Source organism: Bubalus bubalis, chromosome 3 (assembly GCF_019923935.1).
Source record: "Bubalus bubalis isolate 160015118507 breed Murrah chromosome 3, NDDB_SH_1, whole genome shotgun sequence".
In the NCBI taxonomy this organism is placed as follows: domain Eukaryota; kingdom Metazoa; phylum Chordata; class Mammalia; order Artiodactyla; family Bovidae; genus Bubalus; species Bubalus bubalis.
This window is the reverse complement of record NC_059159.1, coordinates 33,710,508-34,157,556: the sequence shown is the minus strand read 5'-3', so window position 1 is coordinate 34,157,556 and position 447,049 is coordinate 33,710,508. Positions and strand designations below refer to the sequence as shown.

Genomic DNA, 447,049 nt, shown 5'->3' with positions numbered 1-447,049 from the left:
TTGGGCCTCCCTGCCACCCACCCCTCTAGGTCATCACAGAGCACTGAGCTGAGCTCCCTGTGCTACACAGATCATCTATTTTCCTAGCTATTTTACACATGGTAGTGTATATCAACCCTAATCTCCCAATTCATCCCACCCTCCCCTTCCCTGATGAAACAGGTTCATCTGTTCCGTGTTTCTAGATTACAATAGCCAGGACGTGGACGTCAACCTAAATGTCTATCAACAGATGAATGGATAAAGACGATGTGGTACACATATACCATGAAATATCACTCAGCCATAAGAATGAACAAAATTCGGTCCTTTGTAGAGACTATGTACTTTGGAGCACCACTTCCAAGACAGAACTGAGATGACAGAGGAAATGAGCAGGGGGGCCCACCACCTGACACCAGAGAGAGATGTATGTTATCAGTGGACCAGAGTACATTTCAAAAGAAGTCTGTTGTTTTCTCCAAGTCTTAATCCACGTGCTCTCAGGTGATGGGGAAGACACACGTGTCCTCCTGGGTTACGGGAGTCTAGGAGTCCTCCTGCTGTATCTGGTTCTTTCTCCTCTGTTGACACTCATTCATCATCTTTCACTCCCAAGCTCTTCCTAAGCCCAGCCCCACTTCCTTTGTCCTCTAAGGGGTTGGGTTGTGACCCAGGCTTCTCCCTTTTGAACACCCTTGGATATCATGAGCAGGGCCCAGTTGTTAGCAGTTTTCTCTTTAATACACCACAGATTGGAGCACTTGCCCTAGGCTATGGATTTGGAATAGGAAGAGGCAATTACACTTGGACGCTGTGCTTTTATCTGCCACACCACACCTTCTGCAAGGATGCCCGAGTTCCCTTGTATCACTTTCCCATCTAGAGGGACCTTGTAGGGAAGGCTGGGAGAACAGGGCATGGGAAAGGATGGGGTCAGATTTCTGCCCAGATTGGAGGCTAAGACTATCGGACACAGAACCACCCTCAGGTCTGTTGTTGGTGAAATGGATTTTTCAGCTGTTCCAGTGACTCAGTGTTGGTGTGAAGACTAAATGGAGTCTTGGTTGGGGGGGTGGGGGGGGGCTGCTCATTGGAGATGGTGAGCCGCATGCAATTTTGTGGACTTGTTATTACTCTGCTCTACAGAGAACCCCATGAACAGTATGAAAAGGCAAAAAGATAGGACACTGAAAATGAACTCACAGGTCGGTAGGTGCCCAATATGCTAATGGAGATCAGTGGAGAAATAACTCCAGAAAGAATGAAGAGACAGAGCCAAAGCAAAAACATCATCTAGTCGTGGGTGTGACTGGTGATAGAAGCAAAGTCCGATGCTGTAAAGAGCAATACTGCAGGAACCTGGAATGTTAGGTCCATGAATCAAAGCAAATTGGAAGTGGTCAAACAGGAGATGACAAGAGTGAACGCTGACATGTTAGGAATCAGAGAACTAAAATGGACTGGAATGGGTGAATTTAACTCAGATGAACATTTTATCTACTACTGTGGGCAAGAATCCCTTAGAAGAAATGGAGTAGCCATCATAGTCAACAAAAGAGTCTGAAATGCAGTGCTGCTGCTGCTAAGTCGCTTCAGTCGTGTCCAACTCTGTGTGACCCCATAGACAGCAGCCCACCAGGCTCCCCTGTCCCTGGGGTTCTCCAGGCAAGAACACTGGAGTGGGTTGCCATTTCTGAAATGCAATACTTGGATGCAATCTCAAAAACGACAGAATGATCTCTGTTCATTTCCAAGGCAAACCATTCAATATCATGGTAATCCAAGTCTATGCCCCAACCAATAATGCTGAAGAAGCTGAAGTTGAATGGTTCTATGACACTACCCTTATGGCAGAAAGTGAAGAGGAACTCAAAACCCTCTTGATGAAAGTGAAAGTGGAGAGTGAAAAAGTTGGCTTAAAGCTCAACATTCAGAAAACAAAGATCATGGCATCCAGTCCCATCACTTCATGGGAAATAGATGGGGAAACAGTGGAAACAGTGTCAAGACTTTATTTTTCTGGGCTCCAAAATCACTGCAGATGGTGACTGCAGCCATGAAATTAAAAGACGCTTACTCCTTGGAAGGAAAGTTATGACCAACCTAGATAGCATATTGAAAAGCAGAGACATTACTTTCCCAACAAAGGTTCGTCTAGTCAAGGCTATGGTTTTTCCTCTGGTCATGTATGGATGTGAGAGTTGGACTGTGAAGAAGGCTGAGTGCCGAAGAATTGATGGTTTTGAACTGTGGTGTTGGAGAAGACTCTTGAGAGTCCCTTGGACTGCAAGGAGATCCAACCGGTCCATTCTGAAGGAGATCAGCCCCGGGATTTCTTTGGAGGGAATGATGCTGAAGCTGAAACTCCAGTACTTTGGCCACCTCATGCAAAGAGTTGACTCACTGGAAAAGACTCTGATGCTGGGAGGGATTGGGAGCAGGAGGAGAAGGGGACGACAGAGGATGAGATGGCTGGATGGCATCACTGACTGGATGGACGTGAGTCTGAGTGAACTCCAGGAGTTGGTGATGGACAGGGAGGCCTGGTGTGCTGCGATTCATGGGGTCGCAAAGAGTCGGACATGACTAAGTGACTGATCTGATCTGATCTGATCTGATGAAGACCTACAAGACCTTCTAGAACTAACACCCAAAAAAGATGTCCTTTTCATTACAGGGGACTGGAATGCAAAAGTAGGAAGTCAAGACACACCTGGAGTAACAGGCAAATTTGGCCTTGGAGTACAGAATGAAGCAGGGCAAAGGCTAATAGAGTTCTGTCAAGAGAACGCACTGGTCATAGCAAACACCCTCTTCCAACACCACCAGAGAAGTCTCTACACATGGACATCACCAGATGGTCAATACTGAAATCAGATTGATTATATTCTTTGCAGCCAAAGATGGAGAAGCTCTAAAGAGTCAGCAGAAACAAGACCGGGAGCTGACTATGGCTCAGATCATGAACTCCTCATTGGCAAATTCAGACTTAAATTGAAGAAAGTAGGGAAACCCACTAGACCACTCAGGTATGACCTAAATCAAATCCCTTACGATTATACAGTGGAAGTGACAAATAGATTCAAGGGATTAGATCTGATAGACAAAGTGCCTGATGAACTATGGACGGAGGTTTGTGACACTGTACAGGAGACAGGGAACAAGACCATCCCCAAGAAAGAGAAATGCAAAAAAGCAAAATGGCTGTCTGAAGAGGCCTTAGAAATAGTTGTGAAAAGAAGAGGAGCAAAAAGCAAAGGAGAAAAGGAAAGCATCTGAATGCAGAGTTCCAAAGAACAGCAAGGAGAGATAAGAAAGGCTTCCTCAGTGATCAGTGTCAAGAAATAGAGGAAAACAACAGGATGAGAAAGACTAGAGATCTCTTCAAGAAAATTAGAGATCGAGGGAACATTTCATGCAAAGATGAGCAAAATAAAGGGCAGAAATGGTATGGACCTAACAGAAGCAGAAGATATTAAGAAGAGGTGGCAAGAATACACAGAAGAACTGTACAAAAAAGATATTCATGACCCAGATAATCACGATGGTGTGATCACTCACCTACAGCCAGACATCCTGGAATGTGAAGTCGAGTAGGCCTTAGGAAGCATCATTACAAACAAAACTAGTGGAGGTGATGGAATTCCAGCTGAGCTATTTCAAATCCTAAAAGATGATGCTGTGAAAGTGCTGCACTCAATATGTCAGCAAATTTGGAAAGCTCAGCAATGGCCACAGGACTGGAAAAGGTCAGTTTTCATTCCAATCTCAAAGAAAAGCAATGCCAAAGAATGCTCAAACTACTGTACAATTGCACTCATCTCACATGCTAGTAAAGTAATGCTCAAAATTCTCCAATCCAGGCTTCAGTAGTATGTGAACTGTGAGCTTCCAGATGTTCAAGCTGGATTTAGAAAAGGCAGAGGAACTAGAGATCAAATTGCCAACATCTGTTGGATTATCAAAAAAGCAAGAGAGTTCCAGAAAAACATCTATTTCTGCTTTATTGACTATGCCAAAGCCTTCGACTGTGTAGATCACCACACACTGTGGAAAATTCTGAAAGAGATGGGAATACCAGACCTGCCTCTTGAGAAATCTGTATGCAGGTCAGGAAGCAACAGTTAGAACTGGACATGGAACAACAGACTGGTTCCAAATAGGGAAGGGAGAACGTCAAGGCTGTATATTGTCATCCTGCTTATTTAACTTATATGCAGAGTACATCATGAGAAAAGCTGCGCTGGAAGAAGCACAAGCTGGAATCAAGATTGCTGGGAAAAATATCAGTAACCTCAGATACGCAGGTTACACCACCCTTATGGCAGAAAGTGAAGGAGAACTAAAGCGTCTCTTGATGAAAGTGAAAGAGGAGCATGAAAACGTTGGCTTAAAGCTCAACATTCAGAACACTAAGATCATGGCATTTGGTCCCATCACTTCATGGCAAATAGATGAGGAAACAGTGGAAACAGTGACAGACTTTATTTTTTTAGGCTCCAAAATCACTGCAGCCATGAAATTAAAAGACGCTTACTCCTTGGAAGAAAAGTTATGACCAACCTACACAGCATAACAAAAAGCAGAGACATTACTTTGCCAACAAAGGCCCATCTAGTCAGAGCTATGGTTTTTCCAGTGGTCATGTATGGATGTGAGAGTCGGACTATAAAGAAAGCTGAGCACCAAAGAATTGATGCTTTTGAACTGTGGTGTTAGGGAAAACTCTTGAGAGTCCCTTGGACTGCAAGGAGATCTAACCAGTCTATCCTAAAGGAGATCAGTCCTGAATATTCATTGGAAGGACTGATGCTGGAGCTGAAACTGCAATACTTTGACCACCTGATGCGAAGAACCAACTCATTTGAAAAGACCCTGATGCTGGGAAAGATTGAAGAGGGGAGGAGAAGGGGACGACAGAGGATGAGATGGGTGGATGGCATCACCAACTCAATGGACATGAGCTTGAGTAAACTCCTGGAGTTGGTGATGGACAGGGAAGCCTGCCATGCTGCAGTCCATGGAGTCACAAAGAGTCGGACACGACTGAGCCACCGAACTGAACTGAACAGAGAATGCAACTATAAAATAGGTTTGGAGCCACAGTGACCCCTGGTGGCCATTTCTCTTATTGCATGATGCCTTCCCCTCAACAACTTCGTTTTTCCCCTGTGTTTCAACCTAAGAGTTGTGGGTTTTCATTTGCTAGACTGGTGAGATATCCCATCCTGAAAAGGCAGCAGGGCCTACGTGGACACAGGGACATCCGGAAGGCAATGGGGTGGGGGCATCCAGTCAGAGGGAGACCAAAGTCCCCAGACAGGAAATTCAACTTCAGGGAGCTTGGGGTCCCAGCCAGACAGTCCGGCTGAGGATGGGTTCACCCGTAGGTCTCTGACTACTTTGGCTGCAGGGACAGTGGAGCAGGCCTACTGACACGGATATCTTTCTTCCTGAGACCTTTCTTTCTGAGCTGTCATTCAACGTGGCTTCCTTTGAGGAACCCCAGGGGCCGAGGTCTTCCCTCACCTTGGAGTCCTCGAGTCTTGGCTCTCCCAGAATGTGGATCAGGGCCAGCGTGGATGCTTCCCAGATGCAGCCCCTCCCCACTCATCCACCTCACCCCCCACCATCAAAGGAGGGGCCCCTTAGCCCCACTCCACCCTGAGAGGAGGCAGAGCCTTAAAGAGAGCAGGTGAGGACCCCACGTCCGGGGCTGGGTGGTGGCCAAGCTTGACCTGGAGCCCAGTCCTGGTGCAACCCCAAGACTGCCTGCAGGGCTGGCTCCAGCCCTTCTTGTCCTGAAGCTGCCTTCTCTGTCTCTGGTCACCAGTCACATCAGTCATTTTCTTAATGGTGTCGTCCCTCCCCTGCCTCCCAGCCCCTACTGACCTTCCATTATTCTGGCCTAGGCACCTCCAGGCACCCTGACACCCAACAACAATAATGACACAGAAGGTCATCTTGCTGACTCGAGGCCTGCCCTGACTTAAGAGTCCTAAATTCTGGAGACACATCCTGGCCTGCTGCCTTATCCTGGGGCTGCCTGGGTTCCTTGGTGATCATATGGTCTGGACACTGTGCTTTTTTTTTTTTTTTTGGCTGCGCTGGGTCTTTGTTTGCAGCTCTTGGGCTTAGTTGCCCTGCAGCATATGGGATCTTAGTTCCCCAACCACGGATCAAACCTGAATCCCCTGCCTTGGAAGGTGGGCCACCAGGGAAGTCAGTCCCTGACATTTTCCTTTATAAATTCAGGGATATGTACATGCAGATGTGTACCACGTATGTTAATTTTGTAAATGGCTTGAGTTCAGGGAGGAAATTTGGGCCCTCTTTCAACTATAAATATTAGAAAAAGTTTGAAGCAGTAGTTACAAAATTAGTGCAAAAAATATATCCTACACTTTCCAAGATCTGAAGAATCATTAACTGTTGTGTTTAAGAAAAACTAAACTAAGCGAAACATCCACCAATAATAACGATGGCCGTTTTAAATGAATTTTACTTTGAGAATGTAAGAAAAGGCTGGAATGAGCTGGATGCCCCAGGGCAGAAGTTCTCAAGATTTGTTGCAATTTAGAATCCACGGGAAAAAAAATTTAAACATCTGTGCCTGGGCTCCTCTTGGGACAAATGAAATCCATGGAAAAGGGCTGATTCTGCTGCCAAGACCAAGGATTAGCTCTACTGTACTGCCAACCTGGGAGCCACTAGCCCCATGCAGCTATTTTAATTTAAATTAATGCAAATTAAATAAACTAAAAAATTCCCTTTCTCATTTGTACAGGCCACATTTTAAGTACCTAACAGCCACACGTGGCTGGTGGTTGCCACACTGGACACGGCAGATGATACAATATTTCCATTATTCTAGAAAGTTCTATGTAGCAGCGCTTCCCTAAGGAGCTGGCAAGTCCAGCTTCTACGGTAGGGGGCTGACTGGACAGATCACCTTTAGGTAAAATGGAGGTGGTTTTCTGTGTGCCTGGGCAGGCTGATGGCGTGTGTGTCGAGCCCATTACGGGTCCTGTTTTTCTGCTGGATTGTCACCTTATAGAGTCGAGAAGCTTCTGGAAATCTGTCCCGGGTATGTCGCATGGGAGACACCCAGAGGCCCGGAGTGACTGAGGGCCACCCTAACTGTAATGGTGCGTATCTCCCACGTGGATTGCAGCTGGGGGAACTGTTCCCTCCCCATCCCCACCCCCGTGTTGAGAAGATGGAAGGACCCACCACCTACCAGCAAAACCTTTATTCCCCTCGAGGAGACCTGTTTGAAGCCCGGCAGTTAACCCTCCTCCGGGACGCTGAGTTTCTCCTTCACCCCACAGGCCACCACGGCGAAAAAGAGCTCGGGGAACAAGGTGCGGATGTACACAGCGGCCTTGGGGATGGGGTTGGCGAGGAAGACCTCTTGCTTCTTGCGTCTCACCGTGCGCATCACCTCCTCCGCCACGTCCACAGGGTGTGTCCCATAGGTCAGCTTCCTGAAAAAGACTGAAAAGCCCCCCGAGGAAGGGGCGGGGCTCATAGCCTCCGGAAGGGGGAGGTGGTCAGAGCCCCGCCCCCCAAGGTGGGGACTGGTGTGCGGTGCAGGGGTCCCAGCCTCAGGGCCAACCCTGCACATGCTGGCCGCTGGCCATGCGCTATGAGCAGGCACGTTACCCGCCGTGCCTCAGCTTCCGCATCTGTAAAGTGGGTGCAGTTTCTGGCACTTTGACATCCCAGGGTAGTTATGAGTGGTGGAAGGGATGAGAAAGAGCTTAGAAGGTAAGAAGGTGTCAGATATATGAAGGGGCTGCTATTCATGATTGTTGCCAGGCTGTGCTTGTCCAGTGCCTCCTGGAACCGGTTGCCCACGTCTTTGTTGTTGTTCAGTCACTAAGTGGCATCCGGCTTTCTTGCGACCTCATGGGTGGCTTGACAGGCTCCTATAGCCATGGGATTTCCCAGGAGTGGGTTGCCATTTCCTTCTACAGGGGATCTTCCCCACCCAGAAATTGAACCCACCTGCATTGGCAGGTGGATTCTTTACCATTGAGCCTTGTGAGGTAGCTGCTCTGTATAGAGCATTCTGGAATAGAGATCACAGGTGCACTTACAGAGCACTCGGGATGTGCTAGTCGCTGTTCCAAACTCTGTGAGCTGGAACCTTCCGTTCTAGGACTCTACCAGGTCGGTTTTTACCATCATCTCTCATTTTCCAAAGGGGAAACAGGTGAAGGGAGTTGCTGCTGTTCCAATACTTAATATGAGACAGAGGAGAGTTTCAGAATAGTCACTCTGGGCCACACTCTGAGCTTCTCCTCTGTGCTGCCACCTAGGGAAGGGGAGCAGCTGCTGCTGCTAAGTCGCTTCAGTCGTGTCCGACTCTGTGCAACCCCATAGATGGCGGCCCACCAGGCTCCCCCATCCCTGGGATTCTCCAGGCAAGAACACTGGAGTGGGTTGCCGTTTCCTTCTCCAATGCATGAAAGTGAAGTCACTCAGTCATGTCTGACTCTTAGCCACCCCATGGACTGCAGCCTACCAGGCTCCTCCGTCCATGGGATTTTCCAGGCACGAGTACTGGAGTGGGTCGCCATTGCCTTCTCTGAAGGGGAGCAGAAGTTTCTCCAAAACCAAATCCTGGCTGTTCAACATGGGAAACTGAAGCCCAGAGATGGGCAGTCCCGGGACCAAGGTCACACAGCCTGTGAGTGATGGAGCCTAGCCTGGCCTTGGTCTGCTGGCTGCGAGTTAGGGAGGGTTCCCTATATAGCATATTCAAAAGCAGAGACATTACTTTCCCAACAAAGGTCCATTTAGTCAAGGCTATGGTTTTTCCTGTGGTCATGTATGGATGTCAGAGTTGGACTGTGAAGAAGGCTGAGCACTGAAGAATTGATGCTTTTGAACTGTGGTGTTGGAGAAGACTCTTGAGAGTCCCTTGGACTGCAAGGAGATCCAACCAGTCCATTCTGAAGGAGATCAGTCCTGGAATTTCTTTGGAGGGAATGATGCTGAAGCTGAAACTCCAGTACTTTGGCCACCTCATGCAAAGAGTTGACTCACTGGAAAAGACTCTGATGCTGGGAGGGATTGGGGGCAGGAGGAGAAGGGGACGACAGAGGATGAGATGGCTGGATGGCATCACTGACTCGATGGACGTGAGTCTGAGTGAACTCCAGGAGTTGGTGATGGACAGGGAGGCCTGGTGTGCTGCGATTCATGGGGTCTCGAAGAGTCGGACACGACTGAGCGACTGAACTGAACTGAACTGAACTGAACCCTCTACCTGGTGCCTTGGAACTGAAGTTTTGGGGCCCCTCCCCACTGCCAGCGGGGTGCAGACACCCCATCTCCCCAGTCTCACGCTTCAGGAACACCCTGCCCTCACGGTACCCCAACCCCACCCCCTGCCACCCTGGGCGTACCCCACTCCTCCACAAGCCCTCCCCAGCTCCGTTCCCTCCAGCTGTGCTCTGAAAGCTCACATTTCCATATGGAGGCCTCCCAGTTTCCTTGGCCTGGATCAACGTGGTAGGAGCAGATGAAGGTGGGACTCACGGTGCTGACGACCACGTCATATTCCTCCACTTCTGCCCGCAGGCAGTCGAAGAAGCCGAGTGCCGCGTGCTTGGAGGCGGCATCTGGAAGAGAAACCAGCCCGGCGGTGGGTGCGGATCCCTCTGTGCCTACCGGGAGGGGGTTGGAGACACACATCCCTACAGGCTCTGCTGGGTGAGGCCGCAAAGTCCCCAGCCTTGCCCCTCACTTTGTAGATGCGGACAGAGAGCCTTTGTGAAGCAGTGAACAGATGCAGAGATGGGACCCAGTCCACTTTAACTACTATTCCACTGTGTGACTTTGGGCAAGTGGCCAGTTTTTACCTTTAGAGATTCAGTTTTCTCATCTTTAAAATGTCCAGTTGCAGCCCAATTTATAATAAGCAAGGTATGGAAGCAACTGAAATGCCCATCAACAGATAAATGGATAAAGAGAATGTGGTACATATATACACTGGACTATTGTGTGTGCATACTCAGTGACTCAGTCCTGTCTGGCTCTTTGCGACCCTGTAGACTGTAGCCCATCAGGTCCTTCTGTCCATGGAGTTTACCAGGCAAGAATATTTGAGCTGATTGCCATTTCCTTCTCTAGGTCCTAGGTCACCTTCCCAAGGATCGAACTCACGTCTCCTGCATTTGGCAGGCAGATTCTTGACCACTGAGCCACCTGGGATGCCCCATACTGGAATCTTACTCAGCCACGAAAAGAATAAAATCATGCCGTTGACAACAACATAGATGGATCTAGAGATTATCATACTAAGTGAAATAAGTCAGAGACAAATCAGTTCAGTTCAGCCGCTCAGTCGTGTCCAACTCTTTGTGACCCCATGGACTGCAGCATGCCAGGCCTCCCTGTCCATCACCAACTCCTGGATCCTACTCAAACTCATGTCCATTGAGTCGGTGATGCCATCCAACCATCTCATCCTCTGTCGTCCCCTTCTCCTCCCCCTTTCAATCTTTTCCAGCATAAGGGTCTTTTCAGATAAGTTGGTTCTTTGTATCAGGTGGCCAAAGTATTGGAGTTTCAGCTTCAACATCAGTCCTTCCAATGGATATTCAGGACTGATTTCCTTTAGGATGGACTGGTTGGATCTCCTTGCAGTCCAAGGGACTCTCAAGAGTCTTCTCCAACACCACAGTTCAAAAACATCAATTCTTCGGTGCTCAGCTTTCTTTATAGTCCAACTCTCACATCCATACATGACTACTGGAAAAACCATAGCCTTGATTAGACAGGCCTTTGTTGGCAAAGTAATGTCTCTGCTTTTTAATATGCTGTGTAGGTTGGTCATAACTTTTCTTCTAAGGAGTAAGCGTCTTTTAATTTCATGGCTTCAGTCACCGTCTGCAATGATTTTGGAGCCCCCCAAAACAAAGTCTGTCACTGTTTCCACTGTTTCCCCATCTATTTGCCATGAAGTGATGGGACCAGATGCCATGATCTTCGTTTTCTGAATGTTGAGCTTTAAGCCAACATTTTCACTTTCCTCTTTCACTTTCCTCAAGAGGTTTTTTAGTTTTTCTTCACTTTCTGCCATAAAGGTGGTGTCATCTGCATGTCTGAAGTTAATGATATTTCTCCTGGCAATCTTGATTCCAGCTTGTGCTTCATCCAGCCCAGCATTTCTCATGATGTTAAATAAGCAGGGTGACACTATATAGCCTTGATGTACTCCCTTTCCTGTTTGAAACCAGTCTGTTGTTCCATGTCCAGTTCTAACTGTTGCTTCCTGACCTGCATACAGATTTCTCAAGAGGCAGGTCAGGTGGTCTGGTATTCCCAAATATCATATGATCCCACTTATATGTGGAATCTAAAAAAAATGATACAAATCAACTTATTTACAAAACAGAAACAGACTCACAGACTTTGAAAACAAGTTTATGATTACCAAAGGAGAAAGGGGGGAGGGAAAGGATAAATCGGGAGTTTGGGATTGACATATACACACTACTATATATAAAAGAGATAATAAGGACCTATTGTATAGCACAGGGAACTCTATTCAATATTCCATAATAACCATTATAGGAAAAGAATCTGAAAAAGAATGAATGTATGTGTATGTATAATTGAGTCACTTTGCTGTACATGTGAAACTAGCACAGCGTTGTAAACCAGCGATGCGTGCTAAGTCGCTTTAGTCGTGTCTGACTCTTTGCATCCCTGTGGACTGTAGCCCACCAGGCTCCTCTGTCCATGGGGATTCTCCAGGCCAGAATACTGGAGTGGGTTGCTACGCCCTCATCCAGGGGATCTTCCAAACCCTGGATCAAACCCATGTCTCTAACATCTCCTGCATTGGCAAGTGGGTTCTTTACCAGTAATGCCATCTGGGAATCCCAGAATCAACCATGCTATGTTATGTTAAGTCACTGTGTCCAACTCTGTGTGACCCCATAGACGGCAGCCCACCAGGCTCCCCCGTCCCTGGGATTCTCCAGGCAAGAACACTGGAGTGGGCTGCCATTTCCTTCTCCAATGCATGAAAGTGAAAAGTGAAAGTGAAGTCGCTCAGTCCTATCCGACTCTTAGCGACCCCATGGATTGCAGCCTAACAGGCTCCTCCATCCATGGGATTTTCTAAGCAAGAGTACTGGAGTAGTGTGCCATTGCCTTCTCCATACTCCAATATTAAATAATTTTTAAAAAAAGATTAATATTATACCACTTCTGGTAAAAATAAATCATAAAATAGAGGTAATTAATTAATTAATCATTTAAGGATAGTATCACTCTTGCCAAGTGAGAAAATTTATGTAAAATGCCTGACACGGGTGTGAATTCCTGTATCCTTTCTGGGAAGCCTGATTCCCCATGTAAGACTGATTTCTCAGGGTCCTGAGGCCGTCAGGGTTAAGAATGCAGGTGCTGGGGCTCAGATGCCTGGCTTGTAGAGTGAGGATATGGTCAGGTGTATAAATAACAGATATAACTGCTGTGAGCATAGAACAAGATGAGCTTCTGGGGTCTGAGGGAAGGACTTATCTTTATCTCTCAGTCACCTGTGTGCTGTAGGCACTCAAAAATAGGAGCTGAGTAGATGGAGAAATATACCATGTTCATGGATTGGAAGAATCAATATAGTGAAAATGAGTATACTACCCAAAGCAATTTATAGATTCAATGCAATCCCTATCAAGCTACCAACAGTATTCTTCACAGAGCTAGAACAAATAATTTCACAATTTGTATGGAAATACAAAAAACCTCGAATAGTCAAAGCTATCTTGAGAAAGAAGAATGGAACTGGAGGAATCAACCTACCTGACTTCAGGCTCTACTACAAAGCCACAGTCATCAAGACAGTATGGTACCGGCACAAAGACAGAAATATAGATCAATGGAACAAAATAGAAAGCCCAGAGATAAATCCACGCACATATGGACACCTTATCTTTGACAAAGGAGGCAAGAATATACAATGGATTTAAAGACAATCTCTTTAACAAGTGGTGCTGGGAAATCTGGTCAACCACTTGTAAAAGAATGAAACTAGAACACTTTCTAACACCATACACAAAAATAAACTCAAAATGGATTAAAGATCTAAACCTAAGACCAGAAACTATAAAACTCCTAGAGGAGAATATAGGCAAAACACTCTCTGACATACATCACAGCAGGATCCTCTATGACCCACCTCCCTGAATATTGGAAATAAAAGCAAAAATAAACAAATGGGATCTAATTAAACGCTTCTGCACATCAAAGGAAACTATTAGCAAGGTGAAAAGGCAGCCTTCAGAATGGGAGAAAATAATAGCAAATGAAGCAACTGACAAACAACTAATCTCAAAAATATACAAGCAACTCCTACAGCTCAACTCCAGAAAACTAAATGACCCAATCAAAAAATGGGCCAAAGAACTAAATAGACATTTCTCCAAAGAAGACATACAGATGGCTAACAAACACATGAAAAGATGCTCAACATCACTCATTATCAGAGAAATGCAAATCAAAACCACTATGAGGTACCATTTCACGCCAGTCAGAATGGCTGTGATCCAAAAGTCTACAAGCAATAAATGCTGGAGAGGGTGTGGAGAAAAGGGAACCCTCTTACACTGTTGGTGGGAATGGAAACTAGTACAGCCACTATGGAGAACAGTGTGGAGATTCCTTAAAACACTGAAAATAGAACTGCCTTATGATCCAGCAATCCCACTGCTGGGCATACACACTGAGGAAACCAGAATTGAAAGAGACACGTGTACCCCAATGTTCATAGCAGCACTGTTTATAATAGCCAGGACATGGAAGCAACCTAGATGTCCATCAGCAGATGAATGGATAAGAAAGCTGTGGTACATATACACAATGGAGTATTACTCAGCCATTAAAAAGAATACATTTGAATCAGTTCTCATGAGGTGGATGAAACTGGAGCCTATTATACAGAGTGAAGTAAGCCAGAAAGAAAAACACCAATACAGTATACTAACGCATATATATGGAATTTAGAAAGATGGTAACAATAACCCTGTATACGAGGCAGCAAAAGAGACACTGATGTATAGATCAGTCTTATGGACTCTGTTGGAGAGGGAGAGGGTGGGATGATTTGGGAGAATGGCATTGAAACATGTATAATATCATGTATGAAACAAGTTGCCAGTCCAGGTTCGATGCACGATACTGGATGCTTGGGGCTGGTGCACTGGGACGACCCAGAGGGATGGTATGGGGAGGGAGGAGGGAGGAGGGTTCAGGATGGGGAACACATGTATACCTGTGGCGGATTCATTTCGATATTTGGCAAAACTAATGCAATATTGTAAAGTTTAAAAATTAAATTAAATTAAAAAAAAGTAGGAGCTGAGGGGATGGAAGAAAAGCCAACGGATGCTTTCATCTCTGGACCCTCTCCCCCCAGGAACCATATGCTTCGTCCTAGACACCACATCTCTTGTCTTATAAGACACATAACCTGAGATGAAACTTGTCTTAGCAACTTACAGGCTGTGCGGAAGGGGATTCCAAGCTTCCCCTGGATGTTGTTCACTAACACGATTTGTCCGGTCCTCCGGGAGATCATGTCGGGGAGCAGGGCTGGAAAGCGCAGGACGAAGACTCACGGTTACAAACCTGAGATGGAGTCAGTCAGCAGCCAGCAGACCCCTTCCCCAGACCCCTCATCACACGGGCTCCTTTGCTGCTGCTAAGTTACTTCAGTTGTGTCCAACTCTGTGCGACCCCACAGACGGCAGCCCACCAGGCTCCCCCATCTCTGGGATTCTCCAGGCAGGAACACTGGAGTGGGTTGCCATTTCCTTCTCCAATGCACGCAAATGAAAAGTGAAAGTGAAGCCTCTCAGTCGTGTCTGACTCTCAGCGACCCCATGGACCCCCTACGAAGCTCCTCCCATGGGATTTTCCAGGCAAGCGTACTGGAGTGGGGTGCCATTGCCTTCTCCCACAGGCTCCTTTGCCTCCCTGCTACCTAGGTTACAGTGGGACACAGGTGGGCTGGATCCCAGCCATCATTTTTATCCAGTGTTGCCTAGGAGTGGGCTGGGCTCGACTGGTGAATTGCTGGGTTATTTTATTTTTATTTTATTATTATTTTTGTGTCATGCAGGATCTTAATTCCCAGGCCCCCTGCAGCTGAAGTTAGAAGTCCTAACCACTAGACCTAACCCTGGGTGATTTTATTATATTTTTTAAAGCTTTTTTTTTTTTAATGGGAACCATTTTTAAAATTGTTACTGAATTTGTTACAGTATTGCTTCTGTTTTGTTTTGTTTTTTTGGCCACTAGGCATGTGAGATCTTAGCTCCCCTACCAGGAATCCAACCCACACCTCTTACATTGGAAGGTGAAGTCGTAACCACTGGGCCTTCAGGGAAGTTCCCAACCCTGGGTGATTTTAAATGACCCGTCCATGTCCTTGACGTGACACTGATTTCAGTAGTGAGAAAGCTGGCTCCCTTTCCAATTCTCCTATTCCTCCAGTAGGAAAGTTGGTTCAGGTGGGTCTTTAAAACCTCTCTTGCATGTGCTAATCTTTAAAAAAAAAAAAAAAAAGAAAAGAGGAAAGACCTCAGCCCTGTGTCTTGGGAAAACTTAAGACTTTGTTTTGATTTCAGGTTTTCTTCCATTTATGGAGAGGAAAGGAATTTTTAATTTATGGTAAAAAAAAAAGTTCCTCTTAAGTAGAATTAATTGACAAGTGAGGGAATTTAGAAAAAGCTATGGAGCAATGATAGCACAGGTGGAATCAGGAGACGACAAAAAATCAAGACTCAACTTAGCATGCCTCACTTTGTTGCCAGGGAATCGGAGCTCTCAGAGGTTGAGGGGAGGACGCACCTTGGCTGGCCTGCTGGGTGTGTCCACAGCGACTGGGCTGAGGAAACTGTGGTCTCTGGGGCACTCTCATCTCTGGAAGCTCTGGGAGTCATCTTTCTGCTCCCAATGCTGCTTTGCCTTCATTTGTCTCAGTTCTCAGAATCCCATTTTCGTGGAGATTCTGGCTGTACAGAAGGCAGCTCAAAGATCCTGCTCTCTCAGCCTTTGCCAATGTACCCTGCTCCCTAAATGTATATCCTTATATTCTTCCTTTTGTGATTCTGCTTTGATAAACTTTATTTAGGGTGGGGGGAGGGCTTTAACTCTTGGTTCTATTCCATGTCATCTCTAGCTATTCCACAACCCTCACCCTAGCTTCAGACCTGCATTTGAACTTGGTTGTTAGAATCTCCACAAAGGGACCATAATTTTACCCTAGTGGCTCAGACATTAAAGAAGCGGAGATGCAGGTTCGATCCCTGGGTCAGGAAGATTCTCTGGAGAAGGAAATGGCTACCTACCCCAGTACTCTTGCCTGAAAAATCCCATGGACAGAGGAGCCTGGTGGGCTACAGTCCATGAGGTCACAAAGAGTTGGCCACGACTGAGCAACTAACACTTTTCTGTTTCTGAAAAGGAACTGACGGTATTCTGGGTCTTTTGTAGTTTGGGATAAACTCTTTTCTTCATGACTGAGGACAGAATTTCAACACTGGACCAACTGTCATTATTAGGAGCAGATCAACCACAAGGTGGATATAATAGAAGGTTTGCAGGGGATGAAGACAATGGTCCAGAGATGTGGAATGGGATTGGAGGGGAGCCATGGATGTGAGTAAGAAAAGGGAAGTAAAGGGCAGGGTTTGGGAAGGGGACTGCACAGAGGAGGCAGGCAGGAATATACCACTAAGAGACTTTCACAATCCCTTTTCTTTCATCAACATTTGTAGTCGAAAGCTGAAAGCTTTCACCAAACAAGCAGGGATTTTTCTGAAGAGGACTCGAGGCTCCATCCAGAAGTGGATGACTATCTGGAGACATAACAGTGACCTCTTGAGCAGCCCAGTGACCCAGGATTCCACGGGAAGGTCAAACTCACGAGACCTTTGGTCAGTATGATGGGTCCAAAGTAATTGGCATCCATGATCTTTTTGTCGAGCTCCAGAGAAATCTTATGGGCAGGTCCCTTCACCTTCATGCTGGCGTTGTTGATGAGGATGTCCACGCAGCCATAGCAATCCAGGACCTCTTTGGCCACATCCTGGACACAGCTGATGTCTGAGAGATCCAAGAGGACCAGCTTTGGGGTGAATGTCTGCTGGACCAATGAGAAAGTCAAGGCACGTGTGGGAATATCCTCACAGACCTTGGGGCCCTTCCATCTAAGAGTTGCCCCTTTTGAAACTCAGAGCTTGTGGAATGACTACAAACAGATGATTAAATGAAGCAGAGATAACTGGGAGAAGGTAAACTGATGGAGAACATGCATCCTCGGGGACCAAGGCAACAATAACATTCCCAACATGTTAACATGCACTACAAAGTTTGATCTTCTGGTCAAGGGGCCAGAACTGAGAAATCTAAATGGAGGCTGTGCATAAATTCTCTGATGTCATTTTTTAATAACATTTCTGAGCTCCTCTTTGGAAATGGCTTTCAGACTGGCTTCCAAGCCACAAGAGAATCTGCCCAGTACTTTGTAGCCACATTTGTTTTTTGGCCAAAATGATATACTTGATATAAATTTTTTGGAACACCGTCTGTATAGGTGCAAGGCATTGTGTTCAGCTCTAAACATGCTGTCATCAAGATTTTCATGATTTAGAAGGGGTACAGATGGAAAAATTGATAATTCCACATGGCAGATACAATCCTGGTGTTTCACAAACATGAGTCCTGAGATATGCCCTTAAAAAAGCATGTTCTCCGGTTCAATATATTTGGGGAATATAGACTACTATACATTTTTCTTGGAGATAACACAATGCATATTTACATAACAAAGGTTCTGAAAAGTCCTGCAGTAAAGAAATCAGTCAGAGAAGCTTTCTCTAACTCAGTATTTCCCACACAGTTGACCTCAGAATCTCCTTTTTACTACTTCACGACCAATACCTGATAAAATCCCAGGAAACATGCTTTGGGGTTTTGGTGTTATCCTTTTGCTTCATCTCCTCAAATACCAGACTTAGTTCTGAATTATTTTTGGCTTTATCCAAAATCCAAATCAACATCAAGGGCAAAGATTAATTAAAAAAAATTCTTGACACTTCCCTGGTGGTCCAGTGGTTAAGGTTCTGTTTCCAGTCCTTGGTTGGGTACTTCCACATGCCATGTAGAGTGGCAAAAAAAAGAAAACAGATCCTAAAGAGAACTCTGAAAGCAATTTCTTAAACAATGATCCAGACATGCCTTGAAAACCCCAGCTTCATTGAAATGTGTTTACCTCCTATATAACTTCATGGACGGGGACGGAAGTAAAACGCTCGGGGCTGCACATCGCGGCTTGAGGAATCTTGGTTTCCCGACCAGAGATTGAACACGGCCCCCGCAGTGACAGCACTCAGTCCTAACCACTGGACCACCGGGGAAGTCCCTCTTTGAAGGAGGTATTATTTGAAGTATTATTTTAAAAGTCAGCCATAAGAATTTATAAACAGAGCTGTGTCTATGACATACCGTATCTTCTGGGTCCTCTGAGCCTGACTTAAATAGAATGGGGTGGGGCTCAGAGGCTAGAGAAGAAATTTTTGGCGTGATGAGGGTTCAAAATGAATCACCCCCCAAGTCGGCTGTGTCAAGATTACATTTCCCCAAAGCTATCACCAGATTTCAGGCAGAGCTGCTCTGGGACAAGCATGAAGACTAAGGGTGCCCAGGGGTTGCCCGTGCTGGCTGTCCGAAGGCCTTACCTTGCTGGGATCAGCCACACTGATCAGGGCATCGTATAGACCCTGAAGCCTCTCCCAGTTCTTTCCACACAGCACCAGCCTGGCTCCGCCAGTATGGAACACCCGAGCACACTCTGTGGGGAAGAAGGAAGGAGGACAGGACGCACTGAGTGGATGAAACTGCTGATGGGGGGGTGGGGTGGTTACAAATTCGAGGATTCGAAGAATTCAGAAGGCTTAGAGCTATGAGTTCCTTTAGAGGGCATTGCATTCAACCTCCTCTGGAATTTCTTCATGTTTCCAGCCTCAGCATGGCTGCCTTCTGTGAAGGGCAGCTCACGGGGGTGTGAAATAGCCCCTCCTCCACTGGGCAGTTCTGATTTTTGGGACACTCTTTCTTTCTTTTTAGCCAGGCTATGTGGCATACGGGATCTTAGTTTCCTCACCAGGGATTGAACCTGTGCCCCCTGCATTGGGAGACTGGAGTCTTAACCACTGAACCAGCAGGGAAATCCTGGTATATTCTTTCTTAAACTGGACAGAAAGATGACTCTGTCCAATAAGACCCCCAGAAGCACAGTGTTAAGTATATCTCAGTCTGAGGATATCGGAGACAGTTGCTATTTTTTTTTTTTTTTTTTCAGATCAAATGTCACTAGTTTCCTCTACATTTTCCTTGTGGGTTGATGCCCCAGCTAGGGTTCTTTTTATTTAAAAAAAAAAAAAAAGTGAAGCTGTCTTCTGTCTAGTTCATTTTATTCTAGATGAATTTCTTGTTTGCTCAATGTTCTCAACTGGGCAGTGATTGGTGGATACAAATATTTTTATGTGGCAATAACGTTGATATTTAAGAACAATAAAAGCTGGACTTCCCTGGAGGAGCAATGGATAAAAATCCACCAGCCATTGCAGGGGACACAGGTTTGATCCCTGGTCCAGGAATGTCCAACAGTCAGTGGAGCAACTAAAGCCCATGCACCACAATTACTGAGCCCACGTGCTACAGCTACTGAAGCCCACATGCCCGAGAGCCTGTGCTCTGCAACAAGAGAAGCCCTGCAGTGGGAAGCCCACGCACTGCAAAGTAGCCCACGTACCGAAAAGTAGCCCCCGTTTGCTGCAACTAGAGAAAGCCCATGCGCAGCAAGGAAGACCCAGCACAGCCAACAAACCAAACAATAAAAGCTAACAGACTTTGACAGTTTACTTGCTTGAGTGGCTATTGAAAGAGGTTTACACATATTAGCTTATTTTATTCTCACAGTCATCCTACGCAGCGGTTTGTTATGTTGGGTTCCCTAGAAAGAGAACCGACAGGGTTTTAGCCACTGGGCCACCAGGGAAGTCCCTCGGTTCTTTTTTCTTGAAAGATCCTTTTAAATATATGTGGTTTTTATAATAAGAGAATTCACTAAAGGAAACCATTTGGAGGGAGAATGGCTAGTCTCCCCGAGTTTGGGGTGTAATTTTCAGTGGCGGCGGCAGCTGCGCTGGGTGTGGGCAGCCCTGGAGGTCGTGTTTCACAGACCAGAGGCCTTTAGTCTGAAAGAGACTTTTTGATTTCAGCGATATTAAAATACACAAAGATGGCCCAGGGCCATCGTAAGAGACCATTGATTAAGAGACAGTTAGCTCAATTTCTGGCAAACCACTCCAATATTCTTGCTGGGAGAATCCCATGGACAGAAGAGCCTGGCGGGCTACAGTTCATGGGGTCACAAGAGTCGGACACCATTTAGCGACTAAACCACCACCACCAGCTCAATTTCAGGAATGGTTAAAGGAAGAAAATGGTGTGTCTTAGAGGTGATGAAACACAGGCAAGGTTTGTGTTCTCTGAAGCAGTTTAAGTGCAGTGGTTAAGTATTTTGAAGATCATTCTTGCTGCAGACACAAGTGGGTACAAGGTGACTTCATTCCTGACTTGGCTGAATTATGTGGGTTTGGGGCAAAGGTTAGACGTCCTGACATCTCTGTCTGTCTGGTTTCCCTGGGAGACAGCTTGGCTCTGGCCCCCTTGCTGCTCTCCAGTGCTAAAAACTGGGTTTGGTCAGGTTCTGTGGGACCGTGTGTGTGCTGTGGGCTATGTGTAACTGACCTCATCCGCTCAATGCCCCTCACTATTTTTTTTGCCTGGGACCTGAGAAATGGAGCACTTTGAACCCAGAATCACTGCAGTCGGCAGCATGTTAAAGCCACCATAAGAGTTTACTGAAGGTCACACCCCCACTCCCAGCTTCTCAAGTTACTTCTAAATGCCTTCAGAACTGGGAAGTGATGTGGTTGAATCAGGCCAATCGTAAGACAACAGGGATTATGGGGTGTGTGGCACGCTGGCGTTTGCGTTCTCTGCATGATTTGTTCATTATTATCGCCACTGCTAACATTTGAGAGGTGCCCACGACAGCGCCAGGCACTGTCCTAGGGGTTTCCATTTCTTAATTCATTTAGTCATCACAATCGCATTACGAGGCACAGAGTATTAGCATCCTTGCTTTCAGATGAGAAATCCAAGGCAGAGAAATCAAAACCAGTTAGTAATTGGTGGAGCCAAGAATTGAACCCAGCTCACAGGTCTGGCCTTATCACCAGTTCACTGCCCCAGTTGAGGGCTTTGAACTTCAAAATTTCTAGAAACTCCCTGAAGGCAAAGCAAATCACTTCTGCAGACTGCTTTTGGCCTATAGGCTGTGCATTTGCAACCCTAGATATTCCAATCCCCTCATTTCTCAGGCAAGCAAGCTTTAGCCTCCAAGAGAGAAGACACTGGCTGATTAACATATGCTGAGAGAGAACTCAGCCTTGACCCATGCCCTCCTGCCCAGAGGGCACACCCACACCCCACACTATGGCCTCTCATCCTTCAGGGCAGAAGTGGGCACAAGAGGCTGTGAAGCTCATTTGTGTGTGCTCCATCGTGTCCGACTCTGTGACCCCATAGACTGCAGCCCACCAGGTGCCTCTGTCCATGGGATTCTCCAGGCAAGAGTACTGCAGCGGGTTGCCATTCCCTTCTCCGGGGGGTCTTCCTGACCCAGGGATTAAACCAGAGTCTCCTGCGTTGGCAGGCAGATTCTTTACCACTGAGCCGTCGGGGAAGCCCGAAGCTTGCTTACCCTTGCCCAGTCCTGAGATGGCGTCGGTGATGACCACCACCTTGTTCTGCACGACTGACTTGGACCACAGCCGGGACACCTCCTGGTAGATGAAGAGGAGACCACTGATTCCTAAGAGCAGCAGGGGCAGCATGAGCACGGCAGTGACCCCCATCTTGTTCTGGGAAAAACGGGGAAAAGGAACTCGCTTGACAAAGGGACTCGGAACCCAAGGCAGAGGAGGCCCGAGGCTGCAGGGCACATTCAAGCCCTGAGCCCGGAGCCTCCTCTCCAGGAGCCAGGCTCTGTGCAAACCCCCTGAGTGCTGCTTCCAGAGCTCCTGGCTGCATGCTAATCCCCAAATGGTCATGACGAGGGAATTACTCACAGTGTTTTCAGAAGCAGATGGAATCCGGGGACCTGCCCTCCCAGAGGTTAATTACGATTTTAATTAAAATGTGCCTGCATTTTTGGAAGGAAAGCCATGCGTTAAGGCCACTTGCTTGGGCCCTAATGGCTATTTATAGCTGTCAGTGCAGTAAAGGGCTTTCAGAGTAAATATAGTGTCTCTGCTGATATTCAGGAACACATGCTGGCCGGGTCTGATTTCAGAGTCCCTGCCAAGCCTTTTAAAGCTCTCCTGGGTGCCTCTCTAGTAGAGGTTCCTCCGCAGTTCAGGGATGGACCTTAGGGATTGGGACCTGGGATTTCAGCACAAGCATCCCCACCCTCACGTCCTAACTCTCCTATCAGGTAGCTTCCAGGTAGCTCAGACTCTGGTGGCAGCAAGAGAACTTTCTGGTTGGAGGTGAAAAAACACAGAAAATCTGTTAAACAGAACGGATGAACGACTTGAAGGTGTGACATGAACTATGCGAAAGGGCAGTTTGGGGCTGTTCCTCTTGCAAGTGCTTCCAGCTCTTGGAGCCTCAGTCTCCTCATCTGTAAAGTGGGCACAATCGTCTCATCTTGCAGGACTGTTGGGAGAATAAGATACCGCAGCTTAGTAACAGACTCTGAGAAAATGGCTCTGTTCTCTTTAGTGATTAAGCCTGCATGCGCTAGGGCCCGTGGGCTACAACTAATGAGGCCCTGTGCTGCAGCTACTGACCGACTGCTGCAGTTACTGATGCCTGTGTGCCTAGAGCCCATGCTCTATAGCAAGAGAAGCCACCACAGTGAGAAGCCCATGCACTGCAACTAGAGAAAGCCTGAGAACATCAATGAGAACCCAGGAGAGCCAAAAATAATGAATGAAAGAAAGAATATAGGAGGTGACTGTGCACCACACCGAGAATGGGTCTGGTTCATTGCCGTGCCTGTTGCTTTCAGTTTCTGCCTTCACTCTGGCAATTTTTTCCTAGTCTGCATTGGTTTCCTGGTTGCCTTTCCTTAATGCATATCAGGGCTCATTCCTCAGGACCCTGGACAGGCTTGAGAAGTGAGAGATGCCAGGGCTCAGTCAGGCAATCTGTGTGCATATACTTGTATAAACATACGTGTGTATGTGTATATATGTATATATATAAACATATATATATATATATGTATGTGTGTGTTGGGGAGTTCTATATGCCTATGATTGTTTTCAATGCTGGGAGGTACAGAGGACAGTTCATGCTATAGAGAAATAATTGACGGTTCATAAGAGGGGAATAGACCTGCAAACAGATTATTGCAATATATGGAGGAATTAAAATCCACCTGAATTTGTTTTATAGCAAAGATAGACAGATGGAGATGAGATGCCTTGATCTGAGGGGCTGTGTTCATAGTCTGAAAATTCCTAAGCTGTACACTTAGGGTTTGGGTAATTTTTTTGTAGGCATGTTGTACTTGAATAAAATCAAGACTTAAAAAATATAAAAGGGGAACTTCCCTGGGGTTCCTGTGGTCAAGATCCCGTGTTTCCAATGCAGGGGGCATGGGTTCAGTCCCTAGACAGGGAACTAGATCCCACATGCCACGTGCTGTGGCCAAAAATAAAAAAATAAAAGGAAGCAGAGGGCCTTGGAAACTCAGAGAATGCAGCAAAGTCGGTTTTGACCTGAGCCTTGGGGACTAGTCACCTCTTGTCCGGCCCGATGTCTCGTTCATCACTGACTCCTTTCCCCAGATGCCGTGTATCCTGTTTGCTGATGTCAGTTTCTCTCACATGACTCCAGAACATTCATTTCTTCCTTGGAACCTTCAGGCATAAGTTTTTTTTTTAAAAAGAACTGAGTGTCTCTTTGGGGACTTTTCTTTTGGATTTCCTTTTCTCTAGGATCAGACTCTCTCAATGTTGTGACATTGACAGGATTTACCTTCACAGACACACAGGGTGACAAGTCCTATGAAAGAATATGCACACTGTGGAGGGCGGGGCCTTTGAGCATGAACTCGTCTGCTCCAGAGGACCCCAGCACGCCTTCCTTGTGTTGGACTCATTCCAGTAAAAAGCCATTTAATACCACTTTGGATATGCTTGGTTCAACATAGCACAACATTCCATAGGCAGATCCACAACTATGAAGAAGTTAGCTGAACTGCCCCTTATTCTCTGACAGTATACATGTACTGCTGCTGCTGCTGCTAAGTCGCGTCAGGCGTGTCCGACTGTGTGCGACCCCATAGACAGCAGCCCACAAGGCTCCCCCGTCCATGGGATTTTCCAGGCAATAGTACTGCAGCGGGGTGCCATTGCCTTCTCTGATACATGGTACAGTTCAGCATAAATGGATTGAGTGATTTTATTTGAAACATTCAGACTTTTTTTCAGAAATGATACATTCACTACACACACAAACACATTTTAAAATATGAATCTAAGCTAGGATGCATTTAGGGTTATTAGGATATGGCAGTTCATTTCCCACCCCCAAAACCCAAGTTATGTGTTTAACAATCGGTGGCCTCAATACCATGTTAGTTTGAAATGCAAAATAGGTGTATATAATATTGTAACTGAACAAGTTAGGAAACATGCAGCATACCACTGTTTCAAACAAGACTTGCAGGTTTCACCATGTTTATTTTTAGAAGCAGAAGTGCCTGGCAATTTAATTTAAGCACCACAATTCAAACATTTGTTCCACTTAGCTGTGACAAGATGTCATTCCATTCAGCCCTTCTTATTTTATTACTTGATTATCCTTCCAAACTGATTTTCCTATAGGTGGAAAGTAAAACATTTAGAAGAAAATGTATTTTAAAAATAACACAAAACTGATTTCTCAATTCATTTCTTCCCGATTAAAACAGAAAAAAATATAGGATAGTCATATGTACTATTAATCTGTGTGTGTCAATTAAGGAAAAAGACTTTCTAGACTCTTTTGTCAACATAACTGTGTGGGCAACAAATCTACATTGTTTGTAGTCAAAGCCTTGTTTTCCCCTTTCTTCAGCTCTTCCTCTTAGCCCTCACATGCGCCTACTTTCTCTGTCACCCTAATTAAACTGTCAGGAAAGCTTGGGATGCTCACTTATACTAGAGTGTCAATGGTTGATATTTTCTGTAGGTGTTATCTCATTTAAAAATACTGGCATTATAACAGGAATCAGAAGTTGAAGGCAAAGGTGTTTAGTGAAGGGTAAGACGGCAGGTGGAAGCTTTACTTCACAGCCTTGTGAAGCCCACTCCAGGGATGCTCCTTGTAGACAAGCGTCTGGTGTGTCTGCCTGTGCAGATCTGTCAGCCATGAACCCTGGCTAGCACATGGACACCCTGCCTGGAGCCTCTGGTGGCAGGTGCTTAGATACACCGATGAGGGCACCCCCTGCAGGGCCGGGAGCAGCTTCTGTATCCCAAACACTTTCTGAAGCCTTGGGTTTCTGGAAGTCTTGTGGAGAGTGCCGACTGCCCTTCTGTCCACTTTTTTTCTCTGCGAGTTCCCGGCGGGCTGCTGTGTATCTGCTTGTGGCCATGACCGATGCAACCATGCACAGGGCAAAGGAACCCCAGGCGAGGCTGTCAACAAAAGGCATGGTTAGGAAAGGGTGCCAGAGAAGGCAATGGCAACCCACTCCAGTACTCTTGCGTGGAGAATCCCAGGGATGCAGGAGCCTTGGTAGGCTGCCGTCTATGGGGTCGCACAGAGTCGGACACGACTGATGTGATTTAGCAGCAGCAGCAGCAGCAGGAAAGGGTGCAGGGCTGATTCCAGGGCTTCCTGCTGGGATGGAAAATCAACTCCTGGTTCTACCCAATTTAGACCTGGGTTTGGGCTTCCCCAGTGGCTCAAACAGTAAAGAATCTGCCTGCAATGCAGAAAACCTGGGTTCGATCACTGGGTTGGGAAGATCCCCTGGAGCGGGGAACGGCTACCCGCTCCAGTATTCAGGCCTGGAGAAGGCCATGGACAGAGGAGCCTGACGGGCTACAGTCCATGGGGTCACAAAGCATTGGACATGACTGAGCGACTAATGCTTTGAATCACAGATCTCAGAGAGCAGTCAACGTGTTTTTGTTGGGAATGTGTGAATGGTAATGAGAACCAGACTTGGGAGTCAGGCATGCACTGTGGGTTTGCAGACATCTCTCATTAACTGTGCAACCTTGAGCTGGTGACTTCACATTTCTGTATCCAATTCTGCATCAAGTCTTTCTAGTAGAACTTCTGTGTCATGACCTGTCTTTCCATTAGAATCGAGGACGGGGTCTCTCTTCACTGAAATATTTATTAGGAATTATAATAGGACTTTTCTCCTTAAACCGTGTTCAAGAAAGTAACAGCAGCACCATCTCTGTTTCTTGAGCGCGTCACTCTGTGCCAAGAATTTTATAAACATAACCTTACATTCTCATAAAAATATCTGAACTGGGTTTTATCATTTTATAGATGAGGAATCTGAGCTACAGAAAGATTAAGAAACTAACCCAAAGTCCCAAGAGTAGCAGGTGGTGGAGCCGTGACCAAGGGCGGTGCTGGTGGTCCTAGAAAACCTGTGTGCATCCCTGCTGGTCCACCGTGGCCAGCGACTCACCAGTATGACCAGCCATAGTCCCACGTCTGAGGCTTCCAATCTTCTGGCCCAAGGTTCACGGTGATTTGAAAAATGGTTGTGTACATCATGTGGGCCACCATGGCTAGGAGCCCTGCACAAGGAAAGCTTGTGAGCTACAGTCAAGAATGCAGTTTTTTACGGCACATGGGTTGGCTGTCCTAGCCCACTAACATCCTCCTTGAGCCCTTCCAAGCAGCCTTCATGTTTTACACGTCTACTGATTTCTTAAGAGTCACCAATCTACACGGTGGTGAATGTTCCTTTGCCATGTCATCTACCTCAAGACCACCTCCTTTTTCTATTTTATCATGTCGCTGTGGGGTGGTTTTTTTTTTTTTTTTTCCTGCTCATACAGCGCAGCATGTGGGATCTTAGTTTCCTGACCAAGGATCAAACCTGGGCCCTTTGCATTGGAAGCTCGGAGTCTTAACTACTGGGCCACAAGTGAAGTCCCCAGAGGCACCAATTTTATATCCTCTGTTTTCCAGAACAGGGAAGAGATCCTTGAGCTACATTTAGCCTGAAGCCATACTTTCCTAAGTTCTGTCACTTTTTCTTTTGAATGTGGATTGTTTGCTAACACAGAAAAACTTTGCATAAAAATCGGAATAGGTTCTGGCCACAGTAGACTTTCACAGCAGGAACTGGTCAGTTCCCAATGTGATTTTCTGTTCTCTGTAAGTGAATTGATCTTTTTGCTTGAGGACCCAGACGATTTTCTTTTCCTTTAACAGTTTTAGTGGGATATGTCTAGGACTTGAATGTACTGTGTCATTTTTTTCCCCCCAGGTATTAGAGTTTTATATGCATAGATTTTGGTCTTTTGTTCCAGAAAGTTTCTTCGAATATTACTTTTAAATATTAGTTATTTTGTTTTTCTTTTTCAGGGGCTCCCATTACAGGGCTATGTTTTAATTTAATAAATGTATGGCAGGGAGTGACCAACTGTGGCTTCAATGGTCAAATAGAAAGTAGTTTTGGGGCGTCTCTAGTGGTCTATGGGCTTCCCTGGTCTATAGGTTCAGACAGTAAAGAATCTGCCTGCAATGCAGGAGACCGGGGTTCCATCCCTGGCTCAGGAAGAGGCCCCGGGGAAGGGAATGGCAACACGCTCCAGTACTGTTGCTGGAGAATCCCATTTGTTGCTAGACAGAGGAGCCTGCTAGCTACAGTTCATGGGGTCGCAAAGAGTCAGACACAACTTAGCAACTGAACAACAATAATGGAAAAATTACTTGGACAACACAGAAGACCAAAAAGAGGAGTTCTTTACTCACAGGGCTATTGACCCCACTTGGATAATTTTTAACAAGCTGCCATTTTTGAGTACTTACTACATACTGTGTGCGTTCTTATTTAGTCATCACCACAGCATTTTGTTTGTTTTTGTATGTTTTGGCTGCACTGGCATGCAAGATCTTCCCTGACCGGGATCAGATCCATGCTCCCTGTAGTGGAAGCACAAATTCTTAGCCACCAGACTGCCAGGGAAGTTCCATCACAGCTTTCTGAGGCAGCTAATTAGAGAAGTGAAGCCACTTGCCCAGAATCACACAGCCAGCAAGTTGGAGATCTCTGAATCCAGGCAGTATTTCTCCACAGACTCATGCTTAACCATTGTACAAATAGGGCAGTCTCTGTCCTCAAAGCCAGTGGACTTCTTCCCCCACAGTTGTGACAAAGACATGCTGATAAATTTTGCTCTCCGTTTGTGCCTATCCCCACTTTTTTCATCAGCCCCCCATTGCTTCCACCAATGGGATTAATTTGGTAACTTCTCCAGTGGACCAGTTGTCCCGCTGAATGGGCCAGCGATAGGAAGAGCCAGTCTGGAGCTCTGCCAGTTCCCTTGGGGGTAGGCTGTAGGGAATTTGCCTGTTCTGATAATGCTCTTGGAAAGTACCTGCAAGCACGGTGAGGATGGCTACTGAGGCATCCACCTTGAGCCAGTGGAACCCAGAGTGATGCCTCACTCTGGAGCCCAGGAGGACCGCACTCGTCAATGTCAGTAGGATATTCAGGACCTCAGCCCCGATAGACAGCCACAAGACACCTGCGAATGTAAGGATAAAAGAGATGCTGGGACTCAGAAATATAGATTCTTTACCATCTGAGCCACCAGGGGAGCCCCTTAGCAATACTAGGATATTCAATCATGTGATTCGGGTCACTTCTAAAACAAAAAATAGATAAATAAAAACCACCACGGGGTGAAAACCACAGAAACCTCTGCTGAGTCTTGGAAAGTTGACAATGCAAGGGGAGTCCTGGGGCTTGAAAGAGAAGCTTTGGGAAGATTGTCATTAGCTGGGAGGGAAAAAAATACTAAGCAAAATTCTTCCTGAAGGATGCTGGAGGTCCCGTTCCCCAGTTCAGAAGTTAACCATGTTATTTTGATTCCACCAGAAGACACTATCTTCATTTTTTGAAGGAGAGGGTAAACTTTACCAGGGAGGATGAAGGAGTCTGAGCATTGAGGTCCCCTGATTCGAGATGCCAAAAATCTCGTTTGTTTCCATGTCAACCTACAATTTATCCTTTTGGTGGGACCCCTCCTGCTGCTTCAGGGAAATAGGTTGGATGTGGAGTGAATAAAAGGGGCAGGGAGCGAAACTGTTATTTGCAAAAAGCCTCCTATAAGGCAGTTTGGTCCTGGGGACACAGCAGTGAAAGAGACATGGTCCATGTCATCACAAAAGCTAAATTCTTGCTGGGGAAACGATACTAGGAAAGTAAGTTTAAATTTGATGAGTGTCATAGAGAGGGAAAACGCTATTGGCAGTGATGAACTAGACTCATCTTTTTTCCTGCTCTGCGGTCACCTTGCATTGATAGTTTGAAATTGGCCTCAGTGGGAGTATTCACACCCCGAACAGCTGCAAATACCGCCTATCAGGGCATCCCCTCCTCCCTGCAGAGTTGATGGTTTAACTTTTTTTAGCATTACTGCCTACAGGGCCCATGAAAAGAGCCAGTGGCTCTGTGGGACTTGAATTCATGGAAAAACTATAAATAACTCGTTCATGTTTTCCCCTCAGCCCAACCAAAACCATAGACATTGTCCAAATGGTGAGAAGGGCTGGGGGACAGAACGTGAGGAAGGTGTTTACCTTGCTCTTCAGCTGGTATTACACTCTGGAAACTTCTGCAGTTTTCACCTGGAAGTAAAAGAAGATAGAATCAAGTAGGGTGAACCTTAACAACGAGGGACAAGCTGTGTTTCCAGCCCCCCCTTGGCAGCATCCACGTCATGTTGAACAAGGATTGGGAAGTGTGGCTGTATTGTTCCCATAGAGGTGGTGCCCCTCCCTGGAGCATCATGATGCAATCCAGCCCCAGGGAATCCAGGCTGGGTCAAATGCCTTGTTATGGCCCAGGACTGGGGGTGGAAATTATGGGGTGGGTGGGTGGGTGGGGGTCACTTCCGGTCAGAAGCTTTACGAGTTAGTGTTTTGCCTAAAAGTTCTCATTTTCTTGCCTCTGAGATCACAGAAGCATATGTCCAGGTGGAGCCTCTCTCTGCCTGGATTCCTGAGTGGCTCCAGTGAGGAGACACCACTTGCCAACTGGCAAAATACAAATAGCAAGAGCTAGAAATGAATTTGGTGGTTTAAACCTGTGGGACTTGGATGTCGTTTGTTATTACAGCGTACCCTAGCCCATCTGGACTGATGCTGCAAGACTTGATGCTGGACTTCCCAAACAGCATCCAGGATGACGTGAGTCTCAAATAATTTCTTTCTGGGTAGAGGGGAAAGTGACAATGTTTGTAATCATTTTAAGAAATGAAATAGAGCAGATTCAGAACTATCTCTGCTATGAAGTGAGTCAGTTACTTGCACTCCATCCTGCTTTCTGGAGTGGGAGAGGAAAGGGAAGAGTTATGTGTGTGAGTACCAGGTACCAGGCAGAACCCACCCCCAGACTTATTCTGTGCTCCAGGGGGTGTGCTTTGCCTGTATCATCAGTCATGTTGCACATATTGGCTAGAAAAGCTTGTGCTGCCCCCTGTGAGGTTTAGTCCCTTTGAAGGATATGAGTCCTTGGTTATCTACTGAATATATTGATGTCACCAAATTCTGGTTTGGGGGTGAGTAATGGATGGAGGATTTGACACCAGGGCGAATCACCCTCTGGGATGTTGTCCCAGGTGGGTACCCCCATCTTGCTCCATTAACACATCAGCTCCGAATTGAATCATAGATGGTGGAGTGGGAGGAGCCGGGGACCTTGCCTGATTTGTCTCTGCACAGTTAGGAAGAGTGTGTCTTAGGACCTCTGAGGGGGAAACATGGTACAGAAAACACGGGTAGAGGCAGTTTCAGCATTAGAACTGGGCTTGCAGGGGCCCAGGACTGTCCCAAGACTGTCCTGCCACATCAGCGATTCAACCCAGGAGCTTAGGTGCCAGGAAGACACATCCTGAGGCTCCCAGTCTGGGCTGCTAGGAGCTAAAAGAGGCAAATGTTAGGGGCATAGATCATTGACTCTTCTTTTTTTTTTTTTTCTTTTTTTTTTTTAATTGGAGGATAATAGCTTTATAGTGTTGTGTTGGTTTCTGTGGTACAACAATGCAAATTGGCCATCAGTAACATATATCCCTACCCTCTTGAGATTCCCTCCCATCCCACCTGTTACTGACTCTTCAGAGGAATGGCTTTCCTATTTCTAAAATTGGTTTAATAGTCCCCATGTTAGCCTTGCTTTGAAGATTAAATGAGATACTAGATAGGAAGAATCCTCCTGCCAATGCAGGAGACTCAGGTTCGATCCCTGGGTCGGGAAGATCCCCTGGAGAAGGGAATAGCTACCCACTCCAGTATTCTTGCCTAAGAAATCCCATGGATAGAGGAGCCTGGTGGGCTGCAGTCCATGCGGTTGAAGAGTCAGACACGACTGAGCAACAAACACTTAGATAGGAAAGCTTCTCTCCTGGTTAATATGTACTTAAACCCTACTGCTGTCTTTCTGCTTAATGCATGGAGGACTGAACATCTAACTAGCCTTCTAGTGAGGGCTGCCTTATCTCAATGGGGGGTAAAAGGAGGCAAGTCCAGAGCCAGGGGCAGGGCAGAGTGAAACTGGGACCGGCCAAGGAGATTAAGAGAATTCACAATAGCTTAGAAGGGTGAGTTTAGTGTGGATCAGACCGCAGTGACCCCTTGATTAATATGAATCCTCAGAAATAATGTTCCTTTTGAATAGGTCCAGCAGGATTAAAAGGAAAAATCTTTATAAATCCCATGAAGCCAGACAGGCAGGTGTTACATAGCTGGACAGAGGTTTGCCAGCCAAGCGGTATAGCCAGCCAGCCTGAGAAATGGTGTCCGAGTCCTGGGGATGGACTCTGGCACCCCGTCTGCTTTTTCTCCCCAAACCCCCACCCACTATGGTGTGCCTAGGCCCCTTTGTGCTTGAATTTCTTGGTTCAGCAGAACCGCACAGAGTCTGGAATCAACACATTCTGCTGACTAATTCATTCACCCAAGAGAAAGAATATTGAGTTGAAAAGCTGCTCTAACCATGAATGTTTGGTTTTTTCTATTTCTTTTTTTAAAAAACTTTTTATTTCGTATTGGGGTAGAGTCAATTAACAATGCTGTGATAGTTTCAAGTAAACAGCAAAGGGACTTGGTCATACATATACGTGTATCCATTCTCCCCGAACTCCTCTCCCATCTGGGCTGCCACATAACATTGAGCAGAGTTCCTTGTGCTCTACAGTAGGTCATTGTTGATTATCCATTTTAAATACAGCAGAGTGTACATATCCATCCCAAGCTCCCTATCCTTCCGCCTGGCTACCTACCATAAGTTCGTTCTCTAAGAGGAGTTTTTATTTTACATCTTCATTTCAGATGATGCGTTCTCTCTTTAGAGGCGTTGGGAAGAAGGTGCAGAGCTATTTAGAAAATGACCTCCAGGTAGGGGGGTCACTACATAGCACTCCAGGTAGGGGGTCCCCAGAGGACTCTATTAGGGTGTCCAACGGAGGGTCAACTTTTAGGGGGATGCAGATGAAGCTGATTAAGAAGGGAAATACCCAGGAAGCTGCAGTGGGCAGCAGAGCTGGGGGTGACCAGACACCCTTTGATCCCTTTCTTGTGCTTGTTCAGGGCCCAGGAGCATCCTCCCCAGGCTGGAGTCCTTGCGGCCAGGTCTCTGTAGCCCCCCTCGTCCCTCCTGTCCCTCTCTGTGGGTGCCACCATCCACCTCCAGTTGTAATCTGCTCCTTTCCTTATGCATCAACTCGCCCAGGCATTTGTGCTAAATTAGACTGACTAGCAGAAGTGTGTGTGGAGCAATCTCCCTGCAGGGGCCCCAGGCTGCAGTCTTCCCAGGCAGGCTCTCTTGGGTCTAGGTGATGTTTTCACATGGAAAGCCAGAGAGCTTACATCCCGGAACCACCAGAGGACCCGTTTATGCTGAGCTCACCTGTGCTCCCAAGCGTCTCCTCACATGACTGCCAGAGCCCCACGTGGAACCTGCGCTGGACGAACTTGTCATCCCCCATCTCCCAAATGTACTGGACGGGCTGGGTCCCATTGTTGCTGCTGCCACGGCTGTAGTGGATGCAGTGCAGCACCCCCGGACGATCCTGGCACAGCGGCTTTGCCACCCGCCGCGTGCCCTCGCACCAGTAGCTGCTGCTCACGGCCGTGAGGGAGAAGGTGAGGGCCAGGCAGACCAGGAGGAGGGCCAGAGCCCGCTGCTGCCTGGCCCACTGGTCCATGGCTGAATGCGGGGTGCGGCGGCAGGATGAGCAGTGGGGTCCCCCTCGCTTGCCTCATCCTGGTACCCGCCCCACCTCGGTCCACCATCTGGCATCCTTACCTCTCCCCGCATGTCCCCCTGGGGAACTGGTGCTCTCCAGGGTGTGACATCTGTGCCCGAAGGAGCCACAGAGCTGGGCCGTGCTCCCTTCAACACTGTCAGCCCTTCAGTCCTTCCCATGATGTAGGGGTGCTGGTTTTCTGTTTTTGTTCTTTTTTTTTTTTTTTTTCGCAAGGGCAGAACTTCATTTATTCCCATGTGATGTGAGCAACTCTTTTGTTGAACTGGATGACTGTTTTTAGATACTGGAAGAAAATGTCCTTCCATTTTGTGTTAGGCACAATGGAATAGCTACAGATCCAACTCGAAATGCTCTTAAATTTGATTCGTGTTATTCACTTTCACCATCACTTTCTAAAGAACTGTTTATTTTGAATTGGAGTATAGTTGATTAACAATATTGTGATAGTTTTAGGTGAACAGTGAAGGTTCTCAGCCGTCCATATACATGTATCCATTCTCCCCCAAACTCCCTTCCCATCCAGGCTGCTGCAAAACACTGAGCAGAGATGCCATTTTTGTTCTTTTTTAAATTGTAATGAAATACACATAATACAGAGTTTACTGTCTTAATCATTTTTAAGTGCACTCTTAAGCACATTCAAGTCTGCCACAAAGCTCCAGAACTCTTTTTATCTTACAAAAACTGAAATTCTGTCCCCATTAAATGCCAATTCCCCTTTCCTCTTCCCCTAGCCCCTATGATACTCTCCATGAATTTGGTCACTCGAGTTATATGTGGAATTTGTCTTTTTGTGACTGACTTATTTCACGTGGCATGATGTCCTCAAGGGTTCCACGTGGCATCTGGAACACAAAGGTTCTCCATTCTATGATAGACACCTCCCAAAGAAAAACCCCCCTCCCCCATTATGACGGAGAATCAACCTGGGCAGGTGGGAGAAAAGGCCGGTGTTATCTGGGTCCACATCGCTTAGCCTGGATTTTCCGGCTGGCAAAGACCAAGGACTGTGCTGTGAGCTGTGTCTGTGTGGTTGCCAGTCTTGTGGGAAGAGGAGTTACCTCCTTTTATCACTAGATGGCATCCATCCAACGAGTGGGGAAGTCGTGTGTAGCTGTCCCCTCCCCACAACCCCTGTCCCTTTAGAAAAAGGCTGTTTTTGAGAAAAAGTTCAGAGAGGCTAGACAGAATATTCTTATCAAGCAGGCGGCACTGTTTTTGCCAGTAGGTGATTGGGAAGACAATCTGTAAAGTGCATCACAGACTAGCTTTACAGCCGCATGGAAGGATCAGAACCATCATGTGGGCAGTTTTCTCCCTCTGGGTTACTCCATTCCTCTCTCTGCTGTCCCAAAGGGATGACCACATGAATTCCAGAGGTCGCATCATTATGTGAGTCCATCTTGGGGTAGGGGGGGTCTGTGTTCATTTTGGATGTTTTACTGCTGGTATTTAAAATCTTGCCATGTGGGTTTTTGTTTTTTTTGTTTTTTTTTTTTTAAGCTGTCAAAGGATTTCTATTAAGGGATGCTCACCTGTTTTGCCCCAACTGTTCAAAGTTCACTCACTTGGGAAAGTTAACCAAGATGAGAGCCTCTGGTCCAGCTTATGGGGGGAAAAAAAGCCTAAATGGAAACACGGTGTTCCTGTCTCTTGCTGACCTGCATTTCATACAATCAGGACATCTTCTGTGGAATCTCAAGTTCAGGAAAGTCTTGGGAGGGGCTGGACAGGGAGGGGTGGATGAGAAGGGCCAAGCAGAATATCTCAGAGACACAGTGCTGAACCTACTAGAAAAAAGGAACTCACCTAGAGGGTTAGGGTCAGATATGGGACCTTATCAAGCTTCTGTGGTCAGGTGACTGGTCAGAAGACCTAGGTATCTTGGCTCTGCCTTTAACATGCTGTGTGGCCTTGGGCAAGCCACCTAACCTCTCTGAACCTCAATGTTGCAGCCATCAAGCAGAGAACTAACCATCCCCTCACAGGGTTATTGTAAAGATGAAAGAAGTAGGCTGTCAGGTGAGAAGATTTTGTCCATGTGAGTTGTGGTGGAAAACGACACACCTGTTAGTTGGCAATAATGGATCATGGGTTCTGACAAAGGATCTGCCTGGTGGACTGAGCAACCTTTGCTCCCAGGTGAGAGCCATCTAGAGGCGAGCACGTTTTTGACGTTTCAGCATGTTGGTTCGCTGCTATGAAGCAGGAGCTCAAGTCGGTGATGGGGTTTTGTTTTGTTTTAAGTATTTATTTGGCTGTTCTGGGTCTTTGTGGCTGTGCAGTGGCTTTCTCTAGCTCCAGAGAATGAGGGCTGCTCTGTAACTGTGGTGCGTGAGCTTCTCTTGTGCAACACAGGCTCTAGCACACTCAGGCTTCTATAGTCGTGGCACATGGGCTTAGCTGCTCCACGACATGTGGAATCCTATTTTCCCCGGCCAGAGACTGAACCCCTGTCCCCTGCCTGGCCAGGTGGATTCCCAACCACTGGACCCCCAGGGAAGCCCACTGATGGGGGTTTTGCTTCAGGCCCTGGGGCAGGAGTTGGTGTCTCCTGGGCAGAAAAGCTGTCTTTCTGGAAGTCTTGGCATAAACAGGGCCCAGAGGAGACCCTGCCTTGGTAGCTGGGCTCAGCCCATCCTGGACAAACTTAAAGCCTCAATAACAAGTGTCCCCCATGATGAAGATGCCCACCTCAGACCTGGAGGCCCATCCTCCCACCACTGGTCCTCAGGGCCTGGAATCCAGGTCAGTCCCACCCTGGTCCTTTGCAGCTGGTGGGGCTTCAGGGGTGGAACCCACCGGCTGCCTTGCCTCTTCTCCTGGGCGGCCTCTGCCCAGGAAGTCCCAGCACTTGGGGGAGGTTTGGGAAAAATCTCCCTGCCTTTTGAGGGGGAGGCGGGACGGGGGATGAGAAACTCTGGAGATTCGGTAGATGGCTCTAGACTGGGCCAGACGCTCTCAGGGGCGGCGTGCGGAGGGTTTGTGCAAACATCTCGCTGAAGGAAGAGGAATGCAAGAGGCGGCCGCCTGCGGTACATCTTGGACCGTTCGGAGGATGTGCTGAAACTTGTGACCCACAGCGAGAAAGATGAGGCCGGGGCCGAGCTGGGCAGGGGCCCGGAGGAGGGCAGTGAGCCCCCTGCCTGGAGCCCATGTGCTGCTCATGGGCACCCCTGCTGCCCAGGGGGCTGGGCCTCTCTCCTCCCCCCGCGAGCCAGCTCGCTGGACCCCTGCGAGGCCCTTCCTGGCCCTTCTGCTTCTGGTTTCCATCAAACAAGTAAGAGCCGTTTGTATTATTATTGTTATTGTTATTATTATCAGTTGTATGTATTTTCTGATGATAGAAGCACTTCAGGCCTCTTGTAGGCAATTTGGAAAATGTAAAATGGTATTAAGGCAATGACAATCAACCATAACCCAAGCCTTCAGAGGTAATCACTGTTGATATTTTGGCATATGTTCCTCAAATCCTTTTTCTATGCATTTTTTTTTCTTCCCCAGCTGGAATTAGGATGTGGAAAACATTTTGTATCCTGGTCTCCCCTTTACATCAGATGATAAGCATTTTTGCATGTCAGCGTGAACTCTGCAAATAGCATTTAAAAATCCCTGCATGTTTCCTTTGTTCGCTTTCATCATTATTCCAGGTTTGAGTATTTAGACTGAATGAGTGGATTTTTTTTTCTTTCCTTCCTATCTTCCTTTTTCCTTCCTTCCTATTATAAAAATACAGAATGCTTTTTGTTTACAGAAATAAACTCATAAAATCCGGAGATGTATAAATTCAAACTACAAATTACTGTACTCCCACCACCCAGAGATCACCCTTATTCACATTTTTTGGCTTACACTCACACTTTTCTACCATTTATTTACATAGTTTAAAAGAAAAACAACAGGCTTATACTATAAATATTTTTTTTGCAATCTGCTTTTTTCCTTAACAAAATACTTATTAACCCAAGCTAACATTTTTGTTGAACACTTACTATGCTCCAGGTCTGATGCCAGGTCTGGGGCTCTTTATCTTATTTCATGCTCTCAGCAAACCTAGGAGGGAGGTTTTCCTGTTAACCCCATTTACAGATGAGAAAACTGAAGCTTAAGGAAGTTGAACGTCTTTCTGTCAGAAAATTGGGCTCTATGGCGTGATGTTTAAGGACTTCAGGGGTGAATCATAATGTATGTTTGTAACTATCTTCTTTAGATGGGCATTCTGGTAGCTTGTTTTTTCTCATCCAAGGAGACGAGACATTTGCCCCTTCCCTTTGTGATTCCTTTTTTTTTTTTTTCAATTTTTTAAAATGTATTTGTCTGTGCTGGGTCTTAGTTGCAGCATTTGTTGTTCAGTAGCTAAGCTGTGTTGACTCTTTGTGACCCCACGGACTGCAGCATGCTGGGCTTCCCTGTTCTTCACTATCTTCTGGAGTTTGCTCCAACTCGTGTCCATTGAGTCTATGATGCCATCCAACCAGCTGAGAACTCTTAGTTGCAGCATGTGGGTCTAGTATCCTGACCAGGGATGGAACCTGGGCCGCCTGCAATGGGAGTGAGGATTCTTAGCCACTGGACCATCAGGGACGTCCCTCAAGGTTTCTTCTTTATTCTGGGCCATGATGTGAAGGAGCTTCAGTTCCCTTCACCTGAGTGAGGAAGTGCTTTGAGAACTCAATGCTTCTCTTCTTCCTTTGGTCCACGGGAAGAGTTCATCTCCGCTTGCAGCCTTGGAAATCTGTATTCCTCCTGCCCCCACAGAGGGAGGGCTGGGGTGCTGGGTCTCATCAGTGCTCACCTTATCAGACTTTCTCTGATGCTGGTCCAGAACCTGACGGGCAGAAAACCCACACCAAATTCTCTACATCCACGTCCTCCCAGAGGCTGTAGACAGTAGATGTGAACCCGGTCCAGGGTTGCCTGGGATTCTTGCCATGGAGGCTGCCTCTCGGCGAGTGACCATAACGTTCCTGGGGGCAGGTGGCCTGGGACTTCGTTAGTGGCGGGCCGTTGTTGGAAGCGTTGATACAGATCTCTCACCCTTGCTCCAGTTCCCTGTCTCATATTCAAACGGAGTATATGTTCAGCTAACTCTCTGGTTTTGTCCATCTCCTCTCCACAACCACGGGTCGGCTGTCTCTTAGGTGCCAAGTTCTGCTGCAGCACTTGGCATTTTGTCCTAATGGTCTTGCCCAAATCCCACAACGAGCCTCTGAAAAGGTGGCTGTCACTGGCCACCAAGATTCACAGGATCTTGTCTGATCACCTGCGATGAGATAGCTTGTGAGCAGTGGAGACACTGCGCCTCCCCCCAGGGTACTTGAAAGTCCTGTGTTCTTTCTTCCCCAGCATTCCTTGGAAGCTGTTAACATACGAATATTTCTATGTGACAACAGCCGAATCTGCAGTGAGTCAGGCTGGCGGATGACGCTGACCAAGCCACACCTTGGTATATTTATAATCGATAATGTGCCTATGGGCAGCCTGTCTTCCCCATCTCCACCACCCAGTCTGTTTTCAGAACCTCTTCCCTCTGTCTGTCCTGTGTTATGTGTATAAAATCCTGAAGACCCTCCTCTTGGTCACCCATCTTAAAGCCCAACTTCTTTCTCCAAATGTTTATGTTATACGAGCCTTGGCATAGATTTCCGTGATGACTTTTGCTCGTAGCCGTTCACCCTGCATGGATATAAATGACCATGGCGTGTTTTTTTGGCAGGAAGTCACCATAAAATTCCCTTAATGAGGAATTCTCAGGGATAGTTTAGATTCTAAATTTGAACTGGGAAACAGTGCTATATCCTCATGCCTCCTCCCCCTTCCCACAGCTCAGCTGAGTTAATTAGGAGTTGCTTTGGTGTCAAAAAATATAAACTCTTCAGGCTCTTTAAGAAGTGAATATGTGATTCTTTCATACTTTGCCAATGAGAGTGTAAAAAGGTGCATATTTTTAAATTAAAAAAAATTCTTTCTGGCTAGGATCATTTGGCAGTATATTGTCAAAAGCTTTTAAAAATGTATAGTTGATGACCCAGAAATTCCAACTCAAAGAATTTTCCCTAAGAAAACAAAGATGTGCTCGAATGTTTAGCTGTGAATATTTTCATTACAGCATCATTTATATTAGCAAACATCTAGAACAATGTAGGTGTTCAATTTGCTAGAGGATTTGAGAAATAAATTGTATCACATTCATATGTAGAAAAATACAGAGCTCTTAAAATGATGTTTTAAAAGTATAGTTTTAGAAATGGAAATATAGGCACAGTGTATATTCTAGTGGAAAAAGAAACTACACAACAATATGATTATCTTTTGGGTTAAAATGAAAGAGAAAAGAAAGAAAAAAGAGAAAGGATTGTATGTGAGTGCAGAGAGAAGAGTCTGGAGGGAGATAGTTATTTCTGGGTAAAAAGATTAAGATTTCATTTCTTCTCCCCTTTCTGCTTGTCTTCATTTTTTATTTTATCTACAGTGAAGTTTATTCCTTTGGTAACAAAGAATAATAGAGGTTTTTTTGAAAGCAAGTCAACAGAAGCTTTTTTTTCACCTTTTTCTTAATCCCTTCTCTGTTGAGTGAGTTGGTGCTGGTTACCCTTGCGAGAGAAAGAGGAATCAGGATTGAGCTGGATTTTTCCAGCTAGAAAATATCCACTCATCACTACTTTATTAGGATTTGGCTGTGATTGAACTTAGATTAGCCTTTCATGTTTTTGGTGTCCTTAGGACAAGTACCTGGGAAGATAATCAGAGTTCGTCCAGCTTTTCTAGACTGATCAGATTGAGTGCTGCTTTGGTTTTATTTTTCCTTTTGACCATGGCCGTCAGTCATGGGAAAGAACAGGGGGATAAGAGAATATTAGTCCATAGACAGCTCACATATACGATTGATTTTATTGTCTCTCTCTCTGTTAGGTCCTGGTGCATATAAACAGCACTTTATCCAAGGAAAGGTCTTCACTTGGGTGACTTGGAGGATCCTGGAAGCTGACGATTTAGTTATCAACATCTCTGCCAAATTTGTAAAATTAATATAGTCAGTTATGTTCCCATTAGGACATGTATTTCTTTAAACAGTGTGTTACTAATGTACCATTGTGCCTCTTGGGCCATAACAGAGAAAGAGAGATTATTAATGGAGATTTAAAATGCACTGGAAACAGAAACCAAGGGATAAATACCAATCATTTCATCATCATTATCATCATGATAACTACTTACTGGATAATCCTATCATTCCCAAACTGTGTGCTAAGATGTCCCAGGGCACCCCTGCTGTGAACTGGCAGGGGTGCTGTTAGGAATTTTAATTTTTTGAGGGAAGCAGGGATACACTCCATCTGTGAATGATGAACTCGAGGTAATCCATGGTTTCAACATTATATGGCAATACTTTCCCTTGGATGATGTATCTTTGCAAAGCTGGGATTCTTTGCATCTTCTGTGATAAAAAGCAAACACTGCAAAAATCAGGGTGGAACAGGAACACAGGTGGTAGTGGTCAATCTGACTGTTAGGTTTGAGATGTTTTACTATCCCCACTGGGCTTCCCTGGTGGCTCAGACAGTAAAGAATCCACCTGCAATGCAGGAGATATGGGTTTGATCCCTGGATTGAGGGCATGGTCACCCACTCTAGTATTCTTGCCTGGAGAATCCCCATGGACAGAGGAGCCTGGCAGGCTGCAGTCCATGGGGTCACAGAGATTCTGAACGACTGAGCGACTAAGCACAAGCACACATCATCCCCAGTAGGTACTAAGTTGTTAGGAGGTAAATATTTAATAAGTTGTTTGGCCTATCTACTTAATTAATGGCACTCTGTTTGTTTTTTGGCTGCTCTGGGTCTTTCTGCTATGCACGGGCTTTCTTTAGTTGCAGCACATGGGCGTCTCCTTGTGGAGGCTCCTCTTGTTGTGGAGCGCAGGCTCTAGGTGTGTGGGCTTCTGTACTTGCGGTGTGTGGGCTTAGTTGCCCTGCAGCAAGTTGAGTCCTCCCGGACCAGGGATCAAGCCCTTGTGCCCTGCATTGGCAGGCGAATTCTTAACCACTGGACCTCCAGGGAAGTCTGATTAGTGGAACTTTAGATTCGGTATTTCTATTGGCCTGGGGGTGCTGTGGAAAAATTATTAAGACTGGAAAGGAAGCAAGAATTGAGAAAGTTTGGGAACCTCTAGTCTAACGATGACCATACTTGCTTGTCTTCAGAAAGCTCTCTGTGTCATTTTCTGGAAAAATTGCAAAGGAACTACTCACAGACCCTGTGGATGCCATGGGATTGGGTCTGGGGCATGCTGGGGAGCAGTGAGGGTGAGGGGTGAGGTAGATTGAACTAATTACTCAGGAGGTGAAAACTAGCAACCTGTAGGGCCCGTGGATGGTTTTAGTTTGTTTTGTTCTCTCTGTATGCATGTGTGTGTTTGAATGCCTTTCAATAAAATATCTCTGCAATTTACAATAGTCTCCCCCACATCTGGCTTCCCAGGTGGCTCAGTGGTAAAGAACCTACCTGACAATGCAAGAGATGCAGGTTTGATCCCTGGGTCTGGAAGACCCCCTGGAGAAGGAAATGGCAACCTACTCCAGTATTCTTTCCTGGAAAATCCCAATGGATAGAGGAGCCTGGTGGGCTACAGTCCACGGGGTCACAAAAGAGTTGGATGCAACTTAGTGACTAAACAACAGCAGCAATATTTAAGATAGGACATAAGATACAAAAGAAATTGTTCCGTGGTGCAGGCCATTATGGGCTTATCAGTGGGAAGGTTTGAGAATCATGGTGTGAGGTGATAATTTGTGATAAAATGTGATAACGTGCTTGCTGGTAACTGGAGTTCACTATGATTTTTTTTTTCTGCTCAGGTTACAGGATCTCTCCTTGAGGAGACAACTCGGAAGTGGGCTCAGTATAAAGAGAAGTGTCTGAGAGACTTACTCAAGGAAACTTCTGGTAAGCACACGTATCAGTTATCTATGGCTGTGTAACAGATCGTCCCAAAGCTTAGTGGCTCAAAACAGTAATAACAATGATTTACTATCTCTCATGGGCTTTCCCAGGTGGCGCTAGTGGTAAAGAACCTGCCTGCCAATGCAGGAGACGTAAGGGATGCAAGTTCGATCAAGGGGTCAGGAATATCCCCTGGAGGAGGGCGTGACAACCCACTCCAGAATTCTTGCCTAGAGAATCCCATGGACAGAGGAGCCTGGTGGGCTACAGTCCATAGTGTTGCAAAGAGCCAGACACGACTGAAACAACTTAGAGTGCACACGTTTCTCTCACAGTTTCTGTGGGTCAGGATTTCAGACAGAGAATATTGGGGAGGGCTTATATCTGCTCTGCAATGTCTGGAGTTTAGCTGAAACACTCAAAGACCGGAGGTTGGAATCATCTGAAGTCTGGTTCATGCCCGCATCTGCGGGTTGATGCTGGGAGTCATGCTGGGGCTGTTGGCTGGGCCACATCCACGTGGCCTCTCCATATGGCCTGGGCTTCCTCACAGCACAGTGGCTGGGTTGCAAGCACAAGCATGAACAGAGGCCATGTTCCTTTTGTGACCTAGTCTTGGAAGTCACTTCTGCTGTGTTCAGTTGGGTCGGACAGTTACAAAGGCTACCCACCTCCAATTGCAAGCATCTTGCAATGCTCCAAGAGCATGCAAGGTGGAATATACGTGCATGTGACCATGCTTGATATAAGCCATGTGTCATGGTACTTTGACCACCTAATCACATGACATGAGCCACTGTCATAGATTAACCCAGGAATCTATCATACGTATGTGTGGGGGGGGTTGTCCTTCAGTCTCCCATGGTACTAACTTTTATCTAGGACTGCACTAGGTTGAGTGCATTCTAGCAAATATGTTAATAGTTTGCTCAGCCCACAGCCTCTCCTGTCTACATGCTGGGTCTCTGGGTGCATCCGGATTCTTTTTTGTCGAGAAAAGAAAGAAGTAAGAAGCCTTGGCCCCCTGCCTCTGAGACTGGTCGGCTGTGGGTAGAAACTGCCCTCTCCTTCATTTCCTGGCTTCTTTCAGATGACTTCACTCAGGGACCTGGAGGTTGACAGAACACTAGAAACTCTCTCTGCCTTTTCCCAACCCAAAGGCAGTCCAGTCTCCAAGCCATGCCTCCTTCCTTTTAAATATCCTTTAGCTAAGCAGGTGGCTGCCAAGGCTTGATTCATTATAGGAACTACTTCCATCTTGAGGAAAATTGCTTTCTAAGAGTAGGGAGGCCTTCCTGATCCGGAGCCTCCCTCTGGGCAGCTCATCTCAATGAGTTCACGCAGGCTAGGTGCTGACTGGGTGCTGATCTGGCAGCCAGGTCTACAGGGCGCCCCAAGCTCCAGACCTGCGGCTTGGTCCTGATACCAACGACCTGGCTCTTCACTCTGAGTGGCCCCTGAGTTCTAGCCTAATAGGGAGCCCATGGTAGGAAATGATGTTTGGTAACCAGGAGTGAGAAGTTTGCAATATGGATGTTTGGGGTCCAGCCTGAAGCCCCTTCGTTTGATCCTGGGGGCTCATAAAGCTGATGCTTACATTATAGCATCTCATTGCCAAGCAGCAGCTCATCCCCTGAGCTGCTTGAGAGTCCCAGATATTTCATAATGATTGTTGGCTTTGTCTTCAAACAGAGAAATCTGACCAGGTAGTGCTTGACTCAGGTACACGTGACCGAGAACCTCAACCCTGCAGATGCCCTTCCATCCACCGGTCATTTTGCACATTTCATAGATATAACTGGTGAAGGTTTGACAATTATTTAGTTAATTACAGGACAGAAGATGCTGGCTGAACCTCTAAGTGTCCTCCTGACCCTGAGTTTCTGTGAGAGTTCAGCCCGTGTAAAGTAAACCAACACCAGTGTGACGTGCGTGTTGACATGAAAGACTGGACCACCGCCAGGGGTCAGGTTGGGTGGACAGAGCCACATGTGGGGCTGCGTGAAGCATTCCCATCCTCCCCACATGGTTCCTCATCCTTGATCTGACGCCAGAGAGTGGGACACCCTGGCTGGTCCCTGCTCGGGCCAGACCAGCTTCAATGCCAGTGAGGTAGGCTCTGGGCTCCACCGGTTTATTTTGCCCACTTTTCTCTGCAGGCGCAGTCTGTAATGGGACCTTCGATAAGTATGTGTGCTGGCCTCATTCCACTCCTGGAAATGTCTCTGTCCCCTGCCCTTCCTACTTACCTTGGTGGCGTGAAGGTAATAAGTCTTATTTTACCAATATCTAACATTTCCTTTAAGGCTTCCCTGGATAGAGCAGCCAGGGTTTGGTTAGGAGGGGGCTCCAATCAGATTGTTTTCTCCAGCCCTCTTCTCCCACGAAAGGTCTCCTCTTAGTTGTCAGTAGCACATCCTCCTTTTCCTCTCTGCTTCTTCTCCTGTCTTCCTGCAAGTCTTCTGTGCCTGGAGGCTCTGCTTGTATCCTGGTCCTCTCTCCTTTGAAGATTTGAGAGTCCAGGACTGGCTACCACAGACTTGGCTGCAGAGTTCTCGAGAGATGAGCTTAGAGGAAGAAGCATTAGAATGTAAGAAGGGAGAGAATAAGTAAGTAAGTAAGTGTTAGTTGCTCAGTCATGCCCAACCCTTTGTGACCCCATGGACTGCAGCCCACCAGGCTCCTGTGTCCATGAGATTTTCCAGGCAAGAATTCTGGAATGGGTTGCCATTTCCTTCTCCAGGGCATCTTCCTGACCCAAGGATTGAACCCCGGTCTCCTGCACTGCAGGAAGATTCTTTACTGACTGAGCCCCAAGGGAAGCCCAAGAGAGAGGACATACCGGCACAAAAAGACCGAGCAATGACGCCGGGCCTGTGCTTTATGCTTCGGGCTTTAAGCTCCCCTCTGTAGAGATGTGGAGCCACTGAAGGTGTTAAGGCATGAGGAGGTGGTTTGTGGGAGCTGACGTGGCTAGCCTGTGGCCGATGGACTGAGGGACGGAGGGAGATCACAAGGGCAAGTCTGGAAGCTCCTGCAGTAGTCCAGAAAAAGAGGATGAGGATGTGGATTCGGGCAGAGGCAATAGGTTGGGAAGAAGAGGAAAGAGGAAAGAAAAGAACTGGAGGTGGAACAGTCAAGACTTGTCATCAGAAGTGGGAACTGATGGACTAGAGGGTAGGACCCCACCCAGGGCCACAGAGCTTGTAGGAGGCGGAACTGGCTTGCTCCAGTGCCCTTTATTCTCCATGGCATGGCCTCTTGGGCGTCAGGAAGCTCCAGGTCTGCGTCTCCCAGCTGGGCTGCACCTTGAAGGGCTGTCACATCTCTGAGTCACCAGGGACTTTGGGTAAACACAGCAGACATTAACGGATTGTGGTTTGCTACAAAATGTAGAGGCTTCCGTGTTTTTCCTTCCATCCCAAATAAACAGTGAGGATGCTAACGAGTCCCCCGAAGGGGAAGTGAAAATTCCTCTTCCCTGGGATTTTTCCACAGCTTTGCGGTGAGAATGAGGGCCTTCCCACGTGCTTGGAGAGCAGGCTGCGTGCTCTGACCTTTCCCCTAGAGCTGTGTTTACTTTCAGAGAACTCAGGAAGGGCCTACAGATACTGCCTGTCTCGGGGTGCTTGGCAGACGCTGGAAAACTCCACAGATATTTGGCAGGACAACTCCGAATGCGCCGAGGATGACAGCTTCAAACAAAAAGTGAGTTGGCTGGGCTCGGTGAGGGCGGACCTCGGGGCCCAAACCACCCTGTGCTGGGGCTCCACACAAGGAGCCTGCCCCAGCGCGTCGGCCCCAGACTCACTTGGCAAGGTCCTTGGTCACACAAAACCGCAACTCCAGTGGCAGACACAGCATGTCTTCTGCTGCTGGGCTGAGGCATGAACCCCTAAGGAAAGACAACCAGTGTCTGTGCTTGCTGCTCCTGCCGCCTGGTCCACCTTTCCCCAGCTGTTCTTCAGCTTCTCCTTCCCCAAAGTCACATTTCAAAGTCAACGTCTGCTTTCAAGTGAAGTCTTCCAAGGCCACCCCATGGAGAGTGGTCTCTCCAGCCTTGACAGCACCTGTCACTCTCTGACAGAGTGTCCTGAGGGGACACACCTAGCGTCTGGCTACAAACTCAAGGCTAAGGGCCCAGGCAGCCCACCTTCATGTCCAGAGTCTTTGCTTCCTAGCTCTCTCTCTCTTTTTTTTTTAATATGGAATTTCCATTTCTTTCTTTCTTTTACTGTTTCTAATTATTTTTTTTTAATAGTTTTATTTATTTTAGGCCGTGCAGCTCTTCATTGCTGAGCAGGCTCTTCTCTAGTGGTGGCAAGCAGGGGCTACTCTCCAGTTGCAATGCACAGGCTTCGCATCGTGGTGGCTTCTCTCATTGCAGAGCAAGAGCTCCAGGGAGCTCGGGCTTCAGTAGTTGTGGCACATGGGCTCAGTCGTTGCAGCTCCCAGGCTCTAGAGAGTTGTGGCACATGGGCTTAGTGGCTCCTTGGCATGTGGGATCTTCCCAGACCGGGGATCGAACCTGTGTCTCCTGAATTGGCAGACAGATTCTATCACTGAGCCACCAGGAAAGCCCTGTTTCTAATTCTTAATTTTTTTTTAATTTATTTAATTTATTTATTTTTGGGTGCGCTGGGTCTTTGTCGCTACGCAGGCGTTCTCTAGTTGAGGTGAGTGGGAGTTACTCTCTAGTTGCAGTCAGCCAGCTTCTCGTTCCTGTGGCTTGTTTTGTTGTGGAGCCTGGGCTCTAGGCGCTCGGGCTTCGGTGGTTGCTACTCCCACGCTCTAGAGCACAGGCTCAATAGCCGTGGTGCACGGGCTTAGTTGCTCCGAGGCATGTGTGATCTTCCTGGATCAGGGATCGAATCCATGTCTCCTGCATTGGCAGGTGGCTTCTTAACCCCTGGGCCACCAGGGAAGTCCCTTTGCTTTCTAGCTCTTCTTACCTCACCCTTCACTGCTCTGGGCCTCTGCTTCCCCATGCCCCAGCAGAGCACAGTTACTGCCCGTGATTGCACGAGGGTTTAAAGAGCTGACAGATGTCCGAGTCTCTGGATAAAGCCTGACCCCTCGTCACCACGACCTTAAAGTAAGAGTGCCGGCTCCACCCCTAGGATCCAGCCGGGTCGCTGGGCAGTGAATCATTGTGTTTGTGGTTCACTTCCTTCCCCCAGTGGGAACTGGCCGGTCCTTGACTCTCAAGTCTATCACGTCGTCCCACCAGGCATGAAGAGCCTTCCATCACAGCCTCTCTATCTGCAGGGAATTTTTTCTAAACCTCTCTTTAACTTTATTCCTTGACTGGAATTGGCAGAATTCCATATTCCCTAGACCATGTGACAGGCCGCACCTCTTAGAGGTATGAAAATCATGCCTGCGGTTGGGTTGGATTCAGCTTATCTCAAGACTTTGTCTGACTTTTGTGACACCATGCTCTTGTTAACGTCATGCTGTGATTTGGGCAAACTGTATACATTTCTTATCTTCCCTGTTGGACAAAGTGGCTTGAGAATAATAACAAAGCCATGGTCATATCTGAACAGCTGCCACCCGCTGGCACAGTGCTGGCAAAAGTGGCCAGAACCTTCACATACAGTGGGTACTTCATAAATATCGAATGGGTCCACAGATTCTGAGTCAGTGGGGATGTGGTGGGGTCAAGGCGTCCATACTGATGGGGAGGTTCCCCAGGTGACTCTGAAGGGACGTGGTGATGACAAATTCACCAGCTGGTGTGAAATGCCTGCCACTTGCTTTGGGCTCAGGTCAGGCAACTGGGACCACAAAACAAGATTGAAAACCTGAACTTTCTAAGACAGGAAGGAAAGGTTCTCTCTTTAGAGCAGTGAGGACACAGGCATTGCCTCCTCCTCTGCAAATGATCATATTTCTAAGAAATCAAATACTTCACAAAAAGTTTCTGGCCATGTTTACCTGTGTTTCTAGTAGAGGGTTGAATTTTTGCCCAAACAAGGCTAGTGTTAGTAAGTCTTTGCCCTTTGGGGTTTTGGAAAATGAGATGTGTTATGTTCTTCCAACTAACAACACACTGGGGGTCCTTATGCATAGTAATTGGTGCTTTTTAAGGATATTGTGTGTGTGTGTGTGTGTGTGTCTTTGAGTATCTTTCAAAACTATACACACTTAATACCATTTCTGTCTTAGCTGTGCACTCCTCATACGTGGTGGCCATAACTTGTACAGTTTGAAGTGTGACAGCAAGCGCCACTGATTCTCTAAAATTTCACAGATAGAAGATTGGTTCTTTTCATAGATCTTAGCAACCTAAGCATGTGATATTTTTTCTTTCCTTTTTAACTCAAGAGCTTTCATCTCTTCACTTAAAGGAAGCACATTATGACTTCTCTTTGGCATATCCAAATCGCCAGCATCACTACTTTTGGGGGCCATTATTAGGTAGAATGGGGCTTCCCAGGTGGCTCAGTGGTAAAGAACCCACCTGCTAATGCAGGAGACATAAGAGACATGGGTTTGATACCTGGGTCAGGTAGATCCTCTGGAGGAGGGCATGATAACCCACTCTAGTATTCTTGCCTGAAATCCCATGGACAGAGGAGCCTGGTGGGCTACAGTCCATGGGGTCACAAAGAATCGGATGCAACTTAGCAACTAAACACCAACAAACTAAGTAGAATAAGGGTCACTTAAAACAAAACTCTGCTGTACCAAGACAATCTAGCTAATAAACTGAGAGGGCTACTAAGTGACCAAAGAAAAGTTGATAAATTGGACTTTATCAAAATTAAAAACTTAGGCTTTTTTAAAGACACTTAAAAAATAAAATAAACCTAGACAAAACTAGACAGCATATTAAAAAGCAGAGACATTACTTTGCCAACAAAGGTCCATCTAGTCAAAGCTATGGTTTTTCTAGTAGTCATGTATGGATGTGAGAGTTGGACCATAAGGAAAGCTGAGCGCCGAAGAATTGATGCTTTTGAACTGTGGTGTTGAAGAAGACTCTTGAGCGTCCCTTGGACTGCAAGGAGATCAAACCAGTCAATTAAAGGAAATCAGTCCTGAATATTCATGGGAAGGACTGATGCTGAAGCTGAAACTCTAATACTTTGGCACCTGATGTGAAGAACTCATTGGAAAAGACCCTGATGCTGGGAAAGATTGCGGGCAGGAGGAGAAGAGGTTGAGGTAATTGGATGGCATCACTGACTCAATGGCCATGAGTTTGAGCAAGCTCCAGGAGTTGGTATGGACAGAGAAGCCTGGTGTGCTGCAGTCCATGGGGATACAAAGAGTCAGACACGACTGAGTGACTGAACTGAAAAAAATAAAAGGGCAAGCCATAAAGTGGAAGAAAATACTTGCAAAACATGTATCTGATGGGTTTATGTCTAGAATATATAAAGATTTACAATTCAAAATTAAGACCAATGATCCAATTTAAAAGACAGCCAAATATTTGAACAGATACTTTACCAAATAAAACATACAGATGGCAAATAAGCACATGAAGTGATTCTCAACATCATTAATCATTAGCGAAGTGCAAATAAAAGCGCCATAAGACACTACGACATACCCATTAGAATGACTGAAATGTAAAAGACTGATTGCAGGAAATGTTAGTCGATTCCTGAGCAGCTGGCAGTCTGGTTGGAATGTAAACTGACACAACTTATTTAGAAAACAGTCTGGCAGTTTCTTAAGAAGTTAAAGCATATACCATGCTACCCTGTCATTCTATTTCTAGATATTTATCTGAGAGAGATGAAAACCTGTGTCCACGTAAAATCTTGTACAGAAGTTTTCAGAGCAACTTTATTTGTGAAAGTTAAACTCTGAAAGCAATCCAAAAGTCCATCAATGGGTGAGTGCATAAGTAAATCGTGGTATATTCATAATAGAATACTACTCAAGAGTAATACTGGTTTATAACATTATTTAAGTTTCACGTGAACGACACTGTATTGCTACCTCTGTAAACCCTACAGCATGCTCACTGCCAAAAGATTACTTTCCATCTATCACCATAGAGTTGATCTCCTTTACCCAATTTACCCTTCCCTCTGCCTCTCCCCCTCTGATAACCACCACTCTGTTCTCTGTGTATACATGTTTATTTTTGTTTGGTTTGATCATTTATTTGTTTTGTTTGTTTTTGATTGTTCATTTTTAATATTCCACATACAAGTGAAATAATACAGTATTTATCTTTCACTGTCTGACTTATTTCACGTAGCATAATACCCTCGAGGTTCATCCATATTGTCAAAAAATGCTGGCTGAGTAGTATTCTTGAGAGTCCCTTGAACAGCAGGGAGATCGAACCAGTCAATCTTAAAGGAAATCAACCCTGAATACTCATTGGAAGGACTGATGCTGAAGCCGAAGCTCAAATACTTTGGCCACCTGATGTGAAGAGATGACTCGCTGGAAAAGACCCTGATGCTGGGAAAGATTGAGGGCAGGAGGAGAAGGGGAGGATGAGATGGTTGGATGGCATCACTGACTCAATGGACATGAGTTTGAGCAATCTCTGGGAGATGGTGAAAGAGAGCCTGGCATGCTGCAGTTCATGGGGTTGCAGAGTTGGACACGACTGAGCGACTGAACAAAAACGACAACAAAGTAACGAACTAAGATAGATGCTATGATAAGGATGAATCTAAATAATTACTCTGAGGAAAATAAGCCTAACAGAAAATTGAGTACTTATAAGGTTCCATTTATAAACATTTTATAAAATGCAAACTTGTCTCTAAGGGCAAGAAACGATGAGAGGAGATGAATTACAAAGGACCACAAGGCAACTTTGGGGAGGTGATGGAAATGTTCATTATCTTGAACGTGAAAATGACATCAGAGATATAGTCATGTTCCGAATTCCCCAAGGTTTATACTTTCAATATGTGTAGTTTGCTGTGTCCCAATTATACTTCTGTGAAGCTGATGAACTTCTGTTAAGGTTATGCAGAGAAGTTTAGGCATAATCTAGCAGATAATACATATTAACTGTGGGTTCTTGTGCAGAAATTTATTCAGAAACATAATCTTGAGGGCTATAGGCACAATGGATTGAGTGAGAAGGCATTCCATTAGAAAATCCCACAGAATTTCCAGTAAACTATCCTCTGTTCACCATCGGGCTATCCTGGGACTCAGAAAATATTCCAGTGTTTAACTGGGTCTTTGTTTAAGGGATCATCTATGAAGAGTTACTTTAGGAGGGAGACATCGAGATGGAAAGCTGGCCCTGTCTTCCAGAGAGAGAGGCCCCTGCACTCTAGGAACAGCACATCCAGGGGCAAAGAACCTGTCTTCGTTCCCAAGGCACCCTCTGGTCCTGGGCACAGTTCTTTTAGGATATCGTGAATCTTGGTGCATCGCTGCTGGGTGGTGGGACCAACCACGGAGGTGAGACCCATGGTGGGTTCTTCACTCATGAAGGTTCCTTGAACTCTGAGATGTGCCAAAGGGCTATGGTGTCAACAAGCGTCCTTGGGTTCAAACCTAGACCCTTGGTGGTCGGGGGCATGGATCCAGGGCCCGGACTCCATAGCTGCCTGGCTTACCGGTCACGTCTGCTCTTCCTCTGCGCTCAGGTTGAACACCGCTCCTTGCTGTCGACGCTGCAGCTGCTGTACACGGTGGGCTACTCTCTCTCCATCGTCTCGCTCTTCCTGGCTCTCACCCTCCTCTTGTTTCTTCGGTGAGTGGAACTGCTGCCTGCACGTGCTCAGGCAGGTATCCAGGCATGTGCTCACTGGCTCCCTTGAGAAGGCAGGAGACCAGGCTGGGTGATATCATGGCTTGTCAGAGCTGGAGGGGATCTGAGACAGTCTCCAGTCCATCCATCCCATTTTTGTAGGCAAAAGGAAGGGATCTGGGAGGTCCAGGGAGAGGCACTGAACCACCCTGGGTTGCAAAGCACAGCTAGGACTGGAACCCGGGGCTCCCAACTCTGCCTTTGTCTCTTTGGATTAGATGCTGCTGCTGCTGCTGCTGCTAAGTCGCTTCAGTCGTGTCCGACTCTGTGCGACCCCATAGACGGCAGCCCACCAGGCTCCTCCGTCCCTGGGATTCTCCAGCCAAGATCACTGGAGTGGGTTGCCATTTCCTTCTCCAGTGCAGGAAAGTGAAAAGTGAAAGTGAAGTCGCTCAGTCATATCCCACTCAGCAACCCCATGGACTGCAGCCCACCAGGCTCCTCCATCCACGGGATTTTCCAGGCAAAAGTACTGGAGTGGGGTGCCATTGCCTTCTCCGTTGGATTAGATGAGCTCTGCCCAAATTCCTAGTCCCTGCTCTAAACTCCTAGTCGTACATACCCATTGCTGCCACAGCCCATTCTCACCATAGCTCCACTAGATGCACTATTTTTATGGACAAGATTAAGAAACTTCCCCAAGGCATATTAGTGAGTGGGAGAGCTGGGATTTTAACCCAGGACCCTCGAACTCCAATTAGCCATTAACCTTTTGAGGATACCGGGCCCTGTTCTAAAGCATGTTACATGCATTAAGTCATTTAAGTCTCTTTCTAATCAGAATTAAGATGAATTCTAATCCTTGGAGATTAGCCTTATTATTGCCCCCATTTTATGAGTGAGTTAACTGAAACACAGGGAGATGAAGTGACTTGCCCACAGTCACACAGCTGGTGAGTGATGGAGCCAAGATTATGAGCAGGTGGTCCAGAGGCTGAGCACTTTCATTCCTTTATTGTACTGTTTTTCAGAATCCAAAACTAGAGTGCATTTTACTAAGTCATTTTAGAAGTCACTCAAGTGAGATACTTATAGACCCCTTAAGGAACCCTCCAAGGCTGTCTCCTGGTCTTGGTCAATTCAAGAACCTAATGGAGTGTAACATGGTAGAGTGAGCGTTCAAAACGGATGCAGAGACCTGGATGGGGACCCTGGATGCTGGTTCCAGAGCACTCCCACCTGGGCTGTGTGAGGTCCAGGTCTGGCCCCACCTGCCCCCTCAATCCCATGATGTTCCTTAGCTCCTGGAGCAGAAAGCGGAATCATGACCACCTGCCCCAGTGGGAGAGCAATCATTGAATATCAGGAGAGAATTCCACAGCCTGTGCCCACTGCCATCGGTGACCACCTCCACTCACATTCCCAAAGTCTCAGAGCAAGGCCAGGAGAAGATAACTGCCCAGCCCCAGAAGAAGTAACTTGAGCAGAGTCTGGGTCGACCATGTCTTCATTTCTATCTCTGGCTCTGAAGAGAGCAAGACCAAGTCCCTGCGCAGTCTAGGGAGAATGCATGAATCATGAAACACAAAGACCTGTTCAAATCTTTTTGGAAACGATAAAAGTAATAATAGCTCTAGAGAGAGGCAGGACTGGGCATGTGTCACATAGGGGCATAGGCGGGGCTCTGAGAACACAGTGATGGAAAAGGGCCCTTTTGACTAGAGAGACCGAGGATGCAGTTTTACGTCGGCTGGCACTGGAGGCTCCAGGTGGGTGAGGGAGGTCGTGAGAGTTGACATTTTCTGGGTACTTCTTAAGTGCCAGGTGCTGTGCGGGTACTTTTCACCCATTAACTGGTTGAATCCTCATGTAGCCTTTGCGACGAGTGCCCATGTTCTTAGAGGGAGTAGAGTCTTGGAGAGCCGTATATGGACCTCAGAGTTTCTGAATCTAAATCTCACCTCTGGCACTTACTCCTCTGGGACTGTAATGTAAGTGATTGTAAGGAGTAAGGATGCCCTTAACTACATCCACATGCAAATAGCTTGGAGCATAGCCTGGCATGTTATAAATGGTACCTGTTATTCTCCCCGTCTTACAGATGAGGAAAGTGAGGCAGAGAGAGGTAAGATCCTTTGCGCCATCCATCCAGCTCTGCAGCCTACACTCTGAACCTGTGTCCTTTGGTGGCACATACACAGGTTTCAGGCACACGCCTGTTGGTCTGAGCCATTCTTTTCTGAGGGAAGACCCTTGGTTTTCTCCCTGCCCAGAAAACTCCACTGCACACGTAACTACATCCACATGAACTTGTTTGCCTCTTTCATCCTGAGAGCCCTGGCTGTGCTGGTGAAAGACGTCATCTTCTACAAATCTTACTCCAAGACACCCAACAGTGAGACAGAGTGGCTGTCCTACGTGTCGGAGGTATGTGCTTCCTCATCCCTGGGCTCTACCTGGTGGATCAGTCCTGGGAATCAGAGAGCAGGAAGGTGAGGCTGGGGAGTGGATGAGAGAGAGAAAGGGGTGTCAGTCTTTCTGGTAAGAGATGCATCACCTGATTTTTTTTTTTTTTTTAAAGCCAACGTCCCGAGAATGGGTTGCAAAAAGTCAGAGATGACTGAGCGACTAAGCAGAGCAGAGAGTGCATATAACAAGAACACTGACCATGGTGTATGTGCACTGTGCTGTGGTCTATTAAGTGTGCAATAGCACTGTGTCTGAAAAAACTCTTGTGTCTGAGAGAGAGGGGAGTTCAGAGGCAGGGACTTGTGTGCAGAGGCCCTTCTCCCCTCCGCTGTGGTCCAGATGCTGAGGAACCTGGACTCACCCCCAGGTGCTCTGTCCTTTCCAGATTGCTGCCTCCTGCCGCTCAGCCCAGGTCCTCTTGCACTACTTCGTGGGCACCAATTACTCATGGCTGCTCGTCGAAGGCCTTTACCTTCACACACTGCTGGAGCCCATAATGCTTTCAGAAAGGCGGCTGTGGCCCAGATACCTGCTGGTGGGTTGGGGTGAGTGACCTGAACTGGGGATCTATCTGAACATGGGAGCCCAGTAGAGCTTTTGGTTGGAGTTGGAGGGACGTTTCTGGGATAGATAATTCCTCAATGACAAGAGGCTCTGAAGAGAGGGGTAGTGTGTGTGTGTGTGTGTGTACACATGTGTGCATGCACCTGCATGCACATTTATGTAGATATAAGTGCTGTAGACCCCATACACATGTTCAGAAATTGGGAAGTTTTTGGTAGAATCAGATGACATTCCTCCTAACCTGTCCCCAACTGTATTATCTACTAGGGCTGCCATAACAAATGCCATAGACTGTGTGGCTTAAAATGCAGATGTTTATTTCTCAAGGTTCTGGAGGCTGAGAAGTGTGAGACTGTGGCACCACGATGGTTGAGTTCCGATGAAGTTCCTCTTCTTGGCTTGCAGACAGCTGCCTTCTTGCTATAGCCTCATATCATTGCAGAGAGAGAGAGAAAGCAAGCTCTCTGGTCTCTTCTGATAAGGACAGTAATCCCATCATGATGACCAGCCCCTACACACATGCCATCTAAACCTAATTACCTCCAAAGGTCCTTTCTTCAAATGCCATCACACTGGGGGTTAGGGCTTCAATGTATGAATTTGGGGGACACACACATTCAGTCCATGGGCCAACCAAATCTCCAGGATGAGATCTGGAGCTCTTGCTGCCATAGATTCTTGGGGAAGTTGAGGTTGCAGTAATCAGAGGGACTAACTCTGGCTTGGGATTCAGGAGGCTTGATTAATGTCTTTGGATTTACTCTAAGCTACTTTGTGACAGGTGGCAAATTTGGTCTCCTCTCTGCCTCCTGGTTTCCCAACAAATGGATGGCTCTGTGCCATCTGTAGGTCTCTCCAGCTCTCACAGTCCACAATTCTATGATGTTTGGTTTTTTATAATTTTAACCAGGTGTACTTGGCCCATCAGGGTGGGATGGGCAGTAGGCAAGTTTGGCCAACCAGCCCTTGACCCCATTTCCGTGTTTTCTCCCAGGCTTCCCAGTGCTCTTCATTGTGCCCTGGAGCATTGCCCGTGCTCAGCTGGAGAATACAGGGTAGGTAACTCACCTCTTTTTGAACTTCCATGAACTAGTTATTCCGAGATGTACTATGCTGTGTGTTCAGCCGTGTCCAACTCTTGGTGACCCTATGGACTGCAGCCCACCAGACTCCCTCTGTCCATGGGATCTCACAGGCAAGAAGACTAGAGCAGGTTACCATTTCCTTCTCCAGGGGATCTTCCCAGTCCAGTGATCGAACCCACATCTCCTGGATCTCCTACATTGGCAGGCAGGTTCTTTACCACTGAGCCACCTGGGAAGCCTCATTCCAAGATAGGCCCCAATATAAGGAATACATCATTTTCCCAAAGAGAATATCCACTCCCTTCCATTTGGGCCATCTAGAATATACTTAAGAATATAGGTAAAAGAATCAAAGATTTGTAGTCATTCATCTGTTACTCCTTGATCTATGGACTGCAGAACAGACGTTATGCTAGTAGGCATGAAAACAATGTTAATCCCATTGCACGTCTTCACTGGAGAAGTTCTTGGGTGTTCTTGGGTGAAGACTGAAAAAATGGTATGTGTAAAGACAGGAACATAAGAACAAGAAAAGTGTGTCCCTGATTCTTATGTCTCAGATGAGATTGAAGAGAGGAGACACACAATAAGAAATTCAGAAGTTAAAAACAAAATAGGGACTTCCCTGCTGGTTCAGTGGTTAAGAATCAAACTTGCAATGCCAAACTATGCAGGCTTGATCCCTGGTCCGGGAACTAAGATCAAATATTCTCATATACTGCTCTTGTGTGACCAGGTGGATTGTTAATGAGCAGTAATATTTTTGAAAGGATTTTTTTTTCTGAGTAGTTTACAACAGTGAGTTTAAAATTTTCAGTAACTCACATTGTAAATGTATGTGCTATCATCCACGCTTTGTTGTTCCATGTATAGATCACAGGCAGGGCAGCTCTAGTACAAGTTAGGATTTGGGGAATGTAAATGAGCACTGGTTCCAACTTAAAGTCACCAGCTGCATTAGCCCCCTAACTAGAGAGTCAGCCTGTCCCTTGAAGCTTTGAAACCAGGCATTGACTTCTCCTCTCTAGTTATGAAAGTCCTGGATGGAATCTTCCAGTGGGAGATTGCTTAGCCTACCTTGAAAATCTGTTGTTCAATATAGCCACCTTCATTTGTGGTCTTGGCTAGATCTTTTAGATAACTCACTGTAGCTTCTGCACCGAGCGCTTGCTGCTTCCCCTTAACATTTTCATGTCATAGAGATGGCTTCTTTCCTAAAGCTCATTAACCCATGTCAGCTAATTTCACACTGTTTTTTTCTGCAACTTCCTCAGCTCTCTCGGCCTTCACAGAATTGAAGAGAGTTAGGACCTTGCTTGGATCAGGCTTCGGCTTAAGGGAATGTTGTGGCTGGTTTGATTTTCTCTCCAGACTCCAACTATCTCCATTATCAGCCAGAAAGCTGTTTTGCTTTCTTATCATTTGTGTGTTCACCAGAGTAGCACTTCTAATTTTCTTCAAGAACTTTTCCTTTGTGTTCACAGCTTCACTAACTGTTTGGGGCAAGAACCCTAGCTTTCAGCCAGTCTCAGCTTGTGACATGCCTTCCTCACTAACCGTAATCGTTTTTAACATTTGACTTCAAGTGAGAGATATGTCTCTTTCTTTCACTTGAACACTTAGAGGCCTTTGTAGGATTACTAATTGGATTAATTTCACTATTTGTGTCTTGGGGAATAGGAAGGCCTGAGGAGAGGGAGAGAGATGGGAGAATGGGCAGTTGGTGGAGGAGTCAGAAACACACATTTATTAAGTTCAATGTTTTATATGGGCACAGTTCACAGCACCCCAAAACAATGACCATAGTGACATCAAAGACCACTGATCACAGATCACCATAACAAATGTAACAACAATGAAGAAGTTTGAAATATTGTGAGAATTACCAAAATGTGACGCAGAGACACACATGAAGTGAACAAATGCTGTTGGAAAAAATGGCGCCAATAGACTTGCCCGATGCAAGCTTGCCATAAACCTTCGATTTGTAAAAAAAGCAGTGTCTGCAAAGTGCAACAAAGTGAAGCACAGGAAAACGAGGTGTGCCCATATAATGAAGAGTTTATGTTTGTACGAACATGGGAAAATATGTAGAAGGATACACTGCAAGCTGTTAGCATGAAGACCACTTTTCTGGTTCACCAAAAAAAAAAAAAAAAAAAATCAACAGTATCAACCTAATAAGAAGGGATTTGAGTCCTCCCTCCCCACACCAAGTGAGCCTTCCAGGGAGCTCGGGGTCTTTACTGTCTCAACTGTAAGTCTTCTACTGCCCACTCTTTGCCTTAGGTGCTGGGGAAACAACAGGAATAAGAATATCTGGTGGATCATCCGAGGACCCATGATGCTTTGCATAACGGTGAGGACCACCCCACCCACCCTTTTCCCTCTCTGAGCTCAGCAGCTGTGGAGGACCCTACCCCCTTCCCTGCCTCCCATCAAATTCTCTGGCTCAGAAAGAACCTGGGCCAGATCCCTTGAGATGAAGATGCTGAGCCGTGGTTTGGATCTGTTGAATGAGAAGAAACAAATAAGAAACTCCTCTTGGGTGTTGTGTCGTGGCAGAAGTAAGTGTGCCATATAATCTCCTCTCACACAAGAAACTTCTTGTTTTGGTTCAGGACCTAAATCCAGGCTCACACTTTAAGCCTCCTTCTCTCTGGGTTTTCAGACTATGTAAAGAAACCCGTAGTCAGCTCGGTGACCCCCTATCAACTGTCTTTGATGTGGACAAACCTTGGGGCTGCAGGGTCTTCAGTCATGGACAAATCCAGGGACAGCAAAGCTATGGGCCTGGATTTCAACACCATTAGCAGGAGAGAGGGGAGACTAAGGAAGCTTTTTTTAGAGGAGGGAAAAAAAATATATATATATATATATATATATATAGTCAATCACTATTAACCCAAAGCTGTGCTGAGGGTTAGAGTCAGTTGGTGATGCTACTCTGAGACCTTGCAGAGGAAGGGCCTTTATTCCTTTTAAAAATATATATTTAGTTATTATTTTTGGCTGCACTTCATCGCTGAGCCTGGGCTTTCTAGCTGCAGTGAGTGGGGCTACTCTATGTTGTGGTGTGCGGGCTTCTCATTGCGGTGGCTCTTCTTGGCTCAGGATCTAGGTGCTTGGGCTTCAGTGGTTGCAGCACGTGGGTTGTTTTCCTTTGCTGTATCCCATCTTCTCCTTCTCATGATGAGAGCAAGTCAGATCATAGATATTGATTGAATCCTTCCTTGTAAAAATGAGCGAGTGAGCAGATAAAAAAGAGAAATCCCCCTTCAGCCTCCCTTCACCTTCGGTGTGCCCTTCCTTCAGCAGGGCTCTTAGGAATGGAGTGTTTTAACCCAAAGGAGTAGTTCTAATGTAGGCATTTTAGTCTATGCATCAGGAGTGAAGGGGGTTGAAGGGGCTGACGGGGTGGCGGGGAGGCAGATGAGTTTTGGGTTACATGACATCAAACTCTGAGCCCCCACCTTGCTACAACCACCCCTGCCAACCTGTAGACCCAGATCTGAGCACGGCAGCTGGGTGTTGCCAGAGAAACGTCACCAAGAACAGTACATCTGACCGTATGCATTCTGTGAGAGGCTTTATTTTCCTGGGCTCCAAAAATCACTGCAGATGGTGACTGCAGCCCTGAAATTAAAAGACGCTTGCTCCTTGAAAGAAAAGCTATGGCCAACCCAGACAGCATATTAAAAAGCAGTGACATCACTTTACTGACAAAGTTCCATCTAGTCAAAGCTATGGTTTTTCCAGTAGTCATGTATGGATATGAGAGATGGGCCATAAAGAAGGCTGAGCACTGAAGAATTGATGCTTTTGAACTGTGGAGTTGGAGAAGACTCTTGAGAGTCCCCTGGACAGCAAGGAGATCAAACCAGTCAATCCTAAAGGAAATCAGTCCTGAATATTCATTGGAAGGATTGATGCTGAAGCTGAAACTCCAAAACTTTGGCCACCTGATGCGAAGAACTGACTCATTGAAAAAGACTCTGATGCTAGGAAATATTGAAGGCAGGAGGAGAAGGGGACGACAGAGGATGAGATGGTGGGATCGTATTGCTGACTCGATGGACATGAGTTTGAGTAAGCTCTGGGAGTTGGTAATGGACAGCGAAGCCTGGCGTGCTGCAGTCCATGGGGTCGCAGAGAGTCAGACATGACTAAGCAACTGAACTGAACTGAACTGAATGCATTCTGTATTGTCTAGGGCTGGAAAAAGAGCCTTATATGTTTGGGATCCTAAGTGTCCCACATCTGGTCACAGAATCCAACAGGAGTTGGCTTGGTTCTTCAAAAATGTCCTCTTTGAGGACCCTGGTGGCAGAGTGGAGAAGAATCCGCCCACGAATGCAGGGCACGCATGTTCAATCCCTGATCTGGGAAGAGTCCACATGCCACAGAGCAACGAAGCCCATGTACCATAACTATGGAAGCCCGCACTCTAGAGCCTGGGAGCTGCAGCTACTGAGCCCATGCGCCCTGGGGCCTGTGCACTGAGGTAGGGAAGCCACTGTGACGAGAAGCCTGCGCACCACGACACAAAGTAGCCCCCACTCAATGTGACTTGGGAAAGCCCGTACACAGTAATGGAGACCCAGTGCAGCCAAAAGAAAAAGAAACTTGTTTAAAAAAAAAAATCCTCCTTCAGCCCCTTTCCACATGGTGTACAGATAAGAAACCGCCCCATCCCACTGTGACTGCTGAGCCCTGAGTTCTGAGGCACCTGGATGGATGGAGGTTCTGTGGTCCACTAGGCTGGTGTTTCATTCCATGTCAGTGGTCGATGCCCATTTTCTCTTGCCTGGTCTCTGGAAGACGCAAAGAACAATGAATCAACACGTTCATCACAAACCTTCATTTCCTACGAGACAGTCCTGGTTGAAATTAATTCCCTGAAATATGTGCCTTTCCCTGTTAGGCTTACTTTGTAAGAAAAATGCTCAAGTTCAACAAGCCACTAAGCCAAGGACACAGCGTTTTCTCTTTGTGATGAAAAACAGATATCCCATTAAATGGGATAAATTACTTGGTTACACTTAGTTTGCCTTTAAGTGTTCTGTTACTAAATATTCCTTGGCTGGGAATTTCCCTTCTCCCTGTTGGCTTGCAGATTGGATACATAGCCTCTTGCCTGAAACCCTATCCTCTTAGTTTTGAGTATTGATTTTCCCCAGGCCAATAAGACAAGTAATAACAGGTACATGTTGGATTCTTCAGCTTGTGTTTCAATCTGTGGTTTGAGACAAGGACATCAGTATTGTGTTGGCTCAATGTCTATAGAGACTTTATTCCGTTAACTATAACCTGACCACCATCTCTATGGGCTCTTTCTCCATTGCATAGAGGCATTTTAAAGTCTTTTCTATTTTACTTATTTTTATTTAAAAAAATTTTTGGCAATGCCTTGTGGCATGTGGGGATCTTAGTTCCCTGACCAGGGATCGAACCTGTGTCCCATGCGTTGCAAGATGGATTCTTAACCACTGGACCACCAGGAAAGTCCCTCAATAATTTTAATTAAAAATAGTAATGTAAATGTCTGTTTGCCTTTCTCAGATGGCTATTGTGGTGGGTGTCCCAGAACCAGAAGGATAAGTGACTCTTTAGAACCCTCTCCAGGCTCTCAGTTGAGATGGCCTTTGGGAGAGAGGTGATTACCCTGACTATTAAACTACCTGATTGGCTGACTGCCAACCTGCCCCATTCTATTTACATGGACAAGGATCTGATGGCCAGGTCCAGGGTGACCTTGATAGTCATAGCCACATAGAGTCCATCACTTATTTATATCTGCTTTTTTTTTCAAGGTCAATTTCTTCATCTTTCTGAAAATTCTCAAGCTTCTCATTTCTAAGCTCAAAGCTCATCAAATGTGCTTCAGAGATTATAAATACAGGTGAGTGGCCTGAGGTCAGTACCGAACAGTCAAAGTTTATTTTGACCCCTTCTGGCTATTCTGGCTAATGTCCCAGGAAGGGGGAAAATGGCATTCGTATGTTTCTCTCCTGAGATGAGGGTGTCTGCAAGAGCCCCTTGGAAAAAAGTGTCAGGGTGTCATGTAAGGCTTTTGCTAAAGATCGAGGACCTTCTGGTCCCATGAAAATGAAGTCAGTGGTGAGTAATCAAGGGCACACACATTCCCAGGAGGAAACTGTGAAAAATGCCCCCAAGAGTGGGTGGTTTACAGGGATAGGAAAGAATCACATGAAGGGGAGTTGGACAGTTGCCTTATTTGAGGTAACAGAATAAAAGACGTAGTGTAACTCAGAAGCCCCTGGAGAAGGAAATGGCAACCCACCCCAGTATCTGTGCCTGGAGAATCCCATGGACAGAGAAGCCTGGCGGGCTACAGTCCATGGGGTCACAGAGGACTCAGTCATGACATAGCAGCTCAACAACAACAACTCAGAAGAGAGTATTTGGGTATTTTTAAGACCTTGAGTCGGAGAAGGCAATGGCAACCCACTCCAGTACTCTTGCCTGGAAAATCCCATGGACGGAGGAGCCTGGTGGGCTGCAGTCCATGGGGTCGCTAGGAGTCGGACATGACTGAGCAACTTCACTTTCACTTTTCACTTTCATGCATTGGAAAAGGAAACGGCAACCCACTCCAGTGTTCTGGCCTGGGTAATCCCAGGGACGGGGGAGCCTGGTGGGCTGTGTCTCTGCGGTTGCACAGAGTCGGACACGACTGAAGCGACTTAGCAGCAGCAGCAGCAAGACCTCGAGTAATGTGACCACAAACTTTTGGAGCCCAAAGAAGTACATTTTTAACACAGTCATGCTTTCTCTGGGACTTGCTTTTGCTGCATCCCTTGTTCTGCTTCCATGGTGACCGCAGTCCCGTCTCACAGTGTCAGATCATGGGTGATTACTTACCTCTGTGTTGCTGTCAATCAAATGCTGAATGAATGCGAGACAAAGGTCCCCCTCCCCTCCTCTTTTCCCAGTTATTCTACTTTCTATAGCGTTTGTGTGTTTCTTGGGGATGCAGTGTTTTAACCCAAAGTTTTGCTCAAAACTTAAGAGATTTCAGTCCACGTGGCAGACCAGGGGCAGAGATGTGCGTGAGAGTGGCTATATAGCTGGATTTCTCCCTCTAAGGCCAGAAGCCACCCTGAGCCAGGTGTGCGGGTAAGGTCGTTTTTCATTTTTCCAACAGACATTCAATGAGGGTCTGTGATGTGCCGTCCCTGTTCTTCAAGTGAAAGGAAAATAGGATGGGGACCCCATCTGTGAGGAGCGCACGTTCCAACTCACCACGGATGGGGATGTGGGTGTAGAATGAATCAGGAGGGCTGATGCTGACCTTCACCCTGGACTGACCTTGGGCAAGTCGCTTGGCCTCCCCAGGTCTGCTTTCTGGTGTGTCACCTGGGAGAGTCACCCCAGACCCATCCTCAACTTGTGACGAGGGTTAAAGGAAAGAAAGAAAGTGAAGTCGCTCAGTCATGTCCGACTCTTTGCGACCCCATGGACTGCAGCCCACCGGGCTCCTCCGTCCATGGGATTCTCCAGGCAAGAATACTGGAGTGGGATGAGGGTTAAAGGAGGTCCTAATTCAATGCAATGAATAGTATTTGCCTGGGGTTTCCAGACCCCAAATCCTATCAGCCTAACCCCCTACCCTCGGGAGTTCCAGAAGCATAAACACATACAGTTCAGGACCAGGCAAATATATACAGTTGTTGGCTCAGATATTATGCAAACCCCCATTGCCCGGGGGTACTTGAGCTGGCTCGGACCACACAGAGCTATGTGTCTTTCTGGGCGCCTCTGGCCAAGCCTCCAAGTGGCTGACGGCCTCTCTGGCCCTTTTCCCAAGGCTAAGCCTCTCACCCCTCTCTGAGGGTGGAGATCCAAGGCCAAGAGCAGGGCTTCTCCCCGCTACCCTGGCTGGGTCCATTCACTGGGGAATCCTCTCACTAACCAGGCACCAGGGAAACCCAGTCACCATGAAAACCCATCAGAAGACAGCACTCCCAAGAGGCAGAAACAGGGGCAGATACGTGTCAAGGCACCACCTTTCACACAGACAGAGTGTCTAAACCCTGCCAAAGCCCACCACGGACCACTGGGCTGTCCCTGAGCTGCAGACCCTCAGTGGCCCCTATGATAGCTTTCCATCCTGGCTATGTTAAGCATCACCAGATAGCCGGCCCCAAAGCCCTCACTCATGAGCCCCTCCACTGGGTATTAGATTCACTATCAAGGGATGGAGCCCCACCACATGGACTTCTTTTGGTTGGGGGGGGGGTTTGCTGGGTCTTTGTTGTGGTGTGCAGGCTTTTGCTAGTTGGGGGCTTCTTGGGCGGGGGGCTTCTCTTGTTGTGAGCACAGGTTCTAGATTGCAACCACTGGACCACCAGTGTTCCCTGCCCATGGACTTCTTGCAGGAGAGTTCCTAGAAGATTCTGATACACAGAATACATAGACCATGGGACCAGATGCATGCAGTTTTCTGGTTGGACCATGGAAAGTATGTTTCTAAGCAGCCTGACATCCTCTTTTCCAGGCTCTTCTCTAGAGTTATCCAAAACAATGGCTCTCAAACTTCTCTTATCTTTAAAAAAAAATTTACTTATTTTTATCTGTTTTCGTTGGGTCTTAGTTGTGGCACACGAATCTTTGTTACATCATATGGGATCTTCCATTGCCGCACGAGGACTCTCTAGTTGTGTCCTGTGGGCTCTAGAGCATGCAGGCTCCATAGTTGTGGTGCTTGAGCTTAGTTGCCCTGTGACATGCGGAGTCTTGGTTCCCTAACCAGGGATCGAACCCACAGCCCCTGCATGGCAAGGCAGATTCTTAACCGCTGGACTACCAGGGGAGTCCCCAGGGATCTGTCTCTTAGGCCACCTTATTTTACCACCTGGTGCAGGGAATCGTGCATTTGCCCATCTTTCTGTCTGAGCAGTGCTAACTCCCTCATTTCTAAGTTCTGGGAGGGCTGCTTCCTGTCACCCCAAGGGGTCATGAGCACACTCAGCTCATACTGCTGTCCCCCATGTTGGAAGGTCCTCCTCTTCCACGTCCTCCCTACTGGGGCCCCTGCAAGGATGAGGAGAAGAGGGTGATGAAGCCAATGCATTTCGTCCAAACTCTGGTAGGAACAGTCCGGCCTCCAACTCTCCCAGGTTTTCGAGAACTTTCAGAATGTAGTTCTCAAGATTTGGACCCCCTCCAGGAGTATATTTTAGGAAAGTTTAAATTAGACACACTTGAGACTCACCAAAGAGGCAAGTTGCTAGGACTCCAGAACCTTCTGTAATCCTAGCCCTCATTCCCCGGCTTCCATCATTCAAGCAGTAAACTGTAACCAGCCCAGCTGCATGGTCTGGCAAAGGACAACTGAGGCAGACCTGGAGAGAGAGCAGTGTCCCTGGATTGTGGACAGACCCCAGCAGACCCTCAGCCTGGAGGGAGTTCTCTGTTCCTTGTGGTTCCCAGCATGGAGGTGACATGCTCTTCCTAGAAAAATAATCTTAACTTTTGGTGTGATGCGTGGGGCAGGATTCTTAATGAACTTATAAGGGAGAATCATGTCTTTTTTAAATTTTATTTTTATTTTATTTTTTAAAGTACATATCTTAAAAAAATATATTTATCTGTCTTTGGTTGTGATGGATCTTCGTTGCTGCGCCTGCAGATTTTCTCTAGCTGTGGAGAGTGAGGATTACCCTCTAGTTACTGTGCTTGGGCTTCTCATTGCGCTGGCTTCTCTTGTTGTGGAGCACGGGCTCCAGTAGTTGCTCCATCAGTTCAGTTCAGTTCAGTCGCTCAGTCATGTCCGACTCTTTGCGACCCCATGAATCGCAGCACGCCAGGCCTCCCTGTCCATCACCAACTCCCGGAGTTCACTCAGACTCACGTCCATCGAGTCAGTGATGCCATCCAGCCATCTCATCCTCCGTCGTCCCCTTCTCTTCCTGCCCCCAATCCCTCCCAGCATCAGAGTCTTTTCCAATGAGTCAACTCTTCACATGAGGTGGCCAAAGTACTGGAGTTTCAGCTTTAGCATCATTCCTTCCAAAGAAATCCCATAGTTCAGGCTCAATAGTTGTGGTGCCCTTAGTTGCCCTGCTGCACGTGGCATCTCCCCAGACCGGTGATCAAACTGGTGTTCCTTGCATTGCAAGGCAAATTCTTAACCACAGGACCACCAGGGAAGCCCAGAACCATTTCTTAGTGAACTTATAAATGACTTTCAGAAAAATGTCACAAATGGAAGAAAAATTGATCCAAGTCACTGAGATTGTGAGCAACCTGAGGGAGAGATGGCTTCTTTAAAAATAGTGACAACTAAATGTTATTGATCATGCTTCACATATCGGGTATGGTTTAGTCTGAGGGTTGGCTCCATGTTATTTAGTCCTTAAAATGGCAATGTTGCTGCTGCTGCTGCTGCTAAGTCGCTTCAGTTGTATCCGACTCTGTGCGACCCCATAGACGGCAGCCCACCAGGCTCCCCGTCCCTGGGATTCTCCAGGCAAGAACACTGGAGTGGGTTGCCATGTACTTCTCCAATGCATAAAAGGGAAAAGTGAAAGTGAAGTCGCTCAGTCGTGTCCGACTCCTAGCGACCCCATGGACTGCAGCCCACCAGGCTCTTCCATCCATGGGATTTTCCAGGCAAGAGTACTGGAGTGGGTTGCCATTGCCTTCTCCGATGGCAATGTTAGGAATTACTATTATTATTAATATTTTTATTATTATTTTAACATTTCATATGATAGTAGTAGTAGTATAATCCTCATTTTTACAGGGAGAGAGGTTAAATACTTTGCCCAGGGCCACATCGCTAGTAATTGGCAGTGCTGGGATTCAAACCCCGGACCCAGGTACTGTCTTCGAGTCCCACTGTCTTTGGCCCCAGCTCCTCCTTCTCCTCTCTGTACTTACTCACAAGAGTGGCTGCTGCTACTAAGTCGCTTCAGTCGTGTCTGACTCTGTGCGACCCCATAGACGGCAGCCCACCAGGCTCCTCTGTCCCTGGGATTCTCCAAGCAAGAATATTGGAGTGGGTTGCCATTTCCTTCTCCAATACATGCATGCATGCTAAGTCACTTCAGTCATGTCCAACTCTGTGTGACTCCATGGACAGCAGCCCATCAGGCTCCTCTGTCCACAGAATTCTCCAGGCAAGAATACTGGAGCGGGTTGCCATTTCTCTAGTTGAAGAGCTAACCGACTGCAATAAACTAAACCATTAAAATAAACAAATGACTGTAGATGAAAAAAGGGCATAAACACAGTTCATAAGAGGAGCTGCTATAGGTACTTATGGATTTTCATCCAAACAGAGATGTAAATAGTCTTTTGTCCAAAGAGAACTCAGAATCATATGAGGAATGGGAAATTCCTTTGGAATACACACAGAGAGATAGCAGCTAGTAAAATGACCCAAAAAGTCATTAGAAGATGATCATTCCTTAACAATTCTTCCATGCTAAGTGTGGGGACCTTGGATTGGATTTTGGAATGTGAAAAGAACGTTATTGGAAAAGCTGGTGAAAATCTGGGTAAAGTCTGGAGGATAGTTATTGGCCACGTGCCAACACTGGTTTCTTAGTGCTGCCAAAGGTCCCATCATGGGTCTGTAAGACTTAAACTTTAGGGGAAGTGAAGGTATGTGGGAATTCTCTGTGCGATCTTTGCTACTTTTCTGTAGATCGAAAAGTATTTCAAGATGAACAGTTTATTTAAAAAACATAATGTCATAGCATGGCCCTGAGAATAAGTTGATGATAAGACATGCATGAAAGTATGTGTTATTAAAATCCAAAATAGGGACTGCCATGGCAGTCCAGTGACTAAGACTCTGAGCTCCTCATGCAGGGAGGCATGGGTGTGATCCCCGGTCTGGGAGCTTGATCCCATGTGCCACAACTAAGACTCAACACAGCTAAATAAATATTTTTTTTTAAAAAACCCATAAATACATACATACATATTTTAATATTTTTATAAATAAATAAAGATTTTTTAAATAACTCAGAGCAAGGGTCAAAGACTCACACGCTTGCAAGGGCCAAACAGTCTCTTTGGGTTGGAGAAACCATGTTCCCTCTAAAGGCTGTAGATGACGATTGGCAACAAGGAATAGGGGCCCAGCCTGGCCAGATCTCCCTACTTTTCAAAAGAAGCTGAACATTTGGACCTCTTTGCTTGAAATCTCATTATTTAAGGGCGGCTCCAATAGCAAAGATCACTACCTAACATAAGCAAAAGCTGTAAGCAGGTCAAATATAACCCATGGATGCCAATTTGCCACCTCTGATTGAAGACACTCCTGGAAATTAGAGAAACAAACAAGCAAAACCCGAAACTCTTGACAGAGTTTCTGCTTGGGAACACCTTAATGTGGCTCAGCTAAGTGAGTGTGCACAGGTGGGTGTGGGAGCTCTACTAGGCGTGAGCTTGGCTCAGGAGGATCACCTAACCGGTGGCTGCATCTCAGATTCTCCACTCCTCAGTCCCGGGGCTCTGTCCTGGGAGACTCAGCCCATGTGCTGGGGGTGGGGGGCGTTCCCCTCCTTGGTGACTCCTGCTCAACTCTTATTGGCGGTAGGTTGTTTTAGGGTACAAAGGTGAGGGTTTTCATTTCAATGATAACATTCAAACATAAGATTCATACAGATGCTTTCTCTTGGATAAAATTAAACCTCCCTGAAGATACTGCACATGGGGGCTGCTGACCCTCTCTGTTCCCACATCTTTTTTTTTTTTTTTTTTTACTTCAAGATGCAGAATGTGGAATCTTAGTTCCCTGACCAGGGACTGAACCCCTGCAGTGGAAGTGCAGAGTCTTAACCACTGGACTGCCAGGGAAGTCCCTCCACATCTTTAACTCCATGGGGTTTTTATTCAGTGAGGAGAAAGGAACCTTCTCCTAGTCTTTAAGACAAGTGACTTGGGCAAAAAAAAACCAACAAAAAAAAACCATTACATTTAAGCTTTTTTCCCCAGATGTGTATCAGATGGTAGCTTTGTTTATGCCCCAAATGTGAGTCGCCTTTGCTCACGTAGTTAGTTTGAAATTTAGAAGCTGCTCAACGGTGAAGAGAAGTTGTTTCCAAATGTGGCTGCTTGATATCCCATGAAGAGTCCTTTACAAATCCTTACTCCCTGGACCCAACCTCCAGAGATTTTGATTCAGGGGGTTGACACAGGGCCCAGGAAGCTGTATAGAGAGCCAACCTATATATATATATATATTTTTTTCAAAGCTTTGTAGGAATCCTAATAGCCCATTTGGGAACCACCGGTATGCGGTACGGAATGTCTGGGTCCCAGCTGTGCATTTGCACGTGGGTGGTACAAAGGAATGTTTGTCTTTTTTGTGTAGAGTGTATACAACAGCGGTGTCCACACGGAGCTTTTTACGAGAAGGATCAGTTTCTCATTTCCTGCTGCCCTCGCTGTCAGGTTGGGAGCAGCATGGGGACAGATGATGAAATCCTGCTTGTAGTGTGCAAGGCCTGAGTGTGAGGTCAGAAGCCCTGCTTCCAGGCTGGGAGATACCACTTAGTGGCTGTGTGACCCCGGGCAAGTCATTTTCTTTCCCTTCTCTGGCTCTGTGAGGCACTGACGTTGGAAGTCCTGGATAGAGAAAGAAGTAGAGGCACTTGCTGGCCAGGCAATAGGGAACTTGTGTAATGTCCCAGGGGGACACCCATGTACGTGTAAATATATCCATCAGACAAAATGTTAAGATCTGTAGGTATATCATAATCTGTGTGGGGGAATCCATTCATCCATCCTAATTCATGTTTTCTGAGCATCTTTCATGAGTCAAGTGTGGGGATGCATCTGTGAACAAGACCATACTGGCTCTTAGGGCATTCAGTGTATATGTACCCAAGGAGACAAACAGAAAAACCAACTATTTATCAATACGATTAGAGCTACACTAAAGGGCTTCCCTGGTAGCTCAGCTGGTAAAGAATCCCCCTGCAGTGCAGGAGACCCCAGTTCAATTCCTGGGTTGAGAAATTCCCCCTGGAGAAGGCATAGGCTACCCACTCTAGTATTCTTGGGCTTCCCTGGTGACTCAGATGGTAAAGAATCCGCCTACAATGCAAGAGACCTGGGTTCAATCCCTGGATTGGGAAGACCCTCTGGAGGAGGGCATGGCAACCCCACTCCAGTATTCTTGCCTGGAGAATCCCTATGGACAGAGGAGCTTGGCGGGCTACAGTCTGTGGGGTCACAAAGAGTCAGACATTACTGAACGACTAAACACAATCGGTACACAGAAAAGCAGAAAATGTTGCCTGTTCCCAGGGCGGCTTTCATGACACCTGTTCGGTTGTTACTTGCAGATTGGCCAAGTCCACACTGGTCCTCATCCCTTTATTGGGCGTTCATGACATTCTCTTCTCTTTCATCACTGATGATCAAGTTGAAGGATTTCCAAGACTTATACGACTCTTCATTCAATTGACTCTGGGCTCCTTCCATGTAAGTAGATGTCTGAACAAGGACTTCTTGCCTTTGTAGAAAGCCTAATGCCTTTTATCCAAACAGAATCAGAATTTCGAGAGCCTGCAGGTGGAAAAAGAGTTCAGGTAACGGCAGGATTGATCAGCGAGGGCTTTTCAAATTAGGAGGGTGTGGAGAGGGAAATGTTGCTTTAATCTTGCCAGCATGACTTGGTGACTACGAAAGGGAAAGTGGTTTGTTTCCTGCTCTGTAATAGTTGGTGTGACTCACAATCATTTTCTCTGCGAGTGTCAGCATGGAGTCTTTTATTAAGTGCCTATTTTTGCTGGGTTCTCCACAGAGCTTGTGCAAAATGAACAGTGAGTAGAGACCAGGAGGCTCTTGAATCTTGACAGTTATGTGGGAGCTGAATCTAGAAACAAGTGGCCAGCTGTGGTTGAGGTACCTAGGCATTTTGCTCATCCATCGCTTAAACTGTCATCCATTACTTAGTGGATTAAAATGACAGTCATGTTTAATATTTCTCATGATTCTGGGGGTCAGGAATCCAGGTAGGACATAGTAGGTCTGTTTCATCTCTCTTTCATGGTATTCATGGGCTGAACTTTCTAGATGACTTCCCCACTAACCTAGAGCCTAAGCTTTGCAGACTTGGATGGCTCAGGCTGGCTGAAGTGATTTTCTGTGCTGTGCTCAGCCATGTCTGACCCTTTGCAACCCCATGGACTGCAGCCAACCAGGTTCCTCTGTCCAGGGGATTCTCCAGGCAAGAATACTGGAGTGGACTGCCATTTCCTTCTCCAGTAGATCTTCCTGACCCAGGGATCAAACCCACGTTTCTTGCATCTCCTGCATTGGCAGGTGAATTCTTTGCCACCAGAACTGGTTTTGTTTGGGTCAAAATAAATGTCATTGAATCCTCACATTCTCACTGTGAGGGAGTGATTATTCTATTGTTTTATAGTTGAAACATCTGTGGCTCAGAGGAACTTCTGCATATGCTAACAAGTAGCAGAGATGAGATTTGCATTCAGAGATTAAGCCTTGCTTGTAACCACTGTGCAGGAGGGCTTCTCAGGTGCTCTGTGAAGGTCAGAACCAGGTTTCCTATAGCAGAGTCTCTTTTTAAATATTTATTTGTGTATTTGGCTGCACCTTGTCTTAGTTGAGGCATGCAGAATCTTCTGGTTGTGCCGTGTGAACTCTAGTTGCTGCATGTGGGACCTAGTCCCCTAACCAGGGGTTGAACCTGGATTCCCTGCATTGGGAGCATGGAGTCTTAGCCACTGGACCACCAGGGAAGTCCCTGTATCAGAGTCCTGAAGCCACTACCAGCAGACACTGTCAGGTTCTGAGAGTCTGTGGGCAGAGTGAAGAAAATGCACCTGACCACTGCATGCTCACCAGAGGCCAGGGAGACAGAGCCTGAGGTACGGTAGGGTCACTGGACAATGGCTCTTTTTCCCTTCTGTTAGAGCTGAATTGCACGTAGTTTTCAACAGAGAACACACGCTGATAATTTTTTTCATTTCGAAACCATGTTTATTTCAATCTTTTGGGGGGATTTCAAAGGCTATATAGTTTAGTCATTTGGGTTTCCTATGTTGCTTGGTCTTAATCTTCTTTAAAAAGTAATCCCAAACGAGAAACGACAACAACAAAACAAAAGCCCACAGCTGTTCTGTCAGAAGTATCTGGTGCCCTTTTTTCCTTGGAGAGCTTGATCCGTCAACTGACCCCTCGATCAGCTGATCTCACATACCCAAAGCCAGCTGAAGATCAGACACTCATGTGGGGTCTTGTGGGTCACATTTCTGAGAAAGAACCCTAGCCTATCAAATTCTCTGGTGACTGGAAACATGTTTGGTCACCCGTTATTGTGTAACAAACCAGCCCTGATCATAGCTTGAAGCAGTAACTATGTTATTATCCTGAATGATTCTGTGAGCTGGGCTGTCAGAGCGATCCTTTTGATATATGTCATCTTTGAATGAGGCTGCAAACATCTGAAGGTTGGATTGGTCTGGAACATCCAAGACGGCTCATTCACACGCTGGATGTTGCCATGGGCTGTCGTCTGGGAGCTCCGCTGAGGATATGGATCAGAGAGCCTCCATCCTCCTCCACGTGGCTTCTCCATGTATCTTGTGTGCCTTGAAGCATGGCAGCTGGACTCCCAGAATAACCCCAGAGCAAGTGTTCTAAGAGGGAGGGCCAGAATACCCAGAATGTCACTTCCCACCACATTGTGCTCATAGAAGGAGTCACAAGGTCATCCCAGCCTCGAGGGGAGGGAAGATAAGATCCACCTCTTGATGTTCAGAGTCACATAAAGGGATGGAGAAAACATTGGGGCGGTCTCTGGAGACCAGCTACTGCACTGATCACTTGGTCCTGCAGCCCTGCTCCCCCGGAGCACTGCCGAGGAGGGTGAGGAATCAGATGGGCTCTCCAGAGAGAGACAGAAGTACACTGAGAGCCTCGTGCCAGGGCAGAGGCTGCCCTCCTGAATACCCCTGTGCTCTTCCCTCCAGGCCACCGGGCAGAGGTGGGAGCTCAGGTGAGCAGGTGCATTATCAGTGGGCTGTGTCTTAGTGGTTCCACCATAGCAATCAGCACTGGACCCAACAGTTTCCTTTTCTTACTGCTTTGGCATTCAGAAAATGAAGATCATGGCATCTGGTCCCATCACTTCATGGCAAATATGGGGAAACAGCAGAAACAGTGACAGAGTTTGTTTTTTTGGGCTCCAAAATCACTGCAGATGGTGATTGCAGCCATGAAATTAAAAGACACTTACTCCTTGGAAGGAAAGTTATGACCAACCTAGACAGCATATTAAAAAGCAGAGACATTATGCTGTCAACAAAGGTCCGTCTAGGCAAGGCTATGGTTTTTCCAGTAGTCATGTATCAATGTGAGAGTTGGACTATAAAGAAAGCTGAGTGCTGAAGAACTGATGCTTTTGAACTGTGGTGTTGGAGAAGACTCTTGAGAGTCCCTTGGACTGCAAGGAGACCCAACCAGTCCATCCTAAAGGAGATCAGTCCTGGGTGTTCATTGGAAGGACTGATGCTAAAGCTGAAACTCCAATACTTTGGCCACCTGATGCGAAGAGCTGACTCATGTGAAAAGACCCTGATGCTGGGAAAGATTTGAGGGCAGGAGAAGGGGATGACAGAGGATGAGATGGTTGGATGGCATCACTGACTCAATGGACATGGGTTTGGGTGGACTCCGGGAGTTGGTGATGGACAGGGAGGCCTGGCGTGCTATGATTCACGGGGTCACAAAGAGTCGGACACGACTGAGTGACTGAACTGAACTGCTTTGGTGGTCGGGGGGCTTCGGTCTCCCAAGGTCTTATTGCTCAGAGGATGTCACCAGCCTCCTGCTGCTCTCAGGGGATCTGTGGAGAGACCGCCACGTGGTGGTGACATATGCGGTGAGAGCCATCTGCTCGGGGGCCGAGCCCTTCACACCTGCTTCATCTAGAACAAAAATTAACCAGACTCCAGGCTGTTCCTCCAACCATGACTTGGGAACGTGAAGTGAAAGACACGCTTGTGATGTGGAATCCTATTTTAGCCAACTGATTCATGAGAGTCCCAGCACTCTGTTCTAATATCCTAGACCCAGAGGCAAATAACACCTGCCCTGCCAACTGCACAGAGCAGCTCTGACCCTCCAAGGAGACCGAGTGTGTGAGAATGGTAAACTGGTTGCACTGTGCCCCCTTTAGGAGCCCTAGAGCAGAGCCATTCTGGAGCCATGGAATAAAGGTGCCCGGGAGAAGGAGAATTCCTGGCCCCTGGGCAGAATCCAAACACGTGACTGATTGTCGTGTCAGCCCGCGTGGCGATCTCTGGCTTCCCTGAGAACGAGCATAAAAACCTACCCCCCCAGAACAACATTTTATAATTCCTTTTCAAGTCTAGCTCCGTTCCCAGCACCAAACCTCCCACCCTAGCAACAGCAGATGAGAGAAATGTTATCAAGAGGGATGGAAGAGTCAGCCTACACCATGACCTTCATTCTCTGGAAATGTGTCCTTTGCTTGTGAGTCCTGGCATTTTTATGATGTTCTTCCCATAAACACTCAAGCCCTTGGGTCCTGCACACATATGGAGCTCCAGTGTATCAGACACACAGTCTAAGTCCCAGAGACCCTCGTGTCTCAGGGAAAGCCATAGCAGTATCGCTGAAACCCATCTCTTGACAATCTCCAGCCTCAACTTTTCTCTGTGTTGGCCTTATCCTCAGATGGGGTCACTCTGTGTGGCTGGGAGAGATACCCTTGAGTGTCTCCAGACTGACTTTGACTCTGAAGTTGGCTAATGCAGGGAACAGACGAAGCCTTCTTTGTTAGTGAAAAGAATTGTGATTGGCCCTGCTAGGGTCACATGGCCATTTGAGCAGCTTATGGTGGTGATAGCTTTCCTAGAACATGAGGACCGCATGATTGACAGCCCTGCCAGAAGCCCAGGGAGTGGGGGAGGGTCAGGAAAGGATGCAAGCCAGGCAAAAAAACAAAAATAGTTTAATTGCCCACTATGGACAAGTAGAAATGGGACATTTACCTTTTTCAGTATTTGTATAATTGAATAAATGATGTTGGGCTTCCCCTGGTGACTCAGATGGTAAAGAAACTGCCTGCAATGCAGGAGACCTGGGATTGATCCCTGGGTCAGGAAGATCCCCTGGAGAAGGGAATGACAATCCACTCCAGTATTCTTGCCTGGAGACTCCCATGGACAGAAGAGCCTGGCAGGCTACAGTCCATGGGTTTGCAAAAATTCGGACACGACTGAACAACTAACACACACACACGCACATCATTGACCTATGACCACCTAAGCAAATGCCTTGGCTGATATGGGTGGTGGGTGTCAAAGAAAGAAGAGACCCCATGGAAATCCGAGTTAACGTCACCAGTACGTACTAACTAGACTAACTCTAGTTAGCACAAGCAAGTAGCTCTGCCTGCCTCTTGTAGAAGCTGCTGAGACTAGGGCTGGCCTGCGGACGTTCCAAGTGACCCTCAGACACATCTTCTACTGAGTAGAGCTTCACACCACCTCTTCCTTTCATTCCAGGGGCTACTGGTGGCCTCGCAGTATTGCTTTGCTAATGGAGAGGTAAGTTTTCCGTGCTGACTTATAGCTTCCTGCGAGGCTGGGGCTGGCATCCTGCTGCCCCCTGGAGGGTTCAGTTTATATGACGGTGCCATGGGGAGATATGCAGTGACCAGCATGTGTTGGGACAAATGGGCACCTAGGGTGTCCAGTGGAGAGAAGAGGCAGCTGAGACTCCGGGGACAAGGGGCTGGGGTGAGTTTTCTTTACAGAACCCAACCATGGTCCCACTGGAGCTATGCCAACCAGGAGGATCAAAGTGTGATAGAGGGAACCAGCTGCAAGTCTAGAGTTCAAAAATTCGCATCAAGCCCTGAAGACTCACCCGCTTAGGAGCTCTGTGTTAGGTCACCATGGCTCTTGGAACCTCAGTCTGTAAATGGGAGTAGCAACAGTCCCTGCCCTGCGGTGTTACCCTGGGGTGTGGGTGGTAAAGGTTCTCTGCCTCGTAACAATGGTTACATTTATTATTGTTGCAGAGCCCCAGTCAGCTCTCTGCTCACTTGGAATGAGGCTTGAAAGGGGGAAGGGCCCAGGCTGGAGCAGTTTGCTCCTGACTTAGGAGCCCGTGGGATTTCTAGCTCCCTTTCATCCTCCCCTCTCCCCACCCCAGGTTTAAACATTGATCTCTGCCTCCTTCCACTAGAATGTAAGCTGCTTGACAGCAAAACCTCGTCTGTCTTGCTCACTGCTGCCTTTTCTATATCTTCACACAGGGACCCTTGATTCATCAGGCAGGCCTCAAATGCCACCTTGACAGAGTCCTTTTCTAAACACTGTGTCTCATATTTTTTTGCCTCCTCCCATGGTCCTGCTTAACAGCCTCGGGTGTCCAACCCTCTGCTCTGCGCAAATGTGTCTGTTTGCGTCTCTGCTCCTTTCCCCTAGTGAGAACGCAAGTTTCCGGAGGATGGTTCTGAGTAGCCACTCAACACGCATTTGCTGAGTGGATGCAGGATTCAATGATTCCCGGGCAGTAACCTTACTCTCTTCTCACCTGGCAGGTGAAGGCTGAGCTGCGAAAACAGTGGGCCCGCTTCTTGCTAGCCCGCCACTCAGGCTGCAGAGCCTGGGTCCTGGGGAAGAACTTCCGATTCCTGGGGAAATGTCCCAAGAAGCTCTCGGAGGGGACCAACTCCGGGTCGCTGCAGAAAGCGCGGCCCTGGCCTGGTGGTGGGCGGCTCCTGCACTTGACCAGGGAGGGCCTAGGGGTGGCGGGCACCCCGCCTCGTCAAGGCCACGCAGCCTGGCCCCGCGGCAGCAGCCTGTCGGAGAGCAGCGAGGGCTACTTCACCCTGGTGCACACCATGGAGGAGATCTTCAAGGAGAGTGAGATCTAGGCAGGAGCCCACTGCACCGGTTCCCGCAGACTCCTGAGCACTTGAAGGAGGCGGCGGCCAAGCTGGATGATGCAGGGTGAGCATCGTTCTGGCACACCCGGCTCTCTCCAACGCCACGACTCTTTCCAGGCTTTCCCTGCTCCGTAGACAGAGGCTGCATACCCTCACCACTTCTGCCTGCCCTTGTCATCCTCCTCACCCCTGCAGGTGTGTTTTCCAGAATGACCACTAGCCTCCCGGGCTGGCCCTAAATTCGAGTGACTGGAGCCTGAGGACTCAGAGAGATGTCTGCTCTGAAACAGAGGCCAGCGCTCACCAGGTGTCCATCTGAAGTCGGGAGCAGGGTGTCCCAGGACCACCTGCCAAGCGTTTCACATGCAGAGTCTGACTCATTCATGGCAAAGATACTGAGAGAGCACACCTGAGCACGTAGATGGCCGGTGATGGGACTTGTATAACAAGCGCCCAGGCAATTCTTACACAAGCCTACATTTTGAAAATCCAGGGCAGGATGTGCTGGAACTAGAAGCCCCTCTGAGCTGGCCGCTGGTCCAGGGAGGCATGCGGCGTTCTGCAGGCTGTGACCTGCCTGCCCTCCTTCTCTGACAGTGCGGATCCCACTCCATGGAAGTTCTGTCTGACCCGAGACAAGCTCATCCTTCCTTGGAGTGTTGGCCCCAGCTCCCACGGCCCCTCTGAAAGTTGCCATTGGTTGTTTTCTCACCCTTCTGGCTCCATTTGCCTTTCTGAGTTTGACTTCTTCAAGCCTGACTTGTCTACTGTTCTCTTGGAGCCTGAGTCCTCAGGCTCCAGTCACTCGAATTTAGGGCCAGCCCGGGAGGCTAGTGGTCATTCTGGAAAACACACCTGCAGGGGTGAGGAGGATGACAAGGGCAGGCAGAAGTGGTGAGGGTATGCAGCCTCTGTCTACGGAGCAGGGAAAGCCTGGAAAGAGTCGTGGCGTTGGAGAGAGCCGGGTGTGCCAGAACGATGCTCACCCTGCATCGTCCAGCTTGGCCGCTGCCTCCTTCAAGTGCTCAGTTCTCATGTTTGGTTTGCCATCAGTGGCTGTACCTGCTTCCCTGGGGGGTTTACCCACTGCTCTCCCTGACCTAAGTCCCCACTAATAAGAATTCTACTCCTCCTATGGAAATTGATGCTAAGACCCGGAGGGTACCCAGCTGAATGAGAGGACTATGGGTGATCTGGACGTGTCAAGGTGGTACTGAGGGGGGCCAGGGCTAGGGAACCCAGTCTGCCGATGGGGAATGAGTTGTGCTGCAGGCCCTGAGTGGAGGATGTTTCTGGAGGCAGAGGAGGGCCCAGGCTTAGGGACAAGTTCAGTGACTGAAACTGTAAGGCGAGAGGCTGAGGGAAGGTCAAAGGAGGAATGCTCTATGGAAATAGGGTTTCGGTGTTCAGGAGTGTTGCTTTTATTATATGTGAACTGTACATGAGTGGGTGGGCGGGATATATTGCTGTGGGGCCAAATCCTGCCTTATTTTAGGGGTATGGGAGGTATGATGCTTATCAAGTATGGTTGCCAGATTCAGCAGTTAAAAATACACAATCCTCAATTAAATTTGAATTTTGGATCAATGAATAATAGTATTATCTAAGTATATCCCATGGGATATATTTTATGTGAAATTCAAGTCTAATTGTACATCTGGTACATCACCTGGCAACTCCATTGTCAAGGACACTTGGCATCAGGACAGGGACCAGGGAGAGGCAAGTGAGGAACTCAGTTCAGGTGCAAAATTGAAGAGAGTACTAAAAATGAAAACAAAAACAAAACTCCACAACCATCAAGTACTATTTTAATGCAATAAAAAAGCAACGATGATTCCGTGAGCTACAGCCCATGGACCATTCATAAAAATGATATTTTATTGGAACCAGGCCACGATGAAGGTGGAGTAAGTGGGACCATGAGATATAAACGCAGGGTCTGGTCCTGACTTTAAAAATTTTTGAGAAACTTCCCCAGTGGTCCAGTGGTTAAGACTCCACGCTTCCACTGTAGGGCGTGTGGGCTCTATCCTGGTTGGGGAACTAAGACCCTACATGATGCAGAATGCAGCCAGAAAAAATTTTTGAATATTTTGCTCTTAATGGACATTTTAACATTAATTTTTATTTTAAAATGATTACATCAAAGTATTATTTATCTCGATTACTGAGCTTTCGGTCACCCACCTTACATTTTGCATCTGCAGTGCCCATCTTCCCCTCCCCCCAGGCCTGGCTCTGCTCTGCACCAGGGGAAACTGAAGCATTGACCTTAGGCAGGTACATAGCCAGGCAAAGGTTTCCTTTTTGTGTCCAGATTATCCACAATTCAATCATTAAGATATATGCCCTAGTTTTTTCATTCTGTAAAAGTCTCTTCTGTTTCTCACTGGCTTATTAGCACCTAGAAAGCTGGGCTGTGTGAATTCCTAGCTGGTTCCCAGCATAGCTGGTTGAGAACAGGTTCAGAACACATCCGTCAAAGGAAACAAAGAAATGTCTCGGGAGCACTGGATGCTATTGAGAGTCAGTTATTCAGGGCCCAGCCATTTATAAAAGGGACTTTCAAAAAAGTGTTTGTAAATAAGTCCTCCCCACTCACTCCAGAAATGGGGTGCCACACACACACAGACTGCTTGCTTTTGTTCTGCTAATGATTAAAATAAGTTTTTAAATTGGATTTGTGTTTTGTCTATTCTTTTCCATTGGTTTCTCACTGGAGCTGAAGGTTTCCACCCCTGGAGAACCTGCTGTACTGCTCCTGGCCAGGAATGGGGAAAAGAGCTGCGGTAATAAGCCTGGGGATAATAAGCCTGGGTGGTCCACTGTCTCAGGGACCAAGAGGAGTGGACAGAGGGGTAGGGGAGAGAAGTAGAGGTCAGATGTCAAAAGAGTAGAAGGCAGGTGTCTGCCTTCTTCTAGATTGCTCCCTAGATCATTCACTTTGCTGTTGTTTTAAAGATCCTGCCTAGGGATTACCCTGGTGGTCGAGTGAAGAATCCACCTGCCAGTGCAGGGGACACGGGTTTGATCCCTGGTCCCAGAAGATTCCACATGCAGAGGGGAAAATAGGCCTGGGCATCACAACTACTGAGGGTGCCCTAGAGTCTGTGCTCCACAAGAGAAGCCCTCCCCCAGCAATGATGAGCAGCCCCTGCTTGCTGCAACTACAGAAAGCCTGTGCACAGAAATGAAGACCCAGCACAGCCTAAATTTAAAAAAAAAAAAAAAATCCCACCTAGTGGGTCTCTATTCTGGCTTTGCAATTACTGGAACATTGCAATTCTAGAAACATTGATGGCTAGTGAGCCCAGAAGGCACCCCAGCAGCCCAGCACACAGCTTGGGAAAGAGCACTGGAGTGAGGCCTTGAGCCCTTTGCTTCTTTCCCTAGGCCACCCTGGGCCTTTCTTCTCCCCCTGAGATGGCTCCTGGCTGGCCTCTATGTCTGATACTGGAGGGGCATCTTGGGCAGCTGGCTTCTCTCCTCCTGCCAAAACTGCTGGACTAGATGCTGTATAGCCATTCCCACTTCCAGCTCTGATGCTGTGCGATCCCAGAATTCTCTGTCCTATCAGGTCCAGGTAAAAACTATTGAGGCATTCTGGTGTAATCAAAGGAACTCTGGTTCGAGTACTAACCCTACTCTTACTTTATGGCCTCAGTGTCTGTCCTCATCCATACTCTGGGGATATTAATAATAACACCTCCATCAATGAAATAATGCCCAGTATCCAGCAGAATGGCTGGCTTATAGGAAACACTGCATACTTAAGTATTACGATGACTCTCAAGGCTGTCCTCCACAAAGAGCAGCACTTTCTGGTGGCGGTGAGTGAGCCTTTGCTGTTGCTAAAGCGAGGGTAATTCCCCCAAACCAGCAGAGGGAGACTCCCCAGCCCCTGAGGGCTGCATACAGGTTGCTCAAGTGTCTGGAACATATGCATATTTTTCTGACCTCCTCTTGGAACTTAAGGCTGAAGAATAAAAGAGCTTTCAAAACACGCAACACAATGATCTTGAGAACCCACAGGTGGAGCTCCGAGGTGTCCCAGGCTCTGGAGCTCTGATAAGGGAGTGTGAGCCAATGGGCAGCACTGGGCTGGCTTCCACTCATTAGCGGACCCTAACCAAGCCACTTGCTGACTCTGTGGCTCCTTTTCCTTGCCCCTAAAAAGTAGGTGCTGCGGGGACATCTGTCTTCACCTTGCACTGGATCAGAGCTGAATTTGTCATCCTCTCCCGAAACCAGTATCTCTCCCTGCTGTTTCCCACCTTGGTGGCTATCACCAGTGAAACCTATCGACATCACAATAAAAACCAGGTGAAAACCATTGAGGCATCTGGTGTAATCAAATGGATTACACTGGACACCCAAGCCACAAACCTGGCTACTGACCATCCTTGCTCCTCCCTCTTCCCCTGAACCAGTCAGGTGGATCCTACTTTCTAAATATCTCCCAGCAGGTCGCGTTCTCTCCACCCCACTGCTGTTCCCCTGACCCAGGCCACCTGGGCAATTATAGGAGTGCGATATCCAGGCTCCAGTCTTGCCTTATTTCTACCCTGCGGGGGGGGGGGTGGGGGGTGGGGGGGTGGTTCTCTTACAAACATAAATCCCTCCTACTTCCAACCCCACACAGCCCCCACACTACCCCCACGGTGAACCCTAGGTCTTCCCCTGGCCCGCAGGGAAGTCCTTGCATGGTCTGGCCTCCCCAACCCCACCGCCTACTTTGGAAGCTTAACTCAATTTGCTCTCCCCGCCTCCTCCCTCTGCTCTTGGGCTACACTGGCCTTCTCAGGGTCCTAGAACTTGAACTGCTCATACCCGACTCAGGGTCTCTGAGACACATCACTTTTCCACCCCCACATTTCCCCCACTCCAATCCCCTGGGTCTTAGTTGAAACGCCTCTTCATCCGGAACACCTTCCCCATCCCTGGACAAGTCAGCCCCGCCTACTGTATCTTCCCACAATGCTTTGCGTGTCTCCATGGTAACCTCACCACCCATGCAGGTTTCTTCAAGGTCTATGGTCCCCTCTGCACCCTGAGCTGTACCAGAACAGGGCCGTGTCTCTTTCCTGCAGCACCACAGTCCCCGCACCCTGGTCTGTGACTGCGACGGCGACACAGCCTTGTCCGTGAGGCTGAACCGACAGAAATCATTTCCTTTTCCAGTTGGAGAATGACCAGTCAGCTGAGTGCCCGGCTCCTCTTGCATTTATTGGAACCTGCTTACCCAACAATCCACAAAGGAGCTTACATGGGGGCGGGGATATTTAGGGCTCCAGTGACCTATATTTAGGGATCCTGTGACCTAATCCTGGAGTTATTACGGAGGCCTGGGCTGGCGGGCTGGGGGGAGGGGAGGCGGGCAGTATGGTGGGCGGGACTTGGTGAATAGCTTAACGACACTTCCGTTTGGCAGGGAGGTGTGCAGGAGGGTTTAATGTGCTGTGGCTTGGAGGCCCTCCCGGCCCCGGGGGCGGTGTGTGTTTGTGTGTGTGTGTGTGTGCGTGCGTGCACATGTGTGCACAAGTGTGTTTATTTGAGAGGGGTGGGGAGGGAGGAGACCTGAGCAGTTGACATCAGGGTTTCTTTTCCTTCAGTTTCTCCTTCACTTTTTGAGGCTCGAATTGAATCAGTCGCAGAATTTCCTTATTGGCCAGGGTCCCTTCGATGAATTCTTTCTCTGTAAGTTTATCTGCAAGAGGAGAAAATAATACAGTCAGGATAGGCTGTTTCCAGCTGCAAGGAAGCTGATCTTTGCAAGCATACCCAGAGTGGATGGCTCTATTATGAAAATACTGATCTCCTTGCCCCTGATGACAACCCCACACTCTAACTCTTTCCTAGGACCCCTGGACCTCCCGGTGAACCAGCAATGAGAGGGTTAGTGACAGGCCCTGCAAGGTCTCCAGGAGGCTGGGCCAGTGCTGTGTCTCTTCTGATTGGTTGGCAATCCTTTCCTAGGCATCTCTGCATCTTGGAAGGACTGATGTTGAAGCTGAAGCTCCAGTACTTGACCACCTAATGCGAAGAGCTGACTCATTTGAAAAGACCCTGATGCTGGGAAAGATTGAGGGCAGGAGGAGAAGGGGAAGACAGAAGATGAGATGGCTGGATGGGGTCACCAACTTGATGGACATGGATTTGGGTGAACTCTGGGAATTGGTGGTGGACAGGGAGGCCTGGCTGCTGCGGTTCATGGAGTCGCAAAGAGTCGGACATGACTGAGCGACTGAACTGAACTGAAACTGAATCTTCCTCCCCATTTGGGACAAGAAAGGGCTTTGGCCCAACTATTGAATTCAGTTCTCTCCAGTTAAATGCACTCACTAAGCCCTTCCTCTGTGCCACTGTATATGGGGCTGAGGTCATTGCAGGGGGCAGAGGGCAGGGTGTGACATGGAAGGGAGTGAGATAATGCCCCTGGCCTGGGGAACTGTTGGTCTGATGGGGAGACAGTCACCTGTAGAAATGACTCTGTGCTGTGCTGCGCTTAGTTGGTCAGTTGTGTCTGACTCTTTGCAACCTCATGGACTATATGTAGCCTGCCAGGGTCCTCTGTCCATGGGGATTCTCCAGACAAGAATACTGGAGTGAGTTGCCATGCCCTCCTCCAGGGGATCTTCCCAACCCAGGGATCAAACCCAGGTCTCCTGCATTGCAGGTGGATTCTTTACCGTCTGAGCCACCAGGGAAGCCCAGAAATGACTCTGCTGCTGCTACTGCTGCTAAGTCACTTCAGTCGTGTCCGACTCTGTGCGACCCCATAGACGGCAGCCCACCAGGCTCCCCCATCCCTGGGATTCTCCAGGCAAGAACACTGGAGTGGGTTGCCATTTCCTTCTCCAATGCATGAAAGTGAAAAGTGAAAGTGAAGTCGCTCAGTCATGTCCAACTCCTAGCGACCCCATGGACTGCAGCCCACCAGGCCCCTCCATCCATGGGATTTTCCAGGCAAGAGTACTGGAGTGGGTTGCCATTGCCTTCTCCTAGAAATGACTCTAGAATGAGGCAAATGTTCCTCCCTGCTTATGGCGAGGCTCATAGTCCTGATGTACTAAGTGCTCAATAAAGCTTGGCTTAGCTGAAGTGGGTTTCCATTGGCTTTTTATGTTCCAGGCCTTTTGAGTGACCTTAATCCTTCCTGGATTAGGATGCAGGCTCCTTATGCAGGTCAGGGTGATGAAATGTGGGTTTTAAGGTCCCAGGTGCCCTATGAGCCTCACTGATAGCTTGAAACTCCTACTCTCAGAAGCTGATTGTGGAGTGAAGCCTGGTCTTCAGATGGACCATGTGAAAACACACGTCACCTGGCAGGAGTACCACTGCCTCCTGTGACATTCACTGGGGTCAATGTTCAGGTCAGCAAGTAGCAGAACAAGGGATTCAGCACCTGCCAGACCCAGCAGGATGTCAAGATGGGGGTTAAAGAGCCAGAGGGGTGACGTGCCCCTGGGAGGCACCTGAAGCAGCCAGGAGAAGGTGTTCAAAGGGGAGATGACATCTAGGTGAGGAAAGGGAGGTACCTACCCTTCAACATTTAAGGAGGCTCTCAATTTCAGCATCGTATGGCACAGGGCTGGCACCTGAGAAGGGGGTCTCCTTAAATCTTTTGCCAGGGCACCTCACATGCCTCACCCTAGTTCTGGCCCTAACGTCACAGATCTGGTTGCTAATCCACCTTCTCCCTGGACTGCAGGTTAGTAGGGGCCTTCTTTAACATCCTCCTTGGGTGTGTGACCTGGAACCCTGGTAAGAGACTCGCCCAGAGATCACAAATGGGCCGATACCAGCTCCTCAGATGTGTGTGGACCATGTAGTGTTTCATCAGTGGAGGCACTTCAGATTTTAAAAATCTCGATTGCTGGCTTCTCTTTAAAAAAAAAAAAAGCAGACGATGAGGCCCCAACGGCTCTGTATTCCTATGTGGTAACAACTGACCAGAGGCCATAAAACCAGGCAGGCCCTCGTGCCCCAGAGTTTGCCAGTCCCTATTGCTTCACTGGGCCACTGTCCACTTCTCTCACATTCATCATCCCAGCCCCAGTGGTCATTCAAGTTTGCAGTCCCCGTCTGACACCAGCCCCTCTCCTGTGTCCTTCCTGAGCTGGACACGGGCTTCAGGCACCAGCAGCCCCCGCCGCCCAGTTCTGGAATCCATCACCGCTTTCAGTACAAGCTCACGCTCCCCATTGGCTGCTCTCAGCCAGACTGAACAGGGGAGGGAGCCAAGACAGGTCAGCTCCTGGCAGAAGGGGGCCCGAGGACACACCCTCAGCTTCACCAAGACTTTCTTAGCCCAGCCCTGCAGTTTAAGACTTTTCTTGCATCTGCCCATAAGCCGTTCATCTGCTTTGCAGTCTGATGGCTTCCCCAGCCTCCTGAAGATCTCTCCTCATTTACCCTCACAGCACCCCCCACCCCCATCAATCTCTTGAGATTGAATTGAAATCTAATTCCATCTGATGGTGCTTGGGGGTTGGGAGGGGGGACCCAAATTAATGTCCTAAAGTAACACCATATAAATTGAAATCCCGCTTACTTGGGATACCATGCTAATTCTGAAGTGAGCTTTACCCCATCCCAGCCATGCAGAAGGCTACTTGTTTGGTTTAAACAAACCAAAGTGTCCTAAAATAACAACAAAAAACTGGGCACTCCATTCAAAAAGAAAGCGGTATGCTTGCAAAGCCTCACAACTTGTCATTTGTATACAAAATGACGGGCTGTTGCCTTGATTTTTTACTTTCTTCAAAGTGGGTTAACTCTGTCCAAACAAAAGATGCTTTTTTTCTTCCAAAGCACCCCATCATTTAGAGCCTGCGTTCGCCCCCAGAGAATCTGAGGCAGTGGTGGAGTTTTATGAGCGGTGGGAGGCGGTGACATTTTCAGTCAGTTCCAGAAGGGCCCACAACTGTCTGCTGACCATTCTTCTGCTGACCACCTTGCGGTGGGAGGAGGGGTCCTCCGTCCCACTTGGTCTCTGGACTTGGAAGGGTCAATCTCATTGGGGTCTCTAGGACATAGCCCCGGACGGTGAAATCAAGAGCTGGGAAGGAGAAGTCACTCACCATCATCCTTCTTGCCAAAGAACCCCCAGATCTTCTCTGCTCGCTTCTCCGGAGTGTTCTCGTCTTCTGGGAGACGCTTTGTGTCCTCAGGGCTGATCATTTTGAAGATAGCCTGCACCAAATTGAGGGGGAGCACCGGTCAAAAGTGATTCTGGGGGAACCCACATGGCTGAGCAGGGTGCTGAGGTTAAAATGCAGGTGTCCAGGCCCCCAACCCACCGGTTCCTGAGAGTGGGGAGGAGTCATCTGTACTTTTAAGAAGGGGAAGGGAATGCGGGGGAGGGGTGAGGATGACTTTCCCTTCTTATTTTGTCCCTTTCTGCACAGTCTGAAGTTCCTGACCATACAGACATATTACTTTCGTTGTATTAAAAAGTGAAAATAAGAAATAAAAAGCTTCCTGAAGGCTGCATTTTGAAAACTGGTACCTTTAACCTCACTGCCCAGAAGTGCATCAGATGGCTTTTTCTGAATCCAAGTGGTACTTTGGTTGCCTAGCAGGCTGGCTTATGGTGTGTGTGTGCTAAGTCACTTCAGTTGTGTCCAACTCTTTGCGACCCCATTAACTATAGCCTGCCAGGCTCCTCTGTCCATGGGATTCTCCAGACAAGAATACTGGAGTGGGTTGCCATGCCCTCCTCCAGGGGATCTTCCCGATCCAGGGATTGAACCTGTGTCTCTTACATCTCCTGCATTGGCAGGTGGGTTCTTCAACAGTAGCGGTACGTGGATTGCTTATGGTAATAAGGGCTAATGTTTGTTAAGTGATTAACACATGCCACATTTCTAAGTGTCTTTACATGTAAACTCATGACAGCTTTATGAGGTGGGTGTTATTGGCCCATTTCACAGATAGAGAAACTGAATCAGCTTACTTGCTAGAATTCAGCCAACCAGAAGCAGAAGACTGGAGATTCTAACCCTGGCAAGTTTGGTTCTAGAACCTCTGTGCTTGCATCTCATGCTATTCCTAGAATGTCTTGGAGAGCATGGTAGGGGCTGGGTAAGGCCTCTGGAAGCCCCTCCTTTACCCCTCTGCTTGGGGAGGATAAAGCTCAAGGGTCCTTCTCACTTCCCTCTACTCTAGCTAATACATGAGCTGAGTAGACAATGTCCAGCAAAGCAGGAAGTGCCTTCCGACACGTGGTCAGGGAAAGGGACAGGGTAGTCTTAATGTGCCCTTTCAGCTCCAGGTTACTAGGATTCCAGCAGGCTGGCCAGACCCAGAGTGGATGCTCAAGGTTGTGGCTCCCCCATCTTGAGTGTCCCAGTTTGCGACCTAAGTCTTGGGACTGGGACGCTGTGGAGACACCGGGGAACCAGCCGGGCAGGGCCAGTAATGCCCATGAAATTAACCTGGAGGGAAGAGCAATGGCTTAGAAACTCCTTTCAGCTCCCTGTGCTGCAGCAAGAGAAGCAAGGGAGTCAAAACCCACAGCTGGGGCAGCTGCCTCACTGACAGTGCTCAGAGCCCCGAGGTACCAGGCACTGAAGTAAGGGCTTCCTTAAGTTCCTGAGCCAGGGACCCATGGGCAGGCTGGAAGGCTAAAGGCTGGGAGTGACTGGCTGTCCATGACCCTGCTTCTAAAACCAAGGGCACACTGTCAGGGCCTCCGGGAATGGACCGCCAAAGAACCATTACATCCTCACCCTGGGGGGTGGGAGGTTCTGTGGTTTTCTGGAGGCCTAGCTTGGTGGTGGTACATGAGAACCCACAACAGATGATCGACTCCCAGGCCAGTTACCTTGGACATGGTGAATAGCAGAGGCTTGGCACGCTCTTGCATAGCCTCACTTGCGGACATACCCTTCTCTCTCTGCCTCCCCACGCCTCCCCACCCTCTCCTTCCTCCTTCCCCTCCCCTCTACCCCTTCATCTTCTTCCTCCTCCTTTCTCTGAAGAAGCACCAACTCAGAGGCCTCTGCTGGGCTTGGCATCCTTTAGGTGGTTCTGAGGAGGTGGTCCCTGCCACAGGCCACCTGTCAATCCAGGGAGCTTGCTCTGCAGGCCCTGCCCAGAGACTAGTGAGGTTTCTACACACACCTGCCCCTAACGGGAGGCCCAAGAAGGAGTTGCTGACCACAGCTGCATCCTTGGCTGTTTTATCTATGGTTTTGCCTAATAAAGGTGGAAGAATTGGGTGAATGAAAGTGGGATTACAAATGCCTCAAAAATTATATAAAAGATGAAAAATATTCTCTCTTTACAGGAATGGGATTAGAGAAAGAAAGCAAGTGGCATGGGTGGGGGTGGGGGGAAAAAATTCAGTAAAATGATACTGAGTGAAGGGGAAAAAATGATATAATAGGGAAGAAATAGAAGCATCCTCGTTACCAAAAAATATAGGAATGGTTAAATAATTTTATGACATGTCTATAAGATGGAATTCTAAGCAGCTGCTAAAAACAATGTGATATTGAAAATATTCATAATAAAATAGTGGCTGAAGAAAAGTATGATAAAACCATATGTGTATATGTCCTAATTCTAAAGTTATCTTTAAATATATAGATAAAAGACTAGAAAGATACATGCCTATTTGTTGACAGTAGTTTTCTCTGGATGATGAAATTAAAGGCAATTTTCATTTTCTTTTGCATAGGTTTCTAAATTGCATGCATTTTATATTAAATAAAACTACTTTTCAAACACCTAAAAATCTTGGCAGATGATCTGATCCTGGGCCAACATATTTGAAACATGTTATGTCTCTAAAATGACTCGCAAGGGACTTCCTTGGCTGTCCAGTGGTTAGGACTCGGGGCTTTCACTGCAGTGGCGATGGCCCCTGGTTCAATCCCTGTTTGGGGAAGTAAGATCCCAAAAGCCACAGGACCAAAATAAAATAAACATAAATACATAAATATATTGGGTTGGCCGAAAAGTTCGTTAGGGTTTGTCCATAAGATCTTATGAAAGAGACTTCCCTGGTAGTCCAGTGGCTAAGATTTTTGGGCTCCCAGTGCTTGGGGTGGGGTTGGTGTTCCACCCCTGGTCAGGGAACTAGACCTCACGTGCCTCAATGAAGACCGCCCCCCTGCCCCCTGGGGCCAAATAAATTAAAAAAAAAAAAAAGAATCCGAGTGTGTCCTATTGGAGGTTCTGAAGGATGTTTTATTATTTTCAACACCTACTTATTTATTTATATTTTCTTAACTGCACTGCACAGCAGGTGGGATCTTATTACCCTGACCAGGGATGGAAACAGCACCCCTTGCATTGGAATCACTGGACAACCAGGGAAGTCCCTGAAGAACGCTTTAATGAAAAAAGGAAGGAAGATGGGAGGGAAAGAAGGAAACGGTAAAGGTAAATAATAGAAAATACCCAGATTCTTCCTCTCTAGGAGGAAAATGATGCTGTGGGAAGGTGCCCTGTGCTGTGCTTAGTCACTCAGTCGTGTCTGACTCTTTGCAACCCCATGGACTGTGGCCAGCCAGGCTCCTCTGTCTATGGGGATTCTCCAGACAAGAATACTGTCCAGCCCTCTATTAATATTGATTTGTTGGCGACTCCTCCTGACCACGTTCTCAGAGCCACTGAGTCACCAACCTCGGGTGTCCACTCCCTCCTCCCTGCCAGGCTCCCGTGAGGAATTAGTGGCAGCCCAATTCCTCGAGACCCCCGTCCCTCTCAGCCGGAGATGAGGAGGCTGACACTGACCGTGACAATCTCCAGCACCTCATTCTTGCTGATGGTCCCATTGCCATCCACGTCGTAGAGGGAGAAGGCCCACTCCAGCTTCTGGTTGGTCTTGCCCGCGCTGGTCATGTGCAGGGCGATGACGTACTCCTTGAAGTCCAAGGTGCCATCGCTGTTGGCATCAAAGCTGCGGAACACGTGCTGGGCATAGGCCTTGGGATCGGCCTCGGGGAAGAACTTGGAGTAGATGGTCTGGAACTCCTGCCGGGTGATCCGGCCGCTGGGGCACTCCTTCAGGAAGGACTGGTACCAGGAGCTCAGCTCCTCCTCCGTGAACTTGGTGTTCAGCTGCAGCTCCTCCAGGATCTCCTTGGACAGGGCCCCACTCTTGCTGTTCCCCATGGGTGAGGTGGCGTGGGCCCGGCCGGGCTGTCACCGCTGGGTGGGTGGGAGCGATGGGGTCTCCTGGCTGCTGGGCTGGGTGCCGCAGGAGACAGTCGCACCCTGAGAGGCTGATGGATTAGGCGGATTTGTGGCCGGTTCAGCCCAGTACTTGGAGAGAGGAGGGGCCTGGAGCTTGGGGTTGGAGGAGGGAGGCGGGCTCCCAGAAGCCCCCTGAGATTAAAATAAAGAGCTGACAGCAGGAGGTCAATCCATCTTGGCCTTCTGGGAGGCCGGGAGAGTAGATCAGAATCTTGAGACCTGAGGCCTCAGCCACTGCTCTGCAGCCATCCCTACCTCACCCTCGACCGCCACTCTAGCTCTCTAAGAGCAAGGATGCTCCCTGCCTGTCTTCCGTTGCCCTAACTCTGAGAGTCTCTGCAGCAGGGGTGGTCCTGTAATGATGGGTTAGGAGTCAGGCTCTGGAACCAGCATGGGTTCAAACCTCAGCTTTGCAACTTACTAGCCGTGTGACCCTCTGGCACATTTCTTTTTCTTTCATTTTTTTAAAAAATTGGAGTATAATTGATTTACAATGCTGCGTTAGTTTCTGCTGTACAGTAGTGTGTGTCATCTGTAAGTGTACATACATCCCCTCCCTCTCAAGCCTCCCTTGCACCGCCCTCCCCCGTCCCACCCCTCTAGCTCATCACAGAGCACCGAGCTGAGCTCCCTGACCTATACAGCAGCTTCAGGCACGTTTCTTAACCTGTCTCTGCCTAGCGCTCTCTTCTAATCTTTCACTTCCCTCATGGCTTTCCTTAAATGTTGCCTTCTCAGTAACAGCAGCACCCCCACCCCAACCACCAGCAAGCCCCAACTGTTTATCCTGCATGGTTGTTCTTCCTCTCGAGCACACCTTCTGACTTAGTGTTTATTTATTCCACGTGTTGCCTGGGATGGCATCAGAATGAAAGCACCGTGAAGGCAGGGATTCTGTCTGTTTTGTTCCCCACTGCATTTCCTTTGCATGAAGGGTACCTGCCAGCTTTGGGCCCTCAGTGACTATTCCTTGACTAAACGGGCACTGTAATAGCATCGCTGTTGCTGTAAGCCTGAAATGAGTTAATATGTGCAATGCATTTACAATAGAGCCTGGCAATAGTAAGAGCGGAACACATGTTGAAAGTGAAAAGTGAAAGTGAAAGTTGCTCAGTCATGTCCAACTCTTTGCGACCCCATGGACTGTCCATGGAATTCTCCAGGCCAGAATACTGGAGTGGGTAGCCTTTCTCTTCTCCAGGGGATCTTCCCAACCCAGGGATTGAAGCCAGGTCTCCCACATTGCAGGCAGATTCTTTACTAGTTGAGCCACAAGGGAAGCCCAAGAATGCTGGAGTGGGTAGCCTATGCCTTCTCCAGGGGATCGTCCCGATCCAGGAATCAAACCGCGGTCTCCCACATTGCAGGCGGATTCTTTACCAACTGAGCTATCAGGGAAGTCCTGAACACGTGTTAACTTTTGCCAATATTCTTCTGTGACAGGGATCAAGAACTGCACTGCAAACAGAGGCCAGGCCAGCATGTGGAGTGTGTGAGTGAAGCCAGGGAATTAGGAAGGCAATAGGGAGTGGTGAGGCCTATGTCCCACATGGCAGGGGCTGCCTCCATTAGAGTGTAGTCAGATGGGATTATGGCCTGGTGTTACTAGACTTTTTGGTAACCCAAGAGAAATCAGAAATCAGATTTCCAGATGTGATTTCCAAACTGTGGGAGTGATTTCCAGTTTTTTCAACAACATGGTGTGGGACAAATACAACTTACCTGTGGCTTGATTTCAGCTGTATATCTTTGGTTGGCAACCAAGCCTGGTGCCGGGAGCTGGCAGACAGTAGTATGTGCTTGCTGAGTGAATGAATGGACAAGAAGGAGCTCTGCCAGGGGAGGCTTCCACCCCTGTGGTCAGCTCAGTACCCAGTGTGGGCCTCAGGGAAGAGCCCTCATGAGTAGGCTTGTACCTGAAATCTCAACACCTGAAGGAGAGGCTGCTGGTGCCTTTGCTTGGCTGAGCGTCATGCCTGAAACCCTAGAATCGCCATCTAGAATGGGAGAGAAGTCTCGGCTTTACCCAGGGGTGGTTACAACAAAGGGCTTTGTAGGGGGCGCTGGTGGGTAAAGAACCCACCTGCCAATGTAGGAGGCACAGGAGATGTGGGTTGGATCCCTGGGTTGAGAAGATCCCCTGAAGGAAGAAATGTCCACCCCCTCCAGTATTCTTGCCTGGAGCATCTCATGGACAGAGGAGCCTGGCCAGCCACAGTCCGTAGGGCCACACAGAGTCAGACATGACTTAAGCAACCTAGCACGCACACACAGTAACTGCAAAGAATAAAGCGCACAGTGTGCAGGCGGGTGACTTGGGGTTTGTATCCTATTTCACAAGAGGCTAATGGCAGGTCCCTGCTGCTGGGAGAAAGACATCCGCCAGCCCCCGCTAATGTTATGCAGGAAGGACCCGGAAGTTCAGGCTCAGGTGTGCTGACCCACTCCTCCTGGTCGCCCCACCCACTGAGGGTCCAGAGTGCTTCTCAGGAGGCCTTAATGTTAGGTGTGTGTGTGTCTGTGTACTTACCATTTTTTCCATCAGTTTTTGATAGCATAGTCTTTCCTAAAAGGAGTGGTTTCTCCTTTTCTAGGCTTTCACTAGCCCGCAGCAAGGCATTTGTTTTCAAGAGCAGCTAGAAATAGGACAGTCATCAAACAAACAAAACCCAAGCCCTGAAAATGAAGTCAGACGCCTCCACCCTTGCCTCTGAACCTGGTGTGCGAGGATTAGAAGTGCTTCCTGGGTGTCCACACCGAGCCTGCAGGTGAGACAAGGCCAATGTCACAGGAAGAAACCAAGCTCTCGTTCTCAAGGAGTGAGCAGAGTGGGCAAGAAGCTGTGTTTCTGAAGGTGAGGAGCTGGGTTGCCATGACAACAAAGAGACTGTGGGCCAGGAGACAGGACCCCGTGTTAACCCAGAAGGCAGCCAGAGCCCCCAGTCCCTCTGCCCCTCTCAAGAGCAAGGAGCAGGTGCTGCCCACACTGTTCAGGTTGCCGTGCCCAGGAGGGGCCTGACCGTGGGAGGGGACCACAGGCAGCTGTGTCGATGCTGAGAGAGGGGTCATGACCTGGAGGTTTGTTTGAAAACCTGCGTAAACATCTTCTATCAGAGGGAGAGTTTATGTTCCTTAGCCAAACAAGTTGTTGGAGATGATGTATTGTGAGGGGATTTGTTAAGTCTAAGCTGGGGCCATAAACTCTCCCCGAGCCCCAAAGACCACTTGGGGAGAAGCCCTCGTCTCTGGCCAGTGGATCTGTTTGTGTCTCCCCCTCCCAGCCTGGCCTTGACTGAAAGATGCAGACTCTTCCCAGAGGCTGGCCCTGTCCTCTCCCTAAGCTGGGAGCCCCATAGCCCCGGTCCCCCTCCCCCACCTTCCCTTGCTGTGAGCAGAAGGACAAGAGACCCCTTTGACCCTGGGCTGGAAGCAGAGGGGAAAGAGGGCTCAGAGAGGGTGAGTGGGAGGCAGAGAATGGGAGGAACGCCTCTCCCATGGCTGTCTCCATCATGGTAAATAGCAGTCTGTCCTTTTGGTTGCCCGGACCAAAATCCTTGGAGTCATCTCCTGTGCCCCTCTTTCTGTCACACCCCACTTTCGAGCCACTCCAAACTGGCTCGAAACCACGTTGGTTCCACTTTCAAAGCACTTCCAGAATCTGACCGTTCTCCCCACCTCCACGTGGCCACCCCTGCAGGCACCGTTCCGTCCCTGCGTTTTGGCTGCCCTGCTCCCCTTTTCCTACAGAGAGCTCTCCAGCAAGGAAATCAGGCTGTGCGCCCTCAGCTTGGATGGACCCCAGAGCAAAATCACAGGCTTTCCAAAGCCTGCAAAGCTCTGCAGAAGCTGCCTCCTCCCTGTCACTGTGTCTGCTCCAGCCAACTGGCCTTAATGAGGTGCCTCCAGCCTTTAACAGGGCCACCTCCTCTGCCTGGAATGTTCTCCCTTCCAGCTACCTGCTGGGCTCCCTCCCAGGTGTCCTTGACTTTGGTCAAATGCCACCTTCTCAATGAGGCCACTCCAATCACCCTATTTCATGTTGCCACTTACCCACCATCACCCCTGAAACCCTCCCCCTACCCTTTTGTCATAACACCTATCATTTTCTACATACACTCTATATACCATTTTGTTAGTCTGTCTCTTTCTGCTGGAAAATAAGTTCCAAGGTCAAGATTCTTGATCTGTTCCCATCACCAATGTGTTCCCAGTACTGAAAGCAGTACTTGGCATTCTGTGCATGCGTGCTAAGTCATTTCAACCGTGTCTGACTCTTTGTGACCCTATGGACTGTAGCCCACCAGGCTCCTCTGTCCATGGGATTCTCCAGGCAAGAATACTGGAGTGGGTTGCCATGCTCTTCTCCAGGGGAGCTTCCCGACCCAGGGATCAAACTCCTGTCTCATATTAAGTTTCCTGCTTTTCGCAGGTGAGTTCTTTACCACTAGCACCACCTGGAAAGACCCTGGCATTCAGTGGTATTCACTAATTATTGCATGGATGGGTGGGTGGGATGGATGGGTGGAGAAAGGAAATAATAGCCAGGAGCCCCTTGTGTTCATAGGGACAGAAGTCTCCAGAGAAGGGGACTGGGGCCAAGGGTTTGGTCTGGCAGCATGATACCCATCGGGGTGGGGGAGGCTCAATGCCCACATGCTCGTCCCTCTGCTAAGTCATTGGGGGTAAAATGATCACCCAGCTCGGGAGGGACACTGAGCCCATCTGTTCAAAGAAGGGTGTGGCAGCCCTCCTGGAAAGAGGGTTGCCCAGTGGGACGACATGGTGTCTCTGGACAGTTTATTTTACACAGGACGAAATCTAAGCATCTCAAGTGTACACACAGAGCTGAAGGGGGAAAAAATGAGAGCATTTAACGTCCTGAAAATGCTTTATAATAATGCAGAACAACTATATAGAGCAAACGCCTTCAAAATTTAAACATTTAATTTTTCAGCATTAATACACACGAATGCTATTACGGGGGTGGGGTGGGAAGGGCGAATTATAGCCTCCATAGGGATCAGAGTTTCAACAGTTACTTATAAATTATAGTACATCAACTTTATTTACCGATCTAGGCAGCCAGGGGATGGAAGGATATACAACGTGGAATAAACACATTCATACCGGGATGAGGAATGCTGGCGGAGACACAGCTTTTTAACATTAAAAATGTATAAAGTATTTAGCAAAAGTTACAGAAAACAGAGCAAACAAGCAAGTTTATTTTGTTAGAAAATCCCGCTTTCATGGGGTTTGCTGATGTGCTCCTGTCTGTGAAGGGGCTTGTTCCTGCCCCATCGTCCCCTTCCTGAGGGAAGGGCAGAGATACCGATTTGGGGCCCCGTCCCCAAGGATGGCAGGTGTCCCTTTGAATGACTGTCCCTGGGTCCACACGGCTGCCTGGAGGCCCCTGTCCCGAGAGCTGGTCTCTTGCTGCATGCGATGCTGGTTGAAGAGCACCTCCACTCGACAGACAACAAACGCCCAGGTCCCGGGAGGGGATGTGACAACGACAGGTTACGGGACGAATGAGAGCAGAGCGGGGCCGGTCTGGTGCTCTCGCCCTGGCTCATTATGCTTTCCTTCCTCGTCACCACGTCACACCGTCCCCATCAGAGTACCCATGTGCCTGACCCTCTGCCTCCCACCACTGCAAGCCCGTTAGGGATGCCCCATCATACATAAAGGGTCAAGTCCCCCGAACAGCACAGAGATCCAAAGGCATCACAGCCCCTCTCCCTCGGAGACACCTCCCAACAAGGCCCCCCAGTAGCCATGCCCCAGCATCTAGAAGGTTCGGGGGAAACAGAACATTGGTTTTTCTCACCTTAGTCTCACCAAGCCAGGAAAGAGGGGTTGGGTCCCCCACCTTCACAAAGGGCCCGATAGAAATTACTCCAGGGGGGTGGGGTGGAGTGGGGAAGATGTTGAGAGCCCCCAGGCCCCCTTCCCCCAGAAAAAAGAGGCATCCTGGCAGCGGGGGATCCTGTGTCGTGGGCTCCACAGCCCACACCGTCACCCGGCTGGATCCAAGGATGTCTTCTGTTGGCTGGGAGAGGTACCTGGTTGCTTTCCGGGGCTCAGCTTTCACTGAGCAGGGCACAATCAGGACGTAGCTGGAGGCGTCCTTACTTTGGGGATCTTGGCCAGAGCTGACCAGCATCAGCAGTTGGGTGTGGTTTTCTCTCTACCACCACCCAGGAGGGTGCAGGCATAGGTCAGGTAAGCAAGGCTCAGGTGTTGACAAGGACCTTAAAGGAGGGGGCTCTGACACCATGCCCGTTTTTGCTCCTTGGAAGTGACCCTCAGGACATGGTGTCAAACATCAGTGGATGAAAGGTAATGGCTTCTGCTTTCTTTAGGAGCCCGAGGAGGAGGAACTACCTCATTCTCAACAGCTCATGAAACTCTAAGGTTTTGTGTCTAAAAATCTCTTTTTAGATTTCTCAGCACCCGGGCCCCCTCTCAGGAAGGTGTGAGGTGACGGCATGCACAGCTGTGCCGAGCGGACCCAGATTAGGTATGACGTGTGCATTGGGCGCAAAACCGGAAATGAGAACGGAAGGAGACAGAATGCAGCAGCTGGAGGAGGCCTGGGAGAATGTTCTAGAATAAACACCTTCAGTTTGCAGGTGAAGGAAGATCCAGAGAAAGGTGGTGCTGAGCCCATGGCCAGCCCCCTGCTTTCTCACCCACACCCTCTCCATCCACCTCCCACACCCCCGAACTCTCACCAAGTGGCAGGGACTGGGCGAGGTGAAGGGAGGGTCCCAAGGAGCAAGTGGATCTACCAGCTGAGATGCCAGCTTCAGGGGGCAGCAGAGACCCTGTCCACCATCCCCGCCTCCATCCCCAGCAGCTCTCTGCATTGTGAAAAACTTAAGTGTTAGATGCCCCCAAAACTATAATGACTCAAAAAAAGCCAAGTGTAAGTCCCAAGAACCACTGGATGCAGCTGGCTGGAAGTAGCTGTGCAAACAAGCTCAAGACTCCAAGTCAGGAGCTTCCAGGAAGACAACTTGTGTTTTTAAGAGCAAGGAAGCAGTGGGGTGCACCCATTCAATGGACGGCTGCTCGGCATTGCAGGGAACAAGCTAGTGACATCCTACGACAAGATGACTCAGAGGCATCAACCTGAGCGAGGAGGCCAGACTCAAAGACTTCTGCCTATTTCTATGACACACTATAGAAGGCAGATCTGCAGGGTCAGAAAATCCATCAGTGGTTGCCAGGTGCTGGGGGTGGGAAGAGTGGATGGACATCAAAGGAGCCTGAGGGGATGTTTTTGGAGTGATGGAAATATTATGCTGATCTCAGCAGTGTTACAAGGCTGTGTCAAAGTGTTAGTTGCTCAGTCATGTCCAACTCTTTGTGACCCCATGGACCCCATGTGTCCGCCAGGTTCCTCTGTCCATGGGATTCTCCAGGCAAGAATACTGGAGTGGGGAGCCATTCCCTTCTCCAGGGGACCTTCCTGATCCAGGGATTGAACCCGGGTCTCCGGCATTCCAGGCAGATTCTTTACCATCTGAGCTACCAGGGAAGCCCCATAAGACTGTGTAAATTTGTCAAAATTCATTGAACTGCATCCTTCAAAAGGGTGAATTTTCTTGTACGCTCATGAACCCCCAATTTCAAATGTCAAATATCTGAATAAACTTGGAAAAAAAGGCAGTGGGACCTGTGGGGACAGGAAGGTTTATGGAAATGACGGTATGCTGGCTAAGGAAGTGTGCTTCTGATCTGTGCCCCACTTTTAACACTGGTCCAGGAACTTTCCCTATCTACATAATCACCAATAGGTCTGCAGAATCCTGTATAAATTCTCCTTGTCAAGGCCATTCACCATTGGAAGTAAAATCACTTAAAGAAGCCGAGGTCTTTGATGTCCTCGGAATCTTATGGCTTGCATTTCCAAGAAGGGACTTTGGCTCTGCCAAGATTTCTTTGCTTCCATCTCCTAATCTAGTAATTGATTGGTTTCCACAAAGGGAATACAAACCCCTGGTTCCTGAGTATACACAGGGTTTTCTATTTGCTTCAGTTGTTAATCAGCCTCAGTGAGGGGAGAAGTGTTTCCCCCTCAAAGAAATCCAACCCACCCTTCCCTGCTCCCCAGCTGACACAGGTGTTGGGTAGATTAAAAGGAGACCCAAGGTGGTCCCATGGGAAGAACCTCAGGTCACCCATCCCTGTGGGTCAGCTGGCCAGTGCTTTCCAACGCTGATCAGAAGCAACAGAAAAAAAAAAAAGAGAGAGAGGGACAAGCAGCTTATCCTGGAGGTTGTCTTGGTAACTGTCTGTCTTAGATTCTATTCTAAAAAGCAGGCTTTCACAGGCGAAACAAAGTGCATCCGTGTCTCCTAGGTAGAAGGGGCTCACCTGTTCTCAGAAATGGAACAGTGGATGTGCTCACAAATAACCTGGAGTCATTCACCCTGAAAAAAGCCAAGCATATCCTCTTATAACCTAAATACCCAAACCCAAACCAAACCAACCACGAGGACAGAGCACCACTCTGAAGATGACTCTCAGACATGACTTCCTCCCAACCACAGGACAGAGGCCTGTACTCTCAACTCCAGCCCTGCTCGTGATTCGCTATTGAGTTCACAGCTCTCACTGGCTGGCCTTGGGCTTCATGCTTCCTCTGTGTAAAGCAAGAATTATTTAAAACAAACAAATCTCTCAAATTTGAGCTGGATGTGAGCTGTGAGGGTCTAGTGACCCCATGATCGTACTCTTGGTGCTCTTCCGTCCTTGGGTAAATGCCACATGGCTTATTACAGGCTAGCAGGAGGTTAAACGTGGAAGAGGTGCAAGGCTCTCATTTCCCAGCAAGGTCTGAAAACATGCGCTTGTGCACATGGAGAACAGAAGGGCTGGGGGATGGGGCAGAGTTCCTGGCCGGTATGCAGCTCCGGCTGCAGTACTGGCATAATACCTGGCTTGCCCCAAGTGTCTGCTGATTAGATGAATGAATGAGAATCAACGAATGAATGAAGAGCTATCAGTACAACAGAGGGTATCTGTGCAAACCTGGACTCTGCAGAGAGTATCTGTAGGTGAATGCCAAGGTTACTGATCTGCAAGACCCTTGGAGAAAAGACGAGTCTACGCAAAAGAACAGATCATTGGTTTCCCTGATGACAGACAGGGCTATATTTTGTTCCTAGATCTTTGCATACTGCCCAGGCTTAGCTAAATGCTTGATGAATGAATAAAGGAGGGAAGAAAAAAGGAAAAGAGGTATATGGGGTTGGCTAACGAGACTGAGGGAAAAGGGGGAAAGCATGACTTCAGAAAATAGACTGGCCTACATGAGGCCAACTCAGGCTACCCTGAAAGAGGCGAGAGCCCCAGGGAATAACAGAAGACGCTGGAATCCTCAGATGGGGATGAGAAAACAAAATCAATGAGCCACATCACACATGAACGCGTCTGCGTTAACAAGGCTATTGGCTTTGAATGCTGGCAATTAGTTGAATCCACAAATTAGTTGACTAAGCCACAAAGCAGTTACTACTAGCACCCATCTTTTTTTTTTTTTTAATCAAGAAACCAAGAAATGATAGCCCCAAATGGGCAGCTGGTGTCACAGCCCAACCCCAGACCAGGAGTGGTTCTCCACGCCAGACACAGATCTGTCCTGGCGGCCTGCATGTTAGTGAAGGCCTTCACACTGACCTTTCTGGTTGGGATGTTTTGAGAAGAAAAGTGGCAAAGCTTGGTTTGCTTTAGGATATTCAGCATCTTTCTACTATCACTATGAGGACGCCATACTGACTCAGAGAAAGGGGTACCAAGACATACAAGAAAAACGAGTCATCAGTTACCAGCCTGGACGACGGAGAGAGAAAGACCAGTGAGTTATCCTCTTAGATGGCTGCCCTTATGAGACATGAGTCCTGTGAATCCAAAGTAATCAATGGGAAAAGTGAAGAAACACGGGTTCTTAGGGTGTGGGCTCCAGGCTAGAATGTGCCCCTTGCAAGCTGTCTGACCTCCTCCAGCCCTTTTTTGCTTCCAGTCCCCTCAAGCCAATTCTCAAGATTTAGTACGTAAGCGAGAAAGTGATGAGTGAGGACCCGGTGGCTTCCCAGGTCAGCTTAGACCAGGCTTTCCAGGGAAAAAGGAGACGGCAAAAGATCAAGGGGGCACCAGCCCCAAGCAGGGGCTGCATGCGGGGCTTGGGAACGTGCAGAAGGAGCTGAGAGGCCAAGGTACCCGACTGCCTGGATGGTGACATGTACTGTGGCCACGACAGTCTGCAATGTCTGCGTGGTGCCCGCCAATGAGAGCCATACACGGAACGGCAGTCCCAACTTCACCGTGCGCAGGCAGACAGAACCACCTGCGAGATGACAGAGACTTGTCCCAACCCCTCCCTGACGTGAGACCGACTCAGCTCCCTGGGATGGGCGAGGGTGGAGGAGGGGGCTTCCCCAAGGAAGCGGCTGCAGGTTGGGTGGACTGGGATGTCTGGAAAGAGCACGTGACACGGATGCCTGATCTAACAGGCACACGATTCACTGCTCCAACTTGGGGTGAATTTGCTGAATGAGGTAGTTTCATCCTGACCTCTCCAGACAGGGTCAGTCTGAGAAAACTGGAGCCAGACCTTCTTCCCAAGACTCCCATTGGTGAAAACTAGCAGAGAAGAGCCAGGATGTAGGCCCTCAGAATATTCAAGGGGGGAAAAAAAAATCAAGAGGGAGGGCTGCTGCAAAGGATTCTGGGTGCGGGCTGCTGTGCTGAATGGTGGCCTTCTCTCCATGACTCTGATCCTGACACTTGGCTTGGAGATGGAGACCTCCCTCCCCTGCCCCTCCAAAGGCCTGGAGACAAGGTCAGTTGGAAGAAGGGCCGTTGGGCTTACTTGAGCATGGGACACAACTGCTCTGGGTGGGGAGGGGACCCCTCTGGTACTCAACAGGGACCACAAAGTTCCAGTCTCGGTTTATCCTTGGAGTGGCAAGCACAGCACGGGACTCAGGGGGCTTCAGCCTCAGAAACAAGGGCAGGGCTGTGGATCCATCTTCTCGGCCTGGGAACACCGGGGAGCTCCCTGTGGGGCCATCTGGGCCGCCCTTCTGGCATCACTGTCCCCTCTCCTCAGTGGACCAGGAGAGCAGGGGGAGGGCAGCGCCACTCCCGACAGCAGGCCCCCCCAGCGGGAGCGCCACCTCCTCTCCGTGGGACCCCCAACCCCTCCTCGGTAGGACCCCCCGGGCCGTGCGTCTATATCTCCATGTCCACGGGGCGGATGTTGCCCGTCTTGTGCTCTCTGACCCACAGCTCCCTGTCTTTGGCTGGGTCCACTTTTCGAAGCAGTTGGTCCACAGGCTCGACTGTCTGCAAGGGATGGAGAAAGAGGACACAGTCAGAGGCAGAGGTGGAGTCAGGGGCGTATCCTCTGAGCCACGCCACTCACACCCTTGCGCCTGACACAGCAGCTCCTCTAGAGCATTGTGGGGTCCCAGGGAGGCCTGTGTGAGGGACAGACGTGGGGGCTGGGAGAACCAGGGGTGGGGAGGTGCAGAGCTCTGGCCTCTGCTCTTCTTCCCCTCATACACATGACCCTCCAGACCACAGGGTGGGTGAAAGGGCAGGAGGGCTCAAGGGTCTGCGACCCGTTCCTCTTTCCACGTGTCCCCTCGTTTACCACCTGAAAACAGGTTTATTGAACTTTATCTTGAGAGGTTTTGAATAGCTCCAACATTGTAAAAAATCCAACAGAGGAGGCAAGGTCACCTCCAGCTATTTTAACCATCATAACGCATCTATGGAGTGCGCTTGGAATGGAGTCACGTGGTTGTCCAGGGTAACTGACACATCCATCCCAAGAGGTCCCTGCCCACCCTCAGGACAGATTCCTCCATAGCAACTATGTAACCTGCCACCATGGCACAAAGGTCATAGCTCCCCCTGGTCCAGTGTCCCGCAGGGGCCCCACTGGCCTCGACCTAGGTCGGAGAACTCACGCTTTGGTTGAACATGTCCGTCTCGTGCCGCAGCTGTGTGTACTGGCAAAGGTGCTGCCGTATCATCTCCACCCTCTCCACCTCCAGCCGCTCCAGCTCCTGCCGAGGAGGAAACCCACAGAGACCTCTGGGGGGGTGTCCCTTCAACCTGGGGACCTTCCCCCTACACGGGTCCTTGACCATCCTAGAGGCAAAACACAGATGCTGCCCGACTCCCTGGGGTCTGGCGAGGCACCCACCCCGTATCTGGGGGTGAAGGTATAGCCAAGGACGCAGTAGCTGCTGTTTCTGAATCTCCTTCTGCCAGGCATGGTGGGTACTTTGAGCTTTCCATGCATCGCTTAATTGTCCTCATCACAATGTTAAGAGATACAGGTTCTGTTCTTACCTTTTCCAAACAAGGGAAGGAACACCTCGAGAGGTTACATCGCTTGCCCAAAGTGACAGGGAATTATGGGAGCAGTGGGATTTGCACTTTTGTGCATTTCTTTTTTTTTTTTTTTTTGGCTGTACAGGATCTTAGTTGCGGCATGTGGGATGTAGTTCCCTGACCAGGGATTGACCCCAGGCCACCTACACTGGGAGTGTGGAGTCTTAGCCACTGGACCACCAGGAAGCCCCCTGTTGTGCCCTTAATCAAACTTCTGCACCGCTGCAGCCCCAGGCCCTGACGGGGCTGAGAAACAAAACATGTGCAGGAGCTTCTGCCCTTCAACCTCTTGGGGCTTTGTCCCTGGACCTCTGCTGAGTGGCCTCGTTTCTGTCCACCCTGAGTGCTGAGGGACAGGCCGCGGAGGCAGGAGGGCCAGGAGCGGGGTGGCCAAGGCCACAGGGAAGAGCAGAAATTTGCTTTGGCTCCTAGATGGCCCTGCATCTTTGGAATTTAGGGGATCCGGCCACTATTCTGTGTCCAACTAGGTCACTGCCCAGGTGATTAGCCAGGGAGTCGGGGGAGTAAGCAGGAAGCTTAATTAGGAGATTAACCAGGAGGAAATCTAGGTCACTGTCCCTGGGGGAGGCCTCTAATCTGCTCTGGTGGGCTGGTGCCTGGGGAAGGCAGAGGGTTAGTCCCGTGCTGGATGGGCAGATGGACGGGGGTGGCTTGGGGCAGAGGGATGGTGTGATAAGCACTTGGCAGGACACCTCCTTTCTCACCTGGCCCAGTGGCCCAAGTGCCAACCCATCTCACCATCTACTCAGCGGGTGCTGACTTCACAGAAATACTCAGGAGAGCAAAGAAGTGGTCCGATGCCTGTTCCCCCACCCCGGTCAGAGGCCTCCCCCACTGCTCCAACCTCACCCATCCACACGTCTCGCAAGGCTCTGTGATTGTAGACCCTTAATTCTTCTGGGGGTAGGAAGGTCCACATTTCCTACAACTTGGCTATTTTTCCTCAATGGACCACTCTCTGCTCGGTTGACCCTGACCCCTCAGGACGATACGGCAAGAGCCCATAGCTGCCTGTGTTCACACAGTAGGAAGTGCCCGAGCAAGGGTATGAATCCACATGGCCTGGCCTGGAGATAAGCTCTCAGTCTCAACATTAGAGCAGATCTAATGACCATCTCTCACCTCCACCCATCGACCTCACATCCACCAGCATCCACCCACAGCTTCCTGAGCGCCCACCCCTGCGGGGACATGCTTCCGCATCTCCGGTCACTCACCAATGTGGTGGTCACCATCTCTTCAAACCACTTGGACTGGGCCTGGTTGTAGAGGTCCACACAGCGCATGAGGTCATCTCCTGCAAAGGGCCAAGGCCACTGTCACTCCTCACCAGGGCTGCCCTCTGCCACCTGCACCCCACGGCCGAGGTGATGGAGGCAAAGAAGGGGCAACCCAGCATTATCAAAGACTGGCTTCAGAGCATCCACCTGAACTTGACTCCAGATGCCAAAAACTCAGGAAGGGGGTCTCTCAGTAAAAGTGTATGTACGGTGTGGGTGGGGGTACTCCGGGGACCCCTCAAGTCTATCTTAAGCCCCAGAAATGCTTCCTCCTCTAGAGATGGCAGTTTGATTTCACATTGGCAAGTCCTGCTTGGTTGAACATGTGTCTCAAGCAACTCGGTACTAGTTACAGAAGGGAAGTTTGCACATCACGTCTGTCCACTGGTGTGTCTGTGTGTCTGTGGTTGTGTGTCTGTATGCGTGTGTCTGTGTGTGTGTACAGGCAGCAGGCTGTCATTCTGAAATTCAAGAGAACGTGTCTGATGCTTTATGGCTCATTCATGTACAATAATGGTATAAAAACAGGCACCAGAGTTTAACACACCAATGCCAGGATACTGGCTACCTTGGGAAACAGAGAAAGGGTCCGGGTGGGAAGGGATGGGCTCTTTCCATAGCATTTCTTAAGACAGACATCTGAAACAAACTGTTCTATCTTGATGGCCAGTGTGTTCTTTATGTAATTGTATATGTTTGAGACAGTTTATAGTTAGAAAGAAAGCAACCTGAAAGTGTTACTAAGGTCCTGGTACCCTAGACTCTTGCTACAAAGAACACAATTCCTGAACCAGAAGCACTGGTACACCCTGGATATTTGCTCCAAATGTGATCTCATGATGTTCCCCAGACAGGGTGAACCAGAAACGATTTGCACAAGCTCCTTGGGTGACCCATGTGCACATCACAGTTGGAGGAGCACAGGTCGGTCTCACAGAGCTTCCTGATTATCACAGGGTTCCAGAGAAAGAAGACACCAGGGACTTCACTCACGATGGGAAAACTCATGAGTGAACCCAACGATAATGGGTTAACCCTTCAAAGGGATCCCTAGAATGGCATCACTTGCTCACGTGTATTCAGATATGAAAGCGAAGGGAAGTGGGGAGGGTTATGCCCAGTGCCTGGCTCAGGGCCTCCTCCCCAGTGAGCCACACCATTATCTGGGAGCTAAGCCTTGAGTAACAGAACCCACATCAAGGGCTTGGTTCATTTTGCTCTTGGTCCAAGGCCAATGGCCGGGCCCTTGATCCCAAGCAGGACTGAACTGGAGGGAAGACAGCGGCTATTTCACTGCAGTCAGAGTCCCACCAAAAGCCTGGGCCTGACCCTGGGTAAGGTCACCCTTATAAACACAATATGAAACTCCCAAAGCTTTATTTGTTGATCCTGACGTTAAGAACATGCTTCACGAACCTCTGCAACATCAGGAAATAAAGTAGATGAAGGCAGGTGTGTCTCTTCCCTATGTAGTCCAAGGGTTTGAAATCGGACCCTTCTGAACAGTACGGGTTAAGGACATGGATTCTGGAACCAGACTACTGGGGTGTCATATAGCTCTACTGTTTACTAGCTGTGCAGCCTTGGACCAAGTGGATTCACCTGCCTGTGCCTCAGTTTCTTCATCTGTAAAATGGGGATAATAACAGTACTTTCAGAGAGCCACAGTGAAGATTAGACAAACCAAGAAAAAAAAAAAGAAAAAGAAATACAAAGAACAAAATAAAAAATAAACCACTTATGAACAATATTTGCAATTCAAATGACAAAATGTTGATTTTCCTAACATAATCCCTGTCAATCAATCAATGAGAACAAGACCCGACATCTGACAAGAAAATGGGAAGAGAATATGAGTGAATCATTTTAAAAGTCACAGATGATTTAAAAGTCTATTTTTAAAATGCTCAACTCCACTCAAAAAGCAGTGTAAATTAAATTAGAAACAAAATACTATTTTTCACTAGATAGCTAGGATATCAAAATGAGACAGGATACAGTGTTGACAAGAGTTTAGGGAACAGGCATTCATAGAGAGTAGGCACACCCATCTGCAAAGCAACTTGGAAACATCCATCAGAATGAATACAAGCCTCTGACCCAGTTACACCCCCCCACATCCCGGCGACGTGCAGACCCCCACCCCCCACAGAGAGGCATTTATAGTCACAGCATCGCTGGCACTGACAAACACTCTGAAACAATCTGAGAGTCCTACAAAAGTCCATTAGGGGAATGATGAAATACATCTGGATACAATCATATACTCGCACGTTATTCAACTGTTTAGGAAATCTGATGTACATAAATGGATGGGTAAATAAACTGATGATGAAACAGACCTATCTCTAAGATACATCTATTAAAATGTAAGTTCAGAACAGTATAATATGATATGTATATACATTTAAAAACATTAAAAAAAATTAGGGTGTGTCGACAGTGACTATATCTGGAGAATAAGATTTTATATTCTTATATGTTGATTAAAATATTTTGTCAAGCAGCAATATTGTTTTTGTAACATAATTATTTAACAGTTTCTGTAGTTAAGCTAATTTAAATGTGCCTCTCCTCTCCTTGGGTTTTCTTTCCTACTCCCAACAAGTGTAGCATGGCGTCTGTTTCTACTACTGTGCTATTAAAGATTTTTATATAAATGTTGCATTTATATTACATTATTCTGTTATGACATATTTACACCACCTTATTTCCAAATGTCCCTAAGATGGCTGTTTCTCATCCTTTAATGAACTAATTACACCAGGTTCACCAGAAGTTGGGGTGAAAAAGATTTAGAGACCAAACCATCCAATCCAAACCTTATCTCACAGCACATATTCTAATCCCAGAAAGCAAAATGCATTGACCTTGTACACTGCGAAACTGGTTGTTAAGCAATATTGAAATTAAAAAAAAAAAACTTTCTTGCTGATTTTTCTCCCCCTTCCTTGTGCATTAGCTAATTTTTACCTCTAGGTGGAAGCAGAAGCTGACTCACAGGAATATTTTGGAGAGAATCTGAAATAGGGTTCTTTCTTTTCTTTTTTAAAAATATTTTCTTGGCTGCACTGCAAGGCATGAGGGTTCTTAGTTATCCAACCAGGTGTCAAACCTGCACCCCTTGCGCTGGAAGCGAGTAGTCTTAACCACTGAATTGCCTGAGAAGTCCCTGAAATACCGATTATTTCTTTAAACAAAACGTCAGCCTCTATTCTGTGTCAGAAGTCCATGACTAGAGGAGAACCTCTGGAGAACTATTACCCGGGGAGGTGGGGCAACTTGGTGGGTGGGTGGGGTTTGCACTTCAAGGAACTCCAGGCAGGGGCAGGACCCCTCAATTCCAGGTCCTGGAGGAGTCTGCCCACCACCTGACCAGAGACCCTGGGGCTTGGGCCAGAAGCAGCCCTCTCTGGGTAGGGTGTGGGGAGACCCCTCCATCGGCACTGCTTCCCGCTCCACTGCCTGCACCCCCCAGTCTCGCCCTGTGGAACGCATGTTCCCAGGCACCCCATCTCCCAGCCTCTCCTGTCCATGCCTCTGGGACCAGGTGAGGACAGAGAGGGCAGCAGGCGACAGGGCCGCACTCACCCGCCTGCGTGGACTTCCTCCGGGCCTTCTTGATGTCCTCCTCCGTCTTGTTGCTCAGCTTGATCTCCAGCTGCTGGGTCTTCATCTCCAAGTCTCTCTGCCGCTCCGTGAGGGCTTTTCGGGCCTGGGGTCCAAGGACGTGGAGTTAATCACAGGCTCAGAGACAGCAAGGGCCCACTGGGCCTGGCCTCCTTTTTTAGGTTGCTGTTCAGTCGCTAAGTTGTGTCTGACTCTTTGCAACCCCGTGGACTGCAGCACGCCACACTCCCCTGTCCGTCACTATCTCCTGGAGTCTGCTCATCATGTCCATTGAGTTGGTGATGCCATCCAACTATCTTGCCCTCTGCCACCCCCTTTTCCTCTTGCCTTTATTTAATCTTTGCCAGCATCAGAGTCTTTCCTAGGTAAGTCCTTTCTTTTCCCTGCTTTGGTAAATAAGGCTACAGGGGCTCTGTTAGGCTGAGTGGCCAGACCAGCATCACTCAGCCAGCTGGGGACCACACTGAGGCTGCAAAGCATCCTTTCATCCTTGGCCTAGAGCAAGCCCCTCAGAGCATGTTTTCACTGGAGCATGTACATGCACTGGGGACCCAGGCAGTCCTGAGACCACAGCTTCTCCAGGGTGGCAGGGACCACAGAGATCATCGACATCACCTTCCAACAGTGCTCAGCAGCTGGCGACACCAGCCTCCCCATTCTGGGGTGGAATGGGCCTGTCAGTGCTGGCCACTGGCAAGGTCTAGGGTGCCTGCAGCAGTAACACGGCCCTCTTCTCCTGCACCCCTCCCAAAGGCGATGGGGTCAGCCCCAGGGGGAGACCTCTCTCTGCTCCATAACTGACCATCAGAGCTCCCAGAAAGGTCAGACCACCTTGGCCTCTGGGAGCGGGGTGGTCCAGTCAGGAAGGATTCTGCCAGGTGAGACCCAGACAAAGGGGCCCTGTGTGGACTGGCAGTACATCCAGGCTTCAGGACCCTCAAAATCAGGGTGTATCTTGTCTCACATTCTACAACCCCAAGGCAGGTGCAGCCTCTCCCACCCTCACTGGGAATCTGAGCACCAGGGGAAGCACACACGTAACCTTCGGCCGGGGGAGGGGGTTCTCACACTACCCCCCAACCCCAGATCCGGCTGCAAGGGGGGACAAACACACGGAGCCCCTGCCGGCCCCCAGTCCCTGCTCCCTCCAGCAGGACCCCTCCCACTCCGCGACCTGGGCCCTCACCTTCTCCACTGCGGCGTAGCGGCTGGCAAGCTGCTTGCGGAGGTCTGCGATGTGGTGGTCACACTTCTTCATGTCCTTCTTGAAGTTCTCGCGGAAGTTCATCAGGGGCTTCTCCACCTCGCTGTGCAGCTGTTGATGGAGGAGACACACTCAGGACCCGGGGGGCACCAGCTATGAGAGGAGGGAGGGGGTGCTCTCCCCCACCCCGTGGGTGAGGGTGGATACCATCTCACAGGGAGGTCAGAGACACGTGGTTGTGAGAGAGTCAGTTCCTAGGCAGGTTGATAGGGAGTCTAGGGGTCCCCAAGGAGAGAGGGGTCTGGAATTCTCAAGGAGGAAGAAAGGACAAACTTTTTTTCTTTCTCCACATTCCTTAGGATTATATAACAATAATGTATCCTGCCTAAGGACAGTCTTTGGATTCAACCTTCTGTTATCTTAAAATGTTAATGATGGGAGTAGACCTGGTCTTTACAAGGATGTATCTTGCCTGAGGACAGTGTTATCTTAAAATGTAAATTATGGGAGTACATCTGATGAGGTCTTTACAACCTCCAGATATTCTTTGGATTATATAACTTCATTGTTAACACTATCAAGCGGGTACTCTTTCTGCCCCCTTCTGATGCCTATGTCAGAAGCTTTCTCTATCTCCTTTATACTTTAATAAAACTTTATTACACAAAAGCTCTGAGCGATCAAGCCTTGTCTCTGGCCCTGGATTGAATTCTTCTCCTCCGGGGGCCAAGAATCCTGGTGTCTTCGCCTGATTCAACAACAACCTTTCACTTGTGTATGCGGTTGAGGAAGTCACCTCCACCGGCCAGGCCCAGGGTTCACACCAAAGGATGGGTTAGTGCCTGGAGCCCACCAAGTCCCTGTGGGCACCCTCTTCCTGTGTGAAGCCCACACAGGAGCCTCCTCTGGGGCTTTGCTCAGATGTAATCTCCCTTACTTTCTAAACTGGGAGTTTTGGGGACCATCCCTGTGACCCCAAACACTCAGCCACTATCACAAGGGCAACATTTAACCAGGCGATCTCGGGTCGGTTCTACTTATTGATCATCTACCACGTGCCAGGTGCAAGGACCACAGATGATGTGCGTGTGGTCCGAATCTCCAGGAAGCCATGGTGGAAGCTCACAGGGACCCTTCCTGCGCTGTGCCCGCTGGTCTGCGTGGAGGCTGGCACACCCCCACACCAAGAGTGGACCAGCCTTGCAACTCTAGGGCCAGAGAAGGGCCCTTTATGCTCTGAGAGGTGCTGGGTGGCATCAGGTTTCCCAGCTTTCTTTCATTCCTTTCCTCTTTCCCACCCCACTCTCTTTGGAAGGAGAACTTTTACTTAAAACTTTTTTGGGGTGTATGAACATGAGATGCATGTGATAACAGATAAATATGGACCTGCTGTGGTCAAAGGCACAGTCTAGTGGCCTCCCTGCCCCCGACTCAGCCTCTCAGAACCTCACCCACCCTGTCTCGGCTCCTAAGGCCCCTAACATAACCTCTAGGACCTCCTTACTGGCCTCCTAGGGCCTCTGACTTGGCCTTCGAGGGTCTCTCAACCTCCACCCTTCTCGCTGGGAATCAGAACTGAACCTCCCTGGATGGATAACGTGCCAGCTCTGGGACTTCTCTCCCTCCTCACCAGGCTCTTTCTTGCTACATTACCTTTTCCCCAGAGGCCTCAAGGATGGAGGTGCTCCCTGTACCAAACCACTGATTACATGTTGACTCTGAACTCTAGGAGGGTGGAGGACATGCTGGCTGGGCCCCTGCTGTATCCACAGTGCCTGGCCGGAGCTGGTACACAGGGGGCCCTCCTGCACTACTCAGAAAAATGACAAGATTTTCGGGGCCCGATGCTCTGGGTGACAAGATGATGCTTTGCTGGTGGATGACCTTCAAAGACTAATGGAGCGGGGGCTGCACTTCCACCCTTCCCCTCATGTTGGCTGTAATGTCTGCTATCACATTTTTGAGCCCTGGGAAGATTCCTTGCACAGGAAAACACCCCCATCTGGTGGCAATCTGTAAGATGTTACAAACTTAAGTGCTTTTGAGACCTAGGGAACCCCTTCCCCACACAGATTAGGCACTGGGGGAGGAAGGGGAGGGCTGCATAGTTGGCTGCCTTGGTAACCTGCTCCTGGTTGCGGGTCTATGTGGGTTAACTTGGCTTGTTGACCCAGTAACTCTGAGCTCTCTTTCTGAGGCCCTGGACTGCGAGTGATTTCCATATATTCATATGCCCAGGAGTGACCTGCAGAGACTTGTCAATACTCAGGATTTCACGGTCCTGGCCCCAGACTGTGTGGTCTGGGGAGGGATCAAGATCCTGCCAGGACCCCCAAGGCTCTCCCCAAATTCCAAATGACATTCTGGAAACATCACACTATTGGCTGTCAGAAGTGATTCAATCCCATGGATTGAAGACCCACAGTCTCACTCTATATTTTAAGTACTTTAACAAAAAGGCTAATTTTTTAAGAAAGTTGGCTAGATATCTTTATACTCATTCTTAAGTTTTAAGCATCTCTGGCTAACCAGGAGGCCAAAGTCCTCCACACAAGCTCGTCCTTATGAACTTGAACTGGCCTGGCTTGGTTGCAATAGGCCATTGAAGCCATTCAGTTTGCCTTTCAGAATTTCTGCCTCTTGCTTCCACGTCACTCATCAGAAGACAGCAAGAGAAGTCTCAGATCGGAAGGAATTTCAGACACCACAGGAAGACCTTGGAGAAACTGTGGGTTGGGTGATGGACCACCACAATAAAGTGAATGTCATAAAAAAGTGAGTGTTGCAATAGACCAGGTCACATGGATGCTCTGGTTTCCCAGTGTGCACGAAAGCGATGGTTTTATACTACACTGTAGTCTGTTAGGGCTTCCCAGGTGGCTCAGCGGTAAAGAATTCGCCTGCCAATGCAGGAGACGCAGGAGATGTGGGTTCGGTCCCTGGGTCAGGAAGACCCCCTGGAGGAGGAAATGGCAACGGACTCCAGTATTCTTGCCTGGAAAATCTCATGGACTGAGAAGCCTGCGGGCTACGGTCCACAGAGTTGAAAAGAGTCGGACATGACTAAGCATGCATGCTATTAAGTGTGCAATAGCATTACATCTTAAAAATGTTCATGCCTTAATTTTAAAAACACTTATTGCTTGGATTTCCCTGGTGGTCCAGTGGTTAAGACTCTGTGCTCCCAAGCCAGGGGGCACAGGTTCGATCCCTGGTCGGGGAGCTAAGATCTTGCATGCTGTGGGTATGGTCAAAATAAAAATATTTATTTCTAAAAAATGCTAACCATCATCTGACAGTGCAGGGTTGCCACACATCTTCAATTTGTAAAAAAGACACACTAAAGCCAAGTACTATATAGAACAAGGATGCCTGTATCTGGTCCCGTGTTTCTCAAACAGCGCATTGCTAAGAGCTGTGAAATGGTTAGTGGATCAGGACGGCTTTTTGATGAGCATAGCCCAGACATGAAGAGGAAACATCAGAGATGTTTTAGCCACATACAGGGGGTATCTGTATGTGATTATCTAGGTGTGGATACATGTGTGCTCTGGGTGGCCACGGAAAATGTATAACTGGGTCACAGTCAAGTCAGTTTCAAGTCTCACTGATTTGGTCCAAACACTTCACTTCACACTTGAAAAAAATGGAAGCCCAGAAATGCTAAATGGCTTCCCTCAAGATCACAAAGCTTGTGAGTGATAGCACTGATAAAAAATCATTTTTTTATCATTCTCTTGATGCCCTCTGTGCCCCCCCCAAAAATCTTCTGGCTGAATACATGGCCTCGATTGCATGATTAAATTTTCTCCCATCGCAAGGAATTTTTCTATTCTCTCTTCCTCACCCAGAAGCAGGTATAACTTCCTTTATACAGAGCAATCTTATTTCTTTAATAGTCTGTTGCTATGAATAATGGCTCAAGCTAGGAGACTTAGAAAAGCCTAAGATCCCTGGAATGAAATTGCATTTCTTAAAGAGCTCTTGCCCCTCGACACAGAATACTCAGGAAGGACATTTTCAAGGAGGCTTTTGGAGCAGATGTTAAAATGGGTTTTGCACATGTGCAGCTATATTTATCTATGGCGGATGGATAGTCTTTTCTTTTTAAGGAATTGTCACACAACCACTGGGCTGCTACTATGGCTGCCTGAGGCCACCAACATTGACTGATGGGCTGGAGGCAGCAGACATTCTTATGGAAAAATCTATGTGTGAATTTTGTGTGAGTATTTTTCAGAAGCCTCCCATCAGCTAGATGAAGCCAGCTCTGAATTAAAACATCCCGGCATTTGGAAGATCAGCCTGTACCACTGTGGAGAGCCCCTAAGAGAGGGCAGTGTGCTTCAGCACAGAGTTCTGGGTTTTAAATGCCACTGGTCTGCCCAGAGGAAAGGTCCAGGGGTCAAGGCTCCAACCCACTCAGTCTTCTCCTTTGTTTCCTCAGTAGCTGAGCCCACTTGGCTGTGGGACCACGGGCTGTGACTTGACCTCTTTGTTCCTTCTCATTTGTGAAACAACTATGTTGTCTTGCATTATGGCTGATACAACTGAGGGAGATGAGTTACATCCTGCACATGACACTCACATAACCATGATACTGTGATACATGGGGTTGGCTGTATATGTTAGGATTTTCCCATGTTACAGAAAATCCCAAATGGACTTTTTGGCCAACCAAATGACAACGTGTTTATTTTGCTCTTCATCCCCAGCTCCTGGCCGGAACTCCTAGAGCCTTTGTAATTTCCTAAACAACAAAGGTGCTGCGAGAGCATCTTCTGATTTAATATTTGGTCTTTGAGCCCAGTTCTGACACCAAACTCCTACATTTCTTAGAATTTCTTATGAGACGAGTCTTGGTGGGCTCCTGGATGGGGGTTTGTCACCAAAAAGATCAGGCCATGATTGGAACTTTCAGCCCCCTCCTCCGATCCCCTGGAGGGAGAGGAAAGGGGCTGGAGACTGAGTTAATAATTATGCCTATGTGATGAAGGACTTTCCCCGGAGCTCAGCTGGTAAAGAATCTGCCTGCAGTGTAGGAAAACCCAGTTTGATCCCTGGGTTGGGAAGATCCCCTGAAGAGGGATAGGCTACCCATTCCAGTATTCATGGGCTTCCCTGGTAGCTCAGATGGTAAAGAATACACCTGCAATGAGGGAGACCTGGGTTTGATCCCTGGGTTGGGAAGATCCCCTGGAGGAGGGCATGGCAACCCCACTCCAGTATTCTTGCCTAGAGAATCCCCATGGACAAGGAGCCTGGTGGGCTACAGCCCAAGGGGTTGCAAAGAGTCAGACACAACTGAGCGACTAACACACAGCACATGTGATGAAACCTCCACAAAAGTCTGAAAAATCACAGTTTCAAAGAGGTTCTGAGTTGGTGAACACACCCATGTGCTGGGATGTGCACCCCCAGCACCATGGGGACAGACACTCCTGCACTCAGGACCCTTTCTTACCTGACCCTGAGCATCTGTTCATCTGTGGCCTTTATCATACCCTTTAATATATAATAAACTGATGAATAAGTGTCTCCCTGAGTTTTGTGAGCTCTTCTAATAAGTTACCAAACCTGACGAGGGGATCACTGAAAACCCTGATTTGCAGCCAAGCGGGACAGAAGTTGTGAGTAACCCAGTGACCCACTACTTATAACAGCCGTCTGAAGCAAGGGTGGCCCCAAGGGACTGGGTCCTTAACCTGCAGGATCTGACGCTGAGCTCGGGGCAGTTAAGTGTCAGAAGTGAATTACACTGTAGGACCCCCAGCTGGGGTCAGGGAATTGGTCAGTGTGGGGAAAACCCAGACATTTGGTGCCTAGAAGTAGTGCTGTGGAGTATGTGTAAGAATTTGCTCAGTCGTGTCTGACTCTTTGCAACCCCGTGGACTGTAGGCCGCCAGGCTCCTCTGTCCATGGAATTCTCCGGGCCAGAATACTGGAGTGGGTAGCCGTTCCCTTCTCCAAGGGATCTTCCCGACCCAGGGATCGAACCCAGGTCTGCTGCATTGCAGGCGGATTCTTCACTGCCTGAGTCACCAGTGCTGTGGGCAGCAGTAGTAAAAAGTAAGATTATAGGAAAACTGCATGGGGGAGGGCTCGGTCACCCAGTGAGCACTTCACAAAGGACTGAGAATTGGGGGCCTGCTGATGGGGAGTAAAGGCCACCAGGATTCCCAGGGATCCAGCAGGTGACCATTTAGAAGGCTGCAGACCTGGCTCCCAGCCTCGATGCTCACAACACTCACAACACAGCCTCACCATTCATCTCACGGTCAATGGAGGTTTCTACAGCTGCAGAGGTTGGAGCTGCCAGGGGTTAGGAGAGCAGGAGGGAGACCTAGAGGGAACATTGCTGTGATCTACAGCTTAAAAATAACTCACTGCTCTGTATACAAGGTTCAAAGGTGACTCATTTACGGGGCTCCTTTCTCTCCCAGTGCTGGAGAGGCAATTTCCTTGTGAAATGGTTGGTGTCTAAGGTTAGTGCGCCCTTGTTGGTCCAGGAGTTCTCACTCACATTTGGGTGTCAACTCCCTCTCGGGGCACCAGCACCCTTCAGGAGCAGGGAGCTGGTGATGGCACTGTTTCTCCTCCTACCTCAGCTCTTTATAAAGCTCCTTCGCACATCTCAACTGTATGAGTCATTCATTCTGCCCGTGGTGTGCAGAGAACCATCATGGGGCAGGGTGGGGAGACCTGGAAACAAAGCCAGTTTCCTGTCTCCCTACAGTGCACAAAGCCCAGAAATGCAACTGCTGTGGGAAAAGCACTAGAAAAGAGATAGGACTAGCGAGTGCTGAGCATGGAAATCTCGGGAGAGAGCAGCCATCTTGGGGGATGCCACCTTCAAGTAGTAAAGGAGGTGGTGTACCCCTCAATTTTAAAGTGTGGGCTTACAGGCAACTCTAATCAATGTCCTGCGCTAAGCCATAATGGAAAAGAAAACTTAAAAAGAATGTCTTTTAAAGTGAAAGTCGCTCCGTCATGTCCGACTCTTTACAACTCCATGGACTATACAGGCCATGGAATTCTCCAGGCCAGAATACTGGAGTGTGTAGCCTTTCTGTTCTCCAGGGGATCTTCCCAACATAGGGATCGAACCCAGGTCTCCAGCACTGCAGGCGGATTCTTTACCAGCTGAGCCACAAGGGAAGCCCAAGAATACTGGAGTGGGTAGCCTATCCTTTCTCCAGCGGGATCTTCCCAGCCTAAGAATCAAACCAGGGTCTCCTGCATTGCAGGAGGATTCTTTACCAGCTGAGCTATCAGGGAAGCCCTAAAAAAAAGGACGTCTATGTTGTATATAACTGAGTCACTTTGCTATACAGCAGAGATGAGCACAGCATTGTAAATCAGCTATGTGCTGTGCTGTGCTAAGTCACTAAGTCGTGTCTGACTCTTTGCAACCCCATGGACTGTAGCCTGCCAGGGAATTTCTCCAAGCAAGAAAACTGGAGTGGGAAGCCATTCCCTTCTCTAGGGGGACCTTTCCAACCCAGGGATTGAACCTGGGTCTCCTGCAATGCAGGCAGATTCTTTACCGTCTGAGTTACCAGGGAAGCCCAAGGCTCACCATAGCCCAGGGTTAAACTTGGAGGAATTTTGTGAGTTGATTAGTAAAGAACAACCAGTATTAAAAATTAAATGGTCTAAACTTAAAATTAACAAACTGTATTAAAAACAAAGGTAACACATACCCTCATACCCTCCTATTAATGACATCTGACTATTATCTGCACTCTTGATGGATGTGTATGGCTTTCGATGCTATTTTGTTGGTACAGGGGAGCAACCATCTATTGCTACCGTCTCTTCCTGACTCTTGAAACTTACACCATGGAAACCAGGCAACACCACACACTGGAGCAGCAGCTGCACATGGGTGTTATAAGACCAACCCAGGGAGGGGTTACCTTGGCAGAGAACTTGAGGTGAACTTCAGCCTCATCTGCAAGGCTCTTCTTCACCTGCGCCCACGCTTCTCCCAGGGAGCTGCAACACCAAGGAGACGGTGAGGCTCGAGGACGGACACACTGACCTCAGGGCAGAGGCCACAGCCCTCCCCCCATGAGGCAGGATGGTGGGTCTTGACTCCGAGTCCCTGGGGAACGTACGATGCCTGAGACCATGGACTTGGATGAGGAGGAGGTCGGGCACAAAACAAACATGAGTACCATGCCTTGACCTATGGGACTGGAAAAGCTACCCCAAACGAGCTGAGCATCGTACAGCTGAGAGAACTGACTGCAGCAGCCAGCTGAGTGCCTGGGAAGTGTCCAGAAGCCCAGAGGATTAGGCAGATGGGGCTGGTGGGGGGTGTCACGAGGGCCCTGATACCTGTCCCATGACTGTCCCCTGCCTTCCCATCACCCTCCCTGGTTTGCTGTTGAGGGGTGCACACACCTGCTGGCAAACAAGGAGGGAGAATGGGTGCCTTTCCAGGGAGAAGCCCTTCTCTAACAGAAGGTATCACACAGCCCTGCCTCCAGGCAAACCTCCAGGGGCCTGACTTCTGCGGGGGCGGGCTAAGATGGACCACCTGGGTCTAGGGGCCTCCTAGGGCTGCCCACACAGCTGAGAAGGCTCGCCATCCCCATCTTCAGGAACATGGCCTCCCGACCCATGCTCTAGAACCTATTCTGGCCAGTAATAAAGCCCCAGTGCTGCCCACAGCCAACCAGAGAATGGCAGAGTCCTCTAAGCTAAATTGCTTTTCCACTTGAAAGAGATGTTCCAAGTACAAGCAATCTCCTAAAGTCCCCTGGACTTTTGAAAGCATGCCCCCACGCTCCAGTCTCCCTGATTGAGAACTCTTGAACCTCTCTGACCTTCCCACTGATGCTCCTGCATTCTTGCTCAAGACCTCTTCACCCAGCCAGTACACCAGGGCTGAACGGTCAGTTGACTTCCTTTCATCAAAAAGCCACTTCCCCCAGAGAATTCATTAAACTCGAGTGGCAAAACCTGATTAAAAGACAGCCTGCTGCGAGGCTTCTGGGTTCTGAGCTGAGCAGCCAGCAGCTGAAAATTACCCAACAGAACAGAATGGATCCCTCTGATCAGAGTCCAAGCCTGTCTGGTGGCTCAGGCCAGGGTGGGTGTTTACGGGAAGTGCCTGACCGATTTTATCTAGGAGTCAGACAGCAAAAAAAGGTCTCCTTGGGTGATTCTGGCTGGGGGGCCCACCTGAGAAGGGATGGGGAATTGGGATGACGCAAGCTGCTGACGTCTGTCTTGGCCTGAAGGGCCTGAGCTCATGGGAGCTGGGTTGGGGCCATGCTGGGTGGCCTGTCCCCTCACCTGACTGGGCAGATGTGTAGAGGGCCTAGGGTGGGGAGAAGGAGGGAGTGGAAGGAGTCATGAGAGTCATACAGATACGGGATCAGAATACCAGGTCCAGAAAAAGATTTATCCAAATACGGGTGATCTATGTGCAATAAAGATGCCAAGCATCTTCACGGAGAAACGGACAGCCTTTCAACACCAGGTGCAGAGACAACTCTACATCCACAGGGAAAAAGAAATCCTGCCCCTGACCCCACGCCACGCACACAGGTGACCTCCAGATGGATCGCACAACTAGGATAAAAGTCCACTGCTCACAGCAGCAGTCCTGGGGAGAAGCGGGAGCTCCATGACAGTGAGGTCAAAGGGGGCGTTTCTCCCTGCAGCGAAGCTACTCACCAGCCTGCGGGAGATTTGAACAAGAGCCCAGAAGCCCTGCTGGTGCTGAGTGTTTGTAAGTCAGCTGTCAGCAAAGCACACGGTCAATAACTGGCCGAGGGATGGTGACAGTGGCCTGAGACTGTCATCTGGACTATTGGGAGGAAAGGCGGAAGCACAGTTTCACACTTAGGGCCATGTCCTTGGCCCCACTGCCAGGTTGGGCCCCCACAGGCAGGAGGACATCACTCCAAACACGCGGACAGGCCTATCTGAGCTGGTTCAGCCCCCTTGCAATATCTTAGCCAGCCTTGAAGCCATATCACAACTTAGGAAAAAAACCATTTAGAAATTCTCTCATTGAAGACTGTGATAAGAGGTTGATGGGAAAAAACAAACAAACAAACAAACACCCCAAGACATAATTTCTGTTCCAGAACACCATCTGGGGCCTGCTAAATCAAAATCCATGTTACTGTCACAATTACCAACCAGGAAAGACCAAAATCCTTTCCACACAGGAGAGCAAAACTGAAGGCAGGATTCATCTCCTGATTCTGTTTATTCTGTACACACCCTGTGGAATCTGAGGGCAACTCAAGTCTCCCCATCAGCATCTTCCTAGGCTACCCTACATCTCTAGGCTCCAGCGTCATGCTCTGAAAGTTTCAGGTGGAACGGCTGACGGACAAAGCCATGTGTGAATGCAAAGCGGTGGGGCTGCAGGTTGTGAACGGGGGCCCGTGTGCCTCCTGGAAGAAGCATGTGTGTGGGAGTGGGATGTAGGTACAGGGTTGATGGGGTATGTGTTCACGGCTGTGTTGCAGGTGAGCAATGCCAATCCATGACTGTGAGTGTGTGGCGGACTGCCCGTGTTTGGGGCTGCACATGTGTACAGCATGCTGGTGAGGCCTGACTCTGGACTCGTGTAGCCGGGAGCATATGCCATGTGCATGGGCAGGATGGAGTGTCTCTGGCAGTGGCCCAGGCTGAGGAGGTGGAATTTCTTAGGAGCAGTAGCACTACACTGCAGGGCATGGGAACACTTAGGAAAGCCCCATTCCCAGTTCAGAGGGGAGACTCCCTCATGGGTCCCTCCTGCCCTGGTCCCAGACTGGGTACATGGAGCAGGAGGAGGCTAGAGGCAGCTTCACTGATGTCCCTGGAAGGGACACTGGCCATGCAGGGCGATCCTGTGGTTTGTGGCCTGCTGGGTCAGTAAAAACCATTCCAATCTCTTGGCTGCATGGCAAGCCCACGAAGAGGCCCTAATCAAAGCTACGTTTGGTTGGCAAAGCCCTGTTCCCTGGAGGATTCAAGCTATGAAGGCAGATTCGGGCTTGTTGAACATCACGGCTCTCTGATGACTATGACAGAGTATCTTGCATCCCCAGGAAGTCTCTATTTGAATCTTCATAGGAGAGATTCAAATAGAGACGGCACTGCAGGGAGGTCAGACTAGAGAGGGGACTTCGGGGGGCCTTTCAGCTCTTACCTCCTGAGATTCTGGTTTTGTTTTGTGATTGAGGGGAAATTCACTTAACACAAATGTAACCAGGGGATTTCCCTGGTGGCCTGATGGCTAAGACTCAGGGCTCCCAATGCAGGGGAGCACTGGGTTTGACCCCTGATCAGGGAACTAGATCCCACATGCCATAACTAAGATCCAGCACAGCCGAAGAAATATTTTTTAAAAAATTAACCACTTCAAAGAGAACAAGCATTTACTACATTGGCCATCCTGGGAAACTACCACCTCTATCTAGTTCCAAAGCACTTTTTATCAATATCACCTGTGATGGACTGAATGATTGTGTTCCCCAAATCCACAGGTTGGAACTCTAGCCCACAGCGTGGCTGTTATTTGGACATTTATCTGTTATTCTAAGGAAGTAATTAGGGTTAAATGAGGTCATAAGGGTGGGGCCCTGATCTGATAGAATTTGTGTGCTCATAGAAAGAGATACTGGAGAGTTCCTTCTTTCTCCTCACCAAGGGAAAGCCACCTGCCACACAGGAGAGAGCTCTTACGGGACACTGATCCTGCCGGCACCTTGACCTTAGACTTCCCAGCCTCCAGAATCAGGATTAATTAAGTTTCTGTGGCTTAAGTCATATGGCTTAAGTCACTCAGCCTATGGTATTCTATTATAGCAACCTGAGCAGATGAACATACACCCCAGAAGGAAACCTCGTACCCATTAAACAGTTGCTCCCAGTCCCCTTTCCCCCAACTCCTGATAACCACCACTCTTCATTCTGTCTCCATGGATCTGTCTATTCTAGATTTTTCTAAATGGAATCCTACAACATACAACCTTTGCATCTTGCTTCTTCCACTTAGTATAATGTTTTTGAGGTTCATCCACATGGTAACGAGGATCAGTACTTCATTCCTTTTTATGGCTGCATAACATTCCTATCCATATAGCCAATGTGGACAGACTAAAATTAGCTTATGCATTCATCCTTGATGGACATTTTGGTTATTTCCACTTGGTGACTATATTAAATCATGCTGCTATGAACATGCATGTACATATATTTGAATATCTGCTTTCAGTTCTTCTGGATATAAACCTAGGAGTGGAATTGCTGGGTCCTGTAGGAGTTCTGGTTAGTTTTCTGAGGCATTGCCAAACTGTTTTCCATAGCAGCTGTGCTGATCTGCCTTACCGCCAGCAGGCTGAAACTCTGTTAACATATGGAGCTCAGAAGGCAGCAATCTACCCCCAACTAGGGACTCTTCTGTGGCCAGAGGGTGGGGCTGGGCCTCCCCCAGCCAAGGTCCCACCCATGGAGGTCTGGATGGTCACAGCTGGAGGGTGAGGGAAGCCTGGGCCTAGACTCACAGGAGAGATTCTAATCAAGGGGCCAGGTGTGGAATCCTCCCCCATCTAGTTTCTTGCCAGCCTGCTCTCAGAGACGGGAGCAGGGGTGGGCATCTGGAGGCTGGTTCCAAGCTACTGGGGAAAGGGCAGAAGGGGTCCTGGCATACTCCAACATCTGCCAGGAGGCCCTTGGCTACTAATGAGTAAATAATGTGGAAGCACAACCTTGAGCATGGATGCTCACACCTGGAGTTATGGCTGGTCAGCTGGAGCAGTGAATGCCCACCTTGAACCAAGAATGTTCACCATGAACCATGAATGCCCACTTTGAATCATGGGCACCCACCTTCAGCCAGGTGTATGGAGACCTCCCCATCCATATGGGACCATGGCAATGACCAGTGATCAGTGAAAAGGGATCCTCCCCTTTCTCGAGTGTCCCTCTCCCTCCCTAGCCCCCTCCCTGTTCCTCCTACTCACCCCTCCTCCTGTGCGGCCAAGGAGTTCTGAGAGAGCTTAGCTAAGTTCTTCGCATATTCCTCTTCAATCTTTATCCTGCAAAGGGAGAAAACCCAACATGTCAGCTCCTCAGAGCTAGACCGTGGATCTGACCTGCAGCCTTGCTGCTCATTAACAGTGTAAAGACCATTAGCTCTGCAAGTACATGGCTCTTGTCTTTCCACCCGACTCACAGTAGGTGCTTAATATGAGCTGAATGAAGGAATGAAATTGAACCTCGATCTGCAAAGTGGGGGATTGGTGCCTGTGTGAGGATGAAAAGTGGTCATCTGCATAGCCCCCAGCACAGGGCTGGACACACGGCAAACACTTAAATGAAGAGATGTAATTGGTAATGGACCACAGCTGCCCTGCCCTGTAGTGAGAGCTCTGGCATGAGAGCCTGCAAGGTAGCCATGGCCCCTAAGAAGCAGGAAGAGAACGCTGTTCACATTCTCCCAGCCCTCAAGGCCACCAACTTCCCAGCCTGCAGGGTGCAAGCATCTCCATGGAAACCAGTGGTGCCCAGTGGATGCCACATCCCCAGAGAGGGAAGTTGCCTCGGATTTCACTTCCAGCAGGCCCTTGACACACTTTCAAGGCAGCTCTCCGGAGAGGGGTCTGTATTATCTGCCACAACTGTGTAAAACGTGTTGTCATGGCATTAGTCACTGTCTAAGCAGTCCCCTGAGGAGCCATGCTTGTGACGACCAGAGCCGGCCAGACGGCTGGGGCCTCAAAGAGGCCCCTAGTCCATCATCTGGGAAACGAAACAAACCCAGAAATGCTCCCAGGGCTGCAGCATTTGCTTCTTGGCTTCTCAGGAGCTGAAGCGTGAAAGGATGTAGAGACAGTGACCTGACCGAGTCTCCGGGCAGCATTCGGGGGTCACGATCACTTCCCACGTCAGTGTCGAGAGGCCCAGTCTCGGTCCTTCTCTCACCACCACCTCTGCCATCTCCACATCCTCCCAAGCCCGCCTCCCTCGCTTTCTCTCCATTCACTGAGTCTTTAGTCCCTCCTCTCCCCAGGAGGATGTGGACGGTCAGCCTGCAGCTTCTGGCCAGGAGATCTCTCAAGAAAGCAGATCTAACCATGTCACACTCTTAGCTTCAAAAGTTCAGCAATGCCAACTGTGTGTACCGGGCACGAGGCCTGTCCTCTCCAGGGGCTGGTGCCAGCCTCGCTCCCCTAAGCTGAGGTCACGTGCTTCACCGGACAGCTGGCCTCCCACCCTGGCCCAGCTCTTGCCTCTGCACCTCAGGTCCCACCCCTCCTGGCTCTGAAAGGTGCCCCATCGAGACCCTAGGTGGACTGAGAAGTCTCAGGAGTCCACCTGTCCCAGGGAAGACCAGGGTTCTCACAGGTATGGTTCCATTTATTTGTTAATGTGACGTCTTTATGAAAGCATGAACCGCAAGTGTGTTCAAACTTGGCTTTTCTAGCCATTTTCCTCTTGGCCTGGTTTCTACTATTGTTTTCTGACACCTGAACTACGCAGTCTCTCAATTTCCTACCTGTTTCATAGGCCATAAAGCTAAGATTTGATTATATCTATAGAAAATAGGCCTCCTAAAGGAAAGCAGGTGCTTTAACATACCACAGAATCGTTACTGAATTACTGTTGCTGTAAATAAAAAAGAAATATTGGGACTTCCCTGGCTGTCTAGTGGCTGAGACTCTGCACTTCCAATACAGGGGGCATGGGTTCGAACCCTGGTGGGTGAACCAACATCCCACATGCCTCTCAGCGTGGCCAAAAAAAAAATTATTTCAAAAATACATTGCCATTTACCGTAAATATTTCCAGTGAGCCTTTGAAATTCCAGATATGAAGTTGTGTGTATGTATGTGTGTGAGGGAGGGGGGTAAGCATATGTGTGTGAATGTGCAGGTAAATGTCAGCTTAACAGAGTGTCATAACTTGGGAGAGCCTGGGGAGGGAGGGAGATGGAGAAGGAGCTTGTCACTATAACTTTCCCCACTTCCATTAGGCTGAATTCATCATTCCCTCGGCTTTGCTGATGGCTCAAGCGGTAAAGAATCTCCCTGCCAATGCAGGAGACACAGGTTTGATCCCTGGGTGGGGAAGATCTCCTGGAGGAGGAAATGGCAACCCAGTCCAGTATTCTTGCCTGGAGAATTCCATGGACAGAGGAGCCTGGCGGGCCACAGTCCAGGGGGTTGCAAAAGAGTCAGGCATGACTGAGCAGGCATGCATTGTTTCCTCATCTACACACAGGCAAACCACTATTATACTCTGCTCTTATCATAATGACCTGACCTCTCCCATTAGTCTGAGTTCCCTAAAGGCAGAGATGGGGGTAGGGGTGGGTGTTTCTGGATGCCCAGGGCTGGGACACGGTTTTGACTCAAAGATGAACAGAAAGGTAACATTCTCCTTTTTTGTTACATTAAAGAACAGCGGCTGTGCATGCACAGATAAGCAAAGGAGCCAAGCAGTCTTCATGGCGATATATTAAGGAGTGGTGGGGACTGAGGCAAACTGGAAGCACAGGCTCCCAGCACACGGGCAGCTGCTCCTCAGCTCCAGGCAACTGTTGCATGAGGGATGCACAGCCACGGAGCCAGACTTTTTGCTCTCCCCAGAGATGCCAGATATGCAGATTTTAATGCGAAATCCACCAGTTTTTTTTTTTAACGTTGGTTTGTATCTTTGAAAACACTACATAGGCCAAAGCAACACACCTGCTGGCCAGACTTGTCCCAAGGCCCGTGAGTCTCACTCCTGTCTTGCACGTCCCTTAGAGCAGAGCTGGGTGTGTGGGGCTCACACCGGGCTCAGGGACCACGGTGGGTGCCATCACCAGCCCCGGAGCGGGGAGGGCCCACGACTCACCTTTCCCGGATGAACTCCGACATTTCCTTCTGCATCTGCTTGCCCTTCAGCTGTTTCTGCAGCAGCAGTTCAAACCCAGCCACCGTGCCATTGCCTTGGGAGTCCTTCTTGTCAGCCTAGGAGGGAGAGAGAGGCAGGAGCGCTTAGGTGACACCAGCGTCTGGAGCTGGGATGAATGGAGTGTAGGGAAGACAGACCCCAGAAAAGACCCTGTTGTTCTTCATTCGCTCAGTCGTGTCCGACTCTTTGTGACCTCATGGACTGCAGCACACCAGGCTTCCCATCCTTCACCATCCCCTGGAGTTTGCTCAAATTCATGTCTACTGAGTCAGTGATGCCATCCAACCATCTCATCTTCTGCCACACCCCTCTCTGCCTGCTCTTAATCTTTCCCAGCATGGGGGTCTTTTCAAGTGAGTCGGCTCCCTGCATCAGGTGGCCAAAGTACTGGAGCTTCAGCTTGAGCATTAGTCCTTCCAATGAATACTCAGGGTTGATTTCCTTTTATTGTCTGGTTTGATCTCCTTGCAGTTCAAGGGACTCTCAAGAGACCCCGAGTCACCTGCTAATAACCCTGACCTCAGCCCGAGAAGGAGAACGAGGGCAGTAGTCTCAGCCGTCCCCAACTCACACCCCTCCTGGCGCCCTTGCCCCAACGTGCTCCTGGATGCTTGAGCCCTGACCACTGCAGCCGCCCCACATCTGGGCCTCTCAACCCCTCAACCTAGAAATGAAGAGAAGGAAGGGCAGGTGGCCAGGAACACAGGCACCAGGTGGCTGCTGGGGCTGGCTAGATCCTCTGCAGAGTTTTAGCATCTTGACTGAGCTGGGAGACAGTGGATAACCTCGGGGGCAGGTACCCCCAACCCTGAGCCTTGCCATCCACTTTAACACTGGCCAGGCAGTGCCATCCTCCAATGCACATGCCTAAAAGATCGCCGTGACTTCTGGGGAGAAGCTGGACTGAAGGGCCGCTGCTGGAGTGGAAAAAGGCAGGTTTCCAGGGTTGACATCTCAGCCACATCACAGTGCAGCTGCTCTGGCCATTGAAAACTTACTCCAAGTACATTTAAGATGTGGGCACTCCATTGTATGAATGCTACATCTTCATGAAAATGTCAAAGAAAAATTATTCAAAACGCTTAGCCCCAGTCCACCTCCCAGAGAGGATGGACAGGCCGAGTGATTTGTCCACACTGGGAAAACCGGCCCAAAGAAGTGGGCTTTAAGGATTGTGTCAGCAGAGAAATTTCTGTGAGAAGAAAAGGTCTTGATGGTCAGGGAAATAAAGCCTTAGATTAGGTATCAGAGTCCCAGGAGAGCCTGAATCAATATGGAAGCAGGATGGCACTGACCAGCGGCAAGATCGCCCACTCCCCCGCACTCTCCAACCCCTCTCCCTCCACTGACCTCTGGCTCCCAGGGTACCCATTCCTGGAGTCTAAGCTGGTCCACTTCCCATGCTCTGGTTCCTGCTCCCTTCTTTTTGGATAACATCTCCAAATTCAGCTCCTCCCCTCCATCTCCACAGCTGCCACCATCTTCCCTGGCCTCCCAGAGGTTAATGGGCACTCCTGCCTTCCCTACATGACCAACGTGGGGCTTCCCAGGTGGTGCCAGTGGCAAAGAAAATCCACCTGCCAATGCAGGAGACGTAAGAGACGCAGGTTCAATCCCTGGGTCTGGGAGGTCCCCTGCAGGAGGGCAGGGCAACCCACTCCATTATTATGCCTGGAGAATCCCATGAACTGAGGATCCATAGGGTTGCACAGAGTTGGACATGACTGAAATGACATAACATGCACGCATGTTCCAAGGCACATACAAACCAGATCACATCCTGTTCCTGTTTGAATCCTCCACCATCTGTTTATACTGCAAATAGAATAAAATACAGCACACTGATGGAGCCTATGAGGTCTCATACACTCTGGTCCCTGCTCATCCACACCCCTGAGCTCTTTCTTCACCATCTCCAGGTGTGTCTGTTGCCAGAGCCGGAGTTCTTCCTATAATATCCCCACCCCATATTCATCTCAGAAAATCTAGAAGAAACACAGATGGGGCAACAGGAATCCCTGGCTAGCTTCTAAAGTGTAAGAGGTTTGGTAGGAAGACAAAAGCGACTGTTTAATATACACTTGGTTAGCAAATCTAAAAAAGGGTAGATAATCCATTCCGCACGGTGGATGAAATTTTATAAAGTTTTTTTTTTTTTAATTTCTGATTCCTCGGGGCCTTTGCAAAACTTTATTTTTTTAGGTGTACCATTGGTGATGGTGATTAAGTCACTCAGTCATGTCCGACACTTTGTGACCCCATGGACTGTGGCCTGCTAGGTTCCTCTGTCCATGGGATTTCCCAGGCAAAAACACTGGAGTGGGTTGCCATTTCCTTCTCTAGGGGGTCCTCCAGACCCAGGGATTGAACCTGTGGCTCCTGCATCACAGGCAGATATTTTACTGCTGGGCCACCAGGGAAGCCCCTGTGTATGATCACTGGTTTTTAATATATACACAGGTTGTACAATCATCACCACTGTCTGATTCCAGAATGGGGTGATTTCATTTTTAAAGCCCTTGTTAACTTTAAAATACAAATGTCCAGGAGGACTCCAAGAGTTTCTGAGTAGGACTCGGCATCTGTCAAAAGATGTTTAATTTTGGAAAACTACACATAAAATGTATCATCTTAACCATTTTTAAGTGCACAGTTCAGTGGCATTAAATGGCAACCCACTCCAGTGTTCTTGCCTGGAGAATCCCAGGGACAGGGGAGCCTGGTAGGCTGCCGTCTGTGGGGTTGCAGAGAGTCGGACACGACTGAAGTGATTTAGTAGCAGCACTCTTGGGCAACCATCACCATCATCCCATTCCAGAACTTGCTCATCTTGCAAAACTGGAGGTTCCCAAAAGTAACACAAAAGCTCTGGAACCACAGAGTTGCTCACGCTGGAGCTCCCTACAAATTCCTGGTGACTTTGATAGAGACAGGAAGGCTGTCGGAGAAGCACTGTCCAAGATCACCTTCAAGAGCGACAGAACAGGCTGGAGCCCAGGTTCCTTTCATGGAGTTGATTTTGGTCTCCTGTCACCGCTGAGCAGCAAGGTGACCCTCCAGCTTACCTACATTCTGGCTGGAGTTTCCGTTTTGCCCTGTGGACTCTCTGAGGTTTACAGAATAATCTAGACTTCAAGTGGGTCTTAAGTTTCCAGCCTCCAGTGCTCAACTGACTGCCAGCTGTTAGGATTCATCTGGATAAGTTGCTTTGCTTTGAGCTCAAGGCTCCTCCCGCACCTCTCGGGTGCTCACTCCTGGTCCCTGGGACCACAGTACAAGGAACACCGAGCACCACTTACCCAGAAGTAGTCACAGTAGCTCCACTCGGTTGGTTTCAGCAGTTGCTGCTCCGGCATTGTGTCTGGGTGAGGGAACGTCACGCAGTTTATCTGGAAGGCACAGACAGGAGAGAGCACAGCTTGGTTAGAGGGTTAGGAGAAGCTGGGGAGGCTTTGGTCCCAGCACTCAAGAAGTCTCCCTACAGGGCCAGCTTGGTCGAGAACATGCACTGGTATCATGCGGTGGTCAGCATTCAAATGAGGGGTGACCGGCATTCGTCCCCACCCCACAGGGGCTGGAGTCAGTCCAAACCGTCTTAGAGAGCAGTGTAACAGGGCTTAACAACACAACAAATGTCCAGAGCCCTCCACCAGTGACTCTGCTTGTAGGATTCTCCCCTACTCCTGCACGTGGTTACAGGGACTTAAGTACACGGTTTTCACCACAGCTATGCCTACATAGCAAAAGGCTAGAACCCAACTCTACTGTCCATCGGCAAGAGAATCATTAGAAAGTATGAGACAGACATGGATAGGAATCATAACCATGGTGAAAGGCCCAGCAAGACATTCTTCTGTACTGATAAGGAAGGTGGAGGACAGTGTTAAGTGGGTGGGTGACTGGGGAGAAGAGGTGGAATAGTATTTAGGATTTGTTGTCCTAGAGTTAAGAAAAAAAAAAGGAAGGAGGTAGGAATAGATACCAATTTGGCATATTTCTGGGAGGAAACTGATGACATCATTTGCTTCTAGGGAAAGGAATTAAGTGGCTGAGCATCCTGGGTGAGAGGTTACCTTGTGAATTTTATCTCAGGATATATATTCTATAAATGTATCAAATTAAAAGATACCTGCTCCTTGGAAGAAAAGCTATGACAAATCTAGACAGCACATTCAAAAGCAGAGACAACAATTTGCTAACAAAGGTGCATATAGTCAAAGCTATGGTTTTTCTAGTGGTCATGTACAGATATGAGGGTTGGATCATAAAGAAGGCTGAGCGCTGGAGAATTGATGCTTTCGAATTACAGGGCTGGAGAAGACTCTTGAGAGTCCCTGGGACAGCAAGGAAATCAAACCAGTCAATCCGAAAGGAAATCAACCCTGAATATTCATTGGAAGGACTGATGCTGAATACTTTGGCCACCTGATGCAAAAAGTCGACTCACTGGAAAAGACCCTGGTGCTGAGAAAGACTGAGGGCAGGAGAAGGGGGCAGGCGACAGAGGGTGAGAGAATTGGATGGCATCACTGATTCAATGGACATGAATCTGAGCAAACTCTGGGAGACAGTGGAGGACAGGGGAGCCTGGTGTGCTGTAGTCCATGGAGTCGCTAAGAGTCAGACACGACTTAGCAACTGAACAACATACATTCTATGAACAAAGAGAGCTGAAATGAGAATCCCGGGTGTGTGCCTGGGGCTAGCTGGCCCAGGAGAGAGCAGTGCAGAGATTCCTGGGCTCTGTCTCGGACTTTTCTGCTGGAGCCTATCTGCAGCACTACTGGCTTTCCCTGCTTGCAGCTGTGCCTTCGCCGCCGACCCTGCTGATGCTGCTTCAAGCCCCGCATCTGCTCCTGGAGAGTCTGCTAATTTGTTCTGGGAGCTGTAAGGCCTCAGGAAGGCAAGGCCTAAGCCCCGGCAGTCTTTAACCCTCATCACAATCCCAGCAACTGCTGAAGTGGGAGTCATCAGACGTTCAGGGGGGAGAACAGTGCAGAAAATCCCCAAGGTTCTGAATAGAAGCCACAAACTCCATTGCCAGAAAGCCATGGAAACAAGTGTGGGGCTGCACGTCATGGAAACTGCAGCTCAGGCTGTGGGGGGTGACCAGCCTCCACGTTCAAAAGTGGGGTAGGCTGGGGAGGGTCTGTCTGTGGGGGCGGGGAGCAGATTCCTCTCAGCTCCAGCCAACTGCTGTCAAGCTAGAATGAAGAGTCCAGGCTTGTCAGCTTATGTGATGACTTGACAGTAGTGGAGAATGAGGATTTATACGTGAAGTATCTCAATGCTTGAAAGTGAAAGTGTTAGTTGCTCAGTCATGTCCGACTCTTTGTGACCCCATGGACTACAGTAGCCTGCCTAGCTCCTCGGTCCATGGAATCCTCCAGGCAAGAATACCAGAGTGGGTTGCCAGTCCCTTCTCCAACGTTGGCAATTCACTCATGGTTAATAACAGCAACAACAACCCCTTGCAAGTCAAAGCAACTCCTCTGCCAGTCGAGTCAGGTCCATGGGTCCCCAGCTGCAGCCTCTGGTTTAGGGGCTCGGGGATGGCTGGAAGTAAATCCAGTAAATTCCCCTCCTGCAGTCTAGGGGGGAGAATCCAGGAGAAATTCCAGCCAAGGAAAGAGCCCCCTCTTCCTAGAAACTAGCATGTGCCCAATGTAAGGGCAGAGAGTCCCGCTCTGGAAGGAAACATGATGCAAGAGGCAGGCCCATGGCCAGGGATGATCCAGAGAGCCCTGGGCAGGGGGACACGGAATGCCAGCAAGGTCCAGGTGGGGGCCAAGGCAACCCCGGGGTGGGGAGCTTCCCCCCAGAGCCCATCCCACTGCCACCCCAGGCACCACTGGCCTGCAGTCTCGGGGGCCAGACAGCCTCTTGACACCCAGCTCAGGCAGTGGGTCTTCCCAAACCCTCTTTTCAGGCTGACACCCCAGAGAATGTCCAGAGGGGAGTCTCCTTCTGGAAAGCAGGGCTGGATTCCACAGCCTCACATGGTCCTTATTTCACGTTTCAGCTTTTCTTGCCTCAACAAATGATGATGATCACAGCCCGTCTTTATTTTGTTTCATAATGTAGCCCATGGCAATTGAAAGCAAATGTAATAATGACAAACAAACTATGACATTACACTAACACTGGGCATTAAGAATCATGGAGTAGGAGGTTGAAGGCATGCAGAGGGAATATAGAGGTCTTCTAGAAAGTGCTGTCCAGGGTCTAGAAGGCAGGAGGGGGGGGGTCCCACAAAGAGTGGCCCTGTAACCATCACTGAAAGAAAGCTAATGGGGCTGGGGGAGAGGGCTTGTGGCTTCTGCCACTCTGAGGGCACCAGCCCTCAGAGGGACTGGCCAGTGGCCCCAGAGTGCCCATCTCCACTCAGTCAACCCCGATTTTGGCATTTCTCCAGCCCAGGAATCTCACAGGAATTTTCCTGAATCCTCGCAGAGCCCTGCACCCCCTTGGTGGGCATCTCCAGAACTGCACCTCACCGACCCTACCGTAGGAGGAACTTGTAAAACTCGTGGAATTCCTGGGAGAATTCCTGCCAAGAGCTTCGGTGGATCTTCACTTCATCCTCCCAGCAACCCCACGAGCTGGGTCACACTGGGCTCATTTGATTAACTGAGGGTCGCAGAAGTATTTGCATCCATGAGGCTGTACCAGCAACACTTGCTCGTCCACGGTTCATGCAAACCTTTGTTGAACGGCTACCTGGTGCTGCACACTAGGGTAGATCTTTCTAGCACTTTGCACACATGCATTTGTATTTCTCCTGACTGCTTGTGTAGCATCTCTCTTTCTTCGCCAGAGAGGAGGAAACTGCCCTGCTCCCTGCTGTGTCCCAGCACAGCCACAGGATGGGAGCTGTCGGTGTCTGTCAGTACAATGAACAGAGCCTAGAGACAGAAGGGGTGGTCTCTGCCCTCGACGGTTTTACAGGCTGAGGAGGAAGGCAAACAAGGAATAATGAGTAACTGCAAACTTCATCTGTAATGGTGGAGCCAGGGTCAGAAGCCAGCCAGGTAAACCTGGCCCTTAACCCGTGTCACACGACCTTCTAACACACTTAGATGTAACTATGCCATGTCCCCATCCAAGGCAGGGGTGCAAGTAGGAAGGGGTGCTGGAGGCAGCAGGAGAAGATGCCTTCTACCCTGTACTGTCTGGGGAAAGTTCCAGGGGTCCCTCTCACTCTTGCTCCCAAGATCATTACCCTCGACCAGCAGCGTCTTCGCTCGGGGACTGACTCCAGCCCCCAATAACTGTAGTAACACCTGCTCTGCTCCCAGTGGGCCCACTAAGCAGCTGGGGTTCCACCAGAACAAGAGCAGCCCCCAGAATCTCTCTGGGGGGCGTCTTAAGGGGGCTTCAGTCACCACAAAGGCATCCAACCATGGTGCGAGAGCTGTTGAATACAAGTGCAACCCAACCAAGGGGCCTCTTGCGGGGAGGCCCAGCATGGAGGCCTCCCTGGAGGCAGAGGCCACCTTCAGCACAGTAAAGATGGTGGTTTTACATCTAAACGGGCCCTGAACTTCCTCCTTTGCTGTTGTTTAGTCACTCAGTCCTGTCCCACTCTTCGCACCCCATGGACTGCTGCACGCACGCCAGGCTTCCCTGTCCTCCACCATCTCCCGGAGTTGGCTCAAACTCAAGTCTATTGAGTCGGTGATGCCATCCAACCATCTCAACCTCTGTCACCCTCTTCTCCTGCCCTCAATCTTTCCCAGCATCAGGGTCTTTTCCAATGAGTCGGCTCTTCCCATCAGGTAGCCAAAGGATCGGAGCTTCAGCTTCATCAGTCCTTCCAGTGAATATTCAGGGTTGATTTCCTTTAGGATGGACTGCTTTGATCTCCTAGCTCTACAGAATTTCCTCCTGGAGAGAGGCTAATGGGGAGGGTATGTAAGAGGCAAAAGCCAGACCTAAGGAAACAGAATAGAAATGCCCCCCGGTGCATACACATCTGGCCTCCAAGCTCCTACCCAGGGCCCCAGGCCCCAGGGGGCCACACCAGGAACCCAAGGATCAGGGGAGCCCAGACTAGGGCAGGAGTGTGGCTGGCTGGCTTGGCTGTCATCTGCTCTCGAATCCTCTAGATTTTATACATGATGTTGGTGCCGAGGGCTGTGAACTGCCATCACCGCCCGTCACTTCCAATCAAGCCCACTCACCGCCAGCCCTACCCGGGGCTCCATTGCTGTCAAGCAGCGCATGTGCCTGCCTCTTCAAAACTTCTTCCAGACCCAGTGGGGCGGGGTGTGTGGGGGGAGGAGGGCAAGCCAGAGAAGCAGAATAAACCTGGGTCCTTGCATCTCAGCCACATTGGTAGCCAGACTCAGATGCCTGGTTGTATCTGTCATTGCCACACAGGTCTGCAAATCTTTGCTCCTTGGGTCAGACCATGCGAGAGGACCCTCACCCCAATCCCACACGCCAGGAAGAGGGAGGCTTGGGCCCCAGCTCCACGCTCCCCCCTCAGCCCCACCCCTGCAACATTGCTTCCCAGGGAAACCTTAAGCTCTGCAGGATCAGGGCTCAGAGGAAGGAGCTGTGGGTGGAGAAAGAATACTCCCGGGGAGGGAGAGAGCCGAGGTACAGAGGTCTTCAACCCTGCCAGCCAGCCAGCGAGGACACCCACCTCCAGTCTGGAGATGAGCAGGGCCCTCGGGCTGGCAGCCGGCAGATCCAGGTTCACAGCCAGGGGGCTCTGTTCCTCACTCTCGCTGTGCCCCTCCTCAGTCGCCCCAGCAAAAAGTCCCTAAGGCTTGAGTGTTTATTTCAAACCCGGGGGGGATGCTGATTACAACCCGAACTTTATAGCCTCACCCTGGAGGGACCGACCTAGGAACCTGCATTTTAAACAAGTACCCTTGAGGCTCTGGATGAGAGGCAGTGATGCAGGGCAGTGGGAAGGAGGAGGGAAGGTGGTAAGGCAGGGATGGAGGAGTTGAGTTGCCAGGAGACCCAGGGCCACACCCAGCCCACGCAGACAAAGCCCTAAGCTCTGAGCGAAAGGCAGACCGAGGCAGGTGACCCAGGCCCCAGCCCGTGAGAGGCACACCATCACCCAAGGGAGGCCTAACCCTCTGCTTCCCCCTTTTCTCTTTCACTCTCCTTCTACAACGCTAACATATTCCCTCTCTTGCACTTCCTTCTCCCGATTTCAGGAAACTTCAGGAGCTCCTGCATTGCCCTAGCACCCTAGGGGCTTTTTGCAAAATGCACCTATGGGAGGTCTGCCCAGGGGGTGGGGTGGGGTCTCCCACACTCTGCCCATCAGCTCCAGTAACAAGGAAACTGTTGCTGGCCCCACCCTGAGTCGCCTGGTCCCCCACCTCAGGGGGCAACTTCCAGGGGGACACTGCCGGTGATAAGAGTTCAGGTCTCAGATATATGCTTTAATATACAGTATTTGTTTATATTGGATATTAACGCATGTATGTGGAACCTAAAAAAAATGGTATAGGTGGTCTTCTTTGTAAAGCAGAAATAGAGACACAGACATAGAGAACAAACGTATGGATACCAAGGGGGAACAGGAAGAGTGGAAGGAATTGGGAGGTGCGGATTGACATATATACACTACTGATACTATGGATAGAACAGACGACTGGTAAGAGCCTCCTGTAGAGCTCAGAGAACTCTGTTCAGTGCCCTGTGCTGACCTAAATGGGAAGGAAATCCAAAACAGAGGGGATGTATGTATAGATACAGCTGATTCACTTCACTGTTCAGCAGAAACTTAACATGACATTGTAAAGCAACTCTACTCCAATAAAAATTAATGAAAAAAAAAGGGGCACAGGTCTCAGCCCTGATGCTTCCTAGCTGTGACCTTGGCTGAGGTCCTGCTCTGTGCCTCAGTTTCCTCATCTGTAAATAGGGAGACGAGGAGACTGGTGCGAACTGAGCACCTACTGTGTGCCAGGCTGTTCTAAGGGCTTTCCAGGTATGATCTCACTCCGTCCTTACACCATCCCTAGGGCACACCCACACACCATCTCCCCATTGTGCAGACGGGGACACTGAGGCACAGAGAGGCCAGGAAAGCTTCCCCAGGTCACTGCCCAGCTCAGAAGTGCTGTGACTGACACCCTGGCTTCAGAGTCTAGGTTCCCCATCCCCACACCCACCTTGGTCCAATCACCCGCCCCTCCCTCAGTGACTGGAGACTAGAATGGGTGCTCAGAAGCCTAGTGGTGCATAATAAATGCACATGCAGTGGCAGCAATTATGATTGTTACTGTCACTGCTTGCCCACTGCTTCTTCCTCCAAAGTGGATGTGCAGCCTGCATGAGCCGGGGCAGGGGTCTCCCTGTCACGTCCATCTCCGAGGCGGTGGGCAGCATGGCAATGGGCCTAGGGACCCATCCCCCAGCCCCAGCTCTGCGGCACTTGGTCAAAACCGCATACCCGGGATCACACTTCTCCCGTCTCCAAGTTCTGGTCTGTCTGAGCAGACGGACAAGTTGTTTCTCTACGTGGAGGGATGTTGACATTCAGTGCCAGCTTTCCCCGAGCATAAGGCTGATGTGGGGTGGGGGCAGTGGGGAGGGAAATGGGGAGAGGTCCTCTTTAGCCTCCACGAGGTTGGGTTGAGTCTTGGCGGGCTTTCAGCCCTGGGAGGCTGTGTGGCTGCTCTAGGCAGAGGCTGCCTGCTTCCCCATCAGGAACTCTATTCTTAGGGTGCTTTCTCTTGCTTTTAACTTTGACGTCTTCTAGAAGTTACCCCGCACAAAAGCCACCCTGCCATGGCTGTAATTTACACGTCACGTCACTTGCTCAGAGCACGGTCCACCCCCTCCCACCCACTCCTGCACACCACCTTCCCTTGCCTGCCCTGCGAAAAATGGTTTTTGCATTATTCCGAGCACCATTCTTCCACTTATTTGCCTGGAGAGAAAAAGTGAATAAGAAATCAACAGAAGAAGGGCCAGGGCAAGGCAGGGGGTGGGGGTGGGGGGCGGCAGAGGGTGGTGGGAAACTTCAGCTACATCCAAGCTTTAGAACTTCCCAGATTCTAGGCTGGGCATCGCTTCCACTCAGAGGTTCACACCGCCACGGCAACAGCCCAGCTGTGGACCAGAGTCCCAGCCTGCCACCCCACCTGCCGCGCGGGAGCCACTTACTGTGATGGTGTTTTCCTTGCTCTGCTTTTTGCTTGGTGATGAGGATCCCAGGTTCTGGAGAGAGAGGCAAGAAACATCGTCAGAGCTGTTCTCCATATTGGACATCCTTTTTCCTTCAGGTTCCCTGAAGGTGGAGGGATGGATTAAAAGCCCCGTGCCAGGGAAGTTCAAGGATGCTCCTTCAGCTGTTGTTAACCCCTAAGTCACCATGTTCTGGGAGAGGGCAGGCAGGAGCCTTCCATGCTCTGGCTTGAAGGCGAATTGGAGGAAACCTCCCAACAGGAGCTCTGAGAAAACTGCTCCAAAGCAGGTCTGCCTCCTCGTCTCCCCGTCGGTGCCTGGGAGCATTAACCCTTCAGCTGCCCTCTGCTGGTAAGCAGTTCTGAGAGCCGTCTCCACCTGCAGAATCCATCCGGGAGTAGAGTTAAGGCGGACTGTGGACCACCATCTTCTGGTACGGGATTCAGAACAAGACATCTTATTCTGAATTCCCCACCTTGTCCAACATATCACACCCTGGATCCATGTACCGTGGACTGGGGTGCTCGGCCACACCTCCTTGACTTGTCACCCTCCCCACCCCAAGAGCAGGGAGGCTGTGATTTCAGCTTCCATTCTGACTTTGGGTTGCCTTTTGGGGTCTTTCCTTTGCCGGCAAGAAGACCCTCATCCCAAGGACCACTGGGCCCACCAGACCTCGGCAGCTTGCCTCTAGACCCTGGATGGCCCTGGAATGGAAGATTCAGGATTGCCAGCTGAAAACACCACACTGATCCTAAGAGTCTACGGCCCTGACAGGGAAGGTCAAGCCTGGCTCTTTGCTGTCCCATCAGCCTTTACATTAGGGACTGAGTAGGGTCCCTGAGCAAGATGTGGGATGTGCCCTCCTGTCCTGAGCCACGTGTCAAGCTGGGAAGCAGGCTGGCCCCTAAGGCACTGCGGCAGCATTGCATGTGTGTCCTGGGACTCACAGCCTTATTCTGTCTCTAGTGGGATGGAAGAAAGTGGCTGCTAGGCCTTTACAGGGAAAGGCCAGAAAAAGCATGGAGGGGCTCTCTAGCAAGCCCCAGGGAACCAACAGCTCCCATCCCCAGGCCAGCACAGCCCTGGATCACCCAGCAAGATGAGTGTCTTGTGGGGAGGGGGGGAAGCCAGTCCCTTCCTCAGGAACCCAACTGCTCATCAGGCAAAATAAGGAGCTTAAGGGAGTTCCAGCCCACAGTCCCCTCACTCCCGGACTCTTCCCCACTAGATCCACAGTCAGTCCCTCACTCCCACCCAGACCTACCATGTCTGGTAACTGAAGTCCACTACTGAAAACTGACATCCCTGGGCTGTCCAGCTCAAAGGGATCCTCATACATCATCGTTTCATAGACGAGAAGATGAACTCACTGGCCTCGACATCCCGTCGAGTGAACTCGGCTCTGAGCCTCAGTGTTACCTGTTGCCAATGGCCCTTGAGCTCTGGAGGCATCAGATCAGCTGAAGACATGCCCCCTGAGTCCTCCTGACCCCAGGAAGTTACTGGCATCACCATCATTGTACAGATGAGGACACCGAGGTCTGCAGACACCAACGTGTCCAAGGACACAAGGCAGGTAAACAGAGCAAACCGACACCCAAGCCCAAACGACTCTTTCCTGCCTCCCCATCCCTCCACTTAGAAATCTGGGACCATCTCTTATTTTTCCAGGTGTCTCTGCAGGGCCAAAGAAACATCTCTGTCATCCATACATACTGACTTGGGGACTGCTGTGTCCGAGGCTGTCTGGGATGATGCTGGACACAGAGGTCACCCTCCTCCCCAGAATCTCAGCCAGGACATGAGGGCAAGTAACAGCACTGTGAGGTGGGGGTGGGGATGTTCTAAGTCTGGGTGCCGGTCTCTGCCCTCCTAGCTGTGCAGTTTTGGCTAGGGCGTCACAGGGTCCTTCGGGTGGTCTCATGTCTTTGCTGCTGGTGACCTGTGCCTGATATTTGAATGTCATATACACAGACATCACATACATGGACATATATACACATACTCACACACAGACACATACACCCTCCAGCACTCCACTGAAAGGGCCCTGGTGGAACGACATCTCAGCCACGCTGAGAACACCTGCTACAATGAAGTGGCTTCTCTCATCCAAATACTAACGGGGCCCAACCCTGCTTAGCTTCTGCAATCAGTTGCGTTCAGGGTGGCATAGCCGTAGACAGAAGTGGTTTTTAATACAATGCCCCACTAAAAGGAACCCAGGCTCCTTGGACAATCGATTAGCTCCAAAGGCCAGGTGGACCTGGAACTCCTGTGCCAGGAGGTAAAAAAAAGTGTTATACAAACGGTGTGACATAACAAAAGGACACAGACTCCAGCTCAAAGGGGCTTCCACACCCAAATTTGGGACCACTGGAGCGTTAATATGAATAATAACCTCAAAGAATTACTCCAAAAGGTGGATGGAGGAGGGGCAGCATTTTTTTTTAACAGAGGAAGGTCTATAAAACGTATGCAAGGAATTCAGACATCACCACTGGCAAAGCTCAGTGTCAAAGACTCAGGCCACAGTCATCAGGGATGGTTGAAAAGGCTGGGAGAAAAGGCTGCTAGGAGACAGAGCGTGCACATGGCCTGACACGATCACCCCACTGATCTCACATACATGTGTATGTGTATATGCATGTATTTGCTGCTGCCTTTCAGTTGCCAAGTTGCGTCCGACTCTTTGTGACCCCATGGACGGTAGCCCACCAGGCTCCTCTGTCCATGGGATTCTCCAGGCAAGAATACTGGACTGGGTTGCCATTTCCTCCTCCAGGGGATCTTTCCGACCCAGGGATCGAACCCAGGTCTCCTGCTGATGTTAAATGATTGGTCCATTGCTCCTTTATTATAATGTTCATTCTACTCTTATAAATGCTTACAAATGTCCATAACAAAAGTTTTTTTTTTTTTTAATTTCTCTTTCCTATGACTCTAGAAGGTTTTTCTCCTCTTTTTTTTAAGCTCTGCCCAGCCTGGTTTCCTGGCCTCACCTGGGCTGCTTGGCTGGCACTGTGAGGACCCATCAAGGGTGGTGACAAAGGAGGCAGTGCCTGGGAGACCATGCTTGGTCATTCCCAGCTGACTCCACAGGCCCCCAGCTCTGTGATGTCTTCTGAGCCTGGTCTCCTTGCATGTGAAGAGTCTGGCTCCCACACTCTCAGCAGGTAGAACCCAGTGTGAAACCTCTCAGTGGCTCCAGCACTACTGAGGCAAAACCCAAGCTCCTCAAAACAGCCTCGAGGACTTCTCTGGCCTCCTCTTCTGCCTTCCCCACACTTGCTAACACAGTAAACCACAGTCCTGCTTGGCCTCTATGGCTTTTTCAAAATCATTGCCTCTAAGCATCCACATACACTGTTCCCTCCACCTGGAATGCTGTTCCCCTACCATCATTCTCGACCAAGCTAAACCTCTGCTGATTTTTCCAGTCTCAGCTTTAAACAGCCCATCTCCAAACATTTCCACCACCACTTGGTCAGGTCTTTAGAGCACACACTCCCCTCCAGCCCCATCACTGCCAATATGAACATGTTCAATATGAACAATATCAACATTTGTCTCTCTCCAGCCCCAGCTACTAACCTCTATCAAGTGAAAGTGTTAGTCACTCAGTCATGTCTGACTCTCTGTGACCCCCATGGACTATAGCCCGCCCAGCTCCTCTGTCCGTGGGACTTTCCAGGCAAGAATAAGGGAGTGGGTAACCATTCCCTTCTCCAGGGGATCTTCCTAACCCAGGGACTGAACCCGGGTCTCCTGCATTGCAGGCAGATTCCTTACCATCTGAGACACCAGGGAAGCCCTAACCTTGACAAGACAAGGGCTTTATCTGTCTATGACTCAGCGCCTGGCAAAGAAATACATGTTCAATAGAACACGAGCTATTGACCAAGTAGGGAAGGAGGAGCCCCATTGAGTAAATGAGCTCTCAGAATCTCACCTCTTCCTTCATCACACACTGTCTCCTCCAGCGGGTCCCTTAAGTTTCCAAGCTATTGGTCCCACTCCCTTTCCTCTCTTCTACATCTAAAGATAACCTTCCTGGGGAACAGTTCATGGAAAGCTAAAACAGCTGGAAAGTGAGTCACAAAAGAGTCTAGGCTCTGGTGGGCACATTCCTTGCCTTCCCCGTAGCTGCATAGGGATCAGTCAGTCAGTCAGTTCAGTCGCTCAGTCGTGTCTGACTCTTTGCAACCCCATGAACTGCAGCATGCCAGGCCTCCCTGTCCATCACCAACTCCCAGAGTTCACTCAAACTACGTCCGTAGAGTCAGTGATGCCATCCAGCCATCTCATCCTCTGTCGTCCCCTTCTCCTCCTGCCCCCAACCCCTCCCAGCATCAGAGTCTTTTCCAATGAGTCAACTCTTTGCATGAGGTGGCCAAAGTACTGGAGTTTCAGCTTCAGCATCATTCCTTCCAAAGGACACCCAGGACTGATCTCCTTTAGAATGGTCTGGTTGGATCTCCTTGCGGTCCAAGGGACTCTCAAGAGTCGTCTCCAACACCCCAGTTCAAAAGCATCAATTCTTCGGCGTTCAGCTTTCTTCACAGTCCAACTCTCACATCCATACATGACCACTGGAAAAACCATAGCCTTGACTAGACGACCTTTGTTGGCAAAGTAATGCCTCTGCTTTTAAATATGCCATCTAGGTTGGTCATAACTTTCTTTCCAAGGAGTAAGCGCCTTTTAATTTCATGGCTGCAATCACCATCTGCAGCATAGGGATCAGAGAGGGCTAAACTCACCATAGTATAATATCATATAAGAAACGAATTGCCAGTCCAGGTTCGATGCAGGATACAGGATGCTCAGGGCTGGTGCACTGGGATGACCCAGAGGGATGGTATGGGGAGGGAGGTGGGAGGGGGGTTCAGGATGGGGAGCACGTGTACACCCGTGGTGGATTCATGTTGATGTATGGCAAAACCAGTACAATATTGTAAAGTAATTAGCCTCCAACTAAAATAAATAAATTTAAATTAAAAAAATAAAATAAAATCACCACAGCCCTGGCAGGCAGGCAGGGGACAGGCTCGGTGTGCTTCTGCCAAGGCCAGCATGACTAGTCTCAGTCTCTGATCCCCTAACCTCCCATCAAGTGGGTCCCCCGCATCCATCACCCAGGTAGCTCGCCCCAGGGCTGCACACTTGCAAACTTCCACTGGGTGGCACCAGATTGCCATCACCTATGCCCAGCCTTTCAGGTCTCCTGGAGCAGGGGTGGGCACCCTCGGGGGCTGCAGGGCACCCAGCCATTCAGTTCCACCCATGATGGTACAGACACATTTCTGGTTTCCATGAAGATTACACATGCCCCATCCCCAACCTGCCCAACATTCTCATTTTCTTGATTAGCTTTCTCAAGGAGGGGCAGCCAACAGGCAGTAGTAAAAGAGCACAAGAGAGGTGTGACAAGGTACTGTATCTACCCTGACCCAGCATCTCAAATGGCCATGTGTTCATTTACTCACTCATTCATTCATTCACTGTTTCAATATTGTGCGCATGCTCTATCAAAGCCGCTCAATAGCGTCCAACTCTTTGTGACCTCATCGACTGTAACCCATCAGGCTCTTCTGTCCACGGAATAGTCCAGGCAAGAATACTGGAGTGGGCTGCCATGCCCTCTTCCAGGGGATCTTCCTAACTCAGGGATCGAACCCACATCGCTAGCCTCTCCTGCACTGGCAGGTGGATTCTTTACCACTGTGCCACCTGTAGTATTAGGTGATGACTGTCCTTAATTATACTTGACAGCCTGGGATGGGGGAGTAAACACTGAGCTTGCTGACGTGCGCTTATATGTATTCTGAGGACCATTTATTGGTAGTGCTCTGTAAATACCAACCCTTCTTAACCTATTTCTATGACTGTTCTCTGGTGCCTTTGTGGACAGCCAGCTCTGCAGGAACACAAACACTTCCGCAGCCTAAAAGGCTAACACAGTGCTGCAAACTGGTGGACACATGTATTTTGTTCTCTCCATGTGCTGCACTATTTATTTTTGTTACTCTGATGATACCTCACCTTCTGAATGCTACCATCCAAAAAAGGAATACATGGGACTCCACCTGTCCTGAAGCAGCGCTCAGGCCAGGGTATCCAGAGCTGATCTTTCCTGCATCCCCATCACCTCACCTCTAACTCTTTGTTTCTTAGTTCTCATTGTATCTGCTGTCTATAAAAGTAAAAGGTGTTTATTTTAGAAAATTTTTAAAATTCTTAAAAGTCTAAAGAAAATAAACGTCACCTTTGACTGAGTTTCTCAACCTCAGCACCCTTCATCTTTTCATCTGGGTAATTCTTTGTTGTGGGGCTGTCCTGCACCTTACTTAGTAATAGCCCTGGTCACACTGACTAGATGCCAGTAAAACCCCCTGCCCAGTTGTGACAACCAAAATATCCAAACATTGCCCAATGTCCCCTGATTGAGAACTGGACAGAAATACCAATGCTTGGGTTTATTTTTTCATCCAGTCACGTGTCTTCATATATGGATAGACTTCCTTCTCCCAAACAAGATGGACCATAAATGCAGCTTTGGGACTTCCCAGATGGCTCAGGAGGTAAAGAATCTGCTTGCAGTGTAGGAGACAGGCAGGAGATGGAGCTTCGATCCCTGGGTCGGGAAGATCCCCTGGAGGAGGAAATGGCCACCCACCCCAGTACTTTTGCCTGGGAAATCCCATCAGTAGAGGAACCTGGTGGGCTACAGTCCATGGGATCTCCAAAGAGTTGGACACAACTGAGCGGCTGAACATACATACATATATGCAATTTCGCTCTGCTTTTTTCATTCACTATTATGGTCTCTGCATTTTCTTAAATCAGTACATTTTCTCCAGAAGAATGTGTTTCCATGACTGCATGGTACTGTTGGCCAGACAGACGTTCAGTGCCATTATCCATTTTACCCATCCCGTTACTGGACAGTTAGGCTGGGTCAAGGGCTGTATGCTTGAGTGGACAGCTTTACACAGATCAAAATCCCCACGAATATTCCAAGAACAGATGTCTGGAGGGAAATTCCTGGGTCAAAGTCTTAATGGCAACACAATGTCCAACTGCCTTCCCAGGAGGTTATACAGATCAGGATACATGTCGCTTTAAATGATTAAGTAACAACTTGAGAGTGTTTCAGGATGGGGGAGTCATGTGTCATTAGAGAAGGAAAGAAGAATGACGGGGGAGGGGCAGAGGGGGCTGTTTCCAATATCCTTCCTAAGTGCCTCTCTAGCTGCTGAGAAACCACCGCAGAACTTGAGCTGACAACACTCCACAGTTGGGTGGCATATGAGCTTCATTTCGAACAGACCGACAGGCTGTGTTGAGAGGAGGGCTCCGCAGGAAACACACAGAGCCAGGGCTGTGACGTGTGCTGTGAGCAGAGGATGAAGGGGACACACATGTGCTGCCACGACTGACTGTGCCCGGATGCTTGCCTGTCACGACAGGGTCCCCCTACCTGAAGCAGCAGCATCCCCTGGGGGCTCGTGAGAAACAGAGAACCTCAGGCCCCTCCCCCGACCTCCTGAATCAGAATCTGCATTCTAACAGGAGGCCTGGGGTGATTTGTCCATCCATCAGTATGTATGGAGCCTCGCCTCACCCAGATGTCCCAATTCTCCTCCAGAGTTTGAACTGAACTGATCTGAGCCCAATGCTCAGCTTCCTAAGACAAGAACATAATTAGGTTTCTGAGGTTTCTCACCCCATATACCCAGGTCGGACGACCAATTTGCATGTCAGGACCACTATGGACCCTCCGCTGGAGTTTCCTATGGCTTCGCCCTGTCCAGGCATAACTCACCACCTTTTGGGTCCTAACACGTGCTCTCATGCCCCTCTCGCCTGCATTTCAGCTAAGTGTCACACTGGAGCTGCTTTGACCACAAGGGCTTTCCTTCCGGGACCAGCACACAGAACCCACCGCTGTTGGCAACAAGCCACCATTGTTATTACATCACCATCACCACCAACCTTGGGGCCTGGCATCTTAAGTCCTGAAAGGGTTGGTCTGGAGGCTTCTGCTTAAGGACATCTTGTGGACAATTCATAGATGGACCATGTAAGACCCATCCCCAGTTCCTTAGACAGAGCTTAAGGCCACTGGAAGAACCTGGCATCGAGTCCGGTCTGACCATCTGGTAACCATGTCAACCTGCTCGAGTCACTTATCTGGTCTGAGACTCTATGACCGCATCTGTAACACAGGAATAGTACTGACACCTTCCTACATTTGTACAAGTGTCGGCTGAGATGACAGGTTGGGAATCTTAAAACACACTCCCATGTCCTTCTATCCTGCAGCTGCCCCTCTCTGGATGATCAAATGTGACAAAATGTTTGACTCAGTTCCACTCTGGGTGAAGTCTGGGGGTAGGAAAGGGTCACGCAGAGAAGGAAAATGGCCTGCACTCACCCATATTCTTAAAGTGTTGGGAAATCTGGACTCCATTAGGAATCCAGACAGCAGGATGGAACCTTCTGCCTCAACACAGAGAGGTTATAATCCCATCCCTGTCAACCCCTCAAAAGCATCCACAACTTCCAGAGACTTCCAAGGCAGTCCAGTTGTTAAGACCCCACATGTCCACTGTAGGAGGTTCGGGTTCGATCCCTCAAGCCGTGTGGCATGGGCCAAAAAAAAAAAAAACAACAAAAAAGACCTACTATCTTCAACTTCTAGGGAAAACCAAACCACAAGCACACCATCTCTCTTGCAATCATGGTACACTGGAATGACCTGGATACCAACCTCTTCCTATCTGCGGCAGGACTGGGCTATAGCTACCTGGACCCCTAGAGTGTCCCCATTCTAATGATGCCTCCCTGGACCTACCTAAGGGCTGCCCCTACCTCCCGGAACAGGGCCCCTTACCTGGGAATCACCGGTGGATTTTCGGACACTCATGTGGGCAGTCTCGGGAGGGTGCGCTGGGGTCCCTGACGTGTGGTATCCATTCACTGCGGGGACAGAAACACCACTCAGATGCTGCTGCACAGGCCACAGACAGGCCCCTCCGACCTTGCAGACCACAGTGGGCAGCTGCGGCCCATTCTCCCACCTCATTGTCTGCCTCTGAGGGGTCTTGCACAGCCAGGACCACCTCTCTGGCTCTCACTCCTATCTGTGGGGCTGGAGATGGGTTGAGAGCATCTCCCAAATGCCAGCACCCAACTACTGATCTCTTGGGGGATCTTTTTGAACCAAAGAAAAGAAAGATGCTCAGTAGGAGGAGAGGCATCACAGTCCGAGAGGCATCACAGTCCAACAATCATCGCCAAAAATAACCTCATCGGCCGTGATCACTGGTGCGGATCAAGGGTCCAATCTCTCCCTAGAGTCAGGTGGGGACACCCTCACCCTCCTGCAAATCATCGCCCCCTCAACAACTCCCCGCCCAAGGACTTCCTCCCTGAGGACCTCCTCCCCCTCCCCTACTGGAATGTCAGTTTAATGACAAGAGAACTGGCCTCATGGGTTTCTAGGAAATTTGGCTTTGCTAATTAAGAGTTAGGGGATCATATGACAGCCTTCATGAGTCCTGGTTTTGCTAAAATTAAGACGAAAAAATATTCAAGGCTCTAAAAGTCTCTCCCTATGACACTCACTCATGCTCCCAACATGAGCTGATACTCCTGCTCTTCAAAGGAGGATAGGGAGCCCTGGTCTGCAGTATTTGCCAATTTCTATGGCCTCAAAGCTCCCAGGGGGCCTATTTGAAGCCCCCAACACTGCTGCCTGGTCCTGACATCACACATACACACTGAGGCCCACGAATCCTCAGTTCCCAGAGGCGGTGCTGCCCTCTCATGGATACAGTTATTGAAACCTCAGCTTCTGCATCTGTAAAATGGGAGCACTTCTACCTAGTCTCCAAACCCACTCTATTGGGATGAAAATCCACACCTGCAGAAGGGATCCGTTAAATTATAAAACACTTCATGAAAAGAGAATGGATGAATTCTCTTTTCACGAAGGTCCTTAATCTAGTGGCCTTGAGCCCCAAGCTTGTATGATCTCTGGACACCAGGAAAGCCATCTTCCTGACGCCCCAGGCTTTGGAGGATTTGCTACAACACATACACTGCAGGTCAGCCTGAAGAAAGATGGACACACTGATGTCCACTCGTGGGTCTTGCTGCCACAACCCAACAGAGAGGAAGGAGGTAAAGAAGGAGGGACTATAGTTATGACCATTTGCCCATTCTTAGGGCAAGGGCCAGGGTCAAGCAATGGGGTGTGAAGGCCACGCCACGGAGAGCCCTTTTCATCCTGGGGGTGTGTCCCCCATTCTCCACCAACTGCAGGGAAAAATTCAGGGCACCTGTGAGCAGAGATGCACTCAGCAGATTCCCGGGGTAACTGGGTCTCTCCCGATCCGACAGTTGGCCGGGTACTCTGGAAGAAGGGTGGGCACAGACAGACCAGGACAACAAAGCACTGGCCACACAGCTGGGGCCCAGGGCAGTGGCTTAGGACCCAAGAAGGAACAACAAGTTAGGTTCACATGGCCAACCACGCTCCTGGTCTACACTCAGGGCCCTCAAGAAGCTGTTGATTCTATCCAAGAGTCCTCTAGGTAAAAGGCAGGGGTGGGGGGTAGGATTCCAAGGGCATCACTGAACACTGAGGCCTCAGAGGACAACCTACTCAGGTTGGCACAGGCCGTGACAGCAATGGCAGACTAGACTGGATAGATAAATACTACTTATGAGGCAGTCATAACATTCCAGAAACTTAACTTCTCAAGGAGCCCGGCACTGAAGTGGACAAAACGCAAACGCTGGAGAATTCGAACGCAACAGTAGGAAACCTTAATACTGCTTTCAGTCTAGGACTGATTTCGTGGACAAAAGTCAGGATGTGGAATGTCTCAGTGATTTAATTTAAACGGCTGATTGAACTAGATGGATTAAACATTATACCCTATAAACAGAGATAATCTCTTTTTACTGAGAAGCCATGGTACATTAAAAATGTTGGGCCTATTTAAGCCATAAATAAAGTATCAATAAATTGCAAAAGGCATAAATAACACAAGACATATTCTTTGACTGGAAAGCAATAAAAGTAGATAGAAATAATGAAAGAACAGACAGACAAGGTCCCTATCTCTCCCCCTACCCTGACCCGAGAAGCTTAGACATTTAAGAGAATGCCCTCTTAAAAAATAATGTCAGGTCAAAGAGCAATTTCAAACTATAATTACACAATATTTTGAAAATAATGAAAAATAACATATTAAAACAAATGGGAAAGGGCCTGAATTATATTTGGAGGAAAATTCATAGCCTTAATTATTGCATTACCAAGGCCAAGAGAATAAAAATAAATGGACTAAACATTCAACTCAAGAATTAAGAAAAAAATTTAAAAGCCAATAAAATTAATCCAAGGAAAACATGAGACAAGGATATAAATATGGTAAGAGAAAATAATAAGTTAGGAGACAGGATGATATTAGCAACTCTGGCTGGTTGAGGGGTTGAGGGGTAGAGAATGACAAAGATAAAAAAGGCAGATCAGCCTAATTTGAGAGTAAAAGAAGACACAATGCTTAGAATTGGGAATTAGACTGCAAACAGAGACTTCTTTTTTTTTTTTTAATGCAAGAGATTTGATCTATAGTTCTATGCTAATAAATACAAAACTTTCCATGAGATTCAAATGATCAAAATGATTTCAAAGAATACCAGAAATACCAAAACGCGTAAAACATTTGAAAAAGGATCTCCCTGTCAAAAGACATCAGATCCAGATGGTTTTATAGGCAAAGTCATTCAAACTCTTGAAAGAAATATATAGGCCCAGAGTGCACAGTATAGATACACCTGGTGACTTTCTCAGTTTATTCTACAAAGACACATTGCTGATCCTAAAACCCACCAAGGACAAGAACAAAAATGGAACCAGTTCAGTTGACTACGAAAATGAAATATGAAAGCTCTTACCTGAGCAGGCCTTAGTTTAGAAGCAGTCACTACCTTTAATGCTACTGGGTGCTTGTAACCCAAGGTGGTCCCCATCTTCTTGAGGGCAGAGTCTTTCTGATCCCCGCTTTCTCCCACAGCACCCCCCCAAAAGTGCACCCTCAACATGCCCTTGTCCCGCCTGCAGCCTCCCCCAGACTGGCGGCCCCCACGCTAACAGCAGCCAGGAACCATCTAATGCAATGGCATTTGCCCCTAATCCATCCCCTTGTTCTCGCTTCAGTTTTGGTCTGTCAGCGGTTGGCTAATTACCACTCATGTCAAAACAATTACTGGGAAAGAAAAACTAATTTTCCATTCAACCATTTCTCCCCATACAGCACCTCTCCTCTGACACCCTGTCTCACTGCATTTTACTCCAACGGTCCCCACAGCTTCATCCTTGGGGATCTGAACCGTTACAGCTCGCCTGAGATGGTCCTGATGGGCATCCCCATGCCGCTGGGCCCCCTGGCTTACTGAGGGTGAGATCAAAACTGAACACGGCCAGAGGTGGGTGCTTTAGAGGCCTCCAGCCTCCCAGGGGTAAAAATGAAATAGAATATAGTCAAAGATCACTCATAACCATAAGGACCATAATTCAGTTGGGGATGCAAGAAAAAAACATATATAAAATAACAAATTCAGCTGTTTTTAAGATAAGAAAAGGGAACAGAAAGCTCTATCTAGTAACTTTAGTAACTTCAAATACAAATAGAAACACACACACACACACACACACACTTCATTTCTCTTTATGGGAAGTTAAACAAAGAGAGGGCTCTCTACAGTGAGAGAAGGGGGCATATAATTTGTAGAAAGGAGAAGTCACTTGCTGGTGGAGGGGTGGATAAAGAAACGGAAATAAGACCAACAGAGAATTGCCAGCATCATCTGCGGCCCAGAACTCACCCCCTCCCTATAACTCTGACTCCATTCCCCAACTCCAGTTTGCCATGTAAGATGGTTTATCCTCCAAGCCCCAATGCCCACGTCCTGTTCTCTAAGACACCCTAAAGATAAGACTTAACTCTTCCAAACAAGAAAACCAGCCCTGGACGCCTCCTGCAGGTGTGGCTCATCTCCTTTTTCTCTGGAACAAACAAGTAACTTCTTTCCTCAATGTAAAGCCATCTGGGAAGCCCCTGTTCTGGAAATCCTTCTCGCCTCACTCCTACGACATCTGAACCTGGAAGAACAGGGTATCTCCCCAGGCAGGTGACAACAACCAATTCTGCAGGACATTCCTTGTAAGTGACCCGCAGTGAAAGTAAAGGGCAGGATCCGACAGTAGGCCTTTTTAAAATATGCTGATGTGCTCTGTGAATCTCAATCAAGGCAGCAGCATGGCAGTCCCAAGCTTACAAGGACAAAGAACCAGGATGGGGGGTGCCAGGAAAGCAGAGGTGCTGTCATGGAACCCACTTTGGGAAAGGCAACTGGGGCTGTGGGAAAAAAGTAGGTTTTAAGTCAGGTTACCGAGGCAAATACCCACGCCAGATTGGTGGGTTCCATCCCTGCCTCGCTGCCCCACTATGCCCTGTGTGGCCTTAAAAGAATGCTCTTCATCATATTCACCTTCCCAGGTGTGTGCCACATTTGGCCAGGTCTGTCTAGGGAAGAAGTTTTACATTTATAGCCCTCTGGTCTGGAAATCCTTCTGTTCTTGACATTTCTGTCTGACTACCCAGTCCCCACTGCCTCCCCGGTTGTCTAAGATGTAAACTGTATTCCCCCAAAGAAAACTTACAATCTATGTGTCTATGGATGTGAAAGGTTGGAAATTTGAGTCTATTGTCCTGGTTATCAAAGGTTAAACAGGCCTTTGCAAGGGCCCCAGGAAAGGAACACCAACAGGGGCGTGTTTCTCAAGGAACAAGTGGAGCCCCATGACCTTCCCCTGGGGTCAACAGTGATTCCTAGTTGAGAACCTCGGAAGCGCTCTGGGTCTGGCAGCTTGTAATTCTGCAGTGGGCCAGGGTCTCCGCTTGCTCCTATGTGGGAGGGAAGGGCTGGCTGGGGCTTCCTGATCTGGAGAAGATGTGTTGGGGGTGAGGCCTGGGTTCTGAAGCCCGTTTCCTGGGGCGCTCTGCTCATAGAGGGGCACAGCTGTCTACATGTACTCCAGACTCAAAGGCGGGCCCTCCCTGATCAACAACAGACCTCACTCCCTCTCCTGCAACCTGGCTTTCCTCGGCTGCTGGAGGCAGGCTGCTTGTCCAAGCATGACCCCTCAGCAGAGTCAAGCCCCAGGTTGGGCAAAGCCAGTATCTGAACCCAGGCTTCCCAAACCCCCACTCCCAGGGCAGCTCAATAAGAGACAGATTTCCTCCATCCCAAAGGGAAACACAATGCAAGTTCAACCCACGTCTGTCCGGGCCTAGAAGCTCAGAAAGGAATTCACTCTCCATGCTTGCCTGCCTGCTCTGTCATCTGATAGGGCAGCCACCAGTCACAGGTGGCTATTCAAATTCTAACACGTTAAATTTAAATATAATCCAAATGCAGGGTGGTACCCAGGATGGGATCCCAGAACAGGAGGACAACACTGAAAAAGCTGGTGAAATCAAATGAAATTCAGACTAGTTAATACTGTACTACATTGATTTCTTTTGATAAATGGACTGAGGTTATGTAATGTGACATTAACATCAGGGGAGGGACTTCCCCAGAAGTTCAGTGGTTAAGACTCTGCCTTCCAATGCAGGGTGCCTGGGTTCCATCCCTGGTTGGGGATCTAAGATCCCACATGCCATGTGGTGTGGCCAAAAAATAAATACATAAAACATTACTGGAAACTGAGTAGAGGCTATATAAGAACTCTCTGTACTGTCTTCACAATTTCCTTTTGTAAGCCTAAAATTATTCTAAAACTTGAAAAGTACTAAGTTAAATAAAATGAAAACTTCATTCTTCAGGCAGAGCAGATACATTTCAAGTATTCGGGAGCCGCATGTGGTCAACGGCTACCATACTGGGTTGAGACAGAACATTTCCGTTAGTGCAGAAAGTTCTAGAGGACAGAACTGATCTGTGCTGGCATCCACTGGACCCAGCAACTCTTACCTGAAATTCCCAGAACTTCATTTTTCACTTGTGTTTTCTTTTCATCTGCCTATTACTATTTCTCTCCATATGAATCATTATTGCTGCATGGCATGTTAAACCAGCCCAAAGATGGTTTTTAATACATGCAGTAGTTACTGAACAGAGCCTTCGGTATTCTGTTGGGGTTTCAAGCTGACTTGCATGGACCCCACCGGAAATCCTGGCATTAAATACTTCTAATAAAGTTACTGAATAAACACAGCTCCCACTGTGATCCGAGAGGAGGCCACAGAGGGAAAGTCCTGGGTCCAGTGCTGACTCAAAGTGGCCCCCAACGTTCCAAGAGCAGAGTCCAGATTGTGGGGGGTGGGTACTGGGTGTGTCTCTCTCCCCGGCTATAACCCAGCTGGCTGATCTTCAGGCATCGGACAAACCTGGACTAAGAACAAACTGGCCCTGTCCACAGTGGTCCTGCCAACCCTCTTCAGAAGCTCAACTCAAGGGTAAACCTGAGGGAACTCCCTGGCAATGCCAGTGGTTAGGATTCTGGGCTTTCACTGCCGGGGGCATGGGTTCAATCCCTAGTGGAGGATTTAAGATCCTGCAAGCCAAGTGGTGTGGCCAAGAGAAAAAAAGTCAACCTGAGCCCCAAGGTCGCCTCCACCCCTCTGCCTCCTTGAAGGGGCATTATCTAAGCTTGGCTTGGCTGGGTTCACTTGTGGTTCCCACCCATATTCTTCCTGGCCTGTTTGTCCATGACCTTCAGGAACAACCATATGGGATGCTTGTAGTCAGTAAATGTGGTTATGTTTTCCTCCCACATCATCCTTATGCCCCCACCCACCTTGCAGGTAACCCCCAACCCCATCACTGCTAACCAAGAGCTGCCCAGTGGCTTCAAGTGGGTAGCTGCATGGAAAGACAAGACACCTCCACTGCTTTTCACCCCCTATCCCACCCCTCACACTCAGAAGGAAATCCCAACAATACCTTCCTCTGGACCCTGACTCCCCTCCCCCATCACCTACCACCCTTCTTCTTGTCCCCCACCCTCCAGCCACACGGGTCTGTTTTCCATTCGCGAACGTGCCAAGATCACTTTCACCCCAGGGCCTTTGCACCCGCTGTCCCCTGGCCCAGAACACTCCACCACCACCCTCCACACATACCGTCTCCTCCTCGTCTTAAAGCTTGACCTAAAGTGAGGCTGCCCCGACGCCCCAGTCATCTGTCCCACTGACCATGCAATGAACATCTGATCAAGTTCATGTTTGCCTGTTTATCCAACTTGCCCATTAGCATGTAGCTCCTGGGACCAGGGACCCCACAAGTCTGGCTTGCCTGACGATGTACCCCCAGTACTGAGAACAATGTCTGCACATTCTTTGAATGGAAAGGCTTCAACTCCATCACTGTTGCTCTGCAGAAGCAGGAGCAGAACAAAAGGGGCTTCAATCCAGGGCCCTGAGTGGTCCAGGCGAGGCGCCCACAGCTCCAGGAACCCGAGGATGGGGATGGTCAGCTTTTGAAGCAACCTCATGTCTTCATCAAGTCTATTTCTCTCTCCACAATAAAATTCAATCTCCTGAAAGCTGCTTATAAAACTGAAGGAAAGAATGGCTGGGAAAATCCTGGTGCTGCTCCCCTGTAGGGAGAAATACCAACCTAGCTATTGCTTTATTTTTCAAGATTCTACTTAAAAACCAGAAAAGAAGATGTCAGGGTATCACAGATCCTGCCTTAGCCTCACTGGTGGGTTCTCTTCTCTTCCCCCTCAGAGGGCGGATGGAGAGTTGACATGTGTGTTCACGCCCCAGGGCAGAGAGGACCACAAATCACAGCCATGGAGGGCTGGACAGGACCTGAGCCACATCTTCCTCCCGTTTATAAGTGGGCAAAGTGAGGCCTGGCAAGGAGCAGGGATGTGCCTGAGACCTCAATCTAAGGAGCTGCAATGTCACAAATCTAAGATGTCACTGGTTGTTAGAGGCACACTTATTTTAAGTACTAGCGAGAAAGAAAAAAAAAAGGATGCTTCCAATTAGACTAGGGTACACGACTGATTTCCAAGATATTAAAACTGGGAAATAAAACGTGGGTCTGAGGACGTCTCTGATGGTCTAGTGGTTAATACTCTGCACTCCCACTGCAGTGGGCGCAGGTTTCATCCTTGGTCAGGAGGATCCCACATGCCACGGTCAAAACAATTAATTAATTAAATAAAACTGCTGTCTTCAAATAAATCTTAAAACAAAACCAACCCAAAAATGTGGATCTGAGAACCCAGAGCTGGGGTCCTGCATGTTTTGTGGCTGCTTCTCATTGTCATAGGCTGTGGTCCATCGTCTGACCCCCGAGTAGTGCTGAGCTGAGGTTCTGAGTCCTTCTAGAACAGAGCTTCCGAGCCGGGCGCTGCTGACATGCACGGCTGGACAGCCCTCTGCGGTGGGGTGGTTCTGTCCTGTGTACTGTCAGGGGTTGAGCAGCATCCCTGGCCTCTCCCCATTAGATGTCTGTAGCACCGCCCCCTACTGGTGACATCCAAGAATGTCCCCGGAAGGCAAAATCACCCCCGAGTTGAGAACCACTACGGACGGAGTCAGAGAAGAGACGCCAGAGAAGAAGCTGAGCCAGAGAAGCTTAAGTTTGATGTGGACAAACACACACAAGGACAGAAACACCGAGTTAAATGGGGTCCAGTCCAGGCATTCTCCTAGCTGATGTGTGATCTCCAAAGGTGGAGAGAGGAGGCAGGATTTCCAACTCTATTTGACTACAAAGCCCTTTCTGGCAGAGACCTGGGATCCCAGGGACATGGGAAGGAGGTGCTCCAGGCCCCAGGGGGTCGAGGCAGAGGAGGGAGGCCAGGGGCCACACTCTCTGTCTGACGCCCTGCTCACCCTGGCAGTTCTCCCTGGATCTGAGCCTCTCCCACTGTTCTGGACCTCTCAGAGCCCGGGCACCCTGCGCAGCGCTCCTCCCAGCCCTCCTTCTGGGGGGTGGCTCCATCCACAGCAAAGAGGGAACAGGATGCTTCTGGGGACGGTGCCAGGGGCAGCAGGCTTGGGAGAGCTGACTGCACTGACCTAAAGGGCAAGCTTTCCAAACTGGCTCCGGCAGCCCCGTGTAGCTGGCTGTGCAGGGTTATCACCTGTCACCTCACATGCCCCGGCCTCTCCCTGCCCGTGTCACATCCCTGTCCTGCTCCGGGGACCCTGCTGTGGTTGGAAAAGACAGCTGGGTTTCCTCTCTAGTGTCTGGGTGGCCTGGAGCCAGCCAGGATAGAGGGCCACACCTCACAGTATTCACACCAGCATTTCTGTTGTTAAAAAAACACAAGAACAGCAACAAAAGATGAGGCAGTGTGCCGGGAAATGCCTACCGTCATATGACCACTAGGAAGGCTAACTGGCCCCATTTCTGGGGACTCGGTCTGAGAATGTAGCCCTGGCTGCATCCCCAGGAAACCAGGAGGAAATGCCCCATTTTTCTGCGCCACAGGGGGTTCCTTCTTAAATTTTTTAAGTTAAAAAAAAAAAAGTGTGTGTGTGTATACACGCATATATACACAAAAATATAAATAAAAACATTTTAATAGCCTAGAACTTTCCATGAAAAGCAGCCCCCCATCCCTTCTCTCAGGCCTCAGCTGATTCTCCAGGTCTATTCTGCCACTTCGGTTCTGAATTCTGCTGATGGTAATCTTTATGTGTGTCTGTGCTAAGTCGCTCAGTCATGTCCGAGTCTGCAACCCCATGGACTATAGCCCACTAGGCTCCTCTGTCCATAGGATTCTCCAGGCAACAATACTGGAGTGGGTTGCCATGCCTTTCTCCAGGGGATCTTTCAGACCCAGGGACTGAACCTGTGTCTCTTACATCTCCTGCATTGGCAGGTAGGTTCTTTACCACGAGCGCCACCAGGGAAGCCGAGCAATCTTCACTAAATAATGCGCTGGTATCACATTTTGATTTCTCAATGGTGGAGAAGACCTAAAGACGCCCCGTTAGGAATAAACATCTGCCTCCTTAACTTCTACCCCTTGATGTCTTCTGAAACCACGTGGAGCGAGTCTGCCGCTGCTCAGGTCCCCACGCCGGCAGACAGGCAAGAGCTCTGCTGCCTCACCTCACCCAGCCATCCCCCTCCTCTAAGCACCCGAGGGGAGTGAGAGAGACCAGAGCTGCAGCCGGCACTGCCCGAGTGAAACCATCCCACAGGGCAACAGCCTACGGGGCCTCCGAGCCCTTGAGACCCCTCCCGGGTTTGGCCCATGAGATCCACAGCCAGGTTTCAGATCCAGGCTCCAGAGGCTGGGCCTCTCCCATGAAGGTGTGTGTGAATGTGGTCCATCCCGATGCCCTGAGATAGCGTGTGGACAGTACCTGTTGGAGGCAGAGAGCTCCTGTGAGGGCCAGGGCTGGCTGGAATCCCAGAAGAACTGCTGGGACGCTCCCAGGTGGTCTCTGGTCAAAGAAAGAAAAAAAAAGAAAATCGTATTGAGAATTTCCTCGGGCAGAAGCTCTGAGTGTCACAGAGCTGCACTGGATCAGCTGCCTCTTTGACTCCAGGAAGCCGGAGTCTGCCTTCTGCTCCCATATAATTGCCTCTCCTGCCCCCCAGGGCAACAAAGCTTCTCTTTATTGGGGACCCTTCTCCATGAAGCTGGGACCAGAAGGTGGCCTTCTGGTTGGGACCCTCTGAAACAGTCCCCAAGGCCCCTCCCTTCCCCCCTCACACATCTCCACTTCAGTTCCTTATCCTGGAACCTCAACTGCTAACTGGGCATCACTCCCCAAATGCCCACTGTCATCTGAAACCCCAAAACCCAGAGGAAGGAGCCCTGGGCAGGGGTCTGGACAGAGACCCGGGTTCTGTGTCCCATGAAGGTGACTCCCTTCCTGGTTCTCCAATTCCACCCCTTGTGTGAATTACAGCTGTTGTGTTTGATCACACACTTCTCTCTCCTCCGATGCCCAGCCAGAAATAAAGCTAATATTGCAGCTATATGATCAGCCCCCAAATGCTACTTCACCCATTTCACAGCTGTGAGCAGAGACTTCTCATTAAGTTATCCACTGAAAAAAAAAAAAAAAAAAACAACAATGCCTTCTCGGGACTTCCCTGGAGGTCCAGTGGTTAAGAATCTGCCTTCCAATGCAGGGGACACGGGTTCAATCCCTGGTCAAGGAACTAAGACCCCCACTTGCTGCAGTTAACCCTGAGCTCTGCAACTACTGAGCTGGACTTCTGTGGGTATCTTTCCAAAACAGTTAAAAGGGCCGACAGCACAGTGGTTGTTAGTTGCTTAGTTGTGTCCGACTCTTTGTGACCTCCGTGAGCTGTAGCCTCCTGGGGTCCTCTGTCCATTGGATTTCCTAGGCAGGAATACTGGAGTGGGTTGCTGTTTCCTTTTCCAGGGGATCTTCCTGACCCAGGGGTTGAACGTGGGTCTCCTGCATTGCAGGCAGATTCTTTACCATCTGAGCCACCAAGTAAAAGCAGTGAGTCTAGAGCCAAATGCCTGGGTCTAAACTAGCTCTGCCTCTCATCACCAGGTTTGATCCTGACCAAGCTCATCGTCCCCTTGGTGCCTTAGCTTCCTCCTGTGTAAAACGAGACCAAGAGTGGCATCCACCCAAGACAGCTGCTATGTTCGTGCCAAATGCCCATTTACAAGTATTTAGTGTCAAGTTATTGTTAAAGTTAATCCGATATATGGATATGACATTACTGAATCCAAAATTCTATTACTGAAAATTCAATTGTTTCGAATATTAAAAACAAAAACAAGCACAACCTTCCCATAGCTTCTCTCAGCTGAGATTGTGCCTCAGTTCTGCCTCTCATCTGCTGGGCAGCCCTGGGCAAATCACGCTACCTCTCTGGTCCTCTGATTATTTACCTAAAATGAAAGGATTGGGCTGATTGGTCTTTTTAGGTCCCAAGACTCTTGCCCCCAAACTTTGATCAAAACCTTGAGACTCACTGTTTGGACTTTAGGGTTTTATGGCTCTAGCAGTTGGGTGGTAATACGGCTCTTTCACGTCTTAAGAGAGAGAAAATGGGGGGAGCAAGGGAAGCTGCGGGGAGAATGTGACCAGGAATGAGAGAGCAGAGGGGTCTTCCAGGAGGGACAACCAGAGGGCAGGCTCAGTGGCCTTCCTGGAGGAGGACGGACACCTGGGCTGGAGCTGAGAGCACCATGACCTGGAGACTGTGTGAAGACCACACGCCTGCTTGGAGGTCGAGGGCAGTGCAAAGTGGTCTAGGCCTGGCCGCCTGTGACCTGTGACCTTTGGAAGCCGCCTGTGTTTTGTTTTTCTCAACTGTAAAATGGGGATGCAGATGGCACCTAAACAGGGCTGTAACAGCATGAAGCAGGATGACAGGGGCACACAGTAGGTGCCTTATCAGAGTTGAGTAAAGCAAACAGATCATGGAGGCTGGATGTGAAAATGCGGGGGAAATTCAGATGTTAAAACAGCCTCCATACAACGTGAGGTGGGTTCCCCTTGGGACCAGACGTAGCCTGCAGCCTGTCTTGTCTCCAAAGAGACCTTCCTTTCTGCTGCCAGATCGGCCTGACCACACTGCTGCCTGCACGCCCACAGCACCCAGCTCAGGCTCTCTCCTCCAACCTGGCCCCCCGCGGCTCTGGGGACCAACCTTCATGGCTTCACCAGCTCCTCTGGGGTCCCCCCACCCACCTCCAATCAGTTCCCAGAGCCTAGAGGCACCCCCCTCCATCACATTCCTCATTCCATCTCACCCCTAATGTGTCTCCCCACTTGGGGGTCAGCACTCATCTGGAGAGTCCCTTGTGGAGCCCTTTCCAACATGGCACAGAGAATAAAGTCCAAACTTTGCATCCACCCCCACCCACTGCCCCACTTCTCAGTCAGCAAGGCTCTAGCACAGGCACCTTATCTGTCTGTCCAGATGGATCCACGCTGACCTCACTCCAGCCCAGGTAACACACTCACTGGTCTCAGAACATCTTTGCTGTAGCTGTTCACACACCCCCAATCACCTCCTCCCCCGACTCTGGGTGTCAGAATCCTGTCCATTTGCCAAGTCCCAGCAATGCTTCTCCCTCCATGCAGCCCTCCCAGGGGTCTGCAAGAGGAGGCCCTGAAATCACAGGAAGATACTGCCTGCAGTCAGAATCCTGCTCTAGATGCTGGATTCCAAAGGAAGGCCCTGTGCCCTGCACTCACTGACCTGGGTCATTCACCGGCCCCCAGAGGCTGGAGACCCTTATCCCTGTAAGGACTGAATTTCTCTGCCCAACCTCTGCCAGAGCTCCATCATGGACAATGCAGATGCCTGAAGGATTCCACCCAGTCCACCTCCTGGTCTTGGCCAGCTCGGGTCAACACAAAACACAAAGCCGCTTCGAGCCTGGGGCAGGAATGGGGCCAGCCTGGGTGGACATCTGGAGAGAGTCCCTGGGGCTCTAGCTGAATGACCTCATCCGCAGCAGGAAAAATTGCCCCAGATGACCACACCACCCACAGGGAGGAAGCCATTCCCAGGTCTTTTCCTCTAAGAGACTCCCTAATCTATTTACAGCACACCAGGCTCCTTGACGGAGCCAAAGCACCAAAGCAAAACTGAAATGGCAGCTTGGGGCTCAAGTTACCCTGGACTGGGCCCCCCTTGCGTCCTCTGGGCTTCCATTCTGGGGCTCTAGGTCATTTCAGGTGACCATCCAGACTCCTAACAGTTGCTCCCATGCAGGTCCCAAAGGCCCCAGGGGAGAGGCGGGGATCAGTGAAGACAGAATGGAAGGAGTGAGACCCTCGCTTGGAAAACTTCTGACCAATTCATGAGAAAACATGTTTTATTTCTAAAGGCAATTCTAACTCAATTTGAACTTTTCTCGCTGAAACCAGGGGATCCAGACACACATAAATGAGCTGACTGCTGAGCGTGGATCAAATCAGACCAAGGGAGGTTGCTATTCCAGCCAACCACGTGAAAAGCCAGAAATTTCCACTTCCCCATTACAGCAGCTGCTCTGTGTAGAAGAAAACTTTTAGAGACTGTGAAGTTGAAAGGTGGAAAGTGATGTAAATCTGGTTTCAGAGCACAGATACCCCCTCCTTAAAATAATCATCATAACTATTATTATGATGATTATTAAAAAAAAAAAAAAAAAAGCAAGGCAGGCGTTATTAACTTTAAAGTCACCTCTAAACTTCACCTCCCTTTGTTAAGGCCGCTTCCTGCATGCATTATAGGTATTGGGAGAGTCACTGGTCTCGGTGATCGGCCTACAGTGGATCTGTAAGCCTTGCCCCCTCCCTGCTTGCCCTCCACCTCCCACCCTCTGCCTCACACACCAGTCAACTCCTGGCTCATGATTGACTCATTTTCTTGGCGGGGTAGTGGCTCTCTGCTGCCCACACTGGCTATCAAGTAATATAACCACAGGTACCAGCTGAGGACTTCCCTGATAGCTCAGTTGGTAAAGAATCCGCCTGCAATGAGGGAGTCCTGGGTTCAGTCCCTGGATTGGGAAGATCCCCTGGAGAGGGGAATGGCTACCCACTCCAGTATTCTGACCTGGAGAATTCCATGGACTGTATAGTCCATGGGGTGGCAAAGAGTCTGACAAGACTGAGCGACTTTCCCTTTCACCAGCTGAGGAAGAAATGGGTTCTGGGGTCCTGCTCATACACAGTATAGATGCCCTTGGGAGAGACAGAACATGTGGAAACAGAAGAACACAAAAGCTTCTCTCAAACAACCTCTCTCAGGGAATTTCCTGGCGGTCCAGGGGTTAGGATTCTGCACTTGCACTTCAGGGGGCTGGGGTTGGATTCCAGGGAACTAAGATCCTGCAAGCCATGAGGTGCATCCAAAAAACTTTCAGAATTGGAAGGAGAAGTGGACATGTCTACAAAACTGGGTTTACCAGGACTTTGTTGTTTTAAGAAAGGAAAGAAATGGAAGGGAATCTGGCCTGGGTGTTTAATGTGTTAAGTCGCTTTGGCTGTGTCAGACTCTTTCCACCCCATGGACTGTAGCCCTCCAGGCTCCTCTGTCCATGGGATTCTCCAGGCAAGAATACTGGAGTGAGTTGCCATGCCCTCCTCTAGGGGATCTTCCTGACCCAGGGATCGAACCCACATCTCTTACGTCTCCTGCATTGACAGGCAGGTGCTTTACTACTAAAACCACCTGGGTGTTTAAAAACACCCCTCAAATATTCTAAGGCAACCTGGAGGTGTTCCTAAGAGCTCAGGGGTCACACAGAGGTTTGCATCCCAGGTCCACCCCTTGTAACTGGGTCCTCAATTTTAGTTTCCTTACAGTGAGGGCTTCCCAGGTGGCGCTAGTGGGAAAGAATCTGCCTGTGCATGCCGGAGATGCAAGAAACACAGGTTCGATCCCTGGGTTGGGAAGATCCCCTGGAGTAGGTAATGGCAACCCACTCCAGTATTCTTGCCTGGAAAACTCCATGGGCAGAGGAACCTGGAGGGGACCTGGAGGGGTACAGTTCATGGGGTCACAAAGAGTTGGACACAACTGAGCATATAAAGTGGGGTAACACGATTGTAGTCTCGTGGTCCTGCGATGAGCAGCCAACGAGCATATACAGCACAGTCTCTGAGACAGGAAGCCCTCAAGACTTTAATGACAAGAATAAAACAACCCCCTCTCCATTCTTTCCTTCCTTCCCTCCCTCCGCCTCCCAGCTTCCACCCCACCAGCTCCTCCCGCCCCACTCTGCCCCATCCACCTTCATAGAGCACACCTCCCAAAGGGAGAGCAAGGGCAGGCTCCCTCTGTGAAGCCGACAGGTTAGAGGTGTGAGAACGCACGTCAGAGCTGAAGGGGGTCCCTGAGTTAACCAGAGAAAGTTCCCTCCACGTGGCAGCCCACAGGCTCCTTATGCAACCCTGTGATCCGGGCGGGGCAGGGGCCCTGATGCACACCTCATAGGTGATACACAGGCCAGTGGAGGAAGCAGTGGCCCTGGCAGTGCCCTGGCCCTTTGATACTGGCCTGAGCCAAGCTCTGGACTGGCTCCAGCTGGCTCAGTCCTGCAAGAGCGGGGTCGGGAGCTGCCAGAGAAATTCTAGTGGGAGGGGATGGGGGGGGCCCACCTGGAATACTCTGAGCCTGTCCTTCAATCCCTTTAGGATCCCCAGCCTCCTCATAGAGCATGGACTCGGGCAAACACAGCAGGAATCCCTGAACTTGAGCCGGCAGTGATGAAGGCTGATGCCACACAAGAAAAGGGGTGTCTGGTCACTGAACCAACAGCTGTGGGCAGCCAACTGCCAGCTCACAGATATTATGATCCCCGCTGTGTGGCTGAGAAAACTGTAGATGGGTCCTGAAAAGGAAATCGCACCAAATCAAAGCCTGGACACTCAGGACCCAGGCCCTCAGCACAGTGATTTGGTAAAGCTCCAGGCCTGTTTCCCAAACTTGGCCTCTTATCAGGATCACTGGGGCCATCTGCTGAAGCCACAGATTCCCAGACCCTGTGCCCAAAGGTTCTGGTTTAGCAGATCTTGGGTGGAACCCAGAAGTTAGCATTTTAACAAGTAGTCTCAGGGATTAATCAGATGTGGGAAAAACGGGGTAGAGTCCACAGTAAAATCATGACAGGAACCAGCCAGACTGGGAGGTACCCGGATGAGACACAAACCCCAGGGGAGGGGTCAGGCGTGATCACTGCAGACAGTGACTGCAGTCACGAAATTAAAAGACGGGAAAAAAGCTATGACAAACCTAGACAGTGTATTAAAAAGCAGAGACATCACTTTGCCCACAAAGGTCCATATAGTCAAAGCTATCATTTTTCTAGTGATCATGTACAGATGTGAGAGTTGGACCATGAAGAAGACTGAGCGCCAAAGAATTGATGCCTTCAAACTGTGGTGCTGGAGAAGACTCTTGAGAGTCCCTTGGACAGCAAGGAGATCAAACCAGTCAATCCTAAAGGAAATCAACCTAGAATACTCATTGGAAGGACCGATACCGAAGCTGAAGTTCCAATACTTTGGCCACCTGATGCAAAGAGCCCGCTCATTGGAAAAGACCCTGATGCTGGGAAAGACTGAGGGCAGGAGGAGAAGGGGGTGACAGAGGATGAGATGGTCGGGTGGCATCACTGACTCAATGGACATGAGTTTGAGCAAGCTCCAGGAGATGGTGAAGGACAGGAAAGCCTGGTGTGCTACAGTCCATGTGGTCAAAAAGAGTCGGACATGACTCAGTGACTGAAAAAAACAACACGAAGCAAGACATCTGACAGCAATGTACGGAAACTTAAGGAGCCCTTGGAAATGCCATGTCCATCCTGATGTTTTAAAAATATCAGGATTATAATATCTGTGCGCAAAAGCCTCTGCTTTGGCCTGTGGCTTTATCTATTTTAGCTTCTGGGGGAGCCTTATGAATCACACAGACCATCACAAACCCTTTAGCACGACTGAGTCCTTAGGATTTTTCCTAGAAGAGGAGCTGATGAAGAGGAGAGGGTAGAAAGCATTGTAGAGAAGGAAGCCCAGTGTCAGGAGAAGGTTCTAGCCTGTGGGCAGGCTGCAGAAGGAAGCACTCCAACAGGGCCTGGCCTTCCCCAGGAAACCTTATCTTAAGCTTCTGGGGCAAAGTCCTGAACTGGAAAGATGAGTTTTACGCAATCCTGGTCCCAGGTGCTTGGCGTGGATGGAGCTGGCAGGTCAGGGCTAGTGGGATATTCTCAGCCCGGCTGGGACACTCATGGTCCTGTGTTTTCCCCACCAGCATCACTCAGGCTTTCTGAACCCTGTGAACAGGCACCAGGCTGGGAAGGGGCGCTGAGAGCTCACAGTATTGCCCCTGCCCTCGGGGACTTGGATGAGCTCTTCCTAGCTCAGCTGCAACACTTGCTTTCAAATCCAGTCCGCCCAGAGGTGTGCTCTGAGGGCTGGGACTGTGTCAAACAAATGCATTGCTGTTTCCCTGGTTGCCAGTATGCAGGCAGTCAATAGACGTTTGATGAATGAATGAAGACTCAGTTCAAAGCACTGTTAGAAGTCAGTCCAGTTACACTGCCAGTGGCTGATTTTAAAAATGAGTAAGTGCATATATGTGTGTCTAGATAAAAAGATACACAGAGGACAGAAACAAAGAAGGGCCATGGAGACCAGAAAGTGAAATTCAAAGTGTTACTTGTTCAGTCGTGTCCAACTCTGTGTGACCCCATGGACTGTAGCCTGCCAGGCTTCTCTGTCCGTGGGATTCTCCAGGCAAGAATACTGGAATGGGTTGCTGTGTCCTCCTCCAGGGAATCTTCCTGACCCAGGGATCAAACCCACATCTCCTGCATTGCAGGGAGATTCTTTACCCTCTGAACCATTCATATGGAGAGCACAGAGAGCACCAATTCCCCTCGCAGACTACGAAGCACAAATCAAGCCAGCTGCCCAACCCAAAAAGAGCCCAGAACATACACAGGTGGGTCATAGGAAAGCAATTACAAATGACCCATAAGAAAAGATGCTTCCTCTCAGTCAAAATTGGAGAAGTGCAGTCTAAGACACTTTTGTCCCCCCACCCATTGGATCTTTTTCAGCTAAATGGCTGCTAAAGAGAAAAGGCAAGTCTGCAGAGAAAAATATGTATGAAATCAACCCAGGAACCGACATCATGAGATCCCAGAGACCCAGGACAAACAATGCAGCTGATTTTTCGGTTCTTAAGTGGGGGCTTTTGTGAGATACCCCATGTCCTTCTAATAAAGGTCTTTTTTTTTTCTTCCATAAACTGTTCAGGTGGGCTTCTATTTCTATACAAGACAGTCTTTGCCCACCTACAATCCCCAAACGGCACTGCCCTGTGACAACCAACACCAGTCCCCGGGCCATTAGATCCACGTCTGGAACCTCCTCCTGTGACCAGGCTGAACTGTGATGTCTTAAGATGCCCTCAAGTAGGGCTTGCATAACCTCTCCAAGGTGGGTTAAAAAGTCACACCATTCAACTATTCAGAAGCTTCTCTACCCACGAACTGGTATTTTCCACTCAAACATCATCTTTTTGCTTTGTTTTCTGAGAAACTCAACATCTATGGACTCCCCTTGCTCTGCTTTGCTAATGCAGATTTAGAAGACTTTCCAGTAAAAGGTGTGACTTTACATTTTATAAATAATGCTCAGAACCACTGAAAGTGTTGCTTTTCGCAAGCTGGAAGAAACTGTCAGAAAGAGCTCTGGTTATTTTGGGAAAAAGGAATCAGCAATCGTCTCCGTGAGGTGTAGCCACGAAGACACTTCCAAGGCTGCTGGGCTCCTGGGAAAGGCGGGCCAGCCCCCAAGGCACAAACAGCCCCAAAGCACCTTCAGGTGCATGGTCCTTATCATGAACCCACACTGCAATAGGTATAGAAATTCTGGGTGAAATGAGCTCTTCTCAAACATCAAGAAAGGGCATTCAGGGTAGAGAGGATGACACAAAAAAAATGAGGAAGAAATGGGCAGAGTTGAATCTAAAAGGCACATCTAGTTATTGTTGTTTAGTCACTGAATCGTGTCCGGCTCTGCGCGGCCCCTGGACTATAGCCCGCCAGGCTCCTCTGTCCATGGGATTCTCCAGGCAAGAATACTGGAGTGGGTTGCCATGCCCTCCTCCAAGGGATCTTCCGGACCCAGGGATCGAACCTGCATCTCCTGCATTGGCAGGAGCTACCAGGGGAGTTTCCTCATCCAATAAGGGAGATGCTAAAACGATGGGGAAAGGGGCAGCCTCCTCCAACTTTAGATGATCTGAGCATCACCTGGAGGGCTGGTTAAGCCCGAGATCGCAGGGCCACCCCAGAGGGTCTGATTCAGGGGGACGGGGGGGAGGCCTGAGACACTGTGTTTCTAACAAATTCCCAGGTGATGCTGATGCTGCTGGTCTGGGGACCCCACTTTGAGAACCACAGACATAGACTAAGACAAGGAAGAACAGAGTTCTTTGTCATAGTTCACATCCTGTCTACAGGGGTTGCAGATAAAGCTGTGGCAGGGGGTGGGGGGGGGGTGAAATCCAAAAAACCTGTTTTGAAAAGTACATCAAGCCAACCCATGAATTACTTCTGACTTGAAAGCATCCACTGTTTACCCTTTTCCCCCAAACAAGTATGTTGCTGAAAACGGCAACAGATAGTGAAATTGGCCTGAGAGATTCAGAGAAAGAAAAAGTGAGCCTCACTGCGAAGATGCTCTGAAAGCAAAGAAGAAATCTGTCAGGATCACAGATGTTCAGGTTGTTGTGGAAGCCTCTTAAGGATTTCCACTCCATCCTTAAAACCTGCTAGTTAAGGTGGCTTTGCGCTTGCACACCTGGTGGGGGTGGGGCTTCCCTGGTGGCTCAGTGGTAAAGAATCTGCCTACCAATGCAGGAGACATGGGTTTGATCCCTGGGTCAGGAAGATAGCCTAGAGGAGGAAACGGCAACCCGCTCCAGTATTCTTGCCTGAGAAATCCCACAGACAGAGGAGCCTGATGTGCTGCAGTCCATGGGGTCGCAGAGTTGGACACAACTGAGCATGCAATAGGAATTCATGCTTCCTATTCATCAAAGAGTTGAGCCAGCTGGGTGGGATATTGTATCCAAAAATGCTGTGTGCTCCTTGGCCCCTTCTGTCCTGCTTCCCAAGGCTTCCCTGCTCTGTCCAATCTGTACCTTTTTCTGCAGTGTCTCCCCCATTAGCACATGTGAATTTTATACAAAAGCAGCTGAAAGCAACTGAAGTCTTTTTTTTTTTTTTTGCAACTGAAGTCTTTATCTGTAGCAGGGGATGACGGGGGAGGAACGGGGGGCAGGGAGGGAGAAAAGAAGAGGGAGGAAGGAGAAATGGAGAGGGAGGAGGGGACGGAGTCCTTGACTCCTGCCTAGCACACACCTCCTTCCATGGCACAGATCATGGGGCCTGGCATTCTTGGATGCTTCTTGCACCATACAAAAAAGACCAGGCCCCATTCAAGCTCCAGTTGCGCATCTCAGCTCCAGAAGAGTCCCCAGAACACAAGACCACCTCTGCACAAGAACCGAGGAAGGTGGGATGTTATGCCAGGCTGGACGCATAGATAGACAATAACCACAGCCGGCAGGAGGGCAGCGTCTCATTTGACAGGAATGTCCAGGAGGCCCGCTAGGGGCAAGGCCCAGCCCATGATCTGTCCAAGGACAGCAGATCCTTCAGGGGAGGCTCCCAAAGCCCACGCCCAGCCCAGCACCCCGCTCCTGGAGAGCACGGGCAAACAACACTCATCCGGCTCCACTAACTTCTCAGCCTATTCTCCTCCCACGCCTCCTGGAAGAGCATTGCCTACTCTGGATTCCAACTTGGACCGAAACAACAAGAAGCTGTTCCCAAACTCCAAGATCTTCCTCCAGTGATGAAGGTCTGATTGCTGGGAGCCACGCCAACTCTCCATACAGAGGCACATTCCCAAATTTCAAGGGGGTGATGAACACAGTGGTTCGGCGATTCCTGGTTGCATAGGATTTCAGAGTTGGAAGGGACCTTCAGGGGTCTACTTAGGCAGGAAAGAGAATGGGCTGCAACCCACAAGGAAAGTCTCCTTCAGTGATCTCATCTCCACCAAGAAGTGCTCACGAAGTCCTTTGCATTGTGTTCACCCACACCACCCCTGCAAGGAGCGGTCCAAGTGCATAATTGGAGATGGGCACAGAGGAGGCACTGAAAAAACACTTGTGGCTTGATAACCAATCCACGTGGTCCTGGCCCACTTGCTTATCAGATATAAGCTACGGATAATTTACATTTTTGCCAAGAATCCCACTGGCTCCAAGGGACCTAAACCTTTAAAGAGTATCGATGGCTATCTGTGTCCAGACTGTCCCTCCCTGTGTACCCCAACTTCCTGCTGCAGCCACATGCGCCCACCTTACCCCCGCAACACACACATGGGCCTTACGGAAGACCCCGAAGGCAATGCTTCCTGTACTAACAAGTCAGGTGCGCACAAAAGCTCCAGGTATAAGAGAGTGTGGGATGAGTCTGACAGTTCCTTGTGGAAGTGGACCAGTCTTTTCTCTCCAGATTCTTTAATCTCTTGCCTGGTCCTCTTTCATAATCTCTGATTTCCAACTGTATTTATAGCTTTCTGACTTTATGTCTAATACCAGTTCTCCCCTGCAATACTCATTGTAAATCCACAAGGCTATGTCCAAATGTAGGTCAAAGCTCGAACCCACACAAGCACTGGACACATAAGATGCTTGAAGGAAGCAGACTCTCGAGTCTAAGAAAAATCAGGAGTGACGGCGACCTGCTCAGATCCATCCAGTTGTGTTCAGGCAGGAAGGTGGGTTGAAAATCCTCACGCTTTTTCAAAAGGAGACAAGTATCTGGGTGCTTATGAAAAACCTCCCAATGTTTAATGTCGGCAGTTCATTCAACATCTTTAAGGGTGGTGCATACAGAATGAAATGCTTCTGTGGACAACCTCTGGCCTCAAGACAACCCACTGTGAGACACTGAGTCTACCTGAATCTCTGCAGAACAGCTCACCAGGATGGAGGTGAGGTTCTGACCTTGTCTTGCCGCCCGCCACCACACCCAGAGGCACTACGACACCACTGCCCTAGAAACGGAGTCATCATAGAGCTGCACTTCCTTGAAGGCAAGGATGGTGTTCATTCTGTCTAGATGTCAGAGTGCTACACAGAATAGGAAAATGAAAAATAGAAGCCCCAAATTCTTTGACTTAGTTGCAGCTAGAAACAAAGTTGAAACTAGAGCCCATGGGTCTTGTTGTTGTTTTTTAATGACAAAAAAACCGAGATACAAAAAAAAAATTCTTTCTGAGCTATTGACTCAAAAGCTTTGAAATTATAAGACCTGCCACTACATCCTGTTTGGAGGATAAGTGTAAAAGCTAGAAATAGCCTCAAGTGCGCTACCCTGACAACACATAAGGATACAGACACTAGCCAGTGAAGGGCCTTTCCTGGTAGTTTTATACTCATTTGGTTCCCTGTCACTGTAAAACTGAGCTGTCTTCAAGTAGCTTTTCCATGAGATTCTACTTTAATTACAATAGTTTATACTTATATAATCTTCCACCTTGGGATTACAACACGTTTACTTGTTTGAACAAAGCCATATTTTCTCAATGAATTTCCGAAAGAGAAAATTGGATTTAAACTGACTCTGCAGGACTTCCCTGGTGGCCCAGAGGATAATAATTCGCCTGCCAATGCAGGGGACATGGGTTTGATCTCATGATCTCACATGGCATGGAGTGGCTAGGCCCATGTGCCCCAACTACTGAGTCCACAGACTTCAACTGCAGAAGCCCTTGGTAGAACTCTGTGCTCCAACACAAGAGAAACGATGAGAATGAGAAGCCCACGTGTGCAACTAAAGAGTCAGCCCCCTGCTCGTTGCAAGAGAGAAAAGCTCTCATGGCAACGAAGACCCAGCACAGCCAAAAAATAAAAATAAATTTATTTAAAAAAAACACAAGTACATAAATAAATACATTGACTCCCCAGGTTTAGAATATCTGATCCACTGGCCATGCTGTCCTCAATCTAGTTGTCACCTTACAAGTCAAAAAGAGATGGTGACTATGAGAAAACACTTAAAAATATAATAAGCAGAAATTTTCACTCTTTCCAAATAATAGATTCCAAGCCAGTAGGTCGGCAGCAGGACCAGCGTGTTGCTATTTCTAGACAAATTCCCTCTGTGGTTCTGTGTCCGCCAAAGTCTGGGAATCAGGCAGAGGGAATGTTCAACTGGGGCATCTAAGGACTTGTTTTGGAAGGACACCAGGAAAGTTACCAACTGGTCCCCTCCACAATACACCTGTTTTTATCGTGATACAGCTCATAGACCATGAAACTCTCTCTCTAAAAGCATCCCTCACAGGGGCTTTTAGTGTATTTGCAGAGATGTTCAACCACCATGACTATCTAATTTTAGAACACTTTCATCACCTCAAAAGGACACCCATGAGAAGTCACTTCTCCCCCACCCAGACCCTAGAAGCCACACATCTATTTCCTGGGTCTACGGATTTGCCTGTTCTAAGCATTTCATATAAATGGAATCATACGAGACACGGCTTTTCATGTCTGGTTTTTTTCACCTAGCATGATACTTTCAAAGTTTACCCATGCATAGGGCATATACCCACTGGTACTGCATCCCTTTTTACAGCTGAATAACTTACCAGTGCAAGGATAAGACCAGATTTTTTTTATTTTGGATATTATTTGGGTTGTTTCTGGCCATTATGAAAATGCTGCTAAGAACATTCACATATAAGTTTTTGTGTGGACATGTTTTCAGCTCTCTTGGATAGGTACCTAGGTGTGGAATTGCTGGGTCATGTGCCACACATCCTTTTTTATTTCCTACCTGAACCATTTGCTGCTAGTTTGTGGTTCCACCTAACAGCCCATAAGTCAACATCTTCAAAGTAACATTTTGTCTTCCTGTCTCCTTTGTCTTTTGATTTTTATGGGACTTCAACTTACTGGCAGTGTGAACGACTGTCTAACCCACTTGGCATTTGCCAAAATTCTAAGAGATTACTGGTATGAAAAACTGCTGAGAAATAAGATGTGTTGTATAATAAAGTGTTACAGTAACATTACAAATTAAAATGAATTCTTGGAAAGGAAAAAACACAACCCCCACAGAAATAGATTAATAGTAAGATTTACAGTCTTGATCAACAGCCTTTACCAAACCAGTCAATCCTAAAGGAAATCAAGTCTGAACAGTCACTGGAAGGACTGATGCTGAAGCTTCAATACTTTGGCCACCTGATGTGAAGAGCTGACTTATCCGAAAAGACCCCGACACTGGGAAAGACTGAAGGCAGGAGAAGAGGGAGGCAGAGAATGAGATGGTTAGATAGCATCACCAACTCAATGGACATGAACTTGAGCAAACTACAGGAGACGGCGGAGGACAGGGAAGCCAGCCCATGGGGTCACAGAGTCAGACACGACTGAGCAACTGAAAAATAACAACAACCCTTCCATTAAGAGAGGGTCTGTTAAAGAAAAATTATACAGCCAAAATAAAAAACATGAAAACACACACACAACTAATTCAATCAACTGAATGTGCCAAATAAACGCATCTTTTTAATCTCACATTTGTTCAACACAGATGGATAGATGAAAACAGACTAATGTTTTCGGATGCAGAAGTTTCTTAGGGCAACTTTTATTAACTGAGAATTATCAGAGTTGCTCTCTCTGGGGAGTTAGAAAAGTACCCAATTATTTGTAACAAAGAAAAGCTCAGAGAATGCTTTTAAACTGATCCGGAAACTCACATTAGCTCCTGGTGTAATAAAGTTAAGTGGGAATCTACTCATTTAAAGAAAAATTAAAACCAGAAATCAAGAAAAGTGCCGACTATTTGGCAAATGAATCCAAAAGCTCAAATCCTGGTTTAATCCTCCAAGCTGGGCTTGCAAACATAATAAAACGTTCATACATACGAATTCTTTGTCAAAAGAGCTTAAAAACAATTCCTGGGTTTCAGTTGACGCTCTCAAAAGGCAGTGGCATTTCTCTTAAAAATAAAAGTTATTTCAGATTGTTTTTCTACTAATCCATGAACTCAGTTGTCCTTTTTGCAAATTAAGTCACCACTGCCCATGTTCATCCTCTTGGATATTGAGGCAAAAAGGAAAAGACTACAAGACAGAAGATGTAGGCATAGGTTGGCCAGGTAACTGTGACCAAGTCCCTTTACCCCATGGGGGACCCGCTTCCTCATGTGTAAAATGAATGGGCTCTGTTTGTTAGGCTGGGGAATCTCAAATGTTTTCTTTTAAAGGCCGGAGAGTAAATATTTTTGGTTTTGTGAGCTATATGGACCATACTCAACTCTGCCATCTTCAGGTAATAACAAACAGCCTTAGGCAATAAGACAATAAGAGAGCACAGCTGTGTTCCAGTAAAACTTTAACAAAAAAAGCTGAAAGTTGTACAAGCCCTGTGGATTGCCTGTACAAGCTGTACAAGGGCTATAGGTTGCCAACCACTGTGTCCAATGATTTGGAAGGATCCCCCTAGGATGACTGGAGTAAAAGTCATTGGTCACAGAAAGACTAAACAATCAAGTCATCCAGGTCTGACAGTGGAGAGATGGGTAATGCTGCAGGAGCCTCCAGGTTGGGACTGACATGGAGCTCTTCCTCACATTTCCATTAACTGTCTCCTCTTACTGCGGTTAGACCTGACCATACGCCTTGGGCTTAGCAGAAGCACCACTCCATGGGAGTGGAATGAAGCTTTCTGAGAGGCTGCAGGGGGACAGATGATACAACCCCAAAGTTGGGGGAAGAGGCGGAAATAGCTCTCCCAAGTGGAGAAGGATGGCCCATGGAGAACAGGAGCTAAGGAGAAGGTGCACAGATAAAACCCCTTGCTCTCCTGTGGACTACTCAAAGGCAGGGCTCCTCTCTGCAAACCTTCCAGAGACGTGAACATAGCTGCTGAGCAACCAGTTCACTGCCAGTTCAATGTTAAGGCTAGCCAGCATCACATGGGGCATCTTCTTTTGCCTCTCTTCCCCTTCTCACCCATCCTCACCACTTTGGCCTTGAAAGTGAAAGGTGTTAGCTTAGCTGCTCAGTCATGTCTGACTCTGTGTGATCCCATGGTCTGTCCATGGTGTTCTCTAGGCAAGAATTCTGGACTGGGTAGCTATTCCCTTCTCCAGGGGACCTTCACAACCCAGGGATCGAACCCAGGTCTCCTGTATTGCACACAGATTCTTAACCATCTGAGCTACGAGGGAAGCCAGCATCACAGGGCATCTTCTTTTGCCTCCCTTCCCCTTCTCACCCATCCTCACCTTAAGGCGTGTACCTTCTAAATCAGGTGTTAACACTTAATCCTTGTTTTAAGCTCTGCTTTCTAGAGAAACAGGGCTAAGGTGCCTCCCTTTCTTTAGAAAGACAACAGAACAATGTAACTATCAGATTTAGAGTATACAGAAATAAGAAGTCAAATACTGACATACACTAAACAAAACTAATCTTGGCCTTCATTGTGTGCATGTGTGCTAAGTCATTTCAGTTGTGTCCAACTCTTTGTGACCCCTTGGACCATAGCCCACCAGGTTTCTCTGTCCATGGGATTTTCCTAGCAAGGATGCTCGAGTGGGTTATCATGCCTTCCTCCAAGGGATCTTCCCGACTCAGGGACTGAACCTGCGTCTCCTGCACTGCAGTCCGATTCTTTACTGCTGAGCCACTGGGGAAGCCCTTGGCCTTCATTACTGGCTGGAAATACCCCTTTCAAAATCCAAATGGTAAAATATATCCCACACAATATCTACAAAGTCAGCATCTCTGCAAAAAGAAGACCTGAATACCTAGGACTGTATCACTGTGAAGTGATTAAACATGCATATCTGGCCTTCCAATTATACACAGAACAAAACTTTGTGCTATATTTCTTGAAATGCAACTATCTGTTATACAAATAAGAGGTGTCCCTTCACACTAGTTTAGATTCTTGAACAGGCTAGTTATTAACAAGTCAAAATCCAGAAATTAAACACAACCCTCATTTTTAGCAACTGAGTCAACTCTGGGTGGAATGGAGCACTTTCCAGAACAGCAGAGCATGAACAGCTTCCTGATACCAGAACCCCCAGGGTTCCTGGGCCTGAGCACAGGACCACCCAGCTGGACAAAATGCTTTTGGGAGCCATAAACTGTGAGAAGATGAGGGGAGATGCGGGCTTCCCTAAGTCTCATGCTCTGATGGTCTTTCTGAGTTTGGTGGTGGTTTAGTCACTAAGTTGTGTCCGACTCTTGCAACCCCATGGACTGTAGCCTGCCGGGCTCCTCTGTCCATGGGACTTCCCAGGTAAGAACACTGGAATGGGCTGCCATGCCTTCCTCTAGGGGATCTTTTTAACCCAGGTATCAACCTGGGTTTCCTGCATTGCAGGCAGATTCTTTACCAAATGAGCCACCATGGAAACCCAAGTTTAAGCTGAGTTTGTTTATATGAAAACAAGAGCATTAACTTACCCATCAAAAGTTAGCCATCTGGCCCAACACCATTTATTAAATAGTTTGTGCTTTCTCTAGGGATTTAAAATATCCCTCCACCATAAATCTGATCTATATTTCAGTCTGTCTTGACAATCTTTTCTCCTTTGCCTGTCATGACATTGCCTTTTCAAGGATACTTCCCATCTCTAACAATTCTTTCCAAGCCCACTCTGTCCCTCCCTTAAGCATGGTTCTTCAGGGCTCTCTTTCTCCTGGAGGCTTGCCCTGGGAGGGAACTCCTGATTTCAGTTCTTTGCTGATTCTGGGCTTCACCCATGCTTGTGCAGGTTGGTCCCAGAAAAACAAGGTCAGGCCAAGGAGCAATTAGGGGTGAAATCCATCCTGCTCTCTGCCCGCCATGCTGTGAACCCACAAGACTCCCCAGAGTCACATCTTTAGCCCAGATGACCTCTGAGTCATGACCCATCCATCCAACATGCGCTGGCCATCTCTCCCTGAATGTTCCCTGGGAACTGCATGCTCAACAGGGCTTCATCTTCTTTCTTCCAAGGCCATTCCTCCCTTGAATCCCCTGTTCTCACCACACGGCTCCAGCACATAAGGCAGAAAAGGAACCTGTGAGTTTTGCCTTCCTGCATCTGCCACATCCCGCCTGACATATCCCACCTCCTCTTCTCCAGCCACAGCTGCTGCCGTGGAGCTGACCTCATTACTTCTCATCGAGTCTGCCAGGCCTCTGATCGCCATCCTCTGACCCCTCACTCTGCAGCACAAGCAAGAATTCCACAACATTCCGAGATGTCAAGCCAGCGCTCTGAATCCTTCCATCGCTTGCCGTGCCCACAGGGCAAAGTCCCAACTCCTCCTCACCCAGAGGAGGTCTTTAGTGAATCAGACTCTCAAGTCCCTCTCTCTCTGCTCCAACACATCGGCCTTCCCCTGGCTGACACCACAGCTAGGAACATCTAAGTCAAGTAGCGTCGTCCATTCAAAGACTGGTCTGATGCCCAGATAAAGCTGGTGGCCCCCTTCAATGAGCCCCCAGATTTCCACGCTAACACCCGCAACATTATTGGTTTCCGGTTTCTCTGCCTTCATCAGACCTTCCATCTTTGAAGGCAAAGACGGCCTCTGCTCTGCTCTGTATCCCCATAGCCCAGCATAGCACAGCAGCCGGCCCTGGGACAATTCCCAGGCAGAAAAATCCTAAATGGATTTGAAAATAAGCAGATTAGCCAGAGCAAGGCAATACAAATGTAAACTGGGCTTTAAACTCCTTACATTTGTATGTGGTGTAAAAACAGAGACAGCATGTCTATTGTACCCCAGCACCCCCTGGGAAAGAAGTGATTAGGGATTACAGGGACTAGGAGAGCTTGGAGCAAAGGAAGACAGACAGGAAGAAGAAGAGGGAAATAGCTCATGGCGGCTGAGCACAGGGGCTCTGCTTCCCTGGCAGTGGTGCCTGGCTCTGGCCTGAGTAACATGCCGGCAGAGATCCAAGAGTTGGGGCAGAAAGGTGGGTGCAGCTGGTTTGGAGGTGAGGAGACACAAATGCCTCCAGGAGTCAGGGGGTCAGATAAACGTAGGTGTGAGAAGACCGAGAGGCTGCTTTCAGTACCTTCCTGCAGAAAAGGAGGTCAGATTCAAAACTTTACCAAGCAGTCCAGCAGCCAGACAAAACAGGGCTGAGGTCCCACAGAGAATTAGAAAGACACCTGGTCTTCCCAGTCCCTTAAAACTAAAGAGCACAACTTTTAACATGACCCTGAGGGTCTGCACGATCCCGCCAAACATGGCTAATGTTGTCATCATGCTTCCCATCTCAGCTGAAGGGTACCTCCTCTTCCAGGAAGCTTCCCCTGACTTCCCAGAGTCTCTCTGGGACATGCTCTCAAAACACCATGGACTTCTCTCCTTCATAACCCTTCTCACAATTGTAATCAAATTTCGATTCATTTAAAATCTGCTTCTGGGAATTCCCTGGCAGTCCAGGGAACTCAGGGGTTTCACTGCCAGGGCCCAGGTTCAAGCCCCCAGTCAGGGAATTAAGATCCTGCAAGTGGCACAGCCAAAAAATAAAAGTAAATTAAATAAAATCTGTTACTACTATAAGAAGATTAGCATTTTGAGAGTCAAGGCTGTTTTTTATTCTTATATCCCAGCATCCAACACTCTGCTTGGAACATATGTGAGGCCCAATACATGCTTGTTGCATGAACAATTCAATCAACCACACAAATGAAAATGAATTAAACAATGAATGAATAAAGCTGGCATGTACATTGCAGGAGGTTTTTCAGCATCCCTGGCCTCTACTCACTGGATGCCAGGACATTCCCCAGTTGGAACAATCAAAATTCTTTCCAGACTTGCTCTCTGGGGAACAAAATTGTCCCTATTGAAAGCCCCTGTTTTCCTGAATTGTTGAGTAGGTTAAATAAAATTACTTATGGCTAATTGAACACATTTTGACATGTAATATGTACATAACAAATGTAATTATTGGATTACTGAGAGCATTTGGGAGAGAGTGGGGAGGGGTGAGCAGGGCAGGTCCTACTGGGAATGACAGAGAGCCCAGAAAGGTGTCACCTGCCAGTATGGCCTGTGGACCAATATATGTTATGTCATCATACAGCTTGGGAACTCCTTAGCTAAGATCAGTTTTTATATTTTCAAATGGTTGAAAAAAGGAGCCTATTTCATGACATGCAAGCTATTGAAAATTCACATTTCAGGGTCTAAGTAAAGTTTTATCAGAACACAGCTGCCTCGGTGGGTTTACCATCATCTATGGCTGCTTTCCAGAGAAGGCAATGGCACCCCACTCCAGTACTCTTGCCTGGAAAATCCATGGATGGAGGAGCCTGGTAGGCTGCAGTCCATGGGGTCGCTAAGAGTCGGACAGGACTGAGCGACTTCACCTTCACTTTTCTCTTTCATGCATTGAAGAAAGAAATGGCAACCCACTCCAGTGTTCTTGCCTGGAGAATCCCAGGGACGGCGGAGCCTGGTGGGCTGCCATCTATGGGGTCGCGCAGAGTCAGACACGACTGAAGCGACTTAGCAGCAGCATGGCTGCTTTCACATGACAGTGGTGGAGTTGAGTAGCTGTGACATTGACCCCATGGGCCTCAGAGCCTAAAATATCTACCACCTGGGCTATCAGAGAAAAAGAGTTTGACCCCTGGTCTAGAATCTCTTGTGATCACTATCTTCCAGGACCCAGTGGCATGACATCTGGGCTTCAGAAAAAAGCTGTCTGCCCTGCCTGGTAAAATGGGACCTCACTATCCCCCTAATAAAGAGAGGGCTAGTTGAATGAAGGAGAGCGTATATCAGCAGTGGATTGCTTGTTACACGGTTGTTTTTTAAAAATGAGTTGAGATTTTTAGAAAGCTACTTCTACCCCTCTGCTCCTTTGCAACAGGAGCTAATTCAGGACAAGGATGGAGCCAAATTCTTGATGATCTCAGGGTCATATGGCTCAATTTCTGTATTTTACAGATGGGGAACTACACATAAACACACTCTCCTCCGAAACTTCAAAGTCTGATAATCTGATAACAGTACAAAGCGGCTCACATGTTTATTTTGAGGAAGACTCTTTCTGATTAGAATGGTCAGAAGGAGTTCCACTTCCCTTTTTCTAGAAACCCCGGTTAAGTCTTCAACTAGAACACCCCCTTGAGTGGAAGGCCGGGTTGCCAGGAGATGTAAACAAACCAACCACCCCAAGTAGCAGTTTTCAGCTGCTTTCTCTGTTGCTCCCTTGAAACAGCAGCTGGCTCTTCTCTCACCAGGTCCCGACTGCGGGTTCATTAACATAAACCATATCCATGGTCCTGTCAGGTGGGAGGAGGTGCCTGTAGTCAGGTAGGCACAGATGAGGGAAGTGAGGTGTCAACAGGTGGATTCAGGTAAGATTTCACATTCTGCCTTGGCACAGATTCCCACCAAATCTCATTTTCTGGGTTTCCCATCCTCTCTGTTTTCTTATAGCAACTGCCCTGGGGTTAAGAGACAGAGCTGATGGCTGGCTTTGCTCTGCCTGGTCCAAGACGACAACCTATACATCACTCTGCCCACCTTGTTATATAGTTCCTACCGCTTCTCCTTCTATGACCCCTCTTGCAGGTCACTCTACAGCAATGAGCTGGGATCCTGGAGTCATTCTGAAGGCTCAGGATACCCACAATTACTGGGACAAAGAGAAGTGATCTTGACTCAACTCGGAAATGCATGTGGACCTCTCTTACTGGTTAGAATAAACCCATAAGTCACCCCAGCCTTTCCCAAAGAACATCCTAAGAAATACCAGCAAGTGAGATACTTCAGGGAAGAGAGCCATGCTGTGTTGAAATCACAGGAAAACCCCACTCTTGTAACCCGTTTGGGTATCAATCAGCACATTCCAAGCTCCCAGAAATCATGCAGTGGCTTAACCTGTTTGATTTGATTTAAACCAGCTGTCGACCACAGATCCTTACAAGATCCCAGTTTGGAAAATATGGTCCCAGACCATGAGGTTGGGTTCCACAAAGATGCCAGGTTACAAAGATGACCCCAACCTTGAAGGGCAGGCTCCCCCACCCTGGTTCGACCTTCTGCCACCCAGGCCTGGGGGAAGGAAAGATATCCTGGCAGCCTCTGAGAGAGAGCTCAAAGGAAAGGTCTAAAGCCCAGGAGGTGGAGGAGAGAGGTGCCCCTCCAGACAGACAGGACCCCGGGGGCTGCTGTAGGACGCTGCCCGGAGCAGGACTCACCATTGGTGGCCGTGTTGACATAGTAGCGCCGGCCCTGAGGGGACAAGTAGCTCTGCCAGCCCGGTGGAAGGACAACAGTCTGGCTTTCCTCTCCCGGCGGAGGGGGGACCATTCCAGGCTTCTGTGGAGGAGGAAAGAGAAGGTCACACACGTGTGGCATTTTTGCAGCTGTCTCTCAACCGGGAAGCGAGAGGCAGATGAAGTCTCCCTAGAATGGCTTGACGCTGGTTGGGGTTGGGGGTGGTGTGGTGGCCTACAGGCCTCCCTGAGGGAGGTAACAGGCTACAGGTGTGATTATGGGGGTTGCCTGAGCAATGACGGGTGAGAAGCACTTAGATTTTCAGAACCACCACAGAAGGGACAGCTCCCCCCACAGGATGCGGGGTGGAGATGTGCTCAATGAACGTGGCTGGGGTTTCTCTCCTGGGCCCCTAGGAAACCACTCACAGGGATGCTGCACCTGCCTGAGGGGGTCGGGGGTGGGGGGTCACTGGAATCTGAAACTCTCCGGGACCACCAAATAGCTGGTTTTTTTCTAGTCAATTGTCTAAATGGCAAAGAGAACTGGGAAGCTGAGGTGAAACTGGCTTCTTCCTTTCCACAGTATGCACTGATGTGTGGTTTAATTCTTTTAACTAAGCGTGACAGTACTTTTCTTTAAAAATAAATAAATAAGGTCAGAGAAAAAGTACACAACAGAAAAACAAGATAAAGACACAAAGGCTATAAACAGAGGTGATTTGTAGTGGTGGGATTATGAGGAATTTTTTATTCTTTTCTTTTGCTTATCTCTTGCATCTAAATTTTTGTTAATACACACAAAAAAGTTGTGACCTAAATAAAGAACATTGAAAAGTAAGAAAAGAGGGTTCAAGTTAGCCTCTCAGACAATTGCTATTCCTTGTGAAGAAAGTAAGTTGACTAAAATCAGAATTCCAGCCACACGAGGAGAGGTGTGGTGAATTTCTCAGCAAAGCTGGATCCTGTTCAGAAATATTAAAACTCATCAGCTTTTAAGTGCCCTCAGAATCCTCCGGCCATACCAGAAGAGGCAGGTTCTGGTCACTGATGACCACTGTTTGGGAAAATAAGAGATTGAAATTGAGCAGTAGAGACACTCATTTCCCAGACTGCTCTCAGCTTCTCTGAAGCTGCAAAGCCTCATGCTTCTGCTTCCTGCGGTGCCCTGCACACCCTCAGCGGGATGGGATCAATTGTAGTTGCTCCTGGGACTTGGGGTAAACACAGCCTCCCCGTGTCCCTCCGTGGAGTGGTGGTGTACGTTTCATTACAAATGTTCACAGTTTAATTAAAAGCCTTCCCCTATGCCCTAATGGCTTGCGACTCCCACACCTGTTAACTCACAGCACCTCTGACTCTGTACAGAAGACTGGCTTCTAGAAGAACTATCCAGGGCTGGACAGCAGCCAGGAGGCCTCCTCCTCAGCAGAAAATGTCCACTGAGCCCAAGCACACAGCTGTGCATGTTTACCTGGGTGTCCAGACACTGCTTCAGCCCCTCCCAGATTGGAAAGTGGTCAAAACACATGCAAACCCTATGATGAGTATTGTGTTTTGTGTATAAAATATCCCACCTGTGGGAGATGGGCATGTTGGCTGAGTGGAGGTGGGAGTAAAACAAGATGAGGATCAGAGAGTTGGCTGAGGAGAGAAACGTTCTTTTGTGGGGGGCAACACCATGCAGCACGCGGGATCTTAGTTCCCTGACCAGGGATTGAACCCACCCCTGCTGCATTGAAAGCACAGAGTCTTGAAAACCGGACCACAAGGGAAGTCCCAAGAGAGAAACCTTCTAGAACCAGGTTGCTTCTGCTTGACCCAAAGTAACTTACAGAATCCATGAAGAAAGGCCAGATTGAAGCTTGTCTAAATAACCTGGTAAAAATGAGAGATTTTTAAGAGGTATCAGAGATGGATGCCATCAGAAATACATTGCAGAGGAGAGACAGACCCAGAAGCACAGTGAAAACCAGTCCTCTGGTCTCTGGCTCACCATCCTGACTCAGCCTCTTAGCAGACACGTGACCTGGGGAAATGACTCAACCAGCTGTCTGTTGCCACATCTGTGAAATGGAGGGTGACGAGATTAGCCCGGTTGTGGAAGACACCATGGAAATTAATAACACACTAGCCACCAAGGACAGTACCTGTCACCAGCTGTGTTCAATAAATGGGGGTTCCCAGAGGAAAGGGGAGCCATTTGAGGCTGAGTAAGACCAAGCTTCACAGAGCCTCTGCCTCCTACGATGTGAAGTTCAGGGGCAAGTACCTGGCCTTTGCCCCACCGTCACCGCAGATGGAATGTCACCATTCACAGTCACTTCCCTGAGGTTTCTATTTCTAGAACTGCTCAACTTAAAAGGGAAACACAGACCTGCAGGGGAGGCTGGCGGGTTAAGACGCTGACTCTCACACTCTGGTGAAACGACCTCTCCTGTGCTGGGCTGGTGGGATGAGTGAACTGGACCTTCCGTGCCTCTGGGTCCCACCTGTGAAACAGCATCAGTGATGCCTGTCCTGTCTCCACAGCTGCGTGGTGCTGTTCTCTTTAGAAGGACTAGTGAACTCGCCTAACTCTGTAGGGTCAGAAGAAGCCCGAGTTTCCATCTGAAGACACTGATGACCAAGGAGGGGCCATGACCGCTCTGAGGTTGCCCCCATCCAGGAGATGCAGGGCCCTCCAGAAGGTACCTGGAGAGGTCTCCTGGATGCTGAGCCCAGAAGGTAGGGGTGCTGAAAGAGGGGAAGGGGACACCTGGGCCAACATGGCAAAGATGGTCTCTACCTCCCCTCTAACATGGCCACGGGGCCCCACTCTGCACGCCATCTGTGTTCTGCTGTGTTCTGCTTCCACCTCCCACCCACAAGGCAGCCACAGTTCCCTTGTTGTCTCCCTTCTTCCAGAGAGAAGTCCCTCCTGTTGGCTGGTTTAAAGTAAGTCAGGAATCAAAGATGTGCAGACAATTGGGTATATCAAGAGAATTGAAAACAGTGCTCAAACACAGACTTGTATACACGTTCACAGCAGCAGCATCTACAATCGACGACTGGTAGAAACAACCCAAGTGTCTATCAACTGATGAACGGACCAACAAATGCCCCTCTGTTCATGGGATTCTCCAGGCAAGAATATTGGAGTGGGTTGCCATTCCCTTCTCCAGGGGATCTTACTGACCCAGGGATTGAACCTGGGTCTCCTGCGCTGCAGGCAGATTCTTTACCATCTGAGCCACCAGGGAAGCCCATGTGTATCCATAAAAAGGAATATTTGGTCATCCAAAGGAATAAAGTATTGATATACATGACAACACAGACGAACCTTGAAATGATGCCATGTGAAATAAACTAGCCACAAAAGGCCACATACTGTACGATCCTATTTAAATGAAACATCCAGAATAGAAAAATCCTGAGAGATAGAAAGCAGATGATTGGTTACCAGGGGGTTGCGGGGAGGGGAAAACAGGTACAGGGACTCCTTTTTGGGCATGATGAGAATGTTCTGGAATAGACAGTGGTGATAGCTGCACAAAACTGAGAATGTATATGTGTCACTGATGATAACTTTTATGTTAGGTGTATTTTTTTCTTTTAATTGGAGTATACTTGCATTGCAGTGTTGTGTTAGTTTCTGCTGTACACCGAAGTGAATCAGCTGTATGTATACATACATCTCCTCCCTCTGGGCCATCCCAAGCCCACCCCTCTAGGTCATCACAGAGCACCCAGCTGAGCTCCCTGTGCTTTATTCAGGTGGCGCTAGTGGTAAAGAACCCGCCCACCAATGCAAGAGACACAGGTTTGATCCCTTGGTTGGGAAGATCCCCAGGAGGAGGGCATGGCAACCCACCCCAGTATTCTTGCCTGGAGAATTCCATGGACAGAGGAGCCTGGTGGGCTATGGTCCACAGGGTTGCAAAGAGTCGAACGCACGCACACAGGTACAGGTGTATTTTAACACACACACACACACGCAGTTGGCCTTGCCACCTGCAGGCCCATCTAAGCGGCCCAAACCATCATTATCTTACTTCTTGTGGTTGAGGAGGGCCAGGCCTCCTGGGAAAGCTGCCCCAGAGCAGTCAAGAGGATTCAGCACGAGGAACTACCCAGTAATTAAGGTCTCTGCCAAACCTATACTTCTAATTAGTTTCCTTCCAACTTAAATCCTTCCCTTCCCTTCCCTAGTCCTGTGGCTTCTCCCCTTCCATTTCAGCAGCTCTTTCCCATGGGAATAGGAACTAGAAGCAGGGGTGAAGGGTGAGGTTGGGGACCACACCTACAATGAAGATGATCAGAAGAAGTGGGAATCAGGGGAGATGAAACCAGTTTCCTCCAACTCAGAAATTCTTAACCTCATGCACAGCACAGCTTTGTGGGAATCAGGAAATACTGCCTCTTCTCCAGATGGGCTGGCCCCAAGTGCAAGGCTGGGTTTAGCCTCCCTTGACCTCACCTCCTCCCAACTTGGCCCTCTTGTTCAGTTCAGAACCTGCTCAACTGTATATGACAGCCCATCCTCTGAGAATCTAAAGCAAATCCTAGCTCTTCTGCCCCCCACCCTTCAAATGAAGACATGTGTCTACCTACTCACTCACCCTATTTCCTATGGAACATGCAGAGGTTCCAGACGACTTCAGAAGCCCAGTCCAGAAGGTTCTCAAGAAACATCTGAGCTCGGACCCCATCAGCAATCACCTATAATGACTTCCACTGCTTATCAAATGTTTACCGTGCACCAAGGACTGAGCCAGGTGCCTCACATACTCATCTTCAATCATCACCACAAGCCTGCTGCAGAGATGCCATTTTCTTCCCCCATTTTAAAAGGAAGAATCCGAGACTCAGAGAGTTTAATATCTCACCCAAAGCTGCACAGCTAATTAACTGGTGAAACCAAACTTTACAATATTAGCTTTATTCGAGAGATTTCCATCCAGTTACTCAAATCCTGGCTACCCTCAACCCATCTCTCCCCAGCTCTCTGTGATCAGCTCCGAATCTTCACCTGGACCACCTGACATCCCAGATCCCACCCAAGGAGGATGGCACCCCAGCCTGATCCTCCTGCCTGTCTCACGGTCTCCAAACGAACATATGCCTCCCCAGGAGATGTGCAGAAATATCACCACCCACGTGCAAGCAGTCACGTTCCCCGTCTGTGGGCTGACTTCCTTGTCTCCTTACTTAGAACAACACAACCGAAGAAAATTTTCCTCTTAGTAATGGCTACTGATTCCCCCTTGGGGTGGGAGGTGGAGAGGGGCAGAAGAGCAGGTGAACCAAGGGAAGTCACCCAGAGATTAAAAACAAATCCCCGCTACAGCAGTGTTTCTCAAAGTGTGGTTCCTAAGACACCCCATCCATCACCTGGGATGTGGGTTAAAGTACAGATACTGGAGTCCTGACTTCAAATCAACCTTGAGCCTGGGAAGCTGCCTTTTAACATGTTATCCTTAAGTCTCATGCTCAATGAACTCAGAAGAGAGGGTCTGCAAGCTTTCCTGAGAGGGAGTGATGGAGAGAAACGATCATTTCTGAAATCAAAACTGGGAACAGAAAATTAACAATTTATAAAAAAAACAGTGTTTGGCTTACTGGCTATGTATGAAAGAAAAGACTCCTAGCCCCTAGCCCAGACCCTTCAGAGAGACTATTTTAAGAGAGACCCAGTCTCCCTCTGCAGCCTCCAGGCAGTACAAACCCCAACACTCAGCTCCCGGTAGCCTCTTCAAGTTCAACCCGGGACTCCTCGCCCTTCAGGAGACTTGCAGGAGCATCTTGCTCTTACCTTCCACAGATGTGAGCAGATGGTCCTCGCTGGTGGTAATGGGTGGTCGTCAGACACTCGATTTTGTAGTCGGATCAGACGAGTTTAAGGTCCCCCCATTCCACGTCTTCTCACACCCCAAACCCAGAAGCAATAGAAGAGCTAAAGAAAGGCATATCCAGGAGCCCCCACCCCCACCCCCCTACACCCAGATCTATATATAACAGCGCTGAAGTTGTCAGCCTAACGAGCCACTTTCTGGCAGTCCTGTTGCCATGGCAATGACTGCTAATGAGCCCAGGGCTGTGATTGGCACTGCCTGAAGGCTTCTCCACAAAGAACTCTCCAGCAAGTTCTCCTTTCTCAACCACACGGCCAGCTGGGACACCTGGGGGCAGCCAAGAAGTGGCCAGGGGTGCCTGGGAGCCATAGGTCCCGGGGAACCACTTTGTTACAGGTGCGCCCAGAGCAGTCCTGAACCCAACAGCCCGGAGCGGCCTCTACTGTCACTCAACATGGGCCAACCAATTAAAGACAGGGCTGCAAAGGAGCCACCAAGAGGACCAAGACCTGGTCAGGCCAGAGACTGGAGACTCAAGTCCAACCCACCCCTTCTGCTGACATGTGTTCAGGGTGGAAAGAGCCCCACACAAAGCTGGGAATGGCTACCCAAGGAAAGAGCATCTTTGGCTATGGGTTAAGCAACCAGGCATGAAGTGGGGCCCCGCCTTCCACACTGCTGCCGCTGGCCCACAGGCCTGTGTCTATGAGAATTCTGGGCACCTTGCCTCTATCTCACAGGTGAAGTATTGCTCTCTCTGGCTCTGGCAGCCTTTCTGTCCATGGAGAGCAACTCACAGACACTAACTGGGGAGGAAAGGGGGACCCATGACAACAGCACAGGGCATTCTGGGAAGTGTAGTCCTCACAGTACTTTTACATGCTGGTGGGAAGAGGATGGATGTTCACAGCATGTTCATGGTCTTCCAGTGGGTCTTCTAGGGGTTAGAGATTTGGAGACCTGGCCAGAGTGAAGGGGAGGAGGAGGAAGAGGCAGAAGAGGTGGTGGAGAAGGAGGCGGCAGAGGGGAAGCAGGTGGAAGCAGAAGAGAGGCCACACAGGAAAGAAACATTTAGGAAGGCAAGGCCACGTCCATCTTGTTCTTACCTTTACTCTAAGCTCAGTATTCAGAATATTGGATGGATGGACGGACAGATAAATGAACGGAAACTGGGAGCTGTAACAGAAACTAGGCTTCAAACAGATTTGAGAGGCTTTCTCACCAAACAAGTACACAGAGAACAGCAGTCCAAGCAATGTATGTGCCAGTGGTAAAGAATCCACCTGCCAATGCAGGAGATGCAAGAGATCTGGGTTCGAATCGCAAGTTGGGAAGATCCTCTAGAGAAAGGAATGCCAACCCACTCCAGAGGAGCCTGGCAGGCTATAGTCAATGGGGTCACAAAGATTGGGACATGACTGAGCACGCACATGCATGTGCGCACACCAATGAAACATCCCAGCTCTTCATGGATCTGACTGAACAGACTGTTCAAGTACAGGGAGGTGGGGAGACCAGATAATACAGTGTTTTTTCAAGTGTAGGAAATAAACTGAGGAACAGCATCCGGAAGCCTCAGGAGCAGCACAAATTTCTACTCATGAGCTCATCTGATCTCCAGAAGAAAAATTCCAGGAAACCATTGAGTGACCGCAAAAGAAGGCAGGAATGTACAGCATTTATGCTACAAAAGTCATAAGGAGAGAACAAACTAATGAAGAAAAGGCAAATTTGTTTAAAAAAGTGATATAAAAAAGGGACAGAATGTGCTCAAAACTGTACGGAAAATTAAAAGATAGTGACAGAAGGAACAGCCGCACTGGTTGCAACAGAATATAAAATCAGTATTGCAAAAAGGAAAAAAAAAAAAGAATCAGTTATGGACAAAACAAACTGAAGATTTTTTTCCCCCCTCCCGGAATGCAAAAGGAAATGGGAAAACATGAAAACGGAATCAACAGAAGAGTAGGCCAAGGTGCTAGGTATTCCCGAGGAAGAAACTAGAACAAAAGCCAAAACAGAAAAGAAACTATAAACAGAGATTTCTGGGGTTGGGGGAACTTTCCTCAGCTCAAAGAAGACACACAGGAAGGTCCTGTACTGCTCCAGGCAAAATGGGATTTCAAAGCCCAACAACAAGCCGACACCCTCTAACAACACATTTACACAGCAACGAAAGGATAAAGTCCTACAACCCTTTAAGTGGGAGGCGGAGGAGGGTGTCTCCAGTAAAGGAGCATAAATAAAGTGGCCCTAAGCTCCTCTGTAACCACGATTCCAAAGACACCTCTGGATCATTATGCAGAAAATGCTGAGGCCATTCTATGTGGCCACAATGTCACATGTCCCTCACTATGTCACTTTGTCTTTCATGAACGAAATCGCTCAAAATACATTGCTCTAACAATAAAGGCTCAGGATATTTACCAATCAAGTGCTTAAAAGGTACACTCCAACTCCTTGTCTGCATCAGCTACCTTCCACAATCCCCCCACTGAACCCGCCACTGTTCTCCATCCACCATGCTGCTAGAGGAAGCCTCATACCGTGGGTGAGACTGGTACCCACTCTGAGAAGTGAACATCAGTGCCATGGGGGCTCTCTCCCAGCACCCACAAAGCTGCCAGCCCTGGGCACGGAGGCTGAACTACTTTGAGCATTGCAGACTGGCTCCTGAAGACTCAGTGAGGGTCCCGGGAACTCTGAATATCCATCAGCAAGCCCCCACCCCACCCTCCACCCAGTGCCTCCCTGGGGGCCCATCAATTCACTGGGCATGTTTCTTAGGACTGAATAGGCAGAGGACACAGAACAATCAACTCTGTATTTTCTGACCCTGAAAAGGAAGGGAGTGATCTGGTGAACCAGGAATTTTGATGAACACAATTACAATGTAGCCCATGCAAGGGTACAGGAAGTCAACTCTCACAGGAAAACTTGCTCAACTGGAAACCATGGGGTCTCCAGCAGGGCAAGGATGGATGAAAAGCTTTGCAAGCAATACCACAAATTATGAGAATGAATTGGATGAATGAACCCTCCAGGTTCAGAGGCCACTTCATGGCCTTGCAGTGTCCGGGGGCCAAGCAGTAGAGAGTAAGAAGGAACGGATAGTGTTGGAAGTGGCTTCTGTACCAGCCCCGCACACATTCTTACACGAGCCCCACTTCACCGACCCTCGAGGAAAGACATTTTATTATTGTTGCACCTTCCATACAGATACAAATCAGTAGAGAAGACAATGCAAGAGATGGGGAATTCTGAGTGGCTGGTATTTTTCCTGGGGCACCATCCAGTATGGCTGGGATTTGAGAGGGGCTCACTCCTCAGAGTCTCCTGGGAGAATCTCCACATTGACTGAACAGCATCAACGTGCCACTGAATATCACAATCCCTCTTGCTGCTTACAGACGAGTTTAGGAGCAGGAAACCAGAGTCCTTGTGGCGATGCTGAGGGCCACATGGTGGGGAGGAGGGGGATGGGGGTTCCTGTGGGTGCTCCTGAAGTGTTGAGAATGCTCCAGGAGTAAGACAGAAGCCTCAGTTGTATCCCCACCTTGGAGTCTGGAGGGGCTTGGGGAACCCCGGAGAAAGCCCCTAACACCTGTCCCGTGTCTCACGTGTGTCTCATCCTGATGTTTCCGCGCTCTAAAGGACAAGGTGGTGAGCTCCCGGCAGCCGGTTCTAACTTCGGAGCAGGAAAAACCCAAGTGATTCTGCTCCCCAGCTTGTGATTCACAGAGACATTTTATTCAAACTCAGCTTCCTGATGGGCTGTTGAGAATGTCGGCTCCCTTCCTCCCACCCCTCCCCTGACAGATTAAAAATAGCAGGGGCTGTTCTGAGATCCTACCTCCATATTGGGAGCATCAGCAGAAAACACAGGGGTCCAGGCTTAGAGAGGCTGCGTTCCCAGGCAACGAGCTGTAATTCACGTGGTCCCCTTTGCCTCCCTGGACTTCTTTCTCTTCATCTGTGAAACCAGGGGTTACGAGCCCTCAAACACTGGGGTTCTACACCCCAAGAAGCATCTTTCATAACAGAGCCCAAAACTGCCATGAGGGAAATCTCAAGGCATTTAAATGACTGGCACGAACTTGCAAAAGCCTCCACCACATAAATAAGAGAGACGGCAGAAACCTCCTGATGAGGAACATAAATGTTCATGAAACTCCCCCCCCACCACCTCTTTTTACGCACAATTTCCCCCCCAAACTCCTCTGGGCTCCAGAGGCAGAGATCTGAAACTCCTTTGATCTAGAACTACTGCTTCCTTCTTACAGACTGGGGATTGGTGGGAAAGAGAACAGTGAAGTGATTAACAGCAATTGGAAATCATTAAATTTATGCCTGGGACTTCCATGGTGGTCCAGTGGTTAAGACTTCACCTTCCAATGCAGGGAGTATGGGTTTGATGCCAGATTGGAAGGAAGATCCCAAATGCCTCGTGGTGGGGGGAAAAATAAATCAACAACACAAAACAGAAGCAATATTGTAACAAATTCAATAAAGACTTTTAAAATCATCCACATTAAAAAAAATTCTTTAAAATAAAAATTTATGCCCAAACTTCCCAGGGGACTCAGTGGTAAAGAATCTTCCTGCCTAGCAGGAGACACAAGAGATGTGAGTTTGATCCCTGGGTGGGGAAGATTCCCTGGAGAAGGAAATGGCAACCCACTCCAGTATTCTTGCCTGGGAAATCCCACAGACAGAGGAGCCTGGCAGGCTGCAGTCTACCAGGTCGCAAAGAGTCAGACACAACTTAGTGACTGAACCGCAGCAGCTGGATAACTGAATTGTGGGCAATATACCTGAAACCTCTGTGGGGAGACTGAACCCTGAATTCTCCTTTTTCTGCCACAGGTCACTGTTCTAGCCTTTTCGTGGCTGTAATGTCTCTATGTTTCAGAGGAAGGAGTTGGGGTAAAGTTTAACACTTCCCTTAGATGAGATGGTTGGATAGCATCATCAACTCAATGGACTTGACTTTGAGCAAACTCTGGGAGATAGTGGAGGAGAGGGAAGTGTGGCTGCAACCCATGGGGTTGCAAAGAGTTGGACACGCTTAGGAACTGAATGACATAGTTGTAAAGGATCTCAAAATGTATCCTAGAAGAAGATCCGGGGTGGGGGGTGGGCGGAGGCAAAAAAAAAAAAAAAAAAAAAAGCATCCCAGATTTTCTATACTACTTTATAATGACATCAATTATCCGATTCTAGAAGGTACTTTTGCAGGACATTTGAGGCTCATTCACATGCAACACCCTCCCTAGGGAGCTCCTAGTAGGGTGAAGGCCCTTCTAGATGATTCCAAGTCCAATTTCCCTTCACAAAGTAAAAAGCCTGGGAAAAAGAGAATTTTGCCAACACTTGGTATTGGAAAGGGAAAAAATAAAGAAGAAAAAGAAATATAGCCTTCCTTCAGTATTAAGGTGCAAAACTCTAAAATACTTTATGCTATTCCTGGCACTCTTATAAGTTGTTAAGACTCTGAAGAAAACCCCATAATCCAGTTTCCCAAGCATTCTCTTCTGTTCAAAATGTATTTTAGAAGCTCAGAAGTAAGTCAGGGAGTTGAAAGTCGCTAGTCCAGGCAGTCAGAGGCTTGGGAACCTCATGAAAAGCAGCCTGCCTGCCAGAAAAGGAGCTTCAAAGGCAGGTGACACAGTTGCTGCCCACAGCTGCTCTGGGGACAAAAGCGGGCTTCCTCCGGGCGAGTTAGTACCATCTAAAAGGGAGGCAGAGTAGAGCTCACCAGGGCACCAAGGTGAGGGTCTCTGATGCTCTGCCTGTGTCCGAGATCCAGATGATCCAGCTTCATGGATGCTGCTCTCAGGACCACAGGGACCAAAAGGAACCTGGGGTGACCAGTCTTCTCCCCGTAGGGTCGAATTCCAGTTACTCTGCAGTGCCAACGACGTGTGCTCCCAATGATTCCAATCAAAGACTTCCAACTCTGTGAACTTGTTCCTGGTGATTCCTAATGGGCTCAGGACCATGAGCACCAGAGGGAGATTAAGGCTAAGAGGGGCTGCAACTGTTCCTGTGAGTCAGAAGGGGTGTGATTCCAACCAACCCAAGTCAGCTGCCATTTTTGGAGCCTCAGCTCCTGGTGCCTATGAAACTAGACAAGTGGGACACCCGAGGACATGGCTGTTGAGGTTTGGAGTCTACCACTGCTCTCGGGGCATCGTGAATAGAATATGGACCCAGCGCGGCCACTGTCTTGCTGTGAGATCTTGAGCAACATACTTCATCTCTGCTGGTACAGAATTTCCTCATTTCAAGAATACGGAAGTTGGACAAGATGGTCTCCAGGGCTGAGTTTGTTTCTGCTTAAAATATACAGCTTGATGCTCAACGATCCTAGATGTTAGTGTAACTCTTTGAGGGATGTGCCATATTTGTAGGAGGGAAAAAAGTCATGTTCAAGGGTAGACATGGGATTCAGCGGTATGAGACAGCCTGGAACGCTGCTTTAACCTCAAACACCTGCGCTTGTGCCTCGCTGCCTCGGAGTTCAGTGATTCTGCCTCTCACCATGGGACATTCTAGTGAGTTATGTCCTGATGGCCCATGTCCGCCCCTTCCCTGTCACTCCTACAGCCACACATGGTTGCTCTCTGTTTTGCCTAAAACCAGACATCCACCTGGTGTCCTGAGATTCTAGACATCAGAAGTTAGAATTCGCCCCGCATCCAAGGCAGGCTCTGGAAAAACAGTTCTGAACCTGCCAGCAGACAGTGGCCTCTGCTCACCACTCACTCTGTAACCTGCCAATGGCTGGTGTCCCACACACCTCGTTCTCTTGCCAAGAGTTTTACCGGGCTCCTCCCCGCTCCCTGAATGCCCCTCAGTGTTCATCTCCTTGCTAATCCCTTCTTCCCTGTAAACCTCCCTGCTGCCACCCACAGACATGGCCAGACCCGCCCAGTGCTCTGCAGCCAGGTCCTGAGCGACGGTAACTGTCGGCCCTGGACTGACAGTGTCTGGGTTCTTTACAACGGTCCTTCTCCAAGTGTGGTCCCTCAGCCAACAGCTGGGGAGTCCTCTGCGAGTCGGTTAGAGACACAGGGTCCTGGGCCCCACCCTAGAGCCAGGCTCTCCATTGCAAAGGTGCTGGGGCAATTCAGATGCACTTTTGAAACCAGGTCACATGACCAGTCAGAGGCCAACAAGCATCATCTCTCCTCCTCCTTACAGGTGCAAGACCCTATCAGAAGTCATGCCAAAATCAGAGATGCTGGTTCTGACCCAGTCAGGGGGTAGAAAGTACTGGAGGAACACAGATCATCTTTAGGGCGGTCCCTGCTATCACCACCAAGCTGGACAGAAGCAACGACCCAACCTGGAACCCTAGTGTCAATACTGGCTTAACTGAGCAGACACCCAACTACCTTCTGGGGACCTGTATCCTTTAATGGGCTTTTATTGCCCACTGTCCCAGCTGGAGCTGGGTCATGGAGTAGGGGGTTGGGGGGTGGGCAGAAACCAGGATGTGGGAGAAGTTAGGCAATGGAGGCAAGACCTGAACTCTAATCCCCATCATAGAAAAACTCACGTCATCACACTGCTTCTCCGTCACACTGAACTAAACTGCCTTCCCAGGTAGCAAGATGGAGGCAAGACTTCCTTTCCCCCAACAAACATTCCCTTTTCCATCTTTTCCCCCTCCTTCCCAGCTTTCTCAAACATCAGCCCATACCTTCCCTTCCCCCCATCACTCTGGCCTCAGACCCATGAAAGGTGCCCCTGACACTCCACACTTGTAAACTCAGCATTTGAGAGCCTGTATTTCAGAGAGTTCTCAGAACTGCCTCTCTGCAATGACGAACTCATCCCAGAAACATGCACAGAAAAGCCAGCTGCCGACACATTGGCAGGTGAGCGGGATCGAGTCTTACCATCAGAGGCGAGCTCATCTTCTCTGGGGGCTGCTAACTCAGGATCCTGTGTGAGGTCTCCGGGCTGCCAGCTTCCTCACCATGGGCCCCCTATGCAGGAAATGAGGCCCAGGCAGGCAGCTACCCCAGGGTCAGGGCTCTGAGCAGCCCGGAGGATGTTCCTGTGGCTTTTCACACCGCTGTTCTTTCACAAAGAACCCACTACATTGCACAGTTCCTTCCAAATCTGCTCCAGCGCTTGTGAGGAAATCAACGATGCATTCTGGACTTTCCAGATGCAAAGGGTCTGGAGGCTTGCTTGCTTTCTTCTTTTTTTTGCACTCTCTCTTTTTCCCCTTTCTCAGCTAAAAAAAAGTTGGCTGAGGTCAGGACACACAATGGCCAAGCCTGTGTCACTGACCAGTTGCCTCCCACCCCCAGGCCTGTGGACAAGAGCTCCTTTGTCCACTGTATTTTAGGCGGGACTCCCTGGGTCTGCCCAGACCCTGCAAGGGAATGTTCCGCCAACTTCTTCCCAAACCGAAGTCACGGCTCTGGCCCCGGCTCCGGCCCCAGCTGTGCAAACCCAAGGCCAGATAAAAACCAACGTAAAAAGGAAGGAGAATGCCCTCCCAAAGAACCATCGTATTACACCCGTCCAGGGCTGAAAAGCTGCAGCTCCCGAAGAAACAAGACGAGGGTCCTCTGCCTTCACTCTGCCCTTGTCACTCCCAAACCTGGACAGATAGAGGATAAAAGAGGAGGCGATGCCAGGCATCTCAGACGAAAACAGCCTGGGGACCACAGATCTGTTGGTTTCATGTGAAGAAAGGACTGGACTCCGAGAGCAACACTGTCTCCAACAATGACATGAGTTTGGCAAGGACTTGACACCTTGGTGAATCTACCCTGTCACTCTGCTTACAAAGCTTTTTGGAACTGCTGAAGGTTTAGCACTTACAAGTGCCCTGCCTTTCTGGGTTCGCTTTCAGATGCAAATCCTAGGGATTTCAGAAACTGATTCTTGACATCGAAGTAAATATGGTTTTCTGGAGGGACCGAGGTCTCAAGGACTGGGTCAGTTCAGTTCAGTTGCTCAGTCATGTCCGACTCTTTGAGACCCCGTGAGTCGCAGCACGCCAGGCCTCCCTGTCCATCACCAACTCCCGGAGTTCACCCAAACTCATGTGCATCGAGTCAGCGATGCCATCCAGCCATCTCATCCTCTGCCATCCCCTTCTCCTCCTGCCCCCAATCCAGACCAACCTAGATAACATATTAAAAAGCAGAGATATTACTTTGCTAACAAAGGTCCGTCTAGTCAAGTCTATGGTATTTCCAGTGGTCATGTATGGATGTGAGAGTTGGACTGTGAAGAAAGCTGAGCACCGAAGAATTGATGCTTTTGAACTGTGGTGTTGGAGAAGACTCTTGAGAGTCCCTTGGACTGCAAGGAGATCCAACTAGTCCATTCTGAAGGAGATCAGTCCTGGGTGTTCATTGGAGGGACTGATGCTGAGGCTGAAACTCCAATACTTTGGCCACCTCAAGCGAAGAGCTGACTCAATGGAAAAAAAGGACTGGGTGGTTTCCTATAAATCAACACTTCTTCTCTCAAACACACGAATGAAGTGTCTAAGTAGGAGGTTTCAATGCCCACCCTTGGTTGGGGCTGGGACATCAGTACTATTGACTAGGGACACAGTCTGATCAAGGTCATGTCTTTTCTGGTTCACTGCTTACTAGCTGAGACACACAGGGCAAGACCTCTAAGCTTTGGTTCCTTCAACTGTAAAAGAGAGAGAGTACCTCTCCCAAAAGGTTGTTGTGAGGATTCAAAGGGGAAGAGAATCCATGTAAATACTTAGCACAGTGCAGGGGAGATGTGAGTTACTACTGTTGATGTTGTTACTACCAGCAGGGGCTGAAGGAGTCCGCGCTACAGCTTCCCTGGACACAAAAGGTTTAGACTCAACAACAAAAAACAAACAACCCGATTTTACAAGCATATCTCTCTAAAGAAGATACACAAATGGCCAATGAGTGAGTGAAACGACATTCATGTCTCTAGTCATTAGGGAAACAGGGAAATGCAAATTCAAACCACAATGAGATAACACCTGTTGGGCTTCCCTAGTGGCTCAGATGGTAAAGAATCTGCCTGCAATGTGGGAGACCGGTGTTCAATCCCTGGGACAGGAAGATTCCCCGGGAGAAGGAAATGGCAGCCCACTCCAGTATTCTTGCCTGGAGCATCCCCTAGACAGAGGATCCTGGCAGGCTACAGCCCATGGGGTCGCAAAGAGTCGCACACTACTGAGCACATGCATGCACACAGTCTAGACATAGGCTTATATCTACATATGTAAAATAGTCCCAAACCAGCCACTAAAAGAAGTGAGCACATATCCAGAGGTGAGGGTCCTCCCCTGGCTGCTGGATTATCTCCTTTCTGTGGCTGGGAGGGAAGACCAGGCGCAAACCTACACCTTGTGCTGTGGGACCAGCCATGCCCTGGAATACAGAGCAAGGTCCTTCTCTGCTCCTGGAAATGGGCTCCCACCCAGGAGAAGATGAGAGCAAACTTCATTTGCACCTAGACAGCCAAGACCCTTACCTTCAAGCCCTCTGGGGTTGATTTTTTTAAATACATGTATTTATTTATTTGGCTGGGCTTCCCTGGTGGCTCAGATGGTAAAGAATCTGCCTGCAATGCGGGAGACCTGGGTTCATCCCTGAGATGGGAAGATCCCCAGGAGGAAGGCATGGCAACCCCCTCCAGCATACCAGGACTTAGTTGCGGCATTTGGGATCTTTGATCTTCATTGCAGTATGCAGGATCTTTAGTTGCAGCATGCAAACTCCTCTTTGCAGCATCTGGGATCTAGTTCTCTGATCAGGGATCGAACCTGGGCCCCCTACGTTGGAAGGTGGATTCTTAGCCACTGGACCACCAGGGAAGTGCCAGCCCTCTGGTTTTCTGGAATTAAAATGGCAATGGAAGCTTTTACAGCCCATGACTTCTTGTTTTTATAACAGCAAAGAGGGGACCCTTTTCAGGCCATTCAGCCCCAATGTGGCTCTGATGTGGCCCTTGCACCACAAAGACGAGCTGATACAACCACAGACAATAATGCCTTGCCGTAGGCAACACAGAAATCACCATCATGGTGGTTCTCCAGCCAGAGGCAAGGGGCCCTTCTGGACCATTATAATCCAGGAGGTTGATCTGCTCTGACCTGAACTAGATAGAGCAGAAATAAAAGTTCTGCAGAGATTTTGGTCTTTAGGAATCACCCAAGTTAACATTTACTCATATATACATTCTAATAGGTTTCCTGTTTGGGGTTATCCTAGCATTCAATCCAGAAGTCATGTTTCTTTTGCTTTACAAATAGTCCTCTACCAGTACAGTTGGCTGTGAAAAAGCACAAATTGTTCATTTCCTTCTGGTCCCTGGAAATAAGTATGTCTCTACCTATGGAGCCCCATGATCCAAAAGCAAAAAGACCCACAATCATTTCCACCAAGCTTCATTTTCCCCAAGTTGAATGGAGTTAGATGCAACCAACCTTCCTGTAATTATTCTTTTTTTCAGTCAAGTTGAACACTGTCAACCAAAATAGGCCACGTTTGCTGAGGGACCCCCGTTGGACAAATTGTGTTGTCTTGTAATGATAATTAATAAGAAAGAACATCTGGGGATGGTGTTGACTCACTTTTTCTAAATGCTTCAGAATGATGAAGGGAGAAATTATTCACCAGCCTGTGGAGTCTCTACAGTACAGGGTCTCAAAGACACCCCCACCCCATACACAGCCCCTTGGCTACCTGATCCATCAAGCAACTAATAACCACTGCTACTACTACTAAGTCGCTTCAGTCGTGTCCAACTCTGTGTGACCCCACAGACGGCAGCCCACCAGGCTCCCCCGTCCCTGGGATTCTCCAGGCAAGAACACTGGAGTGGGTTGCCATGTCCTTCTCCAATGCATGAAAGTGAAAAGTGAAAGTGAAGTCGCTCTGTCGTGTCCAACTCCTAGCGACCCCATGGACTGCAGCCCACCAGGCTCCTCTGTCCATGGGATTTTCCAGGCAAGAGGACTGGAGTGGGGTGCCATTGCCTTCTCCAAACTAATAACTAATCAAGCTCATAAGTAATCAAGTTACTAATGACACCTTCCTGAATGCTGTGGATGACGCAGGCAAGTATTATATGTAGGAACTGACTTCTAAAAATTTGGAAGGTTAATAAGCCACAAACACAAGTGTTAAAAAAAAAAAAAGAAGAACCATACAGAGGAGTCTGTAAGGAGTGCCAACTGATAAGCTGGTGAACAATAGGATCTTTCAGAATCCAGAGGAGGGCAGAGCACTTTCATCTGGGAGGCGGAGGGGCGGCTCCTCAGAAGATACAGACTTTGCCGGACAGCAGGGATGAAAAGAAGGGCTTGACCAGAGCAGGAAGACACTAAGTAAGAAGTAGAATAAGCTTCGGTAACTGATGAGACGTCAGGGGAAGGAGCAACAGTAAAAGTCGACTCCAAAGGGAGCAAGGGAAGCTAGAACCAGTCGCACAGTGATCCAGCCATTAAGAGCCATTTGGGGGGTTGTGGTGGAGTCTGTTGTTGACACGTCCAAGTTCAAAGTGATCACTGGGCAGCCGCGGTGAGTCCAGCACATGGAACTGGAGCCCCTGCATGGAGATGATGGTGAAATCCTAAAGGTCAGGGGTCCCCAACCTCCAGGATCTAAAGCCTGATGATTTGAGGTAGAGCCAATGTAATAATAATAGAAGTGAAGTGCAAAATAAACGTAACGCACTTGAATCATGCCCAAACCATTCCTTACTCAAGTCTGTGGAAAAATTGTCTTCCAGGAAACTCTGTGCCAAAAAGACTGGGCACTGCTGCTCCAGGTCAACGCTGAGTTCATGCAGAAAGGATGCACAGGGGAACCTACCGGGGCGGGAGAAGGGGGCGTCGCATTCAAGTTGCAGGAGAATGCATCCATCCCACCTCCGTGCCCTCCATCTCCATGGGCCTCTCTCAGGATTCTTAAAGGCAAAGAAAAAAACCCAGGTCTTAATCTGTTTCCCCTCCAAACCAGCCCAATGCCTCACATGCAGGGGCTACATGATGGGGAATGAACGGATGCAGGTTCTGAGAATCAGAGTCACAGGAAATGATGTGGAGGGGATCTTAAGAAGAAATGTGGAGTTAAGTGTCCATGTGAGATAATGAAAAAAGTGCTTGCTGACTACAGAGAGGCTATTTCCCCTGCTAATCTCAGAAAGAGGAATATGGAAGTAAGGTGGGTATGGAAATCTGAACACGGGCACACAAGGTGTCAGTGAGCCTGAGGATGCACAGGGAAGCGAGGGAACATTCAGAGAGATGTCGCTCAGAAGAAAGCAAGAAAGAGGACGTGGCTGAATGTAGACAGTGGCCAGCCCAGCCTACCTGGCCACACGGTGGCTCCTGTGAAGTGATTGGCAGCCAGTTCCTTGCATTCAACATGGTGGGGTCCAAGGCCCCTCGTAAGGGAGATGTGTCCCTATCATAAAGGAGTCCCCAGATCACGTGGACATAATCAGAAATGGCACCTGGTTTGTCTAAAAGGCCTCCTAACAGATACAGTTCTAGAACTATGGGATCCCCTACTCAGCATCTCCCGGACCTCAGTCACTCACGTTCTGCTATCAAATCTTTTCCATCATCATGCATCAGCTACACTATGATTTACTTAATTGGTGGGCGGTGGTGTTTTGGCTGCAGAGTCTTCATTGCAGCATGCAGGCTTCTCTTATTGTGGAGGACGGGCTCTAGATCATGCGGGCTCAGTAGTCATAGCAAGTGGGATCTCGTTCCCCTGACCAAGAATCGAACGCTGGTCCCCTGCACTGGAAGGTGGATTCTTAGACACTGGACCGCCAAGGAAGTCCCTCCTTAACTGCTTTTTTACAGACTTACATGGAACCTGAATTTAGCCTGGCCCAAAGCAATAATATCTAAAAACCATGGATTTGATTGGGTTTAGACTCTCTTTTATATTACACAGCGAAATCAGTGGAACTTAAAAAACTTATCTCCTAAGTTTTCTTAGGAGATAAGAAATGATCATCATCTAAGATCATTTTGTATATCCTTAGTTGTAAACTCAGCCCAGTTGGAGAAACATACTCTCAGGCTATGTGTAAAACTAGTACACAGCATCCAGGCAGTGGTTTAGGAGGTTCTTTTTTGAATCCCAGAAAACCAAACTGGAATTCTTTAGTGACCACATAACCACAACTGCAGGAATGAGGGCACTGGTGTGGGCCTGAATCACCACAGGGAGGACCAAGAGGACAGTAGAGGGATGCAGGGGACTTCCTGTGGGAAGGGGCATTGGCAGGAGGCCTGTGAACACCTCTGTCAACCTTGGGCTAAAGTGGCAATAAGAGGAAAAGATAAAACCCACCCAAGCTATGAAAAATCCAAAAAGAGTGGCAATCAGAATCCAAGGAAAAAATCCTCCAGAACCTTTAAGATGCTTGCTCCTTGGAAGAAAAGCTATTACAAACCTAGACAGTGCATTAAAAAGCAGAGACATCACTTTTCTGACAAAGGTCTGTATAGTCAAAGTTATGGGCTTTCCAGTAGTCATATACAGATGTGAGAGTTGGACCATGAAGGCTGAGTGCCAGAGAAATGATGTCTTCAAACTGTGGTGTTGGAGAAGACTCTTGAGAGTCCCTTGGTCTGCAAGGAGATCAAACCAGTCAATCCTAAAGGAAATTTCACTGAATATTCACTGGAAGGACTGATGCTGAAGCTGAAGCTCCAATACTTTGGCCACCTGATGCGAAGAGCTGACTCATTAGAAAAGACTCAGATGCTGGGAAAGATTGAGGGCAGGAGAAGAAGGGTGAGGATGAGATGGATGAGATGGTTGGATGGCATCATCAACTCAACACACATGAGTTTGAACAAAGTCTGGGAGATAGTGAAGGACCGGGAAACCTGGTGTGCTGCAGTTCATGGGGTTGCAAAGAGTCAGATACCTGACACCTGACCTCACCTTAGCGGCTGAACAACAACCTTTAAGGCCAGTGGAGTGAATGGAAACAATCTTACAAAGCACAGACTAATTGTGAAAGGGGAAACAGCCCTTCACACCTTCACTGCTCTGTGTCTAATCTGAGATGCACTTGGCACCCTCATCGTTCTGGGGTCCTGATGTGATACACAGGATCTGCACCCGCTCGAGCACTGAACAGCCAGCCCCTGTGGCTCAGAAGCAGCCTGAGGGCTGCTCCTCCTTCTCCACCACCCGTTTCAGCACAGAGATGCCCGGAAAAAGAGCCAGCAGGCAGTGCAGGCAGGTGCAGGGGCCTGGGAGGGATGTCGGTTATTGGGAGAAGTCTGGATCCCACAGGTCAAGTCTGGAGGGTGCCCTGGCAGCAGTGCGTGGGGATGGGGCCAGGATGGGTTTCTCATGCCCTCCACCCATTCGGAAGAGCAGAGAACCAGGCAGTACAGGACAATGCAGCAGGTGACGGCCAATCTGAAAACAAGGACCGGCCTGGGAGATATAAGTACACCACTAAACCTGCAGCTGAGCAAACGTGAAAAGGGATTCCACCTTCCCCCAAGTTTACAGAGTGCGAAAGCCTGTGACAGACGATCTATATACTCTGTTGGTATAACGCAGAGTCTACATAGACCCTGCCTTGTTAAGAAAGTTTAAGCGGAGGGGAAACACATGGGAAATGAGTGAGGAAACACCATCCCAAAGGCTCAAAGGAAGAGCACATCTCAGAAAGTAATTCAAAAAGTAATTTAAAATGGCAGGAAACTGCTAGAATGTAAGAAGCTGTGACCTCTTAGAGAGGAACAGAAAAACTGTAATGGAAAAAAACAGGCAAAACAGAAAGGATGACGTAACGAAGAAAAGGGATGAGGAAACGATTATATGAAAACTGCTCATTTAAAGCCACATGAGCAGCTGTGGATAAATAAAAATATTAAATCAGTAAAGTGCAAAGTAAACTTAAAAGGATCACCCAAAACTGAAAAGCACAGAAAGCAAGGATATAATGAATCAGTGTAGGTTTAAGAAGTATTCCACTAGAAAAGACCAGAACAAATATATGAAAATCAACAATCAATGACAAAAGTCATGCACACCAACAAGCACAAGAGAAATGCTATCAGGAAATCAGTCCTTCTCCAGACTTTTCCTCTGCTCCTACTCACAGAGAACACTTCCCACTAAAATAAAAAGCTCCATGTGGGGAAGGCTTTGTTTCGCTCACAGTTCATCAGGGCCTGGCGTGGACCATCTGAAAGTGCTAGAAGACACATCCCACTGAGGTCAAAGTTTCATGGGCATCACCATGGTTTTGTTTATCCCTGTGGGTGTCTAATAAACATTTGCTGAGTGATGGAAAAGACTGAGGTGTAAATGTGAGTTTCTGTCCAAAAAGTTAAGACATTCAAGATGTACATATCCAGCTGAGTTATATTAATATTTGTCATGAAAGAAACAGGAACGTTCCTGTAGACATGCAAGTTGAAGACACCACCCACTTACTCTCCAGACATTGAGAGAGAAATCAAAATTAAGAAGATGCTGCCAGGGGAATAACCATATAAATGCCTTTTTTTTTTTTTTTTAAATGTGGACCATTTTTGAAGTCTGTTGAATTTGTTACAACGCTGCTTCTGTTTCATGCCTTGGCTTTTTGGTCACTAGGCATGTGGGATCCCAGCTCCCTGACCAGGGATCAAACTTCCACTTTTGCATTGGAAGGCGAAGTCTTAACCACTGGATCACCAGAGAAATCTCCTAGTTGCATTCCATAGTGCTGCTCCTGCTGCTGCTGCTAAGTCGCTTCAGTCGTGTCTGACCCTGTGCGACCCCATAGATGGCAGCCCACCAGGCTCCCCAGTCCCTGGGATTCTCCAGGCAAGAACAATGGAATGGGTTGCCATTTCCTTCTCCAATGCGTGAAAGTGAAAAGTGAAAGTGAAGTCATTCAGTCGTGTCTGACTCTTAGTGACCCCATGGACTGCAGCCCACCAGGCTCCTCCGTCCATGGGATTTTCCAGGCAAGAGTACTAGAGTGGGGTGCCATTGCCTTCTCCTTTCCTTAGTGCACCGACCCCCAACTCAGAAATCCAGCAAACTGTGCAGTCTGGGGGACTGTCCAGCTGCAAGGTTTGGTACCGAGTATTTCCCTTGGTCCTTCTCTACAGCTTTCCTCCCACCCTGGAACTATGATACACGTTTCTCCTGCAATATCCTCTAAGGCCAGTACAGACGAAGCCTCTGGCCACATGTGGGGCACATCAGTAACTGATGCCACCTTTTCTGTCCAAGCACAAGCCGATGGCTTGGGGGAGCAGCTACTGAAGCTTTGTGGATGCTGCGCTGGGAGACACACCCAACAAAAAGTCATTGTTTCTTCATCTACCACGGTCCAAGTGATGTGGGAGCATCACAGGGGCCACTCTCTCTGCCAAAGAACTTGGGTGATGATCTTCTGCACATTTAAAACTCACACTGAATGAACCAAATCTTCCTCCACACCCTTAAACAGGAAAGACTCATAAACCCCTCAATAGCCAATGTTTTCTGCCATCAAAATCCTCTTTTATATCATCTTCTCTGAGTGGTTCCAGTTTTAGAAATGAGAGTATGCAGCATGATCTCAACCACGGAAAATAACGCTCCCCCCAACTCTAAGCAGAGCACAAAGGAAACACATGAAAACGTTACAAAGGCTCTCTTTGTTTTGTGGGATTCCTCTGGCTGTTGCAATGTATTTCATCACGTTCAAAATTTAGAGTTAATTTTAAAAATTAAAAATTCCTCTTTATTTTAAAGATGTAGTCGTAAATGGTGCCTTTCCCCCCAAAATCAGCATATACAATGTTAAATGTACCATATGATCCCAATTATGTAGACAAATATGCACAGCAAAGAAAAAAAAAACAGAAAAGAATGCTAACTATTTTTTTTTATTTCTGCATTTTCCAAGTTTTCTATAATGAGCATATTCATTTTAAGTGCATTTAAAAAAACTCTTTAACTTATTCCATTGAGTTAATGCATGCATATAGCCTTATGAAGAATATTTAGATAATATTTGCTGATAAAATCTCCCTTGATATATCCCATCTCACTTATTGTTGTTTTAGTCGCTAAGTCGTATCTGACTCTTTTGCAACCCCATGAACTGCAGCCTGCCAGGCTCCTCTGTCCATGGGATTTCCCAGGCAAGAATACTGGAGTGGGTTGTCATTTCCTTCTCCAGGAGATCTTCGCAACCCAGGGATCAAACTCGAACTTCCTACATCGACAGGCAGGTTCTTTACCACTGAGCCACCAGGGAATACAAAATATTTAGATAACATTTGCTAATAAAACCCCCCTTGACATGTCCCACCTCATTTGCCATCCCCTAAAATGAAAACTATTTATCAGATTAGGGTTCATAGTGTTATCTTTCAAATGACAGGGAGATTTGGTAGGGGGGGAGGGAATGTCTTTATTTTTAAGAAAATGAACTAAGACAAAATGAGCAACAGTAAAGAACTTACTCAACCAATGCAGGGCTAACACAAAAATTAAGAGACCAGAAGGACTGTAGAGATCACTTAATCTCATGTTGCCATTTTACAGATGGGGAAACTGAGACTCAGAGGCAGACTGAGGTTGGACGCCAAGCCTCCTCCTCCTTGATCTTTGGCCCTAAGCCTTGGTGCTAATGTTGCCATCAGGGCTGGAGAACTAGGTCTGGCCAGATGGCATGGCAGAAGCCAAACCCCACGTAGGACCCCTCCCCAGGCTGACCCCCACACAGCTCCATGCAAGAAGACCTTTGCCAACAAGCCTGGCTCTCAGCTCAACCATGAGCCACTTCCCATCTGTTTGTGGCCAGTGAGCCCCCGCAAAGGGGGGGGTGACCCGGGAGGAAACATCTGTGCACACAAAGAGGAGTCATAAACGCACTTGATTTTCCCTTTTGGCAAAGCCTCTTCTGCTTATTTTTTTTCCACTCATTGAAATGCAAAGCTCCATTCCAACAAGGAGGCCTGGAAGATTCCAGAGGCTTCGAGGAACCACAGCCTCCGCTCCGCGACGGGGGCTCCCTAAAGAAGGTTATGCACGATGTCTGGGCTGTGGACACGGATTAGAAAGAGAAGAGGCAATCCCCACAAACCACGTGGATGGCCACAGACATGCCTCTGCTTGTCCTTAAACCTAGCTTCTAACCTTCAGCCAGGGCAGAGGAAGTTCAAGTGTAAGTTCTACAGCGTACCAGCCATATAACCTCAGGCAAGTCACTTTACCTCTTTGAACCTCTTTTTCTTTTCCACATGCAAAAACGGAAATACCACCACCCCCTGCACAAAACTCTTGCAAAGACTGAATAAGAGGGCCAAAATGATGGAAGAAACTTTGTAAGTATCAGCTGTACTTCCATACTGTTCCATCCCCATGAAATCACTAAGCAACCTTTAGGAAACTCATCAGCTGAGATCCCCAACGCTGAGTCACTCCTGCTGCACAGCTTGCGGGCTAACCTCTCAGAGTGATACCATATGACCTTCGTGACACAGACCGAGCTCGCTGAAGGAGAAAGAGGAACAGCACGTGACAGGGAATCAGCACGCTCCGTGGGGCAAGACTAGGATTTTGGGGACCAGCAGAAGGGGCCAGTAAAATCTGTGGGGCCTGGAAACACCTATATCACCAGGGTTCCTGGGAAGTTGGTGACCGCTTGCAAATCAGATCAAGAAACAGACACGGCCATGCACAAGAGCTGTGAACCCACCTACACAAAGCCCTACACAAGGGCCTGGCAATCTTCTCAAAGGGGCCCGCGTGCGTCTTCATTTGAATTGTTGCCATCAGCCAGGACACCTGGAGAGAATGCTTCCAACCCTGACTTCACGTTCCTAAAAATGAGACAGATTGGGCTTCCCAGGTGGCACAGTGGTAAAGAATCCGCCTGCAATGCAGGAGATGCCAGCTTGATTCCTAGGTGGGGAAGATGCCCTGGAGAAGGAAATGGCTACTCACTCCAATATCCTTGCCTGGGAAATTCCATGGACAGAGGAGCCTGGCGGGCTACAGTCCATGGGGTCACAAAGAGTCAGACATGACTGAGCACACACGTTAGATAACAAGGAGGACAAAGGACCAGGTCTCTTTTCCCCCGCAAAATCGATTCCCTCGGTCTGCACTTCACCATTTGTCCTTATCTTCTCTGGAGCTCTTCCTTGCTTAAGCACTGTCAATCGTGGGTCAGTAACATATCTATTGTGGCTTATGTGACCTTTACAAGAATCCTGGGAGAGAAGTATTCATTTTATAATCAAATCATTTTCATTTTAGAATCGAATAAACCAAGGTCTTACCACTAACAAGACACAGAACTGGTTTGAGCCCAGTGTCCTGTCTTCAAGGTGGATGCTTGCCCACTGACCCCAAGTCATCTCCCCGGTTCCTCCATGAATTAAGGCTCATCCTGGCTCAATGCTCCAGCCAGCATGGAGATCCATCTTGCTGTCTGGTGGGCCAGCCTTCTCACTTCTTGCTGTCTCCCAGGAGATGTCCCCCACAGCCCCCACCCCACCAGCCCATCTTCCCTCCCCCTGGGCTGGTCCTCTCATCACTGCCACGGCTGCCTTGTTCAGGGGTTGATGATGAGTGGTCACCACGGCTTATTCACCCGAGGTTCCTGAGAACATGAACAGAGTCCTACTCAAATCTGTCTCCAGACAAAGAAAATGCACCCAACAAGTACGGCTGAATCAATGGAGCTCCTTCAGTCTCTGAGTAAGACTGTCAGTCCACTAAGAAAGTGGGTTTCTTAATTTTCCAGGGTCACCAGGGCATGAAGGGGAGGGTAAGGGGAAGAGAGGAAGGAGGAAGGCAGAAGGCAGAGGCAGACACATAGTCCATGTGTTTACCTATTTTATGCTGGGAGGGCTCTTACATACCACACGCTGCAGGGGCCCCCAAATCATAAATGAACAAAATGGGCCGGGGGCAAAGAAGTCAACAATGGCTCAGTCAGAGTCTCTGAAACAAGCATCTCACAGGCCTAGTGCCCTTCAAGTAAAGGCACTCGGGAAAAAATGTACTCTCTTGGCTCACTTAGGCTGTCCACTGAAGTCATTAAAGCCTTTAACCAGAGAGAAAGTGGACAGAAGCCAAGTGATCAGCTATGATGACAGCAGCCTGAGTTACCAAGGAGAGAGCTGAAATATACATCTGTGATGGGCTCTTACCTCTGAGTGTTAAAAGAACTGGTATATTATTAACATTTCCACCTAAGGACTCCCAGCCTGTGAATGCCTGGTCATCTATGATAAGTTTCAGCCAATCTGGGCCCTCGCCATGTCATTCATTCCTGGGCCTTGTTTGTTGGGGTCACACACTGCTGTTTCCCTGGGAAGACAGCCCAGTGACTATGCATCTCCCCAGGATGGTCAAAGGCATTAGGGCTCCTCACCACGATTGCCCCCAGTGGGATGCAGAGACAGAAGTGCCGGACAAAAGAAAACTGGGATTTGTGGAGATTCTGTAGCCAGAGGAACCCCTCCTGCCCTCAAGACATGCACAGAACTCTGCCTGGAGTGGCGTCGGGTGAAAGCTTCAACTCCTTCTCTTCGGTCAGGGATCCCTGCCTTTCTTCCCTTCTGGGTCTTAAAAGGATGGAAAGTGACAACACAGGGGTTGTCACCATTAATGGCCTGCATTTCTGAACAAAATCCTAAGGGATACGACTGCTAGTTCAGGCATCACACTTTGAGAACCACGGATTTCAAGGCAAAAAAAAAAAAAAAAAGCACCTGTTCTAAGTCTATTACTTAAAAATTCATCTTTAGGAGACTGATAAATTCACTTTCAAAATAAGATTCTTTAGTATCTTCTTGGAAACCACTGGCCCTCTCACTTTCCTTCTTTTCATACACATGGGTGCAGGGTCTATTTCATATTTCCTAACCCTAAGAAAAACATCACACAAATATTGGCAACGGTTTCATTATAGCTTTCAGTGCTGGCGATCAATAGGGATGGGTGGGGAGTGGGTCAAACTGGAACACCCTCCATCATCATCAGCATACTGATGTCATGCAGGACAGTGGGCTCAGTGTCGTCAAAGCTAGTCATTTTTTTTTTGCAAGAGAGGCTGGAGATTTGAATTCTTACTATAAAATCCGTAGATTTTTGGAGGTTGGTAACCAACTCAACAACTTTTAAATGAAACCATGGGCAGAAACAAAAAACCACCACCAAAAGCCCCTGGAGTTTTCCCACTGGCCACCAGTGTGTAGCTCCTGGTTTTAATTGTTGTGGACCTGCCTAAACAGTCATTTGAAGAGAGGGTGCCCTCGTGGTAAAGAACTGAATACCACCATCCTAGACTAAAGGTATAATTAGCACTTTTACCCTGTATTAGGGCTTCCCAGGTGGCTCAGTGGTAAAGAATCCGCCTGCCAATGCAGGAGACACGAGTTCCATCACTGGGTTTGGAAGATACCCTGGAGGAGGAAATGGCAAACCACTCCAGTATTCTTGCCTGGGGAAAAAACCCCAGGGACAGAGGAGCCTGGCTGGCTACAGTCCATGGGGCAGCAAGGGAGTCAGACATGACTGAGTGACTGAACAACAAAACCCTGTATTAGTCACCCTCCTGCTAAGACCTCTTACTACTAAGACACCTGGAGGGTGAACTGAATACCAAATTCCGGGGTATCAGGACACAGCTTCCAAGGGCCGAAAACGTGTGACCAACTACATCTCACCCAGAGCTGAGCACCCCAGCCTGGCTCCAACCCTCTTTGGAAGAGAGGCATGGGATGAGATTTGGGAACCAGAAGGGTGGACCCTGGAAATTCCATGCTACTCTGTCTATGGAAAAATGGTGCCTCAACAGTTGATGAGAAGGTTTGGAAGGGGAGGCAGTGAGTAAGGAAGCTGATATACAGCTTACGGAGAGAGGCATGCATCACCGGCTGGGCAGGGAGGCAGAGAATGCGTTCAGAGGCAAAGCCAAGTATGGAGCAGGAGGAGGAAAAAGTGAACCAGTACCACAGCCTTGGGGAGGACAGATGCACATCCATCGGGTATAAAGGTAGATGACACAGCTGTTGGAGTGAGCAGAGATCCACCTCCTCCATGGGATCACACACACTGAGCAACTGGGGAGCCAGCACTCTGGAAGCATGGTGCCTGGGGATGAGGACGGCTGGATTCATTCCTCGTGTAAGCACTGCAGAGCTCTGCAAGGCTCCAGGGCAGGGGAATGTGTGTTTTGGGACCGCTGGGGAGGGAGCAGAGGGAGTGGGCCAGGATCACAGGTATCCTTCTCAATCTGCCCAAAGGGGACTCTGCCCTCAGGTCCTGGGAGAAGGGGAGGCCACTTCTGGTCCCCTGACCTCACGCCTCCCAGCTGGCCTGTTTGTCCCTGTCTGAACTGCCTACTCCCCACTGAGAACCCATCCTTCCTTGAAAAGGACATCCTTCAAGCTCTTCATTTCCAATCTCTCGGCCCCAGACTGTACACCCCTTGTGGGCACCCAGGATTACGACTGTACACATTTCCTTTTTTCAAGAACAGAGTTGGTGCTTTGCTGTACAGTAGAAAATAACACAACATTGTAAAGCAACTATACGCCAATAAAATTTTTAAAATATAATAAAAAGAAGAGTTGGGAATTCCCTGGCTGTCCAGTCGTTACGACTCTGTGCTTTCACTGTTATAAGCCCGGGTTTGATCCCTCCCTGGGGAACTAAGATTCCACAAGTCACATGGTATAGCCAAGGAAAAATAAAGAAAGAAAAAAGAACAGGATCCGAGTCTTTGGATCTAGTGCACTTAAAATATCAGTTGAATGTTTGATATCATGGAAGAGGGTGCCCAGATGACACTTTCTAAATGATGATAAAATTGTAGTGCATTTCAAGGTGTGTCTGAAACCCAATCTCCAGTAAAGCCCTCTGCGGCTGGTGGCAGCCTCTCCCTGTCACTGGGGAACGGAGCCGCGTGGATGCTCGTGGTTTCCAGGCCCCTCGTCCTCAGAGGCATGTACCCCCATGAGGGCCCCAGTGTTATCACCAACAGGTCCACACCAGCTGGGACACTGACCCTCCACAACAGTGCTGGGGAAGAGATGCCCGTACTCCCTGGGGAAATCCAGCCTCGGAAGAGTGGACACAGTGGTCACATGGGAAGTGGCTGAATCCATTGAATCCAAGTTTTCCAGACTCCAACTTCCATGCTCTTTCCTGAAGCCTTAATGGCTTCTGATCCTGTTATGTAATCCTGGGTTCCTTACATGCCCCCCCCAGCTTGTGACTTAAGAAGCACCCCCGAGTAATGGGCCCCCTCTCTGCAGCCTGGTGTGTATACCCTCAGCCATCCTGACCCCATGACAGAAGTGGCCAAAGGAGGCAAGGGTACCCAAGTCAGAAGATCCTAGGGGAGCTGGTTCCCGCCCCAGTCTCTCTGGCCGGATGTGTGACACGGGCAGAGCGTGTACCTCTCTGGGCTTCGCCCTCATCTAGAGGCAAGGGAGTTGAACCAGCCGACTCCCAAGGTCCCTTCCAGGCTTCTCCTGACTACTCTACCTGTACCACGTGGAGCCACCCAGCCCCAACAGGGAAGGGAGAAAAAGCTAAAGAGAGGAGGCGAAGTTCCAGACCGGGGAACCAAGTCAAAGTGAAAACAAGGAAAACTGACGTAGCACTCAGCTCACTGCAGACACCACTCTGCCCAGAGGCTGGCTCCTCTTTCAGGAGCCTCAGGTCCCCCGCTGGCCCAGACTCAGTGAAGGGAAGAGGAAGGGGGAATTTGTGGGGAAACTGAAGACTCACACCGCCCCCACCCAGCAGGAGGCCATCCAAGAAGGACTTGCCTCCCAGCTTTCCACAGGTGTGGCAGGTGTGGGGGCTGCCTCCCCCGCTCCGCTCTCACCCTGCTCCAATGAGCTTCGAGCATCTGCCCCGCAGACCAGTAGCACCGCCCTGGGTGCCCACTCACCTCAGCCCCACAGACCCTCCTCTTGCAAAGCTGACCCGCTGGTCATTTTCTGCCACTGTCTCCACATCCGCTGCTTCCCCGTGGCATCAGCTAATTCACTGTGCAAAGCAGCATTTATATATAGAAAGTTGCAGCCACGCAGGTTAGCATTAAAATAGAGACTTGACGTTGCTGTGGCAACCAAACAAATGATATTCAAAACGAAAGTAAGTATTCTGCAATCGGGTAAGCATGTCCACAGCCTTCCAGGACAGCTGTGCCGTTTCCCCCGCGAGGGTGGGTGGAACAGCTCAGCAGAAGGGCCTGGTCCTCCATCAACCTCCTCCCTGTGAAGTCACCCCTCTGCTTTCAGCTGTGGCTTTGGCCCTCTGCACAAGCTCCTTCTTGAAGCCAAGTCCTTACCCAGAACAGACCTGAGGCCAAGACACCGAAGGGGTATGGTGACCCTGACCAGGTGTGTCTACTTGCAGTTCTACTCCTTAAGGACCAAGGGGAAGCAGCCTGTGTTATTCCCAAGGAAGCTTCTGGAAACAAAGGTGGCTTCTGTCGTCTGTCGGCCACATGCAATCAAGAGGCACCAGTGAGCTGAGTGACATTTGGCAGGCAGCTTCCCCTCTCTGAGCCTCAGTGCAAAAATAAGGGGGCACACGACTATATGTAAAAGTGATAACTAATAGGGACGTACTGTATAACACTGGAACTCTACTCAATATTCTGTAATGGTCTACATGGATGAAACAGAGTGCACGGGTGTATAACTGATTCACTTTACTGTGTACCAGAAACTAACACAACGTGTAAGTCAATTAACCACGTCCTCAGTAGTGTCTGACTCTTTGGACTCCGTGGAATGTAGCCCACCAGGCTCCTCTGTCCATGGGATTTTTCAGGCAAGAATACTGGTGGGTTGTCAATTCCTGCTAGAGGGATCTTCCTGACCCAAGGATCAAACTCGTGTCTCCTGTGTCTCCTGCACTGGTAGGCGGGTTCTTTACCACTGAGCCACCATAAAAGTTAAAAAGAAAAAATAAGGGCTTGGGGGATGAGGGACTGAAGAAGCAGCTTAGTCCCTCCTACCTCTGCAATTCTAGGATGCGCGTCTTGTCTCCATTCTCACTTCCTTTTCTTACTTTCCTTGTTTCCTTCGTCCCTGGACGTATGCCTTAACCCTGCCACACAAGCCCTGATGTGTCTACAGCCCGCATCTCACACAGGAGCTCCTGGTTCCTGGTAAGGCATGTGGAACAGCCTTCCACCAGTGCTGTTCAGCATAGCCACCAGCCAGAATACTCACAGCCATTAAGTCAAAAGGTATGGATTCTGTTATTCAAGGAGCCACCAAGAGCCGAGGGGCCTTAGACAACTCTCTGCGCCTTTCTGAGGCTCGATTACATATTTCAAAATCAGACATGATCTGCAATGACTAAAATTTAAAAGATGGACAATATCAAGTGCTGGCACGGATGCAGAGCAACTGCAAATCTCATCCATCGCTGGTGCAAATGCAAAATGGTACAGCCACTCGAGAGCAGTTCAGCAGTTTCCTAACAAAGTTAAACATATACTTACCAGATGACCTGGCAATTCCACTCCTAGGCACGTACCCCAAAGAAATTAAAATATAGGTCCACACCAAGTCTTGTACACAAATGTTCATAGCAGCTTTATTCATAAGAACCCCAAACTGGCAACAACCCAAAAGATCTCAGCAGGTACTAAAGAACAAACTATGGAACATCCATGCAATGGGATATTACTCACCAACGCAAAGGAACAAACTATTGATATATGCCACAACCTGGACCCATCTCATAGATATTAAGAGGCCAGTCTCAAAAGGTTACCTGTTGTATGATTCCATTTGTATGATTTTCTCAAAAAGACAAAACCACTGTACAAGGACGGATGACCCATGAAGGGTGAGGTCAGAGACAGGATGAATGCAAAGGGAGGGTAGGAGAGAAGATCTTAGAGTGATGAAGCTCTTCTATATCCTGGCTCAGGTGGTGGTTACATAAGTCTATAATGTGTGTTAAAATTCACAGAACTCTATACCTAAAAAGGTCAATCTTATTGTCTGGAAAAAACTAAAATACATGCTACTTTCACCTTGGAAAAGAAAAAGCAAAACACAGACAATGATGCCGTCTCCTTATAGAACAGACCATCAGTGGGCCCCTCCCAGGCAACAGAGATACAGTGTGCAGCATAGGGAAATATGGCCATTATTTCCTATTAACTTCAAATGGAATATTTATATCTATAAAAATATTGAATCAGTATGTTGTATACCTGAAAATTATCTTTTATAAATAAACTATAATTTTTAAAAGGGAGGGGCCCTCACCAATAAACTGTAAAGTCCTGAGAACTATTAGTTACTGCTGCTGCTGCTAAGTCACTTCAATTGTGTCCAACTCTGTGCGACCCCATAGACGGCAGCCCACCAGGCTCCCCCGTCCCTGGGATTCTCCAGGCAAGAACACTGGTGTGGGTTGCTATTTCCTTCTCCAATGCAGGAAAGTGAAAAGTGAAAGTGAAGTCGCTCAGTCGTATCTGACTCTTAGCGGCCCCATGGACTGCAGCCTACCAGGCTCCTCCGTCCATGGGATTTTCCAGGCAAGAGTACTGGAGTGGGGTGCCATTGCCTTCTCCGATTAGTTACTGATACCACTTTTAATTACAAAGAGCCTCTTCTTGCTCTAGACGAATAGTTCTCCACCTTGGACCAGGAGCAGCAGCATCACCTGGGAATCTGATCAGAAGTAGAAACTTTGGGGCATCAACCCAGCCCTCCTGAATCAGAAATTCTGGGGGTGGGGTCCCACAGTCCATTTCTGACAAGCCTTTGGGGTGAATTATTCCAATGCATGCTGAAATTTGGGGACCACTGGCCTCCATACATCCATTAGATCCATCTAAGGCCAGTCCTTCACAGATCCGTCCGGCCCTTTAATGATGCAGACAACGTCTTTTTCCACCTCCTCCTTGCTCGCTGACTCTTCCTCTTTTCCCCTCTCCCCATCTCTGCCTTTATTCTGCCCCTAGGCCAGCTGTTGCCCTGTAGGGAGAAGCAGGGGCCACAGCTCTAACTGACATGGAATCACGTGTCCTGTTGGGATGCCTGGAAGGAAGAGTCACTGTGACCTCAGTCTTGGGAGAAGCTGGGAGGACCAGAGAGGGGCCCTGGGCTGCACAAAGCACTGCAGGCTCTGCAAACACTCTTCCCGTCTGACCTGGCCGCCCACCTCCTACTCTCAACTCCTGGAGCACTGCTCCAATCAAACCCTGGAAAGGCACCACGTCCCGCTTACCCCAGAAGGACAACTTCAAAGCCGCTTCACATGGACTCTGGCTCCGAAGCCACGCAGAGATGACGGATCACAAAGGCAAAATCAGAACCATATGGACTTTGTAGTCGGCAAAATAAACAGAATTACAGCATCAGGGTTGGGGAGAAGGAAACTGGGGTCTGAGTGTCTGGCCCAGAGCCCGGGTTTGGTGGCCCCCAGCATGGGCTGGGCTCCCTGGCCTCTCCTCCCCGCCCACAACGCCTACAAACAGTGCTAGGAACACCCGGCGTGCTAGTCCTCCTCACCGAGGACTCTATGAGCAAGGCTGCTTCAGCTGACATTTACTGTGTTTTTATATTCTCTTTTATGGTGCACTTGAAGATAGTTCAACTTCTTTTCTAGTTTTGCACAAATATGCACAAGCACACTCTGCCTCTGGTGACAGCACCAGGAGCCTCGGGGAGGGGTTGGGGGAGCAGCTGTGGCCCCCACTGTGCTTAGTCGCTGGGTTGTGTCCTACTCTTTGTGACCCCACGCACTGTAGCCCCCCAGGCTCCTCTGTCTGTGGGGATTCTCCGGGCAAGAATTCTGGAGTGGGTTGCCATGCCCTCCTGCAGGGGATCTTCCTAACCCAGGGATCGAACCCGGGTCTCCCACATCGCAGGTGGGTCCTTTACCAGCTGAGCTACCTGGGAAGCCTCACACCTGCCCTCTTCTACACCAATGGTCCCTTCCTCCCAGAGAGAACCGTGCTGGGCATACAGCCAATCGTGCTGGGTGTACCCACTCCTGGCCTCATTCGCATCACGGAGCAGAGAAGCTCTTCCCCAGTTTCTAGGGAAACAGCATGGTGGTTCGCGTGGCCAGTGTTTCTGAACTGGGACAATTTTGGGGACATCTGGCAATGTCTGGGGACATTTACTGGCTGTCACGATGGGGGTAGGAGCGACCGGCAGGAGTATCGGTTCCCTATTGCTGTCCTGACAAATGCCCACAAATTCAGTAGCTTCAGTTCAGTTCAGTTGCTCAGTTGTGTCCGATTCTTTGTGACCCCATGAATTGCAGCACACCAGGCCTCCCTGTCCACCACCAACTCCCAGAGTTCACTCAAGCTCATGTCCATCGAGTCGGTGATGCCATCCAGCCATCTCATCCTCTGTCGTCCCCTTCTCCTCCTGCCTCCAATCCCTCACAGCATCAGAGTCTTTTCCAACGAGTCGACTCTTTGCATGAAGTGGCCAAAATACTGGAGTTTCAGCTTTAGCATCATTCCTTCCAAAGAAATCCCACGGCTGATCTCCTTCAGAATGGACTGGTTGGATCTCCTTGCAGTCCAAGGGACTCTCAAGAGTCTTCTCCAACACCACACTTCAAAAGCATCAATTCTTCAGCGCTCAGCTTTCTTCACAGTCCAACTCTCAATCCATACATGACCACAGGAAAAACCATAGCCTTGACTAGATGGACCTTTGTTGTCAAAGTAATATCTCTGTTTTTGAATATGCTATCTAGGTTGATCATAACTTTCCTTCCAAGGAGTAAGCATCTTTTAATTTCATGGCTGCAGTCACCATCTGCAGTGATTTTGGAGCCCCCAAAACTAAAGTCTGACACTGTTTCCACTGTTTCCCCATCTATTTCCCATGAAGTGATGGGACCAGATGCCATATCTTAGTTTTCTGAATGTTGAGCTTTAACCCAACCTTTTCACTCTCCACTTTCACTTTCATCAAGAGGCTTTTTAGTTCCTCTTCACTTTCTGCCATAAGGGTGGTGTCATCTGCATATCTGAGGTTATTGATATTCAGTAGCTTAAGGCGACACAAATTTCTTAGAGTTCTGAATTTCAGAAATGGGTCTCACTGGGCTAGATCCAGGGTGTCAGCAGGACTATGTTCCTTATGGAGGTTTTAGGGAAGAATCTGTTTCCTTGTCTCAATTTTCAGCTTCTAGAAGCCACTTGCATTTCTTGGCTCCTGGCCCCTTCATCCATTTTCAAAGCTAGTAATGGTGAATCGAGTCTTCTTCATGCTGCTTTTATCTCTCTGAAAAATGAAAGTGTTAGTCACTCAGTCGTGTCCAACTCTTGCGACCCTATGGACTGTAGAATGCCAGGCTCCTCTCTCCATGGGATTCTTCAGATAAGAGTACCAGAGTGGGTAGCCATGCCATTCTCCAGGGGATCTTCCCAACCCAGGGATTGAACTCCTTATATCTCCAACATTGCAGGAAGATTCTTTACCATCTGAGCCACCAGGGAAGCCCCTGATCTCTTTGGTTTCTTTTTTTTCTTTTTGATGGGGGGGGGGGGGGAGCAGGTAATGAGTAGTATATGGGATCTCAATTCCCTGAACAAGGATCCAACCCTCGCCCCCTACATTGGAAGTACAGAGTTTTAACCACTGGACCGCCAGGGAAGTTCCCTGGTTTTTCTCTCTTTCATCCTCTTCCACTGATAAGGACCCTAGTGATTATATTGGGGCCTACCTATATAATCCAAACTACTCACCTCCAGGTCAACTGCTCTGCAATCTTTTTTATTTTCTTGCTTTAATTTTTTTAAATTATGAAAATATGATAACACATATACAGGAGACTTGGAAAATACAGAACAAGGTTACATATAGTTCCATTATATATAACAATTATTATTTTAAGTAGATAAATTAAGATTTTTTTAGTTGGCATTTCAATATCAAACTCTCAAAAATTAATAGAATGAATAGACAGAGAAGTACAGTAGACCCGAAAACCACTGAGAACCAATTCAACATAATCAAGATTTAAACAATTTTCACACAGGAGTGGGATACAAATTTTATTCAAGTTCCCACAGACTATAAACTAGGAGACACTGCAACATATCCCGGGACATAACACAAGGTGCGATTTGTGACCTTAATTCCATCTGCAACGTCAATTCCCTGGACCATGTGACCTAATACACTCATAGGTTCCAGGAACGGGGGATCTGGACATCTGGTGGTTGGCATGATTGTGTCGACCACTGGCATCCAGTGAGTAGAGGCCAGTGATGCTACTGAACATCCTACAATGCACAGGACGCCCCAGCCCACAACCAGGAACTATTCACCCCCAAATCCCCAAATGCCAGTAGAGGTGAGGCAGAGAAACTCTGGAACAGCCTAATACTGACCAGGTTCCCAGCGACCCTCACTCAAGTCCATTTCCATGGAGAGACCAACCACTGGATCTTAGGAGAAGCTGTGACTCACGATGAAGGAGGAACACTTACCCCTCTGTTTAATATTTTAAAGTAGATTCTGTGTTCCAAAATCATCCTCAAATGATTCTTTTCTGAAATAGATACAAGCTTTAAAAACAAATAAAATGCACCCTGCCCACTGAAGGCCCAAGAACACAGTGGACATAGATCATTTAAATCCCTTTACATAAACAACTTCAAATAACATGACTAATTCTGCTTTGCTGTCTGATATGTTGTTTGGTCTCAGAAACCCCTGAATTTGCAGTCCAGAAGTGCTCACACGCCCATGTTCTCTCTCCTCTCTCCTCTCTCCCAGGAGGGCTGAGCCACCAGCAGCTGATGAGAATACTTAATGACCCAGAGGTCTCAGTTCCCACAGCAAAAGCCCTCCAGCCCCTGGGCTCCTGTGGGTAGCCAGGGGAGCCCAGCATGGGTGAAGCCGCAACTGCTGGGGCAGCCTGGGGAGGGGAGGGCTGTGCAGGAGGCCCTGTCCAGCCCTGCAGACCAAAAGGGTCAGAAAGGATGCGCCTCCACACAGGCAACCTCCATCCTACTGCCTGGGCCATTCACCGGCTGGGTCTCCCAGAGTGGGTCAAGAAGCAGCAGCAGAGATTGAGTTGGTGATGGTTTCCTGGCAATTCCCTGGCAGGGACAGGCAGGACCTGTGAACCCCACTTTTCTGTCATTCAGACAAAGGAATCCCTACTCCCTCCCACCTCCACCACAATGATGAGCAGAGGCACGGTGACACCGGGCGTGGGCACGTGTGTCCCTATGTCCTGCAGCCCAGACAATCCCCTGCTCTCTGCTCCACACCTACTGCTTATTTAACTTCTCTGTGGCAATTATCCAGCATTTTCTGCCAAAGCTACCATCTCTGCCCCAAAGCACGTGAACCACCAGGTCTAGTGAAGCCAGCCCCGTGAGTGCTCAGGACCCCTTGCGCCAAGGTGCTGGCCACACAGCACACTACGTGTGTCCACCTGTCTGTCCTGCAAACACTTGCCATGCTTCTACTAAGCTCGAGACACCATCTAGACCTGGAAACCATAGCAGCCGAGACAGAAGGGCCTTGTCCACGAGGAGCTTAACTCTACTGAAGGGAGAAGAGTAAGGCTCGGCTCCAAACATGGATGAACACTATCTGATTTAACAGGCAAACCAACACCGGAGGAAGGTGAAAAACCATCTTCATTTTCAGGTGATTACAACCACAACAATAAACATAACACGACACTGTATGGCTAAATGTCCTCATCAGTTTATGTACGTTCACCACAAGCCTGGAGGTAGGTTCTGGAAGCACAGATGGTCCCTGGCTTATGTTGACTTTGACTTATGGTTTCTTGACTCTATGATGGTGTAAAAGCTCTATGCATTCAGTAGAAACTTGCTGAACTTGCACAGCTGGCTCCGGACCTCTTAGTGAGTCACCTCTCCTCTCACCTGCTCAGTGTGGCAGCTTCCTGACCGCCACCCAGCACAGCTCAACCACTGAGCATTCTCCCTGCAGAATGCCTCCTTCTGGACCCGGGGCCCAGGGCTCCCACCTCCAAGGGGCAGAGGGATCCTGTCTTCATGTGGCTCCAGGAGCCCCTCTGTGGTTCAGTCCCCACAGTGAGTCACCTCCCTCCTGGACTGTTGCCAAAGAGAAAGCCCCATTGTGGTGGGAGCACCCACCCCCACTTCCTTTTCCAAGCATGGCTTTCACCAGATCGAACATTAGTCATGTAAATGCCAACAGAAGTTCAAAGACGCTTTGATAATGGGATTTTCTAATGCAAGCAGCTGCCGCTGCTGGACACAAACCTCTTGGCTCCCTCATCCAATACTCCCCTTTCAGGACTTCTGGGGTCAGCATCTCCATCTCCTGTGACATGTGGGGATGTGGACGTCTGTTTTCACATTTGGATTTTTGCGGCAGAGGGAAAGCCTCAAAGGCATGATCTGGTATCTCCAAGAACAGTGATCTGGGGGCCTGGAAACCTCCCTGGGCTCCAACAGCATGCTACATCTCCAGGAAACACCAAGCCAGAAGCAACTTGTGACAGTTACCTTCTCAGTGTGCCTTCCCCCAACACACCCCTACTTCTGCTGAGAGTGCCCTGATTTTCTTTTGGGGGTGCATATTTCCCCTACCCCGTCATCATGGTTTGTGGAGAGAGATGGCCCTCGCCTCTCTAAGGAGCACAGTCTATTCCCTGGGCCACAGTGACTAGCACTGGAGGGGACAAGTGACCCAGGTGCTCAATTCCTGGCTTTTAGTTGGAATTAAGGTAAATGTGAAGCTGCTGATGGTTATCTTGACACCCTATGGGAAAAACCTCCTGAGTATGGAAGCTACACAGAAGAAAAAAAAGAGCTGGTGAGGGACAGAGGGAAGAGATAGGGGAATAGAGAGAGAGACAGACATCAGATTGCTGATACTGTGTAAGTTGCTTGATCAAACCATGCCTGAAGCTGACATTCTGGGACTTTTTCAGTTACACCAAACTATAAATTCCCTTTTTGTCTGAAGCCAATTTGAGAGGCATTTATATAAGATGAAATAGAAAGATTTGTGCCTAACATTCTCTCAGCACAGGCCAGGGCATAATATCAACAGCAGCAAACTCTAAAGAACATAGAGCAGAGAGTATGAGAGATTCAGCCCCTTCTATCAAGGTAAAGTCTTCTTCCAATGAGATATGCATTCCCAAATATCCTCCATATTAGTTTCCTATGGCTGCTTCAAAAAACTACCATGGACTTGGTAGCATAAAACCAAGTCTATATATATATTCTCTCAGAATATATACTTCTCTCAGAAGTGTGTGTGTGTGTGTGTGTGTGTGTGTGTGTATACTCTCAGTTCTGGAGGCCAGAAGTCCAAAATCTGTATGACTGAACTGAAATTAAGGTTTTTGGCAAGGCCACATTCCCTCTGGAGGTTCTGGGGGAGAATCCTGTCCTTGCCTCTTTCAGTACCTGGTGGCTGCCAGCCTCCCTTAGCTTGTGGCCACATCACTCCAGTCTCTGCCTTCCTGGTCAGATTCCTCCTCTTCCAGCACAGTAGCATCTCCTTCTGCCTCCTTCTAATAAGGACACCCAGCACTGCATTTAGGACCACCTGGATAATCTGGGATAATCTCTTTATCGTAAAATCCTTAACTTGGTCACATCTGCAGAGACCCTTCTCCCAAATCCGGTAACTTCCCAGGGCCTGGGGACTGGAATGTGGATGCAACTTTGGGAGCCATTCTCGCCATCTCCCCTCATCCTGGCCGAGTCAGACCATCACGCGAGCGTGGACAAGGCACGCCACGGTTCACACCTCCTAGGCCTCACAGGGCCTGCCCGGAGGGGCTCCACAGAATGGCAGGGAACTCCTGGGCAGGCCGAGCAGCACTAGGAGAGGAAATAACCGCAGAGTCTTTAAAAGAGAGAGTAGAAGAACCACAGGGAGCAGAGTGCCAGGCTCGGCCCAGTGTGGCTTGCACTCCTGGATGAGGTCTGATCAGGGGCATTTTGGGGAGCTGGAGTCAGGGGGCTGTCTGCTGAGGGATAAAATGCAGTATGACCTCAGATCAAGGTAAGGCTAATTAGAACACACCCCCACATAAACCATAATGTCCCCAGTGAGTGGGAGGGTTGGGGTAGGATGGGGGAAGGCATCCCCTTTGTACTGGAAGCAGGAAGAAAGGAGGGAAAATGAGAGTGTGATGTGTGAAGGAAGCCACATGCAGCTGGGCTATTTCTTACAGCTGCGGTGATTCTGGCCTGTACTTGCTGTTAAGGGGGCCCTGGCGCCAGAGAAAAGGAAGGGAAAGACCACCCACTGGAAAGAACCAGACCTGCAGATCGCAGGTGCTCCCCGGCCAGGTCGGGGAGGCTTGCCTCTGGAGTGACATCCCCACCCCCACTGTGGGGAGAACAGAGGCTGGTCACACCTACAAGAGTATGTGGGTGGACTCGGATCTCAGTGGGGTGTCCGGCCTCTGCCAGTCCCCAAGAGGACTCGAGCAACTGGGGAAGGCCCCCCTCCCAACTGGAAGCTGCCCCCACAACGTGGGGAGCTAGGTCAGGACACGCCCACATCTCCACAGAAACGCCCAGAACAAAACCAAACTTTTGAGCTTCCTTTGCGGTCTGCTGACCTGGTTGGTGAGGCAAGGTGGGGTTCCCCAAAGCCCTGTGGTTGTTTAGTTGCTAAGTTGTGTTCAACTCTTCATGACCCCATGGACCGTAGCCCACCAGGCTCCTCTGTCCATGGGATTCTCCAGGCAAGATACTGGAATGGGTTGCCATGCCCTCCTCTAGGGGAATCTTGCCAACCCAGGGATTGAAATTGAAACTCCTGCTTGGCAGGCAGATTCTTTACCAATGAGCCACCAGGGGAGCTCCCCAAATCACAGGCATTCCTGTAACACCGCCAACACTCAAGGTAGTCCCTTACAGGGTGCCCAGGATGGCCCGGGCAGGCTAAGAGACCCGTTTTTAAATAGCACCACACTCATTTTAAGGCCTCTTATGGAAACCCACACACAGCTAGCACATAAGGACTGCGTGGTCCCTGACATTCTGCATGGGCAGCCATGATCCACTTTGGCTCCTTGCAGGTCACTAAATGCCTCCCCTTCACTCCTCCATACAGACTACTGCCCCCGCCCCACCAGCTTACTTCCGGCTGAAAAGCTCCCTGGAGACCCACACAGAAAAACCAGGCCACCCGCCCAACCAGCACCAAGCCAGAATGTCTGTCACTCTCCAGTTGGTGACAGTTCTTTGAGAATACAGCTTGGACACTGCACACCCTGCTCTGCCCTGGCTGGGGGCAGGGGCCTTGATCAGAGATAAGAAACCATCCCCTAGAAGTTGTTAGAGAGACCCCCAACTAGGAGACGGCTAACTCTGTAACTGAGAGAAGCTGACAGCAATATCCCATAATCTTGACTCGGAGGTATGGTCACCTCACATTCTGTAAAGAGCCGGGGTATGGTGTCTCTGACTACTATCTGTATCAAACAACCTTGGTCACTGGGTCTTGGTCTTGACCTTGGACACTTCTGCACAAACTAGTCCAGGCCTGTGATCTGTCCTTCAGAATGTCATACGCCCCACAGCTGAGTCTGAGGCCTCATGTGAAAAGACTCACCAGCTCCTCCCAAACCTCTTAAGCTGCTTCGTGAGAAGCTCAGTGAAATCACACCAGTACCAAGAGGGGCAGCCCCCCAACACACTCTTGATAGGGAAGCTCATCCCAGAAGCAGCATCCACACCCCCACACCCCTTCCCTCAAGGGCTGAAGGAGCCTGGGTTCTCCTCTGATGGGAAGGCAGAGACCAGCTGTGTCAGGGTTCCCAAGACCACCCAGGTCTGGGTATTCACTAGGAGGACTCACAGAACCAGTATGTAGCCATGATTTATTATAACACAAAGATACAAAAAAAAAAAAAGAAAAATCAATAAAGGGAAAAAGTGTCTGGGGCCGGGCCCTGAGGAAACCAGGTGCAAAGCTTGCAGGAGTCTCCTCCCAGAGCAGCCACACAAGATGCACTGAATTTGTCCAGCTGCGATGGGTAGGAAGTGTGTCTACCAGGGATGCTCAGAGACTCAGAGCTCTGGGGCTCGATCAGGGGCTGGTCCTATAGGCGGGCTTCCCTGGTGGCTGAGTGGTAAAGACTCCACCTGCCAATGCAGGAGACGCAGGTCTGATCTGTGGGTCAGCAAGATCCCCTAGAGAAGGAAATGGAACTCCAGTATTCTTGCCTGGGAAATTCCATGGACAGGGAGAAGCCTGGTGGGCTACAATCCAATGGGTTGCAATGAGCCAGAGACAACCAAGTGACTGAGCACGCACTCATGATCCCATAGGCATCCTCTGCCTGATACAGAGCAAAACCCCAGACTCCCAGAAGGAAAGCAGGTGCTCAGTATGAACCACAATGTTTGAAAGAACCTAAGAGCCAGCCTTATCATTTCTGGAATGGTGGGAACCCTCCCTAGAGCCAAGTGGCATCAGCCAAAGGCCAACACTGCAAGCATGCTCTGTAAGGAGAGCAGTCCTGGGCTGGCTCTGTTAACGGTTTCCGCACACTGGATATAGAATGTTCCTTAAAAGGGACCTCTCCTGCTGTCTGGCTGGCCCATTCAGTGGCAGATTCCTGCCACTGACCCCTAAGCAAGGGACAAGCCTCTAAAACCCTTGTGCTGTTGGAGAGCTCACTCCCTCACACAGCGTGCTGGCCCGTGGTTGGCCTGTGCTCATTGACAGCATTTTTCTCCCAGAAACACTGGCCTTCAACTGCAATATTTCACACTGATGAGCACTTCTTATAATCACCACCACTTACTATCACCCTCTATATGTCAGGCACTGGGCCCAGCATGCAACACACGTGACCTTATTTAATATAATATTCATGGTTTACAATGATGTCAACTATAGCTTACAGGCATGCAATGACTTGCCCAAGATCCCATTTTAATGGGTGTGAGCCCTGGTCTATTTGACCCTACAGCTGGTGACCTTGAACCCCCTATATCCAGCTTCCCTTGGGAGCTCATCTTTCACTATCATTTTTGGCATGACATCATACCACTCTTGTTTACTTAATATTTTTAGTTGACTCTTTCTTTACTTAAAAAAAAACAACACATTTTATTTCTCAGAAAATCTTAATAGTATTCTCTGAATGGAAAACTAGTAACATCTGCCAGAAATCTAGAGCACAAAAATAACTGCAACAAAAAAAAACAAGCGATGCTACTCGGTCGTAACTAGACAATGCTACCTGCCGAGGCCTGTTCTCACTGAGCACACACCCCAAACTCTCCTTAACTGAGAGCACTGCAAAAGGAAAACACTTCTCCTTTTGTGCTTTAATGGTTCGGAAAGTCTTGCCTGTGGACCACTGAGACCCACCTTGGCCCAGTCTTCTGGAGCACGCTACACGGTTACCCTACGTGCCACAGGAACCTGCCCCGTCTGGCTCACTGTCAGGCAGCAGGGAAGAAGGCGCCACTGGCTGGCTCCTTGTCTGCCCCACGCCCCATCCCAAGGCATTTTCCAGCTCCTCCCTGCCCCACTGGCTCATCTGTTCTCCAGCCTCTGCGGCCACTGTGCCCAGGAGTCACGCAACATTAGCTCCCACTTGGGGCAGGTGCCCCTTCTGCTCCCAGCCTGGGCCCTGTTCTCCCTCATCCCTAGTTTCTGCTCCCCTGAGCTCCATTCAGCTGGCCTTGGCTACTGGCCTGATCTTGGGGAGAGAAAATGCCACCAGAGATGCTGTGCTTCTGGCCAATTTCCTAAATCAGGAGGAGTTGGGAGGGACAGGCAGAGGGTCTCTCACAGGCAAGTCATGATCTGGGATGTGGGGGTTGGTCCGGGATGAGGGCAGCATTCTGAAGTTGGAAATGTGCCTTTTTCCTCAAACATGGGACGATATCCTTGATTCCCACTTCCGCAACACCACATGATCTTCTGGTCCAACCCAACCAAAGGCTTTAAGGAGCCATCCAATCAGAAACAGAGGGTCCCACTCAGAAACCATCCAGAGGCAGCAGGCAGGAACCCCAAGCATAGAAAGGCAGTGGGGATGGCTAAGAGCTTGGGCTGATGAGGAAAACAGACCCAGATTCAAATCCTGGCTCCACCATCCCCCTGGCCAAATGACTTTCCACATCTGAGGCACAGGATCAAAAATCATACGAACCCAGTAGGGTTGTTGTGGGGGTAGTGGGAAGTGCCCAGAGACTGGGCTCAGTACCATTATTTCTGTGGAGCTGGGCTCTGAGTCTGAAGCCAAGAACAAGAATAGGAAACAGCCGAAGGCAGATTACTCCCCCACACGTGCGGTGAACAGCCTGTGAGCAGAGAGCTGGAGAGGTGGGGCCCCGCCCAACAGGTGTTTGTGCCAGAGAGGTGAGGGCTTGGCCTGCAGGTCAGGGGCCTACCTAAAACCAGGAAATATCCCATGAAAAAAAAAGACTGCAGTCATCTCATGAAAACTCAACAGGGCCGTTCAAAATCTGTCCTTACAGGATGAAGAAAATCTTCCCCGTCATCCTCGAAAGCAGTGGTTTTCAGCCTGGCTGCCCATGAAAATCACCTGGGAGTTTTTTGTTTTTTTTTTTTTTAAATTTATTTTTGGCTGCGCCACACAGCTTGTGGGAACTCGGTTCCTCAATTGGGGTCATGGCAGTGACAGTGGCCACCAGGAAATTCCCCATCTGGGAGCTTTATAGCCACCTGCACGCCCAGGAATCCCCTGGCCCGTGAAACAGGATGTCTCAGGGAGACACCTGGAGATGGCTGCCTTGCAAGCTCAAAGGTGATTCTAACATGCAGCCAACAGAGCTGCTCGGATGACTCTGTGGCCACCACCTGCCTCATGGGGGCCGGTAGCAGACACGACCTGGTCTACAGCTTGCTCAGCCAAGGTTAATAATAGGAAAGGCTGGGGCCCTGGGACGCAAAGCCAGCATGCAGCCTGCTTTGACCATCATCTGTTCCACAACCGTGATGCTGGCCGGCATGGTCATCCTGGGCCTCCTCTCAGGGCAGCATCACCTCTGCCCATCCTGGGAAAAGCCAAAGGCTAAAGCTCACTGAGGACCAGGAGTGCGCTAGAGAAGCTGGTGGGGAGGGCTCTTCTGCCCACAGTCTGGGAACAGCCCCAGAGGCATTCAAGTTTCGATTTTCTTGCTAGCTAAGAGGTTCTTCTGGCTTACAACACCCTTCCTGTAAAGTCCTGGAGCTACCCCATGCCCAGAGAAACCCCAAGTTCCATCATTTACTGATAGAATGATCTTTCTGTCCACCAGCCTCCTGGATCCATGGGAGCAGATAATGAGCATAAAGCAAAGAAAAGAGTGGACCGCTTGCCAGCACTGTTTCCAGGGGTGGGGCGGGGGGAGACTGTGGACAGAGGCTTGGGGACGGACCAACGTGCATGGATTGTCTGGCCCTAGGACTGGTGCATTACTGGCTTACCTGCCCACTGGTTTTGTGCCATTTCTCTAAAAAGGGGGAGAGGGGCTAAAAAGAAGTGAGCTGGTTGACAGGGTGTCACAGTTCCCAGGCTGTGTTATGATTCCAAGGGTGCAGAGTGACATAGTCTCACCCAGGGTGGGCAGCAAAATGGAGATTTAGGAGACCCTCCCTGGCCGGGGACCCTAGTGACAGCAAGGTGAAGGCTCGCAGGAATGAGGCAAGGAAATGGGATTTTGATTGCTCAGATTAAGTGTGGCAGGGCTGGAGAACAGTGACAAGTGACATGTGAATCACAAAGATGAGGGCTTCCCAGGATCCGACGTGTCCTAACAGGCCCAGTGGCTCAGCCTGAGAAACAGGAAAATGGGGAAGAGGATGAAACACAGCTTGAGGCTAGCTGCTACCCCTCCCCAGCCAGCGTGGGCTGGGCTCTTTCAGGGTCACTGATAACAATCCTAGAAGTCAGAATGGTTTTCGTTTGAGCCTGTTCTCTTAAGTCTAGAGTTCCTCTGTTGTCCCCGAGGCCCTGGGGAAAGCCAAGGTGTAGATGACAAGATGACAGCATGAACCCTTGCTCCAAAAAGCCCAGTCCACACACCAGCCACAGTGAGCTGGTTAGGAACACAGCATTCAGGACCCTCCTCTGACCTCCTGCATCAAAATCTGCTTTCTGCTAAGCGCCCCAGGTGACCCATGCTCTGGTTCATGTTTGGGAAACTCTTATTTGCAGCAGAGGCTCTTTGTCGGCTGCATAAGGTACCTCTCAAGGTACTAACCACATACTGAAGTATGTAACAGCCACACAGACAGCTGAATGAAGACTTTAAAGGTGGTTTCAATTTAGGCTCAGACAGTAAAGAATCCACCTGCAATGTAAGAGATCCAGGTTTGATCCCTGAATTGGGAAGATCCTCTGGAGAAGGGAATGGCTACCCAATCCAGTATTCTTGCCTGGAGAATTCCATGGACAGAAGACCCTGGCAGGCTACAGTCCATGGGGTCGTAAACAGCTGGACACGACTTTCACTTCTTGTCCCGTTTAGGCATCTCACGCTGATTCCTACCCCCGGTCAAATCCTTGGCTCCAGCTACTTCCTCAGTTCCCCACTCACAGATCAACTAAGGCAATCGCTGATTAAAATGTCTCCCCACAGCCACTAAACTTGATAGAGTAACCTTTCCAGATTTATTTGCCCATCTGTTCACTTACTTATTAAATTGTTTGCCAGGCTCGTTCTAACACCGAGTGGGCGCCTACTATATGTCAGGTACCGAGCAGCAGCAAATACATGACCCAGTCAGGTTCTGGGAAGAGTCTGCCTTCTGTAAAGAGAGAAAGATGGCAGACGGGCAGTCATGGCACAGGGTGACGGATGGGCGCAGTGCTAAGAGGAAAAACCGAGGGGTCCAGAAAGGCATCTTAGGAGGAGATGCTGCCTGCAGGCCATCGTAATGACATGCTTTCTATTTACCAGGCTTTTTGCTTTATGGTTTCTGCTCCCTCCTGCTTGCATTCTGTTGGATGGACTGCATTTTATTTTCCCTCCAACCCACAAACTTGGTATTTATAGAGTCTATTTATACTACTTAGGTGGTTACACTGACATTTTTTACATGTACACTTGACTTCAAGCACACAGTTAATTGATAACTCTTTTCTCCTTCTGAATAATACAAAGCCCTGCAGTGCTTTCCCTTTGATCTCCTCAGCTGACCTAGGTGTGTGGAATTTGAGTCGGCAGAAGGTGCTGCTTTCTCACAAGTCCTGGAACCGCCTGACTTTTTGCTATCTCCTGCCACTGATCATTTTTCAGAAAAATTTCAAATTGACTCAAGAGGAAATAGAAAACCTGAGTAGATCCATAACCTTCAAAGGAATCGATTCTGCGGTTTACAATCTACCTTAAAAAACAATAATGGGTTTATGTGGTTTTACTGACGAAGTTCTCTTAAACCTTCAAGGGAAAGGCAACAATTACACCATCTCTACCAGAAATAGAAAAACAATCAATTCCTTCTAGAATACTCTGATACCAATCTTCAAAGGAAAACAAAGTAAGAATTAAAAACCTACCTCTTAACCTCACAGAGCACAGGTGTAAAAATCCTAAATACACATTAGCAAATTCTGGGGATGGGAGGACCATCTTACACCCTCAATAAAAAAAAGTTTTCCTAAACAGTCTATGCAGTTAATACATGCATTTGACTAGATCACAATTTTTAAATGCCACATAACAAAATATACCATTTAAAAAATATGAAAAAGCAAGGCTTAGAAGACAGCATGATGGAAAAGTGAGCAGGGTGTGAATAGGATATGCACAGGAGAGGAAATCTGAAAGCAAACACACATATGAAAATATACACAACCTCACCAGCAATGAAGGGAAAACAAACACAAGTTAAATCTGAGGTGCAATATTTCACACGTTCAGATGGCAAAAATAAGTGTGCTCTCTTGGCAAGGGGAGTGGATATTGTATACTCTGCGAGTAGCATTACGTGTATATTTGCAAAACCTCTTTGAAAAATACAAAATCCCAAGTGGCCAAATCCCAAGGTACATACTGAGACCCAGATAATCTTCTAGGTGTCTACCTGCTTCAGAGGAATACTCACAGAAGTGCACAAGGAGAAATGTACAGTTGTTTCTAATAATCTAAAAAGTCCACCCACAGGAATCAACTATGAGATATGCATGTGCTAGAAAAATGAACCAGGTCTACACACACTGACCTGGATAAACTTCAAAAACAAGCGTGAAGAGAGCCAATCCCACCAAGAGAACTATATTTCATGTAAGTTTCAAAAGACATAAGACATTAGGAAATGTTTACTGCAGATGCATGCTGTTGTTGTGGTTTAGTCTCTTAGTCATGTCCGATTTTTTGTGATCACATGGGTTGTGGCCCGCCAGACTCCTCTACCCATGGGATCTTCCAGGCAAGAATACTGGAGTGGGTTGCCATTTCCTTCTCCAGGGGATCTTCCTGACCCAGAGATCAAATCCACGTCTTCTGCATTGGCGGGCGGATTCTTTACTGCTGAGCCACCAGGGAAGCCCCTGTAGATGCATACATGGTAATAAAAAGTTTAAACATGTTCATGGAAAAGAGGCACCAACCACAGAAGAGTGGTTACCTCTGCAGAGACAAGGAGAAAGGGGAATAGAACTGGAGGAACACGTGAGATTTTTTTTTTTAATGCCGAGGAATGTGTTATTGTCACCCTGTATGTTGTCACCCTGCCAAATACATCATGCAAAATGCCAGGTTGGAGGAAGCGCAAGCTGGAATCAAGACTGTTGGGAGAGAATTCAATAACCTCAGATACGCAGATGACACCACCCTTATGGCAGAAAGTGAAAAGGAACTAAAGAACCTCTTGATGAAAGTGAAAGAGGAGAGTGAAAAAGCTGGCTTAAAACTCAACATTCAAAAAACTAAGATCATGGCATCTGGTCCCATCATTCCATGGCAGATAAATGGAGAAACAATGGAAACAGGGACAGACTTTATTTTCTTGGGCTCCAAAATCACTGCACATGGTGACTGCAGCCATGAAATTAAAAGACGCTTGCTCCTGGGGAGAAAAGCTATGAGCAACCTAGACAGCGTATGAAAAGGCAGAGACATTACTCTGCAGACAAAGATCTATCTAGTCAGAGTTATGGCTTTTCCAGTAGTCATGTATGGATGTGAGAGTTGGACTATAAAGAAAGCTGAGCGCCCAAGAATTGACGCTTTTGAACTGTGGTGTTGGAGAAGACTACTGAGAGTCAGTTGGACTGCAAAGATATCCAACCAGTCAATTCTAAAGGAAATCAGTCCTGAATATTCATTGGAAGGACTGATGTTGAAGCTGAAACTCCATACTGTGGCCACCTGATGTGAAGAACTGACTCCTTGGAAAAGACCCCGATGCTGGGAAAGATTGAGGGCAGGAGGAGAAGGGGACGACAGAGGATGAGATGGCTGGATGGCATCACTGACTCGATGGACTTGAGTTTGAGCAAGCTCCGGAAGATGGTGATGGACAGGGAAGCCTGGAGTGCTGCAGTCCATGGGGTCACAAAGAGTTGGACATGGCTGAGCAACTGAACTGAATGTGGTATTTCTAACTGACATTTGGCAAGTGTTGATACCTGTCGAATCCAGAGATGGTGATAAGCACAGGAAAAATGTTCAACATCATTAACCCTCAGGAAAACACAAGTTGAAAGCGCAATGAGAAACCACTTCATACTCACTAGAATGTTAAAAAAAAATCTTGGCAAGGACCTAGGACAACTGAAAGCTCATATGTTGCTGTGAGTGACGAGTGAAGTGCAGAAACTAGTTTTGCCGTTTCTTATATAAACATACACTGACCATATGATCCAACAATTTCACTCCTAGGTATTTACACCAGAGAAATGAAAACATGTCTGAAAGACTTACATACAAAAGTTCGGAGAATTACTCATAATAGCTAAAAGCTGGAAACATCCCAAATGTCCATCAATTGACAAATGGGTTAAGTTTGGTTCTACGAGTATGGTCAACCAATGAAATTCTACTAAGTAATAAAACGGAATCAACAACTGATACAATATGGCTAAATCTCAGACCTTATCCTCTTCAAGGAAGCCAAACTTCAAGGGTACAAAGCCAAGATTCAAGGGTACAAACCACATGATCCATTTCTGTGAAATCCTAGAATAAGCAAAACTAAACTATAGGGTAGAAGGTAGAGGTGACCTGAGGAGATGAATAGGAGAAAAACTGATTGCAAATGGGTAAGAGAGAACTTTTCAGAACAATGTTCCAGACATCAATTGGAATGGCAGTTATACAGGTGTATATATTTGTCAAGTCACTGACCTATATCATGAGAATGGGTGAATTTTATGGTAAATAATACCTTACAGTACATTTTATTTATTTATGGTAAAATTATGATACATTTGGGCTTCTCTGGTGGCTCAGACAGTAAATAATCTGCCTGCAATGCTGTGCTTAGTCGCTCAGTCGTGTCTGACTCTTTGTGACCCTGATGGACTGTAGCCCGCCAGGTTCCTCTGTCCATGGGATTCTCCAGTCAAGAACACTAGTGGGTTGCCATTTCCTCCTCCAGGGGATCTTCCCGACCCAGGGATGGAACGCCCGCATTGCAGGCAGACTCTTTACCGTCTGAGCCACCAGGGAAGTCAGGAGAAGCAAGGCAGGAGACCCGGGTTCCATCTCTGGGTTGGGAAGATCCCCTGGAGAAGGGCATGGCAACCCACTCCAGTATTCTTGCCTAGAGAATTCCATACACAGAGGAGGCTGGCGTGCTACATTCCATGGGGCTGTAAAGACTCGGACTGAGCGACTAACACTTTCACTTTTTTCATGATACACTTATGGTAAATTATATACTTTATGGTAAAATATATAAATTATAGTTGATTTTTAAAATAGGGATATAGTAGATACATATAACTTCTTTTTTTGGTTAAAACTAAGTGGGTTTTAGAAAATATTGGTCATTAACTGCATATCTTGCAGAGCAGGAGGCTTTAGGAGAAAAACAAAGAACTAAGAAGGCGCCTAATGCTAAATCCTATCCTTTCCCGTGGAAAGCTATTTCATCACTGCAGCAGTCCTATTAGAAACCCAAGGGTCCTTTGAGATTATCAAGTTCAAGTCTCTCATTTTCAGGAAAGCAGTGAAAGTTGTCCAAGATCACTGCTGCAGACATTTGTTGCTTAAGCTGCCAAGTGTCCTTTACCCAAACCTTAACACCATTGTACTTTTTCTTTTCTTTTTTGTGGGAAAAAAGGCACTCCTACTAGGGACTTTGTCCATGGATCTCTGAATCCAGGTGCCAGCCCTCCCTCTATAAGCCCTAAGGGATGTCAGTGGGAGCTCCTCCCACTTTCACTGGGCAAAGGTGTGCTTGCCACCAGGTGCTCTCTGCTGACACCTGGAGAGACGCACGGGGTTTCCCCCTTAACGACCAAGCACACCTGACCACGCTCTGTTCGCTCTAAGGTTATTCCTATCAGTCCCACTCTAAAGTTATTCCTATCAGTCCTACCTCCTGGCCCCACACAGCGGAGCATCTTGGTTTCTATCTGCTTTCAAAAGATATCCCCAGCCTCCTGTCCATCCTGTGAGCTTCCAGAATCTTTGTAATACATTTCACTTTGCTGACATCGAAGAATTGGTTTCTGAAGTTTGTGACCAAAGAACCCCGTATGACAGATCACCCAACCAGCATAAGGTAGGCGAAGCCCACAGTCCAGTTTTGAATGCTCCAGGATGTCCCTGGGTGTGGTGTGCTCAGTCACTTCAGCAGCGTCCAACTCTGTGCAACCCTATGGATTACAGCCTGCCAGGCTCCACTGTCCACTGGATTCTCCAGGCAAGAATACTGGAGTGGGTTGCCATTTCCTTCTCCAGGGGATCTTCCTGACCCGGGATCGAACCTGCGTCTCTTAAGTCTCCTGCATTGACAGATGGGTTCTTTACCACTAGCGCCACCTGGGAAGCCAGAGATAATGCCTCAGGGTACTCAGTGTCACTGCTTCACCCCAGGGTGCTGGGACACAGAATAAGAAAATGTACTCAGTGACGCACGAAGCAGACTGACATGCTTTCATTTCATCCTTCCCACAACCTGGTAATACAGGGATTTGTTGATGGTGGTGGTGGTGTTTAGTTGCTAAGTTGTGTCCGACCCTTAGTGATCCCATGGACTGCAGCCTGCCAGGCTCCTCTGTCCATGGAATTCTCTAGGCAAGAATACTGGAGTGGGTAGCCCTTCCCTTCTCCAGGGGATGTTCCTGACCCAGGGATTGAACCCTGTGCCTCCTGAACTGCAGGTGGATTCTTTACCACTGAGCCACCCAGGAAGTCCAACATAGGGATTAACCCCCCTTTATCTATGAGGACACGGAAGAGGAAGAAAAATATTTTTTCAAGGTTACACGGCTCATAAGTGACAGCGCCAGAACCTGAGCCAAATCTGTTCAAACTTTAAAGTCTGGCTCCTGTCACCTCATCAGGCTGTCTGGCCTCAAGAAAACATTCCTGCTTCTCCTGCTTTACAATTAGGTCACTGGGACTTCAACTTGCGTATCAGAGGCACAGTGGGATGTTGGCTGCACCGACAAAGTAGAAGGGCTGGGGGTGGGGCAATGCATTCACTGGGTCAGGACACTCACCCAGAAAAGTGTCACAGTGGATGGGGTGAAGACGCTGCAGCCTTAGGGAGAACAGACATGCCCGGGGAACAATGTGGGAACCATCCACATCCCTGAGGAGTGGAAGTAAATTCTTTCTGCTTGGAGATGAATACATGTTCACGTTCCCATGGCAACAGAACATGCGCACTGCTGCCCATACCTGTAAGTGAGTGACTCACGTTTTTGGCATCACACTAGCCCAGTCCTAAGTCATTAGCTAATCAGCTGAGAATGCTTACACTCTGCAGCAGGGAGGACGGGTAAACAGGGTCTCAACGTGTCCCTCTGAGGCTCTGAGAGCAGGGATCACGTTTCCTCGGCTTTGGCACAGGATTTGCAATACCTGGCACCATCCCTGCTCTCAAACCATCATAAGGAACCTGAATTTATTCTGGGCTCTCTACACAGAGGGGATAGGAGCAGAGTTTCAGTTAAAACCAAGTGTTAGACGCTCAGTCGTGTCTGACTCTTTGTGACCCCATGGCCTGCAGCCTGCCAGGCTCCTCTGTCCATGGAATTCTCCAGGCAAGAATACTGGGGTGGGTTGCCAGTCCCTTCTCTGGGGGATCTTCCCAACCCAGGGATTGAACCTGGGTCTCCCACATTGCAGGCAGATTCTTTATCATCTGAGTCACCAGGGAAGCCTGTTAAACATGATGGGAAAAGTGAATCAACTCAGGTTGCACAAGCTGATGAAATCAGTAATAACTGTGGTTGGTGCAGAAATCCAGTTTCAGACCAAAGCTTCTTCATGGATCCTGATGGGTGCACTAAGAGATCTGCTGGGGGGTCAGGCAGGATCTCAGCATGAATCAAAGCTACTTGAACTACAGAACAGATAGGGGCATGGAGTGAGAGGGTCAGAGCTGTAGCATAGATTCCCAAGAGATCCCAGTTCTAGAGGCCTTTGCAGGCAGAGGAGGCCTAGAAGCTACAAGCATCCCCTCAGACTAACCTGGAAATCCTTCAGTGGCTCCCAAATAACCAAAAATGGTTCTGTCAATTTAACAAAGGACCTCCCCAAGGCACAAGCAGATACGGGGAACAGTTACATGAAAGGTTTCCCCCTGCCCTCTAAACGAAGGGAACAACTGTGATTCCCACTTAGTTTTAGGAGAGTCCATAAAGAGGTTCAGGTATGCATGGGAAAACTCACAAAAGAAACTATCCATGAAGGAAACATCCCACCCGCCCAGATTGCAGAGGGAGCAGGGCCTGGCCTCCCCGGGTAGCTTGTGTTTGTGTGTGTGTGTCGGGGGGTGGGGGTGGTGTTGTATACACAAACTGCCCTGATTTCTGCTGAGCAGGCACATGTCTCCCGGAAGATGGGATCACCAGGGAAGAAGTGGGCCAGGATGCTTTTTGAGAGGCACTAAGCATCATCACCATGTCAATAACACTTGCCAGAAAAGGCTGATGCTGGAGCGTGGCATGGACTTGTCCCTGCTTGGCAATGAGCTTGTTGGTCCCTGGGATGCAGGGGCCAGGTGCCCATGCTGGGTGTCTACACTGCATCCAGTAGACATGCCTTGCACACTGAAGACATTCAATAAAGATTCACTGAATCATGATGGATGATGAATGAATGAAACAATGAAGAGGCCTTTCTGAACAGCTCCCTCAAACAGTTCCGAAGCCTTCATCATTGTGAAGAGGATGGACTCAGCAAGCCTAAGATCTCAGAAGGCAGTCAGCCCACCACCGCTGAGCTCAGAAACGATGACCCCTTTACAGCTCAGAAAAATGGAAGAAGGGCTGAAGTCTGAGGTCCCTGAGTTCTGAAATCCACAGGCCCCTGATGATGTGATGGTGTTCAGTTACTCAGATGTGTCTGAGTCTTTGCGACCCCATGGGTTGTAGCCCGCCAGGCCCCTCTATCCATAGGGTTTCCCAGGCAAGAATACTGGAGTGGGTTACCATTTTCTCCTCCAGGGGACTTCCCGACCCAGGGATTGAGCCTGTATCTCCTGCATTGACAGGCGGATTCTTTACTCCTGAGGCACCAGGGAAGCCTGCCCCACCAGGGCCCTAAGCATCCTCTAATAAGAAAATAACTGAAAATAAGAAATGCATCCGCCTGTTAGGGAGTATATCCAGAAGGAGGAGAGAGAATAAAATCCTGATGGGCTGGATCAAAAGGGAGGCTGGGGCTTCACCCAGAGCAGATGTCCCCCACCTTGCTGTCAAGGCACAATTGCACCCGGTACAATTTCAGTAACATTAAAGAGTGTGAAGGAGAGGCTTGTGCTGCTTTAAAAAAGAAAGGTGGTGGGGAGAATACATTACTGACCCAGCGAAACTGAGGTTCTGTTAGGGGCACCAAGAAGGTGGGCTGGGGTCAGAAGGAGGATGGAGCAGGGGTTCAAGGTCCCAGGGAACCCAGCTGCTGGCAACCTCCTCACCTCTTAACAGTCCGGTCCTCTGGGCCCCTAAGTTGAGTCAATGAGAGTTCAGGAGATGGGGACCACGTGTGCCAACATGAAGCTCCCTGGCCTCTGGCTGACTCTCATTAAACCCGCACAGGCTGGGCTGAGGGAGGCTCCACGCGGCCCTAATTACCGAGCTTCTTTTCACAAGGCTCAGCCCAGCGCAATGAAGGGACTCAAGGTAAATCCTCACCCAGTCCGGCGTCTCTAACAGAGAAATAAATCACCCTAATGACCCAGGGCGGGCTGCCATGCATGCTATTTCTGGAGCTGTTGATTTCCACGCTGGCAGTGGGGGGGACATGTGGTGTGGACACAAAACCCCGAGGCAGGGAGGTCAAGTGCAGCACGTCTGATTTCAGAGTGGGGAGAAGCTGGGAGGATGGAGTGGAGGGGAGAGAATTAGTGAAAGTTCCCATGATCCGTTTCCCTGGTCCAGACCCTGGGAGCGCCAAAGTGGATAGAGAAAATTGGAGCAGGAAAAATAAGATGCGGTCTGGCTGTGGTCAGGGACCTCTCCAGTCCAATCTCTCCGCACTAGAAGGGGCGGCCCCCAAATCTGGCATGGAGCTTTGCAGCCAGGGCAAAGAGGGAAATGTGTTTGGCTAAAGGGTCCTCCGTGTCCTTAGGATAAAACAAGCCACCTGCTCAAGGCAAGCACCATTCCTACCCTAAAGCCAAAAGAAATTCCTCCCACCATTCAGAAAAAGAAGATAGTTAAAAAAAAGTCTTTAAAGACCATAAGCGTCAAGCGGCGGGGAGGGATGGATGGGGGCGATGAGCAATGAATGTGTAAGGGTACAAGGTCTCCTTTGGGGTTGCTGAAGATGTTTTGGGACTAGACTGAGGAGATGGTCACACAATATTGCAAATACACTTAAGGATCAGTGAATTTTACAGTTTAAAAGGTTAATTTTAGGTTTGGTGAATTTCATCTCAGTCTTTAAAAGAAATCATGTCATGCCTCCAGTCAAATCTTTCCCACCTTCCTATCTTCCTCTATTCCAGACCCAATGAAGGGCCTGTCCACTCTTGGCCCATGCATTTTCCTCCCCACCCCACAGAACACACTTCTCAGACCCCACAGGTTTGTTCCCTGATTTTATTCGGGTCTCTGTTCAAACGTTCACAACTGGAGACCCTTCCTGTCGACCTCATTGAAAACAGCAACTCCTATTACCCTCTATTCTGAGAATACAGAACCTTGTTGTTTAGTCGCTAAGTCGTGTCTGACTCTCTGCGACCCCATGGACTGTAGACCTGCTAGGCTCCTCTGTCCACGGGCTTTTCCAGGCAAAAACACTGGAGTGGGTTGCCATTTTCTCCTCCAGGGGATCTTCTTGACCCAGGGATTGAACCCAAGTCTCCTGCATTGGCAGGCAGACTCTTAACCACTGGACTACCAGGGAAGTCTGATAAACCACATTTTGCTTCAGAAACACAGGCCACTGACACCTCAAATTCAACATGTCCAAAACCAAACTCCATTCCTACCCCATCCCTGCCATATATATGTATGTTGTTGTCCAGTTGCTAAGTTGTGTCCAACTCTGCGACCCCGTGAACTGCAGCAGGCCAGACTCCTCTGTCCCCCACTATCTCCTGGAGTTTGCCCAAATTCATGTCCACTGAGTAGGTGATACTATCTAACCATCTCATCCTCTGCCACTCTCTTCTCCTCTTGCCTTCAATCTTTCCCAGCATCAGGGTCTAAATAAATAAGGGCACATGTGGGGCCTTGAGGGGCACACGTGGCCCTGGGAGTGGACATGAGTGGACACGAGTGATGGGTCCCACATCCCCCTCCCCATACACTCACTGCTCTGGGACCTTCCCTGAGCCCTGTTTCTGAAATCGCGCTTGTGAAATAAGCCTGCTGGAGCAGATGATCTATCCCAGAGGCCCCTTCCAGCATCACAGCCTGTGAGTCATTGGAAAAAAGCAGAGGGAGTTGGGGACCCGCCCGTCCAGTTCCCCCTCTCCCCCAGTCCCACCCCTGTTTACCAAACAGTGCCTGCCCCACCAGCCCCTGCAAGGCCAGGACGCATTCCCTCGGAGCTCCAGGAAAGGTGATGCAGAAAGCCCTGCCAGGTTTCCAACCATCACACAGGCTGAAGGGGGCAGCCCGAGCAGGCGAGGACTTTGCGTCTCTGGCTGGTGAGAAGTCTAAACTGGGTCACAGTGTCAAGTGACCTGAGAGGGGCATCTTTCCACTGGCCTGGAGTGGATTTGGCAGAGGCAGTCAGCCTCTCTCCGTGTGGAGGCTGGAAGTGAGGGATGAACTGGAGTTCTTAATTCCTCTTCCAATTTATGTCTCCCCCAGTATTCTTGCTCAGGTGGCCAAGTTGGATGGTCAGGCATGAAGTGAACCCTCTAACACTTTGCACGCTTGCTCTATGGAATACACCTGATACTACAGGGAAGCGAGCCATCCCAGGCAGTTACAACAGTGCCATTGTGTCTGCATATAACACTTGGTCTTGAAAAGAAAGCTTCATCTACGTGGATGGACCTAGAGATTGTCATATTGAGTGAAGTAAGTCAGAGAAGGAGAAATAGTGTGTGACATCCCTTATATGTGGAATCTAAAAAGAAATGATACAAAGATGAACTTCCTTACAAAACAGACTCACAGACTTAGAGAAAGAACTTATGGCTGTGGGGAGGGGGAGAATGGGGGGGATGGGATAGTTAGGGAGTTTGGGATGGACATCTATACACAGCTATATTTAAAATGGATAACCAACAAGGACCTACTGTATAACACAGGGAACTCTGCTCAGTGTTATGTGGCAGCCTGGATGGGAGGGGAGTTTGGGGGACCATGGATACACGTCTATGTATGACTCTCTGCTGTGCACCTAAAACTACCAAAACAGTGTGAATTAGTTATACCCCAACACAAAATAAAATGTTAAAAAAAAAAACAAAGCTGCATCTTCATGACTTTTACAAAATTAGTCTCCCTGTGGCCAGTCCATGTGATGGCCTCTGCCCAACCTTATTTCCTGAGAAATCTTTGTTCTCTCACAAACCAAGCATTGCTCAAACCTGACAGCTAACTTCCTCCCAAACTCACAATCAGGCTCCACTTCATACCAAAAGACACATGATGGGGACAGGACAGGGCCAGGACTTCTCTCTTCACTCCTGCAGGGCTGGAGGAATATTCTCAGCTTATTATTAATCTAGCTCCTTAGCACCTTCACAGGCGACCAGGAAAGAGGGAGGAAAAGAGGCAGCTATTCCCCTCCTTGTTAGGAGTTCTGAAGGCTCAGAAGGAGGAAACGGAAACTTTAGGTTAAAAGAAGTCTTGGGGGAATAATTCAGGTTTAACAGATGATGAAACAAGTGATGTATATGGTTCCTGGCAGCCTTGCCTTTTTGTGATTAATTTCATTATATTTCCAGGCCTGCAACTGGCAACCTCGCCTATTAGCACAGAGGAACAAAATCTGGCTGCTGGACTTTTCAAAAGAATGGTCCCTATCTGCCTGCCTGGCATCTCACTGCCATTTTCTCTTCTTAATGTCCTTGAGTGGACACGGGCACACCAAATCTCACACACAGTTAACGCAGGGATCACCACTTCCCACGACCTCATTCCCCAAGCTCCTTGCAGCTGTTGCCTTTACACCATGAGACTGTTCCCTTGATGTTGATGACACCAGCCATTCAGTTCCCTCTCTGCCTGAGAGCTGGACCTGTCCCCTCAAATGCCTTTCAGGCTCACATCAAGGATTCCATCACTGCCACGTCTCATTGGTTACCATGCCGGGTAGATTTCCATTCTTCTCCCACCGGAATCAGCTGACCTTAATTTTCCTCTGGGTATCACTCTTATTTCTTCCACAGTCCATGGGGGTTAGGATGACCCCACCTCTCAACTATGCCATCCTAGGCTCCACTGGAAAGCTGCCCAGTGATTTTCCTCTTTCCTTGGAATTACTAAGAGTTTTTAGCATCTTTCTGAAGAGGTGACTAAGCTAGAAAATGCTGCCAACATAGAGGAAAGTAAAGCCAGGAGATGAAGGGTTTTGAGGACACTGCCTTTGCCTCTTCTACTAGTTATTTTACTAATAGAATTACTAGCAAATAAGCAAATAATAATAATTAATTAGTAATAAATAATATTACTGTGTATCAGTATTGTGTGCTCAGTCATGTCCGACTCTCTGCAATTCCATGGACTGTAGCCCACCAGGCACCCCTGTCCATGGGATTATCTTGGCAAGAAGATTAGAGTGGGTTGCCATTCCCTTCTCCAGGGATCGTCTCAACTCAAGGATTGAACCCATGTCTCCTGCACTGGCAGGCAGATTCTTTACCAATGACCCACCAGGGAAGCCCACAGTGTACCAAATTAAACCAAACCTCAGTGGTTTCAAACAACAGACATGGGGTCTCAGTTTCTGCAGGTCAGGGATCTGGGTACAGTTTACCCAGACTTTGAGACTTAGCCAGACTTCTGGGCAGACTTCTCACAATGCTGCTACCCAGGGTCAAGTTCTCCACCTTCCCAATCTAATCCCTCTCAACTCCGGTCAATCCACCTCCAAAGTCCATCCCGAATCCACCCAGTGCTGCCACCCCGTTCCCCAGGGCACCATCACCACTCCCTGTATCATCACAATGATCTTCAAATTGGCTCTCCATCCCCTCCAACCTATTCTCTACATGGCAACCAGAGAGAACTTAGAATACAGTCATCAGATTACATCAATCCCCTCAACCAAAGTCATCCAAAGACTTTGCACTGCTCTTTGAAAAAAGAAATCCAAACTACCTCGCCTAATTCACAAAGCAATAAAGTCTGCCCTTCTACCTACCCGATCCCTCATTATTGTATACCACATCCCCTCCAGCCACACCAACCTCCTTTGCTCTGTGCCACTCAATGCAGTGTGGTTCCCAGACGTATGTTGCTTTTTTCAAGTTAAAACAGTGACAACTAAAATAAAATGTGAAATTCGGTTCCTAACTGTTCCCAGACACCTTTCAAGTACTGAGCTGTCACATGGGGCTGGTGGCCACATGACCAGAACGGATGACCTGGAAATGACCAGAACATTTCCATCGCTGCAGATTAAGCTTCGACCTCGCTGTCCTAGCTGCTCCTTGGAAAAAGTTTGGTCCTTCCTCATGGCTTTGACATGGGTTGTTACCTTTGCCTTTCCCCCAGCAATTCGTTCCCATGGCCGGATCCAGACATCGGCTTAAGTGGGAGGTTCCCCCACAAGCACCGATCTAAAGCCACCGTTTAGTCACTTCCAACCACAGGAACCAATTTAATCCTGCACAGCATTTACCATGGGCTGAGGCCCTCCTTGTTTATTTGGGTTTGTCTGCTTATTGCCCAACCCCACCCACGCCTCCTCACCCCGAAGCAGACTTCCAACATCAGGGACCTTGCCCGGCTGGCTCATAGCATTCGGGCACCTGACACACCTGCTCAATTAGTATTAACTGATTGTTAGACCTACGCCACTCAGATTTCCTCTTAAATCACCCTTTCTCCACCTTCCCTGCCACCACCCAGCCTTCATCCCCGCGACTGCAGACAGAATCCTGCCTCTGCCCTATCCTGAGCCTGCAAACACTCGCAGGTGAATCTTGTCAAGTGCTCCTCCTGTCAGCCCAGTTCCCCGTTCCTGTCCCTCTGGCCCCACATGGCCTCCGTGTCCCCACAGGTAGCATGCCTGTTCCTACCTCTGCGCTGCCATCAAGGTTTCCGCTCTGCTTGGCGCACCCTCCCTGCTTCTCCATGCAGCCGCACCCTCGCCTGCCTCCCAGGTGTGGCTCAGGTGGCGGCTGCTTCTGCAGACACCGGCCCCTCCTCTGGTCTCCTCCAGCGCTTCCTGTCTGCAGCCCAGCTTCAGTGCTTACTCACGGAAGACAAGACGTTTCACCTCCCACACATACCCACCCCCCGCACCCAACACACACACATTATCATCCCCGAGATGACTCCTAAGAGGGGTGCTTCTCAAACTTCACTGAGGAGCAGAGTCAATGAAGAGTTCACGAAGGGCACAAGGTCAAAGCTTATGGACACAGGATAAGATCTGGGCCTCTGGGCTTTCCCCACAATCCCCAGGTGATGCAGAGACTCAACTGTAAGCTGCACCACTTTCTCTTTTTTTTGACGTGTATTTGACTTACAATGTTGTGTTAATTTCTGCTGTACAGCAAAGTGATATAGTTATACATATATAAACATTTTCTTTCATATTCTTTTCCATTATGGTTTATCATAGAATATTAAATATAGTCCCCTATGTGATAGAGTAGGACCTTGTTGCTTGTCCACCCTATATATAATAGTTTGCATTTGCTAACCCCAAACTCCCAATCCATCCCTCTCCCACCCCACTCCTTAGCAACCACTTGTCTGTTCCGAATATCTGTGAGCCTGTTTCTCTTTTGTAGATAAACTCATTTGTGTCCTATTCTAGATTCCACATATAAGTGATATATGGTATTTGTCTCTGATTTTCTTCACTTAGTATGATAATCTCTAGTCCATCCTTGAGAGTTCCTTCGACTGCAAGGTGATCAAACCAGTCAATCCTAAAGGAAATCAGTCCTGAATATTCATTGGAAGGACTGATGCTGAAACTCTAATACTTTGGCCGCCTGATGCAAAGAACTGACTCATTGGAAAACACCTTGATGCTGGGAAAGATGGAAGGCAGGAAGGAGGAGAAGGGGACGACAGAGGATGAGATGGTTGGATGGCATCACTGACTCAATGGACATGAGTTTGAGCAAGCTCTGGGAGTTGGTGAAGGACAGGGAAGCCTGGCATGTTGCAGTCCATGGGGTCACAAAAAGTTGGACAGGACTGAGCAACTGAACTGAACTGAGTCTATCCATGTTGCTGCAAATGGCATGATTTTATTCTTTTTTTATGGCTGAAACATATTCCATTGTATATATGTACTACATCTTTATCCATTCGTCTGTCCATAGGCATTTAGGAGTCCATGTCTTGGCCACTGTAAACACTGAGCTGCATTGGTTTAGAACATCAGACATTCAAGGAATAGTTCAAGTCTTGGCCATTTCCACCAATAGGAAACACCTGGGAAGGGCCCGACTTGGTTAATGACATTCTCTCACACAAACTTGCTCTTCTACAAGTACTGAAAGCTACCCCCTGGAGCAGGCTAAAAAACGGGCCCCCAAATGGAGCGACATCTTAATCTCTGGAACTTGCAAAAAGAAAAAAGGGATTTTGATATTTGGCAAAACTAATACAATTATGTAAAGTTTAAAAAAAAAAACTGGAAAAAAAAATTTTTAATCTGTAAAAATTGTTATAAATGTGGGAAAATGATAAAATTAGTTTAAGATACTTTTAAAGTAGATCACAGAAAGCTGATTAATTAAAATGGAAATATTTTACTTATTAATAATAAACAAAGGCTAAATAAAAAAAATAAATCTTTTAATCCAAAAAAAGAAAAAAAAAAGAAAAAAGGGATGTGCCAGGTGTAATTAAGCTAAGGAATTTGAGATGAGAAGGTTATCTGGCTGGACCCTAAATACACTCACAAGGGTCCTTATAAGAAGGAGACGAGGTCAAAGAGGGAAGGAAGCCAACGTGAGGCCAGAAATGGGGAGAAAAAGCAGTAAGACATGCAGCCCCAAGTCCTGGAAGGAGCTTCTAGAAGATGGAAAAAGAAAGGAATGGATGCCCCCCCTCCCCGATCCCCCAGGAGAAGCCAGTCTTGGGACACTGATTTTAACCTCATGACTCATCTCAGACTTTGACGCTTCAGATTTATGGAAGGGATGTGAAACTACTACATTTGTGGCGAGAGAAAACTAACACCTCCCTTTCTGTAACAGGGCGAGGTAAAGTTCTAAGTGCCCAAGGATCATGATTTTCTGCTTATTTCATTATTGAAAAGACAACACGAGACGCTGTATTCGAACAGGGCTGGCTTGTTCTGTTCATGCCTGTGCCCACAAGGCCCAGATCAGGGCCATGGACATCTGTGGACATGAAAATTCCTCCAGGAAGGCACACTGGTGAAATGAGGCAGGAAGGCGTTTTAAAAAACAAACAAACAAAATATACTCTTTCCATTGATTTATTGTTACAGGGTTTAAAAAACAGCAGCAGCAGCAACGTGAAGAAGAGGAAGCCATCACAGTGTGAAGGGAAGTAAAGACACATGTACGTTTGCAAACATCTGCATGATTTCCTCCACACCCACAAGAAAGTGATAACTTGCTCACTTCTGAGAGGTGAACTGAGAGGCAGAGGACGGGGTAAGAGGTAGGCCAATGTTCACTCTATTTTTCAGTGCTTGTCAAATGTCAGAATTCATCTATATATTACCCATTCAGTAAAAATGTGCTCATGTCACTTCAGTCATGTCTGACTCTTTGCAACCCCATGGACTGTAGCCTGCCAGGCTCCTCTGTCCATGGGATTCTTCAGGCAAGAATACTGGAGTGGGTTGCCATGCCCTCCTCCAGCAGATCTTCCTGAACTAGGGATCTAACCTGCATGTCTCATGTCTCCTGCATTAACAGGCGGGTTCTTTACTACTAGCACCACCTGGGAAGCCTGCTGTATTTCTCAGTGCTCATCAAATGTCAGAATTCATCTATATATGACATATTCAGTAAGAATAAAACTAACAAAGATACATTCCTGGGATTCACACTCAACAAAGAGTTTAAAACCTACCCCATATACCTCCTTCTGCATGGATGCTACAACTTTGGTGGGAAGACGGCACCTGCCAGGTGAGCAGGCCCAGGGGAACAGCTGCACAGCAAGCAGCCTCCAGTCAACCCCCCGGCCCTCCCGGTGCCACAGACGCCCCATCCGCTCCCCTGTGGTCCAGGGCCTCCGAGGAGGATGAGGAGTTCCTTAAACCCTGGTCCTCAGCAAACCCAGGCTGTGTTCCAGCACTGGAAGTGATCAGGGCTGCTCCGGCCCCTGCCTAAGCCCTGGTTTCTGGGTCCATTTCCGGACCAGGGTGCCACCCTACCCCAGGGCGCCCATTGCCATGGCAATGATGCCCCGCCAGCTTCTCAAGCTAGGGGAGCAAATGCAAGCGGGATCCATGGCTGCGTCTGATAATCACTATGGACACCAGCCCGTATCAGGTCTGCGTCCAATTAGCCACCCCCACAACAACACCATGGCAACGAAGGTAATATTATTGTTCCATGAAGAAAGAGAGAGAAACACACACACACACAATGTGTTGTACGGCAGCTTTCACAGCCACAGAGATATCACTTCTCCACGCCCTATGACTTGTGCTGCTCACTTCCCGACAACGATGCAGCTCCTCTGATGAGAAGTCACAGGCTCGGGCGATTACCTCTTCGCACCCTCCACGCTGTGCCTTCACAGGAAACAGCAGAAGTCCCGGGCAAGCCGGGTGCAGAGGCTGCGAGCCTCCCTCCCTCTGCCTTCTCCGGGAGGCAAGGAGGCTGGCCAGAGGCAGGATGGCCTCCAGGTAAAGCTCCAAGCTGCCCTCTGTCTGTCTGGCTGTCTGTTTGGCTGGCTAGCTGGCTTCTCGATGCCAGACCCAAGCAGGGCGCTGGGGTTTTGGTGGCTGCAGCCCTGAGCCACACACTAATCTTCAGACCCAAATGTGGAAAGCATTAACCCAAATGGAAAGACATAAATCAGGAGGGGAGCTGATGCACCGAGGAAAACAACTCTGCTCCGAGAGCCGGGGCTGTTGCACAAGAGCAGAGTGAGTCACCCGCCAGCAGGGGGAGGACAAGGGAGGGAGGGAGGGAAGCCCTGTGGGACGGGCGAACAGGAGGGAGGGTGGAGCAGTGCAAAAACACAGCTGTAGGCTCATCACTAACCGCACTTCATCAGCAGCCTGCGGGGAGGGGGGCAAAAATGTCACCTCCCCTCCCCAATCCAGGAAGCCTTTCAAACCATGTCCTCCCTGGAGAAGACAGCAGGAAGGAGTCTTCCCAACAGCCAACCGGTCACTCTTTGCACCCTGCAGCTGTGTCTTGGGGAAGCAAACCTCAGGCCCTCTAAAAAGAAGATCTTCTATATCCTTTGCTCCTCCCTGGCCATGTGCCATGTCATTTTGGGGTCCTCAAGCCCAGGTGCCCATCGTGGGTACACAACTCTTGTCCTACCTGCTTGCCCATCACTACTGTTTCATATCTTCTCTTCCTTTCCTTCTTCCAAACACTCCATCTTCCACCCAGGCTGCTGGGGACAAGACCATCAGCTTCCCCATCCCTAATCCCTGGGGAGAATCTCCAGGCTTCCTGTAAGACCCTGCCTCACCCACCAACTCCTCTGCCAAGGGAAAGGAGGGCTTCCCTGGTGGCTCAGACAGTAAAGAATCAGCCTGCAATGCAGGAGACTCGAGCGTGATCCCTGGGTCGGGAAGATCCCCTGGGAATGGCTACCCACTCCAGTATTCTTGCCTGGAGAATCCTCGGCCAAGACTGATTCCCAGCCTTCAAGTTCTAAGCACCTGCTGTCAGCAGGCCCTGCTATCCCTGGGTGTGGCCTCAGGGAGGAGAAGCCCTAAAGAGATAGGTTTGAGAGTGGAAGCACTGGGAGGTCTGAGCCCTCGGGGCTTTAGAAATTATCCCCGCAACACCATAGCTTTTAGCAGGACCCCTCCTCATCTCACTCTGATGAAATAAGGCTGTGTTTAGAGATCAACAAAGTCTCTTAGGCTCTGACAATGCTACATCTTAACATTAATGGAACTCACACCCCTGTGAGTAGAGACACACAACAGCTGGATAGATGAGTAAATGACTCAGTTTTGTTGAAATGTGACAAGTGATGGAGGAAAAGAACCCAGTAGGGCAAAGGGGTGGCACAGTGGGGTGAGGGAGAGACTCAAAAGAGATGAAAGAGTGGGTTCGTTTCTGCTGGCCGCTGCACCAAATTATCACAAACTAATTGGCTTCCCAGGGGGCTCAGTGGTAAAGAATCTGCCTGTCAATGCAGGAGATGTGGGTTTGATCCTTGGGTCAGGAAGATCCCCTGGAGAAGGAAATAGCAACCCACTCCAGTATTCTTGCCTGGGAAATCCCACAGACAGAGGAGCCTGGCAGGCTGCAGTCCTTGGGGGTTGCAAAAGAGTCGGACATGACTCAGTGACCAAACAACAACAAGAACACCAAAGCTCAAAGTTACAATATAAATGTGTTGTCTTCCAGTTCTGGAGTCAGAGGCCTAGAAAGGGGTCAAGGTAACTGGCAAGGCAGCTCCTTCGAGAGGCCCTAAAGAGAACCTGCGTCCGTGCCTCTCCTCTCAGCTTCTAGACGCTGCCCGCATTCCTTGGTTCAAGGCCCCTTCCCCACATCCTGAGTCTCTAGCTTCTGCTGTCACATCCACTCCAGACCTGACCCTCCCGCCTGACTCTTCTACAGATCCTTGTCCTTACACTGGACCCATCGGAATAATCCAAAACCACCTCCTCATCGCAAGAGCCTTAAGTTACTCCCACCTGCGGAATCCCGTCTGCCTTGTAAGGTAACGTCCCCACAGGCTCTGGGGACTAGGCCATGGACATTACTAGTCCATTGGAGTGGAGACCATTACTCAGTCCACTGCAGGGAGTGAGCCACGCGGGGCTGCCAGGGCCCTGAGGAAGAAGCGTGCCTGAAACAGCTGCAGGAGGGCCAGAGAGGCAGCGTGAGGGAGGTGAGCGAGGGAGGGGGAGGAGAGGCCCCAGAGTCAGGGCAGTCACGTGTCTGACTGTGTAGCTCCTTGTCAGCTATGGTGGGGACCTCGTCAGCATTTACTCTGCTATCGTAGGGGCCCATCCAGATGTTCTGAGTCAGGAGGCGACTGTTCAAATCAAAGGGTATGATGCTGGTGGCTGTGGCTCAGAGCAAAATGACAGCGGTGGAATGGTTGGAAATTTTTTTTTTTTAAGTCGTATCTGGAAGGAGGAGCTCACGTGCTTACCTGACAAACCAAACACAGGACGTGAGAGAAAGTGGCGGGAGGGGGCTGTCAAGGTTTTTGGCCAGAGCAGCTGAAGCAAGACTTGGAGTTCACTGAGCAGGACAGGCTGCAGGTGGTGTAGACAGGCTGAATGGCAATGCCAACTGGATATGGGTCAGGAGGTCAGGGGCAAAACTGATGAGCTCAGGCTGGAAATGGACTTGCTGGCCACAGCTGAAGGCTCTCACGGCGGTGTTGCCGGGGTCTGGACTGGGCCCAACCAGCAGGCTAAGGACTGAGGTCTGGGTTTGATCATGAGAGTAATGGGACACGTCTGCGCCCTGCGGTGGCCCAGGGTATAGGACCAGCCAGGACGACCACGGTTAATCCTTTGGGTCAGGCACCAGTTGCAAGACAAGAAGACAGAGGCTGAGTCAACAGGGATTTTGTCTCAGCCTACCATTGCTCAATCTGGAATTTTTCGACTTCTCACAGCCGGGAAGGTGGAATCTGAGTTGTGGGGATGGGGGGCCAGGGCGGCGGTAGGGTGGGTGGGGTAGTTAGGCGGGATTCAGGAATGCAGTCTGACCACAGACTCCAGGATCCTCAATTGAGGAGAGCTCACCTCACTACTGGTCTGGCTCCGGTTGGCCCCCAAGGGTCCTCACTGTCCAGCCCACAAGTCCTAGAAAGCCTTTCTGTGTCCGAGCTGCTGGACACTATCAACATAGTCCTACCCTAGGGGCCCAGGAAATCAGCAGGACAAAGAGGGCCAAGGGCAGGTAGCCAGACTGTGTGGGCTCCTCCCAGGGGACGCAGGCCTGCCCCTCCCTGAGGACAACATGTTCCAACATCTACGGCAAGCGGATCCTCAGGGACAGACAGCACAAGCCAAGCCCTTCCCTGGCACTTCCATCCATTCATTCATTTGACAAATATTTAGTGTTCCCTGGCACTTTCATCCATTCATTCATTTGACAAATATTTAGTGAGTACCTACCCAGGGTCAGGCACTGCTCCTAGACATGTGGGACATGTCAGTGATCAAACAGAAGGGGAAAAACCCTGTCTGTGTGGACCACTGACTTCTGCATGGGGGTAGAGGGAGCAGACAATAAAAATCAATAAATACTGAGCTGGCCAAGTTGTTCAGATGCTTTTTGGCCAACTCAATAAACTATAAATAATATTAAAATGGTGATGAAGGGGCTTCCCTGGTGGCTCAGTGGTAAAGAATTTGCCTGCCAATGCAGGAGACATGGGTTCAATCCCTGATCCGAGATCGCATATGCTAAGGAGCAGCTAAGTGCGTGGGCCACAGCTACTGAGCCTGTGCTCCAGTGCCTGGGAGCCTGTGCACCCTAGAGCCCGGGCTCCAACAAGAGAAGCCACCACAATGAGGAGCCCAAGCACCGCAACCAGAGAGAAGCCCCTTCTCGCTGCAACTAGACAAACGCCTGAGCAGCAATGAAGACCCAGCACAGCCAAAAATAAAGAAATAAAATTATTTTTAAAAAGAAGAAGGTGATGGAAGAAAACAAACAGAACAAGGGGAATCAGGAGTTCAGAGCAGACTGGGACGGTGGGCAGCAATTCTAACTGGTTCAAAATATTACAGTTGTTTCCAAGAAGAAACAACTTCTTTCCAGGAAGAACTGTCTAGCTGTTCAGCCTCCTCCTTTCCTCCTTCCCTCCCTCAAACAGTCACTGAGTCCTCACCGGAGGTCAGCCCCGGGCACAGCCCCGCTTTCATGAAGATGCTTTCTTTTACAGTTTATTACATTTTATTACACATTTTATCCAAGGAGAGAGAAGTTAAAGACAGTCATTCCAGAAGGGTGACAGAAGAGCAGAAGCTCACCAGCCACAGGATTCCCGCAAGCATGCCAATCACAACGGAGACCTCCCCTCCCCTCAAGAGTGTCGGATTGTTGGTCAAAGGGCCTGGCCCACGTTCTCCCTCCCACTTCACACCCCCATCACCACCGGGACCTGGATTAGCAGAAGTCACAATTCAGTGGTCTCTGCGGAAGCTGCCCACAGACTGTCCTTACACCCTGCCTGGTCACCATCCCAAAGCATCAGCTGGTTTTAGGGCCTCTGGACACACTTGTTTGTTCCATGTTGCAGACCAACGCATTCCCAAGGAGCACCATCCCCTCCCCTCCACTCTGAGCATCTCTGTCGAGCAGGTTCTGATTCCTCTTGCCCAGCTGTGCTCACTCCCCAGCTCACGGCAGCCCAGGGGCAGAGGATGTCGTGCAGGACGTCACACTTAGGCCATCTGGGGACCAAAAGCATTTGGCAGCTCAAGTCTCTGACCTCAGTCTGCAACTCTCTTATCAGTGGCACTAACCACTGGGGGACTGCAAGTGAACTGAGCATGAAGGCTCTTCCTGTGTGGAGGAAAGTCAAGACTGGCCTTTGATGCACACCCTTGACAGTCTTTGGGCCTCTGGACCATCCATCTCCTTCCACTGTTCATCCAGCGGGACCAGGGCAGGCCCCAGGCTCCCTCTGCCCTGCCATAAGCCCTCCAATCTCATTTCTCTCCAGAAACGGAGGAGACTTGAGAAGATGGGGCACCGTCACTTTCCCATCCTGCCCTGTTACTGCGTGTGTAAACGCTAAGTCACTTCATTCGTGTCTGACTCTCTGCGACCCAATGAACTGTAGCCTGCCAGGCTCCTCTCTCCATGGGATTCTCCAGGCAAGAATACTGGAGTGGGTTGTCATGCCCACCTCGAGGGGATCTTCCGGGAGCAGGAATTGAACCTGCATCTCTTACATCTCCTACATAGGCAGGTGGGTTCTCTACAACTAGCATCTTTACCACTGGGAAGCCCTGGTACGGAGTCTCCCCTGAATGGTTCAGCTAGAGCAGGACTCAATCCCCAGACCCTGGTGATGATTCTCAGCAGAGATACTCTGAGCTCCACACCTTACAGCTGCACTGAGTTGTGGGGGCTCCATGCCCCTCTGTGGCAGGCACGTACAAAATCAATACAGCAACCAGTCGTTCAGGTCACACACTCTGGAGAGAGATGGCATGGGTACAAATCCTGTCGCTGACTGGGTGACCCTGAAGAAATGATTTCACTGCTCTGTGACTCAATTTCCTCATAAAACGGGCCTGGTAGTACTCATAGGTTTATTGCAAGGATGAAATGAGTGAATAAATAAATGTACAGTCTCTAGAACAGCACCTGAAAAACAACAAGTGCTACATCAATGTTGTCTATTAAATTTTTTTAAACTTTATTTTATGTTTTGGCCACACTGTGTAACATATGAGATCTTAGTCCCCCAAACAGGGATTGAATTGGTGCCCCCTTGCAGCAGAAATCAGAGTCCTAACCACTGGACCACCAGGGAAGTCCTTATTTAAATATTTTTGATTGGACAAATCTGTTTTAAAATAGCCTAGCCACCTGTGTAACCTGGCTGCAAGTGCTGGAGAGGTAAGGGACACTAGTTTGATCCCTGGGACAGGAAGATCCCCTGGAGGAGGGCATGGCAACCCACTCCATTATACTTGCCTGGAGAATCCCAGGGACAGAGGAGCCTGGTGGGCTACAGTCCAAAGGGTCGTAAAGAGTCAGACAGGACTGAAGTGACTTAGCATACACGCATGCACCCATCGGTGAGGCCACAGGCTTCTTACTTAGTTAAGAGTATTAGAGTATTGAAGATCTAACTGTGGGCCACTGAGACTGCTTGCTTCTTCTTCATCAACCTCTCCCCTGCTTCTCCAATCCCAGGCTTTCTAGTGAAATTTCAGAAGTCCAGGTGCTTCCCGGGGGCCTCCAGCATCCCAGTAAAGAACTTGGCAACCCTCCCACCCAGGGCGCACCACAGCCATCTCAAAATTCACTGAGACCCATTCTTGCAGGGGAAGACTTAGGAAGCGGTGGGCTGAGGGCTGCCTGGAGCCCTGTGAGCCCCTGACACAAGGCCTCCAAAGCATGTGGCAAGAGCCTGACCTCTCACTAAAGGTCACACAACATCCACTCTCATTAGCACCATCAAACCCCATGCCCCAAGGGCCATCGGCACCATAGCCCTTGCAGCTGGCAAGACGGAAGGAAAAGAACATCAGAGGACATGACTTACTGATGAGCTCTATGACCCGACCCCTGAGAGTGGACTTTCCCATCTGTGAACATGGTTCTTTGCCTCTCCGAGACCCAACCCGGGGACGGTGCTTCAGAAACTCAAAACGGTCAGCCGCTGCATCTGCCTTCATCCCGCCCTCCCACTGAAGACTCACAAACAGTACTTTCTTCTTGAGAGAGGAGCTAGCGTCTATGCCAGCATTTCTTAGAGGGACCCAGTCAACCTTCGCTGGCAGCACATCGCCCCCAAACACCTGAGTTGACGTGTGTGGCGGGTTTGGTTAACAACCATGGGAGGGAGGGTGGAAATCCCTCAGTGCAAAGTGGAAAACCCTGGCTCCCAACCACGCCTACACTGCACAAACCAGTTACTGACAGCCATGAACCCTGGCTTTTCTCACCCCGTAAACCCCGAACACGACTGGACATGCTGTCAAATTAACTGAAATACATGTAAATGTGCAGGCTGAGATCTCTGTTTTTTAAGATTAAATGGGAGACCCCATATTCAAACACATATTTTCATATCTCTTTACTTGAATGTCTTTAGATGGGGCCCTCAAGGTTGCCACAGCCTCAACACTCATGAGTCACCTGTTGGACTCTGGAAAAAGCACTGAAAACTATATTCAAAATCAGCAGGGTCCCAGGGTTCCCACGCTCAACAGAAGTCCCTGGAGAACATGCTCAACACAGATTTCAGGGCTCCACTGCTTTCTGATTGAGCAGGTCTACGGCTGAGGCTGGTCCAAGGACCATAGTTTGAGAAGCCTGGCCTTAGAATTTGAAGGCTAGAAAGGGCACCAGGAATCCCCCAACATGATCACAGAAAGAGCCAGGGGACACTCCGTGCCCTGTGCCTGGTTAACAGCTCCTGGTTCAGTCCTGCTGTCAGCCTGATGCAAGATTGTTCCAGCTCCCACCTCAGACATAGGCAGTACTGGAGAAGACTCTTGAGTCCCTCAGATAGCAAGGAGATCAAACCAGTGAATCCTAAGGGAAATCAACCCTGAAATTCATTGGAAGGACTGATGCTGAAGCTGAAGCTCCAATACTTTGGCCACCTGATGTGAAGAGCCAAGTCACTGGAAAAGACCCTGATGCTGGGAAAGATGGAAGGCAAAAGGAGAAGGGGGCGGTAGAGGAAGAGAAGGTTAGACAGCATCACTGACTCAACAGACATGAGTTTGAGTGAGCTCCGGGAAGTGGTGAAGGATACAGAAGCCTTGCATGCTGCAGCCCATGGGGTCGCAGAGTCGGACACGACTGAACAACAGCAACAAAGGCAGAGGCCCCAGCACCCCGCCACCACTCTATCCGAGGCCCCTGCTGCTTCCTGCCTCCTGCCCCTTGGGCCCCCTGCCTTCAACACTCAGCCCTCTGGATGGCCTCTTCTTGGTCTCCGCTCCTAGCCACAGCTCCAGTCCTCCCTACCAGGAAAAGTCAGGCCTGGCTGCTCACAGGAGGTCTCACGGCTGGGAGGGTGGAGTGAGAGGCCCTCCTGGGGAAGGCAAGGGGCACCACAGAGCCTGGGGGAACTGATCCAGGCCAGGCGCCTCCATCCTGAGCAGAGCCTGGAGACAGAGGCCTCTGGGCAGTAGGTGGAGGGCCGGGCAGGCACGCACACTGCACCAGTGTCCCCGCCGCACAATGCACAAGGGGCTGGCGGGGCAGGCGGCCAGGGCCCACTCATGCCAGTACCATCTGGGAGCCCTTGCCAGGCCTCGGAGGCCCGGCTGAAGAAGCTGGACTCTGTCCTGGGGCACAGTCAGGCTCTATTCTTATCTCAAGGGGGAAAGCGTGACTCTCCTTGCAGGGAACGGGGGCCCCCGGCGAGGTGGGGGAGGAAAACAGGGCCCTCACTGTGCCTGAGAAGGCTCCCCACTTGGCCCCCCCAGCTCTGACTGGCCCCTGGTGCCAGGGTCTTGCACGAGCCGCCAACAAGGACAGGCCAGGCCAGGCTGAAGGTGGACAAGGAAGAGCACAGCCGGGAGAAGACCGGCACTCACCCACCACAAGACTCAGAAAACCGAGTACATGGGTCCTAAGTGAGACCCACTGAGTGAGACCTGGGCTTCCTGGGTGGTGGTGCTGCTGCCGCTGCTAAATCACCTCAGTCGTGTCTGACTCTGTGCGACCCCAGAGACGGCAGCCCACCAGGCTCCCCCATCCCCGGGATTCTCCAGGCAAGAACACTGAAGTGGGTTGCCATTTCCTTCTCCAAGGCATGAAAGTGAAAAGTGAAAGTGAAGTCGCTCAGTCGTGTCTGACTCTTAGCGACCCCATGGACTGCAGCCTTCCAGGCTCCTTCATCCATGGGATTTTCCAGGCAAGAGTACTGGAGTGGGGTGCCATTGCCTGGGGTGGTGCTAGTGGTGAAGAAACCGCCTACCAGTGCAGGAGACATAAGAGACTCAGGTTCGATCCCTGGGTCAGGAAGATCCCCTGGAGTAGGAAATGGCAACCCGCTTGAGTATTCTTGCCTTGAAAATCCCACGGACAGAGGAGCCTGGTGGGCTACAGTCCATGGGGTCTCAAAGAGTCAGACACGACTGAGCATCTGAGCATGGGGATTTGAGGAAGTGAGACTCAACAGGACAGGTCCCAGAAGGAAGAAACACAGCCTCCAGGACACAGTTACTGACCAAATCCCAAAGGAAAGGGCCCAGATATCTGATGCCCTGCTGGTCCCCCGCCCAACCACCCCAGGCACAAATCCTATTGGCAGATATGGGCCCCGCTCACCTAACCCACAGCATCATTTGTAGGTGGCAACAGATCTCATTAAGACTTCCTTTTAGTCTGACGGAACCACAGTGATTCTGACACGCATTCATGCAACCTTCCAGGTGTCTGAGCGGTGAAAAACAACTCAGGAAGAGCCTAGGTTACCACCATGGACTCAAAGACTCAAATCACTCATAGGTCAAGTCTGCAAGGACAAAGGTGCCCCATGGTGGATGTGGTGCCAGGGGTCAGGGAGATGAGAGAGAAGTTACATGCACTGGAATAACTGAAGGAGACCTGAAAATAAAGACCTGGATGGGTGGGATGGAGCAGGGTGGGAGGGAGGCTCTAGAGGAAGGGGATATATGTATACATACAGCTAATTTACTTTGTTGTACAGCAGAGACCAACACAACAATTATAATTAAAACAATTATGTGTGTGCTTGGTTACTCAGTCATGTCCAACTCCTTGCAACCCCATGGACCATAGAGCCCACCAGGCTCCTCTGTCTATGGGGATTCTCCAGGCAAGAATACTGGAGTGGATTAACTATACTCCAATTAAAAAAGAGAGAGAGAGAGATGGATATTTACTCATCACCCACTATGTGCCAAGTATATAATTCTGTGAGGTAAGTATTACTGTTCCCATTTTAAAGATTAGAAAATAAGAGTCGTTGAGAAGACAAGAAATTTTTCTTACGTAATTAAGGGTAGGGAAGCCGGGCATGCTGCAGTTCATGGGGTCACAACGAGTTGGCCGTGACTAAACAGCACTGAAGCACAGAGCCAAGATTCGGACCTCAGCCTTCAAGTCTAGCCTTCCTTCCATTATAGCAGCCCACTTCCTGGGAGTGGCAGGGTGCTAACAGGGTCTTGAAAGATGGGCAAAAGCAAAGCATGGAGGACAGAGATTGATGTTGGAGAGGGAGCAGGTGTCTCGGGCACAAGAGTGTTGGTAGAACACACTGCCACCAGTTTCTCGACATTTTTCTCCTTTAGGCCTGCAAATGCCAGTCTTGGCCAGTGAATGGTGCAGCAGGCACTCTCGAGGGCTATAAACTGGCACCACCTTTCTGAAGGGTAATGACAGCATGTCAAAATGTACACCATCGAGGGACTTTCCTGGGGGTCCAGTGGTTCAGACTTCACTTTCCAATGCAGAAGGTGCGGGTTCAATCCCTGCTCAGGCAGCTGGCATCCCACATGCCTCACAGCCAAAAAAACCAAAACATAAAACAGAAGCAACATTGTAACAAATTCAATACAGACTTTAAAGGAAAAAAAAATGCACACCATAGGCCTAACTGGAAACTACCAGGAAAAGATGCCTCAGGAGGTATGCTGACTTCAGTGATCTTAATAATAGCAAAAAAAGAAAAAGCAGGTAACCTCAGTGTCCATCACTAGGGGATTAGAAGTAATAAATAGTTTATGCAAACAATGAACTAAAAGCAAACACTAAGAATAATGCTTTAGAAGACTCCTGAGAGTCCCCTGGACTGGAAGGAGATCAAACCAGTCAATCCTAAAGGACATAACCCTGAATATTCATGGGAAGGACTGATGGATGCTGAAGCTCCAATACTTTTGCCATCTGATGTGAAGAGCCGACTCATTGGAGAAGACCCTGATGCTGGGAAAGACTGAGGGCAGGAGGAGAAGGGGCAACAGAGGATGAGAATGGTACGACAGCATCACTGACTCAATGGACATGAATTTGAGAAAACTCCAGGAAATACCGAAGGACAGAGGAGGCTGGCGGGCTACAGTCCTTGGGGTCACAAAGAGTCAGACATCACTTGGTGACTGAACAACAATAGATGCATCTACTCAAATAAAAAGACATTTAACATATATTAAGTTTAAAGAAAAAAAGCAACTTGCAAAACATATGATTAAAAGGGAGAAAAAAAGAAGATTGTCCTTTCTTTCCCAGGAGGATGGAAAAGGGGAGTGAATGGTGACAGAGTGAGGGAGTGGGGTCAGGGTGATGCTGGGAACAAGGCCGGCGTGAGGGGTCCACTGAGGGTGAGAGCCAGTGGAGAACTTAGACAAACTCCTGCTTGGCCTTCTTCTGGACCAGCCTTAACGGACTAGGAAACATCCAGAAAACACTCAGCTAGAGGGCTTCCCTGATCACTCAATGGGCAAAGAATCTGCTTGCAATGCAGGAGACACAGGGAACTCAGGTTCAATCCCTGGGTCAGGAAGACCCCCCCCCACCCCCCGCCCCTCTGGAGGAGGAAATGACTACTCACTCCAGTATTCTTGCCTGAAAAATCCCATGAACAGAGGGGCCTGGCAGGCTACAGTCCAAAGGGTTGCAAAGAGTCGGACATGACTGAAGCTACTTAGCACACATGCCCCCTGCTTTATTTATTAATACTTCCCCTCAAACCCCTTCTGGAGAAGGCAATGGCACCCCACTCCAGTACTCTTGCCAGGAAAATCCCATGGACGGAGGAGCCTGGTAGGCTGCAGTCCATGAGGTTGCTAAGAGTCGGACACAACTGAGTGACTTCACTTTGACTTTTCACTTTCATGCACTGGAGAAGGAAATGGCAACCCACTGCAGTATTCTTGCCTGGAGGATCCCAGGGATGGGGGAGCCTGATGGGCTGCCGTCTATGGGGTCGCACAGAGTCGGACACGACTGAAGCAACTTAGCAGCAGCAGCATACCCCTTCTCCCACTCCTGACGCTTCACCTCAATTCCCATCAGGTAGTCAGAGGGGCCTGGACCAGGTGGAAGCAGTGAGCTCCCAGACTCTGCCCAATGAGGATGCTGCTAGTCTGTGGCCTGGTCTGTCACTCATGTGGTACCTGCTCTCCTCTCAGTACTTACTTTGCATGATCAGTTGTATCTGACTGTTTGTGACCCCAGGGACTGAAGCCCACCAGACTCCCTGTCCATGGAATTCTCCAGGCAAGAGTACTGGCATGGGTTACCATTTCCTTCTCCAGATTTTCCCAACCCAGGGATCAAACCCAGGTCTCCTCCATTGGTAGGTGGATTCTTTACCACTGAGCCCTTCAGAGCAACCCCCTAAGCTGCAGGGGACCTACAGCAGGCACTGAGCCTGGCAACACTACTCAGGTTCCCTGACACCAACTTGCCAGCAATGACCCGACCTAGTGACTCAGGGAGGACATGGGTTAAACAGGTCTTTCCTACCAATGGGGAGCCACTTCCCAGGCAGAGAAAAGTACAGGCACACCTTGAAGATACAGTGGGTTCAGTCTCAGGCCACCACAACAAAGTACATCATGAGAGATTTTTTTTTTTTTTTTTTTGGTTTTCTAGTGTGTGTAAAAGACGTTTACACTCTACTATAGTCTATTAAGTGTGCAACAGTATTATATCTGGAAAAAAATACATATGTTAATTTAAAGATGCTTCATTGCTAATGCTAACCATCATCTGACAATGCAGGGTGTCCACAAACCTTCGATTTTTTTTTTTTTTTTTAATGCAGTATCTTCAAAGTGCAATAAAATAAGGTGTGCCCGTATCTCCTTCTTTTTTCAACTCCCCGGGTCTCTGCCTCCTGGGGAACTCCTTGGAGTTCAGGGAGAAAACCCAGAAATGGGACTTGCCTGGTGGTACAGTGGCTAAGATGTCGAGCTTCCATTCCAAGGGAGGGGGCACAGGTTTGATTCTCAGTAGAGGAAGTAAGCAATGGCACCCCACTCCAGTACTCTTGCCTGGAAAATCCCATAGACGGAGGAGCCTGGTGGGCCACAGTCCATGGGGTCGCTAAGAGTCTGACACGACTGAGCGACTTCACTTTCACTTTTCACTTTCATGCATTGGAGAAGGAAATGGCAACCCACTCCAGTGTTCTTGCCTGGAGAATCCCAGGGACGGGGGAGCCTGGTGGGCTGCCGTCTATGGGGTCGCACAGAGTCGGACACGACTGAAGTGACTTAGCAGTAGCAGTAACAGCAGAGGAAGTAAGGGCCCACGTGTTGCAAGATGCAGCCAAAAAAGAAAACCCAGAAACAATAAATGTGTGTGAGGGAGGAGAGGAAAAGAACGTGGGCACGCACACACACCCACAAGATCGCCTCTCATTCCTGAACAGCCCACAGAATTAGGGGAAGCTGCTTGCTGGTCCAAAAGCAGCCCTATTTTGAGGGTCAGACCCAACCCCGGGGGGGTTGTGGGGAGAGAACATGATCTGGAACCAACAGATCCTGACCTCCTTTCCCAGTGAGAGCAGAGTGGCCAGAGCCCCACTTCTGGGTTCAAACCCCTGCCTGGCACCTTCCCTAAGCTGAGTGATCCTTCTGTAACCACGCTGGGTCTCATACAGTTGGCTGGACACAGCACCAGAGCCCGGGGGGTGTCTAGATCCAAGCGAGTGCACACTGCTGACCGGCCTGGCAACCTCGGGTGAGTCACCCTCTGCCTAGAACCGAATGTCCTCTGCAGGAAGCGGTTGCAAGCAGACAGAGGTTGGTAAGTCCTGGCTGGCACACTGTGTGCTGGCTGCTGTTTTCAGTCTCAATCAATTACCAACATTACAGAATGGGGTGATTTCAAATTTCCAGCTGGGCAAAGGTTTCCCCACAATTAGCCGGGGCTGCCTGTTGCTAGTGGCATGTTGTTCCTCGGAGCCCAGCGATCCACCTGGCGCCTGGCATCTGAATCCATCATCCCCACTCGAGATGAAGCAACGTTCCGTGACTGTGGGTGTCTTTCTGCTCTGAATGCTGGGGTTAGCTAAGAAGCAGGGACTCAGGGAGCCTTGGAAAGAAGGCATCACTGGGCCCTCCCTTCCCCTCCATAAGCCCCTTTCTAGACCCAGCTCCAGTTTACATCAGGGGGACTCCTGGTTTCTCTGAGGGTACCACACAGACTTTTTGCAAAGTCTGCAGCTGGGTGCTGCTGGGGCCTGGCAGTGGGGGGGGCGGGGGGGGCGGTGGTGGGCTCCTGCTACTGGCTCTGTGGTCTGGAGGAAACCTGGGCTTGAGGTACTGCATGAAAGGCTCACTTTTTCTTTGTTCCAGAACCTTTGTCATCAACAGCTCCATCCAGCTTCCCGGAAGCATTTCAACTGTCGGCTCATAGAGGGACGGGCTTCCCAGGTGACGCTAGTGGTAAAGAACCCACCAGCTGATGCAGGAGACTTAAGAGACATGAGTTCGATCCCTGGGTCAGAAAGATCTCCTGGAGGAGGGCACAGCAACCCACTCCAGTACTCCTGCCTGGAGAATCCCACGCACAGAAGAGCCTAGCAGGTACAGGCCATGGAGTCACAAAGAGTCGGACACGACTGAAGTGACTTAGCACACACACAGAGGGACAGACTCAGGGCTGGAGGACACACTGCTTACTTGAAAACTTTGACTTTAAAGACACTAACCTGAACCCAGGAAACACTGGACCTGGGCAGAGAAGCCCTCTAAGCCCAGAGCTCTGACCAGATTCCCCTCCAAGACCTGAACCGCCCCCACCACCACCCTTCCCCGAAGCCCCTGAGACTGGGCAAGTTCCCACAGGCTGAGCAGACCAGGACAAAGAGCCCTGAGCAAATGCTGGAACCCCGAGCCTCTCCCTGGAAACAGGGATGAAACCCGAGAACCACACAAAGATCTGAGCAATTCCAGGACCACCTCCGGGGCCACATAAGCTCTAGACGGAGCACACACAAACACTGAGTCAGGGTTCTAAACATCAGGGGCTTAGCTAACCCTCAGCTCTGGGGCATTTGGCTTGGGTGGACTGCCAGAAACAGCCGAGCCGGAGGGGGATTCGGGTCCAGTTTCCAGGGAGCCAGGCCAGGCCTGGGAGCCCAGCACATGGCCCTGGCCTGGCCGGGGTCCCGGGTTCCCCCATGAGGCCGTGCATGCCTCCCCCTGGCCCACACCCACGGTTCCGGGGCGGCTCCACCACCCAGCCCACACGTGGGAGGCAGAGGCCTCGGTGCTCCAGGATTCCATTCTGCGGTGGAGGCTTTGAGAGGAAATAATTCCCTAATCCCTTTCCTAAATCAAGGCCAAGAAACAACTTGTGCAGAGTCCCCCAGACGACTGCTGCCCTCTGTCACTGCATTTACCTCTTAGCTAAGGAGCCTCTGAGGAAGGGGGCTTGGGGTAACATATGACAGAGGGGCTCCTTGTGCTCACAGACCCACACTTGATGCACTCAGCTCTGATTTTCAGTCCATGGATGATGGAATTCCAGAGTGAACCGAGGCCAAGTGCCTCCTCTAATCCCCCTTAAGCGGGCCAGAATATAAAACTCCGTGTTTCGTGACTTATATTTAATCAACTGCATCATCTGCCGCCTATTTTCACTCTCAGTTAAAGTGTTCATCAAAATCTTGTTTAAAATTCCAACAAAGGGCATCTTTTAACATAAACGATCCTTGACTGATTTGATTTCTCCCTCTGCGCAACCATCATACATGAGATGTTTCCTTGGCCAATGACTTAAATACTTAACATAGTTAAAAGATGTGTTGATGACAAAAGTGCCGAGACCATAAGACAGAGAGGACAGTCTTTCCAACCAACAGTGCTGGGACAAGAGAGTGTGTGTGTTAGTTGCTTAGTCGTGTCCGTACCCCATGCAAGAGAAGGAAACTGACGTCTTTATCTCATCATTTACAAAAATTAACTCAAAATAGATCTAAGTTTCAAAGGTAAGAGCTATAGCTATAAAACTCATAGAAGAAAATACAGTGTAAATCTTCATGACGCTGGATTAGACATCAGTTTCTTAATAGAAGCACAAGAGACAATGCAGGGGGAAAATGTCATCAGAATTTTAAATTTTTTATGTTTCAAAGGACACTCTCAAGAGAATGAAAAGACAAGCCAACAGAATGGGAGAAAGTTTCTGTAAATCATGTATCTGAAACAGGACTTCAGTCTGGAGTATATGAACATTCAAAACTCAATAATAAAAAGATATTTAACTCAAGATGAGGGGCAAAGGCTTTGACAAGACCTCTCTCCAGAGAAGATATACGAATAGCCTATAAGCACTTGAAAAGATCTTCAACATCATTAGCATCCAGGGAAATGCAAATCAAAACCACAAGATGCCACTTCACACCCACTAGAACAGCCGTAATCAAATAGATGACCACAAGTGTTGGCAGGGATGGGAAGACCCTCATACGGAGGAATGTAAACTGCACCCCAGCTTTGGGAACTCCTCAAGCAGTTCCTCAGAAGGTTAAGCACAGTCACCACTGAATCCAGCAATCCTGGATTCCCTACCTTCAGCCCCATCCACTCTGCATATGTGCCGCTGTGTACATGCTCGCATGCACACACAGATAATCGCCTCACGTCATCGAATTCCTCGTCTACACAGCCATGACTCAGCCTCCCCATGGTATCACATTCAAAGAAACATCACTCAGATGACCAAAAACTGTTATAAAAGCAACGCGATCTTTACTGAATCTCTTCTTAAAAGGAGGAAAAGGGGTCCAATTCACAGCACAGAGCAAAACTTAAAACCTTCACCTCTTCTCTTTCAATCTGACCTGCAGGCATCAGCCAAAGACCACATCTTCCTCCTGCTTCAGAAAACTTTAAATTCCTCCCGTGTCCCCATGGCTTGGGTCTTTCTCCCCAGCAGACATTTTTCTCCGAAAGACAGACCAAGAGATGCTCATACACACATCCTCAAGATCAGCCCTTCCTCTTTTCTTCTTGAAACTAGATTTCCAGATTGCTCTAACTCTGCCCCTCCCTGCCCATCACTCAGATTGGATTGCCACAACGAAGGCAAGGAACTGGGTTGGCCAGACTTCTCCTAAATTAATAAAATCGGGGGCGGGGGGAGGGGGTGGTGGCTATGAACATTCCATCACACCCTGACGGTTTACATTTGTTTATATTTCCAACTTTGCCTTTTAAGACTATTTTTAACTTGTGCTCTCCCATCTCCACGTGGAGAGAACGAGCTGGACAGTGCAGGCATGATGCCGTTTTCTTTCCTATCCATCCACAGTTCTGGTACCACCCTCTGAGCTCCCTGCCCCACTAGCACACATAATACAGGCTCAGAACTGGGGGTGGAGATGGGGGTGCCCACCAGCCAAGGTGGGGGAGGGTGTCTGCACTGCTCAGAGCTGCATGTCTCAGCTCTTGGAAGGAAATAAGTTCCCAGCAGAAGATCAAAGGAAGGAACACCAGCAGAAAACCATGGGGGAAGACTTGAAGCCGTAAGATTTGAGGAGAGATGAGACTTTTTCTGGTTCAGAGTTGGAGGGAAAGTTGAAAGGGCAAAGACATAAATTAGCAACTTGGCCCCAGAGCAGCACGCGTTGGCTGCAGCCAGTGCAGGACAAAGGGCTGTCTGCAGGAAGACTAGATGTCCCGAATTAAAGCAGATGCCTCCCAAGCGCGGTCTGTCTTTTACTAATCACGATGTCACCCGTGGAAGAGTATCTTGTGACTACCGCCAACTGTAACTTGGGGCAGGGCGCCAACTTGCTCATTTTCCTTTCCAAATGAACCTCCCATGACCCATGGGAGGCGGGGGGCTTCCTCCGTGGATCTGATCAAACTGCGTTTCTAAGCTTGGCCTTGGAAGGGGATTTCTTCCAGGGACGTCCAAACCCCTGGGTGATTTATCTTCATTTCTCGGTCCAGCCAGAGGTTTAGAGAGTTGCTGGGGGTCCTTGGGGTTTCTCCCAACTCAGCACAATGATGCTGTGGGAAATGTGGGCCAGAGTTCCCATCTCAGGAAAGAGGAGCTTGACACATTTCCTTCTCAGGGGAAAAGTCAAGGAGCTATCTCTAAGATGAGGCTAGCAATTCATCAACAAATCCCGTCAGCGTCTCCTTAGACATGAACCCCAAATCCAACACTCGTCACCACCTCCGTGTATCATCCCAGGCTGGATCACCATCCCCTCGGATCTGCCCACCCCAACTCACAACCGGCCTCAGTTCATCAGGCAGCCAGAGAGACCCTCTAGGATGCAAAGCGCTACCAAGTCACTCACAGTTCACAACCTACCCCCTCATCCCCAAGGACTTCCCTTCATACTGAAAATAAAAAATAGAGAGACAGCACCTATGGTAGGTCCACAAGGTACCGCATCATCTACCTTTCTTGACCTACTAGGACTCAGATCCCCTCCTCCCGCCAGCTCACCCAACTCAAGGCATGGCTATCCTTCCCCAGATCTCCACGTGGCTCGTTCCCCGTCTGCATTTCTTTCTCTGCTCAAATGTAACCTCGGAAAGGCCTCTGCTGACCACTCCACTTAAAGTAAACCTCCCCACATCCGCCTCTTTCTCCATCCCCTCCCCCTGCTTTGTAGACCTTCATATTATGTATCACTTAGCTGACATATGTGTGAAAGTGTGTGTTTATCAGGATGTCAGCTCCACTGTGAAATGAACTGGTCTACTCCATTGATGGCTGTATTCCCAGTGTCTGGAACAATTCTTGGCACGTTGCAGTTGCTCCATAAATATGTGTTGGAGGAATGACTGAATGGACACATGAATTCCTCGTTGACGGTCCAATAAGGAACATGGTAACGCCCCTCATTTTGCACTTTTGTCACTGTTTAGATGAGAAAACATTTAAACAAATGTAGAGGAAAGAACTACTGATTCATTGTGATCCTTCCAACACACTAACAAGAAAGGGAGGGAAAGCAGAGCTATGGCCACATGACAGACAAGGAAACATGGATTTGAGCTATCGTTAAAGGGGAAAGGGAAGCACACAGGCTGGTCCAAGGTCAGATTTGTAACCGAGAACCAAACTAGAGCTGGAATCTGGCTTTTCAGACACTCTGTCCTACACTCTCTCCATTGAGTTGCCTCTGATCTCAACACTGTCCTGCTAGAAAATCTATTAATATCATTAATGGTATTAAAATTCCAAAAAGGCTTTTAAAATCTATGCGTATCTTGAGAGATGCTGATAAGGCATCATTTGATAAAATTCCACATCTATTTGTGGCTCCAAAAATACCTCTTCTTGGTGTTAGGAGCAGCCTGATCGTATACGCTCCATGAGGACAGAGAAAAACACACACTTAAAAGATATTAAAATGCTAATAGAAAATATAATACATGCTATCTAAAAGCCAATGGCCAGGATTAGAGCGTTAGCAGGACACCCCAGAGGAATTCCCATTAAAGATAGAACATGGTTATTTATTAACAGCCTTCTGGTGCCATACATCATCAATAACCAATTTAAAAATATAATTAAATTTCATTCACAATAACAAGAAGAAATAGCAGCTTCCTAGGAATGGACTTAACACAAGGAATACACAAGCCTGATTTGAAGAAGCCATTTATGGAGGGGACAGAACGAAACTTAATTATGTGGAGATATTATGTCCGTGGATAGCATCCAGAACTGTGAAGAGGTCTCAAGACTTCTTACCCTGCATCCAGGAGCAAAGTGAGACCCTTGACACCCTTGATTCGATATAATCCTTGCAATTAGTAACCCTCTACAAAAGGTCAGTAGGTTGCTTAGTCACTCAGTCATGTCTGACTCTTTGTGACCCCACGGACCGTAGTCCACCAGGCTCCTCTGTCCATGGGATTTTTAAGGCAAGAGTACTGGAGTGGGTTGCCATTTCTTTCTCCAGGGGATATTCCTGACCTAGGGATTGAACCTGAGTCTCCTCCACTGTAGGTGGATTCTTTACCACTGAGCCACCGGGGAGGTCCACAAAGAATGGTACTAGTACTATTATTCGGAGAAGGCAATGGCACTCCACTCCAGTACTCCTGCCTGGAAAATCCCATGGATGGAGGAGCCTGGAAGGCTGCAGTCCATGGGGTTGCTAAGAGTCGGACACGACTGAGTGACTTCACTTTCACTTTTCACTTTCATGCATTGGAGAAGCAAATGGCAACCCACTCCAGTGTTCTTGCCTGGAGAATCCCAGGGACAGGGGAGCCTGGTGGGCCGCCATCTATGGCGTCGCACAGAGTCGGACACGACTGAAGCGACTTAGCAGCAGCAGCAGTACTATTATTCCCCCTTCAAGGAAGAGGCACAGGTCAAACCATTTCCCTAACTTTAGATCACTCTGACTCCCAAATGTGCCGTCTGCCCATCAGCTCAGCCAGCCTTCTGGTGGTGTCATGGATTTCTAACGGGTCACCTTGGGTAGGCTGAACTTCAGCTCTCAGAACCCATTTTCTTGTATGTCCTGTTCAGGGTGGACCACAGGAAAAGTCTTGGGAGGTCGGAGGGTAAAAGAGAAGTAACAGTCACCTTGCAGTTCACACATCTTGTAGGTGATGCACTGACATGTCACAGACACAAAGCAGCAGCCAGACCACAACTCTCAACCCCCTACACAGTTCTGCATCAGCAACTGGTCCACCACCCCCTCCAGGTCCTCCTTCAGCTTCTAGGATTCCTGGGTCAGGTGTGTGTTACAGCTCGAGTTGGTGAGTGTGGAGGAAAAAGGAGCCCATTGAAGAGGGCTCAGGCCCCAGCCCTAGCCCTACTCTGACCCTGCCAGGGCTAGGAACAGTCAGGGCCCCAGCCAGGTGGTAGATTCCACACTCTGACAGCTTGGAGGAAGAAGACTGAGACTGGTCAACCAGCAGCCCACCTAGATGTGATCACAAAACTCCCAATAGCTGAGGGGGGTGAGGCTGGTGATTGGCTCCATTTGGGGCCCTGTGTCAAGCTGAGGAATCTGCTGCTGGACCCATTTATACTCCTCATTGCCCCTAAAATAGAGCCAGGAGTGTGTCCTGACCATGGCTGCCAAGTGCTCACCAAATCTGCACAGAAGACAGATGGACCTCTGCTGCTTATGGGCAGTGCTGGGCCCAGGGGCTGAACCAACCCCAAGTGAAAGAGAATGAGTGCTCACAGCATGCCAGACCTCAGGATGCACTTGGTGGTTTTGAATCTATCAGACCAGAGTGAATCCCATAAGCTGTGAAATCAGCCCCAAGGTGGCCAATCTCTGCAGGGCCCCTAATATCAGATAAGAGAAGGTCTGGGAAATGACTATGTAAATCAGTATCTACAGACATTGAATTTCTAAGAAAACATATAGATTTTCAACTAGAAGGAAACTATACAGCAGATACAACTTTGGGGATCAATAGCCCCTGCCCGTCTCTTGATTTAGGTCATACTTGAATGGTCTAGTGGTTTTCCCTACTTTCTTCAATTTAAGTCTGAATTTGGCAATAAGGAGTTCATGGTCTGAGCCACAGTCAGCTCCTGGTCTTGTTTTTGCTGACTGTATAGAGCTTCTCCATCTTTGGCTGCAAAGAATATAATCAATCTGATTTCGGTGTTGACCATCTGGTGATGTCCATGTATAGAGTCTTCTCTTGTGTTGTTGGAAGAGGGTGTTTGTTATGACCAGTGCATTTTCTTGGCAAACCTCTACTAGCCTTTGCCCTGCTTCATTCCATATTCCAAGGCCAAATTTGCCTGTCACTCCAGGTGTTTCTTGACTTCCTACTTTTGCATTCCAGTCCCCTATAATGAAAAGCACATATATTTTGGGTGTTAGTTCTAAAAGGTCTTGTAGGTCTTCATAGAACCATTCAATTTCAGCTTCTTCAGCGTTACTGGTTGGGGCATAGACTTGGATTACTGTGATATTGAATGGTTTGCCTTGGAAATGAACAGAGATCATTCTGTCGTTTTTGAGATTGCATCCAAGTACTGCATTTCGGACTCTTTTATTGACCATGATGGCCACTCCATTTCTTCTGAGGGATTCCTGCCCGCAGTAGTAGATATAATGGTCATCTGAGTTAAATTCACCCATTCCAGTCCACTTCAGTTTGCCGATTCCTAGAATGTCGACATTCACTCTTGCCATCTCTTGTTTGACCACATCCAATTTGCCTTGATTCATGGACCTGACATTCCAGGTTCCTATGCAATATTGCTCTTTACAGCATTGGACCTTGCTTCTATCACCAGTCACATCCACAGCTGGGTATTCTTTTTGCTTTGGTGACATTGTACAGGAGACAGGGATCAAGGCCATTCCCATGGAAAAGAAATGCAAAAAAGCAAAATGGCTGTCTGGGGAGGCCTTACAAATTGCTGTGAAAAGAAGAGAAACAAAAAGCAAAGGAGAAAAGGAAAGATTTAAGCATCTGAATGCAGAGTTCCAAAGAATAGCAAGAAGAGATAAGAAAGCCTTCCTCAGCGATCAATGCAAAGAAATAGAGGGAAACAACAGAAAGGAAAAGACTAGGGATCTCTTCAAGAAAATTAGAGATACCAAAGGAACATTTCATGCAAAGATGGGCTCGATAAAGGACAGAAATGGTATGGACCTAACAGAAGCAGAAGATATTAAGAAGAGGTGGCAAGAATACACAGAAGAACTGTACAAAAAAGATCTTCATGACCAAGATAATCATGATGGTGTGATCAGTGACCTAGAGCCAGACATCCTGCAATGTGAAGTCAAGTGGGCATTAGGAAGCATCACTATGAACAAAGCTAGTGGAGGTGATGGAATTCCAGCTGAGCTATTCCAAATCCTGAAAGATGATGCTGTGAAAGTGCTGCACTCAATATGCCAGCAAATTTGGAAATCTCAGCAGTGGCCACAGGACTGGAAAAGGTCAGTTTTCATTCCAATCCCAAAGAAAGGCAATGCCAAAGAATGCCCAAACTACCACACAGTTGCACTCGTCTCACACGCTAGTAAAGTAATGCTCAAAATTCTCCAAGCCAGGCTTCAGCAATATGTGAACTGTGAACTTCCTGATGTTCAAGTTGGTTTTAGAAAAGGCAGAGGAACCAGAGATCAAATTACCAACATCCGCTGGATCATGGAAAAAGCAAGAGAGTTCCAGAAAAACATCTATTTCTCCTTTATTGACTATGCCAAAGCCTTTGACTGTGTGGATCACAATAAACTGCGGAAAATTCTGAAAGAGATGGTAATACCAGACCACCTGATCTGCCTCTTGAGAAATCTGTATGCAGGTCAGGAAGCAACAGTTAGAACTGGACATGGAACAACAGACTGGTTCCAAATAGGAAAGGGAGTTCGTCAAGGCTGTATATTGTCACCCTGTTTATTTAACTTATATGCAGAATACATCATGAAAAACGCTGGACTGGAAGAAACACAAGCTGGAATCCAGATTGCCAGGAGAAATATCAATAACCTCAGATATGCAGATGACACCACCCTTATGGCAGAAAGTGACGAGGAACTCAAAAGCCTCTTGATGAAAGTGAAAGAGGAGAGTGAAAAAGTTGGCTTAAAGCTCAACATTCAGAAAACGAAGATCATGGCATCCGGTCCCACCACTTCATAGGAAATAGATGGGGAAACAGTGGAAACAGTGTCAGACTTTATTTTTCTGGGCCCCAAAATCACTGCAGATGGTGACTGCAGCCATGAAATTAAAAGACGCTTACTCCTTGGAAGGAAAGTTATGACCAACCTAGACAGCATATTCAAAAGCAGAGACATTACTTTGCCAACAAAGGAGGTCCGTCTAGTCAAGGCTATGGTTTTTCCAGTGGTCATGTATGGATGTGAGAGTTGGACTGTGAAGAAGGCTGAGCGCCGAAGAATCGATGCTTTTGAACTGTGGTGTTGGAGAAGACTCTTGAGAGTCCCTTGGACTACAAGGAGATCCAACGAGTCCATTCTGAAGGAGATCAGCCCTGGGATTTCTTTGGAAGGAATGATGCTAAAGCTGAAACTCCAGTACTTTGGCCACGTCATGTGAAGAGTTGACTCATTGGAAAAGACTCTGATGCTGGGAGGGATTGGGGGCAGGAGGAGAAGGGGACGGCAGAGGATGAGATGGCTGGATGGCATCACTGACTCGATGGACGTGAGTCTGAGTGAACTCCGGGAGTTGGTGATGGACAGGGAGGCCTGGCGTGCTGTGATTCATGGGGTCGCAAAGAGTCAGACACGACTGAGCAACTGATCTGATCTAATCTGATCTGCCCGTCTCTTGACCAGAATCCTCTGGATAACAAATCCCTAATCAGAGACAAGCATAGTGGGGAGGCTAGGGGAAAGCACACGACAGAAGCCACTTGGTACCAAAGACGAGGAGTGTTTTCTGTAGATGCATAGCAAGGTCTCAAAAAGGAGCTCTCAACCATGGCTGGGCCATTCCACCAAGATGACGCAAGAAAGACTGGCTGTCCCAGGCAGAGGGTGGGAAACCATAGGGAAAAAAACGCATCCCATCCCTGGCGGACAGCATCGCTCAGCTCAAGTCTACAAGCACCGTGGTGTCCAGAGCCATCTGCCAGCGGCATGGAGACAGGTATTGGTGAAGGCACTATGCTCAAGTCGGGCTTCCCTGGTGGTCCAGTAGTTGAGAATCCACCTGCCAACGCAGGGGACGCAGATTGGATCCCTGGGACAACTAAGCCTGTGTGCCACAACTACCAAAGCCGGTGAGCCTAGAGCCTGTGCTCTGCAAGAAGAGAAGCCACCGCAATGAAGAGTAGCCCCCACTCGCCACAACTAGAGAAAAGCCCATGAGCAGGGTCAAATGGGATTCTCCAGGTCAGAATACTGGGGTGGATAGCCTTTCCCTTCTCCAGGGGATCTTCCCAACCCAGGAATCGAACTCTGGTCTCCTGCATTGCAGGCGGATTCTTTACCAGCTGAACCACAAGGGAAGCCCAAGAATAATGGATAGCCTTTCCCGTCTCCAGCGGATCTTCCCAACCCAGGAATTGAACTCTGGTCTCCTGCATTGCAGGCAGAATCTTTACCAGCTGAGCCACAAGGGAAGCCCAATAAAGAAAGACCCAGCACAGCCAAAAATAAGTAAATAAAATTTTTGAAAAAGAACGCTCCAGGGTACACGCAAAGGCAGGAAAACAAACCATGTTTCAGAGAAGCGCTGGGAATGGGATGCAGAAAGGACAGAATCCCCAGGTTCCTCTGGAGAGAGTCATGCTCAGGTCAGTCCAAAGAAAAGGTGCCCAGGCAAGTGCAGGCAGCACCTAAGACCAGAAGGGCCCCTAATCCCATCATTAGAAAGTGTAGTTAAGGGAGGAGGTGGCGGAGGCTGGGGAGAAACCTTCAAAGTCCTAAAACTAGATGCTGAAGCCCCACCCTGGCCTTGGCAGTCTGTCATATATACAGCATTGAGGTTAAGCAGAGCCGGGTTCCCAGGATCAGGTTCCAAGTTCCTATAGGTGCGGCGGCCTAATTGGTGGCCTGGTCCTGGTGTGGGGAAAAGGGGCACCCATGGGTCCTCTGTTCCTGCCGGGGACACCATCACACCTGCAGCTGGGCAGACAGAATGGCTGGGTCAGGACAAGCAGCCGGGGAGTCACTGAGTGACCAGGGCTCAGGGAGAGGGGGCGTGACAGCAAAGCTCCCTGAGGCCCCCAGAAATGAGGGCTATCTCCCAGCTCTCAGAGGGGCATAATCCTAGAGCAAAGCCCAGGGGCTCAGTGAGGTGGAGAGACACATTATTTTGTCTCCGTGGGGCTAAGAGCAACCATCTCAATGATGAAACTTGCTCCTGCTGATCCAAAGGCAGGAGCGTTGTGGGAAGGATCCAGGGCATGAGCCACACATCCTTTGAATCAACAGGTTTTGTGACCAAAACCAGTATCAAACAGAAAGAATGGATAAGAAACGAAATGTTCTACCCAGCCCAGCCCACCTCCTGGGTCAACCCAAGAAAAGATGCCCCAGGACCAGGTCCTGGCTGAGTCTCCCACACTGTGACGGACCTTCACATCTTTCCTTACAAAGCAAAATCCTCTCAAAAGACAGAAGGCAAGTTCTCCAGGGCCCTGCTACTCAAAGCGTGGGACACGGACCAGCATCACTAGGAACTTGCCTGAAATGAAGACTCCCAGGTCCTCCCAGGGGGGCTCTGAGACCCCTGTTCTGCACTGATGCACTGCAGCTGGAACCTGACCACCTCAGAATGTAACAGGCTACATCACCATCAGGGGATGACGGCTTAAAATAGGGCACTCCTTTCCTGCAGTGAGATGGCAAAAATTCCTTACTTTAGGACCTACTATTTCAGAATCTGTGCTCCTTTGGGCATGCTAAGTTGAGATTTACCTATTAAATCAAAAATGTCAACAAGCTAAGAGGAAATCCAAAAGCCCTCTTCAAATGCTTAGTCACCCAGTTTACATCTTTTGTTAATGGCAATATTCTTATGCATACCTTCCCAATTCGCTTAACAACATTTCAAAGTATTTTGTTCATCCTACTTGCACAAGGTCCTCTATGTGTCTGGGTATTGGCTCATGAATAATTGTTTTCATGATTTTGGGCAAAGCCAAGCAGTGAAGTTTGGGGGGTTTTTTTTGTGGGGGTGGGGGGAGAGGCACGTATGTGTCCCTGTGTTTAATCACAGTGAAGTATAAATACATAGCTGCATCTCTAAAACTTGCAAAAATTTCCAGACAACATCAATTAGGTAGATTCTTAAAACACTCAGACAAAAGGAAACATCCTGAAAGTTTCTGTAAACGACGTTTGATCCCAGCTGAACCTATCTAGCAGTTTGGAATTTACAAGCTATTAAAATAACAGGAACATCCCTCTATTTCCTCTTAGAGCTCAAAGTGAGACTCTAAGACCAGCCAAGCACGGTAAAGAAACCTCACACATAAACACAGAAAACACACTCGTAAAAATATACTGGGTAAACTGCCTTTGTACACACAGGATGGGGTCGGGGGTACACACGGCCACCTCCTCCCTTGTGCCAAAAATCCGACCACAATTTTATCAAAGCATGCCCAAACCAAGCTCCAACTCTCTAAATAACTTGATGATTTCAAAAAGAAAACCAGAGTACCTTTATCTACATTTTAAAACGAGTGTGAGCGCTGCCAAGAGCTGGAAATAAAAGAGCACAGAACTCTGCATCAAAGAGTCTGAATGCTCTGTCTGTGCTTGACCAACATCCACTTCCTAACCTGGAGCAAATCACAAATGACACGCCTCCTAAGTCCTCCGCTGGAAAATCAGGAGGATGGGAGGGGTCACTGCTCACCCAAGTTCACGGTCCCACCATGAGTTACATGTGAGAACACAATAGACCTTCAAGCTCCTGCAAACCTTAATTATTGCCAACAGCAGGCATTGTTGACTGAGCAGCTCAGGAAAGAGTCAGGATCACCTGTTTTAAGGATTTTTTTTTAATGTCTTAGGTGCATCTTGGTTTTTGGGGAGTCACTTTTGTGGGATGGGGAGTGGCTCTGTTGGTTCGGATTAACCTAGGTCCTTCTCTACACCATTCTTCTGGTGACTCTTTTCTGCTGGTCATGAATCACCGTTGGTGGCCTGGAGGAACCACAAACCAATCTCCTGCTGCAAAAGGCTGGCACTTGGCACGTCAGCTTCAACAGAAGAGGGGCCATTTTTAAGGGCAAGCCATATCCCATCTCAGAGAACTTAAGATACTGCCACAGACTGAAGCAGCAGGTTATCTTTTTACAGCCTTCCATAAATGACATTTAAGGACTAGAGGTTAAAGAGCTGGGAATAGGTTGGCAGTTCCTCAAAGAGTTAAGCCCAGACTCACCATGTAACCCCACAATTCCACTCCTGAGTATACAGCCAAGAGAAAAGGAAAACTGTCCACACAAAAATGTGCACACAAACTGTAGCAGCATTATTCAAAATAGCCAAAAATCAAAAACAACCCGAATGTCCATCAACTGAAGGATGGATACATAAAATGTTCTCTATTCACAGTGGAATATTATTCAGCCGTAAAAAGGAATGGACTGCTGACACATGCAAAAACACCGACGAACCTTGAAGACATCATGCTAAAAAAAAAGCCAAACACAGAAAGGCACGTGGTGTGTGATTCCATTTATGTGAAATGCCTAACCCAGGCAAATCCATAGAGATAGACAGCAGATTAATGGTGGTCAGGAATGAGGAGGGAAGAAGAAGGGGGTAACTGTTAATGGACAGAGGGTTTCTTTTTGGGGTGACAGAAATGTCCTAGGATTAAATAGTGAATATACACTGAAGTGCATACTTGAAAAGGGTGAATTCTATTGTATGTGAATTATATCTCAATTTTTAAAATGTACTATAAAAACAAAGAGCTAGGAATGGTGATTTGTCAACTCATTAAGAGGCACAGGGCAGCCCTAACAGGGGTTACTCACTTCACTACCCCCCAAGAGAAAATCAGGGCTGACATGGACAGCTGATATCATCTTACCTTCAACCCCACGTGTTCTTGGGTATGGTTGAACTTTCTCTTTCCCTTTCTCCCTCCCACCCCTTCCCCCTCCTGCATCTGACTTTTCCTTCCTTTCTCTGTTTTTTCTTTCTTTCTTTCTTTCCCTCAACTGGTTTATATCCTTAAGGAAAAATAAAATGAACACAGTTCAGGTGGTAGTGGGCTTTTTCGCTTTTTCTGCAATTAGAAGATATATTCTGTGAAATTATTAGGCATGTTATGCTCAAGGAGTTAAGGACAAGCATAAAAATCTCAGGAGGTAATTAGAAACTGTAAACAGTGACAATATATCAGAAAAAGAGGACACCCGAAATGTGAAAACCGAAAAAATATAGCAACTAAAACAAAGAATGGGTAAATTTAAAGTGGATTAAAGGTCAACCCCTGGGTCAGGAAGATCCCTTGGAGAAGGAAATGGCAACCCACTCCAGGATTCTTGCCTGAAGAATCCCACAGACAGAGGAGCCTGGTGGGCTACAGTCATAGGATCGCAAAGAGTCAGACACAACTGAAGCTACTTAGCACACATGCAAAATGCAACAGAAAAAAAAGAAAAGAAAAGATTATCTCACTGATCTCTATCTCTTCACAGTGTCTTCTCTCTATGAACGTCTATCCCTGTGTTTAAAAAATAACTTCTTTCCTTTCAGCCAGTAGTTAGTATGTGCCTGTGAAAGGCAGCATCCTGGGGTCGTTTGGAGCATGACCTGGGGAAGTGGCTGTTGGGCTTTAACCCAGCCACTGTGATGACTATAGACGAGCCATTTTACTTCTGGGCTTCGGTTGCCTTACCTGTAAAATGGGGACAATGGTAGAAACTACTTCATGAAGTCACTGTGAGGATGAGAGGAGTTAGAACAACACCTGGCATGTAGCAAGTGCTCTATGAGTGCTTGATAAATAAGAAAATGAAAGAAAGAAACTTGTCAGTGAGGGCTGGCTCTGAGCTTCCCCAGACCTGACGGGCAAGCCCTCTTCCTAGTGCAAAACTTCTTTCAAAGATTGTTTTCTAACTGCAAAACTAACACATGTTCATTGTTCCTTGGTGAGACTTTTCCTGATTAAATATTCTACATCATTCGGGGGCAGCATAGCATTTGCTTACAGGAAGATAGTGTATACTGCTACTGCTAAGTCACTTCAGTCGTGTCCGACTCTGTGCGACCCCATAGACGGCAGCCCACCAGGCTCCCCCGTACCTGGGATTCTCCAGGCAAGAACACTGGAGTGGGGTGCCATTGCCTTCTCCGAGATACTATATATATATGTTAACTAAAATCTTCCAGTTTTGACTTTTTACCTGTGACATCCTCTTTCTTTCCCTTTTGCTAACAGGGCAAAAGAGACCATTGCTGCTTTCCAGGATAGAAGGCAAAGAGAGCCAAGGCTTTCAGTAACCCACAAGTTTAAGCCAAAAGGGATGGGGAGCGGGTAGGGGGAGAGGTGTATAAACACCTATTACTTGGTGGAGTTCAGCGATGACTGGCTCCAGGGGTTCACACAATGTCAACAGGGGGCCATTTCTCCCCTCTGATTGGCTGTCCTCTGCAGGTGGCACCTCCCCAATTTAGGAGGGAATTGGTAACTTCCTCCCAGCTTAGCAACTTATCTTGTTTGGATAAGCCCCACCAGGACTACAGGGTTGGGGATAAACAGAAGAGGGGTGAGTCCCCTCAAAAGATGAGGCATAGACCATCATAACAGGCGGGTTAAACCCAAATCTATAGCAACACACTTTGGAAAGCAATCAGCTGCCCAAAGAGATTTTATCAGGAAACAATTATGTGCTCAGCACTGACTAAGACATCCTGGTGTGATACAAGAGGATGGATAACAATACCCTGAGTTTCTGTGATTTCACTTCGCAGTGCAGAGGTGGTTTCACGTACACTGATCTCTTAACCCTTACAGCTCTCATTATTGATAGCTTAATTTTACATCTGACAAAATCAGGTCCACCTCGACCGAGTGTCTCAGTCAAGGTCACACAGTCAAGATGTAAACTCAAGTATAAATTCTTCAACTCTCAGTGCCCAGGTACAAGAGATCATATTAAAAATCACAGAAGACAAAACCAATACAATATTGTAAAGTAAAAAAAAATAATAATAATAAGTAAAAAAAAAAAAGACTAAAAAGTAAAAAAAATAATAATAAATAAATAAAAAATAAAAATCACAGAAGAGGGGCTTGCCTGGCTGTCCAGTGGTTAAAACTCTGCACTTCCGCTGCAGGGGGTGCAGGTTTGATCCCTCGTCCGGGAACTAAGATCCCGAACTCTGGCCAAAATAAATAAATTAATAATTTTAAAGTTAAAAAAATAAATAAAAATCACAGAAGAAAGAGAGATAGTCCCTGCCTTCAAGGACCTCTCTCTTAACACATGGGCTTTAACAGTGCCAGTTCAGGGAGGTGTATGTCACGTGCCTCTTGCATACTTTCCAAGAGGCTACTGATCTGTGATGCTCCAAGCCACCTGTACAATATCTTCATTACAGTTGAAAAAAGATGTTTATTGCACTGTGTTCTGGGAAACCTATGCTGTAGAAGTGTTTCATAAAAGGGGCGCCACCATCAACCCCTACCTAAGCCATACATACATAAACACCCCTAAAACTCATCTCCACGAAGCTTCATGGAACCTCCAGTTCTAAATCCTACCTACCACTGACTCTTCAAGATGAGAAAACATTGATGTAAAAAGTTCTCCTCTTCCTCCACCTCCCTTTCCCCAACAGTCTTCCTTCTGATACCCGTGCCCTCCTAAAGTCCCCCAACTGTACCCTATTCAGAACCAGAGAATCCTAGTACCTGTTCATATTGAAGTGTAAATGACTGCTGTGCTTCAAAAAGCCACCTCTGTGACAAAAGGCAGCCTCCAAATAGATGCGAACTCAAGCCCATTTCTCTGGCTCACTTTCTGCTGCGATCTCAAGGATCCCAGTTGATCTCAAAGATCAGTTTGGATCACAGCTTTTCTCCACTTTCTCCTCCCTGGTGGGACCTCTCTTCTCTTTCTCCCTGCCCCCAAAACTGTTCCACTTGGTCCTTTCCAGTTCAGAAGCAGCCTTCAGAGAACCTGAAGGTTAAACCACAAAGCAGTGGCTTATGGTTTTCAGCGACTCACCAGGGAGCTTTAAAAATAGCATAATGCTTAAGCCCTACCTCCAGGGGATGCTGGTTTAATTCCTGAGGCTGGAACAATATTTTTTCAAATGACAATCATGTTAACAGATAACACTAATTGCCTAATTACTCCGTGGTGGTGGTGGTTTAGTTGCTAAGTCGTGTCTGACTACCAGCAACTCCATGGACTGTAGCCTGCCAGGCTCCTCTGTCCATGGGATTTTCCAGGCAAGAATACTGGAGTGGGTTGCCATTTCCTTCTCTAGGGGATCTTCCTTACCCAGGGATCATACCCGGGTCTCCTGCATTGCAGGCGGATGCTTTACCAACTGAGCTACCAGGGAAGCCCAATTACTCTATGCTGGGCATAATTTTAAGGTTCATGTCTACTGACTCACTAGAACTTTAATAAAACCCTATGAGATGGGTATTAAAATGGTCTCATTTCCAGATGAGAAATCTGAGATACAAAACGGTTAAGTAACCTGCCTGTGGTCCCACAGCTACTACGTGGCAGCAGAACCCTGCACTCTGGACCATTATCCTCCACAGCCATGGCTAAGCATCACCTGGAGTCGAGATTCCACAGAATAACCTCTCCCACCAGGAACTGACTTAGGCTCAGCTCACTTCACAGCCTTCCCCCTCCTGGCCCTTGTATTTCATGTTCCACAAGCCAGTCTAGAAACTGGGTTCTTGACCTTTGACCTGGCCGGCTGCTTTTCCACTCTGAGTTTTCCTTCTTGTTCAGTACAACCTAGGCTCTGCCATGACCTTCCTCTCTCGCCATCTCTTTTGTTTTGTTTCGGCCATACTGTGCAACTTGTGGGATCTTAGCTCCTTGACCAGGGATTGAACATGCACCCTCAGCAGTGAAAGCACCAAGTCCTACCCCTGGACCGCTGGGGACATCCCTCTCGCTCTCTTTTGATATGTAATTGTATTTCCCTAGTAAGTAGACTCTGAGAAGGCAATGGCACCCCACTCCAGTACTCTTGCCTGGAAAATCCCATGGACAGAGGGGCCTGGTGGGCTGCAGTCCATGGGGTCACTAGGAGTCGGACACGACTGAGCTTTTGACTTCACTTTCACTTTTCACTTTCATGCATTGGAGAAGGAAATGGCAACCCACTCCAGTGTTCTTGCCTGGAGAATCCCAGGGACAGGGGAGCCTGGTGGGCTGCCACCTATGGGGTCACACAGAGTCGGACACGACTGAAGTGACTTAGCAGTAGCAGTAAGTAGGCTTCCTATGTGACTCAGTGGTTAAGAACTCGCCTGCCAATGCAGGAGACTAGGGTTCGATCCCTGGGTTGGGAAGATGCCCTGGAGGAGAAAATGGCAACCCACTACAGTATTCTTGCCTGGAGAATCCCATGGACAGAGGAAGCTGGCGGGCTACGGTCCATGGGGTGGCAAGGAGTCAGACACAACTTAGCAACTGAACAACAGGAGTGGACTTGCCAGCTACCTCCAGCCCAGGGAGGTCCTTCTGGCTCACCCCACCTCCCAGACCCACAATCCCTCCAAGGCGCCTCCGCTCCACCCAGCCCCTTGACCTTCTCCAAAAGCAAGTAAGTGCCATTTTAACATGAGACAAGGTCTGGAAAACACCTCTGGGCTGGTGACTCTCCACCTGCATGCTGGCATCTGTACTGGCCCTTCTCCCTGCTCTGTGCACTGGGAGGCCAGCCTGCATGAACTGCAGCTAAGGACTCCCCTGTCCACTCGTTAACAAGGGGGGTCAGCCAGTGGGGGAGACAGGTGGGAGGTGAGGGTTCAGGAGAAGAATGAGATCCGGGCATTTCCACCTGCTCCCTCTCTGCGGGCTGTGGTTGGTTGCAACATCTTTCCATCAGTTCGCCCCTCTCCAGCTGTAGACCTCTCTCCAGCTTCCTGTCACCACTCCTTCCCCTTGCCTCCCAGGGCCTGCTTCACCATCCCCTAGTCCACCTACATCTCTGGGAAAAGTCCCTTCTTTAAACTCCTCACTGCCTCCACAATTAAGAGGTTTCTTTGCCCGCCACACTCTGATGGATACACCTTTCAGTGGTGCAATTCAGACACAGCTGTCAGTGAGGACAGGTTCCCTGGAAGAACATTCTGGTGACCACCTTCCCTCCCCCCACCCCCCAACCAATAGCTCCTTTAGAAAATGACAGCTGATAAGACACACAGCTAAGTGAGGATGTGGGTGACCTCACTTCCCCCCCCAGTAGAGCCCACTCTTTGTCACAAGGCCACATGTGTCCAGCTGCGTGATCAGACAGATGGCACCCGAGGAGGAGGAGGAAATACTGGGTGGGCCAAAAAGTTCGTTCAGGTTTTTCCATCAGATGTTATGGAAAAACCCTAATGGACTGTTTGGTCAACCCAATACCCACCACTTATAAGCCTGCAGCAAAACCAGACTCCTTGCCCACGAAGGATGGGACAAGACCTGAAGCTCTAAAATGCAAGATAAGCCAAACTTGCAGTTGACCAGGGAAATTTTTTTTTTTAAATCCCTTTCTGTCAACTGCCCTGGGAACCTCCACGCCTGCGCCAGCACCCTCGCCTGACAATATGAGGACCAGTCTGACACCAGCATAGGGAACTCAAAGCCACACTTCCTCTAGCAGCTGCTGGTCAAATCTCTTTATGAATCTGCTAATGATTTTGAGTCCTTCTGCTAGACTGACAGTCATTGGAAGCAAAGTCCTATAACTGGAAATGATTAGAAGATAAGGCTTTGAGTGACAAGCTTCAAATTTTCACTCCTCCACCTGGTTTTTAGATTTCTTAACATATCAGCATTTCTTTGTTGGAAAGTCTCATAGGGTATGCCATTCAGTTAATGGCAGACACCTTGGAATCATATTGTTACAGGAATATACTCTTGGTACCCCCGCCAATCAACTGGACTCCTTCCCTCATGGGCCCCCCACCCTCAAATTAAAAGTCATCCTTAGACATGTTAACGGGAGAGGGAACCCTAATGGCCTGTAATAAGGTAAGGAGCGTCATTAGTCATTGGGAAGATGCAAATTAAAACCACAGTGAGATTCTCGAGTAGAAAAAAAAAAAAAAATCAGAGCCAAGGTTGCTTCTGGTGGGTGAGAGTGAGGGCCAAGAGAGGAAGGGGCCTGTGGGTGACAGTCATGTTCTGGAACTTGATAGGGTCTGAGGCTGCACAGATGTAGGCAGTTGTCAAAACTCAACAAATGACTCTTAGAATATATGCACTTGACAGTATGCAAATTTAACCTCAAAAGAATAAAATAACTGCCAACACTGTACTGTGGTTAGTAGTGTTACTAACCACCTCAGTATGCTGAGGTGTTTAGGGTGAGGTGTACTGATGTTCTCAGCTTACTTGGAAATCTTTCCTCAAAAAATAACCTCTGGATCGTCACAAACCACAAATAAGACCTGGAACATCCTTGCCATCCAAAATATAATTCCCTTCCACCATTGTGGAGTATGTGTGCATGCTCAGTTGTGTCGGACTCTTTGCAACCCCATGGACTGTAGCCCGCCATGGACTCCTCTGTCCACGGAATTTTCCACCCAAGAACCCTGGAGTGGGTTGCCATTTCCCCCTCCAGGGGATCTTCCTGACTCAGGGATCAAACCCACATCTCCTGCATTGGCAGGTGGATTCTTTACCACTGCGCCACCTGGGAAGCCCACCCGTTGTGGATGTAAAGTTTAATTCATATGTGATTTGTGTGGTTAAAACTTAATAATTAAAAGCTCCTTCCCCAAACTATTTGCGGATGAGGCTGCCAGTGAGGCCTAGCTGTGAGGGTGGGGGGGTTACAGGAAATGCAAATATGACTAAAGCCATGCTAAGACGACTGTGCTTGACCCAAAAGGATACAAAAATCAGAAGAAAATTCTAATCATCCTATAACCTGCAAACTTCATCTCAAACACTGTTTGGGGTGTGCCTAGTGCTTAATGGGCTTCTCAAGTGGCTCAGTGGCAACAAATCTGCCTACCAATGCAGTAGATGCGGGTTTGAGCCCTAGGTCAAAAAGATGCCCTAGAGAAGGAAATGGCAACAGCTCCAGTATTCTTGCCTGGGAAATCTCACGGACAGAGGAGCCTGGCCGGCTACAGTCCATGCCAAGAGTCGGACGCGACTGCGCAGGCGCACACACGCACGGTGTACTTAATGCTGCCTAGTTGAGAGCCCCCAGTCTCAAGGACCCTGAGCTGCAGTCTCAGAGCTCAATGAAGTTGCTCTGGTCTTCTGGTTTCCCTCCCATCTTCCCCATGGCTGAACCTTCTCCTTTGAGGTTGGTTTCCTCCTCACCCTCTTTAGGGTGTCTCTGGGTCCCACCCCTGGCCTGCTTCTCTATCCATCGAACTGCCCGGGCGACCTCATTCAGAACAGCAGCTTGAAAGACCATCTACACCAGAAAGACTTCAAAGTCACAACAGCAGCCAACTTCTCCCCTGAATTCAAGCATCCTCTTTCCAAACGCCTACTCACTATCATGACTCGACTATACACAGGAATCTGAAACTTGACACGCCCAAACTCTTGATATCCTCCCAATATCCACGACTTGCAGTCCTCACCTTCTCATTTAGTACCAGCTCCTTCCATCCAGTCCCTTAAACAAAAAACCTTGAATTCATCTTTAAGCTCTCTTCAAACCTTACACATCCAATCCATCACCAGATCCCACTGGTTTTGCCTTCAAACTACAGCCAAAATCCAACTATACAACCCTGGTCAAAGTTGTCATCACCTCTCACTTGTACTGCTGCGATGATGTCTTTACTCATCTCCTTCTTTTCACTCTCCCCCCCATTCCATCTGCATCCCCCACACCCATTCTTAAAGCAGCAGAGTGACTCTTGTAAACAGAAAAGCAGGCCTTCCCTGGTGGCTGAGTGGCAAAGAACCCGCCTGCCAACCCAGGAGACACGGGTTCAATCCTTGGTCTGGGAAGATCCCAGGTGCCTCGGAGCAACTAAGCCCGTGCACCACAACAAGAGCCTGTGCTCCAGAGCCTGGGAGCCACAACTAGTGAGCCCGTGCTCCGCCATTACTGAAGCTTGCACGTTCTGGAGCCCATGCTCCACGAGAGAAGCCACGGCAATGAGAAGTCTAGACACCACAACTAGAGAGCGTTCCTACTCGCCACAACTGGAGAAAAGCTCGTGTAGCAGTGAAGACCCAGCACAGTCAAAAATAAATAAATAAAATGGGGGAAAAATAAATAAATCTGGTCACATCAAATCTCTACTTAACAGTTCCCCCTAGAACACCAAAGTAAAAATTAGGACCTCCTGAGGGTCTCCAAGGTCCGCCTGGGCTGGTGCCCTCCCCCTCCAATACTCCCTACCCCACACCCAGCTCCTCACCTGGCCCAGCCACCCTGATCTTACTGCTCTGAACTCAAAGTATGCTCAGGCCACAGGGCCTTTGCACTGGCTGTTCCCCCTCTGCCTTCTGGCTAGAACAGTCTTCTCCCAGAAATCCAAAGTCTTACTCCCTCTTCCAGAGCCTTTTGCTCCAATGTCCTCTCCTAATAAGAACCTCCTTGCCCATCCTGTTCAAATCTTCTTAGTCACCCACCACACAGTTTTGTTTATGGTCTGCTGCCTTCAGTGAGTGAGGGAGTGAAGTCAGTTGTGTCTGACTCTTTGTGACCCCATGGACACTAGAATGCAAACTCCATGATGCCCTGAACTTATCTTGTTAACACGCCTAAGGATTCCAATGGGCAGGAAGTGCCCTTTAACTATACTCAGTGGTTCTGTCACCTTGGGGAAGATCTCTAAGCTTAAAAATTCCACCTCCCCAACAATACATATACACAGGTTCCTGAACAACTCAAAGGCAGTGGCACTTTCTGTGGCTGAGCATGAACCCTACCAGTTCATGTGGTTTCTAAGCTCAGCAATTTGCCCAGCCAAGCACACAGCTCTCCTAAATGCCAGGCATGGCTTTTCCCTCTGCAGCTTCACCTGAGCCATGAAGAACCTAGGCTCCAAGGAGCTCTGAGCTCTATTCATGGAAAACTCTAAATCTCCCTTCATCCCTTAAGTTAGAATCTTTTCCTTCTCCGATTTGGAAGAAAATCAGAGGTGTTAAAACCGAACATCTTGACCCAATTTCCTCCAGGCACGCTCTCCCCATGGGCTCTCTCACTCCAAAACACTCATCCCTCCTGCAAGACCCCATCGGAGCCAGACTTCTCAGTGACTTCATCCAACCCAGCATGCCGACAGTGACCCAAGAACCCTGTTCCAAATGGCAACGTCATTGAGAGCTGGCTCCAAGGCTGTCACCAGGAATGACAACAGTTCCTTAAATCAGCCCCGCTGGTAGCAAATGAGGAACACACCAAGGTAACACGATATCAGCTATCCTTGAGGCATCTCTAAAGTTTGTTGAGAAAAGAGGAATCTATCCTGACTGAGTAACAGGGAAGGCCACCTGCAACTCCAACAGAACTTCTTCTGGACTTGGAAATTCTAAGGTGTCCAAAAGAAAGAAAGATCTCCAAAATGAATGGGGTCTAACTGCACAAGGACTGATTTCCCATCTCCCCAAATAAGTGCTGCCACATGGTTCTTATCCGATGTAAAGCCTCCCTGCTGCTGCAACCAGGAAGCCAACAGCCCCTCCAGCTGGCTGTGTATCCAGAGTAAGTTCCATAACGTCTCTAAACCTTAAGTTTGTAGATTTGAGAAACAGAATTCACCTTGCCAGGCTGTTGAGAAGACACACGAAAACTTCCATGTGGAAGCCCCCTGCAACCATTGTAGGACTAAACAAAGTTCTTATCACATACATTCAACACCACTTATGTCCAGAATCTCTGAAGGACACCATGTGCAAGCGCAGGGGATAGAAATAAAAAAGAGGACCATCACCCTTGCCTTCAAGAAGCTTAAACTTCAGTTGGGAAAACAACACATGCAGGACTGTAGAAGATGTAGCATTTGCAAAGTAAAACACCATGAAAAGCATAACCTCCATCTGCAGCTTTCCACCAAGTGTCCCTTGGGTCTGCTTATTTGGATTCTAATATCTGCCTAAGTATCCATCAAACCAGCTACTTTCTGGACTGCAAAAGGCCTCAAAACTGCCTGTAAATGGAGTCTCTAAAGCCAAGGCCAAGAGAACGGCAGGGATGTCCCAGCCCATGTTCTACCACTGGGTCCAGCCGTGGCTGACTTCACCCCATCACCCAGTCAGTTCTGCTAACTACCAGCTTCTGCCACCCACCACCCTCCCTTTCCAAGGATGCCCATATTACATCCATTATCTTGTTCATCTCCAGCACATCACTGGACAGAAGACCACCTCCTAGATCCCTAGCCAGCTGAAGAAAGAGGAAATGAGAAGAAAGGAAAAGGGAATCCAAGGGCAGCCGTTAGCAAAATAAAGAAAAAAGAGGAAGCAGAGGGAAAAACAGAAAGTGAGAAAAAGCATAGGAAAAAATGAGGAACATCAGTGACTCTCATTTGACATTAGACTTCCCAGCTTGGAAAAGGCTTAAACTCATATTCTACGACGTGTGCCTCATACAACATTCTGGCTGAGTAAGGAAGGCTGAGAATCCTATACCCTTTTTGGAAATGAGCAAACTGAGGCTTGACACAATCTCAGAGATGGAGCGAGAACGGAGCACCAGGACTCTGCCTTCTCATTTTACAATGCTTTTGCCACCAGAGGTAACCTATGCATTCTGGACATAAAATTAAAGAGCATTTGGAAGCAGAACCAGAGACAGTAGTAGTGAATGGTACTAGTCACGACAGCCAAAATATGGCAACAACCCACAGGGTCATCAGCTGATGATATGCAAACATGGTGAATCCTTATGATGTAATATTATTCAGCCGTGAAAAGGAATGAAGTCCTGACACATGCTGAAACGTGGATGAACCACAGAGACATCAAGATAAGTGAAATAAACGAGACACAAGAAGAGCACACGTTGTTTGGTTCCACTGATATGAAATGCCTAGAACAGGCAAATCCATAGACAGAAAAGAGATGAGTGGTTGGCAGGGACTGGGGAGTGTAGGGGGATGGGAAAGGACTGCTTAATGGGTACAGGGTTTCTTTAGGGGATTATGAGAATGTTCTGGAACAGGACAGAAGTGGCTGCACAACACTGCGAATGTATTAAATGCTACTGAACTGTATACTTTAAAATGGTAAAGTGTGATGTGGTGTGTGAGTTTAACCACACTTTTTTTAAAGGCAGTCAGGGATAAAAACAAAAATGAGAAAACCAGATGCAGAGGAAGAGGAAGATAAAGGAGTCAAAAATTCCCAGGCAAGTCATGAGTTTCTCAAATAAAGGGGCCCTCTCCACACATCAGACCAGCCAAGCTGTGCTATATAGAAGCAGACCTCTCCTCTTACACTGAGGAGGTAAGGGTGCCTTCATCAGGGGGCTGCAGACAAGGAACCACCAGCAGCAGCCTGAGGAGGAAAACAGGCCAGTGATCAGGGACAATGGGAGCTTGGAGGCACGGGGTGGCTTTCCTGCAGAAAAGACTCCAGCTGACCCCACCAGGAAATGCCAAGCATTTACCTGTCTGCCCTTTATATTGATGGCTCAGATGGTAAAGAATCTGCCTGCAAGGCAGGAGACCTGGGTTCAATCCCTGGGTCAGGAAGATCCCCTGGAGAAGGGAATGGCAACCCACTCCAGTATTCTTGCCTGGGAAACCCCATGGACGGGGAGCCTGGCAGGCTACAGTCCATGAGGCATGTGCCAGAGTCGGATACGATTGAGAGACTTAACACCTTCACTTCACCTTTATACTGGTGGACTCGCTGATTTCCTAAATATGAGTACGTCCCCAGCTCTGGACCAGCCACTGTCATCGGTGTCAGCATGCTGCACTAAGCAAATCCCTGGCCTCACTGGGTTAACCCTTGGGAGGGTCGCAGCACTCAAACTCATTGACTGATACGACCTAGTTTAACATAATCTGTGGCTCAGCCCACCGAGAGTCAAGAAAAACTAATAAATGAACTCTTTTCTGATTTTTAATACATTTTAATCACCTCTGGTGGCTGGGTAGAGATGAGAGAGACAGAGGACACAGAGCAGGAAGCCACCTTGTGGGGTGAGCCTGAAGCAGAGAGCTGAACACAGAAAACCAGTGATTTTAATTAAAAATTCTGGATTTAGACCCAGAGTGAGGTATTTGACTTTCAGGCCATTGTTTCAGACAGAATTCATCCAAAAGACATTCCAGCTTCTACACGAGCCCTCATGTGTGCTGGGTTTTAGGGATCCTACAGAGAACAAACCTGATGCACAGCTCTGTCCTCGTGGGGCTCATACTCTAGTGTAGGATCTGAAATATATCATGTGTTCACAAGGGGACACATGTGAAGGAGAAAACCAGGACAACTGCCACATCTAAAGTGTTGATCCCACATGTTGTTGTTCACTTCTATCCGACTCCTTGCAACCATGGACTGTAGCACAGCAGGCTTCCCCGTCCTTCACCACTTCCTGGAGTTTGCTCAAACTCACGTCCATTGAGTCAGTGATGCCATCCAACCATCTCATCCTCTGTCATCCTCTTCTCCTCCTGCCCCCGATATTCCCCAGCATCACGGTCGTTTCCAATGAGTCGGCTCTTCACATCAGGTGGCCAAAGTACTGGAGCTTGTTTCAGCATCAGTCCTTCCAATGAATATTCATGGTTGATTTCCTTTAGGACCGACTGGTTTGACCTCCTTGCTGTCCAAGAATCTCTCAAGAGTCTTCTCCAGCACCACAGTTCGAAGGCAACAATTCTTTGGTGCTCAGCCTTGTTATATGTCAATACCACATAGAATTACATAAATAAGTCTCCCACCCAAATATAGGTTTAGGGCCCTATAGGAGTCGGCTTATGATTATACAGTGGAAGTGAGAGATAGATTTAAGGGCCTAGATCTGATAGATAGAGTGCCTGATGAGCTATGGAATGAAGTTCGTGATATTGTACAGGAGACAGGGATCAAGACCATCCCCATGGAAAAGAAATGCAAAAAAGCAAAATGGCTGTCTGAGGAGGCCTTACAAATAGCTGTGAAAAGAAGAGAAGTGAAAAGCAAAGGAGAAAAGGAAAGATACAACCATCTGAATGCAGAGTTCCAAAGAATAGCAAGAAGAGATAAGAAAGCCTCCCTCAGCGATCAATGCAAAGAAATAGAGGAAAACAACAGAATGGGAAAGACTAGAGATCTCTTCAAGAAAATTAGAGATACCAAAGGAACATTTCATGCAGAGATGGGCTCGATAAAGGACAGAAATGGTATGGACCTAACAGAAGCAGAAGATATTAAGAAGAGGTGGCAAGAATACACAGAAGAACTGTACAAAAAAGATCTTCACGACCCAGATAATCACAATGATGTGATCACTGACCTAGAGCCAGACATCCTGGAATGTGAAGTCAAGTGGGTCTTAGAAAGCATCACTATGAACAAACTAGTGGAGGTGATGGAATTCCAGTGGAGCTATTTCAAATCCTGAAAGAGGACGCTGTGAAAGTGCTGCACTCAATATGCCAGCAAATTTGGAAAACTCATCGGTGGCCACAGGACTGGAAAAGGTCAGTTTTCATTCCAATCCCAAAGAAAGGCAATGCCAAAGAATGCTCAAACTACCGCACAATTGCACTCATCTCACACGCTAGTAAAGTAATGCTCAAAATTCTCCAAGCCAGGCTTCAGCAATATGTGAACCGTAAACTTCCTGATGTTCAAGTTGGTTTTAAAAAAGGCAGAGGAACCAGAGATCAAATTGCCAACATCCGCTGGATCATGGAAAAAGCAAGAGAGTTCCAGAAAAACATCTATTTCTGTTTTATTGACTATGCCAAAGCCTTTGACTGTGTGGATCACAATAAACTGTGGAAAATTCTGAAAGAGATGGGAATACCAGACCACCTGACCTGCCTCTTGAGAAACCTGTATGCAGGTCAGGAAGCAACAGTTAGAACTGGACATGGAACAACAGACTGGTTCCAAATAGGAAAAGGAGTACATCAAGGCTGTATATTATCACCCTGCTTATTTAACTTATAAGCAGAGTACATCATGAGAAACGCTGGACTGGAAGAAACACAAGCTGGAATCAAGACTGCCGGGAGAAATATCAATAACCTCAGATATGCAGATGACACCACCCTTATGGCAGAAAGTGAAGAGGAACTAAAAAGCCTCTTGCTGAAAGTGAAAGAGGAGAGTGAAAAAGTTGGCTTAAAGCTCAACATTCAGAAAACGAAGATCATGGCATCCGGTCCCATCACTTCATGGAAAATAGATGGGAAAACAGTGGAAACAGTGTCAGACTTTATTTTTGGGGGCTCCAAAATCACTGCAGATGGTGACTGCAGCCATGAAGTTAAAAGACGCTTACTCCTTGGAAGGAAAGTTATGACCAACCTAGATAGCATATTCAAAAGCAGAGACATTACTTTGCCAACAAAGGTCCATCTAGTCAAGGCTATGGTTTTTCCTGTGGTCATGTATGGATGTGAGAGTTGGACTGTGGAGAAGGCCGAGCGCCGAAGAATTGATGCTTTTGAAGTGTGGTGTTGGAGAAGACTCGAGAGTCCCTTGGACTGCAAGGACATCCAACCAGTCCATTCTGAAGGAGATCAGCCGTGGGATTTCTTTAGAAGGAATGATGCTAAAGCTGAAACTCCAGTACTTTAGCTACCTCATGCGAAGAGTTGACTCATTGGAAAAGACTGTGATGCTGGGAGGGATTGGGGGCAGGAGGAGAAGGGGGGGACAGAGGATGAGATGGCTGGATGGCATCACTGACTCGATGGACCTGAGTCTGAGTGAACTCCGGGAGTTGGTGATGGACGGGGGCCTGGCGTGCTGTGATTCATGGGGTCGCAAAGAGTCGGACATGACTGAGCGACTGAACTGAACTGAGGAGTCGGCTCCAGTGGCCAGAACTGCAGGCCGAGGGCCTCAAACAGCAGAAATCTATTGTTCTGGAGGGTTGAAGTTCAAGATCAAGGTGTCAGCAGGGCTGGTTTCTCCTGAGGCCTGTCTCCTTGGATTGCAGACAGCTGTCTCCTTCCTGAGCCTTCCCCTTTGTGTCTGTGTCCTTACCTCCTCTTCTTCTAAAGTCACTCTACTGACCTCACTTAACTCATCACCTTTTTAAAAGAATTTTATTGTTATTTGGCAAGCCTTCTCTTCAAACTCTTTAGTTCATCTGTCTACCCAACCGGTCATCCAACAGTCACCAAGCCAAATCTCATGGATGCCAAGCACTGTGTCAAGCTGGGCATCACAAAGATTCAAAGATTCTGGTTTCCTGCACCAGAGGAGCTCAGAGTGCAGGACAGGAGTGACTGCAACCCAGCGTGGTCAGGGCCACCATAGCAGGAAGCCCTATGGAAGCCAAGGAAGAATGACCTGCTCGCCTGGGTAGAGGTCAAAGGCCACACTTGGGCTGGGTCTGGAGGGGGATTATCATTCTCCAGACAGGCCGGAGGGGGAAGGGACCCTAGAGAGAGGTGCAGCCATGCAAAGGCAGGGGGGTGCAGAGTTGGGCGCCAGGAGAGGGCAAGTGAGGAGGTGGGGGTAGGTTTATGAAGCCCCGTGCTCATCCCCACAAGGAGCACCCTCACACAGGGATGGCAGGGAGCCAGTGGAGAGGGTTCTGTTGGACTCAGAAGGACATTGTGGACGGCAACAAGAGGCTAGGGCAGAGTAGGGACACCGGCCCTAAGCCCAGGGTTCCTGGCTCAGTGGAAATACAAGGAATACTTACTAAGAAGCAGGTTAACAGAAAACTCGTCCATTCCAAGGTGGATGTCAGTCACCTTAAAACTGTCCCCCTTGGGGTACAGCTCTCTGAGAAGAATTGTTGCTTTTCCATCCCTCTCCCCTATAAACATGAGAAAGCCAAGTGCACATGCCTCTGTGACCGTCAATCAAGCCAGCTGCAGGTCCTCACTGTGACTCTTTCCAACCTGCTTGCATCTCACATCGGTCCCTATTTGCAAGAGACTTGCTGCTGTAGCTGAATATAGTCTTGATGATTTTCAATGAAACGTAATTTACACCTTCTGCTGCTTCCTTGAGAAATCATTTCCCCAGGACTGATTAAAAAACAGACCAGCCACCTAGAGTAACAGGGCACCCTGACCACGCCCTGGCACTCAATTCAGAAGCACAGCTGAATGGCACTCGAGTTGGCATCCTCTAAAGTGATCCTGGTGCGAAGAACTGACTCATTTGAAAAAACCCTGATGCTGGGAAAGATTGAAGGCAGGAGGAGAAGGGGACGACAGAGGATGAGATGGCATCACCCACTCAATGGTCATAAGTCTGAGTAAACTCTGGGAGTTGGCAACGGACAGGGAGCCCTGGCGTGCTGCATTCCATGGGGTCACAAAGAGTCAGACTCGACTGAGCAACTGAACTGAACTGAAAGTGATCCTGATGGGCAGAGAAGAGGGTTGGCATTTAGTGGACCGAGAGACTGGGCTTTTCAAACTGTGTCCCCCAGAGTGCTCAGGTTTCTTGGAGGAATCCTGGGAGTCACTTGAACAGGAGAATGATCAAGCCATAGTCCCTGGAAGAGCAGCACTGTGTCAGATCCCAGGAACCAGCACCAGAGAACCCCAGGTCTGGGAGACACAGACTTCAGGCCAGCTCCAGCTCCCCTGCCTCCATTCAGGCACCAACACAGTCATCTTCTTGGACCAGGGGCATGGTCGGGGCAAAGGGCTCAGGCCAGAGCTGGCTCCACAATCTCCCTGGAATGGCTAGTATTGCTTTGGCCAGGCTAGTCTTTCCCCACATGCTGAACACACTCGAAATGGCTCCACAGAGGACCCTGCACAGAGGAGGAAGAGGCCTGGCTACAATTTAATTCAGAATGTTTTCTCCTCAGGGAGGCAGAAGAGGTGGGTCTGAAATTCTCAACATCACCAGGCTCTCCACCAGCCATGCCCACCACAGGGCTCCTTGAGGGCATGCACAGATCAGGTCTCATCCCATGGCTGTCCGTATGAACCCCTTAGACAGAAACCTTAGCTCCCTGTCTCTGATCCCAAATTCCCAGTTGGTGTGCATCAGTCATCTGGCCCGAGTGGCAAGTGAACAATTAAAAGACTCACACTGATACTCTTTTTTTCCCTGAAGACCAGATGACCTCCTCTTTTCAAAAGAAGAGTCAGAAGTGGGAAGACAGGGACTTCTCTGGTGGTCCAGCGGTTAAGACTCTGTGCTTCCAACTGCAGGTAGCACAGGTTCAATTCCTTGTCAGGGAACTAAGATCTTGCATGCTGCTCAGAATAAATAAATAAATAAAGGTTTAAAAAAAAAAACCCTCCCTGCCCTCTCTGTGGCGGGTGGGGGGAGGGAGCTGTCGTGAGCCCAGAAAGCAGGCTTTCTCTGTGCCTGGTTAATAGGGGAATGCAAAGAGGGGACAACAATGAGCAGAAAGCCCTGAAAGTGCTGCCAGAGAATCAGATTATGGAGCCAGGGTGGAGGGGTACAGGGCACAGACAGAATCTCCCACTACTGTGCTTCCGTTCTACCCCCAAAGAACCTACAGCAGCCATACTCAGAAATTCGGCAGCTGGCTGGCTGAAAGAAGGAATCGAGGGCCACGTAGCAAACACATCAGCTTGAAAACATCCACAGGTCCTGTGACCCCCTCACTCTGAGTAGGACCCTACCCACAGGCCTCAGGAGGCAATCTTCTGCAAAAAAAACCTGCCCTTATAAGTGGGTTTATCTGCCGTAGGCTCTAAGATAAAATTCCCCTGGACTGCTGACCTCCAGCTAAGATTCTAATCTTGGTCACTTCCAGGCAGGTTTATCACATTCAGAGAGAATCCAGATGGGAGGAGATTCAGACAACTGTGACATTTCAAGAAAGGAATTTCTGGCTTAAGTTTGTGGTCGAAATGCACCATGACAAAGGGTCCATCCACAGAAAGGCAGTGATCCTCCTGTAAACACATCTTCAATGATGACCTGAAACCTGACGGTAAGAGACTTGACTTGGAAGAACCAAGATGGAAACTGAGTTAAGGTGACAAGAGCCAGAGAGACAAGGTCTCCACCAGAAATGGTGACCAAGAGGTTTGAACTGATGCTCAGGGAAGCAGGTTTCTTTTACTAAGAAAATAATAGCCAGAACCCTGAGTGATAGATGGCCACAAGCACATCCGGCTCCCTGACACCAGACTCTCTGCAGAGCACTGACATCAAAGGAGACAACTCTAACTAGCACAGCGATCCTCTGATACGGGTCTTGCTGTTGTTCAGTCACTAGCTGTGTCTGACTCCTTTGCGATCTGTACTGTAGCCTGCCAGGCTCCTCTGTCCATGGGATTTCCCAAGCAAGAATACTGGAGTAGGTTGCCTTTTCCTTCTCCAGGGGGTAGAAGGGAAGTAGGATTGTCATTTCCTTGCGAAGGAAAAGGTTGCCATTTCCTTCCCAACCCAGGGATTGAACCCACCTCTCCTGCATTGGCAGACGGATTCTTTACCACTGAGCCACCAGGGAAGCCTGACATAGGTCTTAAAGACATAGAAACTAAGGTCCAAGGACAGGAAAGCGACTGGCCCCAAGTTTCGCACAGCCAGTACTCAAACTCAGGTCAGATCAGCCCTGAACACCAACACACCAGACTGTCTACAAACCGAGGACACTCCCATTCTAAGACTCCAGAACTGCTGCAGGAAAATAGGGCTGTCTTGGAAAGTGAAACAGGCCCCAGAATACTGGGGTTGCTAGTTTTTATGGGCTGGGTAATGTAGTATGCTAATGAGTGGGAAGAATATTCTAACTATCTTGGAGAAGGGGCAGGGATTTCCAGGCATTGGGGCACTGCCCATCTTGGCCTTTTACGGTCAGCCTCAGAACTGTCATGGCATCTGGTGGCACGTCATTAAGGTGCTAATATATTACAATGAGCATATATTAAGGCTTGAGGTCTATGACCCGGAAGTCAAGTCATCCACCATCTTACACCAGAAGTGGACTCCTCCGCCATCTTGGGTCTAGTAGGTTCTGACTTGTTTACCTCACATCCTCAACGGCTGTTATCACTCTTTTAAAGACCGTGCCTGCCCTCTTCCCTCCTGTTTCAGGAGGGCCTGGTATGGCTTGCTGTGCATTATATACAAGGTGACAACCTTACTTCCCAGCTTTGCCTATACGGAGAAGTGGCTAAAAACGTGACTGGGAGGGGAGGCAGAAGCCAGGTAATGAGGGGATGCATAAGCAAAGGTAAGTCATGTTATATCATGAAGACAAAAAACCCCAAGCAAAGTCTTAACCAGGAATGTTCCTTGGCCAAACTGGCTAGAGAAATCACCACGGCATTTCTACAGAGAATGGACATCACCAAGGGACCAAAGGCAGAGCCAGTGCGGTTAGGGGCCAGGGCAGTAATCCAGGCAAGCGGAGGCAGGCCAAGCACAGAGCCACGTAGACCTGAGGGCTGCATCCAGGGGCCGCGGGAGACGCCAGCTTTGCGGCACTAACTCCATCTCCAGTTCTGAGCCTGAGACCATCAGTTGTTCTAAGCCCCACAGCAACACCTTCAGAAGAGAATTTCCCATCCAGGCCCTTGAAACAAATCTTCCTGTGGGCCCAGGACCAGCAAAGACGAAAAGGAATGCCTAAATCCTTCAGCAAACTCCGACACGTCACCTCTCCTGACATTTTTCTCATTATAAGAGCCTCTTCGGGGAACGTCTGAGCACCCAGAGGCCCATCAGACCCAGGTAAGAAGCAATTAAGACTAATTAACCCAGCCTGAGCAGCAACAACCATCATGCAGCAGTTTCCAATAAACCAGAACTGGCCAGCGGCTGCAGCTTCACTTGCTTTAAATAGTAGGATCTGGGTCCTGAAAAATCCAGAGAGGTGCTCTCCGGCAGTGCTTTTAAGAGTGTGGGCCCCAGACAAGCAGCATCTCCTTGTTAGACCTTTTTAAAAATGCAGACTCTCAGGTCCCACCCCAGACCCTCAGAATCCAAATCTACAGTCAGTAAGAGGCTCTGGTGACTTCTGCCTGTGGGTCGGAAGGCCCTGACCACAGGACTGCAACCAGGGAGCCCTGTACTTGATCTCAGAGGGGCCCAGGGAAAGAGGGAGTTTCCTCTCACCCCAGCAGCACCGCCGTCAATGGAAGTCCGGTAAAGCGGTAGCTCTCAGTATTGGTCTTGGCATGATTCCCAGAACATGGCGGGTGTAGACTCCACTAACAGTGTGTACAAGGTGCCTGGCTACCTCACAGGAGCCCTAGGAAACTTATGCGGATTCTGCAACCGGCCCAGGGTCTCTCAGGCAGCAGGGGCTGGGTCAGGATTTGAACCCAGAGCTGCCAGACCCTGACCCTGCACTCTTCAGCCATTTGGAGGAGGTTCTGTCCCTGCCCCTGAACAGAGTGTCCACACTGATGGTAGCCACAGGGCTCACATTCCAGCCCACAAACCAAACCACACAACACATCCAGCATCCCCTCGGAATGGGATCAAGTGCCTTGAGATGTGGGGACATGTTTTTCCTAACACATTGGTATCTGGCAAGACCACCCTGGGCTCTCTGTATGCTGTCAAGTCCATGCATACTGTAGTTAAGACCCTGGGCGTGCCATTCAGCCCTCAGCCACCTCTCTTCCTTACCTAGCCAGGGTGAAACATTCCCAAGCCCCACCTCCAACCCATGATGGCAATCAAGAGACCCCTCTGGGCAAATAGGAACACCAGATACCACCCTTCTGCCCACCATCCTACCTTTTTACCATCTTCAAACCTCTCAGATTAAACAGACTCAAATTGAGGTCTAATTCCAAAACCTGTGTTCTTTTCATGACCCTATGTAGTCTTACATAACCCATGAAGAAAGAAAAGTAAACTAAATCCAATCTAATTCCAGAATTTAATCATGGCTTGCAAACTTAAAAACCCCTTAGGGTACTCAAATGCTTTCCTACTCAAATTGAGGCTCAGAGGCCAGCAGCACCTGGAAGCTTGTTAGACAATGCAGAGTCTCAGGCCCCACCCCAGGCCCACTGAAGCCAGATCTGCATCTGAACAAAAGCCCCCTGGGATTTGCATGCACATTAATATTTTAAGTGCTGGCTTAATGTCCTACATGGTATGTTGCACAGGTGGATTCCATGTGCCCACAGCAAGCAGGAGGCCCCAGGCATCCAAAACCTTCTTTATAAATACGAAAATACTAGATTGAGTACAAGATTAGCTGGTAGAGATGCTAGGAAAGATTGAAGGCAAAAGGAGAAGAGGGCAGCAAAGGATGAGGTGGTTGGATAGCATCACCGACTCAATGGACATGAACGTGGGCAAACTCCGGGAAATAGTGAGGGACAGGGAAGCCTGGCATGCTGCAGTCCATGAGGTCAGAAAGAATCAGACATGACTTAGGGACTGACTGACACCATCATCAGATTAGCAGATTTTCTGTGAAGTATGTCCTTGATTATCCAGAACTCAACAGTTTCATTTTTCACTTCAAACACAACAAAAGCTTGTAGCTATTTATCAGTAAAACACTTGCTAAATGAGAAGAGTGGCCTCCAACTTCCTATTTCTATTTCTACTTTATATTATGAATCAAAAACAAATGACACTCTTCCATGAGCCATCGCTAAAATAAGGAGCCTGTGTCATGATTAAATTAGGACAAGGATTCATTTCTGTAGAAATTTTAAAATATCATCTCTAAAGAGTTTTTACAACTTAATTAGTTTTTTTGTTGACGAATCTGGGAGTTCTCTGTGCATCTGACAAGCAAATGAGAAGGGTGGAGAAATGAAGGCATTTGAGAAAGAACAATGGATGCAAAACTTCTGGAAAGGCTTTCGTTCCAGTAGAACAAGTTGTGAAACGGAAGTTTTTTTAGAGAAATCGCCTGCCAGAATCACCTAGGGGGGCTGGCACATCCCTGAGGGCTCCCAGAGAAGACCTTGGCTCCAGGCCTCGACTGTATCCACCGGGCCTTGCGGAGAGCCTAGCATACACAGTAGGTGCTCAAATATAAATATTTGTTTTTGTTGAACCAAACGTTGACAGATGTATTTACCGCAAAGAAAAAAAAAAATCACAGGAAGTCTGGGATCAGGCCAAGTATCACTAGTGTGCCCAGGGGCATGGCAAATGCCAGGAGAGCTTGGTGGAGGGGGAGCTGATTTGAAAGAATAGTAAGAGCTCATCCTGGTCTCAGTAGCTATGGGCCCGTGCTGGGGCTGAACTCCAAGGGAGCCTGTCAGACACACAGAGTCCCCGGCCTAACCCCAGACCTACTGAGTCAGAATCTGCATCCAACAACATCCAGAAACCTTGCTCTAGAGGTATCAAAGTCAACTTGAGAAGCACCACTCGGTATGGCCATAAAATACGGAGACTGAACTAGAACAGAAACAGAGCATCCCCCTGAGTGAAGACACACCCTGGTGGACACCAAAGCCGTCCATATACATGCAGCTCACTCCTCCTCTTCTTCTGGGCACCGGGCAGGACTAGATCACCCCACCCACTTGAAGTGAGGTGTGGCTGGGCTTTCCTCAATGACATCTGAGCACCAACGCCATGTGCCACTTCTGGGAAGAAGCTTTAAGAACCAGGTGCTGTTGGTCACCCAGCAAGATTCAAGACCGTGGTTGCTCCCTCATCCTGGGTCCTTCCTGGAGGGTCTCGCTGCCACCAACTGACTTGCTATAGACTGGCAGTGTGAGAAGAGGCGAACCTATATTGTTTTTAAGCACTCAGACTTGGGGACTGTTTGTTACTGCAGCATTCCCTAACCCATCCTGACTGACACAGCACCTAAGCCCCCAATGCTGCCATCTTCAGAACATCTGTTTCTCCCCGTTGAGAACAGCTCAAACACATCATGACTTGAGGACCTCTTTTTAAACCCTGAACAGCATTACTTAACTCAATTACCTTCTACACTCTTCAGACTTCACTCCATCATCTTATTTTCTCCTTTCCCCAGATTTCCCCATGTATTTATGCTTCTATCTTACTGTACCGTATGCTTTTTGGTAAGCTGCTTTACATCCTTTTTTCAACAAGGTGACAGACAGTCACACATACAGACACACCAGACTTGGCTCCAAATAAAATCTGGCTGTTTCCAAAAAAATCAAATGCACCCCTCGAAAGACAAAGATGTGCTGTTACTAAGGATATCTAAAAGAACATAGCCTTGGGCCAGGCAAGTACTCCTTCAGCTGGGTCTTTGCACAAAAGGATATGTCAGAGAATGCATGGGACACAGTCTCTGCTTTTAAAAAGCAGTTCATTCTTGGAAACATCAGCTCATTTTGCCTTGTCATCAGGTGAAATCTGAACCACGCTAACTCCATTAAAAACACTTAGCATCACTGACAAAAATGTTTTATTTTTCAAATTCAGCTGAATCCCTTTTGCATGGGTGGCCTTGTGTGAGGCACAGGTGAACCTTGTTTTAACCAGTTCCTCCAGGTGGGAAGGTTGGGTGTGGCCAATTGAGCTATAACAGAAACAGGCTGCAACGGGTATTCTGAGGCTTATGGCTTGATTCTTCCCGAGTCCAAATTTCTATATGTGGAATTGCTGGGGCAGAGGGCACATACATTGTTATGGTTTTAAGGTATATTGCCAAATTACACTCTGGGTAGCATATGACAATCTTCCTACACTCTTGCCAAGACTCATTCTGTTTTTATGTTGACGCTTTTCGTTAAAGCTACCTTTTCCAAAAAAAATTACAATTCTTTGATTACTAATGAGACTGAATATGCTGATGACTTTGCACATCTTTTATTATGAAGTGTCTATCCAAGTTCCCTGCCCATTCGCATACTGATGTGTTCCTGTTTCTGCTTTTTGGGAAAAAAAAATTATAAAAGTACTTCCTGCATTAAGGACATTAACTTTTCCCCAATTTTTATTTGCCTTTTAGCTCATTTTTGAAGGAAGAGGTCTCTGGTGGCAGAGCAGACGATTTGCAGATGAGGAAAATACCATAGAGTACATCGCAACAGTCCTGCAGAGGGAAGGCCCCTCACGTCCCCCATCAATCCACTGGCAAATTCTTCTGACTCAACCTGCAAGACATATTCCAAATCCATCCCCTTCTCTCTCAGAACCTCCACTCCCACCAACCTGCTCCCAGCTTTTGAACTCATCTGCTTGCTCCTGTTCCTGCCCTTTAAAACCCATCCTCCACACTACAGCCCAGGTGAGCTTTCCAAAACAAATTGGAGCATGCTAACCTGTCAATCACACCGAAAGCTATGAACCACTGAAAAAGAAAGGATAAATAGGGAATGTGATAGAGGTGCTAAATGTTGCTATCATGTTGTAATATCTGCTATCAAGATGAAAAGGCTGTATACCTTAATTTTACACAAGATGACAGGTCCAATATATTCAATGAAAAGAGACCATCTGTAGCTTGAAATCGGCCATGGCGGGAGTATTTACATCCCAGAAATTGGCAGATGCTACAAATCAGAACTTCCACCCTCCATCCCCGAAAGTTGATCAATAAACATTTACCAGCACATCACTGGAGGCAGAAGAAGCTTCAGAGAGTGTCAGAGAATGATACTCCGATTTTGTCCACCCAAAAACCGCTGAGAAGGAGTAGAGGGGGCTCCAGATAGAGAGACCCTTCAGACAGGAGATTGTCTCTGGCAAAAAGAGTATGGACGGACAAACAGAGAACCACACAGGAAAGCACAGGTTGGCAGAGGCCCAAAGGACACGGAGGAACAGCTGGGCCCTTGGAATGACGCTGTTTGCAGTTAAGTTCCCCAGAACATAAATGCAAACCTAGGGAAAGGCAAGAAACCTCAAATGCTTGACAGTGCCTTTCTTGCACTGTGTAGAACAGGTACTTAAAACATAAATTCATAGAGAAAAATCAAGTTACATATACTGTAGGGAGAAGGAAAGTAACTATCCAACTTACCTGCCTCCCTTTCTGCCACATCCCAAGCTTGTCCTTGCTCTCTAACCATTCTGGAATATTCTGGTTCTCTTGTATCTATCAAACATACTCCCCTCTTTAAGGTTATTTGCATTTGTAGAACAAACACTCATGCCCCAGATCCTCATGTGGCTGGCTCACACTCAGCTCTCTGCTCAGATATCCCCTCCTTGCAGAAGCTTTCTCTGACAGTTTCTGGAACCCCCCTTCCTATATCCTCAACCCCTAACTTATCACAGTAAACTGCTTTATTGACCCCATACTACTTTTAAATCATATATATATAAATTTATTTTTTTTTTTTGCTAGTTTACCATCTCCCCAACTAAAAGATAAGTTTCTTTTCTGTGCCTTTCGTTGCTTCACCTACAGTAGCATTCACAGCCTATTGTTAGGCACTCAATTAGGGATTGTTGAATGAATGATCAACTTCTGAACAGGGATTGGCAAACCACACACAGCCCAGAGCTAAGGAAGGGCCTGTCCATCTGTTTTTTCTGGCTGTGTAGGTCTTAGTTCGGAGAAGGCAATGGCACCCCACTGCAGTACTCTTGCCTGGAAAATCCCCTGGATGGAGGAGCCTGGTAGGCTGCAGTCCATGGGGTCGCCAAGAGTCGGACACGACTGAGCGACTTCACTTTCACTTTTCACTTTCATGCACTGGAGAAGGAAATGGCAACCCACTCCCGTGTTCTTGCCTGGAGAATCCTAGGGACGGGGGAGCCTGGTGGGAGGCCGTCTCTGGGGTCACACAGAGTCGGACACGCCTGAAGCGACTTAGCAGCAGCAGTGGCAGGTCTTAGTTACGGCACCGGGAATCTTCACTGCAGTGCACACTCTCTAGCTGTGGCTCGAGAGTAGCTGCGGCATGAGGGCTTAGTTGCTCCTTGGCATGTGGGATCTTAGTTCCTCAACCAGGGGAACCGCCTAGGTGGTCTAGGGGAACCACTAGACCACCAGGGAAGTCCCTGGCCTATCCATCTTTAAATAGTTGAAAATGAAGCAAAAGAAGAAAAATACTGCATGGCACAAATTCAAATCCCAGCGTCCATAAATAAAGTTTTATCAGCACACAGCCACACCCGCTGGTTCAGGGCTCCTCTCGAGCTGCTTCGTGCTCCACAGGCAGGGCTGAGTGGCTGTGACAGGGACCATATGGGTGCTCTCACAGCTTCTCACTGTCTCCGGCGCACTGCACATCACAGCACCGCAGCTATAACTTGAGGGCGCCGCTTGGCCCACAAAGCCGAAAATGTTTCCTGGCCCTTTTCAGAAAAAGTCTGCCAACACAAGTGAGGAAGGAGAAGGCTCTGAGGAACGTTTCTAAGGGAGAACAGACCAGGCTTGCACTCAACCGAACAGGAGAGGAAAGGTAAGAAGCGGTCGAGTCAGGTGACACTGGAGAGATGACGGTGACATGCACCGTCAGAGGGTTCAGAGGGTGGGGGGAGAAGGCACTTAAAGGAGGAGAGAGATTAAAAGTGTAGTATGGACATGTGACATGTGAGTCCCTGGGGACTGAGTCTGGCTACCAACTCAAGAAATGAGGGGAATGCAGTGAACCAGGAAGTTAACTTCACAAAATTGATCTTTATCAGATGGGAGACAGGAGAGACACTAAATGCAAAGGCAAGAGGTGGGTGAGTCCTCTGAGGAATCCATGCAAACCTGGTACCACATACCTGTCGTAGCTGAACCTCCACAGTGTCACCCATGCTCTGATGCTCCAAGGGACAAGCCAAACCTACCAGCTGGCTACCATTTCTACTTCTCTCCATGGGAATAAGCACCACCCAGGCACTTCCCTGGTGGTCCAGTGGTTAAGACGCCACGCTTTCAATGCAAGGGCCATGGGTTCGATCCCTGGTTGAGGAACTAAGATCCCATATACAGTTCAATCAAAAACAGGTGGGGGCAGGGAACACTATCCAGCAGCCTTGCCATTGCAGGCAGAGCGGAATCTACTTATTTTGCAATTTTAAGTGCTGGGGACCCGTGCTGACATTCTGTTAGAAAGCTTGTCATGTGGCTGCTGGGAGTAATAAGCGGGCAAGCTGGGAGAACCCCAACCTCTGGATAAAAATCCTAACACCTAACTTATATCCAAGCTTTCCTGGTTTACCAAACCTTTTCTTTCACCAGCCAGGTAGGGCCCAGCAACCGTGCTCGTAGACAAGGTCAACCAGGCTGTAGGATAAAAGTTGGGCTTTTTCGGGCTGGGAAGAATACAAGCAGGTCAGCATCTCATTCATGTTTCTAACTGGTAATGGACTCCGGGGATTCACGTGGTGGTTAACAGATGTCAGGGATTCCTGCCGACTTGTTGCTAAGGGAACTTTTGTGTGAAGATGCCCCGAATCCAGAGAATCCACAAACCCTGCCCATTGCTTTGAAGTCCCGAGGGGGTGGCCACTTGACCAGACCTGCACAGAGCAGTGAAGGGGGGAATGCTGCTCAGGAGCGGAGGCAGACAGACGGTGGCCGTAGGTAGAGTTTCACACAGCGGGAGCCACAAACGCTGGCCACAGCCCCCAAATCAAAGGGCAGGATGACTTTGTGAAGATGGCAGAAAGCACCTTAATCTTTTCAGTCACAATCACATGCTCCGCGAACCACCAGCCCTAATTATTTCTTTTGTGGACAGAGCTCATGACTGCCTTGAAAAATACAGGCACGAGGAACAAGGTCACACCCATTTTAGGTAATCTCCATGTTACAAAAAGAAAGGCCCTGTATTAAAACCAATCTGTGTAACATATCGAGCATCTACTAGATGTCAGGCAGTTCGGATGCATGATGTCCATTAACAACCAGCACCAAATAGCCCCAACTTGAAAAAGTTGTTTTGTCAGTGGCTCAGGAGACAGACCCAGGCTTCAGGCACAGAAAAATCTGGTTTCAAATTCTGCTGCATCATTAATCACCATTACAAAGAAATCCCTGGCATCTTTAAAAACAAAAAACAAAACAAAACATAAAAGGATGACGATGGAGAATTTCCTAGCAGAATGACCAAGTCTGTTCATTTTACCTCCCCGAAGCTCTCTCATCCATGTGACCTGGTGCACCTTCCCCTCTAACGGATCATCTGTCCCAGGTATTCTCCCTAGCCTTGTGAGGTAGCCAGTCTGCAAAATGGCCTTCAGTGAACCTTGCTTCCGTGTCACACCTGTACCCACACCTGTATGAGCCGCCCTCCTACCCTGAATCAGGGACTGGCCAGGAGACTCACTTTGCCCATGGAACCTGGCAGAAACGATGCGCCAGGTCTGAACCTGAGCCTTAAGGCCTGGCAGTTTGCACTTTTGCTTTCTTGGAAGTCAGTATGTTAAAACTCCAGCTGCTCTGCTGCAGAGAAAGGCACCAGAGGATGAGACACCACATTAGAAGCCACATAAAAGGCACCAGATGGGTGAGTGAATATGCCCTTCTGGAGGTTCCAACTCAGCGGAGCCTCCATGACCCCAACTCTGGCCACCATCTGATTGCAAATGCATGAGAGACACCAAAACCAGAAGAACAACCCAGCTGAGCCCCATCAATCCACAGAAACATGTGCCATAGTAACAAACAGTTGTTTTGTGACGCTAAGTTTTGAGGGGGCTTATTTCACAGCAATGGATAAAATATCCCTCATGTTCAACAGCACAGCCCACTTCCCCAGCCCAGCATCTCTCTCCCCCAGCAACATTCTGTAAACTTCTGCAACACAATCACCTGAACCCAAAATGGGAGAACAGGAGTTGGAGAGGAGGTGGTGCAAGGGTGACCCTCTGCAGCCAACTAGTTTGGCTGGCAAAGTCTCATATTCCATTACTATCTCTGAAGTCCAGGCCTTGCAGCCAGATTGTGGATGCTGAAAACAGCACCTCGCTCAAGGAAAGCTCTGTTGTATGTGCATTCCAATCTTATTACCATCCCCCCAACCCCTAGGATTAATCCCCAAAACCTCTAGAGGTTTCTGCAGATGCTTTACAGTACCTTCCAGATCCTTAATTCTCTCCATTCAAGGTAAGAGCATCACCTCAGCTCCTCCTCAACCATGTCTCTCTAAGCTCCTCGATCTCTTTGTGGTGGATCAGACCCTCAAGAAAGATGTTTCTGCTTGCTTTTATCTAAAGTGAAAGTGAAGTCGCTCAGTCGTGTCCAGCTCTTTGCAACCCCATGGACAGTAGCCTACCAGGCCCCGCCATCCATGGGATTTTCCAGGCAAGAATATTGGAGTGGGCTGCCATTTCCTTCTCCAGATATATCTTCCCAACCCAGGGATCGAACCTGGGTCTCCTGCATTGCAGACAGACGCTTTACCGTCTGAGCCACCAGATCCTCTACACTTTTGTCTAAGGGCCTTGATAATTCCTAGGCAGCTGTGCGTCTTATCTGTTATGCCTCCTCCCTTTTCTGGGAAAATTGGCTCTCTCCGCCTGTCACCCTCTGGAAGGTGCCCCATCCACTGAAGAGTGGGATCCCTGTGACCAGTCCCTGCCTACCAGGGCCCCTGATCTCTGCTTGGCGGAGGTTTTCCTGGAAGCCACCGTTTGGAAGCCAAGTATGTGCAGCCCATCCCCTCATTTCCTTGGGGTCTTGACCAAAAAGATTTCCCCAGGAACCAGGACCTCTGTCAAACTGGCCTCTGCTCAGGGGCTCACTGGCCACCAGGGCAGGTCTTTTGACCTCCCTGTCAGCGCTCAACTCCTCTCAACGGGGTGTGCTTCCCCTTTTTTTTTTCCACATGAACAAGGAGGAAATCCTTGAGGCGTGTCTATCTTGCACAGACGGCTCTCGATCTTTGGCACATTTTTGCCAAGATGGGGTTTCCTGACAGCACTCTATCAGAAACAAATGGTGCACTGGGGTGGGGGCTAGGCTGTGCATCCCCCCATCTGAATCCTGCCTCAGGAGCCTAGTGTAGCCCCTTCTGTCTGTACTTATATCCCCAACAGCTCCCCTGGCCTTCTGAACTCCATGCCCCTCTGCAAGCTGAGTGCGAGGCACCCCACTAGCAGAGGCTTACCACCTCTAGTACCTACGGGCTCCTTCTCTGGCCACCTGGTTTCAGCACCAACACCTGGCTGGCAGTCCTCCAGACCCATGATTCCCTATGCTGGCCAGTCCACCACCTGCGACCCCCTTGGGAGTTCTGCATTCCCTAACCCAGCCTATCTTTGGGGACTCGCTGCATCCCAGGGGAACCTACCTGCATATCCTCCATCCCTACTAACCTCAGCCTCGAGGTCCAGGCCTGCTCATGTATGAGATTCCCAGATACAAAGACCCTCCCTGTCAAAGCTGCATCTGCTTTTCCCTGAAAAGAGTCCTAGGACTCAGGCCCACTCCTCCCTCCACCTGTGGGAAACACAGCTGGCTCTGAGTGAAATCAAACATCAGGGTTTGCAGGAGAGCTGCTCAAGTGGGTAGGAGCAGCTGCCCTCATTGTAGCCCCAGCATCTCTGCCGCCCCTTAGGGACGCTGTCTCCGGCAGGCTGACCTCAGGAGCTACACAGACCCTTCCCCACAAGGATCTAGACCCTTCACTTGCCTTCTGGTACAGTGTGACCCAGGATATTGAGTTTAAAAGAGACAGAGGCCCAAAGGGTAATATTCAGCCAGCTGAGCTGCTAACCAACTACTCCTTGGCTGACTGCCTTCACCTTTTTCATTCAATTTGCCTGCCTACAAAAATGGGGATAGCTCCTTCCCCTTCCCAGGGCTGTCAGGGGAACTGCTGACAATGCATGGACCATGCCTGGTGCCTAGCAAGTGCTTAAAAAATGGGAGCCCCTCTCAGGGTTACTGCTCCCTCAGATGGGCACTGGTCTGAAAGCCCTTTAGGAGATAGGAGAGTCTCAATGTATATACCACAAACTGTGACCGGCACACCCACAACTGTCCCATCCGATCGTTCTGTTTGTCCCCTGGGTCTGATTCACCCTCCCTTTCATCCCAGGAAGGAAAAGCAGAGCCACTTCACTCTCACTAACACAGTGGACAAACCCTCCAACCTCACTCCCCACCCAACACACAGCTGGCTCAGTCCAGCCAGGGACGCTCCTCACCGGACATCCAACAGCCAGATTTCTACATCAGTGTTTCCTGGAAAAGTGTGGCCACCAGAGGACTCTACCACAGGAGCCTCTCCCAGGGCTTCTGGAATAGAAACAAGGAGGCTCCAGATCTTCATAAGGGGCCATCCACTCGCTTTCTTTCACACCTGAATCTCAGGAAGGGAGTTAGGAAAGCTGAGAAACACCTGCGCCTCCCCTATGCTGCCCGGCTCTCAAATTACAGAACCAAGAAGGTTTCCAAATAGCCTCAGTGGACAGCCCATGAAAGCTCCTTCCAGCCTCAACTTTGCTCAAAGGCTACTAAAGCCTCATAGGAGGGATTTTGTTCTCTGGACCTGAAAGAAACATCACTGTATCTCTATGAAGCCAGGCTCGATTTCTGATAATGTTTCCAGAGGGTTTTTCTCAGGCAAACTCACCCATAACCATTCCACCGCTATCTGGCTTTCTTTCTGTCTTTTTTGAGTCGCACAGAGCATTTTCAGTCAAAATTTGCTACTTTGTTCTTTGTGAAGTAGGTCGGTGGGGGGTGGGGGTTAAATTATTAATCAATTCAATCTCTATGATTTGGACAGTATTTTGCCAGAATATTTCCGACGACTCACAGTTAGTCTTGGCAGCAATCCTGGGGTCAGGCTGAAGGGGACGTCCTGTAAAACCACCTCCCACCCCCCACCAAAGGACTTTAGAAACTTCGGATCCCACTCAGGCTGTGACCATGAGCTCAGCGATTAGAGGACAGCGAGGCCTCCCAACTGTCACCCAGACAATAAACAGCCAGTCGACTTGGCTCAGCAGGTCCTGTGAAACCTGGGGCCGGGCCAGGACCCCAGGACAAGCCACTTTCCAGGTTCTGAACCTTGACCTAGGGGAGCTGGGCCAGGGGAGGGGGCGCTGGCTGGGGGCTGCGGCACCCCCGGGTCAGGCCTGCTGACGGGGCTCGGGCTGGTAGCCAGCCAGGCTCAGCTGACCAGTAAGTGGACGGCGCGGAGGCAGCCGGGGAGCTGACCCGCCGCAGCACGACTGTCCACGGGTCGGCAGGCTCGGGGCGCCGGGGCCACTTTTCACATCCCGATCGTCTGCACGTCTTCCCTAGACCGCCGGACTCCGCAGCCCTCCGGCGGCCCCGGCCACCGCCGGAACGCGCCCGCCCGCTCCCGAGCTTACACTGGCAACAAGTTCTCGCTTCCTCAGGGCGGCCACGATGTGCTCGAGAGGCCCGGCACGGGGAGCGCTCGGGGGGCGAACCCCGCGCTGCCCACGCCCCGAGGGCGCACGCCGCCTCCACCGCCCACAGGAGCGCGCGGCTCTGGGTCCAGCGCACAGAGGCGGCCCCCCGGGCTCCCCTCCGGCAGGGGCGGCTCCGGCCTCCCGGGAGCAGGCAACAGGTACGCGAGCGCGCCGGCCTCCCAGCCCCGGCCCTCGCCCCTTACCTCCAGCAGCTGCACGTAGCTCGCCGGGAACCAGCCGCGGAGTCCGTCCTCCTTCTCGCCTTCCCACCAGCCGCCGTCCGGGACCTGCAGCAGCGTGATGAGCTCGCCCGCGGCGAAGCGCAGCCCCTGGCCATGCCGCTCCCCGGAAAAGGGGTACAGGGTCCGGCAGCGGGCGCCGGACATGGCCTTGGCGCCGGGGCTCACACAGCAGCCTGCATCCCTGCCGAGCCCCGCGGGCTGGGCAGCGGCTCCGCGGGGTCCCAGGCGCCCGGCGCTCCGGGCTCCCGCGCTCTGGGCGCGCGCCGTCTCGGATGTAAGCGGGGGTCCCCGGGCAGGCGAGGGACGTGCACCCCGCGCAGGGAAACCGAGACTCGCTGGCTTCGGAGAGCGAGCGGCGACGCCCCCGGGCCGGGAGGCTCGCGACTCCCAGCTCGGGGCGGGGGGGCGGGGCTCAGGGGGAGGAGACCCAGGCGCCGCGGGCTCCGGAGACAACTTCCCGGGGACGCGGAACGCGGGCGTCCGCCGCGAGGGCCGGCCGCAGCCGAGGCCGCCCTGGCGCGCGGAAATGCGCAGCTCCCAGGGGAGGTGGGACCCGGAGCATCCCCCTCGGCCCGGCTCCGCGACGAGGGAGGGGCAGCGGACGTGGAGAGGGGCTGGCGGCCGGGCGGGGGCCCTCTCTGCGCGCGGGGGCGGGGCTGGGCGGGGGCTGGGCCAGGGCGGCCACGCCCGCTGAGGGCCGGGCGCTCCCTCGCAGAGCTGGCGGGTTACTCGGGAGGGGTCGCCGGGCTCACACCCCGACCCCGGAAAGCCGCGGGGTTAGAAACGCCCCTCTCTGCGCTGCCTGTTGGCCGGTGGTGGGCGTGCGCCTCCTCCGAGGTGCCGGTGAGGCAATGTGTTTGTGGCCGTCACTGTCAGGGTTGAACCTGGGGTTGAACTTGACTCACAGGAAACTGGACGAGGGGTGAGAGGCAGATTTGAAGCCCGACTCCTGAGCCAGGTGGCAGCCGGTGGGACCGAGTGAGGCGGCGACGGAGTCAAAACTCGAGTTAGTAGAATTGGAAGCAGGTCATTACCGATAAAGGGAGAAGAGGGGCAACAGCCCCCATCGTTTTACATGCAAAAGCGAGACCGGCCCAGGGTACCACGTCTCCTGAAACCGAGATGCGCCAAGCCGAGAAGTCTACACTCGTTTACTCTGTCAACAGACATTAGTGGGAGACTACTACGATCCACGCAATGTGCCAGGGACCTACAAAATTCCTTTGGACAAGCTCCTGCTCTGCTGGGACCAGTGGACCGCGTTGCTGAAGGAAGCTGACCTTTGTTTGAACTGAGCGGTATAGAAGTAAAAGAAAGCTTTGTTAGCCTACTCTATAGGAAAATTAAATTCCGTTTCCTAAACTGTGAATAGCTGAACCCCTTAATCTCTATGTATACCTCTAATTACCCACCCTTGCATCCTACTCAGTAACCTTTTATATTGAGTGCCAACAGTCTCAGCCTGTGCATTTCAGGCCGTCTACACAATACCTCCCCCAGCTTCATCATTCACTATGCTTGCCTGTGTGCTTAATCACTCAGTCCTGTCCGACTCTTCGCGACCCCATCTCACCCGCCAATCTCCTCTGTCCATGGGGATTCTCCAAGCAAGAATACTGGAGTGGGTTGCCATGCGCTCCTCCAGGGGATCTTCCCAACCCAGGGATTGAACCCAGGTCTCCCGCATTGCAGGCAGATCATCTGAGCCACCAGGGAAACACATGCCTGCCTAGATACCCTTTACAAAACCTGTCCAGCTGGGCTATAAGAACCTTGAGATCTCACACGTTTTTCTAGTGAGAATCGGTGGATCTCATTAGAATCACCTGAGCAACTTTTAAATGCTAGGTCCAGGCCCACCCTAGCTTCGAAAATCACTGTAGAGCCAAATTCTGCATTAAAGCTATCTTGCTGGAAGAGCAGCCTCAGCCTGGCCTCTGGCCAGGGGCAAGTTGACAAATACAGATGGTTTACAGTATTCCATCGATTGCAAATTTACTTTGCATGTCTACAATCGTGGGGAAACAAACTCTTGACTATGGTTACCACTAAGAGTCCCTTAAAGCAGAGCTGCAAAATTTGGTACAGAAAACAGTCACTAAAAGAAATTGACCTAATCAAGTCATAAAAGGGACTAAAATGTGTTGTATCGGGGCATATGTGCAGACTGACCTCAGGTTTCATATCTGATGATTTGAAACTGCATGGACTGCAGCACGCCTCCCTGCCTTCCTGCCCTTCACGATCTCCCAGAGTTTGCTCAAACTCATGTCCATTGAGTTGATGATGCCATCCAACTATATCATCCTCTGCTGCCCCCTCCTCCTCCTGCCTTCAATCTTGCCCAGCATCAATGTCTTTTCCAATGAGTCGGCTCTTCGCATCAGGTGGCCAAAGTATCAACTTCAGCATCAGTCCCTCCAGTGAATATTCAGGGTTGATTTCCTTTAGGATTGACTGGTTTGATCTCCTTGCTGTCTAAGAGACTTGCTATCTCAAGAGTCTTCTCCAGCACCACAGTTCAAAAGCATCAGTTCTTCAGCATTCAGCCTTCTTTATGGTCCAACTCTCATATCCATACATGACTACTGAAAAAAACATAGCAGTTGAACAGTATGAAAAGGCAAAAAGATATGACATCTGATGATATAACCCAGATCAAGTTAGGACAACTGGTCCAGAGCCTTCCTGCAACACAGAATTCTGTGGGATACCTAAAAACAACCTGCTATCCAGTTTGGACTTGAGAAATCTCCGCCTACACAGCATCCTATACACTTCAGTTCCAAATGACCTGCCCCAAACAGTTCTGCAGCACCAAAATTGGCAATGACTGTCAGTTTCTTCCGTTCTTTCATTTCATTCCTATAATCCTATGAGCTAGTGTGGCTACTGCCCCCAGTTTACAAGTAGAAAAACTGGGCTCAGAGGGTATAACTTGCCCACCCTCATGTGGCTGGTCAACAGCAGAGGTCAGACCTGCTTATTGTGCATGAAGCACTGCTTCCTTGGGTCCATTCTACTGGAGTCAGGAAACCCGTGCATCCTATGGCTCATCCACAAATGGCATCTTAATAAAGGGCTCTCTGGTGATACCCAGTGTCACTCTTGATAGAAGTAAGACTGGACTAGTAGTGAGTGCAACTCCTATCCCTGATCGCAGATAAATCTCCAGACACCTCTGGATCTACTTTCCCATCTGCATTTGGAGACTGAGTCCTATAACTGTACTACAGGACTTGAGGTGATTAAATATGTAGGTTCTGGACTCTGTATCCAAACTCCAGTTTTGCTGTTTTCTAGCTGTGTGCCCTTGGGCAATGTACTTAACCTCTCTGAGTCTCATTTTCCTTACCATTAGAAGATGATAGTAGTATTTCTTTCATAGAGTTATTAAGAGGATTAAATGAGTAAAAATGTAAACTGTTTAGAGCAACATCTGGCACATTCAGTTCAATTCAGTTCAGTTGCTCAGTTGTGTCTGACTCTTTGAGACCCCATGAACCGCAGCACGCCAGGCCTCCCTGTCCATCACCAGCTCCCGGAGTCCACCCAAACCCATGTCCATTGAGTCAGTGATGCCATCCAACCATCTCATCCTCTGTCATCTCCTTCTCTCACCTTCAATCTTTCCCAGCATCAGGGTCTTTTCCGATGAGTCAGCTCTTCACATCAGGTGGCCAAAGTATTGGAGTTTCAGCTTTAGCATCAGTCCTTCCAAAGAACACCCAGGACTGATCTCCTTTAGGATGGACTGGTTGGATCTCCTTGCAGTCCAAGGGACTCTCAAGAGTCTTCTCCAACACCACACTTAAAAAGCATCAATTCTTTGGCCCTCAGCTTTCTTTATAGTCCAACTCTCACATCTGTACATGACCACTGGAAAAACCATAGCCTTGCCTAGACGGACCTTTGTTGACAAAGTACTGTCTCTGCTTTTTAACATGCTGTCTAGGTTGGTCATAACTTTTCTTCCAAGGAGTAAGTGTCTTTTAATTTCATGGCTGCAATCACCATCTGCAGTGATTTTGGAGCCCAGAAAAGTAAAGTCAGCCACTGTTTCCACTGTTTCTCCATCTATTTGCCATGAAGTGATGGGACCAGAAGCCATGATCTTAGTTTTCTGAATGTTGAGCTTTAAGCCAACTTTTTCACTCTCCTCTTTCCCTTTCATCAAGAGGCTCTTTAGTTCCTCTTCACTTTCTGCCATAAGGGTGGTGGTATCTGCATATCTGAGGTTATTGATATTTCTCCCTGGCACATTAATTACTCAAATATTAGCAGTCATTATTATTGATCTAGCTCAATGGTCCTGATTATTTATTATCCAACACTTCTTTTTGAACTAAGATTTCCAGGGCAATGATAGAACTGGAAACCCTTACATCTTTGGAAAGGCCACAATTTTAAAGGAACACGCTCTGGGTTTCTGTTTTCTCACAAGATCGCAAAGGACAGACAAGTTTCATCTATTTTCCTTCTTACCTTCCTCCCTCCATTCCCACCGCACCCCACGTCTTCTAGTATTATCTTGACTTTGTATTTAAATCTCTAATTATTTAACTTCTTTGATAACTAGGCCTTATTTTACTGATTAGTTGCTTAGTAACTCAGGAGAGGGATAACGTGTTTGTTTTAAATTTCTATCTATCTTTCCTAAAGCCGCAAAAAGTACGCATCCAGTATTTCCTGAATTCATTTTGCACAGATTGTTGGGACCTCTGTTCAGATTCAGATTTTCCATACTGCCAAGTTACTCTATAAACACATGTGTTAGAACATCTGGATTAGCCTGTAAACTCCTGAGAGCAGGCTCCACTCCATCTTTTGTAACTTTTCTCTCAACACTATGCACTTGATAGCTGTGTGCTGGCAGGTATTTCTTTTTTACTTGAGACAGCTTCATATGCCTTTCCATCATCAGCCTATGGATGGCAGAGAAATATGAGTTTCAGTTTCTTAAAAAATTAAACATAAATTTGCCATAGGACCCAACAGTACTCCTAGGTAAAAGAAATGAAGACAAACAGCCACACAAAACTTGCAGTGAATATCCGCAGCAGCATGATTTCTAAGAGCCAAAAGGTGGAAATAATCCAAATGCCCATCATCAGTTGATGAATAGATAGAAAGATGTGGTACATCTTGAGGCTCCCAGGTGGCTCCGTGGTTAAAAAAAAAAAAAAAAAAAAAAGTCTGCCACTGTAGGAGAGGCAGATTTGATCCCTGGGTCGGGAAGATCCCCTGGAGACAGAAATGGCAACCCACTCCAGTATCTTTGCTTGGGAAATTCCATGGACAGAGGAGCCAGGCGTGCTACAGTCCATGGGATCACAAAGAGCCAAACACAGCTTAGCGACTAAACAATAGCAATCAATAGAGACAATGTGGTTCACCCATGCAATGGGTTACTCATTCACCCACAAAAAGGAGCAGAGTACTGATACATGCTTCAACACGGACACACCTCAAAGATATCCATCTCACTAAGTCAAAGAAGCCAGTGTTGTATGATTGCATTTATATAAAATATCCAGAAATGGCAAATCTATAGAGACAGTATATATATTAACAGTTGCCTGAAGCTGAAAGTCGGAATAGGGGGTAAACAAAGAGGCAGGAGGTTTCTTTTGGGGGTGATGACAACATTCTGAAATTGAGTTGTGGCAATTGGCTCTGCACAATTCCAGAAATCATTGAATTGTACACTTAAAACAAGTAAATGTTTTGGTATGTAAACTACATTTCAGGAAAGCTGCTAACATAAGCCAAAAAACACACAAAAACGTATAAAGGCCTCATTCATTCAACAAAGATGCTCTTCCCCACCCATGTGCTAGTTCATTCAGCACCAATCTGAAAAGCTATTAAGCCCATTCTATAAAACGGACAGTTTGTTGGGCCTGGAATAGGAAGAGAAGTGTGGAGTATATATAAAGCATTCCTATTGATCGAGATGAAAAAGACAGATGACACAATAGAGAAAAGGGCAAAAGATTTGAACAGGCATTTCATAAGAGAAGATATCCAAACAACCAATAACATTAAAAGGTGTTCAACCTCATCAATCATCAGAAGAGCAAATCAAAATCAAAGGGCGGGGGACTTCCCTAGTGGTCCAGTGATTAAGCATCCACCTTGCAATGCAGGGGACTCAGGTTTGATCCCTGGTCAGGGAACTAGGACCCCACATGCTGTGGAGCAACTAAAAGCCCATGTGCCACAACTAGAGAGCTCGTGCACCGCAGCAAAAGACTCCATGTGCAGTAACTAAGACCCAACACGGCCAAATACTTTTATTTTTATCATAAAAAGGTAACAATATATACTCATCATGTGGTAAATATAAAGGCAAAATAGAAAATACCATGTATTGATATTTTGAGGTGCTGGAGCACTCGTGCACGGCTGAGAGGAACCGGTTGGAAAACATGATATTTAGCAAAGCTGCCTGGAGCATCCTGTGTGGCTCATCCATTCCCCGTCTAGGTATAGAGCTGCCTGGGATGTGTTCATACACTCAGGGAAAGATATATACAGCGTGCACAGCAGCACTATTCATAATGGTTGGTGGTTTAGTCGCTAAGTTGTGTCTGACTCCATAGACTGTAGCCCACCAGGCCCCTCTGTCTATGGGATTTTCCAGGCAAGAATACTGGAGTGTTCCTTCTCCAGGGGATCTTCCCCACCCAGGGATCAAACCCAAGCTACGAGGGAAGCTATTACTATTCATAATAGCCCCACACTATTATGAGTTATCTGAAGGAGATCAGCCGTGGGATTTCTTTGGAAGGAATGATGCTAAAGCTGAAACTCCAGTACTTTGGCCACATCATACGAAGAGTTGACTCATTGGAAAAGACTCTGATGCAGGGAGGGATTGGGGGCAAGAGGAGAAGGGGACGACAGAGGATGAGATGGCTGGATGGCATCACTGACTCGATGGACGTGAGTCTGAGTGAACTCCGGGAGTTGGTGATGGACAGGGAGGGCTGGCGTGCTGCGATTCATGGGGTCGCAAAGAGTCGGACACAACTGACCGACTGAACTGAACTGATTATGAGTTCACCTACAGGAGAACGGATAAAATGATGACATTTATACAATGGAAAATTTTACACTTTAAGAATGAACATCCCACGGATGTACTTTTGGGCAAACAAGCAAACAAAATAACGGCAAAACAACAAAGCACTAAAGAGTCCATACATAGCATGATTGCATTTTATGAAATTCCTAGTCCATACATAGCATGATTGCATTTTATGAAATTCCTAGTCCATACATAGCATGATTGCATTTTATGAAATTCCTAGAAGTGAGGAGAATCATTATTTGAGGAAAGGGTATTGAGAACAGGGGGCCGAGGATCTGGGATCCTGGTAATTACTTTTTGATCTGGGTGCAAGTTACACAGGGCTATTCTCCAGGTTGTATACGTCCTTGTGCACTTTTCTGTATAAATGTTATGCTTCAATATAGTGTGTTAAAGAAAATAATATAGTCCCTGACCTCAAAGAATATAGAATATCTTGATTCTAGAGCGATGTTCTCCAAACCTTGACTATGCACCTCTGTCAGTAAAACTCCCCAATATATATATATTTCTATTATTTATAAATTAGATACATGAACCGCTAAGCTAATAAATATCTTAAAATACACAAGATTAAAATTTTTAAAGGGTTATATTAAAATATATATTATACTTAACTAGAGGTTCTAACACTGTCTTCCTGCTTTGTCTCGTGGATATTTTGTGGATTTCTGGGAAATCAGTGATCTTGAGAGTCAGCTTTAAGAAGACAGTGGGAAGGAAAAACAAGTTAGTGTACTGAAAATAAGCCTGGACTTTGGGTCCAGTTCTCCTGGAGTCTGGGGAAAGCCTAGCATTTGGGCCTCCAAGGAAGAGATAGCATTCAGAGCTCCATTCCCCCTTTCCCCTCTTCTCCCACCTAGAGCCTGAGCTAGTTCAGTTCAGTTCAGTTCAGTTCAGTCGCTCAGTCGTGTCCAACTCTTTGCAACCCCATGAATCGCAGCACACCAGGCCTCCCTATCCATCACCAACTCCCGGAGTTCACTCAGACTCACGTCCATCGAGTCAGTGATGCCATCCAGCCATCTCATCCTCCGTCATCCCCTTCTCCTCCTGCCCCCAATCCCTCCCAGCATCACAGTCTTTTCCAATGAGTCAACTCTTCGCATGAGGTAGCCAAAGTACTGGAGTTTCAGCTTTAGCATCATTCCTTCCAAAGAAATCCACGGCTGATCTCCTTCAGAATGGACTGGTTGGATCTCCTTGCAGTCCAAGGGACTCTCAAGAGTCTTCTCCAACACCACACTTCAAAAGCATCGATTCTTCGGCGCTCAGCCTTCTTCACAGTCCAACTCTCACATCCATATATGACCACAGGAAAAACCATAGCCTTGACTAGACGGACCTTTGTTGGCAAAGTAATGTCTCTGCTTTTCAATATGCTATCTAGGTTGGTCATAACTTTCCTTCCAAGGAGTAAGCGTCTTTTAATTTCATGGCTGCAGTCTCCATCTGCAGTGATTTTGGAGCCCAGAAAAATAAAGTCTGCCACTGTTTCCTCTTTTCTCCATCTATTTCCCATGAAGTGATGGGACCGGATGCCATGATCTTTGTTTTCTGAATGTTGAGCTTTAAGCCAACTTTTTCACTCTCCACTTTCACTTTCATCAAGAGGCTTTTTAGTTCCTCTTCACTTTCTGCCATAAGGGTAGTGTCATCTGCATATCTGAAGTTAGATATTTCTCCCCACAATCTGGATTCCAGCTTGTGTTTCTTCCAGTCCAGCGTTTCTCATGATGTACTCTGCATAGAAGTTAAATAAGCAGGGTGACAATATACAGCCTTGACGTACTCCTTTTCCTATTTGGAACCAGTCTATTGTTCCATGTCCAGTTCTAACTGTTGCTTCCTGACCTGCATACAGATTTCTCAAGAGGCAGGTCAGGTGGTCTGGTATTCCCATGTCTTTCAGAATTTCCACAGTTTATTGTGATCCACACAGTCAAAGGCTTTGGCATAGTCAATAAAGCAGAAAGATGTTTTTCTGGAACTCTCTTGCTTTTTCCATGATCCAGCAGATGTTGGCAATTTGATCTCTGGTTCCTCTGCCTTTTCTAAAAGCAGCTTGAACATCAGGAAGTTCACAGTTCACATATTGCTGAAGCCTGGCTTGGAGAATTTTGAGCATTACTTTTACTAGGGTGTGAGATGAGTGCAATTATGCGGTAGTTTGAGCATTCTTTGGCATTGCCTTTCTTTGGGATTGGAATGAAAAAGAGGTGCAACCAAAGATCCTGAAGCTTCGGTGTGTATAAGAATCATGGAGGTGCTTCCCTGGTGATCCAGTAGTTAAGACTCTGCCTGCTGATGCAGGGGTCACAGGTTTGATCCCTGATCTGGGAAGATCCCACATACCTTGGAGCAGCTAAGCATGTGCACCAGAACTACTGAGCCCATGTTCCAGAGCCTGTGAGCTGCCACTACTGAGCCTAAGCGCCTAGAGCCTTTGCTCCTCAACAAGAGAAGCCACCGCTATGAGAAGCCCTCACACCACCAGGAAGAATAGCTCCTCTCACTGCAACTAGAAAAAACCTGTGCAGCAACAAGGACCCAGCACAGCCATTAAAAAATAATAATAAAATGATGCCTATTCCTGGAGATTCAGATTTAGTGGGTCTATAATAGGGCCCAGGAATCTGTGTTTTGATTAAAACTTCTGGATTATTGAATTTTTTGTTTTATTATTTGAATAAAACCTCCAGTAGAATACTGCTGGAGTCCTTGCAGCATGCTTTGAGAAACGTCACCCTCAACACTAAGATTGCCAGACATTTTCAGGTAATCTTTGTACCATCACAGAATGTTGTAAGTTATAAGTAGGAAGGGTTTGAATTTGCATCCTATTTGGCCAGGCTACCACCACTTAAAAAGATGTTATTGAGGGAAGCAGAAGAGCCAGAGGCAGGCAGAAATTGGGAGGCAGAGATGGAATAGATAAATATGGAGAGGAAGCCATTGTGGGGAGTAAGAGAGACAGAGACTATAGAAGAAGAGAGTGGGGATGGGATAGAGTAAAAAAGGGAAGGAGATGAGAAATCAGGGTGGGAGGAGGGAAGAGAAAAGACAGCCCTTCTTTCTCCCACCCCATTCACCCTCCCAACCACCCACCAGGCTCTGAAGCCAGATCCTCACTTCCCCACTGAAATTCATTTGCAAAAGAAGCAAGAAGAGAAGAGAAAGAGGAACAGAAAAGAAAAGAATGGCCTTGGAGAAATTGTCAGTTGTGGGACCAAAAATAGCATTTAGAAATAGAACTGTGTCTTTACACCAGTCCTTGGCAGTGGGTAGCAAAGGAGTGTCTGCCCCATTCCCATTCTGACCCTGGCAGCAACAGGAAGTAAGGAAGTGAGATTCCCCTTTGGGAGTAAATAACAACAAAAAAGTCATTGAGAAACCCAACAAAGATAGACAAAGCCACATTAAAGACAGCAAGTCTCCAGGGCCAAGCCCCACCTCTGGCTTTACGGTGGCTGTTAACATATGTAAAGCCTGGGAAAATCCACTCTGTCAGGGCTGGGCTGTCTGGAAGCTTTGTTGTTCAGTTGCTAAGTCAGGTCCAACTCTTTGTGACCCCAAGGACTACAGGGTGCCAGGCTTCCCTGGTCCTTCACCATCTCCTGGAGTTTGCTCAAACTCCTGTCCATTGAGTTGGTGATGTCATCCAACCGTCTCATCCTCCATCACCCCCTTCTCCTCAATCTTTCCTTGGAAGTTTACAAGTTTCAGAGAACTGCCGCCGCTCCTGGTCTCTGCTGTTGTTGAAGTCCACAGACACACAAGAAGGGTTTTTGATTTCCATCCAGCCTGCTTCTCTTACCCTCAAGACAAACCAGACCCTCATTCCTTTTCCCAACAGTGTGACTGAGGCTGGATTCTGGAGGTGGCGCCCCTCTTATCAAGGTGTGCAAATAGTTCTCCAAAGTTGCTTAAGTGGACCCAAATCCCTGGGGAATCTTGAGCCTTGAAAAAAATGCACACGGGCGACCTTGCTTGGGGTTGTTGTTGTCCCCGAGGGAAAGGGGGCCGGCCTGGGAGGACAGTCAGGAATAGCACGTTTCTGGCTCAGAACAAAACCTCACCACGAGTCTTCGTTCTTCTGAAGACTAAAAATAAATTCACAATTAATCACAACAGAAAAGGAACAGGCTCTTCAATGACTATAATTAGCTCTCCATTTATTAATGAAGACTTAAATTATTAGGCTCATCTGAGCCCCAACTTTTCTGCTTACTAATGACACATGTGGAACAAGCGGCTTCACCTCCCGGAAGCTCTTCTTCCTCATCTGCAGAAACAGGGGTTTGAGGGTAGGGCGGGGGTGACACCTGTTTCAGAAGAGACCGTGGGAAGGCTAGGCTCACCAGGGGTCATCTGTGAAATCTTCCTGGTCAAGAGTCCAGCTCTAGTGAGTGTGCCCTGGGCTGCTATCAGAATGAAAGTGACTTGACTTAAATCTGGGATTTGAGAAGCCCAAGAGTGGTATGTGGAAACTTCCAGGCTTGGTGTCATAAACAGGTGGAATTTATGCTTATTTTCTCTCTAGACTAATAAAAATTCCTTCCAGAGCCTTCCAGAACAACCTCGGCAAGGAAACAGAACACAGGTTTGCATTCCTCCTGACTTCCCCAGCAGGATCTCCCGGGTCAGGCAAATGCTCTTCCTCGGTCACCTGAAGGTCAGAGTTTGAGAAGCATGAGCTACTCACTGTGGACCCTGGAGATGGGGCTGAACACAGGGTGCTTCCTGAGAAATTTGTAGCAAACTGCCCTTTGGCCTCGCCCATGCCGGCATCTTGAGTGACCGCTTCCCTTGTGGCTCAGCTGGTAAAGAATCAGCCTTCAATGCTGGAGACCTGGGTTCAATCCCTGGGTTGGGAAGATTCCCTGGAGAAAGAAACGGCTACCCACTCCAGTATTCTGGCCTGAAGAATTCCATGAACTGTATAGTCAGGGTTGCAAAAAGTTGGACACGACTGAGTGACTTTCACTCACTCACAAGAAAGAAAAGGGTGCATGATGGGGGGGTCCTTCCTGGGTATTCAAAGTTGATAGTAATGGTGCAGGAATATCCAGACACTTCAGGGATCTGGAATTCAACAAGAGCTGAGCAAAAATGCATTTTGAACAAGACAAGAAATGTGTAACCGTGTTAATTGTTGAAGGTGGTCTACTTTAACCAGGGGTTGCATGGAAGGATTCATTATTCTATTCTCTCTCCTTTTTTCAGTTCAGTTCAGTCGCTCAGTCGTGTCTGACTCTTTGCGATCCCATGGACTGCAGCATGCAGGCTTCCCTGTCCATCACCAACTCCTGGAGATTGCTCAAACTCATGTCTATTGAGCCGGTGATGCCATCTAACCATCTCATCCTCTGTCATCCCCTTTTCCTCCTGCCTTCAATCTTTCCCAGCATCAGGGTCTTTCCTAAGGAGTCAGTTTTTCACATCAGGTGGCCAAAGTATTGAAGTTTCAGTTTCAGCATCAGTCTTCCTTTTTTACAGGACTGAAATTTTCCATAATAAAAAAGGAAGTATGTGCCCCTGAGCCTCTTCCATATACCTAACTCGTAGGAAAGTCCTTCAGAATCTCAGTGAGAGCCTATTCACTCTGCTTTCAAACCATTCTAACAAACTAATTTTCCTTGGCTGATTTTTCAGTCAATACTATGTGGGGCAAGGTATCTTGAAGCAGGAGGAAGGGCTAGCTGACAGTTGACACTGGTGAGGAGAGGAATATGGGAGGATCACTAAAAAAAGACACAAGAAAATAAAAGTCTTACCCAGAGGCGTTTCTAAGATGTTGGTTATGGACGTTCATTAATACACAGAGCAGCACTGACCTGGGGGCAGAGCTGAGTAAGCCGATCCTGAACTAAGCTTGAGAAGGAGGCTGTGTGGATGCCGGCCTGGGGTTTTGCTCTTCTATCCAGAGCATCAGTTTCCTCATTTGTGCAACAGGAGCTAAGGTGTCTGCCTTATTCTACAGGCCCACTGAAAAAACCAAAGTAGGTTTCATGCATTGAATGATGGCTTGTGAACTATTAAACATTGTTCAATGTAAAGTTTTATGAGTGACAATGACTCTGAGCCCCTCCATTTTAAAAGCCAAGGCACTGGGTAATACCTTTTGGAATGATCTTTATCTTAGTTCACTTGGGCTGCTATAACAGAATACCCTAGACTGGGTGGCTTGTAATCAGAAATTTATTTCTCACAGTTCTAGAGGCTGAGGTCAAGGTACCAGCAGGTTCAGTGCCTGGTGAGGACCTGCTTCTTTGTTCATAGATGGCTGTCTTCTCACCAGATCCTCACAGGACATAAGGGACAAGGCAGCTCTGTGGGGGCTCTCTGGTAAGTGCACTAATCGCTTTTCTGAGAGCTCCATCCTCGTGTCTCACCTCCCCAAGGTCCTGCCTCCTAACACCATCACACTGGGGGTCAGGCTACAACATATTAATTTGGAGTGAGGGGACACTTTCAATCTATGGCCAGCTTCATCCACAGTGCTTAAACTACCCCCAATTTTTCAAGTATTTGCAAGTATAAGGGACAGGAATTTTTTTTTTTTTTTGAAGTGTAGTTGATCTACAATATTGTGTTCGTTTCAGGTGTACAGCAAAGTGATTCAGATATACATACATCTTTTTTCTGATTCTTTTCTGTTACAGGTTATTACAAGGTATTGAATATAGTTCCCTGTGCTATATATTTAATCCTTCTTGGTTTATATATGATAGTATGTATCTATTAAACCCATACTCCTAATTTATCCCTCCCTCTACCACCCTTTCTCTTTCGGTAACCCTAAGTTTTTTTTTCTAGGTTTGTGAGTCTGTTTCTGGTTTGCAAATAAGTTCATTTGTATTTTAATTTTTTTTTTTAGATTCAACACAGCAGTGATGTCAATAATATTTGTCTTTTTCTATCTGACTGACTTCACTTCGTGTATTAATCTCTAGCTCCATCCATGTTGCTGCAAATGGAAATATTTCATTCTTTTGTGTGGTTGAGTAATATTCCATTATGTATGTGCACCGCATCTTTTTCATCCATTCATCTGTCAGTGGACGTTTAGGTTGCTTCCATATCTTGGATATTGTAAATAGTGTTTCCATGAACATTGGGGAGCATGTATCTTTTTGAATTAGCATTTTCGTCTTTTCCAGACATAAGCCCAAGAGTGGGATTGCTGGATAATATGGTAACTCTATTTTTAGTTGTTTAAGGAACCTCCATACTGTTTTTCATAGTGGCTGCACCAGTTTACATTCCCACCAACAGTGTAGGAGGGTTCACAGAAAGGGACAGTTTAGATTTGTGGGCAAATTCGTTGATGTGGAACAACGCATTTCCTAACAAAAAAATAAATGAGGTGGCTGCCAGCATTGGTCACTTGGAGGAAAAAGCAGTGGAAATGGAGGTGAGGGTAGGAGGAGATGACCCTTTATAAATCTTGGGATCATTTCTTTAGTTAAAATGAGCACATATGACTTCTATAAACCAAAGCTAAAAAAAAGTAAAAAAATTAAATATGCATAATAAGCAAGGGAATAATGAAAAGAGATTTTGTACCTGTGGCCCTTCACCAAGTCCGATTTTAGCCCATGGTGAGTCCCACCTTCCAGCAACACTGTCTTATAGAGTGGGAATTGTTAGCCTCCTGAGCAGGGGCATCAAGCCTTGATGTTTTGAGAAAACAGCTGCTGAGATGGGGAATCAGGTCTATGCAGGTCAGGGTAGGGGATCAACAATTCACATTGGGAAGATAACTCCAGCTGATGCCATAATTGCATGTATATAACATGCAGATAACCCTGTGGAACTATCGGAACCTTGAACTCTGACCCTCTCCCTAAGCCCCCACCATGCCTGCCTTCTTACGGAAGCCGCTGGAAACAGCTGCCTCCTCGTGAGTTGGTATTAGATTGAACCATATAAAAACAACAACCGCAAACCATTTTTGATCTATACAAATAACAATTTTAACTTCACAAGTTTTGGTGCAACATCCCCCATTCAGATCTACCTTCAAGAGGTAACATGAGGCCCTTGGAAGTCTCCAACCCACCCCATTCCTCTCACATTCCTTGTTGACCAGCCATTCTACAAAGCTTTGCCTAATGTTATGCTAGATTCATGATATGAAACACCAATAGTGAGGTTGTGACAAGTTCCAATACCTGGGATTAACCATGGAAAATTTGGTTGAGAAGTTGTTGGATGTGTGCATGCTTAAATTTTCAGCACAGACCTGAGACTTGGCTTAGTGCAAGACTTCCCACCCTTTGCTATATAGTAGATTCACCTGGAGACATAAAAATATCCTGATGGCCAGGCAGTACTCCATACCCAATAAGTCAGTATCTGGGCGTGGGAACTAGGTGTCAGCATTTTGTAAAGACCTCCAGGAGATGCCAATGAACAGCTAAGTTTGGGACCCATTGACACAGTGAAGGATGGACTTTGCTGACCTTTACTTCCAGAGGCAAGAGTCACCTGAAGCCCAGAACTGACCACTTCCTCGGGGAGTAAAAATAGTTCAGGGAGGACAGAAACCTGCCCATGTGAGGCTCTGGTGAGACCCCAGGGCGAGCTTACCTGTTCCTCTAGTGCCAGACTTACTGGCTCTGTTACCTGGCTGTCTGCCTCTGGAGATGGGACACCTGTTAAGCCTCAGCCCCTTCTGTTCCTGGGCAGCTCGTCGTCTGATGCCCACAGCGAGAGACACACTTGGGACTGCTTCCCCTGCCTGGGAGTGCAGCCCAGGACCCACCAGGGAGCGTGTTGCCATGACAATCGTGGCATACTTCTCCCCAACCCCCTTCTGCCACTGCAAAAGCCCTGTGAAAATCAGAATTCACAGGGCTTTTCAATCTGCCTGGACTTCTCCACTGGAAGGGGATGTGGGAGATTTTTCCCCTCTGAGCTTTGGGGAGATGGGGTGAAGGAGTAGACAGCAGTCTCAAAACAACCCCCTCAAATTACCCAGTCTGTTGGGACACATGATGAAATCTACTTTCTTATAGCAAGGACTGTTAACCGTAACTGCTGTTGGGAAGTTTGTCAAGAGGAGAGTGAGTGGGGATGTAGGAAGGAGAAAGAGCCATTTCTTCAGGTGGAGGAGGAAGGCAGGGGTGGAGGGAAAGGAGAGGGGTCATGAGGCTGCACTGAAGGGTGATCTTTGGAGAGAAAACTGCAACTGAGGAAAAAGGATGAGACTGAAGGGCTACATGGAACAGGGGTGGGTAGCCTGGTAAGGAAATCAGGGACTTTAGCCAGGAGGAAGAGATGGATCAGAGAAGAGAAGTCGGATGAAGAAGCATGCACTACCTACCTATTGTTCTGGAACAATTCCTGCAAAATGTAGCATCTCAGAACAATGTTAAATGTCTATTATCTCGCAGTTTGTGTGGGTCATTCAGGAGTGACTGAGCTGGGTGCTTCTGGCTTGGGGTTGCTCATGAGATTGCAGTTGAGATACCAGCAGGGGCTGCATCATCTGAAGGCTTGACTGGGGCTGGAGGACTTACTTCTAAGATGGCTGACTCACATGATTGGTGAGCTGGTGGTGGCTAATGGCAGGAGGCCTCTGTTCTCAAAACAGGGAGCCTCTCCAAAGGGCTGCTTGAGGGTCCTCCTGACATGGCAGCTGGTTTTCCCAGAGACAGTGATTCAAGAGCCAGCAGGACAGAGCTGCAGTCACTTTTGTGACCTAGCTTTAGAAGTGATTCATCTTATTTCTATAATGTCTTAGTGGTTACACAGCCTTACATGGAGCTCAGAGGGATTATATAAGAGCATGAATACCAGGAGGTGAGGCTCATTGGAGGCCATGTTGGAGGCTGGCTACAACCAGGAGAAAATCCTTTCTGAGTCATGACTATGTTGTCATGGAATATGTTGTATAGGTTAATCCCTTCGCAAGAACACCAGGCATATGGGGCAAGTGGGGATTACAGTCCAGGATGAACTCAGATAGGCTGGCCATGCCCCAACTGGGCATACCTGGGTTGTATGTGCCCAAGTTGTTTGTAATGTGCCTCTCTAGAAGAGGAACATGCCCTGTTTGTACAAAGGTATAGCTTGTGCCTCAGGACACTTTTAAATGTAAATAATAGAAAATCCAACCAAAGAGAAAAAAAAGAAGAATGTATTGCATTATTTCTTTTAATTTATTTTTGGCTTGGCTGGGTCTTCGTTGCTGTGCAGGCTTTTCTCTAGTTGCAGTGAGAGGGGGCCAATCTTTGTTGCAGTGCTCAGGCTTCTCATTGCAGTGGCTTCTTTTGTTGTGGAGCACAGGCTCTAGGGCACGTGGGTTTGACAGTTGTGGTTCTTGGGCTCTAGAGCACAGCCTCAATAGTTGTGGCACACCGGCTTGGTTGCTCCGTGGCATGGGGGATCTTCCCGGATCAGAGATCAAACCTGTGTGTTCCAGATTCTTTATCAGTGAGCCACAGGAAAGCCCCTGTATTATTTCTATAAATGAAGGGTACAGGGATATGATGCTTCAGGCATGGCTGGATCCAGGGTCTCAAACAATGTCCTGACCTCTCTGAACCTTAGCTCTGCTTTCTTTTGATTTGATGTAGCCTCATCAACTAAGAGTAGGACACTACTGAACAACTTCACTTTCACTTTTCACTTTCGTGCATTGGAGAAGGAAATGGCAACCCACTCCAGTGTTCTTGTCTGGAGAATCCCAGGGACGGGGAGCCTGATGGGCTGCCGTCTATGGGGTCGCACAGAGTCGGACACGACTGAAGCGACTTAGCAGCAGCAGCATCAAATTTATTCTTTAAAACTTTTTCGTTATCATGGCAGACAGCACCTCCAGTCTTACTGGCTCTCAGATTCAGTTGAGGTATGGCGATTCTTCTAACATCTGAAATAAAATTTCTGACCCTGATGCTCTTTGACACCTCCCTTGAACATTCTCTGGGGGCAAGCAGATGGGATATAGTGATTGGCTTAATCTGATATAGGGCCACCCCAAGAAACTAAGGAGGCTGGCTCAGCTCCATCCAGTAATCTCAAAGAAACCTTCCCAAGGAGAGGTGCTTGATGCTGTGTCAGAAAAAGGAGGGATAATGCTGGGAAGGTCCTCCATAGCTCCATGGCAGTATTTGACTGGATCTGAATGAAGCAGGGCAAAGACTAATAGAGTTTTGCCAAGAAAATGCACTGGTCATAGCAAACACCCTCTTCCAACAACACAAGAGAAGACTCTACACATGGACATCACCAGATGGTCAACACTGAAATCAGATTGATTATGTTCTTTGCAGCCAAAGATGGAGAAGCTCTATACAGTCAGCAAAAACAAGACCAGGAGCTGACTGTGGCTCAGATCATGAACTCCTTATTACCAAATTCAGACTTAAATTGAAGAAAGTAGGGAAAACCACTAGACCATTCAGGAATGACCTAAATCAAATCCCTTATGATTATACAGTGGAAATGAGAAATAGATTTAAGGGCCTAGATCTGATAGATAGAGTGCCTGATGAGCTATGGAATGAGGTTTGTGACATTGTACAGGAGACAGGGATCAAGACCATCCCCATGGAAAAGAAATGCAAAAAAGCAAAATGGCTGTCTGGGGAGGCCTTACAAATAGCTGTGAAAAGAAGAGAAGCGAAAAGCAAAGGAAAAAAGGAAAGATATAAACATCTGAATGCAGAGTTCCAAAGAATAGCAAGAAGAGATAAGAAAGCCTTCCTCAGTGATCAATGCAAAGAAATAGAGAAAAACAACAGAATGGGAAAGACTAGGGATCTCGTCAAGAAAATTAGAGATACCAAGGGAACATTTCATGGGCTAGATAAAGGACAGAAATGGTATGGACCTAACAGAAGCAGAAGATATTAAGAAGAGATGGCAAGAATACACAGAAGAACTGTACAAAAAAGATCTTCACGACCCAGATAATCACGATGGTGTGCTCACTGACCTAGAGCCAGACATCCTGGAATGTGAAGTCAAGTGGGCCTTAGAAAGCATCACTATGAACAAAGCTAGTGGAGGTGATGGAATTCCAGTTGAGCTATTCCAAATCCTGAAAGAGGACACTGTGAAAGTGCTTCACTCAATATGCCAGCAAATTTGGAAAACTCAGCAGTGGCCACAGGACTGGAAAAGGTCAGTTTTCATCCCAATCCCAAAGAAAGGCAATGCCAAAGAATGCCCAAACTACTGCACATTTGCACTCATCTCACATGCTAGTAAAGTAATGCTCAAAATTCTCCAAGCCAGGCTTCAGCAATACGTGAACCGTGAACTTCCTGATGTTCAAGTTGGTTTTAGAAAAGGCAGAGGAACCAGAGATCAAATTGCCAACATCCGCTGGATCATGGAAAAAGCAAGAGAGTTCCAGAAAAACATCTATTTCTCCTTTATTGACTATGCCAAAGCCTTTGACTGTGTGGATCACAATAAACTGTGGAAAATTCTGAAAGAGATGGGAATACCAGACCACCTGACCTGCCTCTTGAGAAATTTGTATGCAGATCAGGAAGCAGCAGTTAGAACTGGACATGGAACAACAGACTGGTTCCAAATAGGAAAAGGAGTTCGTCAAGGCTGTATATTGTCACCCTGCTTATTTAACTTATATGCAGAGTACATCATGAGAAACGCTGGACTGGAAGAAACACAAGCTGGAATCCAGATTGCTGGGAGAAATATCAATAACCTCAGATATGCAGATGACACCACCCTTATGGCAGAAAGTGAAGAGGAACTCAAAAGCCTCTTGATGAAAGTGAAAGTGGAGAGTGAAAAAGTTGGCTTAAAGCTCAACATTCAGAAAACGAAGGTCATGGCATTCAGTCCCATCACTTCATGGGAAATAGATGGAGGAACATTGGAAATAGTGTCAGACTTTATTTTTTGGGCTCCAAAATCACTGCAGATAGTGACTGCAGCCATGAAATTAAAAGACGCTTACTCCTTGGAAGGAAGTTATGACCAACCTAGATAGCATATTCAAAAGCAGAGACATTACTTTGCCAACAAAGGTCCATCTAGTCAAGGCTATGGTTTTTCCTGTGGTCATGTATGGATGTGAGAGTTGGACTGTGAAGAAGGCTGAGCACCGAAGAATTGATGCTTTTGAAGTGTGGTGTTGGAGAAGACTCTTGAGAGTCCCTTGGACTGCAAGGAGATCCAACCAGTCCATTATGAAGGAGATCAGCCGTGGGATTTCTTTGGAAGGAATGATGCTAAAGCTGAAACTCCAGTACTTTGGCCACGTCATGCGAAGAGTTGACTCATTGGAAAAGACTGTGATGCTGGGAGGGATTGGGGGCAGAAGGAGAAGGGGACAACAGAGGATGAGATGGCTGGATGGCATCACTGACTCAATGGATGTGAGTCTGAGTGAACTCCGGGAGTTGGTGATGGACAGGGAGGCCTGGCGTGCTGCGATTCATGGGGTCGCAAAGAGTTGGACACGACTGAGCGACTGAACTGAACTGAACTGAAGGGAGAGGGTTCCTCCTGGAGCCCTGGAGTGATGCTAGTGATCAGAGGATGGGTCAAATCAGTGCTGAGTTTCAGGGGCAAAGGAGGAAACATGTGACTATTCACTTAGGTGAGGCCAGAGGCCCTGGTTTCTCCCAGGCTTGGCTGGTAGGAGCCTGGATGACCTAAGCTACAGATCTTTTTGAAATAAAAAGCAGAATTTTGTTTTCAGATTACTTTTCTCAGCAGTAATGTATAAACTAAAAGAATCTATTCACGTATCTGTTTTCCCATCAAACACGTTTGAAGTACTTCCTCCTTGCCATGATGCCTTGTGATGAAACAATTTTTTTTTTTAAAATGGGGAAATGCAGATGCAGACCCAGTACTGGCCCCTTTTAAAATTTAACTGTCAGTGCGTGCGTGTATGCGCTAAGACACTTCAGTTGTGTCCAACTCTTTGCGACCCTATGGACCATAGCCCACCAGGCCCCTCTGTCTGTAGGATTCTCTAGACGAGAATACTGAAGTGGGTTGCCATGCCATCCTGCAGGGGATCTTCCCAATCCAGGGACTGAACCCTCATCTCTTTGTCTCCTTCATTGGCAGGCGGGTTCCTTACCACCTGGGAAGCCCTTAACTGTCAGTATTCACTACTTATTCGTGTCTATTCCCAGGCATGAGCTACACTAACCTGACTCTCCTTTTGGAGATTGAGACCTCCCCATGTATGCCCAGTTGGGCAGTTTCAACTTTGTGGATGAAAGTTTCCTGCTTTGGGAACTTCCCTGGTGGTCCAGTGGTTAAGAATCCACCTTGCAATGCAGGGGATGTTGGTTCAGTCCCTGGTCAGGGAACTGAGATTCCACATGATGGTGGTTTAGTCGCTAAATTGTGTCCAACTCTAGCGACCCAACGGTCTGCAGCCTGCCAGGGTTCTCTGTCCATGGGATTTCCTAGGCAAAAATATTGGAGTGGGTAGCCTTTCTTTCTGCAAGGGTTCTTCCCAACCCAGGGATCAAACCCAAGTCTCCTGCATTGCAGGTGGATTCTTTACCTCTGAGCCACCAGGGAAGCCCTCACAGGGCAGCTAAGCCCATGTGCTGCGATGAGGAATCTGTGCAACCAAATAATAATAATAAATGTTTAAAAAAGAAAGTTTCCTGCTTTGCCCATTCTCCTGCTTGAGTCATAGGAAACTTCAGTAATTGGCATATTCTTCTCTAGTTGGGAACCTTATCAGTTCCACCACCTCACCATCCCTCAGCCTTAAAAATCCTAGTCCCTTCCCTTGCACAGCAATTCCTGGTTTACTACATATCTGTCTGTCCTGAGGCAGAGAAGACAGAGAAACACAAGGAGATATGCAGTTCCGGTTTGAGCTGGGGAAACAAGATTCCTCTTAGCCAGATGCTGCCATCAGATCCAGCCTCCTGCTAGCACATTCTATGGCTCCCTCCTTTCAGGGTCCTTGTCTATGTGTTTGTAACTCTACAAAGAATGATTTAAGATTCTGCTAAATTCTGCATTTTAAAATCTGACTCTGTGAAAATTTGCTGGAGAAGTGGCTTCTATTTTTAAAGGGGCTGATTCCTTCTTTTTTTCTGATTATTTTCAAGTGAAATTTGAACTTAACCGAGCAGTTTTGAAAGCCCAGCTGCACATGGATCCTTCCTATGCTGTGCAGAGCTGGGTCAGTGTTTCATAAGTGATGGGCACTTTTATTGGTGGTCTGCTGATTTAACAGGTAATTGTAGGGGGCACAGGCATGAGCATTTAAAACGATGTTGAAATTTTATGAATATCAAGCTTAGGATTTCATGAAATTTTTTCTAGCACAAGGTGAAGGTAGAAAGTTCTATTATTAGTTCAGAATTGATTTGAAGATAAATGTTAGTAAACAATTAACCTGTACGTGTACAGTCTTAGCAGAAGTCATGAAGGTGACTTTATTAATTCCCATGGCTGCTATAACAAATTACTACAAACTCGGTGGCTTACAAGAACATACCTTTATTCTCTCACTATTGTGGAGGCCAGAAGTCCGAAATCAGTTTCACTGGCCCAGCTCTGCAGCCTCCAAGGGCTGTAGGGGAGGTTTTGTTCCTGGCCTCTCTGGTGGCTGTGGACACTCCCTCGCTTGTGGCCACATCACTGCAGTCTCTGCCTCTCTGGTCACATCACCTCTTTGTCTTCTGCATGTAGTGTATCTCCCTTTGCCTCTCCTTTATGAGGATGCATGTGATGGCCTTGAGGGCCCATCTGGCTAATCCAGGATACTCTCCCCATCTCCAGATCCTGAGTTTAGGATCAACAATAAGGTCCTGCTGTATAGCACAGGGAACCTGCAATAAAACATAACGTTTTATTATGGTGATCCGATGGTTAAAAATCTGCCTTGCAATGCAGGGGATGAGAGTTCGATCCCTGGTCGGGGAACTAAGATCCCACATGCCTAGGTGCAGCTGAGCCCAAACCCCTCAACTAGAGAGCCTGTGTGCTCTGTAGCCCATGCAACGCAAGGAAGATCTCACATGCCGCAACTGAGATCCAGTGCAGCCAAAAAAAGAAAAAATAACATAATGGAAAAGAATATGAAAAAGATGTGTGTACAATCAAATCACTTTTCTGTACACAAGAAACTAAGACAGTATAAATCAACTATACTTCAACTGAAAATAAACCTTGAATTTAATCACATCTAGAGTTTTCTTTTGGGAATTCCCTGGTAGTCTAGTGGTTAGGACTGCTGGAGGCTTGATCACTGGTCAGGGAACTAAGAACCCACAAGTCATGTGGCAAGACCAAAAAAAAAAGTCTTCTTTTTTTCCACCCCCCTCCCCTAAACAAGGCAACATATTCATAAGCATCAGAGATCAGGGTGTGGTTATCTTTAGGAAGAAGGGGACTGTTATTCAGCCTATCACAGTGGCATAGGAAATTTGGGACAGAGCCAGTTAAAAAATGAAACTTCTACCTGCAGACTTTTTATACACCCACCTGAGGGGCTCCCCCTGCTGCAGTCGATGTTGTCCTCTGCTGCCATCTCCCTCTCACAGAGGAGGGGGACATACAGGGGGAAGGACTGTTGTCTCCAGGCTCCCATTGCGTTTGGAGAAGAAACAGCTGGGAGCGACCCTGGACCCATCTCATCCCCCACAACCTGAGATCTTTGGACAAATTCCTTGGTGTCTAGGTCAGCGACAGCCACCTTGAAAAATAAGAATTTTAAATTTCCCAGGTTCCAATGAATGTGGTTCTACTCCATACAGATCCCTACCATGGGGCCCCCTCTCAGATTTGCACTGTATTTATTTAAATTGCTTTTGAAATGTTAATCACCGAATGTTAATAAACACAGTAATTATTCTTGATTTTCCTTATGGGTTCCATTTAGGAACAGGAACTGATATTATTCATGATTTCACAAGGAAGCATGAGTTCCAAAGTAGGCTAATGTGCTTTACTTACGAAATTAATGAAGACATTTTCTTATTGCATAATCAGTACATTAGACCCAGGATGATGGCGTTTCAGGGAAGAAAGGTGCTGGAACAACTTCTCGTGGGATCTGATTAGTGCGTTCTCTTGGGAGACTTTCTGGAAGGAGGCTTTGTCAACTGAACTCGTGTAACTCCGCGAGGGAGTGAAAGTATGCAGGCGGGGCGAGTGCGTGAGACAGACTCTGTCTCCATCAGCTTTGATCCCATCCGGCCTGCTCAACCCCCACGCCCACCGCACCCCCAGCGCATCTGCAGGGGCCTGTAATTGCTCTGATTCCAGTGGCACCAGCAAGTGATGTCTCCTTTGGCCAAGCGGACAAGAGCAGACCAGAGGAGCTGGGGAGCTCTGGGGGAGAGGCCTGCCTGATGGTCTGCAGCTGGCCAGAAGGAAGCCAGACCAGTGTTAGCTCTTGCTCCAGAGCAAAGGCTGAGAACCTTGGCAGGCAAGCTTGTTCAAAACGCCTGCAAAGATGAGGCTTGATGACCTTTCTTTTTATTTTTTTTTTCTGGCCTAGCTCCAAGGCTTACAGGATCTCAGGTCCCCAACCAGGGATTGAACCTGCGTTATAGCAGTGAAAGCACGGAATCCTGGCCACTAGGCTACCAGGGAACACCCCTGAAGAACTTTCTTTGACCTTGATCTTCTTGGGGCTCATCAGGTAAGAGATGCTGGCGCGGGACAAACCCACCTCCCCCATTTCCTGCTCACCCCCTGGCGCCCACTGATCCTGATTTAAATCCCAGTCTTGTCTCTAAAATGCATGCATGCTAAATTGCTTCAGTCATGTCTGACTCTTTTGAGACCCCATAGACTGTAGCCCACCAGGCTCCTCTGTCCATGGAATTCTCCAGGCAAGAATACTGGAGTGGGTTGCCATGTCCTCTTCCAGGGGATCTTCCTGACCCAGGGATTGAACAACCATCTCTTACGTCTCCTGCAGTTTCTTTACCACTAGCACCACCTGGGAAACTCCTTTCTCTACAGCCTGGTGCTTTTAAATGAAAGATGTGCTGTTTAGGAGGATAGGAGGGCTTGGTTCCTGCACTGAGGACTTTGGTCAAATGCAGGAGACCTCCTTAGGGAAAGAGGATTAAGTGGTGCAGAAGCTGGTGTGTAACCTTACAGGGAGACAAAGTTCTGATCAGAGCTGGTCAGAGATACGTGGGGAGGGATATCATGCTAGATTTATTCCAGGACCTTTCACTAGTGACCAATAGTTTGAAGCAATAAAGATTGGTCTTAAAAGATAAAATAAAAAAGAAGCTTGAACATTATATACATTTACATATGATAAAGTGGGATTGATCTCACTATATATTATGCAGGAAGCATATAGAATTTTTTATTAAACTGTAGTTGATTTGCAGTGTCGTGTTAATTTCTGCTGCACAGCAGAGTGACTCAGTTACACATATATACATATCCTTTTTCATATTCTTCTCCATCATGGTTTGTCACAGGACTTTGACTATAGCTCCTTGTGCTATACAGTAGGACCCTGCTTTATTCATTCTATATATAATAGTTTGCATCTGCTGATCCTAAACTCCCAATCCAGCCCCCCTCTGCTTGGCAATCTGTTCTCTATGTCTGTGAGTCTGTGTCTGTTTCAAAGATAGGTTCACTTGTGGCGCATTTTAGATTTCACATATAAGTGATATCATATGGTATTTAAATGTCTCTTTCTGACTTCCTTTTTTAGTATGATAATCTCTAGGTCTATCTGTGTTGCTGAAAATGGCATGATTACATTCTTTTTTATGGCTGAGTAGTACTCCACTGTATATATATATATATATATATATATATATATATCTTCTTTCTTTATTTATCTGTCTTCTATATCCATTCATCTATTAACAATCATTTAGGTTGCTTCCATGTCTTGGCTATTGCACATAGTGCGGCTGTGAACATATGGATGCATGTGTCATTTTGAGTTATAATTTTGTCTAGATATATGCCCAAGAGTGGCATTGCTGAATCACATGGTAGTTCTATTTTTAGTTTTTTAAGGAACCTCCATATTTTCTTCATAGTGGTTGCACCAACTTACATCCCCACCAACGGTGTAGGAGGGTTCCCTTTCACCACACCTTTGCCAGCATTTTTTTATTTGTGGACTTTTTAATGATGGCCATTTTGAATGGTGTGAAATAGTACCTCACTGTAGTTTTGATGTACATTTCTCTGATAGTTAGCGATGTTGAGCATCTTTTCATGTGCCTTTTGGCTGTCTGTATGCTTTCTTTGGGGCTTCCCCAATGGTTCAGTGAGTAAAGAATCTGCCTGCAATGCAGGAGACACAGGTTTGATCCCTGGGTCGGGAAGATCCCCTGGAGGAGGAAATAGCAACCTACTCTATAGGGGACTGGAATGCAAAAGTAGGAAGTCAAGAAACACCTGAAGTAACAGGCAAATTTGGCCTTGGAATACGGAATGAAGCAGGGCAAAGACTAATAGAGTTTTGCCAAGAAAATGCACTGGTCATAGCAAACACCCTCTTCCAACAACACAAGAGAAGACTCTACACATGGACATCACCAGATGGACAACACCGAAATCAGATTGATTACGTTCTTTGCAGCCAAAGATGGAGAAGCTCTATACAGTCAGCAAAAACAAGACCAGGAGCTGACTGTGGCTCAGACCATGAACTCCTTATTGCCAAATTCAGACTTAAATTGAAGAAAGTAGGGAAAACCACTAGACCATTCAGGTATGACCTAAATCAAATCCCTTATGATTATACAGTGGAAGTGAGAAATACATTTAAGGGCCTAGATCTGATAGATAGAGTGCCTGATGAGCTATGGAATGAGGTTTGTGACATTGTACAGGAGACAGGGATCAAGACCATCCCCATGGAAAAGAAATGCAAAAAAGCAAAATGGCTGTCTGGGGAGGCCTTACAAATAGCTGTGAAAAGAAGAGAAGCGAAAAGCAAAGGAGAAAAGGAAAGATATAAACATCTGAATGCAGAGTTCCAAAGAATAGCAAGAAGAGGTAAGAAAGCCTTCTTCAGTGATCAATGCAAATAAATAGAGAAAAACAACAGAATGGGAAAGACTAGAGATCTCTTCAAGAAAATCAGAGATACCAAAGGAACATTTCATGCAAAGATGGGCTCGATAAAGGACAGAAATGGTATGGACCTAACAGAAGCAGAAGATATTAAGAAGAGATGGCAAGAATACACAGAAGAACTGTACAAAAAAGATCTTCACAACCCAGATAATCATGATGGTGTGATCACTCACCTAGAGCCAGACATCCTGGAATGTGAAGTCAAGTGGGCCTTAGAAAGCATCACTATGAACAAAGCTAGTGGAGGTGATAGAATTCCAGTTGAGCTATTCCAAATCCTGAAAGATGATGCTGTGAAAGTGCTGCACTCAATATGCCAGCAAATTTGGAAAACTCAGCAGTGGCCACAGGACTGGAAAAGGTCAGTTTTCATCCCAATCCCAAAGAAAGGCAATGCCAAAGAATGCTCAAACTACCACATAATTGCACTCATCTCACACGCTAGTAAAGTAATGCTTAAAATTCTCCAAGCCAGGCTTCAGCAATATGTGAACCATGAACTTCCTGATGTTCAAGCTGGTTTTAGAAAAGGCAGAGGAACCAGAGATCAAATTGCCAACATCCGCTGGATCATGGAAAAAGCAAGAGAGTTCCAAAAAGACATCTATTTCTCCTTTATTGACTATGCCAAAGCCTTTGACTGTGTGGATCACAATAAACTGTGGAAAATTCTGAAAGAGATGGTAATACCAGACCACCTGACCTGCCTCTTGAGAAATCTGTATGCAGGTCAGGAAGCAACAGTTAGAACTGGACATGGAACAACAGACTGGTTCCAAATAGGAAAAGGAGTACGTCAAGGCTGTATATTGTCACCCTGCTTATTTAACTTATATGCAGAATACATCATGAGAAACGCTGGACTGGAAGAAACACAAGCTGGAATCAAGATTGCCAGGAGAAATATCAATAACCTCAGATATGCAGATGACACCACCCTTATGGCAGAAAGTGAAGAGGAACTCAAAAGCTTCTTGATGAAAGTGAAAGTGGAGAGTGAAAAAGTTGGCTTAAAGCTCAACATTCAGAAAACGAAGATCATGGCATCCAGTCCCATCACTTCATGGGAAATAGATGGGGAAACAGTGGAAACAGTGTCAGACTTTATTTTTCTGGGCTCCAAAATCACTGCAGATGGTGACTGCAGCCATGAAGTTAAAAGACGCTTACTCCTTGGAAGGAAAGTTATGACCAACCTAGATAGCATATTCAAAAGCAGAGACATTACTTTGCCAACAAAGGTCCATCTAGTCAAGACTGTGGTTTTTCCAGTGGTCATGTATGGATATGAGAGTTGGACTGTGAAGAAGGCTGAGCGCCGAAGAATTGATGCTTTTGAACTGTGGTGTTGGAGAAGACTCTTGAGAGTCCCTTGGACTGCAAGGAGATCCAACCAGTCCATTCTGAAGGAGATCAGCCGTGGGATTTCTTTGGAAGGAATGATGCTAAAGCTGAAACTCCAGTACTTTGGCTACCTCATGCGAAGAGTTGACTCATTGGAAAAGACTCTGATGCTGGGAGGGATTGGGTGCAGGAGGAGAAGGGGACGACAGAGGATGAGATGGCTGGATGGCATCACTGACTCGATGGACGTGAGTCTGAGTGAACTCCGGGAGTTGGTGATGGACAGGGAGGCCTGGCGTGCTGCGATTCATGGGGTCGCAAAGAGTCGGACATGACTGAGCGACTGATCTGATCTGATCTGATCTAGTACTCTTGCCTGAAAAATCCCATCTACAAAGGAGCCTGGCAGGCTGCAGTCCAAAGGGTCACAAAGAGTCGGACATGACTGAGCTGACTAAGCATGAGCATGATGTTTTCTTTGGAGAAATGTCTATTTAGGTCTTCTGCCCATTTTTCTATTGGGTGGTTTGTTTTTTTGGTATTGAATTTTAGGAGCTGCTCGTATATTTTGGAAATTAAGCCCTTGTCGGTTGCATCATTTGCAAATATTTTCTCCTGATCTGTTGGTTGTCTTTTCATTTTGTTTACGGTTTCTTCTGCTGTACAAAAGCTTGTACGTTTGATTAGGTCTCATTTGTTTATTTCTGCTTTTATTTCTATTGCCTTGGGAGACTGACCTAAGAAAACCATGGTACGATTTATGTCAGAGAATGTTTTGTCTATGTTCTTGCCTAGGAGTTTTACGGTGTCATGTCTTGCTTTGAAATCTTTAAGCCATTAAGAGTTTATTTTTGAATATGGTGTGAGGGGGTAGCCTAATTTCATTGATTTACATACAGCTGTCCAACTTACTCAGCACCACTGGAAGTATATAGAATTTGCCTCAAGTTTTTTTGCTAAATGTTCCCTAAACTGTCATGTTTATAACAAGCAATAGTTAAATAAAATAAATTGATTTTCTGTCTTAGAATATTAAAAAAAAAAAAAAGTCCCGAGTCCAGTGGAGTGATGGACTCAGGGGCTTTGTAGGTCTCTCTGGTCCTTGGAGTCTGATTGCTTCCTGAGCCACTCATGCCGCTCTCCTGGGCAGAGGTGTGGGACGGACAGAAGCTGGGCTCTGGTATCAGACAGCACTGGGTTTGAATCAAAGCCCACCACTCACAGCTGTATGGTTTTGGGTTTGTCACTTCTCTGGTCACTTGTCCTTGTCTATAAAAATGGAGATACCACGTCCCTCATGAGGTTGTTGGTAATTATGAGACAGAAGGACCTTAGGCCAAGTCCCCGAGTCCAGCTCTTCTTGACCAGCAGCCTGTGCCCTTGATGGTGGTTCATGAAGAAGCTATTCAGTTTGTTCACTGAAGCTTGTGTCCAGTCCCAGCTTGGGCCTTCCCGTCTCTTCCGTAACTGGCCTCACCTTACCCCTGCCCAGCGTTGCAGGAGGACACTGCCCAGGCACATCTGGACACTTAGGGCTTGAGAAGCTGGAATCCAACCTGAAGAGCCAAAAAAATTCTAACACAGGGAGGGCTCAAGAGAGGTCCCAAGAGAAGACTGAACAGATCCAGCCACGTGGACCCCAGAACCTTGGACCACTTTGCTTGTCACACCAGATGTGCCTCCCTTTGGGAACCTCCTACCAATGTTTTCCTGTTTGGGTTCCATCAAAGGGCTTCCTCCCTGGGAGTGGAGACAGGGCTGGTGTGATCTGAAGGAGGTAGTGGGGAGCTCCCCCTAGTGGCCATCATTAAACTTGTTAACCCAGGGCCTTTGGGGGGCCCCCACCAAGCCCCACTCCATCCCACCTTCAGAAAGGACAAGAGCTTTGTCCTTTCTGAGCCTGCTTTCCAAACCTGTCTACTGCCTCTTTACACAAGGCCAGAGACCATAAACTAGAGATCCATGGTTCTAATTTACGTGGCCAGTGCAATATTGTTGAAAAATTTTATTACATACCAGTACTGAAACATCATATTTGACATAAAAATACAGCTACGTAATTTCTCTTGGAAAATCAGAAGCTCTGGCAACACTGAACTTGGGCTTCTGCCTGGCAACAATGGTGAGGACAGTTTACAAAAGAAGCAAAAATCCCTGCCTTCATGGAGTTTATTGCCTGGTGGGGGAGGGGAGAGAGAAAGAGTTCAGTTCAGTTGCTCAGTGGTGTCCGACTCTTTGTGACCCCCATGGACTGCAGCATGCCAGGCTTCCCTGTCCATCACCAGTTCCCAGAGCTTGCTCAAACTCATGTCCATCGAGTTGGTGATGCCATCCAACCATCTCATCCTCTGTCGTCCCCTTCTCTTCCTGGCCTCAATCTTTCCCAGCATCAGGGTCTTTTCTAGTGAGTCAGTTCTTCGCATCAGGTGGCCAAAACAGCTCTTAATGAAGCCAAAAATTGATGCTTTCAAATTGTGGTGCTGCAGAAGACTCTTGAGAGTCCCTTGGACTGCAAGGATAGTGGAGGAAGGGGTGAGGCTACCCAACTGAGAACATCCTGAATTCCTGACTCATAGAAATGACTATCTTTATTTTAAGCCACTGAATATTGGAGTGATTTGTTATACGGCAAGAGATCACTAGAATAGATTCTGACTTCAAGGAACTTAGAAATGAGTTGGAAAGCCAAGAAGTGAGTGAACCTAGCCAAGTTTATTAGATAGTGCCAGCTGTCTCAGGGTGACCAAGGCCCAAACTGTGAAGCACTGTCTATGTAAAGATAGTAAATACACCCATGCACTGGGGCTTCCCAGGTGGCACAGTGGCAAAGAATCTGCCTGCCAGTGCAGGAGATGCAAGAGGCAAGGGTTCGATCCCTGGATCGGAAAGATCCCCTGGAGGAGGAAATGGCAACCCACTCCAGTATTCTTGCCTGGAATATCCTATGGACAGAGGCACCGCAAAGAGTTGGACACAACTGAGCACGCACACACCCACACATCCCAGCTTTTCTCTCCCTCCATTCCTATACCCACTCCCTTCCTTTGCTCCTATCTTGATTGACCTTCCAGATCCTTGATTTCTGTCATAAGTTTGCAGTTTGCAGAAGGGCTGACACTTTCTCAAACTCTCAGCTGCTAGCACCCTCAATTAACTAGCTACCTGGTCTCCCTGACTTGACTTTGAATATATTGCCCAGAGTAGCATCAAGGATGTTTAGACCACAAATCCCTGGTTCTGGCTCCTAGTTCTTGGCAACAGTCATCACATAAATTTTCCAGCAAGAGACACATCCGCATAATTAGACCAACGATATTGCAGACTCAGACACATGCAAAGAGGGCAGGGCTGGAGAAGGGTACTATTCATCAAAACCTCATCATAAATTCAAGTTGAAGGATTGAAAAGAAACAAAACATGGACACGTCCCAAACCCAGCAGCTGGACCTCTCACTGAAATTCTGAAATCACTGCCGCTCAAATCAACATCTGGGAGAGAATAAAAAATAATAAAGATTTAAAAAGAACAGACGCTGGGCAATTACCAATTGAAGTGTGGATCAGGAATATAAATTCTCCAAGAGCCTAAAGACAGAAATATACATTGGCACATGGGTCTTCAAACTGTGAATTTCATCTAGCCGTCGCCACCATTCTTCTTTATTATGGCTAATATTTAGTTAGCAAACGCTCTTTTCTAAGCGATGAACATAATTACGTTCAGGTTGACATGACCTGAATTAGTGTTACTGAACTTTTACTTATTCAGCATTGGCAGTGGAATACAATGTCCAGAAAGATGTGGGTGCTGAGCAGTAGCCCCAAAGAACATTGGGAAGAATGTTGTATTTACATTTGGGTTTTTAAGTCTTGACTCTTCATTTATTAATTATGTGAAACTGGCACTTTTTTAAACCTTCTGAACCTGTGAAGAAATCTACCAATAGAAATAAGACTTACCTCACAGAGTTTTTATAAGGATTAAGTTAAGTAATTTATCTTTGAGACTCCTGCCATGTTGCTTTTAGCTCCTTCACCTATGAAATAGAAACAATACGTCTGTCACAGGGTCGAGTTATGGTATAAGGATTCCTTAACTTATGATATTACTTAAGCTCCTTGTAAGACAAGTAAGAAACTCGCAAGACGTGTAAGACACTTTTGGTTATAAATAACAAAGAGTGAGACATAGCAGCTTTAAAATGAAAGGTTTTGAATTGTCCTAGTTAAACAGAAGGTGGGAGGTAGGTGGTTCCAGGGTAAGGTCAATGATATCAGCATGAGTCCAGGTCTTTGCTATTCATGTGACTCTACCCTCATGTTGACAAAATGACTGCTTCAGTGCCAGGCATCACATCTTTATACCAGATCATTCAAAGCATGAAGTGGAAGTGAAAGTGAAGTCGCTCAGTCGTGTCCGACCCTTTGCAACCCCGTTGACTGTAGCCCACCAGGCTCCTCCGTCCATGGGATTCTCCAGGCAAGAATACTGGAGTGGGTTGCCATTTCCTTCTCCAGGGGATCTTCCTGACCCAGGGATCGAACCCAGGTCTCCTGCATTGCAGGCAGACGTTTTAACCTCTGAGCCACCAGGGAAGCCAAAAGGAGAGGAATAGTTTCAAATGTCTCTCTTATCATTCAACATTTCTCAGACACTTCTAATAGATTCCCTTCATATCTCATTGGTTAGAACTGGCCCATGGTTATCTCTTGCTTGGAGGGAATCTGGGGAAATGAATGTCCAGCATTTCTGAAAGCTAAGATGGGAAGCCATTTCTACCAGCAAGGAAGAAAGGAGAGAATAACTTTGGAGCAGGAAACATACACTCTGAGCCTGCCACCATAACATGTGAGAGCACTTACTATGAGGGGACCCATTATTCAATGGAGGTAACATTTTTTTTGAAAATCATCTGATCTTTTTAAAATAAAATTTTATTTATTTTTATTTTTGGTTATGCTGGGTCTTTCTTGCTGTGAAGGCTACTCTCTAGTTGTGTTGCAAGGGCGTCCCATTGCGATGGCTTTTATTTTTTGTGGAGCACAGGCTCTAGGGCATGAGAGCTTCAGTAGCTGCAGCTCACAAGCTTAGTTGCTCCGTGACATGTGGGATCTTCCCAGATCAGGAATTGAACCCATGACTTCTGCATTGGCAGGCACCTTCTTTACTACTGAGCCACCAGGGAAGCCTGGAGGTAACATTTATGGAGCACTTAAAGAAGGCAATGGCAACCCACTCCAGTACTCCTGCCTGAAAAATCCCATGGACAGAGGAGCCTGATAGGCTATAGTCTGCGGGGTCGCAAAGAGTCGGACACGACTGAGTGACTTCACTTCTCCTACTGTATACTAGGCAACATTCAAAGTATTTTACATGCATCACTTCATTTTGTTTCTCAACAACCCTATGAGGAGGAACTATAATTACTCTTATTTTATAAATGTGAAAACTGAGGCATAGCGAAGTTAATAAGCTTTCTTAAGGCTCCCCAACCCATGAGAGTTGGTGCCAAGATATTGATCTGAGTCACAGCAGGTTGAGTCTTCAGAGGAAGACCAAGGTGGATGCTCAGCTCACCTCTAACCTGGTTCTCATCCCAAATTTAAGTGGGTTTGAGTTGTCATGTGGTTGGTTGATTACCTATTTATCACCTTAGAGTTGATCCTGTTCGTGAAGTATTACCATAAAGCAATGGGATCTTTCACATTGTCCAGAAATTGCAGAAGTTACATTGTGGTGGTCAGATTTGCTGGGTCTGTGAGGTCAGCAACCCCAACTTGGCGGGGCAGGGGTTGATGCAGGTGCCTAGCGGGGAGTCCTGAGCCGGGGAAGACACGGCCCAGGGCACCACCAGCTGTGGCCAGTCTTTCTTTGACCTCCGATTATGTGCCAGGCCTAGGCTGGCTCAGTCCCTATCTTCTACAGATTTACTGACAAGTGAAAAGGAAATTGGAGAAGGCAATGGCACCCCACTCCAGTACTCTTGCCTGGAAAATCCCATGGACGGAGGAGCCTGGTGGGCTGCAGTCCATGGGGTCACTAAGAGTCGGGCACGACTGAGCAGCTTCACTTTCACTTTTCACTTTCATGCATTGGAGAAGGAAATGGCAACCCACTCCAGTGTTCTTGCCTGGAGAATCCCAGGGACAGAGGAGCCTAGTGGGCTGCCATCTTATGGGACTGCACATAGTCGGACACGACTGAAGCGACTTGGCAGCAGCAGCAGAAAAGGAAATTAAAACAGTGTGCCAAATTCCACGACAAAGTTCAGGATGTCAGAAGTACCCCCCGGAGAGGCAGGCCCCAAGCAGGCTTCTAGAAGTCTTCTTATTAGGGCTTTCTTGATCTCCTGCCCTACTTCCTCCTGCTTCTGCTGTCCTGTTCTTCACCGCAGTTCTTCACCTGCACAAGAAAGCCAGATTTGTCATCCTGAAGCAGTGTTTTCTCAACTTTTTATTACCATTATCCACCCCTCCCCAATCCCGTGAAATGTTAATACCATGGATATATTGTATGTCTGCTTATGTATTGTACACATATCTGTGCTTTATATGTACAAAGGGTAAGATTCTTCTACCTCCTGAGAACCAATTTTTGCCCCTGGTTGAGAACATACTCCTAAAAGAATAAGCCTCCTTCCCACAGATTGGCAATATAATGGTCCTTGGCTGTGCTCCAGTGTATCTTGCATAAAGCCCTTCGGTCTTCCTCGAGGGGTGTTTAGTAGAAGAGCTCTTTAATCTGGTGCTGGAAGTTAAAGGCACAGATGAAGGGTATATCTAGGGAAGTCTCTAGTCAGTGGTTCGATTAGTTACCTGTTTTTCCATAATAATTACTCTGAAATGAAGCAACTCAAGACACACATTATCTTTCAGTTTCTGTGAATTAGGAATCCTGGTGAGACTTAGCAAGGTTCCCTGGCTCAGGGAGTCCCATAGGCTTAACCAAGATGTTGGCTCAGGCCAAAGTCATTTCAGGCTCAACTGGGGAAGGATCTGCTCCCAAGCTCATTGTGTGCATTGTGTGCATGCTCAGTCATGTCCAACTCTTTTGCAACCCCCTGGGCTGTAGCCCGCTAGGCTCCTTTGTCCATGGGATGTTCCAGACAAAAAATACTGGAGTGGGTTGCCATTTCCTTCTTCAGGGGATCTTCTTGACCCAGGGATCAAACCCTTGTCTCTTGCATCTCCTGCCTCCTAAGCCCCACCCGGTGACTCTTAAGAAAAAGAGGGGGAGTGAGGGTCAAACTACGGCACAATTGCGTTCATCTCACATGCCAGTAAAGTAATGCTCAAAATTCTCCAAACCAGGCTTCAGCAATATGTGAACCATGAACTTTCTGATGTTCAAGCTGGTTTTAGAAAAGGCAGAGGAACCAGAGATCAAATTGCCAACATCCGCTGGATCATGGAAAAAGCAAGAGAGTTCCAGAAAAACATCTATTTCTGCTTTATTGACTATGCCAAAGCCTTTGACTGTGTGGATCACAATAAACTGTGGAAAATACTGAGAGAGATAGGAATACCAGACCACCTGACCTGCCTCCTGAGAAACCTATATGCAGGTCAGGAAGCAACACTTAGAACTGGACATGGAACAACAGACTGGTTCCAAATAGGAAAAGGAGTACATCAAGGCTGTATATTGTCACCCTGTTTGTTTAACTTCTATGCAGAGTACATCATGAGACACGCTGGACTGGAAGAAACACAAGCTGGAATCCAGATTGCCGGGAGAAATATCAATAACTTCAAATATGCAGATGACACCACCCTTATGGCAGAAAGTGAAGAGGAACTCAAAAGCCTCTTGATGAAAGTGAAAGTGGAGAGTGAAAAAGTTGGCTTAAAGCTCAACATTCAGAAAACGAAGATCATGGCATCCAGTCCCATCACTTCATGGGAAATAGATGGGGAAACAGTGGAAACAGTGTCAGACTTTATTTTTCTGGGCTCCAAAATCACTGCAGATGGTGACTGCAGCCATGAAGTTAAAAGACGCTTACTCCTTGGAAGGAAAGTTATGACCAACCTAGATAGCATATTGAAAAGCAGAGACATTACTTTGCCAACAAAGGTCCGTCTAGTCAAGGCTATGGTTTTTCCTGTGGTCATGTATGGATGTGAGAGTTGGACTGTGAAGAAGGCTGAGCACCGAAGAATTGATGCTTTTGAAGTGTGGTGTTGGAGAAGACTCTTGAGAGTCCCTTGGACTGCAAGGAGATCCAACCAGTCCATCCTGAAGGAGATCAGCCGTGGGATTTCTTTGGAAGGAATGATGCTAAAGCTGAAACTCCAGTACTTTGGCCACGTCATGCGAAGAGTTGACTCATTGGAAAAGACTCTGATGCTGGGAGGGATTGGGGGCAAGAGGAGAAGGGGATGACAGAGGATGAGATGGCTGGATGGCATTGCTGACTCGATGGACGTGAGTCTGAGTGAACTCCGGGAGTTGGTGATGGACAGGGAGGCCTGGCGTGCTGCAATTCATGGGGTCGCAAAGAGTCGGATACGACTAAGCGACTGATCTGATCTGATCTGATCTGAGGGTCCTCACTCCTGAGATCAGGTTACAGCAGACTGTGACTTCTGTTCTGCTCCTACCCTCTCTCTCCTGCTTGCCCTCTCCCCATCTCTCCCTGTTCCTCCCCCTCCCCCTCTTCCTCTCCTGCCCAACCCCTAACCACTGCCTGCCAGGTTGCAAGCTGCCCTGAAGGCAGGAGCAGGGGTGCTCTTTAGGAAGGAGAGGAACTAGGTGGGCTAGAGGCAGAGGATTGAGTAGATAGAGAAGCCAGACAGGAAAGGCTCTGGAACTAAGCTGGTGGGCCTAGCATCCCAGCCCAGCCATTTGCTTGTTGTGGGAACTTGTAGGGAGTAAATTGAACTCAACCTGAGTTTTCTCTTCTCTAAGGTAATCCCTAACACACAATGAGGCTGAGAAGATGAAACGAGATACTAAAAACCCTTAGTACAGTATCTGCTGTAGAGCTAGCATTCAGTTAATGTTCATTATTGTTACAATCAGTTCAGTTCAGCTCAGTCACTCAGTTGTGTCCGACTCTTTGCAACCCCATGGACTGCAGCACGCCAGGCCTCCCTGTCCATCACCAACTCCCGGAGTCTACCCAAACTCAAGTCAATCGAGTTGGTGATGCCATCCAACCATCTCATCCTCTGTCGTCCCCTTCTCCTCTCGCTCTCAATCTTTCCCAGCATCAGGGTCTTTTCAAATGAGTCAGCTCTTCGCATCAGGTGGCCAAAGTATTGGAGTTTCAGCATCAGTCCTTCCAATGAACATTCAGGACTGATTTCCTTTAGGATGGACTAGTTGGATCTCCTTGCAGTCCAAGGGACTCTAAAGAGTCTTCTCCAACACCACAGTTCAAAAGCATCAATTCTTGGGTGCTCAGCTTTCTTTATAGTCCAACTCTCACATCTATACATGACTACTGGAAAAACCATAGCCTTGACTAGACAGACCTTTGTTGGCAAAGTAATGTCTCTGCTTTTGAATATGCTATGTAGGTTGGTCATAACTTTTCTTCCAAGGAGTAAGTGTCTTTTAATTTCATGGCTGCAGTCACCATCTGCAGTGATTTTAGAGCCCCCCAAAATAAAGTCCGCCACTGTTTCCACTGTTTCCCCATTTATTTGCCGTGAAGTGTTGGGACCAGATGCCATGATCTTTGTTTTCTGAAGATGAGCTTTTAGCCAACTTTTCACTCTCCACTTTCACTTTCATCAAGAGACTTTTTAGTTCCTCTTCACTTTCTGCCATAAGAGTGGTGTCATCTGCATATCTGAGGTTATTGAGATTTCTCCCAGCAATCTTGATTCCAGCTTGTGCTTCTTCCAGCCCAGCGTTTCTCATGATGTACTCTGCATAGAGGTTAAATAAGCAGGGTGACAATATACAGCCTTGACGAACTCCTTTTCCTATTTGGAACCAGTCTATTGTTCCATGTCCAGTTCTAACTGTTGCTTTCTTACCTGCATATAGATTTCTCAAGAGACAGGTCAGGTGGTCTGGTATTCCCATCTCTTTCAGAATTTTCCACAATTTGTGGTGATCCACACAGTCAAAGGCTTTGGCATAGTCAATAAAGCAGAAATAGATGTTTTTCTGGAACTCTCTTGCTTTTTTGATGATCCAGTGGATGTTGGCAATTTGATCTCTGGTTCCTCTGCCTTTTCTAAAACTAGCTTGAACATCTGGAAATTCATGGTTCACGTATTGCTGAAGCCTGGCTTGGAGAATTTTGAGCATTACTTTACTAGCATGTGAGATGAGTGCAAATGTACGGTAGTTTGAGCATTCTTTGGCATTGCCTTTCTTTGGGATTGGAATGAAAACTGACCTTTTCCAGTCCTGTGGCCACTGCTGAGTTTTCCAAATTTGCTGGCATATTGAGTGCAGCACTTTCACAGCATCATCTTTCAGGATTTGGAATAGCTCAGCTGGAATTCCATCACCTCCACTAGCTTTGTTTGACTTTGTTTGACTTCACATTCCAGGATGTCTGGCTCTAGGTGAGTGAGCACACCATTGTGATTATCTGGGTCATGAAGATCTTTTTTGTATAGTTCTTCTGTGTATTCTTGCCACCTCTTCTTAATATCTTCTGCTTCTGTTAGGTCCATACAATTTCTGTCCTTTATTGAGCCAATCTTTGCATGAAATGTTATTATTTATGTTAGTGATTCTTATTATCACTACTATATAAAGGTAGTACACTTAGGGAAATGAGTCCATTCCTTAAAATCAAAACAATAATAACAAAAAGAGCTGAATCTTTTATGATTAAGAAGATGCTGATTCAAGATTAACACAATTTCATATTTACTAATAAAGCATGGTCGGTAAGATGGGAACCACAGCTGTGGAGTGCCTATTCCATGTCAGACGTTGAGTGAGGTACCTTATAAATCTATCTTTATGTCATCTTTTCAATTCACATAGCTGATGGGTTATTATTCCCATTTCACAGATGAAGCAACAAAGATCCAATATGTTGCTGAAGAACATGAAGTTAACAAGAATCGGACATAATTTACATACCATAAAACTCACCTATGTTAAGTGTACAGTGCAGTGATTTTTAGTTTGCAGAGCTGAGTAATCATCATCACAATCTAAATTTAGAACATTCTTATCAACTCCCAAAGAAGTCCCTTACCATTAACTGTCACTCCCCTTTCTTCCTCTTCTCAGCTCCTGGCAACCTGTAATCTCCATTCTGTCTCCATAGATTTGCGTGTTCTGGACATTTTATATAAATGGATTCCTATAATATGTGATCTTTAATTTGGCTTCTTTCACTTAACATAGTGTTTTCTAGGTTCATCCTTTTGTAGCATGTATCAGTACTTCATTAAAAATATATATTTATCTATTTCTTGGCCGTGCTGGGTCTTGCTGTGCGTGGGCTTTCTCTAGTTGTGGCAAGGAGGGGCTATTCTCTACTTGTGACGCATGGGCTTCTCATTGTGGTGGCTTCTCTTGTGTGGCTCTCGGACCCTAGAACACATGGGCTTCTGTAGTTGTGGCACGTGGGCCCCACTTGTGGTGCACGGGCTTAGTTGCTCTGAGGCATGTGGCATCTCCCTGGACCAGGGACCTGTATCCCTGGAATTGGCAGGTGGATTCTTAACCACTAGATCACCAGGGAAGTCCAGTTCTTCATTTTTTTTTTTATTGTTAAATAATATTCCATTGTATGTATACACTGCATTTTGTTTATCCATTCATCTGTTGATGGGCACTTGGGCTATTTTTCACCATTTGGCTATTGCTGCTTTGAATATTGGTATAAAAATACCTACGTTTCTGCTTTCTTTTGGATATATACCTAGGAGTGGAATTGCTGGATCATATGGTAATTCTATGTTTAACTTTTTGAGGGGCTGCCAAACTGTTTTCCACAGCAGCTGCACCATTTTACATTCCCACCAGCAATGCACAAGGGTTCCAATTTCTCCAACATCCTTGCCAACACTTGTTATTTTTTTATTCTAGCCATCCTAGTGGGTGTGAAGTGGGTATCTTATTGTGGTTTTGATTTACATTTCCCTGATGGCTAATGATGTTGAGCATCTTTTCATGTGCTTATTGGCCATTTGTATATCTCCTTTGGGAGAAATGTCTCTCCAAATCCTTTGCACATTTTAAAATCATGTTTAAAAAATAGTTTAAATTTTATACCTCTTTATATATTCTGGTTGTAATACTTCTTTATATATAAGTCTCTTGTCAGAAAAAGGATTGGCAAATATTTTCCCGCATTCTGTGGGCTGCCTTTTAAAACTTTCTTGAAGGTGTTGTTTGAAGCAAAAAGTTTTTTAATTTTGATGAAGTCCAATTTATTTTTTCTCCTATTGCTTATGCTTTTTTGTGTGATATTTAAGAAATCATTGCTTGAGCCAATTTCATGAAGTTTCACTGTTATGTTTTCACCTACGAGTTTTATAGTTTCAGCCTTAAGTTTAGGTGTATTATCTATTTTGAGTTAATTTTTAGATATGATGTGAGGTAAGAGGTCTCAATTCTTTTACATGTAGATATTAGTCTATGTTGGTATATATCTAGCATTTGCCACAATAAAAACTTAATTTGAAAAAAGCCAATTTTTTTTTTTTAGTGGGTTTTTGGTTTTGGTTTGGTTTTTTTAATTATTCATTTTTGGTAAAAGAAGTTCAGAAGTAGAGAGAGCTGACATGGCAGTTCTATAATCATTGTTGAACCAAGATCCTGCTTCATCTGTTTGTTTCAACAAACATTGCTGTATGTGGCCTCCATCTTCAAGATTACCTCATGGTCACAAGGTAGCTGCTGAAACACCAGTCAACATCTCTACATTCTGAGGAGGAAGGAAAAAAAAAAGGCATGAAAGACTCTTTGAGTAACTTTACCTGAAACCAGTTAAAAAGCTTGGGTTTACATCTCACTGTTGACTCCTAGAGTAGGGAGTCTGGGCACATTAATATCAAGGTAAGGATTCTGAAAGTAAGTCGAGTGCATATGCTCCGATATCAGGTAGCCCAAGCAACAGGCCATGGTGGAGACTGGCAGTCACCTACCCAGTATCTATTCTTCAACATCCTTAGCGGCAAGTAGGATTGAGGGATGAGCTCAGTATCGCTGGAGCTTCCAAGTTTTAGATGCTTAGATTCTCCATTTTATATGAGCCCTCCAGATTTTTCAGTGTTGGCAACCAACCAAAACCAATATTTAATCTTGCCTGGGCCAAACACAATACATCTGTGGCCCATATCCCATCTCTCTTCTGCTTGTTGGCAACCCCTGCTTTCTGGTGAATGTCAGAGCCCTTTAAACACCTGAAGGGCATGGGAGCCGGGTTACACTTCCTCCGTGTGGCTCTGAGCCAGTGCATGCAAGTCACGAGCTAGGAGGTTTCGTCTCCTCTGTTAGGAAGAGCTCCATCCGCAGAGCTGTCAGAAACAGAAGGAGCTGCCTGGGGAGGTAGGAAGTTCCCTGTCGCTGGAGGTGTTTGAGCAGATGCTGGAGAACTGCTTGGCAATGACTTCTAAGGTCTCCCCAGCCCTTTCAGTCTCTGAAAATTTCCATGATGATTACTGCTGCTGCAGTGACTGGTTTTCAAGGAGACAGAAAGAAGGCGAGAGGTTCTGCATCTGGATGTCAGGGAGCTGGCGGCCCCCCAGCTGCTGTGTCCCCACCCGCTCAGTGACGAGGAATATGCCCTCACCATCAAGATGACCTCTAGTCAGTTTCCCGCAGAGAGAGCAAAGGTTGGCTTCCCAAATATGGACAAGTGTGATTCATCTCCACTTATTGCATGGTATACAACAGATATGCAACGTTTGTTATGGAGGATGATTCAGGCTATTCAATTGTATTCATTTATTTATTCAAAATTTCAGTGCTGGCTTTATGGGCATGTGACCTATGTAGGTGTATAGGGACCTGCATTCAGGAGGACCCTATTATTGTGGTCTTGCCTGGGCCAACCAATCTTTTTTCAAAGATTTTTTTGATGTGGACCATTTTGAAGTCTTCATTGAATTTGTTACAATATGCCTTCTGTTTTGTGTTTTGGACTTCTGGCCAGAGGCATATGGGATATTAGCTGTGCAAGCAGGGATCAAACCTGTGCTCCTTGCATCGAAAGATGATATTTTAGCCACTGAACAGCCAGAGAAGTTCCTGATACTTTTTTCTTAAAATTCGAATCCTTTTGGAACAGGGGACCCTACATTTTCGTTTTGAACTGAGCCCTGCAAATTAAGTAGTTGGTCCTCCATACTTTTACTCAAAATGTGTTGTCTAGCAAATGCCAGGCAAGAGGATACAGAGCAACACCCACTGTGTTCATAGTCCTCTTGGGAGCAGGGGGATGGGAAAAGCTGGGTGGTAAGAAAGTACTGTGATAGCTGCTGTGGACCACACTGTTTGCAAGAGGGAATATCACCCAGAGAGGTTGGAAATAGAGAAGGCTCTTCGGAGGACTCAAGCTCTGAACTTCAATTGTTTGTTGAAAATCATTCTTCTATTATAAGAGAACTATAGGCAGGGACATGGCTGCTCAATGAAGGACTACATTTCCCAGCATCCCTGGCAGTTAGCTGTGGTCATGTGGCTACGTTATCACCAATAGCATGAGTGAAAATGAAGTGGACCACTTCAGGATCTGGGCTGCAAAAAACATCCCAAGGTGCCTTCTCCAACCTCTCTTCCTCCTCCCTGCAGATGGAATCTGCACGTGATGGTGACCCAGCTTCCATCATGCAGATGATCTTGAGGACTGGGAGGTCAGCAGAGCAGAAACTGGAAGGAACCTGAGCTTCTGAATAACCATGAGGAGCAAAGCTTCCATTCACCTGGACTGTTCATCTCACAACTGCTACATGAATAGAAATAAATACATTCTTTAAGCCACTGCATTCTGGGATCTATATTAGCCTACTCTACCAAATACAATGAGTTTATAGGAGTTAGCCACGTGGAAAAATGTAGAGAGACAGATTTCAAACCCCCCAGTCAAGAGAGAGCATTTCACTTCAAGATGCATGAGGCAGTGGCTGTGAAAGGGCTTCATATAATAATACGATATTTCAGACATTTATTTCTCACAGTTCTGGAGGCAGGGAAGTCTAAGATCAAGGGGCCTGTAGATTCAGTGCCTGGTGAGAGCTCTCCCTGGCTTGCAGAAGGTTGCCTTCTCGTTGTTTTCACATGGTGTGGAGAGGGAGCTCTGGTCTTTCCTCCTTTTCTCATAAGGACACTCATCCCATCATAGGGGTTCCACCCTCATGACCTCATCTAACCCTAGTCACTTTCCAAAGGCCCACCTCCAAATACTATCTTATTGGAGTTAGATCTTCAACATATGAATGGGGGAAGGGGGCACAAACATTCAGACCATCACAGGTGGGAGAAAGGAAGACCGGGCCATAGCTTGGACCTTGTGTGCCTTGTGAGGACCTTGGATGCCATCCTGTGGGCTGTGGGGAGCCAAGCTGGGGAGTGATATGATCAGGTTAGCTTTTCAATCTGTCAGCTTGAGCTGGAACCTGCAAAATTTTAAATTTATGAAGTACTTCAGAAGACCAGCCAGTCATACAATGAACACTCACATACCCATCTCTGAGCTTGAAAAACATATCACAGACGAAGTCCTCGGTGTTCCCTTCCTAATGCTATCTTCAGCTTAGTATTTCCTTTTTTTAAGGGCACTTGGAAAGGGCAAGAGTAGAAACAGGGCATGCATCGTCTAGTGTGGCCTCAGCATCATGCCAGGTACGTGTACTGAAGAAACAAACAAAACTTGTGCGTTCCCAGACAGCACCAAGTCCTCACCACTGGACCACTAGGGAATTTCCAAGATACAGGATTTAATCTGGAGCACAGATAAGAAGGTGTGATGGAATATTTGCTTAGAATCTCCAGCCATGACCTACTTCTTCTGATTCATGTGTAGATGAGTGGTGCAGTCACAGGAAATCTGAATTATGTCTCTGGAAGTTTAAAGTTCTGAGAAGGACTTGGAAGGATTTAAGGCTACAGGTAGTATTCCATCTTTTCATCCAGCTGATGACTGTGACTTTGGAAGAGAAAGCAGAGTATTCTGGGAGTGAACAGCTGGTGATGTTGATGGTGATGATGAGGGTTTCACTTCCTGGGCAAAAGCCCAAGATACTGGAATAGGAGGCTCCTGGCAAAGGACTGAGAGTCACAGAGATGGGGAAGAATGTGTTTGGCAGGAGATTCCCCAGTGCCATCAAAGGGCATTTAAACATATTGTTATGGGACATGGAGTGGACAGCCGCTGTTTTTGTCTGCTCAGCATCCATTTGCCATCTTCTCTTACCAGTTTCTTTATCTTTGAAAGGAAACCATCCATCTTCAACATCCATTCGGCTAAAGGGGGTTGATTCCATCCTTTGCTTCCAGAAATAGTCAATCAAAATCTTAAAGACTGTTTTGAAGCTTGGCTATGTGACTGGATCTAGATCATTGAGAATTGTCACTAGGACTTTGCTCAAATGATTGGGAATGGGGTAGGCCTTCTTTTTTAGTACTTTCCTGGTGGTTCAGACAGTAAGGAATTTGCCTGCAATGCAGGAGACCTGGATTCAGCCCCTGGGTGAGGAAGATCCCCTGGAGAAGGAATGGCAACCCACTCCAGTATTCTTGCCTCGAGAATCCCATGGACAGAGGAGCCTGGCAGGCTAGAGTCCATGGGGTCACAAAGAGTTGGACAGGACTGAGCGACTGACACTTTGACTTTACATTTTCTTTCTTTCTTTCTTTCTTTTTTTTTTTTTAATTTTTTGGTCTTACTGCACAGCTTTTGGGATCTTAGTTCCCTGAAAAGGGATCGACCAGTGTGGAGAGCTTTCCCCTGCATTGGAAGCATGGAGTCTTAACCACTGCACCAACAGGGAAGTCTTTCTTGCTTAGAGTAGCTGAGATGGTTGATTATAAACTTGGAGCTTCTGAATGCTACCTTATCTTAATGAATCTGAGAGGTTAGTCAGTATAGCAGAAAGTGGAGCCTCATGATGGAGAGAGAGAAATTCCTGAAAACATTAGAAACCTTGGATTAAACCATGTTTGCAGCTAACCCTACCCCTTGGACTTCTCAGTTATGTGAGCCAATATTCTCTCTCCTGCTCTGTCTCTGGTTTAGTATTGTTTCTGTGAACTTGCTACCACTGATAGGAGAAAATGGAAAACAGCCTTTGTGATATAGATAGAAACAGGGTAACAGACACAGTGCTATTATTCTTGAGTAAAAATAAAGACAGTTGGTCCACACTTTATTTATGGCCTTTCATGTCTATCTCCCAATGTGAAGGATACAGGGAATGGATAAGGCAAGATTTTCATGTTACCGGAAGAAGATAAATAAAATTTCATTAGCACCACTCTCGGTTTGGAGGGGATTCCTAACTAGAAGGTGACAATGGAAGGATATATACTGCTTTAAAAATGCAAACTAATAGAAAGGGGAAATTATGTATGCATTATTAGCAAAGAAAGTCTCTCCACCAATGTGGAGAGCTTTGTGGTCCAGAATGAGAACCACAGAAACAAGTCCACACTCCCCTCTCCACCCCTACCCTAGACCAGAGGAAACTTTTGGAAGATGCTTTTGCTAATTAGTCTTGTGGCAAAGGCCACAAAACAGGGTGTTCACAGGGAATTCCACTTATCGAAAGCATAAACCGGAATTCTACTTTTGCTGAAGTTTAGAACATCTGATAAATTATCAGCTTACTTTGCTAACAGTTTCTCAGAACACAGACGTAATAACAGAAGAAGCTGTTCTGTTATTTTCCCCCTTGACTATAAAGGGAAGGCGTCCCTTTTATGGAAAATTGGATAATACGGTGGTCCAACGGCAACGGCTCATCAGTCTATTTCCAGATGTGATGATGGGACTTGTGTGCCAGATACTCGCTAATTATCTCATCAATAGGCTCATTTAATCTCTGCAGCAGTTTTAAGAGATCCATTCTTGTATGAGCCTCATTTTGTAGATGAGGAGACTGAGGTTTATCGAAACTAAAAAAGTTTGCTAAGCCAAATGGGTATCATAGAATCTGAACTCAGCCATCGGGATCCTAGCCACTGCAATGTGCTACATCTTTCATTCCATGGGTAGAAATTCCCCATTTGATGGTATATTTATCATTTTGTAGATTGCTTTTTTCCTTCCAGTGGATATTATGATGAGAGCACTTTCCCATTTTGTTAAAAAATCTTTTTTTTTTTAAAGTACACAATTCAGTGTTAATTAGTAAAAACTCTTAAAGTTTTCAAAATTAAAAAAAAAATGTAATGAGACTAATCTAAGGGAGGCCTGTACACCCATTGCCCAGCTTCTACATTTGTTAATATCAACCAAACACCAACCCTCCTCAAACCAAGAAAAAACCCAATTTTCAACCCACCTTGTTTACTCCATCCACTCCCCACTCCCCTCATCTAAAGCAAGTTGCACATGTTGTTTAGTCATGAAGTTGTGTCCGACTCTGTGACCCCATGGATTGTAGTCTGCCAGGCTCCTTTGTCCATGGGATTTCCCACACAAGAATACTGGAGTGGGTTGCTATCTCCTTCTCCAAAGTTAGAATCACATTATTTTATCTGTAAATACTTCAGTATGAAATTTTAGTAATTCTTAAAGATTATCAGATATCCAGTCTGTGCTCAAAATTTCCTGGTGTAAATATTATTGTAAACACTTTGTAAATTTGATTCTGGGACTTCCCTGGGGGTCCAGTGGCTGAGATTCGAGCTCCCAATGCAGGGGGCCCAGGTTCAGTCTCTGGTCAGGGAACTAGATCCCACATGCTGCGACTAAAGATTCCACATGCCGCAACCAGGATCGAAGATCCCGTGCATGCTGCAACTAAGACCTGGGTCAGCCAAACTACTGAGCCTTCGTGCTGCACCTACTGAGGCCCATGCACCTAGAGCCCACGTTCTGCTACAAGAGAAGCCACCGCAGCGAGAAGCCTGTGCACCACAATGAAGAGAGCCCCAACGCACTGCAGCTGGAGAAATCCTGTGGATAGCGATGAAGACCCAAGGCAACCAAAAAGTTAAAAAAAAAAAAAGAATTGTTTACATTATCTCAAACTGCATTGTCAATGAAGGACCACTAAGCCCTTGTGGCTATTTACATTTACATTCATTAAAATTAAATACAATTTGAAAGTCCATCTCTCAGTTGATGGCCGCCTTTCAAGGCGTTGATAGCCCTTGGTTAGTGGCTGTCAAGGAGCTTCCCAGGTGGCTCAGTGGTAAAGAATCCGCCTGCCAATGCAGGAGACACGGCTCGAGGGGGGAGGAGGAAATGGCAACCCACTCCGGTATTCTTGCCTGGAAAATCCCATGGACAAAGGAGCCTGGTGAACTACAGTTCATGTGTTCGCAAAGAGTCAGACACGACTGAGCACAGATGTGGTAGTGGCTATTAAGATAACTGGTTCTCCTCTTACACTGTTGGTGGGAATGCAAACTAGTACAGCCACTATGGAGAACAGTGTGGAGATTCCTTAAAAAACTGGAAATAGAACTGCCTTATGATCCAGCAATCCCACTGCTGGGCATACACACTGAGGAAACCAGAAGGGAAAGAGACACGTGTACCCCAATGTTCATCACAGCACTGTTTATAATAGCCAGGACATGGAAGCAACCTAGATGTCCATCAGCAGATGAATGGATAAGAAAGCTGTGGTACATATACACAATGGAGTATTACTCAGCCATTAAAAAGAATACATTTGAATCAGTTCTAATGAGGTGGATGAAACTGGAGCCTATTATACAGAGTGAAGTAAGCCAGAAAGAAAAACACCGATACAGTATACTAACGCATATATATGGAATTTAGAAAGATGGTAACAATAACCCTGTGTACGAGACAGCAAAAGAGACACTGATGTATAGATCAGTCTTATGGACTCTGAGAGAGGGAGAGGGTGGGAAGATTGGGGAGAATGGCATTGAAACATGTAAAATATCATGTATGAAACGAGTTGCCAGTCCAGGTTCGATGCACGATACTGGATGCTTGGGGCTGGTGTACTGGGACGACCCAGAGGGATGGAATGGGGAGGGAGGAGGGAGGAGGGTTCAGGATGGGGAACACATGTATACCTGTGGCGGATTCATTTTGATATTTGGCAAAACTAATACAATTATGTAAAGTTTAAAAATAAAATAAAATTTAAAAAAAAAGATAACTGGTTCTATAGATAACTGTGTGGTTAGTGGCTATCTTATTGGATAGTGTGGATAGAGAACTTTGTCCATCATCACAGAAAGTTTTGTTGGGCAGCTGGTCTAGGAAGGAACAGTATTTATAAGGGCAGGAGAGTCTAAGCAGTTTTAAAATATCTGCATTGGTAACGGTAGAAGGTCTTGAAAGTGTGCTACATATCTGCATGGGGACCTTGACCAGCTTACATCACTCAAGAGGAAGCAGCATATGTATCTCAGGTCTCATCATTCATTTACTTCCCTGCTCTGATTGAACCACTTAGCCATGTACCAGCGAGGCTGGCTTTATTTTTATAACTTACTTCCTTTTCTTCTCAAAAAACAAACAAACAAAAAACAAACCCTATTCATACTCAGCAGTGGAAAAACTGAAGTTAGCCCAATCTTATAAATATCAGCTCTGCCCAGCCACTTCCAGTTTAAAATAGTTTTCATTTCGAGGAAGGAGAAGGAAATGGCAACCCGCTCCTGTATTCTTGCCTAGAGAATCCTGTGGACAGAGGAGTCTGGTGGGCTACTGTTCATGGGGTCGCACAGAGTCGGACATGACTGAAGCGACTTAGCATGCATGCATACGTTGGAGAAGGAAATGGCAACCCACTCCAGTGTTTTTGGGTGGAGAATCCCAGGGACAGAAGAGCCTGGTGGGCTGCCATCTATGGGGTCGCACAGAGCCGGACACGACTGAAGCAACTTAGCAGCAGCAGCAGCATCAACTAAGAGTTGGAAATGTGCCATCCTGTTCAGATGTTGTCATCTTCCATCACATGTCAGCTGAGAGCCTCCTTGCCCTGGGCTCAGGGAGCAGAAGATGACTTTGCTTATTAACGCCCCTTTCCCTCCTCCCTGCAGCCCCTCGTGCCAGCTCTGAGGGTCTCCCATGGAAAGTGGAGAAGGAGGACCCCTCCTTTCTCTGCCAGGCTATGCTTCTTTGCTTGACTAGCCCTCAGCGTCCACTGGTGGCTGTGTGCTTGGCTGGCCCCACCGGCATGGGGTACCAGGTAGGATTCGGCCCTGAGGCTTGGTGCAGCCAAGGCCCCCCAGTGTGTCTCTGTCCAAGGTCTTCACCTCCCTTTCTCCACCCCACACCCTTTCCCTTACTGCTCCCTGGTGCTGAAAGTTACTAACTCAGTTTATAAAGGGTACATTGGTTATCCATTGCTGCAGATCAAATGACCCCAAAATGCAGCAGCTGAAAACAATAAACCATTATTAGCCCACATAGTTTTTGAGGGTTAACTGTGTGGTTCTGACTCCAGGTGTCTCATGTGGTCCCCATCAGAATCCCAGCTGAGCTTCATCACCTGAAGGCTTGACTGGGGTGGGGAGCCACTTCCAAGATGGTGTGCCTGCATACTCATTGGCAAGGGGCTCATTTCTTCCCCACGTGGGCCTCTCCACAGGGCTGCTCATGACCTGGCAGCTGGTTCCCCCAGACCAGCTGATTCAAAAGAGAGAGAATGACCAAGATGGAAGTGTCTTTTAAAACCTAATAACATCTCTTCTGTCATATTCTGTGGGTTTCATAGACCAACTCTCATAATTGGGAGGGGAGCTACCTAAGGGCGAGAATACCCAAAGACATGGATGCTAGGGCGGAGGGAAGCTGGTTACTATGATGAGGTTTATCCACTGTGAGGATCTGGTTGAAAATCAAGCTCTCTTTTATCTTAGTCTTTTAAAATTAGGCAGGTTGCTTTTACCGCATGAGCTTTTCCGGGAAAGACCTAGGAAAGGTCCTTGCTGCAATTACCCTTGATACACCTGCTTATAAAATCACATTTTGTTTTTATTATATAAGTAACATGTATTCATTGTTGGAAAGGAAAAAAAAAACACAGACTAAGTGAAAAGGCAGATAAAAGTCATGTCTTAGTCCACCCTTAAAAATTAAACTCTGACACTATGGTTTTACAGAATTTTCTTCTGTATGAATGTTACTTTTATGGAATCTTCTCTGTCTATTTATGCTTTTAACAACTATTGTTTGAACATCTATTTATGTGTCAGTAATTCTACTTCCAGGAGTTTGCCTAAGGAAGCATTCAAGGCCAGGAGCAAAGAGTTAGATACAATCAACTTATTCCAACACATTTACCCAATAATCTTAACGCTGTTTTATGTTTCTTCTTGTATTTGTACTTAGGAAAATCTTTTTCTTCATCGTTTCTGATTCTGTGAGTTCTTATCCTCATCTGTTTATGAAAATCTCATTTTTGAGTGGTGAGATCTTAAGAAAATCTTTCCACTTTCTTTGCATTATGTTGAGTTGGCAAAAAATTCCTGTTTTGATGTAAGATGCTGTGCATTCCTGTGAGCTTAGTCGCTCAGTCATGTCTGACTCTTTGCAAACCCATGGACTGTAGCCCACCAGGTTCCTCTGTCCATGGGATTTTCCAAGCAAGAATACTGGAGTGTGTTGCCATTTCTTTCTCCAGGGCATCTTCCTGACCCAGGAATTGAACCTGCATCTCCTGCATTGGTAGGCAGGTTATTTACTGCTGAGCCACCTGGGAATGTTACAGAATAATAATAATAATAAAAGGTATCATTATGGCCATCCAGTGTCCTCCACAGATGCACTTTTCTCTTGTCATTTTTTTGTTTCTTTGCCCTTTTTCTCTGAATTTTGAAAAAAATTTTCAGGTTGGTCCCTACACATGAATAGTCCCCTTTTTAAATTTTTAAAATAAAAAAATACTTAAGGCAGGCAAAATAATACTCACAACATACATATAACAAATAGGCTACCACCATCAGTTTAAAATCGAACAGTATCTTAGATGCTCCTCTCCGGTCACCTCTATCCTGAAACTTATGGTTATCATTCCCTTGCATTTCTTTATAGTCTTATTGATACCATGAACATGCATATCTTTTTACATTGTCTAGTTAATGCATTTTTTCTTATGCAAATGCAATCAAGTTACACATACTCTTCTGTGCATTGCTTCTCCCTTCCCATCTTCACGTCTGTGAGAGTCATCCATGCTGATGGATATGGCTGCAATTAGTTTTTATGGTGCTGTAGTGTTTCCTTGTGTGAATGCACCCCATTGTATCAATTCTGCCCATGGACAGTGGGAAATTTCTGGATTCTTGTGATTACAAAGAATGCTGCAGTTCACATTCTGGTATATGCCATCCTCTGCACACACACATAAGGATTTCTCTAGAACAGTCATTCTCAAACTTGACTGCACATTGGAATCACGTGGGAATTAACACAACAACAGCCTATTGATGTGTGGCTCATCCCCCCTCACCACCACCCAAGGCATTCTGGCTTAACTGGTATAGGGTCTGACTGGCATGTGGGTGTTAGAAAGCGGGTTTGGAACCATTACCCTCGTGTGTCTGCCTATCCTACAAATTTTCTTACGAGGAAAGTGGGAAAATTCCAATCGCTTCAGGTTTTCACCAGTATGTGGTATTGTCTGATTAACGAACATTTTTGGTAACATCAATTCTACCATTTGCAAAGGGAGTGGGGATATGAGCTTTAATCTGCTATTGTTTTTAGTTTCCTTATATTCCTCCTTTATCAATCCTTTAATGCTACTTTTATTTATCTTGCTCTGTTCTTTTCACCTGAGTCTGTTTTTCCTTGTAATCCTATATTTCAGAAAGTTCATGTCTTCTTGTGGCCTCTGGCGGATGCAAAAAATTCCCTGGCATTTTCCTACTGATGCAACAATGGATGGTTATCAGTGGCTTGCTCTTCCTTTAGGCCTTCTAATAATGCATCTGCTTTTTTTGTTGTTGTTGTTCCCCACTGGATTTTTTCGTGAACCCCGTGCTGATTTTGTTCTCGCTCTCTTTTTTTAGAAAATCTGGCTGTGTTCGGTCTAAGTTGTGGCATGCATTCGGGATCTTTTGTTGTGACGTGGGCTCAGTAGAAGAGCTGGAGGTGGAATCTTAGTTCCCTGACCAGGTATTGCACCTGTGTCCCCTTCATTGGCAGAGAAGGCAAGGGCACCCCACTCCAGTACTCTTGCCTGGAAAACCCCACAGATGGAGGAGCCTGGTAGGCTGCAGTCCATGGGGTCGCAAAGAGTTGGACACAACTGAGCGACTTCACTTTTACTTTTCACTTTCCTGCATTGGAGAAGGAAATGGCAACCCACTCCAGTGTTCTTGCCTGGAGAATCCCAGGGACGGGTGGGCTGCCGTCTATGGGGTCTCACAGAGTCGGACATGACTGAAGTGACTTAGCAGCAGCAGCAGCAGCCCCTTCATTGGAAGGTGAATTGTTAACCAATGGACCACTAGGGAAGTCTCTGGGTTTGTTGCTCTGAATAACACATGATCTAATACTTGTCAGCAGTTAGAAGGCAAATCACCTGTGGTCTCATGGGAGACGCTAGTCCCTTTTCCTACCCAGGCTACAGCCGAAGTGAGGCTTGATCAATGTAGATCCTGGTGCATTTCTTTGATTAAAACAGGCTCTCACTTGGGATTCCACAGCTCTGTGGGGTGGCATCTTCCTCTCGCTCCCCTTGGAGGAGGGGGTCTGACTTAACTGATTCAATACCAGGTCTTCCTAGGTTAAGGGAGGGGGCAGGCAGGAGAAAGTTAGAATGCCCATGGCCTTTTCTGAAAAATGGAGATGATGATAGCATCTGTGGATTTATTACACAGAAAGGGCTTAGCATAATGTTTGACAGATGGCAAACATTTAATAAGTGGTAGTTGCCCTCATATTTTATTGTTGGCATATTACTAGTGTATTGTATATTTGTGTGTATACTATTGACATGTAGTATCATTACTATTCATCTTACTGGAATGAAAGCTACAGTGAAGGTAAGATAATTTTGTCTATTTTTGTTCATTTCTTTATCCTCAGCAAATAGAACAGTACGTGACACATGGTACACACCCAAGAAATATTTGTTGGATGAATGAAATTTAGAGAATTTGGAGAGGTTCTAGTCAGAATTGCTCACCATGTGCTATTTTGAATCAGAAGTTGGCAGTGTTACTTGTATTAGTGAAAAATTTGAATCAACCTATATGTATAGGTCAAATAGCAAGGGTTAGTTGAATAAATTACAGCACGTAATATGCTGGAATGCTGTGTTGCTATTGCAAATTATATTGTGCAATATTTTTTGACTGTGTGTATATAGAAAAAAACTGAAAGTAATATAACAAAACACTCATAATGGTTGTCTCTGGTGGTGGGATTAAAGATAATTGTGAATTTGCTTCTATGAGCTTCTCAGTGTTTTCCAAATATGTTTATAATAAGCATACATTATTCTGGAAATAAGAAAATCGTAATTTTTAACAGATGTGTACCAAAGATGAATTAAGTGGCATAGATCCCAGGGATGCAGTACTGTTAGTACAGATCCGGAACAATAACATCAGGAAGGCTAAAGTTGGGAGTGGTTTAGGGCAGTGGTCCCCAACCTTTTTGGCATGAGGGACTGGTCCCATGAAAGACAATTTTTCCACAGACTGGGGCGGGGGAGTAGTTTTGGGATGATTCAAGAGCATTACATTTATTGTACACTTTATTTCTATTATTATCACATGAGTTCTACCTCAGGTCATCAAGCATTAGATCCTGGAGGTTGGGAACCCCTGGTTTAGGGTTCAGAGAAAAATTTAAAAGACAATAGAATGGCTACTAGATCAGTTAATGGTCTTAGATGCAGCTAACCAGAAACTAACTCTGGCCAGTTTGAGCAGCAAGACAGTCTATTTAAAGGGAGCAGAGCAGCTCATAGAATTGCCAGGAGGACCGTAGCAGCAGCCCCCAGAGAGAAACAATGCTCGAACTCCACTGCAGAGCTAGCCCAGTTTTCCCTGCCGATACTGGGGGCAGGGTCAGTTCTGCTGCCCTGGGACCTGAACACTCCCCTGGGAACCACAGCCCTCATTACAGAGGGTGCTCAAACTCAAGACACTGCTGTGTTCCTGGGAGCATTAGAAATGCAGATTCCCAGGTTCTATCCCAGACCTACTGAGTCAGACTCTCTCAGGGTGGGACCCAGCTATCTGCATCTCAGCAGGACTTCAGGGTAATTCTTGAGAAGACTAAGGTTTGAGAAGCATTCTCCGAAGTTGCTGGTGATTCTTTGCATTCAAAGTCTAAGAAGCATGTCTCTGATCAGCAGGCTCTAGGTCATGTGCCCATATCCTTGCTTCAGAGGAGGCTGGGGAGTGGGTGTCAGCAGTGATCAGCTCTGTGCTGATTTATGGGGGTGTGGGGTTCTCAAGACCTAGAGAAATGGTCCAGATGCTGATCCACCAAGAGGAATGACTGGTGTCTACATCCTAGTCCAACATTTGGAGCAACCAAAGAGGCATTTAGGGATAAGGCCATTATGTCAGCAGTATTGATGATCGTTTTTCTCTGGCCTTTGTGAGGAACAAGAAGAAAATCTTCAAACTGAAAAATGCACAACAAATTCTCTTTTAAAATCTTTTTAGCATTTTAAAATTATTAAAATTTATTTTTAACTGGAAGATAATTGCTTTACAATGTTGTATTGGTTTCTGCTGTACAATTAATTTTTTTTTATTGAGGTAACATTGTATGTTTCATGTGTCCAACATTATGTTTCTAGTTCTTTATACCCTACAGCATGCTTACCACCAAAACTTTAGTTTCTATACAGTTAACTTTCTTTACCCACTTTTCTCTCCCTGCTGCCCCTTCCCCTCTGATAAGGGCTACTCTGTTCTCTGAATTTATGTGTTTGCTTTTGTTTGGTTTGTTCACTGACTTTGATCTTTTCCTTTGCTATATATTCCATATAAAAGTGAAATCATATGATATGTGTCTTTCTCCATCTGACTTAGTTCACTTAGTATAATACCATCAAGGTCCACTTGTGTTGTCAGAGCTGGGAGGATTTTTATCTTTTTTATGGCCCAGGAGTATTCCATAGTGTATGGGTACCACATCTTCTTTCTCCATTCTTGTGATGGACACTTAAATTGTTTCCTTATCTTGACTACTGTAAACAATGCTTCGGTGAACATTGGTGCACATATATCTTTTCAAATTAGTGTTTTTGTATCCTTGGGATAAATACCCAGAAGTGGGATAGTTGTATCATGCAGTAGTTCTATTCTTAATCTTTTTAAAGGAATCTCTATACTCATTTCCATAGTGGCTGCACCGATTTACAGAATTTTCAGATTAAAAAAGCCGTCAGTAATGTGTATTGTCTATGGATACATGTAAGTGTACTAAACATACACAATGCAAAGGGATTCTATCGCTCCTTCTTTGCGGGATGGAAGTGGGGTTTCAGCTGTGTTTGAGACACCTTGTTTCCTCAAGAAAATTATTTGAGACAAATATGGCAAACGTCTGTTTCATCATGGTAGTGAGAACATGGATGCAAACATAGAATTAATAACATTGAACTACTGACACACCTTGGGTCTGACCAGAAGAGACTCTACCTGCAGGGCTGGGCCTCATCCTGCTGTGTGAGCCGTTATACCTGTCTGTTGCTGGATTGTGGGCGGATCCTTGAGAAGGACCAGGCATGATACAGGGTGTCACCAGAGCTTTTGGGTAGGTTTGTAGATGATTATCTCGGGCTGGAGGCACATCAACAGATTGCCAGCTCTTGGCTCTGTCCTACCCAACAATGTCATCTATAACTCAGGCGAAAACGTGGCAGGGACACAGTCGGATTTGCAGGTGATGTGAATGCAGGATTCATGAGAGACCCCAACTTGACTCAATCTCAAGATCTCATGCTCAGGAGTCAAGATGGGGTCGATAACATAATCATCTCAACAGGTGGAAATAAGAAACTAGAGTCAATGGAACACACTTATGGAAATATAAAGACAGTACTTCATTGAGCTTAAAACCAGACTATTTGTAGACACCTGGCTTGGCAGGCTCGCATGTGAAAATTCCAGGAGCTTTAAAACCTTTTGTAATCTGCCGATAGGAGTATACATTGGTTCTGGAGGGTAAGTTGGTGATAAGTAATGAAAAGCCTCACAGGGAAATGCATGTCTTTTGATCCAGCAATTCAACCTCTAGGAATTATTAAGAAATCATCAGATATGCTAAGTGAAATAAGTCGGATAGAGAAAGACAAATACTGCTTGATCTCACTGACACAGAGAATCTAAAAAAATTGAACTCAGGGAATCAGAGTAGAGTGGTGGTTCCCAGGGGCTGGTGGGAGGTGTAGGGAACCGGAAGATATTGATTAAAGGGTACAAACATCCATTTATAAGATTACCAAGTTCTGGGTATCTCATGTACAGCATGGTGATTATAGCTGATGATACTGTATTACCCACTTGAAAGTTGCCAAGAAAAGCAGATTGGAAATTCTCTCCCCACAAAAAAGAAATGGTACCTATGTGATGGGATAGAGGTGTCAGCCAATACTATGATGATCATCATTTTGCAATATGTAAGTGTAGCAAATGAAAATCAACATGTTGAACACCTTGGACTCACACAATGTTATATATCTATTTATATCTCAATAAAGCTGGAAATAAAAGAAACCATCAGAGAAATGTGCAGAGACAGATGTATAAGGAGGTTTATCAAAGCATTGTTTAGAATAGCAAAACAAAACACAGCTGTACAGAACCCATCCAGACGGTACTGGTTAGATATATACCCTACGTGGACTATTAAACAACTGATAGAAAAGACAATATAATAAGCAGATAAAATAGTCTGGAAGAATATGTTTACAATGATTATGACTGGGTGGTGGGTTGTGAGAGTTTTAAAATTTATCTTTTGTTTATTTGTATTTTCTCATTTTCCAGGGTTATGTGTTGCTTGTATGGAGAAGCAATGATTTTTAAAAATTAGTTTTAATTGAATATATAGACAAATAGACAGGAGTATAGCAGGCCTTTGCAGTCAGAGAACGGCAAAAGTGGACCATAACACAGAACTAGTTCAGTAAAAAAAGAACACTGTTGGCACCACTAAATTCCTGAGATCAGAGCCTGCACTGCTGAGCCCTCTGGCCTGGACACTGGAAGTCACTGGACACTGGTACCCCTGCCCCACTCCGTTCCTCTTTCCTAGCTTCAATTTCCCTCCCTCCCCTCAATTCAAAGCCTACAAGCGTGTGCATCTGATTGACAGTCTAGGTCACCAGCCACGCTTGAGCTTCAGGGAGGCTGGGAGAGGAAGATCCAGAATTTTCTACTTATCTAGTTACTGTAGGACTCTGCCTCACATTTGAGCAGCCAAAAAAAACACCAAAGTCCACTTTAGCATTTGACATACTTTTTTTCCTTCCTTTCTTTCTGTCTCCTTTTTTCTTGAAGTTTAAGTTGCTTTACAGTGTCATGTTAGTTTCAGGTATACAGTATAGAGATTCAGTTATGTATCTATATGTATATGTATACACATGTATATATTACTTTTCAGATTCCTTTTTCCTCATAGGTTATTATAAAATACTGAGTATAATTTCCATCTTGCACTGCTCCTCAATGGGTCTCCCTGTTTTCAGTCTCCCCTTAGAGCCTATCTGCAAGCTGGCAGCAAGGCTCTTTGTGGTGGACATCATGGTGGGTGCTCCAGTATCATTCCAGCTCAGATGATTGGCCCAAGCCAGGCATGGCATAATGTGCCTCTCTCCTCTGACAGGGCCATGTGACCCAATGAGATGAGGGGAGGGGTACCTGTAGGGAAGATGCTTTAGGGTTTATTTGTGCCTGAATGTGTTACTGGCACTGCCTTTTTGCAGCCACCCCAGGGAAAGGCAATAACTAGTGTTTGCACAGTGGAGACTTGGAGAGATTCTGGGGTGTTTGTGGGGCTGGTTGTACCATGCCTGTAGCTTGCCTGCCCTTTATTTCCAGTAAGATGACCAATGTCCTTATTGTTTATGTTAGTTTTCATTGAATGTCTGTTATTTGCAGTGGAAAGCATTGTCCCTGATAGTGATTTAGCCAGAATACAAGTCTAATCATTTCGCTTCTCTGTGGTTTTTGCATTGCCTTTGGAATCAAGTTCATGTTCCTTAACACGGTTCACAAAGTTCTTAGGTTGTAATCAGATAATCCTGTGTCCTCTTCTACAAACACCCTGCACTTCTACTCTTTTTCTTCCCTAGGATGTTCTTGTCCTCTTTCTCCATCTACTGGACTTTTATTCACCTCCCAGGGTCAGCTCAAGTGACAGCTCATCTTTGAAGTTTTTCTTAATGCCCCAGGCAGGATAAATGAACCCTTTAAGTGTCTCCAAGCACTTTGTGTCTGTATTATAGAGCTTTCTGTAGCCTCACACACCATGGCAGGAACTTCTGTTTTTGCTCCTTTGCTAAAATAAGAATTCCTTGAAGGCTACTACTATGTTCCATCCTCCTTGTAGCTCTTGTATCTTGTGCAGGACCTAATGATTCTGTAAGTACTAATGAAATGTTTATGGGGTACATCCTTGGTCATCCAGATTGTAGATAATCTAGCATATGGCTATTAACTTATTATTTTATTAAAAATAAAGTGATTATTATCAGTAATAGTGTCTTTTGGACTTTGCAGTTTAAGAAGCTCTTTAATACACACTGTCTCAATTAATCCTCCCAGAATTCCTGTAACACAAACATTATCCCCACTTCACAGATGAAACTGCGAAACCAATCAAAGTATATTTGTTGAGTGCCTACAATTTGCATAATGCTATGCAAAAGGCCAGCTGTGGAGGGAGGTGGCAAAGAAGTGAAAACCATAGTCTCTCTTCTCACAGAGTTTACAATTTACTCGGGGAGATAAAAAAATAAAACAAATGTGTCAATCACAAGGGACGAGCAGTGCAATACAGCACTGCAGAAATTTTTTTCCATGTATTATTTTTTTACTGGAGGATAATTGTTTTACAATGTTGTATTAGTTTATGCTGTACAACAGAGTGAATCAGCTATATGTATACATATATTCCCTCCCTCTTGAACCTCCCTCCCACCCAGCCCCATCCCACAGTGCAAAAACGTTGAAGGCAATAATTTATTACATAATAAGAGAGGAATATAAGACGTAAGTACCACAAGAATTACCATAAGAAAGGAGAATAGGAAAGATATACCCATCTGAATGCAAAGTTCCAAAGAATAGCAAGAAGAGATAAGAAAGCCTTCCTAAGTGATCAATGCAAAGAAACGGAGGAAAACAATAGAATGAGAAAGACTAGAGATCTCTTCAAGAAAATTAGAGATACCAAAGGAACATTTCATGCAAAGATGGGCTCGATAAAGGACAGAAATGGTATGGACCTAACAGAAGCAGAAGATATTAAGAAGAGGTGGCAAGAATACACAGAAGAACCATATAAAAAAGATCTTCATGACCCAGATAATCATGATGGTGTGATCACTCACCTAGAGCCAGACATTCTGGAATGTGAAGTCAAGTGAGCCTTAGGAAGCATCACTATGAACAAAGCTAGTGGAGGTGATGGAATTCCAGCTGAGCTATTTCAAATCCTAAAAGATGATGCTGTGAAAGTGCTGCACTCAATATGCCAGCAAATTTGGAAAACTCAGCAGTGGCCACAGGACTGGAAAAGGTCAGTTGTCATTCCAATCCCAAAGAAAGGCAATGTCAAAGACTGTTCAAACTACTGCACAATTGCACTCATCTCACATGCTAGCAAAATAATGCTCAAAATTCTCCAAGCTGGGCTTCAATAGTACGTGAACTGAAAACTTCCAGACGTTCAAGCTGGATTTAGAAAAGGCAGAGGACCAGAGATCAAATTACCAACATCTACTGGATCATAGAAGAAGCAAGAGAATTCCAGAAAAATATCTACTTCTGCTTCATTGACTACACTAAAGCCTTTGACTGTGTGGATCACAACAAACTGTGGAAAATTCTTAAAGAGATGGAAATTCCAGACCACCTTACCTGCCTCTTGAGAAATCTGATACAGGTCAGGAAGCATCAGTTAGAACCAGACATGGAACAACAGGCTGGTTCCAAATTGGGAAAGGAGTATGTCAAGGCTGTATATTGTTGCCTTGCTTAAATAACTTATATATAGAGTATATCATGCAAAATGCTGGGCCGGATGAAGCACAAGCTGGAATCAAGATTGCTGGGAGAAATATCAATAACCTCTGTTATGCAGATGACACCACCCTTATGGCATAAAGTGAAGAGGTACTGAAGAGCCTCTTGATAAAAGTGAAAGAGGAGCGTGAAAAAGTTGGCTTAAAACTCAACATCCATAAAACTAAGATCATGGCATCCAGTCCCATCACTTCATGGCAAATAGATGAGGAAACAATGGAAACAGTGACAGATTATTTTCTTGCGCTCTAAAATTACTGCAGATGGTGACTGCAGCCTTGAAATTAAAAGATGCTTGCTCCTTGGAAGAAAGGCTCTGACCAACCTAGACAGCATATTAAAAAGCAGAGACATTACTTTGCCAACAAAAGTCCATCTGGTCAAAGCTATGGTTTTTCCAGTAGTCCTGTATGGATGTGAGAGTTGGACCATAAGGAAAGTTGAATACCAAGAATTGATGTTTTTGAACTGTGGTGTTGGATAAGACTTTTGATAGTCCCTTGGACTGCAAGGAGAGCAAACCAGGCAATCCTAAAGGAAATCAGTCCTAAATAGTCATTGGAAGGACTGATGCTGAAGCTGAAGCTCCAGTACCTTGGCCACCTTATGTGAAGAATTGACTCATTGGAAAAGACCCTGATGCTGGGAAAGATTGAAGGCAGGAGGATAAGGTTTAGATGTTTGGATGGCATCACTGACTCGAAGGACATGAGTTTGAGCAAGCTCCAGGAGTTCGTGAAGGACAGGGAAGCCTGGCATGCTGCAGTCCATGGAGTCGAAAAGAGTCAGACACAAGTGAGTGACTGAACTGAACCATAAGACTTAAGATAACTCTGGGGCTTACAGTGGAAGTCCATGAAGCATCTTCCAAAAGAGATTGAACCTGAACTGTCGGGATCAGTGGGATTTCACAAAATGAGGAAGGGGAAAGGCATTCGCTGTGAAAAGGGAAGGCTAACAGGGAGAAAGTACATCTCTAGGCAGCAAGGAAGAAGAGGGGATAGTGAAAGTCCCATGGAAATGAATGAAGGATTGTTGGATGGATGGATGGATGAATGGATGGGTGTATGGATGGATGAACAGATAGATACACAGCTATCTATCTGAAAAGATAGGTCGATAGGTGGCTGGGTGGCTGAGTGTATGACTGGATGAATAGATGGATGAAATTGCAGGTCGCAGAGGCTGGCGCTCATTTTGCTGAAAATGTCTCTAAATACAGCAGCACGATGATGAATTCTGTTTTCTTCACAAAGTAACTTGGTTTAGGGTCTTCCCCGGCAGTCCAGTGGTTAAAACTCTGTTCTACTGCAAGGGGCACAGGTTTGATCCCTGGTTGGGAAACTAAGATCTTGCATGCCGTGCAGTGTGGCCAAAAACAAATAAACAAAACCCCAAAGTAACTTGGTTTAACTCGTCCAGATGAAAGAAAGACATTGTGGGTGTCCAAAATCATTTGCTGATTTGAAACATTTGAATGGGGTCAGAGGTACATGGACAGGCCTGGGCTTGGGATGTCATCAGGCCAGGATAGCTTTTTAACATTATGCATGGGTATGTTTTCTCCAAACACATGTGTGGAGACACACGAGACTTTGTTTGGGATTTTTCTTTTCCTTTTTACTGCATTATGCCAAATTTTTGTTTTGACTGAATTGTCACTTTCCAACTTCCCATGTGTGGGAGCCCAAAGCCCCATGAGTCAGCATAAATGAGACACTTGGACCCATAATAATGGTGGTAGCAAGTGTTTACATAACTTGGGTAAAGGATACAGTTCAGCTGGTTTGGGAAAAGGATATTCTTGATGGGAAAGTAGACTTGGTCCCTTAGTTCTATCCTTACTCCTGATGTAATCTCATCCAAGGTTGATGGGCTTATGTGATTAACTTGAGATGAGAGTTGCCCCCTCCACTAGCTTTTGATCCCTAACTACTGATGAAGCCACATTATTAGCATAATATGGCCACGTTTCTGCCCGCTCCACAGTATAACCCATCATCTGGGTTCCTGGTATGGAATTTCTGGCTGCACACCAGAGCCAAGGGCCATGTATTTAAACACAGGGGCTTTTCCTCCAGCAGAGGTGCTTTCCAGCCGGGGGCTTTTCCCAGGATAGGTCTAGCTGCAGTCTAAGTCAGAATGTTTGAACTCAGTCTGAAGTGTGCCTTTCTTCTCAGTTTTTAAAAATTTCCCAGCCTGAGATGTCTTGAGTAGCCTTCATTCAGATGTCTTGTGGTTTCTCTGTGAAGGCTTTTCTGGAAGACACTGTTGTTTAACTACACAAGTCATTTCTGGCCCCTTTTTTCCCTCCAGCTGCCTGCAATTACAGAAGCTGGAAAACCAAGTACAGAATTTCCCACATGTGGCCATGTAATCTGATTTGGGCCAGTGAGAAGAAGAGGAAGTCTAGCTGGGGCTCCTGGGAAAAATTTTCTTCCTTATAGGAAAGACAAGCTGAGATGCTCCAGGATGTCACCTTTCCCTCCTTTTCCCCATCTCAAATGCATTTATGTTGAGATATGACTTGAACAGTTAAGGAGGTTGGATTGGTGGGCTGAACAAAGTCTGCAGATACTTATTGAACCTCCACTGTGTGCCTGACTGGTGGCTCAGTGGTAAAGTATCTGCTTGCCAATGCAGGAGACACAGGTTTGATCCCTGGGTCAGGAAGATCCCTTGGAGAAGAGAATGGCTACCCACTCCAGTATTCTCGCCTGGAAAATCCCGTGGACAGAGGAGCCTGGTGGGCTACAGTCCATGGGGGTCATAAAAGAGTTCGACACGACTGATAGACTGAGCACCGTTTGCCTGATGCTATCCCAGGTCCCAGGGATGTAGTTTCAAACATGAAACGCTGGGTGCCTGTCCTCACAAGCTTGATAGCCTGGTCCCAGGGAGGGTAAAATCAACAAAGAAGAACAGAAATGGATGGACCAATACTGACCGAAACTGAGCAGGCCCAGCGAATCAGAAAAGAACTTTCCACGTCTGAGGAGGGAGAAGGGGTAGACCCTCCTATAAGGTGCTCCTGTTAAAATACCACAGACGAGGCAGGCTGAAGATGAAAGAGCTGTAGCAGGGAGCTTCACAACACCTACAGGGCAGAGATCAATCTTCACCATGAAAGGGAGAACGAAAGAGGGAGAGCAAAGCGGAGAAGCCGTGGGGGTCTGAGGGGCACGCATCCAGCTGCAGGCAGAGAAGAGGGTGGTTAAAGAAAACCCTTGAAACTCTGTCAGGGCAGACAGAGGAGTAATGAAAGGGATTCTCATAAGTGCCTGAAAATAGGCTGACGAGGACTGTACAGATGACGGCTTAAAAAGGTTTTGTTCTTCTGTGGGACAAGGAATGCTATGTGGTTCATGGGAAGTGAGGTGCTCTGGTGTGTATGTGGCTGAGATGGGGGTTGACGGGCAATCTCTAACCCCAAATGCACAGTGACTGTCAGTGGCTATTCGGGATCTTACACCTGCCTGAGCAGAGGGCTAGAACTGTCCCCATGGAGATGTAATGAAGTCAGGCCCTGGGGTAGGAAGACAGAGATGTCGCTGTGTGTCCGAGTCAGAGCACATGACTTTCTACGAATCAGCATGACTCCGCTGCGTTAGCATCCGAGGGAGTGGCTGCAGCGGGAACACTGGGGACTGACTGCAGCCCCGAGAACCTGCCTCAAAGGGCCTCTAGAGAACCCGTAAATGCAGGATCACAGCTGCCCTCGAAGGAGCCCCCACTGTGACCCCAAGGGTTAGGTGGGTCCTATCGTCTGGCTCAGAGTCTGCCTCAAACTGAATCTGGAGAGTGACCAGAGGCCTGCAGAGAACACCAGGCTGGAATTTTCTGCCTTCCTTATATCAGAGGAGCCATGCACTGAGATGTAGGAGAGTGTGGGCTCTGGGGTCACCCTCAGGGTAAAATCCCAGCTCCAGGGTGGCTTTGGGTAAATTTTAACCTGTTTTTGCATCTACAAAATGGGCACAGTGGTTCCTCCCTCATGGGGCTAAAGGGGAGTGAAAGCTTAGAAAGTGTGTAGGACATAGTAGGCACTCACACTGTGCTCAGTCGCTCAGTCATGTCTTTGTGACCCCATGGACTGTAGCCCACCAGGCTTCTCTGTCCATGGGATTTCCTAGGCAAGAATACTGGAGTGGGTTGCCACTTCCTTCTCCAGGGGCTCTTCCCACCTCAGGAATTGAACGCCTCCTGCCTTGGCAGACGGATTCTTTACCACTGTGCCACCTGGAAAGCCTCTAGTAGGCACTCTATAAATAATTGCTGTTGTTGTTGTTATTATTACCTTTGGGAGTTTGGCAAGGGAAAGGCACATACTTTTTGGAATATACCATTTCCCCTTGGTCCTTAGCTTCGAGGGCAACCAACATTTTTCAGTCCAGGGTGAAGTCTAAAGACAAACTTTAAACAAAGTCCCAGACCCCTTAGCTGTTACTTCTCTCCTCTGCCCAGAGCAGTAAGCAGTGGTGACAAAGCCTTCCAGGGTGGTGTAACCTTGGCTTAAGAACAGCCGGGAAGCCAGCCTGGAAACACACACAAGCCGTTCATCACTCCTCCCCAGAAGTTCTGATAGCTGCTGATAGGAGCCGAACGACCTGAACCTCAGCTTCCCCCTGCCACCCAAGGTTGTACTTTCTTAAGGAGACATGGTGATTGTTCTGGGGCCCCTGCCCCCACCACACGGCCTTCTATTAATAGATGGCCCTGCCAGGGCAGCCCTCACCTCTTTTTCTGGCTCTCTGCTTAAGTTTCTCCTTGACCCTGGGGGAGGATGATTTGCATAACATTTGAAAACAGAATTGTGGCAGCTTTTATTAGATGCCAGGGGTCCTGTGAAGGGCACAGAGGCTAAAGAGGAAAAAACAAAAGGAAACATTCTGGGAATTCCCAGTTAGTTCTTGGCATCAGTAGGAATCTTAGTTCTCTGAGAAGTTTTTCTGGCACCCTAGTACCCCCTCCCCCTTCTTCCTCCTAACACTTTCAGGAGCTTTGTAAGTGCCTGGGGCTGATTGGAGGCTGAAATAAGTCTTTTTTTAGAGGTCCCAGGTGGTACCTGTGGGTTCACCGCAGGTGAACACTGGAGATACCGTGAGTTGGGCAGATGTGTTCAGATGGGCAGCTCGGTGTGTGTCCAGATCTCTTGGAGCTGTGTTGGTAGCCAGAGCCCTCTGGGGACCAGGGCTTTCATTAAGGTCCTCTGCTGTGGCCTTGTCCTCATTGGTATTCCTAATGATGGTACCTGGGGTAAGGACAGTAATCACCTGTTTGAACTATTGTGGGTATTGAATGAGTATATATACAAAAAAGGCCTAGAATAGCACCTGGCACAGAAGAGTCCTCAAATCTTAAGCTATTTTCTGTAGCATGCATGCTATGCTAAGTCACTTCAGTCATGTCACTCTGTGCAACTCCATAGAGCAGCCCACCAGGCTCCGCTGTCCACAGGATTCTGTAGGCAAGAATACTGGAGTGGGTTGCCATTTCCTTCTCCAACAATCAAGCTGGCTACCTTTAAAGGTGCGGCCTCACGCTTGCAAGCCCACATGTGCACACACACATACACGTGCTCACTCACCGCCCTGGCTAGGGGAGGACCCCGCATGGCGGCTCCTCCGGCTCAAGGCCAGGGTTCTTGCTAAGCTCCTGGAAAAAGTCTTCAGGCCCTGGGGGTACAGCGGCTGCCCTCCGTCCTCCACCCCCCACCCCCCCCCCGCCCCCACCAACCCCCTCCCCGTCGTCGTCGTCGTGGGGCTTCGGGGAGCTCCTGGAGATGTAGCCCTGGTCCAACTGCACAGACCACCGCTGCTCCTCCTCATGGGGCGTGAGCACGTCCTGGAGGCTCGGGCTCCGCTGCAGGGGCGGGAGCCGCCCCATGGGGAGGAAGAGGACGCTGCTCCGCTGGGGACCCTGGCCCCCCAGCAGCCGGCAGGCCTCTTCTCCCTCTACCAGGGCCAGCTGGCCAGCGCCGCTCCCCACCTCCTGTGGGACGGGCTCCACTACCTGAGCCTGAGGGGCCCTGTCCACCGGGACCACTATGGTCTGGAGCGTTGGGGCTGCCGGCTGCCCCAGTATTTGTTAAAAGTAAATTGATTATTTTAAAAATAATCCACCCTTTTCTTTTAAAATTTTTTTTTTATTTTTTGAATTATGAAAGTATGACATTAACATTTACAGGCGACTTGGAAAATATAGAACAAAGTTAAATATAGTTCTACTCTATATTACAGTTTTTTAAAGTAGCTAAATTAAGATTTTAAACTGGAGTTTCAATACCAAGCTTTCAAAAATTAATAGAATGAATAGACAGAAAATACTAATCCATCCTTTTCTATGCCCCAGAGGTCCTTTTTGGTAGAGCAAGCAAGTCTTTGGGGCTTCCCAGGTGGCGCTAGTGGTAAAGAATCCACCTGCCAATGCAGGTAGGCATAAGAGATGCAGGTTCGATCCCTGGGTTGGGAAGATCCCTTGCAGTAGGAAATGGCAACCCACTCCAGTATTCTTGCCTGGAAAACTCCATGGACAGAGAAGCCTAGCTGGCTATAGTGCATGGCACCACAGAGAGTTGGACACGACTGAGCGATTGAACACACACAAGCAAATCTTTCCACCTTGTTTTTCTTTTTTAAAAAACTTTTTTTCTCTCTCCTTCCCACCTTGTTTTTCTTCTTCAAGAATGCTTTAGTGATGCTTAATCTTTTCCATTTTCTTATAAAATGTGGGATTAACTTGTTAACTTTTGCCAAAAGAAAGAAAGAGAGAAAAAGGGAAAGAGGGGAAGGGTGTGAGGGGGGAAGGAAGATAGGAGACTGTAGAAATGTTTGATCTGGATTGTATTGAGTCTGTAAACAGATTTGGGAAGAAACCACGCCTTTATTTTGTAAAGTCATCTATCAATTCACATGTTGTATCTTTGTTTTATGAAATTTTTTTTAGCAGTTCTTAAGGATTTAAAATTTAATAGTTCTGTAATTTTCTCTAGAGGTCTTGTATGTGCTTTATTCGCTGTTAGGAAATTGATTTTTAAAAATTCAATTATAAGCAGCATAATTTAAAAAATCATTTTATACCTGTTCAGTGCTGGAATAAACAAGTATAATTTATTTTTGCATTTTGATTTTTAAATTTTTATAAATAAACTTTAAATTTTGGATTAATTTTAGATTTATAGAAAAGTTGCAAAGAGAGAACAGAGTTCCAGTATATCCCTCATCCAGTTTTCCCTAAAGTTGTTTTTTTATTTTTGGCCATGCCACATAGCTTGTGGGATCTTAATTTCCTGACCAAGGATCCAACCCAGGTCCTGGCAGGAAGAACACCAAATCCTAACCACTGGACCACCAGGGAATTCCCCAGTTCTCCCTAATGTTTATGTCTTACATAACCATGGCACACTTATCAAAACTAAAACCAACATTGTGCATTACCAGTTAAACTCCACACTGTATTTAGATCTAATAGTGTCCTTTTTTGGTTCCAAATTCCAATCCAGGATGTTTGCTGTTCTTGTTTAGTCACTAAGTTGCATCCAACTCTTTGTGACCCTGTGGATTGTAGCCCGCCAACCTTCTCTGTCTGTGGGATTCTTCAGGCAAGAATACTGGAGTGGGGTGCCAGGCCCTCATTCAGGGGATCTTCCTGACCCAGGGATCGAACCCGCATCTCTTGAGTCTTATGCGCTGGCAGATGGATTCTTTACCACTGCACCGTATGGCTGTAAAAGCTTCCAAACACTCTCAGTGTCTGTACTCATCTGCGGGAAACCATTAACAAGCCATTCTGAGATGGGCACTGGCTTCTGAACCGCAGTGTGAGGAGCATCACTCCAGATCTGTGCTTCTTGAACTGGATGTGCTCACAGATGGCCTGGAGATCAGGTTCAGGGCCATGTTTGAATTCGCTGTGTCTGGGAAGGGCCTGGAGTCTGTGTTTCTAAACACGGGGATGCTGCTGCTGCTGCTGCATCACACTTCAGAGTAGCAAGCCTCTGGACTACAGCACGTTCTGTCTCTTTTGTCATGAGCAGCTACCCAAATATTTGAAACTGACAACTATGCTTCCAGCCTCCAAGCTTCTTCTCTGGACTAAAGAGGACCAGTTCCCCCAATTGCTATTCAGGCAGCGGTTGCCACACCCCCGTACCCCTCCCCTTATTCGGGCTGCACCTGTGGACGGCACCCATCCCCCTACCCCCACCCCCAGCCCTGCCTCCTCTTTCCGCTTCCTGTCCTCCTGACATCTTGTATAGAGCACCTTGTGTAGAGCACCTTGTGTTAGTCATTGAATTGTGTCTGACTTCCTGTGACCCCATGGACTGTAGCCCGCCAGGCTCCTCTGTCCATGGAATTCTCCAGGCAAGAATACTGGAGTGGGTAACCATTCTCTTCTCCAGGAGATCTTCCCAACCCAGGGATCCAACCTGGGTCCCCTGCATTGCAGGCAGATTCCTTACTGTCTGAGCCACCAGGGAAGCTATTTCCTTCAGTCATTCCTAGGTTGGCTCCAGGCCTGGGGGGATTTTTGGATCTCTCATGCTTCTGGGAAGCTCTTCAGGCTGGAGGAAGGAAGTTGCACTAGAGCTGGAAAGTGTAGTGTCCATCTGCCCCCTGGATTGACGCCCTGGTGAGCCTCCTGACCCCCGCCCTCTCCAGGGTCTCCTGTCTGCCCTCCAGAGTCACCTCAATTCAACACTGGTGACCTGGGCTTTCCTGTCTGCATCCCCCCTTGAAGCACCCGATTCACTGGAAGGGCTGGGAGGAGATAACAGGGGGGCCTTCCTTTTGCTGGGGACAGGGGGCTCTCTCACCACACCAAGACACAGGGGCTTTTATGACTACTTTGACACTTTTGGGACCCTCTTTACAAGGATCCCCTATCCCCACCACCCTGAAGCCCCCTCCTCCATGTCTCAGGACTCCCCCAAAGCCAGGCTTCAGTCAAGGCTTCGTTTTGGAAGATCCCTGTAAAATGTGTTTGCTGAGAAGGAGCAGAATTGAGTCAGCCTCAAGTCCTAACATCTCAGCCAGGATTCTTCTATCAAATTAGGAAGTAGTTTCCCCAGCCCCCAGGGCATAAATCTTATCTTAAAGTCTAAAGATAACTTTAGAAAATTATGCACAGCTTTATAGAGAAATGAAACCTCAAAGAGATGAGAAACTCTATTTCATCATCCTGGTTGTGGGCTTGTCTGACACAGGGCTGTCATCAGCATGTATGAACTTAAGCTTCTTTCATTTAACTTCTTTTAGTAAGTATGTTAATATCTGCATCTTGATGGACTCAAATGTTGTTTGTGCTGTTCTCTCTTACAAGATACATAACCCTCTGAGTAATCCTAGACTATCATGGTGATTGCAAGCTCAAGCCTTGCCATTCACTAGCTGTGTGACATTAAGCAAATTCTTAACCTCTCTGAACCACACTTGTAAAATGAGGAGAAAATAGGAGCCTACAATAGAGAAGTTTTGTGAATATTAAATGAGATGGTGCATGTTAAGTTCTTAAAACAGCAGCTAGCACATGAAGAGTGCTCTGTTAACATCAGCTGCTGTTATAACTATGACCTAAGGTATTCAGATAGCCCTCAATTACTAAGCATTTTAGGTTATTTGTGATTGTTTAATTTTAAAAATAGTCATGTAAAAAGATTTTGAAAAATTCATTTATTTTATTTTTGGCTGGGCTGGGACTTTGTTGCTTTGCGGGCTTTTTTCTCCAGTTGTGAGTGGGGGCTGCTCTCTAGTTGTAGTGTGTGGGCAGCTCGCTGTGGTGGCTTCTCTTGTTGCAGAGCGCGGGCTCTAGGGTGTGCGGGCTTCAGTAGTTGCGGTTCCTGGGCTCCAGAGCGCAGGCTGTGGCATGTGGGCTTAGTTGCTCTGTGGCATGTGGGATCTTTCTGGATCAGGGTTCAAACCCATGGTTCCTGCATTGGCCGGTGGATTCTTCATCACTGAACCACCAGGGAAGGCCTGCGATTTTTTTTTTTTTTTTGAGGTATAATGAAAATTAATTTAATAAAGCTTTTATCAGAGAAGACCATAAAAGAACACACGTAATAAAGACAACAAGAGGATTCTGACAAGCCCTGCAAGTATTTTATTGTTATGAAAATGCTGTTATGAACATTGATCCATTCCGGCAACCTCTGTGGACTGCCTCACCTGCCCTGGAGGATTCTAAGATGATGAAGAGGGTGCTGGCTCTTGAAGAGGTGGCAGTTTAGTGATGGAGAGAAACAGGAAGTGGGTGATTATGAAAACCCAAGGGCCCCGGAGAGGAATGGGTGAGGGCTGTGAGGCGGGCGAACGTTGGGAGGCGCTCAGTGGAGCGGTTGAGGTCTGAGATGAACTTGTAATTCCTCAGAGGGAAAGGCACTTGTTAGCCTTATTATTTATTACCCTAATTTACTCCCAGAGCTTATAACAGCTCCCAGTATGTGAGAGTCCCTCCATCCGTCTGTTCAAGGCTGACTGGAAGCCTCGTCTGCTTGCTCTCTAGAAGGAGTCACGCCCCGGCAGGGCCACCAGCCTGGTCCAGATCCCCGCTGGGTCCTGATCGGGGTCCAGATGTTTTGTCTGGCCCCACCCGGACCTCTCCCTCCTGACTCATGGGACAGGAAGCCCCTGGCCGCGGGGCAGTGCCTCTGAGCTACAGTCTCTTCCTCCTCCCAATGGTGGTGAGAGAGAGGCCCATGGTGGAATTCAGGTCACTGGCGGGGGAGGAAATGATGTGATGTTATGAGAAGTTACACTCTAAGCAGGAGTGTTGAAGGACGAGGGATGTCTGCTGGGTCTGTGTGCCGGCTGGGTCCAAGAGAGATCTCCTGTTTAGACTCTGAGGCGGAGAACCTTGTGTCGGCCATGGTGCCTCTTTCGTGGGGACAAAGCAAAGAAGAAAGGGAAATGCCAACTGGCATTCCAGAAGCCTTCTTTGTGCCAGGGAGTTGACTGCCGTGTATGGATTTGTCCTCACAGTGACCGTGTGGGAAGGCAGTCCAATTCCAAAACCAAAAATCAGACTCAGCAAAGCCCCACGGCCCCTTGCTTGTGAGCCCTGGTCATGAGCTGGGCTCAAGTTGAGGTGATCTATACTGCTTCTCCTGGGAGTAGGAACTTAACCTCATAGGAGGAATAGAAAACACCCCTCTTGACTTTGGATTTGGGTGCGGCTGGACCATCATGACTTAGAACTGACCAGTCAAAACCCTCCGTCCTCCTGCCATCTCCTGACATCAGGCCTGACCACCCAGGCCAATGAGAACCAACCCTTCAGCTTTTTAAAAAAGTTATTTGTTTGTTTTTATTTTTATTTTTTGGCTGTGCTGTGTCTTCGTTGCTGTGCTGGCTTTTTCTAGTTGCAGTGAGTGGGCGCTATTCTCTAGTTGCGGGACACTGGCTTCTCATTGCTGTGGCTTCTCTTGTCGTGGAGCACAGGCTCTAGGGCATAAGGGCTTCAGTATCTGTGGCACGTGGGCTCACTGGTTTCAGCTCCCGGGCTCTAGAGCACAGGCTCAATGGCTGTGGTACATGGGTTTAGTTGCACCGAGGCATGTCGGATCTTCCGGAGCAGGGATCGAACCCGTGGCTCTTGCATTGATAGGCAGATTCTTTACCACTGAGCAACCAGGGAAGCCCAACCCTTCGGCTTTTGCAGGAACTCCTGGAAAAAAAGATGCTCCTAGGCCACTAGCATAAGATGGGAAGATACAGGATACAAGCTTATGTTGTAATCACAAAGGAGCAGGCTTCTGGGGAATAAAGTTAATTTTGAGGAAAGCAGAACAGAGAGATGGAAAGAAAAGAGAAAAATAAGAAACTGTCTGAAATCCTAGATCCAATGACACATCTGTGGACCCAGTCAGCCTGAAGATTGACTACCCTCGAAATGTTCATTTAGGTGAACCAGTAAATCTTGCTTCTTGCCTAGACATTGCAGCTGACTCTCTGTCACAGATGAATGAGTTCCTACGCCCAGGAGATAGCTGTGGAATTGGGACTAGGATGGCCTGGCCCGCATTTCCTTCCTGCCTTCCCCGCCTTCCCATACTCTGAAGGAGGAAATCCTTGGCTCTGAGAAGTCCTCTCAATCTGCTGCCTTGAATCAGCTGGCCTGGTAGGACTGGTGGAAACGGGGGCTCAGCTTGGCCAACCCAATACGTCCTCCAGTATCTTTATATACAAATTCCAGGTTTGTCTTTACTTGCGTTCATTGGTTCCACGTAGTGGTATGCTGGTAACTGTTTAACAAGCAAAGAGATAAAAAGCCCTGCACTAAAGTGTTTGCCAGTTTCTGTGGTGTAAATATTTCCACCTCGGCCAGGTTTAGCATCCCCCATGACATTCCTAAATGTGGAGATAGAAAGAGATGTAAGTAACAAACCACTGGAGAGTATGTCCATCACACAGATTTATTAGTTGTAAATCACAGATCGTTATAAAATGCAGTAGATTAGTTATGTTGTTGTTCAGGCGCTAAGTCATGTCCAACTCTTTGCAACCTCATGGACTGCACCACACCAGGCTTCGCTGTCCTTCACTATCTCCTGGAGTTTGCTCATATTCATGCCCATTGAATCAGTGATGGGCATCTCATCCTCTGCCATCCTCTCCTCCTTCAATCTTTTGCAGTTTTATGTATTGATTTTTAATTTCCTTTTTTTTTTTTTTTTTTGGCTACACTGAGCTTCATGCAGGATCTTAGTTCCCTTACTGGGGATTGAACTCATACCTCCTACGTTGGAAGCATAGAGTCATAACCACTGGACTGCCAGGGAAGTCCCCATATTGATTTTTTATTACCTTTTTTTAAAAATATACAGATACTCCTGGACTTTTGATGGTTTGATTCACAATTTTTCAACTTTAGAAAAGCAATATGCATTTAGTAGAAACTGTGCTTTGAGTTTTGCATTTGGATCTTTTCCCTGGCCTAGAGATATGCAGTCTGATCCTCTGTTGACGCTGGGCAGGGCAGCCAGCCACAGCTCCCGTCAGCAATGCAGTCATGAGGGGAAACAACTGATATACTTACAGCCTTTCTGTACCCAGACAGTCATTCTGTTTTTCACTTTCAGTAGCGTATTCAATACATCACATGAGATAGCCAACAATTTACTCAAATGGGCTTGGTGTTCGATGATTTTGCCTAGCTGTAGACTAATGTAAGTGTTCTGAGCACATTCAAGGTAGGCTGAACTAAATGATAATGATTTGGTAGGTTTGATGTATCAAATGCATTTCCAAATAAATGGTATTTTCAATTTACGATGAAAGTCGAGGAAGAGCTGTAATTTATCTCATTGTAAAATTATAAAATTTAAGTTTAATAGTAAGTAAATTATAAAATTTAACTCTTAAGAACTAGCTCACAAAATTCCTAAAAGTTTCATAACTGGCTCTTGTGAGCTGGTACGAGCTGTTTCCAGGATACCACTGATGCCACTTAGATCTCAGAAGGAAATGACTGCGTCTTCCTGGGTTCAAGAGCTATTGGTGTGAGCCCAGGTTTAAATGAAAACAGGGACCTGGATGAGATCCTAAAAGCTTGATCTGGCAGGAGGCCTGTGCCAGAGTTGAAGCGTGCAATGGAACTGAATGGGTCATTAGCGATCAGAATGGGATTTATGACCTGGAGATGTACACATGGTGCTGCGAAGCAGCCGTGCTTTGCAGTGTCAGCTGACCCTGCTGCATAGGAGGGCCGTGGAGCAGGGAAATAGATGTGCAGGGCAGGGTGTGTACCAGCTGGGCTCTGGCTGGAAGCAGATGCCACACCCAGGTCAGCACAACGTGTCGGGTGTTTGAGGAAGAGACTCTGCACAGAGATGTAGGCAGGTTCAGGGAGGCCACGGGGATAAGGCAGAGCTCCAAGTTCAAACAGGGTGAGGGGACTGGGCAGTGGAGATGACGACAGAGCAGGCTGGGGAGTGGGAGGATGCAGGGAATAAATGCCCTCTTCTTCCTCTTCCCTGTTTTTCTATCTCAGCTCCCTGTTGGCTGGACCCACCCAAAGTCCAGAGGGCAAGGAAAAGCATTGTTTCTTCGACCTCTTTTGGGACAAGTGAAAAGTGGGAGGGGTCTGAAGGGTCAGATGGCAAAGGACTTGACCTGAGTATCTCATTATGGACCTGGGTATTCCCTTTGTCTGGGGCCTAGGAGAAGGGCCAACAGACTTACGTTTGGAACCTCCACAGGCCACCTTCATCTCAGAGACACCCAGGGTCTGGTCACCCACCCTGTTAGGAGCAGGAGGCTGTTTGTGGGGGCCCACTGCCTTCTACTCTGGGGACCAACCCTTCTTTTCCAGTCTGGCAGTGATTTCTGGGACAAAGGGAGTGAGGTCTGGGAGAAGACCCTTGGCCATGGTCTCACCCTCTGTCAGGGCCATCACTGGGGCCTACTCACAGCCCGGCCAGTCCCAGGCCTCCATCTCAGATTCTGCAGGGTCCTTTTCTGAGGATACTCAGTTACGGGGAGCCCTGAGAGTTGGGTGTTTGGCTCTGACACTTCATCCTGTGGGGGTCACCAGATCCCATCACGAATCTGAATTTTCTCATCTGCAAAACCGGGGGCCTGGATGGGATGATCCTGTTTCCCAAGGACACCTCTGACTCTGAATGTCTATTGTCAAGACTCGAGGAGTAAGACCTCTGGGTCATCTGCATTATGAAAAGCCTGTCTTCCCACTGCCAGGAGGTGGCAGCAAAGCTCTGTTTAGAAGAGGCCTGTAGGCCAGGGTGGGCTCTGTTGTCCAAGGCCCCCAGAACTTGAAGCCCAGGTTTGGTGGCTAGGTTTCAAACTAATAACAGCAGCAGCAGCAGCCAACAATATCATTATTATTATCATTCTTGTTAGTAAAACATCTCCAATTTGGGTAGTTGCTAGGAAAATCTGTTACACGCATCAGGTGTGAATCTTTCAACAGTTCCATCCTGACGTAGGAAATTCCAGGACTTCCTGCTCCACGTTGAGGCTCAGAGACACTCCCTGACTTTCCCAAGGCCTTCTGGAAAGTGTGACGTGCTAGAGATCTGGGGGACCAGGGTGGGGTGAATGCAGAGATGCTAGGCAGCTCTAGGTGAACTGCGGAGTGTTGGAGCAGATGGAATTCATATCTGCTTTTTTTTGGAATGTCAGCAAGAAGTGATTCCACAGGAAATTTTTGTGATGCCCCTCATGTGCATGGTATATTAGCTCCTTAAACGAGAGGAATCCCCATGGAGACACAGCCCAGTCCCGGCCCCCTCTGGACCCCCGTCTGACATTCCACCTGCACTCTGAGGTCATGTGTCACCCCTGCCCACTGTGATGAGACATTACCGGAGTACAAACTATGTGTGTGGCTCCAGACCAAGGGCAGTTCTTGCATATTCTTAGTTACTTCTCAGAATAGCCCTCTAACGCACATCATTACATCCCATTTTACATGTGAGGCAGCAAAGGCTCAAAGTCACTAAGTAACTTGTTCCAAATCGCACAGCTGTGAGTGGTAGGGTGGGACTGGGACCCAGAAGGTCAGCCCCAGGGCTTTCGCCACATGCGCAGGGAAAGGCCACCGTGGGAGACTCTGCTGTATGGTGAGTCTGAAGAGCTTCCAGCTCAGCTCCTTCTCAGCGTCAGAAAAGCCACAGCCCATCTGCTAGAAAACAGGGGTGTTAATACCTGCCTGACCTCCCGACAGGATTGTTGGGAGACCCTTGTGGAAAAGACGAAAACGGGGCATGTGGATCCTCAGCATCTTATAGAATGGTTCTGCGTAGCTGAAACTGTATTATCATTCTAATTGGGAGGGTGCAGCAGTGGGGTGGCAGGAGTGTAGGGCTAGGATCTGGTGTCCGGGGACTTTGAGAATGACCTTGGTTTTCTTGTGTATGAAATTGAGAAGATTGAAGGAGATCATTTTTTAATGGACCTTTTCAGTCCTTAAATTTAGGCATTATGGTGCCAAGGATGGTGATGGTAGTGATGATGGTGGTGATGATGATGCTGGGAGGGTGATGGTGAGGATGGTGATGATGATGCTGGGAGGGTGATGGTGAGGATGGTGATGATGATGCTGGGAGGGTGATGGTGAGGATGGTGATGATATTGAGGATGGTGATGATGATGGTGGGGATGGTGAAGGTGAAGATGGTGAGGATGGTGAGGATGATGGTGATGGTGAGGATGGTGACGGTGATGGTGGGGATGGTGATGTCAGACATCTGAGGTCACCTGACCTCAGAATCATTTCCTGCCACCACCACTCCTGCCAATCCCTGTGTCAAAGGCACGAGGGGTGAGCTGCTGATGAGATGCAAAGAGGGATCTAGAGACCAGAGAGAAGGGACTCTCTAAGATGTCAGAGGAGAGTGCGTTGTAGTGCCTGGTACATAGTAAGCCAGAAACTCTGCACCCCTTGCCATCACCCCAACCCTCCATCTGTCCCAGAGAAGCGATGATTTTTATTGTTATCTCTGCCCTACAGAATAAGGAAAATGAGGCCCAGGGACTTAGTCTTAAGTTGCTCAAGGCCACACAGTTGCTATGTGATAATATTGGGATTCCATACAGGTTTGATGGAACCCAAAGTCCATGCCCCTGACCACACGACTCAGTCTGACCATTGAGGCAACTCAGGTTCAGAGAATGTACATGGCCAACCCAGGCCACACAGCTATTGCTAATAAGTGCTCCGTCTGAGGCTCAGATTTAGTCTTGGCTTCTGATCCTGTCCCTGTTCATGCTGCTGCATTTCTAACCTTTCAGGGCAAGAAACCCAACTTAATCAGAGTCAGGGGGCTCTGGGAGCGACCATAAGACTAGCCACACTCTTCATCCTTGGCCAGAGCACCGTGGAGAGGGTCCGTGCACATGGAAGAAAATGGGAAGGAGGAACAAGCAGGGCTTGCAGACTAGCTTATGGGCAGTCCTTCCCGAAGGAACTGTCCTCCTAGGAATGAATCCTGTGTTCAGGAGCGCCTGCTACCTCTGAAGATGTTCTGGGAGCTGTGGGTGGTGTGAGGGGAGTGGAGACACCGCCCCAGGACAGACAGGATGGAAGAGCAGAGGTGCTTGGGGCAAAGAGCCCTGGGGTCTTGGGGGGGGGTGGCGTCTAGCCTGGGGGCTCTGGGATCTTGGGGGTCTGGGCTTCTCCAACCTGGATAACTACAGAGTGTGCTTAATCCATCTGGGTCCAGTGTCCCTGTCTGTAAATTCAGGGGAACTGAGCTGGAAAAAATAATGAATTCCTAGTAGAGAATGGCCCACAGGTATCTGGGGAGCTGGTGGTCTATCTTGCAGCGAGTTGATTTTCCTTCTTTGCTACTCAGGGCCAAGAGGGTCCACTTTCACATCTCTTTCTTTATGGTTTATACAATAGACCTGGAAAGAATCTGAGAACCACCCCACGGAGGAAGAACGGACAGTGATAATAAACATAGCGGAGCTGGAGATCTGAGTTGCCAGGAGAATTTATTTCCCAGGACACCTTCCCTCTGCTCTCCCAAAGTGTCCCATGGCAACAAGCATCGGGAGGGGCTCATTCTTCCATCTTCTAGGGGAGAAAAAGAATCGTACACAGGAAATGAGTCAGGAAATGAGTCAAAGCAAAGGTGAGGCCGGGCCTCGTGTTCAACTGGGGCAACTGGAGAGGCTGGAGTCTCAGGAAAACATTAAGACATGGCTTTGTCTCCCTTTGTACATTTTAAAAGCAAACCAGTCGAGCCCCTGGAGATGGGGCGAATCCCCCCCAAAGCAGGGGCTTTTTGGGCATCGCCTTTTGCAACAGGGAGGGAGGGGCAGGGATAGTAGGGCATCTGGCTTCCAGCCCCTCACTGCTCCTGTGAGCCTGGAACCCCCGGGGACCTGGCTAAAGCAGTACATCAGTGAAGGCACGGCCGGCAGCCAGGGAGGGACACTGACAAGCACCCTCTGAGATCTGCGGCTGCTGCCTGGTCCTGAGTCTCAGGGTGTCTGGGGTGGGGAGTCTGCTCTCACCTGGGCTCCCACATCTCGGCTCTTGGCCCGCAGCTTGTTGACCTGGGACTCGGCGATGTCGGCGCGTTCCTCAGCCTCCTCCAGCTCATGCTGGACCCTCCGGCACCTGGACAGCTGCGTGTTGGCCTGCTCCTCCTGAAGGGAAGGCCGAGGGGGCAGGAGGCTGAGGAAGCCCCTCCCTTTGGCTCTGAGGCCCTGGGTCCCTGATGGCCTCTGTGGGAACGGGGGTGCCAGGAGAGCTTGGGTCCCAATTCCCTGAGGTCAGAGGAGGGAGAGCTGAGCTCTCCAGCAGTGAGGACGATGCCCATGGCTCCTGACCATGCACACCGCGCAGTCACCTGGGAGGTCCGCTGCCCCCAGGATAGGGCTTCCTGGGCTTCCCCAGTGGATCAGATGATAAACAATCTGCCTGCAATGCAGGAGACCCAGGCTCAATCCCTGGGTGGGGAAGATCCCCTGGAGGAGGGAATGGCAATCCACTCCAGTATTGTTGCCTGGAGAATCCCATGGACAGAGGAGTGGGCTACAGTCCATGGGGTTGCAAAGAGTCGGGCATGACTGAGTGATTAACATGTCACTTTTCCCCTAGGATGCTTGCCTGTTCCCCTGTGCCCCTCTCTGTGCCATCCCCACCCCTCAGAGCTCTTTAGAGGAGACTAAGTCTCCCAAGACACATAGAGGTGTCAAGAGACCCACAGTCCATGCCCCCCTGCCCCGTGCCTGCCCCTGCCCTGTGGCTGCTCCCAGTGCTGGCTGCCCGTGGCCAGGCTGGGTCTGGTTGAGGACCATCCAAGGGTTTCTGATGAAAGCAGCCTGCTGGGCCCTGGCCAGTCCTGCTGCAGCTGTGCTAATCCTCCTCCCATTTAACCAGTCCAGACCGGCTTCCCGGAGGTCAGGACGGAAGCCCCAGCCTCTTGAGCAGGGAAGACAAAGGGCAGGGAGAGAAGCCTCATCTTCGGTCATTTATCTGGAGCAGGTGCCCCCAGATTTTGTCTCTCAGGGTGCAAGTCTCGTGAGATGCTCTGTTTACTAAAAAGAGATGCCATGTTCCATTAGGGGTGAGAAATGCTACAACTCAGAACACCTCTTCCACTGTGAGGTACATCCTGTGTCATCTGCAAAATCTGAGAAACCCTTGAAGTAAAACAACCCTCCAACTTTGTGGAACCCAGAGTTTCCTAAAGGATTTCTAATCTATCAAAGAGAAAGACCCCACCCCTCTCCTCCCTGCCACCCCAGCGTCCTGCTATTAAAGTCCTTCAGACCTTGGGTCCCCAGAAGGTCTTTGGGAAGTGCTCATTTCAGCCCAAACCATTTCCTCCCTGTTGGTTCCACTGTTTGCTCAAGGGTAGATCTGAAAGCATGAACTGGGGAGTGGGAGTTCGGGAGGCTGAGGAAGGATGGAGGTGGTGGGGGCCAGGGCCGGGATAAGATGGGATGACATGAATTAAGACCAGGTATTTGAGGTCAGCTCACAGGGGCAGGGAGTTCTGAGTGAATCAGGGGCAGTGCGGTGAGTCAGGGTGGGTGGGATAAAGACCACCCTATGAGACCGGGATGGACCCCATACTCACAGCCTCCTCTGCCTGCCTCTTGTAAGCCTTCACTTTGGCCTGCAGCTTGTCCACCAAGTCTTGGAGCCTGAGGATGTTCTTGCGGTCCTCCTCTGCCTGCAAACACAAGGTCCATGCCAGACCCATTCTCTGCTGCTTCTACAGGTGGGATCCAGGGGGTGCCTGCTGGGGTTTCAGGAGAGTCACTGCCTACCTGGTAAGTCATCTCCTTGACCTTTCGCTCGTATCTGTGGGCACCCTTTAGAGCCTCGGCCCCCCTCTTCTGCTCAGCATCCAGCTCGCTTTCTAACTCTCGTACCTGCACCCAGAAGAGAGCACAGGGGTCAGGCCACATCTCCCAGGCTTTTCTCACCACTTGTGTGCTGGTTGTTTTTAGAGTGAACTTAAGATCCTTCTGCTTTATTGACTAAGCCAAAGCCTTTGACTGTGTGGATCACAATAAACTGTGGAAAATTCTGAAAGAGATGGGAATACCAGACCACCTGATCTGCCTCTTGAGAAACCCATATGCAGGTCAGGAAGCAACAGTTAGAACTGGACATGGAACAACAGACTGGTTCCAAATAGGAAAAGGAGTACATCAAGGCTGTATATTGTCACCCTGCTTATTTAACTTATATGCAGAATACATCATGAGAAACTCTGGGCTGGAAGAAGCACAAGCTGGAATCAAGATTGCTGGAAGAAATATCAATAACCTCAGATATGCAGATGACACCACCCTTATGGGAGAAAGTGAAGAGGAACTAAAAAGCCTCTTGCTGAAAGTGAAAGAGGAGAGTGAAAAAGTTGGCTTAAAGCTCAACATTCAGAAAACAAAGATCATGGCATCTGGTCCCATCACTTCATGGGAAATAGATGGGGAAACAGTGGAAACAGTGGCTGACTTTATTTTTTGGGCTCCAAAATCACTGCAGATGGTGACTGCAGCCATGAAACTAAAAGATGCTTACTCCTTGGAAGAAAAGTTATGACCAACCTAGACAGCATATTAAAAAGCAGAGACATTACTTTGCCAACAAAGGTCCGTCTAGTCAAGGCTATGGTTTTTCCAGTAGTCATGTATAGATGTGAGAGTTGGACTGTGAAGAAAGCTGAGTGCCGAAGAATTGATGATTTTGAACTGTGGTGTTAAAAAATGGCTTCACATTTAAAGTGTACAAGTGTGGTGACCACATCTTTGGGAGGCTGGCATCAATAATGTGTTTGGGTCCTTCCTGTGGGAGAAGTGGTTTTCTTCTCTTTGCCACCTCTTCATCCTGTCTGCCTCTTTCATGTCCCTTCTCTCGGGGACAACAGAGACAGTTTCACATCCTTCTCCAAGGCCTCCTCCAAACTGCCAACAGGTAATGCAGCCCGGTTTAAAAAGCAAATAAAATGAACCATCCCAGGTCGAAAGGGAAAAGCAAAGGGTACAGGAAACAAAGGGAATCATCAGGAAAGAAACTGAAAACTACAAAATATGCTCCCAGATCAAGAAAAAGCAATACTGTTCTGCGCGTGGATTGCAAGTTGCTGGAGAGTTAGCCTGGGGGAAGCGCCAATCGCCCTGCACTTTGGATGGAGTGAGAAAGACACCAGAATCGCAAGTTGTATTTTGACAGTAGGAAATCAACATTAGGAAATCCAGGAAGGGAATGAGACCTGGGAATGGAAGCCAAAGAGGCAGATTTTACGTAGGATGGGCTGTTGTTTATAAAAGTGCTTATTGTTGTTTAGTCACCAAATCATGTCCAACTCTTTTGACCCCATGGACTGTAGCCCACCAGGCTCCTCTGTCCATAGGATTCTCCAGGCAGGAATACTGGAGTGGGTTGCCATTTCCTTCTCCAAGGGATCTTCCCAACCCAGGGATCTAACCTGAGTCTCCTGCACTGGCAGGTGGATTCTTTACTACTGAGCAACCAGAGAAGCCCCTTATAAAAGTGCAGCTTGATGAATTACACCCAAATGTATAATCTTATGACTGCAAAGTATGTTTCCCCCACCCCCAGTTAATATAGATCTGAATCTAAATAAAGATAGACTGTGAACATGTGGTATGTCGTTACACTACAGGTATTGAGGGATACCCTTTCTGAAGTGGGTCTATATATGTCTTGGGGTGTAGGGCAGAGAGGGAGGAGGGGGAGGGACATCTGGCTCACAGGGAGTTTCACACGTGGCCCTCAAACGGCACCTGCATTTGACTCAGTGCCCACTTCCCCACCACCTAAGTTTCGGGACTGTGGTTCTGCCAGAGGCAGCTGAATCTCTGTCACTCTGGGGATGAGAGTCCCCTCTGGCCCCCCTACCCGATTCTCCAGCTTCTGGATCTGCTTCTTCCCACCCTTCAGGGCCAGCTGCTCAGCCTCGTCCAGGCGGTGCTGCAGGTCCTTCACCGTCTGCTCCAGGTTCTTCTTCATCCGCTCCAGGTGGGCGCTGGTGTCCTGCTCCTTCTTCAGCTCCTCGGCCATCATGGCCGCCTGTGGTTCACAGGAAGCATCTGTGGCCACCCGTCCTCCTCCCCCGGCACATGGGATGCTGCGAGGCTGGTCCTCCCTCCCTCAGCTCCCCGCCCACTCTGCCTCTGCTGAGCCTCCCGTCTCCTCCATGTTTCCAGGAAGCCACCACTGACTGACTGCAGGGCTGAGGAGAGGAGACCCACTCCCTAGGCCCTGGCTTAGAAGGCCCTTTCTTATCTCCAGACAGTGTCTCTGAGAGGAAAGAATGGAGCTCACGTCTGTGATGGCTTTCTTGGCCTTCTCTTCAGCATTTTTGGACTCCTGGATAGAGTTCTCCACCTCTGCCTGGCATTGGGCTATGTCAGCTTCCAGTTTTTTCTTGGTATTTATCAGGCTTGTGTTCTACAACAAAAATTAGATACCAGAGGTTCAGGCTGCATATGGACACTTACAGTGATTGGAAGGGAGAGAGTTGGGTGGGGAAGGAAGTCTAATGCTGAGGATGTTCCGGTTCTTATTTTTCACATGGGTGAAAACTATTAAAAAAGACTCTCAGTCTTGATCAGACAGAAAGTCCCAAATCAGATTCAAGAATTGTAGGTAAAATAACTGAATAAACAGTGAAGGTAAGTTTTCAAATATTTGAGGAAGGATAGATTATTTAACGGAGAAGGCAATGGCACCCCACTCCAGTACTCTTGCCTGGAAAATCCCATGGTGGAGGAGCCTGGTAGGCTGCAGTCCATGGGGTCGCTAAGAGTTGGACACGACTGAACGACTTCACTTTCACTTTTCACTTTCATGCATTGGAGAAGGAAATGCAACCCACTCCAGTGTTCTTGCCTGGAGAATCCCAGGGACGGGGGAGCCTGGTGGGCTACTGTCTATGGGTGACTTAGCATAGCATAGATTATTTAATTAATGGTGTTGGAACAAGGAAATGGTTGATTTCACTATATGAAATGAAAAATAATTCTGATTATCCAAACATTATACATAGGGTTGTAAATGTGATGACAAATGAGAAAGCATTTGCAATGCGCACTGCTGAAAAAATATCTCCTTCCTTAATATGTAAATAAGATAAACCATTAAGAAAAAAGGGCAAAAGTACAAATAGCTAAGACACACCAGATGAAATACAAATAACCAACAAATATGACAAAATGTTCTACCTCATTAGTAATCAAAGAAATATGAAATTTTAAAGTGAGGCATTTTCAAGCATAAACATTAGTGAAGATTAAAACAAATAATTGCTAAGCACTCTCACATATTTTCCCAATAGGAATAAAAATTGGGACAACTTTGTTAAAGAGCAATTTATAGCATATAAATGCTTTTACTGTTTTGACCATGAAATTGGGCTTCCAGGAGTTTATTTACTTCTAGGACTATTAAGGAAATAGTAATCATGGATGTACATGAAGAATTTGTCATAGTAATCTTCTAATCATAAAAACTTTTATTGGGAGCAATCTAAAAATACCAAATCATAGAAGACTGATTATATAAAAGTGTCGTAATACACAACTAAAATGGACTCCTTTTCTGCCATTAAAAAAACTGTATCATGGAAAATTATTTTAAAATATAGAAATGTGCTTATGACATTGTTAAATGAAAAAAAAAAGTCACAAAAAGACTGATGACATTTACTAAAAAAATCATATTTATGTATAGAAACAAGAGTCTAGAATCCCCAAATGCTAACAATATGGTTGGTATTTTTCTGTGTTTTGGCTTGTATTCTCTAGTTTTTAAAGCAAGGAATTTTTTTTGGAATTCCCTGATGGTCCAATGATTAGGGCTTTCAGCTTCCACTGCAGGGGGCAAGGGTTTGATCCCTGGTTGGGGCTTCCCTGGTGGCTTAACTGGTAAAGAATCTGCCTGCCATGTGTGAGACCTGGGTTCCATCCCTGGGTTGGTTTAAGATCTCCTGGAGAAGAGAATGGCTACCCACTCCAGTATTCTGGCCTGGAGAATTCAATGGACTGCATAGTCCATTGGGTGGCAAAGAGTGGGACACAACTGAGTGACTTTAACTTTCACTTTCTTGGGGAACCAAGAACCCACATGCCATGTGGGATGGCCAAAAATAAATAAATAAAACAAGGAATTTTGTAACTTTCTTAAAAAAAAATTTCAAAAGACGACCCTAATTATCTAAGTGTGTGTATGTGCTAGTTGCTCAGTCATGTCTGACTCTTTGTAATCCCATGAACCATAGCCACCAGGCTCCTCTGTCCATTGACTTCTCCAGGCAAGAATACTGGAGTGGGTTGCCATTCTCTTCTCTGGGGGATCTTCCTGACCGAGGGATTGAACCCAGGTCTCCCGCATTGCAGGCAGATATTTTACTGTCTGATCCACACGGAAGCCCTAATTATCTAAGCTTGCAGCTTAAATGTTACTGCATCTGTGCAGCCTTCTCCAGCCCCTTTATGCAATAATTCATCCTTCTTTATCTTCGGATAAAGGAAAGCTCAGCCATCTTCCATCTAGAGACAATGTTATCCCAAGAACTAAGCTTAATGAAAGTTGGTCTTGACCACTACCCTGGGAGGAGTGGTGGAAACTCCATCCCACAGAGCCTGGATCCCGCCTGACCCCCAGGGTGGACCCTGAGTGCAGCAAGAACAGACTCACCTGGGAGTGAAGAAGCTGCACGCGGTCGCTGGCATCCAGCAGTTCCTGCCCTGACAGTTTGCGGGCCCGCTCTGTCTGCTCTAAGGCCACCTTCATCTCCTCCAGCTCCTCCTGCAAGAGGCCGTTCCTGCGCTCCACCATGGCCAGCTGCTCCTTGAGGTCCTCGTTGCTCCTCAGGGCATCATCCAGGTGCAGCTGGGAGTCCTTCACAGGGAAGCCAGGGGTGAGATGGGAGCCCAGGGCAGGCTGAGGTCCCGCCAGGTCCCCCGTGGGCCGCCCACTCACCTTGAGCTGGCCCTGGACTGAGCGCAGGTGTTTCTGGGTCTCGGCCATCTGGCGATTGGAGTGGCCCAGCTGAATCTCCATCTCGTTGAGGTCTCCCTCCATCTTCTTCTTCAGCCGCAGAGCATCATTCCTGCTCCGGATCTCAGCATCCAGTACGCTCTGCATGGCCTCCGCCGCCCGCTGACTGCTTCTTTTCAGCTGCTCGATTTCTTCATCCTTCTCTGTGAGCCTGCGGTCGAGTTCGGATTTCACCTGGTTCAGCTCTAGCTGGACACGCAAAATCTTGCTCTCTTCATGCTCCAAGGAACCCTGATAAAAGCAAAGGAGAGACTGGGAGTGCTGGGCAGCCACCTTCTGGAATGAGGTTTTTCATCCCCATCTTGATAAAATGGGTGCTGTTACGCTCGTTTTACAAATACTAGAACAATGCTCAAAGAGGTCAAACGGTTCGCTCTCAAGTTGTGACTAGTGCTGAAACTACAGCTGCAACTTTGTTATAAACAAACAGCCTTATGTCTTGAGGACAGAGCATCGCTTTGAATTAGTAAAAATTTGATTACTGTGTCTTTGTAAAAAAAAAATAGTGACCATAAATCAGGAGCCTATCTTGTCTGTAAAAAGACAGAGAAAGAGAAATTGCTCTCCTGTTACCCTGAGTCGTGGAAATTTCCCTAGAAACATCTCAACCATCTGTCCCGCACTGGCCACCGTGGATGATTAAATCAGGACATTGCACTCTTTGGGCCACATGGAATTCCCAGTGGCCAAATATGACTGTGCATAGCTCTTTGCTGAAGCTAAGGCATTCGGAGCTGGCTTTCAGGATGTTTGGTGATGGAGTTCTTGCTTTCTGAGATGTTGAGGACATAAAGACAGGTTTATTTATTCAATAGGGAAAATATTATACGATGGACTGGAGGACTTGGAGGAGATGAAGCAGCAGGACACAGCTGCCCTCCCCACCCCCACCGTGGGGTGGGGGCAGCTGAATGTTCTTTCCAGCAAAGCTCCAGTACCTCCTGGCAGGAAGGGTGCCCAGGGAGATGGACTAGTTCCCCTTCCGCGGTGCTCTGTGCTTCTCCATCACATCCCAGGCACTTACCTCCACCTCTTCTAGGGCAGCCTGGAGGTCTGACTTTTCTTGCTCCACCTGCTTCTTGGTCTTCTCCACTTCCTGAAGATTCTTGTTTGTTTCTGCAATCTGCATGGTTAAGTCGGAAATCTCTTCTGCAAAGGACAGGCTTGATTTAGGCTATTTCCACAGGTTCTGTTTGATCGCACAGGATCAAATTTTGGCAGGGAACTGAGGGACTGGCAATTCATTCATGACATTTACACAGGAAAGAACAAATACAATGTAGCCTTTCGGGGGAGGTGTCGGTAAGACACAGGTGTGTGGCCTCACCTGGAGGGGCAGAAGGAGGAACAGCTGGACACTGTGACCCTGCACCTTCACACGGTCTACAAAATGGTCTCAGAGAGGACCAGGGAGGAAATCATGGAGAGTGTGCATAGAATCACAGTCTCGGAAATAGAAGGGGCTCTCCAGCGCATTGGGTCTGGTCTAATTTTGTAGATCAGGAGTCTGAGACCCTAAGGGATTTAGTGTCAGACCCGAGGACACAAAGCCACGTAGAGACAGAATCCACGGAAGATCTGTTCTCTAGCAGTGTAGGAGTTTGGCAGCCCACGAGCCCTCTGCTCTTGAGAATGAGGCTTGGCTGCCACTATGCCTTCCATTGGTAGAGTCTGGGTCTTGGGCTCACGGAGTAGGTGTGAGGATTTTGTGGGGCAGTGAGAAGGAGGTAGCTGTGGCTAAGTGGGGGAGAGGTGGCTGGAAGAGGAGGGGGGGACTGTCACACCCCTGTGAGTGGGGGGAGAGAGCTGGGGGCTGTCTTACCCCTGTGATGGGCAGTGCTCACCTTGCAGATTTTTATTCTCCCGTCTCAGTGTCTCTAACTGATCCACCACTTCCTCATAGGCATTGCGCATCTTGAAGACTTCAGTACTATGAGACCTGGACTCTTTCTGAGCTGCTTCCAACTCAGCTTGACTCTCATCTAGTTTTTGTTTCCACTCTGAGATGATCTAGGAAGTGACAGAGGGACCCGTGAAGAGCCGAGAAGGCCAGGAACTGAGTCATGTTAACAGTGAGTTGTGTCAGCGATGCCAAAGTGGGACCCTCCCATCTTTAGAGACCAAAGAAACAGGGGATTCCCCAAACTCAGGGGTTCCAAACTCTGATATCTCTACAGAGATCTGCTGTATTCTGAAAGACATGCTGGTCTCAAAGTAATCTGCATTAACTTTGATGAAAAATAAAATTCCTTTCGGAGGGACCATCACAAAATCAAGAGACAGTGCAAAGCCCCAAGTTCTCCACTCCGGACTTGATGCTCTGTGCACCTCCCCCTACCCCGAAGCTGTGTGCATTCACACATCTCTTGCATCGAGTGTTGGGGAAGGACCTTATCGAAGTTCCTCTGCTTCTTGTCCAGGCCAGCGCAGGCGGTGTTGGCCCGCTCCAAATCCAGCATCAGATCATCCACCTCTCCCTGGAGCCTCTGCTTGGTTTTCTCCAAGGATGCGCACTTGGAGCTCGCAGCCTCTGTGTTTTCCTCTGCTTCCTGGAGCCTCTGGGCCAGTTTTTTCCTAAGAGGATCAGACCTACTGTTGCTGGGAAAGGTGGACTCTTTCAGAAGTAACTGTCAGATAAGGAGGGAATGGAGCCATCTATAAAGGACTGGAATTTGATAAGACCAAGGGCTAGAGTTTGATGATTGGATAGGATCTAAGTATCACCTGAAGAATCCCAAAATGTTTGGTGGCAAAGCAGTCACCTAGGAGGTGCCAAGGGGACCAGGTGGAATGAATGGACAGGACCGAGGGGGAAGGGCATGGAGACCCGGTCTGTGTGCTTAGGAAAACTTGAAGGCCTAGGGAGGAAGACAGGGCCTGTCCCCTGTCTCTTCTTGTGTCTTAAGGTCGTCTGTCCTAGCGTAACCTGGGAGCCCCTACTTGGCCTCCTCCAGCTCCTCCATGCGCTGGATGGCGTCCGTCTCGTACTTGGTCCTCCACTGGGCCACCTCGCTGTTGGCCTTGGACAGCGCCCTCTGCAGCTCGGCCTTGCCCTCCTGCTCCTCCTTGTACTGTTCCCGCAGCAGGTCGCAGTCATGGCGGGCTGACTGCAGGGCGTGGGCCAGGGCGCTCTTGGCCTGCGGAATCACCGTGGTGGCAAATTGTAAAACCGTTTGGTCATTTTCCAGTGTAAGTAATTTTGTTTCAACCAGCGTTTCCCAACATGAATCATTCACTTGCTGCCTTCACAAACTTCGCTGGAGCAGCATAGCTCCTGTTTTACTTCACTTTTTAAAAAGTAGCCTATTATATTTAAGTGGAAAACCATTAACACTTGCGGTAAACAGAAGGTAACCGAATAAATGCAATGGAGGTAAGACAGTGTTACCACCTTCTAGCTGAGTAATTTGCAGCTGTGACCCTGTCTCCTAGTCCTATGCTCTTGTGTTTTGGTGAGGAGGATGCACCAGTTTTAGAAAGATGGTATCCAAACTGAGGGGCTTCCCTCCTAGTTCAGGGGTAAAGAACCCGCCTGCCAATGCAGGAGACTTGGGTTTGGTCCTTGAGTCGGGAAGATCCCCTGGAAGAGGAAATGGCAACCCCCTCCAGTATTTTTGCCCGGGAAATTCCATGGACTACTAACCAGCCTGGTGGGGTCACATGGGGTCACAAAGTAGTCAGACACGACTCAGTGACTAAACAACATCCAAATTGAGACCTTTTTCTTATTTAATCAGAATAATTGGAGGGTAATCAGAAAGGGACTGATCTTCTCACCACTTAATGCAGTCTTTCAGAATACTGTGACCATGAAAACCCCAAAAGTGTATTCTGGTGTCATCAGTGGGCTGTGACCCCACCCGGGAATTCTGACATGAACTGTGTGGTTTCCACAGCTCTGCCACTGCTTCCCAAGCAGAAGGGGGACATGTCTGAGGCCTCCATCACTCACTTCTACCTGGTCGGGAGGAAACTGGTGCTCTCATCATAATGGTCACAGCACACTTTCTGGTTGGCCCAGTGCAATAACTCATATATTTGCATACTTTTAAAGGCACAAATTGGAGAAGGAAATGGCAACCACTCCAGTATTCTTGCCAGGAGAACCCCATGGACAGTGGAGCCTGATGGACTACAGTCCATGGGGTCTCAGAGAGTAGGACACGACTTAGCAGCTGAACAACAACAACAAAGACACAAATAAACAACAAACTTTCCCAGAAAGGAAAGCTTAACTCCTTCTGTATCCTGGCCAAAGGACAGCCCTGCTCCTGGAAGGGGCCTTCTCAGGCTCTGATTCTCTCCACTCCCTCTGTCCCGCAAGTCCCCCAGGGACCTCAACCATATACTAGAAAGATGGGAGACAAACACAGCACTTTTCTTGTTTTTTTAGGAGAGGCAGATGGAGTTTGCTGAATTCCAGAAGAGCGCCCTGTAAGTTTTAGCTGGCACATGGCAACCCCAGAACTACATATATGCAGTTTTGGGCACTCTTGGTTTTCTGTTTTAGTTCTCGAACACACATCGACAACATTTACTAAGCGCCTACTGTGTGCACTGTTCTACTGTGTGCTGTAACTACTGTTAACTACTACAGTGGGGAAAAATCATTCTTGCCCTCTAGGAGTTGACACTATGAATAAAGCTAGTGGAGGTGATGGAATTCCAGTTGAGCTATTCCAAATCCTGAAAGATGATGCTGTAAAAGTGCTGCACTCAATATGCCAGCAAATTTGGAAAACTCAGCAGTGGCCACAGGACTGGAAAAGGTCAGTTTTCATTCCAATCCCAAAGAAAGGCAATTCCAAAGAATGCTCAAACTACCGCACAATTGCACTCATCTCACACGCTAGTAAAGCAATGCGCAAGCCAGGCTTCAGCAATACGTGAACCGTGAACTTCCTGATGTTCAAGCTGGTTTTAGAAAAGGCAGAGGAACTAGAGATCAAATTGCCAACATCTGCTGGATCATGGAAAAAGCAAGAGAGTTCCAGAAAAACATCTATTTCTGCTTTATTGACTATGCCAAAGCCTTTGACTGTGTGGATCACAATAAACTGTGGAAAATTCTGAAAGAGATGGGAATACCAGACCACCTGACCTGCCTCTTGAGAAATCTGTATGCAGGTCAGGAAGCAACAGTTAGAACTGGACATGGAACAACAGACTGGTTCCAAATAGGAAAGGGAGTACGTCAAGGCTGTATATTGTCACCCTGTTTATTTAACTTATATGCAGAGTACATCATGAGAAACGCTGGACTGGAAGAAACACAAACTGGAATAAAGATTGCCGGGAGAAATATCAATAACCTCAGATATGCAGATGACACCAGCCTTATGGCAGAAAGTGAAGAGGAACTAAAAAGCCTCTTGATGAAAGTGAAAGTGGAGAGTGAAAAAGTTGGCTTAAAGCTCAACATTCAGAAAACGAAGATCATGGCATCTGGTCCCACCACTTCATGGGAAATAGATGGGGAAACAGTGGAAACAGTGTCAGACTTTATTTTTCTGGGCTCCAAAATCACTACAGATGGTGACTGCAGCCATGAAGTTAAAAGACGCTTACTCCTTGGAAGGAAAGTTATGACCAACCTAGATAGCATATTGAAAAGCAGAGACATTACTTTGCCAACAAAGGTTCGTCTAGTCAAGGCTGTGGTTTTTCCTGTGGTCATGTATGGATGTGAGAGTTGGACTGTGAAGAAGGCTGAGCACCGAAGAATTGATGCTTTTGAAGTGTGGTGTTGGAGAAGACTCTTGAGAGTCCCTTGGACTGCAGGGAGATCCAACCAGTCCATTCTGAAGGAGATCAGCCCTGGGATTTCTTGACTGATGCTAAAGCTGAAACTCCAGTACTTTGGCCACCTCATGTGAAGAGTTGACTCATTGGAAAAGACTCTGATGCTGGGAGGGATTGGGGGCAGGAGGAGAAGGGGATGACAGAGGATGAGATGGCTGGATGGCATCACTGACTCGATGGACGTGAGTTTGAGTGAACTCCGGGAGTTGGTGATGGACATGGAGGCCTGGCGTGCTGCGATTCATGGGGTTGCAAAGAGTCGGACACGACTGAGCGACTGATCTGATCTGAGGAGTTGAGAGATTAGTTGGGGGATATGAATTATATATATCTTGATATTGACATCAAGAACGTGATGATGGTGTTTGCATTTATGCAAATGTCCTAAGGGTGCCCCCAAATCACCCAGCCCTTTGGAGGAGGGTGTTCTTAAATGTAGGTGTTGTAGCTGGTGATACACAAAGAGTAATGGAGGAGAGAGAGGAGGGCATTTCAAGGGGGTGGAATGATTGCTGGGCAGAGTGGGAAGATGCACAGATGCAGAGATGGCCCAGCTAGTACAGTGGTGGGGGAGGGGAGTTTATCAGCCCCTCCACTGGGGAACATAGGGGCTCCGAGGATGGAGCACCCTGGTAGAATTTTCTAGCTCTGAAGGAGATCCAATGCCAAGGTTCTAAAACCTCCAAGAACATGTTCCTGTCCTACTACAAGGAAGAGAGGAGCAGCATCAGACTTCATGACACAGCACTGCCCTCAACCAGCTCCATGGCTTCTCAGGTCCTACCCGACTCTACCTTTCTAGATGGAGGCTTCCATCCTTACCTTGGTTTCTTCCTCCAGCTGCTTCTTAAGATCCTCCAGCTGCTGGGTGAGGACCTGCTTGCCTTTGGTTAGCTGTGAGATCAGAGCGGCCTTCTCTTCCACTTGGTGGCTCAGCTCCCCTGGCAAACAGATGTGGGCCCACGTCAGGGTTTGGACCACCCTCTTCCATGGTGCGGTGGGAACCTGGGGCCCTGCCCATCCTCACCATTTTGGGTCTGCAGCCTTGCCTTCTGCATGTTCAGGTCATGGATTAACTGTGTCTGTTGGTCATCCTTGGCCTTGATCTCATTAAACTGGTCTTCCACAGTCCTGCACATCCTTTCCACATTACTCTTGGAAAAAAAAAAAAAGCCAACATGAATGGGAAAAATGGATCCTGGGTTCCCAGTATCAAATCATTTGATAGTTTAGCTTCAAAGTGGGGTTGCCACTTTGAAGAATCTGCCTTGCAATGGAGGGGACTCGGGTTTGATCCCTGGTCCAGGAACTAAGCTCTTACATGCTGTGGAGGAATTAAGCCCTTGTGCTACAACTAGAGAGTCTGAGCATCACAACAAAAGACTTTGTGTGTCACAGCTAAGACTTGACACAGCCAAATAAATAATAAGCAAATAAAAAAATGGGCTTCCCAGGTGGCACTCATAGTAAAGAACCCACCTACAGGAGACGTAAGAGACCTGGGCTTGATGCCTGGGTTGGGAAGATCCCCTGGAGGAGGACATGGCAACCCACTCCAATATTCTTGCCTGGAGAATCCCATGGACAGAGGAGCCTGGCAGACTATAGTCCATAGGGTCACAAGAGTCAGATGCAACTTAAGTGACTTAGCAGGCATGGACACACAAATAAATAAATAAGAAAATGGGAGATGGATTGGAAGCATTTGGGAAAGACTGGATGAATGATGAGATCTTGAGTTGTAGCAGATCTTTGGATCAGGGCTCTGGTGACCTGAATGAATTTGGGGAGCCAGGAGCAGATGGAAGTGGAGAGAGTGTTACTGTTCAGAACATGCAGTGAGTTGCAGGCATGGAACTGTACCCGCTCACCCAGCAGGTGGATGCTGCCTCGCCTTTGCAGAGAGCAAAAGCATCAGATACCTTTGACTTGGAGATGGTCTCGATGTTACTGGCCATGTCATCAATCTCCATCTTCAGCTCACTCTTCTCCTTCTCCAGCTTCTGCTTGACCCTCTGCAGGTTGTCGATCTGCTCCCCCAGCTCGGCCACACTGTCCGCGTGCTTCTTCCTCAGTGTGGCCGTCGTGGCCTCATGCTGCAGAGTGGCCTCCTCCAGGTCCTGGCGCAGTTTCTGGAACTCAGCCTCCCGCTTCTTGTTCATCTCGATCTGGACCGAAGTGGCCCCGCTGGCTTCTTCCAGCCGCTCGCTGATCTCCTCCAGTTCCCGGGAGAGGTCTGTGCGCTGCTTCTCAATCTTGCCTCTGAGCGTGTGTTCTGCTTCCACCTCCTCCTCCAGTTCTTCAGTGCGGGCCTGGAAGGGTCACTGGGTCAGGAAGGTCATGGGGGGTTGGGCAACAGCCCCACTTTGGGGAGGACATGGTGGGGAGGATTGGGGGTGGGCTTCATAAAGTCAAGAATACATTATAACATGAAATCCTTGGAAGAAAACTTGGCCACAATCTAAGTGCCCATCAGTAGGGGAATGATCAGATCAGCCCATGGTCCAGGAGACCACAAAGTAGTAAGATATCCACTCATGTCTACCATGGACAGCTACATGAAGAGAGCAACTCCCATAATGATAGTCTCTATATAATATTTTAAGTGTATATATTTTTTGGTATGTATATATATATTTGTCCATGCTGCATGGCTTGGATAATCTTAGTTCCCTGACCAGGCATCAAACATGGGCCCACAGCAGTAGAAGCACTGACTTCTAACCACTGGACTGCTAGGGAAGTCCCCATATACATATATATTATGTAGAAGTTTATATATATACATATTTATTTAATATTCTTGTTCCTTTTAGGAAGATCCCCTGGAGGAGGGCATGGCAATCCATTGCAGATCCATTCCAGTATTCTGCCTGGAGAATCCAATGGATATAGGAACCTGGCAGGCTACAGTCTATGCAGTTACAAAGAGTTGACATGACGGAAGTGACTTAGCGTGCATGCACGCATCTCCTGTATATTTTTCTTTGTGTCTATGTACATAGATCCATGTGTACAAAAGATCCAGAGGATGCAGTGGATTTCTAAGAAGGTGGAAGGACCCTGGACTTAGGGGCGGTGCTTAGAGCACCCTTATCAATAGTATTTAGTCTATGGGTAATTTTAATTATCTTCAAGAAAATCTATTTATATGCAACTTAAACAATTTGAATATTAACTTCAAAAAAATGGAAGGAGATTCTCTCCAGCTCCAACAGGACTAATACAAAAAAGCAGCAAAAGAAACCTGGGGATGAGACTTCCTTGGGGGTCCAATGGTTAAGAATGTGCCTTGCAATGCAGAGGACTCAGGTTCAATCCCTGGTCCAGGAACTAAGATCCCACATGCTGTGGGGGAACTAAGCCCTCACGATGCAACACAAGATGTCATTTGCTGCAACTAATACCCAGTGCAGCCAAATATATAAAAACTTTAAAAAGAGAAACCTAGGGGAAAGAGCAAGGAGGGGTCCCTGATACAGGGATTTCCAGTTCGTGGGGAAGGTGTCCACACGTTACCTGCAGTTCTTTAATCTTCTTTTGTAACTGCAGACTGTGAACTTGTTCGTCTTCAATTTTGGTCTGTAACTGACTGATTTCAAAATCCTTCCTGCAAATAGATAAGCATATATATTTAAAATACCCAAATGATGAGCCCTTCACAGGCAGAAGTTAGCTTTTGGGCTCAAACACAGAGGTGAACATGAAAGAGCTACTTCTGCAGCTTCTCCTCCACTTGCTGCTTGTTGTTTTCCAGGTCCATGATCGACTCCTGGCACAACTTCAGGTCTCCTTCCAGCTTCCTCTTTGCTCGCTCCAGGTCAGCCCGCAGTTTCTTCTCCTGCTCTAAGCAGCCCTCCAGCTGGGAAGACACGGTGGGGGAGGGTTGAGATGTGCTGGGAGTTGAGCTTGCCTCTTAGCCAAAGGCAGTATCCTTGGGATCCTGCAGCTGTGAGCCCTCACCTCTGCCCCGGGAGGGAGCATGGTCCCTGCCTCCTCCCTCTTCTGTCCTCTGGCAAAGGCTGGGTCCCCCCTGAGGCCGCCCAGTGCCTCTTTCAGATGATGCCCATTTGGCCTATCCCATGCCCCTCGATGGAAACACGGTGCTGGGGGATGCACACTCGTACCCAGACAGAACAAACGGGGCACCTGTGAGAGGGCACTGCCCCAGCTGTGCCTGGGGAGGTTTAGATTATATACTGTCAATCTTCTCCCCTGCCTGCACCAGGCAGCTGTGGGGAGATTTAGGCAAAGAATGTGTGTGTGGGGGGCGGTGAGGGAAAGAAGTTGTTGGGGAGGACACCTGCTCTGGCCTCAGGACAATTGTAGCAATCTGGAAACATTCTAGCCACGATTGGCAGTGAAACATTAAAGCTTCAAACCTGGCTCTTATATCAAGAACAAAAGTGTAACGTGATGCGGGGGTAGGGAGGGGGTTGATGGTAATTTTTCAGACCACCAATGGAACTCATTTTTAACAAAGTTAGAACAGGATTGAAGCTGTTGGAACCCAAGGACCTACAAGTGGATGCTAATAATGATGATGATAGTGATGCTGCTGCCGATGGTGATGATGCTGGTGATGATGGTGGTGCTGATGGGGATAATAGTGGTGATGATGATGGTGATGATAGTGGTGATGGTGTTGATGGTGATGGTGGTGGTGGTGATGATGCTGATGGTGATGCTGATAGTGATGGTGATGGGATAATAGTGCTGATGACGATGGTGACGACGATGGTGACGATGGTGGTGATGGTGATGATGGTGGTGATGGTGATGGTGGTGATGGTGGTAGTGATGACGATGGTGATGATGGTAATGGTGATGGTGGTAGTGATGGTGCTGGTGATGCTGATGGTGATGATGGTGGTGATGGTGATGGTGGTGATGGTGATGATGGTGGTGATGGTGATGGTGGTGATGGTGATGGTGGTGATGACAGTGATGCTGATGGTGATGGGATAATAGTGCTGATGACGATGGTAATGACGATGGTGGTGATGGTAGTGATGGTGATGGTGGTGATGGTGATGATGCTGATGGTGATGCTGAAAGTGATGGTGATGGGATAATAGTGCTGATGACGATGGTGATGACGATGGTGATGATGGTGACGATGGTGATGGTGGTGATGGTGATGGTGGTGATGGTGATGATGCTGATGGTGATGCTGATAGTGATGGTGATGGGATAATAGTGCTGCTGATGATGGTGATGACGATGGTGACGATGGTGACGATGGTGATGGTGGTGATGGTGATGGTGGTGATGGTGGTGATGGTGATGGTGGTGATGACAATGGTGGTGGTGGTGATGCTGGTGGTGATGCTGATGTTGATGCTGATAGTGATGGTGATGGGATAATAGTGCTGATAACGATGGTGATGACGATGGTGACGATGGTGGTGATGGTGATGATGGTGGTGATGGTGGTAGTGATGACGATGGTGATGATGGTGGCGATGATCATGATGATGGTAATGGTGATGGTGGTAGTGATGATGCTGGTGATGCTGAGGGTGATGATGGTGGTGATGGGATAATAGTGCTGATGACGATGGTGATGACGATGGTGACGATGGTGATGGTGATGGTGGTGATGGTGGTGATGGTGGTGATGGTGATGACAATGGTGGTGGTGGTGATGCTGATGGTGATGCTGATAGTGATGGTGATGGGATAATAGTGCTGATGACGACGGTGATGACGATGGTGACGATGGTGGTGATGGTGATGGTGGTGATGGTAGTAGTGATGACAATGGTGATGATGGTAATGGTGATGGTGGTAGTGATGATGCTGGTGATGCTGAGGGTGATGATGGTGGTGATGGGATAATAGTGCTGATGACGATGGTGATGACGATGGTGGTGATGGTGATGGTGGTGATGGTGATGGTGGTAGTGATGACGATGGTGATGATGGTGGCGATGATGATGATGTTGGTAATGGTGATGGTGGTAGTGATGGTGCTGGTGATGCTGAGGGTGATGATGGTGGTGATGGGATAATAGTGCTGATGACGATGGTGATGACGATGGTGGTGATGGTGATGGTGGTGATGGTGATGGTGGTAGTGATGACGATGGTGATGATGGTGGCGATGATGATGATGTTGGTAATGGTGATGGTGGTAGTGATGGTGCTGGTGATGCTGAGGGTGATGATGGTGGTGATGGGATAATAGTGCTGATGACGATGGTGATGACGATGGTGGTGATGGTGATGGTGGTGATGGTGATGGTGGTAGTGATGACGATGGTGATGATGGTGGCGATGATGATGATGTTGGTAATGGTGATGGTGGTAGTGATGGTTCTGGTGATGCTGAGGGTGATGATGGTGGTGATGGTGATCGTGCTGGTGATGCTGAGGGTGAGGATGATAGTGATGATGATGGTGGCGGTGATATTAGCAGCTGACATTTTACTGAACACGCTCTGTGTGCTAAGCTTTCCATGAAAACTCTTGGAGGTAAAGCTAACTGAATCCCCATTTCACAAGGTGGAAACTGAGGCGTCACAGTTTAAGTGGCTTGCTCAGCATTCCACATTTATTTGGAAGGGGCTGAGATCTGAACTCAGAGATTCTGACCCCAGAGTCGGAACCCTCAGCCCCTGCCTCCTGTGTAGACCTCATCTTGTCTTTGCTTCTGCGAGTCGTCAATGTTAGGGCATAGTAATGAAATCTCCTCACGTCATCTGTTTGCTGCTCCAGCTTGGCGTTTATTTTGATCAGACCATTGACTTTGTCTTCTTCAACCTGAAGATCATCCAGTGTATGCTGATGAGCTTCCTGCAGAGATTTCTTCTCTCTGGTCAGTTTGGAAATGTTTTCTTCGAGTGCTGCCATTTCTTCTGAAAGATTCTTTACCTAAGGGAGTATATCACCAGTTGAAACCCGTTCAAGCAATTAAACCAGAAGCTCCCAGCAAAGGCTATTGATTTTTTTTCTTTGACTTTCTCTTTTTTGGTTACTGCTTCTTTGCCTCTCCAGCAGGTGCCCTTGTGTTGGCTGCATCATCCTGAAATTGGCAGCCTCTGGTGTTTTTCAGTCCTCACCGGCCTATCACAGGGCCCTTTAGGATAATTTTTTTTAAACAGGACATCATATGGTACACAGAAGGACATTATCCATGCAAACATGCTGCCTCCAAAAAAACAACACATCAATCTATACTCATCAGATTATATCCATGGGAATTTGTTTATTAGCTGGCCAGGGCTTAGAATGAGCAGAAAGGGGAAGAGGAATAGGCAGGAGGTGCTACGCAAGAAAATCCAGAATGGGGAGTCGCCTGTGTCAGGAAGCAGAGCAAGGGCACCAACCATGGAGCTTTAAAGCATTAAATTGAGATTTTCCCATGTGCAGCACTCTTCCAGACCAGAGGTTGTTAATTCCTGACCTGTGGGCCAAATCTGGCCACATAATAGTTTACAACTTTTAAATAAGTTGTAAACATTGGGGGAAAAAAATGAGATTTCACCTAAAATCTGGATGTCTGATTCCTCAAGGAAAACCAGAAGCTCTGGCCATGCAGCGTTCACATCCCCACCTGGCAACAATTGGCTGGTACTGGGTCCTGGCTGCCACCTGGGGGCAGGGCAAGTGCTCTCCAGGTTGCCACAGTCCCTACCCCTCCCTGTCACCTCCCTATTGACACCCAGTTGTCCATTCGACACTGCCTTGAGCCATCTCTACCTCCCTGGCAACAAAGATGATGTGAATCATGGACTGTATTTTCCATGTATTTTTGTAAAGTGTTATTTTGTGTGCGTGTAATTTTAGTCTACATAAACAGTTTCATGCCATATGTTTCATTTTCTTCCTTTGTCCCCACACTCAGCATGAGGTCTTTTACATCCATCTCATTGTCCAAATGGCTGTGTGTACACCCTGTTGTGTCTCCTCCACATCTCACCTCTCCATCCCCCCGGGTGGACCCTGATCCTGCCTCCAGCATCCATCCCCCCACCACAAGAAATGCTGTCGTGAGCCTCCTCATACATGTCCCCTTATGGACCTGGCAGAAGAACTCCTTGGTCTGTATACCCAGAAGCAGAATCACTGGATTGAAGGATGCATGGATTCTTAACTCAGCTAAGAATTTCCAGATGGCTTTCCCACAGGCTGCATTAGTCTACATTTTACCAGTAATGCATGAGGGTCCCTGAACCTCTAACCTCCCTGCCAGGCCTTGGTGTGGTCCAGTTTTCTGCCTCTTTCACTACCTGCCTCCCCGATCATCTGCCTGGCTCTATGGGCATGTTCCTTGGCTTCCCTGTGCCAAGTGCTTCTCCTGAAGGATCTCTTGCTTTGTGGAGGAAGGGTTGGAGCTAGAAGCTTGTGGTGTGACCAGGCAGGTAGCAGGAGCAAGGGAAGAGCCCACAGGTTTAAGAACAGGGTGGAGGTGGATTCATTCCCCTCCCACTTCCGGGCAATTCCTTCCCCACCTGTCTCCTCCTGGGAGGAGGGGTGGGGATGCCCACCTTGTTCTCTGTGGCATGCTTCTCTTTCTCCAATTTGGTCAGGGTCAGCTCCAGGTCATCAATGTCTCTTTTGAGGGATGAGCATTTGTCTTCCAGGTTCCTCTTTTTGGCAACCAGTTCAGAATTCATCTCCTCCTCCTCTTCCAGCCTCTCGTTCAGCTCCTTCACTTTGGCCTCCAGCTGAATCTTGCTTTTGATGAGTCCTTCACACCGCTCCTCAGCATCCATCAGGTTTTCTGTTTCCTAAAAAAAAAAACAAAAAAAACCCACACAGATCATTGTTTTTTCTAATTTATTTTTTGAAGGATAGTTGATTTACAGTGTTGTGTTAGTCTCTGCTGTGCAGCCAAGTGATTCATTTATACACAGATTCACGTTCTTTTTCATATTCTTTTCCATTATAGTTTATCACAGGATGTTAAATACAGTTCCTTGTGTTATACAGCAGGATCGTGTTATTTACAGACTGCTGTCTTTTAATCAGCCTCTTGACCAACCCCAGAGGGAAGGGCTTTACCCTCCAAAAGCCCATTATCTGGACCCAAGTCAAGGAATGGATCATTGCCACAAACACACATATACACACACATATGTGCACATGTGTGCACACATGCATGCACATACTCATGTATATTCATCCAAATACTTTTTTTTTTAGCCACTAATGGTGTCATCTACTTAATAGAAATTCTCAAGCAAAGGCACACGTAGCATTCATAAAGCCTCTGCAAATTTGTCACATTTGGACGCCCGGCCATCTCCCTCTTCCTCCTACACGAGTTGAGATCAACTCATCCACTCTGTGCTTTCACACGCTAATATTCCCCAAACTTGACCACCTTTTGAAACTCTCCATAGCAAAGTGCTTCTACGACTCCTGAGGCCTGCTTCCTTAAGCCACAGAACAGAAAACCCCAGACAGACAGAAACAAGTGATTAAATATGTACATTCCCCAGAAGGTTCTGCAATGAGTCTCTTGGAGTGGCCACGATTAGCTGATTATGTTATGTTAAATGTAAACAGATTATATCCTCACTTACTTCTCAGTGTTGTGAGAACTGGACACGCATTTCAAGGTAATGGATGAAAAGAGTCCAGCAAAAATAGCTTTCTGTGTTTACTGAACATGTCCTGTGTTACATGCATGAACTCATCTGAGCCTCCCAGGTACCCTAAGAGGTGAGGGGCTATTGCTGTGCCCATTTCACAGCTGAGAAAACTAAGGCACAAAGAAGATAAGTCACCTGCCTGAGGTCACACAGTTGCCAAGTGGAGGATCTGGGATGTAAACCTAGATATCTGGTTCCAAAACTTGTTCTTGTGCTCACTGTGCTTGGGAAGGTGAAAGGGGAGGAGGAGGTACTGTGCACTTAAGCAAAAGGTAAATGTATTGGGAGTTTATTAAAAAGAGCAAACACTAAATGTCTTGGCTCTGTGAAATGAGGCCATTATGCTGCCAGAGTGTTATGTACTAGATATACAGCTTCATTTTCCCTATATCTTTGAAAATATGCATATCTTTAATTTTTAAAAATGTTTTTATCTTTAAATTTTTTGGCTGAACCACTCAGCCTACAAGATCTTAGTTCTCTGACCAGGAATTGAACCTAGGCCATGGCAGTGAAAACCTGGAATCCTAACCACTAGGCCACCAGGAAACTCCCAATGATTTAGTTACATGATTTTTAAAAAGACTTGGTACATCACTGACAGATTTTTTATTAGGACAGACACATCGCCCTCATCCCACAGCAAAATACATCTGACTCTGCTGTAGAAGACAGGGAGAAATAAAGTGAGCAGAAATTCACTTTGCAGATGTATTCTGCTGTGTATTGAGTCCACAAGCCCGGGCTGGCCTCCTTTTACTAGCAGGGTAGTGATGTAATACCCCACAAGCCCACTGGGTGGCACCACTATCGCTTGAATAAACTGATGAATCCTCCTGGGCTCAGGGGGATACTTACAGTCTGGACCTGCAACTGGAGGTCATTCTTTTCCTGCAGCAGGGACACCATTTTCTCCTCCAGCTCCTTTCGGCGAGCCTCAGATCTGGCCAGTTCTTCCTTGGCTCTCTCAAAGTCTTCCTTCATGGTGGCTATCTCCTTCTCGGCCTCCGCGCTCTTCAGCAGGGGCTTGATCTTGAAGAACAGGTTCATCCAGGGCCAGTGCTTGACGTTCATAAAAGATCGGATGTTGTACTGGATGCAGAAGATGGAGTCCCTGTGTATTGTTAGGACTGGGGTTAATGGACCACAGCAAGGTGCAGTCTCCACTCCCCTGCCCCCGTGGGGCCCAAGACCTTCACCCTTATCGGTCAGGTGGGAAGAGGTGCAGCTTGGCTGTACCCAACCCATGAGCTCCAGAGTCTGTTCTGCAAACAAAGAGGAGAGGAAACAGCATGTGCAAATTTGGGAGGTGAGAGAGGTTCCATCCACCTGGTTTCCACCTCCACCACCCTACTAAAAATGCTCACCCTAAGGTTGTCAGTCTGAGCAAACTCTGGGAGGTAGTGAAGGACAGGGAGTACAGGGAACTGGGGAGAAGGGGTCCCAGGGAATCCCCACACAGGACTGGCCCACAGAGCTGCTGTTCCTCCTGTTGAATTACTGAAGACGAAGGCCCTTCAAGCTTCATTCAATCCCTTCCGTCCTCTCTCCCCCATCATCTGCTTCCTAATTCAGGTCCTGTCATCTTCTATTCGGACTTCTGCTACAGCCTGGCCTTCCCCCTCTTGTGCCTTCAGGCCTGCTCTTCTTGCGGCTGCCAGTGACCTCTTTGAATATGTGTGCTTTCTGTTTTATGGCCACGCCGTGTGGCAAGTGGGATCTTACTTCCTGGAACAGGGATCAAACCTGTGCCTCCTGCAATGGAAGCGTGGAGTCTTAACCACTGGCTTTCCAGGAAAGTCCCCCAGGTGACCTGTCTGAGCTATTGAAACAAATCTGATCCTCTCACTCGTCTCCTCCATGGCTCCCCATCAAGCGGGAGATTTAACCTGGGCTCTTCAAGGTGGCAGGTGGGGACCTCTACTGCCAGCCTCTCCTTGCTCCAGTCAAGTGACCTGCTTTTGCTCCTCGCAACCCGCAGGCCACCCTTCCTCCAGCCGTGCAAAGCCTCCTTTGGAAAGCTCTTTCTTTTTTGCTGCCCTTTCATGCCAACCCCAGCCCCCAATCCGTCCACAAAACTAGCCTAGCAGGTGTCTGCTTCCCACTCCTCTGCGGGCTCCTGGAGGCCAGGGATCATTTCTGCCTCCCCAGTGTCAAGCAGAGGCCCCAGCACAGAACCGTGGCTCAGTAAATGTGGGACAAATTAGTGAACATCTTAAGACTACAGCACGAAGCGATGGTCAGCTCCAGGGAGGAGGGCAGGGAGGCGAGGGCTTGCATCACCTTCTCTCCATCATCTTCTTGAACTCCACCCGCATCAGGTAGCCCCGGCACAAAGCCTGCGTGCGTGTCATCAGGGTCACCAGCTTTTCGTCCCTCATCTCCTCCAAGAAGCCCAGGAGCCCAGCTTTGAAGAATACCTGTGTGAAAGGAGAGATGGGCCCTGCTTCATCCTCAGCCTGTATGCTCAAGGGGGGCTATCTCTGTCTAGCACCAGCCCTCGCCTTCAGAGCCCTGATTTGGGACCAGCAGCCATCTGGCTCCCAGGACTCTGTTTTTGGAGGCTGTGTTCTCTGCAGGAGCCCCTCTGTGTCCTGTTCCAAGGTATGTTCCAGGCCCCGCTGGCCCAAGCGAACAGATTCTGATGGAGTTCATGTGAAGGAAGCAAGGATGGGACAGAAATGTAATCACAGATGCAGACCAGGAGGGATGCCTCTGCCTCCCCATCCTCATCTTCCAATCTCTCCGCCCAGCTGAGGAGGTGGGTCCCACCCTCGGGGCCCCTCCCTGCACTGCCCACACCTGCAGGGCTTCCTCTGCCCCTGTGATGTTCCCAGGAAGCAGGGCACCCGTGGGGGCTGCAGGCTTTTCCCTAATGGGGTTGATGGTCCCCTGGCCCCTTTCAGAACACGGAGCTTTGGAGTCAGGCCAGGATTTGCAGCTGGCCTTTGTCACCCATTCTCCATGTGATCTCGAACAAGTCTCTTGTCCTCTGGGAGCCTCCCAATAATCCCATGAGGTAAGTACCGCCCTTAGCACCATCAGGTGATCTGAAAGATTCGGTAAAATGTGTATAGAAGGCATGTCACAGGTCTCAGTGCACACATGCTCAATAATAGTGATCATTTTTATTGGTTATAATTCTTCTCAGGACCTCACAGTCCCTGGAATTCTGTGTTCTCTGATCTCTTGGGTTCCTTCTCCCCTTTAGGGGCACTCATTCTCTGCTCCTGTTGATTTCTTCTATTGCTGCTGGGGCTGGGGCTGGGGCTTCCAATTAAGCCTCTAGACACTTAAAATCAGCATAGAGAGAGCTTCCTATTCCTGGACAGAGTTCTCTTGGCCTGGGCTTCTGGGCAAGGGATGGTCAGGCTTCTCGGAACGGGAAAGCGATACCTTTCCTCCCATCAGCTCACAAGCAGCCCAGTTCAGTTCAGTTGCTCAGTTGTGTCCAATTCTTTGAGATTCCATGGACTGCAGCATGCCAGGCCTTCCTTTCCATCACCAACTCCAGGAGCCTGCTCAAACTCATGTCCATCGAGTCGGTGATGCCATCCAACCATCTCATCCTCTGTCATCCCCTTCTCCTCCTGCCTTCAATCTTTCCCAGCATCAGGGTCTCTTTCAATGAGTTACTTCTTCACATCAAGTTCCAAAGTACTGGAGCTTCAGCTTCAGCATCAGTCCTTCCAATGAATATTTAGGACTGATTTCCTTTATAATTGACTGGTAGGATTTCCTTGCAGTCCAAGGGACTCTCAAGAGTCTTCTCTAACACCACAGTTCAAAAGGGGGTTTGGGGCTTAACCCCACTGGCTGGGGGTTACCTGGGGTGGGGGTCGTCCCTGCCCCACCTGTGCTCACCTTGGTGTGGCCGAACCTATACTGCTCCCGGTCCACGTCGATGGAGTTCAGAAGCTTCTCGGAAGCATTTTTGCTGTCAATGAACTGGCCCTCTGGGATGGCACTGGCATTGAGGATCCGGTACCTGACGAGGGAGGGGTCGGGGTCGGCGTGGGGCCTGGGTGTGAGTGGTCTGGAGAAGAGCCTCTGGTGACACAGCCCTGGGTGGAGCCGGGAGGGTGCTGGGCCCGCTGCTTCCCGAGGGGCTGCTGTTTCCTGCTCCTGCCTGCTCAGGCCCTGGGGCCACGGAGCCCAGCGGGGTCCCAGCCCGGTCTCTCTGGGACAGGAGGAGGTGGTGTCCCTTGTACCCAGGGTGGAGTCTGGGAGGCAGAATCCAGGGAGCCACTGCTGCTGAGGGGACAAGGCCATGCCAGCAGCGGGCCCAGCACACGGGAGCCGAGGAGATGCCTCACCTGCACTGCAGTCCAGGTCAGGACTGGCACCTGTCTACATCCCCCCACCATCTGGGCAGTTCTGGGGAGGCTGGAGCTTTCAGTCGAGGGGCAGCATTTCCCAATGGAATCAACTCCTACGAAAGGCTCTGTGCCTGAGACCAGGCCTTCCAGAACCTTCTCCTGCTCCAGCCATGGAAATGGATTATTATACAGTGACTAGTCTGGCAGAGGGGAATCTAGGAGTTGATTTTAGGCCAGCCAACTGTGGCAGGAGGGAGAGAAACGTATGGAAGCAAGGCCAGCTGAGTGCATGGCTGGGATGGTGCTTTCAGAGGAGATGACTTATCTGACTTATAGAGCCTTGAAATCAGCTGTGACTTGCAGGCTAGTGGTCATTCTAGAGTGTCCTCTTCTCACCTGTCCCCCTGGGCAAGGCCTGGACTTGTGGGCTCAGATGGCAGTTGGGAGGAGAGCGTTGGTCTAGGGCAGGGAATCTCAACTGGGGAACATTGGGCGATGTCTGAGATTGAGGCGGTGCGGGTCGAGGCCAGGGGTGCTGCTAAAATCATGTAACACACAGGACAGTCCTCACGATAAAGGATTATCTAGCCCCAAATGTCCACAGTGCAGGGGTTGAGAAACTCTGGTCTGGAGTCCCAGTCGGGCTTGAGTGGTCTGGGCTCTGATCTTGGGATTACTTTGGGCTGGTCCAGCCCTTGCTCTGTGCAAAGGCTCGTCGCCCCAGCAGAAGAATGCTATGGAAACCTTGGGAGCTCACCCAACACCCAGCTGCAGGAGTGCCTTTGGGGGATGCAGAAGGTACCCTCCAAAGGAGAGAGCTGCAAAGGCAGGCGACCTACCGCTGTTTGAAGTCGCCATAGAGGATCCGGCTGGGGAAGCCCTTCCTGCAGATGCGGATGCCCTCCAGCACCCCGTTACAGCGCAGCTGGTGCAGGACCAGGTGGTGGTCCATCACGCCTGGGGAGAGAGGAGCCCAGGGCCTGTTAGCGGCTTTTCCACTGTTTTCTCTGATGATCTGGGCACCACGAGACCCCTGGATACCCAGACTCGAATGGGAAGGTTTGGTGCCAGTAGAAATAATCTCAACATCCTGGGGAGACTCTAGCACCCCATAACCATGGGACTAAAAGCCAAAATATTAATCTTTGCCCTGTTCATCGCTCTTGACTCTGGTGAAGACAGAATGGTTGTCTTGGTCTAGAAATGTCTCTCATCATTATTATTCTCATAATAACAACAGTTTTTATTATTACTATAATTGACAGCCAACATTTGCTGAGTGTTCATAATGTATTTTCCCTATATTGTTTTGTTTTTATTATTTTCCTTGGTGGCCTAATAAGTAATCATGTGTAAGGGTTTCATGAGAATATGCAAAGAAGCCTCCTCTGTCATTGCTGTGTTTGATATTTTGACGAGGTTGACCGTATAATTTATTATATTGCATGCACTCCTACATATTTTCGTCTGCCTCATCAATCATGAGCTGACAGAGTTTATTTAAATTCACCTACAACTACTGTTTTAGTGCTATCGACTAGCATTTTTTTAAAAATCGAGGCATCATTGACATATAACATTTTATTAGTTTCAGGTGTACAACCATATTTGTATATAATTATGAAATGATTGCTGCAAGAAGCCCAGTTAGCCCCCATCACCATACACAGTTACAATTTTTTCTCTTATGATTGGTCCTGTTTTAAATGCTGTACATGTACTGGCTTATTTAATTCTCCCAACAACCCTCTAAGGAGGGTGAAGGGGGTTAATTTTCCCTGGTGGCTCATAGGGTAAAGAATCTGCCTGCAATGAAGGAGACCTGGATTTGATCCCTGGGTCAGGAAGATCCCCTGGAGAGGGGAATGGCTACCCACTCCAGTATTCTTGCCTGGAGAATTCCATGGACAGAGGAGCCTGGCAGGCTATAATAGTCCATGGGACTGTAAAGAGTTGGACACGACTGAGTGACTATCACTTTCACTCAGTAAATAAGTGAGTAAATAACTAAGTGAATGAATCAGTAAAGTGCCATTCAAGCCTGCTTTTATAGACCAGAAAGCTAAAGGACTCGGCTGCGGGCCCTTGAGCAGTCGCGGGTGGAGCTGGGCTGTTTCCTGCATCATCTGCTTTCCTGCAATGTTGCTGAAGCAGGACTTGATGCCGGAAGCCCCGCCTTTGGGATGGAACAGCTTGGCTGATCAGTGAGCTGCTGCATAGCCACAGTGTATTGTTCTTTTCTTTGTGACAAGGAGCCCTGAAACTCAGCCCTACTCCAAGAATATTTGTGAATCCAAGGTTGGGGATGGTTAAAGGGCTGCTGTACTGCACGGTGTGCTATGTCTATAGGCCTGGTCTCTGATTCTCGATTTTCTCACTTATGGAATGGAGATAAGCACACTTATCTTGCAGTGAACTGTTATAAGCAGTGACATAATAATGTTGTAATACATAACATAATAATTATGACTGTAGTAGGCTCAGAAAACAGCTGTTATTGATTCTGCTTTTATTATGGAAGACCTAAGTTGATTATTTGCCAAGTATAGTGGCTCTTCATTTTTAGGGGGAGGGGGAGTTTTTAAGAACCTTATGAAAGTTATGAATATAATGTACCTATATATGTGGTGTTGTTGTTGTTCACTTAGTCATGTCCGACTCTTTGTGACCCCACAGACTGCAGCACACCAGGCTTCTCTGTCCTTCACTATCTCCCAGAGTTTGCTCAGATTTATGTCCATTGAGTTGATGATGGGTTGGCCAAAGAGTTTGTATGTAACATCTTATGGAATCCTTGAACAAATTTTTTGGCCAACCCAATACATAATATTTTGGAAATAATTTCATAGTAGGGATATAGGTGAAATAAATGATGCCCAGTTGAACTTGAATTTCAGAGAAACAGTAAAATAATTATTTCAGTGTAAGTATATCCCAAATATTGCATATTTATACTATGAAAATTTTCACTGTCTCATCTGAAATTTGAATTTAATGGGGAGGGGTCTCATATTTTTAATTTGTTAAATCTGGGAGCCCTATTTCATAGACCGAAAAGAGATAAAGGCTATCATGACCCCGTCCTCAGGGAAGCACACACACACATGCACACAGACTCACCGACACATGCACACACACACGTGTGCACACCCGCCACGGGATTTTGCGTATGTTTCAGGGAGTCCTGTGCTGGTGGGTTCTCACTCACCAGGTGTCTTAGTCTCATTGGGAATCAGACATCGCACAAAGTGAGGGTGAGTGCTCCTTAAATTGGTCATCAATTTGTTTAAATTTTCCTGGGACACAAACCAGAAGAAGCACATTTACTTTTCCAAAGGCTGTTTCACTGGGCAGAAAAACAACTGAATGTGGAAGGTGTGAAAAACAAACCCTGAACACGGCGGACACCGTCTGGAAGGAGGAGCCCTTCTTCTTCCCGCCCTTCTTGCTTGCCCCGGAGTCGCCTGGAGACAGACAGACAAAGGGGGGTATGTCTGGTGAGTCCTGAGGACACAGTGGTGGCCTTCCTACCCACCCCCACCCATTTTATTGAGCTGTAACTGACATATAACATTGCATAAATTTAAGGTGTACAAAGGAATGATTTGATATTTGTATATACTGCAAAATGATCACTGCTACTTAATGTCTATCACCTCCATAATTAATTTTTTTCTTGGGTTAAGCGCTTTTAAAATCTACTCTCTTAGCAGCTTTCAAATATACAATACAGAGTCATTAACTATCGTTGCTACACTGTGCATTGCAACCACAGAACTTATTTATGTTATAATCATAAGTACACACCTTTTAACCCCCTTCACCCAATTTTTCCCCAGCTCTCACCTCGCACCTCTGGCAACCACAAATCCGATCTCTGTTTCTATGATTTTGGTTTTTTAAGATTCCACAAGTCAGTGATATCATACAGTATTTGTCTTTCTCTGTCTGACTTATTTCTCTTAGCTTAAGGCCCTCCAACTCCATCCTTGTTGCTGCAATGGCAATGTTTCCTTCTTTTCTATGGCTGAGTAATATCCCATTATATGTGTGTGTACACACACATACAAGATATTACCATGTCTTCTTTATGTGTTTATCTGGTGATAGACACAGGTTGCTTCCATACCTTGGCAATTGTAATAATGCTGCTATAAATATTGGGGTGCATATATCTTTTCAAATTAGTGGTTTTATTGGGGGGGGATGTATACCCAAGAGTAGAATTGTGGGTCATATGATTAGAACTGAAACTCTTAAGGAAGAGGAAGAATAGAAGTAGGAGAAAGAAACACAGAAACGGGCAAATCAAAGTCATTCTGAAGCTCATGTCCAATTACTGGTTCTTCATGAGCTGTGAGTGATTACATCGTTTCCACAAGGGGGGATTTTAAAAAAGGATGTCACCTGCTTCTGCACCAGCATAGTTGGAAAAAAGAAAGGACAGCAGCTTCAGCGAAGACTTCTGGTACAGCCCGACCACCGTCTCATTCAGGGGGTCCTTGTTCTTGTCCAGCCAGCCGGCGATGTTGTAGTCCACGGTGCCCGCGTAGTGCACCAGGGAGAAGTGGGCCTCAGCCTTGCCCTTGGCAGGTTTGGGCTTCTGGAAGTTGTTGGACTTGCCCAGGTGCTGGTCATACAGCTTGTTCTTGAAGGAGGTGTCCGTGGCCTTGGGGAACATGCACTCCTCTTCCAGGATGGAGAAGATGCCCATAGGCTGGAGGGAGGATGATAGACTGTCCTCAGCGTTCACTAGTGCGTCCCCAGTGACTCCATCTTCGGGAGGAGCCAAGGGCAACCTCTTTGGTGCTGTCACTCTTACTAGGAGCACTGGGATGTCAGTGCTGCGAGAACGAGGCTGTCGGTCTGCTTGGTGCCGACAGAATAGTGCTTGACATTAAGCACAGCAGCATGGTAGGTGCTTATTTAATGTTTGCTGAGCAAAAAAAGCATGGAATGAAATTGCACGTATGTAAGTGCAGCTCTTTGTGAGATAATAGAAAATATATATACTGGTCTCTGTCCCTGGTTCCTGGCAAAGAGCTTCCAAAGCCTTTGTAAAATGTCCTAGTGAGAAGAGTACTAGAGCATCTGTTGTTCTCTTGAGGTGACTCTGGGGTGGGGGCCCCTGGCTGAGGGCTGGTCACCAGAAAGACTAAGCCATGATGAGAAGCTTGGGATTTTCATCCCCTCCCCCATCCACCAGAGAGGGGAGAGGGGCTGGAAATGCAGCTAATGATTGATTGTGCCTACATGAGGAAGCATCCATAAAATCCTAGCTGTAGGTGATTTTGAGAACTTCCAGGTTGGCAAACATGTCCACACTGGGAGGGTGGGGGACAGAAACACTTGCATTTGGGACCCTCCCAGATCCCATCCCATATGTCTCTTCATCTGGCTTTTCATCTGTACCCTTAAAAAAATTTTTTTTTATTTACTTTTTATTTTATTTATTATTTTGGGCATAATATGTGGCATGTGGGATCTTAGTTCCTCAACCAGGGATCAGACTCAGGCGCCCAGGATTGGAAGCACAGAGTCTTAACCACTGGACCACCAGGGAAATCCCTCATCTGTTTTCTTTATCAAACCCTTTAATAAACTGGTAAATGTAACTGTTTTCCTGCGCTCTGTGAACCCCTCTAGTAAATTAATTAAACCTGAGGACAGGGTTGTGAGAAACTGATTTATAGCCAATGAGGTGAGAAGTTATAGGATACCCGGGGACCTACTGCTTGATCTTGGCCTCTCTGGGTAGAGAGTGCCAGAACTGAGTTAAATTGTAGGATGACCAGTTAATGTTGCAGAGGATTGCTTGCTGTCATGAGGAAAAACCTCCATATGTTTGGTGACCAGAAATATCAAAAATGAAGTGCTCTGTGTGAGTGGTAAAGCAAATTCATAGAAGAGAAACACACAGCAGGGAAGAACTAAGTTTTTCCTTACATAGGAAGGAAAAATAAAAGCTATATTTCCCCAACTTACTCCCTTTTAGGAACAAATTTACAAAAAATGTAAAGTTGCATGAGTGAGTGAGTGACAGTTGCTGAGTCGTGTCCGACTCTTTGCGACCCCATGGACTGTAGCCTGCCAGGTTCCTTTGTCCATGGAATTCTCCAGGCAAGACTATTGGAGTGGGTTGCCATTTCCTTCCATACATAGACATAAAAATCATATGAGTAATATTTTAAGCAATAAAATCTGGGTTTTTCAGTAGCCACCTTAGGAAGACAAGCTTCCAACACAACCAGTGCTCAAAATGTGATGGGAATTCCTTTTTAAAAAGTTAATATCATCCTCTTTTCATAGTAACATTCCTCCAGGAAGCCCACTGCTCCATGGTCCCTCCTCCTTGGACAATTCAGGTATGTATGAAATGCCCAGTCACCTATGGGCTTCATTCACATTCTTGGGGATCACTGAGCCCTTGGATCTTAATCGCTCACATACCTCTTTAATTGTCTGAACAGATTCTGGGAGCTTTCCAAACATTTACCCTTTCTGCACTGGGAATTCAGCTCTCTGAAGGTTCAGAGCCTGGGGACATGGGTTTAGGGAGCCAGTCTGTTAGCAGAGAAGCGTTAGAGCAAAGAGGGGGTGGCCCAGCAGATGAGGAGCTGCCCCGGGGAGCAGTGTTTCTTACCTTCTCGATGAGCTCGATGCAGGCGGCCAGGTCCATCCCGAAGTCGATGAACTCCCACTCGATGCCTTCCTTCTTGTACTCCTCCTGCTCCAGCACGAACATGTGGTGGTTGAAAAACTGTTGCAGTTTCTCATTGGTGAAGTTGATGCACAGCTGCTCCAGACTGTTGAACTGGATGTTTCAGATACCAAATAATTTAAGTGAGTCTGGAAAATCCAGGGGTGATTCAACAGAGCAGGCACAAAGCAGAAGGGCCCTTTGAGGTCTATAATTTACCCAAACAACTCACATCAAAGATCTCAAAGCCAGCAATGTCCAAGACCCCGATGAAGTACTGCCTGGGCTGCTTGGTGTCCAGCTGCTGGTTGATGCGGGTGACCATCCACAGGAACATCTTCTCATAGACGGCTTTGGCCAGAGCGCCTACCGAATTGGTCACCTTGAAAAAGGATCATCCACTCAACCCTCAAATTAGTATTTTTATGAAACCTACAAAGTGGATGCCTTGAAAGTCAAAGGCAGCAGGATACTGGCAATTTCATACAGTTTAACCTAACATTAAATCTATCTCAAGGCATTTTCTCAGTTCATGAGGTCAATTCCATTTACAAAGCTCATTTTCTACCAAGCATGGATATAACACATGACTCTAGCCCTGCCCACACCTAATTGAACCAGTTGTGGACATTTGCTCCAAGTTGGGTAAAACAGAGTGTCTCTCCTGAGAATTTGGAATTGGGATCAAAAAGATGTTGGTCTCAGGATGAGGATGCAACCACGAAAATGTAAACTTGGGAGCTCTGGGGTGGTCACAGGTAGGGGAGGTAAGGAAAGCTTATCCGCCTAGTGAGAATAGAGAGCAGGAGAGAGAAGACAGTCTAGAGTCCCTGAGAAGGAGGCTGCCTGGCTCCAGAGGGCTCTTCACTGCCTGGTCCCAGGCCCTCATAGCACCAAGGCCCTCCTTGAGTTACCCTGAGCCTGAAGAATGAATTCCTTTTCCATGCTGTAGCCAGTTGCATATGTTTTTCTGAGCCCTGCAACTGAAAGAACTTCAGGATGAGATTGAAAACAGAAAAACACTCGAGTTGATTGGATTCAGAGCATTTCCATTTACCTGCTGGACGTTTTGCCCTTTTGTGACATATTCGTTCCCAACCTTCACCCTTGGACAGCACAGGCCTTTCAGCATTTCTGCGGAATTCAGACCCATCAGGTACCCAGCCTTGTCAGCCACTGAAGGAAACGAAGAAGCGGTGTCACACAGCCAGCAGCTGCTAAAACATGCAGTCAGGCCTTGGGTCCTCCCAGAAGTATTGTCTATAGTCCTTTGGGATGTTTTTATATTTTCCTACAAGTCCCAGGCCTGCACTGGAGTTCTGACCCCATAATTCAGGGTCCTGGGTTTTCAAGAACTTTCATTTTACTTTCTATAATAGATAGTCTTTAGTAATAGGTCAATTTTGACAAACTTGAAATTTAAATTTCAACAAAAAATATATAGCTACTTAGTACTGTTGGAATCTGATAATACAACAACATGGTGTATAGGTGAAGGAAGCACCATTTGGACAATTAATATAAGTTGAACACATTCCTAATTTTTACAAGTGTTAATCATCAGTCGTGTCCAACTCTTTACAGCCCCATAGACTGTAGCCCATCAGGCTCCTCTGTCCATGGAATTCTCCAGACAAGAATACTGGAGTGGGTTGCCATTCTCTTCTCCAGGGGATCTTCCTGACCCAGGGATCAAACCCGGGTCTCCTGCATTGCAGGCAGATTCTTCACTGTTTGAGCCACCAGGGGAGCTCAATGTGCCATGCAAATACTTGAGAGAGAAGTACAAAATCTTGCCTGCAAGTATTTGGAGATGGTCAAGTTCAGTTGAATACTGGCAATTTCACAAAGTTCACTAGTTCGGTGGACTTTGGAATGAGCCTGGGCTCTTGCCTTGAGCTCATTGAGAAGTAGACGCATGCTGGTTCCCAAGCTCCTCCTTGGTTGGGACCATCACCTCATTGCTGGTTGGGGAGTCACGTTAATAAAAATTCAGGGCAGTGTTTGTTAAGGACTTACTAAGAGACCAACTGCGTATTTTACTCTTTGTTCAGATGGTAAAGCGTATGTCTACGATGTGGGAGACCTGGGTTCAATCCCTGGGTTGGGAAGATCCCCTGGAGAAGGAAATGGCAATCCACTCCAGTACTATTGCCTGGAAAATACCATGGACAGAGCAGCCTGGTAGACTACATTCCATGGGGTCGCAAAGAGTTGGACACGACTGAGGGACTTCACTTTCTACCATTATTCTTCTGATTGCTGCGGCTGCTGCTAAGTTGCGTCAGTTGTGTCCGACTCTGTGCGTGGAGAGCTGAACCTCATCCCCTTCCCATGTGTGATACCTTCTGTGCCGTCTGGCTCTGCCTGCTCCTCCCGCTGCTTCTGCTTGAACTTCATGTTCCCGTAGTGCATCACGGCGCCCGTCAGCTTGTAGATCCCGACCTTCTCCTCTGAGCTGAAGCCCAGGATGTCAATGGCATTCTGGGAATTAGAGAGAAGGACAGCCGTCACAGCAGACCTCAGGGATCCCAGTGCAGCTCTTTCCTGGCATTTTGTAGAGCACACGAGACGGCATTACCCCAATAAGTGGATGACAGGTGGCGTATGGTAAGTTAGGGGTTAAAAACCATTTCTTTCATTGACCGTGTTTGTGTGGGTGGGTGGAGATTATGGGAAGAAAATGTGAATTATCTGTTTGCTTCCATCCAGTGAGCACTGATTTGAGTCCTGTCCTAATGTGCATAGATGTGGGGCTGTTTTCTGGACGAGGCCATTGGGAACGATTGTGTGATTCTGGGAGGAGGCAGGCTCATGGATGCTATCCAAGAGCTTGTGAGCTTGGCGTTGCCATCTAGGAATTCCAGTGTTGTTCAGAATAGCAATGACATGGCATCATAGAATATTAGAAATGGAAGGGAAAAGGCAATTTTTCAAATGTGAAAGGAGCTAGGGAGGGCACTAGGCACTGATAAATGGAATATTTCCTGCGGTATCAGTAAGCAAAAGATACCACAGCCATCAGCGACGGCAGCCCTCCTTCAAGAGCCAGTAAGCGCTAAGGAAACTCAGGATGTGAAAATACAGGATACTGGCTCCAGAGAGCTGAGGCGCATATGAAAGGAATGATTTCAGTGAGTCCAGACTCTTGCACCTTCCCATACATAGAAAAGCCCTACATTCCTTAAGTTTGGATATCTGCTTTTTTAAAATTAACAATCATCTTTTCATGTTCAGACTACCTGACCTTTGTTGTAAAGCTTCTCTATAACCTGACTTCCCCCCTCAACCTCCCCCATCACCCCTCCCCCCACCGCCCAACCCCCGGCCCCCCAGCCTCCTTCGAGCAGTTGTCTCAGGTTATTTGAGATGCTGCCTCCTGGGCTTGAAGTCCTAAAAATTCCTGCCGAATAAAACATAACTCTCAACATTTTAGGCGGTGACTATTTTTAAAGTGAACAACACCATCCCTATGTTATCTCATTAAGTCCCTACGAAAACCTTATAGGTGCACAGATTTTTCAAGATTTCCAGGTGAAAACCCAGTTTTCCCCTTAGTCAGTCTCTCCCATCAGGAAACTTCCATAAGCCTCTTTTCCTTCTCCATCAGAGGGCAGACAGAATGAAAACCACAATCACAGAAAACTAACCAATCTGATCACATGGACCACAGCCTTGTCTAACTCAATGAAACTATGAGCCATGCCATGTAGGGGCCACCCAAGATGGACGGGTCATGGTGGGGAGTTCTGACAAAACATGGTCCACTGGAGAAGGGAATGGCAAACCACTTTAGTATTCTTGCCTTGCTGCTGCTGCTGCTAAGTCGCTTCACTCGTGTCCAACTCTGTGCGACCCCATAGACAGCAGCCCATCAGGCCCCACCGTCCCTGGGATTCTCCAGGCAAGAACACTGGAGTGGGTTGCCATTTCCTCCTCCAATGCATGAAAGTGAAAAGTGAAAGTGAAGTCGCTCAGTAGTGTCCAACTCTTAGCGACTCCATGGACTGCAGCCTACCAGTCTCCTCCGTCCATGGGATTTTCCAGGCAAGAGTACTGGAGTGGGGTGCCATTGCTTTCTCCCATTCTTGCCTTAAGAACCCCATGAACAGTAGCCCAATATGCTACTGGAGATCAGTTGAGAAACAACTCCAGAAAGAATGAAGAGATGGACCCAAAGCAAAAACAAGACTCATTTGTGGATGTGACTGGTGATGGAAGTACAGTTTGATGCTATAAAGAGCAATATTGCATAGGAACCTGGAATGTTAGGTCCATGAATCAAGGCAAATTGGAAGTGGTCAAACAGGAGATGGCAAGAGTGAACATCGACATTTTAGGAATCAGTGAACTAAAACAGACTGGAATGGGTGAATTAACTCAGATGACCATTATATGTACTACTGTGGGCAAGAATCCCTTATAACAAATGGAGTAGCCCTCATAGTCAACAAAGGTCCAAAATGTAGTACTTGGATGCAATCTCAAAATAAAATTTTAAAAAAAATGATAGAATGATCTCTGTTCATTTCCAAGGCAAACCATTCAATATCACAGTAATCCAAGTCTATGCCCTGACCAATAATGCTGAAGAACCTGAAGTTGAATGGTTCTACCAACACCTACAAGACCTTCTAGAACTAACACTCCAAAAAGATGTCCTTTTCATTGTAGGGGACTGGAATGCAAAAGTAGGAAGTCAAGAAACACCTGGAGTAACAGGCAAATTTGGTCTTGGAATACAGAATGAAGCAGGGCAAAGGCTAATAGAGTTTTGCCAAGAGAACACACTGGTCATAGCAAACACCCTCTTCCAACAACACAAGAGAAGACTCTACACATGGACATCACCAGATGGTCAACACTGAAATCCGATTGATTATATTCTTTGCAGCCAAAGATGGAGAAGCTCTACAGAGTCAGGAAAAACAAGACTGGGAGCTGATTGTGGTTCAGATCATGAACTCCGTATTGCCAAATTCAGACTTATATTGAAGAAAGTAGGGAAAACCACTAGACCACTCAGGTATGACCTAAATCAAATCCCTTATGATTATACAGTGGAAGAGACAAATAGATTCAAGGGATTAGATTTGATAGAATGCCTGAATAACTATGGATGGAGGTTCGTGACATTGTACAGGAGGCAGTGATCAAGACCATCCCCAAGAAAAAGAAATGCAAAAAGGCAAAATGGTTGTCTGAGGAGGCCTTACAAATAGCGGTGAAAAGAAGAGAAGCGAAAGGCAAAGGAGAAAAGGAAAGATATACCCATCTGAATGCAGAGTTCCAAAGAATAGCAAGATAAGAAAGCCTTCCTCAGTGATCAATGCAAAGAAATAGGGGAAAACAATAGAATGGGAAGACTAGAGATCTTTTCAAGAAAATTAGAGATAGCAAGGGAACATTTCATGCAAAGATGGGCACAATAAAGGACAGAAATGGTATGGACCTAATAGAAGCAGAAGATATTAAGAAGAGGTGGCAAGAATACACAGAAGAACTATACAAAAAAGATCTTCATGACCCAGATAATCATGATGGTATGATCACTCACCTAGAGGCAGACATTCTGGAATGCGAAGTCAAGTGGGCATTAGGAAGCATCACTATGAACAAAGCTAGTGGAGGTGATGGAATTCCAGCTGAGCTATTTCAAATCCTAAAAGATGATGCTGTGAAAGTGCTGCACTCAATATGCCATCAAATTTGGAAAACTCAGCAGTGGCTGAGAACAGGACTGGAAAAGGTCAGTTTTCATTCCAGTCCCAAAGAAAGGCAATGCCAAAGAATGCTCAAACTACCACACAATTACACTCATCTCACATGCTAGTAAAGTAATGCTCAAAATTCTCCAAGCCAGGCTTCAACAGTATGTGAACCATGAACTTACAAATGTTCAAGCTTGTTTTAGAAAAGGCAGAGGAACCAGAGATCAAATTGCCAACATCCATTGTATCATTGAAAAATGAGAGAGTTCCAGAAAACATCTGCTTTATTGACTATGCCAAATCCTTTGACTGTGTGTATCACAACAAACTGTGGAAAATTCTTCAAGAGATGTATATACCAAACCACCTGACCTGCCTCCTGAGAAAACTGTATGCAGGTCAGGAAGCAACAGTTAGAACTGGACATGGAACAATAGACTGGTTCCAAATCAGGAATGGAGTACATCACGGCTGTACATTGTCACCTTGCTTATTTAACTTATTTGCAGAGCACATCATGAAAAACACTGGGCTGGGTGAAGCACAAACTGGAATCAAGATTACTGGGAGAAATATCAGTAACGTCAGATATGCAAATAACACCACACTTCTGGCAGAAAGTGAAGCAGTAAAGAGCCTCTTGATGAACGTGAAAAAGGAGACTGAAAAAGTTGGCTTAAAGCTCAACATTCAGAAAACTAAGATCATGGCATCTGGTCTAATCACTTCATGGCAAATAGATGGGGAAACAGGGGAAACAATGACAGACTTTAATTTTTTGGGCTCCAAAATCACTGCAGATGGTGACTACAGCCATGAAATTAAAAGACACTTGCCCCTTGGAAGGAAAGTTATGACCAACCTCGACAGCATATTAAAAATCAGAGACATTTCTTTGCCAACAAACGTTCATCTAGTCAAAGCTATGGTTTTTCCAGTAGTCATGTATGGATGTGAAAGTTGGACTACAAAGAAAGCTGAGTGCTGAAGAATTGATGCTTTTAAACTGTGATGTTGGAGAAGACTCTTGAGAGTCCCTTGGACTGCAAGGGGATCCAACCAGTCAATACTAAAGGAAATCAGTTATGAATGTTCATTGAAAGGACTGATGTTGAAGCTGAAACTCCAATATTGGCCACCTGATGTGAAGAACTGACTCATTTGAAAAGACCCTGATGCTGGGAAAGATTGAAGGCAGGAGGCAAACGGGACAACAGAGGATGAGATGGCTGGATGGCATCATCGACTCAATGGACATGGTTTTGGGTGGACTCCTGGAGTTGGTGATGGACAGGGAAGCCTGACGTGCTGCATTCAACGGGGTTGCAAAGGGTCAGACACGACTGAGCGACTGAACTGAACTGAACTGAACCAGGTGAAGAATTGATATTCTAAGAGAGTTTGCAGCAATGTGTAGGGATGGATTTGAAACAGGTCTGGATGTGTCTGGGGAGCTGATGGTACAGACCAGGTCTGTGTCAGTAGGACGGTATTGCAGAGGGAGGCACTCCAGGGTGGCACTCCCTTGTGAGGGAGGGAGAGTCTGCATCAGAAACTGAGGGAGGGGAGATTCTGAGGCCCTAGAATCCATATCCCACCCCAGCTGGTGCATGTCTGTGTCCTAGGAGCGGGTGGCTACAGATAAAGAGAGAAAGAACTCTGGCTAAAAGCTAAAAGGACGCCAGTGGAAGCATTACTGGAGAATGCAGTCTCTTGGAGACAACTGTCCCCCTCCATTCTGGCCATAGGTAAACCACTGCCCTGAAGACTCTCCTTGGGAGGGGGGAGCAACGGCAGCCCCTGACAGCTGGGGTCACCTGTGAGGACCTGAGATATCACTTTGGGAATTTTTAGAATTCCTTAGGAGGGCCTTGGCTTCTCTGGTGGCTCAGACGGTAAAGAATCCACCTGCAATGCAGGAGCCCTGGGTTTGATCCCTGGGTCGGGAAGATCACCTAGAAAAGGGAATGGTCACCCACTCCAGGATTCTTGCCTGGAAAATCGTATGGATAGAGGAGCCTGGCGGGCTGCAGTCCATGGAATCACAGAGAGGAGGACATGACTGAGTGGCCAACACAACAGGAGGGACTTTTGGGAGGTGGAGGGGTGCTGAGACGCCTTGTGTCAGTCACTAAGCTTCCTCCCCAGGTGGTAAAGGCTGGAGAAACCTGGTGAGGAAACCTGGTTAAAAATATACAATAGCCAGACTGACGTTAACTGAAGTTTATTGATCATGAGCATTTTCTCCTTGCCTTAAAAACAATCAGCATCACCTGGAAATGGCAGAAAATGAAAGCCAGGGAGCTGGGCCCTGGACAGGGCCCCTGGGGTATTAGATGAGACCCTTCTCTAAAAGCTCTTACAGCTTCTGAGAGGGTGGAGCCACTCAGGGGTAGAGATGTACTACTCTGAGATGTATTTTAGTTAAAAATGTAAGTTCAGGGTTGGGCAGATCTGGGTTCAGACAGTTGTTTACAAATTGTCTTCAGGCAAATTGTGAGTTTTTTTCCCCTAAGACTCAGCTTCTACCTTTATGAAATGGGGGCAACAGTGGGGCCAATCCTAGAGGTTTTGTTGATGCTTAAAGGAGATGATGCAGGCAAAGCTTTTTTCAGTTCCTAGCACATGTAAGGGAGAAGGCAACGGCACCCCACTCCAGTACTCTTGCCTAGAAACTCCCATGGACAGAGGAGCCTGGTAGGCTACAGTCCATGGGGTCATGAAGAGTTGGACATGACTGAGCAACTTCACTTTCCCTTTTCACTTTCATGCATTGGAGAAAGAAATGGCGACCCACTCCAGTGTTCTTGCCTGGAGAATCCCAGTGACGGCGGAGCCTGGTGGGCTGCTGTCTATGGGGTCTCACAGAGTCGGACACAGCTGAAGCGACTTAGCAGCAGCAGCAGCAGCAGCAGCACATGTAAGTGCTCAATGCACTTAGTTATATTTGACTCTGGAGATGCTCCCCAAGGCTAAAGGCCAGAGGCCTGACAGGTGTGCTTCCTGTGAGCCCGAGGGCAGGTAGATGGGGGAATGGGGCAGCTACTGCAGAGTGGGGCTGAATTTTCCTGCTTTAGACTTTTCTGTATTTTCTAGATTTTCTTAAAGAACCATGTAGATGGTCTTGTATCCTAAAGACTTTGAACAATAACTTATCCATTATCCATGCAAACGTTATACCCTGAAAGGCTGCAGAATGGAACTGAAGGCCTGTTTTGGAGAACTTTCAGTTATTCCCATTTCTGGAGTTTTCTGAAGTGGGGGCAGGGTGCCATCTGTCCAAATTCTCCAAGACCTTGGGTCTAATCACTGAGCATCCTTCTGTCCCAGCTTCTTTGTGAGATCATGGATGCCTCCCAGTTCACAAATTCAACAATTCCTCACTTAAGTAAATAAACACACAGAATACTTACATCAGTGGCCAACAGCTCCTCACTGTCGTCGATACTGGCCACGGTGACCTCTCCCTGGCTCACGAAGGGGAAGTCAAAGGGGTTGGTTGAAATGAGAAGCAGGTCTGTGGAGCAGGAAGATCCCTTTAGCATCTTATGCACAACTGACTCTGGGATTTTTCCAATGAGACTGGTTTGGAAGATAAGAATTGTAACTAAGGAAACTTACCGATGAGTTCTGGCTTCTTGTTGGACATGATTTGGTAAAAAATATGATAGCTTCTCTCACTGGATAACTGAAACGTCACCCTGGATTTTTCTAAGAGATCTAAGGTAACAAAAAGTAATGTGATTTTTATGTTCCCCAGGAGATGACCCTGGGGCCAAATTCAAGGTGTGTGTTTGGACTCACAGGTTTCAATGTCTGCTGACGCCAGCTTTCCTGTGGCTCCAAAGTGAATCCGAATGAACTTCCCCTGTCCAACGACAGATTGACAAACACCATGGTTATTCTGGGCTTCCCTGGTGGCTCAGACAGTGAAGAATCTGTCTGCAATGCGGGAGACCTGGGTTCGATCCCTGGGCCAGGAAGATCCCTTGTAGAAGGGAAGGGCTACCCACTCCAGGATTCTTGCCTGGAGAATTCCATGGACAGAGGAGCCTGATGGGCTACAGTCCATGGGGTTGCAAAGAGAACCACTGAGAGACTGACATGTGGCTATTTTATTTGCATGGTACTGTTGCAGCCTCTGTTAGGTGTGACTGTGGATGGTGGGACATGTAGGGTCAACAAGGGTGATGCCAGAAGCCTGAAGACTTCTTTCTCTCCATTTGCTTGGCATCCGGTTCCCACACCAGTTCAGCCAAGCCTCAGATAGCTCTGCCCAAAGCCCATGGCTCTGTCCCTTTAGCTCTGGGGATGCCTGTGAGCTCCCTCTCAACTCTCTCTTGGGACCACCTCTCACCTGACTGCCTCCTTGGTCTCTGTCTTGCTCAAACTCTCCATAACATCTTTGCATTGATAACCTGGTTAGAATAACTGACTTCTTTTTTGCCTCTGGGTGCTACTTCTGAGATTTCTTGCCTCATATCCCCTTACTGTTTACTACAGGCAAACCTAGCTCCCAGGAGGAGCTGGCTCCCTAAAGACCCACTCAGCACCTGGGTTCACTCAGTTTGGGGTAGTCAGAGGTGAAATTACATATAGTATATATATATATATATATATATATATATATATATATGTGTGTGTGTGTGTGTGTATGTACGCATGTGTATGTGTGTGTATATTCCCTCCTTACACTGTTCATTTAATTGGTCTCTACCATTCTGTGAGCAGATTCGAGGGCAAAAATACCGCCTTGCTTGTTCACCCACAGACTCTGGAATCTACTGTACTCAGTGATATTCTCTGATATTTTCTGAATGAAGCCTAAAGCAGAGCTAATGAAGGATCAGCCAAGGTTTATGTGAATTATGTGTTGGGTTCTCAGGAGTTTTAGCTCCTTAATGGAAGTGCCTCGGGCACTTGCTCCTCTGGCCAGTGAAATTCAATAGAAGACTGGATATTTGTTTATTTGCCAATGTCGAAGGTAAATGCCTCTTCGGTTGAGCTAATCCTAAGTGAAATGTTGAAGGATGGGGCACAGCCTTCGATTTAAACTTTTCCCCAATTTTTGAGCTCTGCTGTCTTCACCAGGTTTTTCGTCCTCCTGACTTGGAGGAGGTCAATTCTGCTAACTTCATGCTAAGGTTTTCATGGCTAGTAAGTCAGTGGATGTTGCTCAATGGACTTCTGCATTTTAAAATGATTCCACTCCAAAAGACCAATTTTTGCATAAAGAAATTGCTCTGTACTTGTGGAATTTGAGTCATTGTGACTTCAGGATGCTCTTGTGTGTGTATGTGCGTGCTAAGTAGCTTCAGCTGTGTCTGACTCTTTGCGACCCCCATGGACTGTAGCCTGCCACGCTCCTCTGTTCATGGGATTCTCCAGGAAAGCATACTGGAGTGGGTTGCTGTGCCTTCCTCCAGGGCATCTTGCCAACCCAGGGATCGAACCCACTTCTCTCGTGTCTCCTGCATTGTCAGGTGGATTCTTTACCACTAGTGCCACCTGGGAAGCCCCAGGATGCTCTAAGGTGATGTGGATTAGTTAGGGAAGGATAGCTAAATCCTCCCTGTGCTGGGAACAAGCCAGCATGTTCTTGGAAGTGTATCAGAATATCCTGATTGGGCAGCTTGATCTGAATCACTTGCGGGTAGATGAGGCCGGGAATACCCTAGTTTGTGTGGCCATTTTCTCACATCCAGCACTGGAGGAGAGGGTTTGGTTTCTGGGGGCTGTTGACAGTTGGAATGAGTCTTACAAATCTCGAGGAGTTGTCATTCCTCACAGTCTTGGCGTTTCCAAAAGCCTCCAGGAGGGGATTGGCCTGGATGATCTGATCTTCCAGGGTTCCCTAAAAATAAGAGAAGAGGAAAAGGGAGGACTGTGGACATCTTCTGAAGTAATTTCTTGGTGACTCTAAAGTATGCTTGCTCTGGGAAGGGATTAGGGAGAGATGTCACACAGTCCAGGCTGGTGGCCGGTGCAGAAAGTGAAAGTACCCAGAAGCCCATCTCTACTCTACTGAAGGAGGCTTCAAGGTCTCATCCCAGAGAGGGTTTTAGCACAGCATCACAGTGACTTCTGGCCACACCAGATTCCTGTTTGGAGTGCTATCCACTCCATCTCGATTTCCCAGACCGCCTTTTTTCTCTGACAACATTTCATTATAAAATACAGATTTTTAGAGTACAGAACCTGTGTTACTGCCTGCACCAGGATCCATTTACATAGATATTTGGGTTCAGAAGTAGAATTTAGACTGTGAGCAACGAAAGTGACCCATGTGATAGAAACAGTGGGTCTTGAAAATATTTTTAAGTTGCATAAAATATTTCATGAGAATTATTATTTAAAAGTCCTCTCACGGAAAGCAGAGCTTTCACCCCCCCCTCCCCCTTCCATGCATGATTGCTTATCTTTCTGGCTCTCTGGAAACTATTGTCCAGCCCAGTGGTTCTCAAAGTGTGGTCCCTAGACCAGCTGCATGAAGAGTGGGAAAGTGAGAGAAATGCAACCTGCCAGGACTGTGAAGGTGAGATAGGAATTTCAAGCAGAAATCCTGGGTGGGGAGCCTAGCAATCCTCTGAGAACCTCTGGCCTAAACCACTCCTTCTCCAGAGGAGGATGTGGAGATGGTCAAGGTCATTGGGCTGTTGCTGATGGGGCCTGTGCTAGAGCCTGAGTCCACGAGGTGGAGCCATTTCTTGTCTTGTCCCCTAAGTACTCCCAGGCAAGACCTCTTCCTGTGCATCTGTGCTGAGCACAGAGCCCTGCACAGAATACCTAGTGCTCACCCAAGATTTAAGTTGTACTTATTCCAGAAGCCTTCCAGGGGCAGGAGGCTGCTCACCTGCATCTTGCCTGGCTGCTGCTCCTTCTTCTTGTCTCCAGTGACTGCAATTGTTGCAAAGTACTGGATGACACGCTTGGTGTTCACCGTCTTCCCAGCTCCAGATTCTCCACTGTTGATTTAAAAGTGAGATATGCAGACATAGAGAACAGACCCATGGGTGGAAAGAGGCCCAACAGGAGAGGGGAGATGAAAGATGGATGGACCGGAAGTTTTGGATTAGAAGATGCAAACTATTATATGTAGGATGGATAAGCACCTGGGTCCTACCGTATAGCACAGGAAACAATATTTAATATCCCGTGATAAACCATGATGGAAAAATATGAAAATATATTGTATATATACAATGGCATATATAAGAATTGTGTATATAAGAATATATACACATACATAGTATATATTCTTATTGTATATATAAGAATATATACACATATATACCTGAATCACTTTGCTGTACAGGAGAAGTTAACACAACATTGTAAATCAACTATACTTGAATAAAATATATATTTTAAAAAAGTAAGTGAGATAAAGGAGAGTAGAAGGGATGGATGGCCCTCTTCCAAGTCATCCTAGAGCAGACATGGGTTACTCACGTGATGAGGATGGACTGGTTGTCTCGATCTAGAAATACAGAGGGAAGCGGAACAGAATCAGTGACCAACCAAGAGGCAGGATGTACAAATAAGGCAACACTGGGTAGGGGTGGGTAGAGCCCCTGGGGTCCAGTTCTGAGTTTACCATAAATAGTGGTGTGATGATTTGGGTATATCTAATCTTTAGGGCTTCCCTAGTGGCTCAGCAGTAAAGAATCCACCTGCCAAGCACGAGATGTAGGTTTGATCCTTGGATTGGCAACCCACTCCAATATTCTTGCCAGGAAAATCCCAAGGACAGAGGAGCCTGGCAGGCTATAGTCCATGGGGTCACAAAAAGTCAGACATGTCTGAGCAACTAAACATACACAATCTTCTTTGAGACAATTTGTGCAGATTTCCCAAACGTAGGATGTGTAACGTGGGCAGCATGGGATGTAACAGTGAGTCCCACGGTGTGAAAGTTCTTCTCGTTCACAGATCTTTATCTCCTCACTAGCACTTTCTTATCTCCCATTTTAACAACAGCAACCACAAAAACGCAAGTCTCAGACCCAGAACTTGTAAGAATCCATAGCTCCTATTAATAATTAGACTTATGGATGCTTATTTGTTGTCACTGCATTTTTCTTTTACCTTTCCCTTTTACTTGAAGGTGACAATGGTTTTCCATTTACAATAGGTTGAAATGTGAAGTTCATAGGTTGAGGTCCCAACCCTTAATACCTCAAAATGTGACCTTATTTGGAAATGGGGTCATTGCAGATGTCTTTAAAGATGCAATCATACTGGAGTAGGTGAGAAGCCTCTGTCATGAGAAGCCTGAGCACCACAGCTAGAGAATGACCCCTGCTCGCAGCAACTAGAGAAAGCCCGTGTGCAGCAATGAAGACCCAGCACTGCTGCTGATGCTGCTGCTGCTGCTGCTAAGTCGCTTCAGTCATGTCCGACTCTGTGCGACCCCATAGACGGCAGCCCACCAGGCTCCCCCGTCCCTGGGATTCTCCAGGCAAGAACACTGGAGTGGGTTGCCATTTCCTTCTCCAATGCATGAAAGTGAAAAGTGAAAGTGAAGTCGCTCAGTCGTGTCCAACTCCTAGCGACCCCATGGACTGCAGCCCACCAGGCCCCCCTGTCCCTGGGATTTTCCAGGCAAGAGTACTGGAGTGGGTTGCCATTGCCTTTTCCGAAAGACCCAGCACAGCCAAAAATAAATACATAAAAAATGGAAATTACCAGTCAGCATGAACTGATAGGCGTTGTCAGAGATGGAGAAGATGTGGGGCGGGGCCTCCTGGCGCTTTTTGCCCCTGTAGGCTGCCACCACCTCGGGGTTGTACACCGGCAGCCACTTGTAGGGGTTGACGGTGACGCAGAAGAGGCCTGAATATGTCTGCACCATAAAAAAAAGGAATATAATTGTTTCATGAGGACATTAATACTGGTTTTCAAAATGTTAACCGCCTGCATGAACAGGGGCCATGAGAACAAACTCACATAGATCATCCAGGCTGCATAACGCTCTTTGAGGTTGTAGAGCACAGCGGGCTCATGCAGGTGGGTCATCATGGCCATGTCCTCGATCTTGTCAAACTTGGGAGGGTTCATGGGGAACACCTGTTCACTGTTGAGAGTGAGTGTCTGGATATTGAGAGGAAAGGCAGGTGATGAGTGGGAGAGCCAATGTTCAGCATCCATGCTACCAGTGTGGAGAAAGTGGTGAGGTATTGTGGTGTGATGACCCCATTACCATGGATAGTGTCATGGATCATATCTGTGCCCAGAGATGGTCCATAAATACCTGTTCTTATTGAATCTACGTCTGGTCAAACTGTGTAACCAGCTCTGGTCTGATGCCCCTAAGTCAGTGTGCCATTCTGTGCCAGGAGTGGGTTACACCTGTGCAAAGCTGTAGAGCCCTTCAACCTCAGGGTGGCCAGGGGGTACTCAGGATGGCCAAGGCCAGAGCAGCTTGTCTCTATGTACCCCATTTGCTGTGAGTGCTACGGTGAGCTCAAGCTTGGAGTACTGGAAAGAACTCTTCCAGCATATTTGGTACATCTCCACCTCAATATCTCTATTCACATGGGTCCCTTTGTCTGGAATATCTACATTGAAATTATGTCTAGCTACCTTCAAAGCTCCTCTTAGGTGCTCCCTCATCCATGACCTGTCTCTGCTTTCCCCTGTCTTTTCAAGGCTTCCAGAATGCCTTGCACCTCTGCTCTAATAGTTCAAACATTGGACTTGGAGTATGGTCCATGCTGCTGCTGCTAGGTCACTTCAGTCGTGTCCAACTCTGTGTGACCCCATAGACGGCAGCCACCAGGCTCCCCTCTCCCTGGGATTCTCCAGGCAAGAACACTGGAGTGGGTTGCCATTTCCTTCTCCAATGGCCAAACAGTATTTTGAGACTAATAACTAATTTTCCCTTCTCTGTTTTTCCCTCCTTTTAAGCATACAGCTGGCACTCCATTACTCAGGAAAGGTAGAAACTAGTGCACAAAAGAGAAACAGCCAGTAAGCCTTTCTAGTCTTTGCCATAAACCTATATCCTTAGAAGAGCTTTGAGGGTTTTACTGAAAAAAGAATGAGATTTGCTGGTAAAGGCCACATCTCTAGAGGAAATTAGGCCCTTCTGCTCCACTGCCCTACACTAAAGAGAGAGACACCCAAAGTAGCACAAGGGAGATGGAAAAATCTGTGAGTCTTGAAGATTCAGGGCTTGCTTCTTAACAGATCCTTTAGGGGGACAGTGAGACCCAATATGATATTACTGAAAATGTGGCACGACTCTCGGGAGTGGACCCCAATAGTAACTCAAGAAAATTTATTTCTGGCCCTTTTTAAAGAGACTAACATCAGAGGTTAAGTCAACAACAATAGTAATCACCTGTTTTGTATGCTTGGATTTGTGAACTGCCATTTGTACCCGTCATGTACTCTTGATACCTATCCTGGATGATAAGCTTTGGGGAAATGGTTACTGAGATTTTCTCACCTTTGCAAAGTGGTGGACACAGTGACCTAGATGTGGTAGTTTTCCAGTAAGTACTGAATTAAATAGTGAAAGTGTTCGTCACTCAGTCATGTCTGACTCTGTGTAACCCTATGGATACATGTGCTTGCCAGGCTCCTCTTTATGGAATTCTCCAGGCAATAATACTGAGAGGGTAGCCATTCCCTTCTCCAGGGGATCTTCTCAATCCAGGGTTTGAACCTGGGTCTCCTGTATTGCAGGCAGATTCTTTACCATCTCAGCCACCTTGAACGGTGCTCTGTAATTCTCTGTAGTAAACTAGGCATTGCCCCTGGAGCTCCCTCTCTAAGTCACACCGCAGCCTAGAGAGTTCTGTGTGGAATATTCACCCATCCAGCAGCAGTCTTCATCCATCTCTCCCTTCAATAGTCCGACATCTTTCACCACCGCCTTCCCCTTTCCCCAGAGCAAACCTCACAAAAACTCTCAAAGCTCAAGTCCTTGGAGAAAGGAAGAGACGGGGCAAAGGTGTGTGTCAAAGCAGTGTTCACCTGCCGTGTTACCATAAAGTAGATCAATGGAAGTCTTGTTCTGTTATCAGGTTGCTATGGATCAGCATGCAATTTCTAATATTCTACTCCAGAGGATGAAGGAGGATGCCCACGTTAGCAAGAACATCTGAGATCAACACTTACCCGGTCATCGAGGGTCTTGACCGTGACTTTGTCGTTTTCCCTGCCCTGGATCATACCCTTCACGTACAATTCCTTAACATCCACTGCAAAGCAGGCTTTCTTGGAGTCGAATGGGCGGTTCTGAGCCTCGATTCTTTCCTTCTCCGATTTCCGCAGGTAGGGAGCTGCTTCTCCGAAAATGGCCATCTCCGCATCAGAACTCATGGCTGCAGGGGCTGGGGAGACCAGGGCTGCTGAGGCGGGGCTGAGGGGCTCTTGACTCTGAGGGGCCCAGCCTATTATCTCTATTCAAACAGGGGCCAGATTCAAAAGCTCTTGGGATTAACCCAGTTCCTGTGGAATCTAGGCCCAGGTTTAGGGGCCTAGAGCAGGCAAGTGGGGGTAAGCTAAAGGGGATATTTTACTCCAAGAAAAATTTTTAAGGGGTTGCTTTCAACTCTAAGTGTTGATTTTGGAACAGCTCTAAGTCCAGCTCCAGGTGTGGAAGTCTGAACCAACTGGAGGAATCTAAGCTGAGCCCAATAAAGAGAACTCAGAAAATGCTTCCTTAATTCCATATCATATTTGAGCCTCATGGTCTCTGTGTCATCCCCAAATCTTAAAGGTGTCTGAGAAGAATGACTGAATGTTGATAATTCCTAGTAGAAATTATCACAATTATGTAATTTGGAAGAGGAAAGAGTATTTTAATTGTCCTTTCAAATGATTGTGGATATTCTTTTTAGATACTGTACCAAAACTTACACATGATAGTTTCTGTGATACTTTCTCAAAGGCTAGTTGCAGCAGAGAATCTGAAACCACATCAACAAACATTTGGTACCTGTTACCTTATAATCTGTTGGTCTGTGTTGAACTTTGAATGAAACTTTTACCTATGTATAAACATCATACATTGATCATTTGAGAAACCTTGTTCACTGAATTCTACAACACTTCCAAATATCAACATATTTCATTACACAATATAAAAAAATCACAGTCATTAACATCAGCACTGATCTTATTAGGAAATTTAAATATTAGGATGTTGTCAAGCTAATGGTGATAGACACAAGTCTTCCAAAATTTTAATTTTTGCTTGAAAGCTCAACTCTATCATTAGTAACAAATACTTGTTTTCCTTGAAATTGGATAAGCACACTTCATTGTTTTTTGAGAAAATGTCTGCCAAATATCCAAGTCTGGGAAACCATAGTTTGTCCACTAGTCATTCTTTCCAGTAAAAAGGAAGCTTCATGAATCAAGTGGCTGGTTCATCTTGCAACTGAGACTACTGCACATGTGCTTTCCCTCCAGACAACCCTCAGAGTCCAGTGTGCAGCAGGAGAGCTTGTCACGCGGACTTCCCGTTCCATTACATAGAATATTATGAAGACGTGGATGACGTTGAGATGTGACAAAACCAATCATTTCCACTGCTGCAAAACTTGTCATTTTTTCAATGAAGTTGGCTTTTTAAATAAAGAAATTTTTTTTTCCAGTGTCAGTATATGGCAGTGAAGATTTCTATGACTGCTGGCACAGCTTGGTGCCATGTCTATCCATCCTTGCTTTTGCATCATTATGTCCACACAGTGAAGAAGGCAAATGGTGTCTGGGTATTATATTAAGATTTTTTTGACCTCATGTACCTCTCCAAGGTACCTCTCCATGGATCTCCAAGGATCCATGGGTCAAGTTTTTTTCTTTTTTAAAAATTGATTAATTAATTGGCCATGATGTGTCTTTGTAGCTGTGTGAGTGCTTTTCCCTAGTTGCCATGAGTGGGAGGCTACTCTCTGGTTGTGGAGTACGGGTTTCTCATTGCGGTAGCTTCCCTTGTTGTGGAGCACAGCCTCTGGGTGCTTGGGCTTCAGTAGTTGTGGCACATGGATCCTAGAGCTTGACTTGGTAGTTGCGGTGCCTGGGTTTAGTTGTTCTGTGGTTGTGGGAGTTTCCTGGACCAGGGATCTAACCCATGTCCACTACATTGGCAGGCAGACTCTTAACCACTGGGCCACCAGGGAAGCCCATGGCTAACATTTTGAGAATGGTTGCACCAGAGCATGAAGAAATCTCATCAGGCTGCTTGACTTCAGCCTGATACACAAAGTGTTGAAAGTTGATCCATATCAAAGTCACCTGCCACAGAATCTCTGTGGTTGAGACTGAGGAAACCAAATTTTTCCCAGGGCCCTCAAACACAGTGATGTTTGGGAACATTATTTTGCTTTTATAAAACCATGGCATAGCCCCAAAAGTGATTTAGGCAACTATTTCTTAATTTTAATAGTGATATGTTTATTTTTAAAGTTTATTGCCTTATTCTACAAATATCTACAAAATCTACAATGCCACGAACAATTTTACATCCCAAAGATACAGGATAAAACCTTCTCTATTATGATATTTTTTCATTGCTTCTGAGATGCATCTCAAGTGTAGAGATAATATTCTGTGAAAAATGTGAAGAAAATTAGAACTTATAAAATAGGGTCAGTCAGTCAGTCAGTTCAGTCATGTCTGACTCTTTGCGAACATATGGACTGCAGCATGCCAGGCTTCCCTGTCCATCAGTAACTCCCGGAGCTTGCTCAAACTCATGTCTATCAAGTCACTGATGCCATCCAACCATCTCACCCTCTGCTGCCCCCTTCTCCCCACTGCCTTTAATCTTTCCTAGCATCAAGGTCTTTTCCAATGAGTCAGTTCTTTGCATCAGAAAAGCTGACTCATCACATGGACCGCAGCCTTGTCTAACTCAATGAAACTGTGAGCCATGCTGTGTAGGGCCACCCAAGATGGATGGGTCATGGTGGAGAGTTCTGACAAAATGTGGTCCACTGGAGAAGGGAATGGCAAACCACTTCAGTATTCTTGCCTTGAGAACCCCATGAACAGTATGAAAAGGCAAAAAGATACGACACTGAAGAAAAAACATAGGGTAATATGACTGTGAAGTATCTGTTTATATGGTGATAGAAAGCAGCGTTTCTCTTCTTTGGTGTGTAGGAATCCAACTGGGAGTCTTGTTGAAATGGATATTGTGATTCAGCAGGTATGGAGTACAGTTTGAGACTGTGAATATCTAAATATCTCATCTGACACTCATATAGATGGTTCACACTTTCATAGCAAGCATATAAGGTAGCTTTGAAAAACACATCTAAGAAAAAAAAAGGAAACAAGTCAAAATACTAAATGAATTGATAGTACTGGTATTACGTGAATATTGAAAACTTTGTGATGATTGTATGAGAATGAAGTCTGAAGGTGGGTGGTCAAGCTTAGCTTGTGGTCAAGCTATGTCTTTAGGCCTCCTAGAAAAACAGGACCTTCCATCTGGGATTCAGGTCACGACCAGTGTTGAGGTGGAGATTTCTCTTTTTCCACCCACAACTCCAACTGTGACTGAAAATCCAGTATCTTTTCATTTCCTCTATTACCCTGCGTAGATGACGCATGAGTTGTCTCCGTGATATTCTGGCAAATGTGTTGTCCAGGCTACTTGAACACCTTCCAGGATGACTATTTTCCATTTTGGAAAAATTTTGGAAGTTTTTGAAAATCACTTGGGAAAGGTTTCTCAGGCCAAGGATTCGTCTTGCTTTAAACTGAAATCTGGGTTTTTGTGACTTCAGGATGTTCCATCCTTGTTCTGGTTCTTGGTAACAACAAAAAGAATTCAAATCTTCTTCCTAGAAGACAACTCTGCACCAATCTGATGGCTGCTCTGGGTTCCCCTTAGCTTTTTCTTTTCCAGGCTGAATAAGCCCAGGACCATCTGCATCTTCTTCTGCTGCTTTGGCACCTCCTTTACAGTCATGGTGAGCTCACTCCTGTTAATCTCTCGAGGTGTGGCACCCAGACCACATGTCATTCTCCGTCAGCATTGCACTCACCTCTCCTGACCTAGGTGTTACGCCTGGGGTGGTGACTGCCTTCTGGCAGTCTCGTCACACTGCTGACTCGCTATTCACTGTCCAGCAAAGGCCCTCAATCCGCTGCCTACGTGTGGTTGCTAAGTCAGATCTTGTCCCCATATTTATACAACTGTACTCTGGGGCCCAGGCTAAAACCATTTATGCTTGGCTGATAAACTTAGCCTTGTTAGGTCTGATCCGACTCCCTTGGCATGACTTGTGGTGTCCCTGGAGGCTCTACCCCCAGAAAGTCCCCTAATTAGCTTCGCCTTGGTTTTGAGAGCTTAACCTACTTCCAAGCCTACACAGCTGTGTCCCTTCAACCATCCACTCTGTTCCAGCCTTCAGGGTCTTCCAATGGAGATAGTCATTCCGGTCTACCTAACCTCTATCACCACCTTTTTACTGCTCCCCACCCCCTCTTTCTGCTGTCAGTATACATGACACTGATCTCAACTTACATCCTTCTCCTGGGGATTTCTCAGCTACTGTATCTTGTCAACAGCGGTGTGGTCATGACTTAATTATACTTTGCTTTCCTTGGTCCTGATTCATCTAGAGTTACCTCCAAAAATGCAGATTTTGAAGGGGGAAGTGTTTTTATTACTATAGTGGACATAAGGTTGAATCCATTTCTCCTTATTCTCTCAGCATTATTTGTGAGTAAAGACATAGCTGAGTGGACTCAGGGGTGTGGACCCTGCTCAAAAAAACCTCAAAGTTAGACTTGTGTGAAGACTGAATCTTGAGCCTATGAACATCATGCTCATTGCCAACTAAGTATATTGGCTTGGAGCTTACATGTCAGAGTTCTGCAATGTATTTTATTATTCTCAGTGTGATGGGCAAATTTGGGAAGCCATTCGTCCTTAGATACAATTTGCACATTTGTACTCTGCCTTTAGAAATACTTAAGCAACTGATTTTAATTTCACCATTTTTAGCTTCTTATGAGTGTGACAAGGATGACAATGTATAAAATGTTTGCTAATTTCAGTCAATTACTGTATTCCCAATCGAAATAGTAACTCTTACCTTCTTGGTTCCCAAAGCAACGGTCAGTGTCCTTCAGAAATGAAGTATCTTCTTGGGCGGTGGTTCCAGAAATCAAAACCAAACAAAAACAAAGAAAAATGAACTACAAAGAGTTTAAATAAATCTAGAAACTGTGGTTGTTCTAAGTTTAGCTACTTTTAAATGGGTACACAGTAGATGGTGTGGGATGGAAATAAATTTTCCATTTTCCTTTTGGTTAAGTTCTTTATTCTTTAAATAATTAGTTAAATACAATATTGATTAATAATTTCTTTGAATATCTTCTGTGTGTGCCAAGTACCATGTTAGCTCCTTGGTGGTTTAGTCGCTAAGTCATGTCTGACTCTTGCAAGTCCATGGACTATAGCCCACCCAGGCTCCTCTGTCCATGGAATTTCCTAGGCAAGAATACTGGAGTAGGTTGCCTTTTCCTTCTCCAGGAGTTAGCGCCTTAAGCAGGTATAAAAAAGGATAAAGACAATCTCTACTCTAAAAGAATGCAAAATATAGTAAGGGGTAAGAGAAGTGGTCAAATAAATCCTTAAACAAGGAAGAATAATGCAAATTCTGTAAGAGTCTAAATGAAATGTTAGGGGACTTACAGAGATGATGCTTCTGGCTGAGTGTAGGGGGCTGTGAGGGGTCAGGGAAGAAAGGAAGAGGAAGAATCATCCAGATTGTTACCTAAATCTTTAGATCAGTTAGTTGAGTTCTTTGGCAATGGGAGAAAAGTTGTGAATTATAGGCAAGACTTCTTTAAGAGGTCTAGGAAGGGCACTCTCTTAAATATACTATATTCCGTTGGAGAAGATGAAGGTGTGTCAGCTGATAACTTATTTGGGACTAACCTCAGTCCACAAGTTTATAACCTGCATGAAGATCTCAAGGTATCATGAGTCTGAATAATTTTCCATATAAAATCTGCCTTCAACTTCCCATTTACCATAGAGTACTTCTATAGAATCAGGAAATCATGTCATGAAATACCATTTAGGTAGAAACAGACATTTCAACACTTACTTTACTACTTTGGTTGCCTCCTTTTATCTTTTTCTTTTATGAGTCTTTAAAAGATTTCTAGGTATATCCTAAAATTCTCCCACAGTTTTCCAGAAACAATTAAATGATTAAGTATTTTATTTTGAATCCTCAGTTCAAAAGAAACCAGACTTGGAGGCAGAACCTTAGGTTTCTAATGCCAGTTGTGTAAAGTAGCTGTTGTAATTTCTTTGGGCTTTGATTTCCTTCTGTCAAATGAGACAGACCAGAAAATCTCAAGATTCCTCTTAGCTCTGTGAATGTATGACAGGAGGCTTTCTGGTGAAGATGGTGGCCAGAAATCAAAGCCTCACAAGTCTCTTCTGAGAGATGCTCCTGCAGGGTCAGACATGACCCAGCCCAAAGTCCACCGGGCACCCCGTGCAAGAGCAATCTGGAAACCAGTCGTTCCTAAGCAGACTAAGGATGCATTCTGAGATGGATAAAATGCATGAGAGGATTTCTTCCCACAATTATCTTCCAGATATCCTGACATAAGAAAAACATTTAAATGACCACAAAAATTTCAAATAATAGTTCAAGGCAATTGCAGAAGAGACATCACAGATTAGCAGGTTTATTTGCTGACTGCATGTTATAATATTGAACTAAACAATTAGAGGGGTAAGTATGCATTGTATTCAGCTTCATATCCTGCAAGGTAATTTTTTTGGTCTCATAATTGCTTATATTCTTGTCTTTTTACTCCTTGTAGAAGCTTCTTGAAAGGCTTTGTCATCTTGTCTTCCATACTGCGCTTAACACAGTTCCTTGCACTTACTAGGTCCTCAGCAAAGACTACTGTATTGCTTTCTCTTCTTCTTTCCACATAACCTAATCAGGTATAATCAGAGTGACATGGAGCAGAAAAGTGGGCACTGGTGAGCACTTACCTCACGATGCTGCGGTCAAAGCGGTTTCAGAAGCGTGACCCGCCGGGCTCCCTTTATACCCCCAAATCTGCAAGCCCAGCGCTCTAGCTTGGCTATATTTGGGGATCACCATTTACTTGTTAGATGTAAATGCGTCGTAGCACTGATCTCTCACTCTTGTTAAGTTACTTGGATAAATGACCAGAGGAGGCTGTGTAATGCCAAGTCAGCTGCGTAGGGATTTTGACGTTGGACACAGATCTTTGAGACTTAGAGAGTACTAGGGACTGAGTGGAACTGGGGCAGAGTGTGTTGAGAAGGTCAGTGAAGGGCAGAGACACAGGATGAATTGTCAAGCAATGGGTGATCAATAGCATGGATACTAATTACGTCTCCTTTACCAAGGACTGTAAACATGAGATAGTGTGTGCCTCTTCTCAGAAATTTCCGGAAAACATAATATTGGCCATTTAACATATCCATTCTTTTTTTTAACATTGAAAAAATTGAGGTATAGTTGATTTACAATATTGTGTTAATTTCAGGGATATAGCAAAGTGTTTCAGTTATATATATGTGTGTGTATTTATATTTCAGATTTGTTTTCCTTATATTACAAAATATTGAGTATAGTTCCTTGTGCTATGTAGTAGGTCCTTGATGTTTATCTATTTCCTATATAGTAGTGTGTATCTGTTAATCCCAAATTCCTAATTTATTCTTTTCTCCCTCCATTTCCCCCTTTGGTAACCATAAATTTGTTTCCTATGTCTGTGGGTCTATTTCTGTTTTGTATATAAGTTCGTATGTATCAGTTTTTTTTTTTTTTTTTAGATTTCACATATATGCCATATCACATGATATTTGTCTGGCTTACTTCGACTTAATTTGATGATTTCTGCTGTGTTGTGCTTAGTCTCTCAGTCACATCCAACTCTTTGTGACCCCATGGACTATAGCCCATCAGACTCCTCTGTCCATAGGATTTCCCAGGCAAGCATTCTGGAGTGAGTTGCCATTTCCTTCTTAAGGGGATCTTCCCGACCTAGGAATTGAACCTGCATCTCCTGTGTCTCCTGCATTGGCAGGCAGATTCTTTACCACTGAGCCATCTGGGAAGCCCCATTATAAAATTAAGAGCAGGCTTAAATTAAAAAAAAAAAGTCGTAAAGTTCTAGAAGTTCTAATGAAAATACGTAGTCTGTGTGACAACTCTTATGTTTGCATAGGTTTTTTTGGCTGAGACGGAAGTGATGCTTGAATATGTAGGAATAACCATACATATTAGAAGTTAGAGCCATTTACAGTAATACAGTCTGACTTGTTTATGTTGTATATGATCAATGTGTACTGAATTACATTCAATATTTTTTAATAACCTATAATGGAATGTAATCTGAAAAAAAATAACTGAATCACTTTGCCATATAGCCCAAACTAACAATATTGTAAATCAACTATGCGTGCCTGTGTCCTAAGTTGCTTCAGTTGTGTCTGACTCTTTGCAACCCTGTGAACTGTAGCCGGCCAGTCTCCTCTGTCCATGGGATTCTCCAGGCAAGAATATTGGAGTGAGTTGCCATGCCCTCCTCTAACCCAGGGATTGAACCTGCATCTCCTGCGACTCCTGCATTGCAGGTGGATTCTTTACCCCTGAGCCACTGGGGAAGCCCAAATCAACTATCCTTAAATTAAAAAAAAAAAAAAAAAAAAGATTCTCTGGTTTTCCAGTGGGTAGTCTCATGTAAGTAAGGCATTTCCAAATGACAGCGTGCATTAGTGAAAATGAAACTGTAGGCAGAGGAAGAAGCAGATAGGAATAAAACTTCCACAATAGCATTTTCTAAAGCAGATTTGACAGAATGCTGATTCTGAGAGAAACTGTGAAATAAAAGGTTCTGTGGTTAAATGAGTTTGGGAAATGTGGCCAACTCTATTCCCTGCTATTGGAAATTCACCATAAATATTAGCATGGTAAGGAATCTGAGAAGCCTACCAGTAAAGAACCATGAAGAACTTTCTTGTAACTAGTGATGTGCTGTTGGAACACCATCTTACTCCCTGCTCAAGAAAACGAGAACGGAAGGCTGAAGACTGCAGTCCATGGAGTTGTCTCTGTTTCTTAGCAACATTTGGCCTAGAACAAAGCAACAGAGAGCAATCAGGCAAACACACAGCTGCTTTTATTCAAGGGACAGCCTCTTTTGTACGTAGCAGATGCTCAGTAAATGTTGTTCCTGTGAATAAACCAGTCAAGACAATTCATGGGGAATCTGTGTTGAAAGAGGGTCGGAGTGATAAAGTGGAAAAGAATGGAATCAGACTGAGTCTCACTTAAGAGTAAGAGTTTATATTTATTTTCATTTATTTATTTATTTTAAAATTTAAATTTATTTATTTTAATTGGAGGCTAATTACTTTACAATATTGTATTGGTTTTGCCATATATCAACATGAATCCGCCATGGGTGTGAGAGTTTATTTTTATTAAGAACTCACCACGCACCCAGGCTTTATCCACATTGGCTCACTTATGCTTTGTAATAGTTTTGGGAGGTAGGTGCTAACATCATCCCCATTTTATGGCTGAAGAAATTGGGCCATTGAGAGTTTCAGTAACCTGCCTGAGGCCATGCAACCAGCAAGTGGCAGAAATGGGATTCAAATCCTCTCTGGCTTTAGAGCCAATGCCTATAACCTTTCACTTTCACAAGCCCAGCACTTTTGAGTGCTGGCATACTGAGAAATGGAGACATGAAATAAGGACTCTGCCCAAAGGAGGTGGTTGGTAATGGACATGGGAAGAGAGTACAGAGACACAAAAAGTACAATGTATTTTTCCAAGGTAAACTTTAGTGCCAAGATGAGTGGAATGCCCAGTGGATTAGATGTATGGACAAGGTGTTTGAAACCCATAAGGTATGTTGTGTATGTAAAATATTATCAGAGTTCTTACTAATGATATGGTACCACTTTGGAAGAGAAGAGAGCTCTGAAAGGGCTGGTGACTGTGGAGATGATGATAATAATGCTTTTTATAATTCTTTCCAATTTACAGGGGCTTCCCTGGTAACTCAGATGGTAAAGAATCTGCCTGTAATGCTGGAGACCCAGGTTCAATCCTTGGGTCAGGAAGATCTCCTGGAGAAGGGAATGGCTACCCACTCCAGTATTCTTGCCTGGAGAATCCCATGGACAGAGGAGCTTGGTGGGCTACAGTCCATAGGGTCACAAATTTTGTATGTTTTATTATGTTTATTTTTCTCTGCAAGACTTAGGGGGTTATATTACTTATATTATTAAGTACTAATAATAATCATTATTATTTCCATTGTCCACACGGAAAACTGAGGCCTAGGGGGTTAAGTGATTGACCAAAAGGCCCCACAGCTGAACACAATGGAGCCAGAAGTGGCATCCCTGGTGTCTGGTTCCAAAGCCTGACTTTTTTTGCTATCCTCTACTCTCTCTTAGAGGAGGGAGATTTTGAGAGTACAGGGAGGAGGTTTCAGGCTTAGGGATCGTGGGGGCTTGCAGGGACTGTGGTTAGAAACAAGGTTTCAGGAAGGTGTTTCAGGAAGGTGGACTGGGCAAGCCTAGAGGGAAGGGTTGGGGGTCACACGGAGGTGAGGCTGGAGAAGTGGGCTGGGCTTGTCTCTGATGGGCTCCTGATGCCCCTGGAAGGAATCAGGACATTATTCTGAGATGATTGGAGAATGTTTCAAGGTTTTTAAGCAGAAAAGTAAATACATACACACACACGTATATACACACACTTAGGCCTGGCAAAAAAATAGAGAGAGAACCCTAGGAGGTGAAAGGAATATGTTTGCCAATATAAGATCTCTCTGAGCTCAAGACTTATTTTTTGAGGCCCTACCCCACATTATATTAATATCTTAAAATCCACTCAATATATTTACTAAACATACATGTATGTTAAGTCATTTCAGTTGTGTCTGACTCTTTGTGATCCTATGGACTGTAGCCTGCCAGGTTCCTCTGTCCATGGGATTCTCCAGGCAAGAATACTGGAGTGGATTGCCCTTTCCTTCTTTAGCAGATCTTCCTGACCCAGGAATTGAACCCACGTCCCTTATGTCTTCTGCATTGGCAGGTGGGTTCTTTATCACTAGTGCCATATTAAACATACAAGTAATATCTATTTGCCTTGAGAAGGAAATGGCAAACTACTCCAGTATTCTTGCCTGGAGAATCTCATGGATACAGGAGCCTGCGGGGCTACATTCTATAGGGTTGCAAAGAGTCGAACACAACTGAAGTGGCTTAGCAAGCAAACAATATCTATTTCCATTGAATATAAAAAATAATCATAGTGGAAAACAAAGAGGGCCTTGATTCAGCAGGACAGAAATGAGATGTAAAAGGAAAGAGAAAACCCAAGGGATACCCTGAAGGCAGGACCAACAGGACTTTGATGCCGCTGGGTTTGAGGAGGGAAATGAAATCAGAGAATCTTGCCTTTCATCCAGCCCTCACAGCAGCCTAGAAATCTAGGGGCATGACACCAGCCCAGGAGCAATACTGAAGAGGGAAATATGAATTTATTTTCTAAATTGGAGTAGTAGTCCGTAGCTCATACCCACGGCATCGTTCCATCTCTCCCAACTTCAAGACTCTTCTGTCCATAAGGGCTTTCTCCAGTATCGTTACAAAATCATTTTGTCAACTCTAAAGTGACAGGGACTTTATTTGTGTCAAAATAACTCAAGGGAAGTGGTGTTTTCAAGAGAGAGGATATAATAAAAAGCTCTACAGGCAAAATGGAGAAAAGGAGGACCATGAAAAGGGCATTGGGTCAGTCACAGAGGTGATCCTGACATGAATGTCAGCAGGATGGTGGGGGTGGAAGCCCTGAAGGTGAGGATTAAGGAGTGACAGGTGTCAAGGAGGAGGAAAAAGTTTTCCTGATTTCCCTGGGAGCAAATCTCTCCACCAATCACTATAGGAAGTGCATTCAGAGGACATGATTTGGATGGAGAAAGCGGTAGCAGGGCCAACTAGAGAGGCCCAGAAAGCAAGTGTAATCAAGGTCGTGGCTTGGAGGGCTACTTGAGAAGAAAGGGCAATTAATTGTCCTAATTGGAGGATCACCCTCACCCCTGACAACCATCTAAAAGCTTATGTAACAGATGAAATTTCACAAAGCAGCGAGAAGGTCTCCTGCCGCCAGAAACAGAAATTTCTGGGCAAAAGTCACAGGACAGGTACATTTGTGAAGGATACAAATTTATATTTAATCACCTAATTAAAAACACCGAGTGAGAATATTAGCTTACAGAACTAGAATATTGCCTTGAATATTATTACCTAATCGAAGTCTGACATTACAGAATCAGAAATTGAGGTTCTGGACAGGTTACCTAATTAATCTTAATTAATTAAACAGAACTTTTCCCATTTAACTCTCAGATCCAAGAGTGCTAGTTCAGAACACTTTCAAGTGCAACACATAATCTTCTGCACAGCTAGCATTTATGCACTTCAATTTTGCAAAGAAAAAAGCTGATAGGAGATTATCCAGTGTGTGTGTGTGTGTGTGTGTGTGTGTGTGTGTGTGTGTGCTCAGTCGTGCCCAACTCTTTGCGACCCCAAGGACTATAGCCCACCAGGCTCCTCTGTCCATGGAATTTTCCAGGCAATTATACTATAGCAGGTTCCCATTTCCTTCTCCAGGGGATCTTCCTGACCCAGGGATCAAACCCACGTCTCTCGAATCTGCTGACGTGGGTTCTTTACCACTAGTGCCACCTGGGAAGCCCAGCGCAATACATAACCTTCTGCCCTGCTAGCATTTATGCACTTCAATTTTGCAACACAAAAAGTTGATAGGAGATTATCCAGAGAATTGCTTAAATTGATTTTCCTTTACTCAATGAGGACATAGATTTTTCAGTTCTACAGGTGGGAAAACCGAGGCTTGGCGAGATTAAGTGACTAGTCATACAGCTAGTAAGCGGCAGAGTGGGAACTAGAACAAGTCCAGTTTGTGTTTTCACTACAAGACAGCCGCTTCTGGCTTTGCAAGATCCTGTAAGACACTAACGTTCTCAGAATTATACACGCTTCTCAGAATTACACACAAACCAGGCATCCTTCTCCGAAAACATCCTGGAGAGCATGTGTTCATGACCTGGGAACATTGTGTCTAGAGAAGAAATTCTACCAATTCTACCAGTCTGCTCAGTAAACTGAAGACCTCCCTCAATCTGGCCTTGTAACTTTGACTGATGGCTGTGAGAGTTAAGGTCTCCATCATTTCACCTTTTATGTTGTGCTTTGATTACTTCCATTGCTTAAAGCCTCATTAGAACAAAGGAAAGCATGATTGATTACTTTTTAAAATTTTTATTTGATCGAAATTATGCTTGATTTACAGTGTGTTAATTTCTGCTGTACAGCAACACAATTCAGTTATACATACATTCTTTTTCATGTTCTTTTCTGTTATTATTTATCACAGGATTGAATATAGTTCCCTGTGCTATACAGTAGAACCTTGTTGTTCATGATTAATACCTTTTTTCTTAAAAATTCATACCGTTTTATTCTATAATAAAAACATTTTTCTAAACCATGATCAAAAACTTTGCTGGGCACAGCCCAAATGTATATTTACATGGTTAA

The 447,049-nt window shown here is 47.6% G+C and overlaps 6 protein-coding genes across 18 annotated transcripts; 1 reads left to right on the top strand and 5 right to left on the bottom strand.

Moving 5' to 3' along the window:
- Positions 1-7,200: 7,200 nt before the first annotated feature.
- Positions 7,201-22,360, bottom strand: DHRS7C (dehydrogenase/reductase 7C). 2 transcript variants are annotated; one of them, XM_006041672.4, is made up of 7 exons: positions 22,209-22,360; positions 21,842-22,001; positions 18,747-18,859; positions 16,939-17,152; positions 14,503-14,595; positions 9,459-9,614; positions 7,201-7,479 (listed from the first exon to the last, which is right to left on the bottom strand). In XM_006041672.4, the coding sequence occupies exons 2-7, from the start codon at positions 21,993-21,995 to the stop codon at positions 7,271-7,273; spliced, it is 939 nt and encodes a 312-aa protein (XP_006041734.1). In that variant the 5' UTR covers positions 21,996-22,001; positions 22,209-22,360; the 3' UTR covers positions 7,201-7,270. The 2 variants fall into 2 exon arrangements, with proteins under 2 accessions (XP_006041734.1, XP_025136348.1); XM_025280563.3 differs by having other exon boundaries at positions 7,202-7,479; positions 16,939-17,149.
- Positions 22,361-25,513: 3,153 nt separating this feature from the next.
- GSG1L2 (GSG1 like 2) lies at positions 25,514-33,968 on the bottom strand. The gene is made up of 5 exons (XM_006041703.4): positions 33,245-33,968; positions 29,920-29,967; positions 28,713-28,862; positions 26,789-26,900; positions 25,514-25,772 (listed from the first exon to the last, which is right to left on the bottom strand). The coding sequence occupies exons 1-5, from the start codon at positions 33,540-33,542 to the stop codon at positions 25,514-25,516; spliced, it is 867 nt and encodes a 288-aa protein (XP_006041765.4). The 5' UTR covers positions 33,543-33,968.
- GLP2R (glucagon like peptide 2 receptor) lies at positions 30,314-79,978 on the top strand. Of its 3 annotated transcripts, none has more exons than XM_044939282.2 (13): positions 30,314-30,528; positions 42,464-42,551; positions 44,708-44,812; positions 46,117-46,256; positions 52,136-52,242; positions 54,513-54,666; positions 55,094-55,253; positions 56,267-56,327; positions 58,647-58,716; positions 62,171-62,259; positions 70,688-70,826; positions 75,905-75,946; positions 76,948-79,978. In XM_044939282.2, the coding sequence occupies exons 1-13, from the start codon at positions 30,439-30,441 to the stop codon at positions 77,281-77,283; spliced, it is 1,581 nt and encodes a 526-aa protein (XP_044795217.1). In that variant the 5' UTR covers positions 30,314-30,438; the 3' UTR covers positions 77,284-79,978. The 3 variants fall into 3 exon arrangements, with proteins under 3 accessions (XP_044795217.1, XP_025136344.1, XP_006041732.1); XM_025280559.3 differs by lacking the exon at positions 30,314-30,528 and adding an exon at positions 36,526-36,885; XM_006041670.4 differs by lacking the exon at positions 30,314-30,528 and adding an exon at positions 36,527-36,885 and having other exon boundaries at positions 46,135-46,256.
- A 1,962-nt stretch (positions 79,979-81,940) lies between these two features.
- RCVRN (recoverin) lies at positions 81,941-91,015 on the bottom strand. The gene is made up of 3 exons (XM_006041669.4): positions 90,046-91,015; positions 86,382-86,493; positions 81,941-83,005 (listed from the first exon to the last, which is right to left on the bottom strand). The coding sequence occupies exons 1-3, from the start codon at positions 90,424-90,426 to the stop codon at positions 82,890-82,892; spliced, it is 609 nt and encodes a 202-aa protein (XP_006041731.3). The 5' UTR covers positions 90,427-91,015; the 3' UTR covers positions 81,941-82,889.
- Positions 91,016-98,122: 7,107 nt separating this feature from the next.
- GAS7 (growth arrest specific 7) lies at positions 98,123-305,054 on the bottom strand. Of its 10 annotated transcripts, none has more exons than XM_006041664.4 (14): positions 304,438-305,054; positions 177,977-178,097; positions 155,571-155,651; positions 145,043-145,128; positions 136,120-136,173; positions 128,277-128,366; positions 124,918-125,033; positions 122,040-122,114; positions 116,979-117,057; positions 109,042-109,170; positions 107,817-107,940; positions 104,163-104,242; positions 102,495-102,593; positions 98,123-101,865 (listed from the first exon to the last, which is right to left on the bottom strand). In XM_006041664.4, exons 1-14 carry the CDS (start codon positions 304,618-304,620, stop codon positions 101,752-101,754), a joined length of 1,431 nt encoding a protein of 476 aa, XP_006041726.1. In that variant the 5' UTR covers positions 304,621-305,054; the 3' UTR covers positions 98,123-101,751. The 10 variants fall into 10 exon arrangements, with proteins under 10 accessions (XP_006041726.1, XP_006041730.1, XP_006041729.1 ...); XM_006041668.4 differs by lacking the exon at positions 304,438-305,054 and adding an exon at positions 208,762-208,909; XM_006041667.4 differs by lacking the exon at positions 304,438-305,054 and adding an exon at positions 191,736-191,988.
- A 77,664-nt stretch (positions 305,055-382,718) lies between these two features.
- Positions 382,719-433,755, bottom strand: LOC102390996 (myosin-13). The gene is made up of 39 exons (XM_025280553.3): positions 433,552-433,755; positions 431,374-431,517; positions 431,113-431,269; positions 429,877-429,904; positions 429,278-429,389; positions 428,186-428,278; positions 426,229-426,292; positions 426,046-426,144; positions 425,838-425,941; positions 419,059-419,197; positions 417,771-417,889; positions 416,946-417,095; positions 416,657-416,827; positions 414,421-414,730; positions 413,404-413,477; positions 413,222-413,309; positions 410,853-410,970; positions 409,559-409,682; positions 407,978-408,114; positions 406,553-406,808; positions 404,585-404,827; positions 402,792-402,968; positions 399,809-399,954; positions 399,612-399,702; positions 398,015-398,404; positions 397,120-397,246; positions 396,915-397,033; positions 393,231-393,427; positions 392,681-392,864; positions 392,135-392,300; positions 391,315-391,439; positions 390,213-390,521; positions 389,928-390,131; positions 387,555-387,680; positions 387,129-387,299; positions 385,028-385,132; positions 384,835-384,930; positions 383,261-383,395; positions 382,719-382,817 (listed from the first exon to the last, which is right to left on the bottom strand). The coding sequence occupies exons 1-39, from the start codon at positions 433,753-433,755 to the stop codon at positions 382,803-382,805; spliced, it is 5,817 nt and encodes a 1,938-aa protein (XP_025136338.3). The 3' UTR covers positions 382,719-382,802.
- Between the last annotated feature and the right edge of the window lie 13,294 nt (positions 433,756-447,049).

What these genes read in the sequence shown, in the direction of transcription:
- LOC102390996 (XM_025280553.3), bottom strand. Translation starts at nt 433,755, where the DNA reads ATGAGTTCTGATGCGGAGATGGCCATTTTCGGAGAAGCAGCTCCCTAC. An exon ending in GTGGAGGAGAAGCTGCAGAA is followed by an intron (nt 399,703 to 399,808) that starts GTAGCTCTTTCA and finishes ATCTATTTGCAG; the next exon opens with GAAGGATTTTGAAATCAGTC. An exon ending in CAGTCCAGGGCCAGCTCAAG is followed by an intron (nt 390,132 to 390,212) that starts GTGAGTGGGCGG and finishes TTCCCTGTGAAG; the next exon opens with GACTCCCAGCTGCACCTGGA.
- DHRS7C (XM_006041672.4), bottom strand. Translation starts at nt 21,995, where the DNA reads ATGGGGGTCACTGCCGTGCTCATGCTGCCCCTGCTGCTCTTAGGAATC. An exon ending in GTGTGGCTGATCCCAGCAAG is followed by an intron (nt 17,153 to 18,746) that starts GTAAGGCCTTCG and finishes TCATTGGTCCAG; the next exon opens with CAGACATTCACCCCAAAGCT. An exon ending in ACCCATCATACTGACCAAAG is followed by an intron (nt 14,596 to 16,938) that starts GTCTCGTGAGTT and finishes TGCGCTTTCCAG; the next exon opens with CCCTGCTCCCCGACATGATC.
- GAS7 (XM_006041664.4), bottom strand. Translation starts at nt 304,620, where the DNA reads ATGTCCGGCGCCCGCTGCCGGACCCTGTACCCCTTTTCCGGGGAGCGG. An exon ending in GCTACGTGCAGCTGCTGGAG is followed by an intron (nt 178,098 to 304,437) that starts GTAAGGGGCGAG and finishes CCTCCTCCACAG; the next exon opens with AAGCCTGGAATGGTCCCCCC. An exon ending in AGATGGTGACCACCACATTG is followed by an intron (nt 102,594 to 104,162) that starts GTGAGTGACCGG and finishes CCTCCTCGGCAG; the next exon opens with GAGCTGGAGCGGCTGGAGGT.
- GLP2R (XM_025280559.3), top strand. Translation starts at nt 36,697, where the DNA reads ATGAGGCCGGGGCCGAGCTGGGCAGGGGCCCGGAGGAGGGCAGTGAGC. An exon ending in ACCCTCCTCTTGTTTCTTCG is followed by an intron (nt 52,243 to 54,512) that starts GTGAGTGGAACT and finishes CTCCCTGCCCAG; the next exon opens with AAAACTCCACTGCACACGTA. An exon ending in TGACTCTGGGCTCCTTCCAT is followed by an intron (nt 70,827 to 75,904) that starts GTAAGTAGATGT and finishes CTTTCATTCCAG; the next exon opens with GGGCTACTGGTGGCCTCGCA.
- RCVRN (XM_006041669.4), bottom strand. Translation starts at nt 90,426, where the DNA reads ATGGGGAACAGCAAGAGTGGGGCCCTGTCCAAGGAGATCCTGGAGGAG. An exon ending in AGGTGCTGGAGATTGTCACG is followed by an intron (nt 86,494 to 90,045) that starts GTCAGTGTCAGC and finishes AATTTGGTGCAG; the next exon opens with GCTATCTTCAAAATGATCAG. An exon ending in CTTTGGCAAGAAGGATGATG is followed by an intron (nt 83,006 to 86,381) that starts GTGAGTGACTTC and finishes CTCCTCTTGCAG; the next exon opens with ATAAACTTACAGAGAAAGAA.
- GSG1L2 (XM_006041703.4), bottom strand. Translation starts at nt 33,542, where the DNA reads ATGGACCAGTGGGCCAGGCAGCAGCGGGCTCTGGCCCTCCTCCTGGTC. An exon ending in CATCCTCACCGTGCTTGCAG is followed by an intron (nt 26,901 to 28,712) that starts GTACTTTCCAAG and finishes TTCCTTGTGCAG; the next exon opens with GGCTCCTAGCCATGGTGGCC. An exon ending in GACTATGGCTGGTCATACTG is followed by an intron (nt 25,773 to 26,788) that starts GTGAGTCGCTGG and finishes TTTTGTTGACAG; the next exon opens with CCTCGCCTGGGGTTCCTTTG.